This window comes from Lissotriton helveticus, chromosome 2_1, assembly GCF_964261635.1.
Source record: "Lissotriton helveticus chromosome 2_1, aLisHel1.1, whole genome shotgun sequence".
Taxonomy (NCBI): Eukaryota; Metazoa; Chordata; class Amphibia; order Caudata; family Salamandridae; genus Lissotriton; species Lissotriton helveticus.
The window spans coordinates 537,076,339-537,653,054 of NC_136059.1; the positions used below are offsets into that span (position 1 = coordinate 537,076,339).

General features: G+C 46.3%; 1 protein-coding gene across 1 annotated transcript; it reads left to right on the forward strand.

The window, feature by feature from the left end:
• Nucleotides 1–1,132: 1,132 nt before the first annotated feature.
• On the forward strand, nucleotides 1,133–261,961 carry SERINC5 (serine incorporator 5). Its single transcript, XM_078675198.1, has 12 exons — nucleotides 1,133–1,565; nucleotides 90,046–90,213; nucleotides 114,881–115,059; nucleotides 128,917–128,999; nucleotides 174,038–174,131; nucleotides 179,159–179,370; nucleotides 182,483–182,578; nucleotides 228,571–228,697; nucleotides 237,960–238,026; nucleotides 255,535–255,574; nucleotides 255,696–255,843; nucleotides 257,135–261,961. Exons 1-12 carry the CDS (start codon nucleotides 1,539–1,541, stop codon nucleotides 257,280–257,282), a joined length of 1,389 nt encoding a protein of 462 aa, XP_078531324.1. The 5' UTR covers nucleotides 1,133–1,538; the 3' UTR covers nucleotides 257,283–261,961.
• The last annotated feature ends 314,755 nt before the right edge of the window (nucleotides 261,962–576,716 follow it).

Sequence of the window (576,716 nt, forward strand, 5' to 3'; positions counted from 1 at the left end):
ACACCTCCACATCGACATCACTCGGGAACACCTCCACATCACTCGGGGACACCCCCACATCACTCTGGGTCAACACCACATCACTCAGGGACACCACCACATCACTCGGGGGCACCACCACATCACTCAGGGGCACCACCACATCACTCAGGGGCATCACTCAGGGGCACCACCACCTCACTTGGGGACACCACCACATCACTCGGGGACACCACCACATCACTCGGGACACCACCACATCACTCAGGGGCACCACCACATCAGTCAGGGGCACCACCACATCACTCTGGGACACCACCACATCACTTAGCCCACCACCACATCACTCAGCCCAACCACATCATCACTCAGCACCAAAACAGCACTGTCCTTGCTTGATACCAACAAGCACTGCCATAGCCAATAGGACTCGCATTAGGAAAGTGTAAGCTATTGGCTTTGTGAATAACTGCTATTAATGTATTAATTTTCAAAGCCAACACAACTCAGGGACACCACCACATCACTCGGGGACACCACCACATCACTCGGGGACACCACCACATCACTCTAATACACCACCACATCACTCTAATACACCACCACATCACTCAGCCCAACCACATCATCACTCAGCACCACAACAGCACTGTCCTTGCTTGATACCAACAAGCATTGCCATAGCCAATAGGACTCACATTAGGAAAGTGTAAGCTATTGGCTTTGTGAATAACAATGCTATTAATTTATATATTTCAAAGCCAACACACATTAAAAAAATGTGTCATTTACAATACCAATAGCTCTGCTCACACTTTATTAATGCGAGACCGATTGCATTGCAAATGCTTGTTTATTTTGGCGCTACGAAAAACTGGCCATATTTTGAAAGAAAGGCGGCTTCTTTTGATGACTACCGTAAAGCGGCTGTGTGTCGTTTTAAGATGCGCCTGCTGCTACAGGTGCACGGTGACTAGATCTACCATCAAAGCCCCCTTCGGGCTCCCCAGGGTCCCACAGGTGGTGGGAACAGGCAGCGTACGGGGGGGAGGGCGAGCACCTCACGTATCAGACTGACACGCCGAGCAGGAAGGAGATCCTCTGGGAAACACCACCGGAAAGCGTTAAATCCCCAGAACTGACTGACGACAGCGGAAGTGAAATGCGGCCAGAGCCTGGCTGGGCGTCTCGCGCATCAGCCCGAGTGTTTGTTTGTCTTCTCGGGCAGGAGGGCGGCGCGGAGGGGCGGGACGAGGAGCCGAGGCACAGGCGGAGGGGCCGGCGCTGAGTGTCCGGGCATGCTGCGGAGTATAAGCTGCCGGGGACTGCCAACTGCCCTGCAGTAGGACCTTCTAGAGACCCCATACTTCCTGGGATTGAACAGCCGACGCTATTGTGAGACCAGCGAGAAGCTCCCTATTGCTAACGCTTGGAGGTGCCGAGGGACAGACTGCTCTGGTAGCAGCCGGGACCGCCTGCCCTTCAGCTGCCCGGGGCTGCACTCCGGGGAGGCTCCGTAGCCGCTTCAGTGGAGCTGGGCTGTGCTGTACTCCGGCAGCATGTCTGTGCCGTGCTGCGTGGGACAGGTAAGGAGAGACCGTGCTGCTGCTGCTGTGTTTGTAAACAACACGCGTGGACAGCTTGGAGTGGCTGAGCAGGCGCTGTTTGCATTGCCCGATGCTAGAGCCCGGTGTGCCATATGAATCTCGTTTGCAATGTATTGTGTGGGGGTTGGCAAGCAGCGCGGTTAAGCCTAGATTTGGGTAGCCCAGACTCGACTGGAAAGTTGGCAGCCTCGTCCGCAGACGAAAGGCCCCGCTCTAGGAGGCGCCGCAGGTGCAGCACCTGCAGCTGTGCATGGATATTCCAAGAGGCAGCAACCAGCGTCCCCCCCACAGGCGCCTGCCTGCCTGCGCAGGGAAGGTGAAGCCATCTCACGCCTCTTCTCAAATGCGTCGCTTCCCAGTACCCGTTTAAACAAAGGTCGTGGAAATGTCACAAGACCCCCCCCACTCTTTTGTCACTCCTTATCCTAGGGTTGTCTCCCTTACATTGTAGATCGTGTGTGCCTTAAAGCAGCGCCATCTTCTGTAGCGCTCTGCCCAGGCATGCAAGTGTATTGCTTTGTAGAATGCATCTGATATCCGTAAGCAGCTGCTGGCCACGAGGGCCACAGGCTCGGACCCCCTGCATTGTCGCCCTCTTTCAGCTTCGGGAACCAAGCTCGCAGCACGATGCGTAAAATCACGCGGAGAGCCGAGAATTCACAGGTACAACTGGCGCTTTGTTGTTGTTTTTGAACTGCAGTTGCGCTGGGAAGCTGTCTACCCGGATTATAGTTGAGCCTTTCGGAGCCCCTGGCCGTTGTAGTCATCCACGATGATGCAGTGGGATTGCTTTAAAAAGCTTGTTTCAAGATCACTCATGCTTTGTCACGTAACACGCATGTACGTGTTTTGCTGCTGTGGCACCACCAGGCACTCTATTTATCGGTGACAAACAGTCTTCAAAGATTCTGACGAAAGGCCACATTGTCACTGCCGTAGAAGCTATAATTAATTCCTAAAACGAGACGGTCCATGCGACTAAATTCTAAACATTTACAGTCTTTTAAGCGACCATGTTTTGTTCCTTGTTTTGTTCCTTGCTGATAATGTATGTCCTTTGACAATATTAAATCACTTTACCTTTCCTTTACATTCTGTATTTGGAGAGTTAAAATGCAGAACACACTAGAAGTTTTATCTGAACCCTCACTTTCTTTTAGTGATATCACAGCTTCTCCCCTCCCCCTCTACCCAAGTCTACAAAACTCCTAACTGCGTAAGTAACGCACTGTGACACCAAATTCTCCCAGGAGACCCATTACGGTTCTATCAACTTATATTTTTCATCCAGCTAATGAAACCAGATAGCCAGTTACGTCACCGCCTTAGGTTTCATCAGCAGAAGTCCTTCCATTTATTATTTTATAAAGTGTACCAGATACCTAGACACCTCGCAATGTTTTGTGTTTTTTATCCAACATATCGGTCTATAGATTAGTGCCAACGCGCAGTTTCCTTTAAACAGTAACTGTTGTACAGAGATTTGCATAATGCCTATTGCCATAAGTATGGCCTCGCAGCAATCTCATAGTTCTAGACCTCGTCTAGACTAACAACTGCTTGATAAAATGCACGTTATGTCTGGATTGTGCTGACCAAAACATAATTCTTCAATACTTTACATGTCTCTGCCAATATCCACTGTATGGTGGTGAGTGAATCGTTCATGTCTGTTGAGTGTCTCATTCCTTCCCCCTACAGGCCCGATTTCCTTACTTCCTTACATACCCACTCCCCCCGTGTGCGCCCGATTTACAAACCCACATCTAGAAAGTAGGAAGTCTACAAATGTGGGTTTTAGTTTAAGTTGGAAGCAGATTTGTCAGTTTTGATGGATTAACAACAATCGCAGTGGGTACTCCTTAGAGGGGGGGGGGCGACTCTAGATTTCTAGTAGTTGTCTTCCTTGTCCGTACTCGGGTAGATTTGTTTCATTAAGTGGACAGTTTACCTATGTATAGCAAAAGGACATTTGCACTCTGACTTCTTGCTTATGATTTCCTTCAAGGAGTAAATATGTTTTACCTGTGAACATTCTTCCATAATACCACATTCCATTTTCTTTTTTTTTTCCCCTCAGAGAAACAGTTGCTCTGTTTTTCCGCAAGTTACTTCGAGTGTATACGTTGTAAGGCTTAGCATACACATGTTTGTGAATTACCACTCTTCTCATCAACCCTAAATTTGCAAAAATGGAAAATAGTGTTTTCCATGCTCTAAGTGCGCTACATGATCTTGATTTTAAAATTCGTAAATGCATTTTTGCACAACTAATGTGTGCTTGGATGTACAAAAAGCTAGTGCCCCCCATCCGGGCAATGATTCCTTGATGCTCACCACAGATTGATACAGCACCCACAGACAGTTACTAGTTCCTCTGTGTTGGACTGGGTCCTCTATGCACGGTCACCCCCAAACTTTTTACCTTCACGCCTCTTTTCTGAACAAGTTTTTGTTCGTTTTTAGGACTCGATTGACTTTTCTACAACTAAACAGTGCTAAAGTGCTTTTGCTGTCACCCTAAAACAGGGTACAATTAGCTTACATCTGATTGTACCAATCAATTTACTTCTAAGTTCCCTGTATTTGGTACCACAGGCACCCAGGACATGTAAATTAAATGCTAGTGGGCAGCCGCACTCATTTTGCTCCCCACTAAAAATAGTGTTTTAATTCCTGTCTCATGCCTGCCTTTGCAGCCGGTAGTGCGGATTTAAATTGTCAATTCGACCTGGCTAAATAGACCAATTACTTATGCACTGTATGCAAGCGAGGAAGATGTAGCAGCGATGAAAACAGTTTCCCTGCGCCGGCCTCTGAGAGGCACAAATGCCTCGAAACGCGTAAGGCCACGAGACTTACTGTCTGGATGGAAAGCTGCAATGTTTAAAATAAATGTTTTGTGAACAACCTGCAAGTAGTGTGCGGCCTCAAATCCGAGTACCTTTGTAGCACTATATATATATATATATATATATATATATCTCACCCTAAAGTAGACCTTAAACAGCCCATAGGGCATGATGCTTTGTATTTAAAAAGTAGAACATGTGTATTTTAAATTTTACCTGTCCTGGTAAGGATAAACACAAATTCATTTTTCACCACTGTGAGTGTAACCTCTGTCATAGGATAATATTGGGTTACCTTTTTTATTCCATTTTTATTGATATGCACTAGATAGAACACAGTGCCACACTATATACATTCGGGTACAAGTGCGATTGATGTCGAAGGCGAGTACGCAAGCAGTAGGAGAATGCAGGAAGTTGAACAGGGTCGCACTTAGTTCACGCCTTATGCATGGGCTGACGTGTCCATATTGCAACGTCATTTAGACTTGAGGAACAAACCTAGAGCTACAGAAACTAGCAACTGGAGGAAAAGCTGGTATATTCTAACGTCTTGAGCCATTCGAGTCGTAGAATGATTGTCCTAATCAGTCTTCCCATCTGGACCATCGGCGGGCCAGTGCCTCTCGGGGGGGGGGGGGGGGGGGGTTGCGTGTGAAGGCTTGATATTTCAATGTAATTGATTGCCTACCAATCAATTACATTGAGCCTGTGTTTGTAACTCTGCCTTTACCTGCTACATTGCTACAATCTGCTGTTTGACCCCCCCTGGGTCTCGCCAGAGCCCGCTTGACGCCGACTCCATCGGGTGGACGCCATTGTCCCGATATCACCAGGGACTCCACATCCCAGAAGCCCTAGCGGCGGGGGAAGCCGCAGTGACGCCTGAGAGTGCCAGGAGGCGCATAAAGGGGGCTTAGGCTCCCGCAGCTTGGGAGCCTGTGTTTGTAACGCTGCCTTTACTTGCTACAATCTGCTGTTTGACCCCCCTGGGTCTCGCCAGAGCCCGCATGATGCAGGCTCCATCGGGTGGACGCCATTGTCCCGATATCACCAGGTACTCCACATCCCAGCAGCCCTAGTGGCGGGGGAAGCCGCTGTGACGGCGGAGAGCACCAGGAGGCGCATAAAGGGGCTTGGGCTTCCGCAGCATGGGAGCCCGTGTTTGTAACTCTGCCCGTACCTGCTATATTGCTATAATCTGCTGTTTGACCCCCCTGGGTCTAGCCAGAGCACGCTTGAAGTCTGCTCCATCGGGTGATACATGTAAATAGGGGGTCCCCGCAGGAAGGGTGTATTGTACTCGCTACACATACTAACAATGCTTCAATGGCTAACAAAAACCAAGTCAAAACAGAAAATCAACAATTAAAAAAAAAAATTCAAAGGTATTGCAATTTATTTACAACACCAGACAACTACAATAATATTATTACTTCATATTAGATGAATAGCCCCAGAGGGGGAGGAAGGAAGGAAGGGGGGTGCTCAAGGGTGTGAAAGTTGAAGGAATAGGCACAGTTAATCAAGGAAACACAATTATTGATACCACAATCAATAGGGAATCAAACATTTCAAATACAAAAGCCGAAATGTATGGCCTCCATTGATAAATTAATACAAAAAGACATTCTACGGTCACAGACTGTGAAGAAAACTGTCAGGGGCATGTGCCTGATGTCCAAAAGAAAAGAGCCGTCGACGTTTCGACCCCTATCTGTAGGTTAAGTTAGATCCTTAGGCGGGGTCTTCATCAGGACATACAAGGGGGGGGTGTGGGGCAATTGTATCTGAAAAATTAAAACAGGATATCAAAATATTGAAGTGGCGAAACTAAATTAAAACCGTCGTGTTACGACGGAATAGATCAATTCAGTCACAATTACCATGTAAATTAGGCCTGGAAAGCTCTAATGCAGGAACTAGAATTGACCGCTCAAAGTAGTGGTCAATCTCAACGATACAGATTCACAACTACAGAGGAGAGAGAAAATCAGAATAGCAATCAATTTTCAAAGGGATTTTGTGCCAGATGTAATTAGACCAAAAATTCAATCTCAAGGGCAAACTTACAGCAAACTCCACTCATTCATCCGAATGGTGAGTTTATATCAGATCGCGGTTTTCACTCGCCGTCTGAAGGGTATGTCCCCCAGCATGATGGATAAGGAACGGACGCAATCTCAATAGTTATGCTGTAAGTGAGAGTTAAAATAATATCAAAGTCTAGAGGTTGACTGATGAGTCCACACTAGAGTAAGGCCAGTACTGAATAGTTGTACTTACATCTTTAGTCACAAAAGTACACCAATTTACTTGAATGGAAATTCGGCCACCACCTGCAAAAAATTTTTTTTTGCAGGCTATCACTATGCTGAATCAGTGTAATATCCAAACACAGAGAGAAAGAACGTCGTAAGTCAAGGGAAATGTTACTTACGGTCCTCGACTTCCAATTGTGAATAGAGGAAGGGCAGCTAGTTCCTAAAGCGTCAATGCAGTAGGGCGCTGTGAACAAGGGAAAATGAAACCATGTTTTTCTTTCAGCCGCAAAGATATACATACTTAGTCCATACCATCCACAACAGCCCAAACATAGCAAAGGGGCCGAGGGACGAGTTACTCACATTACTCCAAATTGGAAAAACAGCACGGCAGACACTCCGCAGCCGGCACGGTTTGAAAAGGCAAATCTAAGATCAGGCAAAGGCTCCGTGATGGTAACGCTGTGTGGAACAACAAAAACAAAACACGGGACAACCCGTCATTTTCTATTCAAAAGTGACCTCTCGTAGAGAGCTTCTATCTAATAATAGCCGGCAAACGTGCACAATGCTACTTACATTCAATCCAATTATCGAGGCACCGCTCACGACACACCAAGTGAACTCCGCCGCCGATACTACGCGGAGTTTAAAATGTGTAATCACGTGGCCTATCCCGTGCTCGAAAGTGAAGAGTTACTTCACAGACATTCGGGAAAAAGATTGGAAGAGGTGTAAGTATCAGAAAAGGTTGTGTATGCATCCATCGGGTGGACGCCATTGTCCCGATATCACCAGGGACTCCACATCCCAGCAGCCCTAGCGGTGGGGTAAGCCGCAATGACGCCGGAGAGCACCAGGAGGCGCATAAAGGGGGCTTGGACTCCCGCTACGCAGGCGTGCCTGGGCGAAGCCCGGGCAAAGGGCGGGCCCGTCAGAGGCAGGGCTGGGCCATCCCTCTAAGTTGTTGGACTGAGTATGGTACTTTGTTTTATATTCTATTCTATTTTCATGCTCTTGTAACACTTTTTGAATTTGTACTGGTTAAACCATGAGTAAGGGCAATTCTGTGAAAGGTAGGTCTGTGGCAGGGACCTTAAATGCCTTCCTGTTGAGGGCAGAATCTGTCCTCGTTCATGAAATCCAGCTCACAGAGCGAAGATTGTCTCTTGAACCCCCCCTCCTCAGAGCAGACTCTCCTAGACTCCCACATTCACGGTACCAAGTACAGTACGCAATAATGAGACTCCCCCAGTATCAATTAGTACCCCAGTACAAGCTGTGATAGATTCAGCAAGGAACACTGTCTCCTTAACATCTCCTGAACACAGCCTTACTGGGTTAAAAGTTACAACTAGAGGGCAAAAGGCGAAATGTAAACGCAAGTATGCACAAAATGTTGAATCCTCACCAAAAATTGTCAAAGAAAAAGGTAACAATATTACAAAGCATCGTAAAGTCGCTACAAGCTCACTGGGCAGGAAAGGGAAATCGGTTGAAGGTGTATGTGAAACCACGAGATCCTAGTAAGCTCCACTAAGCACAATGAAATAGGCAAGCCTGAGTATGTCACGGAGGATGAGAACTTTCGGGGCAGACTAGAGACATTGATGTCGACCCTTCTGGAACCCATTCATTTAAAAATCACTAATATAGAAGCCCGGCTAGTAAAAGTGGAAGAGTTGGTGCATAGTACACACCAATCGGTACAGACAGCTGCCACTAATACAATAGTACGCTCGTTACACTGCGAAGGCGAAAGATCATGCTGCAGGTCCACCTTCCAATCTTGTAACCGCTGGGCAAATGATGCGTAAGGATGTTATTATTACATCAAATCTTAACAACCCCGCTTGTACAGTAAGCGGAGTAACTACAGGGGGGACGGAAGGTGGAAGCAATGATGTAGCTGTAAACGGTACAAATCAAAAGGGCCACAGAGAGAATTTCTACAACCCATCACAAAACTTAAATTTACCCCCAGAAGCCACCCCCGTACACTGTTGTTCTGGCAAACGTTCCACCATTAGCACCCAACGTATTTGAACACTGGTCAACCCTAAGGAATAAGTCACTTCACTTCCTTACCACTAGGACCGGCCTGAAGAACCCCTTCTTCTCGGACTTTAAAATCGTTCGAAGGATCGGGTGGGTCGGTACATCTCCCAAGTCACTAAGGGGAGACTGTGTTGTCATCACGCTTGTACGCACTATCATTGACAGGGGTTGCAAATGGCCTGTTAAACCCCATGATATAAATATACTACCCCTAGGATATTTTTACCGCCTCTTAGAACCTGCAATAAACTCGGGTCCCCAATGTTTAGTAGAAAATTACCTGGGAACTAGGCAGCCAAGATATTATATACCACCATATAATCGTTTCGAGGTTTTAAGTGGCCTGGAAGATAACGATTGACTTCACTTTGAGATTTGTGCAAAATCCAATTATGTTACGGGTTGGCATGATACTCGTGATAAACCGAGTTATGGGAGTGAGAGGGTTCAAGGGCTTAGTGACTCTAGCAATGAGATTTTAAATAGAGTTCAGGTTGCTTCTAATGATTCTTTTCAATTGGCACATGTTAACACGGTCCGATCAGAGGGCGCAAATCCCCCTTGTATTCACTCGACTATTGTCGAACCCTCACTCTGCCATATTGTTTCTTGGAATATTGCTGGAACCCGATTGAAACTAAATACTCAATTATGGTGGGATTTTATTTTTACAATTTGAGGTTCTTTGCTTCCAGGAGACTTGGACCAAGGAAGCGATCCATCTAAATGGGTACAGGACTTCTCACATCCCAGCAGTTGAAGGTCGGAGCGGGAGAGCTAAGGGTGGTTTGTGTGTGTATCTATCCAACCGTATGAACCTAAAACAGATAACTGAGTTCGCCAGTGATGATTATTATCAATTACTTGTGCTGGATTTGGATTCAATGTTTTCTATAACCTTGGTCAATTTTTACAACAATATTCCCCCAGGTTTAGTGTGTAGCGTTATTAAGAATATGTTCCAATCACTGATTCTCCTAGGCAAAAGTAAAAGGAGAGATATGTTACTTTTGGTGGGGATTTTTAATTGTACGCTGTGTGAAAATGCTGAAGACAATCTATGTGGAGCATTGTGTGAAGAAGGTGCATGTTCTTCACATTTTAGTCATACTGCTTTGGGGAACAGTTAAATGAATGAATTAATAGTTTTGACCTTGGTTTTGCTAATGAATTGTGCTCATCACCAGCTCCCTTGCCGCCTACATTTAACGGTAGGGGTTGCTGTTCCACCATTGATTATGTGTTGGCTTCTAGCAATCTTGCACACAGCCTCTATTCTTTCTATGTCTCTGATAATTCACTAAGTGATCATTTTCATCTCTGTTTAACTGTCACATTGCCATCCAAGAAAACTTTAGGGACTAATAACTGTGATCGATTATTAGAGAACTTAGCTATTGGAAGCACAAATGGTTATTCCCTGCGATGGGCTATAGTAGATCAAACAGAGATGCTTAAAGGAAGGAGGCTTGGGAGGCTTTGCACTTAGCTTCAGTAACCAATGACAGTGCAGGCTTCTGGAAGGTAATTAGAACACCATTCCTATCTAAGGAAAATGGCCCTACAATTGAGATAGCTATTACGGAGAATCAATGGATTAAACACTTTGCTCAGGTATATGAAGGAGATGAATCTCCAGTGGAGGCCCGAGATATAAACCATCCTCCTCATTCTAAGGATTTAATGTTTACCTTAGAGGAAGTAGAGAAGGCCTTACATGTCAGTCAGGGCAGTAAGGCTCCTGGCCCAGATGGGGTCCCCATAGATATATTTAAGTCGATCATACCTCTATGGGGGCCTCTTCTTGTGCAGGTGCTTAATGCGAGTTGTAACACCGTTTTTTTACCCACTTAGGTAGAGTCCACCATTGAGCTTATCTTCAAAAAGGGGATAGGCATGACCCGGGATGTTACAGATCAATCTCCTTGTTAGATGCCATTACGAAGGTAGCAGGCCGGGTTATATTGGAACGTCTTCTGGACTGGGCCGATAAACTCTATTTTATCTGATTGGCAATATGGCTTTCGGGGTGGTTTGGGGACAGTAGAACAGGGTGTGAACCTTTCCTTGTTGATGGGGAAATACACGAGGGCTAAGAGAGGGAACTTGTTTTTAGCTTTTGTGGACCTCTCAGCTGCATTTGACTGTGTGGTCCACTCTAAACTATGGAAATTGCTGGGAGATCTGGGGGTTGATGTGAATATTATTTATTTTCTTAAGCGTTTTTACAGTGACGCTGAGGCACGTGTGCGCTATGGCTGAAAGGGCGAGCGTTCAGCTGCATTCCCGATCAGGAGTGGAGTCAGGCAGGGTTGTGTCCTGGCTCCATTCCTTTTTAATTTGTATATAAATGGGCTCGAGGAAGCCTTGTGCAAAGATAATCAAGATTTTCCTCAAGTAGTTAGCCGTCCAATCCCAGCCCTCTTGTATGCGGACGATGCCGTGCTGATGTCACCCACACAGGTTGGCCTACAGCGCGTTGTGGATAGTTTTACCCTTTTCATGAAAGACCTGGGATTAAGGGTAAACTCTTCAAAAACTTTTATTATGCGCTGTGGCAGAGGTTCTAAGACAAATGGAGACATCTTTATTGCAGGACAAAAGATTGAGGCTACTAAAAAATTCTCTTTCTTGGGTATCTTTTTCTCCCAGAGCGATTCCTGGCTACAAACTGTAGCAGCAAAAAAACTGGGTCTTTTATGCACTACACCTGCCCTTACTACCTTTGCCATGAAATTGGGTAAAAGACCTCCTGAGGAACTTATTAAAATATGTAAGGCAAAGTGTGTCTCTGCAGCTCTTTATGGGAGTGGGGTATGGAGGTTTGCCGACCACACCCCTATCCAGACAGTTGAAAACTCGTTTTTTAAAATACATCTTAGCCGTTCCAAGTGGCACCTCCGAATGTATTTGTCATGCAGAACTCGGTCTTCCGTTTATCTCTGATTCAATTAGATTAGAGCCTGTGCTATTGTGGCACAGGCTATGGAGGAAAGAGGAAACCAAACTGAATATAGATATTATTTTAGACATTTTGAAATTGGAAGGAGTAATGAGGATTCCCTGGCTGAGATATGTTTATCATTTTTTTTTAAGGATCTCGGCCATTTTTAACTACTTTTAACATTCATCCCTATTTATCCTTTGTTCCCTGTGCTTACGATAGGTTTTTATTAACTCGCTTTAGGCTGGGGATCTTTCAGAGACTAGTCACTTTCCCCGCTTTGAATGACTGGTTGCGAGATCTCCAGCCCTGTCCCTGTGATAATATTCCCCCCCAAACTACGATTCATGTTGTTTTATTTAGTAACATTTTTTCCACTGTCAGGCGGCTGTTGTTGGTACCTATACTAAAACAGTCTGGGTTACGCCAATGTCGCCATGCTCTACTGTCATTACAACTTTTAGGTAATGAAACTAGTGTTCTAAGAATCATAGCCTTTCTGAAAAAAGTTTTTCATCTTAGGAAACTTATGTTTACCTGAATGCTCTTTGCACAGTAACAATGGCCCTCTTCTTTTTAATAATGTAATACCGTACCATTAAATATGATTCTATGTAATGTTTATTAATTTTTTTACATGAAATTGCTTATGTATTTATAATTGTGTGCTTTTATGATTGCTATTTAACAATCGAATAAAGCCTTTCTTGAACTTGATTGCCTACCCTCTCCCACTGAGTGCAGTTTATGGAGTAGTGAGTGTTGTGGCGGGTCGGGCCATGGATTTCTGAAATTCCACCTTCTGTAAGCCATAATGTTCATGAAGCCCCTGGAAAGATGGCAACTTTTTCGCTGAGGGAGTGTTTCTAAGTGTTGACACCATCCTCCTTCCATACATCCAGGTGTCTGCCAATCATTCTATCCTTCCCCAGGAGTAGACTCTTGTGTGGGATTAGCTGGGTGTGGGGCCACACAGTGTTGACTCCCAGAAAGGCCCTCTGAAAGCCATAGTGGCCAGTGCGGAGGAGTGGGTAGGAGACTCATCTGGCAGCCCGGGAGGAGCAGTGGTAATGAAAGGCCCTTGCAAACCTCTGCCCTAGGTATGCCAGTCTCGTCCATGTGATGTCAGTAGGCCACCTATTCCAGTTGGGCGTCCAGCTAGTAGAGCATGAAATTCGTGGGACTGAGCTGGACAACCTTCCCCAGAGCACATCTTTACATAGTGAGCTGTGATCAGAGGAAGTTTTACTGAGGTATGTCGCTGTGTAGTTTGTGTTGCAAAACATATGTATATTATACCACGAGTATTCTTTGGTACAAACAACAGTGCTCACTTCTACGTGCCAATAAGTTTTATTGTGCAAGACCACCCATACACAATAAAAGTAGTTTGGAATGAGTAATCACTATGGAGGTGTGTTCTGGTCTTTGTTGCAAAAGACGCTGTATGGATGTTGTGTTGGGCAGTTTGGTTCCATCAGCTCTGCGCTAGTCCTGACATGGCAAATGTTCTGGCCCCCAAGCTATAGAGGACAGTCTTATGTCTATATTGCTTTTCTCTAACCTTGGTGACATGACATATAGTGCTTTATAAAAGTGCTAAATAAATGCATAAATAGAACAATGCCTGTATACTACACCTGTGAACTAAAAATAGCTTGTACATAGTAAATGTGGAGATAAGAGTTCGTAAGCTATAAAAACAAACAGGATTCCATTAGATGCTTTTTCAAAAAGATTTAGAATTTTTAAAATCGGACAGTTTTAATAGTTCCTTGCATTTTAGTGTTCATTCAACCATGTGTTTATGGTAAAGCTTTATTAATGATACATTGGAAACTGCAGTATATCTTGATCAGTGCTCTGTATGGTACTTGGGCGAAGTCATAACTCCCTTTAGGAACAACATTGTGTAATCTAATGTAATGAAAAGCCCTCTCTAGAATATGATGCACAGAGAAACAAAGGCAATTTGTTTTTTATTTAATCTGGACTGCTGATAGGGACCTGTGAGAAAAGCTTTACAGATAATAGACAGCCTCAAGACTTCACTCTCTCCCATTCAAGTGCCATAGTGGGGAGAAATAGTGGTCTCCTCTGCTGCTGTTCACAAAGTAGATTAAAACTTTGCCTCTGTGGCAGTAATTCTTCCCATCCCCCAGCTGGAGGCAAATAAATTGCTGAATGCAGGCCAGAAAGCAAGAACCAGTTCTCCTGTGTACATGTAGCAGCGACGGCACAGAAAGGCACGTCATGAATGCTTCTTGGAAATCGAGTTTTCTAGGCATAAGTGAAGGGTGGTTTCTTTTTTCTTCTTTTACTGTGGCAGGCTTGCTAAAAATAGTTTTCATTGTGCCCCCTGACCAATTTCTCGATTAAAAGGCGATTTGAGAAATGGCGAACAGCTGGGTGGTCTGCATATAGTTTGTGCGATCTGAGAAGAATGAGTATTTGCTAACGTTGGGTTACCTTATTACATTTTTATAAGTGCTAACTTTTGATTGGGAGCGGGTAGAAATATCATGTTTGGGCTCAAATGAATTGTAATTTAAAATCCTCTTTAATAGTAAAGTTGGATTTTAGATAACAATTTTGAAAATGCAACTTTGAGTAAGTTGTCATTTTCCTGTCTTAAACTTTTTTGCAAAGTTACAGGAGTTTTCAGCTGCCTGGGCCTATTAATTGCCCCCCTTAAAGAATGCTGGCCCTAGACAGTTAACAATAGGAACTGGGTGTAGCTGGGAGACAGACATACCTCCTGCCAAGGTGAGGGGTGAAACTATTTCCTGCCTCACTTACATTTAAAAGGACTACCTCTAGCATATTTATTCAACACAAAGAGGTATCTAGGAGTCTAAAAAGTGAGATCAGATCACACAGCTGTTGACGTGACAACTAAAGAGAAGGGTGGTAGCTATGTTAACTAATGACACCACGTGATGAAAGAACACCTCATTCACGTGAAGTACACACTTAGGGTGAGAATTTTCCCATCAGTTGTCTAACTGTACCGCCCTATTTACATCATTTGGGTTCTCCTTACCCAGGAGTCCGTGCATTCACAGTCATGTGCGATGAAAAGGTGACTGTGAGAGTAAGAAGACCCACTGTTTTAATCTAGTGAGCGGAAGCAGTATAACAAGACAACGGAAAAAAGCAGTGCAAGGAAGTGTTTAAGTGAGAATATAAAATTAAGTGAGACTGAGTAGAAGAAAACTTATTTTAATATTTTCTCTCAGCTCCCTAAGTCTAAAAGAATGTGAATGACAGATTTAACAAAATATCTGCTCAGCGAGTGGTCTCTTGATAATGGCTACTCCAGCTGGTCTAATCTCAGAACTGTACAGAAAACCCGTGGCCAGAAATGCTCTTCTCAACTACGAGAGCTGTCATCCGAGAGCATTGAGAAACAACCTGCCCTTCGGACAGTTCCTTAGGTTAAAAAGAAATTGCTCTACTAAAGAGGCTTTTGAGACCCATTCAGTTAGGTTGTCTGAACAACTACGTGAGAAGAATTACCCATCTACAATCTAAGAAAAGGGCGTTCAATAATAATCGTGAAGCTCTCTTGGATCTGACCGTCCCAAAAGAGAAGTCCGACATACTTCCATACTAGATCTAATCAGGTTCAAAAGATCATAAAAAACATTGGTCAATTCTGAACACCAGCGGGGACACACTGCCTTTACCACTCTTCGCTTTTAAGAGAGGGCAAAATATAAAAGATCAATTGGTGCACACCCGGCCAATAAACAGGATCACCCGACAGGTGGGGACGCTCTGGGATCTCCCACCTGTACAGGGCCACCATCCCTGTGGAAACTGCTCTGTATGTCCACAGACAATTAAATCTACCACAGTGGACATAGGTACAGGCAGGCCGTGGCAACAGATAAAGTTCACAAACTGTAACAGTGAGAATACCATCTATCTGATCACGTGCCCATGTTCCAAAAGGTATGTGGGAATGACCACTAGAAAGACACGCACGCGCATTTGTGAGCATAAAAGTACAGTCCGTTGCCGCAAACAAGCGACTCGGCTGACAGCCCATTTCCTTGAGGTAGGACATGGCCCAAATGATTTTACGTGGACGATACTTGAACAACCAACCATTCCAGAACACTGTCCCGATGTCAGCAAATTTCTGTTCAAGAAAGAGCAGAAATGGGTGTATAAGCTTAATAGTGATAAGGAGGGCCTTAATGAGCCCATTCCTTGGATGTCACTATGATCTGCCTAGATATGGTAGTGTTGAGTTTTGTAAAACCTAGAATAAGTGACATGTTGCAACCTGAATTGTCAACTCTTGCAACACATGCACCATTGGGAGTGACAAACTGGATATATCCTGATGAGATTCTAATATGTCACTGGAGTTGACATCGTAGGTTTTCATCTAACTTAGCGTTTCCACAAGGATAATCCGAGCTGATCAACCCCAGAGGTCGATATAACTATGATTTTTATTATTGGTCTGACCAGCCCTGAATATTGGTTACAACCGGAATTGTCAACTCTTGCAACACCCGCACGATTGGGAGTGACAAACTGAATATATATCCTGATGAGATTCTAATATGTCACTGGAGCTAACGTCGTATAATCTAATTTAGCGTTTACACGTGGAGAATCTGAGCTGATCAACCTTAGAGGTCGATATGAATACGATTCTCATTATTGGTCTGACCAGCCCCCAATATTGGTTTACATAAGGCGGATCAGCCCCTAATACTGGTTCACATGAAGCGGACAACCTTCCAGGATTAAAAACGCAAATCAATAAATAGCAAATTGTAATTTTCAATTTTTGATTTAACTGGTTGATATGCAGTAGGAACATCTACCGATGAATAAACACATATTACATCGTAGACGAGGTTTAAAGTAAGCTTCTCGTCTGGCTAAGGGTCCCGGGACTACATTACCCAGCATTCGTGAGGTGATCACGTGAGCGCATTGTAGTCATGCGTCATTAAAAGGCCGCCGCCTCTGCCGTTCGGTGCCTCCCCAAGTCCAGCGCAGAGGGACGCCAGGAGACCCCCACGGAGAGGTAAGGATCCCTCACTCCGCATACACCGGCGCGAAAGCAGGGAACGCGTAAACAATTGGGCATAGAAGCCCTTTGCACTTCTGAATTACTTAATGCAGCGTACATCGGCGCGGAAGCAGGGAACGCCTAAACGCCCAAACAATCGGGCATAGAAGCCCCTTGTCCTCCTTAATTACTTGAGGCAGCGGAGTAACGTACATTGCCTTCCGCTTTAGTGACAGCACATAAGTGCACTTTTCCGTTGTAACAACGAAGTGTAGCGGAGTTATGTACATCGTTTTCTTCCATGCCAGCGATCTCCTAAAGGGGTGGATTTGCCATTTAATAACTTTGCAATGTGCATCTCTAGATATTGCCAGTTATAGTGTGGCGATTTAATTATCAGGGGCAACATTAAGCTAGACATTTGTAATGGTGTCACAAATTTGATATAAGCATGCGGTATAACCATCAACTAATATACGCATGAAATATTATGCTCACTGACAATTTGAAACAAGGGCCAGCAGAACAGTTCTCTTGCAGCTATCATGCAGCGCAATAGGATGTTCTGTGATAGTATTGACAACTATGGCCTTCAGCGTCATTTTAGGTACCCTAAGGGAGTAACAGAGAGAGCTTATGTATATATATGTTTTTTCTAAACAGAGCGGTGCTCCTCATTTACCTGAGCTGCAGCCAGGTGAGGTGAGGCGCGAACCCCACACTAATTGGGTGAGTGCGAATATGTCATGTAAATGTGTCTTGACAAGTCGCTGCAATAACACTATTCACTCGTGTATTGCTAGTCAAATTCAAATAAGCTTTATTCGATATTTCATAAAATATCATACAAGCATACAATTACAGAAATAATTTAGAACAAACAATTTGATCAATTCATTAAAATAAGTAAATAGAAATGGAAAAGTATATCGGAGAAATCATTACCATTTAAAAAGCAAGATCAGGAGAACCAATCTTAGCATGATTAAAAGTTAATTAAAAAAAGAAGAAATCTAAAAAACAGCATATTTAGGTAGAAAACCAGGGTACATGTTTACATGATACTAATTTACATAAACATTTTGCTGCCGGTTTCTCATAACTAGAGCTGTTGTAATAGGGGTAAGAAAGTTGATAATTGATAGAATCCCTTCCTAACAAGTAATTACGTGGGGCTATTGATCTTGGTGAGGGGATGGGTGGGGAACTCTGGTAGAAATCATGCAGATCCCAAACGGAAATGGAGCCATCTTTTTCATGGGGTTTGCAGGATCGTAAGTAGGGGACTGTCTGTCTGTCCTTAAATTTAACTAAAATTAGGTCCCCGGGAATTTCTTTGGCTGATGACCCTTCTGACGCTCAAGATGCCACCGTTTTTATTGGGTGGGAGGGGTCTATTTTTTGATAGCCAAAACCGGACTTTGTGATATAGGTCCTGGTGGCTTTCAGGTTTCCCGTGGGCAAGTGGAGGTACTCCTGCAAGAACAAGCACAAAGGGTGCTGCTTCTGGGGGCAAATTTATGCAAGCTGCTCTCTTAGGTTCTGCTCTAGTAGTAGAGGAGTTAGGTAACCCAGGTTTACAAGGAATATTCAGAGTAGATGAAGATATTCTCTTAGGAGGTCGCACTGATGTATGGGCGATTTTAGTACTTTCAGTTGGGACAGTTTTTGTGATGAAAGGCACTTTGGGGACCGTAGGAGGAGTGGGACAAATAGATATAGCAGATGAAGAAGAATTGGCTTTAATAATAGCCTCTAGGCTTGTCAACCTATCCCCTAAGATGTTAATTTGGTCAAGCAGGGGTGATAGCACAGATCTTAACATCGATTCAAAGTGGGGCAATAGTGGTAGGTAGGAGGATGCTACTTCACTCTCCAATGTTCCAGTGTGCGCCTTGGATGGGGTTGAATTAATAACAGGCGATGGGGAATCAGTACAGTTTGTTTCGTTGTGCTTCCTTTTTACACAGTGACCCTGTGTAAGTCCAATAATTTGGCTGCTATCCTCCTTCGGTGATCGGGATGTCTCACAATGTTTATCCGCACAGGGGTCGATAGTAGGGTCTTTTACGGGGGAAGGGGCTATAACTGGGATAAAATTTGTCCCGCATAAGGCATTTAATTCCTCCCAATAAGATACTTTTTCTGTCCTGGCAGAGGGTTGTGGGAGGGTTTGAATTGGGTCTAGGAGTTGACGGCAGTCATCGGAATCTGTGTCTCTAATGGTGAGGAGAGTCAGATGGCTCTGGGTGGACATGTCCAATTCCTGGTCCGGGCGATGTTTTTGGAAGAAGATGGGATAGGCCCCCTTGGAAGTCATACTGTATGTGGTGTGTTGAAATTGATAAAACAGGATGGCCTTAAATCTTCAACAAACGAGAATGGACACTGTACCTTATTTGGTTGAAATCCCAAGGGGTCTGGCCCGTCCCCGTCCTTCTCGTGCCGCTGAGGGCCGTAGAGGGCCCGCCCTTTGCCCGGGCTTAGCCCGGCGGTCCCGCGCGCGTCCCGCGGGGACAGGAGGTGTTCCGCTGTTTGTAGGCACCTCCTGGCGCAGGCAGTGACGTCCCAGGTGCGCCTCTGCCACCGGGGCACCTGGGAATTGTGGTCTGGGTCTTGGTTGCTGATCCCTCACGGCGCTCGGTGGGGTGTGTGCTCCAGAGGAGGTGGAAGTGCCCCGGGAGTCTGCTAGTCCCGCTCCCGTTCAGCCACAGGTCGGAAATATCCCTAGTCATTATAGTTGTGTGTATCTGTTCATCTTTGTCTGTTGATGTGTTTTATTTAATTCTTCTATAGATTGTGGTGGAGCATCAGTACCTGACGATCAGGTGATATGTTTTTTTTTTTATTTCTTCACAAGAATTCCCAGCAGTAGCACGAACTAGGTCCTGACGAATGCATAGGCAATTCAGTATATGCAGAAACATGTTAGACCACTCGCTGAGCAGATATTTTGTTAAATCTGTCATTCACATTCTTTTAGACTTAGGGAGCTGAGAGAAAATATTAAAATAAGTTTTCTTCTACTCAGTCTCACTTAATTTTATATTCTCACTTAAACACTTCCTTGCACTGCTTTTTTCCGTTGTCTTGTTATACTGCTTCCGCTCACTAGATTAAAACGGTGGGTCTTCTTACTCTCACAGTCACCTTTTCATCCCACATGACTGTGAATGCACGGACTCCTGGGTAAGGAGAACCCAAATGATGTAAATAGGGCGGTACAGTTAGACAACTGATGGGAAAATTCTCACCCTAAGTGTGTACTTCACGTGAATGAGGTGTTCTTTCATCACGTGGTGTCATTAGTTAACATAGCTACCACCCTTCTCTTTAGTTGTCACGTCAACAGCTGTGTGTGATCTGATCTCACTTTTTAGACTCCTAGATACCTCTTTGTGTTGAATCAGTTAGGTAGGGGCATGTGTCTAGTATGAGTCGGTAAACAAGCCCTGAGACCCCCTTCTATGTAGTCTGTGTATTCTACCTCTAGCATACTCACAAAGGAACTTGACACTAGCTTTTTGTCACCCTAGACCTACTAGAAACTAGGCAGGGGAAGGAATGAACTTTCCACAACAAATGTGGGGTTGACTACAAGCTTCCAGCAGTTCAAAGGGTGGCATCAGGTATAAATATTGGGGCTCTTGATTCACGCATCGGTTCACTCTTTGACCTGTGGAGGACCACAACACTGCCTTGTACTTCAGAGGCCTGCCCTGCTACTTGAGGCCTGCTTTATACCCCAGAGTACTCCGATGCTGCTACCAGAGGACTGACCTGTTGCTTGAGGCCTGTTTTGCTGCTTTAGCCCACTACTACCAGAGTAACTCCAAGGGTCAGTTGGCTGAGCTTTTTTTTCAGAGCTACTGACACACTGGCCCTGCAACCGGATCTGCCTGAGCTCTGCTGGAGTGAGTTCTGAATCCCCAGGAGGTTCTTTCCCAAGTCCTGGACCCTTGGCTGGCTCCTGTGAAATCCTGAAGTTTTGAACCCTTCGAGCTGTACTTTTGGAAGGTAACTCTTTTAGTGGGACTAACCTGGTCCCTACATGGGGGCGCTAGAGAGCCCGGTCACAAGATGGCTGCCAAACTGTGAGGCTCTGCCGGCTAGGAGCCTGGGATGCTGACTCAAAGGAAATACCTCAATTGAACTTTCATAAGTCCCTAAACTGCTGCATAAGTTGTTCTGCGTGTCACAGGCTCACATTTTGTCTAATATTCATTGCCATAGGTGACTGATGTTATGCATACAAACTTGTCTTGCATTCCGTGCGTCTTGTTTCTATTTTGGGGTACAAATCCCCTTTGCAAGGATATGCAAGACCGAGTAGTGCCTCTTACAGGTCAGTTATTGGCACAATTATCAATCAATGCCTTTGCCTAGAGACAGAACCACCTTCTTTGCCTTGCTTTACTGCAGTGTGAATACTGGAACAAATTAGGGAGGGGCCTGGTGTATCAACGGGGTTTCCTCATTCTGTGTCTGTGAGACAATGCATTAGTAGGTGTGGGCCTAGACCTTCTTTCCATTAGAATGACATTCTTGATGTCCTCATTCAGTGTGCTCAGGATCTGGAAAAGCAGCATCAGACCTCCCCTGCTGAATCACATCCCTGGGCTCCTGCCCTTGTTCAGTGCTCAGTTGCTCTCTAGCTAGACACACACTCTACAAAAACCACACATACATACATAGCATTACCTGAACAGAAAGCTGAGGCGAAACCCATAACTGTGCCACTCTAGAGTATATACAATTTGTTCCAGCTCTGTTAAGGACTTTCTGTAGTCTTTCCAAGAACCAACCTTGATGACTAAACCGAGCTTGAACACAGTCAGTAAACCACCACGGCCTGTCCCAAGAACTCAATTAAACAAGAAGGCGCTATTCTGGTTTTACTTCAATTGTTATGGCCTTTCAGTTGCATCTTTTAAAGCTGTGTTGTAGGAAAATTACGTTCATCATTTGTCCCTAAAACCTGCTCTGAAAGGCAGTTGTCTTTGCTGCAAAGTCTTCACAACTCATTGACACTTGTCCTGTCTGCTTTGTTTAGATATTTAGAACACAAAATATGTTGTCAAAGGTATGACGTTCACATTGGAGCTTTTCAGTGTTGACCCATTTTTAGGTCTAGGTTTTGACAGAACAGCTCTCAAGCAGACCTATTGCTAACAATATACATAGTGGATTTTGGGTCCGTCCCTTTCAACCATTGACCTTTTTTTAACCATGTTCTTTCAGCCTTTTTGCTTGAGGTTTCATCAACCACTCTAGGCTCAGCCCTCCAGTGGATTGGTCATCTCTCCGCTCATTCTATTGGCTTCTGAGTGCTTACATGAACTACGTGAGGGACTAGTTTACAACTTTGACCTTCGCACAGGTCTCCTTTTAGCTTCCTCCTTGTGATTTAGTCTAATGTACTAGCATTACATTAACACAGTAAAGCCAGACATGTTGGCTTTGCCAGTGCTTATTTCTGTAATAAACCCGGAATGTGCATTTTGGAGGAAAAGAACCTTTAACCACCTGGACTGGGCCACAGACTCTTGAGGCCTTTTGGTAGATGCCGTCTGACCACAGTGGCTTAAAATTAAAATAGCGAGCATTCAGTGTCAACTAAACTATCCAGCTGCTGGGTAATCGTATGAATAATCTGTCGTTTTTCTTTACCTCTCTTGACGCTAATGAAGTGCTACGTGAATGAAGAATGGTCACTTTTCATCTCCTTTTTAATCACTTTCAAATTGAAGGTCGGTGCAGAATGTTATAGACCCGTTTCCTTTGACCTTTGCCGCTGTGAATTCTTGTGTTTTTTTAAAATCTTGGAACAGTGCAGGTTGTTCTGTTATTTACTAGGCCAATATGTTTTCTGTAACGTGAATATGGTCTAATGAGTCTACGTTTGGTCGTGCCAGTAAAAGCGCCAACAGGGGCGCGTTCTTGTGCCCAGGCAACAGCTGGCGCTCTCAGGGCACCGGGAGTCGAACTCCAGCTAAATACCAGTGCAGGCGGTTTTCATTCAGTGCGCTCGGTGGCGGTGGGTAAGGGTTAATATCTTCGCCTTTCTCTTTCCAGAAAGGGCCTGGTAGGTCACATTCTTCCCTCAGTCCTGGACGATTGCTATGGAAGCTGTTTATATTGGTTTGTAGGAGAAAAATGGAAAAACCAACCAGGTTACTGCTGACGGGTGCAACGCTTGCCCTTAGTTGGTGTCTGAAAGAAAGTCAAATACCCAATTGTCGAGCTCGGGGACTCCCAGAAGGGGCTTCTTGGCAAGCTTCTACCCTTACATTGAGGGCTGACTAGGAAAGGAATCGCTGTGTGTCAAGTGGAAGTCGGCTCATTGTCTTTCAAATTAAATTACATTGGCAGTTTTTGATAGCTTCTATCTGCTTTGATGTCTCTCATTGCACACTTTTTATGAGGCTTTAACAGCCACGGGGTATTAATACCGAACCCTAAGTTGTACTTCATTGTTTTTCTACTTTCTTTAATCTTTCAGGTTCTGCTGTATTTTTTTCCTTCTTTCCCCACTTCTCGCTACAACCTCTCTCCTATCGCTCCACACCAGACAAAAAAAATGGAATTCGTGGTTTTGGCGACAGTAGAAATATCCACTCTCTGCCTCGGGTAAAATCGAGCAACTGAAATCGTCGTGAGGTAGAGGAGGGGATCGGAAAAATAAATGCAAGCGGAGTATGAGCTGTATGTAGCTGCTGGCGCCCCATACTCTAGAGAATGTGCTTTTTACTGGGAGGTAATGACCGTCTGCCGTCAGCCTGGCTGCTGCCACCATCACCGCCTATGATTAGCAGCGCTCAGTTACTGCTGATGTCATTAGCACCTCCAGAACTTATGCAGAATGCTTTGTGTGCAGAAGAAGAGAATCATTTTGTTTTATCTATGAGCATCCTTTTCTAAAATGATTAAATTGCTTTAAAATCAGGTTGTATTCAAGAGAACTGGCGTCAAACCATGCCTGCCTTTCTCCTCCTGTTGATCCATGCAGAGGACGCTGGCTGTATTGATGCAACTTTGAATGCAGCACTAGAGGTGTATTTACTGAAGATTTCAGTCCAGGACCACATATCAATCAATCAGGGGGTTTAAAGCGTGCTACTCACCCAGGAGGGTCTCAAGGTGCTGGGGGGGGGGGGTCCAATTCCGGTTCAGCGGAAGATCAAAGTATTGATGCTCTTCCTGAAGGTTTGCAGCGCATGGGAGCGTCTGATGTTGACTGGGAGTTCAGTCCAGGCTTTGACTGTGATGTAGGAAAGGCTCTTCCACCCGCTCTGGTTCTGTGGATGCGCAGAGATTTGCTAGGGTGAGGTCGGCAGAGCTTGGGTTTCTTTTGGGTACGTGGAATGAGACTCTATCGTTGAGGTATTTTTTGGTCCGATGTTGTGGAGGGATTTGTAGGCGTGGGTGAGTAGCTTGAAGGTTACTCTCTTCTTGACGGAGAGCCAGTGGAGGTCTTGCAGGTGTTTGGTGATGTGTTCATGTCGGGATGCCGAGGAAAAGTCTGGCCGCGGTGTTGTGGATGGTCTGTAGTTTGCGTAGCTGGGATTTGTTGATTCCAGCATAGAGGGCGTTTCCGTAGTCCAGTCTGCTTGATTGGAGTGCGTGGGTGTTGGTCTTTCTGGTTTCGTGGGCATCTACTTGAAGGTCTTGCGGAGGATGCAGTGTGTGTTGAAATAGGAGGCGGTCACAGCGTTGGATCTGTTGGGTCATGATGAGGGAGGAGTTGAGTATGATGCCAAGGTTCCGGGTGTGGCCCGTGATCCAGAAGTATTGAATGAGCCCCCTCAATAGTTTTGTATGCATGTCTCGGAGAACCCTCAGTAGGGCGCTACATATGCCAGGGATAGAAATTACCCTCTTTTTATGACACAAGCAGTCACAATTCCAGGTATGTTTACTTTCCCTCGAACCTCAGGTGTCAAACAGATCCCCCCTTATAAGAGTCATATCCACCTCCTGACAATTTGGCCAATGCAGGGTTTCCTCTTGTGGCTTCCCTATGATCCGTGCCTCTGAGTCACAGGATTGGGAACCGGCTGCCGGTTGCTCAGCGAAGAACATGTTTCTTCCTAATGCAGGAAACATACCAAGGCCTTTCATCATACGACAGGGAGCACAACAAGGGGCATCCTTCATTCAGAGGTGAGGTTTTCAAGTCCCTGGGGAGTTTGGATTATTTGGTAATTTCACCCGGAATTTATTAACAATCCAGACAGTTGAGCGCTGGCAGTAGTTTATGGTCTAAAGAAGCCATCACAAAAAGGGTCCCCAATGGATTACACTGATGAGGCAGGAGTACCTGGCACTTAGGAGAAACAAAATGTAAAGTTAGCCCAGTGGCGTTGATGGAAAACAATGTAGTCAGGTAGCTGGACTCCAGAGTACCTAGTGCTTGCTATCTCCTCAGAGCAGGGGTTTCTAATGAAGACCCAGGGGGAATGACTCGTATCATATTTTCAGGATAATCACAATATAAATTTTCTTACACCTACACATGGAATCCGTTTACATAGTGCTTATCCAGAATATCTGACCTGGATTTGGCGCCTGTGGACCCTTTTTCTCAGACTTATTCACTGTGGTGCAGCCAGCGGAGAGGGCGGACATTGAGTGGTGACTTGGGCACTAATAACCACATTTGTGATGAAAGCTTCAGGAAGAGCATGAACGAATGCAACTGGTGACACCTGGAAACCACCGTAATCCACTCAACCCAGTTTAGAAGCAAATAAAACTGGTGTCCGGGTTTAAGGCTGAAAGCAGCAATGGCAGCGCCAGAACTGCACTGGGGGGCACCAGCCTCCAGTGTAAAGAGGTCAGGCAAGGGCTGCTCCTTTACTAGCAAATCATCTGACCTTCACGAGGGTTGAGCTGAAAGTTCTGCTTCGCCGTTTGGACTCTGATAAATGGGTCACATAAGAGAAATAGACCATTGACTGTCTTGTACTTGTGAGTGATTGACTGATGGCGTGCATATCAGCTCTTTCATACCAGGGTTGTTAGACCAATACTTTACCAATATTTCTTTCTTTAGATTATGTAGCCCTTGTATATGTTGTTGTCATCCTTGTGTGTTTAAGCTAGTTCTATGCTAATATAAAGCATGTCTATATAATAGATATATTTTTTTGTAGAGTTTTCTATATAGCGCGAACTTAACCCGAATCGGGTATCAGAGCGCTTTTCATAGCACCAGTTACATGAGGACACACATTCATTTTTGTTAGGCACAGGGAGATTAAGTGTTTTGCCCAGAATCACAGGATGTTCAGCGTCATTGCCGAGACTTTCCAGATTCGAGGTAGACCGCCCTAGCCGTTAGGCCAACTCCTCTCCTAATTTTCCTGTGATTTGCATAAAAACTTAAAATAGATTCTCTTCATGTACACCTGCCTGCTAGGACGCACCGTGCAGTTCTGTTAAAATTCTGTCTTTATTAGTGTTAATATTGCTTTTAATTTAGATTTTTAATGTTTCAAGAATACATATGTTCTCCGTTCTGCGTCATGTTTTTCTTTTTTTATCGTTTTATTGTTGTGGTATGTGCTTGTAAAAGAATGTTAACTACACCAGTTTGCCGATTCTGAAATTACTGGGTGTGTCACTGCTCGTCTAGATTGCTCTTGCATATGTGAGCTGATGATGCCTACGTTTTCTGCATAAAGGGTTTATAATTATCACTGCAGCTTGCATCTCTGGTTCCTCTGCATACAATATCTGCTCTTTCATGGAGTTAAAACACTAGCAGAGATCAACAACCATGTTTAGTTTTGTGAGGGGGTGACATTGCAGCTGCTTAATGATCTATTGATGTTTCTGTAGGATGAAACATACACATGTATCTTGGCTGCCTGTATCTGTTATGCTGCCGCGGTTAACAGATCCAGAAACACTCTCATCCTATTGATGTGGGAAACCCACCAAGTGGGTCAGCCCCTCTTAATATCCTCTGACCCCCACTGATAGGTCATAGAGGAGAGTCTTACCTTGTAGAATTGTTGCAGTCGACCATCTGCGGGCAGTCATGGCCTCTGCTTTGTTTGTTTGGGCTTTGCTGGACAAGAGGTGGTTGTGGTTACAGGACTATTTTTAAATGCTGTTCCTTCACCTCTGACATAAGGTGACCTCTGGCCTTCGTAGGTCCAGGGGCTTGCAAGAACCGAGACACTGACTATACAGATGGTATTCCTCTGGTTTTAAAGGACACATGGATTAATCAAAAGCTTCTTTCTGAAGAGACTCTAGTGCAAGTCCTAAGGGCTTAACCTCTGTGAATGGTATATGATGTAGCGGCTTCTCATCCAGGCCTCCCCTTCGAAAATTTAAGCCAAAGCTGACAGTGCAGAACTCCGAGCAGTTGCATAAAAAGATGAAGAAAGCTAGTATTTAGTAGGAAAGGTGCCACGTGCTCCCTTTTCATTATTTCCTGGCAGTATGCAGAATAATCGAACGCATAGTACAGGGCCTGTGAACCTGGGCACGTGATCGAGCAGTATAGACTGCATATACTCCAGCCTTAATACCAGAGGCACCACTGTATGATTATTATTACAATTTTGTATTTTTTTTTTCTTCTCAGGTCCACCTGGCTCTTTGTCCACGGGGTGTGAAGGAGAGGCGTTATCGGCAACTAAGAAGCCTCTCCCCTCCCCCCGCACCCCCTCTCTGGCAGGGAACCACAGTCCCTCTAGAACGTGTACTGGTGCATTAGACTCTTTCAGGGTAGCGAGACCGAGCAGTTGAGGGCCTACTCCGGGGAGGTGGTGTGTGCTAGTAACCCCCAGTCCACAGGCACCCAACAAACATGCAATAAACCTGGTCCAGTTAGTGCTTTTACTTCTAAAAAGGGAAAGTACGTTATTACGGCCACATGACTCCATAATGGGCATTCATTTTCATATATATGATGGCAGGTGGCAATGGCTATGTCGACACCTTCCTAACAGTTTAGATTCCAGAACCCTACTACCACAATACAACCCCCACCCCAATATAATAGACACAACACAACAGGATGTAGTTACTAAAAGGCAGGTATGCTGGCTTTGTCAAATTGTCACTACATTAATAAAAGCAGAAATGTCCTGGTAAACCAATGCAGTACTATTAAAGTGACTAGGAATATTACTCTCTTCCATTGCACTGCGCAGGTTAAGTTGCATTTTGTTCCCAGTGGTGTGCTCCAGCCATGACCAGTTTTTATTTTTATTTTAAAGGCCTCTAGCCTCTAAATGTTGCAGTACTTGGGACGCCTGTTTTAAAAATTAATTTTTTTGTAACTGTTCTCCCCATTCACACAGGGCTTATTTCCTTTGTAGACCTGTATCACTTCTCCTGAACTTGCGGCCTTCCTTAGCAGGACCCCAAAGCAGAGTGCCTGTCTGCACCCTGCAGGTCTCACAGCCTCCTTTGGCCTTCTGCAGGGCATCTTTGTCAGTGGAAGTCACTGCACCTGGGCATTCCTCCAATGTCGCTTCCCCATGTCCTGACTGGTCTCAAGTCTCTTACTTGTGCAGTGGTTTTTAAGTGGGTAGTGGAAAGTTCTAGAAGCTAGGTCCCTCTGCCCAATCATAGTTTGATACATCACTCCAACCATGTCAATCCCTCCTTCGCAGAAGTTTTGCAATTTTCAATATGGGTCAAGTGGACTGTAGATGACATTCTCAGTGACCCCTGCCCATATCCGCCACAGCTGCTTGGTCTTTGCCTTCCAAAAGTTCAAAGGGCAGCCACTCGGGTGCCTGGCCCCAGAGGTCGGGCTACCTCCTATTTGTGCGGGCTATAGTCTTCCCAGTCCAGTTGCAGTGTTTAAAATTAATTAGGACCTGTATATTCTGTCCCCACTCTCTCCTCTACCTTCCAAGGAGCAGGCGTCATTTCTGGCAAATGGCCCTATTGTGTTAGGAGGCCTCTGATCCTCCAGCTGGCCAGCAGAGTAATTACTTTAGCCCAGCAAGCTTAGTCAGATGCCTGAATCTAATTCGAAGCTGAGTTAACAAAAAATTATAATTTTTAAATTGACACAAGGAGTGGAAAATATTATCTACATTTGGCGTCTTAGTTTACTATAGGAATTGACTCGCCATTGTCTCTAGATACTGCTGTGGCAAAACTGTACTTTGGTGCAGATTTCACCTACAGTGTACAATACACAGTGAATGTAGGAACTGGCACTTTCTGGGTGGTTGAGGCAATCTCCCAAGCCAGGCAGAATCTACCACTCCCGTCCGTGGTGGGTGATTACACACACTTTATAACCGGCGCTCACCCTTTGGTAGCTTGGCTCTGAGCAGTCAGGCTTATCACAGAGGCAATGTGTAAAGCATTAGCACAGCTGTTGCTCACGATAATATCTTAAGCGTCACAAAAGAGACTTCACACTATGTGAATAACGTTTGTATTCAACACACATAACCATCACAACATGAACATCATGTATTTCTGGGCATAAATCACATTTGGAATTATTTAAAGCAGTACTAAGCCCAACTATGCTCGAATGACATCAGTAATATGCACACTTGGGAAAGGTCTTATTCTACACCCCCACTGCCCCACCAGCACCCTTATGTGGTGCAATACGTTGTCCACCCCAGGCCTACTCCAGCCTTTATTGTAAGTCAACAGCACACAGTTATAAGGTGAACCCCAGGTCACAACAATATCATAAGTATGTACGTACTCAAATTGAACCACTTTAGCAGCACTGCAGGCCGAGGCCTCGCGGGTGAAACCATCGTCAAACTGAATGCTTTTCTAGCAAGACATCACCTATACGGCATGCTGCGGGACAGTGTTGTAAATCGCAGGCGGTTCATCAACTTTCACTGCCACACACGCACTCCGCACCGCTACGGAGTGCAACGGATATCATGCAGGCCCATATGGAACACACTTGCACACATACGCACCCAGCACCCCAGCGTGGTGCCACTGATGCCCACCAGGTAATTTGGTAACATACTGCAGACCCCTTGGCCTCAAGCCTCCCTCTACCTTCCAACTCACCCCTACTCTCTGATACCCTCCTGATTGAAGACACCCATCCTCCCCCAGGCAATAGGCTGCACACGGCCGAAGTCCCTCTTTGTCAGGTCCCAGGGAAGCAGGTGTGGATAGGCAGCAAGGTCAAGTAGGAGGCAGTCTGCAAAAGGGGTTTGGCAGCCACTCAAAGTTCACCCACAGGATGTGGAGCAGGAATGGGCTGAGGGCAAGTCGGTCGCATCAGCCTAGTTCTGCAAAGCACAAGGAGTCACGCAGTCTCTTGACCCACTTCTGATCGGCCTCAGAAGCATTCCTCCAGTTCAGTCAATCATCTACCAACACCCAGGCCCTAGCCGGGCAATACTACCAGGTAACACAATGTCTTCGTACAAGGCCGGGTGAGAATAGGGCAGTTGGGCTGCCATGCTGAGGGCCAGAAATGGAACAATTGGTAAATGAAGCAGGGAGCCTCATGGAAGGAAGAGGCACCCTTGAAGGAGGAGGCACCCCATTGGGTTCACGTTGATCAGAGTCGTGCTTGGGCAATCCAGGCACAAAGGCTGGTGTGCGATGAAACGGGTCACACCAGACCATCTAGTTCACAAACAACGAAGAGTTACAATTCCATACCTCTCTGGAAATGAGGCACAACAACCAGTGCATGTTGATATTGGTCACACCAGACTGTTCCGGTCACACACACACGTGCAAATTGAGCAGTAACTGACGAGGTAGAATAAGGCGGTAGTACGGGTATCCCCCTCTGATAGTCGCAACCTGTGAATCTGACACCTCACGCAATCAACGTGTTGCACATGAGAGCTGCAGCACGATTGACGAAGCGGGCCACGTTGGATCCCGCAACCAGTACATTCGCTCACCACCAGCAAGACGATTACGCATGCCAAGGTCTTCATTTTTTTTTTTTAAATCGTTTTTATTGCAGAACCAAACTTACATACATCAGACATTTATGGGCACTTCACAATAGCAGCTGCAGTACCAAGAGTTTGCTCGGGCGAATGCCAAGGTCTTCATGATGTGGGGGCCACACACCTTCGATACAGGCAATACTTCAGGGTTCCGCATGAGGCAGTCCGGTCTCCAGATACTATTCTTAGTTCCACGCCGGGCTACCAGTTGGATACCAGCCGGCGATGTTGGCACTTGAGAGGGCACTATTCTCCAGGTGTGACCGGGAGACAGTGTGGGCAATGTGCACCATGCAGTTCCAGGTTCTCCGGTCCCACATCCCCACAAGCATATCTCACCCTTTTCCGAAATGTGACACCAGTAGTTATACTACTGTGTCTCTTTGAAATTGGGGGTGGTTCAAAGGGTCTCCCTTTGAACCACAGAGGTCTCCCCTGAATTTCAGTTCTGTCTGCCATGAAACCTTGGAATACAGATTCTAATCTTTAGTGGGGCCATGATCTGGCGGTTCCATAGGCCAAGTGTCAAAACCTCTTCCTCCAATCTCTCTATTTAGGCCTGCAAATGGCAGAGGTCTGTTATTCCTGTTACATGGCTTGCATTATTATAGCTGTCGCCGCGGAATGCCCAGATGTGCTCCCCCAACCTCCAGTGTGGACTGGTGCCAAGCACAAAGACACATAAAAAAGTTTTAGAGCAGAGAAATGCCCACATTCTAGTAGTGGCCTTTCTACGCGAATTATGACCAAGAAACCTTTACCACTGGAAAGGGGTTGTCGCTCTGAATCCAATGATGGGAAACACGATGAGGCCGTACCACTGCAATGGACTGTTGCAGCCCGGAGTACCAACCAGTCTGCAATGGCAAGCTGCACATGTATTTGGAGACCCCATCAGTGCCAGTGCGCACACCAGTCCGCATTGCATGCTGGACACATGTTTAGACACACCATCGGTTCAACCTGCACTCCAGTCTGCACTGGCAGCCTGGCCACGTATGTAAAGATACCATTGGTGCAAAGTGCACACCAGCCTACAATGGCAGACTAGACACATGTTCTGAAATACTAGCGGGGCAACGCGCACACCAATCTGCAATGGCAGGCTGGCCACTTATGTAGAAACCCCATCTGTACCAATGCATCCACCAGACAATCCTCACTTCTAAAATGTGTGTAAGTAGTGGGGAAGAGCCCCAGTACCTACGGGCACCGTAAGAGAATCAGAAAAACTCTGGAGGACAAAAGTAAAAAATGGGTTTAACGCTGCCTGAAGAGTTCAGTGCTAACAGTGAGCCACCCAAAAAACTTGAGTGAAGTGCTGCTCATGTACATACACTATTATGCCCACTCAAATTATAAGGCGTATTACATGGGGCAGAACCCATTTCCCACAACAGTGAGAAGGAAGAGTGAACAAGGTGGTAATGTTTGTTTGCTTTTTTGCTGCTGTAGAACCTATTGCATGGTCTGCCTGTTTCAGCATTTTGCTTGAAAAGGGAACTATTTTCAGTTTAGTTGCCAATGAACGAGGAAAATGTCACTGAAGTGAACAAACCGGAATTATAGGAAATGCAAATATGAAGAGTCATCCATTTAACTGTAAGCTTTAACCTTCTGCTAGCAAAATTGAGTGGTGAACATGGTGCGCTTCAACATTTGTAATCATTACTCAAATTGGAATTCCTGTATATTTGATATTTCGTCTGGTTAACATTAAATGCTTTCTATTTTGGGTATTCCCCTGATTGAGTAAATGTGGTAATCAAGCTAACGTGAATATATTTGGAGTATTTCATCTAAATTCTAACTGATTTATTTCTCAATATTTTGTAATTAATTTCTAAGGCGTTCTAAAAAGTTGACCATTGCACGGCTTGTTTATTGTTCTTATTTAAAAGAACATCATCTTGTAGAATGAAATTTTGTGGAAGAACATCAAGCCGCTTTCTGTCAATTGTTTATGCCAAGAGTTTTTTTTACCAACCATGAAATATGGTTATGAAACTGAGGATGGAGAGTGAATAGGAGAGAGGAGTCTTTACTCCAGTAGACACTGTGACAGGATTTAGAAAAATCTGATCTACAGGCCTAATTGAAGGCTACTGTGGCCTTGGCTCGGTGACTTACCAGTGCAGCTGGCTTTGTGACACTTAAATAGCAAAGTTTGCTATTTCATCAAACATAGTACTCTATTATTCAAACCGGTCTGTGAGTGTGTACTATCTCTAAAACTCTAAATGAGTTTTATTTTCTGCTGTACTCGAATTAGATTAGCATTAGAAATAGCACTTTGAGGATAGGATTGCTATAGCTATATAAAAAACAATCCTGTTGGAGTGGTTCCTCTTATTTACTGTTTTGGTAAATGTTGCTGCTGCCATTTTATTTGTCTTCATTGTATTTAAAATACATATTGTGTGCAACAGACTGAGATTTTTATTTAAAATAAATCTTTACAATGTATCCTTAGTGATCTAGTGTTTTCATTGTGCTATTCCTTAATGAAAGAAGGTTTGGGGGGTTCCACTAATTATCCCTGTAACTTCTCATGGAATTGATCTTTATCTGAAACGCATCTTGCTTTAATAGAGCTTAGTGGGTTATGGAATGGTTGCAGTACAGCTGATTTTCAGATTCGAATCGACACATTGGCTGAGTCATTAGTGCCAGGGGTCTAGAAAACAGTCCTTTGTGAATTTAGTAAATGTGAAGAATATCATTACATTTTCTAACTTGACGCACCTCTTTAAGAAAAATGTGTCCTGCACAGGGAAGATAATTTGTGTGATGGACATAAGTCGGGTACCTTTCTCACTGGAAACACTCTACAAAGGTATCTCCTGTCAAGCCTTTAGTCTCTGAATCCACTTGCATGAAGATCTACGATCTGCAATCTGGTATCTTTCTGCTAAGACTTGAAAACTCTTATCTGCAGGATCTACCCTCAGACTCACCCTTCACCTATGCTCCATGTTAAAGAAGCTCACTCATGTTTTACTATAATTTTTTTGTTTCATGTACAGCACACCATTTCCCTTGTGGATAATTCCATGCTATTCAAACATATTTAGAAAATTCCCAAACTGGGTTGGTTGGGTTGAAGAGGGAACAGTCCATGTTGGAATTCTATTCTACAACATTTGGAAGACCTGGTTAGTTAGTTAGTTTTGCTTTGAAGAGAAATCTTTATAATGCATACTTACTGATATGTGCTTTTAGCAAGGCACTCTTATTCCATTGGTCGGCTTCGCCCACACACTATATAGAACGAGGCATAGGTTCAGCACACGCCTGTTATTGGCTTGCCAGACTCTGAGCGACTGCATCCTGCTCTATAATCGCAAAAAAACTAGCACTCTTCAGTGCGAGATAATACTTGTGCAATGTGTACTTTTATGTAGAATAAACATATTTTAGCTCTTAGACAGTGTTTTATTTCTATACAAAGCATTCCTTCTTACAAAAATAGTTTCCAAAGAAAATAAGCATTAGCAAAGTCAAACGGTCAGCAGCCAACGCAAGACCTATATGCTTTGCCAGTGCTTTTGATCAAATACATGCATGTGTTATGATGGTAGCCGATAGGTGAAATATTCCAACCCCTGAATGCTACCTTGGTCTGGGGAGGGACGGTTGTTTGCTTCATTGACCATGTTTAACCTTTGGGAGATAGCGGTCAGAAGTTGTCTACATCTAATAAATGAGGATGTAAATCTGTAAAGGAAAATTGACTTCTAAAACCATATTTTTTTATGCTATATTTCATGTGTAAAACTCAATGAAATCCTAAGTGAGTTGTTCACCTGCTTTCTTTTTACTTTCCATTGAAAGGGACCTTTTGTTAATAAACTTTCAAAGGAAAAGTTTGCTTATGTTTTTTATTTTATAATATTCCGAACAGGTATGACAATTATATATAATCTGTCCCCCCAAAAAGACTTTTTTTTAAATGTATTTTTAATCACCCTGGAACAGTATCTGTCCACCTTCAAATAGAATGTCTTAAGAGTGTTTTGTTTTTAGCGGCAACGTTTAAGCTTAGTTGTGACAATGTGTTGAGTTGTTCTGCACATGTATGCAAACAGACCAGAGTTATTTTCAACCCAAATTAACTTGCTGCAGGTATTTCCTTTAAAAATACTTTTGTTTTCCCTCCTTGGGATCCAGTAGAATTATGTTCAAAGCTTCGAACCTACAAGTTCTGAACAAATGCTTTCTTTGTTTACACCTTGTCTCTGCTGGCATGTGGGTGGGGCTGCTTCTTAAGTTTCTTTGAAACGCTGATTCTTTTCCAGGTTAAGCAGATGAAAGCTAAGCACACCTTTGTATGATATGCAGGCTGTCGATTCCCACAGCTACTGGCAAACGTACTGTCCATTGATGTCTTTCATTGATGTGGTAATGTTGGATGATTGTGTACCTGGGAGTCTAAAGGACTGCTATGGACTCAGGGTTACTTCCTGGGAGGAACCGGGTTATGCTTGGTGTGCGATGGGCTATATGAGGTACCGGGGTTCTTAAATCAAATCAACCTTAGTTTACTAAAAGACGAGCGCCTCCTGCTTATCATGGTTGTGATGGATATGGCTGGGATGGTGGAACTGGTTAAAACTGATAGACTCTGAGTGATGCAGACACCTTCCCTCATGTAAAAGAGTTGTACTGAAATCCTCCATTCACAAAACCCATGGGATAAAGAAATTGTGCCATTTAGGCGTCGCAAGGAGGTGCATTGCCTCTCAAGGCCTACTTGTGCGACTTTTTTGGTTTTAGCTGACCCTACCGCAAGTCTTGGGTCTAAGCAGAAGTAGAAAAATGGGTGCATGTCTTGTGTTCCGTAGGTCGAAGATTCCCATCATTTCTCACTGTGTGCACATGTGCCAAAAAGTGTTAAGCCTGCTTCGTTTTTACTCTTGCACCTTGCTATGTTTATTTTCTGAACTTGACTGGGCCATATTCTCCCCCCCACCCCAATTTCAGTGGACAGAAATAATCTCCAATATCTGATATCTGTACCCAAAGGCGGAATAGAAGCATATAAATAACCCCAAATATTTGACAGCAGAATAATTTGCAATACCACCTTTAACCGTTAGAATATTTAAGGGAAGTGCCTTTTCTGTTTTTGCAAATACTTTCCCTAAATATTTTTGGAAGAGAAGAGTAACAATAATAAATATTCATATTTTGGGTGGGGGAGGGGGGTGGCTGGTGCCTATCTGTCCTGTCTGTCTCCCTCCCTCCGTCCTTCAACAGGTGCATTGTATAAAGCATTCTTTAGTTAGCAGGCTCACTCTCATCTGTCCAAGTTAGTGGGATACTAATATTCTTGTTAGTTAGAGCAAGCAAAGGTTTTGCAATTAAAGAGAAGTCAGGTATCCACTGCTTGCTAAAAGAAATCATACCTATAAAGGTGCGATTCTTTGTGGGTGCAGTCTTCTACCCCCCTTTATCAGGAGGGGATCTAAATAGGAAACCTCCTGTTGACAATATTGCATTTTAGGTAAGGACGCTTTATATCCTAAGAGTGCTAAATGATGTAACAAATTAACTGCTGTCTCATTGTAACCTTCCTCTATATCTGAGGCAAATAATAGATCATCAATGTATTGGTGTAATACAGAGCCCTTTTAAGGGGTAAAAAGGTCTAATTGTTTCTTCAAAGCTTGACTATGTTTACTAGGGCTTTCTGTATACCCCTGAGTAGCTTGAGTGAATTGAAAGGAACACCTTTTAAATGAAAATGAGAAAAGGTATTGACTTCCTTTAGCAATGGGCAAACTAAATGTATTTTTATTTTTTAATGGAGCACAGTAAAATGTTTGGCTGAAGACTAAATCATGGTAAAAATCGAATTCTGGTTAGGAAAAACAGGATTTGTGCTTCTACAACTTTGTTAATGGCACAAAGATCAATCACTAATCTATATTTATCAGGCATTCCCTCTGTTTTTTAAGAACAAGAAGTATAGGACTATTACATGGGCTGCCTTCTGTTTCTTTATTATCCCCAAATATATTTAATCAGAGATAACCTCTTTGAGACCTTCCTCTCCCTCCTGGGAAATTGTGTATTGAGGAATGCGGGGTAAGGGGACACCTTGTTTAACAGCGATTACTATGGGATTTATGTCCATTTTACCAACATAAATATCTCCTGATGCCCATACCGTTTGATCAATTGCCTGTAATTCAGGTGGTAGGTCAGTAACAGCTGTCATTGTAAAATATTTGCTAAAATTATCAGATGCCATTAAGATGAAAACACCATCAGGAGACCGAATAGGTTCTCAGCACAATTTTTAGTGAGCACAAATGGGTCAGAGGTGGTGAAGGGACCTATAGTATCATTTACGGGTTTGGAGATGGGCTCTGGATGGGGATACCTGAGAATCCCACTGATGTATTCATTCTGCCGGAGAAGGGATCCCCTGGAAATTGGTCATGAGCCACAGAGCTGCGAGTGGCACCAGTATCAACAAGGAAGTCGCATACTTCCCCTTCTATACCCATGGTGACATATGGACCTGCTTGATTAACTGGAATCGTGACCATTTTGCCACTCTTTTTTATTGCTGTCCTATTGTGAATACTCAAAGGTATTGTAATTAATGTCTGTATAATCTTCAGTATAGAAACTTCTGTCATCCTGCTGGACATCAAAATTATTCTGACTTCTATTGTCATTTTGACGGTGGGTGAAATCTTGCCTATTTGTGCCACCTCTCCCTGTACCCATTGGCACCGAACTACCTCTTCCACTTGCCACAATTGCTTGGTCCTGTAGGATAGAGCATTCATCCTTCCAATTACCCTCTTGAAAGCAATAGGCACATTGATTTTGGCCTAATCCTGCTCTATGTTGCTGCGCAGGAGCTGATGAGGCTCTGCCAGCCCCTCTTTCACGCCCACCTCCCCTCACATTTTCCATACCCCTTTGTCTTTCCCTGACTGGGAAGGCTTGCTGTTGCAAAACCTTTGTTTTTAATTCTTTCATTTTCTTATCATTCTTTTCTTTTATTTATTTTCTGGTAATTCTCATAAAATGTAGCCATTAGCAAAAGATCTCGAGGTTCTTTAGTTGGCCAGGTGCTCTCTGTTACTTTAATCAACTTTCCTAATTCTTTCATCAAATTATTCAGATTTGTCGGCAAACATTCTTTTCCCTGTGACAGTTGCCAAATCCTAACCATTGTTAGCCCTGAATATTTCCTCCATCCTAGTAAAATAGTTTGAGACGTCTTCTGTAGGCTTTTGTTTATGAGCTGTTATTTTATCCCCATGTACATCTTCCCTTGGTATTGGCTGACTCTAGAGCTTCATAAAACCCCTTTGGGTTTTCCTAAAGTGTGGCAAATCTTTCTTTATTGCCATTAATTCATACCTACTCCATGGAGTATGGACAAATTGGGGAATAGGGTTCTGAACAGGAATGCCAGCAGCAGCAAGGGGTTCAGGAAGGGGATGCATTTCCCTCATGGGATATTCCCCATTAATTTTTTGATATTTTCTTCTAACCTTAGCACCCCAATGCAAACAATTTTCAACAGCCTGTGGGACATCTGGGGAAGGGATCATGTGACTTTGCACATCATGCTACAATTGTAACACCTCTTGGGGTATTTCTATTACATCCCCCAGTCCTCTATCCTTTCAGTCATATATTGAATGAGTAGGTTTTGCTGAAAATCATCAAACCTATTTACAGTTGCCATAACAGTATTCATGGTGGCAATATTTATGTCATCCATCCATCTATGGGCGATCTGTTTTAGCTCTCTTTTGGATCAGCTCTCTGTAATCCATATCCAATATTAGGTCTGTCCCTCCAATTCTCACTTCTATCTCTCAAATAACCACTAGGCTTGTGAATCAAAGGTGGGGTACCTGCAGGCACGTTTCCAGCAGATTGGGATGCAGATATTTTGTCTTGTCACTAGCCCTTGTAGAAAATGTACCTGAGTGGTAAACAGTACATTTGGTGCAGGTATCGCTTGTCCTGCTTGTGACTGCTGTTGAACAGCGACGGATTGGGAATTGGTCTGGGTGTGGCAGGTAGTTGCTGACCTGGTAATGGGGTAGGAAGAATTGGTACGTTTGGAATGAGTACTAGAGGTGCATTTCCCTGCTGACCCATCTTTAATGGTACATGTTGTGCCTCTGCAGCAGGCACAGGGACCTGTGGGACATATGGTGGGAGATTCACAAATAGTCTCTCTAATACCTCATCCCTGTCCTCATGTTGTTTCTCTTGTGTTACATATGTCTTGTTAATGGTCATTCTAAACTCTCTGTCCATATATTCAATACTTTGTTTGTTTTAATTGATCATATGTTTTGGCTTTCTGCAACACTCCTTTTTTCTGTGCTTGTTCCTTTTCTTTTTGTTCTTTAATTACTAACGTTGTAGCATGTTTTTCCCATTTATTAAAACTGTCCCACATCCCTTGTCTGACCTTTTTCTCAAACAAATATTGCTACAAATATTGAATTTCATCTTGATCAAATTAACCGTCAAGCGGCCATCTCAAATCCTCATTTCCCTTAGTATATTGATGCCACAGTCTGGTCCACAAGTTCACACCAGTCCCATTTTTTGTCATCATCTTCCATGCAGGACTACCCTCAACTGGGACTGGTTGGGACTCATCCTGGCGTGGACTCATGAAACCGCAACAACCATGCCATGAAATATATTTCATTTGTTTGCTCATTTTGCCTCAAAGTCAAAGACCATCTAAATGAGAACACATTCCAATACAATCAATAGAGGCCTATTAATCAGGTTCAACTGGAAACCCAACCAATGTAATGCAATAAAATTCTCAATAATTCAAAACGCCTGTTACAAATAACTCTGAACAATCTCACCGGGTATTTGCTGAAGACGTCCAACTCTCTGTACTCTGCAATTCAGCCACTTTTCGCTTGATCTGTTTGGAACCTCTACCTGTTGCCAACGGACAGCGGTTCACGACTTCAGATGGCAGCTGCGAGAAAATAGTCTCTTCTGCAGGGGCCCCTGCTCTCTCCTAGTCTTGGGTCATGTCACCTCAGCCACAGGCACAAATGCTGTTGGATTTCCCATTTAGAGATCCTACGTTTGGGCGCTATTTGTGGAAAGCGCATCTCTGTGCTCTGGATAATTCCACTCTTGTCCACTTATCCAAAGGAGTACAGGTAGTCGGAGGTAAAACTGAGCAGTTTAATCGCACTTACGCGGGTGAAAACCAACAAGAAAAAACCTGTTCCATGAAGGGAATGAACAACTGAAACAATTCTCCTTTTATATTTATACTATATTTCAAACACGTCTACATGCAGACTCCACTACCCTTTCCTAGACCATTGGAAATGTCCTTCCAGTTAGACATACAAAAGAAAATAGCTAACTACACTATTTTCAAGGTAAGCAGTGTGAGAGAAACTCACAGAGCTTGACTAATTGCAAATTGGATGGAAAAGATTATTTTAATTTTTTTTTAATTCTAGTCTAGTGGTATCTAAAATGTAAACGCACCCTAGTCAAATACACCTGATTTACCTAGCTGTAACTTTTGCCAGTGCTCATTAGTGGACTTCAATCATGTTCTTTTTTTCTTGTTTTTTGTTCTGTCCAAGTTTGGAAATCCTTAACCTCCAATTTTTAATGTTGATGTTTAAGAAACTCAAAAAACACAAATGGGGCACGATTCTGATGTGGTTTGGTAAGCTTCCCGACCAAACTGGTTTGGTAATGGTTTCCAATCGGATCGGGAGAGTCCAACCGACCGAGTACGATGCAGCCGGAGACTTCCAGATTCGATTTGGTTGGACTCCCATTGACCTCAATGGGAGCCTTTGTTCCGACAGAATGCATAGGCTCCCATTGAAGAAAGGGGTGGCAGGGGAAAATAGGGCACCCTGTGGCAGGCACCCCCTGGTGCCTGCCACACTGTGCATGGCTGGTAAACAGAAGACCCATCGGTACCCCCACAAGCCAATTGGGAAGGCTCCTGGTGCAGGGGGCCTACTACGGGCCCCCAAAGTCTGTTTCTGGCTGCCGATTTGAGTTGGACGGGACGATTCGGAAAGGCTGTCCAAATCCAGCATCGCACTCGGTTGTTTGGAAATCCGGCCGTGGAGACGTACAATTCCGCTCCCTATGACTTGGTCATTCCAAATGCCGTCGGGTTTGGATTGGGATATTCCTAACTTTGGACTGTTGGGATCTCCATTGAAAACAATGGAGTGCTCGGGGCTTCTAATGGCTGGTAAAAGCCCGGTGCTCCTGCATTTCAACCTTTGTCGTTCACAGCTGTTGCTGGGAACAAAGGCCTCATGGAGCCCAAAGGGATTTAAATCCCCTCTGCTCACTCAGGCCTTTATTTTATTTGTTGGGAAATTCTTCTTTGTAGTGGCGGAATGTTCTTATAGCCTTATAGTCCGCCTTAGCTTGGCTATACCGGCCATTAAAGGCCTGCTTACTTATTAAAGGCCCTCACCTCGGGCCTTGAACACTGGAGCAGGCTTCTATTAGCTGGTATTGCCTGCTAAGGCGAGTTATAAGGCTATATTGTACTTTTTTTTTTTTTTTTTTTTAGTTATTCTCAAGATGTTGTGCACTCCTAACTTTACCTGGATAGTGGCCTGTTTATTAAACCATGATAATTACGTTGTACTGTATCTAGACTAGCCATACGCCACATTCCTTCAGCTTGGACCTCCTTATTTTTTCGTGTCGACCTGTAGAATTGAGGTCAACTTCCCATTGCACACAGTGCATTCAATGCCCTGGCCAGTCAGTACCCCTAGTATTTTCACTTTTTTTGGAGTGCTTGGTAGTCCCTTGCAGCAGTGGGCTTTTTAGGAAAAACCTAACAGAAGTGTGTATATTAAACTTACTATAAACTAACAAAAAAAAAACTTTTGAAAAGTGTTTACTCTACTCACTGTCATTTGGCCTTGTTTATGGACTTCCCTCCGCATTATATATTCAAATTTGGCAGCGTTCATTGCAGACTAGCAGAACTACTTCACATAATGGCATACATGTTTGGTAATCACATTCGACTTGTGTGGGCTTGTCGTACTTCCAAAGATCTCTTGATTAGCTGGAAGTTGCTCAGTTCTTTGAATGTAGAAAAACTTGTGGCTGGATGTTCCCCATATCAATGAGTCCTTGTTCACCTGAATGAACTTTTTAGACTGTTTGCATACTTAAGTTTAGTTATTTAGGCTGACATTAATTGCTGTTTATACTGAAACCTATTTATTAAAGGCTTGAAAGCATCACATCTGGCACATTTGTGGATGTCATGGTTCTGTAGTATAATGGGACCACAGTTTGTGTTTGAGAGTTGTGGTCATATCTGTGTTCAGCTTGGATGAGGCAGCCTGAGCTGTTTCTAAGTTTAGAAATTATGGTGAGTGGTCTACTTTAGCAGATCGTCTTTCCCCTAAGGCTGATGGTGTAGGAGGCCCGTGTCATGGAACAGCGGATGTTATTCACAGCAGAACTGTAAGTTCCACATTGTACTGCTCTCTTTGTTGTGTTTTTGGTTCTTTGGACTCTATCTTGGAAGGATTAAGTTGAAATTGTGGAGTTACAAGAAGCAGCAAAATGCTATGATTAAACTCTCTGCTAAAATACCATCCAGGAACAGGGCAGAATGCTCCCCAACATTATTCTAAAGTAGTCTTTTGAAGCAGTTGGACATCATAAGTTAGAGAATCCAGTTACCACTTATCTTTGAGCCCTCGGGCCTGCTTGATAGTGAAGTATTTAATCTAAGAAATATATTAAGTAATATAACATTGGATCACCAGCTTCTGGTTTAAACCTCATTATACATTTTGATACAATCTGTGAAAGCATTCCAACAAGCATTATATTTGTGGTGCCCCGCTTAAGTACACTTGACCCTGGTATACTTTATTTTCCCTTGCCTTTTAACGTGGCAGACTTGCTTATTCATTTTCTTCAAATTTAAGTTGTTTTACTATTATTCTGGAAGTGTGGCCTGTATTCAAAACACGTTCTCTTGCAAAATGCTGAACATCATATCTGTGGTATTAAAGAGCCTCCACAGCTGACAAACCAGGAGGTATGATTAATTTGGTTGTTGTAGAAACTACGATGCCTACCTAACCCATTCCCTGGCGTCTACAGTCCTGTAGACTTAGGGCCTGATTTAGAGTTCGTGGATATCCTGTCTGCTGTATTACAAGTGCCATTGGATAAAATTCGCTTGTAATGCATTGGGTGGGATTTCCGTCACGTTTGGGACTGAGTAATACGTCCGCCAAACTCAAAATGTGGCCCTTGGTCTCCTGGTCTTTCATTGCTCCCACTCGGTCAGTCAGAGTTATAGAATATACATACATTGAAAAGAACCAGTGCTCTTGGTCTTTGTAAATATTTTTGCTCTCACAACTTTGCAACGCTTCCTTTTGAAGTATTCAGGCCCAGGTAAAAAGTAATTTGTTAGTTGACAACTACCAGTTCCACTTAGGTTTCCCATTCCATTCTGCGGTGCAAAACCAGAGACTTCACTTAGTATCCAGGTCATTCTTTGCTCTCGTATATGATCAGGGCCATTGCAATTATGTGGCAGTGGAGGGCCAAATTATGCAGCAGGGTTAACTAGATTATGTGGCAAGAAATGGCAAATTATGAGGCATTAATGCGCACATTTTGGGATAGTATTACTTTATTATTTTGACATTTTTAAACTTGTTAACGCAGTCTGGGGATTAATTACACCTCTTTAGTATAGAAATAAGCTACGGAAAGATGACCAGTCAACTTTTGCAAGGGTGTTGCACTGCACTACATGGCAACACATTACAGTGTTTTTAGTAACTTATGAACCGTTTGAACTAGAAACATTTTTTTTTTGTTAAAATCTGCAGATTATGCAGCAGATGATGGATTATGCAGCAAACCTATAATTATATGAAAATCTCCACGGCTGCACAATTGCATAATTCAAGTGGCCCTGCATATGGTATATAAACATATGGAGACACATGCACACATTAGAGGCTTTGAACTGCATGGCAAACCAATTCAGGGCAAAATCGTCCTTCATGCTGAAGAGTTCTACCTGTGCTTGTCAATAGAATTTAAAGATGGTTCCAGGGGGCAGAGCTATATAACTTTTGAGGTGAAAATCATGTTTACTTTGCGCCCCGTCGGTGTAATGTGCATGTATGCTTTGGAAGGATTAGTTGCTCTTCTCTAACAAATGATATCATTTTGTGGCAATCAAGGGACGACACAAAAGAAAGTGACCAGTTACTTGTCATTGCTCTTGTAAGTGATTTGATCGGTGTTAGTCAGTAATGTTGTCCCAGCGTGGCTTCTGTATCATTTGAATGTGAATGTTCTACGCTGTATATTTCTTGACTTCAAAGAGTTCTCGGATGGCTCGTAAATCCGAGGGAACCGCTGCAGGCAGCCGGGGTGTTTTTCGGATGACTTCGGTCTCGCTTGTTGTCCAGGAGTTGCTCTGTTCATGTGACTGCTGGCTGATCTGGGGAGGTCGTGGGAAAGGATAGTTCGCCTCTGTGTTGCGTGTGCACAGGGAGTGTGTTGGAGCCGTGACAGGCTGGGAGCTCTCACACGGTTCCATGTGCGGTTTCATGGCTGACGTCTGGGGAAGTATTTCCCTTTGATCTTTGCCTCAGAGACCGCGCCTGGGGTACAGTGCGACACTTGTGTTATCTGGGGTTGTTTTGTCCATCGTTTGCGGGGCTTCTCCGTTTGAGATGGCTTTGAGACGGCCATAAAGCCGCTTGTGCTCTGCAGGCGCGAGAGGTGTATAAGGTGTCCTGACTGCGTAATATAATTCTTCATTGCAATCAGTCCTGTCGTGTGAACTTTGTACTCCTAAGAGTCAGTAAACTCACTTCAGTATATCATAACTTTGCCGATTGTTGGGCGATTGGGCTCGCTCCCAGCAAAAGGTGTTGCTACCCACGTGCGCTCTGCTGGTAAGACGCGGGATGGAGACAGCACTTCTGTTCTTCGCGCAATAACTCCACTCCACCCTGTTACTTGAAGCGTAAAAGGCCATTTTATTAGGACAAGGTTGCATCCATTTAAACTTTATTAAGCAGTACATAAATGCAATAAATATACTTTCCCATCCCCATACCGACTCATTCTCCATTCATCCTTCTCAAAACCATCTCACCTGTTTGACTCTTCCCAATCACCCGGTGACCTGCTTCCTCTTCCCATTCTCACCTTCACTTGCCCTCTAAGCATTCTCTGTTGAATCTCCTTCATAGCTTCCGCGCCCTGCTATCAGTCACCCTTGTACCATTCTCCCCCCCCAGAGGGGTGGATCCGCCCGTATGTGACTCACCACCCCTCCAAAGTACCGCAACGTCGCTACAATGCAACCTGCCCTAAACTGGCACGCTAAGACCAACCTAGTATCCTGCCCTCCACCTAAAACCTGTAGGGTGGGTGGGAGGACAAACTTTTTCTCTCCAAACCCCCCGGTGGTGCTAAGGTGTCCGGAAGAGGCCGGGTCCTCCTCCTGCGACCTTTTAATACCCTCTTAAACTCCCGCCCCTTCCCCACTACTCTAAATCCCTCCCACACCTTGTCCTTCCGGCCTTGCGCGAATTGCCCCGGGGAAGACTGGTCTGCGACCTTCACTTTCCCCGGGGGCCGTCATTGAAGCACTTCACTGCCTTGGTCGGATACCGAGGCAAGCGCAGTAGGCAACTATGGGGAAGCACACAAGCTCTCTCTGCCCCTCGACAGCAGGCACTGTTCAAAGTGGGCATTGTCGCCAGCATTACATAATGTGTGCGTGTTGAAACAACCAGTTGTTTTCAAAAGATAAAGCACAGTAGCATATCCACAATGTTAAACTAGCTTACCTTCTTTCCTCCTGAAGTACACCCACTCTTAATCTTTCTGCAGATATGGTACTAATAATTCAAGGGTATATTGTTTGCTTAATCACAACAGATGCACCACGTCTGCTCACTTCTGTGTTCCTGCAACTGATTCAGTTGGGACAAACATTTTGAAGCACGAAGGAGAATTCAGTTTGTAAACTGGCAAATAAAGGCATGTTTGTATCTTATAAGTGAATAATGGAACCGATTGGGGAATTGAGGTGCATACTTGTCTTACAGTAGATTCCTCTGAACTCTGGAAACTATGATGCTTGTGTGGGGGTGGTGGACGGTCATAAACTCACTATAAGAACACTTTGTTGTCACTTTCCACTTGCTGAACTGACTGCAGAAGATACTGCAGCTTAATACTGCATTGCAGGTTCCCTTTGCGTCCTTGATGAGCTATCTATCAATAGGTATTTTAGAGAGTGACTTATCACCCCAGGGGGGTCTCAAGGTGCAGCGGTTCTATGAGCTTCGGTCGGATGGCCGTGACGGTAGAAGAGCCAGGTGACTAGTTTGGTAGGAATATTCCTGTTGCTGTCTGTGAGTTAACTGCCTTGTTGCCTTTGATGGAAGAGGATATCTTGAGGTAATTTTATATTGAAGCATGCACTTCAGTGGATATCCATCTGCTTGTTAGGTCTGGCCTAGCACAGCGCGCGTGCGCTGCTCTAGGAGAGGGCTCTTGGAATCACTTCAGACTTCCAAGAGCCTTCTCTGTGTGGGCCTGCCTCCTCCCACACATCCCATATGCCTTTGCGTGTGGCTTTCAATAATTGAAAGCACGCAAATGGCCAAAGACTTGTGCATGTCCCGACTTTCCTAAAAACTTTCACTCCCATGGCCTAGGGGTCTCTGAAGCACGCAGGGTGCCAATTAGCTTTCACTTTCATGTGCAGCGGGGGCACGATGGCAGCTGCATTACTTACAGCACGTGCACCACTTGCTGGCTTGTTCTTTTTGGTCTCTGCTCATTTTCTTTTAGCTGTCCCGCTTCGTTGTGTTCTTTTAGTCTCTCCGAGCTTCATTGCGGCATGTATTTTAAACACACACACTTTATTATTTTCCTTTAGTTGCTCCGCTTTGAGGTGTTTTGCTTTTAGTCGCCCTGCTTTGAGCTTCGGTTGTTGCGGTATGTGTTTTAAATGCTAACACACTTTTTATTATTTTCTTTTGTTGCACTTCACTGTTTATACGGGTAATCCCACTTTTCACAGCCACACGAATGTTCAGGGCACATCTATTTACTCTTTGTTTTCTTTTTGGACACAAAATGTTCCTGTACACTACTACCTCTGCACCCAATTTACAAGGTTTTTAATCAATCCCGATAAGTTTTCGACGTTTCTAACCAGTATAAGATGGCAACATCTTGATTTTGCTTTTCACTTGTTAGTCCTGTTTCTATTGGCATGCGATTCTACTATGTAAAACACATCATTTTGGCGGTCTAGCAGAACGCTGATGGAGCCATTAGTGCAGTTTCAAACATGTTTTTGGTAAGACACTACCTTTAGGGATGTTTCTTTACTTAAATGCACATTAGGAGGCTACCTGTCTTCAGTTGTTTTTTGCTGTTTTTAAAAACGCTAGAAATGGACCAGTCACTGAAAATGTGATGGGATTGGTCCCAACTTAAGCCCATACAAATGTGCATTTAAAAAAAGGTTGAGCAATGATGGCTACATTTGGGTCCATGCGCCAAAAGTGGGTGCAAAAAGCCTGCTGTGCATTTACCAAGTAAGCCGCATTATTGCACCCTTTTGACAATATACTGAAATGCAAATAGTTTTGTGTCCGTTTTGCAACTTATTTAGACTTTTTTTTTTTTTTTTACTGTTGTGCTCTCGGAGTTGTGTTGCCTCCACCTGTTACAGGCAAGTGCTGGATGCACTCCGTGCTAATTTTAAAATGGTAATTAGGGTATGCAGTTCTTAATAAGATGTGTTAATCTACCCAGGCCAGTTCACACCTAGATAGGCGTAATACCTCATCATTGAGCTTTAGTTCTACGACTGGCACCTTCAACGGGGGCTCTTTACCGAATATCTTTTCATAAGCGGTGTGTGAAGTTTAGGTATGTGTGTCTAGGTGTGGATTGGTGTAGTATGTGTATGGGTGTGAGTGTGATTTTAAAAATAGGACATGGAATGATTGGGGGTTAGTTAGGCATATGCTTGAAACATTATGAAAACCCTATCTTTGCAGTAGTACGGTCTAAGGAAGTTCTTTGTGAAGCAGGTTTGGGATTTTAGGAACTGGCCAGCAGTAGGGTTGTTCCAGGCCTTAGTACCTTTCTTTAGAAAGACTCCTGCCCCAAGTATGCTGTAGCTTTTGGTTTAGGAAGTTGTAGGCTATTACAATTTCCAAGTCTAAATAGTTTCTTTGCCAGAAAACTGAGCCTTCTGAATTATTCTTTGAATTTAGAAAAAAAGTTTGTTTGTAAATTCGGAGACAGTCCAGTTCTTTCACCCTCTAAAGATTATAACCGATGTTATATGCTGGTTTTTTTCCTGGCAAAGCATGTACAATGAATATTTTTAAAGCTGCACGATTTAAGAAAGGCTCTCTCGAGGCATCATAAAGCCTTAAACAAAACCATTAAGTGACATGTGTCCTGTCAAAAAATTAGCAATCTCTCAACAAGGCTGCCAGCTGTTATTGCTTAATTATTTAAGAAGTATTTTCCATGTTTGTATGCATTACAACTTCTAGGGCACATACCTAGCAAGGGAAACGTGCAGTGTGGCCCACTCCTCAGTCTTGCTAAGTGAAATCGCTTTTTTTAGATCATGGCGACTGACTTCTTTAGCTGTCCACACTTAGAGTGGGTTTTAGGTCAGCCCCTTTATCATGGTTGAATGGCTTTGTTGTCTACCACTGATCGATGGGCTTCCTCCCTACTTGTGTTTGTCATACCCAGTGTTGTAATTAGATGAGTTGTGTCCTACCACTGTTTGCTTTAGGGGACTCTTCTCCCACCCCCTTTCAGCAGTGCCTAGTAGGTAGATCTTTCCTTGTTTCTCCAGTTGGTGCTCTCCAGTCCTATTCTGTATTTTATTTTTTTAATAAAAGTGGCCAGTAATTACAAATTGCTACTGTGCTGCTTTATTTTTCTGTGATCCTACACACTTTTTTAAACTTCTACTTTGCCATTCTATTGTGGCCACAGGCTGTGTTAGTATAGTTAAATTAAAAATGCCAAAATGGCCGCTGATGTGTCATAACATCCATGCATATGCATTGGCACTGATTTTGGTATAGCTTTTCTTTAATAGAAAACTCATTCAAAATGGCCAATGATACATCAAATGCGTGCTCCAGAATAATGAAGAGTTGGAAGACATTTTGACATTAAACTTTTACCAATGCGAACAATCATTGACAAAGTTCACAGCTTGAAATTTAAGCACTAACACTTTCTATCTTAGCTAATACAAAGGGATATTTTCTCCAAATTTGCGTTCACAAATGCATGCTTGTGGAGCGCTAAGCTTGCAACTGGCTGTTTTAGGGAGCTGTAGATTACAAGTTGTATCCTGCAAGGCAAACTCGTACATCTGTCCTAAGTGAATGGAGTATCCTTTATATCGGTAAAAGTTAACATTTGTTATTTTCAAAGCTTAGAAACAACATGTGTGGTATGAAGCACTCTAAAAACACATTGTTGGCCTCACCCTGCGTCGAGTCCAGAGAGTGCTCCTAAAAGAGGCTTAATTTATGTTTCAGAAATCTGCACCTTTGCTCTTGGGTTTTCTCGAAGGACAGAAATACAAGGGCAGAAATACTAAGGACAGAAATACAAAAGTCCAATTAAATTACACCCTGCCTTAATCTTTCCTACTGTAATTCTTTCTTTTCATCGTCTGTTTCATCTAACCTTTGTAGTTCTCTAAACTATTGATGAGTTCTTTGAAGTAAATATTATATTATGTTCGAATCCTGGCCCTGCCCAGGCCTTGCACCCTTATTATCCGGGTTTATATTTGGTTTCTCACTACTTGCCTAGCGAACGTGTTGCACTGTTGTTGTGCTGCAGGCACTCTCGCTCTATAAGCTTAAATGTTATGTGCGCTACTTATTGTACCTTCTGCATTGGGAAACAAAGTGGAGAAAATGGTGTTGATTTGTTCAGAGGCTTTTAAGGGATTGTACTACCCATGTTCTTGTTACTGTTCTGCACGGGCATCAGTCAGGCCAAGCTCGGCAGAACGAACAGCTGCTTAATGTAGAAAATATGGCTTTTCTGTGTGATCACCCAAAAGCTTTCACCTTTTGCTTGTCCCTACTTTATTGCTGGTTTTAGAACTGTGCACTGTACCCCTGTCAACTAGAGGTAAAGTGTCTGTTCTCCCCCGTTAAACATGGTTGAATTGTTCTACTCCTAATTGCCATACTTAACTTGTTAACTTGCTTATAAATCCTTAGTATATGGTGTACAAAGTGCACCCAAGGCCTGGAAGTAAAATGCCACTTATGGACTGCAGCACCTATTGTGCCATCCACTATAGTGCCAGTGCAAACATTGCTTCAAGCCTACCCTGTGTTACCTGACCACTGCAGCATAAACCCTGCAGTACGACTTGACAAAATAAGTGTGGAATAAGAGACTGCATACAGGTCAAACCTTTGTTACCATATTGTAGCCTAATACTCCAGTTTGTGCATTCTTCCAAGTACTCCGTGTACTACCAACCACTGTTGTACTTGAAGTAGGGTAGAGTGGTTAGATGCTTTCCTGAAGAGCTGACTGAACAAATACCATTTGGTCAACATTGGCTGTAAACATGAAACTGACATTGAACATATTCCCTGTGTTGGAAAAACTTGGCGAGCTATCCTTTAGGTAAAAAAATAATGCTTAACTTATGCTGTAATGATTTGAAACTTTTGAGAAACAAAAAGTAGATTATTGACATATAGCTGCTTTTGGCATATATAGAGCACCCAGCTTTTCTACTTCCATATCTGCATGCATGTATGCGCTCTTTCTGTAGCGCGAACCTAGCCAAATGGTAACGGTGGTCTGTGCAAGGTCAAAAACCAGCATACAGTCAACAATTGATATGAGAGGTAGCTAGTTAGGTCTTGCCTACCAACAGCGCAGGTGCTGTTGCTGCAAGAGATATTGTTTATTATAAGGAACTTGGTGCCCGTCCATTGCTTACTATTCTATGGCTTCGTTATCCTCCTAATTGGCGAGCTCATGCTTTTGTCACTTTCTGTAATTTCGTTGGAGCATGGCTCAAGTACTAATTGATTTACTTTTATTAGTATCCCTCCACTGTCTATCTGCTGCTCGCTGTGATTCAGATACTATTTTCTTCTTTAATCTTACTTTTTATTTTCCCTCTCCCCCTCCTTTTCCCCCGTTGTCTGTGTTGCTTCTTTCCCTTCCATCCCCGCTTGTCTGTGTTGCTTCTTCCTCTTCCACGCCTCCTTGTCTGTGTTGCTTCTACCCCTCCTTGTCTGTGTTGCTTCTACCCATCCTACTCCCCCTTGTCTGTGTTGCTTCTTTCCCTCCCTCCTTGTCTGTGTTGCTTCTTCCCGTCCCTCTTTGTCTGTGTCGCTTCTTCCCGTCCCTCTTTGTCTGTACTGCTTCTTCCCGTCCCTCTTTGTCTGTGCTGCTACTTGCCCTCCCACACCCCCATGTCTGTGTTGCTTCTTCCCCTCCCTCCTGGTCTGTGTTGCTACTTACACTACCATCTCTCCTTATTTGTGTTGATTCTTTCTTTCGACCCGAACCTCCCCCCCCCCCCCCATTTATCCATGTTGCTTTTTCCACCTCCCATTGTGTGTAGTACGACTTGTTAAAATATGTGTAGAATCTGAGACTGCATACAGGTCAAACTTGTTACCATATAGTAGTCCAATACTCCAGTTTGTGCATTCTTCCAAGGAGTCCTTGTACTACCGACCATTGTTGTACTTCAGGCAGTGAGTAGTGGTTGGCTGCTTTGCTGAAGAGCTGACTCGACTTTTAAGAAACAAAGAGTAGCCCCCTCCAACAGTCCTAAGAGAAACACAATGAAACGGCCAGGGTTGGCTGTGTCCAGGCGCTTTTTTTTTCCAGTCCCTTTGCCTCCCCCCCCCCCCCCCCCCCCCCCCCCTTCCTGTGTTGCCCAATCCCACGACCAGTGTTTTTTCTCTAAATTTACATTTAGCTATGCTGTACAGCCACGCTAAAAAACATAGTTTTTGCAAAGACAGACCCTATTGGCTTTGCCAGTGCTTGTTTTTGAACTGATAGTGCATTGAGATGTAGTGTTCTTTAAATAGGCGCTTTTTCAACACTTACCTGAATTGAAGCAGCGTTTTTCTTTGTTAAACTTTTAAGTCCGCAGTCGGATGGTGTCCTGGCTGCTGGTGTGCCGAAAACCACCAGAAATGGGGAGTTTGTATGAAAGATAAGCGAGGGTAGTGGTGACTTTCTAAATGATGCAGCTGATTTTGAAGATGGTGTGGGCCGGCAACGGGAGTCAGTGGAGCTGCATGATGATGGGGTGATGTGATCATATTTCTTCAGTCCCTGGATGAGACTTGTTCCAAAATCTTAGTCGATTTTAGCGAAATAACCATTTCACAAAAAAGTTTAATTGAAATGCATATCAATGATTCATATGATGAACTTTCGTGCATTGAAATGGGAGTTTCATTGACGACTTATTTTGCTTTAAAACCTTTGTGTTGAAAAAGGGTATTGATTTTCAATGTTAGACATCATTCTTTTGAGAGAAAAAAAAAGTTTCGTGCTTTTCAGAAATGTGAAACCCTTCCCCTAAACTTACCTAGCCCAGCCCTGCCTCATTCAAACTTTGTGCACCAATATCCAAATCCTATCCCGAACACTTAGCGTACCATCTAGGGTCCACATTTGGTCATCTAACATTGACATTATTTACCATAGCCTTGATTGTAGCCCTATCTTTATCCCTAACCTTGCCAAAACCTTAATCTTTACCTTTTCACTTCTCAATGGTGTCCCTTGTCTTCTTATCCTAATTTTAATTCGATGTATCTATACAAATGTGTATTTCTCAGGTACTGTATGCCACTTCTTAGATTTTAATGTTTTAATCAAAAGCATTTCCTCTCAAATGTATTAGGGGGATATGAAAGGTCATCCAGTCGTAAACAGTCTACATATACCTGCACCCACCCGGTCCATTGTGAGCATGGTCTGCTTAAATACGCCCAGTTGCACTGTGGTGTCCATTGTCATTGTGACCGATCTGCCCACACAAACAATTGTGCATCCATTGTGAATCCCGCTGATCTGTCAACACGAGCATAGCCATGTCCATCATGATTGCAAACCCTGCCGATCTGCCCACACAGCCCTCTACAGCCGCAGAACTGTAGTCTGTGGCCTCTTCGTATGATAATGAAAATGAACTATTACGATACCACCGATACACCCTAGTAAACTGCATTACTCTATTGTCGCATTAATGCATAACCTAGTGATGACACTGGTCTACGACCAGATAATCTATTTGGAGCTGGCATGCATAGCTGCTAACTAACTCTTCAATTGAGTGTTCATCGCAAGTATGTCCTGCCATATGCAGGAATCTTCCACTGTAGACATCAATCACTACAAACAGCAGAACCTGAACATTTCCAGATGCAAACTAAACCTACATCTTTTGCCCTTGTGGACTGTAGTGAAAAAACAACTGTTTGATCCAAGTTTCCATGAGCTTTTTCAATACACTTTCGGACATGATCCAATCTTTTTGTGGTATTTATGATAAGGAGTTGATTCGCAGTGCTTCAAATATGTGCTTACATTTGCAGGAAACCAGATTTTACTGTAGTTGTTTGCTGTTTCCTCTCATGAGACAAAGTTCGCTCACCCGAAAGAATAAAAACATCTGTTGCGGAAAAAATAGTTTCAGTTGAACGTCATCTACAGTGTGAGTTTTTGCTTAAATGTTTATTTCAGATTTCTGCCTTTGTGTCGACGTTCAAACCTGCATTTGATATATGGCATGAATATTGCTGTGTAAAGCATATTTCTATTTGTGTTAGATGGTGTAGCAAAGTATATTTAGAATATTTTTGAAGCTCGGTAAAAAGCAGCCCTTCAGAAATAGAAGGCAATAACCCTTTTGGAGTGGTGCATTCAGGCATTCAACAAAAGTAATATCTGACTCCAAAGGAAGTCGATATGCATAGCTGTTTTTTAAATATATAGTTTTAGGTATTATTCTATGTATTCACTTCGTTGGTTTTTTTAAAATATATTTTTGGTTTACAGGAATTCGTTTCTAAATCATTTGTTTTGCTATGACTCGCTGCAGCTTCACTGTTGTCTGTACTGTTGTGCTGTTTGTTACTGCTAAAGAAATCTGGGGAGCGGTGTACACCTTTTGTATGTGGACATGCGGTCGAACCATAGCTGCCAAGGTTTCAGATTGCTGTGTGTGACATTTTCATAATTTTAGATTTAACAGACAAGTGACTTTCTCCATCTATGCATCAAGGATCTGGAAAAACATTTCTGTATCCATCAGGACTGCCTCAACACTGCTCCAATTTAGGAAAGAGTTGTAGACGCACCTTTTTAACCCCTACCGCGCTACCGCGTTTTCCCGCTGTGCTCTGAAAAAAAAAATGGCTTGTTTATGACAAAGCCAGCTCGTCATCCGTGTAGCGCAGGTAACGCCCATGACGAGCTGGCTTTGTCATCAGCGCCGAAGGGGTTAAAGAGCCCTAGCTCCCTGTGCCCTGATTTAGCTCCAGCAGTGCCCTCGCCTCCTGTGCCGTGATTCGGGTGTAAATGTCCGGAAATCCCCCGTTGCTCTGCAGTCAGAACACTGCTGAGATGTTAAAAGGTTGTTGGTTCCCCTGCGGTGCACTAGCTTGCGCTCTAACAAATGGACATCGCCTCGTTGACCGGAGATGATGGGCTGACGTCCCAGAAACGGAGGGTTTGGTACGGGGGTGAGGGGGGAAAGAAGGAGGGAATACTAGTTTTATTTATGTATGTACATTTTTGTATAGTGAGAGAACATTTATGTAATTAGATGGATGTTTACTGACAGTTACAAAGCGCTAGAATAAAAAAAGTACAGTGAGCTAGTGTCTTTCAATGGCAAGGGGCGAGAAAGACCGTAATACAAACAACTATTATCTGAAACAACCTATCTTGAATATAAAAGGTAGTCAGTGTGCCACATTTACTTGAGGAACACAGCACGCCGTCGCACCGTGAGCAGAGGCCGCAGTCCAGGCCTCGAGTCAAGGACTGGAGCAGACCTCTCATTTCATCATTGCCTCGGTTCTACTGCATGCACTTCTGCGCTACAGGCATCGGTGCCTGTTGAGGCACCATCCCTGTCTTTGGTGGCGGACGGGTCGAGGGTGGTGGAGCAGTATTTCAGGACACAAGTCACAAACGCGAGGTGAGAGCAGAAACTGTCTGCGCAGCCCGCTCGTGCCGAGGGTGGCCGGACCGCCCCGAGTGTGTCTGAGGGATAGTGCCAGACTCTGCGACATGAACTCTGCGACATGATGGACCATTTGAGGGAAGAGAAAGTCCTGTGAGGATATAGCTTTCCACACCCATGGTCCATCCCCATCATGTCTGCTTCAGGCCGCTGCCCGAGCTGACAGGGTCCCATTGAGGACACAGAGAAAAAGGCCTTACCAGAAAGAACTTCCTGACGTCCAAGTTTGTGAGAGGATGTGGCTCACGGCTAGACTACCGACTTTGGAACCAGGCGATGTTGTCCAACGGTGCCGTCCCGTGGCCGGGTAATATGCGCAGTCTACGGCGCAGTCTCTCAGTTAAGTTGGGGAGTGGGATCGCGGAAGACAGCACAGCACCATTCGAGTCCCTCGCCGCTACTCTGTGACCGACCAACTTCCTTCTGGTCAGGACATGATGAAGAGGTCACATCCCGCCTCACGGCGCCTGACAGCTAGGAATTCGCAACGACTGCTCACCTCAGGGCAGGCCCCGTCTGGGTATCTATTGGCAGTGAGTGACTCACTCAGCCGGTGCCGCGGCGGCAGAAATCAAAAACAAGGAAATTAATCTAAAACAATAGAAAACAATTCCTCAGTAGCCAAACATGCTAGGTAAATAGATGTAGTAGTCGACTTTTCGGTCTGTTGTGGCCCTATCGTCCGCCAGACCATCATCAGGACAGACAGTCAAATGTTAAAAAAGAGATCCTTTGATCATGTTCGCTGCTCAAGATTAACCAGCTCAATCCGGTATAGAAAACAGAAAGGCCTTATGAATAGGCTCCTAACTCGTGGGTAGTAACAGATCGCGTTGTGTTTGCATGCGGTCCGTAGCTGGGAGAAGGAGTAATTGAATTCCTGCCTTCCCGGAATGTGGATGAATTTCACCACATCTTGTAAATTGGAAACAAACCATTGCCTCGCGGTCAGAGTTCGTTGGGCTTGATATTTACTACCTGTTGGACCTGGGGTCTCCAAGTCACATAGAGTAGCTTGGCACTAAATGGAAAGGCTTAACTCAAAGGAACATGTGCTAAGTTTGCGTCTCACCCACTCAGTAACTCAGTGCCCATCCATCCAAAAACGACATTACACCTTACTTTTTATAAAAGTAGAAAAGCTTTATGAAATCTTTTGTTGTTAATTTCTTACTTTGTGTTCAAATGCTAATTCCGTACCACAGTTACAATGAATTCAGTGCATTTACGCTTCTTCTTTCCATAAACTTCCTCACTCCCTCTATTCACAGTTACTTCTGCATTTTTGGCTTTACATTAATACAGTTTCTAACCATTAATTCACAATACACCCTTGCTTAACACCCTGGGAAAATCCAGGCAATAGGAATCTGGATTGATACCTTGGCACCCACCGAGTAACACTCTCCCTACAACCAGGTGAGTAACCCCAGGGTTTCAGATGACAGATTCAATGCTGCAATCAGCTCATTTATAGCTAACTCAGGTGTTTGAGTAAGGCAAGGTCCGAGTTCTCTTCCCCTTCCACCTCTGAAAGAGAATACAAGATTAGACCACAATCCCCGTCTTTCAGCCACAGGGGTTCCGTTTTCTTCTTCAGCACAGTTGCTCTCCCTTGCTTCACTTATTCTTCTTTACTCTTAATCCTGACGACTTCTAGTCTCAGTCTTCCCCAAACCTGTCAGGGCTGGCCTCTCAGTTATCAAAGGAGTTAGGGGGAAAGAAAGATCTCCCTTCCGGTATCACGGTTGTTTTTCAGTCATACAACAGCCCCCCCTGTCTCCACCTTACTTGGGGGCCAGTCGAGTACTGCGCCGTTACAGCCAACCAGCCCTTTGTCACCAGACCTCCTCTCCCGGCGGCTCCTCTCTCATGGGCCGGGTCAACTGTTCTCCAAACCGGCACTGAGGGGAGGCCTGCCTGGGGTTAGCGGTGATACGGCCGCTCGCGCCGTCTCCTCAGTTTCCCCGATGATCGCGCCACTGAGCAGGCGCGGGGAAGCAGTGTCTCAGCAAGGCGCCGCCTCCCTTCCGGCAGACGGGCACTCCGCTTCCGGGCCTGCGCGCTGATCGGCGCTACCTCGCTCTTCACCAGCAGTCGGCCACGCTACCCCTGAGCCTGCGCACTGATCGGCGCTACCTCCGCAGACACTATTCTTTCCACAGTGACTCTCCGGGCAGCACAGGACGCCTAACTCACTCCTAACTCCCTCTCTTAGAGACCGGTAAGGCGGACTAGCGGGGCTTGCCACAGTCAGCAGGCAGTGTCCGTGAAGGCAGGAGGAAAAGGGGACCCGAGGGGGCCAGCAGAAATCACAAAGTCGCTTCCCTCAGATATCATAAACAGACGTCAGGGCTCGGTCAAGGACTAGGGGGGGAACGTCCTCAAGAAGAGGCTGTCTACCTCACAGATAAACTAACTCATTCTTGTGCGCCCACCTCCCCACGCCACTGCCTCACTCCTCAAGCTCTCTGGACATCACAAAATGGCTACCCTGTCCCTGGCCTTATATAGGCTGACCACAAAGGGTCCAGCAGGGTCCAGAAGGTTCTGGAAGGTCCCTATTCTACCCTATGGGTCTTTCTCCTAAGGTGGCAGTTATGGCAGTTACTGTCAACCATTTTATGGTTCTGATAGGTTTCTAGTCAGAAAAGGCACCTAGGCCTTAGGAAAAAGTACTATGAGGGCAGAAGAGCATCTAACCCCTAGGTCAATACCACAAAAATCCAGTGGACATAAAAAGATAACCAGGTTTGAGGGGCAAAAAGGGGACAAAATAAATAATTAATTAGGAGGGACTACCCAAAGGCAGACAGGTCTAACACGCGTCCCCCCCAGCTGAAAGTGGGGAGAGCTACCCAACCCCTTGGGAGTCCTCATCACTAAGGCGGAAATACCTAGAGAGACCGTCTGCATTGGCGTGGTCCACTCCAGGCCGATGTTCCACCCGGAAGTCCATTCCCTGTAAGGAGATGGACCATCTCCACAGCTTGGGATTCTCCCCCTTCATTTGCATCAGCCAACGAAGAGGTCGATGGTCAGTCTGAACCAGGAAGTGCGAGCCAAACAGGTATGGCCGCAACTTCTTCAGAGCCTATACCACCGCAAAAGCTTCCCTCTCAATTGCACTCCACTTCTGTTCCCGGGGAAGCAGTCTCCTGGATAGGAAGACTACAGGCTGATCCAGACCCTCTTCATTGAGTTGCGATAACACTGCCCCAATGCCATGTTCTGATGCGTCTGTCTGGACAATGAACTCCTGGAGAAGTCTGGGGCCCTTCGGACCGGTGCTGCACACATTGCCTGTTTCAGTTTCACAAAGGCTTGCTGACAAGCCTCTATCCAGACTACCCGTCGAGGTTGTTTCTTGGATGTAAGCTCTGTGAGGGGCGCTACAATAGTGCCATACCCCTTCACAAAGCGACGGTAGTAACCTGTGAGGCCCAGGAAGGCTCGGACCTCAGTCTGGGTCTTGGGGGGTTCCCAGGCCATGATCACCTCTATCTTTGCCTGGAGGGGCTACACTGTTCCCCTACCCACCAAGTGGCCTAGGTACACAACCTTGATTGTCAAGCCAGCCTGTTTCAGGGCCTGGAGAACAGCTTGCAGGTGACGCAAATGGTCCTCCCAACTGCTGCTGAAGACGGCAATGTCATCCAGGTATGCAGCGGAGAAAGCCTCCATTCCGGAGAGGACCTGGTTCACCAGCCGCTGAAAAGTGGCAGGGGCGTTCTTGAGCCCAAAGGGCATCACGCAGAACTGGAAGTGTCCCTCAGGCGTGGAGAAAGCTGACCTTTCTTTTGCTCCATCTGTAAGGGAGATCTGCCAGTACCCTGAAGTAAGGTCAAAGGTACTCAGATATTGGGCAGCTCCCAGCCGGTCAATCAATTCATCCGCCCTAGGGATCGGATGCGCATCCGTATTGGTCACTGAGTTCTGTCCCCGGCAATCCACACAGAACCTCAGTTCTGGAGTGGTGCCCGGTGGGGCAGCTTTTGGTACTAAAACCACCGGACTGGACCAGGGGCTACTGGAAGGTTCAATAACTCCTAGCTCCAGCATCTTGGTAACCTCACCGTGGATGCTGGCCTTCACCTTGTCTGACAGCCGGTAGGTCTTTGACTTCACTGGTGGGCTGTCTCCTGTGTCCACATCATGGGTACACAGGTGGGTCCTTCCCGGAACAAGGGAGAACAACGTAGAGTACTGCTCCAATATCTGACGGCAGTCCTCCCGCTGCTCAGGAGTTAGGGATGGGGAGAGAATCACTCCCTCCACCGACCCATCCTTTTCCTGAGACGAAAAAAGGTCAGGGAGAGGTTCGCTTTCCGCTTCCTCTCCCCCATCAGTCACCATCATCAAGATGACCTCGGGCCTCTCATGGTGGGGTTTGAGGCGGTTAGCATGCAGCACCCGTAGGGGCTGTCGAGGGGTCTTAAGGTCCACCAGGTAGGTGGCCTTACCCTTCTTCTCCAACACCTCGAAGGGGCCTGTCCAGCGATCCTGGAGGGCACTTAGCTCTCCAGGCTCCATCACCCACACTTTCTGGCCAGGCTCCATCTCCACCGGGTGAGAGTTGTGGTCATACCACTCTTTCATTACTGCTTGGCTGGCTTCCAAGTTGTCAGAAGCTTGCTTCCACAACTTTGCCATTTGGCTCCGGAAGGCCAGCATGTCGCTCACCACATCCTGGGGAGGCTTTCTGGGAGACTTTTCCCATCCATCCTTCACCAGGCTGAGAGGTCCACGCACAGTGTGCCCGTACAGTAGCTCAAAGGGTCTGAAGCCCACTCCCTTCTGCGGCACTTCCCTGTAGGAGAATAGCAAACGGGGTAGGAGGACGTCCCATTTCCTCCGCAGGCTCTCAGGCAGACTTCTTATCATCCCTTTCAAGGTCTTGTTGAACCTTTCTACCAGTCCATTGGACTGGGGGTGATATGGAGTGGTGAACCGGTAGGTCACTCCACACTCCTTCCACATTGCCCGCATGTATGCTGACATGAAGTTGGTCCCCCTGTCGGACATAACTTCCTTGGGGAAACCCACTCGGGTAAAGATCCCAATCAGGGCCCTAGCCACAACCGGTGCAGTGACAGTCCTCAGAGGAATTGCCTCTGGGTACCGCGTGGCGTGATCCACCAGAACCAGGATAAACCTGTGACCAGCTGTAGTTGGTGGATCCAATGGCCCCACAATGTCGATGCCCACCCTTTCAAAGGGGGTGCTAACGACAGGTAGTGGTTCCAGGGAAGCTTTTAGCTTCACCCCTGTTTTCCCACTGGCTTGACAGGATACACACGTCCGACAGTAGGTGTCAGATGCCACTTTCATCTGAGGCCAGTTAAAGTGGGGGACAAGCCGGGCAAAGGTCTTGTCCTGACCTAAGTGTCTTGCCAAGGGAATCTCATGAGCCAATTCTAACAGAAAGGCTCGGTATCGTTGAGGGACTACCAAGGCCCGTGATGAACCGGGTAAAGGTACCTTGGGTTCACTGTAGAGGAGTCCGTCCTCCCAGTAAATGTGGTAGTGCCCTGCAACGTTCCCTGCTGCCTGGGCTTCGGCCTGTCGCCTCAGTCCCTCAAGGGTAGGGCACTCCTTCTGGCCCTTACAGAACTCCTCCCTGGTAGGCCCTCCCTCCACATGCCACTCGGCAGGGATAGGTAAGTCCTCCAGGGAGACTACTTCCCCCTCCACGGACTCCTGGCCCATCACCGCAGGTGGCCGATCTGTCTCATGGGGCGTGGAAGTCGAAGCAGGCTTCTCCTGTCTTCGGGTCTTTCCCTTTTTGGCAGCGGGCTGGGCCATTGTTCCAGGCTCCAGCCCAGGCGAACTCCCTCCCTGGGCAGTCGCAGACCTTGTGCTTGCACAGGCCCAGTCAGGTGTACCCAGCATCTCCGAATGAGTCCGGTATTCCACCTCCTTCCAGACATTGTGCTCCATGTCATTTCCCAACAGACAATCAACTGGCAAGGCAGGGCTTACGGCAACTCGAAGTGAACCTGCAACCCCTTCCCACTAAAAGGGACCCTCGGCCACAGGGTAGTGGCCCAATCTGCCGTCAGCCATCGCGGCGGGGTGGAGTACATGTGGAATCACCTGCTCTGGAGACACCAGTTGACTCCTTACCATAGTCATACTGGCTCCTGTGTCTCTCGAAGCCTCCCCTCTTTGGCCATTGATGGTGACCCATTGCCCATACTTTACAGTATTTGAGGGCACCTGGATCTTAGGAACCATCTCCCGATCTCCCAGGGACACTAAGGTGACACCCGCCCACTCACCCCCTTATTTAAGGGCAACTCCTCCCCGAGCACTACACTAGCTACTCCTGGGGCTTTTCCTCCAGTGGGAGGGGGTGGTCTCTTGGGCACTTGACATCTCCCTTATAATGTCCAACACCACCACACTCAAAGCAGTGGACAACCCTTGGCTGCTGACTTTGGCCAGGATGAGGGTTTCTGGGCGGGTTAGCCTTAGGGGTGAATCCTGTTCCCTTACTCTGGAAACTATTTTGGGGACCTTTAGAGAACTCCTGCTTTTTATCTCCCCCCTCCTTCTTCTGGGGGGCGCCCTGTCCGGCCCTTTGGGAATCCCCTCCAGTCCCCTTTGAGGACACCCGGGTACTTGCCCAGATGTCCGCCTCCTCTGCAAGCTTTCTGGGGTTGGTCAGCTTGCTGTCCACCAGGTGTTGACGCAGCTCGGGAAAACATTTCTCGATTAGGTGCTCTTTGAGAAATAGGTCGTACAACCCCTCATAGTCCCTCACCTCGCTGCCTTGTATCCAACCCTCTAGGGCCTTCCTTGCATAGTCCAGGAAATCCACCCAATTTTGTGTGCCTAATTTGTGACTTCCCCTGAACTTTTGCCTGTACTTCTCTGGGGTCAGCCCAAACTTCTTAATTAGCGCCACTTTCATGGTGGGGTAGTGGGTCTGCTCTTCCTGTTCCAGGGCCAATAATGTGTCCCGTCCAGTAGGAGGCATGCATTTGTATAAACCACCCCCCCAGTGTTTTTCCTGGATCCCATGGGCTCTTAAGGAGACCTCATAGGCAGCCAGCCACTTGGCGATGTCATCCCCTGAGCTGTAACTGGCAACTATATCTTTAGGTAGGTAGGGTCTGGATTCCCTGGTCAGTTCTTTTGTTTCGCTGCCACCATTGGGAGAGTTGGAGGGTCCTATCTGTAGGGCCTTGAGTTCTAGCTCCCTAAGTTTCAATTTTTTGAGCTATCCTCCGTTCCTCTTTCTCCTTTTCCATCTTGGCTAACTCCCACTTTAGCTGTCTCTTTTCCCTCCTGTCCGCTAGTTCAGCTTCGGTTAAGCTTCTTCCGGAGACACTGCTGCCCTCCCTTGAAAGGGTCCTAGGTCCTGGTAGTAGGTTCCCCATCTCAAGTGGAAACAATCCTTCTACCTCTATGACTGTGTCCCGGTCCGTCTCCTCTTCCTCCTCCTTTCCCTCTCCATGTGCTGCCACCCAAGCCCTAAAACTGGTCTGGAGTTCCCCCTTCTTGGCACCACGCTTAAAAAAACTCCCATCTCCTGGCAAAAGTCTCTAAGCTGGGCTGTAGTATAGGTCTCCAGTTCCTCCAGAGCAAATTCCATTTTGCTTATGAGAGATATAGGGACAACCACTCGGGAAGAATTGGTTCAAAAGGGACAATTCGAAGCTACCTCCACCCACCACCAGGAGTAAATTTGGAAAAAGCAAAAGAAGTAATTAGGAAAGTCCGCCAGGAGAAAACTCCAGGTGTAAGCCTATGGAGTACACTTTGTTACTTCAGAGTGGACGCAAACACAGTTTTCATCCCACCGCTAGACACCAATTATTTTGGACCTGGGGTCTCCAAGTCACATAGAGTAGCTTGGCACTAAATGGAAAGGCTTAACTCAAAGGAACATGTGCTAAGTTTGCGTCTCACCCACTCAGTAACTCAGTGCCCATCCATCCAAAAACGACATTACACCTTACTTTTTTATAAAAGTAGAAAAGCTTTATGATCTCTTTTGTTGTTAATTTCTTACTTTGTGTTCAAATGCTAATTCCGTACCACAGTTACAATGAATTCAGTGCATTTACGCTTCTTGTTTCCATAAACTTCCTCACTCCCTCTATTCACAGTTACTTCTGCATTTTTGGCTTTACATTAATACAATTCACAATACACCCTTGCTTAACACCCTGGGAACATCCAGGCAATAGGAATCTGGATTGATACCTTGGCACCCACCGAGTAACACTCTCCCTACAACCAGGTGAGTAACCCCAGGGTTTCAGATGACAGATTCAATGCTGCAATCAGCTCATTTATAGCTAACTCAGGTGTTTGAGTAAGGCAAGGTCAGAGTTCTCTTCCCCTTCCACCTCTGAAAGAGAATACAAGATTAGACCACAATCCCCGTCTTTCAGCCACAGGGGTTCAGTTTTCTTCTTCAGCACAGTTGCTCTCCCTTGCTTCACTTATTCTTCTTTACTCTTAATCCTGACGACTTCTAGTCTGTCTTCCCCAAACCTGTCAGGGCTGGCCTCTCAGTTATCAAAGGAGTTAGGGGGAAAGAAAGATCTCCCTTCCGGTATCACAGTTGTTTTCCAGTCATACAACAGCCCCCCCCTGTCTCCACCTTACTTGGGGGCCAGTCGAGTACTGCGCCGTTACAGCCAACCAGCCCTTTGTCACCAGACCTCCTCTCCCGGCGGCTCCTCTCTCATGGGCCGGGTCAACTGTTCTCCAAACCGGCACCGAGGGGAGGCCTGCCTGGGGTTAGCGGTGATTCGGCCGCTCGCGCCGTCTCCTCAGTTTCCCCGATGATCGCGCCACTGAGCAGGCACGGGGAAGCAGTGTCTCAGCAAGGCGCCGCCTCCCTTCCTCACCTCCGGCAGATGGGCACTCCGCTTCCGGGCCTGCGCGCTGATCGGCGCTACCTCGCTCTTCACCAGCAGTCGGCCACGCTACCCCAGAGCCTGCGCACTGATCGGCGCTACCTCCGCAGACACTATTCTTTCCACCAGTGACTCTCCGGGCAGCACAGGACGCCTAACTCACTCCTGACTCCCTCTCTTAGAGACCGGTAAGGCGGACTAGCGGGGCTTGCCACAGTCAGCAGGCAGTGTCCGTGAAGGCAGGAGGAAAAGGGGACCCGAGGGGGCCAGCAGAAATCACAAAGTCGCTTCCCTCAGATATCATAAACCGACATCAGGGCTCGGTCAAGGACTAGGGGGGGAACGTCCGCAAGAAGAGGCTGTTTACCTTACAGATAAACTAACTACTTCTTGTGCGCCCACCTCCCCACGCCACTGCCTCACTCCTCAAGCTCTCTGGACATCACAAAATGGCTACCCTGTCCCTGGCCTTATATAGGCTGACCACAAAGGGTCCAGCAGGGTCCAGATGGTTCTGGAAGGTCCCTATTCTACCCTATGGGTCTTTCTCCTAAGATGGCAGTTATGGCAGTTACTGTCCACCATTTTGTGGTTCTGATAGGTTTCTAGTCAGAAAAGGCACCTAGGCCTTAGGAAAAAGTACTATGAGGGCAGAAGAGCATCTAACCCCTAGGTCAATACCAAAAAAATCCAGTGGACATAAAAAGATAACAAGGTTTGAGGGGCAAAAAGGGGACAAAATAAATAATTAATTAGGAGGGACTACCCAAAGGCAGACAGGTCTAACACTACCCACATGAGTTAGGAGCCTATTCATAAGGCCATTATGTTCTCTATAATTGATTGATCTGGTTCGACTTCATCAGTGAACATGATCATTGGGTATCTTTTTTTAACATTTGACTTTCTGTCCTGAAGATGGTCTGACGGACGATACTGCCACAACAGACTGAAACGTCGACTACTACATCTATTTCCCTAGAATGTTTGACTACTGAGGAATTGTTCTCTATTGTTTTAGATTAATTTCTATATTTTTGATTCTTTGGAATAGATGTTCACATTAATTTGTAGGCTACTTCATGTACCCTTTATCATGGTGTTTTAATGTGAACAAGAATGCCAGGGGTACATTCAGAAACAATAAAAGTGTGTACTTCTGAGACAAATAGATATACCCATGTATGTAAAAATCTGTTGCATATTATTTACAGTTACTTGCGCTTAGATTTTTTCAAGGTTAAGTCACCATTTGGGGCTCAACATACAAATAATTAACCTGTACAACTTTTGACTGAGATTAATGAATTAAATCCCTTGTAGGCATCCTTACCTATCAATAGTTTATCTGCCTAAGCTTCCAATGGTATTTTGGGTTTCTCACTTGTTTGATACAATATCAGTACAGTAAAGCCTGCTGTCCGATTCAAGAGCTGCTGCTCTTGAAGTTTCAACCGGGATATGAGGAGGCACTGAGCAGTAGTCTAACTAGTGTGTCACGGCCCCTGCTGTTTGAATCATAAGCTGCACGGACACGTTCCCGGCTCTCTGCTCCCTCGAGGAGTGTGGAGCGTGAGCAGGGCTTGGCAGGGCCGCCAGAAGCCGCGGAGTTCTCCGTGTGGTCTCCGCCCAGCAGCGGAACAATCCGCAGCCGCGGTTAAACTCGGGAACGGCCCGGTAGCGGCGGGAGCCGCAGCAAAGCTCTCAGAAGCTCTCTGAAGCGACAGGAGCCGCAGGGGCATTCCGGCAGCCCGGGAACAACCCAGTAGAGGCGGGAATCACAGCGAGGCTCCCTGCAGCGGGAGCACTCTGGCGGGAGCATTCTGGCGGCGAGGCAGAGGCAACAGTAGCTGGCAGGACCCACCCCAGAGGCGGCAGGAGCCGCGGGACCAGCACGGAGCCTGTAGAGTTAGCGACCAGCAGAGGGATCACCCGGCAGAGCAACAACCTGGGACCTGGGGGCCAACAGAATGCGGCAGACAGTAAAACCAAGCCCCTTTTGACCCTAGTAGAGGATTGGGGCTGCCTTTACACCCACCCGCATGACCCCTACCGATCTCCACTGCTAGACCCCGACGGGTGGTGCCCCCGGTACCTGCAGTGCCCGGTGTGCATGACATTTGAATATCACGCTGCTGGACAGAAATCCTTGGAGATACTGCCCTTACCTGGATTCGGCTGTGTTCTTTTTGGCTGAATGTTGTGGGGCTCTTCCTTGCTCCCTGCTTGCTGGAGGAGGCGCGTGGGGTGAGTGGTGTGCTGTGACTCGCGAGGCCCCGAACCCCAACTCCCAGGGGGCCTCGCGGCGCGCACCACAGTGACGTCCTCAAAGGGCGACCAAGGCCCTCAAATTCCTCTGGAATTGACTCATACCCAAAGGTACTTTTTAAAATCACTCCATCTTGGACATTTGTTTTAATTATTCTAAAACTTTTCGCAGCTGGACCGTTAAGGTGAATTATTTTCTTATCAGTCCTTTCTGAATATTGCGTGGTTGAAAGTATTAAGTACTGTGCATTGCGGGATCTGTCCACCCGGCTGTAAGAATGAGTGATAAGGGCAAAAACACTAAGCCTGCTACCTCTCGCCCCATGACTAGGCACCAGGCTGCCACGGCACAACCTCTCCCAAGCCTCACTGCCATGGATAAGATGCTATAGAAGACGATCGGGGTAGTGGCATCTGCAATAGAGAATACGGAGAGGCAATTATCGATTACTCCAGCCATCCCCCCAACTCCAGTCTGTTGGGGATTTTTCAGCTGTTACTGTTAACCCCCCTGATTTTAGTTCCTCCCTTATGTGTTCTTTTGCAGAGTTCTGTGCACAGATTGTTCTTGATGTAAATGATACCCCAGAGGTTGCTAATTCCCCTCCACACCCTGTACACCCTGTAGCCAGAAAAGCCCCTAAACCCCGACCGAGAAGTAAGAAAATTAAAAAAAATCAGCTAAAAGACCCGCGACTCTACCTGACTGTGCACAGGTTGCTGTTGGTCCTTCTCTGCCCAATATGGGAACTCCTGTTTGGGTCACTCATCTTTTATCTGATTTTGAAGCTCACATGGAACAGATCATTGGTACATATTTTAAACCACTGACATCTAGGCTTGCAGAAATAGTACAGAGGAGGATTCTCTAGCTATTCTGCCCGCCCTTGATCTCCCTCCTGAGACTTCACCATACGCTGTGGTCCTTGCTGGGGTTCCCCCTTTAAGCCAGGGAAAAAGTGAGGATTATTTTGAATTAAAAAACAAATGTATACAATGGCTTAATTCCAACAGGCCTCTCCCCCTAACATCTCCGGCGAAATATTGTGTGTTAGAAGAGTAGACTGGATTGGGACTGGAACTAAATCTATTGCGGGGAACTGTGTGGTGATTAACTTTAGGGACCCACGCTCTGTAGAATATATCTGCAGCAGGTCGCCATCCTGGTCTAACACCCAAATTTTCCCCTTACACTTGTCGTATTTATATTCCACTCCCCTTCGGAGGACTGGACAGAATAGAGGTATGCGACAAGAGGGGGTCCGGAACATCTTATCATCCAGAATCCAACAGGGAACAACATCCTGGGAGGACTGTCAGCCGTATATCCCCTTACTTTCATTATTCCCACAAAGAAATAGGTATAGCATGCTGGAACAGGTTGATTGACGCCCTGTGTGGCAGAGTTCTTTGCCCCAAATATGTAACCGTCTGGGCACCCAAACAGGGATATTGGTGGGCAATGGTGATAGTAGTACCCCTGAGAACTTAACAACATATATTAACAACACAAATGGTGGGATGGAATCAGGGGCAGGTACTACGCAAGTGGGGGTCTGTGCTTCCTCCGAGGAAATGCTAATAGGTGAGGCAAGGGAAAAGTCACCAGAGCCCAAGATCTTATTTTGTAGTACTGGTCCTGACCAAAGTAAGAGCAAACCATCAATCAACAACAGCCCAGTTGATCGAGGTATAAAAATATTGTCCTGGAATGTGGCTGGGATGAAAAATAAACTGGCTTTACCTAAAGGGGGCTCTTTTATGGCAATGCATGACATTTGCCTGTTGCAGGAAACATGGGCACTAGTGGAGTGTGTAAGGACCGGCTTTGCCACTTTTGATATCCTGGCGACAACTAGGGGTAGGGGGAGACCCTCGGGTGGCCTGTCAATATGGGTGGGCACACATTTGGGTGTCCAGGCAGTTCAAATACCAACTAACTCTCTTGATGTCCAATGCGTGCTTTTAACACCTCAAGATAGGCCCCAGGTGGCCATATTAAACATCTATTCAAGACCACTCGGGAGTAGCCAGGAATCTGATACTATTGAAACATTAAAGCAGGTTATCCAGTCACTCGATCCTTTAGTCGCCCTAATAGTGGGAGGCGACTTCAACTGCCAGTATGAGCCCCTCGTGACTTCTGATGCGGGAGAACCGGACGATGAGGACCGGTTCTGGCATGTTCCCGATCCGCAAATCCCGACTGTCAGAGCATGGACCCCACTGGTTCTTCAAATTAAATCCTTTGCCCTCTCAACGTCTTTGCGGGCGTGTAATGGGAGATTGGAGTCCGACAAACCGGGATCAGTCACGTTTAATAGACTGGGGCTAACTTCTATCATCGATTCTATTATGATGGAAACTAGACATTGGGACAAATTGTTGGAATTTAGGGTCCACCCACGGCAAGACAGCGACCACAATGCCCTTGTCTTAACACTCAAACCTGGGAGTTTTGGGCTGACAAACCCTGCTCCCGATTCTAATGGTCCACTGTTGCCACTTTTGATCTCTAATAACAGGCGGAGGGTAAAATGGCCCTACCTCCAGGACTCCCCCATTAAACTTGCTGAAATCTATCAGATAGCAATACCGTTGCTAATAGATATGGGGGATATAGCCACTGACAATTTGGATTTAGACTCCCAGGGTAGAGCTGTGGAAATTCATAAACCGCTGGCTGTCAGGCTTGTGGATGTGTTTAGTCCCATTGGAAGGGAAAAAGCCCACCAGGCCAGGACACATCCCTGGTATGACATCGCCTGTTGGAAATCAAAAAAAGATTTGCTTTCTGCAATAAAAACTAAAGACAGAATTAATATTAAGAAATTCCGCCTGGACTATAAAAAGGCTATTATCAGGGGAAAGAAGCAATGGGAGGAGAGCAGATGGGAGGAGCTTAGATCTGCACTCTCACGCAAGGACTCCAAATCGTTTTGGACCATTGTGAGTTCTGGTGTGGGCGGGGGAGGAATGACCTCAACTCAGAATATAGCACCTGCAGTGTGGGAAGCGCACTTTGGTGCGCTATATGCCAATTCGGGTAAAGAGACTATACTCCCTCCCGATCCTCTCCAGGAGCACACACCGGTGGTGCCAAGGGAAACTGTGGCATGTTCCCTGTTGCCTGTCCCGGGGCCCAGCCACGAGTATCGACTGGCTGGGTCTTTGGATGGTGATCGGAGGCAGGACCCCCGGCTTCTTGGGGACGTGTATCATCTAGAATGGCCTGAATACATCACCCTGAAGGAGGTCGAGTCTGCAATAGCAAGACTAATACCAAACAAGGCCCTTGGCCTAGATAAAATCCCCGGGGATTTATTCCGATCCCAACCCAAAATATGGGCACCGTATCTGGTTGTTTTATTTAATGCAATTCTTAGGGGGATCGACCCACCAGATACTTGGCTCGGCGCCAAGATCGTCCCCATTTTTAAGAAAGGTTGCCCATTAACACCATCAAACTATAGGCCCATTAGTCTCATAGACACCACACAGAAACTAATGGGCAGGATCATTCTAGATAGGATCCAGGGGTGGATGGAAGAAAATGAGATACTAACCTCACTCCAGGCTGGGTTTAGGATGGGTATTTCCACTCTGGATCAAATATTTCGGCTGCAGGTCTTATTCTGGAAGACGGTGAGGATGGAGGGTGGCAGCCTCTATCTCCTCTTCATTGACCTGCGGGCCGCCTTCGATCTAGTTCCAAGGGAAAAACTGTGGAAAGTCTTAGCAGAACTAGGTCTCCCATCCTATCTATTGAACACCCTAATTAGGCTTCATACTAGCAACTATGCCCAAGTTAGGTGTGGGAGGCACGGGGATCTCTCGGCACATTTCCCTGTTTCGAAGGGTGTACGCCAAGATGTGCGTCATGGCGCCAACGCTATTTTGTTTTTACATCAATGGCCTTGTCGATCATTTAATTGGTGTAAATGACAATGACGCCCCTAGGCTGGCCACCAGACGGGTGCCCGCTCTGATGTTTGCGGATGACACCTTGTTGTTATCTAAAACATCATCGGGCATCCAGCGCACCCTGGATGGCTTTTCAGCATTCTGTGCTTCACGAGGATTGGAGATTAACTTGGACAAGACCAAGTTCATGATTTTCAATCCCCCAAAGCAGACGCGCCCGAACCCCATTTTTAATGGTTCTGCCCTAGAGAGAGTTAAGACCTTTTGTTTACCTGGGCATTCCCTTGACGGAACATTTTGACTGGGTTCCCAAATTTCCAAATCAGCCCTTAGGTTATTCCAAGTAATGGGGGCCATTAGCAAAGTCCACAGAATTTCGGATCTCAAGCAGGCAGCCCCGGTCATTGAAATATACCGATCACTAGCAAGAATGGCCTCAACGTACGGTGCAGAACTTTGGGGCCACAAAAATATATCTAATCTCCTGAGGGTTGAGCAGGGCTTTATGAGGAGCCTTTTGGGGTTGCCACCTAGCACACCACTCATTCCTCTACGACTTGACCTGGGGCTGGAATCTATAGAAGAATTAGTATCAGCACGGCCCTTGCTCTATTGGAAGAGACTTTGGTCAGTGCCTGAACTAGCTCCATATAGAGAGGAATTTATAGAGGTCTGGGCTCTTCTAAAAGGCAAGAACATTCCGTGGCTGCACCACATCAAGTCTCTTAGTATTCGGATTGGTTTGCCTGAGCTCTGGGAGACCCCGGAGGTGTGTTGCCTGGGGATATCCAAATTGGAACTCAAAAGTCAGCTGAGGCAGCAGTACTCATTAGCCTTACAGAGTTCAGGTTCCCTAGGAAGACTTTCAGCAGAGTACCTCCTGGTGAAATCTGAATTGCGAGCGGAGGAATTCTTAAATGTAATCTATCCACCCCTTGCGAGGAAGCTCTACATCCAGTTAAGGCACGGCAGTCTACCACTTAGAGCATTTACTTGCAAATGGGTAAAATCTAAAAATATTGCCTGCCCGGCATGTAATTATAAGTGTGAAGATGTTTGCCATGTAATGTTTTTTTGCCCTGCGTATGCAGTTATAAGGAAATGCTGGCTAATTCCGTTATGCAGGAATCTAGGGTTCAGATATTGTAGTCGGGCATGTAGGGTTTTAACGTAAGACACTCACCCCTCCCATCGTTTTTGCTGTATCCCGCTTTCTATTTGGCATGTGGCGTAGAAGGAAAAGTTTTGGATAAATTCTTGTGTTCAATTATGTCCAATTATGAATTTTAACTTTTTAAGTCTTGACAACTATCTAGTTTAATCCATTTTTAATACTGACCTGTCATTTATTTATTGTTTTATTGATTGTGCGTTTGTGTATGTATTTTACTTGCACTTTTATGGTCTATGACAGAAATAAAGTTATCTAATGAAAAAAAAAAATGCTTGCTCTTCTAACGGTGAGTCAATGGCTTTGTGGACACAAAACCTCAAAAGAGAGCCCAGCCGATCCCCATTGAGGAGCAGAACAGGTGGACAGCATCAAACTCCTACAAAGTTCAACTGAACAATGACTTTGCCTTTTTGTCGGATCACTCACTGAGCACTCCAAGAGTAAATTAACTTTGAAAGCAGAATTAGCAAGTCTGACTAGAAAGAAAACTTCCTGATTCTCCTCAACAACCTAAGTAAGAAGTAGGAGAAGGAAGCCAGTACAGGTAACCCCCTCCCCATCAAAAAAGGGGAACCGCTGGCTCCCTCAACCCTCAAGAACTCCATTCTGCGACTAGCGGGTACAAGATCCTTACAGCCGCATTGCACTCTACGTCCATGATCAGGGCCGGACTGGGAACCAAAACCGGCCCTGGGAAAGTGCTCGGCCAGTCCCCCCACCCCCCTGGCGGGAGGGGGGGGGGCGAGCGCTTTGCCAGGGCCGCTTTTCAGCCGATTTTGTTACAGGGCCGATTTTTGCAGCTATGCTGCAAAAGCGGCTCTGCAACAAAAACGGCCCCCAGGGCCCAAAACCGGCCCCCACCCTTGCGGCCGACCGGGGGATTGCCCGGTGCCCACAACGGCCAGTCCGGGCCTGTCCATGATGCCCTCCTCAACAGCCATCGTTTTCATTCCATGGCTGAGGTCGGAGCAGTTGCCCTTGCACTACTCGCTTCTGGCTGTAACTGAGAAACAGTGCTTGCACTGTAGCACTGTACTGCCCTTGTCCAGTTTTCATTGCTGTGTCATTAGTCCTGGGTCCACTGTCCCGGTGGACCAAATGCTCTCTCGTCAAGGGAAAATATGGGCTCCAGCGTTGCTATGTAATAAAGAAAATGTACCGTATTTTCCGGCGTATAAGACGACTTTTGAACCCCTGAAAATGTTTTGTAAAGTCAGGGGTCGTCTTATACGCCGGATGCCAAATCAGACCGTTGTTTTTATGGGTTTTTCAAGAGCGCAGACTACTCCTGAAGGTGTCAGACTGCTTCTACATGCTTTTACCGGTATGCCACGGCCCCAACAAAATCAGCGAGGGGCTGATCTTGGATGCGAGTTCGAGCTGCACCATTTCCCGCCCACGCTCTCTAATCCGCCGTCCGTGCCCAGGGCCCAGTGCCAGAGCTCCCCCTCCCCGCGGGGACTGAGGGGTATTGGAACGTTACTGTAAGGCGCTCTGACACAGACGGGTAAAGTCCGCGCTATATAAAATCGCATACCGACACAAGCCCAAGCCGTATAAGACACTCTGAAGGCACAGCTACCGTATTTACATTACACAGTGGAGCGGAACCGTTACTGTAAGGCGCTCTGACACAAACGGGTAAAGTCCGCGCTATATAAAATCGCATACCGACACAAGCCCAAGCCATATAAGACACTCTGAAGGCACAGCTACCGTATTTACATTACACAGTGGAGCGGAACCGTTACTGTAAGGCGCTCTGACACAAACGGATCAAGTGACAATAGCGAGCAACCAAAATACATGAGGTAGCAATCGGTACATTACCAGATAAAAAAGTGATAAGTGTGCAGGTATAATACTGCAATAAATGGCAGACACTGCACGATTGCTCTAAAGACAGGGCACTCAAACACTCCTGCCTAGACTGACCTGCACACGCGCCTCCAACCGCTTGCAGATCCCCAGGCAGATGAGGCAGCAGGAGGTCCTGAAATATAACAGGCAGCTCTGAAGATGGCGGCCCCCACTGTGTTCCACATGTGCTGATCTCTCTCTCCTTCCAGAAATCTCATGCTCATCGGAAGGAGGGGAGTGTCAGTACCACATGATCTCCTCAGTCCATGGAGATAGAAAGGGGACAAAACACACTACCCTTCTTTTTAAGGTTTTAATATGACTGATAGTTATATAATCTTTATTATGTTGAAATCTAACATAAGGTAGGTACCTTGTTTTGATACACACCTCAACTGCACTGTACAGTTTAATAAAGTAAGGAGATGCTTGGAGAGGGCCTGTAGTGTGAGCACAGAGTTTGTATGCAGTGCACAGGAAGTACCGGTACCAGTACCAGTAGAGCACTTGCCGTGATTGGCTTGTTGTTGCAAAAGGAAAGGCAGTCTGGTGAGCAGATATTTACATGTTTACAGTACCAGTCCCTGTTCATACAGTATAGCAGCAATACATACAGTATGCAAATGGCTGACAGTCAAGAACCCATCATGGCTCCAGCAGCAGCAAGAAGAAAGAAATATGAAGCCAGTTACAAACTTAAAGTTGTAAATTTTGCCATGGAACATAATAACTGTGCTGCTGCAAGACAATATGGAGTAACTGAAAAGATGGTTCGGGCCTGGAAAGCAAATGAAAAAGCATTAAGGAGTATGCCAAGGGGTAAGTGTGCATTAAGAAGAGGCACCCCACATTGGCCAGAACTCGAAAAACATGTAGCAGACATGGTGAATGAGCACCGCCAAAGCGGTTATGTAGTGACACGAAATAAAATACGTTTGTTTGCACTTCAGTGGGCCAAATCTAACCCAGATCTCAGCAACAGATTTAAGGCCACTGTATCCTGGTGTACTAGATTCTTGGGAAGGCATAATCTGGTATTGAGGCAAAAGACGAAAATTGCACAAAAATTACCTGCAGATCTTGATGCCAAAATGCAAAGTTTCCATCGCTACGTTATTAAGCTGCGCAATGAACATGGCTATGCGCTAAGTAGTATCGGAAATATGGATGAAACTCCAATGAATTTTGATATGGTTGCAAACAAAACTGTCCATCCAAAAGGGGAAAAAACAATTTTAATAAAAACAACAGGACATGAGAAGTCCAGTTTTACAGTGGTATTAGCATGCACAGCTGATGGCGCCAAACTGAGACCAATGGTTATTTTTAAAAGAAAAACAATGCCGAAACTCAAGTTTCCTGTTGGTTGTTTTGTACATGTGAATGAAAAAGGCTGGATGGATGAAGAAGGGGTAAAGCTATGGCTTGATAATGTATGGAGCAGGCGACCAGGTGGACTTCTTCAAAAACGTAGTCTACTGGAGTGGGATATGTTCAGGGCTCATTTAACTCCCAGCACCAAGCAAAGGCTGGCAAGAATAAAAACAGATGCTGCAGTTATTCCTGGAGGGTTGACATCGTTGGTACAGCCACTGGATGTGTGCCTAAACAAGCCATTTAAAGATCGCATTCGAGAACAGTGGAATGAGTGGATGGTTAGCGGTGAAAAAACATTCACAAAAGGAGGAAACATGCGTGCACCACAGTTGGATGTTTTGTGCACGTTTGTCATAAAAGCCTGGAATGATATTGATGCAGAAACAGTCATAAAGTCTTTCAAGAAGTGTGGCATATCAAATTCATTAGATGGTATGGAGGACGACTACTTGTGGCAAGATGAAGATAAAGATGAAGCCGAGACCACACCATCTGATACGGAATTACCAGATCCATACGATGACTGCTTTACAGATGTACCACAAGATCTCATTGACTTACTTATGATATCAGATGACGAAGAGGAGGATTTTGAAGGCTTTTAAAGGGAACGTCAGCAAATCCTGTAACAATCGCATGGAGTTATGAAAAGTTTAATCCACTTGCACTGTTTTATGTTTATCGTACATGTTTGATGACAAACAGCCTTATGTTTTACAAGTGACTGTTTTTCATATGGTTCTAAATAAAAATATTGTGACTAAAGCAATCGGTTTTATACAACCAATTTGTTTGAGTTTAGTCTTTGAGTGTGACTAATAAACGCTTAACACTGTCCTCTGATAAAGCCTTACTGCTCACCCACACGGAGGAGGACTAGAATCACTAGTAAGCCCAAAATAAATTCTCAAAATGGCTATGCAGGACTGTGTTGGACTGCGCTGGAAGTGGGGGGAGTCTTATACGGCGAGTATAGCACGAAACCTAAATTTTATCAAGCAAAGTAGGGGGTCGTCTTATACGCCGGGTCGTCTTATACGCCGGAAAATACGGTATGCTTTTATTTACAACATTAACGGCGAACCAGTTCAAATTAAGATATGCACCAAAACCAAAGGTTTTACCCTATTCTGCCATTGAGATTGAACCGTAGTTGTCTAGCGAGTGGATTGAAAGTGCATAGCAGAATATAATAAAATCCCTCCACGGATTCTGATGCATCTGCCCCTTGCCTTAGTTGCTTCACATGAAAAGGAGTCCCAGTTATATTAAACTATGTGGAGGTTTGGGATGAGGGTCAGTACATACCACTTCAAGAGAATAATACCCTTGTTGTGTCTTCTGAATCTGCCTCAACTAACTGTTAGTCCCTCTTGCTTGATGACGGAACAGAAGTCATTCTCCTCTATAGTTGGATACACTTTAGTATACCTGTGATCGTCCATATTCAAGTACTCTGTAGTAAAGGGAGGAATAAAATCACCCATGATTATAAGAATTTCTGCTAATTGGGAGGGATGAAAAGATACAAGTATGACAGAGTGCACACAAATGGGACTTGATGCCCTCACTTCACAGACTATTCTGGAGGGACCTTTTTCCCTCAACTAGGGAAGCGCTTCAAATTGAGAAAAGCTCAAGGAACTAACAAATATAAGTTTGAGGTTCCCGAGCGTTCACAAACCACTGGCAGTGGCTCCCTCACTGAAGTCCCTCCATAGCAGATAATTGGCGAGAGGCTTCATGACTAGCTTCTGTACGTTTGTGATCCCAGGGCTGAACCTGTTGCAGAATAACATACTGCATTGAACAGCATTGGGTGTATAGTATGTATTTGAGCTAATGTTTTTACTGTGGTTGCTGTTCCCTTCGCCTCTGAAGAGATTTTCTTTTAACTGCCTGCACTTAACAGCAAATATTCAGTTCGCATTTAAATTTACTTACTTCCTCTTTGAAGTGACATTCTGATTGTTGCCTCAGAAGCGCTGAGCAAGCCTCAGTGTCTGCCTTGCCTCAGTGTCTGTAGTACCTCTTATTCATGTGAATAGGGAGCTTACCACAGACTCTCCGCTGGCACTGTTCTTCTCGCTTCCAGAATCGGGGAAATTATCGAAGACTTATGCGGGGATCTTGCCGTATTAATTTATTATGTTGTACTTGCATAGCCTGCAAACAGCCTTGATATGCCCTCGCACACTTCTGTGCCTATTTTGCTGTGTCTGATTACTTCTTAACCTACGTTGGCCCCTTCAATTATTTTATATTGACCCCATTTTTAGGTTTCGTCTAGCGAAGGCTGCGCTTGCGCAGCTCTCGCTGGGAGAAAACTGATGTTTCAGAGAGTGGGGCTTGAACCCACCCCTCTTCTCCATTGGCTGGCTTCCTAAACTGAGGCCAGCCATTGGAGGCGAGGAGCGTCACTCCGTTCAAGCACCGTCTTTTTGGAATTCGGGGGTGTTTTTTACTTTCTTTCTCTTTTCTTTCTTTCCTCTTCCCATTGGCTGAAATTTTACCTTCCAGCCAATGGGAAGAGGAGAGAAAGAAAACCACGCCCCCAAATCCTAAAATGACGGGGCGTTTTGGAGATCAATTTCTGGCCTGCAGGCGGAGAGGGCGGTGCAGAGACTGCTGGCTCCGGCTTTCCCTGGTCCGTGTACGTCCCTCCAACCTCACATCCCCAGATCCGCCATGGAGCGCTTGCATTTTTTTTATAATTGACTTCCCTCGCCGCTGCCGTCAGCCCCCCCAGGCCCGGGACCCATCCTTGGCCTCTGCAGTGTAGCATGTGTAATGTAGCCCACCCCAGGGCTTTCAGTGCTCCCTCGCTGCCTCTAGACGCGCATGCTTTGCCTCGGTGCCCACCCGAGAGCCCTGCCCGCCACCTGTGCTCGGCACATACTGGCTTCAGAGCGGGGGCCGCCCGCCCATTGTGCCGCTCCAAGCCGTATTAAGGTCAGCGCTCCCCCCGTCGAGCGCTCTGAGCTGGGGCCGCCAGGGACCAGCGCACACCAGCGCCAGGAAGTGGAGTACCGTGGGGTGCGTCTGAGGGCCGGCCGACCTCGTCGTAAACCCCTACTTCAGGGAGAAGGAGTTTTCGGTGAAAGTTCATGACCTGCGCAGGTAAGAGGTGCTTGAACTCCCATGCCGTGCGATGTTTGGAGGGCTGGGTGAGGGGGTGCCGTGTGAGGTGAGGGGGTGCCTTGTGAGGTGAGGGGGTGCTGTGTGGGGTGAGGTGAGGGGGTGCTGTGTGGGGTGAGGTGAGGGGGTGCTGTGTGGGGTGGGGTGGGGTGAGGTGAGGTGAGGGGGTGCTGGTTTTTAAAGTGTGTTTCTCAAAGGCCTGTTTCTATATAGTGTGCACAAAAAACGGCACTGCATGTTTTTATCCACCTTAGGATAAAGTGGTTGTATCGGGGTCTGGCTGCTGGCTGGGTTGAGATTGCCCAAATTGTTTTTTTGAGGAAAGCAACTGGGAGGGACTGCTAGTTGTTTCTTTGAAGTGTTCAGTAACTAGTAACTTAGAGGAGCTAAATGACCCACCCCCTGGGCCGGTTTGCCGTCCAAAGCCCTGATGGCATGGCTGCTGCCTTTCATGAGCCACCATCTGGGCATCTTAAACAAGCAGAAAAACAAATAATGTCTGAGTGATCAGACTGTCTCGTCCCAAGGACCCTCCACTGCTTAAAGCAGGACTTGGGCTACATTTCTGAAGGCTATTATAGGCTCTTTCTGCAGGTAACACTTCCGTTTGGAGTTGCACTTTAAAACTTTCGGTATCGTTCTCGACGTCACATTTGTTCTCTTTTTATCGACATCGAGAGGATGAAAGACCGGTTCAGCCGCATCCACATTGGAAGCTGAGAACCGATTGCACGGGGTAACTACAGTATTCAAGTTTTATATTCCTGCAGCTAATTTCTGTGGGATAGCCTGTTTTTTTATTAATACATGGGTCATGTCGTCAGGCTTGATAGCCAAGATACACCGGAGTGAGGAATTTGACCAACTTATAAAATGTAGTAGAACAAAGTAAGTCCCCTGGGTTTACAGTCTCTACGTTGGCTGCCATCCCTGGCATTCGGGTGCTTTTAGATACTCCTCTTTTTGTGTTGCCACTGTTTGCAGCAAGCACACGCTATAGCTAGTTCAATGCATGGTGCCAGGTAGCGTTGACTCTTAGAAGTGTCATCGTATTCTCGCTAATCCCTCGACAGTTTGATATGAGGATGCACATCAGAGGGCAGGCGCTGCTCCTGAGAGTCAGGTTTCACGTCTCTGCCTCTGCAGTGGAGCAGACAGCAGCTTATAGGCGAGCACCCCTGAGAGAAAGCTCTCAGCAGCTCTGTCTGCACCAGGCAGGCTCCATCTGGTCAGCAGGCTGGGAACATGGCTAATTGGCTCTAGGCGGAGCCCGCCAGACCTGCGTGGGCCCCGCAGATGCAGGTACAGGACTGCACCTACCGGCCTTCGGTAGTGGTTGAAAGCTTTTGATGATTTAAGCCCTTTCTGATCAGGCCAGGTTGTATGCCCCCCCCAATGTTCTTTCTTGCCAGATAGAACTACCCATTAGAAAGGCGCTCTGTGTGTGGCGCTCTGTGTGTGGCGCTCTGTGTGTGGCGCTCTGTGTGTGGCGCTCTGTGTGTGGCGCTCTGTGTGTGGCGCTCTGTGTGTGGCGCTCTGTGTGTGGCGCTCTGTGTGTGGCGCTCTGTGTGTGGCGCTCTGTGTGTGGCGCTCTGTGTGTGGGTCTGTGTGTGGGTCTGTGTGTGGGTCTGGGTGTGGGTCTGTGTGTGGGTCTGGGTGTGGGTCTGGGTGTGGGTCTGTGTGTGGGTCTGTGTGTGGGTCTGGGTGTGGGTCTGTGTGTGGGTCTGTGTGTGGGTCTGTGTGTGGGTCTGTGTGTGGGTCTGTGTGTGGGTCTGTGTGTGGGTCTGTGTGTGGGTCTGTGTGTGGGTCTGTGTGTGGGTCTGTGTGTGGGTCTGTGTGTGTGTGTGTGTGTGTGTGTGTGTGTGTGGGTCTGTGTGTGTGTGTGGGTCTGTGTGTGTGTGTGTGGGTCTGTGTGTGTGTGTGTGGGTCTGTGTGTGTGTGTGTCTCTGTGTGTGGGGGGGGCTCTGAATGTGTGTGTGTGCGTGTCTGTCTGTCTGTGTGTGGGGGGGGCATTTGGTAGAGATTAAGCTATTGGCATTGTAAATGACAGCCATTTATTTATCTGTTTTCAAAACCAACACATAAATAAAAAATGTGTCATTTACAATGCCAATAGCTCTAACTTTTGGAAAGGCGAGACCGTTGCATTGTAAATGCTTGTTCTTAAGTGTTATGGTTTTTTAACCTTATCCAAGATCGAAAAGCTAGAGTTGATGTATTGCTGCGGAAATACAGTGACTGCCATACACCTTGCTGCCTCACACCCAGAGTGCCTCAAAAGAGGAAAGCCAGCTGAACTCCCAACCAGAATTTAGGTCAATGTTGCTTATATGCAGTGTACGAGGGATGTTTGCTCCATTGTACCTTCAATCGTATACTTTCAGCATTTCTGAAGATTGCGCTGTAAGGGCCTACTGCTAATAAATATGATCATATTTTACGCTCAAGTGTTTGTAATGTGGTTATGCATTTTGACTTTTATTACATGGAGCATATGCATTTCTGTGCATTTGGCTAATATAGTACACCCCGATTAATGTGGCTTTTGCCAAGTCACTCATTTAACATGGTTACATTTGGAGAGGTCACACTGTTAACGCTACAGAGTCACGGAAATGGATACTGTTCGGGTTAATGTTAATTTTATGGAAGTATTTAGGGTCATGGTGAGGTTTGACTACTTATAAAAGGCATTTTTTTTTTTTAACAAATTGTGTTCGTTTTATAAATAACAGTGGCGTGCATCAAAGGTAGAGGGTACTGAACAATATAGACACGAAGGTTTTAAGTCTGATGGCCCTCTGCTGAGGACAGTCGGCGAGAGCCTAAAACATATGAAAGGAGAGAAATCCTGGTGTAGTATTGTCCTAATATTGCATGGTAATGAACCAAATGATGTCAAACTTGGTAGATGGAGGGGCTGGTTGAGGGCCCGGCGGGGGTGGGCCAAAAGGGAGGGGATCTCCTGGGGACCAGACAATCTTATACTAGTGTTTGTGTGTTAGTATCTGGGTCATAGTCAAAAAGGACCGAAGGGTCCTCGCTAGGCGCTGAGGGAAGGGTCCCAGTATACCTGAGCTTGGGTGCCCCCACCATCACTTGTCGAGTGATGGGTACAAATGTAACTGAAGGGAAGTTCACTCCTTTCATGGAATTATGAAGCGGAGCCCTCTCGTCCTGAATCTAGGAACCAGGACTGCTACTTCTCCAAATACTGTAGCCATTGGACGTCAGCGAAGGTCCCCGGCATCCTCCCTATGTATTGCACTCATGCCCAGCACCCCACAACAGTTCACCAGGCCACTTGACTAGGAGGGACTGCACTCTTCCACTCCATTGGCATGGCACGTTTGGCTAAGTCTAGGGCCAGATCAGTAAAACTGGACGCAGTTTTTCATTTCTTCTGCCATTTGTATATTCCAAGTGCTTCCCCCTCACATGCTTCTAGGGGTGGTCGGCCAGTGGTTGTGGAAATTTTTTGCAAAATCTTCCTCCAGTAGAGACTGAGGTTGGGTCAATCTCACAGGAAGTTAGAGGTCTGTATCCGAAGCTTGGCACCGGGCACACATGTCAAGGGCACTCGGAAATATACTTTGGAATCATTGACGTGAGAGGTAGGTCTATAGAGAACATACAATTGTATCAATTGTAGACATGCATTACGTTAAATCTAGTGAGGGTTTGTCAGGTGTCTCGCCCATTCCTTCTGCCAAATTCCACTACCCAAGTCACGCAGAGGTGTTGCAAAGAGATCTTCATGTGCATCATCATAGTATGTGTGAGCCAGCATATCACTCTCTTCCCAGTACCCAGAGTGTGAAGACCATCGACAAGTGTTTGGAGTCGGTTCAGAGTGTGCACGCGCTCCCTCAAGAGTCTGCGAAGGAGGAATAAGTAAGTAATTGCCCTTAATCGAGGCCGCACTGTTCTGCCAACTCAAAGAACAGACTTGACCATTAAATAGGTGGCCCAGGTTGAAGACAGACTTGATCCAAAGATTATAGTTCTTGTTTGGTGAAGCTGCCGGGTTGTTTAGGGAGATCAAGTAGGGGAATGAAGGGAGCGTAAGTAGGAGAACTACTGTAGAGTCAACAACTCCTGTGGAGAAAATTTATTTTAACCGGCACCAAGCACAGCCCCCCACAGAGCATGCACCCACGGTACTGATAGTGCCAGGAGAGACGCTAGATTGAGAGGAGGCGCTACTGTACTAGTGTCTTCCAACTGATGGCCCTGGGCCAGTCCTTGTAATTGAGCGGAAAGGAAGTATGATTCAAAGTATGGTCCTAGGCCCCCAGATCCCAGTGGAAGTTCTAGCTTTGTAATGGCCGCTCTGTGTCTACTGTTGGGCCAGATGAGGTCCCCCAACAACTTATCTAGATTCCTTTATATTGTCTACGGGGTAATCACTGGGAGGTTGGCGAAGCGGTACAGTAAATGAGAAAGCATTATCATCTTTGCAAGGTGTCCCTTTACAGAGAGCAGAAGGGAATTCTGAAAGGTGACTAAAGCTCGTAGAGCGAACAACCGCTGCAATAAGGTTGCCATCCAATAAATCTTGTTCAATGTGGGAAAACAATAATTCCTAAGAACTGGAAGCACCTGTCTTCCGACTGTATAAGGCCATGTCCCGTATCAATAAGAGTCAAGGTCACCGTGGGTAACCAAGGGAATATGCAGGATTTTGCCAAACTCACTTGCAAGAAATGCCCAAATTTAGTCAGATCAGCGATTTCAGAGAGATTGGCGGTTAGGCCCTTGAAATAAAAAGTGAAATGAGAGAAAAGGCGAGTTTCCTTGTCTGCTCTGAATTTAGGCTCTTCAGGAAAGAGAAGAGCATACGCCAGCCCAGTTCTTAGAGCTAGAAAGGAGGCTCTCCTCTGCTGGACCGTCTGTGTGTAGTCCAGAAATATGAGGATGCAATGATAGTTTCTGAGGATAGAAACTGGCTGTCGGGCTTTCCACAGAAAAGCATCTCAATCTTTGTAGTGCAAGATCTTCGCCACAATCGAATTGGGCGGGCGAGGGAGGTCCCCGTGGGGCTGTTCAACAGAAAAATAAAGGGTTAGCTCCTCGGGGTTGGCACAATCCCCAGAGCTAGTTCTTTATAAAGTCCCCTATATTCCAACTTTCGATGCCCTCTGCGGGGAGATTAAGTGATTTGCCAAGAATCACAGGGGGGTTTTGGCGTCGTTACCGAGACTCGAACCGAGTTCCCCAGGTCCGAGGTCGAGCGCCTTAGCCGTTAGGCCTCTCCTCTGTTGTTTTGCGGACTCCACCATCTGGTGCAGCCATGGTGGGAGACAGCTGATCTTCTTAAAGGTGATCTCATGCCCCCCATTGTGAAAGACCCTGGGTGAATAAGGTACCCTAAACAAAGTCCTGGGAGGGCAAGAAGAGATCGGTGTGGGCCCGATTGATGTCACCTGGGCACCAGAGGACCCAGTGCCGGCTTTAGGGTGGTGCGATCGGTGCCATCTCACCAGGCGCTGACTTGGGGTGGAGACGCTATGTTTATTGTTTTAAAAGCACCTGATGCCACGTTGCTGGTCCCAGCAATAAAAACGTCAAGATAACTCCTTTAATAAATGTTCTTCCTGGCGAGAGTCTGGAGCTTTGTCTAAGAAATTGACTCATTGTATTGCAGAGGGTTAATATGCCTGCTGCAAAGAACGTGTCCCATTCAGATCACAAAGTGCATATACTATAAATTGGTCAATGGGTTACCGCTTTTGACACAGAGATCCGTTTGGTGCTTGCAGCTTATAAGTTTTTGAGCAGTGAGCTATTAACTGCCATCAAAGAGCTACATGCAAACGGCAAGGAATATATTAGAGCTATGTGTTTGCCCTGTCTTTCATTATCCTTATATTGCAATATGGGTTAACTTAGGTAGAATCTAGTTCTTAAAGAAAACCCCATACAATGGTGTTACATTTTAAATTCTGAATTTGTGCTTTTCCAGACCACTTACTCTTAAAATACTACTGCCTACCAGAATGGATAACATGTGAGTGACTCCTACACCATGTAAGTCTCCGTCTTATGTAACATTTCCTATACACCGATTTACACGCGTATGATTGTATCTGTGCAATGTTTGCGCAATCTAAAATGTTCTGACATCTTAAACTGGCATGAGTGGTGCTATACAACTAAATTAATCTAAGAGATAGTGGTTATTGAGACTTGAGGGGCACTGTTAAATGGAATCTGTGCCGGAGGTGGTCATTGGGGGGCAGCAACAAACATTGTCGCACAGGGCGCCACCAGTGCTAAAGGCGGCCCTGAGAGGACCTCCTAGGTAGCATAGCACAAGCAGCCCAAAAGCCCCAAGAGATAGTTAGGCACGGGCTCAGGCACATAGTACCCACTCCGGGGTATGTCGGTCTCCGGTTCTTCCCAGTTGCGCAGCGGGCACAGAAGATTACAGGGTCGGAAGAGTTTCTCTTGTGACTGTTTATTGTATTGTCCAGCCAAAGTTGGTGACCAATGAGTGTTTTTCGTGCCCACCAGGTTACATGCCCACTTTATATGTGGAATGGATACTCGTTAGTCGAACATGTATTTTCACTTTTTTCACTTTACGTCTTGGAGCTAGAGGTCCACTATATAGAGGACTTGCACAGAACATCAAATTCTCAACATTAAATAGATGGTATCTGGGGGTTGCGTTGCAGAAGGCAGGATGCGTTGTGGAGGGGTTGTTCACGGGATTGTGACAGAACTAGACCGCACTCAGTAATTTGATGTTTTTTTTCCTTTTGATTACATATTTAGGTTACAGCCAGGTGCACGTTGAGGCATGGGCAATAAAACTCTTTTCCTCCGTTTCGCACGTGGTCATGTGCCGATGTCTAAAGTAGAAGTCGGGTCTCGAGGTTTTAAAGTCAGAAATGTAGCTCCTAGACCACGCCTCATGCAAAGAGGTAATTTTAAATGAAAAGGGCAAGTTTGGACTGCAGTCTGTTGACAGGCAATAATGTTCAGCTAGGTTATTTTTACAGCAACGCACTCATTTACGGAGCGCACTTCACAACAGAGGCTGCTTTGAGTTTTGCAGTGCCCGCAGTGCCACGCCTTGGTGTTTTGAATTTCCCAACCTGTGTGTGCAGTGAGTCACCAAGTAGCTCTCTGTGCACGTTGATGAGTTTCGCTGTTTTTCTGTTTAATATTCAAGGATACTGATCGCGCTCCAAGTTCACTAGTCTCTTTTATGGTTCAGGAGTCGACGCTCACATTTTTGTCTTTGTTAGTTTGTTTTGAAATTTGTGAAAAGTCCTTTTTTTTTTTGTTGGTGCACTGCATTTTCGCGTTAATATTACATTGCGTAACTTATAATATAAACATACGAGGTGAAGTACTTGGAAAGTCTGTACTTATGTCCAGTTTTTCATTTGTATTCGTTGTTGTCCATATTTAACAGTATTTACAGGATTGAGTCTGTCTTGTTGATTTTGAAATTCAGAGTTAACTGCGGAGGGGCAAGAGATGAAAAACAAAAAAAATAAAAAGTAAACACAACTCCTTCTTTTGTCCAAATAAGGATTGGCAAAGGCAATAGGTCTTGCCTTTGAGACCTTTTGGCTGTGTTGATGGTTCTAACCATGATGTAGAACATGAAGGATGCTGTACAGCGCCAGAGCCCCCTTCTGCTGGAGCTGGATTTCCATTTCTTGAAGCAGCAGGATGTATTCACCGAGGTGGCCTGTGGCAAAGATCTAAATTTCCTGTAAAAGCATTTTTCACTTAAGGCTCCGTAACCTCTAAACCAGGTCATGGTCACACCAATAAGAGATTGCGGTGTCCACGGAATCCCTGAAAGTACGATGGTCTCTTTATAAGTTTTAGCATTGCATATGATCTCTTCCTGAAAGCCAGCTTGAGTCTGCTACGAAGTAAGCGTTCCCGTCAGTCATTGAATCCACTTGAGTTTCATGTGTATTGTCTTTGCAGGTGCATAGTAGAAGGCTGCGCCTACGAATACTTTTTAAAGAAAGGGGAATTAACAATGTTTTGGCTGCAACCTACATTACGGTGTCATGACTTAATTGGGCTTGAAAACGGGCAAGTGGTAGTGTTTTCGTTGGAAGAGTGGTTGCATGCATGCATAAGCCATGACAGGAAGTGCTTGTGTTACTCCCTTTACCAAGAATTCAGGTGACTGGTCCTCAACTAACTGCGTTGTCCGTGGTCACATACTGCAGTGAGGTTGATTTGTGTATGATATATATATATATATATTAGTGTATATATATATATTATATAATTTTATTTTTTCACAAAAAAGTAAAGGTTGCAGGGACGTTATAGCTAGATTCAAACCATAGAAATTCGGCAGTCATAGTTGGGTATCTCAAGTAACTATAACTTGTGCCAGAAGGTAAATATACCTCGCACCTCCGCCATGAACAGTATTCTAATCAATAATTTTATAGCAAATGTTGCACTGATGTGCTTAATGATGTCATAGGTGATTTAATATGTGGGGTGATTAGCAGGGCACGAGTTACCTTATTACCTTAGGGGATGAATTACAGTTCCTTGAAATAACTAACTGGAACTGCTGAATTTCGATGCTTTCGTGTGTGTAAAATCTGAACCTAACTATAACGTCCCTGTAACCTTTGTGATTTTTTAGTGAATTTCTAAGGTTTTTCTAATTCTGTTTCTCAACTAGAACATCCACCCATGGGATATAGCAGGAGCCGGTCCTGAGGGGATAGGGCCCCCAGGGCCATTAATGGCTCTAGGAGGAGGCAGCGTGACCCCTCTCCCCTTTCTTATTATGGCTGGGGGATGGAGTCTTCAGAACTGAAATCAGCACACAGAAGGGGGCCACGCAATCCCCCTCCCATTACTAACATGGTTTGGCCCCAGGAGATGGGGTTCCCGAGCTGAAATCAGCTTGGAGTGGGGGGCTGCATGCCCCCTCCACCATATTAACTTTGGCCAGGCTTCGGAGATGGGATTCCTGGGGCTGAAATCAGACCGGTAGAGGGGCCTTGTACCACCCCACACACATTTTAATAAGGCTGGGGAATAGGATCCCTGGGGCTGAAATCGACATGTGGAGGGTGGCTGTATGCACCCCCCTTCCCATAGTGACCTAAACAATCTCCTCACCCTCTGGGAGCTAGCACATTGGTGGGGTTGGGGGACAGGAGGTGAGGGGACAAAAAAAAGCAAGGTATGGGAGAGCACCGTTTTTAAATAATTTATTTTGATGCAGATCCACTGCAAATTTATGGCAAAAAATTGAAAAAAAGATTTTTAGTTCTCAGGTGAGGTTCCTGCGGGACCCCACCACCAGACCCAGAATGGTCACGGTATTCTCACCCTGCCCACTTGCATTTTTGTTTTTCTTGGTGCTCGGGCACAGTCCAGAATCCCAAGATGACTGCCACCACTTTCTAGTTGAAGGCACACATTTTGGCTTCTAATGCTCGGACACATGCAGTATTTCAGGTTTGTGAACAAGGAGCCATGGGTAAATTATGAAGAGCATAGTTTAAGTTCGATATTACACCCAGCATGCTGTTGAGTTGCTCAACAGAGGAGAATTACACTAAGGATGTAACATATTTGATGGAATATCGATGGCACACCTTTGTGAAGTATTTCCTTTTAGTTTTAGGAGTCTTGCACGAGGAAGGTGCAGTTGGGAGGGATTCAGGCAGACGTATTTGATGGATTGTCAGAGTGAGATGGGCTACTGGTAGGTGGTGAGTGTTTTCTGGACCTCTGAATCAAAATCAGTAGATTGCTATGTGTGTCTGTATGGGAGCAGAGAGTGGTCTGAGAGAAATTAGTTGAACAGGTGGGTTCTCGGCAAAGTACTGAAGTGAGTATTGCAAGTGATCAGGAAGGTTTGTGACATTGGGGTGTAGAAGGAAGAGTCCATATGCACGTCACAGTAAACTTTAACAGCATGGCATGTTCATATTGCAGAAACTGCATTGTAGCATTTTGAATATATTGCCCAAGTTGCTTTCCTAAAAGGTGAAAAGCAGAATTTACTTAATTCTTTGCTCGTTTCAAAATATTTTTAAATTTGTGTCCCTAATTTTAAGCATTGATTTCGAAACAGGCACCACCATTTTTATTTTTAGTTGTGGGTAAAGTATTTGTCTGTCTACTCTACAATAATCTTTGTTTGACTATTCCCTATTTGTTACCGTTCTGACTGAACCAATTGGTTTCCATTTGTGTTGTGGATTATAATAGATTGTTTAGCATACTCCCGTTTTGGGCTGGATTTCTGGTGACTTTGAAGGTTATGGCTAGCTGTCTGTTGTTGAGCCAGGTCGTCCATACAGTACTCTGTTTAACCTGCTGCAAGTTGCTCCAATTACATTCGTAGTTCTACGCACAAACGGCCACACCCAACTCCTGAGACTACGGCCATCTGCACAGATCTTAAGACTGGTCAGGTTAGTGGTCATGGATCTAAAGCTCCTCTGCTGGAATAAATATTGCTTAGCCTTTGCAACAATTTCAGAAAGCTTTATTCGACAGCATGTCATAAAAGCAAAATTATACATCCTCTTACAACCATTAGACATAATCATTATAAATACTAAACAGAAATAAAAATACAGTGTTAAAAAGTTATTAAATCTTTGTAGCTGTCGTTTACAGGTTAAAAGCACATTTTCTAAAAAAATGGTTTAAAACAACTAATGTATACATAAGACATGATCGATCATCTTTTTGAGTGTCTTTAAGAGTCATTGGCTGGTATCTATTGAATTTAAAGTGCGAGTGCGTATAATCCAGGCCCACCTTAGAAATTTGGCAACAGCAATCGCTATGCAAGGTGAACAGTCAGTCTCCAGTATCCGTAGCGCCTCAATGTATCTCCGGGTGCCCATATTAATACATGTTGGTTTTAGCCACTTGCTACGAGGGCATGTATAGAGGGGACATACAAACAGCATGTGGGATCCATTCTCGATCACATTTTTACAGTTATGGCATTTGTCATCCCTATTTGCTGGCCACTTATAACTGAAAGCTTTTACAGGTAAAGTTCCAGTCCTAAACTGGAAATACAGCTTTCGGTCAAGCGGACCCTCTATGTTATCCCAGTAAGCTTCACAGAGTGGGCGAGGTTTAAAATCAAGGAACCGTCCTGTTAGATTAGTGTTTATATAGGTGCTATGGGTGGACATCCAAATCATTTCCCAATACTTTTTTTCAGAATTGTTTTTGACGGGAAGCTTGGGTTGTCTGCGTCTACCCATTGGTGATCAAGCTCCAACTTTGTTAATAAGCCCCTTATCTCTTTAAGCCATTGGATAGAGTGAAAACGATCAGCCCTAATAATGTCCTTTAGTGCAAGGGTGTAGTGAGCTAGTTCTGGAGTTGTCCAGATACGCCTCCAGCACAATAGGGGCCGTAGCCGTGCTATATCCTCAACTTTTTTCCTGCCAAGATCATATAAAAGCGGAATGGTGGGAGTACTTTGGGGAACCCTAACTAAACAACGTAGGAATGTATTCTCTGCTGTTGTCAGTAGGTTTAGTTTGTTGAATCCCCAAAGTTCAGAACCATACAAAGAGGCACTTATGACCTTCATATTATAAATCTCTAGGGCGGGTGTGATTGGCTTTGTAAAAGAAGCTCTGTGCTTTGTGGCTAAGGCACCCGCAAGCTGGTGAAATTTTAAAACCGCCATATCAATGTGACTTTTCCAGCCCATGTTACTCTGGAGAGATATTCCCAAATACGTGAATGCCTCTACCTGTTCTAGTGGAGTTCCAGTAAAATTAATTGTACCTTTGAAGGTTTTCTGCTGACTCAGGGACATGAACTTGGTTTTTGAGGTGTTTATCTCAAGTCCTCGCAGTTGGCAAAATTCTCCGAACGCATTCACAGCCTTCTGGAGCCCACTCTGGGTCCGGGAAACTATCAACGTATTGTCCGCAAACATGAGGACAGGCACGCGGGCCTTTGCGATCATCTGCTAATCCTCCCATTCCCAGGAGATGTTGCCCCATTCCCCCTTTGTCCCAGAAAGTGGCCTGCTATTATCAGTGCAAAATCTTTCCTTGCATTTGCTTGGCTTTACAAACATTAAAAAGAGGCAGGGATGATGTGGTGATAGCCTGGTCTGGTTGCTGTGTATTTGTGTAGATCAATTCAGTTCATCTAGAATGATGATAGACATTGATTATATTTCTAAGTATAGAAACTGAACATTGTTTATTAGGTAAAATGGCTCAAAGCGGTGGGTGGAACCAGTGGCTAGGAAGACTGTCATTGGTTATGTTCGATTGTCTGAAGGCTTTGGTTAAAATCAGGGATCTAGTAAAGCTCTAGCAGCCAGACCAAAGTTATTCTACATTGCAAAACTGAATTTATGTCTCTTTTGTCCCCACAGCTCGCCTGCTGCTGCGGAACAGGAGCATGCACACTGTGCTGCAGCTGCTGCCCCAAGATCAAGCAGTCCACCAGTACACGCTTCATGTACGCGCTCTACTTCATTCTCGTCACTGTCATTTGTTGCATCATGATGTCACCAACTGTATCCGATTTGATGAACAATAACGTAAGTGTGACTTTGGGGAGGTGGTAGGGCGAACTGTAGCAAGAAAACGGCTGCATGGCTCTTTCCTGAGATCTGTACTAGTTCTTGTAAGATATCCTACTCATTCTTCTAAGTTGATTCAATACTTTACTAGATGGATTGTCCAGAATTAGTTTAACTTAGCAATTTTAAAGATTTCCTCTTTGTACTAAATAGAAGTACACATTTTGAGTAACTGCATTAAACACCATCACGCAGAGATCTGACAAACAAAATTTGGGTCAATGTTTCGGTTAAGAAATTTAACTTTGACTTATTTTTCCTGTATATAATTTTAATATACTGAAAACTAAATTTTGCTAATTGAATTTTATTGAAATACATAGGACAGGTTAATTGGCTTACACAAGAAGCACACCATCTTAGCAAATATCACTCACAAAATGAGAATTTAAAAACAGTCTCCATTTCATTTTCCTATTGTTGCCTCTCACTTCTTTCAACCACCCCCACCCTTCTCTACTCAGTGTTGCCTCATCCCTTGCCTGCTCTCCAACTCACTCCCCCATTTGCTTGTTTGTCTTCGTTGTGTAAAAAAAAATGCATTATTGCTTTAGCAAAAAAGCCCAGTTTGTGCAACTTTTTATTTACTAATCCATTTTGGATTGGTAAATAAAAAGAAAGTGCTTGCCTCATTTTGTAGGCGCACGTGTCTGTGTTTACATAGGTGTTGATGAAGGAACACTTAGTTCTTGCTCTCTTTTACAACCCCAACACAGACATTGTGTTGAACCAATCTTTCATATTGTAAACAAACTTGTAGAAACTGTTAGGGATGACTACCCATTCCCTGTAACTTGTAGCTATTCTCCTCTGTGTACGAAAGAAATGGTTCACGTACGAAAACAAGACACCTAAGCTCCTGGCCTGAGGATACCCAAGAACACCAGTGGGGCTGAAACTCATCGACACTTCCATGCCAAGGTCCAGGCAATTTGATAGATCTCTAGACTTTATTTGGACAATAGATAATGTATTGTTGGACGCTGGCTTCAAACATCAATGACATGGAGTTCACAATAATGTGATTCTGCCGAACTAATTATGCTTGTCATGTGTACATAATATTTCAGACTTGGTTATTCTATATTTATTTGTAGAGCTTTATATAGCGCGAATTTGACCTGAAGGCATCTGAGTGTTTCACAAGGTTTGCATAGTAGTAGTTATGTGGTTTACATATTAGGGTAGACATGAAGGCAGAATAGCAGTACATACACGAAACTTTAGCAGGCATTAGGATCGGTAGCTGATAAATTTTTTAGGTGTAGACAGCTTATTAATCTAGATAATGTTTCAACATCGCATAGTAGCAGTACATGTTTTGGTAGGTATTAGGACATAATAGCAGTACAAAAGCGAAATTTAGGAAGGCATTTGCGAGGTAGAAAGAGCCTATAGATATTGTTTTAGCAGCGCATATTAACAGTACACATTGGGGTAAGCCTAAAGACATAATGGAAATATGTAACCGAAATATATGAAGGCTTTAGGATCTGATCCTAAAGCCTTCATATATTTCGCTGATACGGTTTTGAGGTAGAAACGGCATATATGTATTAATAATATTTTGAGTGCATGGGTTCATTTGCACAGGGTTACACAAGGAATAAATAAACATACTTTGAATCAAATAATAACAGTGGGCTGTGCATTAGATTTGATGGGCGAAATAGTTAAGTGGCATTTGGGGATGAGTCTCTTGGGGTTGGGGCAGTTGAGGCATAAGAGTTTTCCATGAGATATAGGTGATGAGGCTTAGTTTTGAATTTTGTGGGTGTCAGGGCGGGTCAGTCGAAGATTTTGGAGAGCGGGTTCAAATATTTATGGAGGAGAAGGAGTTTCAACTTCGTCTTGAAGTGAGGGAAAGATTGATTGTCATGTTAGTCTTGAGGTAGTGTGTTCCAGATTCTGGAGTCAGGAGAATGCTGTTTTGAGCTTCAAAGAGTTCTCCTTTGTCTGGCTTTTGATAGTTTGTTTGAGCGGTAGGTCGGTTTATCCGTGTGGAGGGCTTCGTGAGTTATGCATGCAGTTTTGAATACAGCTCTTATCTCTATTGGAAGCCATATCAAAGGGGATGATGGATGGAGCGTTTGAGAAAATCAAACACTCACCCCCAGTCAACTGCTCTGGGTTTAATCCATCATCATTTTTTAGCTCACTCGACCACCCCAGTTCAGACATGGCCATATGCAAATAGTTCAAGTTCAAGTTCAAGCATTTGTATAGCGCACTACTCACCCAGAGGGTCTCAAGGCGCTTGGGGAGGGGGTTGTTATTTGTCGAATAGCCATGTTTTAAGTTCTTTTCTGAAGGCGATGTGGTTTTGAGTAAGGCGGAGGTGAGTGGGGAGTGAGTTCCAGGTCTTGGCAGCAAGGAATGAGAATGATCTGCCCCCCATGGTGGATCTTTGGATGCGCGGGATAGCGGCGAGGGCTTGATTGGACGATCTTAGTTGGCGGGTGGGTTTGTAGAATGACAGTCGAGTGTTGAGGCATTCGGGTCCTAGATTGTAGAGGGCTTTGTGTGCGTGGGTGAGAAGGCGGAAAGTAATTCTTTTGTTGACAAGAAGCCAGTGAAGGTCTTTTAAGTGTCCGGAGATGTGATCTTGGCGAGCGACGTCTAATATGAGTCTCGCTGATGCGTTTTGGATGCGTTGGAGTTTTTTCTGTAATTTTGCTGTGATTCCGGCGTAGAGGGTGTTTCCGTAATCCAGTCGACTCGTGACCAGTGCGTGGGTGACAGTCTTTCTTGTCTCGAGGGGGATCCAGCGGAAGATCTTTTTGAGAATGCGAAGTACGTTGAAGCAGGAGGATGAGACTGCGTTGACTTGTCTGCACATCGAGAGAGAGGAGTCTAGTATGAAGCCAAGGTTACGTGCATGGTCTGTGGGTGTGGGTGCTGTGCCCAGAGCGGAAGGCCACCAAGAGTCGTCCCAGGCAGTGGGGGAAGATCCTAGGATGAGCACCTCCGTTTTGTCTGAGTTGAGCTTTAGGCGGGTATTATTCATCCATTCGGCTACATCTTTCATGCCTTCGTGAAGATTGGTTTTGGCGGTGTTGGAGTCTTTGGTGAGGGAAAGGATAAGCTGGGTGTCGTCGGCGTAAGAGATGATGTTAAGGTTGTGTTGGCGTGCGATAGAAGCGAGTGGACTCATGTAAACGTTGAAGAGGGTGGGACTGAGAGAAGATCCTTGTGGTACGCCACAAATGACTTTGGTGGCTTCAGAGTTGAAAGGGGGAAGTCGGACTCTTTGGGTTCTCCCAGCGAGGAATGAGGTGATCCAGTTCAAGGCTTTTCCTTGTATTCCAATGTTGCTGAGGCGTTGTATAAGGGTACTGTGGCAGACTGTGTCGAAAGCGGCGGAGAGGTCGAGTAGAATGAGGGCCACTGTTTCACCGTTGTCCAGAAGAGTTCGGATGTCGTCAGTAGCTGCAATTAGGGCAGTTTCGGTGCTGTTTGGCTCGAAATCCGGATTGGGATGGGTCTAGGGAGTTGTTGGATTCAAGGAAGGCGGCGAGCTGGCTGTTGACGGCTTTCTCGGTGACTTTGGCCGGGAATGGGAGGAGGGAGATGGGCCGGTAATTTTTAAGTTCAGAGGGGTCTGCTGTGGGTTTCTTCAGGAGGGCGCTGAGTTCGGCGTGTTTCCAGCTTTCTGGAAAGGTGGCAGAGTTGAATGAGCAGTTGATGACATCACGGAGATGGGGTGCGATGATGGAGTCTGCTTTGTTGAAGATGTGGTGGGGGCAGGGATCAGTTGGCGAGCCAGAGTGGATTGAGTTCATTAGGCGGATGGTTTCTTCAGTTGTGATTGGGTTCCAGGCACTAAGGATGTTAGTTGGTGGGGTTGGATCTGAGGGGGGTGGGGAGGGATGAACGCTGTGAGTGTTCTTAAAGCTGTTGTGGATGTCGGCAATTTTGTTGTAGAAGAAGGAGGATAACGCGTTGCAGAGGTCTTGGGAAGGAGTGATGCCGTTGGATGCTGTGGTGGGGTTGGTGAATTCTTTAACGATGTTGAAGAGTTCCTTGCTGTTGTGGGAGTTGTTGTCGAGGCGATCCTTGAAAGCTGATTTCTTGGTGGATCGGATCAGTTGGTGGTGTGTTCGGGTGGCTGCCTTAAGTGTGGCCATGTTGTCTATGGTTGGGGTTTTTCTCCATGTTTTCTCCAAGGTGCGGCATAGCTTCTTGGATTTTTTATGGTCATCGTTGAACCAGGGAGCATTTTTGTTGGTTGATTTGATCAGGTGTTTTTTCAGGGGTGCTAATTCGTCAGCACTGTGGGTGATCCATTGCTTGAGATTGGTGGCTGCTTGGTTTGGGTCCAATGAGAGGGTGGGAGGGTTTTGATTGAGTGATGAGAGGAGTTGGTCGGAGGTAATTTTATTCCAGTTTCTCCGAGGAATGGGTTGTGGGCGGTTGTGGTTTAGGGTGGATTTGTAGCTGAAGTTAACACAGCTGTGGTCAGTCCAGTGGAGGGCTGTGGTGTAATTGAAGGAGATGTGCTTGCTGGAGGTGAAGATAGGGTCGAGCGTGTGTCCGGCTGCGTGGGTGGGGGCGTCAACGAGTTGTTTGAGTCCGAGATTGGCCAAGTTGTCCAGAAGGGAGGTGGTGTTGCTGTCGTGTTTGTTTTCAAGGTGGTAGTTGAAGTCGCCTAAAAGAATGTAGTTATCGGAGGCGAGGGCATGTGGGCTGACGAAGTCCGTGATGTCATCGTTGAATTGGGTGCGGGAGCCTGGGGGCCTGTAGATGAGGGTGCCTCTAAGTGTGGTCCTAGGGTCTGTGTGGATTTGAAAGTGGAGATGTTCTGCGGATGTAAGATTATCATCGGTGCTGGTCGTGACTTTGATGGTGTTCTTATGGACGATGGCGATGCCTCCTCCTGTTTGGTTGATGCGATCTTTACGGGTAATCTTGTAGCCGTCCGGTATGGCTATGGCGATGTCGGGTGCTGATGATGTGTTCATCCATGTTTCTGTAAGGAAGGCGATGTCAGGTGAAGCAGTGTCGAGTAGGTCCCAGAGTTCCGTAGCGTGTCTGTGGACCGACCGGGTGTTGATTAGGATGCACTTCAGGTGGTTAGCGTCGGGGCGGTGTGTGGCGGAGGAGGGTTTGGTGATGGTCCTGGAGCAATTGAACTTGCAGGAGAGGCAGGTGAATGGACCATGGGTACGTCCTGGGGTGGCTACGCAGCATTGTGGTGTGCGTCCGGTGTTGAGGGCGAGGAGGGAAGCGGCATCATATGTGATTGTAGTGGCCTGGGTACGGCGGGGGCCAGGGGGTCTGGCTCTGGGCGCGGTCCAGGCGCGGACGGGCGTAGACGGGCTTACCTTCGGCGCGGCCGCAGCGCGTGGACGCTGCGCGTTGGGACATCTGTCCTAAATGGAGAGTGGAGGGGGTGGAGCGTGGGAGGGGCAGCAGGGAGGCGGGAGAAGGTCGGGGAGGAAGGGCTCTGGGACACAACAACAAATAAAATAAAATGGAGGCGGTGGAAAGTCGAGTGAGGCAGGGGCCACCGAGAATATGATCAGAGCGCTTTACACAGGCGGCGCTAGTGGGCAGAGATAGGGCGCAGTGCAGTTTTCGTCGCGCTGTATGAATGGCACACCAATGCAGAGATTCAAATCACCAGCAGCGCTATGAGCGCAGTGCCGTCTTACAAATGCACAATTTAAAAGGCTGACGAATAATTGAATAACGATACCACCAGCAGCGCTATGAGCGCAGTGCCGTCTTACAAATGCACAATTTAAAAGGCTGACGAATAATTGAATAACGATACCACCCGGAGCCAGGGAGCGTGGGAGCGACCGCGTCTGACGAAGTCAGGACGGTCACAGCTCTGCCTTCCACCGAGTCTACAGTAAGGGTCAGTGGGTGGGAGGGGCAGCAGGGAGGTGGGAGCGGGTCGGGGAGGAAGGGCTCTGGGACACAACAACAAATAAAATAAAATGGAGGCGGTGGAAAGTCGAGTGAGGCAGGGGCCACCGAGAATATGATCAGAGCGCTTTACACAGGCGGCGCTAGTGGGCAGAGATAGGGCGCAGTGCCGTTTTCGTTGCGCTGTATGAATGGCACACCAATGCAGAGATTCAAATCACCAGCAGCGCTATGAGCGCAGTGCCGTCTTACAAATGCACAATTTAAAAGGCTGACGAATAATTGAATAACGATACCGCCAGGAGCCAGGGAGCGTGGGAGCGACCGCGTCTGACGAAGTCAGGACGGTCAAATCAGACTGACCCTGTGCCTCATGGGAACAGTCCAGCCCGAACTGCCAAGCCATGTCTTCCCTGGACCGGAAACTAGTATCCTGGGACCAGTTTCGGGTTCATAACCCTCATCAGCCATTCTATCTTGAATCCAGTGGCAGTGTAAGCAAGGGACCCACGTCTGGGCATTCCTTGCCAACTCAGGGTAAACAAAGCGATACCAAAGGGGATGATGGACGGAGCGTTTGAGCGAATTAAACACTCACCCCTAGCCAACTGCTCTGAGTTTAATCCATCATTTTTTAGCTCACTCGATCACCCCAGTTCAGACATGGCCATATGCAAATCAGACTGACCCTGTGCCTCATGGGAACAGTCCAGCCCGAACTGCCAAGCCATGTCTTCCCTGGACCGGAAACAAGTATCCTGGGACCAGTTTCGGGTTCATAACCCTCATCAGCCATTCTATCTTGAATCCAATAGCAGTGGCAGTGGCAGTGGCAGTGCAAGCAAGGGACCCACGTCTGGGCATACCTTGCCAGGGTAAACAAAGCGATACCAAAGGGGATGATGGACAGAGCGTTTGAGCGAATCAAACACTCACCCCCAGCCAACTGATCTGAGTTTAATCCATCATCATTTTTTAGCTCACTCCACCACCCCAGTTCAGTCTTGGCCATATGCAAATCAGTCTGACCCTGTGCCTCATGGGAACAGTCCAGCCCGAACTGCCAAGCCATGTCTTAGGAGGCTTGTTTCTAGTCCAGGGAGGAACTGGCCTGGCCGTTCGGGCTGGACTGTTCCCATTGGGCGCGGGGTCAAGACTGATTTGCATATGGCTGGGTCCAAACTGGAATGGCATGGTGAGCAAAAAAACTATGGATTTAGGCCCAGATCTCTGTACTGGGGTGAATGTATGACATTATTCTGCATTCTGTCCATCAATAGTTCTTTTTGCATTTGTCACCTCGAGTGGGACGGGTATGCTCAGACGTGAGTCCCGTGCTCTCCATGCCACTAGAATCAAGCTATCCTGGCTGAAGAGGGGTGAAACCCCCGAAACCGGTCCTAGGATGCTTGTTTCTAGTCTAGGGAGGACCTGGCCTGGCATTCGGGCTGGACTGTTCCCATTGGGCGCATGGTCAAGACTGATTTGCATATGGCTGGGTCCAAACTGGAATGGCATGATCAGCAAACAAGCGATGGATTTAGGCCCAGATCTCTGTACTGGGGTAAATGTATGAGATTGTTCTGCATTCCGTCCATCAATAGTTCTTTTTTCTATTGGAAGCCAGTCGAGCTGCTTGAAAGTGGGAGTGATGTGGTCTTGTCGCCTCTCTCCAAATAGTAGCTTGGTCGCAACATGGGGTGTTGCTTTCAAAGGGGCTAGGCATGTTTTTGGGGCACCTGTTATCGTTGTGTTACCATAGTCCACTTTGGGGAGGACAAGGGCTTGCACCACAGTCTTTAAGTAGTCACTGGGTTTGAAGGGTTTGACTTTTCTTTAGGTGTTTAAGCGAGTACAAGACACTTTTTGTAGTGGTATTAATATGCTCCATCATGCTTAGGTGACTGTCTAGGGTGATTCCTAGGGATTTAGCAGAGTTGGAAATGGGCACTTTGCGGTTTAGTGCAGTGATGCTGTTGAGCCAGCAAGCTACGGGACATGACTTTCTATGGGTTGAATGAGAAGTAGTTCTGTTTTGTTGGGGTTGGTTTTGAGGTGGTTGCAGGATAGCCAGGATTGAACTTTGTGTAGAGTGCTATTAAGGTGCTGTATGTCTCGGAGGAGATTTTCATGTAGAGTTGGTTGTCATCTGCATAGAGGTAATAGGCAACTCTAGATGCTTCAGAAGCACTGCGAGAGGTTCCATATAGAGGTTAAATAGGGAAGAGGACAGGGTTGACTCTTGCTGGATACCTTGTGGGACTGGCTTTGCATTTGACATGTCATTGTTGAATTTGATTAGCTGTGTGTGCTTGTTTAGGAAAGAGGCGAACTACTGAAAGGCAGTTCCTTTGATGCCTGTTCTCTTAGAGGGGGGGTTTAGGAGGATGTCATGATTGACGGTGTCGAAGGTGATTGATAAATCCAGAACTAGGAGGTATGCCTGTTCTTCATCCAGAGATCTGTGAAGATAATCAGTGACGTTCAATATAGCTACTTCTGTACTGCAGCCTTTCCTGAAACCCAACTGGAAGGTTTCATGTAAGTTGTATTTTTCAATGTGGGTGTTGAGTTGTGCAAGCACACATTTTTCAATGGTTTTGGTGAGAGTAGAGTGGTTAGTTATGGGTATGTAGTTATTAAGGTCATTCAGGTCGGTGTCCAGTTTTTTGATGAGGGGGATTGCTTGGCCAAGTTTGAGGAGAGCTTGCTTGGAGTGGCTCAATAGGGATGAGTTGATTTTGCTCCATGTAGGAGGGATGATGCGACTAAGCTTTTTTACAAATGTCGCCAGGAGAGGGTCTGAGATGTGCGTAGTCTGCTTCATGTTCGCAAGTATTTTGCAGATTTCTTCACGGACATGGTTGAATTCATTATTTTTCAGTTGCAGGGAGTTGAGGTAAGAGAACTATGTTGATGATGGGGAGAGCTGTGTTGATGAAGGGGGGGAGATAGGCTAAATCTGGCAGAGAGGTTTCAGGAGGGCCTTTCCGCAGAGACATCCTTGGTGCCGTGTTTCAGGGTGGGAGGCTCAGATGAGAGTTCAATACTGGAGCCTTTTTCATAGAAACTTTTTGCCAATTCTTCAGTGTTTGGTCGAGTTAATTGCATGTTGAGGGAAAGAGGCTGTTTAGTTCTTGATCATGGTCTTTGAGTCTGCTCTTGGACTTGTCCAGTTGTTCTCGACAAAAGGAGGATTTTTCTCTGAAGCTATGTTTTTTGTATTTTTTGTTGCTCGGCTTGGAGGATGGAAAGATTAGCTTTAGTGGTGGTGCGGTGGAGTGGTGTGGCTCACTGGTTAGAGGCGGCAGACCCGGAAGCAGAGGACGGCCCGGGACCAGGGTTCAATTCCCGACGCGGCAGTGTCGTGGACCAGGGTCAGCAGACTCGATAATTCTCGCCTCGGTGCCTACTCTAACCAGGGATCACACTAAGCAACTCTTGGCATTAGCTTGCCACATCTCCACAACGGCCCCCCACATACGCCGGGGATGCCTGGTTTCACCTCGGAGATACCCAGTAGGGACCATCTCACAGGGAAAGCCAGGACGGGTTCCCCAGCGGTCTACAGCTCGGAGATACCCCATGTGGGGTGATTCATGCGCTTTACAAGACATCATTACATTACATTACATTTAGATGATTGCGGTCTCCAGGTTCTTTCAGCTAAACGAGTAGACACCTTTCATTGTTAATGTTGTTATTAAACCAGGATCTGGAGGGTATACTACTTGAGTTTCAAGCGTGCAACTCCTTTAATTACAGTCATTTTGTGTTGTAATGTTCAGTGACGTCGTTGACTGAGGAAAGGCTGGGCGGAGGTAGGATTTGGAAGTTGAATGGTGTTACTAACTTTGATTGGGGGATTTGGTGGATATTCCTCACCCAGCGTTTGGGACAGCTGGGTTTGTGGAGAGACTTTGGATGGCAGGTATTGAGCTGGGAAAGTACAAGATTGTGATCTGTGCAGTCTGATAAAGTTTGGGGATAGTATGTTGTACTTGTAGATGACTATGTCAAGGGGTAGAGCCCTTGTTGTGGGTTTGTTCCTTGCAGTTCTGGGTAAGATTGTTCGCTTCCAATAGTGTGGCAAGGGTTTGTACTGAGGGAATCATTCGCATTGTTCAGATGTTTCTTAAGGTCTACTAATGTAATGTCAGTGCTGTAATTTAGGGAGTTTAGTAAAATTAGGTCAGTTAAGTCTTCGAGGAATCCTGGGTTATCATCTTGCAGGTTGATAGATGAGCTGAAATTTGACGGGGATGGGGCCTTTTGAGGGGATATGAACTCCTAAATATTCAAATGAGGGGTAGTTGGAAGTGTGGAAGGCAAAGATAGTTTATATGTATAACAGCTACTCCACCCCGCCTTGCGGCCCTGGCGATCGCTGCGATTGATCGAGTAGCCCTGTGGGATGAGGAGGTCTATGTATGGGGAAGAGTGATCGGTTAGTCATATTTCACTGAGAAAGCATATGTCGATGTTTTGTTGTAGGATAGTATACGCTATATCAGTGGTATGTCTGACTGCTAATTGGCAGTACAGGAGCTGGCAGTGGAGCAAAGGTGGTGAATTCGACATAGGTTGACTGTTTTGGATGGTAGTTAGATATGCGGGCGGCCTAGGCGGGCGAGTGGTGTTTAGAATCCTATTCGTGTTGAGAACGACTGGGATCTTATGAAGGCCTGGCTGGTTTGGGGCACTTTCGGAGGTGTAGCGCAACAATTCTGCGGCCTGTTGTGGCAATCCAGTCATGCTGTATCTAGTATTGGGGTGTTGGTATGTGTAGTGGGTGGCTTCATTAGAGGTTGGGGCTGTGGGGTCAGGACGAGTGTGTGATGCAGGGTCGGTGTTCAGCATAGATGCTTAGGGTGGGTGCATGGACTGATTAGCCCTTGTTTCACTGCAAAGCGATGCTATTCTTCTAGGATAAAGTTGATTTTAACTTCTAGGTGGGCTATTATTGGGAGCAGTTGAGAGGTAGGCACATTTATTCCATAGTGAAAGGGGTGTGTTCGCGTTAATCAGAGTCCTGGGTAAGAGCTGGGGAAAGCCCCAGCCAGTTAGGTTTGGTGTACTGAACGGGGTGGGTGCAGCAGGTAGTTCTGGATGGGCAGTGGATGTGCACCATGGAGAGGGGGGGAAGGTAATTCTAGCAGTGAAGCTGCAGGGTCAAGAAGCTGGAGGTTATGGGGGGTGCTGGGCTGAAGGGGGTAAGTCAGGGGGCCAGTTTGTTTGATAGATTTAGTAGAGGGTTGCGTAGGGGATGGCGAGGGTGCGTGGATCTGGTCTCTGATGGAGGGGAGGGGTGTTTGTTTTCCAACCAGAACAAAATTGTGGGCTGATGGTGGCGTCCACATGCAGTCTGCTCGTTCATAATCGGAGTATATCCACCCATCATGAGGGGCTGCCAGAATATCTGCCTTGGTCTCTCCACCACCAGATATTAAGGCCTGAGGCAATCCGGCTAAGGCCAGTTAGTGTTGCGTCCTTTAGATCCATCATTCAGGGCTTCTTTGTAAGAGAACGGTAATGGTCAAAGGAGAGTCTGCGTCTGCTTCGGTTGACCTGAGATGAGATGGAAGAGAGACGACTATGGCTTCTATATCCTGTGGGCTGGGGTGTTGTATGTGGTGTTCCCTTTTCTCTTTGTAAGGACAATCGCACCTGTCGTTAAGAGGAGTTTTTCTAAATATATTTCCAGGGAGCGACATTATGTGTAGAATGTTTGTTTAAACTTGCACATTTTTATAGATGTTCACTGCGTTTTTACAGGGCTTCTCTTGTCCCTTGTTACAGCTACTATCCCACCTCAGAACTTGTGTTGCAAAATGTTCACCATAATTATGAAACTTCTGTGGCCACAGGTGTACTTTGTGAATCCCACTGATCGTTATTCTGTGAATTTGGATTTGAATTTCAATGTGTAAATAGGTTTATTGTTCACAACCACATGTAATTTAGGTGTACAGATTTATTTTTTCAAGCCACATGGGGCTGTTGCCTAAACTAACAACTTTTTGTGTGCGTTCCTTAAATTTGTATCTGACATGAACTAAGAATACCATCGGAGTACTGGCATAAATGTGGCTCTCCTGATCGGGTGTTCACGCTCACGAGATCAATAAAAATTTAGTAAGGTAATTAATTACAGTATGTGTTGCTGAGGTCTATAACATTTAGTGCATAGGTTTTACCCTCCAAGGGTTGACTCGACTGAAAAACTTTCCTTGACCAGTAGAAAGAGCACAGTTGAGGCTGTTAATTCCCACACGTTAATGCAGTGATATCCAAATCCAAGAAGCGTTGTATGAAAATCATTTCTGGTTTTCTTTTTCATTGATTATTTTGCTAAAATGTGAATGCGTGTGCTAGAGTGGTCATGGTTCATCCAAATGTCTGAAACACTGAAAGTGAAATATGCGCAACAGCAAGATTCGCGATGTGTATAAAGTTAATCAATCGTATGTGTGCTCCTGGGGTGGCGTCTTCCATTCACGGAGTCGTCTGATACAGTGATAACAGCACATCCTGGGCTGGGTGTGTCCCGCTGGGCACAGCGTTGCGTCCTAATTATAGGATCCTCAAGTTGTGTACAACTTGAGGACCCTATAATGAAGAAGTAACGTTGTGCCCAGGGGGAAACACCCAGCCCAGGGTGTGCTGTTATCACGTCATCAAAATGTCTGTAATCGAGGCAGTAGACCTCTCTACAGCTGTATGGCAAAAGAGGTAATTACCGTAAATTCGGATTGTAATTTTCCACCATGTTCATCAGCATTTAAAAACATTTGGAAAACATACCCATAGAGATGTGGTTATGAGCTGTGTTCACCATGTCATCACAAGCTATTTCATGTCTTTAGTCAACCTTCCTTAAAATATGGTGGTAATGCGGTGTATCATATTGTTTGTCTGGTCAGGAGCATAGCTGCTTCCCAATCTATTGTAATGCAATTACTTGCCAACTTCTAGGAATAGCACTACACCACGTGGCCGTGTTGCAGTGCAACTTTTCACATAACAGGAAGTTTGTGTTTCTTCGCTGCTTCCTGTCAATATTTGTGGTTGTCTACCGAGAGTTGCCGCAATACTGCCAGAAGTACATAGTTTCCCACAATAGCTGGGCTCAGGTAAACTAAGAAATATCACATTTGCAGATAATCTCCTCCTAATCTCAACCACCTGCATCGAACTGCAAAGGCTGTTAGAGAATTTACCGGCGTACAACTGACTTAACAGTCTGTTTATAAGCTGCAGTTAAATTAAAATAATGGTTTTCTCCAGGTCATTATCTATGTTTATATGCACCATTAAGAATGTGAAAATAGAACATGTTATGGAATGCCTTAATCTTGGGGTAGTGATCAATATGAAGGTGAACTAGCCAGCAGATTTTGCACCAGTAACAACTAGCTCTATTGGAGTAGTTGCTGGTTTGAAAAATGTTCTGTCCATTTATCGAGGAAGAGCTGATACAGGAAACTTTTGGAAAATTATTTGACGGACTAGACCTATTAAACATATATAGTATGAGCTTAAATGTGTGCCCCTCTGCCTCCTGTAGTATCCTACTACATGGTATCCTTGTGGCTTCATCTAAACCTGCAACTAAATACTTTTTGCTATATGCATACATCCAAAACCGTTCTTAAACGGGAAAATCAGAATTGTAATAACAAACACGGCTTTAGATTTAAAATCTAAATTGCAAAACTCTAAAGTACGTTATGCTCACTATCTTGCAATGAATTCTCCCCCCCCCCATTCCCCCCCCCCCCCCCCCCGTTAAAATTACTTTTTGGGACTGGTAATTTACAGAAGACAAACAGTATGCACATTACACTAATGAGTCAATTCAATTCTTTCTTTATTCGTCCTTCTGAAGATAGGTCATAAAAGATACACCATATTAAAAACATCATATAAAATCATACACGTCTCAACAATACAAAACTCATTTTCCATTTAAAAAGAGTACAACAGCAAGCAAATACTGTAATTTTTCTCGGAACTAAAGTGACAATGCAAAGCGATTGGGTTCATAAGTAGCAGCAGATATTCTCCAATAGTGCAAAAGACAACGGCAGCCATCAATAGCAGCAAATAAATAACCAATAATACATGAATAATAAAAATCAATCCTGTAAAGGAGTTAGCAGTAGGGGTGGACATTTTAGCAGCAATACAGATACAAGCCATACAGGAGAATGGTAAAGTACATTGGAATTAAAACAGCATGCTGCTTCTCTTTGCTAAAATACACTTCAAAAAGCTCCCAACAGCAAAGCAAACATCTTGGTTATTGAGTTGCTGCAGAAAATACAAAGCCGCTTTGCACTTGGAAAATTTGTGTCTGCGCAAAAGAGGTATTAAAAATTTCCTGGTAAATGGAAGATAAAACTATCAAAAAAAGACAAAATGTAAAATGGTTTGACTCGAATGTTCATCACAAGGGCATATAGTAATAGATTCCGAAGAATAATGACCCAAGGGAAAGCATACCAACCACCGAAACGACCCTATCCTGAATCTAACTAACAAATTCCTTTTGTGCACATTATTTACATATAGTAAATACGGGGCAATATAGGGAGGTACTTGTATAAAGCAATAAACCCTGACAGTGAATTTGGCTACTTCGGACGGTTCCCTAGACGATTCTCTGTTTTCGAAAGCCCACCAAAACCTTCTGTCGCACCCCTTTGCCAATTAGATCTGGGTGCTCAAGCAAAGAGGAGTAATCCGGTTCCGTAACTAGAGGTGCAGCATTTATGGTATCTTGGACATACTCGAGACCTAGCTACAAATGGAGGGGAAAATGCGGCGATGACGGGAGCACTCCTAAAACTCTACGGCAAAATCTATTCTCCTCCAGCTGCATAGCAAAAACGTCCCTGCAACCCCAGATCCCCATACCATATGTGAAAATCTGAATACATTTGCGCTTGTAAATCTCTAAAATTGGGGCTATGGGCTTTTTACCTATGGACATAGCAAGTGAATAAGTAGTGCCAACTGCGCGTGTAAATCTTATTAATCATATTATTTTTGCAGGTATGCCATGTTCCGCCTTCATCAAAATCCATGCCTAAGTACGGGAAGGAACTAACCCTTTCCAGCTTTTTACCTTCTATATTCAGGCTACAGGACTTAGTATTTTTGGGGCCACAAATCATGACAAAAGTTTTCTTATAGTTTGCCTCAAGCCCCAAGTCCTTTATAAAGTTAGCATAGCTGGAAATGAGTTGTTTTAGGCCGATCGCAGTCCTTGCTATAAGGACTGCGTCATCCGCATAAAGAAGTGCTGGCACAGCTCTTTTCTCAACTTGTGGCACGTCTGCCCCAACCGTACCTAGAGATTTCTCCAAATCGTTAGTATAAAGGAGAAATAAGATTGGGGCGAGAACACATCCTTGGTGCACCCCGCGCATAATGCTGTCACCGAGGCAGAAATATAGTGATGGAGAAGCCTCAGAAAGGAGACCAGACCCGCATCAACACCCATGTTTACTAAAATGTCCCACAGCTTAGAGCGTGAGACATAGTCAAAAGCGCTGGTCAAATCCATAAATGCTAAATGAGTAGAGATGCCCTTCGCATATTTATATTTTGCCAGGATGAGGTGCAGGTTAAGGCACTGTTTAATCGTACCTATGCCCGTCCTTAACCCATACTTGGTTGGAGCTAAGATATGGTTCGCCTCCTGGACTGGATAAATGCTGTCTAGCACAACTCTCCCAAATAATTTAGCCGAGGAGTCCAATAGATATTGGTTGATAACATCTGCGATCGTGCACATCACCTTTTTTTTAAAACGGGCACTATCACAGATGTACGCCAGGATTTTGGAACACCCTCGCTGCAAACTGCATTAAATACAGCAGTAAGTAACGGGGACCAGAATGCTGGGTCTTCCTTTAACAAGTCCAGAGGAATTCCATCTGGGCCCGGTGCCTTCTTTCCTTTACTGTTGACAATTACTTTCCAGACTTCCCCTTCATAAAAAACAAGATATTGGCACATTAAATTCAACAATGATTGGGCATCCTTTACAGCAAAGTCAACGCAGTAGAGGCCAGCGTAATGAGTCACCCAAGACTATGGAGGTATTTGTACAGTTACTTTGTCAGCTGGTAGGGTGGGAGATAGAACTGACCGTACGGCCTTCCTAAAGGCCTGAGGATCTTTTGAGAGACAAGAGCCAACCACTAAGTCCCACTTCTCCTCCTTCAATGCTAGCTTTCTTTCTTTTGTGGCAAGCTTATACATCTTTGTGCTTTCCCTGATCATATTCTGGTGTCTGAGATTTTGTTTCAGAGCCCTGCGTAGGATATTAGCCTCTCTATAAGCCTTGTCAAACCAGGAGTGAACCTGATTCCAGGACAGTGAAATAGGTTTAGAAAATAGATGTTTAACTTTATCAGGATTGCAAACCCTTGTAAAATGCGAGAAGGCTTGCATGGAAAACCATTGCAACCAAACACCAGTGCAGAACTAATCGGGATTACCTGTGACATAATACTATTTAGGTTTGCTGTGCGCCAAACTAACCTACGCCTAGCATCTTTAGTGAATAGTGCCAGGGAGGATACAGGCTTAGGCTTCTGTTCCCTATAAGATAACACTATCTTGGCAGAGATAGGATTGTGATCACTATTTGGCTGAATAAGTACCTCGCAGTCCTTAATCAGAGAAAACATACTCCAGGAGACAAATACGTAGTGGATAGTGCTACCTGAGCCACGTCCAGTAAAGGTGGGAATAGAGTGGTCAGTGAATTTGGGCACCTTATTAACCATACCTCTTTCTAATAAGAGGGTAAATTGTACCCGTCCCCTCGCGTCCATCTCATTATGGTCCGGCTCGGAGGCGACTGGCTCAAGGATAGTCGGGGAGAGAGGTAATAAGAGCCCCAGTTTGGCATTAAAGTCCCCCACCACCAACAACTTAAAAGGACGATCCGCTCGGGCCTCTCTCTCTGCGAGCATATCAATCAGCCCAAAAAGCCCATGGAAATTACCTTTTAGATGTAAAATTATTATTATAAAAATTTACCAGGTACAGCTTAAAAGTTTATTTCCAGGAAAGACAGAAAGCCTGCGCCTCCCCCTGCTCCTGTGATAACTGATCACTCATGCCAGCAATTTCCACTTTAAACCAGGCAGACAAACCCCCCTTAGCTCTGCCTGATATAGAAGGAATAGCGGGCAGGCTAAAACACATAAATCCATCAAATACAATATCCTTACACTCGTTTCTTGCATAAAAACTATATCATATGTCATAATAAAGCCCGCCATCCTTCCAGACCGATCTTAGAGGCTCTATCCTCTATATTCCAATTTAGGCTTTTCAGACAGACGTCAATATGACCGTTGTCATTGCCTAAGCTTACGCTTACCCCAGCAGGTGGGGGGGGGGAGAAAGTAGGGAACTGGGGGACAAATGATAAACGGAAGTTAAATTAGCAGAATCCATCAAGCTGGTCCCAATACGAGGATCTACCCATGGATAGTCGAGCGGTAGAATATTATTCGTTAAAACAATAGGACTGGAATTACAAGAAACCCTGCCCATCTCCTCTAAGCCTGACACCAAGAATGCGGAATTAAGTCGGGATGGGGGTGGTGTTTGGGTAACAAGAACTGTGCTGGCAAGTAATCTGACCTCCTCCTGGAAAACCGGGTAGGCCGGCACCTTGCCAAACCGTCAATCAATTTCTTCCAAGCCAGCCAGTGGGGCAAATCTATTGGACAGGTGGAGTGATAGCAAAGGGTAAGGGGGGGTCCAGATGGTGCAGAGTCCCTGATAAGTAGACTGCCCAGAGGTTCCTGGTTGTCTCACCAAGTGCTGATAAAAGAAGCCAAGGGGGGGTATTTTGATGGAACTATTTTTGACCATTCCCTTTCTAGCTTTGTACAGTATTTCCTTGACTACCTTTGGTGAGCGGAAATATACAACAATAACATCTCCATTTTTCCGCAAGCATCTGCCCCCAATGTTGCTCCCCCGCCTGGCCATCAAAATTTCTCTTGAAGTATCCCAGCTACCTATAACGTTGTTGTTCAGCAAATTAATAGATTTATTTATTAAACCTCTAGTAGTTTCCACGTTGGTTACTGAGAGCCTAGGCATGTCAGTCAATACGACAACGTATAGAGCCGATGCTGGTGGAAGGTGTATCACAGGAAGAATAGCCATGGCTGTTGGACATGCTGCCGGGCAAGTAGCAGGTAGAGATGTTGGCAAAATTTCAAGCGGATGGGAAGCACCCTTGCGTTGTTCAATAGAAGTAGAAATAAAATCACAGGCGGAATACTGGGTGCAAGTGGAGATTGAAGATCGAAGATCCATAGACTTTGCCATATTGGATTCCATTTTATCCAGACGATCAAAGATGGGGCGTATCTTGGAGTCCAGGAGATCACTTAAGCATTTGTTCAGAGCACCCCATGTATTCTCATTGGGCTCCACCAGCACCCCCGGATAAAACACCTCCTCCGCTTAGTTCTAGGGCCACTTTCCACTTCAGAGACACAGGGCTGCTCAGCACCCTCAATACTTAAAGAACCAGACACCAGCTCCCCTCCAGGCGCAGTCCCCACGCTTCCCGTGCCTGCGCCCTCCCTATAAGGCTGCGTTGTAGAAGAGGTCAAAGACCTTAGGGCCTCAGGTGGACTTATTACCCGAACAGCACACCGTATGGGTAAAGGCACATTGCAACTCTGGTCAGTATGAGGATGGGTAGCCTCTTCAGTTGTGAGGGAAAGGCGGCGTTCGACCAGCCGGATCTCACTTGACACCATGTCCACGGCTCGAGTTAAAGTAATTATCTATTGTCGAACGCGTGCGGGGAGGTGGTAACATGCTGGACAACCTTGGAGCCCCCTTTCTTTTACTCATTTTGGGACTTCACTAAAGGGGTATTGTATATTAGACGTAACTCGGACGCGAAGGTGGAGTGGTTCGGGTAGGAAGGCGTTCCTTACATCCGAAGAGATTTATTCGCAAAACATTAAGATATTCACACCCACCTTGGGGGTTACACACTCTGCGCCTGCTCCCTTTCTGTTTGTGCCCCGTCGGAGCTCCTCTGCAGCAGCAGTAGCAGTTCAGCAGGTACAGTTATGCTGTGGGAGGTTGGATCGCGGAGGAAAGGGGGAGGTGTCCGTCTCCCAGATGACTAGGCTCACCTGCGTCGAGGTCCGACACGCTGCAGTCAGCCTGGAATTCCGCCCCTACACCACCGGAGAATCTCCAGACATCTACGGGGCCAGCTTGCTTCGCCAAGGACGCTCTCCGTTACTGGGCCGGTTCACGCACGCTGGAGAACCTGTCCATCATACCAGCACTGCCGGCTCCCTCCGCAGGCCAGATGGTCGTTGTCCGCCACTCCAAGCCCGCAACCAGATCAGGAGGCTGCGCGCCTCGCCTCGGAAGGGCGGCTCAGGGCTACAAAGACGCGTCGCAGCTTCCTTGGCTGACGAGAACCGCTACCGATTCCTCTGCTCTACTAATGAGTCTTCTAGTGCAAGCTTCATTGAAGTACGGATTTCAGCTCTTCTTTGTCCTTCTACTTAGGTTTGGCAGAGCAGGGAGTCGCACCCTAAATATGGACCATGCTTGCCGACTCTTCGGCCTATATGCCATACCCTGTTGGAGATATTTTGTGTGCTTGTCCTAAGTTGTACGGCTTTCAGGTTAAGAGTCTGATCAGTTTTTAACAAGGCATGGTGCAATTTGCAATCTGTAGACCATGTTAGTAAATTTTATTTCTATACAGAGACTGCTGCAGTGATTACTTTTGTACTTCCGTAAAGGAGGATCGACTGCTTCTACTAGTTGTTTTAAGGGAAGAGACTGACTAATCATCAAGTGAAGCGGTGCTGGAATTTGTTGGCAGCTTCCCGTTTGATGAAATTGATATCCGTTTTTAAATACATATTAATTTATTTGTTGCTGATTATTGCTTGAGGCAACGTCATTGTATTGTGACTATCTTAAATAGTCTACATGCAGAGCTGCACAAGCATAAGGTATTAACTAAACAAACCTAAAATGCATGTGTTTGGGACGTGGGGCCTCCAGTAAATGACCATTTGTCTAAAAGTAGGGTTCAACTATACCCCTTGCAGTGCAAACTTGAATAAGGTAGAAGGTTGTTGGTATTTCCCAAAAGTGTCTAGATGCCACCACTACCTATTTAGGGGATAAGATTAACTGCCAAAGACCAGCTTGAGAGCTTTGAGCCAAGTCCCTCCAAACTCTTATCCACCCTATGATTCCTGATTGCGACCATGGAGGATGGGAAGTACGAGGGGGTATATGCTACTAGACCCCACATTTTAAACACAAGGGAGAAAATACAGGGAAGGGGTTGGTGCCTAGAAGCCTTCCCACAGATTTACATGTGATAGGAAGTTATTTAAGGAGCCTGCTGTGTGTGTGAGTGTGGGTGGGAGGGAGGGCTCCTGTCCCACTGGTAACAGTGTGTATGTGAGGCGTTCATAGGGTGGAGTTTGTATCGCGCCTCAAACTTTCATAATTACATGTGAGCTACAGTGAAAGGGGTCTGCAGATTGCTGCCTTCTGCTCCAGCTGTAGTGGCCTCTTGACCGACGCACTGAAATGTACGGATGCATGGTCACTGCTGTTGATCACCATGCCTGCCTTCTTCTTTGTGGAGGGTACATGAGACCGACTGGAGAAGGGTAAACTTACCTGAAAAGGGCCCCAGGTTGGTTCTATCGAGGTGAAAGAAGACTGTTTGAGTATCTGTGCTTCCAAACTGTGTTGGTCTCGAGACCCTTGGTTGTACCTTGATCCTGAGCAGCATGGGCGGCAGGGGTTTGGTGCATCGGCGGACGGGCAGCACACGTTGCATGGGTTCTTGTCGTGGACTGAGACCCCCAGAGTGAAGACCACTACAGCAGAGACTCACAAGGATCGCTCGGGTGTGCACAGAGAGGTCTCTAATGACGTCTAGAATGGGTGAAAAGAGTAAGTGGGCAATTCACCTTTTCATAAAATAACAGGCACCGGCCGGGGACTGAAGGAAACTCGAGTGACCCTCCTGTGAACGGTGATCGAGGAGTGGTGGTCTGGGTTTGACTGTCCTCATATTCCAGACCTTTGTGCTGTGGCAGCACTCGAACAAACTGAGTTACAGGTGTGCAAGGCCAGTAATGTCGATGTTCGTCTGCTTTTAACAAAGGAGGACCAGGAGCTTTTTATGAGGTCCTGTACCGTCCTCCTAATTGATGTGAGTCAAAGAAAAGTGCAGTTCCTAAGGGGAGGGTCAAGGAGTGCACAGGTCTCTTATGGATTGCCCTCACACACCCTGAAGGGTGTCAGGCTCCCGCGAAGGGCCTTTTTATCGGAGTTATTTTAAGAAACAGCGGTATGGTGAGTTAGGGTAAGTGGTCAAGGTAGTGGCATGAGTGCGAGTTTGTGAGTTAAACTAGGTTCTAGGTTAAGTACTGCCCTATAGAAGCAACTTTCTTCGGGTGTCCTGACCTAATTAAAATAAGTGAGCCCTGTCTAGATGTAATGATCTTACAGGGTCTGTTGTCATGTGGTCAACATGGTTATTGCCTACCGCCCTTAGCGGGTTAACCTGCAATTCATCAGGACCAGTGTTTACAGGAGAAATTCTCCTAACTCTAATACTACCACAACGCAGGTGCTGAAGACTGATGTTTCACCAGCGTAGTGTGCCAAGCTCCAGGCAAGATGCCCTGGATGCGAGAGGCTCTTGGGTCACTGCTGCGGACCGGGACCGGGCTGCCTCATGGTCACTTCGTTACCTGACTGTGCGTGGACGCGCAACTAGCGGGTAGCCTACCCCTGCTAACTGCACAAAGCATTGCAGTTGTTCGCGTGGTAACTTCAAATATCTCTCCCCATATACGGAGCTCATCAGTGTTAATGTGTAATCCGAATACTTCAGTACCTGTGCTGCAAGGGGCCGTCTCCCCTGCAGCCTACTCGAAGCAGAGACTGCAATCCGTGCGTGTTGTGACTGCACTTCAGAAACTAAGGTGGCCTTCTGTGCTGCACCAGCGCGCGCGGGCAGCACGGGCGCGTGGGAACAGTAGCAGAGCCCGCAGCCGTCCTCTCAGCCAGACCCCGATGCCAGACCCTGTAATCAGATTGTGGTAAGCGCCAGTTCCTGCCGTCACTGGAACAGCTCAGAGGCGATGTCTGAGCAGTAATTGCTGAAATGAAATGGCCCTTACTTACAAGACATCTGGGACGAGCCCAGGAGCTCACGCGGCGCTGCTCATGAATCACAACAAAGTGATATGATGTTTGCAATCCCGAGCAAAAGTGGGAGAATCCATCAGTACTTTCGGTAACCAGCAGCCGCGGCGCCTGGGGCCGGTTGTAATAACATCTTTACGACTTGCAACTGACCCCCTTTCGAGGTTGGCCATAAAGATGGCGGCAGAGCCGCTCTCTAATGGAAGCGATGTCTTAAATGCTGTCGGTGTGCTCTGCTCATTTGCCAGTCCTCTCACCCGGAGACGGATGATAATGAGAGCAAGGAGGTAATGCGGTCCTAACCCTACTCCGGCTCCATTTTAAGAATCTGTTGGGTTTGGAAAGCGCAGCACACTTGCAGTTATTTATGTGCTTGCCTGCAGTCCCACAGCACTGTTTTCAACAGACATTCGTCTCCTGCACGGCCCGTCACGTCCCATCTGTTTGGAAGCCAACTATTTTCTAAACTTTTTGAGTCTGCTTTTATTTGAAGCGCACTGGTTCATAGGCACATCATAGTGTTTTTCTGCAAATATGAATCACCCCAAGCATTTAACAGAATCATTCGCTGTAGAAAGGACAGCAGTGAGTACTGGTGGTAATACTGGTTTTCAATATCTGGGATAAATTACCCCTTCTAAACATTCGAAGAACGTTGCTAGTCATGGATGAGTTCTGGGACTACACAGAGGAATAAGGCCAAAGGGTATTTTATTCCTAATAATTCATGGTCACACCATCACCGTTCCCACAGACCACTTAAGTCCTTAGCCTTGCTGTTTTATGTTGAGAGAGATGGTATGCTTTCAGGCATGAAGAATAAAAAGGATCTGTAATGCAAAATCAAATTCAACAAAACTTAAATATATCGGATTAATCAGATTTAGAAAAAATTTAGCCGCTTAAAGCGTATAGAAACTTTCAGAGTTTGTCTTTAATATAATCTTGTTGAGCCATACCATGCAAAAAATAAACATGCCTCCATGCATAACTACTTTCTGCTGATCACTCTGAAAAGTTGTTTAAACTGCAGCTGAAGTTCTACTCTGACCTTCCATTCACCCTGCGTGTTGATTTTTGCAACAGGTATTGTCATTTCACAACTCGGCTGTAATAAGTTAATACAGTTGAGCATGTATGTGATTTTCTTATTACAGACGGCTAGAAGCAACACAAACTAACTGTACTAAGGATATGAAGATGAACTTTTCCACAGAGATTGCAGGCATTCATGTGTATTTAAACAAAGAGGGGGGACGAAGGGGGACAGTGTTTAGAGGGGTCCAGTGTACCTGTCCAAAGAACATGTAGCAAGAGAGGTTGTACAAAGTTCCCCTAGAATAAAGTCTGTAATAGAGTCTCTCTCTCGGTGAGGGTGGTGGAAGGAAAAGAAGTATGGGAGGCCAGCAGGTCCCTTGTCGGAACTAAGAAACCTCATACAACTACTGGACTGGATGACATGTCTCATTCAGCCCTTTGTGATGTTGTTTGCATCATCGGCTTCCTGCTCCTGCGTCAAGCCGGCGCTGCAATGCTTGACGGGTAACAACGTGTGTTACTCTCTGACGGAGATCTTTTGTTCCTTGCCGTGAATTTTTTGGTGTGTGAGGTACAGAAAACAGGTGAAGTAGTGAGCAAAATGTGAGTTTTTTAAAAAAGTTGGATAGTCCACTAAGAGAACTTTATTCGTGTGGCTAGCCACTTGGTTAAAAAGTGCAAAGAGGGGTATAGAGGCCCAAGATAACCATTAGTATGGCCTCATTTCAACCCTCAGACATGGTCAACATGTTTCATGCCCTAAAGGCAATTCTTCAGGACCAGAAAGTGCTCATAAACTTGTTAGGTGCTCTAAGGTGAGCTCAGGAGTATAGCTTATACAACCTGGTTGCACTCCGGCGTGTAGTGCAACGTGAACCAGCCGGCATCCTAGCACTTGCAGTGTGTCTACTGCTGTGCATTGACCAGCACAATAGCACTTTCAGTGTTGCTTCAGTGCACATTCTGACTGGGAGAGTAATACTTGTACTGTTTCCAGTATAGCAGATTGTGTCCAGAACTGCGGCAGTTGTACTGTTTCTGCTGGTGCGTGTTGTGACCGGAACCATAGTACTTGCAGTGTGTCTGCTGCTGCACATTGTGACCAGAACTGTAGCACTTGCAGAGTCTGTGCTGCTGATCATTGTGATCGGAACTGTAGCACAGTGTCTGCTGCTGAACATTGTGAATAGCACAATATCACTTGCAGTCTTTCTACAGTGCACATAGGGGCCTGAGCAGTAGTACTTGCACTGTGTCCAGTATTACAGATTGTGTCCCGAACGGTAGCAGTTCCATTTCTTCTGCTGCACGTTGTGACTGGAACCACAGCACTTGCAGAGTGTGTGCTGCTAAACATCGTGAAGGGATCTGTTGCACTTGCCTGGTGTGTGCTGCTGAACATTGTGACCTGCTTTCACCCAGGTTCTTATATTTTTATTTTCTCCAGATCCCTTTCTTCAAAGACATGTGCGAGGGTATCCAGGCTGGGGAGGCGTGCGACAAGCTGGTTGGATATTCCGCCGTCTACAGAGTCTGCTTCGGTATGGCCTGCTTCTTCTTCATCTTCTGCCTCCTCACCATCAAGATTGAAAATAGCAAAAGCTGTAGAGCCTATATGCACAATGGGTAAGTTGGAGCTTATGCTGCCCATTAGCAAGCTGCGCTTCTTGTTCCTATGACCGCTTGGGGCATATTCTTTAGCTGAAGCTGTTAGCAGCATCGTGTGACCTCCTCGATACCTGAACACTATTTAGATAGATTGTAAAATTGTTAGCTGCTTTTATGGTGTTTTTCTTTGTGGTATATGGCTCCATTATCTATTACACCTTGTAGTTCTTTAAAGCAGTAATGTGTACATACCTATTCCCACGCTCCGATTTCATGTCAGATAAGCCGAGTTGGAACTCTAAGATGAAAACTGGGTGCCAGTATTGTACAGGGTACCCCTCGTGGTATAACCAGCTAGTGCTTGCATATGCATTTCACGCAATCCAGTATTTCTGAACACTTCCTCCTCACTCCTCTGTATGGTGCTTTCCCAGCCATAACTTTTTACATTTCCCTTTTGTGTTCCAGACCTATTGTCTGTGGCGGTCACATCTCTGTTCCAGACCCATTGTCCGTGGCTGACCCCAGTCCTTTGTACTCCTTGATTTAGAGTACAAGGGACTTGGATGGTCTTCAAGAATCCAGGGGCAGAGTTTGCACAGGCAGCTGTCGAGGGAGTGAAGTGATCGACACGAGGGGTGGGGTTAAGGAATGTGCCTTGTAAGAGATAATGAGGAGTTGGCAGCTTGTCAGCATGAGCCATGTTTAAACGGCGTCGAGCCAAAATACACAGTACGCTGAAACCCTTAATTGAACAAGGAGTCAGTAAACTAGGAAAAGCCTCAAAGTGCGCAAGCGAGGTTTCTAAGAGCATGGGGACGACCCTCACTGGGGTCACACAAAGCCTTGGGTACAGTTAGGAAATATTTGTACGATGCAGAGAGAAGCATTATAATTTTTTTTGTCTCCAGTGGCTTTCTTTTTGGTGTTTGGAATAGGCTTCTTTCTTTGTGTGTTTTCGAGAAAATTGTATTTTAGTCCCAAGAACATTGTTCATATCGATAAACCTAGAATTGCAGAGCTGTCTATATGTATCAAATATCAATAGTCAACATTGACTTTCAGTTTCTATTGTGCCTTGTGATGGACACAATACGGTCATGAGAGCTACACCATCATTGGTCCTAATGGACCAGGGACACTTAAAGTGGGTTTGCAGTGATTTTGTTCCATTTCTTGATGTATTTGTTTATTTCATTTCTTAAGAGCCACATGCTGATTGCAGACCCCCATTAGAAAGAACTACTCAGCCAGCTTTATTGTAGAACATATACTCACTTGTTTCTGCCCTGAATTTATAAGTTGGTCTGTCCAAGCTTAATTATTCAAATGTCCTTATTCGCATTTAGTGCTTCCCTGAGATTTAATAATGCTAAGGGGGAGGGGAGGAGCCAAGCTCGCGACCGTGATGGCCGCGTTGTAGCTCGGCTCCGTCAACCTTCCTGCCTGAACTGTCTATCCTGCACCTTATCCTGCCCCGAGAAGTCTTACTTGATGGAATATGGATTTCTGACGTTTTGCTGGCACTTACCGTCTGCTCCGGATGATCCTAAGTGCCGCGGATCCTGAGCTGCGCCCCTGTCCGCTTCGCGGCCTCCGGGGCGGGCGGGCCTGGACTCGTCTGTGGCGCCCGGGCGGGGCAGATCGCCGGGGCCGACCCCATGGTGGAGGAGCGGGGTCGGCCGGAGCGGCCACTGTGAGGTTGGACCGGTGGCGACTGACCGGGCCTGGTCTGGCTGTCTGGGGACCTGGTGGTGGAGCGCTGCCTTCCACGGACGGGGGTTGACCATATGGACGACTCGTCTCCCCTTTGTTCTCCTGTTCGGCCATCTTGAAACCCTCCGCCCGGTCTCGGCGGGCGGCGCCCGTGGGTCGGTGGCGCCGGCTGCCTCAATATTCTGGTGGCCCGCCTTTCTGCCCTGGGGGGTCCATTGCTTGTCGCCGGCTTGATCCCATCGAGCTCCGTTGGCGGCCGGATTGGGGTCAGAGATTGCTGCGGCCGCGCTGGGCTGCAAAGATGGCGGCCCACACCCTGCATCTATGCCTCGTTGGGGACGGCGACATTGGCTCGCCGCACGGCACGTTTGCTGAATACTGTAAAGGTGAGCCTACAGTTGGCGACGTCTTCGCCGCCTTGTGTTCCTGGCGTGCTTCCATGACTGTGCCTGTCCCTGGGCTGGCTGGTAGCCTTTGTTCCGGGCTCGTTGTGCCGTCCCCTGCGTGTATGGCTTCGCCGCTTCAGGGTGCCGCGGTGCCTTTCCTGGACATTGACCATCCTAAGGCCACCAGTTGTTTGGACGTCCGGATGCCTGCTGCCCTGTATTGTCTGGAGTTCCTCCCTGTGGTGGATGCATTGGAGGGCCCCCAGCCGAGATCCGTCCGGATCTGTCTCGCCGGGTCTCCTTGTAATTTTTTGCTTCGGCCTGCCGAGTGGAGATCCTGTGACTTTTTCACCAGGGCAATTTTTTCCCCTTGGTCTGTGGAGCCGCGTTTGAGTCGTCTGCTGCTGTTGCCGCCCTTTTTTGCTCATCTGGTCCGAAGCCGTTATAATTTGTGTAGTGGCTCGACATTTGGAATCCTTGCTTTTTACCTCTGGCCCCTCATGTTCTGTTTTTTTGTACACTCTGTGCCTATGGCACTGGACAGACGAGGACAAGGTTGAGATGTACTTGCATCGCCGGACTATTACTTTGTGGAGTGGCCAGATGACTGCCCTGCGGCTATACCTGTATGATTGATTCCTCTTCATATTCCTGGTACCTGTTTATCTTTTGAAATGACCTCGTCTTCTAGTGGGCTCTGAATGTGCTTGGACGGGAGGGTTGGGAGCTGATAGTTTTGCTTCTGTGTCTCCTCTCCCGATGGTTTTTTCTTTCCTCCCCCTTCCTCTTTTTGCCTACATGGTTTCTTCCTTACTTTTTGCCTCTTCTATATTTCGGGTTTCCGGTTAGGGCGACAGGCACGCTGCTGGGGGGGTAGGCCATAGCCTTCTGCAGGGGTGCAGGGTGGGGTGGGTGGGGGGGGGGGGTCTGTCTTTTTGTTTTTCTTTTGTTCTTGGTTCTATGGCTCTCGTGTACTCTTTTTTTCTGGACGCTGCGTCTGCATGTGGGCCTCATGGGGTGCTTTTTGCCAGCGTGGGCCTGTGGCCTCCCTGTTACCGATGTTCATTGCGCATCCATTACTCCTGTTTCCTTTGGTTCCATGGGCTGCCCCTTTTTCGTATGCTTTACTTGCCATGGGGCACATGCTGTGGGGCCGCGTCCTCCTCTCCCTGTTTTTTCATCCCCTTTTTCCTGATGTTCTTTTCCCTTTTTTCCCCTTTCTTCTCTCATTCCCTGGGTCGATGTAGCGGATGGCTTCGTATTGTAATCCTGACTTCCTTTTATGTATTGATGCGTATCTTTGTAGTAACGGGTGGGCGTTGGGCAGTGGATGGTATTGTTTGCTGATGTGGGACTCACGTCTTGACCTTGCTGTACTGTAGCTGTTCTTTCGTGAAAACTCGCTGTGTTTGTTTCACTGCCTGCTGACGCCCCGCCACGGACTTTTGGACCTTAATAACTGCAATGTTCCTGCTACTCACCCTATTATATTATAAAATTAACCTTCACTTTTCCTATTCACTGTGGTTTCCTTGTGGCGTTATGCCTTGCTTTGTTGCGTCTGTGATATTGGAGACCTGCTGGGTTTCTCTCCTGGCCTATGTGCTATTATAGTGTGGTGGCCGGCCCGCTGGGTTGTAGGCCCGTATTTGTCAGCTATATCTGCACAATAAAGGTTTTCAAAAAAAAATACAAAACAAATAATGCTAAGGGGCATAGAGCAGCCCTTTTGAATGGGCAAGAAATGGGAACAGTGAGTGTGAGGACAACTCTTTGGGAGGAGAACAAACTTACAAACAGAAGAGAGAATGATGTAAACATTTAAATGACAGCACAAAAAATCTTTGCAGGATTTGGAAAAGGCTGAAGGGGTCAGAAGTAACAAACTAACGGCGCCAGTAGTAAAAGATGCCTGCATGCATTTGGAGAGCAATCACTTTAAAGTAATAGACAGCCACATATGAGATAAGGAGTTGATTGTTTTAATGTGTGACCACTTTGTGAGGCCTAATTATGTGACAGCGTCTTAGTGCAAATAGGTTGTTGTCGCATATAGGAAGGGTTACCATTGTACGCTAGAGTATTATGTGCATACCAAAATATACAATCCAAGATCGACATGCAAGCCAGAGACTAAAGTACAACTGGCATTGGTGAAGCCAATCTTTCTTGCTTTGCCAGTGCTTGTTTGCTGCTATTAGTTTTGTCAAAGCAGTACAAGTATTCGGTCAGCAGAACTGCAGGCCATCTAGGAATGGTATTTTCATACTTTGAGGATGCTTGTCACAAGGAGGCGCAGTTCCCGGGGACATAGATTAACCACACAATACTGGACCTCCGCTGAGTTCCTCCTGTCTAATGTCTGACAGTCACCCCAGTGGAAACGGAATCCATCTGGGAAGACCTGAAAAGGTTGGTGGACTCTGGGAGAAGTGGTGGAATAGACCGGGACAACGAGGACAGTGTATATCTGCTTTTTTGGTCCAGAGTGGACGACCTGGCCAGAACGGTAGACAACCATTCAGAGGAACACCACCAGATGTGTGTGATGGTCATCTAAGAGCTACAATATATGAACCTAGAAGTGCAACTAAAAGTGCAATACATTGAAAATCAGCCCTGGAGAAACATTTGTATTTGGGAGCTGTCAAAGGGACTCAAAGGTGACAAAATTATGGGCTGTATACAGCAACTCCTTCCGCAAGAAGGCCCCAACTGCCCAGACAGAAAACCCAGTCCAGAAGCAAGTCCTTATATCCTAATATGGGGGTCTTTTTTGTTTTGTAGACCAAGAGCAGCTGTAGCAGCACAAGCAAACGGGCCAATCCACTTCTTTTTTGTTTTTTAGCACAAATTTTATTGCCTTTTTCAAATTACAATAGCTTTGTGACATTAATAATAAGGGAGTTTTGTAAAGCGCCTGGTTACGCTCAGAAGCGTGTCCCCGCGCTAAGACAGAAAAACTCATGCAAGCAAGCCGCAGAGTCAGCTCGGTTTACCGTGTGTAGAGGGGTGTTTTTAGCTTTTTCCTGAAACCGGATTCAGATGACTCTAGGCGAAGGTCCAGAGGTAGGGCATTCCAGCTTTTTGCCACCAAGTGGCGAAAAGATCTCCCTCCCATACGGGCCCTTCTTGTCCTATGGACCATTAGTAGGCCCCCATGGGAGGACCGCAAAGCGCGCAAAGGCTCATACCTGGTAACCAGCCTCTGGAGTGGTGCTGGTGCCTTCCCATTAAGGATTCGATGGCAGGTGCAAAGGGCCTTAAACTCGACCCTACTCTTCACTGGAAGCCAGTGAAGGGTTTGAAGGGCTGCTTTAGAGGCCGATCTTTTGGGAAACTTCAGAATGAGGCGGGCTGCCGCATTCTGCAACACCTGAAGGCGATTTATTACCTTACTGGTTGCTCCCAGGTACAGCAAGTTGCCGTAGTCCAGTCGCGATGTGACGAGGGCATGCACCAGCGTCCTACGGGCAGACGTAGGAAGGAGATCTAAAACCTTCCGCAGATTTTTTTAGGACGCTGAAGCAAACACCCACCACACGGCCTATCTGTGGTCCAAAGGACAGATCAGCATCAAGCCAAACTCCGAGGTTCCTAACTTCCTGACAGGGAGTAGGAGCCTCGCCTAGGCAAGAGGGCCACCACGCCGACGACCACACAGATGGGTTCCCCCCCACCACGAGCACCTCGGTCTTACTGCCATTTAATTTGAGGCAGTTGGTGGACATCCAGGTTGCCAACTCCTGCATGCAGGTTCTGAATCTGTCCACCGCAAGACCAGGTGCACGCGAAAGGGAGATAACCAACTGTGTATCGTCGGCGTAGGATACTATGTGCAAACCATGACCCTCCACAATTGAGGCCACTGGGGAGACATATGAATTAAATAGGGTGGGGCTCAGGGACGAGCCCTGGAGCACGCCCTGGCCCAGACAAATTTCCCTAGAATAACATTCGCCCTGGCGGACCTGAAAGCCTCTCCCCGTCAGGAAGGACTGGAACCATTCAAGTGCAGCACCCGATATTCCTCCTCTATTCAGACACTGTAGCAAGGTGGTATGAGCTACAGTGTCGAATGCTGCACTTAGGTCCAGTAGGATGAGGGCCATGGTCTGCCCTTCATCCACCCCCTGGCGTAGGGTCTCCACAGCCATCAAAAGCGCTGATTCAGTTGAGTGGTGGGGACGGAAACCAAACTGGGTGTCATGCAGGAGGGCAGCCTTTCCAGAAATCAACTGTTCTTTGATTTCCCTTTATCTGTCCAACAAGGCGCTTCGTTCCTCGTCTGCATCTCTGGCCAAGACTCCCAGAATCTTTAAAGCCAGAGCAGGAGGAGGTTCCTTCTCTTATAATGTATCAAGACTATGGAACACCCTCCCTCTGCACATGAGAAGCAATTCCAACCTAACCAGTTTTTGGAAGCAACTTAAAACTTTTTTGTTTCAGTAACCAGAATCTCTGTTTGTTCGCCTGAGGGCAATCTTGTTTAGTCACAGCGCCTGGACGCCTGAGGGCAACTGTAACGCTTTATAAATTCTATTTTCATTTAATGTCATTTCATTTCCCGAAATCCATCAGTTGTGCGTTGACTGTTTTTTCCGCCACTTTGGCCAGATAGGGCAGAAGGGAGATAGGCCGGAGGTTCTCCAACTTTTCGAAGCTGATGTTAGATTTCTTCCTAAGAGGTAGAACCACCGCCTGCTTCCAGTCTCTAGGCACCGTCTTAGTCCTAAATGACATGTCCAGTAGGTGCCTGATGAATGGTTCCAATACTGGCAAGCTATCGACTAGCCGTTTCGGCGTGGTGGGGTCCCGAGGGGAACCAGATTTGATAGATTTACAGATCTTTAGAAGGTCTTCCGGGGGCGGGGTGACAAGGTTGGTCAATATGTGTCTATCCCCCCCATTCCCTCGGGCTTTCCACAAACTCAGTTCCTGCCATAGGGTGGCTGGGAAATGGCGAGTAAATTTTAGCTACCTTCTCGGCAAAAAAGTTCGCGATCCTATCACAAGATTCCACAGAACAGTCATCTGGGGCAATAGCTGGTTTCCCACCCGAGAGAGTTTTGTAAAGCCAAAAAGCTCCTTCGTGGAGTTGCCGGCTTCACTGATTCTGGTGGCATAGTGTGCAGCTTTGGACTTCGTAATTAGTCCATGATAGATTCGCCTCTCGGTTAGATAGATCTCCCTAGTTTCCTTAGAAAAGGCCTCTCGCCACTGCCTTTCAGCTCGCTTCAGTGCTGCTTTCGCAACCCGTAGCTCGTCACTGTACTACAGGGCTGTTTTTTGAGTGCGCCCGCCCGATTTAGCGCGGGAGAGTGGGGCCGTGCAGTCAAGCGCCTCCGTGATACGTTTGCGAAGGTTGGTATTAGCAGTGTCCGCATCATCCCCCCCAGGGCTCCCTCCTCTGATAAGTGCCGCACGAAATGTTGCCTGGGAGAAGGTGGCCCATCTCCACCTAGAATGGTACAATGGTGCTAGCACCAATAATCTTGCCCCAGGAATGCGTACGGAGAATGGTACTAGATGGTGATCCGACCAGGGGATAGGAATGGGAGTCATGGCTTCTAACTCCCCCCAGTTGACGAATATGGGGTCTAGCAGGTGTCCCAGCTGGTGAGTGGGACCACCTACTATCTGATTCAGTTGGAGGGCTCTTAGCGCCTGGCAGAGGTCCCTGGTAACATTGTCTGTGGGGTTATTCAGATGTAAATTAAGATCCCCCAGTACCAGGAATTTATCTTTGCGCAGCCTCCATAATGCCTTCTACCAGACTCTCCCCAAACCGGGCCAAAGGGCCTGGGGGTCTATAGATCAGAAGGCCCTTCAGCGTATAGCCTTCTTTTACTTTGATGGTAAAGTTCCCCGCCTCACTATCCAAAATGGGGGAGTAATCCAGTTGACATCGTAGGCTTTGCCTGGCTACAATAGCGATGCCCCCTCCTCTACCTGTGGGTCTATCCTGCCTAAGCATAGTATAGCCCTCTGGTAGTGCTTCTAAGGCATCAGGGGTAGAGCCTTCATCCAGCCATGTCTCAGTGAGAAACACAAGATCCCACTGTTTTTCAGTGAGTAGGTCATAGAGATCTAGTTTGTGCTTCCGCAGGGAACATACGTTGAGCAGGCCACAGGCCAGGTTATGGTCTCCCGAGGCCACCTCTCTGCCTGGATCATAGGAGAAGTGGCAGTGTTCACAGACCATATTCTCCTCCACTCGCAGTTTATGCAAACATGTGTTGGCAATGATACTGCGGAAAGCCATCAGCTCCTGCCTGCTCCACCGTATGTGTCCCACCCGAGAAACATAGGGTCTGGCCCTGGACCGTGTACGATCGCGGACGGGCGCAGACGGGCTTGACTTAGGCGCGACTTTGGCGCGCTGACGGCACGCCCGCTGCGCTCGTCCGCTGCGCGTCCGGGGAAAGCTCATTGATAAAGAAAGGTGGGAGGCGTGGCCTCAAAGTGGGCGTGGCCCGAGTTTCGAACGCGCGATGGCGGCAGCGCGGTTCCCCACCTGCAACAGCGCTAAGGTCCGCTGTGCAAGCGATTCTCCAGCTGCTTCCAGGGGAAAAGTGCTCAAAATAGGTGAAGGGTAAGTTTAAAACACACAAAATACAGTTTCAATTTTTAAAACAACGAGCAGCTTCTCCCGGCTTCCGCCTCAGGAGTAGTTCAATGTCTTTTGACATTCACAGTGGAGAAATTAGTAGTGTGTACAGTATAGGCATGTAACAGATATTCTAGAACATTATCAATCATAGATATGAATTTCCATAGAGTAGCACAATTCAACTTATCCCCGCTAAACAACTAGACAATGTCACCTAGCAGTTATTTGCTGTAGTGTGCATTATGGAGCAACACAAACATGGCTGAAGACTGTGGGGTACAACATGTGTATCTGGTGTTCAGTAATTGTGGATGAAACCGGTGTCCCATCAGTGTGGGGCTGTAACTAAGCCGCACCTCTTATCCCCTTTGGGATGCAATGTATACCCTGTCCGATAGTGGCATATATCTCAGATGGTGTGATCGTATGGGTAACCATGCTCCTGCTTATTCAGCCTGAACATTCAGTACATCGCTTCTCTTCAGGGATCTCATCTTGGGATCGTAACCTTTCTAGGAGGGCATCGCATTCAAGTGAAATAGTTTGTTTACATAGTCCCCTGTATTCCTCCTGCCTTTTAGCGCTATTCTCCACTTGTCCCCAGTGTATAACCTACTCCCGCCATGAGAGCAATTGTGGAGCCTTCAGGGTTTTCCAGCATCGGGTTATCAATAGTTTCGTCATTAATAGTGCCAAGTCAGCAAACCACAGCGCTACTTTAGATTTCTATGGTCTGGGATAGAGTCCCAATAGACCGAGTTCTGGAGTATCCCAGGGTGTGGTGCCTGTAAGTTCTGCTAAGGTTGTTGATATGTTCGTCCAATAAGCAGTCCGTGAAGGACATGACCATAACATGTGTAGGAGGGTGGCTTCGCCTATACGACAGTGAGGTCTTTCGGAGGATGCCGATGGGAACATTCGACTGATTCTGTGTAGAGTTGGGTATGGTCTGTGTAGTATTGAGAATTGTATGTATTTAGACCTTTGCGGGATATGCTAAAAGAACAGCCCAATCCTTGTCTGAAAGGTCACATCAGAGCTCCTCTTCCCATTTCACCTTCAGAAAGGAGAGCAATATCAGGAGGCGAGTGTGGAACCAATGGTAAAGCCAACTTACCAGGTGTCTGTCCCCCCACTCGGCAGCCCCTTGTCGCTGTTGTTGTGCAATAGGTTTAATGGCAAGCACAAATGGGAGCAGTGACCGGGGTCATCCCTGTTGTGACCTACTTGGAAGCGAATAGGAGTCTGAGATAGAGTGACCCGTCCAAGCTCGGGCCGTGGGGGTTGTATATAATAATGCCACCCGTTAAATATACTCAGCTGGGTTGCCGGATTTAGTTAATACTGCTTGCATGTCGTCCCAGGTCACTTTGTCTAAAGCCTGGCGAATATTCAGGGACACCATCTAGCCCGCAGGTGTAACCCACAAGCAGCATTAAGGACCACTCCTCTTCAAAGGGAGCAAGATTCAACTGTTGAAAGACCTGCCCGACCCGCCCTCCCTTCCACGCTCAAGTGCTGGAGAGACTTCCATCCCACTAAACAAATACTAAAGAAAGAAAGTTCCATTTTGCCTCATATTTCATTGGCAGGGGGGAGGAGATGATCACTAACAAACATGATTTAACAACTGGGCATAGGTAGAGAGGAGACCATAGAGTCCTGGTAAGACTAGCATGCTGTTCCTCAGGCATTCGGTCGACCTGTGTGGTAAACGAGGGCCCTGTCTGTAGAGGCTGCAACGACCAGTGATTTGACATCTGAGGGCAATGTGGTGTGATGGTTAAGAGATGCAATGATCCGAAAGGGCACCTGTGATCAAACCGGCGAAGGGTGAGATGACATGAGTTGGCCTGGTACAATTTAGTGGGGGGTGAAAACACGATAATTACGGAAATTAGGGTAACCGTTCAGGATAGAATCTATGATGTGAAAATCAGGGAGCAGTGTTTTAATCTCTTAGATTGATTGAGCCCTGTTGAAAGGAGGCTTCTAGGTGTAAACTGCACGGGTAGGAACAATTGCATCTCTGATGCCACACTGACCAGCCCAGGCAGATCTTTCCACTTACCGAACTCCTGTGTTGAGGCTTATTAGCTTCAACATGAAATGCTCCAATGGCCTGGCTAAGAAAACTAAGATTTTTAGTGTGTTTACAGACACAAAACATGAGATTGATCTTCTACAGGAGACGCGGGCAAAAAACGATCTGGTACGCCTTTCTTAGTGGAATTCCCAAAACAGCTCTTCTCGTATATTGGGTGGAGGGGTGTTTATGAGGCTGAGGGGAGAGGTAATTGTGACCATTTGATTTCACACACTGTGAATTGTGAGATACTGAACTCGTATGCAGATGATGGAGGGCGCCTGACCCTAGCAATCTTAAGGCTATGTACAGCAACATACACAATTGCCCATATCTACGACCCAGAAGCTGTTTCTCAAAAGTACACTTTATTCGTTTGAATATAGGCAAAAAAGAGCAAGCACACTCATAACGTGCCCACACCTTGAGTCCCGGTATTAATAGAATTGGTCCCCACCTTTAACCCATCCCCAGAGTTCGCATGTCTGCAGTATATAGTCCTTAGTATGTCCAACACTTCCCCCATATCTTCTGGTGCTTCAGAGGACATCAACGTGCTAGATAGATTGGTTACTCCAATTTAGCAGATTGGTTCATGCTCAACCTGCATTCCGTGAGGGATGGAACTCCGGTTGACTTCCAATATTTAGCAATGGGCCTTTTAGCCATCAATGTACCCAGACCCAACAAGGCTCGGTCCCCTTTAGCGTCTCTCAACTCATCCATTAAACTAAGCAGCACGACTCTGGGTGAAACCTCCTGCGTTTGGCCCCGGACCCTCAGTAGGGCCATGAATATGGACAGTCAATATACCTGGATAATAAGGCATTTCCAAACCATATGCTAGAAATCTCCCACCTCTCAGTGACATCTAGTGCAGTTGGGGTCCGCAAGTTTATTGGGCTTTCCATAACCAATGTGGTGTGTAGTAGGTACAATGCAGGTATTTAAGTTGGACAGTGCGCAACTGGGCCAAATGCTAGGGGACGGGTGCCTTGCATGCCTCCCTCCAATCAGGCTCCTCCAGTGGGCCCAACCGCTGCTCCCTGATAGCCAGAGAGACTATGTTTGATATAATAGGAAAATTGTGATTTATGAAGGGAGAACTCTGATTAAAGATCTTGGAATGAATTTATGTGGTCACCCTCCCAAATGTTTCCCAGGCGCGATATGCCAATATTGTCAACAAATGATTTTTAACAAAAAGATTTCTTTTTATTGACATTGGTTATCTAATATCATGCAATCTGTATGAGATACCCTTAAATAAAAACAACCTAAATAATGTTTAAAAGGGTTTTTATTTTTATGTTCATGTGTGCTGCTTTAAACTAATTTTGAAGTGTCTCAATAATATAAAATTGTAATCCAATACATAGTGCATTTGTTTTTTCATCTTCCTGAGCATAAGACCCCTAACCGTTTATTTCACAATGTAATAATCTAGCATCACTTATCTGGTCAGAATTTGTATGCATGTGTAAATTGTAATAGGAAGAAAACTCCAAGAATGCTATCGAGTTGTTCCTGTGACGTATCTGACTGCAGCCTAAAACAATGGCAAGAAATGAGTATTGACAAAACTGTTAGGTCTGGGATTGGAAACTAGTGTGATGATTAAATTTTCTTTCCTTTTTTTATAACAAGAATGTGCCTCAAAAATAAATGTAAGAAAACATGCCTCCACCTAAACTTGTACTGCACAAGCAACATGGTGTTTGATGGAATGCTTGAATTAACCTCAGCCATTGGTGATCTCTCTGGGCCGCATTCTATAATGTCTTTTTTCAACCACTTTGCCACTGTAGACCGAGACCGTCCTTGTGCAAATCAGTATTGGTCCTCTTCCAGTAGAAACAGTCCAGTCTGAAATGCCAGGCCGGGTCCCCTCCACATAGGGACACAAGCAACCCAGACCAGTGGTATAACCAAACTTGAGCCCCCCTGCAAAGTACATGGAAGGGGTCCCCCACGCTTCCGACCCAGCCAGGAGCTCTCTGCCCACCCATGCACTGTGCCAAAGGGCCCCCCTGGAGCTTGGACGCCCCAGCTCCACAGGTGATGCGGGGGCTATTTTTACACCACTGCCCCAAACCGGTGTCGACCTTCCTCAGTGTGTTCAGTAAAGTATATCTTCAGTTGTATGACACAGTGAGCACTGAAATCTGTCTGTCTGCTGCAAAAAGATGATGATGGGAGGAATTATCAAATTAATCTCCTCCATTGGCGATTGCTCAGGGCCCCATGCCAGGCCATCTTTTTTTTTCCACACTGTGGTAGTCTAGTTTAGACCCCCTTATGCAATTCAGTCTTGTTCATGCTCCAGGCAGGTCCAAAACTAATTTGCATATGGCTGGTTCTTGAGAGTGAAAGAACAATGGACTGGAATGCGGCCCAGAATAATTACCAGTGACGGAGATTAACTCTGGCATTCCACCCATCACTTTTTAGATACCTAAACGTGGCCACTATATGCTTTCAATAAACATTTTCAATATGTGGACGTTCTAGCGATGTTTCTAAATAATCCTCCTTTCAATTATACCATACATTTTATTATTATTTGTGAAAGAAACCGAAATAAATCACCACTTAACGGACCAAACAATTTGTATGCAGGTGTACAGTGTTCGTGCCAGTTAAAGAGTTTATAACAACAAGTTAAACAAATTTGACCAAAAATAAATCACCATTTAGCAGGACACCCAGACCGCTGGCAAAACTATGCTTGTTTTTTTAAAGTTATTCTAAAAATAAATAAACCCAAAAATATTCTTCCAACTACCTTCCTCACTGAAGTAAAAGGATCAATTTTAGGTTCATGTAAACAAAGTGCACAGACTATAGTGTATATTATCTTTTTAGTTTGGGGAAAACAGTAGTCTGGTGAGACGGCTAGAGCGGTCACTTCTTTTTTTAAGATCATGATCTGTGAAAAAATGTGGATTGCCTTTACATGCACTGGTGTATTTTACTAGGTACAAAATAATTTTTGAGAGAAAATATTTAGCTGACAAGTTCTTATTGTGCGAGTAGTGCCTGTCGCCAGCAACCCTTGTTTTTGTCTCTTCTAGGTTCTGGTTCGTCAAATTTGTGATCTTGGCAGCAATGTGTTCAGGGGCTTTCTTTATTCCAGATCAAGACACTTTCTTAAATGGTATGTGTTTACTGCGTCTTTTGTCCCCCTCTCCTGGCTATGCTCGTGTTTAACTTCTAACTGCTGTTGCACCGTAGTCCATTTACGTCTCTTTGATGACGAACACGCAGCTCGCATTTATAATCGCACATGAATTATGCATGAAGTTCATTTCCCTGGAGGAGGGATGCCCACGCGACTGGCACAAGCGCGCGCCCTGCGCATTAGGCGTTCCGGAAGAACAGAGGCTTCCTTCAGCGGCGCGCGCGCAGCACTATGGAAGCTTTGTGAGCTCGAGTCGGAGGCCCCAGCGAGACACGACAGACTTCCACAGAACTAGTAGAGTTGGTTTTCGAGGACTTGCTGTGACCAATGTCACCAGGCAACCTATTCTGGGTAACCAAATTACGCTGTGTGGCACGACTGCCTATAGTATAAAAGAACCCTCACTACAAATGACTCGATAATGATCCTTCAATGTTCATGGAAAGGGAGGTGATGGGGCATCCGCTCCTCCCGCTGAAAGGAATTACATTTCTTTACCAGATTATAGCCGTGTCTAAGTATGCGATCTTTTCTCTAATTTGTGCTGCCTACGAGTTTTGAAACCTCTGTTTTCTGTATTAAGCAATAATATATCGGAATCTTTTCATTTTAAGGCCTTTTCCCCTTCCGTTTTTCTTGCATCACTTTTTGGGTTTTGCCTGCCGAAGGCTGCGCTCTGCGCAGCTTTTCGGCGCAGGTGAAATCCTTTGTTGACAATAAGGACTTCGGGAACGTCCCCCGGCTCTCATTGGCTAGCTCCATAAATGGAGGCTAGCCATTGGGTGCCGGATCTGTCCGTCAAGGCCGGACCAGATTCGGGGGCGTTCCCGAGATTTTTTCCCTCTCCGCCTCTGCGATGTCGTCATCGCGGCCGTGGGCGGGGTTTATTTTTTTTGTGCGTCCATGTTTGTGTTCTTCATTCCGCGGCCGATCGCCGCCCGAGGAAGTCCAGGTGAGTGCCTTCCTTGGCCCCCCCTCCTCCCGCTGTCCGTGTGACTCTGCCAGCCGTTCCCCCCCCCCCCCCCTCCCGCTGCCCGCCCCCTCCCGCTGTCCGTGTGACTCTGCCGGCCGTTTCCCCCCCCCCCCCCCCCCCCCCCTCCCGCTGCCCGTGTGACTCTGCCGGGGGTTCAGTTTTCACTTCAGCACCCAATGTATGAAAACACTTGCACGCACCCACTCAGTTTCACTGACATGAACTGGGACTACAACTCCCAGAAACCATTGTTAATTTAAATGACTAAGCGGCATTGAGTCGCACTAAAGTCATCAGCACAACCCCGCCCACAGCCCCCTGCAGTTGTTGCTTGTTTGCCACCTTCCGGCCTGCTGGGCTCTGCCCTCCCCGGCTCCTGCCTGCCTCCTGCCGCCCCTGCCTCCCCCTGGAGCTGAGGTGTGTGCGGCGGAGGGGAGGGGGTGGTCGCCGGAGGCGCTGGCGCTAAATAGACGCGTGAGGTGTCTGCACGGGGGCAGAGCTGACTTTCAAAGGCACCGGATTGCCAGCCCCAGAGCCGCGTGCACAGCAGGGTCACTCCGAGACACCCACGGACCCCGGGACTTTTGCCACTTTTGCAGACATGGTGAGCGGTGCCCAGCCTGCCCAGGAGCCCGCCCAGAACACGGGAGACGAGAGTCAGGAGGGAGCCTGTGGCCAAGGTAGGACTCTGGGGCACAGCGGGGGCATGGCAGAGTCACTGCACTGTGTGTGTGAGGGTCAGGGGCAGACTCGGGTCTGAAGTGGGTGCGGGGGCTCTTAACATGTGTATGTTGCATGGATGAAAATAGTTTTGAGGCACAGTATTCGGTGCGCTAGCTGGGGCAAGAGGTCGGGTTGGAGGAAGCTCTCTGATGGATCGGCTTCTAAGAGCTGTTGGGCGCACATCACTCGAGTCTAGGAGCCCCTGGAACTGAAGGAGCTCTTGCGGGTATCGGGCTCTTGCTCTCGAGGGCATATGAGGAGGAGTCCTGGGTTTTTCTGGCCCAAGAAAGCGTTGAGCCCTCGAAAGCACAGTTGCCCGAGAGTTGTCTGGAGTATAGCGCTCAGTGAGGTTTTGGGTCATGGCACTCGAGGAACTCCCTATTCTTTGAAGTACATTAGCGCTTTGAGGCGTAGGAGGCTGAGTTCTTCGGTGCACGGCAGTCAAGCTCTTCGCCGCCCGAGGAAGTCCAGGTGAGTGCCTTCCTTGGCCCCCCCCTCCTCCCGCTGTCCGTTCCTTTCCCGCCCCCCCCTCCCACTGTCCGTGTGACTCTGCCGGCCGTTCCCCCCCCCCCCCCCCCCCCGCTGCCCGCCCCCCTCCCGCTGTCCGTGTGACTCTGCCGGGGGTTCAGTTTTCACTTCAGCACCCAATGTATGAAAACACTTGCACGCACCCACTCAGTTTCACTGACATGAACTGGGACTACAACTCCCAGAAGCCATTGTTATTTTAAATGACTAAGCGGCATTGAGTCGCACTAAAGTCATAAGCGCAACCCCGCCCACAGCCCCCTGCAGTTGTTGCTTGTTTGCCACCTTCCGGCCTGCTGGGCTCTGACCTCCCCGGCTCCTGCCTGCCTCCTGCCGCTCCTGCCTCCCCCTGGAGCTGAGGTGTGTGCGGCGGAGGGGAGGGGGTGGTCGCCGGAGGCGCTGGCGCTAAATAGACGCGTGAGGTGTCTGCACGGGGGCAGAGCTGACTTTCAAAGGCACCGGATTGCCAGCCCCAGAGCCGCGTGCACAGCAGGGTCACTCCGAGACACCCACGGACCCCGGGACTTTTGCCACTTTTGCAGACATGGTGAGCGGTGCCCAGCCTGCCCAGGAGCCCGCCCAGAACACGGGAGACGAGAGTCAGGAGGGAGCCTGTGGCCAAGGTAGGACTCTGGGGCACAGCGGGGGCATGGCAGAGTCACTGCACTGTGTGTGTGAGGGTCAGGGGCAGACTCGGGTCTGAAGTGGGTGCGGGGGCTCTTAACATGTGTATGTTGCATGGATGAAAATAGTTTTGAGGCACAGTATTCGGTGCGCTAGCTGGGGCAAGAGGTCGGGTTGGAGGAAGCTCTCTGATGGATCGGCTTCTAAGAGCTGTTGGGCGCACATCACTCAAGTCTAGGGTGATGTGAACTGAAGGAGCTCTTGCGGGTATCGGGCTCTTGCCACCGAGGGCATAGGAGGAGGAGTCCTGGGTTTTTCTGGCCCAAGAAAGCGTTGAGCCCTCAAAAGCACAGTTGCCCGAGAGTTGTCTGGAGTATAGCGCTCAGTGAGGTTTATGGGTCATGGCACTCGAGGAACTCCCTATTCTTTGAAGTACATTAGCGCTTTGAGGCGTAGGAGGCTGAGTTCTTCGGTGCACGGCAGTCAAGCTCTTGGGCGAACCGCGCCATAGCAGCTTTATCGGGGCACTGGTGCACTGCATTCTAGGAGCTGTGTGGGGCATTGCCTGTAGAGTCTTTATTGGGCACAGGTTCAACATTAGAAAACCAAGGGGCTCTGCGTGGCATATTGGTTGCTGCAGTTTAGAGGTGTTTCTGAAACTCCAGGAGCTCTCTGGGGTACAGGAACACACCGGGGTACACACACAGGTGCACACGAGTCACCTAGGGAGTTCGGGGCACAGATGCTGCCTCGGGCACATGCTGTTAGGAGTTCTGAGGGGCAGAAAAGGAGCTAGCGGAGGCTTAAGGACGGTCCATGTGCTGCACTTATCTGTCGAGGCTCAACCTGAGAGTAAAGCTGCGCACACCTAGCACCGCCAGAGAACTTCGAACTGTGTTGTACAAAGAATGGCACGCACGGGGCACCGTAGATGTCATTTGGAATCCCGGCCTTTCCCCGGCCAGCGTTCCCTGATGGATTGACTCCCAGTGCTCGGTAGTAAACATTTAAGAAATTGCCGTTCTCTACAGTTTAGTGATTAAAGCTGGGGAGCTCGTTATCACTCACAACCCTGCCCTCTGTGTGAAATGTGACACCCTGCCGCCAAGAGCAGTGGCTTCAAAGGACAGGCCGGATGGGGGTAGGCGAGGGCGACATGCCCTGCCCTTCACGGCCTGCTATTCAGAGATAGGCAGGGAGCGGTAGCCTTCATACCACAACTGCCGCTACAGGAGAGAGAAAACTTGACACTATTACCAAATCTACTTGAAATGCCTGACTCAACCCCAGATGGATCTTTTCTTTGGGAGTCCGACCTCTCGCCCGTTTGTCCTCCGCCGGCCTCTGCCACAAATATTTGGCTGTTTTTCACTTTTCTCTGGCGCCCGTGAAGCCTGCGCCTATTGGTAGATTAATCAGTCTTTTCGAAGAAATTCGCCCCTGGGAGCATTTCTTAAATGTTTCCATTACCTCGGGACGCACAGAGGCAGCCGGCTCACGAGCGTGCATGTGTGCAGGCCGCTCTCACAACAGGGTGTGCCAGTACTAGCCTGGATCGGGGGGTACAAGATTGCGTGAAGATACAAGCTGAGGTGAGCAGTAACCCATGCCCCCCCATTGGAGCTGGGATCGAGAGCCTGCGGGCGTGCGGTATAAGTGTGGAGTGGGCTAAGGAACTGCTTCTGGAGGCCACACGAGCGCCTCGTTGTGCAGTGAATAAATAGCATATAAGGCGCCCGGGCCTACGTGAGGTGCACTGGTCCTGCCAGCAGGGGGAGTCTGGCTCTGTGTGTGTGTGGGCGTCTGGCTCTGTGTGTGTGTGGGCGTCTGGCTCTGTGTGTGTGCGTCTGGCTCTGTGTGTGTGTGTGTCTGGCTCTGTGTGTGTGTGTGTGTGCGTCTGGCTCTGTGTGTGTGTGTGTGTGTGCGTCTGGCTCTGTGTGTGCGTCTGGCTCTGTGTGTGTGCGTCTGGCTCTGTGTGTGTGCGTCTGGCTCTGTGTGTGTGCATCTGGCTCTGTGTGTGTGCGTCTGGCTCTGTGTGTGTGCGTCTGGCTCTGTGTGTGTGCGTCTGGCTCTGTGTGTGTGCGTCTGTGCGTCTGGCTCTGTGTGTGTGTGTGTGCGTCTGGCTCTGTGTGTGTGTGTGTGTGTGTGTGCGTCTGGCTCTGTGTGTGTGTGTGCGTCTGGCTCTGTGTGTGTGTGTGCGTCTGGCTCTGTGTGTGTGTGTGTGTGTGCGTCTGGCTCTGTGTGTGCGTCTGGCTCTGTGTGTGTGTGTGCGTCTGGCTCTGTGTGTGTGCGTCTGGCTCTGTGTGTGTGTGTGTGCGTCTGGCTCTGTGTGTGTGTGTGTGCGCGCCTGGCTCTGTGTGTGTGTGTGTGTGCGCGCCTGGCTCTGTGTGTGTGTGTGTGTGCGCCTGGCTCTGTGTGTGTGTGTGTGTGCGCCTGGCTCTGTGTGTGTGTGCGCCTGGCTCTGTGTGTGTGTGTGCGTCTGGCTCTGTGTGTCTGTGTGTGTCTGGCTCTGTGTGTCTGTGTGTGTCTGGCTCTGTGTGTCTGTGTGTGTCTGGCTCTGTGTGTCTGTGTGTGTCTGGCTCTGTGTGTCTGTGTGTGTCTGGCTCTGTGTGTCTGTGTGTGTCTGGCTCTGTGTGTCTGTGTGTGTCTGGCTCTGTGTCTGTGTGTGTCTGGCTCTGTGTGTCTGTGTGTGTCTGGCTCTGTGTGTCTGTCTGGCTCTGTGTGTCTGTGTGTGTCTGGCTCTGTGTGTCTGTGTGTGTCTGGCTCTGTGTGTCTGTGTGTGTCCGGCTCTGTGTGTGTGTGTGTATTTGTGTGTGTGTGTGTGTATTTGTGTGTGGGGCTCTGTGTGTGAGCAATGCCAATAGCTCTAACTTTTCCAAAGGCGAAACCATTGCATTGTAAATGCTTGTTCTTTTAGCTATTTCTTTCTAATGAATTTTTCTGAAATGAAAACATACTTAAAAATTCCATGTTTTTAAGTCTGGTTGACAGCTCTGCTTGCTATCTGTGATCAATTTTGCTAACAATTCTTTAAACTATACACGCAGTCGGCTCTGGCTGCACCCACCGGAGTATTTTTCTCTCACTTTTTGCTGTTGGCTTGGTGTATCATTTCACCTCATATGAAGTGCGTGCATTACATTGAACTTATGGACTATTTTATGTCTCAAAAGTGTACTGTATCTTAAAACCTTAAATTCTTTTTCTTGCAGATCTACACAGAAAGCAGTTACTTTTTTCACTGCTGTAGGCATTTATAAAACTATTTTTCTATAAGAACTCAAAATGCAAACCCAGACCTATTGTCTTTGAGAATGCTTGTTCACTATCTGTGTTTGATGGTTTGTATCCAAATTCTACAAGTGTTTATACAGGTACTCATTGTCCACACTATTGTGTCTGCAAAAATATAAGTAATTTGAAATGTTTAGATGGGCGGTTTTGAAGAGTCAGTGCACACTTGTACACCATAGTTGTAGTACAAAGGAGGTACTTTCTTTGCACTCAGTTTTACAAAACGTGTAATCGAAAGATATTATTGGGTGACTTAATACAGTATGACTAGAACCGACCAGCAGCGGCTGGCAGTGCACAAATGCCACCATTAAGCATTTTTTTGTAGCAGGTTGTTCATTTTCTTTCTCTTAGATTCACTATGAAGATATGACTTAAATAGTTTTTAGGCGAAGGCCAACACAATATCACTGAGGAAACTCTTTAAAAGACCTGCATTTTTAGTGCCAGAGGCTTCAAGGAGGTAGAAAGCAGGTTTTGGAAAGATTGCAAGCATGTGTTGTCCAGTGACCAGGATCATCAGAAAGGGAGGCGGTCCACTGCCCCAACCCTTCTCCATTGTATACCTTGCTTGCTAATTAGAAGTGACTGCCCTATACAAATGAGTGTAGTTAGGAACCCTGGAGTACATCTTAATTCTCAGCCTTCATTGACCCAACACAATCTTATAGGAAAGTGACCCTTTTTGTATGGTCAACTCCCACCTATTGCTCCAAATGCAAATGGTTGTGATTCTGATAGTGCACTGTAGTCTGGTGCCTAGACACCAGTGCCTGTGCTCTCTCCCAAAACGGTTATGTTCAACTTGGTAATCCAAAATTGGCTAAGACTTTACCCCCTTATAAGTCCCTAGTATATGGTAGCAGGGGTACCTAGGGCATTGACCCAATCAAACTACTGAAAGCAGGTCTGCCATTGCAGACGGCAGGAGCAGTGCAAACTGCTCAAACTAGACTGTACCCTCACCATGTGGGGCACAGTCAAATACACTGTCTTTAATATATGTCAGGTACCCATAAGGTAGGCCTCCTCAGCGCAGGAGGCAGGGTGCAGTCGATTAGAGGTGAGGACATATAAGTGCACCCATATGTCCCTGTAATGGTGCTTCGGAAACAACTAGAAGTGTGAGTGGTCCATAGGATAACAAATGGTCTGCCATCCAGGCATTCTCGAGATTGGCAGTTGTGGTACCACCAAAATGTCATGTTCAGGATCAAACAGCGTGCCTTCTCACCCCTAACACAAATCTCATGCCCTGGGTGACGTGGCATGCACACAGGTGGCTACCTTAAGGGTTGCCCTCGTGGCTGACCAGCGTCTCTGTGCTCTGGCTGACCAACCCATGCTTTCCTGTGCCTGCTGCCGCCAAGTCAGGATTCTGCCAACTTCTAGGCAGTGTGATCACTACCAGGAGTCAAGAACAAAGGCTTGGTCAGTAAAGAGGTCACACCTCCCTCCTCCCAAGCAGGCTAGTGAAGTGGCACATCAAGGCGGTGAGCTACAAAGGCTGCACCGCCTCGGATATGCATCAGGGCTGACTCCCATTGGACGCGACAGCCCTCCCCCTGCCCTAGGCACATTTGCATCCGGGCAGGTGGGAAATTACCTATGCAAGGAGGTGGACACCCCCAGAAGGCTATCTACACCTACAGGATAATCTGTACACCACAATTTGATTTCTGCCAGGAATGGCAGAATAGAGGGTTCTGGGTAGAAAAGGTGACCTACACGCAAGTGGTCACTTCAGGGGTGGGCTAGCTGGAGTGACTAGCTATTCATTGGCTATCAGATCCCACACCCTTTACTCCCCAAAGTCTAAGATTTAAACGGCCCCCAACACCCGAACCTCCAATCTGAACAACTTGCATCAAGGAAGGACTAAGAGTAGACCCTTGTCGTCGACAACAGGACTTTGCCTACAGCACCAAAGCAAAAGAGAGATACTTTGTCCCTGTGGCAACAGACTTGGAACTGAGGGATCGAGTCTCTTCCTTGGCTAAAACTTGGCATTCCCTGAGAGAGGGACCTTTGTAGAATCCTGACGCACCCTCAGACTACCCTAGACTAGTGGCACAAGTCCCTTGGAAACTGCAGGTGAAAACACTCACCAGATCCAAAGAAACGCTGGCCATCGGGTCCTCCTTAGATCGCCCAAATCTATGTAGTCCAGTGCATTGTGATAGTTGTAGCCTTAACTGCCACGAAGTTTCGGGCTGCTACCTCACCCCCCGGATCGCCAGTCCAGCAACTAACCCCCACACTCTACGCTGCATCTACAGGGAACGCCGTGCAACCTTTATCTGGCGTCAGCAGCTGTGTATCTGTTGTGGTTTTGCATTCTGTTTCTTGCAGCACCATGTAAGTGATAAAACCAGCATCGCTGCTGCTCCTGTTCAGCACCACGGAGAGCCAGGATTTCTCTGCATCTAGACTCCACGGGCTAGGTATAAATGATCGGACTGCAGTGGTCTGGTCCTGGGGCCCGCATAACTTTAACCCTGTAACGGTTCCATGTAACTCGACCTGCAAGTGACCAATTGTCACTCGTGGTTTTTCCTATTGACCACATTGTTATATTTTCTATGTATTTTGCACTGATTTAATATTGCTTTAAAACTCTATAACTCCGGTTATTTGTATGGTATTCCATTCGTTTTGGTGTCTAAATTAAGATAAAAATACATTCTATTTTTATATATTGGTGTTGGATTTATCCCGAGTCATGTCAAATACTTATTGTCCTTGTTAGTACTTTGAAACGCTTAACACATATTCCTCTAGTAAAGTCTGACTGCTCTTTGCCACACTACCAGCTCTGAGCTAAGGATTTATTAGTGTAAATGCAAGGACCATCTTTGGGGTATTGTGTTAGTATTACGGGGTGAGGTCTAACCCACCACATAATACTCCAATTTCCTACAAGTCTTGTTTCTATCACTTCAGGATCGTTCACTAGAGTATTCCTTTTCCAACCTTTTCTTTCCTAATCCTGGCTGAGAATGCTTTTATTCACTCCTGATTAAATTCTGCAACTCCCTTGACCTGGGTCTCCCATCAAGAAGCAAGGCAAGATGGCCGCCTGGTAGGAGCTCTAGCTCCGGAGCTCCTAGTGCTGGGATCCCTCTCCTGTTAGCACACATCATCTTTGGAGTGTTTTACAAGTAACTGGATTCTAAAAGTAACAGGATTCTAAGAGTAACTGGATTGTTGATGTAACTGGACTGCTGGGACTACTAGGACCCCTGCAACCCGCAACGGAACATCGGCGGAGCACAGGTCGACAGGAGCTGACCACCGGAGTTACTCGCCCGAGTTGACCCGCCAGAATTTCGCCGTCACCTGTACCGGAATTCGCGGCGGGGAATGTCTGGATCCCTGCTGCTGATGTCGGTGAGGCTCCGGACGGACGACTGACCCCTGCGACCCACAACGGAAGACTAGAGGAGCTCAGGACGACTGAACCGGACCAACGGGGGTGTTCGACAGAGGTGACCCGCCAGTGCCTCGCCGTCGCCTGCATCAGACCCCGTAGCGGTGAATGCCGGGACCCCTGCCGCAGATGCCGGTGAGACTCCTATCATCGGTGAACGGTCTGGGTGACTGTTAGCTTGCGGCTAGACTCGTGTGGCTAGATCTGGATGCCTGCTACGCGCGCCGGGGGCTGGACTCATCGCAATCACGGTGGCGCCCGGAGAGGGTAGCGCCCTGTTGACATTGGGGGCTCATCTCCCGTATGCCGGCTGTGCACTTGCCGACCAGAGCTGCCGGAGGGGATTCCTGAGGCGGGCGGGACCCGGGGTGTCGGGAGCTGGCCCCGCCTGAGCCTGGAGCAGGAGAATATCGAAAATGCAGTGCCGTCGCCCAGAAAGAGGCAAGAGAGAGCCCTGAGGCGGACGGAAAAGCGCGGAAAAACACACGGCATCGCTGCCTAGGGACCTGCTGAATCAGGCAATTGGTAGATACACTACAACATCAACGCCTATCGAGGCGGGAGGAGACACAGCTCGGCTGCTTTGATCGGACACATTCATTAACCAACAACGGGCCAGAAAGGGATACACTATGCAGCGGTGCACTTAGACCCTCGGTATATGCAAAACGCTACCTGTAACCTCAACGTAATTGCTGAGCAAATCGCACAATAAGGTATTTATTCACCCCACTCGCTTTTACACACTTTCTAAAACTTCCTTTGTTCAAAATGGCTGGGGGTAATAAAACTGTAGTCATAAATCCCCTCCAGTACCTCCGATGCTCACGAGGCCCGGCATCTTAACTCCTCCACACAAGACCACCAGAATAGAGATAAGACTTCTCTCCCATCAAGCTAGGAACTGGGCTTGCTCAATCGGAAACTGAAACTGCCCTTCCCTGTTCTTCAAGCAACAACAACTAAAAGAGGACTATAATCTCCATCACCCCTACTTGGCGGCCATTTTAGACTGGTCTCTCTCTCTCCTTAGTGGCCATCATGGACTAGTCATATGCACGATCTGACCATACCCAAAGAAGTGGCCTATTAGAATAATCTCAACTACCACATACTTCTCATAGCGCTGTTTCTAAACCGTCGTATGATTGTTGTTTATCCTTTATTGCGGTATTATACTGCTACTGTTATATAATGCACCGATAGCTACCTCACATATTCCTGGCTGCTCACTAGTGTCACCTTGACTCAGGTAACTTGTTGTTTGCATTTGTATTTATTACCAGTATACCATTAATACTATACTTCCACTTGTTTACTGCACATTTTCTGTGGGTGGCACCCAGAGCGCTGTTAACTCCTGTACTTCGCCTTTAACTCCTGTACTGCACTGATTGCTACCTCTTATACTTGTACATCTTTTGTGGAATATAACCTCTCCCCTCCCCTCCTAACAACACAGTGGATGGACTAACCCGACCCCCCCCCCCCCCTGTAAGGGAAACTATCTCTCTAAGGCACATCAACAATAAAGAAAGGTCTACCTCTGGCACCCTATATACTACCCTGGTGGCCATCCTTAAATAGCTCTCCACTGGGGGGGCCATTGTAGTCGAGTCACCCGCACCCACTGCCCATACTTTTTTCACTTAAGCTTATTGCCCCGCAACCCTTCAGCTCCCCACCTCTTCTACCCACGCCTCTTCACCATGGAACGCTTGGGCGAGCACACCTACAAAATCATCTACCCACCTGAGTTCACCCAAAAAAACGCCAAACGCTACAAACACAACTTCCTAAAGGCACACCCCGAATTACCGTGTGTGGACACCTACTTTTCACTGATTAATGGAGCCACGAACAACGATATCATTTTCTACACTCCACGTAGAGCACAATGGAGGAAAGCGTTCCTCTCCACTCTCTCTATTCACACCACCAATAAATCCGCACATGGCATAACTCTTTCTATCACACCATCCCGAGTTTTCCCTGGCAGAGCCACAATCACCATCTACAACAATGGGACCATTCTACTCCAAGGCAGTGATAAGAACCTTGACCGACTAGACAACCTATTCCCTACTTTTTTAGAACACATCACCAAACGGCGGATCTCCACTCCGCACACATCAAGCTGCACAACACCGCCCAACACCAATCTTCAATATACCCCGCATTGCCCATTACAACAGCGGAATGACATACACCTCTCCCATCCCCCCAGTGTTATAGTTACTCACACACCCGACGTTACCCCCCCACACCCCTCATCCACAGACGAAGATCATTCCCCCTCATACATCCAACATACCCCTACCCACCCTTCCCCCACCTCTCACCTCACACGAGTCTCGCTGAACGCACCAACACCCGGATTATAACTCCCCCCCCCCCCCCCCCCCCCACGGGAGATCTTCCTCCCACTCTACCCCCCCACCCACTCTCACCCCACACTCACAACTAGCACCCTAGAACTCGCCTCCTCCCATACAATAACATCTCCCCTCCTCTCCCCCCATACTCAGCCCCCACTTCCTTCTTACCACCCCTATTGTCTGCGACCTTTACTCATCCCACAGCTCACCGGCGCCGCCTCCCACCGACGACCCCACCATTACACCCTACCCTCCCCCCTCATCACCCACACCCCTCGCACACAAAATTTCGCACCCACCGATTGCCACCCCACCCACTTTTACTGCAGAGCCCTCCACTAACGCTAGCATACCCCACCTCGCCGCCCCAAATACGCCCCCCAACTCCCCTCTCAACCTCTCGCCCATGGCACACATCACAAACACTATCCCCTATACTCCTCAGGACCTGATTTTATCCACCCTCCTTCAACTCAAAGACGAGCTCCGGACCATCAAAGAGCTCCTTTGCACACCCTCCAGACAACACCGACCCACAACGACCACCACCGTAGCCAACAAACAACACACTCTCCCCACAGTCCCTCGCACTCAACTCTCTCCGCACTGGCCCACTATCCCCGCCCGCAGCAACACCAACCGCCCCCGGCGTGCCCTTAACTCCCTGTCGGACCGCGACTTATGCACCCTCCTTCGCTCATTTGGCCCAGGTCCCGTAAAACACACAACGCCCACACACCTCCCCATACCTACAATTCTCACAAATCCCCTTAGGCCCCCAACTCTAAGCAACAGAGTTTCTGTCCCAAACAACCTCAGAAAAGTCCCCCTATCTCTAGAACACTCGTCCTCCATTCTCACCCCCAGACTCAAATGCATCCTTCTCAACTGCAGATCGGCCCAGAGACACTCCTCCGACATTGCAGATCTCGTCACATCAATGGATCTTGACCTAACCATTTTGACTGAAACGTGGCTAACAGAAGCCTCCACGCCTATTATGGACATACTAGTTCCCCCCAATTACCACATTATCAGACTCGACAGGTCCGGCAAGACGGGCGGGGGAATCGCATGCATTTTTAAGAGCAATCTCTCCGTTACCAGTCACCTCCCCCTCCCTCACTTCCTGTGAACTCTTCTGCCTCGATATCTCCAGCGAGGGCAAACCAGTATGTGCTCTACATCTCATCTATCACCCGCCTGGGGGCAACCTCATCTTCACCCAACAACTCATGGACACTATCACTTCCAACGTTGGTCGGCAGATCACTCAAATCTACCTGGGTGACTTTAATCTCCACTGGAACGATCAGAAAGACGCAGTGGTGAATAGTCTCAAAACTTTCCTTAAAGCGCTTGACCTCACCCAAATATGCAACAGCCCAACACATGATAAAGGGTCGATACTAGATCTCATCATCGCCAAAGAGGACTCTACCCAACTGGGGGCAATCCAACCTTGTGACTGGTCAGATCACCACATCATCACCTTCTTTATCAATGAAAAAGTCAAACCTTCCCCGGCTCAACCCACCAAATCCAAGATCTGGAAAAGGGACATGAAGAATCTTAACCCCAACTCCCTACCTCCCCACACCTACAGGCTCCTCCTTCCCCCTGCCGACGTCTCTGATGTTCAATCACTGACCGACCTCTACCTCGACTCTATGAACTCAATAATCAACGAAACCGCCCCACTGAAACTAAAGAGAGTCTCTACCAAGAGCTCGAACCCTTGGTATGACGGCAGACTTAATGAAGACAGGCGTGCTATGCGATCGGCAGAGCGCACTTGGAGAGCTGACCCCTCATCACTACATCGCAAATTGCTCAAGAACAAGAGAAATGCCTACTTTAGGAAAATCAAGCGTGCGAAATCTGACTTCTTTAGCCTCCAGCTTGACCAAGCGAAAAACCGACCAAGAAAATTGTTCGAACTAGTCAAAAGTCAAACAAAGCCGCAACGCCTACAATCTAATAATACAACAAGCGATATCCCAAACAGCGAAGACTTTTCTGCTTTCTTCAAGATAAAGACCGACAACTTAAGAATTGATCTCCTCAATGATGTAAGCCAAAACCTTGGCCGCATCAGAATGTCTAACACTCAGCCTAAGAATAGCGCATCATGGACGTCCTTCGACACCTACTCTGAAGAAGCAATACACAGACTGCTCGGCACCTTGAAGCCCTCCAATCACCTCTCAGACCCCCTACCTGCTAATCCTGTAAAAGACTTCACCCCCATGCTCCTTCCACTCTGGACCAAAATCATTAACAGTTCCCTTCAACAAGGTCTCATCCCTGACTCTTTCAAGGTAGGGCAAGTCACGCCCATACTCAAGAAACCTACAGCTGACCCGTCTGACCTAAACAATTACCGTCCCATCACAAACATCCCCACCTTGGCCAAACTGCTGGAAAAATGTGTACAACTCCAACTAACAAAACACATTGATAAGTTTGACCTCCTCAACCCTCATCAATCAGGCTTCCGAGCGAAACACAGCACGGAAACGGCCATGACTCACATAATTGATGACGCCCTCCAAATTCTTTGATCGCAATGATTCATGCCTCCTCATCCTTCTCGACCTTTCATCAGCATTTGACACGGTCAAACATGAGAACCTCCTGGAGCTACTAAACACTAGAATGGGCTTATCCGGGACTGTTCTCAAATGGTTCACCTCCTTCCTACATAACCGGTCTCAGAAGTTCAAGATCAATAATGAGCTGTCTTCGCCTGTGCCAGTCGACCTAGGAGTTCCACAAGGATCCTCACTTTCACCCACACTGTTCAACCTCATCATGGAGCCGCTTGCCACCTTGCTCCAAGCATCCAATGTATACTTCCATATGTATGCTGATGACACTCAACTTTACCTAAAGGTACAATCCCCGGATGATATCAAACTTCTGAACTACACTCTTATAAAGACCCAATCGTGGTTGGCCGACAATCACCTCAAACTAAATGCTCTGAAAACTGAGTTCCTACTGATATCACCCCCTGCGAAAACTACCACTACCCAAATCTGGCTCAATCACCTAACAGCATTTAATGTCCGGCCCACCATCGTGGATTCTGCGAAATCCTTAGGGATCACACTTGACGCAAAGCTCAACATGCAACAGCACATTAGCAAAGCAACGAAAGGAGCTAATTTCCAAATCAACACATTGAGGAAACTTAAACCCTTCCTCCCAGCCAAAGACTTCCAAAATGCTGTACAAGCCCTCGTCATCCCCCGCATAGACTATGGAATTGTGACACTCAGTGGTCTCCCTCTAGCAACAACTGCACCCCTAAGAGCCTCCTTGAACGCTGCCGCGAGACTCATTACTGGTTCAAGAAAACACTCACATATATCCCCTGACCTGAAATCCCTGAATTGGCTGCCCTTTGAAGCCAGAATACAACTGAAAATTGCTGTTATGACGCACTCGGCCGTACACCACAAGGCACCCAACTACCTCACACAAAAGGTGATTATATCAGGAGGATCGAGATCCAATAGAAGTACAAAAAATCTACTCCTGAAACCCCGCAGATTCCGGAAGGAAAAAACTTACAAACGCTCCTTCTCAGGAATGGCACCGAGGATCTGGAACGCACTCCCTCCGGAAACCAGGCTTATTTCCTCCACGGCCCTCTTCAAGAAAGAGGTGAAAGCCATCCTTATGGCTAAGTACACCTGAACTCTATTGTTTGTTGATCAGAGACTCCGCACCACAATGGTATCTTTGGCTACCTGATTGTCTAATGTCAAATAATATCATATTCTTCCTGATTATGATCCTTTTTTTCTTCTTGTTTGTCATAACTCTGCTATGATCAGTAGACCCTATTATGCTACTCACTAACCACCTATTATTAGACTATTCTCGGTAGTTTGCTGAAACTCGATGTCCCTACCCCTATTCTTTGTAACTTTTAGATATTGTCATAAGCCATCCCTTTAGCCTAAGCTCTCATATCTATTTCTATTTAGTTGGATCAAAGACTAAGTATCGTCTTATATTATCGATTACCTGATTGTTTCTTGATATTTTATCAGCACATGACTGCATTCTGATCATGTTATTGAACTTATACTGCACCCAATTTTATGTTGCGTCACCCTCCTGCTATCCTCACCCTTGTTTCTGTAAAGCGCTCTGATATCTGTAAAGATCTTGTGCGCGCTATATAAAACTCTGAATGAATAAATAAATAAAATCAAAATCAATTCTGAAATTTCAATATATTCAAAATGCAGCAACCAGAAAGGTTTCTGGGTTGCCCAACTTGAACATTTGCCTATCAAACACATACCTACATTGGCGGGCTATTAAGAAAAGAATTTTAGTCCATCCTATTCACTGAATTCTTTATTTAAATACATCTGAGTTTCTTGCAAAGAAAGTTACGAAATATCGTTTTTCTAGTCCTTGTGATATTCTTCAAGGCTTTTCACCGAATCCTTAAAGCCAAAAAATTTTTGGGCAAGTAGACTTTCACTTTCCAATGCACTCACCACTGGAATTTCTTCCCACTCAAACACAGAGGACTGTAATCTGCTAGAATTTAGGAATCCTGTTAATTCATTCTAATCTGAGCTTTGAAAGTATGCAGTTAGGTAGAAAATGATGCATAGTTGATGCATCTTGATCTTTGCCGTACCTTAATGCTGCTTCATGTCACTGAGGTTTGCTTTTTAAACTGAATATTTCAGTTGCTACCTTGTTTCCTGCCTTGCGACAGCTTCATTTTGCTTTTTGTTTGCTCCAAATATCTTCAAACAGTGCATATATTTTTTAGTCTTCCAGAAAAACATGCACGGTTTATGGCCTGAGATTGCTCTAACCAAATCTTAGTCCCTAGTTTTGGCTTTCAGTTTGTACCAGGGTCTTTCATTAAGGTCGTGCATGATTCCTGCAGCAGGCCAGAGAGAGGGGGATGGACTGTTGAATTTTGTGTTACTTCTGCGGACAGCTACTTTACAGCTTACTCTGAATGCATGCTAGTGTCTTCCCGTGAATCAAGCAAATGCACGCTTCTTCCCAGCCTCAGACCCCTTGTCTGGCTCCCTGTCGGTTTGGAGGACACGCTGCTTCCTTTTTGTAGCTCCAAAACAGCAGATCGCTCTTTGGCGAGTGGCATTTGATTGCGCCTGTGAGTGTGCTGCATGTCAGTTAGCATGACCTACTTCCCAGAAGGGCTGGAGTCCTGATCACAACTTCGCAGGCTCTCAGGTTTTTTGAGCAGGGCAAACAGCTGACTGTTCTCTTCCTTTTAGTGCTCTCTCGTCGGTGAGTGGCTTTGGGATTGTGCTCCACAGTAAACGGCATATCAGTGACGAGCCCGGAGTTCCATCTGGATAAGGAGTGGTTGGAATTACGACCAGCACAGCAAGACTTCAGGCACTGGCCTGTTCTCTGCTGGGTGCCACTGCCTGGCATAAGTGTGTTCTAGCTTCCAAGACGTCACTGCAGGTGGGTTGGGAGCTTATTCTAATGTGAATGAAGCCTAAGCTGGTTAGGACTTTCACCTTGCCTCATTGGTGCAGCAGGCGATCAGGGTGTTAGAATTACATTCACTGGTTTAGGCCTCAGCGAAGAAAGGAAATCAAATAATAATCAATAGGGACAGGGCACAAGTCCTAAAAAAAGAAGTGGGGGGACTCTCCAAGTTGTATGGTGTCACAGGAAGTGACATCACGGCAGGAAGTGACATCACGGCAGACAGGGACATCACGGCAGGAAGTGGTACGATGGCAAAGTACCTATGCTTCATGGGAGGGTTGAACAAAATTGGCAAGTCGAGACACAAGTACTGACCACACATCTTACTCTTCAGACTTTTTTGCTTTCTCCATCATGTGCTTTCTTCACTTTCCGAACACTCCTGCATTCTGTGTTGCTCTCTCTCCTGTGTGCTTTTCCTTGCAAATCCCTGTGTTGCTCATTTCTCCCTGCCCTTTTACTGTGTTTCTCTCACTCTTGTGCGATTCTTTCCCCTTCAAACCTCCCTTGCTCCATGATCTCTGTTCCTCCCTATCCGTTCTGTGCTTCTCCCCCAGGAAGATGCTCCATCTGCTCTGTGTTGCTTTCTTCCTCGTGTACTTCCCCTGCAAACTCCTTCCATGCTTTGTGTTACTCTCTCCCCCCTCTGTGTGCTCTCTACCCTGAAAACCACCCCTGCCCCACACACCTTGTCGCCCTCTTCCTTTTGCGGTCCCCCAAACACTTGAAAACACCTCCCCTGCTCTGTGTTGGTCTCTCCCTCGTGTGCCTCCCTCCTCTAACCACCTAACCCCCTGAAACATCATTGGCAAAACCAAAAGCCCAAAAAGCGAGACCTATTGGCAACACGTGTCCATGCTGCCATCATCGCTTTACATGAGCTCTTCTGAGACCGTTTTATGCTCCATGCCCTTAAGGCCTTTCTTCAAACCTGACATTTATGGAAGTTCAAAATGAGTATTTAGCACAGAAAAGCTACCTGTAACTTTCATGATTTAATCACTGACCTGCCTCCTTCCCAATTTGTTTGACACCAGGATTTTCTTTTTCTTTACAACAGTCACTTCACGAACCCAGCCCTTTGGATAATGTTTGGAAATATTTGTTTCCCCCCTGACCGCACTACTGCTGGTCTTCTAGGCATGCTTGAGAAGGATGCAATGCAGCTGCAGCTTGCACTACTGCCTGCCTTCTTGGTATGCAAGACACGGATACAATGCCACAAGTTCTATATGTCTACGCGAAAGCATGCAAAGCTGCTATCTGTGTATTGCGCGCCGTATTTGTGTGTGTGTGTGTGTGTGTGAGGGTGCTTGCACCGCTGCGCATGTCACCTACCCTATATCTTTTTTTGTGTTGAGGAAGCTTGCACTGCTCCTGCCCAAATTGCATATTTCTGTAGTGCTATTGCCTATTGTCTCATTTCTGAAACAAGACACCAAGACGACTGCAATTGACGAAATATGTTTTCTCCTGTCTGTCCCATTCCATGCCCCTTCAGTTCTTGTCCTGTGGCGCCAAGTCCTGCTCTCCCCTCTGTCTCGCCCCTCTCTTTTCTTCCAGGTATAAAGACTGATTACTACAGATAACTTTGCCTTCTCCTAATAGTCTTCAAATGTCTTTTTAATTGGAGAGGGCCTCCTCCGCCTCTCCCGGTGCTGCATTATTTATTACGCCGCTGCGACCTACACATGTGGCGCGCAAATTCAACACAGGAGATGTCGCAGCCTCCCTGCAATTGGGCAGACTAGGGCAAGGCCTAGCAGCAGAAGACATGGGGTAGGCACGAGGCAGCGCCGGTGGGCAGGTGGGGGTGATATGGGGGGGTGCTACTGCAATCCGGGGTCATCCATTGGATAGCGGCTGGAATCCAGTGTTACCTCCTGTTTACTCCTTAGTTTTCGCAAGCAAGGACCGACTGACGCCTTCGCCCCCTCCTTTCCCCCAGCATCATTCAGCCCCGGCGATAATCTTCGTGTTTAAATTCTGGGACGAGCAGTCATGAGCTGCTGATTATCATGCTTTTGAAAAGCAGGGTGGACAGGTTAGTAGGAAGGCCCAACACCCCCCACTCTCTCCCAATGGCATATTGCATTGCTTACATGGGGAGAGGCATAAAGCTCTGCACTGCATTGGGAGCAGGCAAGTCGTATGCTCCAGTACACTATAGCCAAGGCCTGGGAAACTATGTTTATACAGTACAAGGAATTTGCTGAAAAAGAGCTCCCTTCCTCCCCATGTCAAATTTAAGGCATCCTGTGCAATTCACTACTATCCTATTGTTTGTGCAGTTAATGAATCTTGGTTTCTCTTGTGTACTGAAATTTAAAAGTACCCAAAGTTTGCTGCCTGTTTTTGTCTGTACCCTGCTACACTTGCTAATGTCTAACTAAGAATGCCACCCATTTTTGTTTTCATCCTGCTAGAACTGTTAATGTCCATAATAGAAAAAAAGCAATACAAATAGTTCAATCATCACAGAGACTGCTTGTACGTCTGCCTGGAAGCGACAAAACCAAGGAAGAATTGTCAGAAGGCATTCTTCTCAAACAAAGCCTCCAAGAATGTTGTGATGGACATCTTTTTCACATAGTGTGGCTATATGTAGTAGTTCAGACATTTTGGAGAGAAGTGAAGTGATGGTTGGAGTGTCGGCTTAACAAGGAAGACTTGCATTCCACTGAGGCCTGCATATAAGTTGAATATCCAAGAACTACAAACACAGGAAGTAGATTTATAGATCTGGCTTTCATGCTTACTGAAAGGTGCATGGCCATGAATTGGAGGAGTCGGTTACCACCGCTCACCCCCCTTACCAAATTTAATAAATGGCACCACAAGGTGAGCCAATGGCCCAAATCCAAGTGTCTTGCGCTTTATGCGGACATGAGATCAAAATTACAGCAGACTGCCAATAACACCTCTCTGGGTCAAGCTCCTTTATGCCTTTGGTAATCCTGGGATGGAACTATGGGAAGAACTGTCCAGCAAGAATGAATGATTGGATTAGAGGATCCATGTCCCTGATTTGCAGGCATTTATTGGATTTAAAAATATTCAAGATGTTTTCCTAAATTGTGTATTTAGAACTTGGCAGCCAGAATCACTTTCGACCTCCATTGCCACATTTGCATCACACCACACTTGAAGGAGCGCCACTGGCTCCCCATATACAAACAAGCACCATTCAAACTCATCAACCACACTTTCAAGTCACTTCATAACACTGGGCCAGCATACCTCAACATTTGCATCTGCTTTCACAAACCTTCCAGACACCTCTGCTCATCCAGACTCCTACTTGCGCACATCTCACTCATACGGAAAACCAAAGCCAGCAGGTGAGCCTTCTCCTACATTTCGTCTAAGCAGAGAATGACCTGCTCACTTCTTGATATCGGCAAGAAGCAAAAGGATAGGCTTTTTGAGTAGCCCCACAAGCCCCTATGTTTAGGCTCTTACTTTCTCAGCACCAGGATACTCTCTCGGGCGATAGTGCGCTCTATGAATTTGTAAGACATTGTATTTACCTTTACCAATGGAAGTGCTAGGAGTTGTTTTTCACCTTCTAAAATCCCCAAGTTAATCGGAAGTTGTGTTCCTGTAAGCCATTGAATTGTCCACACTGATCTATTTTCTCTGTACAACTTTGGAGCTGCTTCATGTTAACCCTGGAATTGTTTGCATTCTGTAGTATATAGGGAATAGTGTGCAGAAGACATTGTGACATGAAAGTGTTAACTAGCTTAGGCAGTGTTGATGGGTGAAAAAACATGCAGAAAACCCATGGACCACGTTGAGATAGTGGATGATCTCATGATGCTTGTTTTTCCATTTCTACTAAACACAATTAGATGTGCTGCAAAGGTGCTATGTTTACTGTACCAGACTGAGGCATGTGAATCGTTTACAGACCGTGAGCAAGCCTGGGAGTAGCCTGAGAGCCGGGGGGGGGGGGGGGGGAATGATTGATTGGTACCAATGAAAGTAACAGTTGGGAGGATCCTGGGTTAGCGAAAACACTGACAACACCAGACTCACTGATGCAGGACTGCAACATAATGTCTACACCAACTTTGTGTGTATAAAAAGGAGAGGTGCAGAAGCCTCAGTGGAGCTCACAGCCAGAGTTGTACAGATATGCTGTCGTCCACAGCTGCTGCAAATTCAGTTTGCAGGGAGAGAGAAAGAATGAGAGATTGAAGCGGGTTCCCTGGCGTTGTGGAGAGTTAAGTCCCAGCAGGGAAAGGGTCTGACTCTAATGCTCCATCTTGATTTACCAGAGTAATATTATTGCACCTTTGATTAACTACATTGCAACTAATTCAAGAGTACGTCTTTCACCATCACTGTGCTAGCATTGTGCTATACACACACACACACACACACACACATATATACATATACATATATATATATATATATATATGCAGCAGCTGTAGCCTTCCAAAGGCTCCGTATCCCAACGACCAAGGAAAACCACACGAATCCAGTAAAGATAAAGGCACTTTATTTTAAAGTTGAGCTGAACAATATATATATATATATATATATATATATATATATAATATGTGTAACTATTTTGCTACTGTTTAGCTATTTAGTCAAGTACCAGGGGTTGAAAGACTAAATTCCCCTGGGCTATCCTGATTTACAGAATTACGTTAGCCTTTTTGATTTACTGCATTGTGAGTGATTTCGGCCTGCTTATTTCTTGCACTATTATTGTGCTGACATTGCATTATAAATTTATATGCAACCTTTCTGCTAATGAATAACCATCATTGCTGAGGTAGTGTTTGTGCTAGTATTTCACTAAACCTAAATTATATCCGCTACTGTTCAGTTTCTCCTTACAGAGAGATACCAGACCTCCTTCATTCTAAACCAAGGTACGGAGCTGATTAGACCCTAAGAGAAATCTTGGATAGATTCTTGGCAAAAAGAATACTAAACTTATGCTACACCACACTTACTTCTTCCCTCGTACTAGACTTAGGTTAGGTACATCGGGGTAGGCGTATTTTAGAAGCACCAGTTGAGTACTTTTAGTCTTTATTTATTTATGTATGTATTTTATGGCTTAGAAACCATACCATGCTTTTACAGTATTATTTCATAATACTCTTCTTGCTGTACGCATTATACTTTACAGCCAGTATTATGATTGTAGCAGTTCATTTCTTCTGCATGAGAAAGAAGACTTTTCAATAAATACTTTTATTGAAAACACACGTCTCTCTATTTCTCTGCACCTCCGGTGAAACGAAGCATGCACGATTGACTGAGTAAAATATCTATCTATTGTTTCCACGACTCTGAAGATACGTTTTATCTTGGGGAAACAAAGTTGTCATGTTTATGCGGTTGTCAGAAACTAATCCCTTCTTGTTTATTCGAGAAAGTTTCTAGTGACCTCTGAGCTAGCTGGCACTCACAATTAAGTTTAATATATTCGATAGAGAACCAGTCCACCTAAGTCCTATATCTAAATCTATAGGATATATTATTCCAATGCGCAGAGCCTTTTGGGAATATAGGTACTACACTACATGGCGCCCAACGTTTGGTAAGGCACTAATTTAACGCTAAATACTAGAGTAACTCGGTTGTGCTTTTCACAGAGGCTCCTTTTTTCCCCGTAAAATACTCCAATAGACGTCTGGAGTGGGTTAAAGGATAAAATCCGCCATAACTGAGTAGGGCGAAAAATTCTATGCATTAGTTTTTGGTTTTGTTCAACGTTGAAGGATACAGTGTTCCAAAATATTATGCAAAAAACACAGTTTTGCAGCGTGAATCTTTCTGGATTCACTATGCTGTGCATTATTCCGCGGTCTTTTGGTTGGGTCCGGATTCGTAGTCTTTCCACTCTTGGGCGCCATCTCCAGATTCTTTTTTTCCGCGGTCGGGTCTGGATCGTTCCCGTTTGGGCTCCAGACATTTTTGGAGAAAGAAGAAAGAAAATACAGAAAAGACGAGGAGAAGTCATCTTGAAGACTCCAGGGGACTTCATCGACGAAAAGTCAGCAAGGAGAAGGCGTTTTTCATCGAGATCCTCGACGACCGTCGACGAACACGCGACCAGAGAGGCCATGGACGCTCGATGATGGACAACACGCCGTTCAAGTTCTGCCGTAACTGCCACCACAAGTACGCGCAGAAGGACCAGCACCCGGTATGCAACCTTTGCCTACCGGTGAACCACGAAAGCGGAGACTGCAACGCCTGTTCCGCCTTCGCCCCGAAGACCCTTCGTGTGAGAGAGAGGCAGAGGGTAGCACACGCCACCCTGCAGGGGAAGGCCCCGACTCCGTCACTCTACGAGCTGGGGATGTCCTCCGAGGAAGAAGACAACGCTGCCGCCGAAGACGACAGCTACACGGTCGTAGAGACCGATTACACGAAGACTTCTGACAAGGTAGGAGACTCTTCGGCCCCCAAGAACCAGAGAGACTCTGAGTCTAGAAAAATCGAGGGCAAGACCCCGAAAGCGCCGACGCCAAAAAAGGCGGCGTCCGCGACTACTCCCAGGCCCAGCGGATCCTCCGAGAAGGAGTCCCCGGCGCCGAGAGCTGCTGATCAGCAGAAAACCGTCCCCGAAAAGGATCGATCGACGCCGAGGGAGAAAGACCCAAAACTGACGACGACGACCAGAGACCCAAAATCAGGTTCGACGTCAAACTTCGACACCGAAAGGCACGGCGACGAGCCATCCGCCGAAAAGAACGGCCGACCCATCCGACGCGGAACACGCGGCCGAGATGGAGAAGAAGAGAAGGCGCCTCGAGGCAGAAATGGAGAACATCATGCAGCGGAAGAAAGATTTCGACGCAAAGATGGAAGCCTTCACGATCCCTCACAAGACCAAGCCACCGGTGGTGGAGGCGGTCGAGGAGGAAGATGAGATCGCCGAAGTCGCCGAGGAACAAGACCAGGACGTCTAGGTGATCGACGACCAGGAGGAGTAGGAGAATCCCTACGATAGTTACAACTATGGGGAGGAAGAGGAAAGCAGGACGGACACAGAGTCGGCACCCTCTGACCTACAGGAGGTAGATTACATAGATGTCGACACCGACAGCCCGGAGGAGGTGGTCGACACTTACCCTTCGAGGCCCTCGCCGCCGGACGACATCGGGGCCTACAACTCGGTGATACAATCTGCCGCAGCAGCTTTCAAGCTCAAGCTCGACGAAGAGAAGCAGAAAGCAGACTTCCTTCTAGAAACATTGCTCCCAACACAAACGAGGAGCCAATTCCTTCCAATGCTCGAAAGCGTCTTGGCTCAGGGGAAGGAAGCATTCAGGGAGCCCGCAACATGCAAGGCAGTAACTCCCAGAACTGAGAAGAAGTACAAACATTCCACAAAGGACCCGGCCTACATTCAGGGCACGGTCTCCGCAGACTCCATTATCACGGCCACAGCAAGGAGGAGGGCTAACGTACCCACTACCTCGGGCCCGCCACCGGATAAGGAGAGCAAAAGGATGGATCTGGTGGGCAGAAGGATCGAACGGAATGCCGCGACCCACTGGCGCATGGCTAATTCCAACGCACTGATAAACAGGCACATGTACCAGATCATGGAGGGGCTGGGGCAGTTGGTGAAGGACCTGCCCCAGGATGCCAGGCAGAAGGCCGAAAAGCTGGTTGAAGAGGGAAAAAACGCGGCAAATTCTTGCCTTAAGACGGCCCTGGATGGGGCAGACACAGCCAGCAGGCTCGTGATGATGGGTGTCACGGAAAGGAGGCACGCCTGGCTCAGGATCTCAGGTTTCAAACCGGAGGTGCAACACAGCATCCTGAACACACCGTTCAACGGCAACACGCTTTTCGGAACAACAGTTGATGAAAAGCTCTGTCAACTAAAGAAAGATAACGAAACAGCAAGATCCATGGGAGCTTTGCAGTTCAGAGGCAACAAGAGGGGCACCCCGTCACGGAGGCCCGGCGGGAGAGGCGGAAACCAGCCAGGCTTTCCAGCAAAAGCACCAGGCAGACTCGCAGGCTCAGCATGGTCAGCAGAAGCAGTCCTGGCAGTACCAACAAAGAGGCCAGTCCTTTCGAGGGAGAAATGGACGGGGACAAAATAGAAGAGGGGGGCAGCAGCCCGCCTCTAAGTGACTTAAAAAAAACTCCGTGTGCCCGCCTACAAAAAAGATCCCAGGGGGCAGCACGTACAGATGGGTCAAGACAAACTGGACACCTACGACCACATGACACCAGTGGGAGGAAGATTAAGATTTTACCTCCGAGAGTGGAGAGAAATCACATCAGACAAATGGATCCTCAACATTATCCAATTCGGATACTGCATAGAGTTGGAGGGGAGGCCAACAAGCAGAAAACCAAAAAGAAAACAACTAGCAAGCAAGCAGCTAGAGTGTCTTCAGGAAGAGGCAAAGGAACTCCTGCGGAAGCAGGCCATAGAACGGGTACCCTTCAAGGAAAGAAACACAGGAATATACTCAACGTACTTCCTGGTACCAAAGGTAGACGAGACAATGAGACCCATTCTGGACTTACGGTTCCTGAACAAATTCATAAGAACGCAAAAATTCAAAATGACCTCCCTGCAAGAGGTGCTCCCACAATTGCAGACCGGGGACTTCATGGTCACAATAGACCTCAAAGACGCCTACCTGCACATCCCAATGAACAGAAAGCACAAACACATGCTCAGGTCACCATTGGAGAAAGCCACTACCAGTTCACGACACTGGCCTTCGGACTAAAATCAGCACCAAGAGTTTTCACAAAGTGCCTCGCAGCAGTCGCAGCGCACCTACGAAGGCAAGGAATACACGTATACCCTTACCTGGACGACTGGCTGGTGAAAGCAAACTCATACCAGAAATGCAAGCAGCACGCACGGACAGTGACGAGCACGCTCATAAGCCTGGGGTTCTCCATCCATTGGAAAAAATCTTCAATGGAGCCGGAACAAGTGAAGATCTTCCTGGGGGCACAGATCAACACCTTACAGGGCAAGGTGTTCCCCAGCGAGAAGAGGGCGAGGGCGCTGGTGAAGGAAACTCGCCTCTACCGGAAGGGACAAGCTCGGACAGTGAGGACTGCGAGCAAGATCATGGGCATGATGGCATCATGCATCCACCTGGTACCAAATGTACGGCTCCACATGAGACCCATTCAAGAATGGCTACAGGACCAATGGTCACAAGCGGTTGGGAGGATCTAGTGGTTGTAACGCACGCAGTGCAGAAGGAGATGGCATGGTGGACCATGGAGAACATAACAAAGGGAAAGCCTCTAACGCCAACAGTGACCATCACCACAGACGCATCCCTGAAGGGATGGGGCGCTCACATGGAGGAGCTCAAGGTGAGGGGACTGTGGACGACAACAGATGCGGCAAAGCACATCAATTACCTAGAACTGAAGACAATCTTCCTTGCACTGAAAGCCTTTCAAACAAGACTGTACAAACACAAGGTATTGATACAAACAGACAACACCACTGCGATGTTCTACATCAACAAGCAGGGGGGCACACAGTCAGCACCGCTTTCAACGCTGGCGCAGGAGATATGGAGATGGGCCATCCCTCTCAAGATAGACCTGCTAGCCATACACCTACCAGGGAAGGACAACATACAAGCCGATTGGCTCAGCAGGCAGACATCGGCATCCCACGAGTGGGAGCTCAATGCTCAGGAGACAAGGTACCTGTTCGACAGGTGGGGGACACCATCGGTGGACCTGTTTGCCACACGCCAGAATGCAAAATGCCGAAACTTCGCATCCAGGCAGCCCGAGGAGGGGTCACTGGGGAATACCCTATGGATAGATTGGTCAAGGACATTTGCTTACGCCTTTCCCCCGATACCAATGATGCACAGAGTGTTGAGCAAGTGCAGAGCGAGCAACATGACACTGATACTGGTCGCACCGCAGTGGGCGAGGCAGACATGGTACTCGCAGATCATGGAGATGACACAGTGTGCACCCCACAGATTCAGCAGGAGGAAAGACCTACTCTCCATGCAGAACGGAGAGGTACTACATCCAGAGCCAGAGAGCATGAGCCTAGTAGCGTGGCTCCTGAGGACATAGAGTTCGCACATTTGAGACTACCAGAAAGCACCCTGAGGGTACTTCGGGAGGCACGAAGGCCCAGCACTCGAAAGTGCTACGTTGCGAAATGGAAAAGATTCACAATATGGTGCAGACAGGAAAGACTCCACAACAAAATGAAGAGGGACTCCACAGTGCTAAGGTACCTGACGCACTTGAGAAGAACCTTAGCTCATCCTCTTCAAGAGTTCACTTGGCAGCGATAGTCGCCTACACAAGGGGAGAAACGTGCAGGAGCTTCTTCACATCACAGGTGGTGAAGAGATTCCTAGAAGGAGCGAAAAGGATCGAACCACCCAAGCGGGTGCCGCCACCTGCATGGAACTTGAACACAGTCCTAACGGAACTCATAAAAGAGCCCTTTGAACCACTTCACAAGGCCTCCCTAAAGATGCTAACTATGAAAACAGCCTTCCTGGTTGCAATAACGTCCTTACGCAGAGTAAGCGAGCTTCAAGCGCTGACGCTACAAGAACCCTACATACAAATACACAACGATAGAGTTGTGATGAGGACTGACCCACACTTCATGCCGAAGGTGGTATCCAAATTTCACATGAACCAGTCTATACAGATACCGAGTTTTTTCCAAAAACCAACAACTAGCGCAGAGCGAGCTCTGCACACCCTGGACGCCAGAAGGGCAGTCATGCACTACATTGAAAGGACAAAGGGACACAGGAAGACAAAGCAATTTTTTGTGTCATTCGCAAACAGCTTCATGGGGAAAGCAGTAACCAAAAAGACCATTGCACGATGGATCGCACAGACGATTCAACTCTGCCACAAGCGTGCAGGACAAGAACTGGCAGATGGGACACGTGCCCACTCCACCAGGAAGAAGGGCGCTACAATAGCCTTCCTGGCTAACACACCCATAGAGGACATATGCCTGGCGGCAACATGGGCTTCGGTGCACACGTTCACGAAGCACTACTGTGTGGACATACAAATGAACAAGGAAGCTCAAGTTGGACAGAAGGTGCTACAGCACATATTCAACACCCAACGCTCATCTTCCACCCAGCCGCCACAGAGATGAGAAACCGCTACAAAATCTATCCACAGCATAGTGAATCCAGAAAGATTCACGCTGCAAAACGAATAGTTTTCTTACCTGTCGGTGTAGTTTTGCAGCTTGAAGATCTTTCTGGATTCACTAGCGAACCCACCCACCTCCGCCAGAAAGATGAGGCTGGAGAGAGAAGAGGTGGTTAACTAAAGAAAGGACTTTAAAAGTACAAAGCGGTAAATACCAACTAAATAGAACATTGCCATTACTTCGGAAACGAAAGAAACACGGAAAAAAAGAACCCGAAGATGGCGCCCAAGAGTGGGAGCTTCCGCAGGAAGCATGCCGACGTCACCGGAAATACACCCAAGGGGGTGTGACGCCGACGCCCACCTGGGCTAAGAAAAAAACAAAAAACAAAGAAAAGACTACGAATCCGGACCCAACCACAAGACCGCGGAATAATGCACAGCATAGTGAATCCAGAAAGATCTTCAAGCTGCAAAACTACACCGACAGGTAAGAAAACTATTCGTTGATGGACAGAATGTAGAACAATGTCATACATTCACCCCAGTACAAGGATCTGGGCCTAAATCCATCGTTTTTCTGCACTCCACACCACCCTGGGTTAGACACTGGCTATATGCAAATCAGCTCTGACCCTGTGCCTCATGGGAACAGTCCAGTCCGAACTACCAAGCCATGTCTTTCCCAACATATTATGCACCATATCTTTGTTTCCTTGAAACTTGCTCTGCAAGACAAAATGTCGAATAGCGACACCGAGAACGGTGGAACTGCAATAAATGCATACCAACCAGGTCTTGATGTTACAGGTTTCCAACAAGACGACGCGGATGCTATAATCATCCTGGAAAATGTACGGAAAACAGTAGCTATAAAGCTTATAGAAAATGGCCTATCACCGAGAGGTGGTAGAGTAATTTTTGTCATAGAGGCAAACGAATATCGGCAGACAGAGGTATTCTATTCATGGATTTTCTTCCCTGAAGCAAATCCAAGAACACATGTGTTCCACTTCTACAAGATAGAGGAACCTCCAGCGGAATACGTTCCTTTTGAGGACATTGAAATTCCACTAACTTACCAAGAGCATCTACTCTGGTTTAAAGGCGCCCTACAACATCAAAATCACATTACCAGGTTCGGTCCACTAGGTAGACCAGGAGCAACACGCCGGTACTAGCCAGCTATACACCACATCCTGACATTGAAAGAATGACAGGTCTAGAACTGTTAGCTCAGCTAAAACAATTAAATAAAATACATAGACAATCGGTACAATATGTCATGCGGACTCTAACAGTCCAACCTGCTATAAGAATTCCACAGCACACCCCTCATCAGGGTACACAAACAAAATTCCCCTACAGACTATACAATCGGTCATTGGTAAATTACCCACAAAAAGGGAACAAATTCCATTCTGTTTAGCTAGAAAAATTACTCAAATCGAGGCAGTATTTCCCGATAGCACACCTCATGAGAAACACAGGATTCTTACAATCTGTCTACCAATGGGGATCGCACCACACCTGGAGGACTGTGACACTTGGGGTACAGTCTTTGCTGCAATTTACACAAAAACACACGGTGTTCCGTCTATGGCGGTAATACCAGACGTCCTGAAACAGATTAAAAATGAATACGGGGCAGAGCCTGCTTTAAATCATGGGTAAGAAATTACTAAAGGATTTCAAACAGGTCTCAGATATAATATTAGCTAATATTAAAGGGGAAGCAGCATCCGTGGCAATCCGCCAAAAACTAAAAGAACTTGATGTAAAAGAGCAACCATATGAACTGGCCAGAATAATAGAAAAATCCTATGAAGAACTAGGTAGAGATAGTTTGGGAGGGAAACCAGTAAAGCCCGAAGTAACAGAAAATCCTGAATTTTTTTTTATTAAAAACAATCTCACCACTCCTAAAAAGAAGTGGGAAAATACTAGACAGACACTTCCTAAAGAGAAGCGTTCTCAATCCAGAGGTAGGTCTCCTCAAAAGGAGCCAACTGAAAAGAGGTATAACCTCAGAAACAGGGATAATTTAAGAAAACCGGATAGATATCAAGATACTGATACACGTTCCTCTCGTACCTTTCAGGCTTCCTTGCAGAAATCCGAAAGAAGAGGACGATCAGAACACAAGAAAGAACGCGTGAAGTCCAAAGACGATCAACACGCTCCAAAAAATAAGAAAACTCAATTCAGCAAAAAAGAAGGTAGTAAGTCTAAAAATCAGACATGCCGAGGATCTTGAGGACACAACTCAAGAACGGGGAGTGGGCCCAGACAATGCTGGACAGCGCAGCAGAAGTTACCATAGCTTGCAGGATCCTGAAGGATCATCTGGAGTCAGTGTACTTGAATGAGTACAGGACTTGAATGTGTACATTCAAGTTGAAACTGCCTATACCAGGGTTAGTGTACCCCATAAATTATATGAAGTAACACTCGGATAGAGGGGGACATAACTAGAAAAATAAGCACTCTTTTGGGAAAAACTATCCAAGGGTTATGACATCCTTCTGGCTGAAAAAGACTGGCCACTTAAATTTGTTAAGGAGTGCCCACATGGCGAAGAGATCATTATGCCAGCCTTCTCAAATCCTATTCCTATCCATAAGAAATACACCTATGCCAGAAAATGGGCTATCACCCAGGCTCCAGCATTATATAAAAATCATGTGGGATGGGATGAGGATTCTCCTCACCATAAGAGCCAGTTAAAAAATCAACCTACTGCTCAGAGGCCGTATCCAGTTAAGCAAGAAGCTAAAAAACAGGTCAGGGAGAGCCTAGATCAACTTGAATACCAAGGGGTGATTGAAACATGCACCTCGTCAATAAACAATCCTTTGTTTCCTGTCTCCAAACCAGACCATACATATTGTCTAGTTTTGGACTACAGACATTTAAACTCCTGTTGCAAAACCTTTGCAGTACAAAATGCACACAGTGGCCTGATGAATAACATTGTGTGCAAAAAGGATAAAACCACATTAGATATTTCAAACGGTTTCTTCTGTCAAAATATCGCACCTGAAAGCAGGTATTTGACCGCTTTCTCAATCATGGGGACACAGCGTCATTTCTGTCTTCTCCCCCAGGGATTCAAGAATAGTCCAGGGTTGTTTTAAGCCAGAGTAACAGAGTTACTACAAACGTATGATGATGAGGCATTATCTTATGTCAATGAAATCTATCTTACATTTGATGACTGGGACAGGCACTTGAACAGAGTAAACACTATAATACTTGGTTTCGCATCTGAAGGGTACAAATTCAACTTTAAACAATCAAGAATTGCCCATCTCAGTGTCCTATTCTTAGAATACAAACTTTCAAGTGAAGGCAAAAGCCTGGCAGCAAAGCAGACTTTTTAGAAAAATGTGCGCTGCTCCAACCTCCAAAAACGCTGAAAAACGTAGTCAATTCTAGGATTCCTGAATTTCGGAAGAACTTAAATTCTAAACTATGCAGAAAGGGTTAAACCTCTTTACAAACTAATCAAACTTGATTTCAAATCAACTAATTGGACTCAACAACACACAGAAATTTTGCGTTCAGTGCTAACAGACATGTTAGCAACAACCCATTTACAGATGTGCGTAAATGTACGCAACCTTGTAATCCGAATCATCCCAGGGAGATGCGGTTTCACGTACTTAACCTTTAATGAAGGTGAAAAGGTACCAATAGCATATAATCACACTTGTGCACACAAGCTGAAATGAAATTTACTTCAACAGAAAAAATTCTGACAGCGGTTCAAACTGCAGTAGCAAAAGATAGAGCTCTCGCACAGGGTAAACGCATAAATGTCGTTACTCCTGTACCTGTCTTGGAGGCAGTGACAAAAGTGAGCATTCCGAATGCAAAAGCTTTACATCCAAGATGGATACAATGGGCTAATTCTCTTGCTGCAACAGACGTTGAATACGTTTTTGATCCCTACTTGAAAATTCATGAATTTCGACAATACGAACAAGAATGTCCTCTGCCCACTGAGATTCTGCCTCTAGAACATTACGATGTATAATTTATACAGACGGATCAGCACAGCCCGCAATTGGGGGTAAACAAGCTTATAGTGCAGCGTGTGCGATTGTTAAAGGTCGCTGGCGCGATGATAAATTCAGACCTATGGTCACAAAAACACAATCTCTCGGAGACTGTACAGGTCAGCGAGCTGAACTACAGGCTTTCAAGATGGCGCTGGAAAATACCGATCACAAATTCCCCACACTCATAGTGTGCGATTCGTATTACTGCGTCCAGTCTTACAATGAATACTTGCAGAACTGGGTTCAAAACGGTTTCAAAGAGGCAAAAGGTGGCACAATCAAGCATACATTTTTTTGGGGGAACAAGTAGTTCTATTACAGAAAGAACTACAAAAGACTCACGTGATCCATACACTGAGTCATCAGTGTGATGGCGTTCACGTTGCAGGGAATTTGTTGGCTGATGAAGCCGCAGAGGCAGCTGTGCAAATGGCTTCCGTAGCTGCAAGCACTCGTTCAGAAACAAAAATAGATGGCGAAACAATGCTAGCTCTCAATGCCACAAGCAAAGGCAGTGGTGCAGCGTTACCTATAAACTATCCACTAGAATATGCATACATAATTGATGTTAACTCCGTTCCTTTTGCTCGAATCCCTGGAGTGGGGGATAGGGTAATTCCAAACAGGTAACGCTTTGATACAGGAAGCACATATGAAGAGGGTCCGATACATCAAGTGATCTCAAAATCTCTACTAGAATTAAGAGACGTACTGGTGGCCAGGGATGAATGCCCACATTTACGAATTCGGAATTAATTGCGATCACTGCTACAGAGATCATAGCTCAGAAAGCCACCAGATGCCTGACTACAGTGTAGCCAGCCCAGTACAGACACCATTGTTAGACCGCATTAGACTTTCTACACGCAGACGTCACCAAGAACGAATGCGGTCCCACAACTATTAGGACAAGATTCATTTGGATGTGGCCTCAGCGCTCGGCTGACGCTCTAACTGTTATAAATGATTTGCGAGTCTTTATCGGCACATACGGAATCGGCACGCTACATTCTGACCAGGGTCCTGTGTTTAGCTCTCGAGCTTACAAGGAGGCCATGGCAAATCTGGGCATTGCATTGCGGTACTCAAGTCCATTCCATCCCGAGGGAAATTTGGTAGTGGAAAGAAAAAACCGGGACCTAAAGCAGTCTATAACAGCTAGGGTATTAGGCTCAGGTGACGGGTGGGTCAAACATCAAATAAGTGTCCAACGTAGTCTTAACAATCTGCCAAGAAATTCTCTGGGTGGAATCACTCCATATGAAATTCTTTTTGGTACTAGAATGATTGTCGAAGACCTCGATCGTCATACTTCAGTGGCAGAACAAAAACCCTTTGATATCAAAGCCCGTTTGGCTGTTTTGCAGGACTTAAATGAAACACGAAGAAGTCTAAGCAACACATTACAGAAGCAAACGACCACTGAAGAAAACCACCTGTCCCAGCAAGATCTGTCTGGATTCCAAAGATTGGGGATCTAGTCAGAGGAAAAATCACGGATAAGAAGGAATTTGGGCCTACTTACAGAAAACCAGTACCTGTACTAGCAGTCCACAGCTCAAGAACAGTGTTACTGCCGCCCCTTGCTGGAAGAAAGGAGAATAGGTTCGTATCGCTCGACCTGGTGAAACTACATCATGTAGCCGATAATAAGTAGCAGGCCCAGTGAACTCCAAAGAAGTAGCAGACGACCAAATCTTGCTACTATCCAAGAGGTTCAAACTGAAAGACTCACCTTTCAGAAGAATCTGCAGTGAGAAAAGAAGGACTATGCAACAAAGCCATGGAACGTGTGCCTCTTGAAACCCAAATAACAGTTCGTTAAGAAACTCCTGTCTACAGTGATGTAGCATCTGACTATACTAACATGTCAAGGAGGGACCAAGCAGCTCCAGCGATTTAAAAAAAATCTGGATGTGATACCAACAATTGACAGAACTGCCTCTGGCTATTTCATCAACTTTGATACCTTTTCTGAGGATCCCAGTGAGCCCTAAACAACGCCAGCTAATAAAACTTTCAAGGAACAAGTAACAGAACTTTGTCACCAGCTTTCAAATACATATCTGGTTCACCATGGGTTGAATTTTGGATTGTGTTAGGTGTACTTTTTCTCCTACTATGGCTCGTTCTCGTTTGGGAAAGCTGATAGATGGAAATTATAGTAAAATGGACACAGCAAGTAAGAACATCAACTTGCTCCTGAAGCCACACAAATCCTCTCATTGTGATCAAAGAGACCAGTCGTCAGTAAACATAACAGCCGTTCCTCTACCTGGTGGGATAGCATGGGACAGAACTGATTATGACATTAATGGTCCTGTAGAGCTGTTGAAGATTCCACACCAATTTAAGGTTTCGTTGAGCGACTGTTTCACCCAGCATATTTTCTGATGATTGGGACTTTGAGACAGTTAATAACATGATGGCAGACTTAGAAATGTCAGCAAAATTTACAAAACATTAATACTTACAAGGTTCATCAGATTATGAACAAATGTATTGTTTTAATCATTATGGCCATCATTATTTGCACAAATCTGCAAATCCTAGAAATGTTTTTTTCTTATAATCAATGGGAACATTGTCCAACGCCACCAAAGGGTAACTCAAAAACATTTTATGAAAAATGTCCATACTTCTCAGGGTTTAATGTCACAAATCCAGAAACATTTTACTTTGAAAATGTTAATAAGACAGGAAAGAAAAGGAGGGGGGGGAGGTGCAGCTGCCTGCCCGAAGACGTGCGAACTGAGCTGCTGTGGACATCACCCGCGGGCGCTGCTCACTCTGCCTGCATCTCCTTGAGACGGCCCGACTCTTAGCCCATGCCACCCTGGTGCAGGGCTGGACTGGACGGCAGGTGCGGTACACAGTATCGGCAACTCTATGGGCGCGAGCAGCCTGACGCTGCCTGCAAAGGTCTCGCGCTGCAGTGGGAAGAGAACTTGCATTGCCCCACATACTGCAGGGTTGAGGACACACCCTCTTCTTAGGGGGTCGCCTGGCGCTGTCCCAGGGGTCGGGGGTGCCTGGGCCCAGACCTAGCGGAGGAGGGCTCAGAGACCAAGCGCAGCTGTATGGACATTAAGAGACAACAAAAGAATGTGGGAGCATAGCAATTATACTGGCCAGGTGGGCAGTTGGTGATGGGGAATGGTAGGGCCTGAACACTTGGCTATTTGAAAGTGGCACAAGGCCGACCTGTAGATCCTGGGCGGGCAGGCTCCAGGCCTCCTAAAGACACAGAGCCGAGACAGCCGGCAAGGGGGTCTGAGTGGAAGAGTGTGCCAGCCTCATGACTGTGTGGGAGGGGGAGTCAGTTGGACACCATTTGGATGGGCCGCCCTTCCAGTGACTTGTTGCTCCTTCCCCTTTGCGCCACACGCCTGCCTCTCGCTGCACAACGTTCTCACCAGTGAGCCCACGCTACCTTTACCAGTAGTCCCTGTGGCGAAGCGGAGCAGGAGGCACTCTCTAGAGACCGCCACGCAGCACAGGGGCCCAGCAAGTGACTCATGAGCCAGTCCATACCCAGTCTGTACATACTGATGGGCCTCAGACGTGACATATAGCCAGCCTCCCGGGGAACACAGGAATCACTCTTAACAGGCGGGGTGCACACAGCAAATGCCCACCGCCCAACAAATGGTGACGGGACACTTGCGATCGGCTTCAGACATGCTGGAACAGGAGGCATGCATTCAGCCGCGACAGGCACTGGCACATCGTTGAACGATTAGTTAGACAGTGTACTGCCGGCAGTGAAGAGGATTGGTGTGGCGCTTAAAAGCACGAGGACCTCCCTTAAGGGCACAATAGATAGGATCACCATGGATTTTAACCGGTGGAGGGCTGACCAGCACAAACCAGCGGACAAGCAGCGTAACACCGAGCAACAGCTGGAGGAACTGCAGCCAGTCACCCAAGAAAACTCCATGTCATTACAAGGACTTCTGGGCCGGGGAGCGCTCTGGAGGACCGTGTCGAAGATGCAGAGGATACACGGTGGAATAACATCCCAGTGGTTGGGCTCTCGGAGGGTGTGGAGGGCCACAACGCAGTGACGTACACAGAAGCCTGGATAAGGGAAATAGTCTTCGGTGGGACTATCCACACAATTCGCAGTTGAACGGGCACACTGAGTCCCATTGTGGAGACCCACTCTAGGTGCGGGCCCCAGGCCATTCCTTATTAGGCTCCTTAACTACAGAGATCGTGACCGCATCCTCCATGAAGCCCGCCACCTAAAAGAGATCAAGGTTAACAATGCCGTGATTATGCTGTTCCCTGACTACACGCTAGCTGTACGGAAGAATAGACACTCCTTCCTAGCTGTCAAACGCAGACTGTGTGAACTGAACATATGACATTTGCTGCTCATCCCGGCACGCCTGCAAGTGGTGGATAACACAATGACCCACTTCTTTGACAGTCCGGAAGATGTCTGGGACTGGATGGAAACTGCGGGCCACGCAACTGCGGGGTCCTGTCCTGTCGTCACTGAGAGAAAGCCCGGGAACACTGGTGGTTGCTGACATGGGTGGAGGGAACGAACGCGCCGACCTGGACCACCCGTAGCGGTGCCTAATCTAGAGGAGAGGATTTCAGAGCGGAGGAAGGCACTACAGACTGCATATGCACTGCTATAGAAAAAGGGGCCCCCTGGAAATGATGAAGGGCAGACCGGCAGGGGAAATAACAGCAAACAGAATCAAGGACGTGGCACTGCCCTATATCAGGGCTCGACAAATCCGAAAAATTGTACTAGTCCTGCAGGTCTAGTACCATGGAAAATCCCCTCGACCTGACTCCAACCCACTTGACCTCCGTCTCTGAAAACGGAGCAAAAGTGACAAGATAACAAGATTTAAAGGCATGTTTATTGCTCATTTCCTTTGTGAGCAATAAAAATGCCTTTAAATCGTGTAATCTTGTCACTTTTGCTCTGTTTTTAAAGACAGAAGACAAAAGTTAATTTGATTTCCTACTCGCCAGAAAGGGCGAGTAGGACCTAAAAATAGCTCGTCCTCATCCATTCTCCCTCACAAATGCGAGCGGGCGAGTGGATTTGTCGAGCCCTGTATATATTTGGTTAAAGGCTCATTCGGAGTCCAAACATTTTTGTTAAGAAATCAATGAACAATACTCTGAGCTCACTTTCAAATAGGGGCCATTCAAAGAAGGTTCAAACACGGAATACAAAAGTACATCTTTTTATTTTCATATATATTTCTCAATCAAATGATATTTTTATACAAAATTTGTGATGGTTAAATCACATAAAATTCCATGGCGCGCCCCATGTATCCCATTCATTCTTCCATTCTCATCCTAACAGTTTTCTACACTTTCATTACCCATACAAACACTCATACATTATTTACACATCCAGAAAAAATCATACAGAAATACACTGGAAATATCCTGCAACATCAACTCAGTGCATCGCTGGGAAGAATGTTGATGGTATTAGCAGGATCGAATATCAACACGCTAACGCGCGTTTCAGTGCTTGGCCCGATCTATGGCCGCACCTTCATCAGGGCATGTATACTGTATGATTTTTTCTGAAAATAAAAAGATGTATTTTTGTATTCCGTGTTTGAACCTTCTTTGAATGGCCCCTATTTGAAAGTGAGCTCAGAGTATTGTTCATTGATTTCTTAACAAAAATGTTTGGACTCCGAATGAGCCTTTAACCAAATATATAGGGCAGTGCCACGTCCTTGATTCTGTTTGCTGCATCCGCACTGCTAACACAGACTTGCACCATGGAGCCCGAAAACGAATCCGCCAGGAACACAAACAGCGATGACTCCTCGACTGGGCCCACATCAGGGACAGACACTGAAGCTGCCAGACGTGACACCGCAAACAGCAGACAACATTATCTGATTGAGGCGCTACCCAGCCAGGGTCTTCTCCCGAGCCATTGATAGCCCACAAAACACAACACTGCAGGAGTTGACGATAAGCGACATTCGGACAGGCATGGGCCTGACAGGTCCACAACTGTTGAACTAGCAGGTTGCAATTGATGGCTGCATTGGCTCTGACCCACTGACCACATCCAGTACACAGGCACAAGGGAGCAGGTAACACAGGGCCTGACTCGCTGCACTGTAAATGGTGCATGCATCCCCTATTACAATCAAGGGGTTTGAATATGTTGCCAGACCTTGGCATATCAGTTTGGGTGAATCCTTGCTACATATCTGTTCTGTTAATGTTTTACATGTTCTACCTGGTTGGGTGTTTTCCCAATTCACTCCTTATTGATGTGTCTTTGTGTCACTACAGGTGACACAGAGACGCATCCAACATAAAGCAATACACCTGCGATTTCCCACATAAATATATTAGCATGGAACGTGAGGGACATGCACACCCCTCCACATCGGTATTCAATATACGCCTACCTTAAGCACAGGTCGACTCATATTGCACTCCTACAGGAGACCCACCTGACTTCCCTGGAGATAGACCGCCTGCAACGCCGTTGGTGTGGACAGATATTCGCCATGGGGTACTTGTCCAAGGCTAAAGGGACTCTGATTTGGGTACTGGCTGGGCCTCCCTTTGTCGCGGAGGAGACGAAGATAGACCCCAATTTGAGATGCGTGTTAATAAAAGCTAAACTCAATGGCTCGCAGCTAGTGCTGGGAGCGATATACGATCCTAACTCAGAGCAGGTGTCCTTTCTCCGCTCCCTTTTGCCAATACTAGGGGAATGGAGTGGAGTCCCATTGCTGCTGGGAAACTACTTTAACGTGGTCAATGACACAACCCTGGACCGCTCTCCCATCCCTCCTTTCTGTCAAGCATGCACTCTACATCCAACGCTCGAGCACTGGGGGAATGGCTGAATCACTGGTCCTTGGAGGACCTGTGGCGCAACTGGAATCCAGACGCAAGAGTGTATTCCCACTACTTAGCCCCTAACGGATTGCATGTCTGCAACGTAGGGTCGCAGATATAACACCTCAAGGTCGACCATATAGAGTATTAGGCAGCACACACTCTGACCATAACTCACATTGCTTATGTGTGCAACAGGAGCGGCCGCAGTAGGCCATATCCCTGTGACGCCTCCACCCTCCATCCTAGTAGATGTGCCATTCCGAGAGGCAGTATTGTTTGCCATGGCCGAATACTTTGAAGTGAATGTAGGAAATAATCTGATTGAATGGGAGGCGTTCAATGTGACTGTCCTGGGCAAATGCATGAGAATTAATTGGAACATGCGCAAGCACTCAGTGCAGCCATAGGGAAGAACCGGACTTGATGCAACTGGAGGTGGAGCTGGTGGCATGTCTAGCCACGCACGGAAACTAAAGGTGAAGCGTGGGGAGCTAGCGGACTTACGGGAGCACCTCAGATGTGTCAGTTACGCAGTACATGCAACCTGCACGCAAATTCGGACCGTGGAAGCCATCTACTGGCGTGGCTCATACGGTAGGAGCAGGTAACGCACCTCATCCACACACTCAGAAATGGAGCGGGTTGCCTTCTGCAGATACAAACGGAAACACATGCAGAATTGACCAGCTATTACCGAACCCTATACACATCAAAAACAGTCTCTGAGGGTGGACAACTTGACACCTTCCTCTCTCAAATAAGACTTCCCACTTTGAATTGAGTGCAATTGGCGGATCTAGAAGTGCCCATCTCACTAGACAAAATGAGAGACCATTAGATCACTGACTACGTGCGTGTAAGACGCCGAGCATAGATGGACTCCCGTCTTGAGAATTACCAAACCTATGCGCCCACGGTCACTCCGCAACTACATGCACTATATGCAGAGGTGCTTAAAACCAGGTTACTCCCTGCCAACCTCCCGAAGCACTGCTAGTCTCCCTAACCAAACCCGACAAAGATCCTGATGACCCTGGATCATACCGCCCACTGGCCTTCGTAAATACGGTCTAGAAAATCTTAGCCAAAATACTGGCCGAAAGACTGGAACCACTGGTGCCAGCTCTAGTTCATCACAACCAGAATGGATTTGTCCCATCTTGTAACACTTCACTAAACCTTAGGCGCTTCTTCAGAGCAGGGGCTGCTACTCCATTAGGGCGGAGGAGCTTCGCCCACTGCTTTCTCGCACTGCGAGAAGCAGAAACATAAAATGGTAAAACTACCATTTTATGTTTCTGCTTCTCGCACTGCGAGAAAGCAGAGGGATATGCCTGGTTTGGGGCGGGCGGTTGGGCGGACCTGCTGGAGTCCAGGGGAGGAGTGGCTTGCCCACTCTGAGTGTGCTGACTGTTAGGTCGGCCCCAGGGACGACCAAACCAGTCATACGCACTATGCATTTTCTCCATGAAGGCTGCATGCAGCCTACATGGAGAAAAAGGCTTCCCCATATACTCCTGTGGGGTCAGCCTCCCAACTAATCATAACTCTGCCATTGCAGCATTGTGATTGCCTTAGGAGAGGGAAGGGGAGGGAGGCTGCTCGCTCTGCCTGCTTCCTGTTCAGGAAAACACGGGACCAGGGAAGGTACGTTTATTTGTCTCCAGGAGTCATGTCGGCCGCGACTGCTTCAGAGTATCCACCTACTTACTGCAGCAGTGGCCACACTCGGTGTGCCTCATGCTGGACCTGGAGAAAGCCTTCGACTCCTTGAAGTTGGGGTATCTCTTCGCGATACTAGCCAAATATGGCATCATGGGACCTTTCCTCATCCTGATCAAACTGCTAAATACAGAACCAGCAGCGCAAGTAAAGACAGGCTGGCACCTCTCTGCGCCTATACGTATAGGCAGGGGCACCCAACACGGTTGCCCACTGTCCCCGCTCCTCTTCACGTTGGCGGTGGAGCTCCGTGGACGGGGGGTAGAATGGGGGATTCCCTTGAGAGATGGGGTGCATATGGCCTCACTTTACATGGACGACATTTTGGTGTATCTCAGGAATGTGCGCCTAATCACACCAGGACTATCCCAAACATTAGCGGAGTTCCCATGCTTTTCTGGACTGGGGGTAAACTGGAGTAAGTCTGGTCTCTACCCCTTTTGTGCGTGGACATCCGAAATCAGTACCTGCCCTCAGCGGGTATAGCATCAGGTGGCAGCCCGACACCTTTTACTACCTTGGTATCAGAATCTGTCACTGCCAAGATGACCTCCTAGAGGGCAAACTGGGAAGGGCGATCAGAGCGCTGAGATCACAGATGACTGTCGGGCGTACACTGTGATGGGTAGGATAGCCTTGCTGAAAATTGTAGCGCTCCCCAGGCTGCTATATTATTGCACTAATTTGCTCCTCTACCTCCCACCCTCCCAATTCCGGTCGATCGAGTGGGAGATGGGTTTATTTGGAGTAACTCCAGATGCAGAGTAGCCCTGGCCAAACTTTACCTCCCAACAGACAGTGGAGGACTGGCTGTCTCCAACACGGAGCATTACTACCTGGCTTCACAGCTACAATGGGTGGCAAGATGGCTAGCGGGACTAAAACTAAACACTGCTGCCGTTGACCCACCTAGGTCGCTGGGTTGCATTCTTCATTTGTTCCGCCCTTGAGCGAAGCACAGAATGCCTGGGCAGCTATTCCTAAAAGTCGCACACAAATGCTTTCGCAGACGTCTATACATTACACTCACGGTGTCGTCTTATGCACCGGCACTGCCACTGTGTGGTACCCTGTGGGGAGAAGGTGTTGCGTCGACCGCAGAGCTATTAACATGGCTAGAGACAAGGGTTCAGATGTTGTGGGATCTTTACCAAGATGGTGTGCTACTGCCGTATGAAGTGCTCGCAGAACTGAATGACCTGCCACCTGGCCGCTTTCTCCTGCATCGCTCCCTCCTGGCGAGCTTTAGGGACACATGGGGGAACATGTCCTCGGAAATACCTGCACACCTGACCATCCAATACCTGCATGTCATGGGGTGGGGCAGGCACCTTACTAAATGGCTTGCTGACTCACACCACCACTTAAGCAGCAGTGGGAATCTGATCGAGGTCGTCCTTTCAAAGTCAGGGAATGGACTGAGATAGCACACAACCCTGAATATGTTCCATGCAATGCGCGCTTTAAACTCATACATTACATGATCCAGAGAGCATACTTCACCCCAGCAAAAATTAACACAATTTACAAGCGAACGGATCAGAGTGCCCCAGGTGTCAAATGCTGGACACTGACCTCCTCTATATCCTTCGGACCTGCCCGTCGCTGAGCACTTACTGGGAGCAGGTCAGTGACGCATTGGCGACATGCACTGGCCGCATACTTGCATGTACGTGGGAGGAATGCATACTCCATCCCTACCCTATAGGTATAAAGCGGAAGGTCACCTCCTGCTTCCTAGACCTCGGCATGCTGACGGCTAAGCACCTGTTCACAAGAAGGTGGAAGAGGCCTTATTCACCAGCCCTGCTGGCCTGGAGACAGTCGCTGCTAGTGTGGGCTAGGGCGGCTGGAGCGGGGCTGCGAACGGAGGACGCCCGAAGGCTTCGCAAGGATCCTTTTGTGGCACAATGGGAAGCCATTATACATGACTTCCGAGGTGCATCCACAAATGACACCTAGACCACCCCTCAGCCCTCCCCTACTAGGACTCAGTCGACATTATATAGAGCACACTTCGGGGCATGGAGAGCCTGGTAGCTGTAAAGTGAAATGAGCCCTTGCACGCGATTGACCTCATTTCCAGGGATCTCCGCTCCCCATCGACCAGCCCTCACTATTTCATTTATGCCTGAACCATAATAACGCAGCAGCCTAACTGGTGGAGGTGGGGGGAAAGCATATGAAGGCATGGGCTGCGGGACACTGGTAGGCAAGACTAGCCAGTCTCATTAGTCCTATAGACACTGGGTGCTAACGAGCACATAGATAAATAACCGATCAAATGTATGAATAGCTCTATAAACGAATGTTGGGCAGAAACATCAAAACGCTGCTGGATATGCCAGGGGTGTGGAGCGGGGGATTGTATCCTAGGAGGGACTCATTTCTGCATCGCTTAACCATTACCCATGTTAACTTTCAGAACTGTTATTGCTCTAGACGACTTACTGATTGATACAAGCGTAGCATATCGTTTGGGCATGAGATAATGCAACACAGACGTAAATACCAAATCTCAGTCGATGAGACATCGTACATAACGACCACAAGCTAAATGATCAGTGGGAAACGCATGAAAGTATGTCTACCAGAGGGAGTGGAGGCACACGCCCACTTGTTTGTGGCTGTTTATAGTCTATATATTGAGTTACCATGATGTTGTAAAAGTGCAATGAAACCATAAATGTAAAAGAAAAACCAATAAACAGATGTGTAAAAAAAAAATGTTAAAGGGGTTAAGGTAAATAAAACAAAACTACTTTAGTCTACTTGGGGGTAAAAATGGGTTATTAATAGATTTTATTAATAGAAAATGCATGGAGAGTGACAATGAATTTATTCTGTAGAGAATGAGCTAACAAGATATTAGTTTGGTAAGATTTAACCCAGCACTTTCAAAAGTGAGGAGTCCATACACTATTGCACTGAACAGAAATGAACACTAGTAATGTCTGTTGTAGCCAAAAGCAAAGCATGTATTTGTCAGGAAAAAAATGACTTCTTTAAGAACATTGGCACGAAGCATGCGTTTATTATTTGGAACTTGCTATGACTAGACTTCGTGTTTACTGGTATTAATGTGGACATTCTTAACTAGTGATCCAGCTATAAAATGAGCCATCGCTTGAGGCAAAATCCAGTTCTTCTGGAGCAAATCACAGGCCACATTTTATGTTGTGCTTTTTACGGGAAGCGCGGCCAACACACAGCAAAGGGAAGAGGTCTGAAATGGGCGGCTGGTGATTTGGTGACGAACCACTCCTAGTCCCTGGAAATACATGGAGTGAAACTCCATTTCATTCAACCTCATCCTGACATTGCATTTCCTTCAGCCTTTGCCTTTCCCCTCTAGCATATACAATGGTATGAAGCACGGGGAGGTTGAGATGCGTCTATTTGAAATTGCTAATGAAGTATGGCCAGAGTGTGATTAAAGATGCTAGCCAATGGATAGTTGTGGGTCATCTGTTTAGGGGGACTATTGTTGTATCATCAGCTCCACTCTTGGATGAGAAAATGGTATCCTCTAGTCCTGAAAGCTGGGATGATGGCAAGTCATAGGATAGATGCTACAGAATGTCCGCAAGTGCCACCTTCTTGTGCAGGTTTTAAGTATCACAAACTCAGTTACATTATTAACTACTTAAATGTAATTGATTTATTAAAGCTTGACATTCTACTGGGAATTCCACCACTTTATCTAGTAAAATCAAAATGGTACCTAATAAAAGATCTCAAAACTGGCTTTTTCTTTTATGCAGCATGGCGATATGTGGGCGCTGCTGGTGGATTCTTGTTCTTATTCATTCAGCTCATGCTGCTAGTGGAGTTTGCACACAAGTGGAATAAAAATTGGTGAGTTCATTGCCACATTACTTTACGCTGAATGGAATTAATATGTGTGATATGTGGGGCCGTATTATACATAGTGCCACTAGGCGCAAAAGGTGTGTGCACCAGCTTTGTGTGGCGTGGGGGCACTATGGATTGACTTAAGGGGATGCAAATGCGTGTGCAGCTCCTTCTGCAATACTGATAGCACTGGTGCATAGCGTAGCATGTTAAGCACCAGCATGATTGAGGGCCTTTCCTTCTTTGCATGGGGATATGGCACCAGCAAATGGGGGAATCAGTTTGCCTCTGCGCCCACGCAGTATTGTAGACGTGGGCACAGAGGCAAACATGCCCCTAGGAGGCACACTGGCAGAGAGCGCCACTTAAGGGCAGCCATCTGTAGGCGGAAAGAGGGTCTCCTAAACCCCCAGACATTCCTCTGCAGACTGTGCAGTCACTCACTGCACACATCTGTGGGAGCACATCACATTCCTCTCAAAGTGCTGACGGCAACCTGCTTGCACAGAGAGACAGAGTGGCTTTAAAGCAGCTGCTCCATATTTCACTGAATGTGCTGCCCCCAAGGCAGCGCAGGTTTGCGCCTACCGTGATGGCAGCGCATTCATCAGATTAGGGAGCACTGTCCCTGTGTGTGTGTCCGTCGCATCTGTATAAAGGAGAGCTATCGTACTAACAGGGCCATTGCTTCCTGTCTGTATTATGAGCCCTGGTGTGTTTTTATCTGAAGCCTTGACCTCATGGTATCTGTCAAGAAATATGAAACTTTTTGTTCACCAGTGCGGGCGCTTTGACCTCTGCTGAGACCAGAAATACCCTCTGGGTACCAAGAATCAATTGTTACCAAAAGGGGGGAAAACTGATTAGGGAGCCAGTCATCCTAGCAAAAGGTATGCCTTGGTCTGGCTTCTAGCCACCACCTGAATTTTATATGCCATTGTAGAGCGGATTGGGGGTATTAGTTCTACCACACACACTTTATTTGGGTGACCTGACATGTCCCCTGGGAACTAGGAGTTCTTGTTTGCCTAACAATAGAATAGGAAACAACGTAAGGAGCCAAGCATCCTGGCACAACTGGATGATGGCACCATTTACTCACCAACTACATTTCCCATTTCTTTCCAATTTGGGTGACTAGAAATTTCTAACATTGATCATGTTTTTCTCAAATTAAAAAAGCTGTGGCATGCAATAGGGGTGGCGGAGGAGAGTGGCAAGGAACATCGAGCAAGCAGCGGCACAGGAGAAGGGTTGTAAGGGATCTAGCAACAACAGCGGCGACGAGGAAAGAAGAACAAATATATACCTCACACTCACCCCAGCAGAGGCCAGCAGGGTTCAGACAAGTACAGTTACAGCAGATCAGCTAGCCAGTTGCTCGGAGGCCTTTGAAGATTTTGTGTGCTTTTAGCTCACACATGAGGTCTACCAACTGATCCCTCTAGTCACTCTGAGTGGCCTGAGGCAAGCAACTCCAATCTTCCTTCTCGGACAGCAAGTCAATCCTTCAAGCAGCAGGGCAGCCAACTGGCAGCTGGGCAGTCCTTCTTCTGTAACTTCCATAGGTCCAGAAGTGTTCTGATGAGTGGCTCTGGATGTCCAATATTTATACGTGGTGTCAGCCTTTGTGTTTTTTGGGGGGACTCCCTTTCGTGTACCCCACATCTGGTTCTGGAAAGTTCTTCCCATGTCAAGACTCCAAACTGTCTGGGGGTGACTAAAGGCAGGGAATGCCTGTTGTCATGTCCCTTTGTGTGTGCAGGAGGCAAAAGCCCTTTGAAATGTAAATGAGGCTGGGTACAGCCCCTCCCCTGACCCCTGCCTATCCTGTCCATACCCAAGCCCCTCGTTTCTTACTGTCTGGAAGCAATGCCCAAACCCCAACACCAGAGCCATTGACAGTCACGTGACTCAGGACGCTGACAGAAGGCACATATGGCTGGGACAAGAAAATGCCAACTATCAGAATTCTAACTTAAAATCAGACTTTACCTTCGGGGAGGATTTTAAATTACATCTTTCTACTCCCAATCTAAAGTTAGCACTTATTAAATGTAATAAGGTAACCCAGTTATAGTTAAAGGGAAAGATAGGCCTTATAACAAGTGAAAAAGTACTTTAGGACTTTTCCACTGCCAGGACATGTAAAACATAGGTTCACATGTCCTGCTTTTTAATTACAATGCATCCTGCCTTATGAGCCTTTAGGCCCAACTTTGGGGTGACTTATGAGTATTATAAAGAAAGGTTTAGACCTTGCAAAAGACTTATTTTGCCATGTTGAAGTGGCATTTTAACCCCTTCAGCACGGCGCGAATTTTCGTGCTGTGCTGAAGGTTCTAATGAGCCTATGGGCTCATGACGGAACGGTCCCGTCATGAGCACAGCTCAACCGACGCTCATGACGGAACCGTTCCGTCATGAGCATGGAAGGGGTTAAAGCTGCGCTACAGGTTTCAGTGACAGACCTAAGACACGTTTTTAAAGGTTACTTTAGAGGGTGGTACAATGACTGCTGCTGACCACCAGAAGCATTCAATATACAGGACCTGGGTACATGTGGTACCATTTACTAGGAACTTAAAAAGCACAAGCAGTGTTAACACTAGTTAGCAGGGAAAAAGTGAAAAGAGTACTAATGCAAACAAAACAGGTTCAGCAACAGAAGACAAAAAAATGGGGGTAACCCTGCAAAAAGTGCCAGGTCCAATACTCCTTACCTGGTCTGGACTGGCCACAGCGGGCACCGGGAATGTTCCCAGTGGGCCAGAAGGGTGGAGGCTGGTTTTGGCCCATTGGGGGCCTGTTTTGGTACAGAGGGAAGGTTTTGTTGCTGTGCTGCAATATCGTCGCCCTGTAACAAAAGCAGCAGCAGCAGTGTTTCTTACAAGCACACAAGCACACAATCTCACCCGCACCCCTCCCCCACCCCATACCTGCTGCCGGTCTGACTCAGTTGCCAGGGCTGGATTGCGTTCCCAGTCCGGCCCTGCTCCTTACCATCCAGAATTTCCAGAAAGCCACCTGACTATTATGCTTTCGTCCTTCCCTGAGATTCTTGGGAAGAATTTCTATTAATTTTATTGTGCATTGTTAAACTGATGCATGGCTAATACACAATTAAAAAACTGTTGCCACAGCCCAGATATAGACTGGGTATCACACAGGTTTGTAAGAACTCTGAAATCTACTTATCTCTGTGACTAGAAGCTAGGGAACCTAACTGGAAATTACTTTTGTAGCTCAGGCTTCAACACATGTAGTTACAGATGTAAACTTTGTTGCCAATGCCTGTTTTTCACCCTTTGGCATTCACAAATTAGTAAATTCTGTGATGTTTGTTTTGGAAAACCTTGACTAATGCACATAAACTGAAGTCAGAATTTTGTTAGTTTTAGGAAATGTATAGCTGTCTGTTATTTCACACCTATTTTCTCTACAAATTGCAAGCAAGTAGAAAGATCAAAAATAGCAAATTATGACGACCCATTTGTAAAAAAAAAAAAGTGGGGGGAAATTTTGAGCACACTGTTTGTATTTTCTTACTGTAACATTTACCGCAAGTTTCGGACAAAGTATATTTTGTCATATTCCAGCTAATTTTCTCAGAGCCCTCCAGAGTAAATCACCAACTCTGGATTGATTTCTTTACCGTCCAAACATGCTATTTATAATTTGTCAAAAGATGTTGAAGTGCAAACAGTCGCAAATGTGACGAAAGGAGCTCCATACGGAAAGGGTCCCTTAGCACGTATGTGGTTAAACACCATAAATACCAGCCATATTCTAATTTTCTGTCTTAAAAAAATTAAGATTGTACATTGTTTTGATCACTTTATACTTTCATACTGTGCTGTAGATGCAGATAAGGCTGCTGAAAAAATTACCATGGTCAAATTACCATTGTCCAATTGACTTCTGCCCTCCTATTGCTATTTCCTACAGGGAGCTAACTTGCATCAAATGTCTATGCACTGGCCACCCAGGAGGAGGTATCTCCCTGTCAAAGATAGATGTAGGGAAGCTACTTTGGCCTCTTCGCATGTTTTCTCCATGATCTTTTGCCTCAATATTTCCTTATGAGGTGAAGCGCCATTAATCCAAGAGGTCTCTAGAAATCAGTTTGCCCAATAGGGTAACCATCTCCCTCCAGGTCACATGGATACTGTTTCCAGTACTAGCCCAATGCATCCTAGCTAGTCTTCATTTGCATCCATCAAAGTAATTACACTATCACCGTAAATCAGTAATTTGTGGGTGAAAAGTTCAGGATGGGAGGCAGTGTCTCCAATCAGTTGATGTGAGGTGGTCACCATATTGCCCAAGTCTCTGACTGCCCAGTAGCACCTCTACTCACCTTCCTTTCTCCTATTCTCTTCTTTTGGAATATACCAACTGGATGGGGATAGGAGAGACCTAGAATGTAGGATAAAAATATGTGTGTTCCACCTACCCGTCTGCCTCTTTATCTAATCGATGACACGCATAGGCTGCATTATAAAAGTATAGGGTTTGCCAAATCTTGGTATATGTACTACTTGCACAATCTCCATTTCCAGCTTTGAGTAGTGGTCCATGTCTTGCTACTAGGTGGCAGAGTTCTCGTGAGTAATGCAGTCACCCAAGTGGTATTGTTCAGTGGGCGGCTTTCAATTTCATTTGTGGTGAGTTAAGGACGAACGACCAAAGAGGCCTTTAAAGATTAGGCGAACCGATGTCACACCTCAGAGTCAGTGCTTTATTCTGCTAGGTGTAATGCAGTTGTCATGTTATTTGAAAATCGTAAACTCGGCCAAAGTGTGCTATCGAAATACGTAGCGCCCTATTTTTGTTTCCCTGCGGACTATTTTGCTAGACGTAGACATAATTACGAAAAGCATGACGGGTTTCTTTTGGACTGACTTCCCAGTGCAGCTTCTCCTTTACCCTCCGTGTGATGATGATCTATCCTAGTCATTAATGTTTTGTTAGGCTCTTCTTTGTGATGTATTTACAGTTGTTTGTAAATAATCCTCTCTTGCCAACAGGACTGCTGGTACGGCGCATAATAAACTGTGGTACGGAGCGCTTGCCATAGTCATCCTGTCCTTGTACTCTGTTGCTGTCGGAGCTCTTATTATGATGTCCGTACTTTACACCCACCCCAGCGGCTGCCTGCTCAACAAGATTTTCCTCGGTGTCAATGGTGGCTTGTGCCTTTTGGTGTCCATGGTGGCCATTTCTCCCTGTGTTATGAAGCGTAAGTACAGATTACATTACTTTTGATCGGTCTCATTTGTTTGATTTTGTAGCTTTATGTTCTTATACATGGAAGATCTTTTTGTTTTTAACAAATCTTTTTTACTGAATAAACAAATGCAGGGAAAAACAAAAGAGGACAAAGTTCAAACAGTTTCCGTTCATTGGTACATTATTCGACTTGATGTTACATTTGATCACTACTTCAAACAAGTGTCTCATGCAGTACTTAGTGATATAGACAGTATTCCCTCCCGTGGTCCGTCAACTGTGGGGAGAAGTCATCAAAGGATGTGCATATCATCCCTCTACGCACATTCCATACCTCCCAAATCCTCGTCCATTTTTGTGTGCAACCTCTACTTTCGTACACCACCCTCTCTTCCTGGATGCTTGAATCCATATCGGACTCCCAGTGACAAAACTTGGGTTTAAGTACGCCCTTCCAGGTTCTTGCTACGTTGCGTTTCGATACCATACAGCCAAGGGAGACCCATAGTCTCTCGGCTCTCGTCAAATCAGTAGCTTCCCAGATATTTAGAAGACACAAGCGGGGCAAAACTTTGGTGGTTTTGTGGCATGTTGAGGACAGTGCTGACTTGACCCTCCCCAATATGTCTGAAGAGTCGGGCATTCCCACCATTGGTGTAGGAATGTACCAGTTTGGCCACTCGCCCCTGGGGCAGGCAGCGGAGCTCAGGGCACCCATTTTTACAAGCACTGAACTGGTGTTAAAAGCTCTATACAGGAGTATACAAGTTGGTATACATGGACGATCTTGGTGTGCTCGTCTTTGCCTGTGTTGATATTCGAAAGCACTGCACTCTTTATAAATTCAAACATATATATTTTTGTTGTAGTGCCCTATCTGGCTAGGCTCTCCCGGTCTGATTCACAGAGCTATTAATGCACCTAAATGTGTAAAGAATAGTATTTACAAGGGCAGATTCAGCTTGGTGATTCGCTGAATTGGAGTTTCTCCTTTTTATTTTATGAATAAATAAATATGCTGAGGGTGGGCTACGGGGGGGGGGGGTGCCACTATGGAGGGGTGCCACTATGGAGGGGGATGGGGATGGACACAGGTTCCATGCCTGGAGAATCCCCACTTGTTTGTGGTTCTTCGCAAGCTCTATGCAGCCAGTGGACTACCCACCCTGACGTTCATCGCAGATTTACTTGTGTCATGGACAGTAGTAAATCTGTGATCAGGGGAAGAGACCTTCCCAGGCATATAATAATTACAAAAACAAAAGGCTATTGCATAGGTAACATACTATCAAGGTACGTGGTAACTCTTGCAGGAGGTGGTGTATCTTACTCTACTATCTCAGTCCACCCTTACTGGGGCAAGACCGAGGGGTCCTATTAATTGGTTAACATTGTTCCCAACTACATCTTTCTGAGTTTGATTCTCTTCCATCTCGCTGTACACTGCCCTGCTCTCCACTTCAGGTGAGCAATCCCAAGCATCTTATAGAAGTTGCACGACTGCTTCCCCAGGAGAGAAACAGCCTTTACAATGAAGCAAGAACCCCGCATGCCTTTACCACGCATGCGACACTACCACGCATGCCATTACCACACAAGTGTTTTTCATGAATATGCCTTTACGTTGCATGCCATTACATTGAATTTCGTTGTAAAGGGATGAATGGTAAAGGCATATTCGTTGTTAAAGTTTTAAAGGTAAGTACATGAAAGGTTTTCTCTAGGGTTTAGGGTGGGTAAGAGCGTATGGCTTTTTGAGGAATTTGTTTTTTTGGGGGGAAATGGGTATTTTTTCAGGATTTAGTGTGTGTTTGGGTGGCAAGGACATTTTTAGGGTTTAGGGTGGGTATGGGTTTTGGGGTGGCAAAGGCGTATGCTTGTGTGTGTCAATATATATTAATTATATATTGGAGTAATACTTACCTGTTATATATTTATCATGCATATGCCTTTACCATACATGCGTTTACAGTGCAGTTTCGTTGTAAAGGCATGCATTGTAAAGTCATATGTGTGGTAAAGACTTGGGTGGTAGTGTTGCGGTCGTTGTAATGACTGCATTGTATAGCCAAGGTAGTGGCATGCGTGGTTCCATCATACATCCGCCCCAGGATTTCAGGATTGTTTTTCTATTTAAAAAAAAAAAAATGTTTAACAAAGGCTATTGATGATGGCAACCTATAGAGATTACATGAGTGAATATCTCCTGAAGCCCAGACATCTAAGGAGTGTCTAAACGGACAAAATCGTCTGGAAAAATACTCGACTCTGTAAATATTAAGTGATTATTCTGCTTAAAATCGGCCAAAAGGTAGAACATCTTTCCAAAACAGCTTTCCAACTGACATATTTTGCATTCCGTCTACAAGGAAGCATTATTTCTCCAGTATTGAATTTCTCATATACTCACATGTTTAAATCATTCCGTGGTTTAATTTGTGTATTCACATATTCTTGGTACCGACTTCTCTTTGTTTTAAGGTCACTCTGTGCCTAGTGATCTATTGATCTGCCCCTGCAGTCGCACCCCTTTAGAAATATCCTGCTACACTTTAGAACATTTCCTGGTACCATGTTGAAGCTGGTTCTGTTCCCTCTTGCTAGAGGGAGGTTGAGAGAAAAGAGTTCAGAGACCACTCCATTGGGCAAGTACCTGTTGGTGCTTCACCAGTGGGCTATTTTTCCATTCTGGCTGTATAATGATCTAATGCAACTGGTGTGTGACTGTAGCTTGGTGCATTTGGAGAGCGTGAGCAGCGCAGTCATTCGAGATAGACAGGTACTGGTGGCGTTCTCTCTCTTGAGTATACTCGTCCTTACAACTTCTAGCTGTACCCCCTTCCTTGCTGTCCCTCAGCATACTTTTGCAGCAAGCAGCATAACCTTCTTAACTAGATTTCGAAAAAATCATAAATCCGAATTTAAGGACACTCCTGCCAAGACTCTGAGGAATATTCTGAGTAGGTTTACCTGCGGTATCCAACTCATTGCTACTTTAGTGTGCCTCAGTATTAGTCATTTTATCCATTTCAAGTTTCACACGAACAAGAACTGCTATATTTGCATTAGACAGATTGCACGTACATTGTTTATGTACTAAGACGGTTTCCTTTCTTTTCTAGGCAAGCCCCACTCTGGGCTTCTGCAGTCTGGCGTGATCAGTTGTTACGTGATGTACCTCACATTCTCCGCTCTGGCCAGTAAACCAGCAGAAACAAGTAGGTTTGTGGTGGCTTCAAAGATGAGTAGAGCGAATAGCTGAAGTAAAATGTTTCAAACGATTTTTTTTATTAGCATTTAATTTATTCATAAAAATTATGATTGGAAGTTAGGCTTCTTTGGTTGCATCTATTCCATAGCCTCACAGTCCCGCACGTTTAACTTCGGAGTTTTGCTGAAAATGTCCCCCTACCTCCGTGACCTTTTCTGGAACCCTGTCTATTTAACCTTAATTTGTGTTTTTTTTTAGTGTGACCGAGCTATAAAGGAATATAGGCTGTACATTAGAAGGGATGGGATTATACATTTAAAGGAAGTTAGAGTTTATTACAGATCAGCAGGTTATTCTATTGGCATCCATGTAGGACAGGCCGTCTTTGTTTACTTTTGGTAGAGGTGTTACTTGAGGCGGGGGCTCCTCAGCATGCTTCTGAAGTAGGAGTAAACTAGGACAAGAAAACCACCCTTGTTGCTCGAGGCAACCTTTTGAGAATGACGGCGTGCATTTTATTGCATCCTTGTGCCAGCTTCAGTGTTGGTTGACTGTGCACTCCTATTATTGACCATGTTTTATGGATACGTTGTCACAGAAGACTCTAAAATGTTTATTCTTTTGGATAATAAGCATAAAGGTATCCCTCTGTTAGAAGAGACAATTTTCAGGAGGGGTTGACATGTGCCTCGCCTATACACCACCTCAGTAAGAGGGGGGTAAAAGGGCAAGATACATTTTTTTTAATTAAAAAAAAAAAAATTCTCTTTTTCCCACATCTCACTGAGGTTGGTATATGGTTGTGGCACATATCAACCTCCCTCCTGAAATTTGTCTCTTCAAACAGGGATACCTTTACGTTTATTGTGTAGTTTCTAAAGAGTGCATATCCCCACATAGCTTAGATATACGAAAGGATCTCTCTACCCTTCCAGATTCGTAAGGTCCCTTGACCTCCGTTACCAAAGTTTTGAGCAGTATTCTTTTGATGCAAAAAACTTAAACTGTAGAGACGACCTCACTGGGACGTTTAAAGAAAGCCCTCACTCACCACCTAGTGATGACATGCTTCATCATCGGGCTCCACCAAAGAGACCGAGTGTCTCTTTGGTGTGCTGCAACGCCAGATCTACTGCGGAGCGGGATAGTGAGTTCAGGGCGTGTTGTGCATAATTAAGCTAACGAGTGGTGAGGGTATAAAAAAGTCAGTAGCGTATCAAAAGGAAATTTTTATTCTATGACCACTTAAGACAATGATTAAAATTATGTGTATGGAAGAAGTCCACATTAAGTTGCGTGGTAGATTCCTATGTATCAGTCGACATGTTTCTTGCCATCGAAACGGTGTAATTTTACCCGGCAATTCTTCAGGACTAAAAGTGTTCTATACCCTGGTGGTATGGACGCGCTAAGGCCCACCCTTACCTAGGGGCGTGAAAGTGAAAATTAAACAAAATAGTGAAAAAGTGCGAAAAATTAGGAAGAATAAATGGCTTCCTAATAACTCCTGGTTTAGGAGGCTTCAACTTAGTGGTTTCTGCACTTTTCTGGTGTTGAAATAAATCACCATGGGTCTCAGGAGGGGGGTGGGAGCGTATTCGGCACACCGCCCTTGACGCTTGGCACCCTCAGTCTACCTGCATCGCCCTCGGACTGGACCCTGAAGGGTCCAGTCCGAGGACGATGGTAATTTTTCGCGATGGCGAGGTAATTTTTCGCACTTTTTCACTATTTTGTTTAATTTTCACTTTCACGTCCCTAGGTAAGGGTGGGCCTTAGCGCGTCCATACCACCAGGGTATAGAACACTTTTAGTCCTGAAGAATTGCCGGGTAAAATTACACCGCTTAATTTTGCACAACACGCCCTGAACTCACTATCCCGCTCCGCAGTAGATCTGGCGTTGCAGCACACCAAAGAGACACTCGGTCTCTTTGGTGGAGCCCGATGATGAAGCATGTCATCACTAGGTGGTGAGTGAGGGCTTTCTTTAAACGTCCCAGTGAGGTCGTCTCTACAGTTTAAGCTTGTTGCTCCCTACTGTGGCAAAACCTACTCCTTATGACACACTTTTTTTGTTTATAAATGAATGACCGGGGATTAAGAGTGTCATACTACTCTCCCTACCTCTCTTCTTGTTGAAGTATTCTTTTGATGACCATGACGAAAAGGGTAAGACATTTCTTCTCTTAATACTTTTATTAAAAATGGGTTCATCAATTTTCTCCTAGGAATGGGTCCCATCGTTATGTATAACTGCAGGGCTTAGTTTGTGCTGTGGTTGCAGGTGCCGGGCATCAGAACTCCTATTTGGAGACCAAGACTTATTTCTCATACTCAAACTTTAGCCCATAATAGGAGAGAGAAAGGCAGGAAATGGAGAAAGAAGAAAGGAAAAATCAGTGACAGGAAACATTGACAAAGTTAGAAAGTTGAAAAACAATCAAGCCTAGAAGAGTGAGATAAAGGGATAGAAAATGTACGGTGGTGGAAGAAACAGGCACAATGTGGAGTGAAAATGAGGCAGCCGTGGTATTCAGCAACCCTGGCATTCGAAAGTTCCGGAGGCATGCTCTAAAGGAAATCTTTGGACCACTGCCATTATATTTATTTATTTATCTAACATTTTGGAAATTTATAAAAACGCCTTGGTACCTTTCTTGACATGGACATTATATTTTTATGTGACCTACTCAGGAATACGTGAAAATGTGTGAAATTATTGATTGAAATCGGGCTCCCCTTTAGATCCCTGCCCGGTCTCTTGTCTTAATAAAATAGCCTTTGTGCTAAATAGTCCTATTAACTCGATTCTAAATTCCTCATTTTCTTCTGGCATTGTTCCACAGGCTTGGAAGAGTGCTCTTATTCTTCCACTAATTAAAAAACCAACTTTGGATCCCATCATACACGCCAACTATAGGCCTATTTCTCTCCTCCCTGCTCTGGCAAAGGTGGCGGAAAGGCATGTGCACCGATCCATCTCAGATTTCATTGAGAATAACAACATGTTGCACAGTACTCAATCTGGGTTTCGTGCGAATTACAGCACAGAAACCGCTTTACTGGAAGTCACCACCGCCATTAGAGAGGTCTTAGACTCGGGAGGTAAGGCCATGTTGGTCATGTTAGACTTGTCGGCGGCGTTTGACACCGTTCCCCATGACACTCTCCTAATTCGACTCTGGGATTGTGGTCTTAGGGGGACGGTGTGGAACTGGCTTAAGTCATTTCTAGCCAACCGCCGGCAAACGATCTGGGCGCCACCTCACTCCGCAGCTATGTCAGTCCTGGAAGTGGGGGTCCCTCAGGGGTCTATTCTTAGCCCCCTGCTTTTCAACATCTTTATGGCCCCCCTTGCAGAGGTTGCGGAGTCGTTTGGCGCTCAGATCGTGTCTTACGCTGATGACACCCAGCTCTTGTTCACCCAGAACAAGAATGAGATGTTTGATGGGACACGTATCAGAGGCTGTTTAGAAGCAGTCTTTGACTGGTTCAAGAGACACGGCCTGAAATGCAACTCCGATAAATCGGAGCTGCTTTTTTTCGGGTGTGTCTCTGAACCAAATTGGAAAAGTTGGTGGCCCCAGGATCTTTTCCCTCCTACCAATGCTAGTACCAAGGTTAAAAATCTTGGTATCATTGTAGATAATGAGTTGACTTTTGGACCCCAAATAGCCAGTCTTGCAGGGAAATGTTTCGGTATCCTGAGGATGCTCAGGAAATTTCTTCCTTTGATTTCCGTGAACCATCGCAGGGTTATCGTCCAAGCATTGGTAGGGTCTCGCTTGGACTATGTAAATGCCCTTTATTTAGGTCTTCCTAAATATTTGGTAAAGAGACTTCAGGTTGTGCAAAATTCAGCTGCACGGGCCATCTACGGTCTTCCTAGACGAGCGAGTACTTCTAACCTGCTTAAGGAATTGCACTGGCTCCCTATAGCCAAAAGGGTGCTGTTCAAGAGCCTGACTCTAACCTATAAGGCTCTTCACGACCTGGGCCCCAGGTATATTAGAAAACGGCTTGCTCTGTACAAACCGAGCAGAGCTCTTCGCTCTGCCTCCCTGCTCAAAATGCGCGTTCCATCCATCAAACGCACTCGACAAGGGGGGCGCTCGTTTCACTACCTGGTTCCACGTGCCTGGAATGAATTGCCTTTCGATCTTAGACAGGCCCCTAGTCTGATGTCTTTTAGAAAGGCATTAAAAACCTGGCTTTTTAGTTATGAATTGTGAAGTCTTTTAATCCCAGTTATGTTTTCTTTCCAATAAAGGTCCTCTTCGCCAAAGCGCCGGGACACTCCTTTGTGAGTAGCCGTTGCGCTATAGAAGAGCCCAATTAACATAACATAACATTGATCAGCATTTGAACTATATTTCAATTGCCATAGAAAGAAACATTGTAACTGGGTGTAGATCAAAAGGAATTTACGCGAAGCTTAATAGCTCTGGTGAAAAAGCAGCTTTAAAAGCATCTGAAAATGGACAATACAAAAAGAAAACATCCCTTTTTTAGGACTTTCCTACAGACACCTATTGTCCAAGAGGATTGATACTTTTGGCATGTACATGTTTTCTTCTGAGTCGTAAATGCTGTTTGTCTGTTGGGCCATTACCAACTTGCCCTTTGCCAGTGAGATCTTGCATGAAGTTGCAGAATACATTATGGCTTCCTTGGCCCAGATGATTCCTGATGGACAGTATGCAGCCAAGTATGTTATCTATGTAAGCAACAATGGTCCTTAATTTAGTAAAATATACTAGTAAGATGCCAATTATAGACAACAATCTGTGCTATAGGAAAGCCGGACACTGATTTAATCAATGTAAGCGTATAACCATAAAATGAAGAAAACATTAATACAGTGGGACACAATCCTGTATCCAATACATATAACAATCAAAACAAAACAGGGGGTACACAAAATACAGGCAATCAGGTGAGTGGAGGCGCTAGTGGCAATTTGGGGTTTAACTAGCTGACCTCATGTAGTATACACAATTGGAATATTCAAATAACGGAGTTTCGATCCTACATTAATAAGGGATCATCATCAGGACTAAAATATATTGCCAGAACATTCAATGCCTGTAGAGAGGGGAGGCAAGGGAACAAGGGACATGTTTTAGCCCTATGACCTGCATAGTATTACATTACTTTCTGACCATGCCATACTTAACGTGAGACCTTCCAAATGTCAGTGAAGTGCACGGTATAGTCATAATATCGAGTTCATAATATCGACTAGACACAATATCGAGTAAAAAATATAGAATGGACATAATATCGACTAGACATAATATAGACAACAAAAATATTGACTAGAAAAAATTAATATCGAATAGAATGGACATAATATCCAATCAAAACTATAGAATGGACATAATATCGACTAGACATAATATAGACAACAAAAATATCGAATTTAAGGTAGGTTAATATTTTTAATTTTTTGTGTAATATAATTCTGTAGCGGGTTGTGGGTTTATAGGGGAATAGGGTGGCAAGTAATTTAATTATAATTAATTAAATATGTTAATTTATTTATTGATATTTATTTAGAATTAATTGTTAATTAATTATTAATTGGCAATTAATTAAAATGTAATTGGGAATTATAATTGATTAATTGATAAATATTTTAATTTTAGTAATTTATTTTCTGTAGCGGGTTGTGGGTTTATAGGGGAATAGGGTGGGAAGTAATTTAAATATAATAAATTAAATTTGTTAATTTATTTATTGATATTTATTTAGAAATAATTGTTAATTAATTATTAATTGGTAATTAATTAAAAATTAATTGGTAATTATAATTGATAAATATGTTAATTTCATTAATTTATTTTCTGTAGCGGGTTGTGGGTTTATAGGGGAATAGGGTGGCAAGTAATTTAATTATAATTAATTAAATATGTTAATTTATTTATTGGTATTTATTTTGAATTAATTGTTAATCAATTATTAATAGGTAATTAATTAAAATATAATAGGTAATTAAAATGAATTGATTAATTTTTAAATTGTTAATTAATTTATTGTTAATAGGTAATTAGTAGGTAATTTTTATAATTAAATAAATTTAATTTATATTTATAAATAAATATTTAATATATTTTATACAATTGTAAAATATTTTAATTAATTTGTAATTGGTATTACTATTTATGTTATTTATATTTATTTATGAAGTATTTACTTTCCCTACTATTGCACTCTCTGAAGTTGGAATAGTAATTTTAACCCCTACGCTATCCAACTCTTTCCCTACTGTTGAACTCCCTGGAGTTGGAATAGTAATTTTAACCCCTACGCTATCCAACGCTTTCCCTACTGTTGCACTCTCTGGAGTGGGAATAGTAATTTTTACCCCTACGCTATCCAACGCTTTCCCTACTGTTGCACTCTCTGGAGTGGTAATAGTAATTTTTACCCCTACGCTATCCAACGCGTTCCCTACTGTTGCACTCTCTGGAGTGGGAATAGTAATTTTTACCCCTACGCTATCCAACGCTTTCCCTACTGTTGGACTCTCTGGAGTGGGAATAGGAATTTTTACCCCTACGCTATCCAACGTTTTCCCTACTGTTGCACTCGCTGGAGTGGGAATAGTAATTTTTACCCCTACGCTATCCAACTCTTTCACTACTGTTGCACTCTTTGGAGTGGGAATAGTAACTTTAACCCCTACGCTATCCAACTCTTTCCCTACTGTTGCACTCTCTGGAGTTGGAATCGTAATTTTAACCCCTACGCTATCCAACGCTTTCCCTACTGTTGGACTCTCTGGAGTGGGAATAGTAATTTTTACCCCTACGCTATCCAACGCTTTCCCTACTGTTGCACTCTCTGGAGTGGGAATAGTAATTTTTACCCCTACGCTATCCAACGCTTTCCCTTCTGTTGCACTCACTGGAGTCGTTACAGTACATTTAAACCTCTTGCTATCCTATGGTAAAAATATTGTATATGTTTTGTTAATAATATATGTATATATATGTATATTACCTACTGGCGGTCGCCAGTAGGTATATATAGTTAGGATTTTTTCTCTATGGGTTTTTTGAAAATTCTATGTCTAATAACTTTGGCGTTTGTGGACGGAATTGGCTGAAATTTTCAGGAAAATGGCACATTTTGTTTCTGAGCAGCCCTTGAAAATTTGGGGGGGGTTCGTCCAGTGGGGGCCGAGAAAAAATGGGGGTCCCAAAACGTGTTTTTAACATTGAGTTTTCCATAGGGCGGTTGGCCTCACTTTTAGCCCGAACGGCTGAATGGATTTGCACGTAACTTGGCAAAATTGTAGGGACTGGTAGCCCGATGTGCCTTTTGTAGGTCTCAATATATGTGCTCCAGTGGATTTTGAGAAATTAACGTTTAAAAAAAGATATATATCTGTAACAGCGGACCGGGCAGCGCTCTGGTTCGCGGACTTTTCGCGCAACGGAGCTTTGTGAAGCGAAGCTGATTGGTTCTCCGGCGTCTGTCAACATTCCAAACAGTCCGTAGCGGCCGCCATCTTGTCTCTCGGTAGGATCGAGAGACAAGAGAAGGTCAAAACAAAGGGGGAAATAACTATAAGGGGGCATAGTAGATCCTCGCTGACCCCCTAGGTTTGATGTGGAGGTTTTAAAAGGGCCCCGCGGGGCAAAAAAAAATAATAATAATAATAATTGAACGGCTGAATGGATTTGCACGAAACTTGGCAAAATATTAGGGACTGGTAGCCCGATGTGCCTTTGCTAGGTCTCAATATATGTGCTCCAGTGGATTTTGAGAAATTAACGTTCAAAAAAAGATATATATCTGTAACAGCGCTCCGCTTCGCGTAACGGAGGTTTGCGAAGCTGATTGGTCATTCTGTCACTGGGCTATAGTTGGGCTACATCTGGCTGATATTTGGGCTACATTTGTTTTTTTGTGTGTCTGGCGGCCATCTTTGGGCTACATTGGGCTACATTGGGCTTCATTGGGCTACATTCGGCTAATTAGCAAATAGCTCATCGCAAACTAGGAATGGTAAAGAATCGCTATTTATTCCTTAAAGTTCGCTATTTAGGAAATGCAAAAAACTTTGATGATATATATGGCGGTTCATCTCTAACAAGATAAGAAGCATAGGGATACATTTATGATGACTGGCGCATCACCAGGGATGTGTTAGTCATTCTGTGCCGCTGTTCCGTCACCTATGGTGTGCTGCATTTACAATGCGGCGCATCATGGGGCAAAAACAGCACAGATGCGTGATGTATCTGTGCCGTAAAGGTGGCGCATTGCTGGAGTTGTATCGCAAGTGTGATGAAGCTCCAGCAAGGGTCGGGGGTGCCCCTGTCGCAGGGTTTCTGTTCTCACACAGAACTGTGGACAGAGGATTGGAACCTCGGCGAATTAGGGTGTCCCAAAACTCACGTTAGTAATCAAAAACTCCTTAGCAAGCTAGGTACAGTGTCACATTGGATATAACAAACTCTCAATGTTTAGACAATCCAGAATATGAACTTATAGTACCTCAGGATACGTGGATCTCATGAACAGTCGGTCGTTATAGATTTCTTAGAAACCAGAACATGGAGTTAAGAAGAACAGATGTGTATTTGAAATGTTTATTTACTAATGCCGTCTTCTCAGGCGTAGTACCTTAGATAATAAAAGTACACATATTATCAGTAGCAAAATTACCAGCATAGTTACTAGTACATAAAAAGTGAATGGTGACAGTATGTTAGCATGCTGTAAATGAATAAGAGTTAGCAACACTTATAAGCAGCCGCGGGCCGTGGAGGGAGTTACGGTGAGGCAGGGAGGCGGGGAGGGGGAGAAGCAGGGTGGAGAATACAAGTACACATATTATCAGTAGCAAAATTACCAGCATAGTTACTAGTACATAAAAAGCGAATGGTGACAGTATGTTAGCATGCTGTAAATGAATAAGAGTTAGCAACACTTATAAGCAGCCGCGGGCCGTGGAGGGAGTTACGGTGGGGCAGGGAGGCGGGGAGGGGGAGGGGCAAGGTAGAGAGGGCTCCACCCTGCTTCTCCCCCTCCCCGCCTCCCTGCCCCATCGTAACTCCCTCCACGGCCCGCGGCTGCTTATATCTCACCCTCCCTAATACACATATTATATTATTTGCTAAGAAGGTCTCTTTGTGTTGGTTTAGGGCGTGCCCATACTTTAGTGTCTTAGATTTGAAGGAATCACATCAGCATACACCAGCTCTCTCTTCATGTGAACCGCATCAACTGTTGTGTATGTGTGTTCGGCAAAGCAATATAAAACCCGCCTCATGCCCAGAATTGGCAGAAGTTGCACTTATGTTATGAGTATGAAGTCGTGGAGATCAGACCTCATAACAATTCTGTATCGTGTTGTTCTTGAAACTTTAGCACTCGCTGTACAGATATAGTTTAACAAGTAAAGCAGATAGTAGACCAATAACATATTATTCTCATGTAAACCACGATGAACTACTAGGTGGAAAGCTAAAGCAACAACTAAGTGTCGTGTGCAGAAGTTGCAAAAAAGGAAAAATGGCGTTTAAACCGGTAATGAGCCCATGCTAACTTAACACAGTGTAAAGATATCCAGGACCTAGATGACACCTCCTCATGATCCGGAAACGAACTGAATAAGATAATAGAAGTGCCATCTCATGAGAGCAGATTGCAAGTTTATATGTGGACGGTCCGCAAGGTAAAGCATTAAAAACTAGGAAAATTTAATGCTAAAGAAAAATAAAACAGCCAAGTACTTTATCGAGTCTTAAGCCAATAGGCAAGGTAAATAATAAAAACTTGACAAATAAGTCAATGAATTGTCAATGAAATGCTAGTACTCAGCATATCAAACATGAAAAAGGTCTATGACATAACTGTGTATGCAAAATAAGCTGCAACAGCCTCCAATAGGAATTCACCGTCTTCATCCGAAAACAGTTCAGCCATCCAATTTAAAAGCGGAAAAGAACATACGTGCTCTCCCAGCACCGGATCCTCTATCACCATCAGAGGACAGCTCGGTGGGTTTTCAAGAAAGCTCTCTTCCAAGAAAGACTGTGCTGCCGCCAGTAAATTCCAGGGACCAAGTAGTCCATGCATCAATGCCACAGCCATAATCCTTTCGCCAGGACAAACCAACTCGTGAGTAATGATAGGAGTCATCAGCTGATTAAAGTCGACGTCAGGAGAAACCGGTCCGCAGAGACACAAATCAATGGCCCAATCGAAATCACAGGTCAGGCAGTGAAATACAGGCTGGACACAGGTGAAGTAGGAGAACCGAAAAGATAATCCATATGCCGTGCTTAATATCGCCAACGGCATTGTGCCATAATATTCTAGCATGCGATTGCGGAACAGTGTCAGCAGCTGCAGGGTCGGAGGTTGCATAGGAGGGACATCCATATTTAAAAATGTAAAAAAGCACAAGAGCGTCCGCTGGTAATGCAAGTAAAAATGCCAATCCACAAACCAGAGTGCAGAAAATACAATGAAAGGAAGCAGGGATGACTCCAAAGATTTTCTCAAATGAAGTCACGAGACCACTGGTAACAACTTTAAAAAAGTGTGTCAGGGACTTTGTGGAGGATGCGTTAAAGATAGTCGGAAACATGTTGCTGAAATTGAAAGGCAAATCTTAATTGAAAAGGGTGTGCACCTCTGTACGGGTGTTCGCTATGTGAAGTACGAAAGTTTCACGGGCCGAACTCAAGGCCACCTCTCTCTGAGACAAAAGAGCTCTTATTCTTGCCATGCCGTTGAAACGTGTCCCAAGGTTGGTATTTGTGGCCAGATTGAAAACTCCCTATGTTCATGTGTGGGAGGAAATAGAACATTTCTGCAGCAAATAACCCGTTCACTTACTGTTACGATAAAAGGAATACTTTTAATTAACTCAGAACAATCTTCATTATTGAGCATCAAATAACTACCATTTTCCAACAACTTGAACGTGGGGATGATAGCAGGAACTGGCGTGCCTTGCAACACGCAAGCCATATTTGGTCGGTGTTTGTTGCATGAACCGTGTAACTGTATGTGCCTACACATTAGTGAATGATCTGGCGTCTCAGTGCATTCCTCTCCATTCAGATAAACTTCTTGATCATCTTTGAAACATCTGTATGTGTATGGAAGCGACCAGACCTCATGAAGAAAAGCACTACCTAAAGGTTCATAACGACCTATTGGTATATATTTCATACAATTTGAAAACTTATATAAAGCAAAAGGCAGCGTTATTAAACCGTGGATAAGGCATGTTGTCAAAAAACCCGCAATCCTCTGCTGATGATGTCACTGAGCATGTCATGAATGATGTAATATGTGACATCATCAGCAGTGGATTACGGGTAATAGTATCTCTAGTTTACTCCCCTATAGCTGTCTTTATTTTAACATAAGTGTGTGTTTCCCTCCCTTATACTTACTGTTTTTGGTTCGCTTCCAGTTCGCGTACCGGCGAGCGAACTAGGAAGCGAACTAAGAGAAATAGAGGTTGGCACAGTTCCAAATATTGTACCAATTTTTTAATAACGGGGAGGTAGTTCTGAAAAGAACTTTTTTTTTTATTTTTCTGAACATTTTTTTACTGTTTTTGAATTTTTCGGAACAGTTTTATATTTTTTTGGGTTTTTCTTGGAGGGGGCAATGAAAACGATTCATTGTAAAGGGCTCAACAGGAGCAACAAAACAAAAAAAAGAAGTATTTATTATTTTGGGCGTTTCGGACAAACTTGCATATGATAGTCAATAGCTCTGTTGATCAGAGTGATGCTTCTTTCTCCGTAGGAAATTAATCCATCGCAAAATACGCAGGTGTGTTTTACTTCACCAAATCTCATTTGTATATTTGGCACCATCTCCCTGCCCTCTGGTCCCGTTACTTCCGGTACAACAGATCTTCTGGCCATAATAGGGAGATTATCTAGGTCGTTCCGAAACTGTGCAGCACTGTAGTTGTTAGGATGCCACCTAGTCATATGGCGATGCATTGTGTAGTTTCCGAAACTGTATTTTTTGTCGGTCTCTCTGGACAGTCTATCTTGACATATAAGGCAAGTTACGTATCTTGCATTTACTTTTTTCTGACCTTTGGGAATTTTAAAAAATTGCCAAATGAAGTTTTCTTTCCGGTGAGACGTCCTGGGCTGCTCAGGCAAAAACTGCCTCTCTTCGTGCTCGTCCTCCTGTTCCTCTTCTTCTTCTTCTTGTTGAATTATAACTTGAGCAGGTGGTCCACTCTTCCTTGGATGTGGTGGAGGTGGTGGGGAAGCACCAGCTGAAGCTACTAAAGAAGCCATTGCTCAGTGATCACAAAGGGTCTTTCTCTCACAATGATGAAAGTCAGAGTGAGGAAAGAAGGAGGGATTTTCATCATTTGGGAAAAACAAGAGTTCTCAACCAATCAAAAGTGTTCATTTTAGATTATATGACCTAGTCTTACATCATTAGGAAACCAAAAGTGAAATGAACCAATGAAAAGTGTTATTACCAAGTCACATGACCTGCTGTGTTTACGTTAAGCGCTTTGCAGGGCCTCCCGGTTTGCTTCCAGAAACCTGCGCTTTGCGACTCGCTTCGCGTACCAGTTCGCTAACGTAGTACGTCATATGACGTATCACGCGACAACGTGAAACGTCATGCGGACGGGAGGCGTCACGATGTTGTTTTGTAACGCGGCACTTGCGGTAAAGAAACGTTTACCGGCTCGCGGTCTATTTCGCGGCATCAAGGTCAGCTAACGGGAAGCTTCCCTATTTGCGAAGCGGGAACGAAGAAAAAAAAATATTTAAAAAAAAAATTATTCATAAACATATAAAATATATTTTTGGATTTAAAGAAGAATACATTTTACAGCTACAGATATTAGCTGTTAAAAAACCAATGAAATTCACAGAAAAAACCATAGGTTATGGACCATATATAGTTAGGAATTAGCATTTACAAAACCTTGAAAATTCACTGAAAAAACCATAGGTTATAGACCATATATAGTTAGGAATTAGCATTTACAAAACCTTGAAAATTCACTGAAAAAACCATAGGTTATAGACCATATATAGTTAGGAATTAGCATTTAAAAAACCTTATTTTACTCACACAAAACCATTGAAATTCCATATATAGTTAGTTGCACTAACTATATATCGCGCACCCGCAATCCACTGCTGATCATGTCACATATTACATCATTCATGACATGGTCAGTGACATCACTGATGACATCACTGATGACATCTCAAATGACATCACTGATGACATCACTGATGACATCTCATTTGACATCATTCTTGTGCTAATACGATAAACCTCTTCAGACTCTAATATAACCTTAGATACACTCAGTGTATACAGACACTCACACACTGCCACTCATCCATGGAGTTACTCACACACCCAGTCGGTCATGCAAAGAAACAATCTCACCTCCATTTCTTCAACTATACAGTTAAACACACCTTACTTATTGAAACATATACTAACACATATTTACTCTCTTATACAATCCCTGATACAAGTTCACAATGATCGATACAACCACTCACTCATTCAGTGGCTCTCATGCACAGTTATTTATATATGCCAACTCTCACATGTACTGTGTTTTACATATGTACTTACTATGACATGTAGCATTGAGATATCCATTCACTCATCAATACACTCATGCACACAGTCAACTGCCCATGTAGCTGTTTCCACATGCACTCTTGAACTCATACACCTAGTGAATAAACTGCTCACACATCTATGCATAGAGTCTCACACCTTCCAGCCACCCCCACACAAACTCAATCTCCCATAGAAATACTTGGGCAACCAATTAATAACACATATAGCCTCTCGTATAGCTAATGATCAACACATGCAGCAGTTTACAGAACAACAGACATAATGATGCACAAATTAAGACAGTTTAGTCACTAACCCATGCATTCAGTGAGACACATTTAATCACTCACTCATACAGTCAGTCATGCACCTACTAAATCCTTCATCCAGACACTTATACATCCACTCAAGACATATTTTAACTTTACAGAAAAATACAGTCACTGGATGTTGTCATCAGTGATGTCATCAGTGATGTCATTTGAGATGTCATCAGTGATGTCATCAGTGATGTCACTGACCATGTCATGAATGATGTAATATGTGACATGATCAGCAGTGGATTGCGGGTGCGCGATATATAGTTAGTGCAACTAACTATATATGGAATTTCAATGGTTTTGTGTGAGTAAAATAAGGTTTTTTAAATGCTAATTCCTAACTATATATGGTCTATAACCTATGGTTTTTTCAGTGAATATATATATATATATATATATATATATATATATATATATATATATATATATATATATATATATATATTACCTACTGGCGGTCGCCAGTAGGTATATATAGTTAGGATTTTTTCTCTATGGGTTTTTTGAAAATTCTATGTCTAATAACTTTGGCGTTTGTGGACGGAATTGGCTGAAATGTTCAGGAAAATGGCACATTTTGTTTCTGAGCAGCCCTTGAAAATTTGGGGGGGGTTCGTCCAGTGGGGTCCGAGAAAAAAGGGGGGTCCCAAAACGTGTTTTTAACATTGAGTTTTCCATAGGGCGGTTGGCCTCACTTTTAGCCCGAACGGCTGAATGGATTTGCACGAAACTTGGCAAAATTGTAGGGACTGGTAGCCCGATGTGCCTTTTGTAGGTCTCAATATATGTGCTCCAGTGGATTTTGAGAAATTAACGTTTAAAAAAAGATATATATCTGTAACAGCGGACCGGGCAGCGGCCCAGGACGCGTACTTTTCGCGCCATGGAGCTTTGTGAAGCGAAGCTGATTGGTTCTCTGGCGTCTGTCAACATTCCAAACAGTCCGTAGCGGCCGCCATCTTGTCTCTCGGTAGGATCGAGAGACAAGAGGAGGCCAAAGCGAAGGGGCAAATGACCATAAGGGGGAATAGTAGATCCTCGCTGACCCCCTAGGTTTGATGTGGAGGTTTTAAAAGGGCCCCGCGGGGCAAAAAAAAATAATAATAATAATAATCGAACGGCTGAATGGATTTGCACGAAACTTGGCAAAATTGTAGGGACTGGTAGCCCGATGTGCCTTTGCTAGGTCTCAATATATGTGCTTCAGTGGATTTTGAGAAATTAACGTTCAAAAAAAGATATATATCTGTAACAGCGCACCGCTTCGCGTACTTTTCGCGTTACGGAGCTTTGCGAAGCGAAGCTGATTGGCTCTCCGGTGTCTGTAAACATTCCAAACAGTACGTAGCGGCCGCCATCTTGTCTCTCGGTAGGATCGAGAGACAAGAGGAGGCCAAAGCGAAGGGGCAAATGACCATAAGGGGGCATAGTAGATCCTCGCTGACCCCCTAGGTTTGATGTGGAGGTTTTAAAAGGGCCCCGCGGGGCAAAAAAAAAAAATAATAATAATAATCGAACGGCTGAATGGATTTGCACGAAACTTGGTAAAATATTAGGGACTGGTAGCCCGATGTGCCTTTGCTATGTCTCAATATATGTGCTTCAGTGCATTTTGAGAAATTAACGTTCAAAAACAAGATATATATCTGTAACAGCGCTCCGCTTCGCGGAGATAAAATTATATCTGTATTACCTAGCTGTTGCTAACACCAGTTAGCGACGGCTAGTAGGAGATAGCGACCATCTTGGGTCCCACTTTGCATGTGAGTGATATTTATCACTAATGACATGCAAAGTGGGCATGCCAAGATGTTAGCGACTGGAAACAGTCGCTAACATCGCTATCTCCTAGGGACTGGTAGCCCGATGTGCCTTTGCTATGTCTCAATATATGTGCTTCAGTGCATTTTGAGAAATTAACGTTCAAAAACAAGATATATATCTGTAACAGCGCTCCGCTTCGCGGAGATAAAATTATATCTGTATTACCTAGCTGTTGCTAACACCAGTTAGCGACGGCTAGTAGGAGATAGCGACCATCTTGGGTCCCACTTTGCATGTGAGTGATATTTATCACTAATGACACGCAAAGTGGGCATGCCAAGATGTTAGCGACTGGAAACAGTCGCTAACATCGCTATCTCCTATTATCAACTTTTGGAAATATTCGAGATAAGCGCGAATATCTCCAAAAAGTAACAGCTACCCTGAGCAGTTCTTAGCCATGTTATCCAATGGGAGGTGGATAACATGGCTAAGAGCATTAGCTCGGTAATGCATGAATATCGCTGAGTTTTCAGCGATATTAATGCATTGCGGTCGTTTTTTATCGTATTTGCGATAAACCTTGATAATAGCAAGGTTTATCTGCGATAATTTCTGACGGTAAAAAAATCTTTGCAATGCATCGTTAGGGATAAATATCGCTTAACTTTGGTAATATGCCCCAACGTCTGTTAACGTTCGATTCGAAGGAAATCAGGAATTGTTGAAAAACATTGTGTGCGCCATCTTGTCTTTTTTCAAATGCCACACTTTTGTCGTGCACGGCAGCCATTTTAGATGCCTTGACCAGACCCACTCTGTGCACGCTGTCGATCCTTAGCATGGCTCCCCACCCTCGCAAGCATCTCACCCAGGCAGTGGTCACCCCCGCTCTCTGTCTTATGCATGGGTAATAAACCTCCCCCCATCTGCGCTGCTCTTCCCTGAGAATCACACCCTGTGCCCGCCCGACACCTCCCTTTCGCCCTATTCACTACCGCACCCTCTGACACTCCTTTTCCTCTGTGTCCGATTGTCCAGGCCGGTCCTAGGCTATCAGCTAGCCCTGCAGATGTAGTTTATGGCCACAGCTGTAAAGAATCACCCCTCTTCAAAGGAGTTATAGTAGATCAAGGCCCACACTCGATGAGATCCGTCACAGCAGAAGCGTTGCTATTATCTGAAAACCATCCTGTATTGTGATTGGGGAGGGGACCGAGCGTGAAGCGGAAGATTCCAGGGATGACTCTTTGTACATCAAAGTTTTTACAATTATGTGTCACATTAAAAATATATAGCACTCCGACAAAGTAGTAAGATTATAAAACTTTAATAATTTATAAATATATACAAGAAAACAAAAATAGTAATAACATATAAACATTTTTAGGGAAAAACAACGAAGTAGCGGTCGGCTGTGCGAATAGTCCCAACGCAGCACAACGTCCAGATTTCCGGCGTGGGGCGTCGCGGGGGGTGGGTCATCAGTAGCAAACTGTTGTGCGAATAGTTCCAAGGCAGCAGAACGCGCCGAAATCTAGATGACACGAAAGTGATGTCTAGTAAGTTGCCACCCAGCAAATAACGGCGTGGGGCGTCGCGGGGGGTGGGTCATCAGTAGCAAACTGTTGTGCGAATAGTTCCAAGGCAGCAGAACGATGGCACCAAGGTGATGTCCAGTAAGTTGCCGCACTGGTTTTGGTATCCTACAATGCTGCTCCGAATAACGGCGTGGGGCGCCCCGGGGGAGGCGGCGTGAACGGGCCTCTCCAGGTGGAGTCTCATCTGTTTTAGTGGGGCGCCCCTTTACCGTTTCAGTTGCCATTCCGTCCGCTTTTGGTCCACTGTGTCAAAATCCGCCATTCAGCTGAGTTGCGCCCACTCTTGCGGTGCAGCGATAGGCGGCTGCCACAGGACTCTCAAAATGGCGGCAGGCTCTTTCCTTTTTGGGCGTGGTCCACTGAAATGGCCCTGGGACACCTTGGAAATCGGACGCTTGTCTGCTAGGTCTTGGACCCCATTCTCGAAAGCGTCCCCTCCGCCTTGAGAATTCATCAAAAGTTTTGGGGGCCCCGACTCCTGCAGGCTTCTGGTGGGGAGCGGCTGCCATGATTGCTCGCGGAATGACCACGACGGAGCTACGAGATGGTGGTGCTCTCATGCTGACGCCAGTTTAGTCTGAAACATCCAGAAACAAGGTGGGGCTTTCATCGTTTGGGGGGAAAAAAAAGTTTTCATCCAATGAAAAGTGTTGTTTTTAGGTCATATGATCAAGCCTTCCATCATTAGGAAACCAAAAGTAAAATGAACCAATGAAAAGTTTTATAAACAAGTCACATGACCTGTTATGCGGCATAGGGTATAAAATGCGGAGAAAATACGTTGGCACGTGAGGCGGCGTCAGTAGCGGACCGATGTGCGAATAGGCCGAAGGCAATACAACGCGCCAAGATCCGGATGGCACCGAGGTGGTGTCCAGCAAGTTGCAGCACTGGTGTGGCCATCCTACAATGCTGAAAGTCGGCGTGGGGCGCCCCGTTGGCCTGTGAGTTTGCGTCAGTAGCGGACCGATGTGCGAATAGGCCGAAGGCAGCACAACGCGCCAAGATCCGGATGGCACCGAGGTGGTGTCTAGTAAGTTGTCGCACTTCTGTGGCCATCCTACAATGTTGAAAGTCGGCGTGGGGCGCCCCGTTGGCCTGTGAGATGGCGTCAGTAGCGGACCGATGTGCGAATGGGGCCAAAGGCAGCGCAACAATATTTTCTGACTGACACCACAAGGCGCTGAGATGCCAAGATCCGGATGGCACCGAGGTGATGTCTAAGTTGCGGACTGATGTGCGAATGGGGCCAAAGGCAGCGTAACAATATTTTTTGTATGGAAGATACCACTAGGCGTTGAGATGCCAAGATTCGGATGGCACTGAGGTGATGTCTAGCAAGTTGCTGTACTGGTGTGGTCATCCTACAATGCTGAAACTCGGCGTGGGTCGCCCCATTAGCCTGTGAGATGGCGTCAGTAGCGGACCGATGTGCGAATGGGGCCAAAGGCAGCGCAACAATATTTTCTGAAGAGAAGACACCAAAAGGTGCTGACATTCCAAGATCCGGATGGCACCGAGGTGGTGTCTAGCAAGCTATGCAGTTGAGTTGTGTGCGCACTTGCGGCGAATAGGTCGAAGGCAGCGTAACAATGTTTTCTGAATAGGAGACACCACAAGGCGTTGAGATTCGGTTACCACCGAGGTGATGTCTAGCAAGTTGCCGCACTGGTGTGGCCATCCTACAATACTGCTCCGAATAACGGCGTGGGGTGCCCGAAGGGGGGGGGAGCCGGCGTGAATGGGCCTTCCTAGGTGGAGGCTCGTCTGCTGTAGTGGGGCGCCCCTTTACCGTTTCAGTTGCCATTCAGCTGAGTTTCGGCTGCTCTTGATGCTACAGCGACAGGCGGCTGCAAGAGGACTCTCAAAATGGCGGCCTGTTCTTTGGATTTGGGCCTGGTCCACTAAAATGGCCCTGGGACACCTTAGAACTCGGACGCTCGATTTTTTTTTTCCTTTCCTGTACATGCAAAAAAAGGTAAATGCCCGGTACGTTACACGCTTCATCTGCCACGATGAACTCTCCAGAGGAACCGAAAAAAAATATAGTTGTGGTAACTATACCATGCATCGTCATATGGAGAGGTGGCACCAATTAATTATAGTGCTGCATAAAAGAGAGATTTGGAGGAGAACCCCTGACCTGCTAGTACATTCATCAAAGAAGTGGCACTGAGAGCTTCAGAGGCAAGGGAAACGGTCCCAAATATTTAGAAGAACTTTGGAAAGATTAAAATGACATGTTTAGATTGTGGCAAATTAATTTCATGTGGACAGATGAGTGTTACTCTAATAAATACAGCATATGAACATCATCATAGTCGATGGTTGGTAGAGACATTTTGACTATATCCTGGACCTGCCCGTCCTCGCCCAAAATGGCGCCGGAATAAATGGGACTCGTAACTCCTTGTTGTGTACTGGTTGCAGAACCTTGAAATCACGAGATACGTATGCAGTTTTGAAGCACATGGCGGGCGGGGACGAGAATTGATTGAATATTTCGACATCCCTATTGATATTAAGTTCTGATGTGTTATTGATTACTGTACTGTTGAAAGTTCGAATTAACGTCACCCATGGTACTTGCCCGCAAATGTATATCTAGATAATTTTATTGTAACTGGCCCTGTCGTATTTTAATTATAAAATGTACGTCCACCGATTCCGTAACTGTTAGACACCTTAGTTCTTGCAACCTAATGGCCCGCCCGTTACGTTCCTCTACAGTGTAAATGTCTATTCATCATATACGATTACAGTTTGCTCTGTGGCAGGCCCACGTGGTTATAGGCTCGTATTTGTATAATGAAATTTTCACAATAAAGGTTTTTAAAAGAAAACATGGTAGTAGTATATACATTGGTAAAGTTTTTAATAATAGTGACTGTTTTAGAATCATTAAAAGGCAAGTGAAATAAAGCAGACCAATTACATGAAGGGTAAAAGGTATAATACGAAGGAACGCAGTAAAGATAAATGGTCAAGGGCTGTTGTGTTTTCTATTCCTGCAACATAAAGTGATCGATAAGAATCTCCTATTCAGGCGTATCGGCGACTAAGACAGCAGGTCGACCCTCTTTTGCTCAACGGCTCTTTTTCTCGAAAAAAGAATATATTTTACTTGCAGGACAGTTGTAAAATTTCCGGGAAAGTACATTAGCCTGGAACATTATAACATATATTTAAGAAAAAATAATGTTCGGAAGTAATGAAAAGCGTAATTTTTAGGTCATATGACCAAGCCTTTCATCATTACAATAAGAAAAGTAAAATGAACCAATGAAAAGTTTTATTAACAAGTCACATGACTTGTTATGCTTACGTTACGCGCTGCGCGCCCCGGATGACTTCCGGATGCGCTAACGCGGCGCGTCATATGACTCATTACGCGACAACGCAGGTACAGAATATAGTCAAAATGTCTCCACCAACCAGCGGTCGGAACACAACCCCTTTCAGCAGGCTAAATAGTTCTGTTAAATGACAACAGAAGGGACAGGCAACAAGAACCATCAGTCAAAGAGGGGAGCGCTAGTTCTTCTCTACCGGGTTACATTGGGGCGCTACCGGAACTGATCGAATTGGTAGTCTACAGTGTTTCTGGATGTTTCAGACTGAAGCTGGGGTTAGCATGAGAGCAGCACCATTTCGTAGCTCCGTCGTGGTCATTCCGCAACCAATCATGGCAGCCGTTCTTTATCGTTATTTTGGGCGGGGTGGGTGGCGGAGCCGAGCTGTTTTGCAGCCATCATTGTGTGGAGTTCAGTTCATCTCACTAGTTTTGTATTTGTCATGAGGGGTTGTTCCTAATGGTTCTATTTTAGCGAGGTCAAAAAGAGATCCCATTAGTGGCCTACTGATTTTGCTCGATTCCTTTTCTTTTTTTTTACACGATTTTTCGTTATCTGCAAAGACTAAACAGAGTATTGCGACTCTGTGTTTGTTTGTAAATAGAGAATGAACCAAAGAGAACTAATTCTAAAACAGTAAATACTTGGATAACAATCAATCAAATGGAGAGAGAAGCAGGCACGACGGATTACAATGGGGGCAAAGGCCTGCGTTAACTACCTTTCACTATCTGCAAAGAGAGAGTACTCCTAATAGAAATGAGGGGGGGGGGGCACCATTCAAAGCAGATCAGTGTGCATAAACACGAAAATGTTTTCACTTACCACGTACTTGACATTCGACAGCTTATGATATTTGCTATTAAAAAACCATTGAAATTCACTGAAAAAACCATAGGTTATAGACCATATATAGTTAGGAATTAGCTTTTACAAAACCTTGAAAATTCACTGAAAAAACCATAGGTTATAGACCATATATAGTTAGGAATTAGCATTTAAAAAACCTTATTTTACTCACACAAAACCATTGAAATTCCATATATAGTTAGTTGCACTAACTATATATCGCGCACCCGCAATCCACTGCTGATCATGTCACATATTACATCATTCATGACATGGTCAGTGACATCACTGATGACATCACTGATGACATCTCAAATGACATCACTGATGACATCACTGATGACATCTCATTTGACATCATTCTCGTGCTAATACGATAAACCTCTTCAGACTCTAATATAACCTTAGATACACTCAGTGTATACAGACACTCACACACTGCCACTCATCCATGGAGTTACTCACACACCCAGTCAGTCATGCAAAGAAACAATCTCACCTCCATTTCTTCAACTATACAGTTAAACACACCTTACTTATTGAAACATATACTAACACATATTTACTCTTATACAATCCCTGATACAAGTTCACAATGATCGATACAACTACTCACTCATTCAGTGGCTCTCATGCACAGTTATTTATATATGCCAACTCTCACATGTACTGTGTTTTACATATGTACTTACTATGACATGTAGCATTGAGATATCCATTCACTCATCAATACACTCATCCACACAGTCAACTGCCCATGTAGCTGTTTCCACATGCACTCTTGAACTCATACACCTAGTGAATAAACTGCTCACACATCTATGCATAGTCACACACCTTCCAGCCACCCCTACACAAACTCAATCTCCCATAGAAATACTTGGGCAACCAATTAATAACACATATAGCCTCTCGTATAGCTAATGATCAACACATGCAGCAGTTTACAGAACAACAGACATAATGATGCACAAATTAAGACAGTTTAGTCACTAACCCATGCATTCAGTGAGACACATTTAATCACTCACTCATACAGTCAGTCACGCACCTACTAAATCCTTCATCCAGACACTTATACATCCACTCATTCTTCAATATGTAAAACATATTTAAACTTTACAAAAACACACAGACACTAGATGATGTCATCAGTGATGTCATTTGAGATGTCATCAGTGATGTCATCAGTGATGTCACTGACCATGTCATGAATGATGTAATATGTGACATGATCAGCAGTGGATTGCGGGTGCGCGATATATAGTTAGTGCAACTAACTATATATGGAATTTCAATGGTTTTGTGTGAGTAAAATAAGGTTTTTTAAATGCTAATTCCTAACTATATATGGTCTATAACCTATGGTTTTTTCAGTGAATATATATATATATATATATATATATATATATATATATATATATATATATATGTATATATATATATGTATTAAAAATAAATTACATTTTTTAAAGTTATATTAATTATTTTTAAATGTTATGTTTATTTAAGTATTTTAAATAAGTTAAAATTAAATTTATTTATTATTATATTACTTTTAAATTACTTTTAAGACATTTAAAAAAATCGATATTTTGACAGTCTATATTTTTTACACTCGATATTTTGGAGTCGATATTTTGGTACTTACCTGTTTGAAAATAGAAAGTCGATATTTTGTCAGTCGATATTCTTACCTCGATATTTTGACATCTCGATATTGTGACTGTCGATATGTCAGTGATCCGAAGTGCACTTAGTGTCACTCAGTCTACGAGCGTCCTGTGAATAGTGACAAATAAGGAAGGTGCATGTTTACTCGAAGGGGTCTCAAAGGGACAGATATGGACGGCAAGGGGAGAGCGACAAGGTGGCTTACCACAAGGGGCTAAGTGGGGAAGTATCCGGGTCTGGATACCATGTAGGGCGTAGTTACGCTGGGAGTCCGGCTTCGGGCGTCAAGGCACCCAATTGAGAAAGCTGTGGAGATTGTATTAAAATTATTCAAGGGCTGTTCAAGCCATGAGGGTGAGCGGAGCACTAGGATCTAAAAGGAGTGGCTTCAATTTACCTGGGTCAAGGAGATGGTTACGAGGCCGTGGTGGACCAAGGCTGCAAGAGTATGGAGGAATTACAACCTGTGGGGGGGCAAGGGTTGAATTAAAACCAGAGTTATTGACGTACGGCTGCATTAAGGAAGGCGGCCAGGCGAGTGCAGTCCTTACCGATTAGTTAAGGCAGGTAGCGGGCTGGTACGCCAGCATGGAGGAACAATGAGCGTCCTAATTATAAGATGAGGTTCCAACGGAAGGGGTGAAGACTCGCAATCGAATGTTCAATTAATTACCTGGAAGGAAATAGAATTTAAGAAGGGTGGCCACCTAGGAGCAACAGTGGGCAAGGATCCGAGAGTAAATGGCGGGAAACACTTACCACAGTGTCCGGAATGGGACATCTTGGCGTCCTCATCGGCTCAGTGGCGCGATATGAAGGAGACGAGTAACAACTCGTGCGTTAGATATAGTCTGCAGCGGTATTGTCGGGGAAGCCGCCATCTTGTGTGTGGCTGGCGTGTGCACGTCAATGTGCAAAACTGCTAGGCCATGTTGCAAGTTGGGCGTAATGCCCAAAATAGGCGCTTAAGGACGTAATGGTGCAATTAAGCTGGACCCACGGGTCTTAAGGGGAGGAGACGGTCATGGGTAAGTGGGGATTGTCGCTGTGGCTGCCATACTACTTCTTGGGACGGCGAGAGCAAGGCACAAGGAGGGAGGGAACCCGGACACCAAAATGGAACTCTAAACCCAGTGACACGTTATCAATTGCAATGATACACAGTGAATAATGTGAAGAGGGAGTGACATTAAAATGAGTAAAATCATCGGCAAACAGATTAAGCAGTTACAGGATTAGCAAGAGACATATGAATTGGTCAAAGCAGGGAAGTCCAGTCTTCAGTTCGATTGAGACCATTCCTGATACTGTCCATGAGAATGATCATTTTGAGTTCCTCTTTGTTGAATAAGAGAGACATGTCTCCTCCACGTGGCAGTAATCTCAAGGCTTTTAAGACAGTCTATTTAATGTCATTCTCTGAATGTCCTTCTCGCATGTAGTGATCAACCAGAGGGGCATTGGGAGTTTTACAGCGTATCCTGCTGCGATGTTGTCCAATTCTTGTCTTGATTTTCTGTTTGGTCTGTCCAATATATACGCATGGGCATGGACATTGGATCAGGTAGATTACATCACTGGTGTTACAGTTGGTAAAGAATTGACACTTGATCTGTACATTGTTAAACATGAAGGATTTGCCTTCCATAGTTAAATCACACACATTACATGAGCCACATTTTGCATGCCCTACAAGGGGTGTTGTATTCCAATGTGAGTCTAATGTTAGTCGTTGGGGCGGGTTGGGAAGAGCTGCCCTCACTAAGTGATCTTTAAGGTTTGCTCTTTTGCGTTAAGCAAATATAGGGCGATCAATCTTGAGGGTACCAGCATTAAGAAGGGGCCAGTGTTTTAGAATGGACTTTCTTAGGGTGTTAGACACTGGTGAGAAGGTTGTTACACAGGCAATCTTAGTGCTAACGTCCTTCTGTTTGGGACAGAGAAGCGCCTCTCTAGGACAATACCAGGCCCTTTTGGCAGCCCAGCGAACTATTTTATTGGGGTAGCCTCTGTTTTTAAGTTTGGTGGATAGAACAGAGGCTTCCTTGAAGTAGTACTCTTTGGCATAGCAATTCCTCCTAATTCTCAAGAACTGGGAATTTGGTAATGAGTCTCTCAACGCTCTGGGATGGTTGCTAGAGTAGCTCAACAGAGTGTTCAGTTCTGTAGGTTTTCGGTATCATCTGGTATGGAGGCAGCCTTCAGAGTGATAGATGGTTAGGTCAAGGAAGGGAATGGATGAACTGTCTACTGTGCTGGTGAAAGTCAAACCAGAACAATTGTTATTTAGCCAATGAATCAAGTGTCTCAATGTTTCCTTATCCTCATTCCAAATAAGGAAAATGTCGTCAATATAGCGTCTCCAGATAGAGACGGGAGACAAAAATGGGTTGATGGCATCAAGTATTGTGTGGGTCTCAATGTAATCCATGAACAGTATGGCTAGATTTGGGGCAAAAATAGCGCCCATGGACGTACCCTTTACCTGTTGGTAAAATTGCTGGTCAAATGTGAAAAAGTTTTTTGTAAGACATAATTCCAGAAGTTGTAAAATGAAACGTGAGGGTACTCGGTGTGGTCTCGGTCTAGAGTCAAGGATGCTTTGTATAACACGCAAGGCATCAGTCTGAGGTATATTTGTGTACAATGACTCAACGTCTAATGTACACAAGAGTTGGTTCCCTTCAGAGAATGGAAGTTCTTCAATGAGGTTGACCATCGCCATACTATCTCTCACATAGCATTGGGTGACCGGTACAAAATCCTTAATGAAACAATTGACAAAGTGTCCCAGGGGTTCAAAAATGGACCCACATCCAGAAACTATGGGTCTACCTGGGGGAATGGTGATACTTTTGTGGACTTTGGGAAGGGTATAAATAACAGGGGTCCTGGGAGATTTGACATTAAGAAATGAGAATTCCTTTTGGCTGATGTAACCTGAGTCTAAGGCCTCTGTCGTTATTTTAGAAATAGTGGCCTGTAATTCTTTCGTTGGGTTGGTGGGTAATCTGGTGTAATGGTCAGTATTGGCTAACTGTCGCATGATTTCATTAGTCTAGGAGTCCTTGTCTTGGAGGACAATACCACCGCCCTTATCGGCACTTTTAATGACAAGGGTGTCTGCCGATTTAAGGGTTTTAATAGCTTCCTTTTCTACCAATGGCAAATTATAAGGAATATATTTCCTGGTTTCCTTAAGGGATGCGAGGTCTTTAGTAACCATTTTTTCAAATGTGATGACTTCAGGTGGAACCATGCCCGCTGTAGGGGAAAAAGTCAAAGGTGGCCTAAAAGGTGTATTAGAAATGGTCATAGGTACGGGGTTAGTTTGAAAAAAGGCCTCTAATCTGATCCTACGGAACAATCTCAGGATCTCTGTGTGCAAGTCAAGGAAATTAGTTGGTATATTTGGTACGAAGGAAAGACCTTTTTTGAGAAGGGATGTCTCCGATTCAGAAAGATTATATTTGGACGGATTAGAAATAGGGATAATCTGTGAATTGGATGAATTGTTCGTAGGGTGGTTTACCATTGGTAGAACTTCTGGCGGGTCTGACGCTCTCCCGGTGGGTTGTACCACCGAGGGATTCGTTTCACTCTGCCCCGTGTAGGGGGGTCTGATTGGCCTCTGACTAAAAAATTACTCTTGTTTGGGCCTTGGTTCCTACCGGAGGTGCCTGGACTTTCAGTGGAATCAGAGTTGTCTGAAGACTCAATGGAGGAATCCGAGAAGCCTACCAACGTTTGGCGTTGATTAAAGCGCCCCCAGGGTCTGTTGTTGCGGGGGTTGGAATATGATCTATTAGTATAAAAATCTTTCTGAAGATAGGGATAAGTAGTCTCAATATGGTAAGACTTGATATCTTTTTTAACTTTATTGGTTTCTTATTTTGTTCAATCCTATAAAACTGTTCTATAGTCTTTTTGACTTTATCAAGTAATGTTTTGGCATCCGGGACCGGGTTGGTTCTTGGATTTTTTTCTCAATGCTGTCACTTTCTAGTGCAAGAGCTGTTAAGGTTTCTGTGGCAATCTTAATGCCCAACACGAGCCAATGTCTTGAGCACGTGGTACCTATAGTACTAAATTTGTGAATATACTTGGGATTATCAATGAATATCCCTGGGACATTACGAATTTGGAGACCAACCGGGATTATGTCTGCTTTTAAGTATTGTCTCGCAAACTGAACAAGTAACCGGTCAGGTTTACTCCTTTTGTAATTTGTACACACCCAGCCTATAAGTACTGAGTGATCCACTGTGTTATTTGAATTTTTTTTATCTATTTTATTCAAATTTTTCAATGACTTCTTTGCATGTCCTCAAAAGCACAATAATCAAAACAATCAAGCATATATTCAGAAAATAACGTGCACAATATATACAAGTGTTGAATCTGTACACAATCAATACTCAAAATTCTAAAACACCAAAAACAATAAACACAATCAAATTGATGCAATAAAAAAACAATATAAACAAACATCCGTCCTTCAATTTATAAACCAAAAGACAGGCGGACAAAGGGATTCAAAGATACGGCCTGCCTATCTCGCTATGCCTGTGATTGGGTACTTATAGGATTGGACAACTAGGGGTGGTAGAGTGTATTGTTTTGATCCCTAGTTGCACCCTTCTTCCTTGTCACAGGCTGGGGGTCCACGCGTTTCGAACCACAGCCAGATTGTGGGTTCTCCTCAGGACAGGGACTGGATAGATCCTTAGCTGTAAAAAAATGGGAGTTGGTGTAAGTATTGTGTTGCACTTATATTAGGGTGTACTATCTGACTCTGAAAGTGGATAAACGTAAAGTACCTGCAGGTAGCGCACAGAAGCTACAAGGGTGGTGGACCGCCTCACACAATATGGAATTTCTGCAAAAGCAATTGTAGAAATAAGGGCTGGTCTCTTAGACAGCGTGCCGAGGTACAAAACATATCAAAGGAGCTGCACGCTATCCTACCTGAATTTGAGAACGGATGTAGTACAGGTTGACGATTGAGACGCCCGGTAGTTACTCCGGAGATCAGAGTTAGACACTGGCTTTATTAAGTTGAGACTAGAATGTACGGAAATAAATTCGCAAGGTTAAGATACCGACACTGGCACCTTACCGCCATTAACTACATCCAGTTTTTCGAATCTGCGTACTCACGCGTTCGATAAGTGAACTGCCTTCGTTTCGCAACCGTCTGGCGTGTAGCGCCGGCGGCCCGCTCAATTGATTTAAAGAGACCGCGCAGGGAGTGCTCGGCGTTTAGAAATGGAAAGGGGATCACAGATGTCGGTTCCCCTGTGGCTGGTACTTGTAGTTCAATACGGCCCCGGAAGGATTTTTTGGTATTATATCAAATGTAACTAAACGGATGAGAAAAACATACTAAATAATATGAAGTTTGGCAAGTAGCACGACCAAAGCCGTGCGCTCGTCACAGACATAGCCAGGACAACGGCTCCACAAAGGAGCGGCCATAGCTATACATAAAACCAATGGCTGTTGCACACAATGTTATTACCAGGGACTGCGATGTTATAGGTTCCCCAATTCGGACAGTTCATTGAGACCTGAGGTCGCTGTGTCAAATTTCAAGATGAGGTAAGCTTCTTTCTGGGATAAGCGTGTAGCCGGGTCGCCACTGCCACTTTTTATTACTGCCAACACAGTCCATCTCAGATCGTTTGCAGAATGTTCATGTTGTACAAAATGAGACAGCAATGGTGCTGTGAGGATTTTATTATTAATTCTGGATCGATGTTGAATGATCCTCTGTCGGACCTCCTGTGTAGTCTTTCCATTATACACTTTGTCACATGGACATTGAATGGCATACACTGTATTTTTGGTTTTGCAGTTTGTGTGTTCATCGTGACGCCAACATTTCTTCCCATCAGTGAAAAGAGGGCCCTCCATTGTGAGATTGCAAACGGAGCATGTTCCGCACTTCCGATGACCCTTGACCGGAGTTGATCCAAAAATAGTGCTTTGGGTGTCCTTTTTTGCAGGTGGACGAGTAGATGTGATCAGCTGTCCAATACTCCGATTTTTCTTCAGAGCAAACAATGGTGGACCAATATCAGGCAAGATTTCTTCCACCAGGTGCCAACTCTTCCGAATGATTTTCTGCAGCGGATGGGTGTGAGGTCCAAAAGTGGACACACACAATTCGTTGTGTGGGTGATCTTGATCTTTTTTCCAGTAGATGCTCCCTTGGAGTCCATCTGGCCCTTTTCATGGAATGCTTGAGCAGCTTCCGAGGATAGCCTCTTTCTTGTAATTTTGTGGTCAACGCATGGCCGTGAACATCAAAGTCTTGAACTCTAGAGCAGTTCCGTCTTACCCTAAAGAACTGCCCATAGGGAAGATTGTTCTTGAGACTCCTGGGAAGATAACTCCTATAATGCAAAGCATTATTTTTGTCAGTCTTTTTCTGAAACAGAGTGCAGGCCAGCCCATCTGGTGTAGTCTTGACTTCCACATCCAGGAACGGTAAGGTCTTGGAATCATAGCTTAGGCTGAGCTTGATGTCTGGACTTCTGTTGTTTAGCCAAGCGTGAAATTCCTCCAGCAGTTGTGATGTCCCATTCCAGACGCACCACACGTCGTCTATATATCTTAACCACTGCTGGATTCTGCCTTCCGTTCTATAGAGTTCTTTTGACCATAGGACCACCGCACCTCCCTTGTCTGCCGGTCTTATAATTGCATCCTGCAGGTTTTTTAGATCGCGAATGGCTTCCTTCTGATCTTTCGTCAAATTAGAGGGTACAAACGGGCGTTTTTTCTCTAAGACATTCAATGATGACATCACAGAATTTTCAAACGCGATGATGTTCTTTGAGGTGTTGTGATTGGGAGGACAAAACGAGGACTTATTTCTCAATCCTGAAGCTTCAGTTTGTAGTTGGCAGGGCGAATCCTTAAAGAACCATCTGAGGCGCACCTTTCTAAAGAATTCCATAACCTCCAGTTTGATCTTAGTAAAATCCATAGCAGTGCCGGGAACAAAAGAGAGGCCCAGTTCCAAAACTTCTTTTTCTGCTTGAGATAATGTTTTTTTGGAGAGATTGATGATGGAAGATGTATTTACGACTTGTAATGATGTTTCCGTGTTGTCATCTCCCATTGGGGTTTGAATCTGGTCCATTTCTGTTGTTGGCCCTGTCCTAAAAAAGGCCTTTTTTGAGGAAGAAGGGTGCAACTAGGGATCAAAACAATACACTCTACCACCCCTAGTTGTCCAATCCTATAAGTACCCAATCACAGGCATAGCGAGATAGGCAGGCAATATCTTTGAATCCCTTTGTCCGCCTGTCTTTTGGTTTATAAATTGAAGGACTGATGTTTGTTTATATTGTTTTTTATTGCATCAATTTGATTGTGTTTATTGTTTTTGGTGTTTTAGAATTTTGAGTATTGATTGTGTACACTTATATATATTGTGCACGTTATTTTCTGAATATATGCTTGATTGTTTTGATTATTGTGCTTTGAGGACATGCAAAGAAGTCATTGAAAAATTTGAATAAAATAAATTAAAAAATTTCAAATAACACAGTGGATCACTCAGTACTTATAGGCTGGGTGTGTACAAATTACAAAAGGAGTAAACCTGACCGGTTACTTGTTCAGTTTGCTAGATAGTTGAGGTCCAAGCCGGTCAAAGACAGGACCCAAACCTTTCTTGTTGCCCTTCAAGTATTGTCTCAGCATCAAGGTCATTAACTCAAGTCGAACCTGTTTTTTGCATAGTTTTTCTAGCTGGTCTGGGAGTGGGGAATTGATAGCGGAAGGAGTAGTGTCGGTAGAATAAGAGAAAAGGGAGGGACCCTCACACATTTTCCTTATGTATTCATCCGAATACAGTGGGGCAGAGTCAGACATGCTATACTGACAGGTAAGGGATAGACGGACAGGGTAGGTTATATATAAGGAGATATATAAGGAGATACAGAAAACCCACTGAAGGAAGGAAGTGGGATGGGAACTTAACCCTTGCAATCCAGCGATTGCGCTACATACAGTATGAAGGCAACAAGGGAACCCTTAAGGTAATCAAGGGCCTAGGGTATTAATCTATGTAAGCAACAATGGTCCTTAATTTAGTAAAATATACTAGTAAGATGCAAATTATAGACCACAATCTGTGCTATAGGAAAACGTGTCCAGCCGGACACTGATTTAATCAATGTAAGCGTATAACCATAAAATGAAGAAAACATTAATACAGTGGGACACAATCCTGTATCCAATACATATAACAATCAAAACAAAACAGGGGGTACACAAAATACAGGCAATCAGGTGAGTGGAGGCGCTAGTGGCAATTTGGGGTTCAACTAGCTGACCTCATGTAGTATACACAATTGGAATATTCAAATAACAGTTAAAGTGTCACTACATAAACTGTCGACGGAGAAGTCGTCGGAGGGCCCGTCCAGTAGGCGCTGGGCAACGGAATTAGGAAAGTGGGCTAGAAGTGAATGTATGGTCCGGCTTAGACAGGCGACTCGCACAGCTGATGAGAAGGGCTTGGAGGCGGCACGGGTGTGGGAAGGTCTAGTACTTGCCCTGCATGAGTATCAATCACAGGAGAGAGGCCAGGAAGACTGAAACTTATTGAAGATTCCAGGTGACGCACAATTGTATGAGTGTTGTCCCCTCGGCTCCTGAGTACCGAGATTTCATCCTGAATTCGGCTCACACCGGCGAGAGACTAGGGAGTGGGTGGAGGGTGGGGGGATGGGGGCCTCTGCCGAACGAGTGACGATGATTGCTGAGAGTGGATGGAGAGATGTTGACAGGATGTTGGGCTCGTTAGGTAAGTCCAATTAGATGAGGCAAAGGACACTGAACTAGTGCACTACACTTTCTTGTGGCCGGGGAGGCCATGTTACTGGTTGGGGTTAGGGGTTGGGTAGGTGGAGAAAAGCAGATCTTTTACACAAGCCTGAATGTACTGATGTCAAGTGAATATTGATGTTGTTGTCTTCTCGCCTGGTTTGTGTACGGATTTCTAGTTGTCGCCGCCCTGCCTCCGGGATGTGGGCTGATTGGCTGTGTGTAATTTTGTTCCTGAATGAGGACCGGCGATAAGCTGATACAGGCGGAAAAAAATAAAAAAAATAAAATTTAAAAAAAATAAACTGTCGACGGCGTTTCGATCCTACATTAATAAGGGATCATCATCAGGACTACAATATATTGCCAGAACATTCAATGCCTGTAGAAAGGGGAGGCAAGGGAAGAAGGGACATGTTTTAGCCCTATGACCTGCATAGTATTACATTACTTTCTGACCATGCCGTACTCAACGTGAGACCTTCCAAACGTGAGTGAAGTGCACTTAGTGTCACTCAGTCTACGAGCGTCCTGTGAATAGTGACAAATAAGGAAGATGCATGTTTACTCGAAGGGGTCTCAAAGGGACAGATAGGGACGGCAAGGGGAGAGCGACAAGGTGGCTTACCACAAGGGGTTAAGTGGGGAAGTATCCGGGTCTGGATACCATGTAGGGTGTAGTTACAATGGGAGTCAAGTATGTTATCTTCACAGGTCTGGATGCCACAGATTGCTTGGAGATGGCAGTTAATGCTAATGTTGCCCTTCGTCGAAATGTGTTGATGCGATCCACAGTATTCTCTGTTGATGTACAGGCATACCTCGTAGATACGCCTTTTGAAAGGTCCCACCTTTTTGGTGAGAAGGTGAACTCTGCGTTGGAGCACCTTTAAGCATAGCAGAGCTAAAGCTTGCTCCTTGGGGCTGTTGGCTCTTGACAAACAGTATTTTTTTTGTTTTAAACATATTTTATTGAGTTTTTTCAAGGTGTGTCATACATCATCATGACAAATAATCGGCATACATTGTCCTTCTCGTAATGCAGCGGCATACAATATTCGCTTCTCATAGTTACAATAATATCAGTGTTACAAACCATGATCATTATTCGCAACTCTGCAACTTGTTACGGATCTTCCGTGTATTTAGGTTGTACCTGTACACACAATCTTTATTACTTATAAAATATTACTCAACTCCCCCCACCCTCTAATTCCCGGTCCCAGTCTGTCTGCGATGAATATACATGGACAATCCCTGCTATCACATACTCTTAAGTAAAGCATACATAGCTACACAACTCCTCTTGGTATACAATTTGTTTGAGGTATGGGCACCCTTCATTGTGACAGCGTACAATGTTTTTAACCTTCTTGATCTGTATTTAGTAATCTCATCTAACATAGTCTCCCAATCGAGTGCTATTGGCGCTTTTCGCAGCCCTCTTATCTCTTCCCTGCGCAGCGCGGCACCTACTGCACAACTCCATCCCAACATTTCTGTGTACCAGCTGTGTATGTCAGGGGGTTTACGTGACTTCTATCTCATAGTAACGGTTCTGATGGCCACTATTAATGCAAGGTCTATGAACCGGTATTGTATCTTATGTTTGGCTAAATGAACATGGAGACCTAAAATGCATTCTTCCACTGTATTATAGATGACATGATGTGCGGCCGTCTCAGTTATTCTTCTAACTGTATCCCAGTATCCCCTTATCTTCGGGCACTCCCATAACATGTGAAGTAAATCCGCCCCTTCTGACATGCATCTCGGGCATGAGTGTTGTGCCTGGGGAAACATTTTATCTAGCCTACTCGCTTTCAGGTAAGCGCGGTGTAGGACCATTGTCTGGATAAATTTGAATTTGGCATTTCTAGAGACTTTGCCAAACAGTTTCTGCATCCAGTTCGTAAATTTGGAAGCTATTCCAAAGGGCTGATGAATATGCAGAGTCTGCCTTCCCAACTGCTAATGCAGCGCCGTGGACGCAGGTCTGCCAGGTCAGCCAGGCTGTGGACCTGCAGCTATAACAGCCAACAAACCACTTTAGTTTGTCCTTAGTGGTGCATGTTCAACATTTCTTCCCAGGCTGGTGATCTATCACGTCCAACAGATGGTTCTCAGAGATTGCTTAAGACTGTTGTACCCTGTCTTTACTCTCCACTCCACCCACGATCTGTCCTACGCTAGAGTGAATTTCAGGAGAGCACTTGCCCGTCTGTTACAGGCGGTGCATTGTTGATCTCCATGGGTGCCACTGAGAAAGTGCCAGACTCGGAAAGAGGAAGGGGTTGCTATTCTTCCCTTGTCTTTATCCCCAAGAAGGAGGGCCAACGGCTTATTCTGGACCTTCAGCTTCTGAATGGTAAAGGGCAAATTTAAAGTGCTCATGCTGGCCAAATATTGGCTCCTCTGGACTTGGGTGACTGGATAGTGTCCTTGGACCTGCGAGATGTGTATTCTCTTTACCCATTCTTCAGTCCAACAGACAAGGTCTGCGGTTCAAGGTAAGCCAGGAGCATATTATAGCATTTGCTGTTCTCCCCTTCAACCTCACCAACCGCTCTCATGTGTTCACAAAAGTGATGGCAGTGGTCGTTGCTCACCTCTTCAATTATGTGATACTAATACTCCCCTACCTCAGTGACTGGCTGTTGAAGGTGGAACTGCCACAGTTGGTTGTAGACCACCTCGCCGAACGACGGTGAATCGCATGAAATTTATGGGTTGACTATCAACAAGCGGAAGTCCCACCTGACTCGTTTGCAGAGGCTTTTATTAATTTGGGCAACCCTGGACACCATGGAGTTCAGTATTTTCCCTTAGTTGCAATGAGCCAAGGATGTTTAGGCTATGATGCTGATGTTTCAGGTTCTGTTCTGGATCACTGTAAGATTGACCTCAGATTTTAACTTTTCAGCCTTGTGCATCATCGTCAGCTATGCCAGATGGCACATTCTTGCTCTGCAGTGGAATTCCATTTTCCTGTGAGCCCAACATCAATGCTGTCTCACCGGTTTGCAGTGGTGGCTGCTTGAACACAATTGGTCATTGGTAAGCCCCTCTCCCTTCGCATCAAGCGCTGATGGTAGTGACAGACAGCTCCCTGCTGGCCTGCAGAGTTCTGGAAGAGGTGGAGATTAGGTACTGGTCACCGGCAGAGGGCCAACTCCACATCATTCTGTATTTGCTGGCCATTCATCGGTTCTGACAGCCTGCCCGCTGTCCATCAAGGGGAGACTGGTGTAGTTCTCACGGACAGCACCACCACCATGTGGTGCTGCAACAAACTAGACGGAGTGGGGTCATGAGTCGTGTCAGGGCGCTCTATATCTTAGGAGGTGATTGGTACGCCAGGGTATATTCCTGCTTGAGAACCACCTAGCTGGGTTCCTGAATGACCGAGCGGATGTACTTGGCAGGCAACTTCTGGCAGATTGAGTAGTGTCTACATCCTGTGGTGGCACAGGGCATCTTCCAATAGTAAGGAGAGACCTGGCTAGATTTTACTCCACTGCAGAGAATGCTCAGTGTGGAAATGTTTGCACATTAGAGTTTCAGCAAAAACACTTGTTAGAGGATGCATTCTGGCTAAAATGGAACCCTGAACTCCTATACACCTTTACACCCCTGCCATACATGTTCCCTCCCAAACCATTTCTGATGCTCTGATTGGACCTTAACGTAGTCTTGATGTTTCTCATGTGTATAACCTTCAAACCGATGCTTAGCTGTTCACTGTACCTGCTGACACCAAAGAAAGCTTTTCTCATTGTACTTTCGTGAGCACGTCTCATTAGTGAACTTCAGTCGCTTTCAGTGCAACTGGCCTGCATCACCTTTTTCATTGACACGTTGGTGCTGAGGACTTGGGTGGCCTTCTTACTATACGTTGTGACTCACTTCCATATTGGGCAACCCATTGTAGGGCCCATAGCACTGTGTGTTCAGGATGTTGGGAGAGTAATGTCAAAAGGAGTAGTGCGAACTTTTAGGACTGGTGTCAGATTGGTGCACGCATAGTTGCAAGACTGGAATGTGGTACCATGAGTTGCACAAAATCGAGCAAGGAGGAATTAACAGTGGGGTGTGACCAGGCTTTACCACAGAGCAAGAAGCCTGGCAGTTCTTTTCCGAAGTGCAGAGCATACTGCCAGGTAGATCACTTTGGCCATCATTTATAGTTTAGCTGCTTACTAGTGTGTTTTTTAAAACTTTTCTTTAAATTTTGGTTTGTGGTCGGTGCGTACATTCTGAAAATGTTTTCCATGATTGAAGTTGGAGCCAGGAGCATGAGTTTGTGTATGTTCCTGGTTGTCTTTTCTTGCATTTCTTTTCGCAGCTTGGCAGGTAACTACGTTACAGGGGCGGTCTCAAAGTAATATTTAAAACCCGTATGCCACTATTTTATTTCTTTGCAGTACTGTACTAGAAGTGCCACTGTGAACTGAGCATACCAATACCGCTGATTGAATCAATGTCTCCAGCGGAGATGACAAGTTATTACTAATTAGTATATTAAATGAACTCACTTTGAGTGGGTGCTAGGATGAGCCAGCCATGCTGGGACTCCCAACTCGTGACCTGCCGGTCTTCACTCTTTTAAAATACTAAGTTCAATGCATTGAGTTATCTTTGCAGTGCGACTGCAGTGCGACAGTTCAAATGTTTACCGTATTTTAATTATAGCTGGAGCAAATTTTATTCTGTTAAACCATACGTATAACATGTTTTCGTTTAGCAACTTTTCATTTATTAACAGCCATCTGGAAGCAGGGGTCGATAAATGCGGTCTGTGAGCAACATGAGACATGCCAGCTTCCATAAGTAGGTGGGAAGGGGAAAATATGTGCAGAACCTACGGTGTAATGTTTGGACTTCTCCATTTTCCTTCCAGCCATGCCCGGCCGCTAGGTTTCTTGGGTGTCAGCCGGGTATCGCACAGAGCCGGGTGGCTCACTACATCTCATCCAAAGTTTGTTCAAGAGTGTCACTATTCAATACATAGCACTCAGTCTTTCAGTGTCTGGCTGGGACCTCTGGCTTGGGTTGCAGCATGGACTGAAACGGACTCCGTAACTATTTCCACCACCTGTGTTGTGGGTGGGAGTATGCTGGAGGTTGCTGAGGACATGTTGTAAATCCCTTGCTGGGGTACTTGGGTGGGCATCGTAACCCCAGTCCTTCCTGTTCTGCCCCTTCATGAATCACCCAGGTGCCCTTTTCACTTTCTTGGATCCTCCGGTCATGTGTCATCTACCTGGCCTCAACCTTAATTTTTTTTTATAACAAACTTTTATTGGATTTTCGTGCAGCTGTAAACCATATAGGTCAAATGACTAAAAGGCCATACATTCGAATGGTCCATAGACCACGTCCTCCCCACAGTGGTATAAAATCGAATGCTTAAAGAAATGAGTGTCCAGGCTAGGATAATGTTCTTCCCTCTCCAGTACAACATAGATAACTTCAAAATAGGGTCTCACTAATTGAGTCATTTCTAGGGTACTCCACTGGCCTTGCAGACCAAGTTCTCAATTGTTGCTCACTGGATAGAAGGATCCTGGGCCGATGCTGCATCAGAGGGGTCCCGGGCACTCCCCATGTGCCACAGCTGATTAGGACAATGGTGGAGGTACTTGAAATGTATTTGGCGAACGTGCATGTAGATTGTCAGCTGTCTGGGCACCATCTTAGCCTCCAGCCACTACTTCCCATTGAGGGCTCCCACGTCCTCTTCTCACCTTACACTCAGACTGGTCAGGGGTGTTGGAAACAAGCAATTTATAAAGCCGCAAAATGCCTCCATGTCCCCAGGCATCTGTTGTTAATTTGCACACGGACTGTACTCGGGGAGCGCATGTAGCTGCACCTTGTAACCTCCAGGCCATTTCAAAATTGGAGGTAGCTGTAGAATGGTAGGAGTGCAGGTGGAACTTGGACCCCAACTCCTGGAAGGATTTCACATGCCAGTCACCCTAGACATTCCCCAGTGTGGAGATTCTAAGAAGTTCGCGACCACGCAATCCCTCCATCTCAAACAACCATGTCCCCTGCCACAGAGGTGTTGCCCTGGTGACTGTGCCGAACCACCTTGTATGACTGAGGGCTTCATACCTACAGGGGATGGGGACTCTCGTAACAGGAGAAGGAGTGAGGAGATTTACTATACAGCAATGTGAGAACGTCATAAGAGTGAAGCAAGTCTAATTCCAGTCTACAGGCTCCCCTGTGCACCCTGACCCAGTCATTGATAATGATTAGTTGGGATGGCCAGTAATACAACTGTGCGTTCAGCCAGCCCATCCCGCCTTGTATGGAGAAAAATTGCATTTTGTAAAGGAGACTCTGAGAATCTTCCTTGCCTCAAGAAATCCGGCCTCCACATTCTTAAACCTTGACACATTCCAAGTCACTGTCTCCATGCTTGGATAGATGATTATAAGGTGCCATTTACTGCAATGACTGTCCACAGCCAACTTTCATATGGCACTTGGAATTTCCACCCTGGATGTCATGTCTCGTATGAGAACATGGTCCCCTAGCTTTGTAAAACATTATGGCTCTCCGGTATTGTCTTGCCTTGTCGGTGGTCATTCTCAAAAACTAGTGTTTACCATGATGGGCTCAGTGGTATGGTATGGTATCCGGGCGACAGCATTTTATAGAAGAGTGGCAAGTGTTTCTGTACGAAGCCAGGATTCGGTGTGGACTTGCCTCAGGTTTTCACAATTCATTAATGGAGATATGCATGACCTTATCGAGGGTACGCTTAAAGCTTTTGACATCAGCTTGCTTGTGGCCACTGTGGCGTGTTTTCCTGAGACCGGCCCTATGGTGCTTGAGAAAATCCTTGAATTCTCCCCCTTGGAAAGTGGGTTTATTGTCAGTCCGTATTTCCACCAGGATACCAAACATTGCGAAGACTTTCTACAGCAATGCCCCACTTTTATGAAATCTGTGGACTCTCTGGTTTCCACCAGTAGATATTTAGAATACTGGTTGACCATGATCAAGGTTAGACGTCCATCAGGGAAACTCTTAAAATCTAAGCTGACCTTTGTCAATGATACTTCACAGAGTTCAAATGTGGCAGTGGCTGCAAGCACACTGGTTCCAGTTGTCAGCTAGCAATTTTTCACCACGTTGTCGACCATGGTGTTGATGCTTGGCAACCACATTGTCTTCCTAGGTTGTGCCTTGGTCTTTGGGGCTCCTTGGTGCCATTATAGCGTTCTAGCCATGCCCAGCCGTGAGTTTGAGTGATGGTCAGCAGGGTGGCTCACTACACGAAGTGAAGACTAATTGTTACCTTTTATTTCCCTCACGTATTACTCAGATCCAGGAAGTATACATTTCCAGGAAGTATACATGCGTGTTTGAGTGGTTGCTGTAAAAGAAAGAGGTCCATTTGGGTGTTCGCTATAAAAAGGTGAGCTGCTGCCAGGCAACTCAAAGAAGAGAAAGGAAACGTGAAGGATAGCTGACTGCAATGACAGACGTGGATAATGTGAGGTTAGAGAGCCGCCACGATCCATGGTCAACAGATACTTTTTCAGCTCTGTTTAACTAGACCGCGGACCTTGGCCTGTGCAGATATCAGAAAGCCCTTAAACGTTGTTACTGTTTGCTGTAGGACGAAAATGTGAACAGCATGCTTCGTTTTCCCCATAACTATTTTCATTGAAGGTAGAAGTGCCCTTTACTTGAAGGGTAAATAGATGGGATGCCTTGTAAAACTGTTTGCCTTATTTTGTTTTTATGGAGTGTTTTATGCTTAGCTGCTTTCAGTTGGTGTCTTAATCTGCTTTCCCTGTTGTCTCATGTAACAGAACAAATTGCCGACCCAGAGTTGCTTTAAAGCAGGTTTACTCTGAGCTGCCACCATACCTTCCAGTCACTGCTATAATGTAGATTTTCCTAGTATTTATGACGGAAAGTCCTAATTTTATTAAAGACACAGAGGCGAGTATTATGCCTTCTTTTCTTGCTTTATTTTAAATAGCAGCAAGATAAGTAAAAAAAACACAATACCCAGAAGGCACAGCAGAACAACTACTGGCCAATGGAATTGAATAAAACAAGCAATAGACCAATCACAACCAGAGTAGTATATATGGCCAGTTCTGAGCGCGAGTAGCCCTCTTTTCTTGTGCGAGAAAGTCAGTGAGAATGCATAAACAGTGGAATTATAACAAACAAAATGCAAAAAGTCATAATCCAAGCAAATAAATCCTGAAGGAAAACCAGAACTGCAGGATTATGATGGAGGAAGGTCCAGCGGAAGTGTGACGGAGGTCCAGATGAAGAAAGACAGTCCACAGAAGCAGTCGCTGTCCTAAGTGGAGGCTGGTGGCAAAGCCGGAGTTCCTAAGGGTGGGAAAGACAGACATCAATTAGTAATACAGAGGTGGGATAATACTCTCCTTCGTGTCTTTAATAAAATTAAGACTTTCCGTCATAAATACTAGGAAAATCTACATTTTATGTCCAGAACGGAGGCTCCTATTATGCTTGTTCAAAGCATATTAACCACCAACGAAGAAGCAGTAACAACAGGTTTACAATAAAATGTCTTGAAAACAGTATCATTAGACCAATCTGCTGATTTCAGGATATCCTCCAAACGAGAGCCTGTCCAAAAGGCTTTAGAGGCCATAGCACCCCTAGCGGAGTGAGCACCAAAGGCGGTAGTGTCCATGCCCGCGAGGGACATAATCCAACGTACCCAATGGGCCAACGTGGCAGAGGAAACAGGACGATGGGGTTTACGAAAAGAAATGAGCAATTGCGAATGAGAGGAAGACCTGAGATCAGCAGTTTTCTGTTCGTAAATCTTTAGGCACTGATCAACACAGAGCTGTGGTTGGGAAGGGAAATAGGGGTAAAACACAGATTGCAAATTAGTTTTAGTACGCCTGTGAACCTGAAACAAAACGCCAGAAGACGAAAATTGTCTGGAAGACAAATCCAAAGCTTTGACATCAGAGACACGTTTGATATTAAACACAATAACATGGTAAGTTTGGCAGAAAGCATTTTGAGGGAGAGAGCATCATTGTCAGGCCATGAAACAAACAATTTGAAAACCAAATTAACATCCCAGAAAAAGGAATACTTAGCCAACGGAGGTTTTGAGAATCGAACTCCTCGAAGAAGGAGACACACCAAAGGGTGAGTACCTACCGGTTTATTGTCAATGGGACAGTGGTTCAGAGAAATAGCTGATCTGTAAAGGTTGACAGTGCGATAAGATTTGCCAGCACTGGCCTCCGAAGCTAGGAAGTTAACCACAAAACTTAGAGGGGCTGAAAAGGGATCGACAGACCGTCCCAGACACCAGCTTGACCATAAAGTCCAAGCTGACTTGTAGGCTCTGGAAGTGCCAGGGGCCCAAGCTTGGCTGATAAAGAGTGAAGCTTCCTGTGAAATGATGACGTCAGAAGTGGAAGATCGGAAATTTTCCATGCTGAAAGAACTAGGGATCGGTCCAGGATCATGACGTGGGGAAGACCCAGAGGGTCTAGGAGGAGATCTTCGCTGAAGGGAAGAAGCACCGGAAAATCCACAGCTAGCTCTAGGAGCGAAGGGAACCAGATTTGAGACTGCCAGAAAGGAGCTAGAAGAACCAAGGAGGTCGACTGGCGTTGAACCTGGGCAAGTACTCTGTTGATCATCAGGAAAGGAGGGAAAGCATAATTGAGGTGAAGGGATCAGTCCTGAAGGAAGGCATCCGTCGCCAGAGCGAGAGGATCCGGTCTCCAACTGAAGAAAGCGGGAAGTTGGGAATTGAGACGGAAAGCAAAAAGATCGATAGAGAAGGGGCCCCATTTCTGGGAGAGAGAAAGAAAGACAGAGGGAAGCAGCTTCCAGTCGCTTGAATCTCAGAGATAACGAGAGTGCCAATCTACAATGGCGTTGAGATTGCCTGGCAGGTACTCCACTCGAAGGGACAGTTTGTGTTGGGGACAGAATTCCCAAAGGCTCTTTGCTAGTTCTGCGAGAGGTTTGGATTTTGTGCCACCAAGATGGTTTATGTAGCGGACCGCAGAAACATTGTCCATCCGGAGAAGAATGGAACAGCTTGCTTTGTTCTTTGCCAGACTGCGAATTGCAAAGGAGCCTGCCAGCATCTCTAAACAATTGATGTGCAATGACGACTCCTCTGGAGACCATGTACCTCCAGTCGAGATTGAACCACAGCGGGCGCCCCAACCCGACAGACTGGCATCTGATTCTAAGACAAGATCTGGGGCCATAGCGAAGATCGTTTTTCCGTTCCACGCATCTAAATGTTCGATCCACCATTGTAGCTCGAGACGGGACTCTTGGTCTAACTGAATGAGATCGGAATACGCCAGACCTTGGTGGAGATGTCTTATCTTCAAACGTTGCAGGGCTCGATAATGAAGAGGCCCGGGGAAGATGGCTTGGATAGAGGCCGACAGAAGGCCCACGATTCTCGCAAGAGAACGAAGAGACACCTCTGAGAGACAGTGAACTTGACATAACTCAGACCGAATGGCTGAAACTTTGGTTTGCGGAAGATAAAGAGATGCAGTGGAAGAGTCCACGCGGAAGCCTAGGAACTCTATACTTTGAGAAGGAACTAACATGGATTTTTCGGAATTTATAAGGAAGTCAAGCTCGAGGAGAAGAGACTGAGTGACGTTGAGATTGGAAAGAAGAGTCCGTTTGTCGGTGTGCATGAGCAAGATATCGCCCAGATAAATGATGAGACGAATACCTAGGGACCGAAGGTAAGACACCACAGGTTTCATCACCTTGGTGCAGCACCAAGGAACGGAAGAAAGTCCGAAAGGAAGCGAACAAAACCGTTAGGTGACACCGAGCCACTGAAATTGTAGATATTTCGTGTGGAATGCGTGAATGGGAATCGAGAGATAGGCATTTTGAAGGTCTAGTCTGACCACCCAATCGGATAGACGTAAGGTATCTCTGAGATGGATGATGGTCTCCATCTTGAAGTGACGATAAACCACGAACTGATTGAACCACTTGAGATTGATGACAGGACGGACCTTTTTGTTCTTTTTCCGAACCAAAAAGAGGGAGCTTAGGAAGCCCGAGGGGTCGAAGGGAGCGATTTGGATAGCTTGTTTGAGAAGGAGATTTTGGATTTCTTGTGAAACAAGCAGCGCTACGTCTGCGGAAAAAACCAATGGGGGAGGAAAAATAGTCTGGGAAGGAGGAGCGTAGAATTCTATGAGATAGCCTTGGACAGAATTGAGGACCCAAGGGTCTGCTGTGAGAGTGCACCACTAGTGAAGAAAAAGAGCTAAGACGACCTCCAATCGGAGGCGAGGGGCTTACCTTGATTGTTGGCTTTGCTGTTGTTGTTACGGAAGCCTTTCTGTCCTCGGCCACGGAAGCCACGACCTCGTTGGGGGTAGAACTGTGGCTTGTATTCCCGATAGCCGGAATTGGCTGCGCCTCTGGAACCTTGGTTTTGATAACCGCGGCCGGAAGAGCGGTTTCTGCCTCTGCCGGCCCTGCCAAAAACCGAGGGGCCAAAACTTTCTTGATGGAGAATTGGGCTTTGTCTAGGGAAGCAAAAGTAGAAACATATCGGCTGAGATCCTTGACAAGGGAATCACCAAAGAGAAGCCCATCAGCCTTCACACCAGGATCCTGGGAAGCCAGGTTCGCCAACTTCGGATCTAACTTGATCAAGAGGCCCTTGCAGCGTTCATGAATGATTGCGGCATTGGCATTGCCTAATAGGCAAAAGGATCTTTGAAGCCACAGAGAAATTCCCTCAGGGTTGAGGTCAGACCCCTCCAGTCGAGCCGTCTCCGCCATGTCCAGAACCCTGGCCAAGGGACCAACAACGTCTAATAGCTTGTCCTGACAGGTGGACCAAGCTTTGTCAATGCCCTTACGAGGGTCCTTGCCGAATTTCGAAAAGAAAGTAAGGAGAGGCTGATCTATGGAAGGAGTAACAGTAATATGACAAGGTAAGGAAGGTTTGTGGCATTCGGACTTGAGTTTTGCTCTAACGGACTTGTCCAAGGGAAGACGGAGCTTTGAAGATATATATTCTCCAACAAGAGATGTGGGGAACCATTCCGTTGAATTGGGGTGTCTGATGGACGAGGGATCAAACATAGGGTTGCCCTCAGCGTCAAGGACGGGCTGTGATGCAAAAGCATCGAATCTAGCTTTCTTGGGGGAAGGAGGATCAACAAGCTGAAAAAGGTCTGCCAGGTCATCAGTGTCACCCATATCGTCATCATCATCCGTGTCAGGAATAGAGTCAATGACCAGCTTCTTAGGAACCTCCACATTCTTAACCTTGGTTTTGCTTTTTGCCATAGTAACTTTAAACCCCTCCTTGGTAGGAGGACTGGGAGGAACCACGTCCTCAGTCGTATGCGAGGAGGACTCGCGACTCAAAAGTGACACATTTTTCGAAAGAGAAGTGGAAGGTACCATATACGCTTTCTGCTTTCCCCCGCAGAATGGGCCAAAGCTTTGGTCATGAGGCTCATGAGGGAATTTTCCATGTGTTTAGAAACACGATTCATGGAAGCCTCAACAGCTGTCTCCACAGAATTATTATTAGAGGAGACCGGCCGAGAAGCAGGAGCCACACAGAGCACCCCCGAGTGAAACCCGGTGAGGAGAAACGAAGCGGGAAGCGAGCGCAGCGGGAGAGACCAAACGCTGCAGCGCGCGAGGGGGGCGGGTGTGGGGGAGAGGGGAGGGGGGGAGGGGAGGGGAGGGGGGGGGGAGAAACGGACCCAAAAGCGGGAACCGCTACGGCAGGAAAAATAGCACGAGAAGTGCTCGAATATCACCAAAGAGCGTAATACGGTAAATATACAATAAATGCACAATAAAACCGTAAATATAAGAGAAAGTAGTAAACATGACTTATCTGACTGCGTAGCAGCAAGAAAAGAGGGCTACTCGCGGTCAGAACTGGCCATATATACTACTCTGGTTGTGATTGGTCTATTGTTTGTTTTATTCAATCCCATTGGCCAGTAGTTGTTCTTCTGTGCCTTCTGGGTATTGTGGTGTTTTACTTATCTTGCTGCTATTTAAAATAAAGCAAGAAAAGAAGGCATAATAGGAGCCTCCGTTCTTGACATAAAATGTTGTGGTTGTTCGTTGAAAAGCTTGTTTAGTCTGCAGTATCTGGGCCTAACTGTTACTTCTGGTAGAACACCAAGCAAAGCATAGCGGGATAGCTCGTTTCTAACGGCACGGGTTTTGTAGCATATGAAATATGTTCCCCACTTAAAGGTTCAGTGTGGTTTATGCCAGTCAAATAAAACTATTGCAGACTTGCATTCCGTGAACGGAGCTGAAAGTTTTCCAGTAGTGCTTACTTGTGTTCATGGGTCCTCTGTGTCTTGCAAGTGTACATGAGTCAATTGTGTTACAGTTTATCGTTTAAATTAGCTATTTGTTTATAGTGTATTTTTACATCCATCATTTGCGTGTAGAGAGAATGTTTTTCGCACCTAATTTGAGGAACAGTGTGATTGGATGAACCGTGTGTGCAGAGCAGATGGGTGCCAGCTATTTGATTACTGTGTCATTAATGTGTACAGTTCATGGGTTCGCATGAATCCTTGTGTACAATCCTGGTGTTTACATGTGTTTATACGAGGACAGGTCTTGTATTTGCATGATTGAATTGTCCCATCCCTCTCATTAACCTAGTACTCTTCTGTCCTCTGGCCATGCTGCAAGGTAGCACCAGGTTGCGGTGAGTTGGTAATAGCACCCATCGAACCTAGGCTTTTCAGCCCTAATTTTGATCACATTTTCACCCACATGTGCGGATATTGTTTTCAAGTCATTCTGGTACTGCACTGTCGCATTGGGGTCATTATATAATCTATATTCTGTCTACTTGTATTGTGGTGGTAGGTTGTGCATTTTATAAAAGAATAGCCAAACTAAGCAGTTTTCTTTTTTTTTTTTTTGTTTGTTTGTCTTTCAGTACTAGACGAAGCAAACAAGAATGTCACTATCTGCATTCCCAGCTTCACTCAAGGAATAAACCAAGAAGGGAATCTGGTTTCTGCTCTGGGCACCACTATCCTGTTTGGCTGCATCTTATATTCTTGGTAAACCAGAACTTCTGTTTCTTTAGTTTGATGTTAATTGCGGCGGGGAAATGTTGATGTAGAGTGTAAGCGCTAATGAAATCTTTACTTTTAAACATGATTTGCAGTGACTTTGCTTATGTATGCTTTCATTACTCTTATCTGGTCAGTGGCCAGACCTGTAAGGGTGCAGCATGAGTGTTCTGTATTCTTGCCTCTTTTAATTAAGTGGTCACACTTCCTCATGGTAAATGGGTGACCACCATGTTTTTACTACAAGGGATCGGGGGAAATATTGGGGAAACATTTTTACGCTCTAATGCATACATCGCTTGCTCTTTTGTGGAGCATGTACTTTTTGACAGTTAGTCATTAGAGAAAGATTTTTTATGGAACAGTGGCCATTTGAACTTGCTAGTGCCCCTTAATGATGTTGCTCTCTATCAGGTGGGGCGTAGAACCCATTCAATGTGCTATGCAAATGCAGAGAACATAAACCAAACAGGCAACACAGCATGCATCCGCCACCCATCCCACCAGTGCATGGCACATTTATTCTGCTGCTCCGGAATCTCCATTTTCTGTGGCAGGAAATGGAAACTCCTTGCTGGGCTGAGCCCCACACCTTCAATAATTCTACTTTCCAAACTTCACATGCAGGCTTAGATCAAGCACCTGCAATTTTGAGAGATAGTGTGATTACAGACGGGGAGACTATCGGCAGATGTGGGGACATTTCTGTATCGGCCTGAGATCCAGAAAGTAGCATCTCGGAATGATTTCTTCTCATTTGCGGTCAAACTAGAACCAAACTATGGTTACTGCTGGGGGCTGCGCATAAACTATAAGACGACAGGCCAGCAGGAACAAACAACTCCTTTGTTAGCTTTCATGCTAAAGAATGAGGCTGAATGCACAAAGCAAAACGATTGGGAGTGGTTGGAGTGAAGACTGGAGAATGAAGAAATCAAGCACGAGAAGACAAAATCTCTTTCCGTAGAGGAACAACACTCAACTACGACTATAATAATCTAGAACTAGGGATTAAACGGTATGCAATTTGATAGACCCATGCATTGTCTAGAAGGTTCCCAAAACTATTTCAGTCTTAAAAATTAAGATTCATCTGATTAAAACCTGGTATTCTAAAATCGTTAAAGAAAAAAGTGACAAAAAGCTAGAAAATGCAGCCACATTTCTATAGTCTGATATGTCAAACTGAAGATTGGGAAGGATTAGGCAATGCTGCAAGAGGTATTCCAGAACATTTCGGAAACTTGAGCCACTGTACAAGCAACTAGTCACATTGTATTGAAGTCAGAATTTATGGCAGTATCTGAATACTGCATGAGACCATATTCTGAAGTCTTCAGAACACATTAAACATGGACTTGGTTTCGGCTGAAAAAACAACTATGTCAGCAAAAATACAATCAGAAGAGAAACCGCAGAATGGTTCTTGGAGGAAAGCTCCTATTGAGCTAGTCCAAGGATAGAAGCTGTAGGAGCTTACGTAAACCAAGTATGAAATCACACCTGAATATTTTGATCATGGTACTTTACAGTAACTATTTTTGGAATAAGACTGTAAATATATGATGAATGAGACTCAATGGCAGATGTAGTATGGGTAGAACAGTTTCTATTCAGCACATGCTTTGTGATGTTCCAATAGTGTCGAAATGCCACACGTTGGGACTGGGTTCTAGTTTCGGGGACTGTTTTACTTGTACTCCTTTGTGGCATACCCTCTGGGAGAAAAGGACACATCTTAGCAGTCAGGCTCCTATTGCTATCATAGGACCCAACACCATAAAAAAAGTGTGCCTGTCCCAGTTTTAGGACGAGAGAAAATGTCTCCAAAAAAGCGAGTTCTTTTACAGCACCGTTTACACTGTACCGCGTGTGCCCAAAGTGCAGATCCCAAACAACAACAGTGTAACCGGTAGCAGCACCCGCGATATTAGCCCCACTAAAATCCACACAACGTGTCCCATAAGACTGGCCAGCACATTACCTTTCCCCAACCCTTGCCGTTCACTTGCCTGAGGTCAAGGCTCTGTTAACCCCATGGCTGCTCAGCATATTCCCCTGCTGTGCTGAGAAATTGGAAATCCCACACATCATGACGAGCTGGGCTCGTCATGAGCGTGCGAGGAGGCTACTTCATGACGAGCCCAGCTCGTCATGAGTGTGGAAGGGGTTAAAGAGCCGTGGCACTCTTGTCCAAGCTGCCTTTCCCCTGGGACTCTGCCTCTGCTTCCTCGAGTGTAGCTGCAGATTCCGCCTTGGCACACCGTCCGCTCCCACCGGGGGCCTCAGCTCCCATTCTGCTGGTTATCACTTGCTTCTGGAAGAATCCTTCTGCTCTCTCAGCTTTCCTTCAGGACTTCCTGCCTCCGTTCACCAGTGGCTACTCTTTCCCCTCACCACATTCACTGGTGTGATGATAGCCCCTGCTGCAGGGCCGGACTGGGAACTGAAAGCAGCCCTGGCAAATTTTGGCAGAGCAGCCCCCGTTCAGCTTGTAGCGAGCGAGCGCAGCGAACGAGCCAGACTACTACTTGTGTCATAAAAGCCTTTACATGCAAGGCATGAGCTTATATGCAATATGTGGTGTGCCGGAAATAAAACCAAAACAACATTTAAAGTCTCATATTTAGTCATACCCTACAGAAAATATATACTTATTGCTTTTACAAACAAGCGAAGTGATTTGGGGTGGGGAGTGAGGGAGAGGACATACAAAGGAAGAAACCAAGAAACCAAATGCACTCTCACAAAGAGCTGAATGAAAAATAAGAAATGAGTACCCTAAATGTAAGGAATGCGAGGGATACTAGTCAGCCAATCAAAAGGATGGTAAAGAAGTTAGCCGCCAGGAGAAGGGCAAATACAAGAAGAGGAAGGCAAGCCATCGAATAGGAAGCAAGCAAAGGAGTGTGATAATGAAGCCAACCAATGGTAAGCAATGGGTGGGATCTAAAAAGTGAAAGTGGTATTTGGGTTGATGAGAGTTTCTTAGAACTCGAGATGAACTTCACCCAAAAGGAACCTCCACTCCATAGCTGTAGATTAGACACCTTTTCAGCAGCACTCTAGGTGATAAAAAGCAATATCTCCTCAAGGAAGTCACATTTACGTCTCACAAAGACAAGTATATGGGATGATAATAAAAATGTCCATCCCAATCTTTCCATTTTCTATTACTTCAACCATGCCCGCTCACAACCATGCCCCAAATCTCAGATTGGACAACTACTGCAGGAACCAGCTGAGCAGACTATATTATATGAAATACCATAAAGGGAACTGAAGAGCTGTTCGAAGCTACCAGCTTACGGAAAACCCTAAAAATTAGCATCTGTCTTGCACACTTCATCAAACACACTGCTAGGTGATGCATCTCATAACACGATAACCGCACCTCAGTGGTCATCACGCACGACATGGAAACATTTCCCACAAAGGACCAAAATAAAGACATCCTTCCAACCACACACTCTACAAAGTGTAGCATGCTACTCATGTAGGCAAGCACTTCAGCACCCTACATAGGGGTGGTAAGTGCTATTTAAATGTTGCAATACAATACAATTCGGTCAGATTTGACGAATCATGAAATGTTGGTCACTGAGGTTTGCTAAATAATTACCAGCAATGACAAAATCAGCCGATTAAGATTTGCAATTTAGTTACACAGACCAAAATGGAAATCACAATTAATGTACAGCACACTGCGAGGCCCATCATCAACTGACTTACTGGTGATGTATAGCGTTAAGTAAACATACATACAGAATATAATAAAAATCTGCACATTTACTATGAGTTTTGGAAATAGTTAATAAGACTGAAGGCATTTAGTCACAACGAAGTCAATACTCAATTAGATTACAACCTTTACTTATTTTCCCTCCCACGCTTTAGTGAAGCAAATGCTTCTTTGTTACATCATAGTTATGATAATCTATGTATTTTCAGTAAACCTTTCTCTAGGAAGTAAGCCGCCCAGGCACACTACAACAATTTATATATTGTCAAAGGTCTAATGTGCGCTGCAGTGTGCCCCCTTCACAGAATGTAAACGAGCATTCAAAAAGTCAATAGGTCTCGCTTATGTGAGAACTATTGGCTTTGTTAATGTTGTTTTAGACCAGTTGCACAGGAGGACAAGCTGCCTTGAAACATGGCTTACAGTCAAGGGGAAAAAAGCGTTGTGATGCGACCAGCATTGACCACGTAACAGCTTTTTTAAGCCGTGTTGCACAGATCCCAGACAGTTATCCTAGCTATCTATCTATCAGGAGCTCATTCCAATACATTAATTCCAGTATCTTATTGACAAATGCAATACTGCAGATACCAGATGGAAACAATTAAATCATTACCAAAGAAATTATTCACTCATTAGATAGGAGTTCCTCCCTTTTACTTTGCTCCCTGTCATTCTTTGCAGTATTCAAAATTTACTGTTAAAACATTTCTGTACAATGTTTTTTTCAGTAAACAAAATGTATACGGTATTTGAATTAATTGAAGGGGAGAGATAACGTGCAAACGATGAAAGTACCAAAAATGAAAGATTGGCCTTTTTTCAATAGCATGTATGTATGAGATTTTGCAAGCATATACTAAAGTTACGCAAATGGTTGCTTCCAAAGTCCAAGCAATCTACATGCATGAACGAAAATAAAACACATTCTTGGAATATAGAATAAGTGAGAGCCCCCCTCCGAAAAATATTTTTTGCGCAGGTATCACACTGGCAATTCATACCTGGTCTTAGTTTCTCATAGAAGCTAATTTCTGGGAAATGTCACATATGTAACAAAACACAGTGCGTGCTTACCATTTGTATTTCATAAAAAAATAACCCCAGCGATTTATTGTACAGCCGTTGAGCTTTCAGTTCCACTAGATATTGTAGTGTTAAGCACAGGATGAGGATAGAGGCGCCTCGTGGTAGTTTGTTTCCTTGCCCCAAGGCTGATGACACTTCTTCCCAGCTTCGAGGCCGGAGGTGTTTTCTCCCCAGGACCTACGTATACAAGTGTGAAGTACGTTATCCCAAAATCCGCCTAATGGCTTTTGTTTTTAGTTGCGGCCCGGACCCGATCACGCGGCTCGCGCCCCCCACCCAGCCATGAAACTCACGCAGGGGAGGGGGTGGCCTGTCACTCACCTTTGGCTGCGGGCTGTGGGCTCCGGGTGGCAGACACGGAGGCAGGCAGGAGGCAGGCCACTCTCCATCTATGCCACCAGCCTGTCTCTCCCACGCGCACTTTTTATTACACCGACCCGCCGACCCCCAATGCGCTTGCGCACTCCACCCTAAGGGTGAATGACTATACCGCGGCGCGCAGACCGAGAGTAGACGTCACTGCGTGCAGCGCATCACGGTTCACCCACCTTCCAACCCAGGTCAGAGGTCACAGGCTGAATTTTAATAATTAAAATAAAATCGGATGACATCAAGTACACGGTCCCGGACAGTGCGTGCAGCAGCAGCTGCATTTTATGCAGATTGTGCTCGTTTGCTCGGTCCCGCCAAATCGAACCCAGCAACAAAACCGGCCCCCTGTCACCAAACCGGCCCCCACCCCGTCCAGCCGACCGGGGGATTGCCCGGTGCCCGGAATTGCCAGTCCGGGCCTGCCCTGCTGTGCGGGGGCCCAAACACCAGTGGCCTTCTAGGACACTATGCTGGGACGTGTCGGAGTGCTGCTGACTGGGTCTGTAGCGTGGGGGAGGCCCACTGTGCACTTTGCAGAGGGGCCCCCTGCAAGTTTCGCTACGCTACTGGCCACGTTCCGTCTCCATATATCCTTTCTACACTGTTCTCCTCTGGGTCTATGCCACCATTGACTTTGTCTCTGTCCCCTTTAACGGGATTGGCTGCCTACTGCGTAACCACTAGAACGTTGACCAGTTGATTACTGGTACCCCTGGGGTCCTGGTGGGCTCGTAGTTCAGTCGGGTGCCCAGGAAATATGGAAGACCATCACAGAGGCCTGCGGAGCAGGAAATCTTCCCATGAAAACATGAGTGCCAGCTAGCAGCACAGTTAATTAACTTTTACACATCTTCATGAATTGTAGCAGAATAGATCTCAAAACCTTCCAAAAAATAGGTAATTTATTTTCTGCTCTATGCTGAGGACTCTGGACAGAGAAATCACCAATCTGAAATCTAAGTTGACAGAACGAGGCCACAAAGTGTGGCCCCTTAAACAAAATAAGTGTTCTGGTGTAAGTGGCATCAGTTCACCTACTTTAGATAGCAGTGTCCTTTTCTCTCACTGAAACGTGCCAGTCTTTTTGACCACAACAAGGACAAAAGGAAATGGAAAATACAAAATCTAAAGAAAAAAACGAATTTAGCAGTAAACTTGCAACTCGTTCAAGCTCATGTGATAGGTGTTTTAACTTACCTGGAGACTAATGCACAGAGCCAACACACTTAGGTGTGATAGCAGATATGACTCTGTAAAAAAGTGGAAATGTCCTATATTCTTCTGAGATTGAACAACTTGAAATGCAAACCAGCATGAGAGATCTCCAAAGAAAGAATCAAAAAACCCACCACTAAGATAAAAGAAGACTATTAGAAGGATCTCTTCCACGGAATCGGTGAACCAATTACCCTATGTAAGCAACTTTCGAAATCAGGCTAACAACTGCTATTCTGTGTTGCTCAACTAAACATACATCAAAGTAATAAAAGCAGATTGCAATAAATAACTTAATCCTGAATGCTGTGCTAATGTGCATGTTATGTTAGCAGTATTTGTATATTGCATGTTTGTATTGATTAACCTTAACTCATTGTGTTTGTGAAGTAGGCAGCTGGTCCTTGAAAAGAAAGGTGGCCATTTCCTTGTATCTTCTTACAGTACCAACACAGTGGGAACCTTTCTAAAAAGCCAAGAAAAACAGAAGCGAGAATAATTAACGGTTCTATAAGATCAAAATAAGCTCTCCTTCCAAACAAAAGACAGTGAATGCACACAAGTGCAAAAAGCAAAGGAGCATAGCAATCTCCCTCCTCTTCATGCTCTACAAAGAGCACAAATAAACAATGTGTTCCGTTGAGTTCTCCCACTCGTATCGGGGTGAGGAGAGGGGTGGGTTTACACATTGATGTAAATGAGATATGGATGACCCATCACAGAGGCCTGCGGAGCAGGAAATCTTCCCATGAAAACATGAGTGCCAGCTAGCACTAATGAAATCAAATCAAAAATAATTTTAATAAAATTAAATAATAATTAATAATTAATACTTTTAATCAAAAGATTTTAATTCTGAACTCCTTTGTTACCTCCGTCTAGCCTGGTTTCCTGGCTTTCTTTAAATGTCATTTTATTTATAGTTTGTAATGCAATAGTCGAGAGGAAGAACACAAGTAGTCGACATTGAGCAGTGGGGCAGGTCCTAGATCACTCTGTTTTGAGTAGACCGTGGCAGGAGCGAGCTGTTCTTTTAACAGATCCGAGACCTCCTACAAAGGAAACATTCAGGATGATCACTTTACGGTTTGTACTATCACAAGTCCAGCAGGCAGAGTTTCTGTCTGTGCAGCCATAACTTCATATTTTCTTGAGGAAGAAAGACAAAGTTCCTATGCTTTTGATTATGGGAGAAGTATTGAAAAATCTGAGTTTTATAGTTCAAGATAAATTCACCTCCCTTCTTTGAAGCATCAAGCTATCTTATGCTACGGCTCCTCTATTCTTGGGATGGCCGCTTTGAGCCTCCTCTGCAGAAATGGAGTTCATCTCTGCAAGTAAAACACGATCGAACTCTTATGAAGCCGATAATTGGAAACATAAATTCTAGTATTCCCATTGCATTTCTATTGTTTTTTCAGTTACGTAGGAATGCAGTCCTCTGCGTTGACAGTTTTTCCGCTGTAGATGTCACTATTTTAACGAAAACCAGTTACAATATTCCAGGAATGTTCGTATGTTGTTCTTCTCATTAAATATACATATTGACTGAGTTAGAGGCAAACTCAGTGGAAGCAGATACAGGAACACCACAAGCAAATTCAAAGAATTTAAATGTGACCATACCTCAGGAGTATACGTAACCCTAATGCCACCGCATTTATAAAAGGATATGATTGTCACAATCGAGCATAACAGAGTTCAAGGACCAATGGTTTGGAAAATAAAAGGTTGGCACATGATTGTAAATAACCTAGTGTTTGAGACCTAAGTTTGAAGGGGACTGAGCAGCAAAAAAGTAATGGTATGCAGGGAGTTATGCCTTCTCTGGGACTGCTAGTTTTAAACTGAGTACTTGCTGGCCATATATACACTTCATGGAGGAATACTGTGGCGAAATAGGAATCAGTGTGCTGGAAAGACTTTTAAAAGTACTGGGGCCCACTGACACTTTATATGATCAATGACATTGTACTGTATTATATTATTGAAGGAGAGATGGAGGGCACCAGTCATGCCCTATCCGCACTTAGATAAACAGCATTAATAATTTCAGTAATACGAATTGTGATAAATAGATGCAAAAAAGGAATGAAAATGTGTTACAAATTACTGTACTGTAACTACGTCATTGTCGCATAGGACATGGATGCAAAAATGTTAACCATAATAATATGTGTATTTTACGGTAATCCGAAACTCTGCCAGTTAGCTGTGTGGTTTTATTTAGGTATCGAAAATCCTATAACCTCCAGTGAGATGTAGCTTAAAATGTTTGAATAGAAATCTGGCCCATTTTCATACAGGGCCACCAACCAAGACTGCATTACAGACAATCCCCATTAACAGCGTTGCTATGTCTCTTAAGGAGTTGGGGAGAGGGAGTTGTAGGGAGCGTGCAATGCTTGCATTTATGTGGTTTCATTTGAAAACGCTTTGAAATCTTGCAGAAGTAGCGTAAATTAAGTGAAATGTGTCCATTTAAAACCCCTGTTTTTTTTTTTTTAGATGAACAAAGTCAAGTTGCGTGTTTTAGGCAAGCCGTGCGTTTTTTCACTTTTAGAAGTTTGTCACTACATTTGATGCAAGGTACCTTCTGTTCTTTAAATACCCCTAGCATAGGTCACAACTCTCATGGCAGGAGGGACTGTTAGTGGCCCTCTGTCCACTTCCCTCTGCCCTTCCTTAGTGGACCTAAACTGGAATGGACAATATGGTGGCTGAACCGTTTTGTTTAAATGGTTCAATATTTTTTAAAGCAATTAAAAATGAAATAGGAATATGGTTTATTTGTGGCAAAATATGAAATTTGTTTCACTATTGTTTTTGTAGCTTGACCTCCACAACACGTGCAAGTTCGGAAGCTTTGAAGGGAAACTCCCCCTCACTTGAAACAGAGGTATGTGGATATTTCTCATCTGACCGGTTTTGGTTTGTGTGATTAGCTGTACAAAAACCCAAGCAATATAAACTTTGTCCTGATGATGATGATATAATCACAAAATAACAGAAGGAATGGCAAACAGTGTTTTGACAAACGTTATTGGAATTAATAATTCTGTGTAAAATGCAACACCTGTACAACTCATCCAATTTGTCAGCTGGCTGTTTGTGCACCTTCCAGTTGATCACATAATCCGTATTTTTCTCCCATCTCCCCTTTCACCTCTTGTCAAAACATAAACTACCACCCAAGTACTTTTAATACTTAGTGAGGAGAGACACTACAATCATCAGATACACTAAATCACTATGTAGCTATAAGTGACTCTGGAGGTGAACTCGTGCTTCCCCAATAGTGTTAATGAGCAGATATATTAATGACATATCAGTTTGGGGCTGATGTATTACGCAAACCAGCTGGTGATGTGACCCCCACGTACCCAGGACCTGAAGGTATTGGATTGTGAGATGTAATTGGGGCTCTTGTGAGCTATCCCCCCGGTTGCGGTGCAGTGTGTCAACCCAAGAATTGTAACTAAGGAAGTGTCCCGAGGACATTTCCTCATCCCCTATCAGCAGCTCGTGGCAGGGAAGTGTACTATCTCAATACAAACCATCAAGCTTATGGAGGCCCACCGCATGCCAGGCCATTAGTTCTGCTGCTGAAGTGACTGCATGAAGTCTGGGTGTTCTAAGCAGCAGGATGGCAGGGGCATAGGGTGTAGTAAGCTTAATGAGATATAGACTTTGATGAAAACTTAGATATGCCACTCGCTGTAATATAGGGCAAGTCCGAGGCACCATAGTGCATGGGTGAAGCAAGTGGAGGAGGAGGGCTCCAGAGAACAGACATTCACTCTTGTTGTTCAAAAATTATATCATTTTTGTGGATAGTGTTATGGTCAGTTTCTCCGGGTTCTTTTTCAAATAGCCTTTTTCAAAACGATGAATTGCTGGGATATTCTCAGAGCCATAAGCCTCATTCATAAGTTTTAGAGCTAATGCTAGCTTGAAGACTACTCTTAAAGCTGTTTTTGGAAAAAAGATCGAAATAGTAACTTCATAATATGTCCGGGCAGCATCATCTTTAAAAGATTCACCAAGGGACTCAACATAGGAAGTCTAAAGTAAGATTTATTTATGCTTGCTTAAAAATCGTTCTCTTATGCTTGTGTTTATCAACTATATCCCATTCTATTTGTTGTAAAGGTAATGGTGCAATCATCCACACAGTAAATTCAACCTTCTCTCTTATCAAACACCATTCTGGATATGTTTGTTTCCCCGATCATTGCATCAATTTGACTCTTTAATATTGGAAAGAAACCAATTTGGTCTGTGTTCAAGTTTCTCCATTAGAAGCATTTAACACAGTTGACCATACAGAGTTGGCAGCCAGCAGATGAGTGCTTTCAGAAAGAGCTTAATATTGAGGGTTGAGCTCAGAGATTAGTCACATTTTTTCAGTACTGAGAGACCATCCAGTTGAGGTGGTCACCTAGTTTTAAACCTAGGATTAGGAGTTTTTCAACCGAATTCAAATGAACTCAGTTTTTCAGTGGATTCAGACTGAGAAAGGTCTAGTCCCATCCGTGTTTGGATATTAGACAGTAATGGGTGACGCACATTCCATGGCAGTGACTTTGACATACTTGTGTCATTGCTGTATTGATAGAATTAAATGCCAAGATCATCTAATATGATACTTCCAAGTTCCATCCACTGGTTTAAGAGTGGATGGCCTGTGTTGATCTCCGAGGAACTCCATATAGGCAAAGAGGCAGATGCAAGATAGACTCATTTACCTTGACTTGCTGGTTGACTTCTGTAACAGAGATCAGAACAGCTCCAATAACCTCAAAGCAAGTTTCCAGGGCTGTCTACTAGAAGGTTGCAGTCCATAGCATCAAAAACTACAGAGAGGCCTTGTAAAGCAAGCAAGCACGAACAATCACCGTCTGTCATTTGAAGGTATAATCACAAACGTTCAGGCTGGCTGTCTCATTACCATGTCAAACTCGAAATTCCGATGAGTAGTCCCAATTAGGTTATTTACTGAGAAGAAATCTTTGAGCTCCCATGCTTGCTACTTTCCACCATTTTAACCTGCGATTGATCTGAAGTTACTTATGTCGTCAAGACAACACTGGGCTTCCTTAGTAGGAACTGTGTGACTTTTTTTTTTCTTTAGCTGAAACGCCCTCTATTTGAGCAACTTGTAATGTTTTACCACTGGGGTATAAAGTGCTGGCCCACTATTTCAGTTAATGTGGCTCAGTTTCAGTTAGCAGAAAACTTGAATGGTTTGGAGACGTATATCAGATAATATCAGGGCGATCCTACCATTGACTGACTAGTACCTTGCACTCTAACTTGGTTTATACCTGCGCAATGAAGTGTTTCCGCTCCTTGCAACTTTCTGTTACCTACCGCTTGGAACGCATAACACTCTAGTTTCTTCACTTTAGGATTGTTGTTGAACTGTTTGAAAGGAGTGCTCAGTTGAGGTAAGTTTATTTTTTCTCAGTCCTGTTTTTGGCAGGCAATAGTTTTGGAATGATGTGGGTATAGGCGATGAGTTTAGTACCAATGTTGTTGAGAGTGGCTGAGATGGAGAGGTTTTAGGAGCTAATAGGTGAACTATTGTCTTCAGTAGTGATTTTACTTTGGTCATCGTTTCGAATATTAATGTTACAGTAAAAGAGAGCCTCAGGATAACTCCTACCTATGACTTTAGGGAATAGTCATTAAATACATTGTGTTAAATCGTCAGGTCAGAAAAACTGTATCAGTTTTTAACATGCGCTTGACATTCCGAAATGATCTGTGATCCGATATTTCATATTGGAGTTAAGGTAGATGTGTTCAAGTTTCTCGTTCCAACATGGAAATTAACAGGGCTGTGGGTTTCTTACAGGCCATTTTTGCAGTGGAAATCAGGGGACTTGCATGGAAGCAGAGAGAACAAGCACTGGCGTTGCCAATAGGTTTCGCATTTGGAAAGTTGGAGCTATTGGTTTTGTAAATGACATTTTATATTTATAGATTGTTATTGACAATGCCAATAACGATATATAAATATAAAATGTCATTTACAAAACCAATAGCTCCAACTTTCCTACTGCGAGACCTATTGGCAACGCCAGTGCTTGTTTACTGAAGAGGAGAGATGCGTGGGCAGAGAGGAGCCTGTGTGAACGTGCGGCGGAGATCAAAGAAAACGCTAACACCCATATGGAGAGGAAGGGGGGTGAGTTGAATGCGTGTGGCAACCAAGGGAGAGCGCGGCGCACGCTGGAGAGGGAGGGGGTGGGCTGCCTGGCGAGTTCAATGCGTGTGGCAACAGTGGTAGCAAATGGAAGCACTTTTGTGGCAACAGTGGTAGCAAATGGAAGCCCTTCATACTGTTCAGCTCAATTAAAGAAGCATCCAAACCCTGAGTGAGCTGTTCCGCCTGGCACTGGAAAACAGAGAGATGCATATGTCGAGGCATAATGCTGAAAAAACAATCTGCCGAAGGTCACACCGAGTGCCAGCTCCTTCATTGGGAATTCAGGACAAAAGTGCGAAAAATACGAAGGCCCTGGTCCGAGCTCTGCACGGCATGTCGGCCTTTCATCCAGACGAGGGTGATAAATGACGTCTCATTAAATTGGGTAATGGCAGGAACATCTTTGTTACAGCGGAAGAAACCACAGCCACAGGCTCACCAGCTAGAGATCACGTAATGAACACAATTTCATCCTCACAGAGGATGAGATTAGAACTTGATGTCACAATATTGCTTCTGGTCTCGGATTTGCCAAAACACTCTAATCATTTGAGTGGAAATGATTAATAAAAATATAGTAACACGAACATAGGTTCTCAGAAGAACATCACAATTCCAGCGTGGCAACGGGTCTTCGTTATAGTTAGTTTGACAAAACAAAACGTAAAGTTTAAAAAAATAATAGTTAAACGTAAACTGTCAGCGAGGAAAGTAAATACTTTGAAGAAGGGCAGACAAAAACATTTTCCGCCCAGAGGACATAAGTTACTAAAATATAAAAGTCTGAAATAACTTGAGTGCTGGTAAAGACCAGACAGAGCTTGATTACGTTTGGAAGGTAAATTACTTTTTGAGGGCCGAAGTAGCTCCGTCGGTTTCAAATGCCAGAAATAAAATGAATATTTCTAAAGGCCAGTGGTAACTCGTTTACTTCTGGTTGGCTCGGTGAGTTAAGCAATAGATTAGGGCATTTGGTGCGACCTGCAGGCCCGGGTCCGAGCTCTGCACGGCATGTCGGCCTTTCATCCAGACGTGAGAGAAGTGTAATTGGGGGGAGGAGAAGTGAGGCCTAGGGGAGAGTGGTGGTGAGAGGGGAGAGTGGTGAGAGTTGAGGAGAGAGTCAGGCCTGGAGAGAGTGAGGAGAGGGGTGAGTGAGGAGAGGGGTGAGTGAGGAGAGGGGAGAGAGGCGAGAGAGAGGTGAGTTAGGAGAGAGAGAGGGATTGGAGAGGGAGTGTAGTGGTGAGAGGGTAGAGTGTTGAGTGGTGAGAGAGGAGGTGGGGAGAGGAGAGGGGTGGGTGAGGAGAGGAGAGAGAGGAGTGAGTGAGGAGAGAGTGGGATTTGAGAGAGGGAGGGGGGAGAGGAGAGGGGAGAGAGGAGTGAGTGAGGAGTGGGATTTGAGAGAGGGAGGGGAGAGTGGTGAGAGAGAAGGGGATAAAGGGGAGAGAGTGAGGGGTGAGTGGGAAGAGAGGGAGGAGGGGAGGTTGAGGTTGAGGAGAGAGGGAAGATGGGAGGGGGAGAGGGGCTCACTTGCAACAGAAGAGCTACCTTACTCACTGGCACCAGAAATGGAACATTATTTAGATACAGCAGAAATTGCATATATGATCACATGCACAAGAAATGTCACTCTGACTCACATGCATCAACAAGAAACATACAAAGTAATGCTAAATGTATGCATTAAGGTGGTGAAAACATTAATAAACTGGCTTGTTATGTCGCTACCAAAATAGTGAGACACCATTGTTTCACTACAAAAAGATATAGGTGACACTACCATTTTCTTTACTCTCGAGTGAAGAAGAAAATGAAAAAGTAGATATTACAAGTTGCCATCACCAATTTGCCTACTGTTCCTGTGTGATCAATAGTGCTCTAAGCATGCTACAGTGCCACCATGCCAAGATGAACTGCACCCAAGAACTAAAGTGAACTCAAAAAAAACGAAAAAAGACAAAGGAACCACCTACTTGACACACAACTATCGTCGTATGCCTGGTGCAATACAAACAACCCAAAAAAAAAGAGAAGCCAGCCAAACGTACAAATGTCGTCTGTAAAGTATGCAGCCACTGGATAAGCATGCTTGTGGGGACTGGGAGGAAGGGTGACGAGACGCAGGCCCTGCAGTGAATAATTAGGGGAGGAGAGATGCCGGCCTGAGGCAGAGCGCATGCTGGGGGAAGGAGGCTGGGCTGCCTTTGATGTGGTGATGTCTCGGGGAACTACCAGTGTCAAACACTTCCAACCCCCAGACATCCACACAAGCTGCGGTGCCAGTTTTCTCTTCCTCTGTGTGTGTGGAGGGCACAGATGGGCTAGCTGTGGAAGGCTGTGTCTTCATCCTCTGCAAGTATGTAATTACGGTTTACTGCAACTTAAGTGACATGCAGTGGTCCACGCCCCACTTGGAAGGCTCTTCAGTATAAGTGCAGCAGCTCTACTGTGAAGCGCTTTTCCTGTTCAGTAAAAAGGTGTTGCAGTCCTGCTGGGAAGTGCGTGTACTGTTGAGTGTAAGTGCAGCAGCCCTGCTGCGAAGTGCTTGTACTGTTCATTATAAGCGCAGAAGTCCTACTGCGAAGTAATTGTACTGTTCTGTGTGTGCAGCCGCCCTGCAGTGAAGTGCTTGTAGTGCAGTCGAAAGGACGAGCCCTAATAAAGAATACAAATATGTGCTCTTTGGTGAGGGAGGGAGTTAAAGCACGGCAGGACTGTCGAGTCATGGCCTGCGGCCGTGAAACGTGAAGTGATTAATTAGGGGAGGAGAACTTTGCAGAGGCCGGCCGAGCGGGGGAAGCCTGCGGGAGGGAAGCTGATGCCTTTGATGTGGGGAGGGAGATGCGCGTGCTTGTGTGGTCACGTGGTGACTGACTCACATGCACTGTGAAGAAACGCCAGTGGTTTCACGAGTCGGATCAAGCCCTTGAATTTTCGCCTATTACATTCGCAAGCGAATGATGATAGGCGAAACCTAAAAAGCATGACCGTGATAAAAGGGAACTGGAGGAGAAAATGATTTGTAGTTTTTAAGAGGATAGCATGAGTGGAATCACATGACTCTGGAGAGAACATACACAGATCACATAGGTAATCTGAAGCAGAGGAGCAAACATTAATAAGTTGTACTGAACAAATTCTTAACACAACAAGAAGGGAACCAGTAGTGCATAGATAATGTCTAGCCTAGATACAGTGATGCAGGAATCAGCTTAGTGAACACCACTGGTCACTAAGCTGAGGCAATTGGCATACAACGTTTTTCCTCTTGCACACCGATAAAAAACAAAAAACAAAAAATCCCATGAAATAAGTCTTTGAAGAAGGGTATCATGCCAGATACAGACAGAGGAACAGAGCCACATAGTAGGCCTGAAGTATGGGCCTGTTGACGGCCCATGATTCTATGAGGCTTTAAAAATATTGTCATCAAATAGATCTTACGTTGAAGAATAAAACCATCTCCTACAATGATGCACGATCTTTAAACTGGAGGAGTACCTGTGCACCAATCTATTTGAAAGAGTCATTCATCTGATGTAGCTTTGATTTTATCTATGTTGCTCCTTTAGCAATATCTGACCAGACAAAGAAATGCATCTTCCTACTACGACGGGAACTGTGAGTTTGGGCACCGCAAATAAACTGCCTGAAAGAAATTGACAGGCACTTCTGGATAGTTCTCGGTTTTGGCATGCCAGGATAAGGTCTTAATCGGATCATCTAGGTACAATATATCTTATTTTTCTAATCCCATTCCTGCCACTTTATAAATGCTAGAAAGTCATTAACCAATGGGTCGTTCAAACAGGTGCCATGGTTTCTTCGCATGAAACCCTAGATTTCACCGACACAAGCCATTCTCAAGTCACTGGGTGCCATTGGGACACTGTCATGCCTAACAAGTTTAACTCTCTTTTCATGGCTTGAAGTTCCTTTCTCCTTTGTTGCATTGCCCGAGGCAAATATGGATTTTCTTATTCCTTCAAAACAGTCCCTTGCTGCCACTTTCATCAGGTATCCTCTTTGACTTATGGAGCCCCGATAAACAATGATGTTTCTCCTGCCATCTGGGTTGACCCCACTTTGGTATACTCTGGTATTGTAGTCGCTTGCTTAATTTCGAAAGGTATGGACAGGGTACCCCCCCATTTACGACCTTTTGGAATAACTCTTGCTATGCTAACCTGACGTACTCTACCTCTAATGTAGGCAGGACTACCAGCACACACTCTATCATTGATCTTGCTGCATTTTCCAGGGAATCACATTAGTAGACAAATTTCATCATGACCGTGATAGTACATTATTGAAATCATGAGCCTCTTGCTACACTGCCACTGTTGCTTTTAAGGTCTCGTTCACCTGTGTCCTCTCTGTCATGAACTTTCGCCACTGCCTCACCCATGGCAGTGTATTTACCCACTATTTCTCTTGTAGTGTTCTTCCGGTCTTGCATTAGCTCAAACTTTATCGAATCATTCTGAGTCATGTTAGAAAGATGTGTCTCCACAGGGTGTCCAAAACCGATTCGGCTATATTCTCTCAAAAATCCCTGCCCATGTGCTGCAGAGTACAGTGTAACCAAAAAGCAGAAAAAAGTCACGTGTATAACAAGTCCTTGTTTTAGTCCTGTGATCCATTATGCTGAGTTGAGCAGGAACCCAGAATGGAAAAGCACCAAACCAATCAAATCCATCTGTTGTAGTCGCCCCACTAACACACCCCGACATTCCTGTTTTCGAGGGCACTCCCAAGTAACAGGAAAATATGCAATGGGAGTGCTACAAATTTTTACTAGCTGGGGCCCTTTCCGGGTATATCCTGTCTAGTTTCGGTTATCTCCATTTGTGGAGATGATCGTCTGGACAGAGTCTTGTTCTGCCAGCAACGTGAAAAATGTATTTACAAGAGATCCTTTTGAGACCCTATAAGGCTAATAATCTTCTTTTTTTCTTTTGATAAAAATATTTAGTAGAATGTTTAACATTATATATACATAAAAATAAATGCAAAAGTGTTAAACGAGACCAATTTAAATAGGTGTATTTCCAGACAGCTGGTAGTATAATAATAATACATGGAAGTAAGAGTCTGAAAAAGATTCAGTTACACTGTTGGGGCAGGGCAGAACAAAATGAGACACAAATCCAGAACCGGTAATACAAATAATGGGAACAGAGAATTAATTAGTAGTTGCAAAACACTCAGTTGACATCTTAGATTTATAGATACCTTTTTCTAATAGAGCAGGTTCCGCCATTTTGATTAACCAAATGTTAATCTTCAGATGTTTGGAGGCTTTCCAGTTTTTCAGAACAATTTGTATTGTGGCCATTAGAAATTCATGTAACGTGGTTTGCTTGATTTTTGTTGGCTCTTATTTCACGTTAACATTAAACATTAGTTGCCTGTTTGAGAATACAGTATTGATGGGAAATTGCATGTAATCCTATACATCCCAGGCAAATTCCTGGTTCAAACCAACACTTCCCATCCCAATGGGGACCAGTGTATTCACTGCATTATTTTCTTTGGCGCTAACCCTTTAGGAATATTATCTCTCACTTTTGCACCACATTGTAATTATCTCAACCAGCCTTTTTCTCCAATCTCACATTCCAACTCCGTTTTCGAATATTTTATTTATGGAAAATAGATTACCCTTTATTAGGAACTTTTACGTATATGAGCACAACATTTTCTTGATCTATAAACCAGCTTTCAGAACTATAGCCTGTACAGGTGAGCTCCCTGCTTTTGTTGACAGATGTATGTTGACCATTTTGTCATACATTATAAGGGAGTCCAGTAATTCCATAATTCCCTTTGATTAAGATTGCCTCATTTTCAATTCTTGATCAGATCACATTTTTCTTTCTTTGGACCTCATCTGATTGCTTGTGATCATAATTGAACTTAATCTTGTTTTTTGTACTTAAAAAGAGGACTAATCTCCTCGTTGGAGAACTGGTAAGTTTTAGCTGTCACTGACCAATGTCTTGTAAATAAACGCAACCTAAAAAGTCCTGTCTATTATTGTTTAGAAAGAGAAAAATAGTTTTGCAGCGTGAATCTTTCTGGATTCACTATGCTGTGCATTATTCCGCGGTCTAGTGGTTGGGTCCGGAATCGTAGTGTTTTCTTTGTTTTTTTTCCTTCTTTTTTCGTAGCCCCGGTGGGCGTCGACGTCCCACCTTTGGTGTACTTCCTGTGACGTCGGCACGCTTCCTGCGGAAGCTCCCACCTTTGGGCGCCATCTTCAGATTCTTTTTTCCGCCGTTGGGTCTGAATCGTTCCCGAAGGGACTCCAGAGTTTTGGAGAGAAGAAAACGCAGAAAAGACGATTTTTGCAGGAAAATCAAGCGAAGAAGACGAGGAACAACCCAATCGAACACGGACTGCGAAGGAGAAGGGGAACTTCGACGTCCAATGGAGGATGCGCGCACAGGGGACCCCCTGAGCACCAGAAATGTACAGGACACCATTTAAATTCTGCCGTAACTGCCATCACAAGTAATCGCAGAAGGACCCGCACCCGGTTTGCAACCTCTGCCTACCGGTCGACCACGAGAGCAAGGACTGCAACGCCTGTTCCGCCTTCATGCCGAAGACTCTCCGGGTTCGAGAGCGTCAGAGACGAGCCAATTACAGCATGCAAGGGAAGGGCCAACCACCGTCCCTTCGAGACCTGGGGCTATCAAGCGACGAGGAGGACTACGACGCCGAAGAAGACAACGGCTACATGGTCGTAGAGACCGATAAGAAGACTTCAAAGGAGGTAGGAGAGTCGACGACCCCAAACCCCCTAAAAGACCCCCGTAGGTCTGAGCAAGACTCTCGAAAAACGGAGTCAAAGTCCTCGAACGGAGCACTGGTGCCGAATCCCGCCGAAACCTCGACGGCCGCAGATGCATCCAGGCGCAAGCAGCACAGCGGATCCTTAGATAAGGACTCCCAGGTGGCTAAGACCGGCGAAAAGCCAAGGTCGTCTAAGAACGTCGCCGAAAAGGAGCGTTTGTCTTCAAAAGACAAAGACCCGAAGGGCGCCTCGGTGTCGACCAGGGATCCGAAACCCTTCTCGACGTCAAAGAGATCGGCTGCACACTTCGACGCCGAACAGGCGGCCGAAATGGAAAGGAAGAAAAGACGGCTCGAAGCAGAGATGGATAACATCCTGCAGAGGAAAAGGGAATTCGATGAAAGAATGAAAGGCTTCGCGATTCTGCCGAAACAGAAGACGGTAATCGTCGAATTGGAAGAGGAGGACGACTTCGAGGCCGAACAGCCGCCGAAAAGTCCTGAGAACCTGGACCAAGCAGAGGAGGAAGCCTCCTACTATGAGGAGGAGGGCGACGACGATCGACGAACGATCCTCGGCTCAATATCCTCAGGGACACAGGACCTGGAGTGGCAGGACCTAGACGCCGAAAATCCAGAAGAAGGCGTAGACTCGTACCCTTCGAGGCCTTTGCCGCCAGACGACATTGGGGCCTACAATATCACTGTCGAAAATGCGGCAGCAGCTTTTGCAGTTCAGCTGGAGGAGGAGAAGCCGAAGGCAGACTTCCTCTTGGAGACCCTGCTCCCCACACTAACTAGGAGCCAGTATCTCCCCATGCTGGACAGTGTCATGGCCCAAGGGAGAGAGGCGTTCAAAGAACCGGCAATTTGCAGGTCAGTGACGCCGCGGACAGAAAAGAAGTACACGCACTCCTCTAAGGATCCTCCATACATCAGAGGATCGGTGACGGCAGACTCCATCATTGCGGCGACCGCCAGAGAAAGGGCTAATATGTCAGCAACAACAGGGCCACCACCAGACAAGGAAAGCAGGAGGATGGACCTAACAGGGAGGAAGATAGAGAGAAATGCGGCAATGCACTGGCGCATGGCAAACTAACGCCCTGCTAAACAGACACCAGTACCAGATTCTGGATGAAATCGGGCAGCTGCTCAAACATCTACCAGATGAGTACCAACAGAGGGCGACACACCTCGTCGAAGAGGAAAAAAATGTGGCAAACTCTTACCTTAAGACAGCCTTGGACGGTGCCGACACGTCCAGCAGGCTGATGATGTTGGGAATAACGGAAAGGAGACAGGCCTGGCTCAGGATATCAGGTTTCAAACCGGAGGTGCAGAACAACATCCTAAACACCCCGTTCAATGGGGAGGCACTGTTTGGGGCACCAATGGATGAAAAACTCACCCAACTCAAAAAGGAGAAGGAAACAGCAAGGTCCATGGGGGCCTTACAGTTCAGGGACACAAAAAGGGGTACTCCATCTCGGAGGCCAAACGGAAGAGGAGGAAACCAGCCAGGAACGTCACACCAGACCTTCCAGCAGTCCAACCAAGGGGACAGCAAAACACAACAAGGGCATCAGAAACAAACCTGGCACTACCAGCAATGGGGCCAGTCCTTTCACGGGAAGGCGACCGGACGTGGACCGAATAAAAGAGGGGGCCACCAACCCACCTCAAAGTGACTTCCACACGCACTGCGTACCCACCCACACAACACCTCCCGGGGTGGAGCACGACAAAACAAAGACCGGATTACACGGACAGAACACCAACGACAATCAAACACCAGTAGGAGGCAGGCTAAGTCACTTCTTCAAGCAATGGAAGACGATAACAACGGACAAGTGGATACTCAACATCATCCAGTTCGGATATTGCATAGAACTGGAAAGGACACCGCCAAACAGGAGACCAAAGAGAAGGGCGTAGTCAGGAAGAGACCTGGAGCTACTTTTTAAGCGGAAGAACTCCTCCAAAAGGAGGCCATCGAACCAGTACCTTACAGAGAAAGGAACAGGGGAGTATACTCAACATACTTCCTGGTTCCAAAGGTGGACGACACACTGAGACCCATCCTGGACCTAAGGTTCTTAAACAAGTACGTAAGAACACAGAAGTTCAAAATGACATCCCTGCAGGAGGTCATTCCTCAGCTAAGAGACGGAGACTTCATGGTCACCATAGACCTCAAAGATGCCTACCTGCATATCCCAATGAACAGGCGGCACAAACACCTACTGAGATTTGCCATCAACAAACATCACTACCAGTTCACAGCCCTGGCGTTCGGACTAAAATCTGCCCCAAGGGTTTTTACAAAGTGCCTCACTGCAGTGGCAGCACACCTAAGGAGGGAAGGGATACATGTATACCCTTACCTAGATGACTGGCTAATAAAGGCAAGTTCACACAGAGCATGCATGGAACATGCTAAGCGCGTAACAAGTACACTGATGGACCTGGGATTCTCCATTCACTGGGGGAAATCCTCAATGGAACCAGAGCAAGTAAAAATCTTCCTGGGTGCACAGATCGACACTATACAGAGCAGGGTGTGGCCCAGCGACAAGAGGGCACTGGCCCTATTGAAGGGGACACACCTCTACCAGAAGGGGCGAGCTCTGACAGTGAGGCCAGCGAGCAAGATCATGGGCATGATGGCCTCCTGCATACATCTGGTCCTAAATGTACGGCTCCACATGAGACCATTCCAGGAATGGCTACAAGAACAACTGTCACAAGCTACAGGAAGTTGGGAAGATCTAGTGGTTGTAACGCATGCAGTGCAGGAGGAGATGTCGTGGTGGAACAAGGAGGACATAACAGAAGGGAAGCCTTTAACACCACCGACCCCAACAGTGACCATCACCACAACTAGCTAAGGTGATATGGGCCATACCGCTAAAGATAGACCTGCTAGCCATACACCTACCAGGGAAGGACAATGTGGAAGCAGACTGGCTCAGCAGGCAGACATCGGCATCCCATGACCCTGATCCTGGTGGCACCACAGTGGGCCAGGCAGAGCTGGTACTCACAGTTAATGGAAATGGCACAGGGTGCACCCCACAGGTTCGGGAAAAGGAAAGACTTACTCTCCATGTAAGGCGGAGAAGTCCTACATCCAGAGCAAGAAAGTCTCAGTTTAGCGGCGTGGCTCATGAAGACTTAGAGTTTCCGCACCTAAAGCTACCTGAGAGCACCCTGAGGGTACTACGAGAGGCAAGAAGACCTAGCACACGACAGTGCTATGCGGCGAAATGGAAGAGATTTACACTATGGTGCCACAAGAAAAAGCTACACAAGAAGAGGACAAGAGAATCAACGGTGCTGAGATATCTCGCGCACCTGCGGAAGGAAAACCTAAGCTCATCCTCGCTTAGAGTGCACCTTGCGGCGATAGTAGCCTTCACAAGGGGAGAAACGGGGAAGAGCCTCTTTACATCACAGATAGTGAAAAGATTCCTATAAGGGGCAAAGAGGATCGCACCTCCAAAAAGGATGCCACCGCCGGCATGGAACCTCAATTTAGTGCTAACAGAGCTCATGAAGGCGCCCTTTGAGCCGCTTCATAGGGCATCACTACAAATGCTAACTATGAAAACAGCCTTTTTGGTGGCAATCACCTCGCTGCGCAGGGTGAGCGAACTACAGGCCCTAACACTACAAGAACCCTACATCCAAATACACAATGATAGGGTGGTAATGAGAACTGACCCACACTTTATGCCAAAGGTGGATTCAAGGTTCCACATCAACCAGACAATACAAATACCAAGCTTCTTTCAGAAGTCAACAACAAGCGCAGAGAGGGCACTGCACACACTGGACGCTAGAAGGGCAGTAATGCACTACATAGAAAGGACCAAGGAGCACAGGAAAACAAAGCAGTTCTTTGTGTCCTTCGCAACCAGTAACAAAGGTAACAATCGCACGATGGGGGGGAGGAGCCAAGATGGCGATCGGAACGGTCGCATAACCGCCTCGCTCCGTGATCTCTTCCTCCCCGCCACCTATCCTGTATTTGATCCTGCTCGGGGTGTTCCGAATTTGGTCACTGAGGAAGAGCCTTCACTTACCATCCTTTTCCGGGGCTCTGGCGTGCAGTGATTCCGGCGTTCTGCCCTGGTCACTTTGTTGGCCTTCCCGGCCCTGACGCCGGGGCCTCGAGTGCTATGCCTGCCCGGAGATGATCGGAGTGCCGGCGGTCCGGAACCGGTGGAGAGACCCGATGGTGGGAGCCTGAGAGCCGCGGGCCGGGACCCCTGGGGCAGACCCGCCCCCGCTGGTGGGCCGCCCCGCATGTCCGTTCGCCTACCGGCCCGAAGAAGAGAAGCCGCGCTGTCCGGCACCCCTCAAGTGAGAAACCCACTCCTGTTGTTAGTCCCGCCCGGGATCCGGTGCTGGGCTCCCCCCGAGTGCTGTGGGGAGCACGCCTGTTCTTCTGGTGACTCTCCTTTCTCCGCCGAGCGCCATCCGCCGCGGTTTGGCGGTGAGCCCTGGGGCCGCCGGTGCTCCTGATGGACTTGGAAGAACCTGCGGCGATGGCGGAGGGTGCTGTACTTAAGATGGCGGATGGCCCCTCGGGGTGTCTTTCTCCTGGAGACAGGGAGGTTGCCGCATTTGCTTTCTCCAGCCCTCGTTTGGTTTGGGCGGCCCCTACTCGGAGTGCTATCTGGTTTGCCCTGTCTGCTCTGCGGATCGACCTGTCCTTGAAATGTCGAGCCTTGGAGTTGCGGATAGCTGCCATGGTGGCTCCGCCATTTTGTGACGAAGTGTCCTCTCCCCAAATTGTACTGCCTGAAACTTCGCCGGCGGCTGTGCTGGGATCTCCGGCTGGGTGCTCGATTCTATGGGATCTAGCGGACCCGGTACCGATGCTGCAGTGCTTTCTACATCCTGTTTTCTTTGCTTCGTGCTGGACAGCCCAGATACTGTGCTTGACCACGTGGATCTTTGAGGAACTTTTGCATTCTGACTGTTGCCGAGTTCTCCTGGTTGCTTCTAGTTTGCCGGGACGTTGTTTTGCGGAGATCCCACCGGCTTTTCTTGACTGGTATGGACCCATTGTGTTCTGCTGTTTTTTGGCTGTGGCGGGGTTGGGAAGCTCGACTCTTCATAAAAGTGGACAGGGGTGATCGTGCCCGGATGTCTGTGGGACCCTTTTTACATGGCATCTCCGGGCCTCGTTATTCTGGATGGTTCCTGTTTACATCCTGGTGTAGGCTTTTCTTGACTCTCCTTTTCGACCTCGATTAGTGCATTATTGTTGCGGGGGGGGTAGTGTTTTATGTCTCGGTCGCTGGCTCCTCTCCTCTCTCTTTCTTCCTTTTATTCTCCTTCCTTTTCTTATTCCCCTCTCTTTCTTCGTTATAATTCCCTTTCTCTTTTTCTATATTTCGGGTGACTCTGGGCGACAGGCACGCTGTTTAGTGGGGTAGGCCGTAGCCATTACAGTGATGTAGGGTGGGGGGGGGTGTTTGTTATTTTAGTTTGTTTTATTCTATGGCCCCTTTTTTGCCTTTTCCAGGGGGTGGGCTATGTCCCTTGGTGTTTACTCCTCTGTTTCGCTAGCGTCTGCACTTTCTCCTTTTTCGGGGCGGGTGGGCTGTACGTGTGGCGTCCACTTTATTTGTATGCTGGTATTCTTCCTCTATTCTGCACCTGGTATGGGCGTGTGAGGTCTTTGGGCTTTGCCCTACTGTGGTCGTCTGCTTGCGTGGGGGGCTATTTCCCTCCCGTCCCCCCCCCCCCCCCTTCTTTTCTGTATATGTTGCATGACGCGCTGGTAGATATGGTTGCTGCCTCCTTTATATAATGTAAAATGAAACCTCTTTTATCCTGGCGCTGGCGATGTAACGACTTTATTTGCATCCATCCTGTATTTACCCTATCGTATACATTGCTTTGTTATTTTGATTCTCCTGACTTTGCGGTCGGCCCCTGTGGTTGTAGGCCAGCGCTTGTACTTATACGTGTCTCTCAATAAAGGTTTTAAAAAAAAAAAAAAAAAACTATCGCACGATGGATTGCACGGACCATACAATTATGCCACAAACAGGCAGGTCAAGAGCTAGCAGAGGGGACACAAGCCCACTCTACTAGGAAGAAGGGAGCAACAATAGCCTTCCTGGCCAACTCACCCATTCAAGACATATGCCTGGTGGCAACATGGGCTTCAGTGCACATGTTCACTAAGCACTACTGCGTGGATATACAGATGAACAAAGAAGCACAAGTAGGACAAATGGTGCTTCAACATATATTCAACAACCAACGCTCATCTTCCACCCAGCCGCCACAACAATAAAAAAACCGCTACAAAGTCTATGCACAGCATAGTGAATCCAGAAAGATTCACACTGCAAAACGAATAGTTTCTTGCCTGTCTGTGTAGTTTTGCAGCTTGAAGATCTTTCTGGATTTACTACCGAACCCACCCACCTCCACCAGAAAGATGAGGCTGGAGAAGAAGGTGGTTATACAAGGACAAAACAGAAAACCGACACCTTGAAAGACAAGCGGGGAAAAGGTTACTTACTTGAAAAAATACAGAAGGAATTGCCAAAGGATTCACAAACGGAACAATCCAAGAAAAAAAGAATCCAAAGACGGCGCCCAAAGGTGGGAGCTTCCGCAGGAAGCATGCCGACGTCACAGGAAGTACACCAAAGGTGAGACGTCGACGCCCACCTGGGCTACGGAAAAAAACAAAGAAAAGACTACGATTCCGGACCCAACCACTAGACCGCAGAATAATACACAGCATAGTGAATCCAGAAAGATCTTCAAGCTGCAAAACTACACTGACGGGTAAGAAACTATTCGTTTCTATGCCCAGGGCCCATGTGTACTCTGTTTACTTTCCAGAGGACCCTGGTGACTTCAGGAGGTCGTTGTGGGCAGTGATGCCCTGTTATGTGGGTAAAGGATCAGGAAAGCCCTCTCACTTGAGGCCCTCCTCTTCTACTCTATGGATCGTCATGTTCAGACTCTTCAGCCAAGAAGAGTTAACCAGTTTCTTTGAAAGTCGTGTAGGGGACCGTTTATTGCACCCAACAAAAACATCCCAAAGTACATCAAAGGCGTGATTCAATTCTTCATCCACAAACTCCAGCAGGAAAACCCAATAACATTTTTTTAAACTCTTCATATTTGCTGCATGCATGATCATCCTTTGCAAAGAAAAGGTCTAGTCGAACAATAACAAAAAAACAAATCCACGTACCTCTGCTGCTGGTATTTCAGAGTTGTTTAAAATGCTTATCCAGACTGAAAGATGTTTTTGCAAAGGACAATTTACAGACGGAATGACACACACACTTTTGTTTGTTGTTCTTTTACTTGTATTTAAAATAATTATTGTGTTTGTGTTCCTTCCTGTAGGTAGCTCGTTGCTGCTTCTGCTGCACGCCTGATGGAGATGGTAATAATTTTTCTTAACCTAGAAAGAAGGGTGGCGGTTTATTGTAGTGCCTATTTCACGATTAAATAATGAAATGTTAAACAGTAGGTGACCACTAGAGTATTTTATTTGTTCTATGCAGCTGACAACGAATTTTGTAAACCAGGCCGGGGAGGTCAGCAAGTGGTGTATGATGAGAGAAAAACCACGATCTACAGCTACACATACTTCCACTTTGTGTTTTTCTTGGGCTCTTTGTATGTAATGATGACCGTAACCAACTGGTTCCAGTAAGTAACGCACATTTTATTGTGAGAGCTTGAAATGAAAAAGTAATGCAGTGTTCACTGTTGATTATCGTGTTTCTGCCAGAGTTAAGCTGCAATTTACTTCTCAATCTTCAATAGTCTTTGACAATCCACGTGTTTTGTTGGCATTGTGCCAGATTTACAAAATACTAAGTTAAAGTCAGACACCTGATCACACAGCGTGTCTCCTACATTTGGAACAGATTGAACATTAACTCTGATCCATGTCACTTCATAGTATTAGGTGATGTGAAATTAACTCCAATGAGCTGACAACCAGTCACTAAGACAATAAAAACTTGAGAGAGTAATCCTACCACAAACAATATGGAGCCAGCTTATGATATTTACATCAGCTCCTCCTCCTCTTCTAAAATGACACCTTCCTATTTGGATGGTAAGTGCAGCTGGTTATCCCCTTCACTCCAAATGCAGCCTCATCTTGTTGCCTCTAGCATCTAATGTACACTCTTCTCTCCTCTTCCGTGTCTTTTAAGACTCCTTCAATGCCACTCCTGCTCGTGATGGTTAAAAGTCCCCCTTTCCTCTTACACTTTTTACTAACAGTCCTCCCACTCCGGCATACTCGGTTTCCCATTTTTTCGACCTGGCTGTTGAAATGTCAATGCACTGGAACTGCAACTTGCTTGATTCTTTAGTGTAATTATCTTCTTTTTATCATGTTGTTTTATGTATAGAACCATACCCCAATTGGTGTCAACCCTTATACCTTTCATGGAGATAAAGCTTAGTAGAGAACACTGTGTTTAAATGCAGCAGCTATAAAGAAATATGGCAAAAGACGTTCAGTAGAAAGACCCTGCAGACTTTAGTAAATAATAACTGTAACTGTGGAAGCCTTCAATTGAAAACTAGATACAGTGTGGAATACGGATGCTAGAGACCACACTGAAGCAATTGAGTTGGGCTGCAGCATACCCTACGAGGAGTTAAGGTGTTTGGAAGATATCTGGCCAGAAAACCCATCTAGCCTATGGAAAAATGTTAAAGTAACTGACTTTAAGTGTCCAGACAACCCCCATGATTCATTCATATGAATGGCTTTTGTCTATTTTCCTCCTACTGCTCAACGGGGGATGGTGCTTTAGGTTAGTGAAGCTTGTAGGCAGAGGTATTGCTGGTTGGAACGGCAGTCCAGGGGTGGGAGCCACGATGGAAGGAGGGTAGGGGTGCAATCTGAGACAAAGTTGGGGCTTTCAATCATGTTTTATGAGAGACTATAAATAACACTGTTTTTTTGTTATTTTTCTAGTTACGACCATGCTGTGATTGAAAAATTGTTCCACGGTAACTGGTCTACCTTCTGGATTAAAATCTCTTCCTGCTGGGTGTGCATCGCTCTCTACTTGTGGACTCTCATAGCACCACTCTGTTGCCGAAACAGGGAGTTTCTAGCCTAACTTAGGTTGGGCAGCTGCAGTCCTGAAATTTTACTCCAGCTGTTACAAAGCTAACGCTCTGGTGGACACTTTAGATGGGAACATGGTTACTCAACCAGATTGGTTAAAGTATACAAGATTACCTAGATGTTATTTAAATGCCAGTCTTTGGAAGCTTTTAAGCCATTGTTCTTGCACCTAGCAAGCCGTGATGGACTCTACGACACATTTACATGAAAAATAGAAGTCTGACCAATACTGGCTTTCTATTGGCAGAACAAGCCAATTCCAACTTTGTGCATCGCTCACTCAGTGGGAGCAAGAATCTTTGTCTTATTCTTTTTGTTGATGTATTATTTAACTTATCTTTCTGGCCTATTTGGAGAAATGTACCAGCTGCCTTGTCCAATTTTGTTCTCTTCAGCCTTGTCCAATTTTGTTCTCTTCAGTCGTCCCCTACCTTTGCAACTTTTGAACAACTGGTAATATATTTAGTTATCAGGAAGCACTACATGGAAATAGTTTAAAATATATATTATTTACAACAGGTTTTTATTGTCCCTAAAAATGCATAATCTGATGGTGCCCAGAGCATTTCAGGACTTCAAATTCAAGGAATATTCTACCTCTGTGAAAGTGGAATTTTAAAAAATAATAGCAAATTTGAGCTTTCTGGACAAAGTCAATATTGTCTTTTTAGGACGGTTTCAGGTGTTCCACATATGACCCTCTTTCGTTTTTAAAGTCCTTAGTGTTCTTTGAGAAAAACAATCAGTGTTGATCTAAAATTTACCCTGGTAACGCTATTTCTTCCTTAAAGTATGCGTTTACAATGGCTTTGAGGTAAGTGGCAAAGGAAGTGTGTGCTTCACCAACCAAAATCTGTTACATACAATGCTAAGCCATATTTACCATTTGATTTCTTTACATGATGACATTAGAGTTGGAAACGTCATTAGAGCGATCAATCTTTTCCTCACCAGTATATTATGAAAGTGAGGTGTAAAAGCAAACTTGCAGATTTGACTAGTTCTGGATTGGTTCATATACATATTCTGGGTAGGTAATTAATCCTAATAGAAAGAAACATAGTTAAAATTTTCTTTTAAAAGTCCAAAAGCCCGGCAATTGAATTTTCACTCTGAGTAAACCTAACTTTTTTATGCTTCCTGGATATGCAAGATATGCAAGTTCCTTTTTTGTTCTTTAAAGTTAAAATGTCATCACTGTCTTCATCTTGAAACCTGAATACTTGAATTTCTTAACTTTTGATTTTCTTTTAAGTCATTTGAGTGAACATCAACAGAATTTTCAATTTAATTTACATATGGAGAAATGGCAGTAAACTTGCCTTTTGAAAATACCTCTTAATGTTCCAGCATGCAACAACTTCAGTGTTTGCCTATAAGGAACCAAAGTCAAAATTATTCATTTTTTGTTCTTTAAGTAATTATTTTCAGATTTTACAAGAGATCACTATAGCTTAAGATTTCTCTTTAAAAAAAACACAACAGAAGAAGCAGCCAATGGCCAGTGCCGAATAATAGGGACTTTACCCTAATATTTTTTATAGTTAATAGGCAAATGAAGATTTTGGAATAATACGGAAGAGTTAAGTGCCCACCACTGATCACAGGTATGATTCCTGGGCAGGGGCAAGTCAGCCTTTCACCCTTCATTAATTAATAATGAAGACCATTGAGAATACTTATTGATTAAGCATAATGTGTCCTGTCACTTTGTGGTTTGCGTTCAAACTAATCTACAATAATGTCTTGTTTTAGTCTACAGAAGTAGAAGATACTTTATTTGCATTTATAGGACTCAGTGGAAAGACATTTTGAAGTAACAACGATATCCAATTGGGGATTTCATTCATAAAATTTACTTACCAGTATAGGTTTTATAATGGGGTCATGCATCCATCCTTGCATACCCTATACTTTAATATCGTTATAATTGGTACAGGCTATGAAACTTGTGTTATTGGCGAATTGGTGGGGCACAGAGGTTAGCAAGTTAACAGGAAGTTGTTCAGTAGTTTACTGTTCCATACCTTTCTCATGGCTCAGTCATAAAGGTGCGTATTTTCTCTCACTGCAGAGCAGTGAAACTGGCAAGGACTGCAGCCTTTTTGTGAGGTCACAACTAATGCCTACTTTTTACTAGGTCACATCTGAATCTGATTAAGGCACAACTAATCACAGAGAAAGTTTTGTGAATCCCTTCTGTAAATTCAGGATAATTTCACACCTAATACAGTAGTGATGAAACACAACTACCCACAAGAAGTATTTTTGTGAATCACTCATTCTCCTAGATAGCAATGAATTGCCCACATTATTGGTAGGGTAGGAAAAATGTAAGCCCCTCAACAAGTTCCGTTCAAGTATACAAAAGCCATAAAAACATGGCTGCTGCACAGTAGACTGTAGCGATGTGTTTCCTCCAGTTGGTTGGGTGGTCAGAGTCCCATTCATAATTTATTAATGCTCCCCTTTACTTGGGCAATATTCAGTTTGGTCAGTGGGCCCTCATTTGTTATGTGCAATTGTATTCTACAAAATAGTTTTTCCTCTGATCTTCCATAAAAATATTTGTTGTCCATAGAGGGGAGACATTGTGCGACTTTGAGTCAAATATTAAAATAATTAGTGAGTTAATTCACTCAGAAACCTTGTAAGATCGGTCGGTGTCATAACTGAAATACTGGCTGCCAAGGGTATTGACTGGTTACCCTCATGGGTGATAAGCTGCGCTATATAAATATACAAACATGTGGCACCTGAACATGCTCTTTATGTATATAGATTAGTGCTAAAGAAATGAATGCAGTTTGTATCTAAACTTCCTTGCTCTGGTAATCGTATGGTCCGCAGACTATGCATTTTTGTTGACAAAATTTAATGCAGTTGTATGTGGTTTAACTCCATTTCCTGTTTCCTCCACAAATGACTTTTTGTTTTTTAAGGCTGTGACCTAATTCTTGAATTGCTGTCCTAATTTATTGTACCCGAATTTAAAGTGAATTACTTGAGACACTGTATGTAAAGAAGATAGTGGGCCATTCTGTGATTGCAATGTAACATGTCAGATGACTTGCATTTTCCTCTTATTCAACATAGCGCTTCCTCTAAATGGTAGCCTTCGCCCCCCATTCCAGAATTTGTACTTTCTATCTTTCTATGCATCCCTGTTGTTTAATCCTGTGTGTTTGAGACTGGATGTTGCTGTATGGTGCCCATACATGTTTGTATACGTGTGTTGGTGTATATATCATATCCTGGTATAAATGCATTAAGGGGCTCTGATGACATGTAGGGGTTTTAGTGACCCATAGCATTGAGACCAACCGCTGAGTTGTTTGTGGATCTCGCCAGAATCCCAAAATGGTGTTTATATGCACAATCATTGTTTTCATTTTAATAAATGGGAGGGGTGGCTTTTTTTAAGCCATTGCTCTCTGTGCAATAACAGATGCCGACCATGGTTTCATAAAGTCTGTGGAAGGAGTTCTCTAGATAAGGTTCAATCCTCATTCTATTTATAAGGGCATGCTTTAGTAGCTTGTAACTTTGACCCTCTTTTGAGCAATATGTACAAACTTTTCCACTGTGATTAAATGTGAAGATTGTTCAGAGGCGGGAGCAAAAGACGTTATTAATGGTATTATGAGCAACAAAAATAGGTAAATGAAGGAAAAACACCCGTACGTTTCTGCTGATATATTCTTTATCCCTTGCCTCCCCTCGTGTCTTGATTATGCGAAAGCAATTTCTTGATAAAGGGCTGAGTCCAACAGTGCAGCCCCTAGAGCATCATGTGGATTGTTTGCTTACTACTAAGGATATCCTAAACATGCACTGTTACAAGGGAAGCATGTCACTCTTCCTCAGCGTTGTGTGTTAGAGATTTGTTTGTGCTCATTGGTGAATGTTTTGTGAAAATGACTGGAAGAATATGTGGTATTAGCTGCTGTGTCGTGACCATATGTTGAACAACATGTTACATTTTGTATGCACGATTTATTTGGTGTCCAATATTGCAAAGTTGTACGTATGAATGCATTTGTGTGGCTAAATTCTGAGAAGATACATTTGTAGTTGCTGTTCTCTATGGTATATTCTGAATGGAAGCAGGATTGTGCAAACATTGGTGCTTGCTGGGGGTGGCAGGGAGATGGTAGAGAATGACCAATTCCGGATTTGTGGATAACCAGAGAATTTGGCTGAAATCTACCTGTTTAACCTTGCTTCTATCCCATCACCCTGTTATCCATGGACCAACATAGCTCAACCATGCTCTAAAGCATTTCTCTTGTCTATAGTGCCTTGATCAAATCTTATTTTGAGGAACTTGTTCCTTTATGGAATCAGATTGGGTTTTACATTTGTTTTTGCTTCAGTTAATTTTTTTCTGTTGTAAACTTAACCTGTTCTTCTCACTGCCTTGTTACAAGTGGGATTTTTTAAACTCGTGTTACAAATCATGCCATTAACGTTTTGTTACCAAGAATTTGTGGAGCAATGAACAAGAAACCTAAAGGCCTTTGGAATTTTTTTTTTTTACTGCTCTGAGGGCTAGAATGCAGTTTAATAAGCTCAAAAAAACACTAGAACACTGTTGAAAGTTACAAATGTGACAGTTGTTTGCAGTGTACATTGTCGACAAATCAATAAATGTGTTTTTTAGAATCCTGACTCAATGATTCTTCAGAATCTTCCCTGCAGAATATAGTTATCTTATTGTTTGCAGATGTCATAATGTCAGTTTTGGAATTTGATACATAGAAGTGGTTAATGTTCGACTATGTGAATGAATGAAATTAATTTTATAAATCTCGCACATTCCCGAGGGTGTCGTAGCGCTGAAAATGTCTGTCGTTATGGTATCATTCATACATATGGTGCTTAGCACAGGACGCCCTTGGCACTGGAAAATGGGCCGTACTCTGGGCCATTTCTGTAATAGTGCAGGAGGTGCAATGGGCGCAAGGGGCCACTGTACCCCAGTTTTGGCTGGCTAATGCTATCAAGGGTAGGAGCGCCTATTTTCCTTCAAAACGTTATGTCCCTGGAAAACTTGCTATGCCACTCATACCACTAGTAAGATAAACTGAAGTTCACAATACGTAATGACATAGATTGGTTTCATGGAGAATTGAATATCTGACTAGCTGTTAAAGCAGTCAGTTTTTGATGCCCGAGTGTGCATGCCTCATCCTTGAGAACCGAGCTGGTAGAAACCATGGTGTATGACAAGCTATTCATGTCAACTTTACTCACCAGAAGTGCAAATTTCCTGGCACTTGGTAGCCTAAACAGATTGAACAACATTGGGTGCCTGGACTCCCTCAGCCAAATAATGTATGGATGTCAGTGCCTGTGGCTGTTTTTCAACGAAAGTATCACAGGGCAAGGATGTAGGGAACAGACGCTTGTTCCTCGCTGAAACCAACCAGCTTATACAACCCACTTTACTTACTTGGCCAACGCAATGTCAACTCTCAACACCCCTATCGTAAAAGCCAAAAACCTGTGCACACATAAATCAAAAACAGTATTCATATTCAATACAATAGGGCAAAAGAAGTACGCCACAAGTGTGCTTGTTTCATTTAATGCTTATTTGCATAAAGGCCAGCCAGCCGACACGTGCCGATACGGGGTCAAGGAGGACGTCCTCCTTGACCCCGTATCGGCACGTATTTACTCTTCCTCAGCAACAGCTTACATGAAGTACTCTCCACTTTGGAATTTCTATCGACTGGATACACTCATCCTATCGTCCTTTGTACTCTGATTAAGCCTATATCAGTATCTGTATCAGAAACCTTAAATTCGCCTGTTTTTGGTACTTTTCGTCTTATCCCAGACCTAGACCGGGTTGGAATTATCACCGGCAAGGGGATTACTGACTCCGTCTATTACGACATGGCCCTGAAGAGTCAAAGTTGACTGTACTTTGACGAAACACGTGTCGGCTGGCTGGCCTTTATGCAAATAAGCATTAAATTAAACAAGAACACTTGTGGCGAACTTCTTTTGTCCTATTGTATTGAATATGAACAAACACTGTTTTTGATTTATGTGTGCACAGGTGTTTGGCTTTTACGATATGGGTTTGGAGTTCCAAACACTAGTTAAGGGGTTAGTAGGGTCACCCCTTTCCTGTTAGCACCATATTACTTAGTCCATTGTCCACTTGACAACCGCTTATCCTGCAGAGCGCAATCGTTCCCTTTATACTAAAACCCTTCCCACCGATTTCACTAACTTGCAACACCCCGTTTACCAGCTCCAGTTTTTGGTCAATAACCTTCCTCTTGAATACCTCCACAATGCCAGTACACCTTATACTACCTGACCTGCAACTTTTCTTCACAATTTACCTATTTTATTTTGTAATGCATTATTTAGTCTAACCCATACCGTTGATTGCTTGGAAGGAAGTCTTCAATTACTAAAACACATCTCACAGCTCAGATGAAAAAGCACGGTGTGTCATGGCGCCTAATATAGAAGCTGTTCAAAAAGGGCAAATAGCACATACATAAAACAACTGAAGTATTCCTTCGTTGTAGGCGTTCCACTGAGATTCAGATGAGCCGCTTTACCAGAGACAGGTTTCCAATTGAACCATAGTACTGTCTGGTTGTAAATCTGAAATTGCATTTGGGGCAAGTGCACGAGCTGGCTGCGTGTGCGAGTGGTTCTGTGGTTACACTCTTTGGTGCTGTGCTGTAGTAGCGCCCCTCCTCTGCAGGCGTGCATTTCCTGGCAAGGCCTCTGTTTGCTGCCGACTCTGAGAGCCTCTTCCTCGTGGGAGTGCTCTGGCCTTTATCAGCTGTGCGCATGGAGTTGGTGAAGTGAGGGGAGTAAACAGCGAGGACGGCCAGGGACTTTTCCGATGTCAGATGAGGCGAAGAGCTGCACCAGAAAAAGAACACATCGGCAGATTCCGCAAGCACGGTTGCAAAGTAACCTCTCATTGGCTCCTCTAGAATGATTTGGATTTATGTGAGAGTAGGATGGCTGGTACCCAAGTGTTGACCGCGATTTTTTTCCGATCAGTTTGTGCAGCTGGAACAGGGGGAGGAGACGTTTCCTTTGAAAATGAAAATCTGTTTGAGTAATAAAAACATAATCAAAGAATCAGTACTCTGTTAAAATACTCCAGTACAAAAAAATAAGCCGAGATAACCGGAGTAAGTGATATTGTTAAGGTTGGTGCGCAGGGAGAGAAAGTGGTACGCTTTTTTGTCCTATTTTAATTGAAAAATCAGAACCTATATAAAGCCTACTTAAGGAGATAGCTAGGTTTCATGTGAAAACGTTGTCAGTCCCTTGCGTATTCAATATTTAACACTTGCTCAACTTTGCGGTTGCATATTATATCATTTTCACCTATTACTGTGTATACTGCTAGCACAGCAGGTGCTTGCTGTGCTGTCAGACCGCTTTTCCTTCACAATGGGAAGGTGATGCTGAGCACGAATCACCCTGTCTCAACTAACTAGTGTAGCTACAGAGGAAAAGTTAGGCACATGTGAACCTACCAGAACTTTGCTTCGGTTTGGGTTTTTTTAATCAGAAAAAAATTTAGGAAAGCTTTAAAGGGCTTCTAAAAATAAATTTCAAAAGAAGCAACAAGGCTTTGAGACAAAAATATTAATCCTAGCAAGGTTGTTTTTGGTGTAGAATTTAACTGGCTAATTCAAAATGTCAACATTGGACATCAGTAAGTCTTCCCATGCTGCAACGGTGTTGAAATGGAATGATATCCGTAGTGGTCAGTACTTTAAATGAGAACAAATAAGTGCAGGTACTCATTAAAATGAGCTAGAGGTGTGGCAAGTGGATCGGGGCTAAGGGCAAGACATGATGATACAGAATTACTTCTATACCAGTTGCAGCACATATTAAAACAGGAGAAATGTGTTTATGTAAACAAAACAGGTTTACTCATTACACAAGATGAAAGCCAACAGGATGATATGTTCTCATTTCCTTGTATATAAATATAAATATATATAAGACCTTGCTCACGGGTACACAAAGCGCTGCATTTTCGCATTGAAAAAATTAATTTCAACATGATTACATCACTTCCTTTTAGTTACACGTTTTGCATTGTGGGTGATGTAGTGTGAAATCTGTAAACCACCTTGTTTTGTTGGTTCCACCACCTTTTGTGTAGAATTTAGTGCATTTAAAACAATTTCGTGTTAAACAAGTGACATTTCTTGTTTTAGTGATCTCATTCAACATATAAATTGAATACCTGTGCATAACGCAGTTTCTAATGGTTAAACTGTGGCGAGTTTTTCACTATATTTGTAAACAAACGTTTTACGCTCAGTATCATTGCTGGAATAGTTCCCTATCACAATACTTCCAGTTCGGGACATTTTTGGAATAGTTCCGAATTTCAACTGAATCCCGCCCTCCAGTGGGCAGATTGTTTATACATGTATTTTGCTCAATGAGCCACAGTATATTCCTTTGATCAATACTTTTTTGTCAAACTTCTGCACTCTGCATTATTTATCTTGATAAACTACAAGAAACTTAGAGGAGCGCCTCAGGACTTTAGCAGCGTCCCTGCAAAAGTCTGCTTCACAGGCTCAGTGCGATTGCGAGATCCGGAAGTAGAGCGGCATCTGTCCTGCGTTGGGCGAGATACCGAATCCGAGGCTGCCGTGCAATCAATCAGGGTACCGGTACGCTCCCTGACTCAAGAAAAGTGCAGGTACTGACGGCTAGAAATTTTGGAAGTGCCGGTACTCAGTACTGGTGAGTACCGGTCCATTTAAAGCACTGGTAGTAGTTAATTTGAGCTCCTTTTTTCAAACTGTTCCCATCTCGAAGCTAGTTGGGCACAAGTTAATTTGCAAATATCTTCTCGCCATTTGATCCCCAAGGTATAATACATGAGAAACAAACTAAAACAGTTTTAATGGCAGTGTGTCATTGAGATCACATCGTATGCATTCACATTCATAGCCAGTTAACAGGATTCTGGAGATTGTCTTGATTTTGAAATATTGTGATTTCTAATTAATCAGAAAAGCTCAGACATAATAAAGCAATCTTAAATAAATGAAATCATAACCTTTGTAATGTGTTTCAAATTGTGGCTTTGATCCAATACAATAGTTTTTTTTCTCTAACCTTCTACCTCCAAGAGGTAAATTTTTTTCATTCACAACAGAAAATGTTATCCCAATTTTGAAATACAGAAAGGAATAAAGTGTTACCTTAAAACAGTAAACATTCCGTTAAACATAAGCAAGGTGAAAAGAGTGAATGGCATATATAATATTGGAGCAAAATTTGAATCCCTTTATATGCATAACCTCTGTAATGATCTCTAGCAACATTAATAGTCTCCTCCAGCATATACAATGAAAAACTCTTTAGACCAAATTCACAAACGTGCATTTACACATGTATATTTGAACTACACCTAGGTTGCAGCTCCGCTTTTTTTTATATTGGCCATGCCCTATTGGGGATTTACACCATATTATGGACTTGCATGTTGCCACCCACTTTGCGGACAAGATGGAGGCTCGATTGTATTTATAACTGTAAATGTACAGCAAGTAACTTTACAACGGAATATTATGTTCCACTTAGTTGGAGAACACTAATATGTTCTCCAGATTTCGCTAAAATTCTGTCATTGCTACTTTGCAGAAGCATTTGTGACTTTTAGAATCAGGGCCTATTTTTAAGCATATAGGGCTAGTATTGCAATATTACCTGTGCTACAGAAGGTGCTTTTCATTAAACTTGACTTTTTTGAAGAATTGTCGTCCTATTTTACTTAAACCAACTTTTTTCTTTATTTATATATGTCTTGTACAATGAATTAACAAACTGTGCTGGTTGTTTTGCCATTTTGAAAGTTGATTTCTGTTTTCCCTACTGTTATTGTTTGGATTCTACTTGTATTAGTGGCAGTATTTTCTCTGTGTTTTTAATGCATATGTTCTCCAAATTAAACTTTTTTTTTTTTTTTTAAATGATCGAAGCACTAAAAAACACAAAATGATCATATGCTTGTTTTGGGTATTCCCAAATTGTCAGTCGATAAATCCTGTGTATTTTAAATCTTAAACTGGGTATCCGTTTTGCATTTTAACCAAGAGATATTTTGTCTTGTCTCTAGATATGACCATTAGAATGTGATCTTTTTTGAGCATTCGCTCATACATTTGGTTTATTAGTGCTTATACGCTCAATTGAAGGAACTCTTCTCGGTTCAGTTCTAGGATCATTTTATTTAGTTGTGTGTAATTGCTGGAAGATTCATGTATTTTTCAAAGACTCAACCTAGTTTTCATGGATTCAACTGCATTCAGTTTGCTATCTTTTAAAAGAGATTTCATTTTGTAGAGGAAAAAGTGATTGTGTTTTGTATCTGTCCCCAACTTTAGAACTCAATGCCATCAAACTTAATAAAAACCTACATTAAGCCTGTCTGTGATACCGATTATTTATGTTGTTATCTCTATGATGCTGTTCAATTTGAGGTAGCCTAAAAATAAAGTGGTATGTATAAATGTGAACTGCTTTTTTTTCTGAAAATTTGTTAATTTGCTTTTTCAAACTTTTCCCACCTCGAAGCTAGTTGGGCACAAGTTAATTAGCAAATGTGTTCTCCTCGCCATTTGATCCCCAAGGTATAATACATGAGAAACAAACTAAAACAGTTTTAATGGCAGTGTGTCATTGAGATCACATCGTATGCATTCACATTCATAACCAGTGAACAGGATTCTGGAGATTGTCTTGATTTTGAAATATTGAGATTTCTAATTAACCAGAAAAGCTCAGACCTAATAAAGCAATCTTAAATAAATGAAATCATAACCTTGGTAATGTGTTTCAAATTGTGGCTTTGATCCAATACAATAGTTTTTTTTCTCTAACCTTCTACCTCCAGGAGGTACATTTTTTTCATTCACAACAGAAAATGTTATCCCAATTTTGAAATACAGAAAGGAATAAAGTGTTACCTTAAAACAGTAAACATTCCATTAAACATAAGCAAGGTGAAAAGAGTGAGTGGCCTATATAATATTGGAGCAAAATTTGAATCACTTTATATGCATAACCTCTGTAATGATCTCTAGCAACATTAATAGTCTCCTCCAGCATATACAATGAAAAACTCTTTAGACCAAATTCACACATGTGCATTTACACATGTATATTTGAACTACACCTAGGTTGCAGCTCCACTTTTTTATATTGGCCATGCCCTATTGGAGATTTACACCATATTATGGACTTGCATGTTGCCACCCACTTTGCGGACAAGATGGAGACTCGATTGTATTTATAACTGTAAATGTACTGCAAGTAACTTTACAACTGAATATTATGTTCCACTTAGTTGGCAAAGACCTCTGGTTCAGAACAGTAATATGTTCTCCAGATTTCGCTAAAATTCAGAGTTCGTTTTTTTTAGACCTCCTGACACAAAGGGGCTCCGTTAATGTGACAACCCAAGACAGAAAACCATTTGGATGGCAACCATCTCACAACCCACTGGGCAATGTTTGAGTGAGATGTGTTTTAGGTAATGATCAATCCTATGAGAAAGTACAGGGAAAGTTAGTGGCACCCCAAACTCTTTTATTCAGGAAGGACACACTCGGGAATACTAGAAAACAAGATAGATTTTAAAGATGTATTTTTAAAATTAGAACTCTTTCCTAATGCCCAAAATATGAATTGTAACCACAACAACGACAAATAGAAAGGCATATTGATGCATCTATGTATATAACAGTTCTACCCTAGTTTTGCTACTTGGAGGAATTAGGCTAATTCTAGCACAGTAGAAAATAGAAAGCCTAAATAGTTAACACACGCGTAGCTGTCTGACAATAAGGCTTGTGTTCAGAGGCCAACTGTGCAGACCGGTTCAGCAACAAAGGGTAAATGCCTCCCTCCCCGTTTTCCTTCAATTAGAATGGGTGATTTGATTCTACTCAGCTCATTCTAAACAAAAGATTGGACCGACAGTTTTACTTTATTTTCATTCTGCAAAACGTGTTCTTTTGAATAATAACAATAAACAAGACATGTAGTTACCAACCTTCTAGAAACACTTCAGAAATCAGTAACACGATTTGAAACGGAACAGTCTGCTTTTAGATCAAAGACTGCTAATCTAGTCTAGCAAACGTGTTACCTAGAGAAATAAACAAAATGAGCATTCTCTTGTAATCACATGTATTCACTTTTTATTGATTAGCATATGTTACTCAAGGGGAATTCCTTGAAGAGAAAAGTTATAATAATAATGCCAACTGGGACATCCACATGGAGATCGAAATCTCACTATGGGGATGTAAAGGGAAACATATGATACTTTTTAAATTAAAAATGTCATGTGTAAATACATTTAAAATATGTATTATTCACTTAGAAAAAATAAAGTCCAATTTTACAACACTACTCTTCAAATTAAAATAATATAAATTACATTTTAAATCTTAATTTTTAAACAATAATTAAAAAAAACATACCTTCACAAAAAATTGTATTTAAGATTTAGTAATCATGGTTCGTCGGATATCACACTAATGTCCATGATATCCTCGGAGGAAGGCTCTGGACGTTAGTAGCGAGTCGTGATATCCGGCTGAGCTTACAGACCCCAATTGGGTGTGGATATTAAGCTGCTTTGTCTATATGGCAGTTTATTTTCATATGAAATCCAAGGACTAAAACAAGTATTCGAAGAGATAGAGAAATAAAAGGTTTGGGCAGAACTGATTCCTTTATACTGATTTGATCTTGCTGCACGGATATATTTTGACCCTGATGAAGTCCTTAATGAGGAAGAAACGTGTTGGCTCGGCTGAGTCATTGATGCTGTGAAGAATAAAAAGAAGAAATAGTTTTGAAACTTCACACTATGGCTCCCTTGTTATTTTGAACCTGGAGAAGACTAGATTAACAACATTGAACAAGGGTATACCAGAAGAAAACGAAGAGCCAAATCTCTGTAATAAAATTGTTGGACATTTGTGGCACTCTGTGAGAAAGTGGCTCTGTATATAATAGACCAAAGTAAGGTACAGTGTGTATAGGGACCACCCACCCCAGAGGTATAACAGAAGTTAAAGTCGGGGCTGACCTTACTCTCAAAAGTGGTAGCTTGGTCGAGCAGTAAGGCAGTACCAGAAGACAGTGTAAAGCATTTGTTGTACACACTCAGCAAAAGGTTTCACACACTCAAGGACTGAACTACAGGCCAATTGTTTTCATATCAAAAGATATATATATATATATTTTATTTTTTTTAGAATCAACAGGTATCAAAATATACTTTTCTCAATTATGAGTTATCTCAGGTAAGTACTTTGCAGAAAGGTAATAACTTTGTAAACACAATAGGTACAGGGGTTGCAGTAGGCAACAGAATACTAAACCTAATTCAACATTGATCGCAATGGGTTTTTCTACAAAAATGCAGGTAATTACTTTGTATATTACTTTTGTAATTCCAGGACTGGATCCTAGATTCAGTCCTGGGCTGTAAGCTGAAAACAGTTCAGTAAAAACGTTTTGGTTATTGCAATGCTTTTTAAGGAATATAAAGGTATTTTAAAAGTTCACACTTAGAAACTTTTCAGTGAAAATCTAGCAATGTTATCCAATGGGAGAAAATTCAGATTACAGGTACAGTATGTTGTCATTACTTTTGTAATCCAGTACTGGGCACCTAAGTCCAGCACTGGGATCTCTACTTAAGACAGGTAAGTAATTACGTTTCAGTAGTTGGTATGATTTTTAAGGAATATTTCAAGTTTTCAAAAGTAGACAGAAGAAATTTCACAGAAAAGCAGACAATGGATTCCTATGGAGAATATTCAGGTTACAAGCAAACCCGGCTAGAATTACTTTTGCGGTTCAGTACTGGGCTACAAGGTACAGTACTGGCTTCTCTCCTGATCACATGTGAGTACTTCGGAATTCGGTATTTGGCTGATTTCATAGGAATATTTTAGAGTTTCAAAACTTCACACTCAGAAGATTTTTCGAGTCAAACCAGTCAATGTTATCCTATGGCAGGAGTTATCGGTTTCCAGGTGAGTATTCGACCAGTGAAGTAAAGGTTCTGGGCATAGACTCAGGGGTCCCCCAGGGTCAGGTCGGTACACATTCAGCGGCACAGGGGCAGCCGGGTGCAGAGGTAGTTAGGCCCAATGCTATCCAATGAGAGGCAGGGGGCCTCGGTTGGTGGCTGCTGGCTAGCAGACCAGGCGGCTGTGGGAGCTGGGCTCCTGGTCACTTGCTCAGGGCAAATGGGGAAGTAGGATAGGACACAGGGTGCACGGCCAGAGGCACTTGGGTGTAGGGTGCTTTTAAGCCATCAGGCGCTCAATGTTATTCAATAGGAAAGGTAAAAAGGGAACAAAGGCTGCAAACTCGGGGACGGTGTTTCTTCAGGTGCGACCACCACTTCGAGAGGTAAGTTGGGGTCTTAGAGAAGAGGTAGGTACCCTAAAGGAAGGCACAGGGGGCCGCACGTCGCCGGGTGCAGGGGTGTCTTTGGGCGTCGGGAAATCTTACCCTCGGCTGGTCACGGTTGTAGGGGTCCCTGGTTCTGAGGCTGCAGGCGTCGTCTGGTTCGTCAAGGAGGGTCCTTGGGCACTGGACTTTGGGTCCCAGTCGCCGGGGGGACGTCCTCGTGGTCTTGGATTACTCGGGCACGGGCCGTGCTCGGCGGGTGCAGAGTCGGTTGGTCTGGTGCTTCCTGGCTGGCACCAGGGGTATGGTTGTTGAAGCAGAGCCTCTGCTTATGGGAGTTCCAGTCTTCAAGAGGGTTAAGGCAGGCCGGTCCTCCGGGGGTCCCAAGGTTGCTGTCCGCAGGAGTCGCCGTGATTAAGCAGAAGCAGGTTCCAGGATCGACGGGCCGTTAGGGCTGGGGCCAAGTCAGTGGGTGTCGTCCTGTTAGCAGCTGCGCAGCGGAACGTCTTCTTCTTGATCTTCTTTCTTCTTTTCTTATCGGGATCTGAGGAAGGAAGGTCCAGGAAGCCCCAAAATACTGAATTTAGGGGCGTTACAGGTAGGGCAAGGGCAGGGACCAATAGGTCCCTGTCCTGGGGTGGGTACACCCACTAGTCTGCTCCTCTCCGGTGGGAGAGGGGCAGGAGCCTAGCTGTGATTGGGCAGGGCTCCCCATCCTCAAGATAGCCGGAGCCTGGGGTTGTGCTTCACCTCCCCTCTCCCACCTGAGGGGTGGCGTTGGCACAGGCTGACACCTCCCCCTTCCTGACAAAGGGTTTCCTGCCAGTCTTCCCGCCGGAGTGGGGGTCAGAACTGGTGGGGGGGCCAGTTGCTGGGTACAGCAAATGGTCTGGAGAAGCTCACAGAGGCGGCAGGCCTTTGAAGCTTCCCCCTGCCCATCCTTGGGGAGAAGGCCTAGCATCTCGACCAGGATGTGCATTGTTGCAGGCCCAGGAGAGCGGGGGGCTCTCCACCCAGGGGTCGAGCAACAGGTCTGCTGTGTAGCAGCCTCTCAGTTCAGACTTGTATTGTAGGTTAGGTTTCAGGAGCCATCTCTAAGGTGCCCTCTGGTGCACTTTACATTAAATCTCACGCTCGCATCAGTGCGGGTTTAATGTGCTGAGAAGTTTGATAGCCTCACTGAAGACTGAGAAGTTTGGTATCATGGTGCTGTGGAGTTCGTAATGTCGACCTCCCAGCACCATATACCCTTAATGGCTGCACTTGCAGTGCCCAGGAATGGCCCTGGGTACTGTAGGGGCACAGGGCTCATGTACCTGTGCCCACACCACTGGCATAGGGCACCCAGCTAGAGGGGTGACTGAGGTATGCCAGGGCAGTGGGTCTTGTCGGGATGGCACACAGGGATGTGTGCCATGTCGACTCTTTGTTTAGTTCTATACTTAGACACTCAGCCTGCAAAGGCAGTGTGTGGGTGTCAGGGTACAGAGCTCCTAAGGGTGGCACAATAAGTGCGGCAGTTCTTAGGGGTCTTCTCTGGTCACCATGCCCTGGGGACCTAGGGTACCATTTACTACGGGCTGACAGGTAGCCAGAGATGCCAATTGGGTTTTAGTTTCAACACAGTTTTAGGGAAGGAACACAGGCCCTGGGTACCTGGTTGTCAGGAGCCCAGGGCACACTCAGTCAAAGCACATCAGCAGTTCAGAAAAAAGTGGAGGCATACCCATGCAAGAAAGATGACACTTTCTCACACACTCCATTTTGTGTTTTTTTGCTCCTTTGATTAACTGTTTTATGATTCTTTGTGAGAATAGAGTGGACAAAGTGTCTTCCATTCTTCTAACCTTTGATATTGTCACTAGATGGGCTTTGAGACCACTATTTGGTGGGATTTTATAGACACTGGGTCGAATTCTTTGCCTTTGCAGCAGACCTAGAAATGCTTCCACTTGGTATTTGTTGTTGTCCGTTATTGTGCCAGCCCTAGGATGTTTGTGCATTCCACATGCAAATCCAAATGACCAAACTCTAAATGGTGTGGTACTATGCTTTCAGGTTCAGCGACTTTAGGTCCAGATGGAGTGCATCTCAGTGAGTTCACTTGAAGAGCTGATTGTTTCAGGAGAGCCCTGTACCAGTACTGTACAATGTTATGGATTCCCATGTGAGAGCGAAAAGGGAGATTCTCCCCTTCTGCTGAGATGGAGATGTGTGAGGTAGCTGTGAAGAGTCGAACTCTCTTCTGGTTGTCCTGGTAGTGCGATTGGGAAGTTGTTCCTCTTCCATCTGGAAGATCTGCCACACCCTTGACTTTGGTACCTATTAAATGTATATCCTTGGTCATATGTGGGCTTTAATGGGGGATAGTATGGTTGGACCTCCATACTGATTGAAATTTTGCCTGTAAGACTGTGATAGTCATGATCTACAAAAGTGGATGAGCCGGGACATTCACACTTCAGAACTACAATGGGCTTTGCCATATCTGTGTCTGTGTTAATGTTTTGTAAGGCATCATCCATGTGTTTTCCAAACAGGATGAGTCAGCCAAATGGCATGCCAAGAATCTTTGCTTGGACCTCTAAGTTCTCGAAGCAGATGCTGCTGCCAACTGGTGGAAGCCAGCATTGGGTATGTAGATTGCAACATCGATGATGCCTGCAGATTTTGATGCTCCCTCTTTGACAATTGACTTAGCAGTTTTTATTTTAAATTCAGGGATTAGGTCGATCAGTAGCGAGATGTCATACACAAACTGTCAATCATAAAAGCCCAATATTGGGAAGGCATTTGTGACTACAATGTTACTACAATCGAACTCTATGACCCAAATGTTCTATTCACCTGCTATGCCTCTCAAAAGATGCGGACGATGGATTGATTGAGTATTTAGATCTGTGTTCGGTCGCTGGCATAGTAATGGAGATTGACTTCTTTGACCCATTCAAGGCTGGGACTGAATCTGTGGTCGTGTACTTCTTTTCTGAATGGGAAAACGCAGCTCGAACCATAGCTGACATCCTCATTAATTTTAGACCTTCTGACCATACAAAGTCTAGTAGCAGTATGGACCTATGGTTTTGTGTGGCTGATCTGTAAAATCCTAAAGGAAGCATTGCTCTCCGCCAAAGCCATTGGACGACTGAATTTCGTGGCCGCCCACTCCATTAGAGCTTGAAATTGGGCTCCGTCACCCAGAGGTGATTTTAGTTGGACATATGATTTATCCCCATACTTGGGTAAGATATTGTCATCCCTTTCAATCCTGTCTCTGTCGTCTCCTGTGGAAAGTCACCTTCTAACAAGTGTGAATACTTTGATTTGGAGGAGTCTTTGCCCCATGTCCTTCTGTTTTGATGGGACTAGATGTTGTGACAGCAGAAGGAGTTATGTCCATAAGAGGTGGAGGTTGTGATGGAGTCAGCGGATGAGGAGGTAAGGTTGGGACCTTGGGCAGGGCAAGAGTAGGTAGCCTGACCGGTTTCTGAGGAAGCAATATTCGAGAGGTATCCATCATCTGCTGCAAAGTTGTCACAAAAGCAACAGACACCTGCGTGATTTCTGATTCCTTATAGTTACTACAAGACCCAGAAGACTGAGGAGGGTTGCCTGCTACGAAGGTCTGTGGCTATTAATCAGACTCCTGGTAGTCCTTTTCATCCAAGGCCACTTCCTCGAACCCTGGGACAACAAGCATTCAGATAGGTGGGACTATAGGTCGATCTGGGCTGGGCTGGGCTGGAGGCAGATTTCAGTGACCAAGGTGACTCTGGGTCCAGAATCCTGGCTGGTAAGCTTGCAGCCACCATTAGGGTTGATAAGATAACGGATGATGAAAAGTTCACCATTGACAGTGAAGTCAACTAGGTGGTAGGCATAATTTCCTGGGTTTGTTGTCAACTGTGAAAGATAGGCAGTCACTGATGAGGTCAGTATCAGCAGTGAAAGGAGAGACACCCTTCGGGTGGTCATTAGCAATGGTTTTACTGCAGAAGAAACTGGCAACATGATGAGGCAAGGGGCTGCCGGCACAGCTCCCAGGTGGAGAGGTGTGGTAGAAGGGAGTGCGCTGGCAGGGGGCGTGGGCTGCATAAAAAAAAATCAATAAAAAAAATAAAACCTAACTTGCCACCACCACCGGGTCCCATGTCTTCTCTTCTGCTGCCTGTGTCCGACTCCAGGTGGGAACAGGAAGCAGACAGCCAGCCTCCTACCCCTCAGCCAATCACAATGCTCCAATGGAGGCTGTACGAATTGGCATGTTCTCCATGTAGGCTGTAATGCAGCCTGCATGGAGAACAGGGGAGTGCGCGTGACTGTTTTGGGCAGCTGAGGGGGCTGACCAAACAGTCAATGCGCACAGGAGTGTTCTACCACTTCTCCCATGCTGCCCCACCTCACCCCTTCACGCACTGCTGCAGCGTGTTAAAAATAAAATTATACCGTTATTCAAATGTCATTTTTTCCTTTCTTTGCTGCTCCTGGCAGTGGGGCGAGGCTCCTCTACCTTAGCGGAGGAGCCGCTACTAGATGAGGTCCTGGTCATCAACAAAATTTGTCTGTAGACGGCGATGATGTTGATGAGGTTGTGACTGTGGTGCTTTTTTTGTTGCTAACGAGGACGAGGGAGAAGTCACCAACAAGGATGGTAGTTCAGTCAAGATCCTTAATTTTCGCACACTTTTGTCCGCTGGTTGCTTCTTCCTGGAGTGCTTTGCTGAGGAAACTCAATTATTTTCCTGTGAGGAGGTTGCTGCAGGTGCTTTAGGTTGTGAGTCCAGCTCTGAATAACCGATGTTTCTGTTTTTTGCTCTGCCTTCATGCAAGTGCTTGGTGGAGCACTTTTCACTGAATCCTCCCCCTTAGAAGGACGGCATTTCTTTTCCTCCAGGAAATATTGTGCCAACCTTCTCTCCCTATCCTTGAGAGTCTTGGAAGGACAGGTTTTTTAAATGTTGCAGGGTGAAGCCTTAGATCGTAGCACTTCGGGAAATGATTCAAGCGTGTGAATATACGAAATATCCAATACTGGAGAACATTTGTCTTCCAAGAGGACTGTATCCTAACACCAACTAAATGAAATCGGGAGTACATTAACCTCACTAACCTTAAAATAATGCACCAGAAAACCATAACAAAAGCCAAATCTCCTAAAAAGCCAGAATAGCTTGGCTTGTTCGGAATCAGGCTTCTGTATAACTGTAGACCAGATATAGCTTACTGACAAAATAAGGGAGCACAAGTTTCTTACTTTATTTCTAACAGAACCCTGGTTCAACTCCCCTCTTCCAAACTTTCAATTTCACCCTCCTATCAGAGATTTACTTCGTCTGGGCTGACCACAATATGTGGATGGTCTTGCTTTGATATTTGAAACAACTTGCATGAAAACAAATCTGTGGGTAATCGTACTCCACATGTAAGCATGGTGACGGGCATTCAGTCTTCCTATGCTGAATTTCCAGGTCACCAACTTGCATTCAAACAGAACTGTTCCAAAATTGGTCTCATATTGACTACCGTTGTCATTAATCATGATGACAAATTGCATATTATCACCATTGATTATAAGGGCGAGGCCAAAGGAAATGTATAAAGTGGTCTACGGAGACGTTAACTCATGTCAAGCTTAGTGAAGAGACCTGCATCATTACTTGAGACAGTTTAAACTGGTAAGCAGACATGTGATATATGCTCGGTTAATAGGTGTAATCTCAGCAGGGTCCGGGTACTCCCATATATATCCCACCCCAATCTAGTCATGAAAGCAGGTTCTTGAGTAAGACAGTTTCGAAGACTGACAAATAATACCAACGAATCAAGGCAGCTCCACGCTGAGACGTGACCGCAAAAGCAAAAAGAAAAAGTGATCAGAAATATAAAGAATATAGATTTGAGTTTCTTAAACATCTAATAACCTCGAGACCAATTCTAAGAAAGGACCACTTGAATGTGAATGACACACACCCTTTCCATGATTAATATCAAGGAATTAAGGCCACCTGCTCTGGAAAAAAGGCAATTGGTTCATTGGTGTTCAGCTGCCCTCCCCATGCACTAGAAAACGTGGGCAAAGTTGCTAGCATCAGAGTCTTGCAAAGAACTCTTGAGCGTGTTATGAGAAAACTGTACAAAATCAACAACTGGGAGCTCCAAATCAGATCAGTTGGGCCAAAGCCTAAAGCCAAATGGATGCAGCACCCAGTCATCCCAGTAGTTTTTTTCCCAATGCTGTAGAACAAGACTCCACCACAAGATATCCCTGTAGTTAGCCACTCCGAAGAATAATTTCAAGAATTGACCAAAGTCTAGAAGTACACAATTTGTCTAATTCGGCAAGGTGTAGCATGAATGTTTGGATGTGTGCCCAACAACCTCCTGTTGTGAACACTGCGACCGTTCCTGTTCAGACTAGCTATTCCCATAATTTTGTCCTGTCGCTCTACTACTACTATTCCATACCTCATTGAGACTCTTCTACTTCTTTCATAGAGTGTGTAAAGTTTTAAACATGTCTATAAATGTCTGCACCCTATGCACTTGCTGTATCAATATGATAATTACATTAATGCATTTGTTGCCATAATTGTTTTGTTTTATTGCTGGTTTGGTTTCTGCTAGTCCAATCATGGTTTTCAAAATCTAAGATAAGATTGGTAATCGGGTCCTATAACACCCTATAAACACCCAGGTGCCAGACTATATTTTAGAAAGGGATTTCGCGGCAGGGCTCTCAAGGCAGAGGTCACGTTTGTTTGCAGCAGAGGCCTCTGTGGGGAAAACAACAACGGGAAGTAGTGTCCTTTAACCAGTCTCTGTTTATGTTCCTGACTCAAACAAGCTGGAATAGATAATAGCAAAGTTGCTGTTTCAAAATGAAAACACAGATATGCTGTGCAACCCATCAATGAAACTCAGGAAAAGGCTAGCTGTTAATTGCTTTACAAATAGCCTGAGGGAAGGTGACAGTGAGAAACAATCATAATATTATTTTATCTTGCGGTTTTCATTTCCATGACCCGTCTTGCTGCATTAATTTTCTTATTCAGTTTGGTTATCATTCACATTTTATGTACTAGGTTAGGCTTTTAAAGTACATATTTTAAAGTATGTCCTGTTTCTTATGTGCATTTTTGGAGTTCCACTGCGTCCCTGAACCCATTTTGTCGAATGATGCTTACCAGGAAACTTTTTCTACACAGTATTTTTCAATGGATTGTGTATAGGTTGCAGATCAACTGGATTTCTAATTCTTATTGGTATATTGAGTAAGCCCTTCCACCATGGTGATAGAAAGTTTTCCTCTGTGGCAGGGGTACCCCCAGAAAACGCATCACTTCCACTTAAATCCAATGCAAAATGACAAATCTTCATACCTCTCTCTCCTCTGTCCTGGCCTCCTTCCCTTTCTTTTTCCATACAATAAGAATAGTTTATAAAAGTGTGAAGATTTCCAAATCACCATCTCTTACAAAAGGTACACAGGTAAACCATCGAATTTAAGCAGTTCCAAAGAACCCTTTTATTATGAGATAGGTCTTCAAACTGTGGGGGCACACCCCTCACTGGGGGTCCGTGGCTGTATTCCTAGGGGGTTGCAAATGTGTGGGAAACTACTTGTAAATAAAGTTGACTTGGAACCGTGACCCAGTTTATTTGGCCTGCTCCAAGTCTGTCTTCATTTACATGTAGTTTATTTGTTAAGGGGCAATAGTCCTTACAAACAGCAATCACACTAAAATTAAAACAGCCGGGAATATATCCTACAGGGACAAGTTTCTGGCACATCCACCCGAAAATATGGGGTAGGTTATGTTTACAGAAAACCCCATCTGGACCAGATCCAATTAGCGGGAGGATCGTGTCACACGGATCACAATAAAAGTGCTGGGCAGAAGAACTGCTTCTAAACAGATTGCATTTGAAGCAGCAATGGCCTGTCCAGGCTCACTCGATCCTTCAGACGCGATCTGTCTAGACGTGGTTCTTCTGCCCAGCATTTTGATCGCAATCTACGTGACCCGATCAGATCCGACTAGCGGGAAGGTCCTGACAGAGTTTCCCGTACACTGAGCCCTCTGCCCCCATGTATATTCGGGAGGATGTGTCTGATACTTGTCCCCGTGGGATATGTTCCCTGCAGTTCACTCTACTGAATTTGCCTTAGCTACACCTCAAAGTTCATTACACACTGTTCTCAACTATAGATCTTTCTTTCCATTTACTTCTAGTGCTGACTGACTTCATATACAGACTTCTATCTAGTCTATTCTCGGGCATTAACCTCGTAATGTCCTGATGATGATCCATACATAAAATAGGATCGAAACTTCAACTTTTGCACACTTGCACTGCACTGCATATATATTTTAGCAAAGGGCTCACCTGTGGCTATATGTGTAATATGACAAAAAGTGTATATACTCTATATAAGTCACTTACTACTGCCTAAGTGTGTTGTATTATTTGGTTTCTCCTGACATTACCCACTACCTTTTGATTGTTAATGAATGTGATTGTATTTTCGTATGAACACATTGTTTCATGATAAAACTCTTTAATTTAAGTGTGATTGTTGTTGGTTGGGACCATTGTTCCTTTAAAAATATTATAAAACCTTGGTCCCTATGTACCCTCCGGTTTTCTCTTATTTCTTGATATAATTCATTTACATGCAGAGCTTGAATTGCTTAAAAACTGTGGGAACTGTAATCCTGCTTTATCTGACAACAGTAGGTCCATTGTGTTTCAGTAATATCATGCCTTAAATCTATGGATGTTAATTCACCAAAATGCCGGGGGTAGTAGAGGTGACATCACGTGCCCTTTGACCTGTAGACATCACAAGAAGTAGCAGCATGTGAACTTTGCAAACATGTGGCATCACAAGAAGTGACATTACATAACCTCTTGGCCCAGTCCCATCACTAACAAGTGGCAGATCTGGTTAGTTATAGCACACGAATAGACTAGGAAATTACCAGTAGACATAAATAAAATACGCTCTATACAAACATATAATTTCAAATCCTGTTGAAAAAACAGCCTCAATTGAGAAATACAAAGAAATTGTAAATGTCTTCTTTGATAAAATCACCAAAATAGAACAACCCGTTCTCTTAAATCCCCTCTCTCCCAACCCACTATTTTCCTACGACATTTCTTCTGAACCCCCAACCCCATCAAATCCTCCCCCGGTCTGCTCCCATCTCCCATCTCTCTTCCGTTACCTTCCCACCTGAATCAACCCTTATTTTCCCCCAGCAAAAAAAAAAATGCTTCCTGGCATAATTTTCACCTGTTACCGAACACGAAGTCTATAACATCATCACTAAGCTAAAACTATCCTCTCACACCAAGGACCCTCTGCTTTCTAACCTAGTCCAAGACCTAAAACACATCATTGCCCCATACTGGACCACCATTATAAACTCCTCCTTAGCAATGGGGTGTGTCCCCGCCTCCCTCCAACTGGGTCAAATCACATCCACCCACAAAAATCACATCCAGATCCCAATGACCCAAATAACCTCTGACCTATCTCTAACCTCCCTCTTCTCTCTAAGGCCCTTGAAAAATGTGCCTTGCTCCAACTGGATATTCACATCAATACTTTCAATCTCTGACTCACTGCAATCAGATTCAGTGCTGCATCCTTTTCTGAAGCCAGTCATGCTCAATATAGTTGACTTGTAGAATACTACAGGAGTATGACCCATCAACCTCGTCGGGATTGGGGTAGATAATTAGAATAAACAAACAATATCCCAACTGGTATTATTATTAAGGCGATTAAGCATGTATGCGGAAAGCATTACGTGAACAGAAACCAGGAGACTCAATTAGTTTTGAAACGTGCGCATGGCATCGTATAATTAAAGAAAAATAGGAAATACAGTTGTAACAGCACTACGTCAATGAATAACAAAACAACTGCTGTATGGCTATTTCTGTTATTATGTAGTATTTCTTTAAATGCTCGTGGCAGTATGTCATGTAGAATGTTGCTTAACGTGTAATGCTATCTGGTTCTAATATGTGTCAGTTGTGCTGGAGGACTTGGAGTGAAGAGTCTCACCTGGCGCTCACCTGTATCTTTTGGATTAATATCTACCAAATAAAAGGTTGGATATATATACCTTGCCTCTTCATTACAATTGGCGACGATTGAAGGGATACGAACGTCTGTGTGGTGATAGATATATATTTTTTTATGGAAATCCGTTTTTTTTATCATTCTCGACATCGAACAATGGAAGGAAATGATGGAAATGGAGGATTCATCAAAACAACACTCTGCAGTGGAAGGATCAACTAAGAACTTTTGAATCTGCATTTTGGTGAGTTTACCTTCAGCCTTTGAGGTAGAGAGTGACTGTTGGCTATCACCGCCCGGCTGCATTTTTCGAGCAGCGGCGGCATTCTCTGCGTGCGGCTGTGACGTTGCTGGTCTTCCTTCCTCTCGACGCTGGATGCGTAGGGCATGTTCCATCAGCGCTTATACATCAAGACGTCGCAAGGTGAGGTCACGCAGCGTGACATTTGTGTGGCAGCCATTTTGGGCGCAATATTTCAGAAATTGCCGATAACTCTGTAGCAGTTCAAATTAATACGTTGAATTTGATAAATTACGTTTGTGTTATATCAAAGAATTATCAGAAAAAGTAATGATTGGCACAGGAATCCTTGCAGTCAAGTAAGTCGTGGATTGACACATTTTTTTTTTGCGTTTGGATACAGGTGAGGCAGTCGGGTGAACCAAATTTATTTAATTATTTATTTATTTTTCTTCATTATTTATTATTGTTCGCTACAAAAGCATAAAAGTACTGTTGGCATATTTATATTTACACTGTTTATGGAAGAAGGTGACTGCAGTGTAAACAGGGAAGGTGTTATGGCTCAACAGAATTTTTCTATCAGTGCTCCAGAGCCATTTTGGGCTACAGGTTCACAACCTACGATAAAATGGGTTGAGTGGAAAGAATATTTCACGAATTCTATTGAAGCCATTGATGAAGCTAAGAAGATGAAGGCTGAACAAAAAAAGACTAATTTTGTTACATTCCTTGGGGCCTATTGGGTTGAAAACATATTCACGCATGAGTAAGGAAGAAAATTCAGAAATGGATGTGTTCGAAAATGCCCTTAGGAATATGGATAAATATTTTGCACCGAAGGTCTGTATAGGAGTCATTAGACACAAGTTCTTCCAGAGGAAACAGACGAAGGAGGAGATGGTGGATGATTGGGTGGATGACCTTAAGAAGTTGGCTATTGACTGCAAATTTGGAAATCTGCACAATGACTTGATACGTGACCAGTTGAGTTTGAGTTTAAAAATATTTCTAGAGCGCGCGTATACCAGGCGGTTTCTTGGCGCTATGTGATACTACTACTCGAGGGGCAGAGAAACTGAGGGACAAAGGGAAGTTAAGAAGGGAAGGCTAGGGAAAATAGAAAGGTTTTGAGATTTTTGCGAAACAGAGGGTACTGAGAACAGGATCTTAAATGAAAAGGGAGAGAGTTCCAAAAGGCCGGGGCCGTGGTAGAAAATTTGGAGCCTCCCCATTTTTTCCGTTTGAAGCGGGGAACAGTAAGAAGTAGGTGAGTAGCAGAGCGCAATTCTCTAGACTGGGTATAGTCGTGGATAGCCGTGCTGATGAAAGATGGAGCAAGGCCGGACCGGGCTTTGAAAATGATGCAGCCAAGCTTGAATAGGGCACGTTGCTGGACAGGGAGCCAGTGTAAAGATTTGAGGAGGGGGGTGACATGTTGTGATTTGGGAAGATTGAATACCAGACGGGCCGCCTGGTTTTGGACCAATTGGAGGCGCCTCACGAGGTACGCTGGCATGCCATGATAGAGGGCGTTACCATAGTCCAGGCGGGACGTCACCATGGCCAGAAGTATTAATTTGAGAGCGGATGGGGAGAAAAACCGGGAGACTTTGCGGATTGTCCGGAGGGAGAGAAAGGCAGAGGAGACGACAGCGCTAACTTGAGAATGGAGGGAGAGTTGATTATTGAGTTTGAACCCAAGGGTCTTAACAGAGGGAAGGGGAGTAGGTGGAGAACCTAAAGAAGGGGGCCAGAAAGAGGAAGACCAAGGACTGGAACAACCACCCGTCAACACCAATTCCGTTTTATCGGGATTGAGTTTCAGGTGGTTGAAGTTCATCCAGTCCTGGATAAAAGTCATGACAGACTGAACATTAGAAATTGAGCCGGGGGAGGGAGAGAGAGAAAAGATGAGCTGGAGATCATCTGCGTAATTGTAGACGGAGACCTCCAGCTGCTGTAAAGCAAAAATGAGGGGGGCAATGTAGAGGTTGAATAGCAGGGGGGACAAAGATGAACCTTGGGGGACCCCACACTGGACTGGGCGGAAGTCAGCTGAAAACTCACCCAGGCGAACTGCTTGAGTGCGGCCACTCAAAAAGGAGGATAGCCACAGCAGGGCCGTCCCTCCGATTCCCGCCGCCTCGACACGTGAAAGTAAGATGGCGTGGTCAACCGTGTCGAACGTGGCGGAGAGATCGAGAAGGACCAGGGCCTGGGGCTGACTGGTATCCATGCCCTCCCGGAGGTTGTCCAAGACAGATATTATCACTGACTCAGTGGAGTGTGCCGGGCGGAATCCAGCCTGCCTAGGAGCCAAGACGCTGTTCCTTTCCACAAATGAACTCAGAGTACTAACAACATGGCATTCTAGTACCTTTGCCAAGAAAGGCAGGAGGGAGATCGGGCGGTAGTTGGCTGGGTCAGAAGAGTCTGCACCAGGTTTTTTTAAAATAGGAACAACCACCGCCGATTTGAGTAATGGAGTGACAATGCCCTGGGATAACGAACTGTTGAGAAATGTAAGGGGCGGTGAAGGGCAGGAGGAATAGATGTAAATGTAAATGTATTTCGATTTATATAGCGCACTAATCACCCAGGGGTCTCAAGGCGCTTGCTTAGGGAACCCGTCCTGGTATTCCCCTGTAAGATACTCCGGCAGGGTATTCACAAGGTGAAAGCCAGGCATCCCGCCGCGAGGGGCCGTAGTGGAGATTAAGCAAGCTATTGCCCAGAGTCGCAGAGTGTGGCCCCGTGAGTCGAGTAGGCACCGGAGCGAGAATTGTCGAGTCCGTGGAATTTTGAGCCCGAGACCCACCGAGGTGGGGAATCGAACCCTGGTCCACGGCTGATCTCAGCTTCCGGGTCTGCCGCCTCTAACCACTGAGCCACGCTTCTCCATGATCTGTTTCAGGATATAAGTGGGGCAGGGGTCCAGAGGGGAGCCGGACTTGACCAGCGGTAGAATGGAGAGAAGAGACTCAGTCGTAAGGAGGGGAATCGAGTCGAGACGTGCAGCGACTGGAGGACAGGAAGGGTTAGTGAAGGAGGGGGATGGAGGGGGGATCTTAGCTTTGATCGTGCTGATTTTGTCGAGGAAGAAGGAGTTAAGAGAATCGCAGAGTAATTGCGAAGGGGACGGTTTAAGTGAAGCTCTATCAGAATAGGCAAGATCCTGAACGATGGAAAATATTTCTCTGGACCGATTCTCTGCAAGCTGAATTTTAGATGAAAAATAAGCCTTCTTAGTTTCCAAAATAGATTTCTTGTATTGGGCTAAGGAAGTGACATATCGGTTTTTTAAGGTAGGACAATAGTCCCGCCGCCAGAGACGTTCCGCTTGGAAGAGATTGAGTTTTTGAGTCTTCAAATCCTCGGAAAACCAGCGGTTAGCGTCTTTGGGGCGCTTAGATGAAATGCGCTTAAGAGGGGCGACTGAGTCACAGCCCGCCCGCAGCCAACCATTGATAGATTCCGCTTGTTCAAAGGATGGCAGCCCTGAGAGATCGGGGCTGGACAAGGATAGTGTGGCGGACAGGGCCGCTGCGTCTACGCGATTCCATGATCGCGCCCAGACGTTTTTAGCGGGGGGGGCTTAGGGGGAGAATAGAGGGATAAAGAAAAAGTAAACAGAAAGTGGTCGGACCAAGCACAGGGAGAAATGGATAATGAGTTGACCGGGCAATCTCGGTACCAAATTTGGTCGAGGATATGTCCTAACGTGTGAGTAGGGGCGTGAACTGCCGAAGTGAGGTTGAAAGAACGAAGTGAATCAGAGAACTCCTTGGAGGAGGCACACTCCGCGGGGTCAGATGGCCAGAAATTGAAATCCCCAAGGACAACGATAGAGGAGTGGTTGACTGTCAAGGTGGCCATCAGATCTTGAAAGCTAGGTGCGGGGGGGACGGGGGTCGGTAAATAAGGACACACGTGAGCGGGGGGGGTCGGGGAAAGTGAGCGGGCGACTAAACAATCTGAAGGACCCAAGGAGGAAAAGGCTAAGGGTTGGAACGTGAGTTCTTGCGGGCAATCAGGGCAACCCCTCCACCTGGCTTTCCAGAGGAGCGATCCGCTTGGAGAGCATAATAAGAAGGGGGGAGAATTGCCAGTAGTGAGGGAAGAGAGCTGTCCGAGAACCAAGTCTCAGTAAGAAATAACAGGTCGGGTTTATGGGACTCCAGTAATGTAAAGAGGTCGAGCTGATGTTTAACAGCCGATCTGGTATTAAGATACATTGCAGATAATACTTTAGGGAGCAAGCCCGTGGGAGGCGGGACCAAAGGGCGACCAGTCCGAGGCAAAGGTGAGGGATGAGTCTGGGAAAGGGCATGAGGAGTAAGAAGGCCAAGCCTGGTGATTCGGGCTAAAGTAATGCCGGCTAAAGGCCACTTGCCTTGGAGATCGGCCAACTGCGAGCGAGAATATTTAATGAGAGAAGCAGAGTGACCAGCCTCTAGCCTCGGTCGGTCGCGGACGGGCGCAGACGGGCTTTCCTTAGGCGCGCCTTTGGCGCGCAAACGTCGTGCCCGCTGCGCTCGTCCGCTGCGCTTCCGAGGGAGGCACATCTTTATAGGAGGGGGGCGAAAGGGCGATGGGCGTGGCCTCCGAAGGGGGCGTGGCCTGTGGTCTGATCGGGGCGCTGTAGCAGCGTTCCAAGCCTGCTAAAAGCGGCGAAAATGCAGTTTTCCAGAGCGCAGTGAGTGCGGGGGTAAGTGGGTTTAAAAAGCAGATGCAACAAAGAACACACAATTTAAAATAACAAACTCCCGGCTTTTCGCCTCAGGAGTGCAGCATTACATGTGGTGACGCTCGTAGTCAGCGTCCCATTTGTAGCTGTGGGCGTGGCCTCCGAAGGGGGCGTGGCCTGTGGTCTGATCGGGGCGCTGTAGCAGCGTTCCAAGCCTGCTAAAAGCGGCGAAAATGCAGTTTTCCAGAGCGCAGTGAGTGCGGGGGTAAGTGGGTTTAAAAAGCAGATGCAACAAAGAACACACAATTTAAAATAACAAACTCCCGGCTTTTCGCCTCAGGAGTGCAGCATTACATGTGGTGACGCTCGTAGTCAGCGTCCCATTTGTAGCTGTGGGCGGTGGGCGTGGCCTGTGGTCTGATCGGGGCGCTGTAGCAGCGTTCCAAGCCTGCTAAAAGCGGCGAAAATGCAGTTTTCCAGAGTGCAGTGAGTGAGGGGGTAAGTGGGTTTAAAAAGCAGATGCAACAAAGAACACACCATTTAAAATAACAAACTCCCGGCTTTTCGCCTCAGGAGTGCAGCATTACAAGTTGGTTACGCATAGCAATAATTCTTCATTGCAGGATCGGTTGTGGGTGAATGGTGATGCACCATTAGATGATGTATTGGCAATAATGAGAAAGTCAGAAATGTCGAGAAGGGGTGCTACGATTGTTAAAGAAACTGATCCAGTAAAAACATCTTGAGCTGTGTGCAAAATCCAACCACAAGTCAAGTATCGCCAACAAGGGAAATGGACAAATCAACCTGCAAAATATCAATCTGAAGATGGAAGAAAGAAGATGCTATCGTTGTGACAGCAAAGAACATTTGGCTTTTAGTAGGAATTGTCCTGCATTGAAGAAGAAATGTGGAATTTGTGGACTTATAGGCCATTTTAGTAAAATGTGCCGTAGGCGTAGTAATGTTAAGTACATTGTGGATGATGATGGTGGTGTGACGGATGAAGATGTGTTGGAGGACGAGTGTATTAAAAATGTAAGTGGGAACTATGTTATTAATATCACTGAAAGTTCTTTACAAGGTAAATCGTTGTGCGAGATAACTTTAGGTGGATTCATTGTGGAGGTTTACGCCGATTCGGGCTCTCCATACACCATCGTCAATGAGGAGGTTTGGAAGAAGAAATTCAGGGCAAAAATTGGAGGTCATTTGAATGGGTCAGATATTTGTCCAGTGAGTTACACAGGTCAAAGAATTGAAATGTTGGGGGTTCAGATGGCTTGTCTTTATTTTCAAAGGGAGAACCACTAGGGGGAAGTTATATGTAGCTAAACTTGGACCATCAGTACTTGGGTGGTTCGATCAAAAGAATTTAAATATAATTCTGGACCCTAATAGTGTAGAAAAGGTTTTGATTTTGCATGAATGCAGTAAGTTGCGTGAGGAGATGTGTAAGAATTTTCCAAAAGTTTTTGGAAAAGAGTTGGGAATTTTAAAGGGATTTGAACATAGAATTGTTCTGTAGGCAAATGCGGAACCTAAAGTACATAGAGTAAGGCCTGTTCCCATGTTAATTAGAGAAGAAGTTAAAAAGGAGTTACAAGGATTACTGGCCAAAGGGATAATTGAGGAAGTGGAAACATCAGAATGGATTTCTCCGATTGTTGTCGCGAGGAAACCTAATGGCAAGATTCGGCTTTGCATTGATCTTCGCCATTTGAATAATAATATTGTGATTGATAAATTTCCGTTTGACGAAAATCAACGAAATGGTATCATTGTTAAGGGGTGCAACATGGTTTTCGACAATTGACCTCTGCCGCTTACCACCAGGTAGAGTTGGAGCCAGAATCTAGAAGACTCACGGCTTTTATCACGCCATTTGGTTGTTACCAATTTAGGCGTATGCCGTTCGGACTGGTGTCAGCTGCGGCTGTATTCCAGCGGTTGATGCATAAATTGTTTGGGGATATGGACATGGTTTCATTCTTTCAAGATGACATTTTGGTGGCAGCGGCAAACAAGATTGAACATGATTCCAGACTTGGAAAAGTTCTGGATACATTACAAGTAGCAGGGTTAACGGTGGAATTATCGAAATGTAAGTTTGGTCAAAGAAGGGTGTCTTATTTGGGCCACATTATCAGTGAGGAAGGGGTTAGACCTAAGCTTGCACTGGTAGAGAGTATTGTGAATTCTACTGCACCTCGCACTAAAGAGAAAGTAAGAGCATTCCTTGGCATGGCAGAGTATTGTGCGAAGTTTATAAACAATTTTGCATCTAAAGTTTATAACATTCGCACTCTATTAAAGAAAAATGCGAAGTTTGAATGGACTACGAATTGTGAGGATGAATTTGCGCAGATTAAGAATGATTTGCAGGGTGTGAATGCGTTGGCAAGTTTTGATCCCAACAAAGAGTGTGTATTGACTACTGATGCCAGCGATAAGGGTTTGGGTGCAGTACTGTCACAGGAAGATTTGGATGGCAAAGAACGGATAATTTGTATTTGCTTCTACAGCGTTGTCTCCAGCTGAGGGTAGGTACCCTATTATTGAGAGGGAAGCGTTAGCTTGCGCATGGGCCTTGGAACACTTTAGAGCTTTTGTATGGGGCAAACCTGTGATTATTCGAACCGATCATTGACCATTCATTAAAATCTTATCATGTGAAGGAATTTCAGGGGCTTCGGCAAGACTTGCCAGACCCTCAATGCGCATGAAAGAGTACATTTATAAGATGGTGTATCTACCAGGGAGAGAGAACCTTATTGCAGACTGTTTATCTAGATTGCCATCTCCGCTTGAGGAATGTGTTGATGACCCTTGGGGAAAGTTTAGTGTAGCTCTAGTGCATGATTCAGGTGCGTCTGCCATCAACAATCAGCAATGGATGGAAGAACAAGATAAAGATCAGATTTTGAAGGATGTTATGTCTTACATTTGTAAAGGTTGGCCTAAAAAGAATTTCGTAAGAGGAGAATTGTGTGGTTTTTGGGAAGTCAGGTTGGAATTATCTGTTGAAAAAGATGTACCTTTTAGGGGTGATAGGGTGGTTCCTCCTGTTTCTCTGAGAAAGAAAGTTTTAGAGTTATGTCATGAGGGACATTTTGGAACGGTAAGAAGTAAGTTAATTGTGAAAAATATGTTTTGGTGGCCAGGAATTGATAGGGACACGCAAAATTTTGTTAGAAATTGTGATGTTTGTAATTCTGCTGACAAAACTCTTAAGACCTTGAAACCCAGCATGAGTGAAGGTTTAATTCCTGATCTTCGGTGGGATACTGTGGCTGTAGATATTGTTGGACCTATTGGTGAAATGAAAGAATTTGGTCTGGTGGCTATAGATTTATTCACCAAATGGCCTATTGTAAGTTTTGTGGATAAAATTGACACACAGACTGTGCTTAAATTTTTGGATAGCATTTTTATAATGGAAGGTTTACCTGTCTGTATTTTGACAGACAACGGTGTACAGTTCATGTCAAATTTAGCGAAGGATTATTTTGAGAAGTGTGGTGTCAGACATAAAACCACGGCCTTATATAATCCAAGTGGCAATGGCACAGTGGAAAGATTCAATAGGGTGATCAAGGGGATCATTCAGGCGGCAGTTAACAAGAATTTGGAATGGAATGGAATGTCCAAGTGCAAAAGGCTGTGTGGTCTTACAGGATTACATCTCAAACCAGTACTGGATTATCCCCGTTTGTGATGATGAGAGGGAGATTATCTAGATGTAAAGTCAATCCTGGATGGCTTATGGATGGTAAGGTTGCACAATGGTCTCCGGTGGAAGTCAGGAAAGAACTGGAAGTTGTTCATGCTAAAAACAAGGAGTTTTATGACAGACATCATGGTACCAAGGATGTTGAATTCAGGGTAGGTGATTGGGTACGGGCCAAGAAACCTTTTAAAGTAACTAAAGGTGAAAGTCGTTGTGATCTACCGCGACAAGTTGTTGAGGTTTTAAGGAATTAGGTGAGACTGAGTGATTGGAAGGTGTGGAACCTTAAGAGTATTGCAATTCACAAGATAGTAACAATGAGAAAAATTTTGATTGGATTGAGGACCATTTTGAAAATAGCTGTTTGCAATCAGAACTTGCTGACAATGATGTAAATGGAAGTGATCCTTTGGGTGAGAGTGTTTCTTCTTCCTGTAAGGGAAGGGGAAGGATTGGTGATTGCAGTTCTGATGTTGTTGAAGCTGCTCTGGGTAAAAGAACAAGAGTTTTACCTGGTTGGCTAAAAGGGTATGTTATGTAACTTGTATATATATTTTTGTTTTTTTTATTCCAGGTTGTTTTCTTTTCTTTCTTCTTCTTTTCTACTGTCATTCTTACTTTTGTTATGGGTGGAGGGGGTGTTGTATGGCTATTTCTGTTATGTAGTATTTCTTTAAATGCTCGTGGCAGTATGTCATGTAGAATGTTACTTAACGTGTGATGCTATCTGGTTCTAATATGTGTCAGTTGTGCTGGAGGACTTGGAGTGAAGAGTCTCACCTGGCGCTCACCTGTATCTTTTGGATTAATATCTACCAAATAAAAGGTTGGATATATATACCTTGCCTCTTGATTACAACAACCTGAATTGGACTTGGTGCTCGGCATGTGCAAGTGACACAAAAGGTGGCGACGCAAGGGACAATTGTGATCAGCATGAACGGCGCAAGGTGTAAAAGTGTATAAATATATACAGTGAATCAAGAGAACAATATGGCTCCAAATGAATAGCAATGTGAGAGTTTTTCAATTTGGAGGAATAGTTTGGATGAGCCACACTGGAATGTGCCATTTATTGCGCTGAATTGTTGACAACGTTTCAATCCTCTTTATTTGGGATCATCTTCAGGACCGGGTTGTGGTAAGAAAATGGTGCTGGTAGGGCTCAGGAGGCATATAATTGCTGGAAAGTCTGGTCCGGCGCAATTGCGTCCAAAGGCGACCTGGTTAGAATGTAGATCCACCGCGAGGGGTGTGAAGAATATTGCGGGCAGCAGCGTTAAAGAAGAAATGCACACAAGCTCGCTCCTTTTCCGGAAACGCTCCTTCCATCTGGAACTCCCTGCCTAAAGACCTGCGCTGTAACCCTTCCTGATTCAACTTCAAACAAGCATTGGCATAGCCAATAGGTCTCGCTTTTGGGACCTTATAAGTAGTTATGCAGCATAATATCCTTGTTGCAACAACATAAACTGTCGCATGGCTAAACACTTACATGGTCCCAAAAGCGAGACTTATTGGCTATGCCAATGCTTGTTGTGGGGAGCGTCATATATAAAATGATCCGATTGATGTCTGCGTACGTCACGGGATATTGAAGAGCAAGGGATAGTAACAAATGAAGGGTTGTGAAGATGCCTAAAGGGAGCGTTCGGAACGACGGAACAGTGGGATAGGAAACATTACCTATGAAAAAGGGAGACACAAAGGAAAATAAAGGAATGTAACGAAAAAGAAGAAAAACTATACGTGAGAAAAAATGAATTGCAGCGGAAAGAGGATAAAAGAGAAAATACAGCGATAAAGGAAAAAAATAAAGACAAGTACGGGAAATGCAAGCGGCGGGGGGGGGTGGGTTGGGTTCACAAGGGAGAGAACAACATGAGTGGTGGGGGAAAACCACGAGGGAGACAGCAACACAGCGGGAGAGAGCCAAGGCTGCAGATGTAAAGGGTGAGTAAGTGAGCGCTACGAATATCGAAAGGAAGGAGTGGACTGAGAGTTGGAGACAGCAGTGAGTGGCCAGTGCAGATGGAACCATTAAACAGGAGAGATAATGGAAGAGGATGCGAGAGCGGTGAGGGGGGAGTGCACAGACCTGGAAGCAGAGACTGGGGCCATTGAGGGAGGAAAGAGCTGTTAATGGGTCAGTGAGGGGGTAGTCACCCACAAAAGGAGAGAGAAGAGAGCCGTGTGCGTGCAATATTAAGTGCTGTTTTTGTTGGGAGCGTTCATATATAAAATGATCCGATTGATGTCTGTGTACGTCACGGGATATTGAAGAGCAAGGGATAGTAACAAATGAAGGGTTGTGAAGATGCTTAAAGGGAGCGTTCGGAACGATGGAACAGTGGAATAGGAAACATTACCTATGAAAAAGGGAGACACAAAGGAAAATAAAGGAATGTAACGAAAAAGAAGAAAAACTATACGTGAGAAAAAATGAATTGCAGCGGAAAGAGGATAAAAGAGAAAATACAGCGATAAAGGAAAAAAATAAAGACAAGTACGGGAAATGCAAGCGGCGGGGGGGGGTGGGTTGGGTTGGGTTCACAAGGGAGAGAACAACACTGTTGAAATCTAGTTTGTGAACTGAACATCATCTGCGCCATCTTGTCCATTTCCTGAGACTCACGTACAAATATGCACAGCAGTCATATTTGGTGCCATGGCCTCTCTGCCTACTGCCGATAGCCAGCGCGTCTCTCCCCCTCACTCCCCGGCCTCGCAAGCACCCCCCGCGCCCTGACAGCCCCCGGTCTCTCCTGCTTGGGCCCTAAACGCACCTCCAGCGCGACCCTGCCTCCGAGCCACATCCCGTGCTGAACCCCCCACACTCTTTTCATCTCATTCATAAAACAAGCCCTTTGATAACCTCTTCCTCCTTGCCAGATTTTCCGGCCTGATCCCAGGCCATCACTTAGCCCAACAGATGCAGTTTATTGCCCCTACAGTAGGACCTCGCCTCACTTCAAAGGAGCGGGGATTAATCAATGCCCTCACACCCCTAGATCCGACCGATCGCCCGCATTCCTGTTCCCAGCGGAATGCCCAGCTGCGCGATAGCCATCATGCTGAGATTAGGGGTGGGGACTCCTACTGTAGATGTGTGGGAACGGGCCTGAACCGGGGATTCCAAAGATGCCTTTTCCGTACTTCAAAGCAATACCACGGATGTCACAAATGTAATAAAGCCATAAAACTGTGTATAAGAGGCCAGGCCTCAGAGATGCGGTTAGAGCACCTCGAAACGATACCTAGTTGTCCGATCTGATGTGTTCTGCACCGTCGGAAATAAACTCCTGTTTCCTGCCTTTCAGTCTCCAGCGCCTGCCTCTTTATTTGGTAACCGTGAGTTGGGTGAGAAGCGGCTAACGCCGGGCAAACCTAGAAAAGGGGTAATCAACCTGATCTGCCTGAACCCTTTTCTTACAATTGGCGCCCAACGTGGGGCCCATCAGCGACACGTGGATCCAGTGGGAGAGATCCTGACGACGGAGTGAACGACTGCAGCGATCGGGAAGTGCACCTGCCCGATAGACCCTCGTCTGGCAGCCGATCATCCGAACTTCACTGGTTTCGAGCAGACCTCTCTGGAGTGATCTACGGTCCTGACTGGGAACCATCAGGAGTGCCGCGACAGAAGATAGAGGACGATCGGGCGCTGGAATCGGAAGACAGGAAACTGTCCATGCGGTCCGGGTAAGGTCGTGTAACACGACAAACTGTGAAATATTTGATTGATTGATTGGAAAATACTAGTATTACTCTCCGAATTGTTGGTTCTCTTGGAGATTCTCTGTCTGCAAACGGAGAGGAATAGAAAGTATTCTCTCTTCCTTTGCAGGTAGTGAAGGGTAGGTAACGCAGGCCTTTGCCCCCGTTGTAATCCGTCGTGCCTATCTCTCTCCCCCACTGATTGATTGTTTGCCCGAACATTGTTTGTTCGAGGATTGCTTTCTCGAGAATTCTCTGTCTACAAACGGGGAAGGATAAAAGTATTCTGTCCTCCTTTGCAGATAGTGAAGAATAGGTAACGCAGGCTTTTGCCCCCGTTGTAACCCGTCGTGCTTATTTCTTTCTCGCCACTGATTGTTTGATTGAACGGACATTGATTGTTCGATATCGGTTCTTTGGAGGTATTCTCTGCTTACAAATAACGTGGAGTAGAGATATTCTGTCTAGTCTTTGTAAGCAGTGAAAGGATAGGTAGTGCAGACTTTTGTCCCCATTGTAACCCGTCATGCCTATCTTCTCCCCATTGTTCAGTAGTTGGTTCAACCCGGACCGCTTATTAGAGGTAAAGTAAAGTAAAGTCCACATTTGTAAAGCGCACAATCACCCGTAAGGGTCTCTAGGCGCTGGGGGCCGTCGGGAAGATTAAGCGAACTATTGCCCAGAGTCACCTGGTGCTGGGCTAACCTGCCGCCGGAGCCGGGGATCGAACCGTTGTCCCCAGATTCCAGCGTCAGTCGCCGTGGCCGCGGCGCCACACCTCTCCCACTGAGGTGGGTCATCCGGCTCCTCTGGAGGGCACCCCTAATAAGGATATGTTTTTAAAGTATGGACTAGTCGCCGTAGCTTATAGTAAGTTATGGCATAAATATACTAAAAAGGATCAGGAAATTTTGTTCTGAAAAAAAAAAAAGGATCAGGAAAGTCAGTGGCCACTGATAGGATCCTTCGATGACGCAAAAATAAGCGTGCTGGAAACAGCCCTTTGTAACAATAAAACAACGCCCACTATGCTTGATAGTTTCGGCATGTGGCGCAAAGAAGCAGAGCAACGAAAGAAGAGAGAAGCAAGAATAGGAAAAGAGTTACGAAAGGCAGCCCACCTGACTGCTAAGAAACTAGAGGAAGAAATAAAAGAAAGAGAGGAGGTCAGACAAAAGCAGGAATCTGAGTCGGCAGGCCAATGCCCTGTTAGGACCCCCTCTACGCTTTACCCTGAGCTGCCCTCCAAACAACGGGCGAACGATGAGTTACTGCTAGGTCCTCCGATCATCTACATGCCCCCCCCTGTGCCCCCTCCCAACCTCTAGTACAGCACCTGCCAGCTCCGAGTGCAAATGAGAATGACCTTGGAGCTAGTACCCCAGCCCTCACGGCCTCTGCACCGGCCGCATTAGTAACGACATCAGATGAACTCGAGACTAGCAAGCAGCCACCATCCAGACTGAATAGATTGCGCAAAGATGAGCGGGATGAAATTGACAAGATAGTAAAGACACTGGTAGAACGGAAGGAGAGCGAAGAATACACGATAGATATGCACAATTCACATGCCGGTAGCCACAGACGGCATTTCATTTTACGGTTTAGCTACCACACCCTGAACGCATATGAGGATAGGTATCAGAATCAGGGTCCTGCTAAACTGACAGCTTTATATAGAAAAGTCAATGTTGGAGATGAGGCTGAGCACGACGTGACGGACCTCTTCATGCAAACGCTTGAGGTCTTCCGCCACCTCACGGAACAGAAACCAGAAGTTAAGATTACAGTCCCTGAAACGACTGGGTCCTCATCAGAAGTAGCCAACACTATGATGCCTATCAGAGAAGCCGCCCCCTACTGGGTTCCCCCGCGAGGTCAGGGAACAAACGACGATATCAACCACGCAGATGCGAAGGGGAGGGTTGTGTACAACTGGGTTTATCAGCCATGGGATCGGCAAGATATTTGAACTTTTAGGCAAACCCTGCCCGATTTAAGAAAGAACCCGACAGCATTTTATACCGAACTAGGTACAGCCTTGGGTTCAACAATAATGACTCTAGCGGACATTGACTTGTTTTTCGGGTTATGTCTGCCAGCTGACGTGTGGAAGCAAATCCGGAAAACCGACCACACAGATCTGTTCGGACATACCTGGAATCAACTCAGTGAACTAGATAGACAGCGAGAGCCCGGAAAGAAACCTGTAAAAGACATCCTGGAACTCCCGGACAAAATAGTTCAGAAGCTAAAGACATTGATCCCAGAGAAGAAGGTAGACTGGTCGATAGTCACGGCATGCCGTCAGAAACCCCAGGAAGACGTGTCAGAATACTTCTCCCGATTTGAGACGGTGTTCTCCGACTACAGTGGCCAAGACATGACCACTGCAACCGGACAACACCTATTCGTGCAAAACTACGTAAAGGGTCTATCGCAAGAGGTCTCCCAAAAGTTACAGACAAGCGAGAGTAGTTGGGGGGCCTCCAAACCTGCAGCTATCCTTCGGATGGCTCAGTACTACGAACACCAAAAGAACGAGAACGATAGGGCGAGTGAGAAAAAGAAAAAGGACTTGAAAAAACGAGTGATGATTGCTCAATTGCAAGGAGTGACGACAGGAAGGGAACAGTATAGAGGATACTACCAGTCGAATGCCCGTAGAAATCCACCCCCTAGAGACCGCACACCCACACCCGGCGCTCCACGAACAGACCTCGATGAGAACCAGTGTGCGTTTTGCAAAGGATTTGGCCACTGGAAGTCTCAATGTCCGGTTCTTCTGGAAATGATTAAAAATAAAGAGACGAGGGACATGACGAATGGCCCCAGGACTAGAGGGCAGGGACGAGGGCACACCCACGACACCAACAATGACAGACCTGGCAGACCGAACACGTTTGACCGTCCCCGGCAGAATCAGTGCCAACAGTCTGACTGCGACGATGCCCGCGACTTTGCATAGGACTGCCAAGGGCAAGGAAGGGATCCAGTCGAGCTCTATGTTGACCAGCAAGGTCCTTATGTCACCGCTAAGGTCCTAGGTACGAAGTCTCCATTCCTGGTAGACACTGGCGCAACACGTAGTGCGTTATCTAAACGACTGATTCCAAGGGCACCCTTGTCTGGCTCACACATAACATCAATAGGCTTTGATGGAACGCCCTCCACTAACCCCTTATCCGCACCGGTTTCCTTCGACTTGGACAGTAACCCCACTGACACGACGTTTCTACTTTCCTCCAACACCCCCGATGCCATTATGGGACTTGACTTACTGAAGCACTTCCGAGCTACTATCAGGTGTTCACAGGACGGAGTTCGAGTCATTCTGTACGATAACCCGACTCTGCTCAGCCCTCATCCCGCACGACACATGTTCTCCATCTCTGACGCTGACGCATCCTTACTTGACTCTCTACCTCTGTATCTGTGGGCTAAAACTGACGCTGACGTAGGACGAATGATGATCGACCCCGTGCGCATAACTGTTCGCCAAGATGCGATACTCCCAAAACTCCCACAGTATCGGATCTCGCCCGAAGGTGAGAAGGCATTGGTAATGATAATCCAGTCCCTGGTAGAGGCAGGAGTGGTAGAGGAAGTAGTCAGCAATATTTGCAACAGCCCTATCCTACCCATTGTGAAGAAGCAGGGCGAGGGAGATGAGAAAGCGTACCGCTTCATCATCGACCTTCGAGAGGTCAACAAGGTAGTTGTACCCCAGTACCCCGTAGTCTCAGATATCGCCACCATTCTGACCCTGATTCCTTCCACAGCCACCACCTTCACTGTAATAGACCTCAAGAACGCTTTCTTCTCCATCCCCATCCACCCAGACAGCCGCTACCTTTTCGGCTTCACGTTAAAATCCCGCTCATATAGATTTTGTAGAGCTCCCCAAGGCTACACAGAAAGTCCCAGCATCTATAGCCAGGCCCTCAAGAGGCAGCTGGACGCCGTTCAACTACCGGAGGGAGTGGTGTTGATACAGTACGTCGATGACATTCTTTTGGCGGCCGACACCACTCCACTTGCAGTCACAGCCACCATCCAACTCTTGCACTTCCTTGCGGAAAATGGCCACAAGGTCTCCAAGAAGAAGTTGCAATTCTGCCAACCCCAGGTCACCTACCTAGGCCACCTCTTGTCCAAAGACAGGAGAAAGCTTACACCCGATCGAATTCAGGCCATTCTAGAAACCCCTGTCCCAAAGACCCAGAAACAAGTCCGCTCCCTGGTAGGCCTCACCTCCTTCTGCCGGCAGTGGTTGCCAAATTTCAGCCTCATTGTAAAACCACTACTTTCCCTACTAGCCAAAGAGGTCCCCTTCCCACTCCCTTGGACCCCCGAATGCCAATCTTCCTTCAAAGAACTCCTAGACGCCATTTGTTCTGCGCCAGTCCTAGGAACCCCCGATTACACCAAGCCCTTCTCTCTCTACACCCACGAAAGGGAGGGGTGCGCTTTGTCTGTCCTGACTCAAACTATTGGCCCCAAGCAACGACTATGTGCCTATTTCTCTGCCACCCTTGACCCCGTAGCGAGAGCCTTGCCTGCCTGCCTTCGAGCCGTAGCTGCCGCTGCTGTCTCTATCCGACAAAGTGAGGGGATCGTACTCTCGAATTCCCTCACGGTATTAGTGCCCCATGCTGTTGACACCCTCCTAAACCAGACTAAGACGCAACACCTAACTAGCGCACGACTGACCGGATACGAACTGACTCTGCTTGCACCCCACATCACGCTGAAAAGATGCACCACACTGAACCCTGCCACCTTGTTGCCTCTGCCCGAAAACGACCCAAATGTCCCCCCTATACATGACTGTGTGACCCTCACAGACGAACAGACTAGGAGTAGAGTTGACCTCCGAGACACCGCCTTCACAGACCCTGACGGAGAGCTATGGGTAGACGGCTCTTGCATAAAACTCCCCGACGGCACCACCTCAGCTGCCTATGCAGTTACCACAGCCCGAACTGTAGTTGAAACCGCCCGCATCACGCAACGATCCGCACAGGCGGCAGAACTGATTGCCCTCACACGAGCATGTATTATAGCGACAGGGACTGCGGCAAACATTTACACGGACAGCCAGTACGCCTTCGGAGTGGTTCACCATTTTGGACTCTTGTGGAAAGAAAGGGGATTCCTGACGTCCCACGGCACGCCCATCCTCCACGGAGATCTAGTCTCCGCTCTGATTGAAGCAGTTCTCCTCCCCAAACGATTAGCTGTAATCAAATGCCAGGCACATAGGAAGGTGACAGACTTAGTCGGACAGGGAAACGCGCTGGCCGACATCACTGCCCGAACCACAGCTGAGAATAGGACGACGACACGCATGTATGTGACCAGGTCGCAAGCAGAAAAATGGACTGACACTAGGGAAACGATTAAAGACATCCAGATGGCCAGCTCACCACACAAATTGACTGAATGGACACGGGTGGGTTTGAAAGACGATGAAGGCTGCTGGCGGACAAAGGACACTAACAAATGGTTGCTACCCAATTCATACCTGATCCCCATACTGACTATGGCTCACTCCCCGGCACACATAGGATCTGCCCCATGATCGAACTCATCTCCAAGGTCTGGCACAACGACAAAATCCCCGACTCAGCCAGACGCCTGGTCCAGCAATGCCTTATCTGCCTGCAACACAACCCTGGGAAAGGAACTGTGGTACCCCGGGGAGGGTTTGGGGTCCCCGACCATCCTTTTGAGGTCCTCCAGATGGACTACATCCAACTAGAAAGATGCCAAAGCCTGAAGTATGTATTAGTCATTGTGTGTGCCTTCAGCAAATGGGTAGAAGCCTATCCAACCCGTGATAACACTGCCATGACCACCGCCAAGGTACTACTGAAAGAGTTTTTCCCTCGCTACGGTCTTTGTCGAATTCTATGGAGCAACAACGGCCCCCACTTCATAGCTGAAGTTATCCGACTAATCTTGAAAGGGTTGGGTGTAAAACAGAGGTTTCATGCAGTCTTTCACCCCCAATCTGCTGGCCTAGTTGAGCGACACAACGCCACACTGAAACTAAAACTGTCGAAGATAGTGGCCACCACAGGACTTACATGGCCAGATGCCCTCCCACTGGCATTGCTATCGATGCGCTCCCACTGGCATTGCTATCGATGCGCTCCACTCCCACTAAGCACCATTTGACCCCCTACGAGGTTGTATTTGGGCGACCGATGAACCTCTGGACTGCCCCTAAACCGACCTCCATTCACGACGTCCCGGACGTCCTACTGTCTGATTACTTGTGCAAATTGACTAAAACGTTGTCTGTCATTCATCAGCAGGTGCAGCAGGCCATCCCCGATGCTTCCAGGGGTCCGGGTCACGATATCCGACCGGGGGATTATGTGCTAATCCGAAATTTCCAACGGGCAAAGAGTCTGGAACCCCGGTGGACTGGCCCCTGGCAAGTACTGATTACCACCCGGACGGCTCTTCGAGTGGAGGGGAAACGACACTGGCTGCACGCACACCACTGTAAGAAGGTCTCCTCGACCCTGGCCACTACAGAAAACGTCAGCACCCAAGAAGAACTGCTGAACAAAGACCGGCCATCACTGAACTGTTACCCTGATACAGAGACACTTGAACTTGCAAATTCTCTGATCCCACTGTGCCATCCAGGGAAGGGTATTTCCTGCGTCGAAAGGAGGGAGCTTCGGCTGAGTAGACCACAGACTAAGTTGAATCTCAGAACGGTAGCCTAAACACAACCAAGGGTTACCCGGAGAGAAGCTAAATGAAGTCTGCGGTTCTGCCCACTACCGAGCACCTCGAAGATGATGGAAGCGCCAGATAAGAAGATGATGGAAGCAACCGGAAATACCCACTACCGGAACCCAAAGACTGACAGTATACACAAATCGAAGACAATTGCCCTTTTCATTGTCCTCCTCTTTTGCCTCCTCCTCATGACTTCCTTCTGGATCGTGGAAGAGAGCGCACCCGCCCATCAGATATTGCTGACCACTGCACAGCCAACCACTATGAAAGAGCATCACCTGATCTCCCTTTCGCCTCAGCTCCGAGAAAGGCGTAAGGAGTTCTGGAACAATTCCTTCGTGCAACTGTTGCACCAACACAACCTTGCCGCCAACGCCACAAACTGCTGGATCTGCGGGTTGCTCCCGCATGCCACCGGACACTCCATCCCTTTCATCCCTTCCCCTTTCTCAGTTCACGGCTCCTGCCTTGCCTGGTTGATCCTCTTGCAAGAGAGCTACAAGGACAACGCCACTTCTGGTCAAACAGTGTCACACTTCTACCATGGGTTCTGGCTGAATAAAACCGGAAGAACATCTGCTCCCTTTTGTCCTTTGACCTCTGGTCCCTCCTTCCAGATGGACATCCCTGCCAAGGAACGAGTTGAAATGCAGGTGTTCCATAACCCAGCCAGACCCACCTTCTCCTACCTACGGAAACGAACTGCTGCCACTCTGACTGTGGCTCTGTCTGTTATCAATGTCACGGGCCTCGTGTGCCTCGAAGGCCTGGGAACACAGCTGGTGGGCCACAGTTCCTGCCACATCACCAGAACATTGGACTCAATTGATCCCCCCTCCTTTGTTGCTTCTCCGAATATGTACTTTGTTTGTGGCACCAAAGCTTACACGTGGCTTCCAAAAGGTTGGGGGGGTACTTGCTACATCGCCTTCATTCTCCCTCCAACGTACGTGGCCCCAGCAAACCATCACAGGCAGAAGCGCGCAAGAGACATTGAACAAGCCGACTCCACCGGAGCACAGTTCCTGGATGCAGTGAAGGGACTTGTTCCTCTGTGGGGCCCAATGGCAAACAGCCGCGCCATCCGACACCTGACCCAGGCAGTAGAAACGACCATGAACATCACGGCTGGCATCCTCACTAACAATACGGCCGAGCTTCAGGCAGTCCGCCTGGTGGCTCTTCAGAACCGCCTTGTTCTAGATGTGGTTCTAGCTGACCGTGGAGGAGCATGCCGCATCATCGGGTCCAGCTGTTGCACCTACGTACCAGATAACTCACCCTCAGTCTACAAAGCAATCGAGCACCTCCACAGACTTTCCTCAGAGGTTCACCAGGAGCAGGAAGGATGGTCGCTTGGGAACTGGTTCTGGGGTACTTTGAAAGACTGGGGATGGAGGTTGTTTACATTTATATTGATACCTGTGTGGGTGTTGCCTAGGTATTCAATGCTTGCCACCTTTGTGTTCACTCATTGCCAACTGCATGTGCCCTAAGACTTTGGACTTCGGAACTGAGCACATGAGTCCCCTCTATGAGGTGGAAATACGTGGCCTTATGGGGATAGATCCGAATTGACAAGTTGGCGAGACATGTTAAAAGGGAGGACTGTTGAAATCTAGTTTGTGAACTGAACATCATCTGCGCCATCTTGTCCATTTCCTCAGACTCACGTACAAATATGCACAGCAGCCATTTTAGGTGCCATGGCCTCTCTGCCTACTGCCGATAGCCAGCGCGTCTCTCCCCCTCACTCCCCGGCCTCGCAAGCACCCCCCGCGCCCTGACAGCCCCCGGTCTCTCCTGCTTGGGCCCTAATTGCACCTCCAGCGCGACCCTGCCTCCGAGCCACATCCCGTGCTGAACCCCCCACACTCTTTTCATCTCATTCATAAAACAAGCCCTTTGATAACCTCTTCCTCCTTGCCCGATTGTCCGGCCTGATCCCAGGCCATCACTTAGCCCAACAGATGCAGTTTATTGCCCCTACAGTAGGACCTCGCCTCACTTCAAAGGAGCGGGGATAAATCAATACCCTCACACCCCTAGATCCGACCGATCGCCCGCATTCCTGTTCCCAGCGGAATGCCCAGCTGCGCGATAGCCATCATGCTGAGATTAGGGGTGGGTACTCCTGCTGTAGATATGTGTGGGAACGGGCCTGAACCGGGGATTCCAAAGATGCCTTTTCCGTACTTCAAAGCAATACCACGGATGTCACAAATGTAAGAAAGCCATAAAACTGTGTATAAGAGACCAGGCCTCAGAGATGCGGTTAGAGCACCCCGAAACGATACCTCGTTGTCCAATCTGATGTGTTCTGCTCCGTCGGAAATAAACTCCTGTTTCCTGCCTTCCAGTCTCCAGCGCCTGCCTCTTTATTTGGTAACCGTGAGTTGGGTGAGAAGCGGCTAACGCCGGGCAAACCTAGAAAAGGGGTAATCGACCTGATCTGCCTGAACCCTTTTCTTACAACACGAGTGGTGGGGGAAAACCACGAGGGAGACAGCAACCCAGCGGGAGAGAGCCAAGGCTGCAGATGTAAAGGGTGAGTAAGTGAGCGCTACGATTAGAGAAAGGAAGGAGTGGACTGAGAGTTGGAGACAGCAGTGAGAGGCCAGTGCAGATGGAACCATTAAACAGGAGAGATAATGGAAGAGGATGCGAGAGCGGTGAGGGGGGAGTGCACAGACCTGGAAGCAGAGACTGGGGCCATTGAGGGAGGAAACAGCTGTTAATGGGTCAGTGAGGGGGTAGTCACCCACAAAAGGAGAGAGAAGAGAGCCGTGCGCGTGCGATATTAAGTGCTGTTTTTGTGGGGAGCGTTCATATATAAAATGATCCGATTGATGTCTGCGTACGTCACGGGATATTGAAGAGCAAGGGATAGTAACAAATGAAGGGTCGTGAAGATGCTTAAAGGGAGCGTTCGGAACGACGGAACAGTGGGATAGGAAACATTACCTATGAAAAAGGGAGACACAAAGGAAAATAAAGGAATGTAACGAAAAAGAAGAAAAACTATACGTGAGAAAAAAAAAAATTGCAGCGGAAAGAGGATAAAAGAGAAAATACAGTGATAAAGGAAAAAAATAAAGACAAGTACGGGAAATGCAAGCGGCGGAGGGGGGGGGGGGTGGGTTGGGTTCACAAGGGAGAGAACAACACGAGTGGTGGGGGAAAACCACGAGGGAGACAGCAACACAGCAAGAAGTACACGAAGGCGGGGCGTGGCCAAGACGGCGATCATGGCGGACGCAGCTTGAGTGAGCTCCGTCCCGCCGTCACCTTATCCTCCTGCTATCCTGCGTCGCCCTGACCGATCTGCACCCTACTTTGTGTGGCGGAGAGCGGCTTCCGCGGGGATCCCCCGACAGTGATTTCGGAGTCCCGGCGGCCCGGGATCAGTGATTTACGGCGGCTGGGAGCCCGCCGGGCGACGAGGCCTGCATCGCAAACCACAGCCGGGCCCTCCGCTGCAGTGCGGCCCGACCGGAAGTAGCTGGGTGCCGGGTGGCGCCGGCCGGAAGTGCCGCCTCGCCCACGACACACTGCGCGACGCTGCGGAGCGGCGGAGAAGATTGGGCAGCCATCCGGAGCGAGGGCGGACGCGGCGGCTGGGGGAGAGAGCAGTCGGAGCGCACACGGAGCTCGAGGTGGGGGTAAGGAGCCGTGGTGCTGCGGGGGAGGGGACGTGTCTGCCCCATTCGGCGGCGGTCTCGAGCCGCGGGGCACAATACTACTGCCAAGGCGGACGGGCGAGCGCTCTGCCAGCTCTCCTGCCTGCTTCCACCTTCATTGAAGCGTGCCCCTGCCGGACACTGGCGCCAGACACCTAGGGCGCGCTCGGCGGTTGCCTCGGACCGCGGCGAGGGCTGAGGAGACCCCCCTCCCCCTCCCCCCCCATCCCGGACTATTGCAGGCCGCCAACCCAACTCGAGGTGGGGGTAAGGAGCTCGAAGTGGGGGTAAGGAGCCGTGGTGCTGCGGGGGAGGGGACGTGTCTGCCCCATTCGGCGGCGGTCTCGAGCCGCGGGGCACAATACTACTGCCGGGGCGGACGGGCGAGCGCTCTGCCGGCTCTCCTGCCTGCTTCCACCTTCATTGAAGCGTGCCCCTGCCGGACACTGGCGCCAGACACCTAGGGCGCGCTCGGCGGTTGCCTCGGACCGCGGCGAGGGCTGAGGAGACCCCCTCCCCCTCCCCCCCCCCTCCCGGACTATTGCAGGCCGCCAACCCAGCCGGCAGGCCCACTTTTGGCACCTGAGAGCGTGGTGCGGACTCTGGGGCGCCCCAGTCAGACCATTCCGAGGGGTGGGCGACCCCCATCGACCGCGTGCACCGTGGTGCAGCGCCTCTCCGACCACTAATAGGGTGGTGATCAGCAGTCACTTCATCACAGCGTGCGCCACGCTCGATCGCCGACGGGGCCACAATATACTTGGGCGGCCTCGGGGACACTTGCTGCCTGCGACTACTCCTTCAGCCGGGGGTGCCCCTAGTCTGTCAGCCCCCCTCACCCGGGGTCATCACTCCGCCGGCGACATGACGAGAGGGGGCAACAGCGGGAATGCCCCCAAACAGGGACCGATGGACAAGTTCGCGGGCCCCAGTGGAGGTGCTGGGGCGTCCGGAGGACCCCAGGGCTCTGGGCCGGACAACGCGGCGTTGATGGCAGCGATCACACAAGCGAGGGACATGCTCGACGTGAAAATCGGAGCAGTTGGGGCCGATGTGACCTTGCTCAGACAGGATCTGCGCAACGCAGTGGCACGAATCACCGAAACAGAAACCCGTATCACTGAAGTTGAAGACGACGTGGTGAATCTCAAAAAGAGAGTTGCTGCCATGGAAGGGATACAGAAGGGACTGGCACTGCGGGTGGAGGACGCGGAAGGGAGAGCCAGACGGAATAACCTACGCTTTATAGGCTTCCCGGAGAACTGCGAGAAAGGAAATATGGAGGCCTTCCTGACCCAGTGGCTGGAAGGGTGGCTCCCCCCGGACTCCCTGTCGCGCTGCTTTGTGGTGGAGAGGGCACATCGGGCACTGCTTCCCAAACCGCCCACTGGGGCTCGCCCTCGCTCGGTGATAGCCAAACTGCTCAACTATCATGACCGAGATGTTATCCTACGGCAAGCCCGCGCCCGGGACCCACTGATGTTTGAAAATCATAAGATCCTTGTGTTCCCGGATTACACTAAACTAGTTCAGCAGCAGAGACAGTCATTCACTGCGGCAAAAGCACGGCTGCGGGAACTCAAGATTCCTTACGCTCTACTATTTCCGGCTCGCCTGCGCGTGGTCTTCCAATCTCGCACTCAGTTTTTCAACTCCCCGGAAGAAGTGTTTGAGTGGACGGACGAGACGGTGCGAGTCAAGGTGAACACCCCCCCTCGGAGGGGCTCAGACTCGTCAACCACCGAAAGACCCCCGAGAACGCCCAGACGATCGCGCAGTAAGAGTAACTGGAGGTCGCGCTCTCAAAAGCGCCCGCCTCCGAGTGATGCCACGGCGGACTCTCCGGAGGAAACTGCTTCTTCTCCTTCGAAATCCTGAGACCCCCACGCTTGTACTGGTGCATACCGTGGAACTACAGGGTTGGTGAGACGCCTTGGTGGCCGGAGCAAGCCGCTCCTCTTCGACATGCCACGTACTGATTGACTTCATGACTTCCTGTTCATGGGTGGACGGTTGGTCGGGAGACGCTCGTGCGAGAGCGGGCCTACTCCCGGAGTTCATTCCCAGGTGTTGAGTGGGAAGTAGTTGGGCACTTTGTGGGTAGTTGGGTGGGATCCATTGGTGCAGTGGGTCTTGGGCCTCCCGTTGGAGGGCTGAGATTGCCTGCATCGCGACAGGTACTTCAATGTTGCTGAGGTATGGGGTGGGGGGTTGGAGGGGAGGTTGTTGGTGTGGTTGGGGTCTGGGGAAAGTTTGCAGGGGGCGGGGGTTTGGGGGTTCCGGGGATGGTGGGGAGGGAAGTTGGGAAGGGCCTTAGCACGGTGTACATGGGAACCTGGAGACGACTGAGCATGTGTGTGTGGCCTCAGTGGCCCGACGATTTCGGAATCTGGATGATTGATGGCGGCTGAAGTACTGGGGACGAGCCCTCCGCTGGCCTCAATGCGAATTTTGAGCTGGAATGTGCGAGGGATGCTCGACAAAATTAAACGAAGTGCAGTTCTACGTCTGGGGAAGACTGAAAGAGCGGATGTGTTGCTCCTTCAGGAGACACACCTCTTGGGCACCAAGGTTCTGAGCCTACGCAGATACGGGTATGATCAGGTGTTCCATGCTGGGTTTACACGAGGGTCCAGAGGAGTTGCAATTCTCATACACCGTAGGGTCTCCTACACACATGAAACACAATGGCTGGACGTGCATGGTCGGTATGTCTTTGTTAAGGGGAGTCTGGGGAGTGAGCCGGTGGTTTTCGGGAGTGTGTATGCTCCACCCCCACTCCAAGATGCCCTGATTGAACGGCTGTTTGGGGTATGGACGACTCTTCCGCATGTGTTGACAGTAGTGGGTGGTGATTGGAACGATGTGATGGATGGGAGACTTGACCGCTGTAGGCCTGGGGGTGGTCAATTGTCAGATGCCTCTACGAGGCTGAGTAGGATGGCGCAGGGGATGGGATGGATTGACACTTGGCGCCACCAGCATGCATGTGATCGTGAATATACATTTGTCTCTGCGGTCCACAAATCCTTTTCGCGCTTGGACTACCTATTCGTCCCGCAACCCTGGTTGGGCAGAATCGACTCCACCTCCATACTTCCGAGGGGCCTGTCGGATCACTCCCCGGTCGCCCTGACGTTGAGCCTCGGTGTGCGGCGACAACCGTTTCGCTGGCGCCTCTCTGTGTGGCACTTGCAGCGCCACGACTATCAATCGCACATGAGGGAGGCTATCTTGCACTACTGGTCAGAGAATGAGGACCCGAATATAGATGCCATGACCCTGTGGGAGGCCCTCAAGCCAGTCCTTCGGGGCGTGGACATTGCGTGGTGCGCTGCGAATCGTAGGGCCCGCAGGCAGGAGGTGGAGGAGGCGGCCGACCGGGTGCGGAACCAGGAGACCAGATGTCTCACGGGGGAGGATGGAGTGGCCGTGGACCGGCTCCTGCACCTCCAGCAGTCATACACCTCGCTATTGTTAGACGAAGCCCGACAGGCCTGGCTCGCTACGCAGAGCAGAATCTATCAATGGGGGGACAAGTCTAGCACAATGCTATATAGGCTATGTCAAAGCACTTATCAAGCCCAGCCCCTGCCGGGTCTCCGAGATGCCGCGGGCGGCCCTACCTCGGCCCCTGAGGTCCTGGCCCAGATGTTTGCTCAATACTACGAGACCCAGTATGCCCCCCGAGAATCTCTCCCAGCGGAGGAGATTGACAGATTTCTCGCAGACCTTCCACCCCGGGCGCTCTCGGATGAGGCGAGGGCCCGCCTAGACCTCCCACTGTCGGCAGAGGAGCTTGGGGAAGCTCTGGGTGGCCTGAACACGGGCAAGGCCCCTGGGCCCAATGGGTTCCCCTGCGAATTTATGAAGTTGTTCCATCTCCAATTGGGGATGCGCTATAGGAAGGCACTGGAGGCGGCTCGGGAGCTTGGCAGATTGCCAGCGGACTGGCGACACGCTGAGATTGTAGTTTTCTGCAAACCGGGAAGGCCCCAAGACAGCCCGGACTCTTATCGGCCGATCTCTTTGCTGAACTTTGAAGCAAAAATATTGGCTAAGGCGTTGGTGAACCGTCTTCTCCCTTACATCACGGACCTGATCCATGCCGACCAGGCAGGCTTCATGCCTCACAGGGCTACAAGACACAACATACGTCGCGCTCACCTGGTGGTGGAGGCGGCACGAGCAGCGGGCATCCCCGCGGCCCTCCTGCTGGCGGACATGGACCGGGCCTTCGATTCCCTGAGTTGGTCATACCTCCGAGCCCTCCTCCTCCGGCTCAATCTGGGCCCACGTTTCCTGTCGTACATTCATCTGCTATATACGGACCTGACGGCGACGGTCAGAATAGCGGGAGCCACCTCTGACACATTCCTCATCGGTCGTGGCACCCGACAGGGATGCCCTCTCTCACCTTACCTGTTCGCCCTGGCTATGGAACCGCTTGCGGCCTGGGTGAGGATGGATGCCCAATTGCGTGGTGTGGAGTGGGTGGGGGGCCCGTCTGACAGGATTGCGCTATATGCGGACGACGTCCTGTTCTTCCTTACGGACCTCAATAAATCGGGGCCGAGGGTCCTTGAAATAATGCGCGTTTTCGGTGAAGTGTCGGGCCTCCGGCTCAATCCGCAGAAGTCGAAGCTGTGGGTCCTGGGCGACAGGGGGACTTTGGGTCCCTGGGCCTCGGTCCTTCAGGAGGCGGCGGGAGGCCTTAAATATCTTGGTGTCTTTCTAACTGATGTGCAGGGAGTGTCATGGTCCCGTAATGTAGTGCCTGTTTGGGACAGGATCCGCTCAGATATGCTGATGTGGTCCAGGATGCCTCTAAATGTCTATGGCCGTTCGGCCATTTTTAAGATGGTGGCCCTACCCCGAATCTTGTACCAATTGCAGAACTACCCGTACCCAATTCCGCAGCAATGGTTTCGTCAGGTGAACTCGGCTCTGGGTCGGTTCCTATGGGCCGGTGGAGCGATAAGAGTGGCGCTCCGCACCTGCTTCCTGTCGACCTACTGTGGGGGACTGGCCGCATCTGATGTCCAGTCCTACTATCAGGCATCGCACCTACTTGTTCTTAACGAATGGTGGTACGGGGATCGCACTGACCCGACCTATGCCCTAGAGAGGTATATGATGGACCCACACACGCTCCATACTATTTTATACTCGGCGACTATCCGGAAGAGACTTCCGAGGGCCACGCAAGTAATCTTCAAAGTGTGGCGCGATGCGCTCCGCCGCATGGGATGGTGGAACACGCTCACGGGCGAAACTCCTTTATGGCATAATGGGAGACTGCCCGGCCTGGCTGCGCTCCGGGGCTTTGAGGGCTGGGATGCCATAGGCATTTCGGCGCTGGGCCACGTCCTGAAGGGCACAGTCCTCAAATCGTTCCAGATGTTGCAAGATGAATTCGATATGCACCGGTCCCAGTTCTTCAGGTACCTACAGCTCCGCCACGCCCTGACCCCCGCACTAGCGGACTTGTCGTCCTTGCCGGAGTTTAGTCCCCTGGAAGCAAAAGTCTTTATGGGGGAATTGGAATCAAAAAAAATCTCAACCATCTATCAAACATTAGTTACGCATTGTTCCCCCTCTCTTGATAAGTTGCGGGCGGTCTGGGAGAGCGATCTGGGAGACTTGGAGGAGGAGGACTGGAGAGAAGCCCTGGAGGCCCCTAAGGGAGCAGCGATAGCGGTGCGCCTGCGCTTTATTCAATTTAAATACCTGCACAGGGCATACTACACGAGGGAACGATTGTGGAAGGCGGGGCTGATAGCCTCCCCGGATTGTTTGAGGTGTGGCAGTGAGGTAGGCTCCTTCTTACATACAGTATGGGGATGTGCACGGCTGCAGAGGTTTTGGACCGGTGTGTGGGAATGCTTGGAGGAAGTGTTGGCATGGGAGCTCCCTCGCACGCCGCAACTGGGCCTGCTCCACGTTATGGAGAAAGTGGGGGGTAATCTGTATAAACGACACTTGCTCCTTCTGGGTCTTACAATAGCCAAACGAGATATAGCCCAAGCCTGGAAAGCCCCCAAGGCTCCGTTGGTGGGGGTGTGGAAGCGGGGCATGGACTTTAGCATGGGATTGGAACGCCCGATCTTTGAGGCCAGAGGCTGCCCCAAGAAACATTATAGGATTTGGAAGAAATGGGCTGATTATAGGGGCCTATTGCTGGACCCCCCAGCGCCACAAGCCTCTGATATAGATCACGTCTATACTACCCTCATGTGAACTGTCCACTTGTCGCTACCATGCTGCTTTGGCTCCTGTTTCTGGACAATATGAACACCGTGCAGGGAGGGGGGTGGGACCCGGGTGGGGATGCGGGGAGGGGGGTGTTGGATAATGTTGACTGAATTTCTTGAACGCTGTTGCTCTTCTATGCTCACTGTCTTTCTGCAATCTTGGAAGCAGTGTTTCTTTTGTATTCTGTCAACTGCCATAACACTAATAAAATTTGTTCTGAAAAAAAAGAAGTACACGAAGGAGGCAGCAACGAGAGAAGCACACAAGGGAGACATGGGGGAAGCTGGTAATTAGGGGAGGAGAAGCCGCAGAGCGCACGCTGGGCAAAGCCCTTTGATGTGCTGTGCGGCCGTTAAAAAAAATGCAATTAGGAGGGAGGGAGGCTGATGCGCGTGCTTGTTTGGTCACGTGATTTACGTGAACTTAAAGAAAACCGCAGCAAGAAGCCCTTGGTTTGACGAGGATTTTGAGGACATGAATTCTCGCTCTGCTCAATGCGCTTGCGCGCATTGATAGGTCGCGAGACCTAAAAAGACCTTAAACTGTACCTCCTCAACAAATATTGGGGTCCATAATACCTACCTCTGACACTGACTCCCACTCTGCTCCCCCGTCAGGCTCCCCTCTATTCCCCTCCAACTCTCCTCCCCGTTGTCCCTCTTAACTCCCCTCCCTCACGCTACTCTCTCCCCTCCCTCTAACTCCCCCCTAACTGCCCTCCCTCCCTCTATCTTTACACCCGATATCTTGCCTTATGCACGGCCTCTCACTGTTCTCCTAACTCCTATTCTCTTTGTCCCCCTCCTTTATCTTTTCTTTGCTTGCTACCACCCACCCTAGCCTAATTACTCACTGTCCTCTTTAGCTTAATATAGTACTTTTGTAAATAGCACTTGTAATTATCTGCTTTCTTTGGTATAATGGTTCTTATTGCAATGTTTTTGATCAAATGTTTTAAGTACTGTTCCTCCTCACTCCTGTAAAGCGCTCTGATACCCCTGGGTCTAGCCAGCGCTATATAAAACCTTTAAAATAAATAATAAATGTTATGGGAGATTGATAGAATGCACGTACACAGACAGGTCTCTTAGTGCTGCTATGTACATTGTTGGCATGATGCAGCATCTTCAGATACAGGGTTGAGATAATGGAGCATTGTTTAAGAACCTTTTAAATAGTGTACAACAATGAAAAATGTGCTTGCTAATGTCTAAATTATCCACTATCAATTAAGTGTTATATAATGGGATGATCGGTGGGCATATAATGCTCGGTACAACTTTAGTTGCTTATTCTCCATTTAGTGTGCAGGCAGTATTTTCGAATGTTGATAAAAGGTGGGCAGCAGATTGACTTGGGAATTGATGACTTGCAAGTTAATTGTTGTCTAGCAGGTTGACAGGCAGATGTTAATCACAAGGGAAAAGATACTGGCTGCCATGCGGATGCTTCATGACTGATGAGAAATGTTTAGTGCCAATTTATTTCTTCAATGGCTTTTGAAAAAGACAGCTTGTTCCTAATTTAGAGAAATTTACAAATCTACTCACTACTCTAACTTGTCAAATATATTCTTAAAACCATATTGTACATACATTCCTATAAAAGAGAATCAATCCACTCTAAAGGAATTCTACCTATAAACCATTTATTCTTTCCTATTAAAAATCTACTTAAAAGGCATTCTTCCCATGAATTAAGTAATTCATATATTCCAATCTGAAGTAACTTGCAGGAAACAATGTTGATGTCTTGAGTAGATATTTAATTGGTTACATGGAAATGAGCTAGCCACAACAGCAGCCAGCCCCAACCGTACTTAACACAAGAATGAACAAGATACAGATTCTTCTGTAACTAAGCTGAGTCAAAGCATTCTAAGAACATTAGCAAAGTGCATAGGTAAAATACTAGATACAGTAAGCTAAACATAAAACAGATTACTACATAATCAAACATCAAATATACACAAATGCACGTATCTGCTAATTTTAATCTATCTTACCTATCTGCTCAGTAGCAGCAAACATAAGAAGACGATATGGTGGACAAGAGGACTACATAGGACTGAAGGGTTCTATTTCATTGTGTGATAGTTCAGTGTTCTGATTCTTGGAGCTTTAAAGTGAAAAGAAAAACGTTCATGCATAATGCTAGTCTCCTGTCTTGCAATTAAACGAAGATGGTTATTGACATAGCTATTATGGCCCTTATGCTTGTCTTTCTTCAAAAGGAGAAGGCGTTAAATGGGCAGTAAATTGTTGCCTGGCTGACGTGAAATAAATAGGGCATGATTTAATGTTTTCCCAGATAGAATGTTGTGCCCTGCTGTGAATAGCTGTGGTTGTGGTGATGAATGGGCTTTCTGCTAAGAGACTGACCAGAAGGTGTGTTGATGATTGCCTAGTATGAAACCAATAGTGGCTAGCAGTGCGGCACATGTAGGGTCATGTTGATCAATGAGTTGTGTTGTCCTTGCGCCACGTAATAGGACGCACAAGCAGCGCAACTCCTAAGTTAGATTTATCAAGCTAACCAAATCTTGATTAATGCAGCGCAAGGCATTACGTTACTTTGCCCCAGGGAGGCATTCCGTGGGTGACACCATGCAACTCCCATGGATTTTGACGCAGTCCCAGATTTACCATGACTGGTAGACCTGGGAATGCTTCAAAATGCTACGCATCCCCAGGGGAGGTGTAATGAGAAGAAATAGCTTTATTTCTCCTGGTTCTTTCCTCTTCCTGTGTGTGCTACATTACGCAGCACACACAGGAAGAGGAATATGCCTCAGGTTATTGTGTTTGTGCATGAAGGAGTGCGTTTTTGCACAAATACAATCCTGCCTACAAAGCAGCCCCCTTGCACCATGGTGCAAGGGTGCCTGCTTTGGCACTAGGCTCCACATTGTGCCTCAGCGCTGGGAAAAGACAGCAATGCACCGTAATATGTTAAACACAGCGCATTCCTGCCCTTTGCCTGTCGCGCAACAAGGTGACTTGCTGCGCTGCATTGCTTTTTGGTAAATGTGCCCTATAATTTCCTTTAAAAAAAAAAAAAAAATTATTGACAACTCGAGAAGGGAAAAAAATAATACAATTTAACAGAACAAGACATACCGGGATGGAAGAAATAAACAATATGGCAGAATGGAAATACAAACAATTACTGTACAATTCAGAGTAAAATAGATAATGACAAGAGAAAGAATAGAAACAAAACATTGCAGGATATTTGCCCTGTTAATTCTCAAAATAAAAACCAGAAAGTTTTAGATGTTTTAAATGAAAGTTCAAACCAGCAGCGTGTCCCGTCTGGGAGACGTCCCCTAGTCACAGCTCATCCATCCCAAAAGGGTAATCCAATTAGTAATGAGTTACAACGTAGTAAAGTTCATATTGATTTTAATTTTTCATTGTTTTCAAGAATTCCTTCATTCTTTATGTTTATAAATCCAAACGGAAAGTATTAAATCTCATTCTTCAAACAAATCCATCATCCAATGCATTTCGGCTAGCAAAAAAGCCTTCATCAGGGATATAGGTCTATAATCAAAAGAACATGATACATGAGAAAACATGAGGGAACAGAAGCTGATGTGACTTATTCAATGAAGTAAGTGAAATGGTGAGAAGGTCAATGCCACAAGATTAAGATGTTCAAAATAGATCGTGAAACTAAATAAAACAATGGATCATGAAACTGAATCACCCGTGAATACGAGAAAAAAATGTGTTTACACAATTCGAAACTGTAAGCAATTGTAGGTAACAAAGTTAGAAGTCAAACCCTCATATCTGCATATAATAACGCCTGTACTTCCGAGATAATCAAATTATAATCCAGTGTAACCCTTTCTCAGACATTGCAAACATTTAGAGTTCGAACAAAATAATTACGCGCCATTTTCATTGCCGTAATGCGTTTCAAAAACACACGGAGAATCCGTGGTAAACCATAATAAACTAATTTGAAAAAGAGGAACCGAGTGTTCCTGTCATCCTGGTTATACATTACTATAAGTGAACTTACTTGAAAGCGGAATAATACATCTCCGAGTATATACTCGACAAATCACTTGCATCTAGAGACCTGCGGGCAGTGGTGCCGGTTAAGCTATCATTAATAAAGAAAAACAAAGGACTATGGTTCCATCGGGAAAAGTGGGTGCCATATTGGAACGGTAAACAAAAAACCCTCACAGTGTACTAACGAATATAACAGGTCAACACTATAATCGAATTAAAATTAAATAATAAAAAACGAAAATAAATTCATGTTAGGATAAGCGTGAAAGAACATTATCTCAAAGTTGATTAGCAGAGAACATTCTTGTTCAGATCAATCAATGGCATACATAGCAAGTACAATATCAATGAGGTAGTTCTATACGTAACAGCTAAATTCGACCCTATCATTCATCCCGTTGGGCTTAAGAGTATCAAGTTTGTAAATCCAAAAGTCTTCACGTTTCAAGAGGAGCTTGTTGTTGTCAACTCCCTCTTGTTTTGCGACTGACTCCAAAATTAAAAACCTCAATTGGCTGATGTTATGTGAAGCTTCTTGAAAATGTGTAGCTACTGTGGATTTAGTGGATTTGTTACGAATATTGTACTTATGTTCATTTAGGCGAACCTTCATTTTCCTTTCAGTTTTACCCACATATCCTTGACCGCAAGGACATTTCAAGAGATAAACGATGTTGGAACTGTCACATGTTGCCGTTACTCTCAATTTTATGTTGAATCTTTTACTTGGATGAGTCATGGTGTTTCCTTTTATTATGCAGTTACAATGACTGCAGTTCAAGCAAGGCAATGTTCCTCTGAAGTTTTGGGTTGTGCTTACTTCTCTAGTTTTAATTAAACTGCCTAAGCACGTTGATAAGCAAAGAGTGGAAAGTCAATGAATATGTTATTAAAATCTGGTTCTTGGGATAACAAAATCCAGTGTTTTTTCACAATTTTTTTAAAGATGTTACTTTTGGTAGTGTATTTTGACACCACAACCATCTTGGTAGTTTCTTTTTCCTTCAGTGTTTTTTGAAGAAGTTCTCTTCTGCTTTTAGTTGCACAACGTGTTCGTGCTTCCTCCAAAATTTTCGTAGGGTATGCTCTTTCTTTGAATCTTGTAGCCATTTCTTGAATTCTGATTTCGGATATATTTGCAGGGGAAACTATTCGCTTAACCCTAAGCATTTGAGAATATGGCAAATGTGTTTTAAGAGTATCCGGGTGGAAACTCTTATGGTGAAGAAGATTGTTACGATCAGTGGCTTTCCTGTAAATGTCAGTTTCAAACCCAGAGTGTGTTCTTGATATTTGCACATCCAAAAATGTGATTCTTTCTTTGTTTATCTCTGAGGTAAATTGAATTTGCTCATCTTTAGAATTGAGAATAGCAATTGCATCCAGTAATGTTTCTTCAGTTCCAGTCCAAATGATGAACATATCATCAATATATCGTAGTATCAGTCTCGCTTGTGATTTCCAGGGTTCTTGGTTCAATATGTGTTCTGTCTCGAAAGATTCCATAAAGATATTAGCATACCCTGGGGCTGCTGAATTTCCCATGGCTGTCCCTGTTTGTTGAAGGTAAAATTGATTTTTCCAACGAAAATAACTGATATATAGAGTAAAATAAAGAAGTTCCATAAGAAACACTTTGAATTGTTCTTCAAGTTCAGTTTCCAAGAGGGCACGTTCAATGGCATCTATGCCTTTTTGGTGAGGTATCGACGTGTATAAGGATTTGACATCCATACTGCACATTATTATTTGTTCTTCAGGAGTAATGTTAGTTTGTTCAAGAATCTCAAGAAAGTGGGTTGTGTCTCTGACATAAGTCCTCATTCTCATCACGCAGGGTTGTAGATATCGATCAAGGAGTTGTCCAATGGGTTGGTGAATGCTACCCACTGTGGAGACAATGGGTCGAAAAGGTGTTTTTTCTAGAGACTTATGTACCTTAGGTAACATGTATATTGTCGGGCTTCTCGGGTTACTCGTAGTCAAGAATGTTTTTGTTCTCTCATTTATAGTTCCATTTTCATAAGCTGCATTGATCAATGTTTGCAAATGTTTAGAAAACAGTTCCGTTGGATTATTATCCAGTGGTAGATAGATGGTTTTATCATTTAAATGGGCTTCTACTTCTTGTTCATAGTGAGAAGTTTTCAAAATAACATTTGCTCCACCTTTTTCCGCCTTCTGGCAAGTTAGCTCCGGATTTTTGGAAATGTTTTGAAGAGCATATTTTTGTTTATTTGTTAGATTATGTTTTCTGCTTCTCTTATCGAATCCCAATTTAGATATATCTAGTTTAACTAGATTTTCAAAAGTATCTATGGTTTTGTGTGAGATTGGAGCGATGTATGTGCTATGAGGTGATAGCCCCAATAGTTGATCTTCTTTTGTCTCTTTGTTATCAGTTACTACGTTGTCAAAAAAATGACGCAAGCGGAGTTTTCTCATCAACTTGTAAAAGGTTACTTCCATTTCCAGTTTATCAGCGTCAGTAGTGGGAACAAATGATAATCCTTTTTGTGAAGTTTCATTGGTGATACTATCCAAAGTAGTACCCGAAATGTTAATCACTAGATTGGTCTCATTTAGGGTTTCTTTGGCTTGTCCTTCTTGTGGTTGGTCACACTCTGTGTGACGGGCGCCTCTTTTTCTTTCTCCTTTTCTCTTGCTCCTCCTGGTTCGTCTCTGTCCGAATGGCCTTTCTCTAAAAAAGACTCCCCATTTCTTTGTTGTTGTTGTCTTTCTGTACTAGAGCTAGGTGTAGTACTTTGTGAATCCGATGAAGCTACTGTTCGTTCAGTAGCAAGTTGTTGTCTTGGTTTTCCTGTCATTTTTTGTCGAGAGTGTTGATCACTATCGGAAGAAGATGTTTCTGTGCTTTGTGTGTAGGGTTTCTGTTGTCGGCAGCGGGCATACACCTCTGCCCAGGTGTAGACCTCCCCGAGTTTATAATCCATGGTGTCTCTGCGTAATTTTCTTATTTTACGGTCATTAATTTCTTGAGAATGTTTAGCCAATTGTATCTTTATATCTTCAAGGACTTTGGTCCAGTCCTCCGTTGACAGGCTTTTACTGATTTCTTCAGTGAGCGATTCAATTTCTGTATGTAGTTCCTCTAAGATTGACGAAAGTTCCTCTATTATCAGGAGGATGAGATCTAAGGAACATTTGTTCAGAATCGCAAACCACTTGTCTTTAAATTTGAGAGAATTTTTGCAAAGAGATGGTTTCAAAGCAATCCTTAAACCTCTTGGTATGCGCAAAGCTTTATGATATTTCACTAGAGTGCTTGCATGTAGCCTTTGGTTGATCTCACGTTTAGAAAGATAAATTAAATGTCGAATGTTCTGTTCTCGATTCTTAATTGTAGGAGTTTCTGTGGTATCCTCACGTATCGATGAATAAATGCGCGATGCTTCATCTGTTGAAAAAGCGAAAGTGTCTGCTCTTTGATCTGTAAGATTTATTATAGATTCAAATTCCATGTTTGTAAATGGGGTGCTAAGTGAGTGGGTCCGGAAAAATCAAAGTCAAGTATATATCCCACTTGCACACACACTGTATCCTCTTATTTTGTCAGTTCAGGCGTGCTCTAGGGTGCACCCTCCGTGCTTGGGTGCGTCAAATATAAACCAACAGCGTGTCCCGTCTGGGAGACGTCCCCTAGTCACAGCTCATCCATCCCAAAAGGGTAATCCAATTAGTAATGAGTTACAACGTAGTAAAGTTCATATTGATTTTAATTTTTCATTGTTTTCAAGAATTCCTTCATTCTTTATGTTTATAAATCCAAATGGAAAGTATTAAATCTCATTCTTCAAACAAATCCATCATCCAATGCATTTCGGCTAGCAAAAAACCTTCATCAGGGATATAGGTCTATAATCAAAAGAACATGATACATGAGAAAACATGAGGGAACAGAAGCTGATGTGACTTATTCAATGAAGTAAGTGAAATGGTGAGAAGGTCAACGCCACAAGATTAAGATGTTCAGAATAGATCGTGAAACTAAATAAAACAATGGATCGTGAAACTGAATCACCCGTGAATACGAGAAAAAAATGTGTTTACACAATTCTAAACTGTAAGCAATCGTAGGTAACAAAGTTAGAAGTTAAACCCTCATATCTGCATATAATAACGCCTGTACTTCAGAGATAATCAAATTATAATCCAGTGTAACCCTTTCTCAGACATTGCAAACATTTAGAGCTCGAACAAAATAATTACGAGCCATTTTCATTGCCGTAATGCGTTTCAAAAACACATGGAGAATCCGTGGTAAACCATAATAAACTAATTTGAAAAAGAGGAACCGAGTGTTCCTGTCATCCTGGTTATACATTACTATAAGTGAACTTACTTGAAAGCGGAATAATACATCTCCGAGTATATACTCGACAAGTCACTTGCATCTAGTGACCTGCGGGCAGTGGTGCCGGTTAAGCTATCATTAATAAAGATAAACAAAGGACTATGGTTCCATCGGCAAAAGTGGGTGCCATATTGGAACGGTAAACAAAAAACCCTCACAGTGTACTAACGAATATAACAGGTCAACACTATAATCGAATTAAAATTAAATAATAAAAAATTAAAATAAATTCATGTTAGGATAAGCGTGAAAGAACATTATCTCAAAGTTGATTAGCAGAGAACATTCTTGTTCAGATCAATCAATGGCATACATAGCAAGTACAATATCAATGAGGTAGTTCTATACGTAACAGCTAAATTCGACCCTATCATTCATCCCGTTGGGCTTAAGAGTATCAAGTTTGTAAATCCAAAAGTTTTCACGTTTCAAGAGGAGCTTGTTATTGTCAACTCCCTCTTGTTTTGCGACTGACTCCAAAATTAAAAACCTCAATTGGCTGATGTTATGTGAAGCTTCTTGAAAATGTGTAGCTACTGTGGATTTAGTGGATTTGTTACGAATATTGGACTTATGTTCATTTAGCCGAACCTTCATTTTCCTTTCAGTTTTACCCACATATCCTTGACCGCAAGGACATTTCAAGAGATAAACGATGTTGGAACTGTCACATGTTGCCGTTACTCTCAATTTTATGTTGAATCCTTTACTTGGATGAGTCATGGTGTTTCCTTTTATTATGCAGTTACAATGACTGCAGTTCAAGCAAGGCAATGTTCCTCTGAAGTTTTGGGTTGTGCTTACTTCTCTAGTTTTAATTAAACTGCCTAAGTTTGGAGCACGTTGATAAGCAAAGAGTGGAAAGTCAATGAATATGTTATTAAAATCTGGTTCTTGGGATAACAAAATCCAGTGTTTTTTCACAATTTTTTTAAAGATGTTACTTTTGGTAGTGTATTTTGACACCACAACCATCTTGGTAGTTTCTTTTTCCTTCAGTGTTTTTTGAAGAAGTTCTCTTCTGCTTTTAGTTGCACAACGTGTTTGTGCTTCCTCCAAAATTTTCGTAGGGTATTCTCTTTCTTTGAATCTTGTAGCCATTTCTTGAATTCTGATTTCGGATATATTTACAGGGGAAACTATTCGCTTAACCCTAAGCATTTGAGGATATGGCAAATGTTTTTTAAGAGTATCGGGGTGGAAACTCTTATGGTGAAGAAGATTGTTATGATCAGTGGCTTTCCTGTAAATGTCAGTTTCAAACCCAGAGTGTGTTCTTGATATCTGCACATCCAAAAATGTGATTCTTTCTTTGTTTATCTCTGAGGTAAATTGAATTTGCTCATCTTTAGAATTGAGAATAGCAATTGCATCCAGTAATGTTTCTTCAGTTCCAGTCCAAATGATGAACATATCATCAATATATCGTAGTATCAGTCTCGCTTGTGATTTCCAGGGTTCTTGGTTCAATATGTGTTCTGTCTCGAAAGATTCCATAAAGATATTGGCATACCCTGGGGCTGCTGAATTTCCCATGGCTGTCCCTGTTTGTTGAAGGTAAAATTGATTTTTCCAACGAAAATAACAGTGATATAGTGTAAAATAAAGAAGTTCCATAAAAAACACTTTGAATTGTTCTTCAAGTTCAGTTTCCAAGAGGGCACGTTCAATGGCATCTATGCCTTTTTGGTGAGGTATCGACGTGTATAAGGATTTGACATCCATACTGCACATTATTATTTGTTCTTCAGGAGTAATGTTAGTTTGTTCAAGTATCTCAAGAAAGTGGGTTGTGTCTCTGACATAAGTCCTCATTCTCATCACGCAGGGTTGTAGATATCGATCAAGGAGTTGTCCAATGGGTTGGTGAATGCTACCCACTGTGGAGACAATGGGTCGAAAAGGTGGTTTTTCTAGAGACTTATGTACCTTAGGTAACATGTATATTGTCGGGTTACTCGTAGTCAAGAATTTTTTTGTTCTCTCATTTATAGTTCCATTTTCATAAGCTGCATTGATCAATGTTTGCAAATGTTTAGAAAACAGTTCCGTTGGATTATTATCCAGTGGTAGATAGATGGTTTTATCATTTAAATGGGCTTCTACTTCTTGTTCATAGTGAGAAGTTTTCAAAATAACAATTGCTCCACCTTTATCCGCCTTCTGGCAAGTTAGCTCCGGATTTTTGGAAATGTTTTGAAGAGCATCTTTTTGTTTATTTGTTAGATTATGTTTTCTGCTTCTCTTATCGAATCCCAATTTAGATATATCTAGTTTAACTAGAATTTCAAAAGTATCTAGGGTTTTGTGTGAGATTGGAGCGATGTATGTGCTATGAGGTGATAGCCCCAATAGTTGATCTTCTTTTGTCTCTTTGTTATCAGTTACTACGTTGTCAAAAAAATGACGCAAGCGGAGTTTTCTCATCAACTTGTAAAAGGTTACTTCCATTTCCAGTTTATCAGCCTCAGTAGTGGGAACAAATGATAATCCTTTTTGTAAAGTTTCATTGGTGATACTATCCAAAGTAGTACCCGAAATGTTAATCACTAGATTGGTCTCATTTAGGGTTTCTTTGGCTTGTCCTTCTTGGGGTTGGTCACACTCCGTGTGACGGGCGCCTCTTTTTCTTTCTCCTTTTCTCTTGCTCCTCCTGGTTCGTCTCTGTCCGAATGGCCTTTCTCTAAAAAAGACTCCCCATTTCTTTGTTGTTGTTGTTGTTGTCTTTCTGTACTAGAGCTAGGTGTAGTACTTTGTGAATCCGATGAAGCTACTGTTCGTTCAGTAGCAAGTTGTTGTCTTGGTTTTTCAAGAGAAAAGGAGAAAGAAAAAGAGGCGCCCGTCACACTTAGTGTGACCAACCCCAAAAAGGACAAGCTAAATATAATCCTCCCAAAAAATCTCTTCTAGCCCTAAAAAATATTATGCAAGATTATACATTGAGAGACATTTGGAGAGCCAAATATGGTGACCGTAGAGAGTATTCCTTTTTTAGTAAAAAATACCATCAGTTCTCTAGAATTGACTTTTTTTTGATTGATCAATCCTTTTTATCTAGCACTACCTCAGTCTCATATATTCCAGTGGGTCTGTCAGACCATTCTGTGGTAGAGCTACAAATTACATTAAAAGATAAAATATTAGAAATTCGCTGGACACTCGATAGAACGATCCTATTAGATACTGTGGTTGGTAATAAAATAAAGGAAAGTATAGGTGAATTTTTCAGGTTTAACGAGAACAGTGCCACAGATCATATAGTATGGGACACATTTAAGTTTTATTTAAGAGGCATATATAGTTCTCAAATGATGTTAAACCGAAAACTTAAAAAAGATAGAGACACTCAAGAGCTTAAATTAATAAAACTAAAAGAACATCAGCTCCAACTGGCGGTCCTGGAAAATAAACCCAATATTTTAAGTTTAGAGAAAGAAATTCTAGATCTCCAAACAGATTTTAAAACAAGAGCTGAAAAAATAATCCTAGACAAATGGGAAGTTAGTAAACTCCGCAATTTTGAATACGGAGAGAAATGTGGGTCCCTGTTAGCCTGGAAGGCTAGGATGGAGAAGACTAGAAATAATATTAAATCTTTAATACAGCGTGGAACTGGTTTGCCTCTATTAGTTGATAGTGAGATAAAAAAAGAAGCCAGAATGTTTTACGAAGAATTATATCTGGAGAAGAACAAGGGGTTACAAAGTGAACAGGAGGACTGGTGGGCCCAAATTGAACTCCCTCAGATAAACGATCTGGATAAAGCCTTTTTAGCTACTGAGATAACGGAGGCCGAGATAAGATCACAATTAAAAAAAAATGGCAAGAAATAAGGCTTCGGGCCCCGATGGACTACTAGCTGGGGAACAGTGGTAAAAGAGATTAGAAAACTCCTAACTAGATGGAGCAATCTTCCTTTAAACATTTACGGCAGAGTGAACTTAGTATGAAACTTTACAAAAAGGATTATCATTTGTTCCCACTACTGAGGCTGATAAACTGGAAATGGAAGTAACCTTTTACAAGTTGATGAGAAAACTCCGCTTGCGTCATTTTTTTGACAACGTAGTAACTGATAACAAGAGACAAAAGAAGATCAACTATTGGGGCTATCACCTCATAGCACATACATCGCTCCAATCTCACACAAAACCCTAGATACTTTTGAAAATCTAGTTAAACTAGATATATCTAAATTGGGACTCGATAAGAGAAGCAGAAAACATAATCCAACAAATAAACAAAAAGATGCTCTTCAAAACATTTCCAAAAATCCGGAGCTAACTTGCCAGAAGGCGGATAAAGGTGGAGTAATTGTTATTTTGAAAACTTCTCACTATGAACAAGAAGTAGAAGCCCATTTAAATGATAAAACCATCTATCTACCACTGGATAATAATCCAACGGAACTGTTTTCTAAACAGTTGCAAACATTGATCAATGCAGCATATGAAAATGGAACTATAAATGAGAGAACAAAAAAATTCTTGACTACGAGTAACCCGAGAAGCCCGACAATATACAGGTTACCTAAGGTACATAAGTCTCTAAAAAAAACACCTTTTCGACCCATTGTCTCCACAGTGGGTAGCATTCACCAACCCATTGGACAACTCCTTGATCGATATCTACAACCCTGCGTGATGAGAATGAGGACTTATGTCAGAGACACAACCCACTTTCTTGAGATTCTTGAACAAACTAACATTACTCCTGAAGAACAAATAATAATGTGCAGTATGGATGTCAAATCCTTATACACGTCGATACCTCATCAAAAAGGCATAGATGCCATTGAATGTGCCCTCTTGGAAACTGAACTTGAAGAACAATTCAAAGTGTTTCTTATGGAACTTCTTTATTTTACTCTATATCACAGTTATTTTCGTTGGAAAAATCAATTTTACCTTCAACAAACAGGGACAGCCATGGGAAATTCAGCAGCCCCAGGGTATGCTAATATCTTTATGGAATCTTTCGAGACAGAACACATATTGAACCAAGAACCCTGAAAATCACAAGCGAGACTGATACTACGATATATTGATGATATGTTCATCATTTGGACTGGAACTGAAGAAACATTACTGGATGCAATTGATATTCTCAATTCTAAAGATGAGCAAATTCAATTTACCTCAGAGATAAACAAAGAAAGAATCCCATTTTTGGATGTGCAGATATCAAGAACACACTCTGGGTTTGAAACTGACATTTACAGGAAAGCCACTGATTGTAACAATCTTCTTCACCATAAGAGTTTCCACCCGGATACTCTTATAAAACATTTGCCATATTCTCAAATGCTTAGGGTTGCGAATAGTTTCCCCTGTAAATATATCCGAAATCAGAATTCAAGAAATGGCTACAAGATTCAAAGAAAGAGAATACCCTACGAAAATTTTGGAGGAAGCACAAACACGTTGTGCAACTAAAAGCAGAAGAGAACTTCTTCAAAAAACACTGAAGGAAAAAGAAACTACCAAGATGGTTGTGGTGTCAAAATACACTACCAAAAGTAACATCTTTAAAAAAAAATTGTGAAAAAACACTGGATTTTGTTATCCCAAGAACAAGATTTTAATAACATGTTCATTGACTTTCCACTCTTTGCTTATCAACGTGCTCCGAACTTAGGCAGTTTAATTAAAACTAGAGAAGTAAGCACAACCCAAAACTTCAGAGGAACATTGCCTTGCTTGAACTGCAGTCATTGTAACTGCATAATAAAAGGAAACACCATGACTCATCCAAGTAAAGGATTCAACATAAAATTGAGATTAACGGCAACATGTGACAGTTCCAACATCGTTTATCTCTTGAAATGTCCTTGTGGTCAAGGATATGTGGGTAAAACTGAAAGGAAAATGAAGGTTCGCCTAAATGAACATAAGTCCAATATTCGTAACAAATCCACTAAATCCACAGTAGCTACACATTTTCAAGAAGCTTCACATAACATCAGCCAATTGAGGTTTTTAATTTTGAGTCAGTTGCAAAACAAGAGGGAGTTGACAATAACAAGCTCCTCTTGAAACGTGAAAACTTTTGGATTTACAAACTTGATACTCTTAAGCCCAACGGGATGAATGATAGGGTCGAATTTAGCTGTTACCTATAGAACTACCTCATTGATATTGTACTTTCTATGTATGCCATTGATTGATCTGAACAAGAATGTTCTCTGCTAATCAACTTTGAGATAATGTTCTTTCACGCTTATCCTAACATGAATTTATTTTCATTTTTTATTATTTAAATTTAATTCGATTATAGTGTTGACCGGTTATATTCGTTAGTACACTGTGAGGGTTTTTTGTTTACCGTTCCAATAAGGCACCTACTTTTCCCGATGGAACCATAGTCCTTTGTTTATCTTTATTAATGATAGCTTAACCGGCACCACTGCCCGCAGGTCTCTAGATGCAAGTGACTTGTCGAGTATATACTCGGAGATGTATTATTCCGCTTTCAAGTAAGTTCACTTATAGTAATGTATAACCAGGATGACAGGAACACTCGGTTCCTCTTTTTCAAATTAGTTTATTATGGTTTACCACGGATTCTCCGTGTGTTTTTGAAACGCATTACGGCAATGAAAATGGCGCGTAATTATTTTGTTCGAGCTCTAAATGTTTGCAATGTCTGAGAAAGGGTTACACTGGATTATAATTTGATTATCTCTGAAGTACAGGCGTAATTATATGCAGATATGAGGGTTTAACTTCACAGTGGTGAGGGTCAGATCGGAACCAACAGGTGCTAAAAGTAACTCGGGCAATGGTGTTGGTGAAATAGTGTTTATGGAAGGCATTCGGAGAGTGTTAACATTATCGTTGAGGGAAGGACCCTCCAATGGAGCAGGACAGTCTCTCATGGGATCAAGATCCGTAGGGCTGGTACCAGAAAGTCGCAAAGTCATGTTTTTCACAAGTCCCTTTGCCTGTATCCATTTTCTGAGAGGGCTCTTTTCGATAAGAATCTTCCTGGGGGCAGAGGTGGTGATTATTGCCGGCATGTTAGCAGTAGTGAGTGCTTACCCTCTCTTATTTTTAGTTTTTGACTTGAGTTTAGCCTTATCCCTTCTGTTCGCCAAAAATGTAACTGTGTCTGCGGAGGGATTGGTGAGCTCTTCATCAACAACCTCCTCATACTCCTCGTTAGAACCATCATCACCTGCCTCCTCCTCGTCACCCACAGCAAAGACACGAACAGCAGGTAAGTCACTACCACCCGAAATAGGTGTTATTATTTTATCTGGCACCCTCATTGAGGAGTTACCTGACTCTGAGTTGACAGAATTTATGAGCTCCAGAAGAGTTGTTTCCAACACCGACCCCGACTCTACGAAAAATATACCATTGATTTTATCCGAGCCCCCCTCCGTCTCGCAAATTACAGTGTCATCAGTATCAGCAATGTCAACCACCAAGGACACTGTTGGCTCAGCGGGAGCGGCAACATTGTTACTTCCATAAGCTGCAACTGCAACTGTATCCGCTATGTTACTTCCAATAATCCCAATGCCGCCTTTAGAGGACCCTGAAATCCCGTTCTTTGTAATGTCTTTGCTACTAGAAAAATTTGAAATTATCAGTACAGGAGGTCGGAGCACTTGCTTACCCGCAGGCAGTGGGTCGGCTCTTCCAGGCGAGACAATCGGCATACTTGTGGCGGTAGCAGAGTCAGTGGTAGTCTTAGTCAAAATAGCCGCTGTAAGCACGGGGGGAGAAGCCGCCACTACCCCCACTGCATTCTTGTTGGCGTGGGAGATCCTAGGCACGTTCTTCGGTGCCATCCCCCCTCGGGACCCTCGCTCCATAATTCCTGTAAGGGGAGTCGTAGCAGCCGAGACAGGCAGCAGCGGCGGCCCCAACACCAATCCCCACCGTGGCCGCATCCCAGACCAGCCGAGCACCGACACACTAGCCAACCGTGGGATCGCGTGCTGAGCGATCCACAGAGGGTTCCGGAGCAGCCACAGCATCCGCCGTACCAGCTTGGTAGAACTTGGTAGAAGGAAAAGTAACCGGAGGTTGAAAGCCGCCGATAGCCGGTGTTGAATTATGGGTGAGTTTCTCTCCTGTTTTTTCTCCTGTTCAAGCGCTCGTGTCCTTTTTATTCCGATAGCGTTTTTTACTCGGGGAGCGCTAAGAAGAGCATCTCCTTGCTTGCAAAATAGCCGTCATTAAGGTGAGTAGGGAGCCTCCAGCTTGACTGCCACTCCACAGCGTCCTCACTCCGCCATCTTGGACGCCGCCCTGTTCCTACCTGCCCTATTATTTCCATGACTGTGAATGAGATGCTGCCAGCTGCAGAGAATAGATGCCGTATTTATGCTTGGCATACACAGACAGAGCCCCAACACACACAGAGCCCCAACACACACAGAGCCCTAACACACACAGAGCAGAAAATAAGTTGAGGACTGTGCACCAACGCTCTGTAATGAGCACACATTTGCAGGCAGCTGCACACTGTAAAGAAAGCTTTTGAATTAAAAAATGACCAGCTAAAGAGCGCACACAAAGTCGTTGACACAAATACATGCATTAAGAGACACAATGCCATTAAAGGATCGCCTTGTGCAGTAACTGACACAGACACATGCAGTGTCCAGACTTTGGCCCTCATCATGAGAGTGGCAGAAACACGGATGCAGTATTCCTGCACCTAGAATTATTGTTACTGTGGATACCAGTGTCATTTCCAGATGTGGGAGTACCACTGCACTTCGAAAGAGACTCTGAGTGGATCGTGCCAAATGAGAGTTATCACATGAATGCTGTAATCATTTTGCGTTTTCCACCGCTTTCCTGCCCGTGACCTTCACTTACTTTTAATGGAGGAAGTGTCCTAATGGGAAACAGTAGAGGTGCGGTATTCCCGCTTTCCTTATATTCCCAATAACCCCTGTTACTGGCTTAACAAGGAGACCGGCCTTGCAGAGAGAGGGCTGTGGTGGTGGGTATCCATCTCATGGGTGATGGTGTTTCCTAATTGAAATACATCTAATTTCAGGCAGGCACACGGACAGCGGGTGGGGGGCGGGCAGGCACACGGACAGCGGGAGGGGGGCGGGCAGGCACACGGACAGCGGGAGGGGGGCGGGCAGGCTCACGGACAGCGGGAGGGGGGCGGGCAGGCACACCGACAGCGGGAGGGGGCGGGCAGGCACACGGACAGCAGGAGGGTGATCAGGAAACAGCCAGCGACTAGTCTCTGCCCTTCACAAAGTATTCAAATACTCGGGAAGGTGGAAAACAGACTATCAGCGCATTCTGCCCTAAACACTCGAAAAAAGCACATAATACGTTCCTGTTTCTATGCTACTCAAGTGACAACATCAAAGGAAATTGAATCGAAAATGAGGAATAAAGACAAAATACACAAAGCTACGGCAGGGTGCTGCCGCAAGCGAAGAGTATAACTAATTACTACTACCCCAACCTTTGCGACCCACGAGACAAGGGCTGACAAACTCATACTGTCACAGTCATACAAAGTAAAAAATGTGAGTTACTCCAAAGTGATTCTCTAGACCCACAATAAATGATGGTGACCCCACAGGCACACGGACAGCGGGAGGGGGGCGGGTAGGCACACGGACAGCGGGAGGGGGCGGGTAGGCACACGGACAGCGGGAGGGGGGCGGGCAGGCACACGGACAGTGGGAGGGGGGCGGGCAGGCTCACGGACAGCGGGAGGGGGGCAGGCAGGCACACGGACAGCGGGAGGGGGGAGGGCAGGCACACGGACAGCGGGAGGGGGCGGGCAGGCACACGGACAGCGGGAGGGTGATCAGGAAACAGCCAGCGGGACAGGGACAAGACGGACAATGAACACAAACATCGGTGGTAAAAAAAAAAAAGTGCACGCCCACAGTGGCCACGTCTTCATGACGTTGTGGAGAGGGAAAGAATCGGCGGGAACGCCCACCAATCGCCTCGGGAAATGACGGACAGTTCTCGCTTCCAATGGCTAGCCTCCATTTATGGAGCTAGCCAATGGAAGAGAGAGGCTGAACTAAAGCACACAGTGTAAGACATAAATGGAATGGACATTGTAGATGACAGGGCATAAGCGTTGAAACAAAAAGCAAGGCCTTCAGTGGCAAACCAGAGGCTGTTGAAGTCAGGACAGTGTTGGTAGTCTCACCAGAGTTCACCAACCCTGGAGTAAAGGCCTCCGACGTAGGCATTGTCAAAGGTCCAGAATGCATTCTCGGGTTTTAAGGAGCTGGGGGCGGGGCAGATTATGTCAGCCCATGGGGCCAGAAAAGTTTGCAGCTGATCCAGCACCACAGGGCAGAGAGCCGAAGGGGAACCAAGCAGCAGACATTTCTGAGGACTTTTAGGTCAGATGAAGGGGAATTTACCCATTCACCAACGAACCTGTCCTATGATTGAACCTCTCTCATATCAGGACAAGATGAACTGCAGAATCTGTTATTGCAGTCTCTAGAAGTGAAAGAACATCTCTCCGGGCCATGGTTGGAAGCAGACCTGAAGATGTATGCACAATCAAAACCCCAAGAGCAGTAGAAGGCCCAGAGAGGACGTTCAAGAGAGGACAGACCAACATATTTTACTGCCTGACCTCCTTATTAGGGACACTGCCCTGAAAGCAGTGCAAAGCACGTTTTGTGAACTAATTTCAACAAGGATCAACAGCGGAGCCATGTCAAACAGCATGAAAAAAAGGAAATGGCATGAGAGCTCTGGGGTAACGTCATATATGTGTCCTCCTCAAGTCACATATGTGAAGGCACTGGGGCCGAGTTGGGGCCATGGCATCACATACAAGTGCAGGAGAACTATTTCAACTTTTCTGGATTCCGTCTGACATAAGTTTCATGAGGAGAGGAACCTGGAGGAAGAGTTAGCCATCCGAAAATTGGAGATTAATGGTGTAATAGCAGATATAGTTCAGGCAATCCTGCATTGAAGCTTTAACTGAAAATATCAATGAATATTACTTTTTTTTATATGTGCTGGACCTCCACTTTCATAGCGCTCTCAATGTGATCTCTTTTGTAAACAGAGGCTGCAGTATCACACTTTATGAGCTCCATAAAACTTCCCGAACCCCATTATTTATTGCGTGTTTGCAGTGACAACAATAAGAATTATAAGCTTAAAGCACACAACAGATGAATATTCATGCCTCAATTTACAAGTAAACATAAGTTTCAGAAGACCTTAAAGGGTCTAAACAGAGTAGATAGTGTTCAGCTGTAAGGAGAGAAATGGGAAAATGGGTGGTGTTGATAAGTAGCATACGTTCATGAGAAAAAGCTTTTATCGCATACGTTCACCAGAAAAAGCTTGAAGTCAAATGAGGTCCGGCTCAATATTATTATTGAAATTTATAAAGGGCACTGCCAACCCTCGGAGTATCATGGTGCTGACTATGCAGCCACTGATGGAAAAAACAGCCCAAAAATATAAATATGAACTCTTCTTCCTGCAAAAAGCAGAATGTTTTGTGTGGCGGATAAAATCAATAACATGAAATTCAGCTTTCTTTCAGTGAATCAAGTTTCTAGTTTTCAGAGACCACATACATTTATTTATCTAAAGCCATCTTTTAATTAACTCTGAAGCAACATTTGCTGTGTGTGCCAATTTATGGACTATTTACTCTCCAATGCATATTGTGATCAGATCAAATGAATAAAGCATTATATTATTTAACTCCCACATCAAAAGACTTCAACTCAAGCATATGCTTTTTGTGACCAGCTAGAAAGCACTCCAAAAAAACACATTAAAAATCGGTTTTTTATCAGTTGTTCCAATGTGGTAGCTACTTTAGTTTTTCTCTTCAAATTATGTGTAATTACTCCCTTATGAAATGACTAACTATTTACTTCCATCTTCTTTTCAATTTACTTTAGAGGCAAACCACGATGACTATGTAGCTAGAGCAACTAGTGCACAGAGCTGTACATAAGTGTTTGTGTGTTGCGCTATGTGACTGTCACTATAGCTCAAGTCTGTTCTTCCTTCGATCTGAATCTACCCCCACAGGAGAAATCACTGATCAAAAATACCCTTAGCTCTTTCAAACTTCTTCATTCATAATAATCATCGGGGGAGTTATTTTTCCCCGCAGGTTGCAACCTTCTCCAAATCTTTTCGTGCATCACTTTCATGCACAAGAGATGATACAAGCCAAGTTCGAGACACTGGAGGGCACCTAAGAATCCCCAGTGCGGCAACCAACATTGCACACTTTGCTACACAATAAACTCACACCCAACCATGAATAATCTGAATAGATACTCAAGTGTCCATAGAAAAAGCTTAGGGGCTTTTTATGGACCCCGCAATACAAAACCATCATTAGTATGCACCAGTGTCCTAGAATGGGTGCAGGTAGAAATGTATCAACCAAAGAATTGAGGCAATGTGCGAATCTAATATAAGCTAATGAAAAGGGGATGTTTCGGAGTGTGACATGGAATTAACCACATCCTCACCCGAGTATCGCCAACAAGCGGGCAGGGAGGTTTTGATGCACGTTTACCTCTACAATCTACAACCTTCATCCTGTGTTCATCCTTTGAACACAGCTGGCCAGCCCAAATCCCAGATTGCAGTGACTTCGTGTTTATACATCGAGATGTCATTGTTTGTTCCCACAGCCGTCATGTGGTCCCATTTCATGCGTGGCCTCTTCAGCCGGTGCTCCCTTTTTAGCCAAAACCACTTTGCTTGCACGGGGCCAACTGGTAATTATGCGGATTGGGCACACAAAGGGCCCTTGGGTACAACTGCCCCCTGGAAGGGCAGATAGTACGGCTGGTATTGATCCTGGAGGGTGGGGGGGAGGTGGGGGGATTGCCTCCCAATCCTTTGTACGCCTTCGGCAATCCTAAAACCCAGATTTGCATCTGTTTCCTTAATCCTCAAGTCTGGATTACGGCATCCGAGTGTGCGCGTCTCCGCTTCCCTCCACCACCTCTTTATCAAAGATGTTTATCCCTCAGCCCATCTTTGGTTAACAAAGTCTCGCTTTAAATGACATCGATTTGTGAAGTGCCTTCATCTGGGATTTTCCAGGCGCTGTAGACAGAAGAGGGGCTCAGCAGAGGGTTCTCAGGGGGAGTCAAGATGTATACAAACAGGGGCACTGTTTTTAGGTCCAATAACACCTATTGCTTCAGAGCACTGAAACCATCACGTGTGCAGTGTATACATGATGATTATTATGGGCCACGCGCGTGATGTGAACGTTGCCCCCAGGGCACTGCACACAGGCAGGCTCAATGCACAGATAATCACCATCTTATCTGCATCACTGTCAAGTGTTCCCGTGTCGCATCGGACACTTCTGGCTTTTTAGCTAATCACGCTTTGCATTGTGGGACGTGTGGTGTTATTTTAAAGATTACAAGTAGATATTTAGATATCACTGCATTCAATACTCCGCTGGATAAAAGCCAGGACTGGCGGAAGGTGTCAGACGTGACATGGACCCTCTTGGCGCTATGTGAAGATGCTAACAGCAGAGGTAGCCTCAAACAGGGCGCTATCCTCTACAAACACGACACCAGGGTGGACCATCTCTGCAGACACGATCCTACCCTGAGGTCTCACACTGGACTGTCCGCTGTCACACACAAGCAGATTGTCCAGCCCTGCTTCATGGCGCTTTTTAACAAGGCCATTCCCGCCGGCAGGCTCACGGACAGTGGGAGGGGGGGGGGGCGGGCAGGCTCACGGACAGCGGGAGGGGGGCGGGCAGGCTCACGGACAGCGGAGGGGGCAGGCAGGCTCACGGACAGCGGGAGGGGGGCGGGCAGGCTCACGGACAAGCGGGAGGGGGGGCGGGCAGGCTCGCGGACAGCGGGAGGGGGGCGGGCAGGCTCACGGACAGCAGGAGGGTGATCAGGAAACAGCCAGCGGGACAGGGACAAGACGGACAATGAACACAAACATCGGTGATAAAAAAAAAAAGTACACGCCCACAGTGGCCACGTCTTCATGACGTTCTGGAGAGGGAAAGAATCGGCGGGAACGCCCACCAATCGCCTCGGGAAATGACGGACAGTTCTCTCTTCCAATGGCTAGCCTCCATTTATGGAGCTAGCCAATGGAAGAGAGAGGCTGAACTAAAGCACACAGTGTAAGACATAAGATTTCGCCCTGGGTCTCGCCAGGTCGAAACCTAAAAAGGACTCGGTGGACAGTGTGATGCTGAACTGGCAGAAAATCGAGACGAGGCCTCTCATGCTTGGTAGCATGTGTCCATGGATAAAATTCCGAGTGCAGTGAGGCGTGGCAGTGCCTGAGCTGCTTGGTTTCCTTGACATGAAGAACTGGCTGAATGGCAAACTACTGCATGGCTATCAGGAAACAAACATCAGTACATGAATGAATGGTAAATCCTGTCTACGGACAGGATACCGGATTCTGCTATGAATAACTGCAGTAATGATACTGATTTATCATCGTGATAAGAGACTGACTGAGGGGGGGGCGTGGCTAGCGCCCGCAGCGGATGGCGGCATAGCTGTTAGCGCTCCGGTCCCGCTGAGGGGTACCAGCGGTTCGCGCTTTTGCGGTGGAGACCGGCGGCCATGTAGTGCCTACCTGTGTGGCTCCCAGAGCGTCTCCGTTGCTGTCTATTTTGCCTCCTGAAGCTCCGGCCGCGGCTCTCACGTAGTCGCGGCCGCCATTTTGCTCCCGCGAATTGCCGCAAATTATCGAGGCTGTCTCCAGGTATGCGCAGTTCAGCTTGACGGCTACTCTTCTGCCCAAAGACGCTCCCAATGTTTGCTGAGCCATGTTTCCTTTCTTGCTGACCTGTTTTACCTCTTGACTGTGCCTGCTTTTTTTGGGTGGTGTTTAATACTGCCTTAAGCCTCCTCAGGTTCTGAAGATGACGGCCATTTTGTGAACTGTGCTTTTCTACTGGACTTTTCCTTTTATAGCTGCTAGTTTACCCTATTTTACTTCATACATTAGAGACTCTTTTTTTTTTCCTTTACAGCATTGTCCTCAACAAGTTGCTTTGCAGTACATGGGATTTCTGCGCATTTCCTATTTGGCTGCTTTTCTTTTTTCTGGCTAATTTCCATGGGTAAGCTCACGCCGAACGGCGTCACTAAACCTCAGCAGCATATTTTCATCAAAAATTCCAAGGTGTTCTCGGCCCTTGCTCAGTTAGAAGTTTCTCAGTCATCTTCTGCCCTCCCGCCACAGTCCTCAATGTAGCAATCTGCGCAGGCTGTAGGGAAGGGTACCACCAAACGGCTGAAAAAGGACCCCCCTTCTCCATCTAATCCTGTCTCTGCCATATCCATGGAACTGTTGCTGGAGGAGATAAGGGCATTACGTCCTTTTATAGAAGAAACTAACGCCAAACTACAGGTTCTAACTGACAATTGGTCTCAAATGGATGCGAGAGTCACGTCTGTGGAGCGCAGCGTCTCTTCTCTTCAGGAATCGTCGTCCAAAGTCTCCCACTTGCATTCACAGGTTGCATCTCTTCAAAAGCAAGTGGAGGAGCTTGAAAATAGAAATAGACGCAACAACCTACGTATTTACGGCCTGGTGGAGGGATGCGAGGGGTCTGACCCAGTTGCTTTTTTCAAATCCTTTCTTCCCACCCTCTTGCACCTGCCGGAAGGTACTGTTCTTAACATACAACGGGCCCACAGACTTGGAAGAGCTCCTTCTCCTTCCTCCACTTCTTTGAAACCAAGAGGCGTCATCATGTATTTTCTGGAATACACCGACTTACTAAAGGTTCTTTCAGCAGCTAGAGCCTCTCCTCGTTTTAACCTGGTCAGGATCTTCCTTGTTCTTTGCACAGGATTACGCAAGAGCCACGGCGACTCGACGCAAGGCCTTTCTGGATATGAGACCCGCTCTTCGCTCCATTGGTGCCAGATATGGTCTATTCCACCCGTGTTTTTTTCAGGGTTACCTACAACAACAAAACGACAACCTACGAGGATCCAGTTCGTCTCCAGAGCTTTCTGAACTCTTGTCAAGCAGCTGATATGGACCTCTCTGGTCCATCCTCCTCTTTCCTTCCATGATTTTTGCATCTTCTCTCTCTTTTGATGGTTGATATTTACTGTTGTTCTCCTCTTCATTTACTTTCCGTGTTTGGCAGTTGTGATTTTTATTCCTATATGTTTCTATATTCATTCCCTTTTTCCTTCATATATTCCCTTCTTGCCCTACTTTTCTACTTACATTTACATTCTCTTTGGTTTGTCCAGTGGTTCAGTTTCCTAATGTTTTTTTCTTTGTCCACAGGTTACATATCGCGTTCCGTGTCCTCCCCTTGGTTGGGTGGTTCGTTGACCCCTTCGCCCGACCTCCTCTAGTTGGCTCTACCCCCCTCCTCTTCTTCTCGTTTGATCCTCTTCCTGATTTTGCCCCTTCTTCCTCTCGTAAGTACAGTTTTTCTACTTGTTCCTCATGTTTATTTTCCCCTTTGTCCCCTTTTCCCTGGTTCTCGTATTTCTTCCATGCTTAAAGGTGTCTCCTATACTCTACTTCCTTCTCCTTCTTAACCCTCAAGATTTTGTTTCGTGTTCTCATGTCTCTACATGTTTCTTTCTTGCGTCTACGGCTACTACTGTTTTATCTCCTAACATTTGCTTTTCTCTCTTTGCATCTTCTTTTTCTTCTCACTTCTGTCTTCCTCTTTCTTTCTCCTTTATACTCCACTCCTTTTTCCTTTTCCTTCTTTTCTCTCTTTCATGCATTTATGATCAATTCTCTCTTTTTTGCTCTTTTTCTTTCATGAGCTCTTCTTCTTACGTCACTACTGCTCTTCTTTTTCTTCTATTTTATGTATTATGTCATTAAAAATAATTACATGGAATGTTAAGGGCATTAATTCTCCGATTAAGAGGCAACGAATCTTAACCCATCTAGCCAGATTAAACGTAGATGTTGCATTTTTACAAGAAACTCATCTATCTGATGTAGAATCGGCTAAACTCAAAAGAGGATGGGTGGGTGAGGCTTATTACTCCCAAGGTGACGGTAAACGAAATGGGGTAGCTATACTTTGTCGTAAAACCCTTACCCATTCCCTAATTGCTCAGGAATCAGATGTTGAAGGTCGATGGGTATATGTTAAACTGTCTTTAAAGGGTGTTCCAATTTCCCTTCTTAATGTTTATGCTCCCACTGGTGGTGATCCAGCTTTTTGGCATGACTTTTCCCACCTTATCACCAGATTTGATGATGACAATTTCATCTTAGCTGGTGATTCTAACCAACCCCTGGATCCTTTCCTCGACCGGAATTCCAAGACTCCCTATGTTCCAAATAAATCTCACAAACTCTTTACCCAAGCTATATCTCAACATAAGCTTATTGACGCATGGCGCTTGTGTAATCCAACAGCGAGAGAATTTACTTTTTATTCCCCTTGTCATCATTCCCAGTCCCGGATTGATTATATTTGTGTTACTCACAATATTGCCCAAACTCTTACTATTGCTGACATTGGTCCTATTTTACTCTCGGACCATGCTCCTACCGTAGCTCATATTGACATACTTCCTAAACATGTTGGTCCTAAGAGATGGCGTTTTAATAATGCCCTTTTGCTAGATCCCAAATTCACCGCTTCTTTTATTGAATTCCTTCATGAATTTTTTTTGTTTAACGACACCCCCTCTATCCCTAAACACACTATCTGGGATGCCTTCAAGGCTTCGGCAAGAGATTTCATAATTGGTTATGTTGCAAAGAAACGGAAAATTGCCCGCAAATTTACAGGAGACCTCCTTCAAGACATCAAGAAATTGGAACACGCCTATTTTACCTCCCACTCACAAGACAGTTTAACAGCCCTTGTTAATGCCAAAATGCAGTTCAACAAAAAATCTACAGAGGATGCTTCTTTATATTTATTAAAATCCAGTGCAAAATTTTATGGTGGTAGAAATAAAGCCAGGAAAATTTTAGCTAATTATCTGAAGATCAAACACAACAAATTGAATATTGAGTCTATTTACGACACCCAATCTAATCTTCAACATAAAGATGCAGACACCCTCACCGCATTCTCTTCTTTCTACAAATCCTTGTACTCATCTGAAACCCAACCCTCTATCCATTTCTTTTCTAACATCCATAAACCTGATCATTTCCCTCTTGATCTTTCCTCCTTAGAACTAGATATTTCTCAACACGAATTACTTCTAGCACTCCAGACTCTCAAAAAAGATAAAGCCCCTGGACCAGATGGTCTTACTGTGGAATTCTTTCTCCATTTTTTAAAACTCCTTATTCCAAGATTACACTCTCTCCTAGACTCATTTCTTGCCTTAGGTGCTTCCTCAGGTTCTTTCTCTGATGCCCATATCTGTCTCATACCCAAGGAGGGAAAAGACGCTCAATATTGTAAAAACTATAGGCCTATTTCCTTGGTTAATATCGATTACAAGATTTTTGCTAAATCACTTGCGGCGCGTCTTGATCTTTTGCTTCCAGACCTCTTAGGTGAGGAACAATCAGGCTTCGTCAAGGGCCGATTCATCACAGATAACACTAGACTTTTATTTAAGGTTTTATCAAAATCCCATAAATTACCTACCGCTCTTGCAGCAATTGCCCTAGATGCTGAGAAAGCTTTTGATAGGGTTGAGTGGACCTATTTATTTCACACCCTTAAATGGTTTGGTTTTGGCCCCAAATTTATCTCTTTGATTTCTTTATTGTATTCCAATCCCCGTGCGGCAGTCTGCGCCAATGGCCTGGTCTCCTCCTTTTTTGATTTAGGGAGAGGAGTCCGCCAAGGTTGTCCCTTGTCCCCTTTTCTTTTTAATCTGGCTCTAGAACCTTTTCTATCCAAACTTCGACAAAACCCTAACATCCATGGCTTTTCCGCTTCAGACTCCCAAATTAAGCTTGCCGCTTATGCGGACGATATTTTACTTTTTATCTCTAACCCTATTGAATCTATTCCTACTTTCCTTGCTGAAGTCAGAGACTATTCTCAAATATCTGGATACAAGCTCAATAATGACAAGTGTGAGATTTTGCCCTTGACGAAGTTCACATTTAAACCTGATTTTCATACTTCCAATTTCACATGGAGTTCCTCACACATTAAATACCTTGGCCTACATATCACCCCTTCTATTCCAGGCACGGTCTCCCTTTGTTTAAATAAATGCATTCAAAAACTATTGGACTTAACATCTAGATGGCATCCCCTATACTTGTCATGGTGGGGCCGTCTCGATACAATTAAAATGATGCTATCTCCCATAGTCCTCTATACCATTTCTAATATTCCTGTCTCCATCCCCTCTAAATTTTTCAGGAGAATTAACTCAATTTTGACATCTTTCCTCTGGAGCAACAAAAAATCTAGAATGTCCCTTGCTAGGCTTATACGTCCCAAATCAGAAGGCGGAGTTAATTTTCCAGACTTCCCAGTTTATCATAAGGCGTTCTTATTGCGACAGGCTTCCCTCTGGTTGCAGGACCCGGCTTCCCCCTGTCCCTTATGGGCTAAACTTGAACACCTCTTCCTTTCCCCCTTCTCTCTTGCTGAATATCTTTCTTTTTCACGCAAGCCTTCTTCTATTCCTACTCCCATTCACAAATTCACCGCTAAACTGCTTCTCTCTTCTTCTCCTACTCCCCCTGTCACTGTTGCTGAGTTCCTTACCTCTACCATTTGGCATAACACTTCCCTTTTGATACGTGAAAAGCCCTTTTATTGGAAGTCGTGGCGGCATAAAGGACTAATTTGTGTTTCCCAGCTATTTTCACATTCTTCTTTCATACCCTTCCCTATTCTCCGCACCACCTATGCTCTGCCTGCTTCCTTTGTCCACAATTATCTTCTTCTTAAAGAGGCTGTAATGGCAACTTACACTCGTCTATTGTACACACCTTCCCCTTCTTATTCCCCTACTCCTATCTCACATCTTCACTCCTTTCTACGCACCACTCCTAAAGCTTCCTCTATTTACAAACACCTTCATACTAAAGACTCTATCAGACCTAAATCCAAGGTGGAGGAATGTTGGGAACAGGAACTTGCAGTATCTTGGCCCATTTCTTTATGGGACAAGATCTGGAATAAAATTCGCAAGTCCTCTAGAGCAGCGACCCTGACACAAACCTTGTTCTTTATTTATAACAAACTTCTTCTCACACCATCTGATCTTCATAAACGCTTTCCTGCCACTCCACACATTTGCTGGTCCTGTTCTTCCCCGCAGGCGACTTTGTTTCATATGTTGTTCCTATGCAAACCGGTTCATGACTTCTGGCTGCAGGTCTGGGCCCAAATGAATGTGATGTTTCATACTTGTATTCCTTTCTCTTGCACTAATGCTTTTTTAGGAAGTTGTTCTCCCTGTTGGGAAGATGTCGAACTTAATACTCCGATTATCGATTTATTATTAGCTGTTGCTCTTCAGCAAATTACAGTCAATTGGAAGAATTTTTCTAACATCTCCTTTAAAGCATGTTGGTATAACGTATGCCATAATCACAGACTGGATACTGCTTTTGTTTTTCCGGCCCACATGGCGGCAAAGCGTACAGACTTGTGGCTTCCTGTTACGCTCTACCTTGATGTGTGTGCTAAACGTTCATTTCACCTGCAACCTTCACAAGAAGAAGTTCTCAAACCTCCTTAACTGCCCCCTACATTCCACTTCTTTTACATTATCAACTGTATGTACCCCCTGTTCTTCGCCCGGAACCACAGTTGTAGGGATTTTCAGCGCTGGGATACCTCAGGGGGACTACGCGCTTTATAAGCTTTTTTTTAATAATAATAATAATTTTGTCTAAATTTTATCTCTATAATTGTTGCTCTTTGATTTTACTCAACTTGGATGCTTATTATTAGCTTTCATTATTATTTATAATGGTATTATGCTCATTGTTTATTGATATATTCATATTTTCTATCTTTTCATTGTATTTTGTATTGACACCTTGCTCCTCTTCCCTTTCCCGTAATAAAATTCTTTTTGAACTTAAAAAAAAAAGAGACTGACTGAGGAGCAAGCTGCTACTTGCCTTGCACAAAGTCAAGAAAAAGTGGGCAACATTGCCAAGTGTACTATATAGTGTTTATAAGAAGGCTGCTGCAATGAGTAGATGCTGCTTTGCTCCCTTTAAGATGCAATACAGCACAGGACTGCAAGTTGTTGCTTGGCTGACAGTAAATCTAAAGGAGTATTACCGTGCTTACCACTACTGCTTCTTATCCATAAAAGACCAGCGTATCTGCTGAGGCTGCACATCCATTGAGAGAGGAAGAAGCTAACTTGACAGCAAGATGGTGCTTTGGCGATATTGTTTCCCCTGAATCCCCTGGGGCATATTGCCCTGTTCAAAAGTGTGTGCCTAGCGCGCTATTTATATGTCTTAGAGAACTACCCCATCTAATACCCTGGTGGAATGTAGCAGGATACGAAATTATAATGTTTAGCTTCTAGACGGCCCTCGACTCCCACATAGCACTACTGGGGATCGGCATGATGGTGACTATTCAGGTTGAGTGCAGGTCTCACACAGAACCATGTGTCTGGCTTTGAAATGTAGTAACCGCAGGATCACAGGCTGGAGAGGGACCCCAGAGGGGGCTTCAGCACCAGAGAGCTGTGGGCCTTTTCAATGACAAACAAAGCCGAACGCTTACCTCCAGCTACCCAAGATTTAAACTAGTCCTTCAATGCCCCTGCCAGGTGCTGAGGATCCAAGGATTCACGCAAGCCGATAAGCCGGAGATTGTTACACCTTGACCTTCTTTGGGCGTCTTCTGCCCTCTTGGTCAAAGATGGCACTATGTGGTGAGCTTGGACACCTGGCGCTTGAAGGAGGTAATTTTGCCTTTGGCTGAGGAGACACACGTCTCCACCTCCGTTGTTCTGTTTACAACATTGTGCAGATCTTGCCGCCGCAAGGAGAGATCCAACCGGAGGCCGTCCACGTTTGCCTTCACAGTCTCTCTGGAGTCCCTAATGGCCCGAAGAGTTGTTTCCAGGTCATTCACAGCCCTCTGCATGGTGGCCGCCGCTTTAGCCCCTGCATTATCTGGATGATCAGGCGGGGGGGGGGGGACTGTGTATTGATCCATTTTAGTTTGGACTGGTGGGCGGGAGTCTGCGGATGGTACTTCCCACAGCCCATGGCCTAGGAACCAGGGAGCCCAACAGTATGGTAACAATGGGAGTGGGGAGATAATAAAGCAGTCCAAGCCCAGCTCCCCAGGGCCACCCAGATGCTACCAGCAGTCAGTCCGCCGGCCGACCCCCACCAATTGTACGGCCGCTGCCAGCTCACAGATCTAGTGGGCACCAGAAGGGACGGGGCTCAAGGACAGTTCATGGTTAGTTCATATAGGGCCCCAGGGACACCAGGAAGGGGGAGGGACCACAACAATCTCCAAAAGCAAGTGAACCCCTCTGTCATGCGGAGCATCAGAGGAGCAAGGCCCCCGGGCCGCAGATGGTGCCCCGGAGGTCTACGTGGTGTTCAGGAATAGAGCAGAGGACAGTACCTGACGGCGTATACAACAGTGCGCAGCATCAAAGGATCCATGAAAAGTACTCTCCCGTGCCAAGTTGGGCCCCTCAGCAAGACCCCCCAGGATATAGCGGCATGGATTAGCAAATTTAGCGGCACAAATATGGGAATTTAGCGGCACAAATATGGCAATTTAGCGGCATTTGTGCGGCACTTTATTTTAATTATAATCATTCATTTTCATCCTTAAATCAATGGAAACTATTTTAGCAGAGTATTCCTCTTTGAAGTAGGCAACCTGGGATATGGAACAGAGGAAGCAGCCCACAGGTGAAGGCTGTTATCCCTTGGAAATGCAATCCTCCATTTGCTTTAGTATAGGTTCTGAGAAGCCCATCAAAGATGCATTTACCAACTGCCATGTGTGGGGCCTGACTATCTCATTAATTCACAATGCCATTGAGTCATTGTACCATCACCAACTGCCAAGTCTAGCTACCTCCATGGGCCTTGGTGTCTTCAGCCTCTTCACAGCGCCTGTTTTGATGTCAAACAACTGAAATAGCACCCAGTCTGCGAGCTCCCCTGTTGTGACGTCAAGCAATTGAGAGAGTTTTGCCCTGTCTCTACTGGGGACTTCGAAGCTTGGTGATGTTCTAGGATGGATGTAAGATTTCCCATGCCGGCTCCAGTTCCCCGTTGTGTATCAGAACTGGTTTTGCTGCTGTTTTTGGTGATAAACAATAACCGGTGGCTTTCTTGTGCTCAGTTTTTGCAGATGGGACGTGTGTTTCCAGTAATGTGGCGAGGCTAATGGAAAACTCGTGTAGCATGAATATTGAGAACGATGAAAGGAACAAAGTGTTTCTTTTCAAATGAGGCGGTGCCACTAATCGCACACCTGGTCTCTTCTGAGGGAAGGCGAGGTTAGTTTCCATCGGAATCACTATTTTGTGGTGCAAAAACAGCAACCGCGGCCTCTGCTGAAAGCAAGACCACAGTTAATGCCTCAGTGCACATCAGTATCCAGCAGATAGAGGGGTCCTCCTCCCAATCTTCTGCAGGACTCCTTGGCTAGTCCTTAGACCTTAAGCAACTGCATGGCTCCAAGGTCCATTCATCCTTCAGCCTCCATCTTCTAGTAAAAGTGTACAGACCCACGTTGGCCGCTCCTTTATCTAGAACCAGTCCTGTTGCCTGCCTGCACCACCTAGTGCCATCCAGCATAGAAGCTTGTTTTCCACCTTTCCTTAGTCACTCTGGAGGTGATCAGTGGGGTAAGCGGGACCTGCACAAAACTCTGAAACCTGCAGCTCACCGGTTCAAATCTCGGCAGAGCGCAAGGAGTACCATCGAGTTGGTTAATATGAATACTGTGCTTTGTTAAGGCCTCTAGCGATTGCTCAATTTGCATTGTATCATTATTAATGGTTATGTATGGATCTCATTGAGAGCCACTATCATGAATAAAATATTCTAAATCTCTTTATTCTTCTTTACTATGTCATAAATTCTAGGCTGCTCTGACCAGGTCCCCTACGAACCCGCAAGTTTAGTGCTGTACTATGCACCTACAGAGAGCACAGCCTCGGGAAGGAAAGAGGAGTCGCAAAGGGTGGTGGGGGGCTGGTGACTGGAGGTCAGTGTGTTTTTTTTTTCTTTATTTTTTTACATCTGGACAGGGAAGAGAGGCCATGTATGTAAAACTTTAACCTTTGCATATCTTCAATTTCCCTGGCACTTTTGAAAAAATCGCTGCATTTTTACAAAAGTGCCGATTTCACAGGCACTTTTGTAAAAATCGTGGAATTTTTTCAAAAGTGCCGATTTTGCGGTTGCCGAAATCCTGGAGGGTCTGCTTTGTGTAGGATGGTGAGACCTTCAAGCCCCAGCAGCAACCTCCGCCATCAGCCGCAGCACCTCTGGTTCACATCAAGTCCTCCGGGTTGGATTCAGGGCCCCCTCAATGTACAGCCTCAGCCCCTCATAGGGCCAGTGGGAGCGACCATCCAGCAACACAGTAGCCTCTGGACTGTTCCCATGAGGCACAGAGTCAAGACTAATTTGCATATGGCTTTGTCTGAACTGAGGTGGCCAAGTGAGCTAAAGAAAGATGATGGATTCAACCCAGATCTGTGACTGGGGGTGAGTGTCTGAAAAGTTTCAGAGCACTGTCCATCAGCTCCTTGTGTTTGCTTTGTTTGACCTATGTTGGCAGGGTATGCCCAGATGTGGGCCTCTTGCTCACTTTACCACTGAATTCAAGCTAGCCTGGCTGATGAGGGGTGTTACCTCGAAACCGGTCCCCAGATGCTTGTTTCCGGTCCAGGGAAGACATGGCTTGGCAGTTCAGGCTAGACTGTTCCCATGAGGCACTGGGTCAAGACTGATTTGCATATAGCTTTGTCTGAACTAGGGTGGCGAAATGAGCTAAAGAATGATGATGCATTCAACCCAGATCTGTGACTTGGGGTGAATGTCTGAAAAGTTTCAGCACTCCATCCATCATCTCCTTGTGTTTGCCTTGTTTGCCCTAAGCTGCCACGGTATGCACAGTCGTGGGTCCTTTGCTCACTTTGCCACTGGATTCAAGTTACCCCGAATCAGGTCCTAGGATGCTTGTTTCCGGACCAGGTAAGACATGGCTTTGCAGTTCAGTCTCCCTCCGTCATCTCCTTGTGTTTGCTTAGTTCCTATTGGCTCCAGGGACACCAGGAATGGGGAGGGGCCACATTGTTTTTCAAAAGCATAGGGCATAGGGCCAGCAGGAGCAATCACCCGGCAACACAGGAGCTTTGGCGCAGACACAGCTAGACCCACTGCCGCATCCGGGGCCAGGGACCCTCGGTCAGGCCGACTCACCATCAATAAGCTGCTCCCTCATCAGCCGCAGCACCGGCCACTCATGCATCTGCTCCTGCATCCGTCCGCCGTGGCTCCTGCTCACACTGTTGGACCACATGGGGGAGCAAGAGGGAAGACACAACTAGGGAGAGCCTCACTGTCCGGAGCCCCCAGGAAGCAGGTAGGTCAGGAGAAGACTCTCCGCGGTCTGGAGCTGCACCGCAAGCAGCTTCAGAAGCGATGCAAACCACAGCAGCTGGTCAACATCCCTGCCAGTGCCCCATGATGCAACAGGCCTAGAGCAGATGATGACCCAGCAGAAGGCACCATGGTAGGATTTGGTCACTTCTGGGGGTTGCCGGGGGGCAGATACTGATCGCGGTGTACCCTCGGCTGGAAAATGCTGCTGTCAGGAAGGATGGGGCAGGATGCTGTTTGGGGATGGGAGCTTGCCTAAGGCTCTACCCCCATCATAGCCTCCCTGGCCCCCGTGTTTTTAATTTATTACTGTTTGCGTGATGCATAAATACTTTACGCATTCCTTCTAATTTAAGCCTGACTTTTGTGCCAAGCTACCAGAGGGTCTATCACAGGTTAATTTGGGATTTGCTTGTGTTTCACCCTGACCAGAACTGTGGTTGCTGCTTGAGAAGGATTTCACTCCCCCCTCAATCAGTCATACAATTTCTTACAGCCAGGGTTTTAAGTGGGATGAAAAAACTGAGGGGTCTCTCCAAGGGGGTACCCAATGTAATTAAAGGCGTGGCTTCAGGGTGCCACCCAACTGGTATTGTGATGCTTCTGCTATTGCATCTATATATATATATATATATATATATATATATATATATATATATATATATATATATATATATATATATATATATATATATATATATATATATATATATATATATATATATATATATATATATATATAGTACAAGTAACATTACACCAACAGCAAACCAGGTCTATTGGCTGTGTCAATGGTTGTAGTTGCATAAGGTAAAAAAAAAAGCAGCAACTATGGCTGCGTTGTATAGAATAGTGAAAATGCTTCAGTTTTGACATGATGAAAGAACTATACAAGTCTCTTTGAAATTACCTCAAAAGCAGTGAAGGGTGGCAATGCTGCAGAGTTAAGATTTTCTTTCTTTTCACCGAGCATGAGAGCAAAAATGAAGAGCCCGATAGGGACCCGTCTCCCGACTCGGCGCCTGCTTTATAGAACTGCCGGTGCTGAGCGCCGGCAGGACCCGGCCCACTTAAAACCCTACCTACAGCCCCAATCCGACTTTCCAGTCATCTTCTACCAGGCACCAGGATACCCTCCTTCATGAAATGCACGCCTAACAAATACGAATAACATAACACAACATGGTCTAATATTTCTTTACAGTCCTCTTTAGGTAAGTAGCCTTTTCAAGTCCCCAGTCTCCTTCTTTTATAGGACATCCTTTCAGGCTAGAGGAGAGGAGGCATTGAAACTTACCTCGTCTACAGTGAGCCAGGAATACCTTGCTTCATAAACCGTACATTGGTAAAGCAACAAAGAATTCCCGCCCTCTCCCAGCTCTGAGGTCACCCACATCCTTTCCATACAAACGTACATGAGAGGTTTAGCATTAATGAATTATTAAACATGCATCTCCTCAGCGCAATAAAAACAAAATCACAGCTGTAAGTAAAGATGTGCCAGTGCTAAGTGATTAGCCGCAGGCAGTAAATGCGCCCGTCAAGCTGCTGGTAATTCTCTGGCGTGCCGTTATCAATGAAAGGAGACGTTCTACTGTAGGCAGGAATGCGAGCGAGACGATCACGATAACGGCTCTAAAGCTTTAATCCATAAGAAACACCCCCAAATACGTGCATGACAATAAAGATTACCATCGATTCAAGCAAAGCAACTCAGGATTTATTGATACAAAAGACAACAAGTCAGTTATTTAACATCTTCACTCAGAATATTTGCAAGCAACCTTATTTTAACAGCTGCATGTGAGGGGACACTGAATAGGCTCCAAGATGGCTGCTTGCAACTCGCCACAATCCATGGCCCTCCACCTTCTTTGAGATGCCACTGTCATTAATTTCAAGCAAAGGTCACTGTGTGAATATGAAAGATATCAGGCTGGAACACTTACATATTCCGTTAAGACCTGGCGTTTACTTCAGTTATATCAGGGCTACTAAAACTATGCGACAGAGAGGACCAAATTATGTGGCAGGGATGGCTAAATTATATGGCAAGAAAAGGCAAATATGTGGCATAATGCTACACATTTGACATAGTATTGTTTTGTCCTTGTTTGGACATATTAACACTGCCTGGGCAAAGGTTTCACCTCCATACCAGTTTAACACCCAACTACAGCAAAAAACAACTGAAAGGTGACCAGTCAACCTTTGCAAAGGGCCTTCCACTGCACGTCAGTACATGTATCTACGTTTTAGTGAATTTTGATCCGTTTGAACTAGAAACAAGTTTTCTTTGCTAAAAACAAATTATGCTGAAGTTGATAGATTATGTTACAGATTGATTATTATGTGAAAAATGCAGCAGCTGCAGAATTGCATACGTTCGGTGACCCTAGGTTACATCACAGAGGAGGCAACATGGGGATCTTTGCAGCAGCCTATACCAAAGTGTGAAAGGCTTCAGCAGCACAGCAAGTATGGAGCACTACTCCGAGTAAAAAGCATAGGAAAGGACCTTAGTAAAAGAAAATTAAAAACAAATATATCCATTGTCAATCCAATGATGGTTAAGGAAAGCAAGGTGAGTGGACATCAGAGTCGCATGGAAGACAGAAACAGTTGACAAGCAGCACAAACCATCTTCCCATAGGGATGCTAGAGGGCACTAACAAAGATGGCTGCTTAGTAAAGAAGCTTCTGAGGCTGGAGCCAACATTTGTTTGTACAAACCTTTCATCTCGCATGGTGCCACTGTGTGTCACACAATGGGGATTTGGGGGCAACTGACCATCGGTAAGTCTGCCCCATGGGTAGACTGGTAGGGTGGTGCAATGCTAGAACTGCCATGTTGTTTTGGGCTACATGGGTAGGGCAATCATAGCTCAAAACATATTTAAGGTTTTTTTTGGGGCTCCCTGCCTCTGTCTTAGGTTCAGGCGAGCTGGTGGCAGGGAGTCATAGGTGTCTCTTTGCAATATGGTGGTCTTGGTGTGTAGGCAGTGGTTGAAGTGGGCGGGATCGGAAGGGCACGGCGTGCCCCTACTTCTTTTATTAAAAAGATTCTATTCCCCTACTTTCTCTTCAAAACTGTGTCCCAGGATGGCAGAAATAGCAAAGGCATTCAGATAAGGCTCGGCTTGCTTTCGTGGACGTTCAGGGATGGGCAGAGAAGGAAAAGGACTCTTTCTCTTCCTTACTGCCCAGCGAAGACACAGACAATGTCCTCTTCTTTTCTGTGCTGGCTGCTACCCCCCCTCCCTCTTCCTATTATTCCCTCTCTTTCTGTCTTGCTCCTAACTTACTGAAAACCGTGACTTGAAGAAACGGTTCACAACCTCTCTTTCCTTCATTCATTTAGTTGCTTCCCTGTGAAATGGATCCAAAATAGAAAAACACTCTTGCCGGAAATGCGCTTTTTCTGACATTTTTCTATTCCAAAGTGCAGCCTCCAGATGGAGAGAAATAAAAGGTTTCAAATATGAAATATAAATACATAACTAAATAAAGCAAGACAAGTGGTTGCAAAAGTGGCCAGATTGGTTTTATTCACATCCAAACACATCAGACTCACTTTACGGACTTTGCAGTGAAGCCTTACTTTTGTTTTCTCGTCTTTCTTTGAACAGCATTGTTGTCCCCAGGTGCGGAAGTGCTCCATTCCTGGATGTATTGCAATACCTGGTTGATGGGTGGATTGTAAAACAAAATGTGTACCATGGCTCTGTGTTTATGGATGTGGTCTTTTTAAACCATACTGCTTACGTTTTGTAAGGATATAAGCAATGGACATTGAAACGGTTCCCTTCAGGTCCCTGTAGTCATGTCCTTAACTTTTCAGGTAAAACCACTCGCTGATTTCTGAATAGTGAGTGAGAGATCGTTAAGGTAACCATGTTGTTTCTGTTTACATTTCACATTTTTTACTTAATCTTGCATTCCCTATGAGTTTTTGCTTCTACTTTTTTTTAGGTAGCATATTACTCTTATCAAGTGCATAATTTGAATTGAGCCACATCCAAGTGTTTATAGCGGGCACAATTAGGTTGTAACTGAAAGCAGTGCAAGTTTCTCTCAGTGGGGCAGTATGATGTTCAGTGGGGGAGAGGATGTGGCACTATGGCCAGAGATGTCGAATTTGGCACTGGGGACCCAGGTTCAGCCTTCATGACCAGTCCACTCTACTGAGGGAGCATATTCCCATGCTAGACCTTAGAAGGCCCCACTAGACCTTAGACCTGAGGTCTTATCACAAGCAGGTGTATCCTAGTGGTGTCAATTGTGGGTTAACCTTGAAGGCCTGTCCACCACAATCCATACTGAAGTTCATCTCCAGTCTTGCCGGCAGGCCTACGAAGCCGCACACCCTAAAGAAACAGTGATCCAGTCACTGTGACTCTGTCACTGAGGTCACATGAACTTTGAGCAGGTTAGGGCGGTGCGAACGATGTGACCGCACTGGGTTCCTATTTCGGTTGGGTGCATATTGTTTGCAAGTATATTATGGTTTTAAAAAAACTTGCTGCCACTTTCCTGGCGTCCAGCAATTTTCAACAACAATAAAAATCTCACGATAACTTTGGTGATTATTGTTCTTCTTAGAGAGAGATCGGGAGTTTTGTCTAGTGGAAGGGTTGACTCCTGGAAAGGTAGCACAGAGGGTTAATGTGCCTGCTGCAAAGAACATGTAGCATGCAGATCACAAAGTGCACATAATGTTAACTAGGTTAGTAGGTTACTGCTTTTGTCAGAGAGATCCTTTTGTTACTTGCAGCTTATAAGTTAAAATCCTAACATAGAACAGTGAGCTATTAAACTATACTTCTTACTAGTAGGGTTGTCATGTGGCTTCTACACCTTGTAGTCCTTTGTCTTATGTAACATTTCCTATTCAGCGATTTACACCCGTATAAATGATTGTCTCTGTGTAGTGTGTGTGATGTAACGTGCTCTGACACCGTACACTGGTACGAGTGGTGCTGTAAATCAAATTAAATGCATCTAAGAAAGAGTGTGGTTATCGAGACTTGAGAGGGACTGTTAAAGGGTGGTAGTGAGGGAGTCCAAGGCGTAGGTGATCATTGGGGGCACCAACAAACATTGTTGCAAGGGCGCCACCAGTACTAAAGCCGGCCCTGCCATCGAGGCCAGTCGCCTCACCCATTGGTACCTCCATTGGCCTTGTTTCAGCAGTAGTAGCTGCAACTCACCAAGGATCGGCAATGCAGGATTTGCACGCACACCAAACTAAGTTTGAAAACTTCACAGTCTCTCTGCTTCATGCAAAATCATTTTTAACATGTGCTACCTGCTCTGGAGCCACTGGAATTATGTAGCAATGGGGGACAAAATGATGCCGCAGTGTTGACTAAATTATGCGACAACAAAAAAGGCTACAGCTTAATGCAATATATTTTCTTATAATTTATTCTTTAGACATTTTTACACATGTTTGACCCATTCTGGCCACACCTCTGACTCCGTCCACTCATCCAATCCTTGATTCACACCCCCTCCCCCCAATCCCCCCTCTCCCCCCATCGGAGTCTCCGCCCACAGTTCCCCTACTTTTTTTTTTACCCCACTTTGACCACTGGGTGTAGGCTTTATTGTGCTGGTTATATAGCTATTAGTACGATTCCTTCCCTTAGAGGCATGACGAGTGATGCGCGAGTGGCGGAGGTGATGCTGCTTCTCCAGCAGGCTGGGAAACTTGACCTTGTGGTCGGAGAGGAGACTGTGGTGTCGGTAGTCCGTCCAGCATGGCCATTGTCAGCTGCGTCAGTGTTGGCCTGTCACCACCGCGAAAGCAGCAGGCAGTGGTGGCCACACATGAAGGGGTAAGTGGGAGGGTTTGCTCTGTGTCGCGGAGCCCAGCACCTCAAAGCGAGATGGGGAGCAGGGCCGTCTGGTGTGGTCCGGGCCTTCGTCCTTGTGAGCATGCAAGTTTCTGTTGATGCGGGGGTGGGGCCTTGGTAGTGAAAGGAATTTGCGGCCTGGGCTTTGCCTTGGCTATGGTCATGGGGGTGCCTGGTGCCAATGAGGGAAGCACAGTGACCCTGACGGGCACTCTGCGAGTATACAGGGCCGCTAAGCTAAGGAACGAGCAGAAGCAGGAGGCGTCAGCTGGACTGCCCGCTTGCTCTGAAGTGAGATGGGGCGGGGCTGAAATAAGCGAGTGGTTTGTTTTGAGGCAGCATGGAAGCTGCAGGGTGAGGAAGGGTAGGTGAGGGGCCATGGGGGTATGTGCCCAGCTGAGAGAAGCCCTGTGCACAATCAGCAGGTGGTGGGGGAAATGCCGCCTCCTGAAAAGAGGAAGTGGCTAGGAGGGGCAAGGGGGAAAGTGAAGTGGTGAGGTTTTCTAGCTTGGAGAGGGACATAGCGGACTGGGGTGGGTCTTGATAACCACTTGGGAGGAGGTGTGTGGAGTGGGGATGTATAGTGTAGCGCAGTTAAATGTGTATTTGGGGAAAGGTGGGTCCATGCAGTGGGATAATGAGGGGCCACAGTCCCAGGAAGCTGCTGGGGGGCTTTGGGGGAGAAGAGAATCTAGACCCAGTGGAGATGAGAGGAGGGGGGCCACAGGGGCAAAGCAGGGCCCGCGTCTGCATTAGTGGCAGCCAAGTTGGAATGAGGTGGGGAGGATGACGATGGGGTAGATGAACTTATAGAGGATGTGGATTTCGTCAAGGTGTCCATGCGGCAACCCTGGGGTAGGGCAACGGGGGATGGAGAGTGCAGACGTTCTCGGGTGGGAGAGGGGCCTCCAGGAGCCGTTGCAGAGCATGGGGGTACAATGGAGATGTTAGGGCAGGCGCAGGGTACCAGCACACCAGTTCTGTCACCTTTCTTACAAGTTCAGGAGTGGTGCAGATTTCTGGACTCCGTAGAGCTGAATGCGGCTCGTCAACACATAGGGGAAGCGCGGACTGGGCTCAGTGCGGTTCACCTGACGTTGGCAGGGGATCTTTATGTGGCCGGCAAATGAATGTCCAGAACTAACTTGTTGGCTGCATCAGCTGGTAGGTCTAGGATGGCCTCTGGCACAGGCTAGGCGACGGACAGGTGAATAGCGTTGGTAGTGCGACAGCGATGGGTTAATTCTCCCCACCCCCCAAGGCACCGCACGCCGCACTACGGGGTTTACTTCCGGATTTGTATCCAAGCAGGAAATGGGTGAAGGCCCTAGTTAGGGCGACATGGAGGACCCACTAGGTATCATAGTATTAGATAATGAGGATGATAGCCTGGAAGAAGGAGTAGTGCAGGATGAGCAGCAAAAGTGTGTTGGAGGAGCTCAACTCATCAAGTGTCAAGTGTGTTACAGGTTACCATAGAGCAGCCAGCTAGATTTGCGGAGCCACCGAGACCCCTGGCGAGGTGGACTGTTTCAGCATGGGCATTGACCTTGGTGCCAGGTAAGGCCAAGCAGGGGCACCAAAGGTGGTATCCACCGCCATGAATGTAAGTGGCATGCCAGAAGGGAGTGGGGGTGTTAGTGTAAAGGGAAGTACATGGTGGATGTGGGTGTGGGCATTGGCGCGCAGGATAGCTTCCATGGTAAGAAAAGCGGAGACAGTACAATGGAGTCGGGTACAGCCCCAGGGGTAGGTAGTGGGGGACAGATGAGGCAGGGGAAAAGAAGGTTGGGTCAGAAAGCAAAGAACTCAAAATAAAGAAGTTACCCTACATGGGCATTAGTAAACCATTTGGGGCTCATCTCATGTTAGCTAAAAAAGAGTGTATTCGGAAGGGGGAGTATGTGGAGATGCTCCAAGGCGGGTTCAAAAGAGGAAGAATATTAGATGACGAAGCAACTAAAGGTACCGCTCACAATAGAGAATTGGACTGCAGTGTTTTTCATTTACACCAGCATATACTGTGAAAATATCCTGAAGCGCTGCATGGCCATGTTTAATTACATAGATGTAATTCAGAAGGTTCTGGGGAGAGGATATGCTTAGGCCCAATACGATGAAGAATTCAGGGCGTGATTGGCCTGGGACCCGGAAGTTATATGGGGGAATAGGATTTCAATCTCTGGCGGCACACCATGGAGATTCTAGGAAAGTACGATCTGCTTTCATGGTTACCCCCACTTTTTGCTGGTGTCATACTGTTTTTCTGACTGGTCTAGCTGAGATCATGCCAATCAGGACCCCAGCCCTGTGCTTCCTCCCTAAATTGGCTATGGTGAGTACCTTGGTAGATTCCTAATTGGCTGCTGGTGTACTCTAGTAAGTATCAAGAAAGACCTCTTGCTAGTGAGGAAGGAGTATGGGGGACAGGGAGCCTGATTATGAGGTCCCGAAGCCCGTGCTCCTATATAGAATTCAAATTACAAAAAAGGGTTAATGTTCCTGGAAAGAATAGAGTGAGAGGCACAGTCTCTCAAAAGGTGGAGAGTGCCTGGGACAGAGTGCTGAATGGGGACATTCAGTGAGACTATTTATGGTGCCCTCACCGATCCCCTAGGGGATGTCATGCTTCATCAAAGGGCGGTGCTCATCATCGGGCCAGCGCTGCAATACCCAGTCAGGGTGCTGAGACTGGATAGGGGAAGTCTCCGCTGTCTCATGGGAGGGACCTAACTATGGTCCCTACTTCAAAAAAGAGTCAACATGTTTCGTGCCTAAACTGGTTATATGGATCTGTGGCGCTTCATCATGACACAATATATATATAAGGTGGACAAACCACCCCACACTGTGTTGGTGGCCCTGGGTGCTACCTACTGTGTGTGTATTATTCCGGGTCTGTCCTGTAGGGAGTGAAAAACAAGGTAAAAGAGAAGATTCAAATTCTGGTAGAGCAGGCAGAAATCTATCAGTGATGCCCCAAGTCCTGGACCCATGTAGTGGCACCACAACCATATAGAAAAAAGGTGCAAAGAGTGCGTAAAAAATGCAAAAACAATTGTGTATGTGGATCAGAAAGCATAAAAGACACAAGTGAGTACCGTTGTAGAGTGCGCACCAGGTGAGCCGCCACACTGATGTCCACAGGAGACGTTGTCCCTGTGACTCTGATACCCACGGTCACCAATTGCCACCTCTCCGTTCTGCAAGTCGCTGCATAATCAGTGTCTGTGCCCCAAACAGGTTCCATCCTGGACCTGTGGATATCCAAAGACATCCGAAGGAATCTCCCTTGGAGTGAAGGAGTCACTCCTTTTGCATCTGCAGGCACTGCACCATAGCTGACCGAATTGCTGATCCTGGGCTCCTCCGGACTCCAACAGGTTCAGTAACATATGAGGCAGTTCTACAACGTCTTTGAGGTCCGCCCTGTCTTCAGACCAAGTCTGAGGCCAGGATCCCTCATCAACACTGCAGGAACTGCGTCTCTGTGCATCGCGTTGACTGGACGTTGCTAAGGCTGGGCGACTCTTGTCTCCAGCGAACTTTGGGCCCTGTCGAGGGTCTTCTTTCATTCCAATAGGCTCCGATGCTTGCTCGGGGTCTACCCTGGCTTACTTGAACTTAGAGACAGCTTCTCTCAGGTATTTATTATTGAACATCCACACCGGTTATTCGCCCAGAGAGCAGTTGCAGGTGTACCGCCCGGCCCAATTATTGTTACACTTCTCAGTTATACAAATTGTGATAAAATCCTACAAATGGCCAGAAACGGCCCATCGATCACGCTCTACCCAGAGTTTACACAATCAAGATGCTAGGAGTAAATTATGTATTTATTTATTTAAAGAGTTTTATATAGCGCTGGCTAGACCCGAAGGTATCAGAGCGCTTTACATGAGATTCAACAATGTAACAAAAAAGATCAACAATTACTCATTACATCAAAAAATAGGCAATACATTAGGAGAGGAGAGAAAAGAGAGAGAAAGGTAGTGGAGGGGGTAAGGGGGGGTGAGAAAGGGAGGATAAGGGAAGAGACAACAGGAGAGACGAAAGGAAGTCTGTCTAAAGACCGACTGGGTAGGTGCCGACCAAGGAGGGAATCCACGGCCCATCTCCCCTATAGCTAAACCAGTTAGCTCCATCGGGCATCAGACAAAATAGTTCGGTCTCAAGTGGCGAGGGAAGAAGTTCACAGAAAAACAGGGTGGGGACACAAATCTCGGCTAAGCAGAAATTGGGAGAAATGAAAGGGTAAAGATAATCTTTTCACAGTAAATGACTATTAATAAACCGTCCATGTCTGGAAGGAAGATTGGGAAAGGTCTGGCTAGCTCTTCCACAGCTTGCCTTAGCGATGTGGAGTGACATTGCACCCCCTTTCGTGAAATGCCTATGGAAGAACACAGCCTGGGATTCTTGATGCAACTCTGCTGAGAAAGTTACATATTTGGGACTACGGGTAATAAAGTTTAATTGTCGATAATACTGCTGGCTCCTAATCAGGGCTTTAAGTGGGCTGGGTCTCAAGGGGTCTGAGCACCGAAATTTTTTAAAGGGGCCTCAAAACGGGTCTCTATCGGGCTCTGTTTTGTGCCCTGGCACAGGTCCTTTTTTTCCGGTCTGCAGTGACAGCAGTTTGCTATCACTGCAGTAGGTAAAAAAGTGGCAGGGCGCAAAACAGCCCGATAGAGACCCGTTTCGAGACAGCAAGCACATCAATGTGCACTGCTCACTGCTCACTAGTGGAGAAGTTATGGCATGACGTCATGCCAGGTGAGCGTTTTGGGGTAAGGGAAATCCTTTAAAGAGTAATTTTCTTTCTGGATTTCCCTTCTCTTTCTGAAACACAGGAGCAGCAACATTGTAGTAGGGTCACCAGGGCTTTAATTGAAAGCTTTTTCAATAGAATATGTAACAAGACATAGTTGCAGCTTATTTATCTTATGCAACTAATAACCATTGACAAAGCCAATAGTCCTTACTTGTTGTAGGTATGATGTTACTTGTTGTATCACATATCTGGATGCAATGACAGAAACAGCAAAATACAAGTCGGGGGTCACACTATGCTAAACACAAATTTTTAGCGTAAGTGTTTTAAAGCCACGCCCCTAATTACACCTGCCACGCCCTTTAGGAGACCCCCCAGTTTTTTCAACCCACTTAAAGCCCTGCTCCTAATGCTGAACGATTATTTAATTTTCAAAATGCATCATAGGCTGCCCATGTCAAATACAGTGAGAGAATTGGTAGTATGGCCATTTGAAAGCATTACTGCCTCCATGGCCTGAATGGGTTGAGTTAACTACCACTATATTCTGACTTTAAAAAAATTGTTTAGATCGTCCTATTTTGCAAAGGAGGTTATCTTAAGGGGATTCTTTGAGGTGTTTGGGTACGATGCGGTGGGTATGTTAAGGCAACTATATTATACATCAGAAAGACAGTACACATTGACTGCACAGATCTATCTGCACACTATCTGGTCAATAGTAAGGTACACATTACTACGATGCATGCTGATAAACTGCTACAATAATATGGCTTGTCATGTCATTAAACTAATGAAGTGGAATGCTAGAGGTATACACAATTTTTATAAAGGCAGATAAGTGATTGCCTACATCAATAGACATAAAATTGATCTTGTATTACACCAAGAAACCCACCTAGCGCCTGCGAGCAATAACCAAGTTGCCCAAACATGGGCACTCTATAACTCCCTGTCCTCTTTCTCATTCTTCCATAAAGGTGTGGCAGTTTTGGAGAAGAAAGGTATGCAGTTCAAGCCCTAGACCTAGTGGCTGACACAGAGGACATATTTCTGATTCTTCTGGGACTCCTTTGATCCACACATATTCCAATTACAAACACATATGGCCCAAACTTGGACGACCCAGATGTTTTTATTTGAAATTGGGAAAGACTTAATATTGCTAACCAACATACAATTATAAGGGGCGATGATTTTAACATTAACCTGAGGATTGAACAAAATAACATGGGTCCTAATGCTAGGGGGAGAGAGGCCCGGTAGGACATCATAGGCCATTATGAATTGCTGGATTTACAGCGCACATTATACCCAACCTCCAGAGAATACACACTTCGCGTACTGTTAATGGCTTATCCTCACCGATTGACTACTGGCTGGGATCCAGGGATGTGCCCTGTTGGGAAATGGCTATAAAGCACCTTCCTAAAACTCTATTAGATCTCTCACCTATGATTATTATCCTCGCTATTCCGAATAACACTTGCTACCATAGATTCTGGCGATTACAAGACACTGTATTACTGGTTACTGTTTTTAAAACAGAAATAAGGCAGGTAATTCAAGCATCTTTTGAGGAGAGCCATGGGTCGGCGGCTACATACGCAACAATGCGGGAGGCTGTTAAAACTGTAGTTAGAGGAGAATGCATAAACGGCACAGGATACTCAGGACATGACATAACTGGCATAGCCAACTGGAATCAGAGATATTAGAACTGGAATGTCATTGCAAAAGATAAAAATTAAATCAGGCAAGCCAGACAAAATTAAACAAAAAGAGACAAAAAGGTGGAAAGGAAGGTTACATGTTTCAGCAAATGCACTGTGATTATACACATGAGGAGGGTTATAGCTGGGTTGCATCCTAGCTGGAACGATCCACCCTGCGTGGGTCTTCTCAGATGTTGTCCAATTCAAAAACCGGTCTGAGGAGCTCTGTAACACCAATGCAGATATTCTGTGCACACAGATTGGGTTCTTCATAGACATATTCTTCTTTTTGTTCCAAATATTACACTGGTTATTTAATAACATACAGTCAAGCAAGCACTGAGATGGCATTGTGATACAAACAAGGTTGGACGAATGGACAAGGAATACATAGCATATGATAAGGAAATTACATACTCGAGAATGTTGGGGTCGGAGAACAGTACTACATTCATCCTCTGCAACGGGGGACGAGGAGGTTACACATATAATTGGCGATAAAGCCAGTGGTACAGTGTATGTTCGGTATCTCTAGAAAATAATACAATCATCCCCAGACTGGAAAACAGAGGAACAACGCATCTAATTTGATAAACAGCCAATGATCTAGTGTATGTACTGTGACTTAAAAAAAAAAAGTTTCTACGTGTTGTGTAACATATGCTTGTATCGCCACGAAGGCCAGAAGAAAGAAAAAGAGAATTGGAGAAGGAGGTGGGTGGGGGGGATGGTGAGTGAGAGATCTAAGTAAGTACATCTTCAGGGTCATGAACCTATCTGTGGCAAGACTGTAGGCCTATTTCGATCTAGTTCTATGAACTCTTCTAAGGAACGCAAAGCTAAATTCAAGATTTAGGGGCAGATCTGGTGTCTATATTCAGAGCTATGTGCTCCCCAGAGGAATTAAACCCATGCCCACCAGGTATGGTGAGATAGATTGTTAAATGGTTCCCATTTAGAGAGGATAACTTTCACTGCACTCACCAGTAAGAGGTCAAGCAGTGCCAAGCCATTGGCATTTTGGTTCAAAGTGGTCCTGGAGGCCCAACGGCCCAGTGCTACCATGGGTAAGTTCAAAGTTATGGGTATTTATTTTATTTTAGGAGTTTTATATAGCACTAGCTAGACCCGAGGGCATCAGAGCGCTTCACAACAAGTGACTTATATGCAATCAAGCAGCGCAGAGATCATAGTAGAACATAGTGATTCGTGACGAGTGGAGTTCAGACATAAAGAGTAAAAAAATGGAACGAAAAGAAACATGATGAATGCAGGTCACAAAGAACGAGTAGCCGATACGTTTTCTTATTCGGGGCGGAGGGAAGGGGTAGGGGTTTGGTAGGGGTCCGGGCGGTAGCGGATGTCAATGTAATAGGACACAGAGTTAAAGTCAGGTGGAGTTCCAGCTAAGGCACTTCCGTGGATCCTATAGGTTCGCTAGTGAGCGATCGAGGAAGAGGACTTTGATCAGGCTTTTGAATTTTGCGAAAGAGGGGATCGTTCTGATGTGGGGGGGAATGAAGTTCCAGATTTTGGGAGCATTACCAGCAAACAACCTGGCCGCTGTTTTTTGTTTGCGTATTTTCACCTGGATGAGTAGCAGAGTATTGGAGCTCCTGAGGTTCCTGGTCTGGCCAGCCTTTTTGAGTTTGGAAGCCAGGTATTCCGGTTTGCCTGTTCGAAGGGCTTTGTGCGTGAGGCAGACTGCTCTGAAGCTGGCCCGCATTTCAATTGGGAGCCATTTGAGTTCTCTGAGTGCGAGTGAGATGTCGAATTTCTTAGTTCCGGTGACCATTCTGGCTGCTGCATTGAGGGTTGTTTTTAGGGGGGCGCGGTGAGATTTTACTGTACCATCAAGGGCTGCAATCCCGTAGTCTAGTCTGGACAGCACCAGTGCTTGAGTGACTTGTTAAAGGTCCTTGGGCGGGAGGAAGGGTTTTATTTTGTGCAGTAGCTTCAAGTTGAGGAAGGAGTTTTTTGCAGAGCATTTAATGTGTTTGTTCATGTCCAGTTTCAGGTCTAGGGTGATACCTAGAGATTTTACAGAGTCCGCCAGGGTGAGGTTGCCATTGAGAGAATCAATAGCTTTGAGCCATTCCGCAATTTGGGGGTTATCTTCCTTGTTGGAGATGAGGAGTGTTTCCGTTTTCTCTTGATTGAGTTTTTGATGATTACTTGAGAGTCAATGTTGTACCTCTCTGAGCGTGGCGTTGAGTCTCTGGATGTCTGTGAAATATAGCTGAAAGATGATTCTGTATTAGGGCCCGTGGATCCAGGACAGGGCAGTTAAAGAGCATACGTTGGTGTGAGCCTGACTCAGTTGTAATTTTAGCAAGTATCATTTTCTCACAATTTTAACTTATGTAGTCTGGCTGAGGTCCAGTGCAGTAAAGAAATTGAATTGTAGAAGAGAGGGAGCGATTTTGTTGTGAAGAGAGAGTATGCCATTATTTTGCCAGTTTTCTTCAGAAATGTAGTCAGACACATCGGGGTCGAAATGCTTGGACCATTTTGAGTATAGTATATTTGTAGTTGGTGGGAGTTGGATAAGGTTTAGCAGATTCTTGAGCCAATATGACCTGAATGGTGCCATTTAACAAGCCGGGCGGAAAGGATAGAATGATTGGTATGGTTGAACTTGGACAGTTTTACTTTGATCTTTAGGAATCTGTTGAAGTCTAAGTTTGGGAGGTTATATGTTTTCGACAGTTGTGAAAAGGAAATTGGGGCGTTGTTGTCATCATATAGGTCCCGGATTTGCCTGAGGCCTTTGGAGGCCCACGAGTGGGCAATATAAGCAGAGACTCCTGCTTTGGTTTTAGGGTTGTGTCACAGTGATGCCATCTTGGAATAATGAATAGAGTACGGCATACGTTTGTCTAGAAGATTTAGTGCAGCCGCCATATCTGTGAGTATGCAATGGGAGTGAGGGGTTTTAAACCTTGACACTGTAATGAAGGAAGATATGCTAAAGGGGGAGCAAAGCTTGCATTCTATCTCGATCCAGCGCAGGGTATTCAGGATATCTGGGATTAGCCAGAATGTGCCCGGTGCTGCCAGGAAAACTGATAGATATAGGCTCAAGTTTTGGAGCTTATAGCACCCTTGAGGGAGGATGTGTCTAAGGGCCTTATATGATATCCTTTCTCTTTAATCATTCCACAGAAATTCTGAAGTTATTTTATCGATTTTTGGAAATAAAGAGAGAGAAAGTTTCAGAGATAACATGGTGGACACAAACTTCACTATTGAACTGATCATCATCTTGGGGTTTGGAGCCTGCCCCACCACAAAATGTATTTAGGTGACCAGGAGGTGAGCAGGTCTTTGACTTAGGTAATGGTCTGGGATTCGTTTTATTGCAGTGTTTCAGCTAGATCATTGCAAAACCAAATCTCCAGATACTTAAGGCATTTGGGCTGCCACTTGAGTCCTGAATCACATAAGTGTGAGGAGAAGCATAAAAGGTTTGGAGGGAAAACCTCGTTTTTTTCTTGTTTAAGGTATATCATGAATCCCCTGCAAACTCCTGGATAATATTGGTGCTACTTGGGATAGCCTTCTTAATGTCTTCTGGGAAAATGAGGATGTCATCGGCGTATGCTGCGGTTTTATAGACTTTAGAGACAAATGGAAATCCTTTAATATCAGAGGACGAGTTGAATAATTTAAGTAAGGGGTCAATCATGAGTAAGAAGCAGCTGGTAGAGAGGGCAACCCTCCCTAGTACCTCAGTGAAGGTGGAAGGAAGTAGAAGTGGTGCCATTTAATCTTATGTTTGCTTTGGGGTTGGCATGTAGGACCATAACCATATTAATAAATGTATTTCCGAGGTTAAGCGACTCAAGGACTGAATGGAGGAAAAGCCAGGAGACCTTATTGAAGGCCCTCTCGGCATCAAGAGCTATCGCCGCTGTCGGAGTTGAGGAAAGGTGGGCCGTTTCTATTTATGGCAAAATGTGCATATGTTGACTGTGGCGAGTCCCCCTTGACAAAGCACGTTTGGGAGTTGTTCATGGAAAAATAGAAGGCGCACTCGTTGTAATCAAACACAGGGGCGTTGAGTCCATAGAAAAAAGTTTTCTTTATTTCGGTAATTTTTTACCAAGATCGTAAAACAACCAACGCGTTTCGTTCCATGTTGGATCTTCGTCAGGGCTTAAACTTTAGTAGAATCCTAATACAGGCACTGGAGACTTTAATCCAATGGATGCCGAATATATGGCTGCGACAGGCGTAATCCGGTCACACGTAGCAGTACACGGTAAACTGCTAAGCGAAGGTATGTATTCAAAAAACCCGTAGGGGCGCGAAGGGCGAATAGCCACAAACTCCTTCAGCAGCGGTCCAAGATGACGGTGATTAATGAAGATATAGCCTGTCTAAGATCCGTCCCGGCATGATAACAGGAACAAACGGTTTGGGAGTACTGGATAAGTATGGGGATGCATGTTTCTAATCTTTTGCCTAGAATTTGGACATATATTTTGGCTTACATGTTTAGTAGTGAGATGGGGTAGAAGTTTTTCGGATCAGAGGGGTCTTTGCACTCTTTGGGAATCACGAAACATCGGAGGCTGTTCTGGATAACTTGCCGCTGAGAACGATAAAGGGTATTTTTAGGATGTTTTGTAGAAAATGATGGGGAACCCATAGGGGTCTGGTGCTTTCCCGAAGCGGATTGACTTTATCTTGATGATCTCAAATGTTCTTATTTCTTATTAGCTCAATTAAATGCATTTTGCCTGTGTTGGATACAGAAGCAGTAGGGAGGGAGTTTAGAAATGCCAAACAGTTCATTTTGTCGTGCGGTGTAAAGATTTTCAAAGAACACTTTAAATACCTCGAGTGTCTCTTTGGTTTTAACTTTCTGAAAGCCATCTCGGGCCCTATTATGTGTGATTTGGTTGTTACGATTTTTTTAATTGAGGGTAGCTGTAAGCGCTTTGCTGGCTCTATTGCAAAAAAGGAGTTGTTTGGATTTTTGGGCCAGCAACTATAGATTAGCCCGTTTACTGACAACGGTATTGTATGTTTTGTTTAGTTGTTTGATGTCCTTTAGTAGGGACTTCTTGTTAGAGTGTCTAAAAGCTTCCTCCTTATTTTTGATTTCAGTGCCTATAGATTGTAGAGTTTCTTTGATGCTGTGATTTTTTTGGGCCATTTGTCTAACGATTTGACCTCGAATGGCACATTTGAGAGCATCCCAAAGCGTCACAGAGGAAGAAACACAATGTTTGTTATCACTGAAGAATTGTTCAATTTATTTCTTTAGGTCTGCCACGTCTGTTTCATTTTCTAGGATGTCAGTGTTTACCCACCTGAAACGATTATCACCTTCATCAGGAAGGTTAAGAATGGATATGGAGATTGCAGCGTGGTCTGAGATGAGAATGGGGTGGATCTCTGCATCGAAAGTGCCCTTAGAAGTGAGGTGCCTACTAGGAGCTCATCAAGGCGACAGAAGCTTGTTGTTCCTGTAATGGTCAAGTGAACCTTGCCATTAGCTGAGTGAACATGAGAGGCCTGTTTCTAGATTTGGTGTCTGAAGAATATAGCCGTTACTGTAGATAGGTTACCGAGTCATGGTAGAGTGGGGTCTGTCCTGGTGACTTGCCAAATGTGCTGGATGTGTGGGTGAACTTGTCTCCGATAAAGGCTTACACAGTTCTAGTCTGTCTTAGATTCAGTATAACTACTTAACAGACCACAGTGTAGGCATAAGGTGTCTTAAAGCATTGCCTTTATCAAGTAGACAAAACTGGCATACTTAAAGCATGTTAACAAAGAGTATATCATATAATGAGCATGGGGTTAGAGGCGGACACCAAGACATTTAAGAATCTGTAACCAAAGGAAAAAGCAACAAAACCAACATCTGCCAGTGTTCTTATAGCAAAAGAAAGTCCAACAAACGTCTAAAGGATATGTAAGTGATACGTAACTGATGCCAATCGTAGTGCAAATGTCACCTGGGAATGTCAGGAACTCGCAGTGGTTCCAGGAAGGGAGTTTGAGTTCATCTGTGATTCCGATTTGCTATCTAGGAAGGCCGATACTCTAAAGGGTCTGAGAAGATTTTTATCTGTCCTTTAAATGTGATTCAGAATTTGGAGGGGCCAGTGAATGTGAATGGGATCTCCAGATCTGTGAGCCTTTTCCATAAGGCCAAAAAGCCTTTCCGACGAATGACAGCTTATCTAGCATAGTTCTGCGAGATATTTTGTGTTCCAGCCACTTTATCATTTTGATCTTTCTTATATGTGCCAGGATTAGTTCCATGTGTTGGTGGCGTGGTGGTTTAAAGATCAGAGGTCTCTTCACGGAAACATTTGGTCGGAAAAATCCCGGTTTGGGGCTAGTGTGAGGGACAGCAGTAATTTCCTTACTGTTAGGTTCCGTCACATGAACGTGATCTTATTAGGAGCTATAAAGTCACTTGGCCCAGCAGACACGCCGAAATCTTTGTGGAGCTTAGGGTAGAGCCACCAAATTTGCAGTGCCCCAAACCACGCCCCACAGACTTACATTTTTCTAAAACAGACTTGACATCTTAAGATCTGAATGAAGATTTAAACAGAGGAACCTGGCGTAGCTTGAGGTTCGCCAACATGAACCACCATACTCCCCAATAACGCTTAAGAAATTAAAGCAGTAATCAAATACTTGAAAAACGGCTCAGCTACTTGTGTTGGGGGGAGGTTGGGGGGGGAGAGCTTGCCGGCTGAATTCTATACGGAACATATGGCTCTCCTTGCTCCCTTACTACATGCAGTATACAATGAGTCCTGAATCTGGAATGTTGTCTTCAACCATGTGGTAGACTTTCGTAATTACTCTATTACAGCCTAACAAACCTCAGCAGAAATGTGCCTCATACCAACTGCCATAGCATACAAACAAGCATTTACAATGCAATGGTCTCGGCATTATTAAAGGTAGAGCTATTGGCATTGCTCATGACTTTTTTTTATTTTTTTTAAATCATAAATAAATGGCACTGTCATTTACATTGCCAATAGCTCATGCATTTGCGAGCGATTAAGCTATTGGCATTGTAAATGACAATGCCATTTATTTAACAATTAAGCTATTGGCAATGTAAATGACAATGCCATTTATTTATGATTAAAAAAAAAAGAAGTCATGAGCAATGCCAATAGCTCTACCTTTAATACACACACACCCAGAGCCACACACACCCTGAGCCACACACACACACACAGAGCCACACACACACACCCACACCCAGAGCCGCACACACACCCACCCAGAGCCACACACACACACACCCAGAGCCACATACACACACAGGAGAGCAAGCACAGCGAGGGGGCAGGGAAGCAAGAACAGCGAAGGGGCAGGGAAGCAAGCACAGCCAGGGGGCAGGGAAGCAAGCAGAGCCAGGGGGCAGGGAAGCAAGCACAGCGAGGGGGCAGGGAAGCAAGCACAGCCAGGGGGCAGGGAAGCAAGCACAGCCAGGGGGCAGGGGAGCAAACACAGCCAGGGGGCAGGGGAGCAAGCACAGCCAGGGGAGCAAGCACAGCCAGGGGCCAGGGGAGCAAGCACAGCCAGGGGGGCAGGACAGCAAGCACGACGGAACAGGGGGCATCAAGCACGACGGAACGGGGGCAGCAAGCACGACGGAAAAGGGGGCAGCAAGCACGACGGAACAGGGGGCAGCAAGCAAGACGGAACAGGGGGCATCAAGCACGACGGAACAGGGGGCATCAAGCACAACGGAACAGGGGGCAGCAAGCACAACGGAACAGGGGGCAGCAAGCACGACGAATCATGACACTGCTATCATGCTAATGACAGCAGGGTTGCTATTGGCTCAGGTTAGTCTGCTTCCTGCGTCGCCCGAAGAGGACGGGGAGAAGCAGCGTCAGGCTGTTGAGTGAAATTCTCTCTTTTTTTTTTAAATACCCCTTTTCCTTAATGGCCTAAGTGAATCACTGTTGTTTACTAAACTGTTAATTTCCCCAGGGTCTCTAAAATGGCGGGGTTCCCTTCTTCTGTAATGTATGTGGGAGGGTGTTGTGGCACATTAGCTCTGTTGTGAAACGCTTTCCAAATGTATCAGTACACACATTAGGAAGGCGCGGCATCCATATTTTTCAATGCTGTGCTGAAGGGTGACGCCAGGGCTGGTGAAAGCACTAAACATAAAATACATAATTAAATAACTGAAATCCTTCAAAGTGCAGAATTCCCCGTGGCTCGTGAGCCGGCTGACTCAGCAACGCACATCCGAGGCCAACCACCGGAGCTTCCCGTCTACTTAAAAGTGAAACCATAAAGTGGTTGTAGGCTGCAAGACTGCTGAGTGGGTTAATGCGCTTGCTGAAGAGGATTTTGTGTAAGCAGCAAGTCCCCGGTGGGCCTGGTCTGTCTGCACTTCGAGCCCTGACAGAACCGGCTAATCCTTTCAGCCCCTGCACCTCGAGGTAGAGAAAACGAGCACCTTTGAAAAGGTTACGTGACTTGTGGTGTGTGCAAAGTATTGCAACACACAGGCACAGCCTTCCAACCCGGCGCATACATGTATAAAATGTGTAAATATATATTTCCACTAAATGACGCATTTTGTAAGCCAAAGGTTGATACCTAACACTGTGAAAAAGAAAGCCATTGTAAAATGAAGGGGAGCACAGGTGGGATCAGACTTTTATGTGGGTGTCATAAGAAAGCGCTATTTTGTAATCCAACGCTTTCTTCATTGGCAGGAAGCTTTTTTCAGATCAGATCATATTATAGTGTTTCATCCCATATCTATCACATCATACGATATAGGGTACGGAGGCATAGCGGGTTGTGGTCCTGCTGATGACAGGTTCCCGCTCAGCCTCTCATTGTCTGGGGTTGATAAAATAAGTGTCGGTGAGCAGGGCAGGTGCACCGATTGATAGAAGTACTTTGAGCCTTCAGTGAGTTGCTGTAGGATAACATTTACTACAAGCACTTACAGGAAGGACTATTGCCATCATTAACAGGGAGTCTGCACCAAAATGGCTGCTGCCGACACCGCTGCCACCGAGACCTGCTCGTGTCTGGTCTGGAGTAGGACACGGGAAGACAGTGGTATCTCCGCGCCTCAGAGCACAGTGGTGCCGCTGTACTCATTGCCTTCTGCCACTGCCCAATCCCACTGCGATCTCTCACAGGGTACGCGGCCTCCCCCCACCACACAACTGCAGTCACTATATTCCCGACACACTCAGTGCTCATGGAAATTGGTGAGCATACACCGACACACTCAGTGCTCATGGAAATTGGTGAGCATACACTACGCACAGTTTCACTAATATCGGCCAGTAGGGAGCACGCCTGCGCTGTTTACCAGCAGCGACCAAGTGAACTGGCCATGCCAACCAAACCACAAGGTTTTTGTACGCCCCGGGGCACACGAGGTGCGTGCAGCTGCACTCTTCTCCATCGGCTGCTGTACTCATTGCCTTCTGCCACTGCCGAATCCCACTGCGATCTCTCACAAGGTATGCGGCCTCCCCCCAACCACTCCACGACCGCAGTCACTACATTCCCGACACACTCAGTGCTCATGGAAATTGGTGAGCATACACTACGCACAGTTTCACTAATATCGGCCAGTAGGGAGCGCGCCTGCGCTGTTCACCAGCAGCGACCAAGTGACCTGGCCATGCCAACCATACCACGAGGTGATTGTACGCCCCGGGGCACACGAGGTGCGTGCAGCTGCACTTTTCTCCATCGGCTGCTGTACTCATTGCCTTCTGCCACTGCCGAATCCCACTGCGATCTCTCACAGGGTATGCGGCCTCCCCCCACCCACTTCACGACCCCAGTCACTACATTCCAGACACACTCAGTGCTCATGGAAATTGGTGAGCATACACTACGCACAGTTTCACTAATATCGGCCAGTAGGGAGCGCGCCTGCGCTGTTCACCAGCAGCGACCAAGTGAACTGGCCATGCCAACCAAACCACGAGGTGATTGTACGCCCCGGGGCACACAAGGTGCGTGCAGCTGCACTTTTCTCCATCGGCTGCTCGCCCCATAGTCTCCCTAACATCGGCCAGTCAGGAGTGGGGGTCGCGTTCCTACCACACGTGTGTCTTCCGAGATACACGGATAGCAAAGTGCGTGCAGCAGCGCTGTTCATCCTCAGCAGCCCCCGAGATCCCCACTCAAACAGCAGAGCCAACCATGACAAGTACTCACCTTGTAATTGTTCTTCACCCACGCTGAAATGGCGGCGCTGCAGTGCTAGTGCTTCTCGCGTGCATGCTCTCGGGCACACTCGAGCCGCAGAGGTAAAGCCAGAAGGGAACTCGGAAGGGCGATCGCGGGGGACCGCGTGAGCCAGGGGTGCGGAAATATGAGCCCGAACTGCACCGGAGCCCGGACTGACTGGGGAGGGAAGGAAAGCAGAGATGCGGACTCCTCAACAGGGGAACCAAAATGGCGGCCGCAAACATCCGAAAATTTCGGATTCGGGGGCGTGTTTGGCCGTCCCCAAAAGGGACGTGGCTAAAAAGTGGAAAGAATGGCACGAACACGCCCCCGAATCCGAAAGAGACGGAGCTTCTTTCGAGGGACGCCTCTCTCCTCCAATGGCTGGCCTCCGTTTAGGAAGCGAGCCAATGGAGGAGAGATGAGGAGAGAGGCGGGTTTAAGCCCCCTCACTGAAAGACAATAATTCTCCGACTTCCGGCTGGCAAGCCAGCCGTCGGTCCGAGACCTAAAAAGTTATGGATGGAATGCTTGAATTAATCTCAGCCACTGGTAATCACTAGGGCCGCAACCCAATCCATCGTTATATTGATCACCATGCCTCTTCAGTTTGGACCCAGCCATAAGCAAATCAGTCTTTATCCTGCTCCAATTGGAACAGTTCAGCCTAAAACGCCACGCCGGGTCCTCCTTGAACCAGAACACATGCAACCCAGCATTCCATCCATCACTTTTTGTATACTTTAGCGTGTCATTACAACTGCCATTATTCATAAACGTTGACAATAAAATCCTAGCCCAAATACTTGCCAATAGACATTCCCTTGGGTGGTGCGCCCTGACCAATTTGGTTAAATCCCGGATGCTCTACTGCAGACAATTTGCGCACTCTGTTTGCTGTTACTAACCAGATTGACCCTGAGATGGAGGCAGTTGCCACCTTTTTTTTGATGCCACTAAGACATGTAACTCCATAGATTAGAACTTCCTTATGAATGTCATCGAAAGAACGGGTATGGCTGAGGTGTGATTAAATGTATCAACCTCTAGCTTTACTGCACTCATGTAATGTTGACAATTGCATAGTGCACATCTGCCATTGGCATGGCCTTGTAAAGTTGTGGGCTGTCAGGAAGGAATATTTATGTACTGCTCTGCGATTGTTTGTAGACTTGGTATGTTTACAAAACAATCTCTGATTTGGAACCGAGGCAGGAATGTGTTAATGCAAAGGGACTCCTTCTGTGTGCTTGCTTAAACACTTTGTTTAAAAGCAGAAGGCTTACAGTCAAAAATTAAGTAATTTCGGCAAAAATGTAAAAAAATTATACTTTCCTTCCGAATGCATATGTCTTGCTGTGCGACTGTAGAAGTGGCCTGGACATCAAGTGACCTGACCCCACTGTGAGCTGCTCACATCTTCAGCCCTAATTGTGCATTCTAAAACACTTTCCTTCTGCACACTTCAGCAAATGCCATAGCTTCCCAACCTCAAAGTCGCAGGGAGCTCCCTCCTACAGTGAATGCTGATCCTACCTCAGCTCACATTTAACAAGCATTTGCAATGCAATAGGTCTCGCATTTTCGAGAGTTTAAGCTATGAGCATTTTAAATGACAGTGCCTTTTATTTATCTATTTTGATAATTAACACATAAATAAAAGGCATTGTCATTTACAATGACAATAGCTCAAATTCTTGTAAATGCAAGACCTATTTCATTTCAAAGAAGCGACCGCCATTGTCCCGGGCTGCTTGGAAAGTGAAGCAGGCATGGCGAGCTGAATGTTGCAGGAAAGCATGTCGTGCCTGCAGTAGTAGAAACTCATTAAAGAAAATAGTGCTTACAGACTAAATAAGACATACCGTGTAACCACAGAAGTAAAAGGGCCAGTCCTCATGGGAGGTTACAAATCAAGACAAGGAGGTACTAAGGAGGAACTAACAAGCCTATTATGAATCAGAAGCCAGCATTTACAAAGGACAATGACACATGTCAATGAAAAATATGGATGGAGAGTGGGCGGAGCTTCAAATTCATACACGAGTACAGCATGCCTCGCAGATCAGCGCATGCCCTGCCCAGGCTTGACCTAAAAACAGGACATAATAACTTTGTTAATGTGATAAACAGAACACTTACATTTTGTTTAATTACAGGGGAATGGAAAATGCAAGCCCAATTGTCCGATAAAAGGCCCATTAAGCACCTATTGAATAGAAAGATGTATTCAGACATGTAACATATAAAATAGTTTAATTTCAAAGGTATTTCTGACACAGAGTACCTATATTAATGTAATTGTATATGTTGTTACTATTCCAAAGACCACCTGTGTGCGGATTAGCAGTGAAGCCTGGACCTCTAGAGCTAGGTACAGGGATCACTGCTGCAGAGCCAGGCCACCAATGCCATTATAACGCTGCTACCGAGGTCGATCTGTAGTAGTGACACTGTGAATATTAAATACGGAGCCCAGGGCATCCACTGCAGGCACTGTGCTTATTGGTAGCAAATTTTAAATTTCTCACCCAGCTGAGTGAATATTTTCCAACAGCCACCATGACCTGCAGGCAAATTTGCAGAAGTAAGTATATGCTGCAAGTGAACGCGATGGCATCACCATACTCTATCGCCCTCTGAGTCTGAGTTCATCTCACATAAGCTGATTGATGGCAAAGGAGCCAGTGTATGAATGAGGCCAATAATCTTACTGGTGCCCTGGCAAATGTCAGTCGGAGACAGGGGTCTCAAGCAAAGCAACAGGGGTCGCAACGGAATGCCTAGTGGTCACAACTCCAATCCCTGGTGACCCCTAATTGACGTCCATGCTCATCTACCGCTTGTGGGCACTAAATCTGCCCCCCCCCCCCAACCACTGCAACAGTACAGTTTCCCTGAGGCCCTTCCACATATAGGAATCTCTTGATTGACGTACAAAGTTCAACCACCATACTCCAGGTCTTCCAAACAAAGCAGTATTATATTCACCAGCCTCCGAGCATTCTCTAGCTGCTCCAGTCGCTCTTCTTGTTCATAATAGATGAAACAGCACACATTGCAGGTGAGAGGAAGCATCATTTGTTCTTGCTTGTTCTGGTTACTAGGACTTGGGGGTTCCAGACCTCTTTTTTTAAATGCACATGTGGAGGCTTCCACACCTAATACTCTGGTAGTCATGGTCTTTCGCCTGCTGTCACCTTGGTCTCAATGTTATTCACTTTTCTATGGAGGCAATCCAGTGAATCCAAGAGAACCTTCTCGCCGACTATCAATACTGCTCAGATCTTTGTTCACTACTGGCATCCTCAATATCCAGATGTTGTAATGGGTTATATCTTTAAGTCATGGTGTAGAATCTTCGATGTGGTATGTTCTATTATTCTCCGTGCTTTGCCTAAGCAGGATTCCACGCTTGACAGTTGGCATTTGGCTGGCAAGGCGGAATCATGCTCCTAAATAAATCGTGTTTCGTAATAACCTGTGAAGACTCTGTGATCATCACTACAGTTTGGTGACACCTAGCCACCCATAGAGCTTGGGAGGTGATTATCACACCCACTCAACGTTTTTAGTTCTAAAGGAAACATGTAGGGTCTCTCCAACCTATGTGCAGGTAGAGAGTGTACCTGTTGTGAGTACAGCAACCCGCACATGCAATTTTAATGTTTATTGCCACATGAGAGCCCAGCAGCGCTCAACTGCAGCTCATGCCCTGCTCATCAACCAACCGAATACCTGCACGCGCACCCGTTCGCCTGGTAGCAGTACAGGAGCTTTCTTGAGCATAGTGCATCACACACATTGGATTATCGCGTTACAAAAGAAAAGTATAGATAATAACCCCTTCCATGCTGATGACGGCCCCCAGCCGTCATGCATCACGGTGGGCGTGTGCTGATGACGGCTGGGGGCCGTCATGAACCCGCCCACTCATTACAACGGCCGCACAGGTGCAGAATCGCGGCCGCGCCCAAGGGGTTAAAGAACTTTACCTCAGTGCAGCTTCCATCTGCAGTCACTTGAGCATACACGTGCCCAGAGCAGCATGTGCACAGGAACTTGGGAAAAGGGAGGAAAGCCTTACCTCTGCAAAGCAGTGGCATCCCGACTATTAGAGAAAAGTACCTTCCTTCAGGTCATTATAAACAAGAGGACTGTCATGTTTTACAACATTTGATACAGCTGTATTCAGTATGGAATTTTTTTCAATTGTTGTTCCTCCTCCTATTTTACAACACCACAGTACACCTTCTATTCAGTGGAAGGACTGGATAGATTTATTTGAAAATCCAAAATTCTCTTGTTCTGTCTAAACTCGATTACGGCAACAGCCTCTACCATGGATCATCTTTAACAACTATGAAAAGACTACAAAGGATTCAGCACTCCGACAAATAAAGCCACAAGCCCACATCTCCCCGGCCTTAAAAGCCCTACATTGGTTACCACTTGCCAGAAGATACACATTCAAGCTGCTTTATATCACCCACAAAGCGATACATGGAACAGGACAGCTCTTCATCAGTAATAAAATCATCAAATACATTCAACAAAGGAACCTCCGCACTAGAGTGGCACCTCGCCTCAAAATCCTACCATACAAGAAAAAAAACATAGGTGGCACATCTTCTCTGTTAACATATGTTTGGGACCCCCTCTATGTCTACTTTATCGGTCAGGGAAAGAGAGGAACAGCAAAAGCAAAATATAGACAGAATTCCCTCACGACCTCTATACTAGAAGTGATAACTACTTCTATATTTTGTCAATTATTATTTCACACAGTATAGCAACGAATTATTTTCATTCATATTTTTTATTTTTTATTTTTTGAGTACAAAATCACATAATTATTTTTTCATTTATAGCAAATACATTTTCATTAATTCATTTAGCAAGACACATAGTGATTTATTAAAGACATTAAAAATTATTATGACACTCCATGCAGCAAAACATATAAGAATAAACAATTTGATCAATTTCACCACACTCAAACTCTCTCATTCATACTCCATTCGCTCCTTGTTCTGCGTCTGAGGGATCGCAGATTGAGACGTGATATAACTACGCGAGGTCGACGCGTTTCGGCGGTATGAAACCACCTTCCTCAGGACCTTCTGGCAGAATAGACAGGTATTCATAAACCAACAAAAACCACTGCACGGTGTGAAATCTGTAACAATAAAAATATGTATATTTGTCTCATGAATCTTACGAATTTATTCACTTTGATACATTTAAGTACTGCATTTCACGTTGCCCTGTGATGTCAACGAACGCTAACAGTTCATCTTTATAATTCTAATGCTTTATAACTGGCAGATTTGAGACATATACAGTAGAGCACAGTACCCATTCTGGACATGAATAATTATTTAATAGAAAAACATGAAAGTAGGAAAAGAGGAGGAAAAGAATACTCTAAGTTTCTACAAAGGAAGCAGCATTTCTAGTTTGGAAGTTTGTTTGTCATGTAAATACTAGCTTTTCTCCAGCGTATTAATCAGTGGCTATAAATTCTACCATAGAAACTAAGTGAAAAGGTTGTTACATGTTCTTACCCACAACTTTCTTGGGAAGAAACCTGGTTCGATCACCCACTCATAACGTAAGGACTTAAAGTTCTTTAAACGATCCTAAGTTGAGTCAGAGAAAACACTTCATGTCAGTGCCCAATGGTTAAAAAGTCATGACAGTGCTGCGTGACAAATGTATTTATTTATCGACACTTACCACGCATTAAAACCATATATTCCTCAAAAAGTTATTGACATCAAAGTTTCTCTTGAATTCGTTCCTTTGCCTTCACCAAGGTAATATTATCTGAAAGTAAACCAACAATTTTCTATGGGACATATCTTTAAAGGAAACTCCATAGTTTGCTGGAATGTATAGCACTCCTACTAACCTTTTTTAACGCACTTGTATCCTCAAAGGGAAGGGTCTTTTCTTTCGCCTATATACTGTACGTGTATCCCTTCTGTAATTTTGTCTGTATTTATATTACGTTTTTCGATAACTGTAACCAATAAAATACTGGATGGTTAGGAGCTGCTTTTGATTTTAGAAAGTAGACTCTTAAAATAAGGCATGGTATATCTATTCTGTTAGCCTGACTATGGGAGAATATACTTTGACAAATAATAACCTCCACATAAATCTGGATGCGCTACTGAGTATAAATAAAACCAGTGTGACCAGCCAGTTGTTTGTCAGCCAGAAAACCTCCCCATAGAACGGATGCGTTACTCGGCAAATCTTAGTACAACCCGCCTAGCAAAAAAAGCACTCGACACTGTGCTCTCTGTCTTAACTTTGCTAACACGGATAATAACTAATCCCCGGGTACTACTTACTGGCTCTTGCTCAGGCTTTGTCGTTATCTCGGTACCACCGGCATCTCTGCGTTGTGAGGAGTGGGCTAGGGATCCATCAATTCACGTCTCTTTTTAAATACCCTTTGTTTCGCGCCAAAGTATGCGATCACATGATCGCCGTAATGGTCGCCATTGTTAAGTGGTCTTGCTACGAAACATTACTTCTATATTCAGAACTTGATAATATTGTATTGCTGTTCCGTGCAAGGATCCTTTTTTCTTTTTAATATGTAAAACGAAGTAGCGAAAAAATTATTAGGGATAATTGCGTTTTTACCGTCTTGTGTACTATTGCGGTCACATGACCACGATATTGGCAGCCATTATTGAGTGGGTTTTTTCAAATTTTAGATGTTTTGTTACCCCCGCATCCCCCAGCGCGACAGCGACCAGGATTTTATTAGATGTAGTGATAATAATCCGTTTTCCACTCTTTGAAACATGTATTCGAAAGGTAAAACTCTATTCCAGGTATATATCATTCCGTTTGTTGTTATTCTACAAAACGTCCTTCTTACGTAGTGAAACCCCTAATATATATGATACTAATAGCTTAAGCATGAAAAGATTCGAGCGCGTTTATTATATTTCGATCAGACTTGTTATTGGGAAAGTTGGCCAAAACACGCTCTGACTTGGGTAGTAAAGGTGGACGCCATTACTAACTAGTACCTCTCTGGATACGTGAGAACTTTTTGGATGCCTGAACAGTGCGTTAGCAGGAATGTTGGTCATAATGGTACACAGAGAAGTACCCTACCAGAACTCTCAGCTACCGTAAGGGGATTTTAAAAATGTATACGCCACACTGAAAAATACGTAAGCAACAAAACATCCAATATTATGATTGCAATAATGATAATAATATGGAGAATGTTTCTCCAAACTATTTCTCTTACTTAGTCTCGTCTCTAAGGGTAATAACGCGATATATTATTAATACCAGTTTTATATGCGGTGTCCAATCTAGTTCTTGATTACATAATATACCCACGTGATATTTTACTTGTCTGTGACCTCAGAATGATACCCAATGCATACCAATTGTACTTTCTTGTAGTTACAGTATTTAACATGATAAAGTTATTCTGTCACGTACCAGGATATATTTTCATTGAGACCTCTTTTTACACTGTCAAAGAAAAAAATCCAGTAGCATTCTCGTTTTTTCCGGGTTCTCTCTGGTTGTTCCCCTTTTCTGCATTGAATTCTTTCTAGAATGCACCATTTTAATTCTGTTTCTGTATGATTTAAATCAATACAGTGTTGGGTCAAGGGTGCTGTCATTTTATTCGTTCTAACTGACGATTTATGTTCACTGAATCGTTGTCTAAATTCTCTTCCTGTCTCGCCTATATATGCGAGGCCACATGGGCAGACAATGTAGTAAACGATGTTCTTACTGCGACAGTTGGTGAATGTTCTTAATGCAATAGTCATGTTATTGTGTTGGAGATTATTCCCTACGATCGCAGAATCACATGCGTGGCAATTACCACATCTGTGATTACCACGAATGATGTCCCCATTCGTTAAGGTAGTTTGCTTTTCAATTGAGTCATTCTTAGGTCTAGTATGGACCAGACGGTCTCTGAGATTCTGATTATGCCTGTATGTCACCAAAGGTTTCTCTAAGGTGGTTTCATGATCAACTTCAAGAATACGCCAATTTTTGTTGATTATATTCTTGATCTTGTAGTTAAGAGTTGAATGGTTTATGACACAAACGATCTTGTCCTGAGTCTTGTTTCTTTTGTTTTTAAGTAAAGCGTCCCTGTCATAAAACCTGGCCCTCTTAAATGCTTGGCGAACTAAACGATGGGGGTAACCTCTATCGATTAGTCGTTCTCGTAAGGATACACTATGTTTGTCATAGTCAGCGAGAGATGTGCAATTACGTCTTGTGCGAAGGAATTCCCCGAATGGGATGGAATCCTTCTGACAATGAGGGTGAAAACTCTCAAACTGCAAGATGGTATTTTTCGCTGTTGGCTTGCGGTAGAGACTTACTTTCAACTCACCATCATTACCTTCAATCACAATATCTAAATATTCAACTCTTTCGTTGCTATAATTCGAGGTGAATTTAAGATTTTTATTGCTGGCATTTAACCACGAGATGTATTCTTCTAGTTGTGTTGTGTTTCCATGCCAGATAAAAAAAATATCGTCAATAAAACGCCTCCATTGGGAGACGTTCTCAAAGAAAGGGGCATCTGTGTTATAGATATTCTTCCTTTCCCATTCCCCCATATAGGTGTTGGCCACACTTGGAGCACATGAAGCGCCCATACTCGTACCCTTTATCTGTTTAAAAAGGGTACCCTCAAACTCAAAGAAGTTATTTAGGAGCACAATTTCCAGACACTGGATGATAAATTCATCTGGTCTGTTGTTTGGATGTCTCTGTAGCAAAGCCGTTACTGCTTGCAACGCTTGACATTGAGGGATGTTGGTGTACAACGCCTCAATGTCAAGCGTCACCAGGATGTCTGTCAGAGGATTAAAAGCCCACCCTTCTATTTTGTTTATCATATCACCTGTATCTTTTACAAATGACTCGTACGTCTGAGTTAGAGGACATATGAAGGTATCTACATATTTAGATAACGGTTCGGTGTTCGAGCCAATGGTAGATATGATAGGGCGTAGCGGAGGGTCGATTTCGTTCTTGTGCGTCTTAGGAAGGCCATACATAGCTGGAGTAATGGGACAACTCTTGTTTAGGAATTGCAATTCTTTATCACATATGTAACCGTTAGAGAAAGCTTCTTCAGTTATTTCCCTAATGTGACCACTGAGTCTATGCATCTCTCTAACATTCGCGGGTCTATAATGTTTAGAAAGGTCCGATTGAAAAAATATTTTGAACACCGAACCGTTATCTAAATATGTAGATACCTTCATATGTCCTCTAACTCAGACGTATGAGTCATTTGTAAAAGATACAGGTGATATGATAAACAAAATAGAAGGGTGGGCTTTTAATCCTCTGACAGACATCCTGGTGACGCTTGACATTGAGGCGTTGTACACCAACATCCCTCAATGTCAAGCGTTGCAAGCAGTAACAGCTTTGCTACAGAGACATCCAAACATCAGACCAGATGAATTTATCATCCAGTGTCTGGAAATTGTGCTCCTAAATAACTTCTTTGAGTTTGAGGGTACCCTTTTTAAACAGATAAAGGGTACGAGTATGGGCGCTTCATGTGCTCCAAGTGTGGCCAACACCTATATGGGGGAATGGGAAAGGAAGAATATCTATAACACAGATGCCCCTTTCTTTGAGAACGTCTTCCAATGGAGGCGTTTTATTGACGATATTTTTTTTATCTGGCATGGAAACACAACACAACTAGAAGAATACATCTCGTGGTTAAATGCCAGCGATAAAAATCTTAAATTCACCTCGAATTATAGCAACGAAAGAGTTGAATATTTAGATATTGTGATTGAAGGTAATGATGGTGAGTTGAAAGTAAGTCTCTACCGCAAGCCAACAGCGAAAAATACCATCTTGCAGTTTGAGAGTTTTCACCCTCATTGTCAGAAGGATTCCATCCCATTCGGGGAATTCCTTCGCACAAGACGTAATTGCACATCTCTCGCTGACTATGACAAACATAGTGTATCCTTACGAGAACGACTAATCGATAGAGGTTACCCCCATCGTTTAGTTCGCCAAGCATTTAAGAGGGCCAGGTTTTATGACAGGGACGCTTTACTTAAAAACAAAAGAAACAAGACTCAGGACAAGATCGTTTGTGTCATAAACCATTCAACTCTTAACTACAAGATCAAGAATATAATCAACAAAAATTGGCGTATTCTTGAAGTTGATCATGAAACCACCTTAGAGAAACCTTTGGTGACATACAGGCGTAATCAGAATCTCAGAGACCGTCTGGTCCATACTAGACCTAAGAATGACTCAATTGAAAAGCAAACTACCTTAACGAATGGGGACATCATTCGTGGTAATCACAGATGTGGTAATTGCCACGCATGTGATTCTGCGATCGTAGGGAATAATCTCCAACACAATAACATGACTATTGCATTAAGAACATTCACCAACTGTCGCAGTAAGAACATCGTTTACTACATTGTCTGCCCATGTGGCCTCGCATATATAGGCGAGACAGGAAGAGAATTTAGACAACGATTCAGTGAACATAAATTGTCAGTTAGAACGAATAAAATGACAGCACCCTTGACCCAACACTGTATTGATTTAAATCATACAGAAACAGAATTAAAATGGTGCATTCTAGAAAGAATTCAATGCAGAAAAGGGGAACAACCAGAGAGAACCCGGAAAAAACGAGAATGCTACTGGATTTTTTTCTTTGACAGTGTAAAAAGAGGTCTCAATGAAAATATATCCTGGTACGTGACAGAATAACTTTATCATGTTAAATACTGTAACTACAAGAAAGTACAATTGGTATGCATTGGGTATCATTCTGAGGTCACAGACAAGTAAAATATCACGTGGGTATATTATGTAATCAAGAACTAGATTGGACACCGCATATAAAACTGGTATTAATAATATATCGCGTTATTACCCTTAGAGACGAGACTAAGTAAGAGAAATAGTTTGGAGAAACATTCTCCATATTATTATCATTATTGCAATCATAATATTGGATGTTTTGTTGCTTACGTATTTTTCAGTGTGGCGTATACATTTTTAAAATTCCCTTACGGTAGCTGAGAGTTCTGGTAGGGTACTTCTCTGTGTACCATTATGACCAACATTCCTGCTAACGCACTGTTCAGGCATCCAAAAAGTTCTCACGTATCCAGAGAGGTACTAGTTAGTAATGGCGTCCACCTTTACTACCCAAGTCAGAGCGTGTTTTGGCCAACTTTCCCAATAACAAGTCTGATCGAAATATAATAAACGCGCTCGAATCTTTTCATGCTTAAGCTATTAGTATCATATATATTAGGGGTTTCACTACGTAAGAAGGACGTTTTGTAGAATAACAACAAACGGAATGATATATACCTGGAATAGAGTTTTACCTTTCGAATACATGTTTCAAAGAGTGGAAAACGGATTATTATCACTACATCTAATAAAATCCTGGTCGCTGTCGCGCTGGGGGATGCGGGGGTAACAAAACATCTAAAATTTGAAAAAACCCACTCAATAATGGCTGCCAATATCGTGGTCATGTGACCGCAATAGTACACAAGACGGTAAAAACGCAATTATCCCTACATATATAATAATTTTTTCGCTACTTCGTTTTACATATTAAAAAGAAAAAAGGATCCTTGCACGGAACAGCAATACAATATTATCAAGTTCTGAATATAGAAGTAATGTTTCGTAGCAAGACCACTTAACAATGGCGACCATTACGGCGATCATGTGATCGCATACTTTGGCACGAAACAAAGGATATTTAAAAAGAGACGTGAATTGATGGATCCCTAGCCCACTCCTCACAACGCAGAGATGCCGGTGGTACCGAGATAACGACAAAGCCTGAGCAAGAGCCAGTAAGTAGTACCCGGGGATTAGTTATTATCCGTGTTAGCAAAGTTAAGACAGAGAGCACAGTGTCGAGTGCTTTTTTTGCTAGGCGGGTTGTACTAAGATTTGCCGAGTAACGCATCCGTTCTATGGGGAGGTTTTCTGGCTGACAAACAACTGGCTGGTCACACTGGTTTTATTTATAATCAGTAGCGCATCCAGATTTATGTGGAGGTTATTATTTGTCAAAGTATATTCTCCCATAGTCAGGCTAACAGAATAGATATACCATGCCTTATTTTAAGAGTCTACTTTCTAAAATCAAAAGCAGCTCCTAACCATCCAGTATTTTATTGGTTACAGTTATCGAAAAACGTAATATAAATACAGACAAAATTACAGAAGGGATACACGTACAGTATATAGGCGAAAGAAAAGACCCTTCCCTTTGAGGATACAAGTGCGTTAAAAAAGGTTAGTAGGAGTGCTATACATTCCAGCAAACTATGGAGTTTCCTTTAAAGATATGTCCCATAGAAAATTGTTGGTTTACTTTCAGATAATATTACCTTGGTGAAGGCAAAGGAACGAATTCAAGAGAAACTTTGATGTCAATAACTTTTTGAGGAATATATGGTTTTAATGCGTGGTAAGTGTCGATAAATAAATACATTTGTCACGCAGCACTGTCATGACTTTTTAACCATTGGGCACTGACATGAAGTGTTTTCTCTGACTCAACTTAGGATCGTTTAAAGAACTTTAAGTCCTTACGTTATGAGTGGGTGATCGAACCAGGTTTCTTCCCAAGAAAGGTTGTTGTGGGTAAGAACATGTAACAACCTTTTCACTTAGTTTCTATGGTAGAATTTATAGCCACTGATTAATACGCTGGAGAAAAGCTAGTATTTACATGACAAACAAACTTCCAAACTAGAAATGCTGCTTCCTTTGTAGAAACTTAGAGTATTCTTTTCCTCCTCTTTTCCTACTTTCATGTTTTTCTATTAAATAATTATTCATGTCCAGAATGGGTACTGTGCTTTACTGTATATGTCTCAAATCTGCCAGTTATAAAGCATTAGAATTATAAAGATGAACTGTTAGCGTTCGTTGACATCACAGGGCAACGTGAAATGCAGTACTTAAATGTATCAAAGTGAATAAATTCGTAAGATTCATGAGACAAATATACATATTTTTATTGTTACAGATTTCACACCGTGCAGTGGTTTTTGTTGGTTTATGAATACCTGTCTATTCTGCCAGAAGGTCCTGAGGAAGGTGGTTTCATACCGCCGAAACGCGTCGACCTCGCGTAGTTATATCGCGTCTCAATCTGCATTCCCTCAGACGCAGAACAAGGAGCGAATGGAGTATGAATGAGAGAGTTTGAGTGTGGTGAAATTGATCAAATTGTTTATTCTTATATGTTTTGCTGCACGGAGTGTCATAATAATTTTTAATGTCTTTAATAAATCACTATGTGTCTTGCTAAATGAATTATTGAAAATGTATTTGCTATAAATGAAAAAATAATTATGTGATTTTGTACTCAAAAAATAAAAAATAAAAAATATGAATGAAAATAATTCGTTGCTATACTGTGTGAAATAATAATTGACAAAATATAGAAGTAGTTATCACTTCTAGTATAGAGGTCGTGAGGGAATTCTGTCTATATTTTGCTTTGGCACATCTTCTCTGTTCAAGCAGCCAAAATATGGAACTCTTTACCCCGAAACATAAGATGCATGGATGACTATCTTATCTTTGGAAGACTATTGAAGAGTTGGCTGTTCTCCACATAACCACCATACGCAAACATAAATATACAGCATATCCCTCCGTATATAAGCATTTATTTGTACTATAGATGCATACCTACATGAGTATTGCTTTGAATAAACTTTCATAACAAATATGTTTTGAACTATATAGATATTTGTTAGTTCTGCTTAACAGTTGTACATATTACTTATGGTTATATTATTCTATGTTTAACATGTATATAGGTGACTGCATAAATAAATGCATCTATTATCATAACTATTTATCTACTGAATTGTATTGAATTACAAAAATAAATATTTAATAAAAACAAATAAATTAACTTTAAATACAGCAACACTTGAAAGTCTGAGTTTATTAAATACAACTTAAATCTACAAATATTACCTTCCTTATACATATACACCTTCCATGGACTTATGTATCTTTATATTCATTACTTTGCTTGTAATTCAGTATCTCCAATGCACTACCCTATATCTCACCGTATACCTCTTGCAATATATCCTCTACCTCCACCCTGACTCATCTCAAACCCCATTCTACTACTACAATCCTCAAAATAACCCTTTCTAGTCTCTTCCCTCCTCTCCCCATCCTTTCCTCATCTCAAACCTCCTCTACTATTCAGATCTCCCAAACAAGCCTTTTTAAACCCTCCCCTACTCTACCTCCCCTTTACTCATCCCAAACCTCCTCCTACTGCTATGAGCTCCAAAAGAAAAATCTAAATCCGTCCCTCTACTATCCCTCCACTATTCTTTTCTATGCAAATAACAGACTAACATGTCCTCCACTCAAATTATTTTCATATTTCCCTATAGTAATTCCCCACTAATTCTGATTAGGTTCCATAGTAGCATGCTACCTGCCAAAAAGCACTTCAACAGCTCATCAGGGGTAGCAAGCGCTATATAAATGCAAACCCTTCCCTCTTCTATCCCTCCACTATCCTTTTCAATTCAAATAACAGACTAACATATTCACCGTTCAAATTAATTTCATATTTCCCTATTCTAATTCACCACTAATTCTATTTGGGTTCCAGAGTAGGGTGCTACTCACCGAAAAAAACGCTTTGACGCCTCTTCAGGGGTAGTAATGCTATATAAATGCAATTACAATTATTGCTTTGGATGGTCAATATTTTAGACCTGAAAGCTCTATTGTTGAGTATTTTGGGAAAGAAGGTCATTACATCTTAAAGTATCTTTTTGAAGCTCTTGACATTGATAACAAACCAATTTCAGATTTTTATAAAGAAGCAAAATTGCGATTGGAGCCCAGATTTGCCAAAGAGGAGAATATAGTCATGTCGAGGGACACATTTTATACTCATCCACAAAAGTCAGGAGAACCGATGGATGACTTTGTGTCAAGTTTGCGTGAACTTTCTGTCAGGTGTCGTTTTGGCCAAATGACTATAGAACTAATTTGTGAGCCGTTAATTGTCCAGTGTAGGAGCAAGAAAACTCAAGAACAGTTGTGGACAGCGAAAAATCCTTGCTTAAACGATGCTCTAACTATATCAAAAGTTGCAGAGGAATCTGAATTATGCATGAGGGAAATGCATAAGAAAAGTGGGGAGATAATATATCTGTGGTGAACAAAAGGGAAGCTTTCCAAGAGAACACTAGTGTTGTGAACTCGAACAGTAAAACAGTCAACAAGTTCCAGAATTGGGACACCATAAACCTTAAATCCTCTAAAGTTTGTTATAAATATGGAAGTACCTTCCCTTCTGGAGACTCAAAAACATGTTGGAGCTGTTAATAAGGAATGCAGAAAATGTGGTCACAAAGGTCAATTAGCATGTATGTGTGAAGAAACTAATAAGTCACGTGTAGCGGTTACAGAAGAACTGAGAGATGAAAGCCATGAAGACTGAGTATTGAGTCTGAGTCAGGAGGGAGATAACAAAGGGAGGAGAATCAGGCCTAAACCATGTTTTGTATTCAAGGAATGAAACATGGAACTGAAGGTAGATTTGGGGTCCTTGTATACCGTCACCCCGAAAAGTATGTTAGAGGAGGATTGGCCACAGTTGGTGTTGACAGTCACAGACATTACTACGAGAAGATATCAAGGGGAGAGAATTGATATCTTAGGATATTTCCAAGCCCCAAAAAGGTTTTTGATGAGAGAAATTGAAGGAAAAGTTTTTGTCACTGAAGGCCGAATCACCGATACTTAGTTGGATGTATCAATATTATTAGCATATTATAATCAATCCGCATGCTCCCAATCAAGTTATGGTGGTGAATGATATTGACACTGAAGATGTGATGTGTTAGGTGGTAGGGAAGATGTTTTTAGTGAAAAGTTGGGTAAACTGAAAGGATATCTCCACAAAATTATTGTTAAACAGGGAGCAGTCCCAGTAAAAGACAAGTTAAGAAGGGTACCAGCTGTCATTAGAAGTAAAGTTAAGAAAATGTTGGACGACAAGAAAATGGAGAGTATCATTGAACAAACACAACAGGAGATTACAGGTCAATTTATCAAACTAAATACAAACATACAAGAGGACAAAAACAGCAAACACTCATAATTTGAGTGGCACCATGGCTAAGAAATAAGTCCCATCAGCCCACCACCTTTGGCGGAACATCGTCATCTGGGACATAATGGAATCAAATCTGTGTAGCTAGACCCCAGATGGAATAGCTATATAACACTAGATTTTGATCCAATAGTTGGCCCGGCCAAAGGGGCTCTCAAAAACCAATGATGCTGATGATGTGCAGTGCAAGGTGAATGTGATAACTAAAAATGACTAAAGGGACAAAAAATATGTCTGGCTATACAGATTTGATTCCATTATCCCCCAGATGACGATGTTCCGCCATAGGTGGTGGGCTGATGGGACTTAATTCTTAGCCATGGTGCCACTTAAATTATGTGTGTTTGCTGTTTTTGTCCTCTTGTATGTTTGTATTTAGTTTGATAAATTGACCTGTAATCTCCTGTTGTGTTTGTTCTGTATTTGACTGGGGATGTGGAGAGTACATGGTCGATAAAAATGATCCCCTAGACCCTCCTTTATAAAATTGTGTTTTCCCGAGTATCATTGAAGCCATGGAAGCTTTAAGCTGGATCTCACTGGTTGTAACAACTAGAAAAACTGACAGTCTGTTGAGATTTTGTGTGCATTTGAGGAGTGTAAACCAAAACATAGTCACAGATACTTTTCCATTGCCTAGCATCAATGAACTGATTCTATTGCTTAATGGAGGAAAGTTTGTCTCTAAACTTAATCTTTAGAGTGCATATCACCGGATCCGATTGCCCAAATGTACAGCATTTGTCATTATGTAGGGTACATTTCACTTTAATAGAATGCCCTTTGGCTTGTCATCAGCTGCAAGCGGCTTTCAACGTATGGTGGCTGAGATGTTTAAAGGACTGGTATAGGGCATAATTGTGCTTTAAAACTGGTTTTAAATAGGTTTTGAGAGGCTGGACTCACCCATCGTAATGACAAATGCAAATTTCTGGTAGAGGAAATTGAGTACTTGGGTCACACTATTGCAGGCAAGGGGGTCAAACCTAGGAAGGACTTGCTTAGAGCAATTAAATCATCTCTCATACCTCAAGATAAAGACCAGTTATGATCTTAAATGGGGCTCATTGAGTACTACTCAAAATTCATGGAGATCTTTGCGCTAGGAAGACTGAAGGTTTAAAGTGCTTATTGAGAAAATGGTGTGCATTTAAGTGGGAAAAGGACAGGCAGGAATATTTTGATTACATTAGGAAAGAAGTTTGTTAAGCTGGTATTTTATTACCATTTGACACCTGCTTGCAGACTATCCTGACTGTGGATGAGAGTGCTTGGGGCGCGGGGCTGTATTGTCCTAGTTACATGAGGGAGTGGAGAGGACTGTGGCTTTTGCATCACACTCTCTGACTAATAGTGAACACAATTATTCCATCATAGAGGAGTTGCAGCCAGGAGTGTCTTGTACCGCAGAACCTACTTGTGTGTTTGGCGTTTCGACTCCTTATAATCACAAACTGTTAATCAAGGTGTTAACACCAGGAGGTGCAGGCAAAAGGCTCAGCAAGACTGGTGAGGCTTGAGTCTAGGTTACAAGAGTATCTGTATGAAATTGAATATATTCCTGGTTGGTGGAATGCTCAAGGAGACTGTCTGTCATTAGAGTGGAGTGAAGTTGACAAGGAGGCAGTGTTGACAAAAGAAAAAGAGGGAGCTGTGGCATGGATGTCAAATATTGAGGAGAGTGGTTGTGGTGCTTTCACTTCAAGAGAATGGGGTGAGGGCATGGAGGCTGATGGTGTAATGAGGGATGTTAAACATATGTTCATCTAAGGAGGGCATAAGGAAAGTGCTGTCTCTCCTACCGTGAGGTCTTATGTTAATCTGCTTGACGAGTTCACATTGTGTGGGCAGATGTTTGTAATGAGGGGTGATAAATTTGTTACACCTGAAAGTCTGAGGAGGAAGATCTTTGGAATAGCACATGAGGGTCATCAGGGACAAAAGTTAATCAAGAGGAGAGTAAAGGAAAAGTTTGGTGGCCAGGGATCGATAACCAAATCATATTGTGGGTTAAAAACTGTAATGTGTGTAAGGAAAGTGAAAAAAGACTCAAAACTGTTTTGCAAACAGTTCAGGGTCACTTTTAGGATCCGGGTAGACCTTGGAGTAGAGTGTGTTTAGATTTCATTGGCCTTTAGATGGAGTTAGGAGCGAAGTATGAAATACTTTGGTTTGGGTGGATGTACATTCCAAGTGTTTGGTGGTCAAATTTATAAAGAAGTTGTCCACAAAGAGTACCATTTCTCCTTTAGAAAGGGTGTTCAAGGAGGAGGATTTCCCACAGTTGTTCATTACAGATAATGGTACCCAACTTCCCTCTTAAGACATAAAAACATTTTTGGAACGTTGTGGTGTTAAATACCACTGCCCGACACTGTACATCTCTCAAGCCAATGGTGGAGTGGAGAGGGCTACCTTTCTGGTCAAGGGAGCAATTTTGATGGCCATACAAGAGGATGTGATGTGGAGGAAATGGTCAATGATATGGTGTGGACATATCGCACTAATGAGAATGGAGTGACTAAGGTGGGCAGTGTTTTTGCCCCGAGCCTGGCGAACCTTTACGTTCACAGGTTCGAACAGGAATTCATTCTCAACAATACCAACCCTTTTTTCAACTCCATACGTCTATGGAAACGTTATATTGATGAAGTTTTTGTCATATGGCGGGGAACAGTGGATGAACTATCAAATTTCCACATTTGGTTACACAGTAGAAATTATTTCCTGCGATTTACTGTAGAACACAGCAAACAAAGTCTTGCGTTTCTGGACCTGAAGATAACAATGACTCCCACTGGTCTGCAGTCAGAACTCTATCGAAAACCAATGGCGAGGAACTCTCTGTTAAGTTATGAGAGCTGTCATCCTAAAGCTCTAAGAGACAATCTTCCCTACGGACAGTTTCTAAGGATTCTGAGAAACTGTTCGACAAAGGAGAGCTTTCATGAACATTCGAAGACACTTGAGAGCAACCTGGTTGAGAAAAACATCCGAAACATCTGATACGCAGGTCAAAGAAGAGGGCTCTCAATAATAATCGAGAGAGCTTGTTGGAACCGTCGGTGTCCAAAATTAAAGAAACCCGCATTACATGTGTAAACACCTTTGGAACTCAATCCAACAGTATACAAAAGATCATTAGAAAACACTGGGGAATCTTAAATACTGGCAATGACACCCTGCCCCCTCCATTGTTTGCATTCAAAAGGAGTCAAAACCTTAAAGATCAACTGGTCCACACCAGACCACGGTCAGTGATCCCGAGGGCAGTGGGTACGCTTTGGGATATGCCCGCCGTCACAGGTCAAGTCAAGTCAAGTCAATTAATTTATATAGCGCGCTACATACCCTGAGGGTCTCAAGGCGCTTGAAGAAGGGTGGGGAATTACATGTCGAATATCCAGGTTTTAAGTTGCTTTCTGAATGCTAGGTGGTTCTGAGTGAGGCGAAGGTGACTGGGAAGTGAGTTCCAGGTTTTAGCCGCCAGGTAGGAGAAGGATCTTCCTCCCATGGTGGTTTTGTTGATGCGAGGTACAGCAGCAAGGGCTTGGTTGGAAGAGCGTAGCTGGCGGGAGGGGGTGTAGAAGGAAAGTCGTGTGTTGAGGCATTCGGGTCCAAGTTCGTAAAGTGCTTTGTGTGCGTGGGTTAGGAGGCGGAATGTTATCCTCTTATTGACGGGGAGCCAGTGGAGGTTTTTCAGGTGACCCGAAATGTGGTCTTTATGCGGGATGTCTAGTATGAGTCTGGCTGATGCGTTCTGGATGCGTTGGAGTTTTTTCTGAAGTTTTGCGGTGGTACCGGCGTACAGGGTGTTTCCGTAGTCCAGGCGGCTTGTAACCAGTGCGTGGGTGACCGTTTTCCTAGTTTCGGTGGGGATCCAGCGAAATGTTTTTTTGAGCATGCGAAGAATGTTGAAGCAAGATGATGAAACGGCGTTGACTTGTCTGGTCATCGAGAGTGAGGAGTCCAGGATGACGCCCAGGTTCCGTGCGTGGTTCGTCGGGATGGGTGCTTTTCCAAGGGCTTCTGGCCACCAAGAGTTGTCCCAGGCGGAGGGGGAGGTACCTAAGATAAGGACTTCTGTTTTGTCTGAATTCAGTTTCAGACGGCTGTGCTTCATCCACTCGGCTACTTCTTTCATTCCTTCATGTAGGTTGGTTTTGGCGGTGTTAGGGTCTTTGGTGAGTGAGAGGATCAGTTGAGTGTCATCAGCGTAGGAGATGATGTTGTGTTGGCGTGCGATGGCCGCGAGGGGGCTCATGTATACGTTGAAGAGGGTGGGGCTGAGTGAGGATCCTTGTGGCACGCCGCAAATGACTTCAGTGGCCTCTGACTTGAATGGTGGGAGGCGGACTCTCTGAGTTCTTCCGGCAAGGAACGAGGTGATCCATTCCAGTGCTTTTCCTTGGATTCCGATGTTTCTGAGGCGTTGTAGCAGGGTGCTATGACAGACTTTGTCGAAGGCTGCGGAGAGGTCGAGGAGGATGAGGGCGACTGTGTCTCCATTGTCCAGTAGAGTTCGAATGTCGTCTGTTGCTGCGATGAGTGCGGTCTCAGTGCTGTGCTTGGCTCGGAAGCCGGACTGTGAGGAGTCGAGGGATTTGTTGGTTTCGAGGAAGGCGGCGAGTTGGTTGTTGACAGCTTTCTCGATGACTTTGGCCGGGAATGGAAGGAGCGAGATGGGGCGGTAATTTTTGAGTTCAGTGGGGTCAGCTGTGGGTTTTTTCAGAAGGGCGCTGAGTTCGGCGTGTTTCCAGCTTTCCGGGAAGGTGGCGGAGTTGAAGGAGCAGTTGATGACGTCTCGGAGGTGTGGTGCTATGATGGAGTCTGCTTTGTTGAAGATGTGGTGAGGGCATGGGTCTGTAGGAGATCCTGAGTGGATGGAGTTCATCAGGCGGATGGTGTCCTCCGTGGAGATTGGGTTCCAGTCATTAAGGATGTTCAAGGGGGGTGAAGGTATGGCAGAAGGTTGGGTGGGTTGGTCTCCGGGTTGGTTGTCGAAGCTGTTGTGGATGTCTGCGATTTTGTCGTGGAAGAACGAAGCTAGGGAATCGCAAAGGGTTTGAGAGGGAGTGATGTCGTTGGAGTTGGCAGTAGGGTTGGTAAACTCTTTGACGATGTTGAATAATTCCTTGCTGTTGTGGGCGTTGTTGTCTAGTCGGTCTTTGAATGAGGCTTTCTTGGCAGTCCGGATCAGTTGGTGGTGTATGCGGGTGGCGTTTTTGAAGGCGTCCCTGGTGCTGGTGTTTGGGTCTTTTTTCCAGGCCTTCTCAAGGGAGCGACAGAGTTTCTTGGATTTCTTAAGGTCATCGTTGAACCAGGGGGCGTTTTTGCTGCCTAGTTTGATTTGACGTTTTTTCAGAGGTGCTAGGTTGTCGGCGCTGTTGGTTAGCCGTTGAGTGAGGTTAATGGCAGCTTGGTTGGGGTTCGAAGAGTGGGCAGGGGGGTTTTGAAGAAGCGATGAGGAGATCTGGTCGATGGTGATTTTGTTCCAGTTTCTTCTCAGAGTAGGTTAAGGATGGTTGTGGATTGTGGTCTTTTTGTAGACAAAGTGAACGCAGCTGTGGTCCGTCCAATGGAGAGCTGTGGTGTGACTGAAGGAGATATGTTTGCTGGAGGTGAAGATAGGGTCGAGTGTGTGACCTGCGTAGTGAGTGGGGGTATTAACAAGTTGTTTGAGTCCGAGGTTGGCGAGATTATCCAGAAGGGTGGTGGCGTTTCTGTCGTTGCTCTTTTTCAGGTGGAAATTGAGGTCTCCCAATAGAATGTAGTCCTCGGAGGGGAGGGCTTGTGGGGTGATAAAGTCAGTGATGTCTTCACTGAATTGTGCACGGGGTCCTGGTGGCCTGTAGAGGAGGGTGCCTCTGAGTGTGGTCTTGGGGTCGGTGTGGATCTGGAAGTGAAGGTGTTCCGCGCTGGCGAGGTTGACGTCTGAGCTGGTTGAGATGCGGATGGAATTCTTATGGATGATGGCGATGCCTCCTCCTGTTTGGTAGGTGCGGTCTTTTCGGATGATCTTGTAGCCTTCCGGGATGGCAATGGTGATGTCTGGGGCTGAGGAGGCGTTCATCCATGTTTCTGTTAGGAAGGCGACGTCCGGAGAGATGGTGTCTAGTAGATTCCAAAGGTCGTTGGCGTGTCTGTGGACCGAGCGGGTGTTGAGCAGGATGCATTTTAGGTGGTTGGTGTCAGATCTCTGTTTGGTGTTAGTGGATGAGGAGTTGGTCTTGGTGCCGTCATACTTGCAGGAGTTGCATGTGAAGGGTCCATGGGTGTGTCCAGGAGCGGCTTGGGCGCAGTTGGGGAGTCGACCGGGGTTTAGGGCTAAGAGGGTGGAGGCGTCGTATGTAATGCGGGTGGGGTGGGTGGGACGGGGGCCAGGGGGTCTGGCGCTGGGCGCGGTCCAGGCACGGACGGGCGTAGACGGGCTTACCTTTGGCGCACCTTCGGCGCGCATGGGCCGCGTCCGCTGCGCGTGAACGCTGCGCGCAAAAGTAACTGTCCTAAATGGATGGAGGGGGAGGGGCGAGGGAGGCTCAGCTGGGAGGCGGGGCGGTCTCTAGAGGACGGGCTTGCAGGGAAAACAACAACAACAAAATGGCAGCGGATGGTAACGCTGTTTCAGCAGAGTGCAGAGATGAAAGCAACGAAGGCGCAGTGAAAGTCAAAGCGCTACAGTAAAATGTATGCTCATAGAATGAGGCAGACTGCAATAGTTGGCGGAGCAACAGTCGCAATGCAAATATCGCGCTAGATATTTTAATTGCAATTCAAAGGCTCAGCACACCGAAAGCGTGATAACAGTAACAATGCAGAAATCGCGCTAGATATATGAAAGGCAGTTCACAGGCTCAGCACACCGAAAGAGTGATAGCAGTAACAATGCAGAAATCGCGCTAGATATATGAAAGGCAGTTCACAGGCTCAGCACACCGAAAGCGTGATAGCAGTAACAATGCAGAAATCGCGCTAGATATATGAAAGGCAGTTCACAGGCTCAGCACACCGAAAGCGTGATAGCAGTAACAATGCAGACATTGCGCTAGATATATGAAAGGCAGTTCACAGGCTCAGCACAATGATACCAGCTCAGGCAGGGAGTCTGGGGAGCGACCGCTCACAGCAGCGATGAGACGGTCACAGAGCTTCCAGGTACGGGAGCGGTGTATGTAGTCAGTGGGAGGGAGGCTCAGCTGGGAGGCGGGGCGGTCTCTAGAGGACGGGCTTGCAGGGAAAACAACAACAACAAAATGGCAGCGGATGGTAACGCTGTTTCAGCAGAGCGCAGAGATGAAAGCAACGAAGGCGCAGTGAAAGTCAAAGCGCTACAGTAAAATGTATGCTCATAGAATGAGGCAGACTGCAATAGTTAGCGGAGCAACAGTCGCAATGCAAATATCGCGCTAGATATTTTAATGGCAATTCAAAGGCTCAGCACACCGAAAGCGTGATAGCAGTAACAATGCAGAAATCGCGCTAGATATATGAAAGGCAGTTCACAGGCTCAGCACACCGAAAGCGTGATAGCAGTAACAATGCAGAAATCGCGCTAGATATATGAAAGGCAGTTCACAGGCTCAGCACACCGAAAGCGTGATAGCAGTAACAATGCAGAAATCGCGCTAGATATATGAAAGGCAGTTCACAGGCTCAGCACAACGATACCAGCTCAGGCAGGGAGTCTGGGGAGCGACCGCTCACAGCAGCGATGAGACGGTCACCTTCCCTGTGGAAACTGTGCGGCATGTCCCCAAACAACCAAGACCACGACGATCGACATAGGTAGCAGGCGCCCTTGGGAACAAAGGCGTTTCACGAATTGTAACAGCCAGAATGTTATTTATTTAATAACTTGCCCATGCGACCAGAAATATGTGGGGATGACCACGAGAAAAGTTAAGATTCGCATCTCTGAGCATAAGAGCACGATTAGATGTCGAAAACAATCAACCAAAATGACCAACCACTTTCTCGAGGTCGGCCATGGCCCAAACGATTTTCATTGGACAATAATTGAACAACCTCTGATACCAAGCCATGTAACTGATGTTAATAGGTTCTTGTTCAAGAAGGAGCAGAAGTGGGTGTACACACTCAATTCTGATAAAGACGGGTTGAATGATGATATCCCGTGGATGTCTCTTTGATGGCATCCTTTTTCCATTTTTCCTCTGGATGTAGTTCTGATTAGACAATGATAATGTTTATCCTCTTATAAGTGACATAATACATTCAGAATGGTCACAAATATGCCTCCTATCTGAATGAATGTTAGAACTCTATTGAATTAATCTCACCTTTTTATAAACAGTTGGGGTAAATAAGTGTTTCCCAACAGCCTGCTGAAACAATTACTCATAGTCCCGTTTTTGGAACTAACTACAAAGTTTGTGTCCAAAAGAAACCTTTCCGCATTGTATAATAAATGAGAAACACACATAATGAGAATTTTGCCTTCTAAACTACAATTCCCATGAACCTTCCGGTCACGTGACACGGAAAGACGCGTGTCACGTCATGACGCCACGAGACACTGAGGAAGTAAATACTACAGCTCGTCGTCCGCCCGGTACCTCCCCAAACGGCCCAGAGGGACGCCCGAAGTACCGAAAGGACAGGTAGGAGAAGAAACCCCTCTGTACTACTGATATGCATACCTGCTAGCATTTGCGCTTTTGAGTTCAAATAGTGGAGAAGCATGCTTAAAATTTGATCGGTAAGCACTTATAACATCCAACCCATGTGAGCCTGTGACAAGATATAATATGGGTTCAAAAATTCCCCGCGTCTAACAACAGCGGTTATTTGGGAACCCGCCAGTCCTTAAATGCTCTTATTAGATTCACAATTTCTCAACAAACAATGCGCTAACGATAAGAGTGAAATTCGGTTGTGCGCTTGTGTGAGGATTTAGACTCTCTAACGCCTGTACTAGATAAAATTGTTAATGATTAGAAATGTTGTCATGACTTATAATACCTTGGACTTGCTATACAGTCCTCGATTGTAAACAGCGGCATAGACCGAGCCAGCAGCAATTTGTGTTGTGAAGTCAGCAGCAGCTGACATGTCTTTGTTCATCTTTTTCTCCCCCCAGAGCGGTGCTTCAACTACCTGCGCTGTAGCCAGGTGAGGTGGGGCTTTTCTCTCCTGCATTAATTGGTGAGTGAGAGAGTAGATACCACAAAGAGGTATAACTGTGGAATTAACATTAACAGTATCAGGAAAAACGACCGAAATATCGTTTCTCCCATTGTAGACATGATGTATCAAATAATGTGAGATATTGGACATCTGATCTATGCTAACTGAATGTTTGTCTTTCTTTGTAACTGTACACATGTGCCCTGTTCGTTTTGGAATGTGGACAATCCAGCTGGGAGAATGATTCTTCAAATACCCAGGTGAAATACTTCCATTTTTCATTTTTTAAATTCACTTTGATTTTAAGCAGTAGCGTTGCAGGTCCTGAGGAATGCAGTGGACACCTCTGGGGTCCTTTAAATCTGCAGAAACATGTCGACCAAAAATATTAGTAGCTATTAGTTAAAACTACTATATTCACACTACTTTTTATTGATTTAGAAGCAGCGAGGTCTTAAATAAAATATTTTTCCTCCTGTCTATCTAATTTTAATTAGCACAATTACTCACTTTTGCACTTATCACATAGTCTATATGCACTGCTTTTCAGTAGCTTCCTGTTCCCCTAAAAAACAATCACTGGTTCCTCTCCAGTCTAAACAGATTTGATACTGGAGCAAAACAACTTTCCTTCGTGGTTTGAAGGAACCCACATGATGAAAAGGGCGCCACAGGTCGATTACTGATGGGTATTTTCTTCAGTCATGAATGAAGTACCCTATAGATCTTAGTGAAGTGATATCACTAGATCCTAGAGAAGAGCACATGTTGTCAGCTGTTTAGTTAGGCATTCTTTGTTTCTTTTTGACCCACCGCTATTTTTTGTAGTTATATATTGTATTCATGGGGAATATAGTTGTGTTTGGTCGGTAAATATTCCCTTGGACCTTCCTATCCCTGTTTTGTTCAGTGACTAAGGTGTCACCATTTAAAAGTATGAGAGGAAGAAGACCAGGCACCAAATTGACTCTGGCATGGTTATTAAATTATGATGGTAGCATAAAAGTTGGAGAGGAGACCAAAGAAGTCATTGAGATGGGCGCTTGAGCAAAGGTGGGGCATGGAAAGGTGAGTGGCGGCCTGTCTACATTTTGGGGGTCCATTTAAAGTGAAATAGATGTTTGATTGGAATGTTGTGATTGAGGATGGAGACAAATTGAACCTTCGTAAAATGGCTTTGTATCAGAAAGGTTGTGTAGACTGCGGTGTGGAACATAGTGACCAGGAAAGGATTAGTAGTTTGATGTGGATGGAGGATGCAGACTTGGTTAAAAACTCCAGTAAACGTGAGATGGGAGGTGGAAATAGAAGTGAGGACAGAGCGAGTCATGTTCAAACTGGTGTTAGTGGAGGTTTGGTTCAGAGAAGCTGCAGGCCACCACGGTATTTGTAAGATTACAAACAGGGGCATTGAGTAATGTGGTATAATGCATGTTTATATTGTTTTGAGTTTGATTTTTTACAGACAAAGTATATGTGTTAATGCAATATTGTTTGTTTTTCCTCTTCATTTTCTTGCTTATCATTTTTAGTTTTGAGTAGAAAAGGAAGGGATGTGTTGTAATGGATTATATCTTTAAGTCATTGCGTAGAAACGTCAATGTGAAGTGTTCTTTACTTCTCTGTGCTTTGTCTGAGCAGGATTCCAGGCTTGACAGTTGGTCTTTGATTAGCAAGGGGAATCACTCTCTGGCAGGCTGTTCCTAAATAAAGCGTGCTCTTTATTATTACCTCTGAAGCCTCCACGATCATCACTGCACAGACGTGCACCAGATGTGTGTTTGTCAGATTGACAGTAACTATCCACAGGAGTCGGGATCCTCGCCCTTCTTTCAGCTCAGATGTAACTCTGGAACTGCATCCTTTGTTAGATTTACACACAGCCAGCAGCTCCAGTCAAGGAGGCCCACAGACAATACATCACATTCTGAAAGTTCAAGGTGATAATCGACCTACACTAACACAAGGCCACTGATGTGCAGTGTGATTACCTGACTGTTCGCCCCGAGATGTAGCCAGAGGGAAGATATCTGCATTATCCAGTCTCGGCGCAATCCTCTTCACCTCAAACAGTGGTGTCTCCTCTTCACCACAACGGTACATTCTCAGCCACATTCAACTGAGAGAGGATCTTCCTCCCATCTATGTCAAGATGGGCGTGGCGGCCATCTTGAACTTGACCATACTGAGTAGCAAAGGTGCCATACAGCTGTTTCCTTCAACTAACTTCTCTTTTCAGCATCTACACCCTGCAGAGGACTGCACCCTCCCCGACGCTCGAGAGGTGCCAATGTCAGGACGACCCCCTTGGGCCAACAAAAACACTGCTCGAGACCGCCACCAGGCAGAGACCAAGGCCAAACGACTCACTAGAAACTTGCCTGCCATCTGATGCTTACACAACCACACAACTGCCCATTGCTAAATTCTAAAATAGACTCCTCCAGGGAAAGAGCTCCCTCTTGACTGGCTTTCCCAAAATGCACCTTGATCCTCTAAGAGCAGCCATCATTGCTGCGACCTGGCCATGTTCTGCTGCAGGAGCTTAGATCCCATTACCTCAGCCTAAGCTCTAAACAGCCTCCCCATTGAGGCAAGAAATCTATTCAAGCTTGCTTGTAAGTAAACAAGCACAAGGTAGTGCATGAGGTTTTAGAAAAATCCTTACACAGGAATTGGTAATTTCAGCCTAAAAAAACAGTACGACCAGTAGAAGGAGCTGAAAGAAGGCAGTCTGAACCCCCTCCGCCCCCACCAGCAGGATGAGCCCTTCAAATGCTACTTTTATGAAAGAACTTGAAGCACTGCTGTTCACTTGTAACACATTTACATGTGCATGGTCTCTCTGCACCTGGTGAGCCGGCCCTCTCTGGTCAGTACCATAGCCTGTAGCCTTGGCTGATGTTTCTTCTATGTGATTAATAATAACATATATTATTTATTTACAATTATGTTTATAAATGATTGCATACAACTGACTTTCCTATATATTATTCTTCATAGGTAAACTGTTTTGTACTCACTGCTGCTATGTAAATGAAGCTCGTGATATAACATACCGTGTATTTGTAAAGCGCCGGTTCATCTTGGCGCTGATAACAGATGTTTATTGATACCCTCTGTGATGCTCCCATTTCCTACGGGCTTTGTTATCCCAAAATCAGCCCTGGCAGCAGGTGCGCGTTCCACAGGGTGATGGAGGATTCTAGACAGATTCAGCAATGGGGTGCTGAATCCCCTCATTCACAGTGAGAGCTGTGCTTGGGCGAGTGCCTGATGAGAGGTCACCCCTGTGAGTGCAGGGTACATGGCGTGCCCGTGCGAGCGCAGGGGTGTGTCTGAGTGAGTTCTGAATGAAGGGTCTGGCCCTGGGGGTGGCCCTGGGAGTGCAAGGTAAAGCGACGTACCTGTGTGAGTTCTAGGAGAGAGCTGTTTTCATGTAAGCGAAGGGTTATTCTACGAGTACAGGGGTGCACGTGCAGCTTATGAGCTGAGCTCAAGTGAGTGCAGCGTGAGCTGTGTTAGGTGTGACTGAAGGTGAGATGTGTGCTTGTGTGAGTGCAAGAGTGCCTCGATGGCTCTAGGAGGAGAGTTGCGACTGTGTGAGGACAGGTAGGTGATATACCTGTGTGACTCCAGAGTCATGTCTTTATAAGGTGGGTGCAGGTTGAGTGGAGGAGCGGTCTTCCTGTGTGAGTGTAGAGAGAGTTGTATCTACCTGAATGCATGTTGAGCGGTGTGCCCGGGACAGGGCAGGGTGCAGCACATAAAAGGCTAAGCATTGCCAATGCTTGTTTTTCAAGGCTGCTCAGCAGAGTTTCCGAGGGAACTGGATTTCTGCCACGAGTTGTCAACCAAAGGTCCTGTTATCACTGAGGGGGCGGTTCCCGTCTTCCCATGGGAAAGTGCCCCGAGGTCTGCACCATTCTGCTGAAAGACAATAGCTTCTTTGTGTTCATCCTGCTAAAAGAACAGTGTGTGTGTGCGTGACCTCCAACTGCTCAGGAAGATAAAATATAAAGTATCTTGTCTCCTTGACCTGAGCGTTTTGCGGCCTACATTCCTGGGCACGCTGCGTGGCCCCTGTGACGTCACTGGAAAGAGAGTGCTTGCTCTGCACTCCATTCCCAGGAACAGACAATATCACCTTGATTCCCTCTGGTTTTAGCATTCACTTACAGCCTGACTCCTTAATTCGGTCTGATATAGTTCTTATTCGTTTAGGAATTATTTCCTAATTATATACTTAAATGTAGCACATAACACTCCCCCAAAGCAAGGGAGTAGCCAGAAAATTAAAATACCCCCCCCCCCTTAGAACTATTCCTCTTATAACACAGAGTGAGCAAGGCGACCCGTCCTAGAATAGTTCCATTCACTCATCTACTCATTCGTCTTCCCACCAGTCCATTCATGCATCCTTTCACACTTCCATCCTGCCATAATCTCATGCTTCCATCAGTCCTTCTTAGCCATCCTTTCACTCATCCATCCGTCCACCATTCTACCCAATAATACCCTTTCATCAATCAATCCTTCCACCCCTTGTAACAGCCACCCTTGCCCCGTCTTCCTTTGTCCTATTTACCCGTATGTATTTGCTTTCGTCTTTCCTCTCACTGTTCCTTTCTTCATGTTATGCCTCCTTCCTTTCACGTTGTCTTTTTCTGCGTTTTCCCATGTATGCTTTCCATTTTGTACCTCCAATATTTCTTTCTTTTCTCATCTTATTTCTCCCTCTTACCTTTCTCACTCTTTTTGTTCTGTTTGCTGCTTCACCATGTTTAATGTTTTCACTATTACTGCCCCCATCTCTTTAAATCAACTTATCTCACTTAGCTGCCCTTGACCATCAGTCTCGGTGCTGACCTGATATTCCCTTAATGCGCCTTTATGAGCTTCTGTCTGCAGAATCCAAAATGAAATTAATAAACTTTTCAGTCTGTCGTTTTGCCAGGCCATCGGGTCCAGTGGCAATCCCCACTTGAGCTGCACCCAGGATCTGGAACGTTGTTCCTATATCCGTGAGGATCGCAACAGTGCCACTCCGATTTAGGAAAGTGCTGAACACACACCTCTTTAAAGAACACTACACCACAATTAAGGCCCCCGTTCTATGGTATTTATTTTTTTGATCTCTACATCTGTATTTATCCATGCTTATTTTGCGATAAGGTTTTCTGTATTTATCCATTTTTATTTTGGTTTTGTGAAAAAAGTATGCTGAAACGAGTATATTTCCACATTTATTAGCAAATAATGCACACTCATACTTGAACACCTGACACACTTCAATGACATGAATACCCATAAATTATAAATCAATACACTGGCATGAAAACACATACATTATAGTATTAACTTTGTACACATCTACTGCTGTTTTCAGCTTCATGAATAAAACGTCTTTCTGTTTTTACTCCCTTTCTGTCAATCCACTCAGCTATTGGCCTGGTAATTATGAATGACAGTATTTAAAATGACTCAAAAAATAAACAAAGTTCAATTTATATCCATGTGTAAAAATACACGCAGGAAAATAGATGGAATTCTGTCTGCATTTAACTGACAAAAATCTGTAAAAACGGAAACCTGGGAGCCTTAATCACAATGCATTAACCATACACACCTTTCCTCTCCTATCAGGCCTGTCTTTAACTCTCTACAGTCCTCCACTGCCTTTTCACTAGGTTTGCACAATAAAAATATCCTATCCATACATACGTAGAAGCCTGCTCAGCACCATAGACTTTCAACACAATATCTCATCACAGACAACCCGGTGCAGTAACCAGCTAGCGACAATGAATGCAAAAAAATAGAGGGGCCTGCAGAGCGCCTAGAAGAAACGTCCAGCTTTGAAACCCATGAACTACGCGCCTGTCTCTCGCACTTCTTCATCCATCACACTGCTTATCTCTGCATCCCATAGCACATTCAATAACCATCGATAACACAATAACAACTCGCTGGACGTAGACACACTTCCGACATAAAATCAAAGACAACACACGTCAAACACCCCCCAATACAGCGTAGCATGCTGTCCGTGTAAGCCACCAGTTGAACGTCCCACATAGGGGTAGTAAGCGCTATATAAACGTTGCGATACAAGTTGTAGCACACAAAAAACTGTCTCAGGAGGTAGCCTGGTTTTTGCAGTCCACACACTGTGACATGTTCTGTTCTTGTCCTTCTAGAGTGTGCTCATTTGGAATCCACTCGGACATGGATGGAGAAAAGACAGCGCGTTTTTGAAATAAACACAACAGACCCGGGCTTGCTTCCCGCCAGGGCCCTCTCTTCCATCTGCGCAGCACGTGAGCACGCCGCAGCGAGGCCGCGCGGGGGACGCGTCTCTCGCGGGTGCCAGAAATCGCCTGCTTCCTGCGGATACATCAACCCACGTTTGTGCAGCGCTAAACGTGCCTCGAATCGCGTTTTCCACGTACTTTGTTTACAGCGAAGCTGTCTGGCACCCCCTCACAGATGTCCCCCAGATGTGTATGCAGATAATTTTGTTGAGTATCTTCTCACGTGATTCGTAATGAAACCGGCGCGCGCCTCCTCAGGAAGAAGAAGGAAGGCGCGAGCCCTCGGCCGTACTGCAGAGCTGTTCAAAGCTGCACCTGCACGTGTTCGGGTCTTTTACGTGCATGAAAGAAAGGATTCTTGAAGAGATTGTTAGTAATGGATTGGTTAATAATGATTAGTAATGGATTATATGATTAATAATGGATTGTATTACAGTCACTTGTGTGGTAATCTGTGTCCTCGGCTTCATGCTCCAGTCCAGGTTTCCCAGTGGGTTGTGGGACTTCTAGTTTTCTTTACCCCATTATAGAACCAGCACTACAAGGAAGCACATACCTTTGCCGCCACCGCCGAGAGTCAGACGCTGAAACAGCCTGAGGGAACACCGCCGACACCGCCAAGAGTCCAAAGGCACCGGACTCCGCGCCGCCGCTCCGGGAGACCACAAATCCCGGCAGGCCTCGCGGCGGCGCGTGCTGAGTGACGCGGCTTGCGCCCAGAGAGCGCCAACGGACAGTTAAAGGCCGGGAACTCCGGCAGAGCGGGGGGAAGCACATACCTTTGCCGCCACCGCCGAGAGTCAGACGCTGAAACAGCCTGAGGGAACACCGCCGACACCGCCAAGAGTCCAAAGGCACCGGACTCCGCGCCGCCGCTCCGGGAGACCACAAATCCCGGCAGGCCTCGCGGCGGCGCGTGCTGAGTGACGCGGCTTGCGCCCAGAGAGCGCCAACGGACAGTTAAAGGCCGGGAACTCCCGCGTCGCGGGACGCCCGGGGCGAAGCCCGGGCAAAGGGCGGGCCCTCTACGGCCCTCATCGGCACGACCGGCCAGGCTAGGCCCCCCCCTTACGCCTCTCACACGGTCTATAAGGTACTGTCTCCTGCTAGTTTTATTCGATTAAAATTTTTCTAGAGGCATTGGCCTCTCATTCCATTACTGGATTTTATGATTGACTTGCAGGGTACATTGCTGCCAAACATTGACTGTATCCACCTGAATTGAGCCCTGAAGGTTGTCTAAATTTACCATTTCAATTATGGGGAAAAAGCCGGTTCTTGCACCAGTTGAGACAGTGAATACTATTGATTCATATCTGTACAAGTGGTCAGTAACATCAACAATAAGAGAAGGCAATCTCTTGGCCTAAGTCAATCACCTATTTTGCCCACAGACAGCCCCTCTACAAGTATTTTAAGTACAGCGACATCGGATTCACTCACAGAAAAACCGCCGTCAGTTTTTGCAGACCCTAATCCTCAAAATAATAGCAATGAGGTAGCTGCTGCTGCTGACGTTGATTTTCCAATAGATAGAACTGATTTAATAGATCTATCAGATAGTGTTTTTATTGATGTGAACCAACAGCCAGCTGTCACGGAAGAAGACCCACTACCTCTGCAGCCTTCGACACGGGCTGTTAGAGCCTGTAGAAGACTCCCAGTAAAGAGGGGGGGGAAACAACTAGGAAGGAAAAAACCCGCCACACCACCCACTAGGTCGGGGGGGAAATATGTAGAGTCCGACATTGACATAGAGTCCAAACGCATTGTCGATGATGATCTTTTTAATAGGATTCAAGAAATGATAGATATTAAGATCAGGACTATAATCAAACCCCTGATCGGGAAACTAGATAAACTAACATCTGAGGTTAAAAAACTGGGCGGGGTACATATTAAACTAGTAGATGAGGTGGAGAATCTATCCTCTCTCGTCACAAATCTAACACCCACGGATGTGGAGGTTACCCCAATCGTAAGTAATTTACAGCCCATTCAACAAGGGCCGCTGCTCTTGCCAGCGTTGCCGTCAGTACCTATTCCTGGTCAGGATGTTGTTGTAGATGATGGAGTCGCCCGAAACAGCACCACTGGCCCTACAGTGGCTGCGCAACAAGAGGACGTTTCAGCCCAATTTATAGTGGAAGCCTCGCCAGTAGTGCTGGTGCTGGCGAATGTCCCTGTTCTATCACAAGGAAAAAAAGAGTCCAATCAGGATCTAAAAGATAAAGCGTTACATTGGCTCTCTAACAATATGTATATGGCCCAACAAGGGCTCGATAAACTGGCAGGGGATATAGTTATGACCAGGAGGGTTTCTTGGATTGGCAGTAAGCCAAAAAAGTTCCAGGGGGACTGTGTCATCCTAAACTTTGCCAATGCCGAGGTCCTTCCAGAAATCTTGAATAATGTTTTCCCACCCCAACGTCGTAGTGGCTCTATAGTTCCTCTTACTCTAAAGTTCTTTTATGATGAGACTCAGCTTGCTACCATACCTATTATTCCCAGTTACAGAAGAAATACTAATCCCAGTAGCTGGGGAGGGGGCACCAGACCTCGACATTTTAATGACTGGTTTCAGCCCACAGTACATCGGGAGCCAGGAAGATTCAATTACCAGAAAGAGTTAAATAACAGGCCTGTCCTCGCACATGAACCAAGGTTTAATGGTTGGGGTTCTGGCCTTATGGGCTATGAACATAGTGCGCGGGAAAATAGGCCCACATTTTGGTTGAGAAACGACCATTTTCTTACACGCCCAAATACCCCAAAACCTATGTGGAACCCAGCTTTATATGGACAGGGTCAGGCGGCTACTCCTTTTGAGTGGGGCTTTGCCACAGAAAATAGGTTTGGCCCTTTATCTGACCTGAATACCTGTGATTGACTCGAACCAGGAATTGACCTGGATATGGAGGTGTTGAACAACTCAATAGTAAAATGTGGAGATTTAAACATTTTTGAGCACTTGAATAATTCTGTCCCCAATGTAGCATCAGTCTCAAGCGTTAATGAATCCAGTACAGCAACTGTTTTCATCTTGGACTGTGGCTGTTGTTAATACGAGTACGTGGGGAAAGGGCATACAGAGCCCGTGTCAAGTTGACACCTGCGAAGGCCCATTATTGCAATTAGCAGTTGAGGGTGATTTAGAGGATGCAAATGAACTAAGGCTATCCATTGATTCCTGTAAGATCATTAGTTGGAATGTAGCAGGCTTAGCTGCAAAACGTCAGGATAATGCCTGGCTGAGCTTTGTCACTAAGCATCATATCATCGCCTTGCAAGAAACATGGGACACATCCAACAATCTTTGGTGGGATGGGTTCACTTGCTTTACCAAACCCGCAGTGGCTAGTAGGGCGGGCAGAGCAAAAGGTGGATTGGTGATTTTGTTTGCGTTAGACTTAGTGGGAAGCTACAGGCAGATCAGTACTGATTCTGACAATATCCTAATGGTAGAAAGGGTAATTAATAAAACATGTAGGATTTTATATGTAAATTTCTACAATTCAGGGAATAGTGATTACAGCGGTCGCAATATCTCCAGTTTGGATAATATTTTAAACTCAGCAGTACAGAATATCGAGTTAGCTTTTGAGTTTATTTTATTAGGCGATTTTAACATTCATTTATGTAATTTAGCATGTAAGGGAAGAAGTACAAATGAGTTTGATGATGCGGCCTTACAGGGACCTCATTTTGAACACTCTGCAGAGGGCCAGGAGCTTGAAGATCTGTTGGCTAACTATGACTTATACGAACCTGATTGTGGCCTGAGATTGCCAACTTTTACCGGTGCCCAAAATGGCACAGTGATCGATTACATTTTTGTCTCACCAGGGATCTTAAATCGGACCATGGCTTATCGCACAGTTGCAACACACTATAGTGACCATAACCCAGTTTTACTCGAAGTGGCCTGGGGTGCCCAGACGGGGGCGCCACCAATGACAGCAAAACCGGCACATCCCCTGAGGACCACTGATCAAGACCGACGAGTGAAGTGGGCAAAAGTGATTCCGGAAAATTTTTATGAAAAATGCTTCCCTAAAATCAAAGACCATGTGGAGCTTTGTAAAAATCCGGGCACGCAAGGTATACACATAGTAGCAGCTTATGAGGCAATCTGTAACCAGGTATCCAAGGATCTTTTAGCAAAACCAATCCACGGAGTACAAGGACATAAGCGATGGTTCGATTCGGCATGCTCGAAAGCCCATAAAGAACTGTTGGCAGCCTTAAAAAATGCCCCAAGGGATAAAGATGTAATCTCGAGTTTAAGGAAAAACTATAAGTCAGCCATTAAGAATCGTAAAGACACCATTAAAAGCGAAACATGGGATAATCTTCTCTCAGCGGCAGTGCTGAAGGATAGCAGGAAATTTTGGGAGATTATCAAACAGCCCATATTCTCTGATGACAGCAATGCTCCCTTGGACTGCGTGATCACAGATGAGAAATGGTTGTCTTTCTTCAAAAATGTTTATGGAAGTGATGAAGACGGTTGTAAAAATGGTCCACTACCCACTGTGGATGTTCATCCCATTATCTTTAATCCCCAAGAAGTGGAGAAAGCTCTCTTGGCAACCACCAAACACAAGGCACCGGGCCCCGATGGAGTCCCTGCTGACTTTTTTATGTACTCTCCTAAACTGTGGGCTGAGGTTATGTCTAATGTGTTTAATGCAGTTAATGGTAATCCAGGTCCCGCCTCGTGGGCCAGATCCACCATCGTCCCCATTTTTAAAAACAAAGGTCAGCGGGACGACCCCGCGTTCTATAGGCCCATATCCCTCTTGGACTCAACGATAAAAATTCTGGGCAGAGTCCTTTTATCGAGATTGAGGGAGAATGTTGAGGGCTGTGGTGGGTTGTCTGACCTGCAATACGGTTTTAGGGAGAGAAAAGGGACCATTGAACAATGTATTAATCTGCATTTACTCATCTCTAAGTATACGGTGGCCAAGGAGGGTTCTGTGTTTCTGGCATTTATGGACCTCTCCTCGGCCTTTGACCTCGTTAATAGGGCAAAACTTTGGTCAATTCTTTTGGAGATGGGTATTGATGAAGCTTTGGTAACGTTCATGGCCACCATGCATCAGGAGCTTTTTGCAGCTGTCCGAGTGTCAAACAATGGTAGATGCACCCCACTTTTTAAATCTTTAAAAGGGGTTCGGCAAGGCTGCATCTTAGCCCCCACGCTTTTTACCATCTATATTAATGGCCTGGGGGAATACCTGCGAGACCAGGACGCGGATGTGCCACGTGCAGGAGATGCCCACATTCCGGCACTCCTGTACGCGGATGACGCCGTATTGATTGCCCGCACTGGTGTAGGTCTGCAGCGCCTCTTGGACGCTTTTGGCTCCTTCATGGATAACCTAGACCTTAGGGTTAATGTTTCCAAATCACATACTATGGTTATGGGCCGTGAGCGTTTCAAAAAAAGACATAAATCATTCTTCTGCAGAGGGGCCCCGGTGGCCAAGGTAACTACATTTCCCTACTTGGGTGTATTGTTTGACCAGAAAGGAACGTGGGGGCCACAGATTAGAGCAAAGAGGCTGGCGGTTATTAGATCTTCCTCAGCGCTCTTGGGCTTTGCTGGTAAGCTGGGAGCCAGGCCCATGGAAGCCCTCTTAAAAATCTATAAGTGCAAGCCTGTTGCTATTGCACTATACGGATCCCCTTTGTGGGGGTATGTAAATCTTGACCCCATTCAAAGGGCAGAAAATAGATTCATGAGATCTCTTCTCTCTATCCCCCAGTCAACTCCGACTTATTCCATACATAAAGAGGTGGGTTTATCCTACCTGTCAGACTCATTAAATTTAGCACCCTTAACCCTGTGGTTGAAAATGTGGCTGAATGAAGATCTTCCTTTGAACCACATAATATTGAAGGATGTCTTATTACTTGATAAATATAGCAGCATCCCATGGCTGGCCTACCTAATTAAATCATTCACTGACTTGGGCCGCCCAGAACTCTTTTTAAGCCCAGATAAAATTAGAGCTCTGGACATAGACCTTATAAAAAAGTCATTCAGGGATATGAAGGAAATGCGCCGTGAGGAAGCTGAAATGCAGAAGCCAGCAGTTAGGGCTCACAATCTTTTGGTGAGCGAATCCTCCCTTGCACCTTATCTCACTTTTGTTACAGTCCCTTACCACAGGTTTTTACTAACTAAATTTAGGTTTAACCTGTTACATTTTTATTTAGGTTCTTTCACGTCTTGGCAGAAGCCAGACCTAGCCCCCCCATGCAGCTGTGACCATTTTTCTGTGCAGGACACAATGCATTTTATTATGTTTTGTAGCCTATATCATGAGCAGAAAAAAAAATATTGGCTCCCTATTTTGAAAGAAGCGGGCTTTACTCAGGTGCGTCCGGCGTTGCTTTATTTACAACTCCTGACAAATCCCCGTACAACTTTCTGTATTGCTAACTTCTTAGTGGCCGCTGCGAGGGTAAAAAAGGGGGGACAAACCTCGCCTTAAAAAACTTTTTTAAAGTTGCTATGTTTTTTCTTTGATATGAATTGTAAAATGTATTTTCTATTTATTCTTGTATATAGTATTTATAATATGTATCTAGATTGATGTTTTTAGGTCATTGAAGGGTCATTTATGTATATATCCCTTCTCAGGGTTTTATAGTTTTGTTTCTTTGTATGACTTGTAATAAGTCGAATAAAGATATTCTGACTGACTGACTACAAGTGCTACAAGCACTGAAAAACCGAGGGTGGTAGCGGCTCCTCACTCATTGTCCCGTGAGACCCTGCACCCATGTGCCAGGAGCATTGATGGACGTGCTGAAGGAGCGAAGCTGGGCTGGCTGCTTCACTCTGCTGTTGCCTGCAGATTTCCGTTGCTTGGCTGTGGGCGGAAGTTCAGTTGGAGGCCTGTTTGCCGATTACATGGATTTGATGCAAGTTGAGCGCAACCAGGTGGGCATAAGCATGTATGGGCACATTTGAGGCAGGTATGGGCACTTGTGGGCAGATATAGGCATGTGTAGACAGGTATAGGCATGTGTGGGCAGTGTAGTGTTGGGCCTATGGCCCGCATGCTGGTAAATGACCAAGGCTAACACTGCATGATTGGGTACGATAACTGGACACAAGCATGTGCACCGGGCCCTTTTATTAGCGGTGTCACGTCACTCGTGACACCCGTGATGAATGGGTGTGGGGGTGTAGTCTGTACAGCCCTCAAGGGAGTGGCTGGAAGTCCAGTTACCTGCGGAACACTAGAACGTGTCCCGCAAGACATTACATTCCTCCCCAACTTATTGAGGAACAAAGTGTTAGTCCAACCTGTGGGGACAAACCAGTCAACTAAATACCACAGGTTCCATCAGTCTCTAGAGTCAGGTGGCAGGACGACATCAGACCTGGGCTGGTGACTTTGCTTGCAGCAGAACCTTCACGGAGGGCACCCGTAGTTTAACCTGAGGGGCTCAGGACACGACCGCTGGCTTGGAGACATCCGCTGCATACCGTCAGTTCGCTGACGATGACATGTCATGCTGTCTTGCCTTGCATCCACTTTGCTGACGTCGATGATGGTCTGTGGTGGATTCTAACAGTTCCTTGTAGTGGGTTGCGTCGTGAACATGGATGGAGTTCCAAGTGAGAATTCACAGAGGTGTTGTTGGACCGACTGTCCCTGTTGAACTGCTTGGCTGTGACCGATAACCTGTCGGTGGGGCAAAGTCTCTTCTCGCTCTCCCGCCTGGGCAGGCCCGTTGTCGGGGTTGATGCGGGAATGTAGGAGGGCTGCGCTTGGGGCCGCTTGTGTGCCGTCTGGGGGCAGCTGCAGGACCGCTGAGGAGCCATTTAGTCGAACGCACAACCCTCCCGGTTGGATGAGTCTTGACCGAGACTTGCGCTCGCTGCCACAGCTCCGGTGTAGGCCAGGTTCACAGGTGACCTCTGGTTTCTTTTGTCGGCTGGTGTGGCGACGGTGCAGGACTCCAGTCCGCCGATCTTCTGGGAGTGGTGTTATTTGACGCAGGTGCTGATGGCTGGCGTGATGGCAGTTGCCAGCAATGTGGTGACTCGGGATGACAGGTGGTGGTGACTTGCTAGGAGTGTTGGATTTCAGGAGGGACTTGGCAGCCATGTGCCTCCGCCTTGCTGAGGTGGAGTGTCTGTGGCGGCTTGACACGTAGAGTGTGGGGATCCTCTCTTGCCTGGCTTGGGTCCACTGCAGACACCATCTCAGTGCTTAATGCTTGTGCTTTCCAGTGCTAAGCACCAGCACCTATTTCTCAGGACCGGGTCTATAGAATTGATGAGCATAGGTATGCTCCTGGACCAGTGTGTTGCAGGTTCCGACTTTTTCAGGGTGGAGCTTATTTCATTGCTTGAGGCTTGATCGGAGTGCGTTATCTGAGGAGCAAGGAGCAGTGAAGTGCTGAGCAGGGCTCTGGTCGGAAGCACCTTCAAGGCTCTGCAGGTACAGGCAGGTCTCAGCGCAAAAAATTGACTTCAGGGGCACTCCTAGCAGCGTGAGAGCTGGTTGGTTGGTTGTCCCCATCCAAGCTCCCGACCACAAAGGAGGGCTACGCTTGACACAGCTCGGGGGTCCTGCGCTCCCTGACACCTCGCATAATTTAAACGCAAAACTTTTCTTCAGACAAACTCCGAGCCCTCACCATGCTCCGGGATAACGGGAGCGAGATCCCGCCTCCCCTCAAGCCTCCACCCCGGCACTCTCTGGGCAGAACGTGGCTGTGTTAGTCACCAGTGCTCTCGGTGTGTGTGTGGGGGGTGTGTGATGGGGTTTGTGTAATGGAGTGGGGTGAGAGGGGCGCCGGGGAATCTTACTTGTTCCCGTTTCAAGGCCATAACTTTGGGAAGGGCAGAGTAACAGGACATGCTAGCACAGCTGAGCGAGGCACAGAGATAGCCAAGAAGGGACGGGGTGTGAGGAGGGAAGGGAAGAAGAAGTGTCGGGAAAGAAGACGATAATTAAAAATAGGAGAAAAATGCGGATGAGAGAGAAGAGAAAAGAAGAAGTGAAAAGAAAACCGGAAGAAGGTGAAGCGCAGAGAGCGAGAGAGTGTGAGGAAAGAGAGAAAGAACACTAGATGGAACAGAAACGTACAGACACCTAGGAAGAGAAGGGGCAGGGGAAGCGAGAGCCAGGCGGCGACAGAGAGAGAAAGATATGAGTGCGCGCATATTTATATTTAACTGTTAATGTATCGATTCGATTCAGTTTAGGTGTAAATATCATCTGTGAATGTAAGGTTTGTTTGTGTAAGGACTGTTGTGTTGTGTTCGATTTTTGGTTTTTTTTAATATTCAAAAATTTTCAAGTGATCTGTTTTGTTAATTTATGTTATAATTAATTATTTGTCATCGGGCTGTTAGGGGTATTGCCTTACAAACCCCACTGCGAACGGTGTCTTGTCACCTTCTTTTAAAGGATTTCATGGCAGACTGGATCTTTCAATGCTCATGCCAAGTGATTTGTGCAGTCAGTGTGACAATGTTTGATTGTTGATAATGATATGTGTTGTCCGTTTCCTGGGTGTGGCCGGAGGTCTATCTACCATGCTTATGCGCCAACTGGTGATCTGGTTTGTCTATTATCATACAAGTTTGCATATGTGTGTATTAACTTGATGTTGTGAGTGCTGTTTGTAAACTTGGATAGCCAACTGATGGCTTTCGTGGGCTATGTTGTGTGAAGTTAAGGAGCTCTGTTTACACACATTCTGTTGTATGTTGGTGGGTCCTGATGGTGTGTGCAAGCGCTGTTGTGGGCACAGTAATATACATCTAGGTGGTACATCTGTGCAGTGCTGGAAGTGTGTTAGGTGTTCCATCTAATATTTTGTATTTTATAATTCTCTGCGCTATTTAGAGCTGTTGTGGGCACACTGACACCTGTGACTCTATGACACATGTATATCTGACCTGGTGTTTGTTTGCCCAGAGTTCTGTCTAACTCAGTATAATGTTTTGACTAATTAATAACATGGCGTTACCGAGCGAGGAATACCACGTTGAGGACATTCCGTCCAACCAAGGCAGTAACCAGATGGAAAATATACTATCCCCACCCCCTTCTCACTTTGAACCAAACGTTTCAGGGATGGGGAGTCGTATACAATATCTTCTTGTGCAAGGAATAAAATGCTTCCAAATTACTTTACCCTTTCAGTGCCATGCAGTGAGTAGACCGATTAGGGCAGCGTTCCCATTATATCAGTTTAATAGCCTCTTTCATTATGCCGTGGTTCCTGTTATATCTGGGCCTGGATTCTTGCAAGGTTCTCACTTTGCCACCTTTCCACAGCACTGCATACAGGGACTAGAAGTAGGCAGGAAGCGCTAGTTCCTGGTTTGGAATGCCCCATGAGGCTGTGCACACCCATAAACTTGCATGTTAAAGGGTATTCACTAACAACTCTGCATTGTATGGCATCACTCAGCAATTGCATATGACTTTTTAGCGTGGCACACCGGAGAGAATACGTTTTTAGAGATTTAGCGAGCAACACTAAATTAATGCATTTCACTTAATTAAGGAGAGCAGAGGCTGCCAGAACAAGGACCACCATTTATAATTTTGAGGTTAAGACATCTGTAATTTAATTCCTCCACACTCTTTACTAAGTTGGTTGGCCTGTCATTCTTTCAGAGTTTGCTTTATAATAATAAATTCCAACGTATAAATCCTTAAGGGCCCATATTAGCTCTCCAGTGGTCTCTCTGTATATGCGATTCCATCTCAAACCCTGCAGGGTTTGGTAACTGCCCCCTCCCAATGAGCCTGGTGATAATTATAAATCTAGGGATTTCTGGAGGAAAGAAAGTAAGTAAATCAACAGAACGTATAAAGAGCACCCCCTCTCTATGCTCCTTCTTTAAGGTTCAGTCCAAAATGCGAGAAGCACATAACTCAATATCCCCTTAGTCCTCTCCTAGTGGTCGGAGCAGAGTCACAGGAAAGCTACACCAGAACTGTGTAGGGAGCAGGGGAAGAAGGGGCTGTTCCTCAGTATCTGCTTTTCTTCCCCCATTCACAACTCACTCCTTTGCTTCTCTCCATTTTTCCTTCACATTCTGCCCTACGTCCACATTTCCTCTTAATGGCCGCCTCCCCTCATTAACTGCCTTTCATTTTAGACCTTTCCATCTTTCATTTACACTCTCCTTTCAGGCGCTCCCCGCTGTCTGCTCTTCTTCCCTTGCCTTTCTCCTCTTTTCACTTTTCATTCTCATCATGTTTCACTCCAATCTTGCATTCCCAATCTCTGCTTTCCTCACTTCTTTTCACATTCTTTGTATACCTTTGTATCTTTGTATCTATCCTTGCCTTTGGACCGCTCCTTCTTCCTCCCTTTCCCTTTTATGTTTTTCCTTCTTGTACATATCTTTATATCCACGCCAGGAATCTGTGTTTGATCTCAGGGTCATACATTTTAATTGTGGTGTGGTCACTCAGTCTTTCATCTTTCTGTGGTCGATAAAATGAGTGCCATTGAGCTGGATAGCAACTTTTTGAATTTGGTGACAAGGACCCCTCTGGTGAATATGTGCTTTACAAATGTACATGGTGTGTTAAGGAAACATAAATGTATTTTAATCTTTTGTTTTTCAATTTCTTTGCAATATTATACTGTCATCATTCCCTCTGTCCTTGCTTCATCCAGTACCTTTCAAACTCGCATACATTCCCTTGACCTCCTTTCTTTCCTTCATCTCATCTTTTTTCTTTTTCTCTTCCTCCGCCCCTCCAGCCATACCTCCTTTCTTCTTCCCATTCTTGCTTCCATACATCCTCATTCATTCCACATCCTTCCTCCCTTGTTGCACTTTTTCCTACATTTATTCCTTACTTTCTTTTTTCCCTTCTCCTTCCTTCACCCCATTCTTTAATTTCTTCCTTTCTTATCCTCAACCCTTCCTTCTGCCGTTCTTCCTTTCTTCTTTCTATTTATCCATTACACATCGTTCACTTCTTTTCTCGCACTATTCCTTAATCTCTTCATTTCACTTTCTTTTCTTATTTTCTCCTTCTTTCATCATTGCTTAATTGTTTCCTCACTCCAGTACTCCCCTTCATGCCTGCATTTGTTGCTGCCTTCTTTAATGTATTCCTTCATCCCTTCCTTTCTTTTGAACAGCGCAGTGCAAGCACATTCCCTTTACTTTGCAAAACTGCTTCAAGTACTCAAATGACCTTTCCTAAAGCTGTATTTTGAGATTTACACACATTCTCTAATTTGAGTTCATTTTTAAGTTGTTGTCATAGGCTTCCTATGTGTTATATTATGTTATGTAATATTGATTTGTATAGTAAACTAATCACTCAAGAGGGTATCCAGGTGCTTGGGCAGGTATGTAGGTGTGAGGCCCGAGGTGCTTATGTGTTGAGCCAGGACTGCAGCTTCTTGCAGAACTCAAGAAGTAAGGAGGTAACGCTTATGTGTTTTAGGTTTATGGGTATGGGTGCAGACAATTAATTAAGTGGGTGGAGCCACTGGAGTAAGTGGGAGGAGCCGGGGAGTGGGTGTGGCCTCCTACAAAAATGTGAGCACCTGCACTTAATATTTTACAAATTAAGCACTGCTCCATCTTGAGGCAGTGTGAGGGCGGACACTCTGTGCTGATCTTCACCCGTGGCATCTGCGGACAGGAGCAGGGATGCCGCTTGACTCAGACTGCCAATGCTCGGGGACAGACAGTCGCCTGGGGAAGCGTTAGGATGAGACGCGTTTGGTGCTTGCTGCGGCTTACGTTCGGTTCACCCATGAGGCCTAATCCAGCCTCATGGTTGGATACACCAGACGCCTTAGTGGGTGTCTGGTGTGTCAGGGTGTGCTCTTGGCTTGCTTTGAGTCTTCGGTCTTCTCCTTTTGTTGGTTTGTTCAGCCCACCTGTGCTCATCCGGTTTTCGGGGTGACAGGGCTGTCACTCTCTTCTTTTCTTCGAGGGCGTTGCGCTTGGACCTCGAGGCGGCGTTGTCATGGCGCCGGCTTCTGCCTCCGCTCTGGCGTGCTTGTCTGGACTGGTCACTTAGTGACGTGCCCCTTGCTTGCTGGGCGACGTGACGTCCGGTCTTGTGTCGCTGTTTGTTGGAGCGCATGGTGCTGTGGCGTTCTGCCACGTGGGGTGTTCGACTCCTCTCTTGCCAATCTTGGGTTGCGGCCGAATCCGTCTTGAGGCAGTGTGAGGGAGGACACCGTGTGTGGTCTTCGGCCTATTGCGGGGCTTCGCTGGGGTGGTGGAGACTTGGGTGCTCTCCTACCTGCATTCAGCAGTGCTTCTTTGTGGAGAGGTCTCCTGGGTGCTGTCTGTGCAGTCAGGTTCAATAGCGCTGCCTTTGGTGCACTTCTGATTATGCGTGCTTTGTCTTCTGTCTGGACGCTTTCTTCTGGCGCTTTGTGCGCCTGCAGCGTAGCTTGGAATTAGGTCTGTGTACCAGAAGGGGAGAGGGATGCGATCTCTCCTCCGGCAGTGGCGTAGAGCAGCCACATGTGGTGCACGCTCTGCACAAGCTTCTCTTGAGCTGTTAGCGGGGACCACGACCTTGAGATGTTGCTGCTCTGGCTGGTCGTCCACTCTTGTTGGTGGTGGCTACCTGGAGACTCCGCTGTCTTCAGAGGCGTCCTGGCTGTTCTCATTTGCGGGTTACTGGGGGCTGCTCTGTGAGCATTCTTCCCTGTGGGCACTTCTTACTGTGCCTTGTGTAGTCCGTCTCAGCCACTGGGTGTGAGCAGGCAGTCCTCCTGGTGGTGGCGGTGTGCACTCTTGGATCTGTTGGCTGCTGTTGCCGGCTGGTGAGCCGGACGCTATGCTGTGCTCTTGTACTGCTGGTCTGTAGGGTGCAGAGTAGCCACACTTGATGCTGACTTGCTGACGTTGGTCGCGGTGGGCGGTCAGCGGACCACTCTTCCGATATGCCGCGGGGCTCCTCCAGCTTGGCTTAGCAATTTTCTCTCGCTGATCTCGCTATGTCCTGCAGGGTAGTGGGGTGTCAGGGCCTCTTCTCCGGCCACCGGTAGTTCCAGAGCTGACTGTCGCGGGGCGTGCTGGCTATCCGCTCTGGCTAGGCAGTACGTCCATCTCTCTGTGCCTATCTGTCAAAGGCCACACCGTGGGAGCTGGAAATACTGTGTGGTGCACTTGGCGCCAGGGTGAAAAGAGCTCAGCCTTGTTCCTGGTTGCAGTGGCTCTGGGGGATCGTGGGTTTTGATATCCCCCCCCTGCCCTGGTGCATTTATTGTCCTGTTGATTGCACAGCAGGCTGTTTCTCCCTTACGCTCTGGGTTGCAGTACCGCAGGTGGCCACCCGGCGTCAGTGCAGCACTCTGTTTGTGCCGTTCCTGACGTCTGTTTGTTAAGCTACAGCTTGTGTTGCTCCTACTTGCCTGCGAGGTGGTGAGGCCACCATGTGGGCCCTAGGTTGTCTGTGGAGGTAGGTGGAGCCGTTTGCCACAGGGAGAGGCAGGGGGGTTTCTGGCCAGGGTGCGGGGTGGCAAACTGGGCGGTGCCGCAGGCCCCCCCGTGGGCTGTTTGTCTTTCGCCAGGGCTTTGGAACTTTTGTGGGGAACACTGGGGCAGCGCTGCTGGTGTCACTCTTGAGTTTGTCCTGTGTGCTGCGGGTCCAGGGAATATCATTGTGCGGCTGGGCATGCCACTTTCTTTGCAGTGTGTCCTATGCATATCCTGCCTCGTGTCAGTAGTCCTCTCTCGAGCTGCCTCCTGCTCCGTGCACATCGACCTGTGGCGCGCTCAGGTGACCACTAGGTGGCGCTGTGGGCGATTCGCTTCTTCCTTAATGCTACTGCAGTCTCTCTTTGGCCTGCCGGCCACATGGAGTCTCTGATATGGCCTACCATGTGGGTGTGGCATATTCTCCCCCCTCCGCCGGCAAGATATTGAAGAGCTTTACTGGTGTGCTGCTGTTAGAAAGGCGATTCCAGGGGAGACAGAAGATGTCTGACTGCCCACCCCGGGAACCACCTCTCCGTATGGAATTGGCCGAGCGCCGTCGAGAGGCCTCCTTGGCGAGGCTCCTCTCCTACTATCGTAACAGCCGAGTAATCACACCACCACAGAGAGACACCACACGAGAGTAGATTTAAGAGTCTTTATATAAAGAATAAAGGCAAGTTTCCGCAGCAATATGTACAGGGGGATCGTGAGATCCTCAAAAAGTCTCAGTGTCCAGGGAAGGGGGTAGCGGGACAGTCTTGGTACCGACTGGTACTAGGATACCCTGCGCACAGCTCTCAATCCTCGAGCTGGGGGGTGTAAGGAGCCGCGACGTCGTCAGCAGGGCTCTGAGGATCGCTCAGCTTGGTCGGGCCGCGACAGCGTCAGCAGGGCTCCGAAGATGGTTCAACTTGGTCGAGCCGCGACAGCGTCAGCAGGGCTCTGAAGGTGGTTCAGCTTGGTCGAGCCGCGACAGCGTCAGCAGGGCTCAGAGGATGGTTCAGCTTGGTGGAGCCGCGACAGCGTCAGCAGGGCTCGAAGGATGGTTCAGCTTGGTGGAGCCGCGACAGCGTCAGCAGGGCTCGAAGGATGGTTCAGCTTGGTGGAGCCGCAACAGCGTCAGCAGGGCTCAGAGGATGGTTCAGCTTGGTGGAGCTGCGACAGCGTCAGCAGGGCTCAGAGGTTCCAGGCACGGATCAGCCGCGACGAGGTCAGCAGGGCTTCGACTCCCAGATACAACCGACTTCCTGACCCAGGGCTGGCCCAGATATAGGACTGGAGATCTTTGATGTCCGGACCCTCACGCCTGGGGGTCAGAGGGGCCGGGATGAAGGTGTCCAGACACCCAGCAGGGGGGTGGAGCCAGCGCCCAGGGAGGCCGGAGGGCGATCGATACCAGGCGTCCGGGGACGGCTGGAGGGCCATCAAAACTCCTTTCCTCCTGGATCCGTCAAGTGGCCACTTTACCACCTGGGTTGATCTCGGTACCACGATGTCGGGGCTTCGCTGGGGCCGCGGCTGGGGTCGGGCCGAGGCCACGTGCTCGGGACATGATGGGCCCAAGATGGAGTCGGGCCTGAAAGGGTGGCCCGGTGTGGTGACCGGACCTGCAGAGTTGGGGCGAGCCGGGTTCGCCGGGTTCCAGGGGGGGGAGAGCCGGTGGTTGCCAGGGGGGCGGCTCTCGTCGAGAGTTCGTTGAGGGTGGTGTCTGGGGGGCGACAGCGGGTCGATGGAGGGCCGATGTCGTCCAGGGCCCGCCATGCGGGAGGGGTAGGACCACGCCACGAGGCCGGGTCCAACACACGTCCCCTCCAGCTGAAGGCGGGGAGAGTCACCCATCTTCTTGGGGATTCTCCTCGTCGAGGCGGAAGAAGCGGGACAGGCCGTCAGCATTGGCGTGGTCGTTGCCAGGGCGATGTTCCACAGTGAAGTCCATCCCTTGCAGGGAGATGGACCATCGCAGCAGCTTCGGGTTCTCGCCACGCATCTGCATCAGCCACCACAGGGGCCGGTGGTCGGTCTGGACCCGGAAGTGGGTGCCGAAGAGGTAGGGCCGGAGTTTCTTTAGGGCCCACACGACGGCGAAGGCTTCTCTTTCGATGGTGCTCCACCATTGTTCTCCAGCCAGCAGCCGCCGGCTGATGAAGGCCACAGGTTGGTCAACCCCCTCGGGGTTAAATTGCGACAGGACCGCCCGATGCCGTGCTCTGAGGCGTCGGTTTGGACCACAAACTCTCGGCTGTAGTCGGGGGCTTGGAGCACAGGGGCGGTGCACATGGCAGCCTTCAGAGTCTCGAAGGCCGTCTGATACTCGGGGGTCCAGTGTACTTTCTGTGGTTGTCTTTTGGAGGTCAGCTCAGTGAGGGGCCCCACAATGCTCCCGTAGTCCTTTATGAAGCGCCGATAATATCCAGTGAGCCCCAGGAAGGCTCGGACTGCTGTTTGGGTGACCGGGGGCTCCCAGGCCACGATGGCGTCAATCTTGGGTTGGAGGGGAGCCACCTGGCCGCTCCCCACTTGGTGCCCCAGATAGGTCACAGACCCTTGGCCTATCTGGCACTTGCTCGCTTTCACTGTTAGTCCGGCCCGTCGGAGGGCCGTCAGGACCTCCCAGAGGTGCCGCAAGTGCTCGTCCCAGTGGAGGCTGTACACCGCAATATCGTCCAGGTATGCGGCACTGAACTCTTCTAACCCCGCTAGCACCCTATTCACCAGTCTTTGGAAGGTAGCGGGGGCGTTTTTCATGCAGAAGGGCATCACCTTGAAGTGGAAGTGGCCATCGGGGGTCGAGAAGGCAGATCGTTCTTGGGCCCCGGGGGTGAGTCCGATCTGCCAATATCCGGCCGTGAGGTCGAAGGTGCTGAGGTATCTGGCGGCCCCCAGGCGATCGATCAGTTCATCAGCCCGGGGGATGGGATGGGCGTCGGTCCTGGTAACGGCATTCAGTCCCCGGTAGTCGACACAAAACCGGAGCTCTGGAGGGGCGCCGGAGGCGGCGGCTTTAGGGACCAGGACAACTGGACTGGCCCAGGGACTGTCTGAGGGCTCGACCACTCCCAGGGCTAGCATCTTGGCAACTTCGGACTGGATGCAGGCCCGGACTCGGTCGGGAACTCGGTAGGTCCGGTGTCGCACGGGCGGGCTGTCCCCGGTGTCGACATCGTGGACACACCACTGTGTGACCCCGGGAGTGAGCGAGAACAGTTCCGCAAACTGCCCCAACAGCTCTTGGCAGTCCTGGAGCTGTTCGGAGGTCAGGGCGGAGGAGAGGGGGACTCCCTCGACGGAGCCATCTTTTTCAGAGTACTTCAGGAGGTCGGGCAGGGGTTCGGAGTCGTCTTCGGCCCCGTCATCCGTCGCTAGCAGCAGGCTCAGCTCCGTGAGGGCAAAGTGAGGCTTGAGCCGGTTGGCGTGCAGAACCCGGAGGGGGTTCCTGGGGGACTCCATGTCCACCAGATAGGTGACGGGGCTCTTGCGCTCCACCACTTTGAAGGGCCCCCTCCATTTGTCCTGGAGGGCACAGGGTTCGACCGGGGACATGACCCAGACTTGTTGGCCCGGCTCGAACTAGATGGACGAGGCGTTCTGGTCATACCAGCGTTTCATCTCCTCCTGACTGGCCTCCAGGTTGGCCTCGGCAAGTTCCCTGAACTTCCGAGTCTGGTTCCGGAGGGTCAGGAGGTACCGGTAGACATCTGGCGGGGCATCTCGGACGGTATTCTCCCAGCCTTCTTTGATCAGGCGGAGGGGACCTCGGACAGGGTGTCCGTACAATAGTTCAAAGGGGATGAACCCCAGGGACTTCTGAGGTACCTCCCGATAGGCAAACAGGAGGCAGGGTAGTAGGACGTCCCATTTGCGACGGAGGGGTTCTTCTAGGCCCTTGATCATCCCCTTGAGTGTTCTGTTAAACCGCTCCCCAAGTCCTTTCCCTTTGGGGTGATACGGGGTGGTGAACTTATATGTGACCCCGCATTGTTGCCACAGGGACCGCATATATTTCGATATAAAGTTTGTGCCCCGATCACTCACGACCTCTCGGGGGAATCCCACTCGGGAGAAGATTCCCATTAGTGCTCGGCCCACCACGGGGGCCGTTATGGTCCGGAGGGGGATGGCTTCTGGGTAGCGGGTGGTTGGTCCACCAGGACAAGGATGAAGCGGTGTCCCTGTGAGGTGCGGGGGTCCAGGGGCCCCACGATATCGATCCCTACTCGCTCGAAGGGGGTTGTCACCACGGGAAAGGGTTGGAGCGGGGCCTTGACTTTTCCCCCGCTCTTCCCGCTGGCTTGACAGGTCGGACAGGTCCTGCAGTGATTTCTCACATTGTTGCGCATTTTGGGCCAGTAGAAATGGGTCACCAGGCGGCTGTAGGTTTTGTCCTGCCCCAGGTGCCCTGCGAGGGGCACGTCGTGTGCCAGGTTTAAGAGGAAGTCTCTGAATCGTAGGGGGACCACCAACACTCGGCTGGCCCCCAGTTCGGCAATTTTCTGTTCACTGTATAGGAGGTCGTGGTCCCAGTAGACCCAGTGGGACCCCAACGTGACCCCAACGTCCATCTGTGGCAGGTAATGTTCGGGCAGGGCCCCGGCCGTGCTGGGGGGGGCCCTCTTCGGGTCAGGGACGGTGAAGTGTTGTTCTGGGGCGACCCCCGGGGTGGACTCCGGGGCGGCGCAGGCGGGAAGTCTCGGCTCCGGTTCTGGCCTCCTCCGCCGCCTCGCTGGCAGGGGTGCCCTTGCGTGTTCCGTCCGGACTCTCCTATCGGGGTCCGGGGGACCCGGGTGCTCACCCATTGATCGGCCTCGACGGCGAGTTTCCGTGGCTCGGTCAGTTTGCTGTCGAGTAGATGCTGTCTGAGCTCGACAAAGCAGTTGTTGGAGAGGTGCTCCCATACGATGAGGTCGAACAGCTGCTCGTAGGTGGTCACTTTGCTGCCCTTGATCCACCCTTCTAGCGCTCTGCTATAAAAGTTCACGTACTCCACCCATGTAGTACCGGGGATCTTTTTACAGTCTCTGAATCTCTGCCGGTACATCTCAGGGGTGAGTCCATACCGGGTGAGCAGGGCGTCCTTCATGTGATCATAGGAGGACATCACGTCGTCGGCCAGGTCCAGCAGGGTGTCTCTTCCTTCGCTGACGAATCTCCCCCATAAGCCGGCACCCCAATCTTTTCGGGGTATGCGGTGGGCGGCCATGGCGACTTCGTAGGCCTTAAACCACTGCTGGATGTCGTCATTTTTGTAGTACTCTTTGACGACATCCTTGGGAAGGTGGACCTTCGTGTCGGCAGGAGGCGGGGGGTTTCGGATCACAGCGGCGCCAGCGTCTTCGCTCTTGGCCTTGATCTCTAGTTCTGTGAGGCCACGCTCGTGCTCGAACGTGAGTTTCTTTTCTTCCAATTCGCTCTGCCTCCGTCTTTCCTCCAGGTCTCCTTGCAGCCGTAGTTGCTCAAGGGCGATCTTCTTTTCTGCTAACTGGAGTTCTCCGTCCATCCGGAGTCGGGCGAGCTCCAACTCGTGGAGCCGGCTTCTCTCTCGTTCTCGGGCGTCTTCGTGGGAGAGGCCCGGGTCTCTGTTGGTGTTTCTTTCCTCTGCGGGGGCTGCTGAGGTCCCCTGGTGCACGTCTGGGACCGGGTCACCTTCGGTCGGGGGTGGTGTCCCTCGGGCCTCCACCCATGTTTGCAGCGCTTCTTTAAAATCTTCCTTTGTACTTAGTCCGGTGGTAGCGATACCTAAGTTTTTGCAGAACTGTTTGAGTTCTTTATGTGTGTACTCCTCCAATAGTTCCTTCTGGAACTCTGCGGTCGTTCCGGCTTCTTTATCGCTCATGGTTGCTGTGGGTCTCTGTTAGCAGTGGGCGAGTTACTCGCTGTACGATATGCGTCGGCTCGGATCCCGTCGCCTGCCACCAATGTTAGAAAGGCGATTCCAGGGGAGACAGAAGATGTCTGACTGCCCGCCCCGGGAACCACCTCTCCGTATGGAATTGGCCGAGCGCCGTCGAGAGGCCTCCTTGGCGAGGCTCCTCTCCTACTATCGTAACAGCCGAGTAATCACACCACCACAGAGAGACACCACACGAGAGTAGATTTAAGAGTCTTTATATAAAGAATAAAGGCAAGTTTCCGCAGCAATATGTACAGGGGGATCGTGAGATCCTCAAAAAGTCTCAGTATCCGGGGAAGGGGGTAGCGGGACAGTCTTGGTACCGACTGGTACTAGGATACCCTGCGCACAGCTCTCAATCCTCGAGCTGGGGGGTGTAAGGAGCCGCGACGTCGTCAGCAGGGCTCGGAGGATGGCTCAGCTTGGTCAGGCCGCGACAGCGTCAGCAGGGCTCCGAAGATGGTTCAACTTGGTCGAGCCGCGACAGCGTCAGCAGGGCTCCGAAGGTGGTTCAGCTTGGTCGAGCCGCGACAGCGTCAGCAGGGCTCAGAGGATGGTTCAGCTTGGTGGAGCCGCGACAGCGTCAGCAGGGCTCGAAGGATGGTTCAGCTTGGTGGAGCCGCGACAGCGTCAGCAGGGCTCGAAGGATGGTTCAGCTTGGTGGAGCCGCGACAGCGTCAACAGGGCTCAGAGGATGGTTCAGCTTGGTGGAGCCACGACAGCGTCAGCAGGGCTCAGAGGGGTCAGGTTCCAGGCACAAGAGTTCTTATCAGGATCAGCCGCGACGAGGTCAGCAGGGCTTCGACTCCCAGATACAACCGACTTCCTGACCCAGGGCTGGCCCAGATATAGGACTGGAGATCTTTGATGTCCGGACCCTCGCGCCTGGGGGTCAGAGGGGCCGGGATGAAGGTGTCCAGACACCCAGCAGGGGGGTGGAGCCAGCGCCCAGGGAGGCCGGAGGGCGATCAATACCAGGCGTCCGGGGACGGCTGGAGGGCCATCGAAACTCCTCTCCTCCTGGATCCGTCAAGTGGCCACTTTACCACCTGGGTTGATCTCGGTGCCACGATGTCAGGGCTTCGCTGGGGCCGCGGCCGGGGTCGGGCCGAGGCCACGCGCTCGGGACGTGATGGGCCCAAGATGGAGTCGGGCCTGAAAGGGTGGCCCGGTGTGTTGACCGGACCTGCAGAGTTGGGGCGAGCCGGGTTCGCCGGGTTCCAGGGGGGGGAGAGCCGGTGGTTGCCAGGGGGAGGCTCTCGTCGAGAGTTCGTTGAGGGTGGTGTCTGGGGGGCGACAGCGGGTCGATGGAGGGCCGATGTCGTCCAGGTCCCGCCATGCGGGAGGGGTAGGACCACGCCACGAGGCCGGGTCCAACAGCTGCACTTCCTACTCCGACGCGCTGTCGTTTCCTTCCTGGGCTGGAGCAGTTTGACAGGTACTGGCAGTGGGCTGCGGCACTTGCGTTACACCGCCCTTGTTGCTGGGATAGAGCCTCATCCCCGGGACGGATGGCGGCCGGCTTCACCTTCCCCTGCAGGGTGGAGTATACCTCGTCTTTCTGCCACCCTCGTGGACACTAGAGGAGCCATTGCAGGGCTGTTTTTTCTTGCGCCTTGCCTCCCTTACTGGGGAGTTGACAGGCAGCGCTCAACTGGGGGTGTCGGTGGCCTTGGTGTGATGCCGTCTCGCTCCGGTCACGCCTTGGGTGTGGATTGTGCCCCAGGGGATACGACCCGGCCCGCCTCTGCTCTTTCTACCAGGGAACCCATGGGCTTCTTGCAGTCACAGTCTGCAGCGTTGAGGCGCCTCCGGTTTTGCACCAACCGCGACTCTTCACCTCCTTTTCTTGTGGCAGTGGAGGTCTTCGGTGTAGGTGCCAGTACAGCCGCTGGGGGCTCGTTGTCTCTCCTCAAGATCACACGGGCATCCATCAGGGGCGTCCTGAATGGGGCAGCACCCCTCCCGCAGAGAGCATAGCCAGTCTATCGCCAGGGGACACGCGGGATCAGACCCGCCTCGTCGCCATTGTAGTGTTGGGCCTCAGGCCCACATGCTGGTAAATGACCGATACTGACACTGCATGATTGGGTACGATAACTGGCCCGAGCACGTGCACCTGGGCCCTTTTATTAGCGGAGACTCGTCACTCGTGACACCCGTGATGGATGGGTGTGTGGGTGTAAAGTGTCCAACCCTCAAGGGAGTGGCTGAAAGTCCAGCTTCCTGCGGAACACTAGAACGTGTCCCGCAGGACATTACAGGCAGGTATAGGCTGGCATGTGTGGGCAGGCATAGGCGCGTGAGCTTCCAGGCCTTTCCTCCAGGATCCCACTACCCGAGGCATTGAGTCTGGGAGTACTGACAGTCTCTCCGGTCTCATTTCTCCTCCGTATCCGTGCACCGTACTGGAAAAGTGTTCTATGTGAGGTGCTTGAAAATGCATGCGCTCCAGATCTTGGATTACTGAAAAGGGGAAGAGAAGGGGAGGACATCTCACCCAAACTAACAATCCGGGCAGGATTCAATAGGAATCCAGGGCTTACCTTTGGTCCCTTTGGACAAAGGGGCAGGCCTTTCCCAGATAACAGTACGTATTAAGTATTAAAGTAGCATCAAACAACATTAAAGCTTTATAGTATTTATTTATTTATTTATTAACAGTTTTATATAGCGCGTACGTGACCCATGGGTATCAGAGCGCTTAACAGCATGTGATATAAATACAAAAAGAAATGTACAAACGGGCAGAAAACATGTTGACTTAGTAAATGGCGATTTAGACATAGTAATTACTATAGCTTAAAAAATCTTGATAAGCAACATCGAGGTATTGGTTCAATACCTGAGTTAATAAAGTTCTGAGGTAGAGAATAATGGTGTTACATCAGATCCTATGGGAATAAAATCCATGAAAGTCTCCGGTTTCGAATTATCTAGATTATGGGAGGAACTTGTTCATAAGAAAGATCTTTATTTCTTTCTTGAATGTTGTTGTGTTTCTAATTATTCTGATGTTTGCAGGGAGGGAGTTCCAAATCCTGGGCGCTACGCCTGAGAAGGTCCTTTCATAGGTTTTTTTCTTCTTAAAAATAGGCGGTTTCAGGAGCAGATAGTTGGCATTCCTGACCAGTCTGTTTCTTCCTGTGATTTCTATTTTGTGGGCGAGATATTTAGGTGTGTTGTGATGAATCGCTTTGTGGGTTATACAAGCCATTTTCATCTGTACACCGGCTTCAAAAGGTAACCAATTTAAGGCCTTCAAGTGAAGTTTTATGTGGTCAAATTTCCTCGAGCCTGTAATTAGTCTTGCTGCTGCATTGAGGCAGGCTTTTAGTGGTGCCGTTGAGATTTTTGGTAGACCAGCCAGTGTAGTACAGCCGTATTCGATCCTGGAGATAACCAGAGAATGCACCGCTAGTTTCAGATCTGTCTCCGTTAAAAAGGATTTCATCTTTCTCAGATAGTTCAAGTGGAAACGAGCGTTTTTTGCCATGGAGTTAATGTGCGTTTTCATATCCAGGTTCTCATCCAGAGTGATTCCGAGAGATTTCGCCGAGTCTACTAGGGTTGGGATGCAATTTAAAGCTGTAATCATTTTGGACCATTCTTTCACTAAGGATTGATTTTTATGTGGTGATATGAGCAAGAATTCAGTTTTGTTGGCGTTAAGCTTGAGATGGTTGTTCGTTAACCATTCCATCGCTAGATTGAGGGCATCATTCATTGTGGTTATGTTTTCTAAGCTAGCAATCTTGATGTACAATTGCGTGTCATCTGCATACATGTGGTAGGATATTTTTGATTTCCGTAGAATTTCTGTGAGAGGTTCGATGTATAAGTTAAACAGAGAAGGAGATAAGGTGGATCCTTGCGGCACTCCAAGTGAGTTTGGGCATGAAGGCGATAGTGCTTGGTTTACTAGGAATCTCTGAGTTCTGTTCTTTAAAAATGATTCGAACCATTTTAGTACCGTGCCTGACATTCCCATCCTACCATGTAGTCTGTTCAGTAATTTTTCATGATTGACTGTGTCAAATGCTGCTGACAAGTCAAGGAGGATGAGTAGACAAGATAGATTTTTATCTAGCGCTTGAAGTGCATCATCGACAATGTGTAGGATTGCTGTTTCCGTGCAGTTGATTAGCTCTGAATCCCGATTGGTAGTCATCTAGTAAGGAGTAGGTGTCGATATGTTTATTCAGCTGATTTTGTACACATTTCTCTATGAGTTTGGCGAGAAAAGGGATGTTAGTCACTGGGCGATAATTGTTTGGATCTGTTGGGTCCGCTGTGGGTTTTTTGATGATTGGGACAACTTGTCCCGTCTTCAGGCTGTCAGGCATGCACCCCTGTGTGAGAGAGGCGTTTATGATATCAGTCCAAATTGTAATCATGTTATGGCTAATTTCTTTCAGGCATTTTGATGGAAGTGGATCGTTATAGTGGTTGTTGGGTTTCGTGGTTGCTATTATTTTGGCAATTTCCATCTGGTCTAATGGTTCGAAGGTGTTCCAGTGTGCATTGTTTTTAGTCGTAAAGTTCTCAAAATTAGGAACAGAAGTAAGTGTATTAGTGTTGTCTTTTATATTATCTGCGGCGGTCTTAAGCTCTTCTTCCAACTTATCTGCTTTGTTACTGAAGAAGGTAGAAAATTCATCGCAGCTTAGTTGTGTTTTTGTAACCTCATGGGCAGATTTTGCCAGTTTGTTCGATTGTTGTTTTATGATTTCGAATAATTTGCGAGGTCTATTTTTGGCGTTATCCAGTTCAGTTCTGATAAATTCCTTTTTAGTGATAATAATCTTCTTGTTATATTCATTTCTGATTTTTCTGAGTGACTTCAGTGTAGGGGAGGAAGGGTGTTGTCTCCATATTCTTTCTGCTCGTCTCAGATTTCGTCTTTCTTCATTCAATATTCCATTGAACCATGGATTTTTATTCTTTTCCGTTACTCTTTTTAATTTGAGTGGAATGGTGTCATTGACTATTTTTGTTACTACGGAATTGTAGTGGTTCGTTAGATCGTTGACATTTATCATATTGTCAGGTGAGTACAAGTCTCTCTTGCAGCTTTCAGCTAGCAAATCCATATTAGCGTCTCTGGTATCTCGGATCCATTTTTTTTTCATCTTGGTAGTTTGTGTCGTTTTTATTTTCTCCTGTGATGGTATTCGGAAAGTTATGGCGTGGTGATCTGACCAGTCGCACTTTTCAATGGAGAGTATTGAGATGTCCTTGTTCTTTGAGATAATCCAGTCCAGTGTAGCTCCTTTTGAGTGCGTTGGTTGATGACAAGCTTGGTATAGTTTTAGGTCATTTAAGAATTCTTTAAAGGCGTTGACTTGTTTGTCGTTGTTGTCGTTCCAATGGAGATTGAAATCACCTAAAAATATATTGTTGATGTCGGCGTTGGTGGTGATGATCTCCATCATTTGGTCAATGAAATTCATATTGTTTCCTGGTGGGTGGTAAAGGGCGTGTAAGTTGCAGATATGTTTGTTAGCCGATCTTACGTTGAGCCCTAGGTATTCGCATGATTCTAGGGGATCTGATTGAAATTGGCTAACTTCAAAAGTCGATTTATGGATACAGGCAATTCCTCCCCCTGTCCTTATCAGCCTGTCTTGTAGTGTAGTTCCTATTATCCCAATAGGCTCTGCGCATTGGAATAATACCTTCAATAGTATAGTCCCAGACCAGACGTTAACTAGGTCTACTACTGTCGATATTAGACTTAAAGTTTTGGGTTTGCCAGCTAGCTCAGAGTTCACTAGAAACTTTCTCGAATAGGCAAGGAGGAGTTGAACCTCCCTGGATAGACAAGAAGGGATTTAGTTTCTGACAACCATAGAACATGACAGCTTTGCTCTCCCCTAATCAAGAGTGTATCTCGAGAGTCGTGTGAACAAAAGGCAATTTATTTTACTCAGTCAGTACGTGCATTCTTAGTCTCATCAGATTGTAGAGAAAAGGAAGAGACGGGCATGTTCAATAAAAGATGTTATTTATTGATCAGTCTCTTTTCTCATACAAGAGAAATGGATCGATATTATTGCAATACTTATAGTTAAGTAAAGTGCATACATTAGAAGCAGAAGTATAAAATAATACTGTAAAAACATTGATATGGTTTCTAAGCCATATGAAGGTTTAAAATGAATAAAATATATTACATACACATATACATTTGACTAAACGTACTCAACTGGTGTTTCTAAATACGCCTACCCTGTGTACCTGACCTAAGCCTAATACGTGGGCGGGAATAGAAAGTTACAGTTTAAGTTAAGTTTGTTTTTGCCAAGTGACTGACTAAAGAATTCTCTGCGAGGGGTTATTCAGTTCTGTACCTGGAATCTAGGATGGATGAGGGATGGTATCTCTCGTCTCTGGTCTCGATATTCCAGGCTGCCTGCGAGGGCTACCCGGAAACGCCGGAGCTGGATTTCTCGGCAGGAGAAATGGGCAGCTGCTCGTTCTCAGTGCGTCAAGAAGGCGGGGCTGCGCCAGCGGGGTCTGCTCTGCTCTGGGCTTCGGCAAGTCTGGCTGCTCCGTCCTCGTCACCACCGCGTGTGTTTGCATAGGGCAATATCGGTAATATTTATACCTTTAAGGTGCCGAGATTGACGTAAGGATGGACATAGATACGTCAATAAGGATGTCATTCGACCAGGTCGTTAGCACATTCTTTTGCTGAAGTTCTCGGTGAAATCAAAACAATGGCCGCAGGGTTTTTCCCAGGTCTGTCATAGGTTTGATTTGTTATGAGAACTCCGTATGCCTTATCAGGGGCTGGAGGAATATCGCTTGTCTAATTAGATGGCAAGCGTTATGACCTAATCAGATAACACGTTCCTGTGCCGTAGTGTGGCTTTATCAGATAACGGTTCCTGCATCATGGGGGTTTTCTGCCTCATGGGATGACTGCTAGTTAACTTGTTAGTTTGCTAACCAGAATAGGGTCAGGAATAGGGGGATCGATACAGAACCTATAGGAATACATCACACCCACTCCACGCTAACTATGGACATATTTACTAATCTATGCATAGTAAAACATACTATAGAGTATTGTGTATACCTTACCACCCCAAAATACATAAATGCATTTTGAAATTATCAAATATACGGAAAAATGCAGTCATATGTATAGTATGCACTCAAGCTGTAGAACAATGCTAAAGTAATCACGCATTTGTATACATTATTGCTATTTTGTATATGAAAATTTACACATGAAATGGCTCTTAATACAGAAAAAAGGTTCGAGACCATTTCATCACAGAATAAAAATATTTATGAATATACCAGCGGTCAGCTAATGTCTATAAGCTATCTAAATTTAGAAATCTTAGTTCTCTAAGAATAGTTCTTACTTTAAGCAGAAGATAGTGTCCCGAAAAAAATGCAAAAATATTTTGGGGCTGCTGAAAAAATTGCTGTCCGTGAACTGGAGGGAAAATTGTTCATGTGACTTTATTATTAAAGTTGAAGGCCAAATTCAGGGAACGCCGTGTACGAGCTTGCTCAAAAATCTCTATTTCTGCTCTGGTGAGAACATCATATCATTTAGGCTTTCGAAAAAGTTGTCAACAGCTTCCTGGGAGAGTTCCACTAACTCGGAAATAGGTGTAACCATGCATTCGTGCGCATGATTGTCTCCATTGACATTCTGATTTGGATTGCTGACAGAAGGTCGTACCTGATCGATGCTGCTTTCATCTTGAACTTCACTACCCCTTAATCGTAGTGGTGAAGCTTCCACGAATGCCGTCATCAGGATTGGTAGCCGTTGAGGGCAGCACAAAGCATGAGCCTTTGTTGGACTCAACAATGTTTCTGCATCCATTGGCGCATCCGATTGTAGCGTCAGACAGGTGTCTAACACGCATTCTTCTCCACATAGCAGGCACCTTAATACAGGTAAAACACATCGTTGCCACATTGGTCGAAAGGATAGAAACCAAGTCATGTTCAGGCCTCTAAGCCGGGATAGTCCCAGGATTTTTGATATCCGGTCCCGGTATCCAATGGCTAGGATTGTTTCTTCCCTTGTCGCAGGTGTTCTGTCTGTGACATGGTTTGCCATAACGAAATATAAGGACTAGGAATAGGATTCCTGCAATCAGTCCTAAAATGAGGGGAAGTCCGCCAAAAATCGAATGGACGAAATCTGGAAAAATACCCAGTATGGCTCTGAATGGTGTTAATGCCATCGAAAATACTGTCTTAAATACTTTTGAGACTCCATTGGTATCAGAAATATTTAAGATTTCATTCAGGATTTCTGCAAAATGTATGGGGGAATTAGTTGATAACAATGAATGTATCTCTGCAGTCGTCCTTGCGACTTGGAGATCATACGTTTCTTTTGATGACGTGAGCCTTGTCGGCGTCTGAAGAAGCACTGTTTTCATTCTGCTTAAAGTATCTATTCGAATAGAAGTAATTTTCAAGTTGGGCCATGCCCTTACCTCCCTGTCTGGAAAGGAGCTGGGGAACAATGAGTGTCCACAGCACTTGACCTTCGCAGTCGTAGTTACGAGATAAGGAGTCCCGGGCATAAGACTACAACATCTGCGATCTACAATTAGAATGTAACTCCCATTATAGAGTCTTTGAAAGAATGGTTCAATCTCTGTTGCAGGTGCGCCTTGCTGGTGACATGAAAGGTTATTTGAGTTCCCTTCACAGGCTCCATGCAAACTAATTCCGTTACACAGAAGTGTACCGCTTAGTGACATTGCACAATTATTGCCACAAAGAAACACTTTCTGTCCTTTATTACTGACACATGCATGTGAATAGGGCAAGTTCCATGTTGTTTTAATGTACCCTTTTCCTAATTTTCCATACATGCCAGCCTGTATATATTTTTGGCAGTATTGAAACCTGAAGGTTGATATTGGAATATTAATTATCCCATGTATTATCCATTCACTGACAGGTCGTTCTGACATTGTCACTGGTAATCTCTCAAGTTTCTCAATGCTCAGGATTGTATAATCAGCCCCCTTCTGTGCCATACTGATTTGTCTATCAGTAAGGTTAAAGATATAGAATAGTGACGTTGTGTTGATTAAACGCCAAGGCACATAGCCTGAACGCAGATTTTGTAACGTCCAGCCAAGCTGTACAATAGAACGCAATTGGGACTGACCGTGTTGTAATAACAGTAAGTCTTGCGATAATATGTCGATTGCTAAGGACACAATGCTGTCCAAAGAAAAAATTCTGGAGGACAGAGTCATTAACCCATTGTCCACTACAGAAAGTGATTTTTCCAAATTAATACGGTCAATTTCCCGTATCCTTTCTGCTGTCTCAATTTGAGTAACCTTCCAGGCCTCATTGTATGCTGCATATACAGAGGCTGCTATGAAACGCTTTTGACGCTGTTTGCGTGGTCCCATAGTGAAATCACGCAAGTCAGCACCATCAGTAAGTAAAGTTAGGTGTTGCTTAATTTCTGCCAGTGTGGAAGTTTGTAGCCATTGAAGGCATAATTTGCCCACACTGTAGGTGGTTATTATCCCTGGGTGATGTCTTTGGGGATATCTAGGGTCTGGCCTGGTCATTTTGAACCCCTGTGTTTTGTTCAGGAATCTGTCTTGACAGTTATTAGTATCTGTGGGCCAGATCAACCACTGTTTCCAATCTGGATGTGTTCTGTTTTGGTTTAATACATAATTTACGTCTATCTCTTCATCTGTAGAGCTATTGCTGTTCATTGTAGGTTTTGGAATAGACGGTTTATTTAAGTCTTTGATTTTGGCTAAGCCAAGACAGGTGGTTTGTTGAATAGTGTCATTTAAAAATATAATTTGTTCTGGGATCATGCAGGCTCTAAACAAAGATTCTATACCCTGTACTTGCCATTCTTTTGTGCCCCAAACACTTTTCAATTCAACATTTTTGTCCCAATAATCAAAACCAAAAGTATTCATTTGTTCAAAGAATGAGTCTGAATATATCAATTTTGTGTTTGTTATCATGGTCTTCGTCCCTGTCTTATTTGACAATTTGAAATAAAATGTTTCAGCATTACTTATGTTAAAACCTGAAAAATATGAATATTTGTCGTAAACGGTTCTTGAGCTTCCTTTTGGAGGGGTTGCACAATGTTCCCATTGATTATAATTTAAAACATTTCTAGGTTGTGCAGATCTATGTAAAAAATGGTTACCATAGTGGTTGTAGCAATACATACTATCATAATTTGTAGAACCCTGCAAATAATCATGTTTGGTAAATTTAGCAGACATTACTAAGTCAGACATCATATTATTAATGCTTTCGAAGTCCCAATCATCAGCAAATGAGCTTGGTTTTACAAAGTCACTCAATGAGATCTTAATTTGGTGTGGATATTTCAGGATTTCAACCGGCCAATAGATTTCGTAGTCAGTGTTGTCCCATGCTACCCCACCCGGTATAGGATTGGCTGTGAAGTTGACTGAAGAAAGTTCTCTTTTCTCGACGTGTGAAGATGTGTGTGGTTTGAGGATCAAGTTGATTTTCTGACTTGCTGTGTCCATTTTAGCATATTTTCCCTCAATGAAGCGTCCCAATGTTAGTATCATGATGAGCCAAAGTATGAGGATAAATGCACCAAAACCCACCCAAAATTCAATCCATGGAGAAATTAGATATGTTTCTTTCAGTTGTTTCAAAAGTTCTTTAGCTTTATCTTTAAAGGTTTTTGATGATGGCTGTGTCTTTGATTCACTGAAGCCTTCAGAGGAATCATCGAAGTTTATGAAGTAGCCGGATGCAGTTCTGTCAATAGTTCCAATTGCTTCAGGATTACTGTTTCTTGCATAGTCGTTTGTTACTTCATTATAGGTTGGTGTGTCTCTGCTAAATGTTTTTATTTGGGTTTTCAGAGGTCTAAGTTCCATTGCATTGTTGCATAGTCCTTGTTGTTCTTCTGTAGGCGTTTCGAATGTGATTAGCCTCTTTGTCAGGACCTCTGTACTGGTAGCAAACCTTGGTGTTCTGCTACTTATGGGGAGTCCACTTGGCCTACTATTTGTTATCGGCCACATGATTGTGGTTTTACCAGGTCGATGGATACAACTCGGTTCTCCTTTTTACCAGCAAGCGGCGGTAGTACAACTGATCTTGTCCCGTTGACAGACAAGACAGGAACTGCTTTTCTGTAAGAAGGCCCAAATTCCTTCTTTACCGCGATCTTTTCTCTGACTAGATCCCCGACTTTCGGAATCCAGACAGGTCTTGCTGGGACAGGTGGTGGTTCTTCAGTGGTTGTTGGCTGTTGTTTCAACTTTATGTTGCTCAGGTCTTTTCTTGTTTCATTTAAGTCCTGCAAAATAGCCAAACGGTCTTTGATATCAAAGCTTTTTTCCTTCACCGCTGAAGTTTGACTGTCAAGGTCAGAGATTAACATCCTAGTTCCAAATAATAATTCGTACGGACTGAATCCCTTCAGAGAATTTCTTGGCAAGTTATTTAGACTACGTTGGACACTTATTAGATGTTTGACCCACCCAGCTCCCGAACCTAATATCCTTTCCGTTATAGATTGCTTTATGCCTTGGTTTTTTCTTTACACCATCCCGTATCCCTCAGGAAGGAAGTGAGAAGATTCCCGCTGTGCTATGCTCATTTGGCCATGTTTCCCCTCAGGCTGGAGGGCTAGAGTGAAAACAATGGTCAAACGTAGCATGCTCTTAGCGTATATGCCATTTAGACTCGCAAATCTTTGTATAACAGTCCAGACGTCAGCCGAGTGCTGGTGATCTACATTATAAGTGGAAACTAGCCTGTATATGTTAATCACAAGCCTTGCTTTTTACTGTTGATTTTTTCTGGAGTGAAACGACACGGTATTACACCGTTTCTCTCCCTGCTGCGATTTCTGTTGCAGTTTGGGCAGTTTTTTACAAACATGGTGTGATGCAGGCTCATGCCTGGCCACCAGTACCTTGATTGTAATTCTTCCAGAGAATCTTTTAGTTTGAGGTGTCTGAGACCCTCGCCCATATGTGCGTCTGCGATTAACAAGTTTCTCCTGTCCATGTTTGGAATCACTCTATCCCCCACTCCAGGGATTCGAGCAAAAGGGACGGAGTTTGCATCGATTATGTATGTATAATTGAGTGGATAGTTGATCGGTAGCGCTGAGCAGTCGCCTTTCAATGACGTTTTCACCGCCAGTACTGTTTCACCGTCAATATATTTTAATGTACGCTTTTTTCGAACTACGGAAGCCGATTTAGTTGCTACCGCTGTGGCTGTGTCAGTCAATGAATTCCCTGCAACGTGAACGCCATCACGCTGATGACTCAGTGAATGTGTCACGTGAGTCTTTGGTAGTTCTTTTTGTAAAAGAGCTATTTGTTCCCAGAGCAGTGTCTGCTTTATTGTTGCATCTGTGTCATCTTTGTAACCGTTTTGAATCCATGTCTGCAAATCGTTGTTATATGATTTGACGCAGTAATATGAATCGGACACTATAAGTGTCGGGAATTCGCGATCCGCATTATCTAGCGCCATTTTCAATGCCATTATTTCAGTCTGTTGTTCTGAATTAGTTTCTACTGAGTGTGTTTTTGTTAATAGAGGTCTTAGTTTACCTCCGCGCCACACTTCTTTTGTAATCCCACATGTCGGGTTGTATGCTTGTTCTCCCCAAACGGAGGGTTGAGCATGTCCGTCTGTATAGATTACACAAGCGTATTGTCGTAAGGGCAGAATATCGATTGGCAGAGGGAATGTTCTTTCATATTCTAGATTTTTTAATTCCTCTAGTTCTGGATCAAAGTAGTAGTATACTTTGTCCGTTGTGATTGAATTCACCCATTGTATCCATTCCGGATTCAATGTTGTTGTTGGTAAATTACATGGGGTTGTTAATGCCTCAAAGGCTGGTTCTGCTGTTCTGACTGTGATAAGTCTACCGTCAGCTTGATCTTTTTCTCTAGCTATTGCGGTTTGAACTGCATGAACAATGTTTTCTTTAATGCTGAATTTCTGTTCAGCCTCTGTGTACAAGTGTGATTTGAATGCAATTGGTACCTTGTCTCCCTCATTAGAGGTCAGGTATGTGAATCCGCATCTTCCTGGGTTGACTTGAATCACAAGATTGCGTGTGTTATCACGTGTTTCTAATTTTGTTTTAATTAACATGTCTGTTTGTAAGGATCTCAAAATTTCTGTGTGTATTTGAGTCCAATTGGTTCTTTTAAAATCTGGTTTTATTAGATCATAAAGGGGTTTGACCCTTTCTGCGTAATTTGCAATGTATGTTCTTCCGAAATTAAGGAAGCCTAGAATTGACTGTAGGTTTTTTAGTGTTCTAGGTGCTTGGAGTACGGCACATTTTTCTAGAAAATTGTCAGCCAGGCTTCACTTGATAATTCATATCCTAAGAACAGGACTGTCAGATGGGCAATTCTGGATTTTTTAAAGTTGAATTTGTAACCCTCTGCTGCGAACCCAAGTATTATGGTGTTCACTCTCTTCAAGTGAGTCTCCAAGTCATCATCTGTTAAGTATATGTCGTCGACATAAGATAATGCTTCGTCGTCATATGTTTGTAGTAATTCTGTTACTCTCGCTGAGAATACTCCCGGGCTGTTCTTGTACCCCTGGGCTAACCGACAGAATTGTTTTTGAGTGCCATTTATTGAGAACGCAGACAAATATCTGCTCTCTGGTGCTATGTTTTGACAAAAGAATCCATTAGAGATGTCTAATGTTGTTTTGTATTTTTTGCGCACTATGTTATTCATTAGTGCAGCACTATGCGAATTTTGCATGCAAAAGTTTTGCAACATGAGTTAAGGTGTCGGTAATCCAAAACTAGACGATATGAATTGTCTGGTTTGGAGACCGGAAACAAAGGGTTGTTCATTTGTGAGGTGCAAGTTTCAATCACCCCCTGGTATTCTAGCTGATCTAGGATTTCTTTTACCTGTTTTTTAGCTTCTTGCTTAATTGGGTACTGTCTCTGTGCAGTAGGTTGTGATTTTAACTGGATTTTGTGAGGAGGAGAGTCCTCATCCCATCCTACGTGATTTTTATATAAAGCAGGAGCTAGAGCTACTGCCCACTTTCTGGCAAGTGTGTATTTTTTATGAATTGGGATGTGATTTGAGAAGGCAGGCATAATTATTTCTTCGCCATGAGGGCACTCCCTGACAAACTCTGGTGGCCAGTCTTTTTCAGCTAGAAGGATGTCATAGCCCTTGGAGAGATTATCCCAAAATAGTCTCCTTATTTTTCTAGTCTTATCCCCCTCTATACGTAATGTTATTTCATATATTTTGTGGGGTTTGCTAACTCTGGTGTCTGCAGTTTCCACTTGAAGATATTCATTCGTGTCCACTGTCTCCAGATGATTCATAAGGACTTTGCGAGCTATGCTCACTTCTGCTGCGCTGTCTAGCATTGTCTGAGCCCATTCTCCGTTTTTCAGTTGTGTCCTCAGTATTCTCGGCATTGTTAACTACCTTGATACTGGCTACTTTCTTTTTTGGAAATTGTAATTTCTTTTTTAGTTGAGCAGGTTCCTTGTCTTTGGACTTGGCGTGCTCTTCTCTTTGTTCTGATCGTCCTCTTCTTTCCGATTTCTGCGAGGAAGTCTGAAAAGATTGAGAGGGACGTGTATCAATGTCTTGATATCTATCAGGCTTCTTTATATTATCCCTATTTCTAAGGTTATATCTTTTCCCAGAGGGGTCACTCTGGGGTGACCTGTGTCTTTGGTTCGGAGATTTTTCTCTTCGCCTAGGAGACCTTCCTCTGGACTGGAATTTCTTTTCTTTAGGATTGGATTGTTTGTTTCCATCCCAGCTCTTTTTCTGTGATGTTGAATTATTATTAAAAAATATTTTGTCAGGACTTTAAATTAGTTGTGGTTTTACTGGTATTCCACCTAAACTATCTCTACCTAGTTCCTCATAGGATTTTTCTATGATTCTGGCAATTTCAGATGGTTGGTCTGCTATATCTGTCTCCTTTAACCTCTGGCGGATCGCCACGTTCGCTGCTTCTCCCTTTCTGTTGGCTAATAATATAGCCGAGACCTGCTTGAAGTCTTTTAGTAATTTCATACCAAGAGTTAAAGCGGGTTCTGGACCGTATTCGTCTTGAATTTGTTTTAGCACATCCGGTATTACCGAAATGGATGGAACACCGTGCGTTTTTGTGTAGATGGAAGCAAAGACTGTACCCCAAGTGTCACAGTCCTCCACGTGTGGTGCGATTCCCATTGGAAGACAGATAGTCAGAATCCTGTGTTTTTCTAACGGGGTGGTGTCTGGAAACACCGCCTCTATTTGGGTGATTTTTTGTGCCAACCAGAATGGTATTTGTTCCCGTTTAGCCGGTACTTTACCTAGGCAGGATTGTATGTTCTGTGGTGTAATTTTATTTGTGTTCCCCTGGTGAGGGGTCAGCTGTGGAATTTTAATTGCTGGTTGAATTGTTGAAGTCCGCATCACATATTGGACTAATTGTCTATGTATTTTTACTAATTGTTTTAGCTGTGTTAACAGCTCTGCTGCAGATATCCCATTGATGTCTGGATGTGGTGTGTATCCGGCTAGGACCGGCCACGTTGCTCCTGGTCTACCTAAAGGACCGAGCCTGGTGATGTGATTATTGTGTTTTAGGGCGCCATTAAATAAGAGCAAATGCTCTTGAAATTAAAGTGGTACTTCCACCTCCTCGAAAGGAGTGTACTCTCCAGGAGGTTCTTCTATTTTGTAATAGTGGAAGTACTTTGTTACAGCATTTGCTGCTGGAAAATGTATCCATGAATAGTATACCTCTGTCTGCCGATATTCGTGTGCCTCAATTACGAATATGACTGTGCCACCTCTAGGTGTCAGTCCGTTTTCTATAAGTTTTAAGGTTATAGATTTCCTTTTGATGACCGGGATGAGTATTATATCTGGGTCAGCATCTTGTAGTGCAGTATCAGCTGTTGCTATTTCAGCTGCTAACCTAACTGCCTCTCTTTCTCCTTCACTGTCTGACATTGTACTGTCCAGAAGGTTATTTTGTATGTTTGCAGATCAGGTTTCTTATGGAAACAAAGATTAGATGCACAATATTTTGGAACGGTTTATCCTTCAACGTTGACTAAACCAAGAACCATACATAGGAGTTTCCTCCTGCGAGGTTTTGGAGGATATTACCTTTCTCCCACTCCAGACGTCTTTGGCGTATTATGGGGAAAAGGGGTCTGAGTGAGAAAGCACGACTGAGTTACTCTAAATGTCTTACGTTAGTTTTATCGCCCTTCCAAACGCGTTGGGCGCCATGTAGTGTAGTTCCTATTATCCCAATAGGCTCTGCGCATTGGAATAATACCTTCAATAGTATAGGCCCAGACCAGACGTTAACTAGGTCTACTACTGTCGATATTAGATTTAAAGTTTTGGGTTTGCCAGCTAGCTCAGAGTTCACTAGAAACTTTCTCGAATAGGCAAGGAGGAGTTGAACCTCCCTGGATAGACAAGAAGGGATTTAGTTTCTGACAACCATAGAACATGACAACTTTGCTCTCCCCTAATCAAGAGTGTATCTCGAGAGTCGTGTGAACAAAAGGCAATTTATTTTACTCAGTCAGTACGTGCATTCTTAGTCTCATCAGATTGTAGAGAAAAGGAAGAGACGGGCGTGTTCAATAAAAGATGTTATTTATTGATCAGTCTCTTTTCTCATACAAGAGAAATGGATCGATATTATTGCAATACTTATAGTTAAGTAAAGTGCATACATTAGAAGCAGAAGTATAAAATAATACTGTAAAAACATTGATATGGTTTCTAAGCCATATGAAGGTTTAAAATGAATAAAATATATTACATACACATATACATTTGACTAAACGTACTCAACTGGTGTTTCTAAATACGCCTACCCTGTGTACCTGACCTAAGCCTAATACGTGGGCGGGAATAGAAAGTTACAGTTTAAGTTAAGTTTGTTTTTGCCAAGTGACTGACTAAAGAATTCTCTGCGAGGGGTTATTCAGTTCTGTACCTGGAATCTAGGATGGATGAGGGATGGTATCTCTCGTCTCTGGTCTCGATATTCCAGGCTGCCTGCGAGGGCTACCCGGAAACGCCGGAGCTGGATTTCTCGGCAGGAGAAATGGGCAGCAGCTCGTTCTCAGCGCGTCAAGAAGGCGGGGCTGCGCCAGCGGGGTCTGCTCTGCTCTGGGCTTCGGCAAGTCTGGCTGCTCCGTCCTCGTCACCACCGCGTGTGTTTGCATAGGGCAATATCGGTAATATTTATACCTTTAAGGTGCCGAGATTGACGTAAGGATGGACATAGATACGTCAATAAGGATGTCATACGACCAGGTCGTTAGCACATTCTTTTGCTGAAGTTCTCGGTGAAATCAAAACAATGGCCGCAGGGTTTTTCCCAGGTCTGTCATAGGTTTGATTTGTTATGAGAACTCCGTATGCCTTATCAGGGGCTGGAGGAATATCGCTTGTCTAATTAGATGGCAAGCGTTATGACCTAATCAGATAACACGTTCCTGTGCCGTAGTGTGGCTTTATCAGATAACGGTTCCTGCATCATGGGGGTTTTCTGCCTCATGGGATGACTGCTAGTTAACTTGTTAGTTTGCTAACCAGAATAGGGTCAGGAATAGGGGGATCGATACAGAACCTATAGGAATACATCACAGTCTAGTCTTAATATGTTATATTGCGGTGGTACCAGAAGGTCCATGACTGGTGATGAGGATTCGGATAACCAGGTTTTCGTCAGGATTGTTATGTCTATTTCTTGATTGATGATGATGTCGGCTATGTCCGATGCATGTTTCGCCGCCGAGCGACAGTTGAGCAGCAGACATTTTAGAGATTTCTCCGTTATGTCTGTGGTCATGGTTAACGGATCTGTGGATATTTGGATTTGTTGTAAGTTGTTGAAGTTTACTTTATTTTCCTTCCTTGTAGATGTTCTGTTTATGTCAATCTCTACTCTTTTGATTTCCTGAGTAATCATGTGGTTTGATGGTTCATATTCCTGGAGACGTGATGATATGTCTTCTTCGGTTAGATGATTTAGGTCTGTTTTGTCTATCTGACAATGGAGGAGATCTCTTATTGTTTATTGCTATGGAAGTATTTACTAACTTTCCGATGAGTTCTACTTCATTCTGAGTCTTTTTTGTGATATCACAAAGTTTTACAATTCCTTTCGAGGAGTTTTGTATATCTTGTGCTAAGTTGCTGATTTGCGTTTGGATCTCGCGGATTTTTCTCATGACCTTGGGTGCCGTAGTGTGAATAATCCTCTGTAGGTTCCTATTTTCTTTATTTCTGTTCCTGATTTTTCATTTCGATTCGTGTATCATGGATTTCTTGGTCATTCCCTTCGGCCAATAGTTCTCTCTCTCCTTGATTTCTGGGTTATCCGTTTTGTCTGGTATTGTTGTCCCATTGTCATAATTGTTGTTCTGTGTATTTTGTCTTCTCTCTGAGTTATTCTCGATAGATGAGTTTCCACTTACGTCTAAGGCTCCAGTTTGAGGGCCTTGTTCCTGTGGGTTATTTGATGGGTTATTCTTTTGTACAGGTTCCTGTTGTTCTCTGGTTAGCATAATATTTATCGTGTCGGATTCGGCTATGCTTATGTTGTCTGTTAGCGTGTCCCGGGGTTGTATTGGTTCGGTGTCTTCTCTTTGCCTAGCTTGAACCAGTTCTAGTCGACCTTTGGTTGGGCCTGTATTTCTAGGGTTGTTGCCAAATGAGACTGAGTAGTCCGACGACAGCTTCCGGCATTGTGGTGGCCTAGTGGCTTTTATTTGTGTGGCATTTTTCGTTTCTTGGTAGTCTCTTGCTGTGGAACTACTTGTAGTATAATTGACTGGTGGCCTAGTGTCTTTTCTTTTTGTGTCTTGATTCGGTTCCTGGAGCTCTCTAGTTGTTGAACTACCTGTAGTGGAATTGACAGGTGGGCCGGGGTTGTCTTCTTCTGTGCTACTCTGGTTGGGGAGTGGGCTCGATTTCTCCATAGTTCTTTTTAGGGTAGGGAAGATATTGTCGAATTTTTCCAGATCGTCGTTCGCCGCTTGGATCAACACTATTCCATTCTTAAAAATAGTTATGCAAATATCCGCGCTAAGTTTAGAAGATGCTCTGGTCAGGAATTTCGTTCCATGTGGGATGTTGGTGGTGGCTTTAATATGCAACAGGTTTGTGAAGGTATTGCGCCATTTCGCCCTTCTTCTGGTGAAGAAAATCAAATCTTTCAAGATGATCCCTTTATCCATACAAAAGGAAGTGTCAGAGATCAAAGTGTCCGGGTTTCTCCTCATTATGTTATGCTTGAGTTTTTTGGCTGCATTTTTAGATAGATTTGCAGGATATTGTATATTGTAAGCGTTCATGTCTGTTCTTTCCAGGTAATTGTCTTCCATCTTGCGCTAATTGTGGGCGTTGCAGACCGAAAGTTCTTTCTTCATGTGTTATTGTAATTCTCTTAGCGTCACTTACTGGCTAATAATTAATAATTATCATACAATATATCTGGTATTAAGATAATAGTGTAGTATGATTATATAAGGTGTTGTGAATAGATAGAATTAGTTTAGTAATTGCGTTTTAATAATTGCGTGATTGATGTAATCCTTGGTATATTCTTGTTATAATTTCTTCTTCTCTGTATTTTTCTTCAATATTCCACTAGCATGTGTTCTTACTATAAAGTTGGACAGACTAGCTACATTTCAAGATGTCTGCCGTTTTGGTTATTTTTCTAAAGTCTGCAACCTTTCTCTCTTTTTACTTTTGACTTAGTCCTCTTTTTCTTTTTATCAGCTGTTGCGGTCAGGGGTTGTTTCCTCCTTCCTACCCAGTAAAAATGTAGTCCTCTTTCACTTGCTCCTGCCTCTGTAGTGGTGCCATTTTAAAATGCTCTCTCTGAGTGCCGTCGGAGCTATAATTCCTTTCATTATGTGGATAGTCCCTTCAAAATGTCCTAAGCAGCCGCCATTTTAAAGTCAGGCGCGCCGCTTCGAGAGTTAACATCAAATTTCCCCACGATGGTGTATTTATATTTAGACTCTGCTCATGTTACTCTCCCGATTGGGTCCCCTCAAATAACGAAGGACGCCAGGAGAACCCACGATCCGCCTCAGTTCCCGCCCCTGGTCTCGCTCTGGTTCCGCCTCTGAGCGTCTCCGGCGCTCACTTCGGACAGCGACCACCTTCCTCTCGCTCCGCTCACCTCTCCGCTCCTGCAGCAACACCAGATCCTGGACCCCTGGTCATCATGGAGGGCATCTCGCTGGTAGCGCCGCAGAATGCCAGTGATTCTGACTGTGTAAAATTATGGGGCATGCAGCAGTCCGTTCCTCCGAGTCCTCGTCGAAGCCATTAAATAGCCGGTGTCATGGCTGGATCGTCTCGCCTTCCTGTGCACTCAGCAGCCTTTGGAGGTGGCAGTCTCGCGGTTCTGAGAGTGGCAGCTACTCCACACCACGTCGATTCTCCCAAGGTGGGTTGTAGCCCCGTTCTTCTTCTCCTTCTAAATCCGCAGATATCTCTGTAAAGGGGGGGGGCACGGGGGGGGGCCTTGAGGGGTTGATCAGGGATTTAAACTACAAATAGTTATCCCGAACCCCAGGAGCTCTCGTAAGGAGCTCCTATGCTGCGGCCATCTTGAGAAATCTAAAGAAATCAAACAAGAAAATTCTCAAACTATCTTTGTAAAAATTATAAAAACGTAAGAAGTAAAACAGCTAAATTGTAATAGACAAGGAGATCGGGATTTAAACATTTCTGAAGTTTAAAAGTAAAAACAATTCCAAAAAATAACAAAGCACTATAGTCAGACTTTAGGTGTAGGCGACCGCTCCTCAACACTTTTTCAGGATGAGTGGGGTAGAGGGCTGGGTTGTCCCGCCAACAGTTCACTTTCACACTGTAGGGCCTCATTATATTAGAGCCTCGAAATTCCCAATGAGTCAGAGGCAGCGAACATAGTTACCTACTCAGGCTGAAAAGAACACAGTGCCCAGTTGCCTGATGTCTGTAACAGCAAGCGGTGACTCTTAAGGTCAGTTCTAGGCACCGGTGAAACTTTGCATCTGGGTGCTCAGTAAGAGGCCTTCAAGCTACGTCATGTGAATCTGTGAAGATCCTGGATTTCTTTCAGGATGCTTTTTTAGTTGGGTTTAGCTTGTATCCACTTTTAGATGCTGTTGGGCAGCGATTAAAGCCTCAGTCTTATTTTCTAGCTCATTATCTTTTAAAGAGTTTGTTCTGGTGTGACATGGTGCTCAGTCCACCTTTTGAACCGCTTTGGTTTGTACAACAAACCACTTAACTGCACTAAGGCAACAGCACACCTGTTACATGTTTATGTCTTTGTATTTGGTGGTGCTCTTGGGTACGCCGGTCGTTGAATTGCTACGTACTCACCTGCATGTACTATACTAATTCCCCACTAATCCTTTATGGGTTCCAGAGTAGCGCGCTACTTGCCCAAAAAATGCTTCAATACCCCATCAGGGATAGCAAGTGCTATATAAATGCAAACATTTTTTCCTATCTATCCCTGATGTTGTTGAATTTATAAAGCGCGACACATACCTTGGGATGTCTAGGCGCTGCCCTTAACACGAACAGATCAGACCGGACTAAGTATGAAAATGAAGCCTTAACCCCTTCCACGCGGGGCTAATTCCCCCGCGGTGCGGGGAGAGAGGCCGCGCGCTGAACCGCGGTTCTCGGGACGAGCCCAGCTCGTCATGCTGCACAGTGGAGCTGTGCTCATGACGAGCTGGGCTCGTCACAATTCGGCCCACTCCTTTAGAACGCCCGCACAGGAGGGGAATTAGTCCCGCCTGGGCGTTCCGCGGCAGTTATGACGAGCTCAGCTAATCGTGAGCACAGCTCCACTGTGCCTCATGATGAGCTGAGCTCGTCATAAGCATCGAAGGAGTTAAAAAAACAGGTTGTTAGGCCCTTTTCTAAATTTTAGCAGACTAGTCTCTTTTTTTAGGTCGAGGACCGAAGGCTGAGTTTTAAAGTCTTTCAGTAGGCGTCACTCGAAAGAAGCTCCGTCTCTTTCGGATTCGGGGGCGTGTTCGTGCTGTTCTTTCCACTTTTTAGCCACGCCCCTTTTTCGAATGCCGAACACGCCCCCGAATCCGAAATTTGAGGAGCTTTGCGGCCGCCATTTTTTTTTTCTCGGTGAACGCTGGCATGAGTAGATCCTGCTGCCGCTCCAGAGTCTCTGCGTCTGCCGGTGAGGATCGTCTTGTCTGTGCCGTTTTTCCTCTGCCACCCTGTTTGTGCATCCAGATCTCTCGCCCCCCCCACCTCCGCCCGCAGCTCTCCTTCCTCCCGCTCTCGCCCCCCCTTCCCTCCGCCCGCAGCTCTCCTTTGTCCGTGACAAACCTGTGCCTATTCCAGCCAATGAAGAGTTAAAAAAAAGATGTGAACCGTGCGAGCAGGGTTTGAAAGGCGTGTATCTGTACGTGTATCTCGCCTCACATCGGCTCCCTCATGTCACCCACATCCCTCGCCATTCGTTTGTCTTCCATCTCCTTTCCCATCTATTCACCACTCCCTCCCCGTTCACCTTTCTCTCTTCCCTTCCGCTAGAAGAGACAAACTCGAGCCCTGGCGATCCCCGTAACAGCATCCAGAGGCCCAGGCCAACCTGTGCCGCCACACGTGGCAATACCGGGGAGAATGCACCCCTGCTTGAAGTGCGGGTAATCAATCCCCCGTTACATCTATCCTGTCCCGTACTCCCCTTGGCAACCTCTCGCTCACCCCAACATCTCTCACGAGTGAATTTAAAGAGCCGAGATTACCGTCTTAAACTTTTGTTTACACAGCAGATCAGAGACTGAAACTTAGAAAAACATGACAAAAATGTCACTATTTGATATGAAGAGTTAAAAAAAAAGATGTGAACCGTGCGAGCAGGGTTTGAAAGGCGTGTATCTGTACGTGTATCTCGCCTCACATTGGCTCCCTCATGTCACCCACATCCCTCGCATTCGTTTGTCTTCCATTTCCATCTCCTTTCCCATCTGTTCACCACTCCCTCCCTGTTCACCTTTCTCTCTTCCCTCCCATCAAACCCCGCCTCTGTTGACAATACTAACCTGCCTTTATGGCCCAACTCCTTCCCACGTATCCGACTCCTGGTCCATTGCCGCCTGGCACACCTGCTTTAGCCCCCGTGAACAACCACCCCTTTGCCCTTCGGTCCCGTTCCCAGGCACACAAACTTTCAGGGGCTATAACCAGCCCGATTATGGGAAGTGCACCCTTAACTCTTTTTCCAAAATTCGACTTCTTTCCCTTCATTTGCTCCACCTCGTTTTTCTGCACTTTAGCTTGCTCTTGCCCCACCTGCCCATCTGCACACCTCCTGCTCACTGATAGCTGTGTCTATGATTGCCTGCTAGTTGGGCCACCCATCTCCCAGCAGTCTCTCACTTGGAAGGACCAGGGTAGATTTCTGCAAAGTCGGGGCCCGTGCAGAAGGGGATGGAGGACTTCCAACGAGCCGACTTCCTCTCACGGCTGACAGTCAGCTGAGCGAGCCTGCAGTGGTCCAGGGTCGGGCGCCCCCGTCCGCCTCTGCAGTTCAAGGCATTGGCAGGGAGTCGCCCCTCTCTCTGTCCCCTTCATGCAGGGATGCGCTCCGGGTGGTAATCCCGTTTGTGTTTGTGTGTGTTTGCCTGTTTGTTTGCTGCTGGGGTCTGAGCTGTGTGATCTGTTGCCCGTCCCTCCTCCTCCTCTTTAGATCTGGATCCCCTGCATGATGAAAACAATGCAGAGAAACACATTGCTGTGACCCGCTCTTACCGTACTCTCCCTACCCCAGGCCTCTCATTAAAACATAAGGCAAAGTAAGTAATTATTAAGCAAGTATGTTGTTTTAATGGCTGAGGAACGTCCTAGAAAAGTGCACATCTCATTTGAGTGAGTCAGTGAGCAAAAGGTTGTTTTTGCCAGTAAATCAGTCGTTCTTGCTACAAATCTGTGTTTTACTCATCATTGTTTTATTTTTGTCATGTCTTTATTGTTTATTACACATTATCTGGGCATTTTTCACAATTTGACTTTCATGGCAGTGTTTAGATGTCTTTCCACACGGATTTCTTTTCCCTCGCTGTGCTTGCTCCCCTGCCCCCTGGCTGTGCTTGCTCCCCTGCCCCCTGGCTGTGCTTGCTCCCCTGCACCCTAGTTCCCCTGCCCCCTGGCTGTGTTTGCTTCCCTGCACCCTGGCTGTGCTTGCTTCCCTGCACCCTGGCTGTGCTTGCTTCCCTGCCCCCTGGCTGTGCTTGCATCCCTGCCCCCTGGCTGTGCTTGCTTCCCTGCACCCTGGCTGTGCTTGCTTCCCTGCACCCTGGCTGTGCTTGCTTCCCTGCACCCTGGCTGTGCTTGCTCCCCTGGCTGTGCTTGCTCCCCTGGCTGTCCTTGCTTATTTTGGCATTTTTCACAATTTGACTTTCATGGCAGTGTTTAGATGTCTTTCCACACAGATTTGTTTTCCCTCGTTGTGCTTGCTCCCCTGTCCCCTGGCTGTGCTTGCTCCCCTGCCCCCTGGCTGTGCTTGCTCCCCTGCCCTCTGGCTGTGCTTGCTCCCCTGCACCCTAGTTCCCCTGCCCCCTGGCTGTGCTTGCTTCCCTGCACCCTGGCTGTGCGTGCTTCCCTGCACCCTGGCTGTGCTTGCTTCCCTGCACCCTGGCTGTGCTTGCTTCCCTGCCCCGTGGCTCTGCTTGCTTCCCTGCCCCCTGGCTCTGCTTGCTTCCCTGCCCTCTGGCTGTGCTTGCTTACCTGCCCCCTGGCTGTGCTTGCTTCCCTGCACCCTGGCTGTGCTTGCTTCCCTGCACCCTGGCTGTGCTTACTTCCCTGCACCCTGGCTGTGCTTGCTTCCCTGCACGTGCTTGCTCCCCTGGCTGTGCTTGCTCCCCTGGCTGTGCTTGTTCCCCTGCCCCCTGGCTGTGCTTGCTCCCCCTGCCCCCTGGCTGTGCTTGCTCTCCTGCCCCCTGGCTGTGCTTGCTCTCCTGCCCCCTGGCTGTGCTGGCTCTCCTGCCCCCTGGCTGTGCTTTCTCCCCTGCCCCCTGCCTGTCCTTGCTCCCCTGCCCCCTGGCTGTGCTTTCTCCCCTGCCCCCTGCCTGTCCTTGTTCTTCTGCCCCCTGCCTGTGCTTGCTCCCCTGCCCCCTGGCTGTGCATGCTCCCCTGCACCCTGGCTGTGCTTGCTTCCATGCCCCCTGGCTGTGCTTGCTTCCCTGCCCCCTGGCTGTGCTTGCTTCCCTGCCCCCTGGCTGTGCTTGCTTCCCTGCACCCTGGCTGTGCTTGTTCCCCTGCCCCCTGGCTGTGCTTTCTCCCCTGCCCCCTGGCTGTGCTTTCTCCCCTGCCCCCTGGCTGTGCTTGCTCCCCTGGCAGTGCTTGCTCCCCTGCCCCTGGCTGTGCTTGCTCCCCTGCCCCCTGGCTGTGCTTACTCCTCTGCCCCCTGGCTGTGCTTGCTCCCCGGCCCCCTGGCTGTGCTTGCTCCCCTGGCTGTGCTTGCTCCCCTGCCCCCTGGCTGTGCTTGCTCCCCTGCACCCTAGCTCCCCTGCCCCCTGGCTGTGCTTGCTTCCCTGCACCCTGGCTGTGCTTGCTTCCCTGCACCCTGGCTGTGCTTGCTTCCCTGCCGCCTGGCTGTGCTTGCTTCCCTGCCCCCTGGCTGTGCTTGCTTCCCTGCCCCCTGGCTGTGCTTGCTTCCCTGCCGCTGGCTGTGCTTGCTTCCCTGCACCCTGGCTGTGCTTGCTTCCCTGCACCCTGGCTGTGCTTGCTTCCCTGCACCCTAGCTGTGCTTGCTCCCCTGGCTGTACTAGCTCCCCTGGCTGTGCTTGCTCCCCTGGCTGTGCTGGCTCCCCTGGCTGTGCTGGCTCCCCTGGCTGTGCTGGCTCCCCTGGCTGTGGTTGCTCCCCTGGCTGTGCTGGCTCCCCTGGCTGTGCTTGCTCCCCTGGCCCCTGGCTGTGCTTGTTCCCCTGGCCCCTGGCTGTGCTTGTTCCCCCCCTGCCCCCTGGCTGTGCTTGCTCCCCCTCCCCCTGGCTGTGCTTGCTCTCCTGCCCCCTGGCTGTGCATGCTCTCCTGCCCCCTGGCTGTGCTTTCTCCCCTGCCCCCTGCCTGTACCTGCTCCCCTGCCCCCTGGCTGTGCTTGCTCCCCTGCACCCTGGCTGTGCTTGCTTCCATGTCCCCTGGCTGTGCTTGCTTCCATGCCCCCTGGCTGTGCTTGCTTCACTGCCCCCTGGCTGTGCTTGCTTCCCTGCCCCCTGGCTGTGCTTGCTACCCTAGCTGTGCTTGCTCCCCTGCCCCCTGGCTGTGCTTGCTCCCCTGCCCCCTGGCTGTGCTTTCTCCCCTGCCCCCTGGCTGTGCTTGCTCCCCTGCCCCCTGGCTGTGCTTGCTCCCCTGCCCCCTGGCTTTGTTTTTTTTCTCCTTGCCCCTTGCTGTGCTTGCTCCCCTGCCCACTGGCTGTGCTTGCTCCCCTACCCCCTGGCTGTGCTTTCTCCCTGCCCCCTGGCTGTGCTTGCTCCCCTGCCCCCTGGCTGTGCTTGCTCCCCTGGCTGTGCTTGCTCCCCTGGCTGTGCTTGCTCCCCTGGCTGTGCTTGCTCCCCTGCCCCCTGGCTGGGCTTGCTCACCTGCCCCTGGCTGGGCTTGCTCCCCTGCCCCCTGGCTGGGCTTGCTCCCCTGCCCCCTCACTGTGTATGTGGCTCTGGGTGTGTGTGGCTCTGGGTGTGTTTGTGTGGCTCTGGGTGTGTGTGTGTGGCTCTGGGTGTGTGTGTGGGGCTATGAGTGTGTGTGATTGTGTGTGGCTCTGGGTGTGTGTGTGTGTGGCTCTGGGTGTGTGTGTGTGTGGCTCTGGGTGTGTGTGTGTGTGGCTCTGGGTGTGTGTGTGGCTCTGGGCGTGTGTGTGTGTGTGGCTCTGGGTGTGTGTGTGTGTGGCTCTGGGCGTGTGTGTGGCTCTGGGTGTGTGTGTGTGTGTGTGGCTCTGGGTGTGTGTGTGGCTTATGGGTGTGTGTGTGTGACTCCTGGTGTGTGTGTGGCTTATGCGTGTATGTGTGTGGCTCTGGGTGTGTGTGTGTGTGTGTGTGTGTGGCTCTGGGTGTGTGTGGCTCTGGGTGAGTGTGTGTGTGGCTCTGGGTGTGTGTGTGTGTGTGGCTCTGGGTGTGTGTGTGGCTTATGGGTGTGTGTGTGCGGCTCTGGGTGTGTGTGTGCGGCTCTGGGTGTGTGTGTGTGGCTCTGGGTGTGTGTGTGTGTGGCTCTGGGTGTGTGTGTGGGGCTCTGGGTGTGTGTGTGGGGGCTCTGGGTGTGTGTGAGGGGCTCTGTGTGTGAGTGTGTGGGGCTCTGTGTGCGTGGGGGGGGCTCTGTGTGTGTGTGTGTGTGGGGCTCTGTGTGTGTGGGTGGCTTTGTGTGTGTGGCTCTGTGTGGGTGTAAATGCAATAGGTCATGCATTTGCGAGCGATTAACCTATTGGCATTGTAAATGACAATGCCATTTATTTAACGATTAAGCTATTGGCAATGTAAATGACAATGCCATTTATTTAAGATTTAAAAAAAAATGTCATGAGCAATGCCAATAGCTCTACCTTTAATAATGCCGAGACCATTGCATTGTAAATGCTTGTTTTAAGCAAGGTTGGCAAGGAGTTAAACAGTTTAGTTGTTGTAGCAGTGAAACTCTCCCCCCCCCTACCTGGCCCTGCAGACTCTAGGAACAATTAGATTTCCAAGTTCGGTAGACCTAAGAGATCTAGCTGGAATATATGGCTTAATAAAATTTGCTAGCTGCGAGGGCTCCAGGTTGCTGAGTGTTTGAAAGGCAATGCAGAGTGATTTGAACTGGATCCGCTTGGCTACACGTAACCAATGAAGATGAAGCAGAGCTTTGGAGAAGGAGTCGAATTTGGAGATACCTAGGAGTATGCTTGCCGCTCCATTCTGGGCAGTCTGCAGCTTTTGAGTGCTGCGCTTGGGGACAACTGGTAAAGAAGGCATTGCAATAATCCAGCCTCGAGGATATCAGCACAGATACCAATGTTTTCCTTAAATTCGTAGGTATAACTAGAAGAATCTTCCTTAACATTTTTAGGATAAAAAAGCCGGCTGAGGTGACCAAATTGGTTTGCGCTTTAAAGGAAAATTTAGTATCAAAGATAACTCCTACGTTTTTGACCATGGGCATGGGTTTAGGTAAAGGTCCAAGTTGAGCCGGCCACCAGGAATCTGTCCAAAATGAGGGATTGTTCGCTAACACCAAAACCTCAGTCTTGGATCAATTCAGCTTCAAGCAATTATCTGTCATCCAATTGGCTATATGGCTCATACAGTAGTGAAAGCTGATGTCTGTGGAGCTGGATGGACTGCTCACAGAAACAATAAACTGTGTATCGTCTCTGTAGGAATCAGGGGCAAAACCATAGCTTTTTACTAGTCTGCCAAGGGGTGTGACATAAAGATTAAAAAGCGTTGGCCTCAGGGCTGAACCTTGAGGAACACCGCAAGGCAGCAAAAAGGAAGGAGAAACAGTTTTCCAGTGCAACCTCCTGAGACCATTCAGACAGGCAGGAACCCAGTAGGGAAAGTGCTTTACCCTCCGCTATCCTTCACAATTCAAATAACTGACTAATACCCCCCACTCTAACTAGTTTCATATTTCACTATACTAATTCAACACTAATTCCTTATGAGTTCCGGAGTAGCTTGCTACTCGACAAAAAAGCGCTTCAACACCCCATCAGTGGTAACAAGCGCTATATAAATGCGAACCTTTTTCCCTCTTCTGTCCCTCCACGATCATTTTGAATCCAAATAACTGACTAAAATATGCACCACTCAAATTACTTTCATACTTCACTATACTAATTCACCACTAATCCTTTATGGGTTCCAGAGTAGCATGCTACTCTCCGAAAATGTTTTGAAATGTTGAACGCTCCGACATACAAAAAAGAATGATATTAGCATGCCCTCTCCTCATTTTTTTGCTTAGGCATTGTTTTTAATGAAGGAACTAAAGACGCCTTCCGATTGAGAACAACAGAGAATGATTGCTCTGAAAACAAAGGTAACCTTTTATGCAAAGCGCATAATTGCCCCCAAGAAACTTAGGGAATAGGAGAAGATAAAAATTCATTTTATTTTTGCACCGTAGGTACCCAGCTCAGCCCTGAGGAAGAACACGGCTAACTAAGATAAGGGTTTGGAAACGCATCGGCTGTTTGGCTGTTCCAAGGAAACTCACACCTTGGCGGTTTCAGGATTTGAATACCTAATCTCACAAATAGGGCTACAAAAGTTTACCTTTAGAATTCACAAACTCAATAAGCCCAGTGTGATTAGTCCTACAAACTTTGAATACTAAAAAGCTAGGACTATAACATAAACAGACTCTGGTGTACCGATTTTTTGTTCATTGAATGTTGTCATTTATGTATCCACATGTAATCATGTTCATTGAATGTTATTATTGATTTTTGTATCAGTTGATCTATGTTATATGCGTGTCAAAACCTCTGACTTTAATCAGATGTGTAAATGAATGCAAACTGAAATGAAATGTATAAATTAAATACAGGAGTCTTGGAAATCCAAAAAACGAAGCCCCAAGGCTGCTTTTAAATAAAGAGCAGTCTCTTCAAAATTCGAGCCCTTGCACTCATTTTTTGTACAACTCTCCGAAAAAGGGCGCTGACGCTTCGTCAGGGGTACTAAGCCCTATATAAATGCAATTACAATTACTGCTATCCATCAATCATGTCATCATGTACACAATCCAAATCTACAGCTGGACATGTTGCAAAGTCAAGTCTGGCTCTCCATCTGATCCTTTCAAGCCGGCCGATGCACTGAAAATTTTACCTGAGCTCATTCCTCCGTTGAGCCATGTGATCAACCTATCTCTCTCAACTGCTGTTGTACCGAGTACTTGGAAACACGCAAAGGTGATCCCCCTGCAAAAAAGCCTAACATGGATGCGGACAAATTGGTGAGCTTTCGCCCCATCTCCCTCCTGCCCTGGGTCGCTAAACTTTCTGAGGTCTATGTCAATTCCATCTTGACGGGGCATCTGGAGGAAAATAACATACTTGACCCCGCTCAGAATGGTTTCCGTGCTGGTCACAGCACGGAATCTACTCTTCTTGCTGTTACTGAACATCTGAGATGGGCCGGACATCGGCACTGATTCTGCTTGATCTCAGTGCCGTGTTCGACACAGTCTCCCATCAGACCTTGCTGAGGCGTTTGGAGGAGGTGGATAAAACGGGCTCCGCCTTGGTCTGGTTTGCTTTCTTTCTCTCTAGAAAGACCTTCCAGTTTGTTGATCCTCCTTTTATCTCTAGAGTTATTGCCATCAAGCAGGGTGTACCTCAGGGCTCTGCTCTGAGCCCTACCCTTTTCAATCTGTACGTTCAACCGCTGGCGAGAGTTGCTAAAACCAGAGGGATTACGATAGTGTCGTATGCAGACGACACTCAGTTGGTGGGCACACTCTCCGATGACATCACTCGGGACGCGTGTAAGTTTCGTAGTGATCTTGGGGCTATTTCTAAGTGAATGTCTGCCTACTGTCTCCAATTCAACGCCAGCATGTCTGAAGTACTGCTGGTGAGGAGGGATGGGAAGCTGTGGAGTGAGCACTGGTGGCCTGCCATAATGGGGTCAGCACCTGTTCCTAAACAGGTATAAAAAACCTAGGGTTCTGGATAGACTCCACCCTCTGTTTTCGAACCCAAACCAGGAAGATGGCAGGGACCTATTTTGGGCTACTGCGAGGGCTTAAGCCCCTGTTAGGCTTTTTTGATCCCCCCTATCAGGCAGATTATCATCCAGGCCTTGATTCTGTCAAGACTGGACTACGCCAGTTCCCTCTATTTGGGGGTCAATCAGTCTGAGATTGTCAGATTACAAAGGGTTCAGAATGTAGCGGCTCGAGCGCTCCTTGGTCTGGCGAGGAGGTGTCTTACCTCTAATGCCATCCGCAGCCCTCATTGTCTGCCCGTGGCCAAGCGCTTAGAGTTCAAGGCCCTCTGTATTACTTTTAAAATCCTTAATTTTTCTTCTCCTTGTATACTGACTAATCTTCAAACCTTCTATATGCCCTCTCGCCAACTTCGCTCTATGGGACAGAACCTTGTGGCTGTTCCCAGGGTCAGGAGGGCTCGTGCTGGTGGGTGCTCTTTTCGTGTGTTGGCCTCGAAGCTCTGGAATGCGCTCCCAATCTCCATTCGCAATATTAATTCCTACCTGCTATTCCGGAAAGCTGTGAAAACTTACCTCTTCCCTCCGTTAAAAGCTGTCTCGCTCTGTGACTTGCTTCGCAGTTTTCTGCCCCTTTGCTGGGGTAGCCGTGCGCTCTATAAAATCGTAGCTGCACTCACAGATTCCTTTATACCCCTGATGAAGTGCCAACACTCATTGCTTATGCTATGTTAGTGATGAGGACAGAAGAGTGTGCATCTGTCACGTGCCGTATATGGTTGATGTTTGATATTGAGTGTCAGGACCAGCGCTCTACTCTTGTCACATTTTCTCGCCTTAAGGGTGTATCTGCTTCTTTTTATAGGTTTAAAAAAAAAACGGGTCAGAATAAATGTAGTCACTCATGTGGTTACATATATTATTTAGAGATCAGTGTCATTTTATTCAAACGCAGAGACGTTTTAAGGCAGGCTTCTACAGCGAGTAGCTCGTGACCTACTGGTTGCTCTCCAGGTACTTGTAAGTAGCTCTCCTGAGTACAGTCCAGGTTACTAAAATGGAGTCTTTTACATGGCTAAATTAACATATGTATACCCAAATGAAAAGGGTGCATCTGAGACGAAAATGTGTGTATTTTCAGACCTCATAAGCTTGTTTGTAGAAAAATTGTTGAATTTCCAAAATATATTTAACAATGATATTTATGCGATAAATTATATGGCACTGGGGGAAACCTATTACTGATACTATTACCTTAGTGCCAGGGGTTGTAGCTATGGCTGCTGTCTATTGTCCATGTAACGGCATTCCAAATTGGCAAATTCTTTTTGACATTGCTTCTGGCAACCTTGCCTGATGCACTTAAGTTATCACTGCTGGCAAACCTGCATTGAGGTGACCACTGCCAGAAATCTTGCATAGGGTGGCCACCAAGGTAGTCCTGTCTGAAGTAGTCATTATTACAACACTAATAATATTAGTAGCTCGGGGTGATATTCATTGAGCATAAATAGCTCTTATTACAGAAAAGGTTGGAGACCCCTCTGGCCCAGGGCCGCAGCCTTTCCAGGGAGCCTCCCGAGAGAATCTTGCCCTAGTGACCTTGATCATTTATTAAACAGATTGCTGTCAATAGCGTTTTCCTTTAATGTATTTTTAATGTGGGTAATGTGTGAGAATCTATTACAGACACTTTTTAGACAAATGCTGTGTTTGTTTCATGCAACATCCATAAAAAGTTTCTTTCAGATCAAAACAGCACCTCACATATGAGAAATGGGAGGGGGTAACATAGATTATTAGCTGTAATATTAGTGAGCTGCTGATGTGTTACAATATTTAAAACACACATCACTATCACTGGATAGTATATGTAAATACATTTAGAATTTGGACCAGTGTGCCTGTGCACTTGGCAGTGACCTGGCCAAAGAGTTTGAAGGAGATGAAACTAGATCATAAATTTAAGGATGTTCTGAACAAGGGCCCCCAAAGTACATTTGACCCAGACCCCCCAACATTCTTAAGATGTCCCTGTGTAAACTACACGCAGTTTAAACCACAGACTGTGAGGGCACATGTAGTTTAAACCACATATTGTGAGGGATCATGTAGTTTAAACCACAGACTGTTGGGGCACACATAGTTTATAGCACAGACTGTGAGGGCATGTGTAGTTTTAAACCCCAGACTGAGGGCACACGTAGTTTAAACCACAGACTGTGAGGTCACAAGTAGTTTAAACCACAGACTGTTGGGGCAAATGTACTTTAAACCACAGACTATGAGGGCACATATAGTTTGTAAATGTAAATGTGTGTATACTTGTAAAGCGCACTGCCGCCCCATCTCGGGGCATCCTGGCGCTGTGGAACCCATCCTGGCTTTCCCTGTGAGATGCCCCCTCCAGGGCACCCCAAGGTAACCTGGCTTTAGGGTTCATTCAGGCACATGCGCGGGACCCAGACACTAGTTCTTAGACGCAAGCGCGTTAACCATTATGAAGTTTACTTCGACGTTACGCCAATGCGCATGCGCAGCACTTCGACATATCTTTCTAACGCATGCGCACAATGAACACTGGCGATCAAATTAGACGCCTACTAGTTATCAGGACCCCGCCGTTACAGCTGTGGGCAATTACATACACGCTACATAAACAGGGAGTCTTCCTGCCGATCGGTACCTCCCGGGGCTAGCTCTACCAGAGCAACGAGGTACCGACGGACAGGTAAGACTCCAGGGCAAATACTACCGTGTTACTTATACTAGGAGCTGAAACTGAGGGTATAGGTTATTCCTTAGTAACTTGGGGGTTTATCCTTTCAGTACCTTCTTCTCCTTTAGTAATCTTTATTTTATGGGTCAGTGCACAATACCCTCTTGAGTGTTTTGAACACCCTTTTTTATGGTTGAGCCTAGTTTTGGAAAATGTTTGGTGTACTAGTTTGGACACCTTTGCTTTGCAGCAATTACATAGATACATGAATATCTATTAATTCTTCCCCATAGCGCGGGCCTCCTCCCAGAGCAGCTTGCCAGGTAGAGGTGAGGCAGGATTTCCTACTAATGAGGGTAAGTCCTTATGAGTGTAATACCCAGAATTGTCAATACACCATTAAATTAATGATACATTATCTATGGTACATGTGTAATCCTGAATAAATGTGTATAGGTTTTCTTTCTTTTGTTTCTTTGTGCTTTGCTACTTACCTTGCAGATACCTGGGTATGACCTGATCATCTAAAAAAGACAGGAATACCGGTGGAGTATATATAATTTCAATTTATTTCATTCTTTGTCACATATTACTGGCAGCAGCAGTATCACATATTTTTCCAACTGGTCCTGAAGAAAGCCGATGATACCTTTGGATCAAGAGGCTGAAACATGTTGACCACCTAGTGACAGTGGTTCTACCTCTATACCACTGTGCTGTTACTTTTTAATCCTGTCAAGTGGAACACATCAATAAAGTAGTTCAGTGTATCCCCTTAGATAGTTTTAATATTCACTTACCTTTCTGACACAGCGCTGCTATCCTCACCACACCTACTTGCTCACATATGGGATTACTATCCCTTTGCCCAATAAAACATCTCTGAGCTCCTCCCTTAAGATCCCGGAGTAGTAGCTCCCAGTGTTGACCAGGATTTCAACACTGGTAAGGGGGACCCATATGATGAAGCATGTCACCCTCGGGTGAGTGAGGGTTCTTATCCTTAAGGGATGTCTCCCCCAGTTAGGTGTGTAGCATCACATTGGTGATGAGAGAAGTTACCTAGCACATTTATCATATACACATGACCTTGACCACAGTTGTGCAATTTTGTGTGGTACGCACACTTAGTGGTCTTAAATCTCCCCACAGACCCCTAATCTACGGTAGTTTTTTCATCTCACCCCAAGGTTAAGCCAGGCATCCCAGCGCTGTTGGGGCCATTGTGGAGATTAAGCAAGCTATTGCCCAGAGTTGCAGAGTGGGACCCATGATTAGAGTAGGCACCGAGGCGATAATTATCGAGTCCGCGGGCATTGAGCCCAAGACCCTGCCGCGTCGGGAATTGAACCCTGGTCCCGGGCCAGACCTCTGCTTCAGGGTCTGCCGCTTCTAACCAATGAGCCACACTTCTCCACTTAAACCACAGACTGTGAAGGCACAAGTAGTTTAAACCCCAGACTGTGGGGGCACACATAGATTAAACCACATGTAGTTAAGGGCCTAGACGTGAAGGACGCCACCTTTCAAAGGTGCAATAATATCTGCATTAGCAACACTTGCAGGTTTCTAAGGTGTCTATTGTAAAATTATCCAAATAAGGTTTGTATTTGAATCAACCGAAAAAAGAAGCAACCTGGTCCGTTCCCCCACACCACTACCTGCTTTGCAGGTCTTGCCCCCCCCCCAGTTTAACCCTGGATACGGAGTTATCTCTCGGGATAGGTTTAATCCTTAATCCATATTTTTCGACATCAGTCAGAGTTCGGTTAATAGCCTCTTATATAAGATCTGGAAGTTGAAATATTATATCTTAAATGAGCCCACTGTTTTAAAATGTTCTTTCATTTACATGCAATAACTTATCCTGTATCTCTTTTTTTAGGTCTGGCTCAGGGATAGATAGAAGGTTTTTGGTCAGACCTCTTCATCCATTGGTCAGTCCAAGTGTCATTGACATTTTGCTTCTACCCACCACAGCGCATAGCATGGGGCAATCAGTCATCGCACTTTAGCCATTTTCCATCTGCTTGAAACATAGTGTACTTCAATGCCGGGGCTAGCGGATGAATACTTGATTTTGCCAATGTCTTTATCTTTAACTTTCATTGTACTTTATGCAACAATAAGAGGCATATTTCCTGGGATATACTTTGTAAGGTAAAAGGGGGTTGTATACCTGTTCTTGGTACTCCTGCCTACTTGGAAGCATCTGTACTGTTCATTTAAAATGATATGCAGCGTTTTTTTTATTTTGTTAAATTTTTATTGCAGGCATATAGCCATCACGTTTATGCAGTTGTGTGTTTTATTTTTTATTTTTTTGTTGTATAAGCGTTTTATTATTTTGAACAATAAGCTCAGTAGCAAATCATACTTAACATGTTTCATTTACATAGCGTTTTAAGATGTTTGGTCATCATCAAAGTATTCGTGACACTTTTCCCCATATCAAAGCAGTCGCATGTGAGTCGGTGCTTCATTAACGTGCCCCACCCCTCCCGGGCAACACTCCCACCCCTATGGATGTGTTTTCTTGGCCTACTCTTCACTCAATCGAGGCGCTCTAGCGCCTGCATTCAGCCAGGAACCTGTGAGCTGCGCTACCAGCCTCGTGTGGTTGATCAGCGGATGACAAAGTTTAATAAAGCACTTAGGGCCATATGTATCAAGGAACCAATTTGCGATTCTGTAATAGCGATTTTTAAGAAATCGCTATTTCAGAATCGCAAAATGGTATGTGTCAAGAAAAACACAATTTTTTTGCGATTTCTTGATATTCCTTAATTGCGAATTCGCAATTGAGGTATACTTTCCCAGTCATTTCTGTGGGCCAGGAGGCCCATAGGAAGGAATGGGAATTTTTTCTCAATTTGCGATTCGCAATTTGCAAATCGCAAATTGAGAATAATTTCAAGGATGCAGGGGTGTCCAAAGGACACCCTGTTGCACCCCTGAAATAAGCATGGGTGCACATGTGGTGCACATACATGCCCTAAGGGCATGTATGTGCGTCACATGGCAGTTTGAAAAATGCTGAAATGTGCATTTTTCAAGGAAATCGCAACTTACCACCAACTAGAAATTGGTGGTAATTTGCGATTCCTTAAGGGCATTTTGGATTTTTTTTTTGCTTAATACATTGCATTTAAAGAATCGCAAAATTTAAGATTCCGTAAATGCAACCGCAAAATAAGGAATGGCAAATTTAGCGATTCCTTATTTTGCACCCAAATTCTTTCATACATACCATTTTGTGAAACGTTTGCGAACCCATTTGGCCTTGATACATATGGCCCTTACTCATCTACTGTGTATCATGTGTGAGCGTTTCGATAGCGAGGGCTTGACACAATCCCTGTATCCATTGGGAAACTGTTAGCGTATTCTCTTTTTTCCAGGGCACTGTCATGAGTTTCTAGGCGATGAGTCTCCAAACTTTTCTGTATTAAGAGCTACTAATATTCAGTGAAAATTATGCTGAGCTACTAATATCATTTGCGTTGTATAATGACCACATCAGACAAGATTTTATTAGAGCCCCCCCTTGTAAGACTCTCAACAGTCTTTGCATCGGGCCGGGTTGCCAGCAGTAATGCAAAAGAGGTTTTATCACACTCGAATGCCTCTACATTGGTAATTCATACCAGCTCTAGCTGCAATGCCCTGGCACTAAGATTATAATAAGAGTTATAGGCATCCCATGAGCAACATGATTTATAACTCAAATTTCATCTTTAAATATACTTTGAAAGTTTAACCATGTTTCTCGAAACATCACCTATCCCATCTTGAATGCACCCTTTTCAGTTTTGGTATGCATATTTTAATGTATTAAAGCAAAAGCTTCTGATTTAGTATAGTGGGCTGCACATAGGAGAGCTGCTTACAGGAAGCTGGAGAGCTACTCATTGGAGAAGCCTGGTCCAGACACTCTGAGCACTTGGTATATCAGGGTATCAGTAATTCTTTCCCCTAACGTGTTCTTTGCTCTGCGGCTGTCCGAGGCCACCCTGTGGCCATCAGGAGGGCGGGCTCGTAATCCCAGAGGGCTTCCCCCGCCCCCCCATCTCTGGTACCACTCCTCCCCGGGCAGGTGGTGCCCGGCTGGAGGGTGGGCGGGTCAGTGACGCGCGTCCGGGGCGGCAAGCAAGGCGAGGGGTATATAACCTCCCCTCGCCATTTAGCTAGCGTCTTTGCCGCGCCGGACGCCGCGCGTCGGGTCATGGGACACTCTTTTGGACACTCTTTTGCTGCGGTGAGTGCAGGCCTTTCGGCCGGTTCCCCCTCCGCCTACTCCCTCTTCGCAGAGGTTGAGCAGGGCTCGGCGACTCGCTTATCGACAGGCCGCTGTGGAGGCGTGGGTTGGAGCGTTTGCGTGTGTCGCCGCAGCCGACCTCGTGGTCGTGCTTGCGGTGGCCGATCAGGCTGAGTCGGCCCTCTTGTTGCTCGGGCCCTGTGTCCCTCCTAGAGGCTTTCGGCCCGCTTCCCTTGCATTGAGAGTACAAGTTTGTGTCCCATTGTGGGGCGGGTAGTGGGTGTTTAATCCAACTCGAGATTAAAGTGGCCGAGCTGTCTAAGGTTTAAGGCTCCAGTCTACCCGTCCCCGTAGGCCAGGCTGAACGGACAACGTTAGCACACTGAGGTCCGCTGGCACCGCTATCCGTGCGTTGTGGGGGTTTGCCCGGCTCAGAGGAGCATGCGTCGGACCACCCCGCATCCATTACGGTCGGCTGTCCACGGTTCTCTCCCTGCCGGGATAGGCGGGAGGGGCCTTGGACGGCGAATGGGCACTGAGTAGCTGGTTCCCCTGTCGATCCAGTCCCACGTGCTGGTGGACCTGTCTTGCCCGTGGGGTCTGTCGCGGGGGGGCGCCGCTGTTTTGTCCCAATTGTGGCGGCGGCAGTGCCTCCTCGTGGTTGGGCCTTGCGGGGGCAGAGGTTCACGCAGGGCGCGTATCGGTTTCAGGTTGTTATGCTGCCATGCTATGGTGTTATGTGATCGGCGCATGCTCTGCAGGTTTCTTGTGTTGGGCGACCAGCCATTATGCAGGTTCGAGCACTATGGCACCCCCTTGGGCCCTCCCCCCTGGAACTGGCTGTGGGCGGGCGCTCCCCCTGCCGGAGCACGTAATGCCCGCATGCCCTGCAGAACGCCTGTATGGCTCGCCCGGTGTCAGCTCTTTCTGGAGCGGCTGCCTTTTACCACATTGGGGGTCAGCGCTTCCAGTGAGAGGGCACGACAGGCCTGCCTCTTCGAGCCGGGGCTTGGCTCCACGTGCGGCTCTTCCTGGCAGGGGCGCATGCCGGGGCCCGCCATTTGAGGCCTGTGCAGCTCGATTGAGCTTCGGCGGCTGGTGGTATACTCCGCCTCGCGGAACGGCCCTGGGCTCTGCTGTACTGTACTACGCTGGTCGTCCGCCTGTGCCCCGCTCCTTCTCCGCCGCCACCCCTTCCACGTACAAAATCTGCTGCGGCGAAGGTGGAGGCGGCGTGGTCCTCGGCGCTGACTGCAATTAACGGAGTCTTTGGACCCGTAAGTAGGTGGAGGGTATTACATTTCGACGGGGGCAGCAGCATGAACACTGAATCGCATTAATTGGTGTTGTCACTTTCATGTGTTATGCTTCACTTGTATTGTGTCCTGTCTGACGAGACCGGTAGTCCCACGCGGGCCATAATCGGGTCTGCCTCGCAGCGCATAGGCAGTCTTGGTTCTCCTGAACATTCAGTTGTGTCGTGATGCGGAGTGGCTCACCTGGGCCTTCGGTATACTAGCTGGTATGTGCTTTCTCATGCATTATTTTGCTTTACAGATCGACGTTGTGCCCGCTCTTTTGCTCGCGCATCTGGGGTTCCTTTCCAGCATCGGGAACCATAGTCTAGAGGTTTGTATAGGGGCTGCGGGTGGCAATGTTGCGCCGGATGGTCCCCACTTCAGTTGGGTGGGCCGCGCACTGGCTAGACTCGTAGCACATGTGCAATCTCTGTTTATTAATGGACAGTCAGTTGGATCGTGAGGTTGCGTGGCTTGCCGGATCGTCGGGCATCAGGGCCCCGGTATTCTAGCTTGTTTTGGTTTTCTCATGCGTTAATTTACTTTTCAGACCAACGTGGTGCCCATTCTATTCACTCACGCCTTTGAGGCCCCCCCTTACAGCATCAGGAACCTCCTGGAGGTATGTACAAGGGGATGCGGGTGGCAATGTTGCGCCTTTCGGGTGTAGCTCTTGCGGGGTGAGCTGGCCATCACCTAGAGGGGTGGCCTCACTCCCGTCCTTCTGCCATAAGGGTCTATGCTCCGTGTATTCCTGTCTATTCTGCTTTCATTAGTGCTCAGGTATGGGGCCAGTGTGCGAGCCTATACTAGGCAGTTTGCATTGCCCTTGTTATTGTGCAACTGTTGTATACACCGGCTGGCGTCAGCCACATGTCTTAGGGGTGGGTGCGTGTTGATGTTCAACCACAAGGTTTTGGTCTCTGGGCATCCCCGGGGACATTTTCTTCGCATTCTTTTACTTTTCAGACGGATTCGCGCCCACATCGTTTCGTATTGCACTATCGCCCCTCCCTCCCCGGGCACCAGGACCTATACTCAGAGGTATATATGTGACCTCAAGGTGATACGAGGTCAACAGGAGGGTCGCCAGCAATAGTATTAAAGGGGGTTGATGAAGGGGGTGGAGTCGGTATGAGCATCTGAATCATTCCCACCTAGTCATGACCTAGGTTCAATGCTCCTGCTCTTTCGCACAGCAAGGTTCTTGGCCCTACCTTGCCCCCCCAGTTCAGCAAGAGCTGGCTGGGGCGGGGTCGCGTTTTGGTGCGTCTCTGGCTACACCCGGTTTATTGTTAGCTCACAGTCACTTTCTTTTACAGGGAAAGCGTCCCAATTTCAGCATGGCCAGCCAGGGATCCCCCCCCGCTCTTCTCTCAGACGTCACAAGTCGATGACTCCGGGATAGGACCTTCGCAGGATGCACAGCTGAAAGCAGTTTTGGAGTTGATAAAGACTAATGGGGTTGCTTGGGCAAGTGGGCTTTTGAATGCCAACAATCCCAGGGTTTCTGAGGTCGGCCCATCGCCTCCAGAACCTGAGCAGGAGTTAATAGAGGAGGCTGGGCCCACTAGGTCCAAGAGGCTAAAAAAACTACAGTGAAGGACTTTCCCGCGGACCCGGTCCCCAAAAGCTGTGCTCCCAAGCTAAGCAGGAACGTAATCGTCCACGCGCCCGCTTCCCCTCCAGCAGCGGCCAGGCACTCCAACTCCCGCCGGCAGTTGCTCCTCCTGCGGACTTTGCCACTCGGGAGGATCTGGGTAAGCTCACGAACGCCCTTACGGATTTCATGTCAGAGGTCAGAGCGGGCTTACGGGCTTCCACCCTGCCGGTGGGAGCAGCTGCGGGGTCTCCCGGGGCTGGGTCTGTGGCACCAGCGCCAGCCCCCTTGGCCTCAATTGATGCATTGGTGACACAAGTGTGGGGTGGGCTCTCGGACCAGGCAGGGGCTAGCACCAGCAGCGCTTCAAGCATTACCCCCTCTGCCACCGCTCCACCGGCGATTTTTAGCGCCCAGGCCGGTCTTGTGCCAACCATGCCCCCTGCCTCAGCTCTGACCCTTGCCCCCCCAGCCGCCTCAGCGTTGCCCGCGCACCCTGTTGCGCTCGCTTCCCCCCTCAGCCCAACACCCCCCGCCCCGACGGCGCTAATGACCATGGCACCCTTGCTGTTGGGCAAATGCTCCCTGGCATGGCAGGTGCTGCTGGCTGCCAAGGAAGGCATCTGGCGTAGGGAGTTCATTGACATTTTCTCGCTCCTCATGCTGGGGGCGGAGCGGGTGGACATCAGGAAAATGGGGCGCAAGGAGGAGGATAAGAAGGTTCGCTTTCAGGCATGGCCGGAAAAATCGATCAAGAACTGCAGACAGGCCTTTTCTATTTTAGCGGCAGTCATTACTGAACGTTTCCCCGAGCAGGCACAGGGTCTTTTCCAGTATGCGAGTGTCATAACTGAGGAGGCGGAATCGACCGCAGGCATGGGTTGGTACAGATATGACTGTGAGTTCAGGAAGAAAATGGCTGTTTGTCCTGAGTTAGACTGGGACCAAATGGAAGTGAGGCTCTGGATGCAGCACATGGGTAAAGGTAGGACAGATGCTGGGGGCAAGGGTAGCTCGCAGGAGAAGAAGGTGGAGGCAAGCAAGGGCCAGAATTCAGAGAGAAAAGGGCAATTCAGGCAGTCCTTTCGGGGGGGGCTTGGTGGAGGGAGTTTTCACAGACAGGCAAACAAGAAGGGTTCCTCAGCGACCTGCAGGTTGTTCAACGGAGGAAACTGCACGTGGGGTAAGGCCTGCAGATTTGCACACTCCTGCAGCAAATGCAGTGGTTCCCACCCCGCTTTGGCAGGCGACAAGCGCGATTCTGCAGCAGGCCCCGCCAGTAAAGACAAGTAACATCCCTTCCATTGCCTGGCCACTCCTATCCCGTCCTTCCTCGCCTCCCCTACCTCCTTCGTTCCTTCCCGCCCAGGCCACCACCTTGCATGCAGCGGCTCCAGTTGTTGAAGTTTCCTTCCAATCCAAAGGTCCGTCCCCCATTATCATACACAACCTTTTGCCCCTACTGAGGTGCTATCCCAATGGGAAGGACAGGGCCATCCTGGCAGAAGGCTTTCATGAAGGCTTCAAAATACCTTACCTGGGTCCTATGGTCAGCAGGGATGCGGAGAACTTGAAGTCAGTTAGGGACCTCCCGGAAGTGGTGGGTGAGAAGATACGAAAGGAACTGGCCTTGGGGAGAGTAGCTGGTCCGTTCCGAACCCCTCCCCTCCCGGACTTTGTGGTATCCCCGCTGGGTGTGGTGCCCAAAAAGGAGCCGGTGTCCTTTAGACTGATTCATAACCTCTCCTTCCCCGAAGGCAATTCAGTGAATGCTTGGTTAGCTGAGGGTGCTTGCTCTGTTTCTTACTGTTCTTACTGTTCGTGGAGAAGTGTGGCTCAATGGTTAGAGCGGCAGACCCTGATGCAGAGGTCTAGCCCGGGACCAGGGTTCAATTCCCCGCCTCGGCGGGTCTTGGGCTCAAAATTCCACGGACCTGATAATTCTCGCCTCGGTGCCTAGTCCAATCATGGAGTCCCACTCTGCAACTCTGGGTAATAGCTTGCTTAACCCCTTCGACGCTCATGACAAGCTCAGCTCGTCATGGAGTTGCCATTCACTTCAATGGAAATTACATTAAAATTCATGAGGTGCCTTAGCATCCAAGTGGTTTCTCCACAACGGCCCCCACAACGCTAAGGATGCCTGGCCTCCACCTTGGGGGTGCCCAGGAGTGAACACCTCACAGGGAAAGCCAGGATGGGTTCCACAGCGGTATTCGTACAAGCGCCTTGAGACCCTTGCGGGTGAGTAGTGTGCTATACAAGTATCAATTTACATTTACTATTTTTTTCGTTAGACATGGCTATTGACCTGGTTAGGAGAGCAGGGAAAGGGGCATGGCTGGCGAAGGCAGACATAGAGGCAGCTTTCAGACTTTTGCCGGTACACCTTGAGAGCCAGCACCTATTGGGCTTCAAGTGGAGAGGGGAGTTCTTCTTCGACAAATGCATGCTCATGGGCTGCGCGGTCTCGTGCGCCTTCTTCGAGGCTTTCAGCTCCTTCCTGCAATGGGCACTCTCTGTGAAATATGGCATCACAGCAGTGTCCCACTACCTAGATGATTTCCTATTCATTGGAAGGGAGGGTACGCAGGAATGCAGTGAGGGATTGCAATGCTTCACGGACCTGGCTAGACACCTGGGAGTGCCTTTGGCACCTGGCAAGACTGAGGGCCCGGCACAGGTTGTCACATTTCTGGGCATCGAGTTAGACACGGTTAAGGGGGCGTGTTGAGACTCCCTGCTGGGAAGGTGCAGGACTTGAAACGGGACATCCAGGTTCTGCTAGGAAAGGACAAAGCGCCTCTGGGGGTCATCCAGAGCCTCCTGGGCAAGCTCAATTTTGCGGCTAGGGTCATCCCAGTGGGCCGAGTGGTGGCTAGAAGATTAGCCAGGGCCACTGCCAAGGTGTTAAAGCGCCATCATTTTGTGAAGTTGTCGGCTGGCTTGAAGAAAGACTTGGTAATGTGGGCAGAATTCTTGTCTGATTTCAATGGGACGGTTATCTGGAGGCCCCGGTGGGTAGACAGCCCTGAAATCAGCATGTTTACGGACGCATCAGGAAGGGATGGATTTGGTGCAATCCTGGGCGAATGCTCGTGCGCACAGGAGTGGCCCAACACCTGGCGCAAGCGCAGCATTACTTCCAACATCACAGTCCTTGAACTCTTCCCCATTGTCATAGCTCTACACCTCTGGCCGGGCCCCCTGTCGGATAGAAAGGTCCTTTTTTGGTCAGACAACATGGCGGTCGTCCAGGCCATCAACGGGCAAACAGCCAGCTGCCCTTTGGTCCTTTGCCTTCTGAGGGAGCTAGCCAGTAGGAGCCTGCGCTGCAACATTGAATTTAGGGCTAGGCACATTGCGGGGGTCAAGAATGTAGCAGCTGACGCTCTTTCTCGTTTCCAGTGGGACCGTTTCCGGGCGGCGTGCCCGCGGACGAGAGCAGAGATGACCCCCTTCCCACCAGCACTTTGGCGCATCTTGGAGTGGAGCAGGAGTTAAGAGCTTTAGGGGAGAGGTCTCTGGCCCCAGGTACGAGAAAGCGCTATGGGAGTCACCTGGCACATTTCCACAAAGCTGTTGAGGAGATGGGCCTGGCAGCCTTGACTCTTGAGGACAGAGTGCAAGCCTTTGTTGTTTGGGCTAAGAAGCAGGGAAAATGTAATTCCTGGGTCTGCGGCCAACTGGCGGCTATCAGCCATGATGCTAGATTGAGAGGGGCTAGGGATCCTGTTAAGTCTTTTGTGATAAGGGCAGCGCTGACGGACTGGGCTAGGGACGAACCGAGGGTTCCCGACAATAGGTCACCCATTGACTTTCCCACGTTACAATCCATGCTAGATGTTCTGCAGGCAGTAGCAGACTCACAGTTCGAGGCGTCCCTGTTTGCGGCGGCCTTCTGCCTAGCCTTCTTTGGAGCCTTCCGGAGCAGCGAGTTAGTGGCGCGCTCCAGGACGACAACTCTGGGGACGCCCTAGGGGTGGCAGACGTTAGCATAGACAAGGGTTTGTCCATCACACTCAGGCAGTCTAAGACTGACCAAACTGGTAGAGGGGCTGTTATTGTGCTGGCCCCTCTCAGGGACCATAGATATTGTCCGGTGTCAGTCCTTCAGGCCTATCTCGCCCAGCGTCCAGTGACACAGGGTTACCTCCTGATACATGCAGATCTAAGCCCACTCACTAAGTATCAAATGGACAAAATCATGTTAGCATGCCTCGGCAGAGCTGGACTGTTGGGACATGGGAAGAAGTTTTCCAGCCACTCTTTCAGAATAGGGGCAGCGACTGCGGCCTTCAAGGCAGGCATGCAGCCGGAAAGTGTTCAGAAAGTGGGACGCTGCGAGTCACGGTGCTACAAGTGGTACATCCGCCCATGAGTGGCTTGCTGTGCCCCAACCCTGTTCAATTCAGTGTAAATATTGGTGTGCAGTGTTTTAGTGTGTTGTGCTAACAATAAGTCAATAATATCAAGTAATCAATCATGTGTACATCCTTTAACCCCTTCGGCGCTGATGACGAGCTCAGCTCGTCATCAGTTGCGCCGCTCGCACGCTGATGACGAGCTGAGCTCGTCATGTAACGCGGCTTTTTGAAAAAAGCCCAGCGCGAAAATCGCCGCAGCGCGCATGCGGTTAAATTCAATAAATATAAAGGAGTGATTTGTGTCTTTTCTTTTGACAGGGTCAAGAGTGTGGGTCTTAGGGCATTCTACCGTCTCCAGGTTGGGTCGGTGGGCAGCAATCAGGAACTGGACGCAGGGCTTCACCGACACGGAGTGTGTTTGGTTGGGTTTCCCTGGAAGCGCTATCTGCAGTAGGGCCTCCGCCTCAACACTTGGTCATACACTTAGGGGGTAATGACCACACAAACCTAGGGAGGTCTGCACTCTTGCAGAAGATGAAAACGGACCTAGGGGTAATCTGCAGTTTAGTGGGAGAGTGCGAAGTCTGGTGGTCAGATATTGTGCCACGCAGAGTTTGGCGGGGCGCTTTGTCTGGTAAAGCGATAGATAGGTCTAGGAGAAGAATCAATAGCGCTATGAGAAGATTCACCCAACAGAGGGGTATGGGTTTCATAAGGCAAGAAATGATTCAGGACAAGATCAAGGGTTATTTTGAGGCGGATGGGGTCCACCTCACACCGGTTGGCTTGGACTTGTTCCTCCTGGACTTGAAAGAGGCACTTCAGAGCAAAAGTTGCAGGTAATATAGGAGCGAGTGGTGGGGGGCCCGGGTGGCAGCGGGGGCCGCCGCCCGGGCTGTGGCAGAATTACAGGGCGATCTGGAAGCAGAGAGGTGCAGCACTGTACTTCAGCGGGCACATAGGGGTGCCAGAGCCTAACCTGGAACCTCATGAGAGGTCCGGGAACCCGAGTCGGCGCCCCTGTAGTCCTTCGGGCGGTGGTGTGCCTGTGCAACCGGGGGTTTGCCTAGATACGTCCCGCAAGGGGCGTGAGTAGAGTTATTACCATAATGGCGCAGCAGATGGGTGGTTCACCACCGTGCCCATTGGCTCATCAGGCGGGCAGGTGGCGAGAATGCGGCCTGCCCTTGGATCGCCCGTAAGATAACCCACCGTGATCACATAATGTTGTATGTAATAAACCTGCAGCAACTTTTCTCAATCTAACACTGGTGTCTGTGTGTTATTTGCGGGATGTTGGGTATGTTATGGGGCGGGGGTTGTTGTTGACCTGATGTGACTATGCGGCTGCCCGAGGCCACCCTGTGACCATCAGGAGGGCGGGCTCGTAGTCCCAGAGGGCTTCTCCTGCCCCCCCTACTCTGGTACCACTCCTCTCCGGGCAGGTGGTGCCTGGCTGGAGGGTGGGCGGGCCAGTGACGCGCGTCCGGGGCGGCAAGCAGGGCGAGGGGTATATAACCTCCCCTCGCCATTTTACTAGCCTCTTTGCCGCTACGGACGCCGCGCGTCGGGTCACGGGACACTCTTTTCCCACCCTACCTCTTACCCTGAGTGTCAGCTAAGGGGGGAGTACCGGGGGGACTTTAATGTGTTCTTTTTCGTTGCAGGCGGAGTTACAGGGCGATCCGGAAGCAGAGAGGTGCAGCACTGTACTTCAGCGGGCACATAGGGGTGCCAGAGCCTAACATGGAACCTCATGGGAGGTCCGGGAACCCGAGTCGGCGCCCCAGTAGTCCTTCGGGCGGTTGTGTGCCTGTGCAACCGGGGGTTTGCCTAGATACGCCCCGCAAGGGGCGTGAGTAGAGTTATTACCATAATGGCGCAGCAGATGGGTGGTTCGCCACCGTGCCCATTGGCTCATCAGGCGGGCAGGTGGCGAGAATGCGGCCTGCCCTTGGATCGCCCATAAGATAACCCACCGTGATTACATAATGTTGTATGTAATAAACCTGCAGCAACTTTTCCCAATCTAACACTGGTGTCTGTGTGTTATTTGCGGGATGATGGGTATGTTATGGGGCGGGGGTTGTTGTTGACCTTGTGTGACTAAGTGTGCAACACTACCACCTTTAGGGGTCTTGCTGTCGGTGACCCCAGCACCCTTTGTCCCTGGATCAGCCCTCTTTAACACGATGTCTCGAGGCAGGGGGGCATCCTTAGAAGCTGACCATCATCACATTCACAAAGGCCGCCTCAGTAGGAAGCAGCAGGGTGGGTGCATCTCCTTTAATGAATAGAGGACATTTTAAAAAGCATGGTCTCCTTTCAGCAGCTTCAGGGCAGTGCTGCAGCAAACCGGATTACAGGACGGCTGTGCGAACCCACTGACTATGGCAGCTTTAGAGCAAGAAACGCTTGTCATGACATTTCATGATTTCAGGGACCTCGAAATCATGAGGTACACAGCCTCGGTCTGCCCAGCAGGGCACCTTTAACTGGGTACACCAGACGCAGTGAACGCGATGTTCGCAGGTGACCTCACGCCTGCCCTGGGACAGTACATCAGTGCATGGAAGACCTCCGGCCTGCACTGGGGGCAGTACATTAGTGCATGGCAGACATTGTGCCAGCACTGGGGGCAGTAAATTAGTGCATGGCAGACCTCGGCCTGCACTGGGGGCAGTACATTAGTGCATGGAAGACCTCATGCGTGCACTGGGGGCAGTACATTAGTGCATGGCAGACCTCAGGCGTGCACTGGGGGCAGTTCATTAGTGCATGGCAGACCTCGGGCCAGCACTGGGACAGTACATCAGTGCATGGAAGACCTCCGGCCTGCACTGGGGGCAGTTCATCAGTGCATTGAAGACCTCCGGCCTGCACTGAGCAGTACATCAGTGCATTGAAGACCTCCGGCCTGCACTGGGGGCAGTACATTAGTGCATGGCAGACATTGTGCCAGCACTGGGGGCAGTACATTAGTGCATGGCAGACCTCGGCCTGCACTGGGGGCAGTACATTAGTGCATGGCAGACATTGTGCCAGCACTGGGGGCAGTACATTAGTGCATGGCAGACCTCGGCCTGCACTGGGGGCAGTACATTAGTGCATAGCAGACCTCAGGCGTGCACTGGGGGCAGTACATTAGTGCATGGCAGACCTCAGGCATGCACTGGGGGCAGTTCATTAGTGCATGGCAGACCTCGGGCCAGCACTGGGACAGTACTGCAGTGCATGGAAGACCTCCGGCCTGCACTGGGGGCAGTACATCAGTGCATGGAAGACCTCCGGCCTGCACTGGGGGCAGTACATCAGTGCATGGAAGACCTCCGGCCTGCACTGGGGGCAGTACATCAGTGCATGGAAGACCTCCGGCCTGCACTGGGGGCAGTACATCAGTGCATGGCAGACCTCAGGCTGCACTGGGGGCAGTACATTAGTGCATGGCAGACCTCTGGCGTGCACTGGGGGCAGTACATTAGTGCATGGCAGACCTCAGGCGTGCACTGGGGGCAGTACATTAGTGCATGGCAGACCTCGGGCCTGCACTGGGGGCAGTACATTAGTGCATGGCAGAACTCAGGCGTGCACTGAGGGCAGTACATTAGTGCATGGCAGAACGCAGGTGTGCACTGGGGGCAGTACATTAGTGCATGCCAGACCTCAGGCGTGCACTGGGGGCAGTACATTAGTGCATGGCAAACCTCCGGCCTGCACTGGGACAATATATTAGTGCATGGCAGACATTGTTCCAGCACTGGGGGCAGTACATTAGTGCATGGCAGACCTCGGGCCTGCACTGGGGGCAGTACATTAGTGCATGCCAGACCTCAGGCGTGCACTAGGGGCAGTACATTAGTGCATGCCAGACCTCAGGCGTGCACTGGGGGCAGTACATCAGTGCATGGCAGACCTCGGGCCTGCACTGGGGGCAGTACATTAGTGCATGGCAGACCTCTGCCCAGCACTGGGGGCAGTACATCAGTGCATGGCAGACCTCGGGCCTGCACTGGGGGCAGTAGATTAGCGCATGGCAGACCTCGGACCAGCACTGAGGGCAGTACATTAGTGCATGGCAGACCTCGGGCCTGCACTGGTACAGTGCATTAGTGCATGGCAGACCTCAAGCGTGCACTGGGGGCAGTACATTAGTGCATGGCAGACATTGTGCCAGCACTGAGGGCAGTGCATTAGTGCATGGCAGACCTCTGCCCAGCACTGGGGGCAGTACATCAGTGCATGGCAGACCTCGGGCCTGCACTGGGGGCAGTACATTAGTGCTTGGCAGACCTCAGGCCTGCACTCGGGGCAGTACATTAGTGCATGGTAGACCTCAGGTGTGCACTGGGGGCAGTACATTAGTGCATGGCAGACCTCGGGCCTGCACTGGAGGCAGTACATTAGTGCATGGTAGACCTCAGACGTGCACTGGGGGCAGTACATTAGTGCATGGCAGACCCCAGGCCTGCACTGGGGGCAGTACATTAGTGCATGGCAGACCTCAGGCCTGCACTGGGGGCAGTACATTAGTGCATGGCAGACCTCAGGCCCGCACTGGGGGCAGTACATTACCTCATGGTAGACCTCAGGCCTGCACTGGGAACAGTACATTAGTGCATGGTAGACCTCGGGCCTGCACTGGAGGCAGTACATTAGTGCATGGTAGACCTCAGACGTGCACTGGGGGCAGTACATTAGTGCATGGCAGACCCCAGGCCTGCACTGGGGGCAGTACATTAGTGCATGGCAGACCTCAGGCCTGCACTGGGGGCAGTACATTAGTGCATGGCAGACCTCAGGCCCGCACTGGGGGCAGTACATTACCTCATGGTAGACCTCAGGCCTGCACTGGGAACAGTACATTAGTGCATGGTAGACCTCAGACGTGCACTGGGGGCAGTACATTAGTGCATGGCAGACATTGTGCCAGCACTGGGGCAGTACATTAGTGCATGGCAGACCTCGGGCCAGTACTGGGGGCAGTACATTAGTGCATGGCAGACCTCAGGCCCGCACTGGGGATAGTACATTACCTCATGGTAGACCTCAGGCCTGCACTGGGGACAGTACAGTAGTGCATGGTAGACCTCAGACGTGCACTGGGGTCAGTACATTAGTGTATGGCAGACATTGTGCCAGCACTGGGGGCAGTACATTAGTGTATGGCAGACATTGTGCCAGCACTGGGGGCAGTACATTAGTGCATGGCAGACCTCAGGCCTGCACTGGGGGCAGTACATTAGTGCATGGCAGACCTCGGGCCAGTACTGGGGGCAGTACATTAGTGCATGGCAGACCTCGGGCCTGCACTGGGGGCAGTACATTAGTGCATGGCAGACCTCGGGCCAGCACTGGGACAGTACTGCAGTGCATGGAAGACCTCCGGCCTGCACTGGGGGCAGTACATCAGTGCATGGAAGACCTCCGGCCTGCACTGGGGGCAGTACATCAGTGCATGGAAGACCTCCGGCCTGCACTGGGGGCAGTACATCAGTGCATGGCAGACCTCAGGCTGCACTGGGGGCAGTACATTAGTGCATGGCAGACCTCTGGCGTGCACTGGGGGCAGTACATTAGTGCATGGCAGACCTCAGGCGTGCACTGGGGGCAGTACATTAGTGCATGGCAGACCTCAGGCCCGCACTGGGGGCAGTACATTAGTGCATGGCAGACCTCAGGCCCGCACTGGGGTCAGTACATTAGTGCATGGCAGACCTCAGGCCCGCACTGGGGGCAGTACATTACTGCATGGTAGACCTAAGGCCCGCACTGGGGGCAGGACATCAGTGCATGGCAGACCTCGGGCCAGCACTGAGGGCAGTACATTAGTGCATGGCAGACCTCAGGCCTGCACTGGGGGCAGTACATTAGTGCATGGCAGACCTCAGGCCCGCACTGGGGTCAGTACATTAGTGCATGGCAGACCCCAGGCCCGCACTGGGGGCAGTACATTAGTGCATGGTAGACTTAAGGCCCGCACTGGGGGCAGTACATTAGTGCATGGTAGACCTAAGGCCCGCACTGGGGGCAGTACATTAGTGCAGGGCAGACCTCAGGCCTGTACTGAAGCCTCCAGGGTGAAAAAAGCGAGAGTGGAAGAAGCGGGCATCCAAGCCTGCTGCGTCCCTGGACTTCTTTCTATATAACAGCTCCAGGTTAGGGTGACCATACCCCGAAAGCCCCAGATTTGCCAGGGCAATCAGGGTTTATGGACGTATGTCCAGTGTCCCGGTAGCCTTCTCCAAATTAAATGCATGTCAGTTCTGAGAGGGGGGGGGGGGTCAGGTGAGCAAAGGCTGATACTTTTTACAGCATGTTCGAAAGACAGACATCTCTCCACCGAAAATAACTGTTCCATTCGCTGAATTTCGTTGGGAGAGAAGGGGTAGCAGCTGAGCTTGACAGGCGACATGCCACACAGAATGCCTTAGCATGCCTTGGTTTTGTGGCATGTGCCATTTTAAAAACAAATGAAAAACATTTCATTTGTGACTAGCAATTCAGGTGTGACGGTAAAACAAGAAGTAGGAGTCTCTGTAGGGAGCAGTTCAGGTCACTTGGCCCATCTATCAGTAGTTCTCATTGCCAAGATTCACAACCTTAACGCTGTCTTGACTTAGTCGCTGCTGGGTTTAAAAGCTGTATGTACAAAATTGACTATGGGTCAGACCATTTGCATTTAATGTCCTCCTTGACTACGACAAAAATGTCTGTCTAATGCTGCGCAAGGTGTATCGCTATAAGTATAAAAATTGCATGTATGTAACACTGCCGATAGCTTTTGCACTATTGTAGACTTTGTCGAAGAGTGCTATAATTGTAGCCCTGCTTGTATGACGGTAAAATGTCCCGGCTTTTGGTTTTGAAAATCTGATCGCCCTACTCCAGGTTGACATCTTTTTCCGAAAGTAGAGTCATTATGGTGGCTGCTCCAGGTCTGGGTAACTTAGTACTGAATAAAAAGACATGACCATGGAAGTGCACATTTCTTCTACATTTCGTATTTTGTATCCTTTGTTTTCTTCTTGCACGTTTCCTCATTTGCTGGTCTCTCCTTGCTGGCAATATTAAGGGGATGCTGCAATGCAAAGATACTGTTTTATTACATGCATTAGTGTAGCACTGTGGTGACATTTCTAAGGTCTCACTGCTGCTTTTGGAATCTGGGGGCCGTGGCCATTCGGGAATGCTCTTTGTCTGGAGGAAAGTGGACTGCTATTATTGTATTTGATTTAGTTTCACATTGCTTAGAGGTGATCACATTGGACAGTAGTCGGCAAGGTTAGAACACACTAGAATATTGTTTTGGTTTGGATTATATTGGCCTGGTTACTCACCAGCAATCATCATTACTCCGTGTTTAAGTCTTATTTGATACAGTGCTTACCTGCAAGATTCTATCTAGGTCTTGTTGCACCTGTTCCCAGCTGAAAACAAAAAATCCTTCCAATATGGCTGCCACTACCCATCATGCAGCAGGAAAAGAGAGTAACCACTGCATCACATCCTGGTAACGCACAAGCATATCTTGGAAAACCAACATTCTTATATAAGGAGGGTGGGTGGAAAAACAGGACTGTATCGGGGAAGACTCAGACGTGGAGTAATGAAGATTACCGGCAAGCAATCGGGCCATTATTTCCTCATCCATCTTCCCCTCTGCAGTCTTTACCTACGAGAGAATACCTAATCAGAATGGGATTGATTATAGAAATATAACCAATTACACCAAATAAATGCCGAAGTCGATAATTTACTAAAGTTGAATATTGTAGTCATGTTTTAAATTGTGAATCGGATACAGCAGATAATAGTCTCCAAAAGAAGTAGAAAATCCTTATCCCACTGAACTTTTTATTCAGTACTGAACCATGTCATGGAAATGGAAGTGTGGTGAGATTGCCACTCAGCAGCGTAGCAAATGTCCCTCAAGGAGGCCACTGGAAAGGAAGCCCAAGAGGTTGACATTACTCTAATGGATCTGCCCTCATTGACAGATGGAAGAGGAACCAGAGACAACTCTTTACACATTATGATCGTAGATATGACCCATCTAGACAAAGTGGACGTGGAAGGGCAAAAACCCATATTTGGTAAACCAAAGGTGACAAACAATGCATCTACTTTGATAAAAGGAGCTGTTTTGACCAAATAAATTGAAAGGGCCCTACCTAAATCTAAGGTATGAAGAACCTCTTCTCAGCTGAGATGGGTTCTGGAAGCAACACAGGAAGAACTGTAGCCTGACAACACAGGTGAGGAACCACATCCAGACCAGTCAGGTTTTCCAACCCCCAGGACCCCCACGCCCCGCCCCCCCTCCCACCCCTCTCCCAACCAAATCAACCCAAACATTGGACATTACATCTCTGAAAACAAAACTCAGTACACCATGCCGTTGTTGCATTAGGGAAATCATATTCTCAGGCCATTATTTATGATTCATCAAAAACATGACATAGAACCTACCAACATAGCGTTAAAAGAGCAATGAAGGGAAAATGTTTGCACTGCAACAGCATTGCTTAGAGCCAACACATTGAATCTTACATTACATGGGCAGAGTCATGCTTAACTACCCCTCAGGTCCCATTCCCTCTGGCATCATCCGTATTCCATTGTTCTGAATCCAGGGGAAATACCCCTTTTTGGGTTTTATTCATTGTCATGACAAGGCGGATCCACCTGTCCCCACGGTATAGAGTAAACCCGGGCCAGCATCAAACCGGTCACACAGCAGCATAATTCACTATGCCAGGGTCACCCATTAAGGTATCCCCCTGGTCACAATTCGAGGATTGGCTGGGCCATACCGGGACCTCTCAATCCCTCAAACACCCATCGGGGCAGCGTAAGGTAAGGCTATAGACACCTGCGGTAGGAGACGCCAATAGCCCTTAAATAAAGATTGTGTATCCGTGCCTCGAGTTGGGACATTGGCTTAAGGCCAACTCCATCCTGGATTCACCTGCACTTATAACTGATGCCAAGGTTGTCAACCTGTCTTGTAGCCAAACACCGCACTTTTTACGCCATCACACCCTGCCATTGTGGTTAACTACGGGATGGTCGGTGGGGAAAAAACAGGGCTCCTTGGCTGCTGCTGGGAAGGCTGGAGTGTTGGTGTCCATCAGGGGAATCCAGGGAGTGAGGTGACAATAGCCCAATGTTGCACCCGCATTTAAGTCCCACTGCCTCTCCCCCCCAGATGCCCAGGTGACCCCCGCCAGCCTCAGCCAGCCAATGGCAGTGCAGGCTGAGCCCGCGAAAAATTCCAAATTGTGCCCACCCCTGGCCGCTTTCTTGGACCGGCCAAATCTGGCCCGCACCTGTCCCGGGGACCTGCCAGCCTGTGGCATGGCCCCTCGTCAGCCTATGAAGAAGATGGACTGGGACGCAAGACCACCTTGTCTGGGAAAAACGAATAAGAGGGGAACTTAAAGCAAAACACCTTTATCCCCTACTCGATGTCCATATGAAATAGCCCTAACAAATACCATCTTTGGTGTCAAAGGTTTGAAGTCTACTGTCTCTAATGGTTTAAAAGGGGTAAAAGAGAGAGCCCATAAAACTAAAGGCAAATCTCAAGGGTGAACCGGGGAACGCACCGAAGGACGTTGAAGGAAAAAACTCAGCAATAGGCGAGAAGCAGGAGGCCTGAAATCAGCTAAGGTCTTCAGGATGCAGAAAAATAAAACAGGATGTGAAGCACAAGGTTCTTCCCCTTTTCTACTGCCTGCTGGGTAGTGGCAGACATATTGGTAGGATTGTTTGACGAATGACGATGTTTAGGGAACAGGTTCTACAGGACAGAGTTAGAATCTTCCAGGTAAGGACTATAGTGGGGAAGATGGACGGGGAGGTAATGGATAGCGCTCAAAAAAACCTGCTAATGACCTATGTGGAGCATTATGTACATGGTGGTTCTGGCTTCATTGCTGTCCTAAGCCTAATATCAGTCAGGGTCTGTTTTATTTTTCCAGTTAGCTACCCCATTTTGCGATATATAGCTAATTGTTCCAGTGTTGTGCAATTTGCACCACACATTAATAACCTGGCACTTTTGCCTGGCATTATTACCGGCTTCCAGCACTTTGGACTCTGTAGAGGTGCTAGTCAAGCATTGCAAAGTAGAAGTTCTGTATGCTGACATTGTCACCTGTTTTATGTTGACTTAAAATATGGGGGAAATGTTGCAACGGTGGTAATTGCAGTTGTGCTGCTTTAAGACGTTTACTCCAAATCCTTAATAAAGTCCTAAAACAGTGCATAACTCTGACTCTGTAGTTTAAATAGAAACGCATATTCTTCCTCTGATGTCAACAGCTATTTCTATTAAAAAAGGACACAGTCATGGATTTAGAATGGGTGACAAAAGCATACAGTTAAGGAAAAAATGCAAATTGTGCTATTGTTACATTAATAGTGTTATTATCTTCAATTACAATTGGCTGTTGTCAGAGACACTGTGTACTGACAATTCTAAAGCACAGATTTATTAATAATGTGCACAACTGAGCACAACAGCCACATTTGCTTTGCTGAGTTGCACAAATGGGGAAATCGAATGCGAAGAGCCCTATTTACTGAGATTGGCCTGCTGCTACTGCTGTCACCCCGTGTCCTGGCGGACAAACAGGCTGCCTTGGGTGTGATTTACGACCTCACTATCTCGCATAGGATTTGTACTGGAGGCATATCCTTCCAGTACACATTACTGTGCCTAGACAAACTCAGAAGGATTTCCACATTGGATTTATGCTGTGCACTGCAGTACACATGAAAAGTGCTATTTTGTGAGAAATTCAAACATTTCCCTTTTTTAGGTCTCGACCTGCCAATGCGCTTGCGCATCGCAGCTATCGAGACATATAGAGGTGCAACAGGAAAGCTTACCAAGGGGCTTTGGCAGTCGGATTACGTACAGTGCATGTGGCCGTGCAGGCGCTTGACATTTGCTCCCCGAGCCAGACATCAGAAGCATCAGACTTCAAAGGAATCCCTTCCACTCCCACGCCCCCCGCCACACCAGCCACGTCACAAACCACCATTTGTTTGTGCCTCGCATCATCGCATCAGACCCGCCACAGCAAAGCCGAGAGCTTCAAACTTCAAAGGAATGCTCTCCCCCGCCCCCCTCTGCCCAATGCCAGAGCTTGTAATTCGAGAGGCATGACATTTCACACCAGCCACTTCACGCGCTCCACAGAATCAGCCCTCCTCCCAGCGCTGCCTGTCCTTCAAAAGCAGCTGGTTCTCTTTATTCTCACACTCTATGTTTGTTTCTCCACTTACTATCCTCTTTCTAGGTTTACTGTAGTCTCACCTTGCATTGAGGAGTCATACTGTTTCTCTGTTTATGTTTCGGGTGTTCCCGACCTCTTGGTTGCATGCCCCCGTTTTTTTGTGCATCCTTTTCACAACCTTTATTGCGAATCGCCGTGAACACACTTACCTACTGAATGAAGGGATCACACTCCGTAGTCCTCTTTCTTTGTTAATTGTTCACCTCGCTCATAACATTCCCCTCGCGTCTTCCGGGTCCTGTTCCGAAAAGACGCCAAACTTACTGTACGTATGCGAGACACTTACAGCTTTGTACGCAGTGTTTAGGTGAGCGTTCACCCGTTTTCACACGAATGATCTAATGTCTATTTCTTTCCTATATTTATTCTTTTCGAAGCCGGTTCTTGTACCGATTCACGCCACCTTCTGTTTGATTAACCTAAATTGCACGGTTAACCCAGACCTTTTCACACGCACAGACCTTTAATAAACATCTGCGTTATATCATACAGCTTACACATTATGTGCTCACCACTTCACGTTGATTAATATCGCATAGCACGCCCCGGCACGCTAGTTACTCACCACTGTATCTTTGGTTATTCATTTAGAACGGTTTCCTTTGGACTTGGCACTTTGTTATTTTCCTTTAGACACTTGGTGACTACGGCCCACAAACTTATTTCTGGTTCATTCTGAGCACTTTACTCATTCCACATGGTAACCTAAGTCACTTGTCAACTATCACTCAGGAACACCACCACATCACTCAGGGACACCACCACATCACTCAGGGACCCCACCACATCACTCAGGGACACCACCACATCACTCTGGGACCCCACCACATCACTCTGGGACACCACTACATCACTCTGGGACACCACCACATCACTCTGGGACACCACCACATCACTCAGGGACACCACCACATCACTCAGGGACACCACCACATCACTCTGGGACACCACCACATCACTCTGGGACACCACCACATCACTCAGGGACACCACCACATCACTCAGGGACACCACCACATCACTCTGGTACACCACCACATCACACTGGGACACCACCACATCACACTGGGACACCACCACATCACACTGGGACACCACCACATCACTCTGGGACACCACCACATCACTCTGGGACACCACCACATCACTCGGGGACACCACCACATCACTCAGGGACACCACCACATCACTCTAATACACCATCACTTCACTCAGCCCAACCACATAATCACTCAGCACCACAACAGCATCACTCAGCATCACTCAGCACCCCAACAGCACTGTCCTTGCTTGCTACCAACAACCATTGCCATAGCCAATAGGACTCACACTGGGACACCACCACATCACTCGGGGACACCACACATCACTCGGGGACACCACCACATCACTCGGATACACCACCACATCACTCAGGGACACCACCACATAACTCAGGGGCACCACCACATCACTCAGGAACACCACCACATCACTCAGGGACACCACCACATCACTCAGGGACACCACCATATCAGTCGGGGACACCACCACATCACTTGGGGACACCACCACATCACTCAGGAACACCATCACATCACTCATGAACACCACCACATCACTCAGGCACACCACCACATCACTCAGGGACTCCACCACATCACTCAGGGACCCCACCGCGTCACTCAGGGACACCACCACATCACTCAGGGGTACCACCACATCACTCAGGAACACCACCACATCACTCAGGGACACCACCACATCACTCAGGGACACCACCATATCACTCGGGGACACCACCACATCACTTGGGGACACCACCACATCACTCATGAACACCACCACATCACTCAGGGGCACCACCACATCACTCAGGGACACCACCACATCACTCAGGGGCACCACCACATCACTCAGGGGCACCACCACATCACTCAGGGGCTCCACCACATCACTCAGGGACCCCACCACGTCACTCAGGGACACCACCACATCACTCAGGGACACCACCACATCACTCAGGGGCACCACCACATCACTCAGGGGCACCACCACATCACTCAGGGGCTCCACCACAGCACTCAGGGACCCCACCACGTCACTCAGGGACACCACCACATCACTCAGGGGCACCACCACATCACTCAGGGGCACCACCACATCACTCAGGAACACCACCACATCACTCAGGGACACCACCACATCACTCAGGGACACCACCATATCACTCGGAGACACTACCACATCACTTGGGGACCCCACCACATCACTCAGGGACACCACCACATCACTCATGAACACCACCACATCACTCAGGAACACCACCACATCACTCAGGGACACCACCACATCACTCAGGGGCACCACCACATCACTCAGGGGCTCCACCATATCACTCAGGGACATCACCACATCACTCAGGGGCACCACCACATCACTCAGGGACACCACCACATCACTCAGGGACATCACCACATCACTCAGGGGCACCACCACATCACTCAGGGACCCCACCACATCACTCAGGGACACCACCACATCACTCGGGGACACCACCACATCACTCGGGGACACCACCACATCACTCGGGGACACCACCACAACACTCTGGGACACCACCACATCACTCTGGGACACCACCACACCACTCTGATACACCACCACATCACTCTAATACACCACCACATCACTCAGCCCAACCACATCATCGCTCAGCACCACAACAGGACTGTCTTTGTTTGGAGCTTATTTTCCACCTAGGATGGGTTTCAGATTTTCTACACTGTTTTCTTTGCATGATTTTTTCTTTTTTTCTTTTCTGTTTTTTTTTGTTCTTCCACTTAGCTCAGTCTCTCGGGCGCCCCTATCTTTTTTCCATTCCAACATGATGGCGATGTATGTTGTGGCTCTTGTCTGTCAGTGGAGTGCAATGGTGTTATGTTGTTAAAAGTCTATAAAGCATCACTTATATGCCACCCGCATGCTGTTTTTAGAGTGTGAGATAGATCTAAAAGGACTTGTTTTTGTTGCTAATCACAGGCGCTGTTTACATGTAAACACTGTGCTTGGATTCACTTCACTAGAGCACACACTGCATTCCCCCACACACAGTGTTGCTGTTGACACACCTCACTAAGCACTAAGAGCCCCCATCCCCTCCCTGCTCCATTAAGGAGCCCTGCCCCTTCCTTTGTTGGCCGCTCTGCTTTTACTTCCAATCTTTTCTTTTTTTTCTCACCTTCAAACAGACAGTAGGCACCACAAAAGCAACCGCTTTGATGTTCTAATTCTCACGTGCAACTGCCACAAATCCAAACTATTGACTGAGTTTCTGCTTTAGCAAAGGTCTTCTGCTCCTGTAAAAATTTGCCTATCAGGATTAGTCATTTGGGGCTGCAACGTGCCAAAGTTTCATTTGACTGTGCAGTGCTTCGATACAGACTCTAGCAAAGGCAATAGTTTTGGGCTATGCAAAGTACTATTTATAGATTTTTGTATTTTATTTATTTCATGTGTCACAACAGTAAAAAAGGGAAATAAAAAACATGCCACCACCCAAATGTGCAATCCGTGTGCATGTAAAGAAAATGTTTTTTTAATAATAACTTTACTAGAGAAGTTACTTTGCTTCCTAGTGAGCAGGTATAGAAACTCTTTTTAGTTTTGGCACACCTCGTATGTGCCTCTGAGTGGCCCTCAGTGTGCTGTTTAAACCTCAATGTTATAGTTAAAACCTCCTTGTGCCACATCACGTTAAATATATTCGCCCCTACCACTGTAATTTGCTCCATCCACGTCCCGCTGTTCCATGAGCTCACTTTCGACCTTTGTGCTTTGGGTCCAGTTTGAGCTATATAAAACTCCCCAAAAATATTAAACGTCTCTCCCTATCACCAACACAGAATTCATCCCTGCCCGTTGAGGACCTTCCATTTCAGGGCCAACTAATCGGTGACTCTCGTAGCATGCATTTCACTCAAGCGCCATGAGGCCTTTCAAAATGCAGTGCTAATCATTCGGTACTTCTCAACATCATACGCTTACCATACAAGTGCCTACGGTGCATTGAGACTGCACTGTAAATAAATCACTACTTCTCACCAGCATCCTGTTCATGCAGGCGCCTAGAGGTCATTCACAAGTGCTTACAGTACCATGAGAGAGACTTCTGTAGTAGGGGATCTCTTTGTATAGTCATAATCTAGTGAATAGTCCCGCCCATGTGCGAGGACCCCGGCAATCAAAAATAATCTCTTAAGTTGTCAGAAAATTGCAGAACTGCAAAGACACTTAAGAGAAAATTTAAAGACAAATAATGCAGCCTATATGCACAGGCTACACTGTCCAGTACTTCAACTAGAAAATTCCAGCAAAAATCCACAAACAGCAAAGCCTGTCCAGATTTCCCTTGCTTCAACAGCAAATACCCTCAGAAATGATAGAGAGGAAGGCATGGACAGACAAGCCCCATAGGCTGCCATTATGTGGCTTAAATAGGATACTGTTCCTTTAAGAGAACTTTCCAGAACTTCTCCCAGTATCCCAGAATGCATAGCAGGTCCCTCTCACTTTCAGTTCTTTTTTCCGGCTCCTGCTTACAGGACCCTGGTGCATTGAGCTCTCCCTTTTTCAAGGGTTTATTGTAGTTTTGTACACTTTTTGGATTTAAAAGTGTTTTCAGTTGCTACTTGGTGTTTCCTTTCACTTCTGTGTGTTTGTTCAGGCTTTTTAGGGACCTAAAATGCCTGCTTTATTCGACAAGTGCCCAGCATGTGGAAGGAAGAAGGCCAAGACTGATCCACACGACGTCTGCATTCTTTGCCTCCCTGAAGAGTATGTCCCTGAAGATTGTGACATCTGCCAGACCTTTTCTACAAGGACCCTGAGGGAAAGGTTGAGAATTAGGCTCCAAGGCCTGGAGGAGAGGCTACTGCAGGCTGCAGGTGGGTCTGGGCAGGCTGGGAAGGCTCCCTCTGCACCTGTTGATGCCTCTGGGGGGCTCCCCAGTGGCAGGAAGACCAGCAAAAGGTCCCGGTCTCCGTCGACGTCGATTGCATTGACGACGACGTCGAGAGCGATGACGACGGTGTGTTCCCCTTCTCCCCGGGGCTCCGGGTCGAGACAGCGTCGAAGATCGACGTCGAGAGGCCTGGGTAGGCCGCCGTCAAGGTCACCGCCGACGGCGTCTTCCTCGTCGTCGTCGGAGTCGAGGCATCGCCGTCGACGACGGAGGCACCGGCGCTCGCCGTCGAAGCGACACCGCCGGTCGCCGTCAAGCAGATCGCCGTCGAGGGGATCCTCGACGTCGAGGACTGTGAGGAAACGGTCGACGAGAAGGAAGAGTCGACGCTCGCCGTCGAGGTCTGACCGTTCGTCGTCGAGGGGGCGACGGTCGTCGTCGAGGAAGAAGCACTCGGCGTCGAGGAGACGGCGTTCGACGCCGGAGTCGAGGGGTCGTCGTTCCACACCTGAAAAACCACGCTCAACGTCGAGCAGGAAAAGATCAGCGTCCCCGAGGATCTCCGCCTCCCCTAAGCGGCGCAGAAGGGATTCTGGCGCGAAAAGTCACGCTGGATCTGGGGAAGGACATCAGAGGCGTCGCTCACGCTCTGGAGGGTCTGGGTCACAGGCTCCTCCCCCGAAGAAGTCACCGGGCTCGGTGTACTCGGTGGTATATACACCGCCAAGGCCTGCGACTCCCCCACCTCTACCGAAGGAGGTTCCTCCGGTTAATCCGCCGCTACCTCCACTTCCTCCGCTACCCCCTGCGGGGCAACCTCTGCCGCCGGTCCAACCTCATGGGCCCGCGCCTTTGCCGGAGAGGCCTCCTGTCAGGCCACCGAGGTCGGTGTCGCTGCCTCTGCTTCCGACACCTCCTAAGGGGACACCTACTCCGAAGCCCCAGGATAGGCCACGGAAGACGCCTCCACGGAAACCGGTGGAGCGCCCACGTACTGGGAGGTCGCGCTCCCGTTCCAGGAGAAGGGAACGTTCGCGCAACAGGTCTTCCACACGATCTAGACGGCGCCACAGGAGGCACAGGTCTCGTTCCCGGACCAGGTCGTCAGGGACCAGGGACTATTCCCCGACCTTGTCGGATTCGCCAGACACGAGGGTTTCACCGATTGATGATCTGGTGTCCTTCCAGGACGTACTGTTACGTGGTGCGGCGAAATTGGGCATTACTGTGACGGTGCCCACTCCCAAGACATCAGTCATCTTCGAGACGCTACACCAGAAGCATTTGTCTCGGCCGTTACTGCCACTGGTGCCGGGTCTGGAAGAACCGGCCATGGATCTTTTTCTCACCCCAGCGGTGAATAAGGCGGCACCCTCGAGACTACAGAAGAAGTACCGGGCTCCGGACTCAGACCCGGCCTTTCTAAGGGTGGAGCCCCCTCCGGATTCGGTGATTGTGACGGCGGCGCGCAAACAGCATGCCACCACGCCTTCCTCCACAGTTCCACCGGATAAGGAATCTAGGTGGTTGGATTCGTCTGGGAGAAGAGTATGTGGGACTTCGGCGACATCAATGAAGGCCGCTAGTGCCACTGCCTTGTTGGGTCGGTATGACAGAGCCCTCTGGGAATCCCTTCAACAGTTTGTGGAGCTCCTACCGCGGGACAAGCGGGAAGACTTCCAAGAGGTGATGAACAAAGGGATGTTGGTGGCGAATCAAGTCATCAGCGCTGCAGCCGACTCTTCTCTGCTGGCAGCGCATGGTTTCTGCCACGGAATTAACCAGCGAAGACATGCATGGCTCCGCCTTACGTCTCTGAAACCGGACGCTCAACAAAGGGTTTCCAATCTCCCTTTCTCTGGCGAAACCCTGTTCGGGAAGCACGATGATGATGAAATGGCCCGCATGAAGGCGGAGGCCGAAACGCTCACAGCGGTGGGTTTGGAGAAACCCAAGGAGACCAAGAAGTCGTACCGTCCGTTCCAACGTCGGTTCGGTGGTCAAGGCAGAGGGCGTGGTCAGTCTTCTGGACAACAGCAGCAACAACAACAGCAGCAGTTCAGAAGACCGTTCCAGAAGCGCCAGAGAGGCAGAGGCGGCCATCAGTCGACTCCAGCGACTAAAGGCCAGGCCGAGTCTAGGCCCTGAGCGCTTACTTCCCCTGCAACTGTTACCCGCTCCGGTGGGGGGAAGCATTCAATCTTTTCTGGCAGAGTGGAGAAAAATTACTCAGCACAAGTGGGTGCTGAATATTGTTTGCAATGGATACAGTCTTCGGTTCACCAGCCCGCCTCCATCAATCCCTCCGGTCAGCTCGCAGTATCAACTGCGCGAGCTCCAGGCGGAGGCCGATATCCTGTTAAGGAAAAGGGCGATAGAATACGTGCCTCTGTCTCAAAGAGGAAGAGGTCTGTACTCCCGGTTCTTTCTGGTTCGCAAAAAGGACAAGAACGAGTTCAGGCCCATTCTGGATTTGCGACAAGCAAACAAGTGGATTCGCAGAGAAAAGTTTCGCATGCTGTCGTTGCATCAGATTTATCCTCAGCTGCAACGGGGAGACTGGCTGTGTGCCATAGACCTCCAGGATGCAAACTTCCATGTGCCCATTGCACACAAACACAGGAAGTTCCTGCGGTTCCGAGTCGGCGCCAATCACTATCAATACACAGTACTGCCATTCAGGTTGAAGTCTGCGCCGAGAACATTCTCAAAGTGCATGGCGGTGGTAGCTGCACACCTAAGGAGGAACATGGTGTTTGTCTACCCGTACCTGGACGACTGGTTGATCAAGGCCTCCTCCTTCACGGAAGCGCAAGCGCACTTCCAGAAGACGTGCGTTCTCTTGAACAAGCTGGGGTTGCACATCAACATGTCCAAGTCGGTACCGACTCCAGTCCAGTGCATACAGTACTTGGGAGCCTCCATCAATACGCTGTCAGCAAGCGTGTCTCCTTCGGAAGAGCGACGATTATCGCTCCTTCGGAAGGCTCAGGCTCTTATGACCACTCCATCTACGACGGTGAGGACGGTGTCTTCTCTACTGGGATCGATGGCCTCGTGTATCTTCCTAACGCCCCATGCACGGCTGCACATGAGACCGTTGCAAGAGTGCTTGGAGGATCAGTGGGATCAGAGGCGAGGATCTTGGGACGACAAGATACGTCTATCTCTGCATGCTCTTCAGTCTCTGAGGTGGTGGTGTTCAGCGGAGAATCTCCTCAGAGGGGTTCCCTTCCACAAGGACATTCCCACTCAGACTATCGTGACGGATGCTTCTCTCCAGGGATGGGGAGCGCACTCCGGAGACCTGCAAGTTCAAGGGACGTGGTCCCCGACGGAGTCCACGTACCACATCAATTTCCTGGAACTCAGAGCTGTTCACTTGGCACTGAAGGCCTTTCACCCGTCCTTCCAGACCAACTCTCTACTTGTACAGACGGACAATATGACCACAATGTATTACCTCAACAAGCAGGGGGGCTCGAGATCACGCACTCTGTCGCAGGCGGCGCAGGCGATCTGGCACTGGCTTCTGGCTCGAGGACTGACGATAACGGCTACCCATCTGCCAGGTGTGCAGAATGTTCAGGCAGACGCGCTGAGCAGACTGATCCAGGAAAACCACGAATGGGTCATAAACTACGAAGTACTAGGAGAAGTCTTCGCAAGGTGGGGGACTCCAGACGTAGATCTGTTCGCCACCGCCGAAAACAGCAAATGCCGAGACTTCGCCTCCAGGTACTACCAGCCGGGGACGCTGGGGAATGCGTTATGGATCAACTGGTCGAACAGCTTTCTGTACGCTTTTCCACCCATTCCCCTGATCCCGGCGGTTCTCATCAAGCTGTACCGGTCCAGGGCGCGGATGATACTGATTGCCCCGGAATGGCCCAGGCAGTGGTGGTTCACGGACCTGCTTCTCCGGTCTCTCCTTCCTCACATTCGGCTGCCGTGCAGGCCGGACCTTCTCACGAAGTTCGGGGGGCTGATGTTGCACCCCAACCTCTCGTCTTTGAGTTTGGCAGCATGGCTCCTGAGATAGTGCAATATGGTCATTTGAATCTCCCTGCAGATTATATGGACATACTGAAGGAGTCTAAGAGACCTTCCACTAGGACTTCTTATGCGTACAAGTGGAAGAGATTTTGTATCTGGTGCAAGTCCAAGAACTATGATCCGACGACATGTAAGGAAGATGTCATCCTTCCTTATCTTCTACAGTTGGCGCAGTCTGGCCTTAATGTCCATTCCATTAAGGTTCATCTTGCTGCTTTGACTGCCTACAGGAAATGTCCTTCGCAGACTTCCTTCTTCCAGATCCCTGTGATCAAAGATTTTTTGGAAGGCCTGAAGAAGGTGTTCCCTCCTGTTCGGCTTCCTTCGCCTTCATGGGAACTGAATGTGCTGCTGTCCAGGTTGACGAGGGAGCCTTTTGAGCCTATTCATAAGGCTTCGTTGCAGCACCTGTCCTGGAAGGCGGCGTTCCTTGTGGCCATTACATCGGCCCGCAGGGTGAGTGAAATTCAGGCTCTGTGTTGCCAAGAACCTTATACTGTATTTCATGCTGCTAAGGTTGTTATGCGTACTCACCCTAAATTTCTTCCCAAGGTTATTTCTGATTTTCATGTCAACCAGACCATAACTTTGCCTACGTTTTTTCAGAATCCTTCATCTCCAGCGGAAAGGTCGTTACATTCCCTGGATGTTAGGAGGGTATTGAAATTTTATCTGGATAAGACCAAAGATATTCGTAGGTCTGACCAATTGTTTATCAATTATGGATCAGTCAGGACGGGTCTTGCGACCTCTAAGCAGTCTATCTCTAGGTGGATTGTGTCCTGCATACAGTTATGTTACCAAAAAGCTAATAAGACCTTAGGAGGTAAGCCTAAGCCTCATTCCACCAGGGGCAAAGCTGCCACGACAGCCTTGCTCCGCAATGTTCCGATTGCAGAAATCTGCAAGGCGGCCACTTGGAAGTCGGTTCATACCTTTGCTAAGCATTACTGCCTGGACACTGATGCCAGGGCAGACGCTCAGGTTGGGCAGGCTTCGCTGCGAAATCTGTTCGCACAATAGTGGTGTTAATTCTCTTTTCTCCACCGCCGCTTTGGTGTGGGGATGGGCTTGCCATTCTATTCACTAGAATATGACTATACACAGAGATCCCCTACTACAGAAGGAGTAGTTTCTGTCCTGTAACTCCAGTTCTGTAGTAGGGGTATCTCTGTTATAGTCATAAGCGCCCTCCCGCCTCCCCGGTGGAGAGAGATGTTCATTTAAGGAATGCGACAGGTCTGGCGTGTTACGCCTTCAAAAAGAACTGAAAGTGAGAGGGACCTGCTATGCATTCTGGGATACTGGGAGAAGTTCTGGAAAGTTCTCTTAAAGGCACAGTATCCTATTTAAGCCACATAATGGCAGCCTATGGGGCTTGTCTGTCCATGCCTTCCTCTCTATCATTTCTGAGGGTATTTGCTGTTGAAGCAAGGGAAATCTGGACAGGCTTTGCTGTTTGTGGATTTTTGGTGGAATTTTCTAGTTGAAGTACTGGACAGTGTAGCCTGTGGATATAGGCTGCATTATTTGTCTTTAAATTTTCTCTTAAGTGTCTTTGCAGTTCTGCAATTTTCTGACAATTTAAGAGATTATTTTTGATTGCTGGGGTCCTCGCACATGGGCGGGACTATTCACTAGATTATGACTATAACAGAGATACCCCTACTACAGAACTGGAGTTACAGGACAGAAACTACTCCTTCTCACCAGCACCCTGTTCCACACACCACCACACACACACCACCCCACAACACCCCCACAACCACAACCACACCCATACACACACCCACAACACCCCAACAACCACACACACACCACCCCACAACAACCCCACACCCACACACACACCACCCCACAACCACAGACACCCCCCACAACCACACCCACACACACCACCCTACAACCACACCCACACCACCCCACAACCACACCCACACACACACCACCACACAACCACACCCACACACACACACCACCCCACAACCACACCCACAACCACACCACTCCACAACCACACACACCACCCCACATACACACACACCACCCAAAAACCACAACCACACACACACCACCCCACAACAACCCCAACAACCACACACACACCACCCCACAACACCCCCACAACCACACACACACCACCCCACAACACAACCACCCCCACACCACCCCACAACAACCCCACCCCCACAACCACACCCACACCCACACACACAACCACACACACACACACAACCACACCATCAGTGCACACTTTCACCAGACCAGACACCATAAGTTGTCAGTGCACGCTTTCACCGGGCACAAACACCAACAGACGTCAGTGCACGTTTCCACCAGGCACACACCACCAGACATCAGTGCACACTTTCACCAGGCACACACACACCACCAGCCGTCAGTGTACGCTTTCACCAGGCACACACACACCACCAGCCGTCAGTGCACGCTTTCACCAGGCACACACACACACAACCAGCCGTCAGTGCATGCTTTCACCAGGCACACACACCACCAGCCCACAGTGCACACTTCCATCAGGCACACACACCACCAGCCATCAATATACAATTTCTACAGGCACACACACCACCAGCCATCAAGGCACACATCAATTGTTAACGCATCCACAATTAACTATTGTAGCAATCGCAGTATGGTGCACTTTACTTTTAAACATATTCATCTAAAGCGCAGCATGCCACCATTGCTGCAAAAATAAATACACTTTTTTTGGACTACAATTTATAAACTTTTGTTGCAATTGGTGTTGCAATATTTAGCAATGCCAATAGCTCAAACTTAATTAATGCGAGACCTATTGCATTGCAAATGCTTGTTTTACTCCTGCTGCCAGGCACCGTTAGTTACTAACATAAATCCCAGTTTAGCTATCGTCGTAGATCAAACTTTGCACCAAAACCTATGGGTATTTGCTCTGATCCACTCCAGTACCACATCCCTTAATGCACAGTGATGCAAAGAAGAACAAAGCATTTTTATGTGAGAAAAGAGTAATTTTCCAGCACAAAACACCGTTTCCTCTGGATATTAATTACCATGTGAGACTTTGCATCCTTTTATGGCAAATTCCTCCACGCAAAGCCTTAGTAAATCCATGCCTAAAGGTTTTCTCTTAACACTGGAAAACAATATAACATATATTAGAAAAGAGGATGGGATACTGACTGGGAGTAGGAGAGAGGTGTAGTGGGACAGAAAGAGAGGAGCTAGATGGAAAGAGACTGAAACAGAATGATGGGGCCAGGAAAGAAAAGGTAAAAGAAAGAGATTGTGGAAGAGACTTGAAAATAAATATTCCAAATAGAGAGAAACAGAGGAAAACAGAGAGAGTGAGACAATGAGAGGCAGTGATCTAAATATATTTTGTAACTTATCACTAAATTTTCTTTTTGCATTCTGCTTTGGCATTAATATGCCAAATTCTTTTGCAAATATGATATTAAAAAGGAACCCCAAATATGATTCTGTAATTGAGCGTAGCTCTGTCACCATGCTTCTGTAATGGAGCGTAGCTCTGTCACCATGCTTCTGTAAGGTACTGAAGCTCGGTCACCATGCTTCTGTAATGGAGGGTAGCTCTATCACCATGCTTCTGTAATGGAGCGTAGCTCTGTCGCCATGCTTCTGTAATGAAGCGTAGCTCTGTCGCTATGCTTCTGTACTGGAGCGTAGCTCTGTCACCATGCTTCTGTAATGGAGCGTAGCTCTGTCACCATGCTTCTGTAAGGTACCGTAGCTCTGTCACCATGCTTCTGTAATGGAAGGTAGCTCTGTCACCATACTTCTGTAATGGAGCGTAGCCCTGTCGTCATGCTTCTGTAATGGAGCGTAGCTCTGTCGCCATGCTTCTATAATGGAGCGTAGCTCTGTCGCCATGGTTCTGTAATGGAGCGTAGCTCTGTCGCCATGCTTCTGCAGTGTAGCGTAGCTCTTTCACCATGCTTTGGTAATGTAGCTTAGTTCTGTCGCCATGCTTCTGTAAGGTACAGTAGCTCTGTCACCATGCTTCTGTAATGCAGCTTAGCTCTGTCGCCATGCTTCTGTAATGCAGCGTAGCTCTGTCGCCATGCTTCTTTAATGGAGTGTAGCTCTGTCACCGTACTGATGTAATGGAGCGTAGCTCTGTGGTCATGCTTCTGCAATGTAGCTTAGCTCTGTCGTCATGCTTCTGTAATGCAGAGTAGCTCTGTTGCCATGCTTCTGTAATGGGACATAGCTCTGCCACCATGCTTCTGTAATGGAGCGTAGCTCTGTTCCCATGCTTCTCTAATGTACCGTAGGTGTGTCACCATGCTTCTGTAATGAAGCGTAGCTCTGTCGCCATGCTTCTGTAATGGAGCGTAGCTCTGTCACCATGCTTCTGTAATGGAGCGTAGCTCTGTCGCCACGCTTCTGTAATGTAGCTTAGCTCTGTCACAGAATGATGGGGCCAGGAGAGACAAGGAAAAAGAAAGAGATTGTGGAAGAGACTTGAAAATAAATAGTCCAAATAGAGAGAAACAGAGGAGAACAGAGAGAGTGAGATAATGAGAGGCAGTGATCTAAATATATTTTGTAACGTATCACTACATTTTCTTAATGCATTCTGCTTTGGCATTAATATGCCGAATTCTTTTGCAAATATAATATTAAAAAGGAACCCCAAATATGATTCTGTAATTGAGCGTAGCTCTGTCACCATGCTTCTGTAAGGTACCGTAGCTCTGTCACCATGCTTCTGTAATGTAGCTTAGCTCTGCGCCATGCTTCTGTAAGGTAGCGTAGCTCTGTCGCCATGCTTCTGTAATGGAGCGTAGCTCCGTCACCATGCTTCTGTAATACAGCATAGCTCTGTCCCCATGCTTCTGTAATGTACCATAGGTCTGTCACTATGCTTCCGAAATGGAGCGTAGCACTGTTGCCATACTTCTGTAATGGAGCATAGCTCTGTCACCATACTTAAGTAATGGAGCGTAGATCTGTCGCCATGCTTATGTAATGCAGCGTAGCTCTGTTGCCATGCTTCTGAAATGTAGGGTAGCTCTGTCGCCACTTCAGTAATGTAGCGTAGCTATGTCACCAAGCTTCTGTAATGGAGCGTAGCTCTGTCACCATTGCTTCTGTAATGTAGCTAAGCTCTGTCACCATGCTTCTGTAATGTAGCTAAGCTCTGTCGCCATGCTTCTGTAATTCAGTTTAGCTCTGTCCCCATGCTGTTGTAATGTAGCGTTGCTCTGTCGCCATGCTTCTGTAATGTAGCGTAGCTCTGTCACCACGCTTCTGTAATGGATCATAACTCTGTCGCCATGCTTCTGTAATGTAGCATAGCTCTGTCGCCATGCTTCTGTAATGGAGGGTAGCTCTGTCACCATGCTTCTGTAATGGAGCGTAGCTCTGTCGCCATGCTTCTGTTATGGAGCGTAGCTCTGTCACCATGCTTCTGTAATGTAGCTAAGCTCTGTCACCATGCTTCTGTAATGTAGCATTGCTCTGTCGCCATGCTTCTGTAATGTAGCGTAGCTTTCTTCCCATTCCTCTGTAATATAGCAGAGCTCTGTCATCGTTTCTGATGTTTGAGTTGATAAATACTAAAGGGAAATCCTGTCTTCACAGACATCATTTGAGTCATGACATACACTGCATTACAGTGATATGGTCCAGGGGGTCTCGTATCTTTCTCACACCCCACAACAATGGATTAATGCTTAGGAGAGTTTTCAGAATTTCTTATGATATACTGTGAAACGCCTGAAAGCTGGAAACCTAGCTGCAAATCAAAACCCAATTACATTTTCAACGTAAAGAGGAACATTATTTATTTGTTAGTGTCTATCCATGCATTTCCCATCCTCTCATGTACCTATCTAGCAGGAGTCCCATATCATGTTATTCTGTGTCTGGTGGCTTAGCGCACTAAAGTGTCCATTGTAGGGATCTGTGTTCGGCCTCATAGTCACAGGTTCAAATCCCAATTGGTCGAATCAGCCGTTTATGCTTCCGAGGTCGATAAAATGAGTACCATTGAATTGGGTGATAATAAACATCTGATATTTAGAGCCATGTTATGTTATGTGGAACACTTCAGCTAGATCCAGCAGTGAAGCCAACAAAACTTTGTATTCTGGGACTTTTCATTTTGCTTATGTAGTTATAAGTAAATGTAAATAAAGGCTTGGGCCAAAACCCCCGGACTAGCTCAAAGAGTCACATAGGACCTGGGATCTCTGGCACCTTCACTGATGTACATTTGAGGCTGTGTGTGAGTTCTGCCTGTATGAGTGCATTGCACCTGCCCCGCATCCATTGTTCTCATGGACCCAGAGGTGTCATGGAGCACATCACCCAGCCGTGTCATGGAGCGCATCACTGTTAGAAAGGCGATTCCAGGGGAGACAGAAGATGTCTGACTGCCGCCCCGAAACCCACCTTTCCGTATGGAATTGGCCGAGCGCCGTCGAGAGGCCTCTTTGGCGAGGCTCCTCTCCTACTATCGTAACAGCCGAGCAATCACACCACCACAGAGAGACACCACACAAGGGTAGATTTAAGAGTCTTTATATAAGGAATAAAGGCAAGGTTCCGCAGCAATATGTACAGGGGGGATCGGGGGATCCCAACAAAGTCTCAATGTCCGGGGAAGGGGGTAGCGGGACAGTTTTGGTACCAGCGGGTACTAGGAAACCCTGCGCACAGCTCTCAATCCTTGTGCTGGGGGGTGCCGGGAGCCGCGACAGCGTCAGCAGGGCTCCGAAGATGGTTCAGCTTGGTAGAGCCGCGACAGTGTCGGCAGGGCTCGGCGGATGGTTCAGCGTAGTGGAGCCGCGACAGCGTCAGCAGGGCTCATAGGATGGTTCAGCTTAGTGGAGCCGCGACAGCGTCAGCAGGGCTCGGCGGATGGTTCAGCTTGGCTCAGAGGTTCCAGGTTCAAGAGTTCTTATCAGGATCAGCCGCGACGAGGTCAGCAGGGCTTCGACTCCCAGATACAACTGACTTCCTGATCCAGGGCTGGCCCAGATATAGGACTGGAGTCCTTTGATGTCCGGACCCTCGCGCCTGGGGGGCAGAGGGGCCGGGATGAAGGTGTCCAGACACCCAGCAGGGGGGTGGAGCCAGCGCCCAGGGAGGCCGGAGGGCGATCGATACCAGGCGTCCGGGGGCGGCTGGAGGGCCATCGAAACTCCTCTTCTCCGGGATCCGCCAAGTGGCCACTTTACCACCTGGGTTGATCTTGGTGCCACGATGTCGGGGCTTCGCTGCGGCCGGGGTCGGGCCGAGGCCACGTGCTCGGGACGCGATGGGCCCAAGATGGAGTCGGGCCTGAAAGGGTGGCCCGGGGTGGTGACCGGACTTGCAGAGTTGGGGCAAGCCGGGTTCCAGAGGGGGAGAGCCGGGGTTTGCCAGGGGGCGGCTCTCGTCGAGAGTTCGTTGAGGGTGGTGTCCGGGGGGCGACAGCGGGTCGATGGAGGGCCGATGTCGTCCAGGGCCTGCCATGCGGGAGGGGTAGGACCACGCCACAAGGCCTGGTCCAACACACGTCCCCTCCAGCGGAAGGCGGGGAGAGTCATCCATCTTCTTGGGGACTCTCCTCGTCGAGGCGGAAGAAGCGGGACAGGCCTTCAGCGTTGGCGTGGTCGTTGCCAGGGCGATGTTCCACAGTGAAGTTCATCCCTTGCAGGGAGATGGACCATCGCAGCAGCTTCGGGTTCTCACCACGCATCTGCATCAGCCACCGCAGGGGCCGGTGGTCGGTCTGTACCCTGAAGTGGGTGCCGAAGAGGTAGGGCCGGAGTTTCTTTAGAGCCCAAACAACGGCGAAGGCTTCTCTTTCGATGGTGCTCCACCGTTGTTCTCGCGCCAGCAGCCGCCGGCTGATGAAGGCCACCGGTTGGTCAACCCCTTCGGGGTTAACTTACGACAGGACCGCCCCGATGCCGTGCTCCGAGGCGTCGGTTTGGACCACAAACTCTCGGCTGTAGTCAGGGGCCTGGAGCACAGGGGCGGTGCACATGGCGGCCTTTAGAGTCTCGAAGGCCGTCTGACACTCGGGGGTCCAGTGTACTTTCTGTGGTTGCCTTTTGGAGGTCAGTTCTGTGAAGGGCCCCACAATGCTCCCATAGTCTTTTATGAAGCGCCGATAATATCCAGTGAGCCCCAGGAAGGCTCGGACTGCTGTCTGGGTGACCGGGGGTTCCCAGGCCACGATGGCGTCAATCTTGGGCTGGAGAGGAGCCACCTGGCCGCTCCCCACTTGGTGCCCCAGATAGGTCGCGGACCCTTGGCCTATCTGGCACTTGCTTGCTTTCACTGTTAGTCCGGCCCGCCGGAGGGCTGACAGGACCTCCCATAGGGTCCTCAAGTGTTCGTCCCAGTGGAGGCTGTATACCGCAATATCGTCCAAGTATGCGGCACTGAACTCTTCTAGCCTCTCACTAGTCTCTGGAAGGTAGCGGGGGCGTTTTTCATGCTGAAGGGCATCACCTTGAATTGGAAGTGGCCATCGGGGGTCGAGAAGGCGGATCGTTCTTGGGCCCCGGGGGTGAGTCCGATCTGCCAATATCCGGCCGTGAGGTCGAAGGTGCTGAGGTATCTGGCGGCCCCCAGGCGATCGATCAGTTCATCCGCCCGGGGGTTGGGATGGGCGTCGGTTCTGGTAACGGCATTCAGTCCCCGGTAGTCGACACAAAACCGGAGCTCTGGAGGGGCGCCGGGGGCGGCGGCTTTAGGGACCAGGACAACTGGACTGTCCCAGGGACTGTCTGAGGGCTCGACCACTCCCAGGGCGAGCATCTTGGCAACTTCGGACTGGATGCAGGCCCGGACTCGGTCGGGAACTCGGTAGGCCCGGTGTCGCATGGGCGGGCTGTCCCCGGTGTCGACATCATGGACACACCACTGCATGACCCCGGGAGTGAGTGAAAACAGGTCCGCAAACTGCCCCAACAGCTCTTGGCAGTCCTGGCGCTGTTCGGGGGTCAGGGCGGAGGAGAGGGGGACTCCCTCGATGGAGCCATCTTTTTCCGAGTACTTCAGGAGGTCGGGCAGGGGCTCGGAGTCGTCTTCGGCCCCGTCATCCGTAGCTAGCAGCAGGCTCAGCTCCGTGCGGGCAAAGTGAGGCTTGAGCCGGTTGGCATGCAGGACCCGGAGGGGGTTCCTGGGGGACTCCATGTCCACCAGATAGGTGACGGGGCTCTTGCGCTCCACCACTTTGAAGGGCCCCGTCCATTTGTCCTGGAGGGCGCAGGGTTCGACCGGGGACATGACCCAGACTTGTTGGCCCGGCTCGAACTCGATGGACGAGGCGTTCTGGTCATACCAGCGTTTCATCTCCTCCTGACTGGCCTCCAGATTGGCCTCGGCAAGTTCCCGGAACCTCCGAGTCTGGTTCTGGAGGGTCAGGAGGTACCGGTAGACATCTGGCGGGGCATCTCGGACTGTATTCTCCCAGCCTTCTTTGACCAGGCTGAGGGGACCTCGGACAGGGTGTCCATACAATAGTTCAAAGGGGCTGCACCCCAGGGACTTCTGAGGTACCTCCCGATAGGCAAACAGGAGGCATGGTAGCAGGACGTCCCATTTGCGGCGCAGGGCTTCTTCTAGGCCCTTGATCATCCCCTTGAGTGTTCTGTTAAACCGCTCCACAAGTCCATTCCCTTGGGGGTGATACGGGGTGGTGAACTTATATGTGACCCTGCATTGTTGCCACAGGGACCGCATATATTTCGATATAAAGTTTGTGCCCCGATCACTCACGACCTCTCGGGGAAATCCCACTCGGGAGAAGATTCCCATTAGTGCTCGGCCCACCACTGGGGCTGTTATGGTACGGAGGGGGATGGCTTCTGGGTAGCGGGTGGCGTGGTCCACCAGGACGAGGATGAAGCGGTGTCCCTGTGAGGTGCGGGGGTCCAGGGGCCCCACGATGTCGATCCCCACTCGCTCGAAGGGGTTGTCACCACGGGAAAGGGTTGGAGCGGGGCCTTGACCTTTCCCCCGCTCTTCCCGCTGGCTTGACAGGTCGGACAGGTCCTACAGTGATTGCTCACATCGTTGCGCATCTTGGGCCAGTAGAAGTGGGTCACCAGGCGGCTGTAAGTTTTGTCCTGCCCCAGGTGCCCGGCGAGGGGCACGTCGTGTGCCAGGTTTAGGAGGAAGTCTCTGAATCGTAGGGGGACCACCAACACTCGGCTGGCCCCCAGTTCAGCAATTGTCTGTTCACTGTATAGGAGGTCGTGGTCCCAGTAGACCCAGTGGGACCCCGATGTGTCCCCGGCGGCTTGAGCTGCGGCTTGCTGCCGGGTCCCTTCGAGGGAGGGACAGGTCCTCTGTTCCTGCCGGAATTGTTCTCGGGTGGGACCACCTTCCTGGCGCCATTGGCTTAGTTCAGGGATGTTGCCGAGCTCGGTGATGTCTTCGCGGTTGGGCCCTGGTGACCCGGGCGCAAGGCCTATTTCTTCATCGATGGCGGGCGGCGGAGGCGTGGGCCATTCCTGTTCTTCGGTCGGGGTGGCCTCCGCTGGCGCCGGGGCCCGGGCTGCCATGGATCGGGTTGTCACACAAACCCACTCGGGTAGTCCCAGCATCCCCAGATGCTCTCTCCGCTCGACTTGGGCCCAGGGGGAACTCTCGAGATCGTTTCCGAGGAGGCAGTCCACGGGGGCGTCGTCCCGGACGGTTACCTTTAGCATGCCTGACACCCCTCCCCACTCGAAGGGGATTCGGGCCATCTGGCACAGGGTCTCGGAGTTGTCGGCGGCCAGCACGGGGCACAGCACATTCGGCAGGATCTGTTCGGGGGTCACCAGGTGGCAGCGCATAACCTAGCAGTGTCATGGAGCGCATCAATCAGTGCTGTTACGAAGCTCATTACCCAGAGGTGTCATTAAGCACATCACCCAGTGGTATCATGGAGGACATCACCCAGCGGTGTCATGGAGCACATCACCCAGCGGTGTCATGGAGCACATCACCCAGCGGTGTCATAGAACACATCACCCAGATGTGTCATGGAACACATCACCCAGCGGTGTCATGGAGCACATCACCCAGCGGTGTCATGGAGCACATCACCCAGTGGTGTCATGGAACACATCACCCAGAGATGTCATAGAGCACATCACCCAGTGGTATCATTAAGCAGATCACCAAGTGGTGTCATGGAGCACATCACCCAGCGGTGTCATGGAGGACATCACCCAGTGGTATCATGGAGCGCATCACCCAGCGGTATCATGGAGGATATCACCCAGCGGTGTCATAGAGCACATCACCCAGCGGGGTCATGGGGCACATAACCTAGCAGTGTCATGGAGCACATCAATCAGTGGTTTTACGAAGCTCATTACCCAGAGGTGTCATTAAGCACATCACCCAGTGGTATCATGGAGGATATCACCCAGCGGTGTCATAGAGCACATCACCCAGAGGTGTCATGGAACACATCACCCAGAGGTGTCATAGAGCACATCACCCAGAGGTGTCATTAAGCAGATAACCCAGCGGTGTCATGGAGCGCATCATCCAGCGGTGTAACAGAGCACATCACCCAGCGGTATCATGGAGCACATCACCCAGCGGTATCATGGAGAATATCACCCAGCAGTTTCATGGAGGATATCACCCAGCGGTGTCATGGAGAACATCACCCAGCGGTGTCATGGAGCACATCACCCAGCGGTGTCATAGAGCACATCACCCAGTGGTGTCATAGAGCACATCACCCAACTGTGACATGGAGCGCCTCAATCAGCGGTGTTACTGAGCGCATCACCCAGCGGTGTAACAAAGCGCATCACCCAGGGGTGTCATAGAGCACATCACCCAGAGGTGTCATGGAACACATCACCCAGAGGTGTCATAGAGCACATCACCCAGAGGTGTCATTAAGCAGATAACTCAGCGGTGTCATGGAGCGCATCATCCAGCGGTGTAACAGAGCACATCACCCAGCGGTATCATGGAGCACATCACCCAGCGGTATCATGGAGAATATCACCCAGCAGTTTCATGGAGGATATCACCCAGCGGTGTCATGGAGAACATCACCCAGCGGTGTCATGGAGCACATCACCCAGCGGTGTCATAGAGCACATCACCCAGTGGTGTCATAGAGCACATCACCCAACTGTGACATGGAGCGCCTCAATCAGCGGTGTTACTGAGCGCATCACCCAGCGGTGTAACAAAGCGCATCACCCAGCAGTGTCATGGAGGACATCAACCAACGGTGTCATCGAGGACATCACCCAGCCGTGTCATGGAGCACATCAATCAGTGGTGTCACGGAGCGAATCACCCAGAGGTGTATTAAGAACATCACCCAGCGGTGTCATGGAACACATAACCCAGCGGTGTCATGGAGCACGTCACCCAGTTGTGTCACGGAGCGAATCACCCAGAGGTGTCATTAAGCACATCACCCAGCGGTGTCATGGAACACATCACCCAGCGGTGTCATGGAACACATCACCCAGCGGTGTCATAGAGCACATCACCCAGCGATGTCATGGAGCACATCACCCAGCGGTGTCATGGAGCACATCACCCAGCGGTGTCATGGAGCACATCACCCAGCGGTGTCATGGAGGACATCACCCAGCGGTGTCATAGAGCACATCACCCAGCGGAGTCATGGAGCACATAACCTAGCAGTGTCATGGAGCACATCAATCGGTGGTGTTACGAAGCTCATTACCCAGAGGTGTCATTAAGCACATCACCCAGTGGTATCATCGAGGACATCACCCAGCGGTGTCATGGAACACATCACCCAGAGGTGTCATGGAACACATCACCCAGAGGTGTCATAGAGCACATCACCCAGAGGTGTCATTAAGCAGATAACTCAGCGGTGTCATGGAGCGCATCATCCAGCGGTGTAACAGAGCACATCACCCAGCGGTATCATGGAGCACATCACCCAGCGGTATCATGGAGAATATCACCCAGCAGTTTCATGGAGGATATCACCCAGCGGTGTCATGGAGAACATCACCCAGCGGTGTCATGGAGCACATCACCCAGCGGTGTCATAGAGCACATCACCCAGTGGTGTCATAGAGCACATCACCCAACTGTGACATGGAGCGCCTCAATCAGCGGTGTTACTGAGCGCATCACCCAGCGGTGTAACAAAGCGCATCACCCAGCGGTGTCATGGAGGACATCAACCAACGGTGTCATCGAGGACATCACCCAGCCGTGTCATGGAGCACATCAATCAGTGGTGTCACGGAGCGAATCACCCAGAGGTGTATTAAGAACATCACCCAGCGGTGTCATGGAACACATAACCCAGCGGTGTCATGGAGCACGTCACCCAGTTGTGTCACGGAGCGAATCACCCAGAGGTGTCATTAAGCACATCACCCAGCGGTGTCATGGAACACATCACCCAGCGGTGTCATGGAACACATCACCCAGCGGTGTCATAGAGCACATCACCCAGCGATGTCATGGAGCACATCACCCAGCGGTGTCATGGAGCACATCACCCAGCGGTGTCATGGAGCACATCACCCAGCGGTGTCATGGAGCACATCACCCAGCGGTGTCATGGAGGACATCACCCAGCGGTGTCATAGAGCACATCACCCAGCGGAGTCATGGAGCACATAACCTAGCAGTGTCATGGAGCACATCAATCGGTGGTGTTACGAAGCTCATTACCCAGAGGTGTCATTAAGCACATCACCCAGTGGTATCATCGAGGACATCACCCAGCGGTGTCATGGAGCACATCACCCAGCAGTGTCATGGAGCACATCACCCAGCGGTGTCATGGAGGACATCACCCAGCGGAGTCATGGGGCACATAACCTAGCAGTGTCATGGAGCACATCACCCCGCGGTGTCATGGAGGACATCACCCAGCGGTGTCATGGAGAACATCACCCAGCAGAGTCATGGAGCATATAACCTAGCAGTGTCATGGAGCACATCACCCAGCGGTGTCATGGAGGACATCACCCAGTGGTATCATGGAGCACATCACCCAGCGGTGTCATGGAGCACATCACCCAGCGGTGTCATGGAGGACATCACCCAGCAGAGTCATGGAGCACATAACCTAGCAGTGTCATGGAGCACATCACCAAGCGGTGTCATGGAGGACATCACCCAGTGGTATCATGGAGCACATAACCTAGCAGTGTCATGGAGCACATCACCCAGCGGTGTCATGGAGGACATCACCAAGCGGTGTCATGGAGGACATCACCCAGTGGTATCATGGAGCACATAACCTAGCAGAGTCATGGAGCACATAACCTAGCAGTGTCATGGAGCACATCACCAAGCGGTGTCATGGAGGACATCACCCAGTGGTATCATGGAGCACATAACCTAGCAGTGTCATGGAGCACATCACCCAGCGGTGTCATGGAGCACATCACCCAGCGGAGTCATGGAGCACATCACCCAGCGGGGTCATGGAGCACATAACCTAGCAGTGTCATGGAGCGCATCAATCAGTGGTGTTACGAAGCTCATTACCCAGAGGTGTCATTACGCACATCACCCAGTGGTATCATGGAGGACATCACCCAGCGGTGTCATGGAGCACATCACCCAGCAGTGTCATGGACCACATCAACCAGCGGTGTCATAGAACACATCACCCAGAGATGTCATAGAGCACATCACCCAGAGGTGTCATTAAGCAGATCACCCAGTGGTGTCATGGAGCACATCACCCAGCGGTGTCATGGAGGACATCACCCAGCGGTATCATGAAGCGCATCACCCAGCGGTATCATGGAGGATATCACCCAGCGGTGTCATAGAGCACATCACCCAGAGGTGTCATGGAGCACGTCACCCAGTGGTGTCACGGAGCGAATCACCCAGAGGTGTCATTAAGCACATCACCCAGCGGTGTCATGGAACACATCACCCAGCGGTGTCATGGAGCACATCACCCAGCAGTGTCATGGACCACATCAACCAGCGGTGTCATAGAACACATCACCCAGAGATGTCATAGAGCACATCACCCAGAGGTGTCATTAAGCAGATCACCCAGTGGTGTCATGGAGCACATCACCCAGCGGTGTCATGGAGGACATCACCCAGCGGTATCATGAAGCGCATCACCCAGCGGTATCATGGAGGATATCACCCAGCGGTGTCATAGAGCACATCACCCAGAGGTGTCATGGAGCACGTCACCCAGTGGTGTCACGGAGCGAATCACCCAGAGGTGTCATTAAGCACATCACCCAGCGGTGTCATGGAACACATCACCCAGCGGTGTCATGGAACACATCACCCAGCGGTGTCATAGAGCACATCACCCAGCGATTTCATGGAGGACATCACCCAGAAGTGTCATGGAGCACATCACCCAGCGGTGTCATGGAGCACATCACCCAGCGGTGTCATGGAGGACATCACCCAGCGGTGTCATAGAGCACATCACCCAGCGGAGTCATGGAGCACATAACCTAGCAGTGTCATGGAGCGCATCAATCAGTGGTGTTACGAAGCTCATTACCCAGAGGTGTCATTAAGCACATCAGCCAGTGGTATCACCGAGGACATCACCCAGCGGTGTCATGGAGCACATCACCCAGCAGTGTCATGGAGCACATCACCCAGCGGTGTCATGGAGGACATCACCCAGCGGAGTCATGGGGCACATAACCTAGCAGTGTCATGGAGCACATCACCCCGCGGTGTCATGTAGGAGATCACCCAGCGGTGTCATGGAGCACATCACCCAGCAGAGTCATGGAGCACATAACCTAGCAGTGTCATGGAGCACATCACCCAGCGGTGTCATGGAGGACATCACCCAGTGGTATCATGGAGCACATCACCCAGCGGTGTCATGGAGCACATCACCCAGTGGTGTCATGGAGGACATCACCCAGCGGAGTCATGGAGCACGTAACCTAGCAGTGCCAAGGAGCACATCACCCAGCGGTGTCATGGAGGACATCACCCAGTGGTATCATGGAGCACATAACCTAGCAGTGTCATGGAGCACATTACCCAGCGGTGTCATGGAGGACATCACCCAGCGGTGTCATGGAGCACATCACCCAGCGGAGTCATGGAGCACATCACCCAGCGGGGTCATGGAGCACATAACCTAGCAGTGTCATGGAGCGCATCAATCAGTGGTGTTACGAAGCTCATTACCCAGAGGTGTCATTACGCACATCACCCAGTGGTATCATGGAGGACATCACCCAGCGGTGTCATGGAGCACATCACCCAGCAGTGTCATGGAGCACATCAACCAGCGGTGTCATAGAACACATCACCCAGAGGTGTCATAGAGCACATCACCCAGAGGTGTCATTAAGCAGATGACCCAGTGGTGTCATGGAGCACATCACCCAGCGGTGTCATGGAGGACATCAACCAGCGGTGTCATGGAGGACATCAACCAGCGGTATCATGGAGCGCATCACCCAGCGGTATCATGGAGGATATCACCCAGCGGTGTCATAGAGCACATCACCCAGAGGTGTCATGGAACACATCACCCAGAGGTGTCATAGAGCATATCACCCAGAGGTGTCATTAGGCAGATCACCCAGCGGTGTAACAGAGCACATCACCCAGCGGTATCATGGAGCACATCACCCAGCGGTATCACGGAGGATATCACCCAGCGGTGTCATGGAGCACATCACCCAGCGGTGTCATGGAGCACATCATCCAGCGGTATCATGGAGCGCATCACCCAGCAGTTTCATGGAGGATATCACCCAGCGGTGTCATGGAGCACATCACCCAGCGGTGTCATGGAGCACATCACCCAGCGGTGTCATTGAGGACATCACCCAGTGGTGTCATAGAGCACATCACCCAACTGTGTCATGGAGCACATCACCCAGCGGTGTCATGGAGGACATCACCCAGCGGAGTCATGGGGCACATAACCTAGCAGTGTCATGGAGCACATCACCCCGCGGTGTCATGGAGGACATCACCCAGCGGTGTCATGGAGCACATCACCCAGCAGAGTCATGGAGCACATAACCCAGCAGTGTCATGGAGCACATCACCCAGCGGTGTCATGGAGGACATCACCCAGTGGTATCATGGAGCACATCACCCAGCGGTGTCATGGAGGACATCACCCAGCAGAGTCATGGAGCACATAACCTAGCAGTGTCATGGAGCACATCACCAAGCGGTGTCATGGAGGACATCACCCAGTGGTATCATGGAGCACATAACCTAGCAGTGTCATGGAGCACATCACCCAGCGGTGTCATGGAGGACATCACCCAGCGGTGTCATGGAGCACATCACTCCGCGGAGTCATGGAGCACATCACCCAGCGGGGTCATGGAGCACATAACCTAGCAGTGTCATGGAGCGCATCAATCAGTGGTGTTACGAAGCTCATTACCCAGAGGTGTCATTACGCACATCACCCAGTGGTATCATGGAGGACATCACCCAGCGGTGTCATGGAGCACATCACCCAGCAGTGTCATGGACCACATCAACCAGCGGTGTCATAGAACACATCATCCAGAGGTGTCATAGAGCACATCACCCAGATGTGTCATTAAGCAGATCACCCAGTGGTGTCATGGAGCACATCACCCAGCGGTGTCATGGAGGACATCACCCAGCGGTATCATGAAGGATATCACCCAGCGGTGTCATAGAGCACATCACCCAGAGGTGTCATGGAGCACGTCACCCAGTGGTGTCACGGAGAGAATCACCCAGAGGTGTCATTAAGCACATCACCCAGCGGTGTCATGGAACACATCACCCAGCGGTGTCATGGAACACATCACCCAGCGGTGTCATGGAACACATCACCCAGCGGTGTCATAGAGCACATCACCCAGCGATGTCATGGAGGACATCACCCAGAAGTGTCATGGAGCACATCACCCAGCGGTGTCATGGAGCATATCACCCAGCGGTGTCATGGAGGACATCACCCAGTGGTGTCATAGAGCACATCACCCAGCGGAGTCATGGAGCACATAACCTAGCAGTGTCATGGAGCGCATCAATCAGTGGTGTTACGAAGCTCATTACCCAGAAGTGTCATTAAGCACATCAGCCAGTGGTATCACCGAGGACATCAGCCAGCGGTGTCATGGAGCACATCACCCAGCGGTGTCATGGAGCACATCACCCAGCGGTGTCATGGAGGACATCACCCAGCGGTGTCATGGAGCACATCACCCAGCAGAGTCATGGAGCACATAACCTAGCAGTGTCATGGAGCACATCACCCAGCGGTGTCCTGGAGGACATCACCCAGTGGTATCATGGAGCACATCACCCAGCGGTGTCATGGAGCACATCACCCAGTGGTGTCATAGAGGACATCACCCAGCGGAGTCATGGAGCACGTAACCTAGCAGTGTCAAGGAGCACATCACCCAGCGGTGTCATGGAGGACATCACCCAGTGGTATCATGGAGCACATAACCTAGCAGTGTCATGGAGCACATTACCCAGCGGTGTCATGGAGGACATCACCCAGCGGTGTCATGGAGCACATCACCCAGCGGGGTCATGGAGCACATAACCTAGCAGTGTCATGGAGCGCATCAATCAGTGGTGTTACGAAGCTCATTACCCAGAGGTGTCATTACGCACATCACCCAGTGGTATCATGGAGGACATCACCCAGCGGTGTCATGGAGCACATCACCCAGCAGTGTCATGGAGCACATCAACCAGCGGTGTCATAGAACACATCACCCAGAGGTGTCATAGAGCACATCACCCAGAGGTGTCATTAAGCAGATGACCCAGTGGTGTCATGGAGCACATCACCCAGCGGTGTCATGGAGGACATCACCCAGCGGTATCATGGAGCGCATCACCCAGCGGTATCATGGAGGATATCACCCAGCGGTGTCATAGAGCACATCACCCAGAGGTGTCATGGAACACATCGCCCAGAGGTGTCATAGAGCACATCACCCAGAGGTGTTATTCACCAGATCACCCAGCGGTGTAACAGAGCACATCACCCAGCGGTATCATGGAGCACATCACCCAGCGGTATCACGGAGGATATCACCCAGCGGTGTCATGGAGCACATCACCCAGCGGTGTCATGGAGCACATCACCCAGCAGTGTCATTGAGGACATCACCCAGTGGTGTCATAGAGCACATCACCCAACTGTGTCATGGTGCGCATCAATCAGCGGTGTTACTGAGCGCATCACCCAGCGGTGTCATGGAGGACATCAACCAACGGTGTCATGGAGGACATCACCCAGCGGTGTCATGGAGCACATCAATCAGTGGTGTCACGGAGCGAATCACCCAGAGGTGTATTAAGTACATCACCCAGCGGTGTCATGGAACACATCACCCAGCGGTGTCATGAAACACATCACCCAGCGTGTCATGAAGCACATCAATCAGTGGTGTTACAGAGCGCATCACCCAGGAGCCACTGGGAGGCCATCCATTGGTCCCCTGAAGTACTTCACTCTGAGCTCCCGCCTGATGCGCATCCCATGCTGCACATTATCCTCTGCACCACTCATGCTGTGCATGCCCATGTGTATGACTGGGCAGGACTGGCCTTTTAATCCACAGGACATTTCCCCAGTGAGCTGCTGGCACAGGAGCCGCTGCCTCTGACACTTTCCCCAGCTCTCTAAGGCAAATTGCAGCAGGCACAGGGAGCTGACTGAGGTAGGGAGTAAGAACACAGAGGAGGAAAAGGGAGGGATAGAAAGGATGGATGAATAGAGCATGGAGAGTTAGGGGGTGGGGCTGGTTTGAGCATTGTGGCCAGGGCTGCTTCTGTTTCTCCTTCTAGCCCTGTGTGTGACCCTTGGTCTGTGTGTGTGGGCGCCTGTATGTCTCTCTGGTGCACCGAGAGTGGGTATCCACTGCTGCCCTGGCACTGTTCATGTAGAAAGCATGCCTCTATATGCTTGTGTGCGCATGCGCTAGTCAAACAACAACCATCTTTGGTTTGGCATCCTCTCGAATTCTTCAACCTCATTATTCAGTGGTTTCACTGACCGACAGGAGATGATCCTGATTCCATCTAGGAAACATTGCAGTTGTACAATGATGATCTTGCCATGCTCCCTGCAGCCGCCTTCCTCTGAGGGCATTTAGGACTTGAACATAAGCCCTGGAATCTTCGCCTAGAAGGAAACATATGAATTACAATCCATCGCCGAGTGACGTTCCACAAAATAGCAGCCAAACTGGCAGGAAAGTTTTCCATTCACTCAAACAAAGAAAATAGCTCTAGATTTAATAATTCATGGTAATGACTCATATTTTCTGGTAGTTTAGATAATCACATGCCTAATGATGTCATCCTACTGGCCACAAGATACGATTATTTTGCCCACTTTGATGTCAACCGCAAATGGAAACGCAAGCATGCTTTTCAGAAAACGTTTTATTTCATTTCCATTCTTGGAACCTTATCTTTAACCAGTTCAGCCTGGAGCTTACAGAGACGTCTCCCACACTTGCTTCGGTGCGCTGCTGGGGGGAAGGCACGGAAGATAGAATGGCACGGATGCTGCAATCAATGTATGGAACATAAAAAGAAGACCTAAGCTGCAATAACGGAGACACTCTGGAAAATATAAAATTGGGGGTTTAGGCCAACAGTTAGGCAGAATTATACAAAACTTTGTATAATTCTGCCTAACTGTTGGCTTAAAACCCCAGTTATATATTTTCCAGAATGTCTCCCTTCTTGCTGCTTGGCGCTTCTTTTCACACCTGCCAACTTGAAGAACAATCTCACTGTGTGAGGAGGGGATGGGCCGAGAAGTACCTACAAGGCACCTTTGAACTGAACCCCACCCTGCCCCCAAAGCCCCTCCTGCCCCAAAAAAAAGTTTGCTGATGCTGGTGCCGCTGTCTTGGGGTGTTTTTATACCCGTTAATGGAAGTCGGCAGTTCAAAGCCTTGGCAAAATGAGATGCAAAGCCACTATTTACCATGTTTTTCAGCTAGCTTTCCCTGCCACGTGTGATATCGGCTCCTCACCGGGAGACCTAGTGATGGGAGCCGATATTGTGTGTCACACGATGGCGCTGAGTATGGATCTGGAAGGACTGTGAGGGTGAATTATGCATGCTTGGTGCGCAGACGCACAGAGGTCTGGTTGTGGTTGTGGCACAGCTTGTGGCCTGTTACCTGTACTATGCAAAAAGATAGTTTAGAGGGTGGATTAGAGTTTCGATGCTACTTTATAGGCTGCGTGATAAGGGTCATCTGAATGAACTTAGGAAACTTCCCGTACTCTGCCTACTCATGCCACTCTGCCTAAGGACACTTGCACTGACTTTACCACTAACCTCCGAAAGGCCGGTTAGGATCTTAAACCAGGTGCAATACAATTCTCTTTTTTAACACCTTATTTTTCATTTTCAGGTACCGAAGAAAATAAACATGGCTCCATTGCATGAATTATTTGTGCCACCATTTAGCATAGTCACTCCATACCTTCCTCCATCCTTGCTCCCAGCCCTCAGGTCAGTACTTCATATCAGGATAGTCCATGGAACTCACACCATCTGTCTTTTATCTTTGTTAACGTCTGTGCATTCCCTCCACCCTCAGATAACCCCTCTCAACACCACCCACCAGTCCATGGTCTAACACCACTCCACTCCTTGAAACTGGGTACCCCTCCCTCAGTCTTTGGCTATGTGTCTTCTGGCCTCTGTGATTACAAAGCATCGTACTGGACTAGGGTGGGGCACGGTTTCTCCACATTACCAGTTAAACCGTTCTTGGATCCTGGTCTGTTGTACTGGATATTAAACATGACAAGTGTCTCATTGTCGAATGAAGAAAAAGATGACATGACTTCTGCTGACAATATAGTACAGATTTTATTATAAAATTAGCAAGTGTACAAGTGGAGTGTCAGTCAGCTCTGAAGGACTGGAATCTGAGCCTCGACTTAAAGGGCAACGGACAACTACTTTTATACATTTCTTTATCATAAATATGTCATACATTTATATGGTAATAAGCACCAGCTAAAGCACACCATTTTTATCAAAGGTTATACTTTCTACAGAAATAGCTAGTCACGTGTCTATAAAATGCATCTCCGGTGCACACCTTATTGCTAATTACGCCTCTACTGTGCCTCTCTACTACCGGTGTCCTTGGTTTGCTCATACTTGGAGGCTAGCAATACTCTACTCCTTGCACCTCTGCTGCGTGGCAAAGCCTAATCCCCCACCTATTCTACGTCTCTCAGCTGCCTTTATCTACATATTTTCTAAGACACAAGCTCTTGTAGTGCGGGTCTGTGACCTTCCAGTTGAACTATACTTCATTATATTACTCTACTCATACTGCTTCCCTCTCCCCTAGGGTCTTGGGAGGGGAGAGAAGGGCAGGTCTGTGCAGTGGCGATTGTTTTACTTTTAAAGTAGTGGGGCGTAAACTGCCACGCCAAACTAACAAGTGTGCAAGATCAAACGTCTTCATGTTATCAGTCATTGAAGGGTGCTGACGGACTCCAGTGATTAACTAGAGGGCCACAGCCACCAACAAACACTGTCACGTGTCTAATATAACACGTGACACAACACCATAATGTGTGCAATCCTGAGAATAATAGCCTGAGGACAATAAAGGGTAAACGTGCAAAGCAGAGTTTGGCAAGCACAGGAAAACAGCTCTAAATGTGGACTCCCAGGAAGTAAACACAGTCAAAGAGAGCTACGTGAATGCAGCACTATAATACACACAAAGTAGAGAATAAGAATCAGTGGAACAAAACACTACAAAATGCTACACTTTGGAATCATATTAGAGTATGTACAATGAACCCATTAGTGTATGAACACAATACCTATGTTTTCCAAATTCCCCAATTAATCATTACACTGGTGTGCTTTAAATCCATATATTGTCTTTTATTTCTATGAAAGTTTATCTCTGCATTCACCTATGGTCAGTAACATAGCTTTAAGATACTATAAATATGGAGGTAAAGTAAAATTATGTTTCCATAAATATAATCAGAGACAGTTTTTAGGTCTCGCCTGTCGATGCGCATGCGCATCGAGCTTGCGAGCCTATTGCGGCTTAAACAAGCTTCAACTAAGAAGCAAGGAATCGTGGCGATTCCTTGCAGTGCCCGTGACTTTTAAGCTCAATGCGCATGTGCATTGAGCTTAAAAGCGCGTGCACATGCCCCCAGCCGCCTGGATGTCTTTTCCCTCAGCCGCACTCCTCCCACACCCCCGCTCCGCCCCCTCCCCTGTCTGCCGTGTCGCATTTCTTCAGGGCACTTTCTCCACGGCCGCCAGGCCACATCAAAGGCTTCCCCAGCACTGCCCCACCCATCAATCACCATCCCACTGCCACCCCCCTCCCTCTCCATATGGTGCGCTCTGCCTCAGGCCTCTCTAACTCGGCCCCCTCCTCTGCCCGTCGTGTCGCATTTCTCCTCCCCCCTCCCCTTCTCTTCCTTACCTCCGTCTTGTTTATTTTAAACATTTGCACGACTTCAGTGTTTGCCTTCCTCTCGTCGCATTTTGTTTTGAACAGTAATTGCCGATGAAGTGCCTCAAATCAAGTTTGCTTTTCTCTTGTTTTTTTTTTATCACGTCTTTCCGCATCTCAGCTTGCTGCCCCCTCCCCACTCTCTCTCCCAGCACACCCCCCCTCAAGCCCCCTCCCCTGCCCGCCGTGTCGCATTTCTTTTCTCCTCTTTGCCGCTCTCCCTGCTCCGCCCCCTGTACCCGCCCCCTCCCCACTCTCTCTCCCAGCACACCTCCCCCTCCAGCCCCCTCCCCTGCCCGCCGTGTCGCATTTCTTTTCTCCTCTCCTCATGTTTACAACATGGTATGTTTCCCCTATCAGTGCTGGGGGGGCTAGGGTGGCACCCCTGTGTCCCAAGTGTTCTCTGTCGGGAGCCTGCATGTTTCTCCCCACTCGGTGGCATGCACGGACTGCACGGATGCACCCAGCTCGACTGCCTGCAGTGTGAGTGGAGGCCATTAATAATCCCGGGGCGTGCACCCATTGCACTCAGCGATGACTTCATTCCCAGGGCCACCCGGTCGATGGCAGATGCACGCACTGCATTTCAATGCGCACCACTGGAAGGCAGCCCTCGAGCATGAGCACACCCCGACCTGACCGCATGCAGACGCCAAACCCAACTACCCCCAAAGCAGAGAATGCACTCCCAATATCCACCGGCCACTTTTCCTTCTTACGTTATTATGCATACAACGGGGCATGTTCTGAATGTAGGTTTGCAGGATTGTTTCTGAGGCATGGTTAGCAGTGCATTATTTGTTGGAAATGTTGTGGCGGTTTCTGTCTGGTAACTTTGCATCCAACAACTTACTAATGCAATAGGTCTTGCATTTGCGAGAGTTAAACCTATTGGTATTGTAATTGACAATGCCTTTTATTTACGTTTTAAAAACCAACACAAATAAAAGGCAGTGCCATTTACAATGCCAATGGCTCAAACTCTAACAACTGCGAGACCTATTGGCTATGCCAATGCTTGTTCTATTACCTAGCATAATTTTCATAACCACAATACTTCATATTTCTTAGCTCAACATGCTAACGTCACTGCTGCATAAATCATTGACAACCTAAATAACACAAAGGTAACACACACAAAAAATAAACTTTCCCCTAGTGTCAAATGCATACATCTTCAGTTCCACTGACGATGAATAGTGCCAATACTAACTTTATTTAAAATCGATTTATATTGGTCACCTTTAAACCAAAATGTCAGGCAAAATTGCATCTCACAATTCATCTTTTACTGTAACTTTCTAGCTTTTAGTTTTACAGCAAATGTAAACAAGTTTGTGGTTCAGCTATTGTCACATATTGTTTCAAATACTGATCCATCTCATTTCTGCACAGTGTTGATGGTTTAACAGTGGCATGTGACATCTCCCATTCACTATCAGTATCCCAGGCTATACACTTTTCACTTACAATGATCTATCTTCACATCAACCCATCTCCTCACAAGGCATGTCCCATAACCTGCCTGCATGAGTGGTGGATTACTGCTGGCACACCATTCTATTGTGCGCCAGGTGCAGATCTTCTATACAACAGAGCTCAGGCAGGCTGACTCTGGGCTAAGCACCACCGCAGCACCTGTGTGGCACAAACACAGTCCCAGTGCATGCTGAGCTCGCAAGCTTCGACTCGTGAAGCCTAGTGTGAACATATGACCTTTCAGTGTCGGGAGGAACACTGAAGTACAAGCGCAGATTTCTATTTGAGCAGAGCAGTGAAGCTTTCCAGTGAGGCATGACAGTAGCTATCGGAGACAGACTTGTCTGAAGAGAATTGATCACGTTTTTTGGACAAGCATTTTACTATGTACCTTAACCTTAGTGCTTCGAAGTAGCTTGAGGCGGGGCAGTGAGGAATAAATGAACAAAGGAAATAAAGACGAAAATGGTTTCAATTGCCCAACTTAATGGAGCTCAATTTATTAACATTTATTTGCTTGTGGTAACTGCAGTCACAGCCGGCATGACGGGCGGGAGGTGGGAGAGGGGGTGGAAATGGGGTCGTCTCGGGGTGGGGGATGGGGGGAAGGTTTGTTTAATTAAAAATATATATAAAATAATATCAAACTTAACTTACTGCCCTGCGCCGCTGTCTGGATGGGTCCACAGTCCGACTTCCGACACCCGCCGTTCTGCCTTTTCCAAATTCAAGTCCTGCATCGTAATCAGCCAGCAGGCAGCCTACCTCCCATCCCTCCGCCAATCACAATGCTGCAATGGCAGCGTTGTGATTGGTGAGGCACAGCAGAGCGCGCCCCACCCGGGCCATTTTCTCTATGTAGGCTGCTGCACAGCAGCCTACATAGAGAAAAAGGGAGAATGGGTGGTCCTGCTCGAGGGCAGGGGGGAGTGGCTTGCCCACTGTTGTGCATACTGACTGTTTTGTCGGCACCAGGGCCAACCAAACAGTCAGTGTACACAACAGTGGGCAAGCCACTCCACCCCCCTGCCCTCGAGCATGACCGCCCACCCCTAATCAGGCACTTCTGCTTTCTTGCGGTGCGAGAAGGCAGAAACATAAAATGGTAGTTATTACCATTTATGTTTCTGCCTTCTCGCACCGCGAGAAAGTAGTGGGGCAATGCCCCAATGGGAGAGCCGCCACTGGGTCTGTGCTCTTGTTTTTCATTCTGCTACCAAAGAAAACTTAGGACTGTATTCCTCGTTCAGTACGTAACACTGAACACATCTCTCTGCTGGTGCTTTCATTGACATAAGTAGGTCTTCATTTTCGACATTCATTATAATATTCCCTCCTTTAGTTGATTTTTCAGCTACTTCCTCATCTTTCTTATTCCTTAGAGTCAGTACTGTGTATACATTCTCCTCAGCATCCTGCATTTTATTAACTAATCTGGTAGTGAACATTCCCCCTAGTTTCTGACGAACCCCTACAATACTCTGGGCCCGATTCACAGAATGAACTTAAGACTAAATTCTAAACTTACTACTATTTGGTATTCACAGAATGCACTTACTACTATTTGGTATTCACAGAATGCACTTACTACTTTCGGGATTCACAGAATGAACTTACTACTTTCGGGATTCACAGAATGAACTTACTACTTTCGGGATTCACAGAATAGATTTACGACTACTAACTTTACGTCCGCCGCCGGGCCGTAATTTCCGCCACCGGGCCGTATTTTACGGCACTTTGGTGGACTTTGCGGCGAATTATCGTACAATCCGATTACGGGCCACAATTTACAATTACGGGCTGCAATTTACGATTACGGGCCGTAATTTACGGTTGCGGGCCGTTAGTCAAGGGTAAACACCTGGCCAAGGTCCACCCATCCCCCAACATGGATCAGCTGACACACAGCAGCCAATCCCAGCCAACAGCTCCATTTTGCCATGGTGTATGCTGCCACTGCCTACCATCCCCCACCACGCTCCAGCTGAAGCCAATTAACACTAATTGACCTGTACCACAAAACAAATAAAAGCAGCACACAGTGAAGGAACAGGTTTGGCCGCAGAGAGACTGTTACTACAACGCTTCCAGTGCCACAGAACATGGAGATGAGAAGGAAAAGAAACTTCACAGCAGAGGAGACCACCATGCTTGTGGAATACATAGTCAGGCACCACAAGCGCCTATATGTACTACCACCATACTGCACCAGTGGGGCACAGAAGCAAGAACTATGGCAGCAGATAGCCACTGCTGTCTCAGCCCTGGGGGAGGACAGGCGCATAGTGCAGGACATAAAAAAAAGTGGCAGGATGAAAGGCAGAGGGTCAAGGAGAAATACTCCAGGATAGAACTGAGCAGAATTCTCCCTGCTACATGCCCTGGACCCCGCCTGCAGCTCACCACACTGGAGGAGGATATCCTCACAACTATACACCCCCACTTGGTCCAAGGGCTGCCTGTCAGTGATGTCCGCTACGTGGTACAAGGTAAGTGGAATGAAAAGAAAAAGTGCATGAAGAGATTGTCTGTGTTACACTGTCAAAGTGATCATGGAAATTGTCTAAGGTGTATATAACTATATGGTTAGTCAGAGACTCATGTGTCACCCACTACGTAGCACCACAAGTCCCAGAATCCTTTGCATCAGAAAAGGCTAATACCCCCCACCCTATTAAAAACATGTGCACAGTACTGATACCATACATACACAACCCAGCTAATTCAATAACTGTACATATTGACTGAAAATGTGCAATGACAAATGGAAATTTAAAATTAAGTTAAAAAAATACATTATCTAAAGACAAACATTAGCAGGGAAGCGCCAGTACCAATGTGACATGCAATTCAACCCTTGCGCAAACACGGATGTGTTGTGTACATATGGTGGTGCACTGTGGTGCAGGGATAGACAGATGTGTGTTGAATCTGATGGTGTCTAGGGGGGCTTTGCTGAAGTTCTATCGCAAGAGCGTTGCAACTCCAACAATGTCCATGCACTGCCCATACCTAACGTGCTGCGCCACTCCTTACGTCTGCTTCAAGCAGGCGTAAGGTTTTGTCGCAGCGGCCTCTGATAAGTGATACTGTGAAATCATGTAGATTACACTGACTCACTTGGACACGGCATATCCTGTGCACACCCTGCCTACCTCCAAGCTGACGTTGCGCAGGGCCTCACAACATGACGATTCACCATAGTAGCGTCACGTTGCGAATAATCCTAAATGTGTTGTCTGTTGTACACCACCGTTGTGTCACAGAAGTGATGCAACAACAGTTAAATTCATTTTCTAGGGGGTTGTAAACCTGCCACAAAAACTCCAAAAAGTACATCACCCTGTGCCAGCCTAAATCACAAAGCAGATGGTGAGAGTATCCTCTGATGTAAATATGTCCAACACATATCCTGTTGTCCAATTTCCACTCTGCCACGCCATCACATCACCAACACACCACTGCTCCTATCTGCCCCGTCTGCGTCAGTTCCGCGCAATACTGTTATCACACAGAAGATATGGGCAAATCCCCGAAACGTTACACAAGCACGTTTCCCATTTGTCTACTTTTCTCTCTTCTCACCCATTGACACATCCAGCCAGAGCACAGACAACTGCAGTAGCAGAGGTCACCGCATCGCATAGGAGGAATCGGCAACGTACCGAGGAAGGCATGTCAACCACACTAACTGGTAAGTCAAAGTGGACAGGAGATGGTCAAAATGCATACATCGTCAGAAGACGACAGAGGGACAAATAGTGCCCAGCCATGTAAGTCAACCATTTATGCTACATTTGCTGCATTACAATTGGAGTTGTCAATGGACATTCACCTTTAACATATGACATTTGTGAACAGTGAAAGACAAATTATAAAATGTCTTGGCTCATCATACCTTTGTAAATGTGGTACACAACATGTATTACACCAACAGACCCAGAACGGGGAAAGCAATCCTGTAATCGAGGGCCACAACAAGTCAAAAGGGTGTACACACCATATTGTAATAGTGTTTGTAGACCTAATAAAGAAATAGCATTTGCACCGATACGGAAATGAAGACCAAACAGTGAGATACCAGTCTCTGTAGTATTGACAATGCATACACTGTCCAACTTCTAATCTTTCATACATACTTTATTCAGCACAGTCCACACAGCTGATCATGTACTGCGTACATTGGATGGATAATTACCGGACATCAACAAAACACGATAGTGGACTTTACCTCTGGATTCGTAGGCATGTCATTGTGATATAGGTAGAATCAAGGTAGTGGGCCCAATCTAAGTTATATGTGGGCTCACTCATTACATAATGTATGACACACTTCTGCAACGGTGGTGACCATGACTGCTTGTGCCCGTCCTGTGCCAGAAATTGAATGCATCACATGTGGCAGCAGGAATGTAAAGTTGCGAAACAAACTTATCATTGTAGGTACAATGCGGTCCTCCCAGAACCCAAGACGCCCACTGACTTCTGCTACTAGGTTGGACTTGACATCTGTCCAGGGACCACATACTGCTCCGGTGCTGGGCCACGGTAAGTCAAGCTTGCTGAATGCTTATTAATTGTGCCTTTCACCTCCACCGTATGTGTTGTACAACACTGTTATCCTGCATCACAATATGCTCACATAGGGCATTTGAACACATGGCCTATCAGACCCTGGTGGCAAATGAGATGCTGACACAAAATGTATGCCAAGTGTGTGCACAATGGACATACAATAGAACAATGTGTCATAGGAAACGTCCACAACACAACAGGCTTGCAATCAATGATATGCTAAATCCCTAGCAACATTAACATGGTCAAATCAATATGAAATTGGTATGGCTGAGGCACACACTGGTGCCAGTTGTGTACCTGTGAGATGGGTGTAGGAGCTGCTAAGGTGAATCTTCATGCAGTTACACCAGCAAAATGATTTGGCTGAAGAGCAACAGGATAATCCAGTGCAGGTGGGAAGATTCAAAGCTTCTCACCTCATCTGCAATGTGTGATCTAAACCAAATGGTGTCTTCTGCTTGCCTCCCTTCTACCATAATCACATGTATAGGTGAGTGTATGAAATATGAGGTTTGGATGTCTGCTGCACAAGACACTATCTGTTGTCATGTAAGTAGTACCATGATGTTGGAAATGGAGCATGAGAACAGAGAACACTCAAAGAATGGACATTAGTAATCTGTGTTCTCTCATTCAAAAATGAGCTGTGTGACCTCATGGGTAGGGAAGCACAAATGGGCAACATCAGGCCCTTGACAACTGCACATCTCACACATGAACTCCTTTTTGACTTGTCAACAGACAACATTACACCCATGAAAAAAGTCAGTGACAATGGTAAGGGTGAAATAAGTAACCTTCTCATACAAGTTCGTCAGTTGATGTGTCATCTTATTGATGTCAGTGCTGCATGGCTGTAAGCTTGCAAATGCTGCTTGTGAGCAGGTGCCCACATGTTAAGTCAATGAGCTACACATGCTGCACATCGTCCTTGATTATCCACAAATGGCTAATGAGAATGTAATTTGATCTCATAGCTACAATCTGTTGTACAAACATGTGGACATGTATTTCTCATCACAGGTGCTGACAGGATGAGACCACTGCAGCTGACACCATCCCGGGGGATGCATGACATCCTGGCTGCAGCTGTGAAACCGTCGCGCATCTGTCCCTCAGGTAAATCGGGCATGAGGAGTGTCAACAGCTTAGATTACAAAGCCATGACAGAGATCGAGATCCCCTTCTACATGGAATCAACAGTTGTTGATTACAAAGTGAAATACAGACCAGGAGTGACACATATGCATGTCTGTCATTTGGTGATGCAGATCATTGAGAATGTTGTTTCTACCCTCTACAGCTATGTCTACAACAACTATGATGAGACAGGTGCCGCAGGATACACCAGGAGGGAACGCAAAGGGACAGAGAGTTGTGGCTGGAGCTGGTGAGTTTGCTAGTATCATGTAGATCTCCGTGTAACACCTCAGTGCTATGGTGTGAGCGGCCATTTGTGGTGGTACCCTAACCTGATCACATGATCCTCATCTGCTGATGCAAAGTGCAGTAAATACAACCCTGGTGTTGCTGCACATGTAATACCTGGTCAATCACCAATACAGTTGCAACCTCTGTGTTTCAGATGATGCTGAGGGAGAGGCAGACAGACCGACAACCAGTGGTGGCCGACGGGCAATCCGAGGGGAGAATCCCCTGATCCTCCAGGCAGCAATGTCGGCTGCAACTCATGCCCAAGAGGAGGAGGATCAAGGTCAAGAGGAAGTTGACTTTGAGGAGGATGATGAGTACATATCAATGTACTCCGGGGATGATGATACTGACGTCACGGCCTCACATCCTCTGACAAGCAACGCCCGTCTGCCTCCTCTCAAACCATCAATACCACAGCATAAATCAAACCAGCCACGGCTCCCACACATCCACTCACATACATCACTCACTCACAGCCCTCACGTCCGGGACCGACATGATGGTTCCCCTACCCGCTCTTCCCTACACAGTGTATCCCTGCCATTCTCTCCACCATCTGTGGGAAGTACCAGCCCTGTTGTGGACCAGGTATCCCCTGGGCACCCTTCTCCTGCCCACAGACTTCTACCTGCCACCCCCCCTGTTGTTGGATCTGCTCATCTCATCCCTGGCAGACACCAGCAGAGGGGGCCTGCACGTGACGATGGTGGCCAGTGGGAGCAGGACTTCTTCCGACAGCAGGCAGATGTGAGGCAGGACATTCGGGCCATAGGGGCTACCCTGTCAGACATTTCTGGGTCCCTGCAGGACATGGCCAAATTCCCTCAGGTGGTGGACAGGGTGGGCCAAGCTTTGGATAGGATGGATAGCACTTGGCAGGAAATGTCTAGAAATATGACAGACCTGATATCCATCCAAAGGGAAGAGAGTGCAAGACGCCATGCCTGGGCCATGAAGATGATGGAGGGCATGGTGAGAGTGATCCAAAGTCTACCTTCACGGCCAACGCAGGGAGGGGAACAATCATGTCGGCCTGTAGGACAGCACATCCCCACACCTGTAACACAAACTGCACAGCACCACAGCCAAGGTACCCAAACACACCCGCACCCTGAACAGGCAGGCCCACCACCCCCACTACCTGGCCAAACACCACAAACCTCTGGATTGTCACTCCCCCCACCCCCACTAACTGCCCAAACACCACCAACCACTGGACTGTCACTCCCACCACCCCCACTACCTGCCCAAACACTACCAACCACTGGACTGTCACTCCCACCACCCCCACTACCTGCCCAAACACTACCAACCACTGGACTGTCACTCCCACCACCCCCACTACCTGCCCAAACACCACCAACCTCTGGACTGTCACTCCCACCACCCCCACTACCTGCCCAAACACTACCAACCACTGGACAGTCACTCCCACCACCCCCACTACCTGCCCAAACACTACCAACCACTGGACTGTCACTCCCACCACCCCCACTACCTGCCCAAACACCACCAACCACTGCACAGTCACTTCAACCAGCCCTTGTCCAGCCACAGACACCTAATGTGCAGACACCATCGGCACCTGCACCTCTTGATCAGCCTGGACAACACCCACAGACACGTAGGCGACAACCTCAACCTCACGCCTCACCGCGTTCCCCCCCCACTGGGAGAGGTGTGGCGCTGCGGCCAGGGCGACTGACGCTGGAATCTGGGGATCAGGGTTCGATCCCCGGCTCCGGCGGCAGGTTAGCCCAGCACCATGTGACTCTGGGCAATAGCTCGCTTAATCTTCCCGACGGCCCCCAGCGCCTAGAGACCCTTACGGGTGATTGTGCGCTTTACAAATGTGGATTATTATTATTATTACTATTGCAGAAACGCAAACAAGATCGCCATTGACGTGGCCAATTTGTTTTGGGCTCCTTAGGAGTATTTTGACAATAAATATCTACTAAAGAAACATCCTGTTGTGTACCATGTCCCTTCTGACGATGTAGGCATGTGTGTGTGTGTGTGTGAGACAGGTACAAGTGTAACACATCATAGCAACACGTTGTAATGTGCATAGCATATGACTTACTAAATATGTGTCTATATTTGGGAACAGACATTCAAAATGAAGTCAAACTAGTCAGACAAAGTATAATTCTGCAAAGTTATTTATGTAGGAACACAAACAAACCGTCCGTTTGGAAGGGAGAAAGGAAAACAAATGATGATCTTAATGCAGAAGGAGAAGGGAACTTGGATTTGGGTGGGGCAAAACAAATGTAATACGTCAGGTAGCGTCATGGGAACCAGTCTATTCACAAGGGGAAAAGAAATCTTCGTCCAAAACAATGTCTCAGTCCAACAATCAAGTGTCTTTCTGGTCACCCTCCAGGACCACAATGTCTAGATCCTCAGGGTCGGACACATCCACACGGCTGGCTGATGCAGGAACAGGCACCACACGGGAACGTGACACACGAGGAGTATGGGGGGAAACAGTGTGGGGCAACGGACAGGGGGACACATTGACGGTGGTATGGGAAGGCACTTGGGAGATGAAAGACGTAATGGCTGTGTTCAGGGACTGGACTTGGGTGCCGAGGTTGTCCATAGATCGGACTAGGTACGCTTTAAGGGACTGGACTTGGGTGCCGAGGTTGTCCATAGATCGGACTAGGTCCGTGTTCAGGGACTGGATTTGGGTGCCGAGGTTGTCCATAGATCGGACTAGGTCCGCTCGCATCGAGCGTATCTCCAGACACACCTGTAGCAAGACGCGAGCGGACATGTCATGTTGACCCTCGACCATCCAACTCAAGTCCCCTGGCACAGCCACAGGAGGAACAGCACCGGCACTGGCGGTGGGGGGGAAACAGAAGGGATGTGGTGCCTCAGGTCCGGAGCGGACGGGTTCAGCTTGGCGGCTACGAGGAGGGGTACAGGTATCAGGGGATGGAGCTGGAGCCCCCGATGGCATGGGGGACTCTAGAGGTAGGGAGGGGCAGATGGCAGGCCCAGATTGAACATTGGCCTGCCCCGGGGACACCTCTTCATGACCCACTGGTGATGTATGTGTGGGTGAGTGGCTATACCCCACATCATGGTCCGAGGTGTCCGGTCCTTCACTCCCCCCTTCAATGTCCACAGCCTCCACCCGGGACATAGTACCAGTGTTGTGTTCTTCTTCATCCCGGGTGGGTGAAACCCCCTGGCCTGCAGATGTTGAGGGCCCGTCCTCCTCCTCCACCACCTCTCCTTCATCGCTGGTGGAAAGAGGGTTTAGCCGCCGCCGAACTGATGGTCTCCTTCTCCGGACTTGTTCCTGTGGATCTCCTGTCTCACCAACCGTGCCTGCAGAAGTGTAAGCAAAATCCTGATGTGGTGGTTGTTCCATGCATGATGCTACACATACATAGAATAGCCTAGGTCCGATTTTGTTTGCCTCTGATCACACTGTACAGTTATCAGGGGCCGATTTACAACTTCTGGCGCATCTCCGCTAATCAGCAGAGGTGTGTTGATGAGTTGCAACGCATCAGCCCACCCGTGCATCACCCCTGATGGACCGCATGTACAAAGCGGCACAACGTGGTGCTTGGGTGGGCAGATGTGTGATGCATCCCCGGTGGAATAGCCGGGCTTTGCTGGAGTGGCGTGGCAAGTGCGAACCCGCCTCCAGCAAGGCTCGGGGGTGCACGATCGCTAACATGCTGCGGCAATCCTTACACCTGCTTCAAGCAGGTGCGTAGATTTGACTCCGCTTGGCCCTAATAGTGACTGAGTGAAATCTTGTAGTTTCACACAGCCACTTTTAGGATGCGATTCTGCACCGTATGCGTCACGTTGTAATAATCCAGCAGCATGGCGCTTTGTGTGCTCCGCCGCTGCGTCACTAAAGTGACCCAATGGCGGTGCCAATAAGCGCAAGTGCCTTGTTGATCTGCCCATCAGTCCTTATGGACTTAATGGTGGTTGGGAACACACTGCCTCACAGTCCCAGCACAGTTTGCCCCTTTGCATCCGGGTAAATGCTGTTTACAGTACTAACTAACTCCTGAATCATCTGGGTTTGCTGGGAATGTTGCCAAGTTCCTCTCAGGTTACAGTAACACTCACAGGCACACAGCAAACCCAGATGATTTACTTTGCTCTATGAAACTGCTGCTCTCTACTGATGAAGCGCTCATTCCAGGAACACGTGTCTAGAGATATACAGCAAAGTCAGCAGCAAATTTGGTGTATGACTCCAGATTATTCCAAAGTAAGTTTGAACTGTGTACTGCATTTACCAGGATGTAAAGGGACAAACCGTGCTGGGACTGTGAGGCAGTGTGCTCCCAACCCCCATTCTGTCCATGCACTTACATTTCATGTATGCACACTGTCATATACTGATTTGAGTTTGACATGGACTTCTCATGTGTATTATTGTGGCTTGCGCAACTGCATTATCCAAACCTCAACCTTGGCATTGTTGTGATCTGTGTGTCGTGTCACTGCTGCATGTGCCAGTTCAACTACAAGTCCACCAGAGGAGAACATGAAGAGTCCAGATATAATAGATATTGGCCATTGATATGGATTTGCAGCTATTTAACGTCTGGACAAGTGTCATCTGCTTTGTAGCATTGTATGGGACAAGACAAATGTGGGTCACACATCCACGTGGGGTCTGGAGTACTCCTCTAGCTACATTGTGTGTCTAGCCTTTTGATGTCCCCACACATCTTCGGACAATCCAGTGCCACATAGTGGCTTACTTGACTTACGAGGTAGTGCAGTACACCGCTGAACAGTGGTGGGCGGTTGTGACAGCTACCTGTACAGTAAAATGTCATACAGGCCACCGAGGGGGAGACGTCTGTCAGTGGACACACCTTGCAAACCTATGAAAACTTGTGAGTGATGCAAGGATCTAAAAATCTGTCTTGACTCCAAGGCACATGATGATCTGTCTCAATTGGAACACAACTCTACAGGTGCAATGCTAATCACAACATCCAATCCCCTATGGCCTGCCATGTGCAGACTGGACAGTCTCTGTACCATCGCTCATCCAATGCACACATCCGTTATAATTGACTTGGTTCAATTGTAGTGGTGCTGGCAGAGCAGAATTCAATATGAATGCATGAGTGTGGCTCATTTACCCAGTTGTCATGAGAAAACTACAACTCCCAAAATGCACTCTGGCCTGTATATTCCATATGCCACAGTGTGCCTCTTGAAACTTGGTGACTGCTGCTTGGACATGGAATTGGCTAATGGAGGCATGGGACACACAATGGTACAGTACTGTTTCACTCACATCATACTCCCAGACTCATATTGCATATGATGCACTTACTAGGTCCATGCTGCTCGAGCTCCTCCAGCTGAGCATGGAGGGTCGGCCAAGCTGCTCGCAGGACCCTCCTGTACAGTGGTGAGAGGCGAGGACGATGTACATGGTGCTGGGAGGACAGGCCAGCCAGCTCCGTAGCCTTGTGACGGGCCCACCGCTTCAGGTCCTCCCAGAGCTTGCGGCACGCCCTACCCCTCCTGGTGGACACTCACACTGCACTGCAGCGCTCGGCGATGTTGGCCCATAGCCTGCCCCGGGCTGCAGTGCTCAGCTGGTGCTCAGGGTCCCCATATAGCTGAGGGAATTTCTCCAGCACCCCCTGTGTTCTAGTTTATTTTCGTAATTTATGGCCTAAAATCGTAGTTTCCGGTTCCGGGGCGTCCTTTAAGCGCACGCGCATTACGATGCAACGCCGGAAATTACGATTTTGCGCCGTAACTTCCGAAAATGACCCGGAACACATTATATCATACAGGAAATGTTATACAGGTAGTGGGAGACAGGAAATACATCACAGGAAGTATTTTGCAGCCATTTTGTATTCATCCTGGGCCATCCACATTCAGTAAACAAATCCACTGCCATCCTGTTGTTCTGATGTAGGGGAAAGTGAAATGACAATGCAGGTGTGATTCATGAATATGTATCAAAAGGGGGAACAGATCATTTCATGTCATTTCTGCACTGACAGGGGGTAGGGGGCTGACACAACATCCATCCCACTTTCCTATTCTCATACTTTGCATTATGGGACATGTAGTTCATATTGAGTACTCAGTATCAGAGTTGAATGAAGTGTTATGGAACATTGGTGTGGAGAAGTGTCGATATGTCAGATACATATGGGGGCAGCTATACGAGCCCTGTGTGCCCCAATTGCCCCACAGTAGCGTCACTTTTGTGGCGCAGCAGCGCTACGCCACCTCCATGCTGTGGGGTATCTTCAACGTGACGCATCTGTGAAATGTGTCATATTGTAAGGCCCTGCACTGCAGTTGTGCGTTCCTGCACAGGGGGGGCGTTCCAGCACACAAACGCCTCCGAACAGTGGCAGCGTGAAATGTAAAAGATTTCACTCAGTCATTTTCATGGCCATACTGCGTCACAACCCTGCGCCTGCTTGTAGGAGGCCTAAGGATTGATGCAGCATGTTAGGCATCGTCTGACTAATGATAGCCAGCCTGCCACCACCAGACATGTTTCTGACCTCATGGGGTGAGAGCCTGGGCTGTCAGAGGCCAGAAATAAAGCGTGCTCTGAGGGGAGGTGCTTCAAACCTCCTCCAGGCCAGAATGGCCTTCCAGAGTGGGAAGCTTCAAAGGCATTGCAGCCTTTAAAGTTCAGCCCAGGCTTCCCCAGATAGTGGGGGATGCCAACCCCCCCCGCCCCCCCGTCCCCCCCGTCCTGGTCCACACTTGGTGGGAGGACAGGCGGAAAAATTAGTTAAATGAGGAGGAATTTCCACATTCAGCCTGTGTTAGAATTGGGGGTCTCTGGTTGGCACAGGTATGCACTTGTGACAAACAGGGACCCTCTCCTCTAGTCAGGGTAAGGGACTCACTCCTCAGAATAACCCCTGCTCACCCTTTAGGTTGCGTGGCGCGAACAGACAAGGCTAATCCTCAGGGTGCTAAGGGGCATATGTAGGTAGCCGTTTGCGATTCGCAAACGCTGAAATTCAGCGAATTTCGGCATTTGCGAATCGCAAACGGCGTTTTGATATGTAGGTGCATATTAGCAAAATAAGGAATCACAAAAATTGCGATTCCTTATTTTGCTTAAGCATTTAAGGAATCTCAATTTTGCGATTCCTTAAATGCTATGTAGGAGTCAATTAAAAAATGCGATTCAGGCTTGTCTGTGTGCCACATGTACTTACAGGCACATTCCAATTATTAAGGTATGTTATAAGAAGAAGGTTTAGCTGATTATTGCTTTGTCAAACCTGTGGACAATATAAATGTATACGGTAATGGCTAATGCTGGTCTTATTATCTAAGAAAAGTCGATCAGGCCTAAAGTAAGATTTTCAGTGATAATAACTTGTTTCTTCATGCCATATACTTATTGAATTATATTTACCAACAGGATTTATACACAAAGGCAACCATCCAGTGCCATTGTAGCAGAGTCAATAACAAGAGTACAAGTCTTGATAAAGATGGCATCCATCTAAAAAAGCCATCGAAACGCGTCGACGCATACTAGTGCACAATTAAACCACCAAACTCGCCCCAAGAACACCGAGAAGAAATCGGGTTTTGGTTTGAGTCAGATTGGATATTTAATGTGCAAAATTCAATGACAAATTGTGACTGTCTGTGTTTGTTTAACTTCTCTGCCACCAAAAACGTCTTTCCCCTATTTTCTTTATGTCCTTACTTAACTTGAGCAGGTCTTCCTTTTGATTGATTGTTTATTGATATTGTATACATATGTTTCACTCATGTTTTTTTAAATCAAAGAAAAATTTTTTTCGTGACAATGTTTTATAATTTCTGCATAGAGTAGTTTAACTCTATTTTTATTCAAGGTTTTGTTCATATATTTATGAATTGTTAATGATTTTAATAAAATATTTTATATACTTTCATACAAAAAATGTTGCCATGTTTATGATTTAACCTCTAGTTGCTTGTGTCCAAGACTAGTATTTGGGTTTCAATAGCTATTGAACTGAGCCAAGGGATACTCTTGTTTACACTGTGATACAGTACCCCATTCCCCTGGTTTTGAAGGGGTCTCTCTCTTAATCTCAACAAACCAAAGTACAGTTCGTAGAACTGGAGAGTGCGTGCACCAGGACCCTGGAAATATAAATATAGTCTAGAGTCCGTAAGATAACACCCATTGGGGTACACAGGGTAAGCCAGCAATGGATAAATTTAAAACATTTGGCTTTACCGAAGATCAACTAAATAGATTACTGAATCAAAACCCTCAATCAGGAGGCAACTACATGACCGATAAAAACGGCCATGAAGAACTAATTAAAATCCTAAATTTAAGGAAAAAACTCATAAGAACTGAGCTACATGCCGAATTCTTAACGGGGTATTTAAGAGCAGGAGTGATACCACTAGGCCTCAGGATAAGGAATGAACCGGGGCTCTTTATTGACAATGAGAAATTTTTAGAAATTTGGACCCACATTGCCAACAGATGTAGTAGAGACTGGCTAATTTTAATTATCGAGACAGCACAAGAGGTAATGGTCCTCGAACGAAAACAAATTGAAGAATTGGAGGCTAAAATTAAAAGTAATACAATAATAGAGGATACAAAAAAGAAATTAGATGAACTCATACAAGAAACAGAAGGGTACAGAGAATATCTAACAAATAAAAAGGCAACTAAACTAAGAAAAGATATTGATAAATTCAGCCCAGAATCAGTGTACCCTTTTCTAAACAAAGATTATTACACGAGCAGAAGTGAGCAAAGGTGGGAAAAGCCCCAATACCCGAGACAGGTCTACTCAAGAGGAGGTAATAACAGAAGAGTAACCTTCTCCGAAACTTCAGGATCAAGTGACGATGAAGAACACACCAACGAACAGGGAGGTAGACCAATGTCGAACTATCAGAATGAACCCCAACATTTTTTAGGGAATCGCCAACACAGGGGCCAAAGGGGCTACCGGAATTACTCCAGACAAGAACCCACGAGGAACCCGGCACCTCCGAATCAGACAACCCCCAATTTTCTAAAAACCAGGAATGCCAGGTATTGGAGGTAGATGAATTCCCGATAATAAACCTCTCGAATAAAATTCTCTCTAGAGATGAGCAAGAAGTACTTAAATTAGGTTTTAGTTTTGCCCCAACAGCTTACCCAAACAAATTTGAATTAGAAAAAGACACGAAAAACTTTTTTAGAAAAATTAGACTCAATAGGTTCTTCTCTGACAAAGAATATGTACCCAAACCTAATGTCACTGGTCTCAAACCAAAATCAGTATTCACACCAACTCTTAACCAAATAGATAAGAACGTAGAATTATTTGAAAAAATAGTAGAAATTGAAATTAAGAACATAGTCAATAACAAACAGGGACAATGCAATAATTTACCAAAATGCCAAAGGGAAGCTCTCAAAGCATTGCAAGAAAATGATTTAATAACGATCAAACCTGCCGACAAAGGCGGAGGAGTAGTAGTTTTTAATACAGATGACTACAACTCACGTATGAGAACCCTCTTGAATGTGAGAGAACACTACATCCCAGTCCAAAATAATATGATCAATAAACTTAAAAGAGATGTTTCTACATTCTTAAATTTTGGAAAAGAAAATGAATTAATCTGTGATGATGAGTACAGATTTTTGTATAATGGCAACCCAACTACACCGGCAATTTATGGATTGCCTAAAATCCATAAGAATGTGAATGACCCTCCAATGAGGCCAATAGTGAGCAGTTTGGGTTCTGTATTAGAACCGCTTAGTAAATATGCAGATTACTTTTTGCGCCCTATTGTTCAGAAACAGCGCTCATATCTGAGGGACACAGCGCATGCTATTGCGGTATTCGAGGGGCAGAGCTTCGACAAGGTGACCCAGCTTCTGGTCACCTTGGACATCGAGGCTCTGTACACGAATATACCCCAGAATGATACAATAGAGGTTTTGGCCTCCATTTTGGAAAATGAAGATCTAAAGGGAGGGAATATAGACTTCATACTTGGCTGTGTTGAGCTAGTGTTGAAAAACAATGTATTTTTATTCAGAGATGAACTGTTCCAGCAAGTAAAGGGGACCAGCATGGGGGCCACATGTGCCCCCAGCCTGGCATGTTTGTATGTCAGCCATTTTGAATTGAAACATGTATATAATGACATGGCACCTTTCTTCGAGAATGTGACTCACTGGCATCGTTTCATTGACGATATCATCTTCGTCTGGAACGGTGCTAGTGAGGAACTGGACTCATTCCTGGAATGGTTAAACCTTGGAGACAGGAATCTCAAGTTCACTGCAAATTATAGCAACAAAAGCGTAAACTTCTTAGATATAAAAATCAAAGAGAATGCCGGTCAGTTGGAAGTAGAATTATACACCAAACCGACCGACAAAAACACTCTCTTACAATATAAAAGCAACCATCCAAAAGCTCAGAAAAACAATATCCCATTTGGGGAATTTTTACGCTTACGGCGCAATTGTACAAATCTAACTGATTTTTACAAACATGCAGAAACCATGGAAAAGAAACTCCTAGATAGGGGTTATCCTAAGAAATTAATAAAACAATCATTGAAACGTGCCAGGTATTATGACCGAGAAAAATTAATAGACATGAACAAAGAAAGGGCCAATAAAACTCAAGATAGAATAGTCTTTGTAAGCCAATATTCTAATATAAGCAATAAAATAAAAAACATTGTATATCGAAATTGGAAAATCATCAATAGTGGCTTACCTACACCACTATCCAAACCACTTTTCTCGTTCCGTAGAAATAAAACCATTAAGAACAGTCTAGTGAGAACCTATAAAAATCCCTGCGAGACCTTTCAAACCACCTTAACAGATAATACTAAGGCAAGAGGTAACTACAAGTGTGGATCCTGTGCAATTTGCCCGAATTGCATTGTGACAAAGAAATTAATCTTCAATAACAGAACTTTAATACCGAGAAGTCTTAATAATTGCAGAAGCAAGAATGTGGTGTACCTGCTAGTGTGTCCCTGTGGCTTAGGCTACGTGGGAGAGACTGGCAGGGAGTTACGGATTCGACTCCTGGAACACAAATCATCAATCAGAAATAATAAAGAAAATGCACCATTAACACAGCACTATCAGGATAAAAAACACGGCTGTGAAGAATTCACGTGGTACATCCTTGAAAAAATAACTGTTAGTAGACGCGGAGGGAGTATTGAGGCCAAAAGGAAACAACGAGAACAATGGTTCATATGCTATTTGGAAACCATTGAAAAGGGCCTTAATTCTAGGGAGGAGTGGATGAAAATTATCTTGAATCTGTAAAATTAACTTTAGTGATTTTCATAACATTCACCCCTATCAGTATATGGTTTTATCTGGGTTGACTTAAAACACTTTGTCAGCTGACAAGAACTTTATTTAGGGTCCCTCATGTTCCATTTTCAATTAGGGGCGAATTACCGTGTAAATTACACTAGGCATTAATAACATGAACAAATCCATGGTGTTAAGCTGAGAATAATATGACTACCCTCTGTGAGTAGGGTTGACAGCCAAAGCACACAACACAGGCTTGTGTAAATCAAAACCCTATGTGGGGAGATATGATTATCACGAGGTGCGCATAAGATAAATGGGTTAAGCCCTAGCAAAGCTGCATGTGCGCTAATACAATGCAAAGGGTATGCGCACCCACTTAAAACGAGGCTTGTAACGCGGAAATAGCACCACATGCGCTTCAGCCTCTAACAGGGATTATTAACTCAGTACGAGGTTTGAAACGCGTCAGCGTTTCACTCCAGACGGTAAACTCATGGACCCTGTATAATGTAGACAAATGGGTTTATAATACCAAACCAAGATGTCTTTTAACCCGAAAGTAACAAATTGTGCCCTTTTTTAAACAAAACTTGTAGGGTGAGATCCAAACGGTCGGGATCCGAATGAAAATATGCAAAGCACATCCATAACGAGGCGTGTATCAAGCCAACACGAGACTTGGAACGCGGAAGTAATTTAACCCGCGTCGCTTCAGGCTCTGATACATCCCCGCTCAGTAGCTTATACCACACAGCTGTTTTAGATCATTGATCAGCTAACCATTTGCCGGAAATACGGCATATATAAAAGACCCCTACCGCTCACGAGAACTAGCATTTTCTCGGAAGACGGCGAAGATAGCAGTAGCGATACGGACGGGCGGGACGAGAACAGGAAAAGAAATACAGGTAAGGTTCCATGACCCTGGGAGCCCTCAACTATAAAACGAGAGAGCGAACTAACCACTCTCCTCTTCTTTATCACCTCTAAGGCACGCCAGGCGCTCCTGAGCAGGAACTGGGCACCGTGCTTTTACCACCCGATCCTCAGACCCTGCATTTGTCATTAATAGGTAAGACAATATCCCCAGCAAGCCAGTTTTATAAAAATTAGATTAGAGTAGCGGTATCCTCATTACTATTAACATCTATTTTAGGATATGAAGCTAACAGAGTGTGACCATTGCTGATTAGGAAACAGGAAGCAGAAAGAAACGGGAGTACTAAACTGAGAATAAATTCACAGGTACTTGGGCATATGGAATCTAATAGTGACTAAGAGACTCTAGAATAAAAATACAACTAAATGACAACACCTTTGTAAAGTAATATCTATATCTACTGTGCAGGTGTGATTGCATCCATGCCCTTATATCTACAAATCCAAGTGCAAGAATGGGTAAGCAAGACTAACATTGCCAGGAGGGAATATATCTTTCAGGTAATCTCCTCTCCTTTAATAATAACGCTAATATAGAACTACAAACAGAGTACTAGAATCCAATCGTGGCAAACCTTGTATTTACAGGACAAACCTGTCCCTGAGCACCATCCATCAATTTAAAACATCCAGAGCTGTACACCTGAAAAGACAATGATATAAGGTAATCCACCCTTTTTTTCTCACCCCCGTCTATACATGGGCAATTACCCCAGGGCCTGCCCGAGGGAGGGTCCATGCCAATACTATGGAATAATATAACGGATACCCAGCCTGAGAGCCCTGGGGTTATTCTTATAATGGAAGCCCACATACTGGTAGGACAAGGAGGTTCTTATGTAAAGATGTTTTCTAAGAGGATGTGCCTTAAAATTATTAAGGTATGTTATAAGAAGAAGGTTTAGCTGATTATTGCTTTGTCAAACCTGTGGACAATATAAATGTATACGGTAATGGCTAATGCTGGTCTTATTATCTAAGAAAAGTCGATCAGGCCTAAAGTAAGATTTTCAGTGATAATAACTTGTTTCTTCATGCCATATACTTATTGAATTATATTTACCAACAGGATTTATACACAAAGGCAACCATCCAGTGCCATTGTAGCAGAGTCAATAACAAGAGTACAAGTCTTGATAAAGATGGCATCCATCTAAAAAAGCCATCGAAACGCGTCGACGCATACTAGTGCACAATTAAACCACCAAACTCGCCCCAAGAACACCGAGAAGAAATCGGGTTTTGGTTTGAGTCAGATTGGATATTTAATGTGCAAAATTCAATGACAAATTGTGACTGTCTGTGTTTGTTTAACTTCTCTGCCACCAAAAACGTCTTTCCCCTATTTTCTTTATGTCCTTACTTAACTTGAGCAGGTCTTCCTTTTGATTGATTGTTTATTGATATTGTATACATATGTTTCACTCATGTTTTTTTAAATCAAAGAAAAAATTTTTTCGTGACAATGTTTTATAATTTCTGCATAGAGTAGTTTAACTCTATTTTTATTCAAGGTTTTGTTCATATATTTATGAATTGTTAATGATTTTAATAAAATATTTTATATACTTTCATACAAAAAATGTTGACATGTTTATGATTTAACCTCTAGTTGCTTGTGTCCAAGACTAGTATTTGGGTTTCAATAGCTATTGAACTGAGCCAAGGAATACTCTTGTTTACACATTCCAGGGGTGCAACAGGTGTCCTTTGGACACCCTGGCACCCTTGGAATTGCAATTCTCAAATTTTGATTTTCTCATAGAAAATTGCAATTTGAGAATGTATCCCCCTTAAATTCCTATGGACCTCTTGGCCCATAGGAATGAATAGGACACTCATTCCTTAATTGCGATTAGCAATTTGCAAATCGCAATTAAGGAATATTAGGTAATCGCAAAAAAACTGCGAATTATTACCTACATTCCATTTTGCGATTCTCAAATAGCTATTCCTTTAAATTCGCTATTTCAGAATCGCAAAATGGAGATTACCTGCATATGCCCCATAGTCAGTTAAGCATTTATGACCACATACAGTAAAATCACAGACCCACCACAAATAGACACCAGGGGTAAGGTTTATATAAAAAATACGTAGACTTTATGTAAAAACATGATACGATGCAAGAGTTATCACAAGACCAATATAACTTTAGGAAAAATGAGGCCACAGTACTTTCGTATGGAACAGGGTTCTTTAAAGTTCTTAATATTGCTTAATTCACAAGGCCCACGGCTTTAAAAACACTGTCCCACGCTACTTGAGGCGGATCCTGATCTCTGGGCACAGTTCATGAAGAGGGTGCTCTGTGTAGCGCGCTGGCGTACTCTGTGCGGGAAGAACAGGGAGGCCCTACCAATGCTCACGCGCCTCGCAGTACAGGGCGTACGGCGCGGCAGGCTTTCACAGAAGGGTACGAGTCGTAGGATGGCCGTGCGACTTGTTCGTGTATAAAGACAGTGCGGGGAAAACAAACGTTGCGGACCACGAGTCCAATGCGAACTAACTGGAGTTTGCAGGGCACAGTACCTTGTCGTTGATGCTTTAGGCGCGGCGCTCAGACCCACACGGCGTTCTTTGTGATGGACGCGTTGTACTCCTCGAATACGCGTCGGTGGGAGCCACGTACCTTCGGGTCTTTGTGGGCTTCATGCTTCCGGGCAGGCGGTCGCGGCACAGGGCCTCCAGTACAGACCGTACTGGGGGCTCTGCAGGGTGCGGCGCGGCCGGTCAGATGCAGGAGGGATAAAGCGGGGTGGCCAGGTACGTTTCAACGTACGGGCTGTCCGAGGCTAGGGGTCGCGCTCCGATCCGATTCCGGCGGGAGGGTTGAGGGGGCACACCACGAGCTCCAGTAACAGGCGAGGTGACAGGGGAGCAGGCGGCCCGGCCCAGCGTGGAGAGAGCGGCTCGAACACGAGCGGGGCTCTCAGCGGGCAAGGGCGGCCAGGCTTCTGAGTGTCACGGGCCTAGGAGGGGGCGAGGGCACCAAAGGTCACAGCTCCGGCGGGAAGGAAGCACACAGCTCGGCAGAAGACGGGCGAAGGCACAATGAGCCCAATGGTCCTGGGGCTCAGCTTAGGGCGCTAGCTCAAGATCAAGCCCTTGGAGATTGTTTCAGGCACAAAGGTAACAAAGTCCTTTCTGGTCTTTTCCTCTCCTTTCTCAGCAAGTCACCAACTGCAGGCCAGTCCTCCAGGTCAGGGACAGTCTCTCCTCCTTCAGCTTCTTCTTGGTCCTTCTAGTCAGGCAGAGGTTCTTCGTGGTCAAAACAGGATCTGATTTGTTAGGAGCAGAGCTCCTCTTTTTATACACAGTTTCTTTTGTCTTTTCAGGCCAGGGGGGCCTTTGCATAGTCCAATTCAGCTCTGGAGCACTTTGCTTTGCAGACTGTGGCTTCTTCTTTCAGAGAGCAGGGTAGGGGCATCAGACACTCTCCAGGGGGTGGAGCCAGTATTGTGGTGGCAGAGCACAGCCCTATTCAGAGTCATGGGGCACTTCTCGCACCTATCCTGGGGGTAATCCCTCTATTCACCACCTGGCAGCCCAGACTGTCCCCTGGAATCCCCCAGCCCTGTCACTCACAGAAACCAGACAGCAGATACACATCCTAGCAGAGGTGGGCTGAAATGGTTAGGCAAGCAAATACTAACTTTCTAAAAGTAGTACCTGCAAACACAGGATATTAAAATAAACTTTACTAAAAGATGTATTTTATTATTCTGAGTTCAGGCATACTAAACTTGACTTTCTATCATGTTCCCTGAGCCTACTGGCATTATAGAGTGTAATAATTCCAGCAGCTCATTCTGGCCAATGAGAACAGGTAGCCTTACAATAGTGAAAAACGAAAATGGCTGTAATTCACTATTAGGACATGCCACACACATCAGGGCTTGTCCTACCTTATGCTTACAATGCACCCTGCCCTTGGGCCTACCTTAGGGGTGACTCACATGAAGTAAAGGGAAGGTTTAGGGCTGGCAAGTGGGTGTACTTGCCCAGCCAGCATGACAGTACCAGACTGCACGCAGGTTCTGTAATAGCAGACCTTACACACATTTTACTAGGCCACTTCTGTGGGTGGCACAACCAGTGCTGCAGGCCCACCAGCAGCATTTGTATTTACAAGCCCTGGCACTCCTGGTGCACTTTACTGGGGACTGACAGTAAACCAAATAAGCCAATCATGGAAATCAATTATAGGTACACTTTTCATAGGGAGCACTTGCACTGTGGCACTGATTGGCAGTGGCACAGTGCCCTGAGCAGCTAACACCAGCAAAACATCTGAGGCACATCAGCAAAAAGTGGAAGGGAGACTCACGCCAAGGTGCCAGGTCTAACAGCCTACATCACCCCCTAAGGTGTGGCAGGCAATGTGAACCCCCTCACCTGAAACAACCTATCAGGGCTAGGGTAGTGCCTCTTCCCTCAGGAAGTGGTCACTTAGAGGGCGTAGGCACCCTGAATGTAGGTAGCTTATTGGCTACTACCTGTTTCCCCTGTAACACCCCTAAATTTAATATTTAGGTGGCATCCCTAGACCTGGAAACTGAAATTTGACAAGAAGAAGACTAGGACAAAGATGACTCGCTGCCCGGGAACTGAAGCCCTGCTTCAGAAGAAATTGGCGCCAAACCCTGCCTGCTGCCTCCAGGACTCAACAATCATGGTGTGCTGTGTCGTCCTGAACCTGTGAAGACTCTAAGAACCGTAGTGCTACTCCAGACTTCAAGAAATCGCCAAGAACCTCCCCTGGAGTGAAGGTATCATTCCCCTGCACACTGCAGGCACTTATCCCACTGGATCTGGTTAGTCGACATGCTGCTCCTCGACGACTTCGATGCAGCCCCTGCACCAAAAGAGGTACAACCACTTTGGAGGGTCAGATCTGTCTCCCCACCAAATTTGGAGACACCAGGACCTACCAGAACTGCACCATAATAATACCCATGGTACCGGACCCCCCTACAGCAAACAGTGAGCCGAAGAGTCCATGCCAGACTCCAACTACCCCAGAAGCAAGCACCCATCAAAGGATGTCGGGACCCCTGAGGCCCACATCCTGAGTGGACCAGATGTCCCGAAATCGCGTCTTCAATTTGCCTCCTCCTGACTGCGAGGACTTCTCGATGCATGAAACCTTGCTGCCTTATCTGCTCTACACCCGGCCACCGGCCCTGGTAACAATGAACCAGCCATGCTCCCATGGTCCTGAGACCCTTGCAACCTCCTCCCTCCATTGGGACCCACCAGATTTATCTCTACATCCTCCTGTGCAGTGTCTTTCCAGGTTACTCATTTGTTGTAGATACCAGCTACCAACACCTTCAGCACGCAGCTCCCGGCTGAATGCAGGACGCTCCCGATCTTGTGCTGATGGAACTTTGGACCTGGTCCTGCTGTCGACCTAAAACAAGAAGGTGAACTTTGTGAAAGCATTGCCTGTTTTTATATGCATTGACTTCAATGGTGCGTAATTGTGCACACAAGTGATATATTTTCCAAACTCTCAACAATGTTACCTCCTAAAGTTTTTACTGTAGATCAAAGTTCTTAGTCTTAATAAATACATTAAAATCAATATTACTTTGATAAATTGGTCGTGGATTTATTCTTGTGTGTGTCTCGTTTATTGCCTCTGCGAGTACAACAAATGCTTAGCACTACCCTTAGATCAGCCTAACTGCTTGCCCACACTGTTACTAGTATTATCTACTTCAACCTCTGTGTACCAGTAAGGGATCCAGTGGACTCTCTGCACAGTGTTCTTCGTTTTATTACACTATATATATAGCCAGCTTGCTATACTATTTAGTTGAGTGTAACCAATGTGAGTCAGTGGCGTGTGGAATCAAAGAGCAAACAAAACAGGCAGTATTAGCAGTCTGCATACCTGTCTCTGCCATGTGTTGGTACCACATATTAACTAATAAGCCAGCATGAATACTATGAGATATATTTTCTTGCTCAGATACTGCTCTCTGCAAGCGAATAACGCTATTGCATAATCCCATACATAAGATAAAATACAATTTTAACGTAGCTGCCAGCAAAAGAAGAAGAACAAAATAGCAATACATAACTGTCCGCTAGTAGAGTCGACAAAATATGCCACTCCTGCTTTGAAGCGAGACGTCATTATTCTTGTGTCTTGTTTTCCCCCTCTTGTTCCATTTTTTTTGTGGAAGTGTCTGGGGCAAGGCGGGATCCAGTCACACATAGCTCTTGTGAATCCATGGTTTCCGTCCATTCACTTTCACCGCAGTAAGGATACTCATCGTCACCAATAAGGGACCATTGTAACAAGGATCCTTCCATCTGCGGGTGAAGTTCCGCACATACATTTTATGACCAACAGGTATCGGACTGGTTTGCGGGGCTGAGGTAGTCTTCTCCTTTTGGAATACCTTTTTAGAGAAGAACATCACAGTTTAACTAGTTCAAATCACAACTCATTTTGTCTTCTAAAACCTCAGCTGCCTTATGGGCATCTGTCTTAACCATGTCATCGTTAAAGGGGTGGGCATAGGACATGCTGTCACAATTTGATGTGGCGTTAAATGGTGATCGCTTCTTGGCTGATTTCTGAGGATGTACAAGGCTAGTGGTAGGCAATACAGCCATTTCGTGTGCAGAGTGGCATATAGTTTGCTTATTTTATTCTTGAGGGAGTCGTTTAGGAGCTCAACTATTCCATTACTTAGAGGGTGAAAAGAAGATGTCAGTTTATGTTTTATTCTTAAAGCGGCACAGTAGTGTTTGAACACTGTTAGAAAAATGAGGCCCATTATCTGAGCAAATTGCTTCTGCCACACCCCAACTCAGAATTACTTCTCTCATCAAAAAATGGTTGCTGCTTTAGCATTATTATGTACACAGGGTCCTGCTTAAATCCGTTGTGAGAATGGACAATTACTATAAGATACCTGTAATTGTTACATCTTCCTATCATGTCGACAAAATCTAGATGTAGAATTTTAAATGGACCTTTTGGGTGTTGTATTGTAGAGGTTATCACTTTGAAGGTTGGCTTAGTGCTATACTGGTGACCTATTGCACATTCTGGAATGTACCTGGTAATCATTTCAGATAGGTGTGGAATGAAACATTCTGTCTGTAATGTAGCAAGAAGATACTCTTTTGCTGTGTGTGCTGGAAGATGAAGGTGTTCTAGAGTTGTCAACAACAGGGCTTGTAGCATTACCGGATTTTCTGTACTTTCTTGCCTGTAAATAAAATCTGCTGGTGACTGAATACAGTCTTGCTGTTTTTATCGCTCTGTTTCATGTGGCAGTACTTGTTCTTAAAACCTACACAAATGTAATTTTGCTGTCTCTGTATATGGGGGTGGTAATTCTGTGTTTGACCACTACTACTTTAGATGGAAGTGTTAAAGCTTCTATTAATTGTTCCAATAAATCCTTATGCATTGCTGGGGACCCACTAGATTTAAGAAATCCCCTCCATTCCCATCTGTAAATACTGGAATGTACAGTGGTGGTGACATATGCTGAATATGAATAAATGGTGTCCTCTAGTTCCTCAGCTCACTGAAATGCTTCAATGATGGCCACTATTTCAGCCGTCTGTGCTAGAAAATGAGAAGGAAGTGGTATCCGGCTAATCATTTTCTAATGTATGAGATGATCCTTGCTGTTCAGCTCTTACAACTTGTGCTCCGGAATGTCTAACCCCCGTTTCCTGCTCTAAAAAGAGGAGCCATCAACCAAGAGTAACATGCTCCTTGGGGTGGGGTCTTCCCTTACATTACTCTCTTCTTCTGGTGTGTAATTAGCACATATTATTTCAGAAAACAGAGAGAGGTACAGAAAAGGAAAGCAAGAGGCTTGTCCTCCAGGTAAATGTACTGCAATTAAAATGGAGCTCTTTTGTCACTAAAGGATTTTTCTTCCCACTCGGGTTTTGTTTGGAAAACTGAATGTTTTCCTTAGATAACCCTTACCCACCAGGGCTTCCACTTGGTGGCATGCTTCATCATTGGGTTCTTCCCGTTCCACTATGGAACGGGGCATGCTACGACCTACGTGTTACGTGGGAGCACTTTTGTTAGAAAGTGGTAAATGAAGTAAAAGGTGGGAGTGGGGGAGAGGAATTTAAAAATACCTAGATAGTAGGAAAGGAATCTTTATTTGTGCCTCTATCTGGTATGATTAAAATATGGGAAATGTGGGAACACAATGAGAACAATGTACCTGAGTTCTGTTGGTCAACATCTTTCAAGCCGTACCCCAAGGCTATTCTTCAGGACCAAGAGTTAATACTCCCTGATACAACTCCTATTTTTCTCTTAATCAGGAATATCTTTGTGAAAAACATATAATTAGATATATACATACAGTACCAAATTGTGTTTGTATAAGGGCAGTCTGTGAAAAAGATATTTGGAAAGAAAAATGGGGGTTAGCTTGTCATGGCATTAGGCCAAATTATACATTGTCATTCCAAAATATTTTAAAATACATCACCCGCATGGAAAAAAAATGGATATATTTTTCTCACAGTATATGTGAACACTTCTAGTACTACCATAAGAGAAGTTTGCTTAGAAACAATCATTAACACGAGGCACAGACAGGACAAGCACACATATAACATAGATCATGATTAAAATAGATTATGATTGAAATGGCATATACATATTAATTGCCTCCGTTTGGCCTCATGGGACTGTACGGGGGGATGGGACACCTGCAGTCACACTCTGTGCAATTAAATCAAATGGAAATATTAGGCTAAAAGGCTTAGTGCCCGATTCACAGAGCTAACTTAAGACAAAATCCTAAATTTACTACCATTTTGGTATTCACAGAAGGCACTTACTCATTTTGGTATTCACAGAAGGCACTTACTCATTTTGTTATTCACAGAAGGCCCTTACTCATTTCGGTATTCACAGAAGTTAGGAGTCCTAACTTTAGGACTCCTAAATGCCTTCTGTGAATACCGAAAGTCTTAAAGTTAGGATTTTTCTCAGTTTAGGAGTAGTAAAGTTAGGACTCCTAACTTTAGGACTCCTATACTGAGAAAAATCTTAACTTTTAGACTTTTGGTATTCACAGAAGGCATTTAGGAGTCCTAAAGTTAGGAGTCCTAACTTTACTACTCCCATCGGTAAATCTGCATGGTAGCGTTCAGTTGCTAATATGTTTCCGATGAAGGTGCAGCGCATAAACTGTCCTGAGATGTGCTGGTTCACATTGAATAAGGGCTGATTTGCTTTAAAACGATTTGCATGGTCTCTGTGAGTAGGCAATTTTGTATAACGAGCAGAGCACGCAGGAAAGTGTATTCAGGTGTGTTTGAGCGCTCCTAATTTGGGGATGTGGGAACAGAATAAAACAAAGGCGCAGGGAGATAGGTGATTGGCCCGGTCCGTAGCAAACATTTTGTGGATTGTGGCTGAAGGCATAAGAAAGTGGATTATGCATCCTCCAATTGAAGGACTATCCTGTCCTCATGATTTCATGTAGGTGTATTGTATAACTGTAAAAAATGGTAGTTATATAGCACTCACTGCCCTTTCACGAACTTCTGGCCCAGAAGAGAAACCTAAACCACCATGAGGGATATGAATGCTAGTCGGTCTTGCGGGGAAACGGTTAGAAGTAACGTAGCTGGCACTGCCACAGGATGACACCAAAATAAAGACCAAAAACAAGCTGGTCTCCATTTGTGTTGTCATGGTGAGAACTTAGTAATACAATTGCATTCTATGGTGGGAGATCAATAGATTAAGCAGCTAAGAGTGCGAGCTCACGCACGTTTTTTCATATCGTAATGAATGATATGGTTGTGTCTACCACCTTTTAGATGATTGGCTGGGCGCACTAATGATAGGTGTATTGTTTCAGTTACGAATAAAGCTGAGCGGCTATTTTCAGAGATGTCCCAAAAATTGGTTGCTCATGAATTGTTCTGCCCTAGTTCATAATTGCATAGGTACTAAAGGAAATGCCTTGTTGTTTGGTTATGCTGGGCTAGAATGGGTGCAATTATTATTGGAAAATTATATTAAATAGGGGTGAACATGTTTGACACAGGATACACATAAACCCATCGTACATAGTACGTCTGTGTGGGTGTCAGGGCAGCAAGCACATGATAAACCTGTGTAAGGTTGATAGTGACTTGCATGTTTCAAGCACAGGTTAGGCATACCACACTGTTTAGTGTCTGTGTGCACAAAGCACCTGATAATCAAGGGTAAAGTTGACAAGTGTCCATGTATGTTGCAAGCAAGGATAAAGGTGTATGACCCCTCTCGCACTCTTAGATCGCTAAGCCAGAACTTAGCAGTGGTCCCGCGTTTTAAGTTGAGCAGAATTGGTGGCCGCTCCTTTCGAGTCCTGGCAGCGAGCTGGTGGAATTCTCTTCCTCCACAAATCCGGGCCATCGATGAGCTCCTTCAGTTTAGACGGGCTATCAAGACCTTTGTATTTGTTTAGCTCACCTGTTGTGTCTCTTCTCCTTTCTGCCCGCTTTTAATGCTGTGTTGTGTTTACCTTCTCAAAGCGCCAGGACGCCCCTTTGCTGGGGCAGCTGTGCGCGGTACAAATAAAAATAACATAACAAAAAAATAACATACGTCATGTCTCTGGTACGAATGTGGGTGCACTAAGCAGATTGAATATGCACTAAACAGTCAAAGCAATCACTGCCATGCTTACAGTGGGCGTGTGTGTGCACTAGGTCCATGAGATAATACAGTTGCATGTTAACAGTTTAAATGTGCGCAAACTGAATGTGAGAAACCACATAGAACGGGGTACTACCATTTGTAAAGTCTGTCAGGTGCACTGAGGATACAGGAACATACATAGTCGGTACGTGCCCCAGGCACAATACCAAATTACATACTCTGTATGTGTTACACTGGGGACAAGAAGGCCCCCATGTGCTGCACGCACGACGTAACTCATCATGTGTGAATTCTGCCTTGATTGGGACCAAGCATTAGGAAATATCGTGTGGGTTTAGATTCAGTTACTTTAAACAGGATTTGGCAATGCCAATAGCCAAGTTTAGCAGGGAGTGTGCATTTCGAGACATGGCTTCAGCATTCCTTAAATAACCATGAGTGCGCTATTGCACTCCACTCTGTACCCTGTACCTTCCCTGAGTAACCATGAATGTGATATTATATTCCACTGTATACTTCCATTCTTTAATTAGTGGGGCATTCGCACACGTAGAGTACACATTCGGGGGGGCGGGTGCATGGTACATGGTATGCTGTAAATATAAGCCTGTTCTGTTTTGTGCGAATATTAAACATATGTTGGCAGGTGTACTAAAAACTCAAGGCGATCACTGCCATGTTACAGTTGACGTGTGCATGCACTAAGTCCACAATATATGTAGTGGCAGGTTACAGTCGGAATGTGGGCAAACAGTACGTGCAAGGACTTACATAGTACGGTAATTTTATCGGGACAGGTTAAATCAGGACATGGTGCACATACTAACATTTGTATAGTCTGTAGGGTGGACTGAGGATACAGGAGCATACATAGTCCATGGGTGCAACAGGCACAATGCCAATTTTACACATTCGGTAGGTGAGACACTGGGGTCAGGGGGAACACACAGTACAATATTTTGTAGTCTGGGCATACACTAGGTACTGGATGCATACATACCCCCATGTTTTGTCTGTATGAGCATTGGTGCAAGCGTCAGGAAATGCTGTGTGTGTCTGGACGCATTTACGTTTAGACAGAATTCGGGAATACCAATAGAATCGGCCTGGCAAGAAATGTGCTTGGCTACAGCATACCTTGTAACCATGAATGCGCTATTTCACTGCGCTTTACACTCCGTACGGTCCTTAAGTAATCATGAAGGTGCTATTACATTCACTGTATATTCCAGGTCTATTCTTTAATAAGGGGGGTGCGCACACGGGGAGTACACCGGAAGGGGCCGGGTACACGGAATGCTGAGACTGTTCTGTGACAAAAGAAATTGATTGCATTCCCCTCTTGTCAGACACAATGAGTTGGCCATGGACACCTCACTTGGTGGGCAATACTTCTCATAAGGGTCCAAGATGGGAGATGGCACTTGCCCTTCGCCTTCAAAGGCTTCATTTATTGGGTCACAGCAGTGGCATTGACACAGGTATTGCTGGAAAAAATCATTTCATCTCTTGCAGAAATATACGCAGAGGTCCCCATGTATGCAATTTGTGCTATGCTAGGCACCCTCACTGTAAGACTAATTTAAATGCTCCTCATGTGACACAACTGATGCTATGCTAAACACTCGCAGTTGCAAGTCTGATGGGAATGCATCTGGTGCTAATCTTAGCTAAGGCTTAGCATGTTGCAGCAACGTAATACAAGGTGAGGATACGTGAGTACATTATCAACACGTAGGGTGTCAAATGCAGTACATCCCAGGCACGTACATTTTGGGCAAAGGGTACAGGTGTAGTATCACGCTGTGTCCATACAGCCTTTGTCCGGCATATTAGAAGTCGGGGTTGTGTCGGAACAGTACCTATGCACACTAGGTTGGGGGGGGTGAGTGAAAAGAGGGGGTCAGTCTCATGACGTAGGGCTGGCATGTGTACTGTATCTCTTGTCTGAAAGCCAGAAACACTAATAATTTGTGTTTCTTTTCATTTATGTATGACCGGATCCATGGCGGATACCTGGGAAGTGCTCCACACCGCAACAACTGCAAGAGTTGGGCAGCCAAGGGGACCGGTAGATCCGGAACGTGAGTGGCAAGCGACGGCATCAAGTGTGATCGGCGATCAATCAAAGGCTCAAGAGGTGCCAACACTGGGTTGATTATTTATAGATGTGTTAACAATAGGTTGTGCTAGCCGCAGTAATGTAGCAGTATGTTGCTTCATAGGCACCTTAACACCCCTTGTCTGGAAACAGTATTCTACCTTTACGGTGCCTGTGCTTGTGGGTGCCTCTGTAGTGGACACTGCAATGGTTAGGACATTCCGTTGTGGAGCATAGTGGTCCGGGGTAGGTGGTTCACGGACTTCGTGATATGCTTATGGGAGATCTTGGGGCCTATGGTTCCCGGGGTAACCTTCCAATTACACCAACAATGAGTGTCAGTACCTGGGGTGACGTGTCTTATCGGGCACAGCGTGATACCATCATTTGAGCCCAGTTAGTGGCCCCATGATGGCATGGTGGTATATAGGTATGGTACCAATTGGTTGTGCCAGCCGTAGTAATGTAGCAGTACGCTGCTTCACTGGGGTGTGCCTTGCCAGCTTGGCCAAACCCAGGAGTAATAGGCGTATACAACACCTTAGCACCCCATGTCGGGAAGCAGTACTCTGCCTTTGCGCCGCCATAGCAGACACAGTGTGTGGTGGGGATATTCCATAGTAAGGAGGTAGGCATACATGGAGCATTTCCCAGAGCGTAGTGGTCAGGTGTAGGTGGTTTACGGACTTCATGATATGCCAGTGGGAGATCTTGGGGCCTGTGGTTCCCTGGCTAGCCTTTCAATTGCACCAACAATGAGTGTCTTATCGGGCACAGCATGATGCCATCAATTGGGCCCATCTGCTGGCCTCATGGCTGCAGGTCTAATTTCCCTGAATCAGGCAGCCTTAGCATATCTATCCAGACTATAGCCCAGGGGTGCATCTGGGGGGAGTCGTGCTTCTTAAAAGACGGCGTCCATTTGTCCACACGGGGGATGAAACTGTCGCAGAGAATCTTCTTGCCTAGTTAGTGGCATATAGGGACAGGGCATGACCTTGCAGTGAGTTGGTAGGACCTGATAGTCAGACTACAAAATATAACGGCTAGGTTTGTGAATTTTAAGGATAGGGCATGACCTTCCAGTGTAGGAGGGTGGGGAGGGCAGATAGCCGGTCAACTACGCTGGCCTGTGGCGGTAAGGTCATGATTGGTGAGCAGTAAATTTAAGGTATTTAGGGGGCGGCGCCATTCTTGAATGGGGTCGCCCAAAGGGAGGGACAAGTGGTCTCTCCTAGAACTCCAGGGGCAGTTACAGCCTGTTGGCTACATGGGTGCGGGGGAGGGGGGAGTCACGCTTGCTCTAGGCTGGTTGGCCTCCCTGCAGGTGCACAATGACGCCAGTAAACGGCGCAGAGATGCAAGGGCCCCCTTTAATGGAGTTAATAGAGTGTACGGGGGTAACCGGGGGGGGCGGAAGTACCCTCTCAGTAAATGGGCCCTCTGCACATTCGCACTTCGACGGGAGGGCGTGGTTAATAGGGTGTACGGGGGTAACCGGGAAGGGGTGGAAGTACCCTCACCGTAAACGGGCCCTCTGCGCATGCGCACTTCGACAGGGGGGCGTGGTTTAAGTGATAAGGATCTGACACAGTTACAGTTAGTGACCTTGCCGTAGGCCCAAATAGGATACGCAGAAAAGAAATATTGTATAATGTGATTGATACATTAGATTCGGATAGGAAATACCTTGTACTAGGATTATGTTAAGTTTAGCCATCTGATATCTGTATATATCAATTGTAATCAAAATGTTGTGTAACGTTTTCTGCGTAATTGTGTAAAAATTGTTTATTTCAATTTTTGATTTATTTTTATGTTTTAATAAATACGGCCGGTGGTTGTACGACCCCCGCCTCCAAAGAAAAGAAATCGCTTTCATGTCCTTTTAATAATGTTTGTTAATGTAACGGGGGGGGGTCCCTCCGGCAGTCCCTGGCCATATAGGTGTTTTAAATAAAATAAATAAAAATAAAGATTGTGTAGGTAAAGCTAGGCTCCATTCAGGATAGGGAGAGAATAAGTGATCAATCAGGTGAGAGGGACTGTGAAAATGGAGTTGGGGAAGGGTCATAGGTTATCAGTCTGCACTCTGGAAAAATAGCTGTGTGGTAGGGGGAGGGCACAGCTCAGTGCAGGAGGAAGGACAGGGAGAATGCAGGCAGGGAAGAGAGAATGGATGTTGGAAACTGCAGGACAGCAAAGTACAGGGGAGCGAAGTAATCAGGGGCAGAGTGCGGGGGACTATCTATGTGGGAAAGTCAACGCTCTGGGCAGTGGGGAGTGCGAGGCAGATAGAAGTGTGGCGTCATGGCGGACGCAGGCCTCTGAGAGTGTGCTGTGTGCATGAGGTGGCTGGGCCTCCCCAGGCAGGACAAACTCCAGTTGAAACACCAGATGGAAACTGCTGAGCCCTCCTTTCTTCTGTCACAGGAAATGTTTTCCTGGCGGACACTTCCTGGTCTCACCGTCAGCGTGTTTTGAATATGTATGTTTTGTCGGTCAGTGCTACTACACACGCTTTAACAAATTAAAATGTTGGCTTTTGTATAGTGCATGCACGCATACACACATCTAATGTACATTTTGACATCGATGACAAGTAAACGCACTTTTTCAGACAGACCCACACCTGCCAGGGCGAACGTCATAGATGGCTACAAACACCCCCGTCCCCGGATGGTAGCAAACAAACAGACACAAATAGATGCACAGTGACTGGCCAGAGAGGAGAGAGAGGGAGGAACACAAATACCGATTCATGGATGGATGAATGCAGCTTTTATGTTCATGTAATTTATTTTGAGCAGCTTTGCGCAGGAACATTACATATACGACTTTCCTTGGAAAACTACTTCATAATAGATTCTCTCATTCTCCAGGCAAATCCAGTGATTTAAATGGCCCAAACCAAAGTCACGCCCTTCATGTCAAAATTACCAAACGCAGGACTGGACCTGCATTTCATACAGGGAGCACTGCCCTTGTTTGTGCTGTGGTGGACCTTTAATGAGTTTGCAAGGAGCGGCTATGAACAGTGCACGCTATGCAGTAAATGCACGACCCCCGGGTGCCAGCGAACTCGCCCCTCTGATCGCAGAGCATTAGTGAAAGGTGAACTGGCTTTTTAAGTCAACTGTCCATTTTCACTTTTCAGGAGGCTACGCAGTCTGAATTTAAAAGATGGGCAGAGATTCCCCTGCAGGTGGATGCAGTGAGTGACTGCACCTGCACCTGCCTGTAGATTGATATATGGGGGTCCCTGGGATCTCCATTTTCCCCTTTAGGGCAGCCTTCTGTATGATGCACTGTCAGAGTGCCTCCAGACACCCCCTTTACCACTGTGCTGCATCTGAAATATCACTTGGGTTCACAGGCAAAGTGTTTCCTCTTTTGCTTCCGGCCCTGCCTCTATGCAAATGAGGGGACTCCCCCTGGAGGTCATGCTTGTGCGCACGTAGCATGGGGCGAGCGGCATTTATTGCAGAGGAGGCCAAGCTTTTGTCTGTAGCCGCCTTTGTAATAACAACGTGCTACTGGGGCGTAGAAAGTGGGCGAATGTGCACGTTGCATCCATGGGGCGTGTAGTGAAACACGCCCCCTCGTGTCCATCACCTCTAATTTGTTTCCATAAAGACTTTGACAAGCTCGATATGTATATTAATTGGACTCTGCCTTTTTGCTCGGCACAAGGCACCCAACTACCTCACTCAAAAGTTGACTATATCAGGAGGTTCGAGATCCAACAGAAGTACAAAAAGTCTACTCCTGAAACCTCGTAGATTCCGGAAGGAAAAAACATACAAACGCTCCTTCTCAGGAATGGCACCCAGGATCTGGAATGCACTCCCTCCTGAAACCAGGCTTATCTCCTCCACTGCATTCTTCAAGAAAGAGGTGAAAGCCATCCTTATGGCCAAGTTCACCTGAACTTTACTGTTGTTGGATCAGAGACTTTGCACCGCTTTTGTATCATTGGTTACCTGACTGTCTATTGGTATTATATTCTTACATGATTGCGATCCTATTATGCTACTCACTTACTACCGAATACTATATTGTACACATTAGTTTGTTGAATCACCCTCTTGATGCCCCTACCCCTTGTTTTCTGTAATTCTAAGAAAATGGTATAAGCCATCCCTATAGCCAAAGTTCACCTGAACTCTATTGTAGCTGGATCAAAGACTTTGCGCCGTCTTATATTACTGGTTACCAGATTGTTTATTGTTATTTAATCTGTACATGACTGCTATCCTATTATGCTACTGACTATTATATTGTACCCAATAGTCTGTTTAGTCACCCTCCTGTTGCCCCTACCCCTGTCTCTGTGAAGCGCTCTGATATCTGCAAAGATCTTGTTCGCGCTATATAAAACTTTGAATAAAATAAATAAATAAACCATGTTATTTTTGTGAAATACAATAAACACAACTAGCCTTTTCTGAGAGCACTAGTAACATCCATGACACAGTAAGACCACACAGTGTGTAAAGTCACTGAACGATGGTGGGTACCTCCTCTCCTGGGAGCTGGTTAAAGTCTCGACATTTCTCAAGCCACACTCAGGTCATTCATCCATCAGCCCCAGATCTTCTGATGCTTCTGAGGGCATTCACCAGATTCATGGACTGGCACCTTTAATGCTCTGTGGCGCTCTAGACCAGCAACCCACTTAACTAACTTTGGGGCCTCTATGCTCTCTAGTTCAAAGCATTATCCACTTTGCCAGGGCCAGGCACAAGCTGAGGAAACCATGCCCATATCTTTTGGGGTCTAACTCATCAAGTTAATTCAATAAAACCATCTGAGGAGTGAGATAATCTGTCTCTAGCATCCCTAAGACAGTCCTGGCAACACATATGATTCTAAAGCCAACAGTCCTGGCTACACATATGATTCTAAAGCCAGAACGATTATGTAGAAAGTCACCCCCTTGTACCTTAGCCATCGCAGGGAAGGGTCACATTTCGTTTGCCAAAGTCAGGATCTGGCGACATATAAATCATTAGTCCAAAGCAAGTCGAGATTGCCACCTCACGGGGGCCATTAGAGCAGTCTGCCAGTTCTCGTCCTCCAAGAAGACTGTTGTCAAGGTAATTCTCCATTCGTCAAAAGATTAAAGTTTGACAGTTTCAAAAGTCTTGAGGTACTAAGACGTCGATTAGGATGGCGGACGGACTTGCGTCCGTCTGCCACCCCGAGGTGGAGGGACCGTCCGCAGGGACAGCGGCATTCCCTCCATCGGAATTAGGATGTGACCGCCACCCTGGCGGTCACATCCCGTATAGTTAACATTGCGGAGGGGGCTGCTTAAAGCAGCCCCCGCTGCAATGTTAAATATGCCTGCTTTGCATTTGCATGCACAAAGCGGCAGGCACAGCGTGATGCCTACCGCTTTGTGCATGCAAATGCAGGGGGGGTACCATAGGTACCCCCCATATGCACCCCCCACACCCCCCCCCGACACCCTGGGGGCCCGCAGGGGCCGCCCAGAAGCAAATCTCCACATGCTTTTCCATGGCGGAAAATCCACTGCGGAAAGGCATGTTTGCACACACATCGTAATTTGGCTGGCGGTGTCTTGCAGACAGCGCCACCAAATTGCGGTCAACACTCCGCGGATCAGTGCCGGACAGACCTGCCGTCCGCCGCTGATCCCACCACCATCATGATCTGGCGGGGGTGTTTTCAGGGTCCGCGGCGGTGAATCCGCATCCTCCGGGCCGGCGGTGGCTTCCACCGGCCCGGAGGATGCAGATTCACCGCCATCGTAATCGACCCCAAAGTTAGGGCATGCCTAGGTTGCAGATGTCTGTAGGACTACAAGGCCAGAAATTCAGAACCCCTCCTGCAGCTAAGCGCATGATTACAGATAGTGGTCAGTAACTACCATTCCCAAATGAGAAATCCCTAAGACATCCGATCCCTTGAATCCAGATAGAGCAGCTACTGGAGGCATGGACTTTTTTTTTACACACATTTTATTCATTTTCAAATTTTGTATAGGCATACTACATCTGACAGTGGTTACAGCTTCTTTCTAACGAATTGCATGAACAAGAATTCCAGGTTTTGGTATATGTATATGTTAACAGACTTAGTCATTGCAATATACTTCTTGTATTAGTATGCATGATGAGAGGCTTACTTACATACAATTGTCTGGATATACATTCAAGGTAATTACTTTTTATAAATCTAACTGTCACCCCCCCCCCCGCCCCCCACACCCCTCCCAATAAGAAAGAAAACCCCCTCCATAAAACATAAAAAAAATGCTGCTATGGTCGGGATGCCTGAGTCTTATAATACATCCTTACGGGGTGACGGAGCTGGAGCAGTAGGGGTAGGGATGGGAGGGGAGAACGGGAAGGGAACGAGAGGACCCAGGTCAGGGAGGGGGTACATGAATTCAACATACAATGCCCATTTTAAATAGGTGTCCGGACAATAAGGCACAGGCTGAGACCACAAGTGGGGGCCCCTAATATGCCCTCAATCTTCAGGATCAGCTGCGGTATGTGACCTGAAATGTTTTACCAGTTGGGCCCATTCCATTGAAATCTGCTTTTTCCTCAGTCCCCTATACTCCTCGCACTACAGCACCTCTCTCTCTGCAGTAGCCCATTTGATAACATCTTTTCTCCACTTTTCTCGCGCGGCGCCGGGCGAGATTTCCAGCGCTGCGTGATTAGCCTCTTGGCCTGCATCAAGGAGAGCCCTGTAAAGCGGCACAATACAACCGCCTTTTTGGGGCGAGGGAAAAGACCCAAGAAGCATGCCACGATAGTGGTCCAAGAGTAGCGCTCAGTAATTTGAGTGAGGCCCTGCGTAATTTCAATCCAAAACCCTTTCAGAGTGGGACAAGCCCAAATCATGTGGGTAAAGTCCGCATACGGTCAGCAACATTTAGGACAGTCGGAAAATGCGGTCGGGTACATGGCTCGTATCTCCTGCGACGTTAGGTAGGCCCTGTGTAGGATTAGCAGCTGTATAGATTTAAATCAGATATTGCAGGTGACTGATCTGGAGTGTTCTAGGATCTGGGCCCATTCTCTGTCAGTCAAGTCCCTGGCTATCGCAGTTTCCCACTTCTGGCGAAAGAACAATAGAAAAGTGCCCATATGTGCACATAGCCCCTGATATAACCCTCTAACTAGATGGCTCCCATGGCCCATTATGTGAAGTGCCTGCAATAGTTGGAAGGTAGGGGGCTCCTTCTGGTCCACCAACCAGTGAAATGTGTGATTGCAGCATGGGTCAAGAACAGCGTATCTGGAACAGCATTATCTCGTACAAACTCATCATGGGGCATCAAATTTCTGTCTAGGAATAAATCGCTCACTGTCTCAACTCCAACATCTGACCAGCTCCATAACCTAGCAGTTGAAAGTATTCCAGGCAAGGTGGGTAGGCCTCAAAGTGGAACATTTGGGGCATATGGGGTGGGCATTTTGGCATATATTTTAGTGCCAGCTTCCAATAATGGAATGCTATATGGCGAAGGAAGGTAACGTCTCTTACCCATCCTGCACTGGGGCATAGTAATGCCTGTAATGATCCAAGTTTTAGCCTCTCGAGAGAGCAACCAATTTCGAATAGGTTATGGCCGGCCAGCCAGTATGCCAACCATTGCAATTGCCCGGCTATACAGTATGCCTTAAAATCCGGCGCCCCATGCCCCTTTCGGTGCACAGCAACTGCATTTTGGCAAGGGCCAATCTATGTCGACCCAGCACCCAAAGCAATGATGTTAGTAATGTGTTGAGTGCTTTGAAGATCCATGCCGGAAGGGCTACAGGGAGGTTCACAAACTGGCATAACAGTCTGGGTAGCATGACCATCTTAGATACAGCCAGTCGACCAGCTGTCGTTAGTGGCAGGCTGCTCCAGAACGCCACTTGAGATTTTAGGGATTTGAGCATTCAAACCACATTTCCATCTATGGTATCAGAAGTGGTCCGCTACCTGAGGCATGGATATTGCCATCCACAACAGCATTTCACCTGTCAATTTACCCAGCCAACCCTTCGCTTTTAGGGTGCTCAAATTGGAGAAAAAAAACTATGGTGGCAAAGGAAATATCATTCCCTCTCAATACAGGAAGTGGAGAAGAATATGTATGTCCATTGCCCACAGTTCACACAGACAAGCAGGGAGAGGCCCAGCTCAAGGAGCCAGTCATTACTAGCTCGGCCGCTCGATAATATCCATTCAGCCACTTGGTCATGGCTTCCATAGAGACTGCATTATTCCAAATGAAGGATCTTGCCATGGAAGTCATCTTTCTGCAGAATTTTTATACGATTCTATTTGGATAGTTTTGCCTCATATAAAGGATTCTAGGCAATCAGTCAGTTTGAAAAGCGCGACCTTGCCCATCAAAGACAAACGTAGGGATCTCATTGAAGGATATCTCATTTCAGTGTATCTATCATCAAATCTATGTTGTCCACCCAAACCTGCCACATCACACTTGCATTCAACATCACTATGTAGCTGGGGTCTCCTGATGTCACTGACAGCCTGAGCCACGGCGTCCAGTCTTGGACATCTTCATATCTTCGCACCAGTAACACACTTGACTTTGTTAAGTTAACCCAGGGTCCCAAGCAAACCCCAAAGGTAGGTTGTCCACATGAAGCAATGTGCTGTCTTTCAGTCAAAAGACATGTAGTAGCAATCGATGTATTATTACCTCATATTTTAATATTTATTGGAAAAAATATATAATTTATATCTACTACATAACACCATTTTATAGAGTTACAGACTGATGTACAAAAAATCTTGTAGCAAACACCAATTTTGAAGGATAGTCAGCCCCTAGGGATAACCTTCCATGTATGTCCAAGTGGAAAACAAAGAAACACCTCCACTTAAAGCAACTGTATGTGTTTGTTCAATGTTAGAAATCACTAATATACATATATATATATTGAAAATACTATTGAAAAAGGCGGCAGCCGAAACGCGTCTGATCGTGTGATCCCAATAAAATCTGGGAGGAAATGTCCCAGTGAGTGCTAGTATCTTTTATATATATATAATATATATATATATATATATATTCTCCATGGCTGGTTCCTTTTGCCACTCAGACAGTGCTCGATACGGGTGCGGCGCCCTGCAGCTGAACCACGCTGCTGATATATTTTCCACAGCTCCCTCGCAGGAAACAAATGGGTCGCACTCCACGGGTTCTCTTTTGCAGTTTTTTATTTTTCAGTTACATTCCACAGGCAGATGTTCCGATCTACGCGTTTCGGTATTACAAATACCTTGCTCACGATCAACCGTTCTCTAGACTACCCCTTCAAAATATACTGCAGTACATTGTATTCAATACATCACTTCCTGTTAGGGGTGTGTCAGAGCCTCTAAGCTTTATGGGACATGTAGTTATTTTACCAAAGTGTTAACATTACTCCATATTTGCCCAATTTTTTCATTTTGCATTTCATTGATTGCAATTAAAGATATTGTGACATACTGGTGATACTGGGATCCCTCTGGTGGGATTAGTTAGCAGTGTAGTAGCTAATTTAGCTCTGTTCATACATAAGCAGCTGCAATATCTACTCCTGATATTTTCCCTCTAGTGGGATGACATTATATATTTGGGAATCATGTTATAAGACCAGTACAATTGGTATCACTAATTATTCAGGTATAATTTTGAGTTTTCACATGTGAAAACTCAAAATTATACCTGAATAATTAGTGATACCAATTGTACTGGTCTTATAACATGATTCCCAAATATATAATGTCATCCCACTAGAGGGAAAATATCAGGAGTAGATATTGCAGCTGCTTATGTATGAACAGAGCTAAATTAGCTACTACACTGCTAACTAATCCCACCAGAGGGATCCCAGTATCACCAGTATGTCACAATATCTTTAATTGCAATCAATGAAATGCAAAATGAAAAAATTGGGCAAATATGGAGTAATGTTAACACTTTGGTAAAATAACTACATGTCCCATAAAGCTTAGAGGCTCTGACACACCCCTAACAGGAAGTGATGTATTGAATACAATGTACTGCAGTATATTTTGAAGGGGTAGTCTAGAGAACGGTTGATCGTGAGCAAGGTATTTGTAATACCGAAACGCGTAGATCGGAACATCTGCCTGTGGAATGTAACTGAAAAATAAAAAACTGCAAAAGAGAACCCGTGGAGTGCGACCCATTTGTTTCCTGCGAGGGAGCTGTGGAAAATATATATATATATATATATATATATATATATATATATCAACACAGTTCAGGAACCCCAATTGAAGACTGCCACAAGAGGTTTGATTAACAGTCGGTTTAATGGGCTTGCATGGCAGCTATTCACAACAGCTAGTAACTTCTGTTCCAATATCCTCACCAGACGCATTTCAAGAGCCTCCTGCTCTCTTCATCAGTGGCGTGTGTAGAAATGGTAGCAGCGCCAGTGTCGATGCACTGTTAATTAATCACCTGCTTCCAAAAGGGAGGGCGTGGCCGACACCACGGCCTTCTGGATTAAGTAGTTCATTACGGTGTCCCGTGTGGGCGCGCTGTTTTTTTCGGTGAAACCACGATATTTTTCCCAGTGGACTGAAGTTACCAAACAGTTCCAAGTGCTGCCCCGCTTTGTAGCCACACCATGCTTCCGAGCGGGTGTCTCCCTGTAAAGTCACCTGTTCGGAACCTCTTCCTTTTTTGAGAAAGACTCCCTCCGGAGCCTGCTCAGGACCCACAGCAATAGTGATGGGCAGTCCTCGCGACCGGGAATCAGCCGCTTTAAATCAACACAGTTCAGGAACCCCAATTGAAGACTGCCACAAGAGGTTTGATTAACAGTCGGTTTAATGGGCTTGCATGGCAGCTATTCACAACAGCTAGTAACTTCTGTTCTGTAATCCTCGCCAGAAAAAAAAAAAAAGGAAGAGGTTCCGAACAGGTGACTTTACAGGGAGACACCCGCTCGGAAGCATGGTGTGGCTACAAAGCGGGGCAGCACTCGGAACTGTTTGGTAACTTCAGTCCACTGGGAAAAATATTGTGGTTTCACTGAAAAAAACAGCGCGCCCACACGGGACACCGTAATGAACTACTTAATCCAGAAGGCCGTGGTGTCGGCCACGCCCTCCCTTTTGGAAGCAGGTGATTAATTAACAGTGCATCGACACTGGCGCTGCTACCATTTCTACACACGCCACTGATGAAGAGAGCAGGAGGCTCTTGAAACGCGTCTGGCGAGGATTACAGAACAGAAGTTACTAGCTGTTGTGAATAGCTGCCATGCAAGCCATTAAACCGACTGTTAATCAAACCTCTTGTGGCAGTCTTCAATTGGGGTTCCTGAACTGTGTTGATATATATATATATATATCAAACACACAAGTTTGTCCCTCGCTTGAAAGAGCCCACAAGCAGGTAGGTAGGAATTTCGTTTTAATGGGCAGATGACATCGTAGACAGAGAAAACAAAGTCCTGATGCAAATACTGCAGCCTGACGCGTTTCATGCTCTCCTGAGCATTTCTTCAGAGGCTGGTGAAAACTCTGTGTGGACCAAAGGTCATTTTAAATTGCTTGCACCTGCCCCATTGGGCGTTGGCTCCTTGGAGCCTGCTGGTACTTGGAGTTCTGTATTACGCTTGTGCGCTGCTCCCAGAGTTAAATAAAAGTTCAATTAAAACCCCAGTGGGTCCAGAAATTCTTTCCTGCATGTTCACGATGCCATTATTCATCTGCACAACGCCCCATCTGCTCCCTCGCGCTGTGTGCCCTCTGGCTTCAGCATCAACCACACGTTCCGTGGCAGGGCTCTTCCCCGACCGGGACCGGCCGGAAAAACATCAAACACACAAGTTTGTCCCTCGCTTGAAAGAGCCCACAAGCAGGTAGGTATGAATTTCGTTTTAATGGGCAGATGACATCGTAGACAGAGAAAACAAAGTCCTGATGCAAATACTGCAGCCTGACGCGTTTCATGCTCTCCTGAGCATTTCTTCAGAGGCTGGTGAAAACTCTGTGTGGAGCAAAGGTCATTTTAAATTGCTTGCGCCTGCCCCAGTGGGCGTTGGCTCCTCGGAGCCTGCTGGTACTTGGAGTTCTGTATTACGCTTGTGCGCTGCTCCCAGAGTTAAATAAAAGTTCAATTAAAACCCCAGTGGGTCCAGAAATTCTTTCCTGCATGTTCACGATGCCATTATTCATCTGCACAACGCCCCATCTGCTCCCTCGCGCTGTGTGCCCTCTGGCTTCAGCATCAACCACACGTTCCGTGGCAGGGCTCTTCCCCGACCGGGACTGGCCGGAAATATATAAAATTAGTTCTGACTTAAAATATTAGTCAGTAGGGTTAGTGACTAAGTGGGTGGTAGCCATAACAAGGCCATCTTAATCAGATAACCCAGTGTAGAAGGAAATGGTCATCCAGCCCTGGGTCCCACTGCAATTTGGCAGAACAACAATAGGAGGCACCCTCGCATACAGACCCCCAGTACTATGACCTGACTTCTGCAACCCCATTACCGAATTCATCGTACCGTTTGCCATCGGCTTCAAACTCTTCATCTTCCTCGGCAACCTAAACGTCCACCTCAATGACGTCTAAGACACCATTACTGCCAACCTCCTGGATAGCATGAGCAACATCAGCCTGATGGAACTGGTCAGCGATCCCACACAGCGCAGGCTACATTCTGGACCCAGTCTTCACAGCCTGCAACAGAGTCAAGTACAGTCATGTAAACATAACTCACCTGGACCGACCATGCCATCATCCACTTCACCTTTGCGGGAGCATCATGCACCACCACCATGACCCCAAGCTCCCCTCACCGCAGTTGGACCAAAGTGACAGAAACCATTAGATCCACCCAATAAGTAAGTTGGTACACACCAAAACACAGAACCACGAAACGCAACTGCAAACATCTAGAGAGACGATGGTGCACCAGCAAAGATCCCACGGATCAAGTCACCTTCATAGCAGTCCTTAACAAATACAATTGACTCCTGAACGGCATGAAAAAATGCGCCCTGGCAGACCGCATTGAGGCCAGCTCCAACCACAACAAATAACTCTTCAACATCGTCAGAGAGTCAACCTGCCCGTCAGCCAGTGAAAACGGAATTCCCATTCCAGGAACTCTGCGACACCCTGGTGGACTACTTCCACAACAGGATATTCACCATCTACAGCAACTTCGAACCCTAACCGACTGACCTCCACAGCCTCCTCATGACAATAGACATCACTGGCAACCCTCCACTCACTGGAAGGAAACAGCTCACCACACAAGACACCAGCAAGGAAATCTGCATTGAACTCACCTTCATCCTCAATGCATCCATCACCATGGCCGCATACCCAGAGCAATGGAAACACAGAGAGGTCAGACTCCTCCTGAAGAAACTCTCAGTCGACCCCAGCGAACTCAGGAACTAGTACCCATCTCTCTGCTCCCTTTCCCCACCAAAGTTCTCGAGAAGGCAATCAACCAACAACTTACTGAACACCTAGAGAACAACAACCAGCGGGACACATCCCAGACCGACTTCCACACCAATCACAGCACCGAGACCACCCCGATCACCGGCACAGACGTTAGAGCCCTCCTTGACTGGGGTGACACAGTGGCCCTGATCCTCCTTGACCTATCCGCAGCATTCAACCCAGTTTCCCACAACACCCTCATCCGGAGGCTTCACCACATCGGGATCCTGGGGAACTCCCTCCTATAGATCGCATCTTTTCTCACAGGATGGACTAAGAGAATCCGCCTACCTCCCTTCTCGTCAGAATCCAACAGCATCATCTGCGGTTTACCACAAGGTTCATTTCTGAGCTCCACCCTGTTCAACATCTTCAGAACCTACACCATCAACATAATCTCCTAGGCAGACGACATCCAACCCATCCTCTCACCCTCAGAAGATACCATCACCACCAGAATCATCTTCCACAACTGCATGAAGACCAACTGCCTGAAGCTCAACATGGACAAGATGGAAGTGCTGATCTTCGGAAACAACTCCTCCCTGTGGAATGACATGGTGACCTTCCAAACTCGGATCCTTACTGGCAGATCACGCCTACAACCTCGGCATAATCCTAAGCAGCAAACTCACCATGAAACACCAGTTCAACGCAGTCACCTCCGCCTGCTTCCACACCCTTTCCCATTCTGAAAAAGATCTTCAGAACTCTCTCCGTCGAAACCAGGAATAGAGTCACCCAAGCCCCAGTCACCAGCCGAATCAACTACGGCAACACACTCTATGCAGGAATCTCCAAAACACAGTGGCAAGACTCATCCTGGACATCCCCAAAAGGACCAACATCACCCCCCCCCCCCACCTCAGGAACCTCCACTGGCTGCCCATCCAGAAAAGATACCAGTTCTAGATGCTAACACACGCCAACAAGGCCCTACAGGATCAAGGACCAGTATACATCAACCACTGCTTGAACTACCACCAGCTCTCCAGACACCTGCGCTCCGCCACCTTCGTCCTTGCACACACTCCTCACATCTGTCGAATCAGCAGCTTAGGTCGCTACATCTCCTACATCGCTGCCTAGTCTTGGAACGACTTTCCACTCCACCTCTGACCATCCTCCATGCTCTTGGAATTTAGAAAGGGAGTTCAAGACATGGCTAATCAACTGATAGCATCAGGATCCCAGGGCCTGGATACCCTCAAGTGTGAAAAGCTGTGCTCTACAAGTCCTGATTTATTGATTGATTGATTGAATCCCAGATCCCCTCATCTCAGAGAAGCCACTTTGCTATGAGCTAGATTTCAAGCAAAAAAGAGTAAGGGTGATAAGGGGCACCCCTGCACTGTGCCCAGGTCAATGGCAAAGGCCTCTGAGCTTTCTTCATTAACACACATTTGCTTATGGATTCTATTTAAAAGAGGCAGGCTCATTCAAGCAAGTTTGGGCTAAAGTTTATTTTTGTAAGGATGGTGAAAAGATAATCTGAATCCCTTTCATCAAGAGCTTTGGCAAAGGCTATTAACAGGAAAGCTATGGGTTCCCCGATTCTGCTCACCAGTGCTAAGGTGTTATAGAGACACTGTGAGTATTATTTACAGATGTTTTGCACAGATTATCATGTGCCACAATGCTGCCTAATATGACACAAAGCATTGTGTTGGTTTACTTACCATAAAAAAGGCCCACGGTGCAGCTCAAAATTGCACAGCATCTCAGAGCGGCTGCGCAACCTGTAATAAATATAGGCATTTCTTTTGTGGTGCGTGGACCAGTCTGGCTAAAGCCCAGCTGGTCGAAACTAATGAGGACTGGACCAATTTGAGGAAATGGTTTGCCAGGGCTACAGCAAGGATGTTTACCTCTTCGTTAATGAAGGGGCGTGGCTTATATGATCCAGTTCGGTCGGGCACATAACCGGGCTTTGGAATGAGCATAATTATAGCCTCATCCAAATCTGGCAGCAGTGCTCCCACCACCCTCAAGGCCCTGAACTTGATCATGTTATGTTATGTTATGTTATTGCTTTTTATTGTGCGCACAGCTACTCCAGCTAAGGAGCGTCCTGGCGCATTTGACAAGGAAGTGCATAAAAGGAACATAACACAGCAAAAAGGGAGGCTAGGAAGGACCACTCTAATTGAAAGTAATTTAAACGGGCTGGGGCTAAGGAAGGGAACTAGAACAGAAATGTTTTCAAGGCTTTCCGAAAAGCCATGAGATCCTCCAGCAGGCGAATTTCCACCGGGAGAGAGTTCCAAGCTGAAGCCGCTTTTACACCAAAGGAACGTCCCCCCATACGGCAAAGCCTGTATCTAGGGACTACAGCCAAGGCCTGGCCCTGGGAGCGAAGAGTACGAGTAGGGACATATAAAGAAAGAGAGCAAGCCAAAATTTCAGGGCCAATGCCTCGCAGGATCTTGAAGGCCAGGCAAAGAACCTTGAAAAGAATACGCTTCCTCACTGGAAGCCAGTGTAGGGAGCGAAGGACATTTGCCACCGGGCAAAATCTAGGCAGGCCGACAATCGCCCTGGCTGCGGCATTTTGTACCCGCTGTAGTCGAGTAAGCTCAGCCTGATTCGCCCCAGCGAGGAGCGAGCTCGCATAGTCCAGGCGAGAGATGACAGTGGCCTGGATTACTAACTGTCTGGTTGGGGCGTCGAAGTACTTGAGGACAGGTCTTAAGCCTCTCAACAGACCAGAGCAACATGCAGCTGTTCTTTTAGTGTGTTCTACAAAGGTAAGACCCGAGTCTAACCAGACTCCTAGATTTTTCAGCTCCAACACCGGCGTCGGGGATGGTCCCAGCTCAGATGGCCACCATTGGTCACCCCAAAGCTCCGCTCCCCTTCCGACAACCATAACCTCTGTCTTAGTGGCATTCAGCTGGAGACAGTTCCCCGTCAACCAGCTAGCCACCGCCTTCAGTCCATCCTGAAACCTGGGGGCATCCACTTCCGCATCCCCGCTGAGAGTAACCGCCAGCTGCGTGTCGTCGGCATATGAGACCAAAGTTAGGCCCCACTGCCTAGCGACATCAGCCAGCGGTCTCACGTACAGATTAAACAGCGTGGGACTCAGCGAGGATCCCTGCGGAACCCCCATGGCCAGTGGCTGGAAGTTGGACTTGAAGGGAGGGATGGAAACACAGAAGGAACGATTGCCGAGGTAGGAGCGGAACCACTGCAGGGCCTGTCCGCCGACACCAATCTCCTCGAGCCGATGCAGGAGGATGCTGTGGGAGACCGTATCGAAGGCGGCGCTGAGATCTAACAATATCAGCGCCGCCGTCTGACCAGCATCCAGCACCGCACGGAGATGTTCCACCATCACAAGAAGGGCGGTCTCCGTGCTGTGCCCAGCACTGAAGCCGTTTTGTGTGGGGTCGAGGACATTGGTTCGGGCGAGATAATCTGCCAGGGCCAAGTTGACATAGGCCTCTGTTATCTTCGCCGGCCAGGGCAGCAGCGAGATAGGACGGTAGTTTTCGGGCTTAGACGGGTTCAAGGAAGGCTTCTTGATAATAGGGGACACCACCGCCTGCTTCCACTTAGTTGGAACCACCCCTGACTCCAAGGATAGGTTGACAAGGGAGCACACAACAGAGCGCCCCGTAAAGGCCTGATCTCTAAACAGAGCCGGTCTAACTGGATCGGATGGAGAACCAGTTTTGACTCGCAAAGCGAGTTTGTCAAACCCCTCCAAGGAAAGTGGGGGAAAGGAAAGCAGGGTGGTAAGATGTAACGTCCCATCAGAACTTCCCAGATCGATCCCTGTGCTAGGAAATGCCCGATAGATTGCTTGGACTTTTCCCAGAAAGTACGAAGCAAGGGATTCACAATGGGAGATGGAACTCACCACTGCAGAGGAGGTTCGCTTCGCCACAAGATCCTTCACGGCCTTAAAGATGGTCTTCGACGGGTTTGGGCTACTGCGAATTTCTGCCGCATAGTAAGCAGCTCGGGCTCGACAGATAGCCCGATGGTAAGTCTTGGTAGAAGTAGCATATGCGGCTTTTAAATCAGCCCCATATGTCTTTCGCCAAGCCCTTTCTGCCCGTCTACAGACTCCCTTCAAGGCACGCAGGGCACTGTCGTACCAGGGACTCGACTCTCTGGTACTGATTTTACTCGATATGATGGGAATCAGAGTGTCGAGAGCCCTGGTAGTCCAGGAGCAGAAGCGGTCATAACCCTCTTCTGCGTCTTTCAGTGGACCCAGTGGATCTTCCGCTAAAAGGCGATGAAAATCCTCTAGCCTGAGTTTGTTCCACAGTCTCCTTGGAACACGTCTCACCGAAGGGGTGGAGGGGGCCGTTGGAATGGGGCACAGAATGGTTACCAAGAAATGGTCGGTCCATGCTAGCGGAGAAATAGATGTGATTTTAGTCTCCGGCAAGTTGGTAAAAAAGGGGTCAAGAATATGTCCCCCTGTATGGGTAGGCTGCGAGACCAGCTGAACAAGCTGAAAGGCCTCTAAGTCAGCGGAGATGCTACGTACCGCCAAGTTGGAGGGTGTGTCGAAATGTAAGTTCAGGTCGCCCAAGATTGAATAATTGGCACACCCAGTGACCAGTGTGCCAAGGGCATCCGGGAACGAATTTCTAAACACCACATCACTACCCGGCGGACGATATACCACCATCCCGGCGATATTAAGGCCACTCCATACGCACGCAAAGCAGGACCTGACTATGAGCGCTATGCCGCCCCCTCTGGAAGGTCTATTCAGAGTGAACATAGAATAGCCAGGAGGACAAACCAGATTTGGAATAGCTACATCCGTGTCCTGGAGCCAGGTTTCAGTGATGGCCAGAACATCCGGGGCACCATCCTCAATTAGATCGTAGATGTTATGGTGGTGACTCAAAGCCGATCTAACATTTAGATTTGAAACATTTGCACAGGTGGTAGGAGCAAGCCTACTGGAGACCTGCTATTAAAGCTCAACTAAACACTTGTTACAACAAGGTGTCCCACCCAACTCACACTAGCCAGTCGCTTTCGACAAATCCCCCATTAAAGGGGACTCTCAGAACACACTGTCATTGGAGAGATTTGCAATAAAGCAAGTATGAACGCAAGGGTGCATAGACCCTCCAACACACTCATGGGCTATGGGCTGAGGTTTCACTAATAATCATCCCTCAGCACTCCACACCCATCATGCCTAGTGCTGTCTCCTTTGCTTTTATTAAGCCAGAACAACAGTTTCTCATTCTTGTTGAAGTGTTCATAAACTTGACGTGAGAACCCATTTTGATCTCACAATCCGAGTCCATCAGAATCTGTATATTTTCCAATCTGGAGCTATCAAGCTCAAGGATGACTGATTCAAGTCAAAGGGAATAGGGATGATCCAAAATGCTACAGGCCGATTTCGCTCATTGATGTCTCGGCCAAAATATTAGGTCGAGTGATCTTGAATCGGCTTATGGAGTGGACAGAGGAGAACCGAACTATAGTTGACATACAGTACGGGTTTAGAGCCGGCAAATCAACTAGTGACCAGTGTCTGAATCTGTACCTCCTAACTGCCAAATACACAAAAGCCGGCAACGGCACGGTCTACATGGGATTCATGGACCTGGCTGCGGCCTTTGACAATGTGAATAGGATTAAACTGCGGGCCATGATGCACAAGATAGGCATTGATGCGAGGCTGATAAATGTCTTAAAAGAGTTGCACTGGAACACCACCGCCAGGGTCCGTTTTAGCCCAGAGGGGGGGCGTACTGACCCATTTCTATGCTCAGGAGGAGTAAGGCAAGGGTGCATTCTCGCTCCTTTTCTTTTCTCACTCTACATCAATGCCTTAGAGAGTGCCCTCATTTCCCTAGCTGTGGACTGCCCTAAAGTAGGACCGCGTCAAATCCCAGTACTATTGTACGCAGATGACGCGGTCTTGCTTGCTCGAACACCGAGGGCCCTACAACAACTGGTGGATGGATTTGTCAAGTTCATGGCCGACCTAGGTCTATCTGTAAATCTAAATAAATCCTTTGTTATGGTGGCTGGCAAAAGACCCGCAAATAAGTGTGTGTTCAAAATAGGGTCACATACCTTGGATAAAGTAAACACTTTTCCCTATTTGGGCCTTCTATTTGATGGTGAAATCCAATTTAGTCAACTGGTCGAGGAACATTGTACCAAGCTAGTTTCTTTGAATCGTGCAATATAAAGCTTTGCTCGTAGGTTGGGGCAATGTTGCCCCGAACAAGTACTGACTTTGTATGGTTCAATTAGTATGGCAAAGGCCTTGTATGGGGCGGAGGTGTGGGGCTTCAGGGACTGCAAACAACTACAAGTAGAGGAAGACAAATTTCTCCACAGAACCCTGAAAATCCCACACTCCATCTCGGCCGAAATCGCTCATGCAGAACTTGGGATGCCATACATCTCAGATTATGTCAAGCTGAGGCCAATTATAGCATGGATTAGAATTTGGACCAATCCGGAATCATCATTGAGCAGGGATATTGTCTTAGACTGTCTGCAAAGGGATAGGGGGTTACAAATTCCTTGGTTAAAATATGTTAAAGACTCTTTGTGAATATAGACCAGTATCACCTATTTAGTGACCCGTCCTTGATTTCTAGAAGCTGTAAATTAAGGGTGAAAAAGTTGCGGTTAGAAAAATTTGAATCTGCTAGACGTGGTGCTGGTCCTGTAAAGAAATCAATAGCAGCTCATGGCTTAGTGAGAAACGGGGTGGAAATGGAACCCTATCTGTTTCTGATGTAAAGCCAGTATGATAGATTTTTAATGTGCCGTTTTAGGCTCAATCTGTTACCTAACATTTTAGCTTTCCCCTCTGGTTTTACTGTAATGATTGAGCAGAAGGGTGCCTGCGGCTGCGACAATAGGTTTCCGCAGGACACCCTTCATTTTGTACTTTTATTTTCATTTTATCGAAATCCTAGACGTTTATTTCTGGTTGACATTCTTAGGAAACAGAAATTTCGTCACGCAAGAGCTGCACTGTTTTTCTTACAGAAAGCTAGTGATACCCTTACCTTATGCTCTATCTTAAGTTTTTTAAAAGTAGCCGTAAGATTGAGAAATACAAGAAATTAACTAATCTCTGTGATAATAATTATTTCTCCGTATGAATTGTATCCTCCCCTCCCTATAGTTTTAATTCACTAAAAGTTCAGAAATGTAATTTAATGAAATTTTTATTGTGTAATGTATTTTTATGATGATTTTTTAATCTTCGAAATAAAGATTTACTGAACTGAACTGAACTGACTGATTCAAGTCTACATAGGGTTTCTTGTTTGTTCTGTTTAAGCTTAGAAATTAAATCAAAGTCCTGCCCCTCAAGACTGGCTTAAATGCCTCCCACAAAGTCAGAGGAGAGTGAATAGAATCCACATTGAGATGGGAAAACTACTTTATTTCCTGTCTGAGACCATCTAAGAAGTTCCCAGTAGTGATCCACCAGACAAAGAGTCGCCAGAATACTTGCTTTCATACACTCTTACAACCTATTGCCAACTTCTGGTGATGTGGTCTGACTGTCCTAAATTGTTCGTTTCTATCCCACTGTGCAGGTCGGAGGAGGGCATGAACAAGTGATCAGTGGAGGACAAGGATGTAGCCCTCCAAAGAAGGTGTACTACTGCATCATCTAGTGTCCCTATGGCCATATATCCCTGAGGCTGAATGAGGCATGAAGGCTGCCAGCTGAGTTTGACCAGTGTGTAGCAATAGTTGAGGGTTGTATCTGTAAATTGACCTATTCATCAGCCCATTAAATTCCCCCTGTCAATTACAGCCAGAGGGTGTCTGAGTAAAGATGGAGCTCAGGGTCAGGAAAAGATCATTTGACAGGGTGGCGAGGCACCTATGATCATTACTGTCTGTGTCTTACTATCCAAAGATCTAGTTACCAACACAAATCTGCCCAAGCGATTATGCAAGACAAGGGAAATCAGAGGCTGCGTCTTGGTTTGTTGAATTGCTCTCAGCACTTACACAGTGATAGTCACAAGCCAATGGAACACTGAGATAAGTTTTGTGTTTATGCACTCTTTATCGCTGGTTTGGATGTTTTATATAAATACATTTACTAATGCCTTTTTAGAAAAATAGAACTTAAGTGGTTGCCTTTTCCTGCATGTCGTGTGACGTGACACAAAGGTTTCACACTGAGTGCTAGCATTTGCAAACTTACAAACAGGGCACACACCTATTTCAAGTATAAAAAAATGATGCATAACCAGTGAGAGGTCACTACATATTATATACCACATCAATAACCAATTACATCATCAATGACATTGTGCAAGTCCAGAGCATTTTATTTTGATTTTGTCAAGATATACCTTGGATTCCGACCAAGTTACTCAGTAGGCACAGCCTGCTGCCATGTCTTATATGTACTGCATGCACCCGAGAAAGCCAAGCAATGGAATTTAGTCATCCCAGAGGTCTTTGAGTGCAGGGTGTAGTTTTCAGCCATGACATACGCCCAGTCTCTCTGCCTCCAGAGCCTGCTGGACTTTGGGTGCAGAGAATCCCCTCCACGCGCACCATATAGATCCGTGGTCTTCAAACTTTTTAATGCCGCAACCCCCCCCCCCCAGTGAAAAGAAAAATAATCAAAGCCCCCCCCCCCCATCTTTTTTACAATTATTCTATTAAACTGTTTAAATATGTTTAGACTTATTTAAACATTGCAGTCAAGTTCTGTTACTGTTTTAAAAATGTTATCAAATACATGATTGCCAAAAATACTATTCTGGACCAGCAACCCTTACTACCGTGGTAAAGTACCCACAGTGTGATTATTAGAAATGGGGGTAGGGGTTTGAAGAATATGTGGAGTCTGTTCCCAGTTGACACCTTCTCCCAGCTAGGATATAACTACAAGCAAAAGCGGTTAGTGATGACCCATCACAGAGTGGCTTACTGCAGCTCATTGTTTTTTCATCTGAAAACAAAGCACTGTTATCAGCACAATGCTTCTTTCGGACAGAGCCGGGCGCCCCGATGGGATCACTCGAGGCCCCCCTTCCCCCCAGTTTGAAGACCCCTGATCTAGATTCTGTTTTTCAATCTACTGGTCCTACATAGAAACTTTCTCCTACTGCCCTGTTTTCCACCTCATTGCTTTCCCTACTCATGATCTCATTCTTCAAGAATTGCTATCACTAACCTCGTGCACTGTAAACCTGCTGCTCTAAATAGGAATATACTATAACTGTATGTACTGCCTTGTGATTGACACCTTCTATCCAAATCTGCTACTCAGTAATGTCGCATGCGCTTGTTGCAGAGTAGAATGTTTCTTATTGATATGTTCCTGTTTCTGCTTAATAAATAAATACATGAAACAAAGGTGGCAGCAAAACCTCGTCTGGAGTACCGATTGGCCCAGGTTTCTCAGAATAACCTTTAGAAACTAGATATTGGACCTAGTTCACAAAGGCAGCTTGAAGAACTGCTCGTGTGTAGTAGTAAAACTACAACTGTGCCTAGTTCTATGCTTGGATGCAATCCACAAAGTAAAACATTTAGACATACGCCCAGGAGTACGATCTCCTTTGATTCGGATCATGGGTGGGGACCTGTGCACCGCAAAATAACCTTATGGTCATATTTTAATTATAACTCTACTCGCAAGGAGTAGGGTTGGCAGTGTTCTCTGCGCATGGAGCGTAGAAATAAAGGCACTGGAATAGGGATTGAATCTACACAACATAGGCATATAGTAGGGAATACTAGAAAGGGTGAAGGGGATGACATTCCTCTGGTCATGGGGGTCACACTATGGGTGCCACCCATCAGTGACAGATCTCTTTTTTCTCCTACAGGTATAATTCTAAGCCTTGCAGGCGTATATTAAGCCTGCATGGAATATGTTTACTGTGTAATTACTGTGTTTGACTATTGTTTTTTCTCTTAACTTTTTGGTAGAACATGGAGTTTTTACGTGTGTCGGTTGCGTTGTGTTGGGTCTGGTTTGGGATATCTAATGCGTCATGGTGTGTCTTTAAGTATGTGATGTCAAAAGTGTCATGTAGTTTTATGATTCATTACACATATATGTGTATTTTTGTGTATGTGCATCTATTATAGTAACAATTTTACAATTTGCCTTGTATGGATGCGTTCTATGTATGGATTTTGTGTTTTTTGTGTGGAGTGATGGACTTTGTGCTCATAGTGTTATTCCCTGCCCCCACTTATCTCTAAGTGATTCCCTTGTAGTACATGTTACTTCAGGGCCTGGTTGGAGTAGATTTGAGCCTGCTTAGATTGAAGCACTACTTGAGCAGATGTGAGTGTAACCTTTGTGATTTTCAGCTAACATTTGTAGCTGTGTTTTGTATTTGCTTTCCTCTTCCTGTGCCCCTCCTTGATTTTCCCCTTTCTTTCTCCTCAATATTCCCCATTTTGCAGCCACCCCACCATGTATACCAAAAATGATAGTTATATATACTTGATGGAGAACTGTCCACAGGGAGATAAGCACAGATGTAAGCACAGGTCCACGTCTGCAGCTTTGTGAATGGCTTTCATGAGTAGGTGAAGTAGTAAACTACAGGATTACTACACACACTTGTAAATACCTTTGTGAAGTTTCCCACTGTATTACTGTAGCATCAAAGAAACGTTTTTCATTTTCTACAGTTAAGGCGCACGATTCCGCAACGTGCAGTATTAATTGTGCTAATACTGAAATCCAACCCTCCATATGTAGCAAATAACTGCCCTAAATGGTGTGGGAATTGGGTTTGAGTCTAATATTACAAAATGAAGCTCCATATGCCACTTCTTTTCTGGCTTTGGTTGGATTGAATATTGCAAAGATGAATATTTGCAAGCAAGCACATCTGGCAACAATTAGCATACATAAGCAATACTTGCATTCCTGCTTCATAAGCATTGGAAACACATTTCTTGGTCATGATCCTTTCACCACTTCGTGAAAAAGCACATTTAGAGCCACACATCAGCTATGAGCAGAGTGCGCTAGGTATGAGGCGCAAACCCACACACGGACCAGAGCTCATACATCTGAACATAAAAACGTACACACACATCCATGCATGGCTGTGTGCAGACCTCACACTACACTAAAACATGTACAATAATTCCAGTACTACACATTTATTACTGAAAATAGGCAGAATGTAATAATCTGATTACCACACATTTATCATAATTGAGACGCTTTACATGCGGCTCAGGGCGTTTTCAAGCTTTGATATCTCTCGGGTCAGTTGGCTTCATTTTCAGCTGATGCTTTTATTATTTGTGGGATCAATTGTCTCTTTTCTTTACTGCTTTTTGAAGAAATGGCGAGAACCTCGTTGTTTTAATCCATACAACATATTCTGTTGATAGTAACGAGTTTGCAGTTTCTTAATGCAATATCTCCCTTTTAATCTTGCAGAGCTGAGTTGATTTGCTTGAGTGTTTTGGATTTATTCTTGTACCGGATCCTTTTATTTTGACACCAGGGTAGCAGCACGCATGAAGGTGACAAGTAATTGCTGTTCCAGTTTTTTGCCAGCCGGGTCCGTGCATTAATGGTTTTTGACTTTTGCAGACTGATATGAATGTCACTTATTTCGCAAAAGCTTGAATCTAATATGTAGTGGGAGATCTTTCTTCTTCTGTACTTAGAACATCAGGTAGATGTTAGTAAACTGAACCCCAAGTCTGTGGAAAACGTGCGGTGGTGTTTACATGTTTTGCTAAACGCTCATTGTGGTCAAACCTCACGTGTGCTGGGGTCTTCTTGTGACTGCCCTTGGTTAGCTCCAGAACATCTGGTTAGATTTGCCCATAGTCCAGTATTTTCCACATCTTCTCTATGTTGAATGGTTAGAGGCAGCGGTGAAGACTAAGAAAGTCACACTGACCTTGCTATTTTTTATTGTGTGACTGTTTATTATTTAGTCCAGTGTGAAGGCTTGGTCGGGTGCTGAAAGACCTCCCCCATCCCCTGCCAGATGTTGTAGGAAGATTTAGCGAAGGATTTTAGGTCTGGGTAGTAGACAGTTTTAGCTTGCTAGACTCATGCAATACAAAAATGTTAACTTGAAATAAATGCATGTGCATACATAGAGGGGCTTCTGATGGATACTTCTCACTGCATAGTTCTCTCCTTAGAATATTCCCCAAGAGGCAAAGCGGATCTGGAAACTTTTCTTCAGCTCTGTGTTGGCGCTGTACTGCACGCTGAAGCGATGGAGCGGAGCTGCATATAAGTGCCACCCATACATGCTGATGTCAGTACCTTCATTTCTGTTCCTTCCAACTCAAATCTGGAGCTCCTCCTTCATTCTTGTCGGTTTTCTGACGACTATGACAATGAATTCGAATGTGCTAGGGAATGATGTCCCCACCCAAAATGACAGATTTTAAACCATGCCATGACTGCAGAAAGCATGAGGGGTGTTTCTTGTGTTTGGGCTTAGGCCACAACACAAAGTCATACAATAAATTAGCCCTTGTACACCCAAAGGATCAGGAGACAAACACAAGTGGACTTCACACAGGTTCTCCTCCCACTCTGTCTCCTCGAACTCTAAGTCAGGGATGTGGACTCTTTCTCGAGGCAGTTCTTGCGAGTGGTCAACTTCATGCTTGAAGTCCGCTTGTAAGTTCAAATCGAAGTCCAAGCGCAAACACAAAAAGCATAGCAGAACTCGATTCCATACCGCCACTCTGAACCTAAAGTGAAGGCACAAGGGTGACACAATGTAAGTCATAAATTTCCGCGGTCTCCAGTCACAAAGTCAATTCCTCAACCGATCCTGATGCGCTCCATGCTTCCCAATCCATTCTGCAACACAGCAGCGGATTGAAGCCTTCAGACCCCAAAGAACTGTAGGGTTTCCAAGCTGGGTTTTCACCGGCAGATCCATCCTTGGTGCTGTCTGACCTCTTGTGACTTCCATTCTAGCTCAGAGACCTGTGCCTGTCCCTTCCACATTGTACTGATACAATATCGGACACCAAACCTACTCCCGCATGTTGTTGTATTAAATCATAAAAGCTCTACCAATCATCCTGCACCCAGATTCTGCTCAGGTACCTCTGCCACGTCTTACACGCCAAGAACCTCCATAGTCTTTTTAGCTGTGCTTCTGACCCTGTGTGACAACAAGGGACACCCCAGGGTATTTTTTTTTTTTTATATATTTTTATTTTCCAAATTATGCACACTTTTACTTTGTACATTTCAACATGAATATTTCATATATTATTTCAACAATTCATGACCTTTATCCATATACAGTACACTTTCAAAATATATTAAACTTGTATCATTCTTATGCCAAAACACAACAATATTTTTCCACAAGTTCAATGATTACCCAATCCTTCTTTCCACTTATTTACTGGCTCACAAATTCTTAGACCCAAGGCCCTCTTCCTCCTGCCCTTCCGAGCATAAATATTCTTCTCCAAATTATATGCAGATAATAGATTAGCCAGCCAGGTTTGCATTGCCGGAGGGTTTTTATCGAGCCACGCCCTGGCTATGGTTAATCTGTACACTGCCATTGCTACACACAAAAATTCCCGTGGTACCGCATCTCCATCTGGACCAACCCCTAGAAGAATCCAGGGAGGAGTGAGCACTATTTGAATTCCCAGTGACCTAACCAAAAAGACCTCTATATCCCTCACTAGTGTGTGCAGTTGAGGGCATGTGGCAAAGTTGTGCACACTGTCTGCTTCTAGGGAATTGCATCGGGGACAAAAAATACCCGTAGTACCGCCCCATTTTGCAACCCTAGCTGGCGTAAAATACAATGAGAATAGGGTTTTATAATGTTGGGATTGTAAAGGGGATGAACACAGAACCGTTCAACCTAATTCTAAGGATTCCTGAAACCAAACCTGCTCACCACCCAATTTCTCCACCCACTTATTACTGTGTTTTTCCATGTCATCCTTTTTCCCTTTTACCAAACTTGCATAAAAAGATCGTATCGTACAATCCACAGACAGCTTTATTTTCTCAAGAATCTCATTCCTGCTAAACCCAGCAGCCCCACCCTGCTTGTTGCCTAAGAAACTCCTAATCTGAAGATACTTAAAAAAGCCTCTGTTATCCAGACCGAACTTATTCCTCAAATCACTGAACTGCATCATCCCATCAGTATTAACAATATCACCAATTTGTGTGATCCCCTTGCCTCCCAGTCTGCCATTGTTGTGTCTGAAAATACAGCTGGAGGAAATGACCTATTTTTATACATCCTAACATATCTGTTGTATCTCCCTAATCTTGATTTTTTCAGAAAAGCACTCCAAATATTTACAGCGGCAGCTAATGTCTTAAACCTTGTTCTTTTAAGGTATCCAATCGATACTATTTAACAAGCAGTTTCCTGCTTCTGCCCCAAGGACTGTTGAATACACCTCCGTAGAAAAGCTGGCAACTCTTCGGTCAAGGTTCGCCCCTCCAATTAGCCCCTGCATGTATTGTAAGGAAACCGCCATATAATACAATCTAAAATCCGGTGCTCCTCACCCACCTTTCTCTCTCGGGAGGGAGATGAACCTATAGGCCCTCCGTGTTTTTCCCTGCGCCCATATAAATCTATTCAAAATCACCTCTAGTGCATTAAACCAACTTGCTTCAAATAATAACGGAATGGGTCTAAAAAGGAAAAGAAACTTAGGAAGAATCAACATCTTAATTACATTAGTACAGCCCACTATTGACAAATGTAGGTTGTTCATTCTGTCTAAATCTAATTTTACTCGTGTCATTAAGGAAGTCATATTATTTCCTACTACGTCCTCTAGATTTGCTGAGATCGCGACTCCCAGGTAAAGTGCTGAGCCAACTACCCTACCATCATTGCAACCAACATACCTATTTTCTACGATCTGCGTTTTCGAACTATTCAAGCTATATCCCGATACCCGACCAAATTTTTGGGCTTCCAGTTCCACCTCCCTAATAGCCCCTGTCGGATTGGGTGTCAGAATGGCCACATCGTCAGCGTACGCCAAAGTTTTTATCAAGCAGCCATTCATCAGCATTGCTGGAATCTCTGGATTTTGTTCTAATCGGCGGAGAAACGGATCTAAATAAAGCGCAAATAACAAGGGAGAGGAGGGACAACCCTGCATGGTCCCCCTACTGATCTTAACCCATGCAGAATGCCCCCTATTAACCCTAATCTTAGCTTTTGGGTCTTTATATAGGGTTTGTGTAGCCTTTATGAATCCCTCCCCTATGCCACTCCATCTCATGACAGACCAGAGATATCCCCAGGAGAACCTATCAAATGCTTTCTCTGCATCTAAAAACAGTGCTGCCATAGGGTCTCCCAGGGTACCTGCTGCATCGAACATTGTGATTACTTACCAGACATGTTGCGTTGTACCTTTTCCTGGGATAAACCCATGCTGGGAGGGGCTAACCAGGCTCTCAATTACCCTTGTTAATCTTTTGGCCAGCATTTTAGAGTAAACTTTTACATCGGCATTCATTAGTGTAATGAGTCGATACGAGCCTGGAGCCGTTGGTGGTTTGCCCTTTTTTGCTATCACTGTGATGTCAGCAGCTCCCCAGGAATCCGGTATTGAGTCCCCCTTCTGAGCCAGTAACATAATATTAAACATATCAGCTGCTAGCACCGTTTGGAATACTTAAAAAAATTCCACCGGGATCTGGTCCGGACCCGCTGCCTTCCCCGAAGGTAGGCTACCAAGAGCCATAACAAATTCTTCCAATTGAAATGTGGCTTCTAACTCCTCCTTGTCATCCATCTCAAGCACCGGAGGGAGAACATCCCTCAGATACCCCTCTACCTCCTCCATACCCCCTACATTATCAGAGGAGTAAAGACCTATATAGAATTGTCTAAAGACTTCCCTCACCTGACCTGCCTCTGTAAAAGAGTTGCCCTGTGCATCAACAATCTCCTTAACATCAGATATTGCTGCTCTCTGCCTACTCCGAACCGCTAAAATATGGCCCCCCCTCTCACTGAGTTCGTATGCCCTCTCCCTTTGAGTCAGATATTTCTCCGCTGCTTTTTTGGCCATACCTTCAAGGGCTTCTGCTCTAGTTGCGGTAATCCTAAGCAATAGCTGGTCGAGCGGGGAATTCTGAGTTATAGCTACTGTTAAATCTGCTTCCAATTTCAAAAGATTTTGTTGTAGTTCTTCTGACCTTAATCTCTCCTTCTTTTGATTAGATAACACAAAACTCAATGTCTCCCCCCTAACCCCCGCCTTGAATGAATCCCATACAACCCCCGGTGGTGCCGTCCCTCTATTTATATCTCAAAAATCCTTTATCCATACGGCCATATAGTCCCGCTATGCCTGATCTTGTAATAGTGCACGTTCAAAGGTCCAAGATACATCTCTCCTTTGGACCTGACCCAGCTTAAGTGTCACTACTAGTGGACTGTGATCTGAGATCATTCAGGGGTGTCTGAGCCAGTAATCAAACTATTCGAAATTAAAAAATAATCCAATCGAACCAATACCTTGTGAGGAGCTGAATAGAATGTGCTGCCGTCTAAGTGCGGATGCCACTTCATCCAGGGGTCTTCCAGGGAGTTATGTACCACCATGTCTGAGAGTGCTCTATACACCTTCTTTTTCCTCCCTATATACTGTCTCCCAGGTTGAGCAAATGAGCTACTAAAATCATGCAGATTGAGATCTCCGCAGCAAACGATTGGTTCGGGCCATTGTGCAAGCTCGACATCCAGGTACTGAAAAACATCTGGGTCATCCTCTGTTGACCCATATATCGTAACCAGTGTGATAGTATCCCCCTTAAAAACCAATTCCAGTATTGCCCACCTCCCCCACTGATCTTCCTTCTTCCTTTTCACTATTGTATCTCCACTCCTCCCTAGTACTGCCACCCCTCTAGTCTTGGTCCCTTGCTTGGAGTTCGCTAATACTGAAAAACCCAATTGTTCCAAGAGATATCCTTTACCACCCTCTATGTAGGTCTCCTGCAGGCATACCAGATCGAGATGCAGTGTTTTAAGAAATGCAGCCACCCTGAGTCTCTTGTTTACTTCATTGAGTCCACAGACATTTATCGAGGCGATTCTACACGCCATACAGATACATCCTTTGTCCTACCAGTGAAACTACTGAATCATTAAGAAAGATCTGCGTCTGTTGATTCCATACAATCCTCTTCACGTACTGTATACATTCTAATACATTGCAGTTTTCATATTGTGTACATTCGGAAACATTCTTTTCATGAGTGTAATGTGCCAACATAAAAAAATAACAAAACTTTGGGCCCCTTTTTCACCCCCCTTCCTCCCTGTACCTCCCCCCGCCCCTCCTCCCCATGCTCCCCCCTACCCCCTCCTCCCCTCCCCCTTACAGGCAAATAGGTCAGGAGACCTATGTGTGCCCGCCTTGAATTGTGCCAATCGCATCCCTCTCCCACTTCTCCTCTTGATGTGGTGTGCTACCCCATCATCATATACCTATACTCAGTAGACAGACACCTTGGGTCCAGCCCCTTTAACCACCCTTCTGCTTCCTCATTTCCTCCAAGAACAGCTGGGCTTTGATCTCTGAAGAGAACATCCAGGCTTTTCCCCTTACAACTACCTTGAGCCTAGCAGGGAAGAGGAGGTATGCTTCCAAGCCCAAGGCCTGAAAAGGAGCAATCATCTGTCTAAGCTTCCATCTCCTCTCTATGGTGACGTGACAGAAATCAGGCCTGGTGAGGAAAGTGATGCCTTCGAATCACCTCCTGTTGTCTGGCCTTGCCTTGCCAATTATCTCTTCTCTCAGCAGGAAGTTCCCAACATTCACTAATATTGCCTTGGGCAGGTTCCCCTGGCCATCACCCCCTGTACCCCCCGTACCTCGGGCTTTCTTCATCATAAAGGGGAACCTGTGCCCACTGCCACTGAGACTCCGGAAAGGCCCCCTTTAACAAATTAATCACGAATTGCCTAACGTTCTGCCCTTCTGTCCCTTCTGCCACACCCAAAAGTCTAACATTATTCCGTCTCTGCCTGTTTTCAAAATCTTCCATCTTCCAACGCATGTCCTCTGCCAACTTCTCCTGTTCTGATTAGAATGATTGCCAGTTCCCGACATCGTCTTCAAGCCTGCCAGTACGCTCTTCAACCTCCGTTACTCTGTCCACGATTTCATCATACAGTTTATTAACTTTCCTCAGGGTATTCTGAATTTTCTTTGAGGCCTGTCTTGCTCTGCGGCATTCTGCCCTTGCTTCCCCTTGCATCTGCTTAAGAGTGCTAAATAAAATGTCAAAAGAATCGCGGCGGGGGGAGCCCCAGATGAGGCACCCCCAGCACTAGCGTCCTCCTGATAGACCTGCGAGGTAGCAGAGTAGTCCCATGGTAACCGCTTCTCGGGGTGTAGGGGGGACCCGGACGTCTGCCTCCTTGATTTTGAGGATTTTCTCTTCATCGTCTATTCTTTTCCTGATGTACTAGACCCTGACCCGGTTTCCTCCTCCCCCTCCTCCTCCGAGCTCTGATCAGATGATAATACCGATTCTGAGTCTTCATTCAGGGAGAAGAAGCACTCTCCCTCTATAGAAGCACCATCCCCTTTTCCGGGGCCTGTTTGCTCACACCTTCTGCCGGGTTGCCTTTGTTTTCTAGACTGACCCTGCTGCCCCAGGTGTTATCCAAATATTTTGAGGCATTAATTTCTGCCTCCACGAGCATTAAGGCCCCCAACATATCGGCATTCGTATCCCCCGAGTCTATGGTTGGATACCCCCCGTGTCCTCCTTTGCCTCCATCTCTCATTCCATTCGGTGGCTCACCTCTTCTGTATGCTTCTCCTGTTGCTTGAGCCTCTGCAATGAGCTTCAGATCCTACTCCTGCGTTAGAGCGGGCCGTTGCTTGGTAACCAAGTTCTCTATGCCCTCAGCGTCTGTAACGTCCTCGAGGACGTTTCTTCCAGTATCCACCAACGCGTCTGTTTCGTGAGGCGGATCGGCCTGCTCGGGAGTCCTCGACGAAAGAACCTCTGCCAGGGTAGGTTGCCGCATTCCTAGCTCTCGGATCTTGTGCTTGCCATCTGCTTTCCCAAATTTAATCATAGCGGGATTACGTGCCTCCGCTGGGGATCCATCATTGCCTTTGGCGGCCACGCTCGGCTTTCCCCGCATCTCTCCTTTCTTTCCTTTCTCCGTCGGGGGGAATATTTTTCTGATCGCGCCGGGGGCCTTCCCGGTGGCAGTGTCCGTCTTTGCAGTAGCAGCCGCCCCTGCTTTTGTTGCTGGAGGGTCTGGCAGTTCTTTAGCCTTCTCGCTCCCTTTTTCTGATTTTGCAGACCGGGGGGTATCTTAGGCGCCATGCTCTGCCTGTCAAGCAGCCTTGCAGCCTTTCTTTTAACCCAGACCCAAGCCAGTCCAATCCAAAGGGTTCGCTTCTTAAAATAACTATATTCGTGCAGTCCTCTAAGCCACCATAGTTCTGAAGCCATCAGGGGTATTCATCAGGGTTACACAGCATCCTACTCGCCAGTCAAACCATTGATGTGCAGGAGAGGGAATGGATGCGACCTCTCAGCACAACTCTGCAGCGGCCATCTTGCCCGACACCCCTGGGTATTGATGATGATGGTTGTGATGGCTTTCTTCACCTCTCTAGAGGATGCCTTCATTATGTGGTTGCCAGGGGGCTTCACACCTCCACTGAGGTTGGGCTTCCTTTGCCACTAGGGCCCCCAACAGAAGTTGCTTCATGTGCAGTGGTGTTAGAGGGCAGATAAAGCACTGAAGTTACAGCTGCCTTCAGTCGAGCCAAAACAAGCATCCTGACATATTTTATTTCCTGGGCAAGCTACTTCTGTGCCCTTGTTCCCTTTTAGTGAAATTCTCACTGACACCTTGTTGGGCACTTAGTCAAAACCTTATTTCTGCCCAGTTGTGAATAGGTAGGTAGTCGGGCATCATAGACATGATTTTCTCACCAAACATCTTACTCTAGAGAGCCTTGCTTCACAGGCCTTAACCAGTAAAGGGAATCCCAACTCATTTCCAGCCACTCATCCTGATAGCAAATCCAAGGGAATTGAGCATTTTGGCAACTGTATATTTTACTTGACTGGTCTAGAATTGCGGTCAGCAAATGCTGTCTTATAGGACATGGTCAACGAGATCTTGCCGGCAGTCCCAGAAGTCCTTAGAACCTATTTTGCCCATATGTTATCGCACAGGTCTGAATACTGCAAATTGTCTAGAGAGAGTAGTCTGTACCTGTGCTATATTTTGGCGACATCGGTAGATAAATTCCACATGATTTCCCCTTATGGCTACGCCCTTTGATGGCTCACCCATTTTTGGTGAAGAGGCATACTCGGCATTAGAGTGTGGAAAGTGGAGTTATGGGTCATTCCTTGTGTCTATTGATCAAGCAGTTTACGCACCAATTCTGAAAGGTCAGAGACTATTCCAGAAAGCTGGAGTATAGACAACCTGTACAGTAGTCACCCAGTCCTTTTGAGGCAAGGATATGGGTTTGTCCGGCAGCATATATACCACTTTACTTTGCCATTAGTGGGGTCAGAGTCCACATTTCCTTCCAGGTTACGACCAATGCATCTTACAGATCATTTAACATGTCTATGCCCTACCTTTTCTTTGACTCTGCTAAATATTCCCCCCACATCAGAGCAATTTCAGTTGAGCACATGTTCATCCTACTGCAAGATGTACAAGCGTTACACTCTAGGGGTGCTATCAAAAGGGCACCGGACTTGGAAAGAGGAGATGGTTCTTCCTTTTGCAATATTCTTGTTCAGAAGGGCGGAGGTGTAGAGACTATTTTGGACTTGGATCTCCTACAGAAGCCTAGCTTCACATCAGTTTGTTGGAGTTAGGAGCCATTCCTCTGGCACCGAAGGCTTTCTTCTGTCCATCAAGTGAAGCTGATGCAGGTATTCATGGAAAAACAACACCGTCATGTGGTATTGCAACAATAGGGTTCAATGGGATCCTATGTCCTGTGCAAGGATGCCTTGTGCCTTTGGGGATGGTTTGAGCACCAGGACATTTCCCTGATCGCAAACCACCTGGCAGAGTCCCTGAATGCCAGAGCAGACGAGCTGAGCAGACAGCATTTGGCGCAGATCCCTAGTGCCATCTACAGTCCGAGGTAGGACATCTTCCAACAGTGGGGAGGACCCCAGCTAGATCTTTCCACTGTCAAGAATGCACAATGTCAAAAGCTTTACATGTTGTTTTTTTACCGCAAAAATGGAAAATGTGACTCTGTCCGTCATTCCACCCCTGCCTCTCGCGGCCTGAGTTTAGTAAAAGATCACAAACGACTGGGCCCAAAGCATCTGGTGGCTCCAGACTAGGCTAGGATAATGTGATGTCCAGAAGTTCTGGACATGAGCATCTGTCCTCCGATCTGGCTACCTCTTTGTGAGGACCTTCTGTCGTATCAACAGGGCAAGGTCCTCCAACTAAATCTACGCAATGTAAGATTAGATGTGTGGAGATCGAGTGGCAGCTACTGACTGTGTTTGATGTGCAGTCTAAAGGGGTGAAAGTCATTCTTGCCGTCAAACGTCCTTTCACAAAATCTATTTATTCTGGATTGTAGTATGGCCTAAGGCCTGCTTTGCTGCATGTTATGTTAGCATGGCTTATTAGAAGTTTAAACGCCATTTTACCTTTTGCTGCTTTTGCACACGACACCGCATAGCTGTTTTTGTAAGTTAGCCTTCACGAAGGTCTACACATGAGAAAAGGTTTTATTTTCGACATCACTAGACTTACATTGTGCCCTTAGCCTGCACAGTGAGTGCTGAGGCCGTCAAGGTTGTCAAAACATGTTAGCTGTTTTTCTACATGTTCGAGTAACGCTTTCTAGACACAACAATTTGGCAGCTGTGAGCCAACGAAGATTCTGGCGCCCTTATTATCACACACTTGCCATGATTTCACACACTTGGAAGATTTTCCGTTGCCAGGGATGCAGAGAGCTTTGGCTGATCCGAATGTGATTTACTCTTACTGAGCGGAAAGGTAATGGGGTCCCCATAACAAGCCTAAGAGACCTTCTTTAGTTTATAATACATAGTTCCTATATAGGTAGGGTGCTAAAACTAGGCGCTATAAGACCTGTTTTCACCATCATTGTAATATGATTTCTCCTTTTGTATTTTATGGAATTGTAACAATGCTGACCATATTATTTTTAATCATATATCTGCTTATGTTGGCTAAGATACTGCATCTGAGATCACGCCGTGAAAATACATATTTTAACCTTACCGTGTCTCTTCTTTACTCCTGTTGTGGACTGGTATGAGAGTATAACAAAATAGTGTTCTCACTTCCCACCATTCCCGAGTTCGTACTTAGTCGCATGTTCTAGGTTGTCCAATCATTGGTTACTTTGCTATAGGACGAAGAGCTAATGTGACACTGATGCTAGCTGGTTGGGGTCTTTCTAGGTACTGAGGTGAGTTTCTGGTACACCACAATTCACTGATATCC

What these genes read in the sequence shown, in the direction of transcription:
- SERINC5 (XM_078675198.1), top strand. Translation starts at nt 1,539, where the DNA reads ATGTCTGTGCCGTGCTGCGTGGGACAG. An exon ending in AGAGCCTATATGCACAATGG is followed by an intron (nt 115,060 to 128,916) that starts GTAAGTTGGAGC and finishes TGTCTCTTCTAG; the next exon opens with GTTCTGGTTCGTCAAATTTG. An exon ending in CACAAGTGGAATAAAAATTG is followed by an intron (nt 174,132 to 179,158) that starts GTGAGTTCATTG and finishes TCTTGCCAACAG; the next exon opens with GACTGCTGGTACGGCGCATA.